At 39.3% G+C, this 576,716-nt stretch overlaps 6 protein-coding genes and 1 pseudogene across 20 annotated transcripts; 2 read left to right on the top strand and 5 right to left on the bottom strand.

Moving 5' to 3' along the window:
• Window positions 1-141,931: 141,931 nt before the first annotated feature.
• On the bottom strand, window positions 141,932-164,921 carry NDUFA12 (NADH:ubiquinone oxidoreductase subunit A12). Its single transcript, XM_004417962.3, has 4 exons — window positions 164,773-164,921; window positions 163,812-163,894; window positions 159,394-159,481; window positions 141,932-142,207 (listed from the first exon to the last, which is right to left on the bottom strand). The coding sequence occupies exons 1-4, from the start codon at window positions 164,856-164,858 to the stop codon at window positions 142,027-142,029; spliced, it is 438 nt and encodes a 145-aa protein (XP_004418019.1). The 5' UTR covers window positions 164,859-164,921; the 3' UTR covers window positions 141,932-142,026.
• A 12,514-nt stretch (window positions 164,922-177,435) lies between these two features.
• NR2C1 (nuclear receptor subfamily 2 group C member 1) lies at window positions 177,436-230,679 on the bottom strand. 2 transcript variants are annotated; one of them, XM_087449091.1, is made up of 14 exons: window positions 230,469-230,679; window positions 217,969-218,042; window positions 214,658-214,888; window positions 211,823-211,904; window positions 210,160-210,339; window positions 208,952-209,099; window positions 208,759-208,849; window positions 205,857-206,044; window positions 204,484-204,649; window positions 200,249-200,370; window positions 185,600-185,739; window positions 183,772-183,909; window positions 181,276-181,381; window positions 177,436-179,314 (listed from the first exon to the last, which is right to left on the bottom strand). In XM_087449091.1, the coding sequence occupies exons 2-14, from the start codon at window positions 218,020-218,022 to the stop codon at window positions 179,140-179,142; spliced, it is 1,821 nt and encodes a 606-aa protein (XP_087305217.1). In that variant the 5' UTR covers window positions 218,023-218,042; window positions 230,469-230,679; the 3' UTR covers window positions 177,436-179,139. The 2 variants fall into 2 exon arrangements, with proteins under 2 accessions (XP_087305217.1, XP_087305218.1); XM_087449092.1 differs by having other exon boundaries at window positions 183,772-183,894.
• A 1,304-nt stretch (window positions 230,680-231,983) lies between these two features.
• On the bottom strand, window positions 231,984-342,785 carry FGD6 (FYVE, RhoGEF and PH domain containing 6). 3 transcript variants are annotated; one of them, XM_087449089.1, is made up of 21 exons: window positions 342,604-342,785; window positions 334,044-336,474; window positions 304,778-304,928; window positions 290,704-290,771; window positions 290,588-290,618; window positions 280,333-280,484; window positions 278,086-278,242; window positions 275,663-275,750; window positions 260,250-260,300; window positions 256,988-257,046; window positions 256,833-256,904; window positions 256,050-256,118; window positions 255,442-255,525; window positions 254,575-254,654; window positions 248,122-248,224; window positions 247,486-247,632; window positions 246,574-246,676; window positions 243,841-243,968; window positions 240,018-240,146; window positions 239,080-239,228; window positions 231,984-236,464 (listed from the first exon to the last, which is right to left on the bottom strand). In XM_087449089.1, exons 1-21 carry the CDS (start codon window positions 342,617-342,619, stop codon window positions 236,428-236,430), a joined length of 4,305 nt encoding a protein of 1,434 aa, XP_087305215.1. In that variant the 5' UTR covers window positions 342,620-342,785; the 3' UTR covers window positions 231,984-236,427. The 3 variants fall into 3 exon arrangements, with proteins under 3 accessions (XP_087305215.1, XP_014635478.2, XP_087305216.1); XM_014779992.2 differs by having other exon boundaries at window positions 304,778-304,931; window positions 342,604-342,784; XM_087449090.1 differs by lacking the exons at window positions 290,588-290,618; window positions 290,704-290,771 and having other exon boundaries at window positions 304,778-304,931.
• A 311-nt stretch (window positions 342,786-343,096) lies between these two features.
• Window positions 343,097-415,314, top strand: VEZT (vezatin, adherens junctions transmembrane protein). Of its 6 annotated transcripts, XM_087449087.1 has the most exons (13): window positions 343,246-343,674; window positions 368,201-368,335; window positions 371,884-371,970; window positions 373,159-373,215; window positions 377,746-377,921; window positions 379,938-380,213; window positions 382,966-383,115; window positions 387,296-387,443; window positions 393,316-393,647; window positions 395,898-396,091; window positions 400,308-400,408; window positions 402,345-402,552; window positions 404,484-404,657. In XM_087449087.1, exons 1-13 carry the CDS (start codon window positions 343,249-343,251, stop codon window positions 404,504-404,506), a joined length of 2,313 nt encoding a protein of 770 aa, XP_087305213.1. In that variant the 5' UTR covers window positions 343,246-343,248; the 3' UTR covers window positions 404,507-404,657. The 6 variants fall into 6 exon arrangements, with proteins under 6 accessions (XP_087305212.1, XP_087305213.1, XP_087305210.1 ...); XM_087449086.1 differs by lacking the exons at window positions 343,246-343,674; window positions 373,159-373,215; window positions 404,484-404,657 and adding exons at window positions 343,097-343,237; window positions 405,555-415,314; XM_087449084.1 differs by lacking the exons at window positions 343,246-343,674; window positions 404,484-404,657 and adding an exon at window positions 405,555-415,314 and having other exon boundaries at window positions 382,978-383,115.
• On the bottom strand, window positions 411,367-455,349 carry LOC147913760 (uncharacterized protein C3orf20-like; annotated as a pseudogene).
• Window positions 455,350-512,946: 57,597 nt separating this feature from the next.
• METAP2 (methionyl aminopeptidase 2) lies at window positions 512,947-542,005 on the top strand. Of its 3 annotated transcripts, XM_087449082.1 has the most exons (12): window positions 512,947-513,142; window positions 514,929-515,036; window positions 521,105-521,170; window positions 525,067-525,169; window positions 534,082-534,243; window positions 535,001-535,182; window positions 536,029-536,123; window positions 536,385-536,481; window positions 539,888-539,991; window positions 540,103-540,167; window positions 540,497-540,612; window positions 541,326-541,506. In XM_087449082.1, exons 1-11 carry the CDS (start codon window positions 512,992-512,994, stop codon window positions 540,579-540,581), a joined length of 1,218 nt encoding a protein of 405 aa, XP_087305208.1. In that variant the 5' UTR covers window positions 512,947-512,991; the 3' UTR covers window positions 540,582-540,612; window positions 541,326-541,506. The 3 variants fall into 3 exon arrangements, with proteins under 3 accessions (XP_087305208.1, XP_014635494.1, XP_004418024.1); XM_014780008.2 differs by lacking the exon at window positions 540,103-540,167 and having other exon boundaries at window positions 512,948-513,142; window positions 514,932-515,036; window positions 541,326-542,005; XM_004417967.3 differs by lacking the exon at window positions 540,103-540,167 and having other exon boundaries at window positions 512,949-513,142; window positions 541,326-542,005.
• A 2,166-nt stretch (window positions 542,006-544,171) lies between these two features.
• On the bottom strand, window positions 544,172-573,957 carry USP44 (ubiquitin specific peptidase 44). Of its 5 annotated transcripts, none has more exons than XM_004417969.3 (6): window positions 573,791-573,957; window positions 557,097-558,594; window positions 552,724-552,919; window positions 550,472-550,580; window positions 547,012-547,217; window positions 544,172-546,025 (listed from the first exon to the last, which is right to left on the bottom strand). In XM_004417969.3, exons 2-6 carry the CDS (start codon window positions 558,522-558,524, stop codon window positions 545,826-545,828), a joined length of 2,139 nt encoding a protein of 712 aa, XP_004418026.1. In that variant the 5' UTR covers window positions 558,525-558,594; window positions 573,791-573,957; the 3' UTR covers window positions 544,172-545,825. The 5 variants fall into 5 exon arrangements, with proteins under 5 accessions (XP_004418026.1, XP_087305206.1, XP_087305205.1 ...); XM_087449080.1 differs by lacking the exon at window positions 573,791-573,957 and adding an exon at window positions 573,203-573,326; XM_087449079.1 differs by lacking the exon at window positions 573,791-573,957 and adding an exon at window positions 570,515-571,071.
• Between the last annotated feature and the right edge of the window lie 2,759 nt (window positions 573,958-576,716).

Below are 576,716 nucleotides of genomic sequence, written 5' to 3'. Positions count from 1 at the left end.
CAGCACTAACAATGAATAAATCACTGACAATGTGGAGACTATGAAGCAAAGGAGTACTATAATAGTTAAAGAAACAACAGGAGAAAGAAGCAAGCAAACTGAATGATCATAATTAAATCATCAGCTCCAGAATAATAATAATAATAGCTGCAATGTTTTAGAAAACGTTTACCACCTCTAAGAAACTGCCATGCTCTCTCCTTTCAAAAAGTGAGAGTTATGTACCTTATCAGGTTTCCCTTTTTGCCACGGCTGCCAGGAAGCTCCACATAAAATCAATCAAAAGATCTATTTTAATACTTATTGACAGTATTTTGACATTCTCTTCCTTAATTCTGATTTTCAGTTTCCAGATCCACTTTACCAGTCTCATTATTATACATCTGTTGAAAGTCACTTCATATTCTTTCTAGGAAGGAGCAGCGTAAGTCAAATAAACAAACTACCAGGAATCTTTTATATCCCATCAAAAATAGCATATAGTCTAGGTCCTCCTAAGCAAGCTCATCAGAACTATCCACTGCTCAAAGCTCTCATGATAGGCACTTCTTTAATGGGGTTAAATTGGTATTCAAAGGCCACAGTAAAAATTTTACTTATTATAAAACAGACACTCTTGACTCTGCCATGCCAGCTGACACCTTCATGATCCTCAAGAAGACATTTTGCCTTAAAACACAACACCATGTTTCATCCTGATAAAGAGCCTGTGGTTAGAAAGTGACTGCTATCATTTTCTATTCATGTTTTCTCATCAGAAAAAAGTACATTCTATTGTAATTCTTCATCACAGCTATTTCAGACCATCTAATGTATGCCCCTTTAAAACACTGAGCTAGCTGCCTTTGTAAGGACTATCGATCTTTGTCCTGCATACATTATTTTACAAGATAGAGTACAAAGGAAAAATACCAAGAGATCCAACAGCTCTGATTCTATTTAAAGGAAAAACTATTCTCCTCCCTCTACAAGGCCACACTGTTTTTCCTTTCCTAACCATGCCATTGTTTCATGGTTTGAAAATCATATAAGATATAGACAATCTCAAACCCAGCAAAACACAACAGGGTTCTCATGAAAATTGATTGTTCTTTTAGCACATAGGGAGGATTTCCAATACGTCACTTGGGGGCACATCATTTATGAATTCTTTCAGTAGATATTTATCTAGCACCTACTATGCACAGGCACCAGGCCAGGAGAGACCCTCCCTGCCCTTGCCCCCTACAGCGTCATTTTGGGGAACACAAAGGGTCTTGTTCAGAGGTGATTTTCTGCCTGCATGCTGCTGCACGGTTGTGCCAGTTCTCCCCCTCTTTAAGTTTTCTTGTACCTCAAGCCTCTTCAGTGTCCCCCTGCCAGCTGGGCCCTCCTCCAGCACCCAGACCTCCGTGAGGTCAGGACCGACACAGCTCCAGCACCGTGGCCCACAGCCAGGTCCGGGGCAGCACTTGTTCTGTACCAGTCGGTAAACATCTTTAACAGCACCCCTGGCTCGCTCCTCCTTATTTCCCGTCTGGCCCACAGATCCAACACTGCAGCCCCATTCAGAACCCACCTTCTCACGTCAACTCTTCCCCTCGCCTGGACACGGCAGCTCTGCAGGAGATCAGACCTTCCCTCCTCACCTCTCCCAAGGGGATCAGGGGCTCAGTTTCTCCATTTTTCCATAATTGAAGACGACCAGCTGGGGCTCCCACCGCTTCCCCTAAGGTGATGTTCAAACGTCCACTTTGTCAGTGGCATTGAGCAAGTTAACAGTATTCTTTCTCTTATCATAACAAATTGGGAATCATCACAGGGACTCTGCTTCAAGCAAAAATGTGCCATGAAGAAAAAGCAACTGTGGGTGACTAGACAATCCACACCACGGCTTGAAATGATTAAAACCAGTCACTAGAACTTTGCTGGGGCAGAATCCCAAACCAGGGCACTGGAGGGAGAGAGTGACAGACGCAAAATCCGAGGGATAGTTCCAGCAATGATTATGCAAAGCCCTGGCCTTTCACGCTTTGATGGTAATACACTCATTTCTCCAACTTCCAGCACACTAAATGCAAGTGCAGTTTAATGACGGAAACTGGATTGAAAGGTAATTGGGAGCTGAAAATAGAGACTTTGCTTCATTATAATAATCCTCTAGCGGAAACGTTGTGGTGTAGAAAAGCACTATTCCCTGGGCGCCTGTTTAAAGGAACAGCCATTAAAGATTTTAAGGGTGTAACCATTTACAGTGTTTTTAAGGCATGAATGCTAATAAGCCTATCAAAAATAAATACATTTGCATTTATTTAAAAAATTTTATTTTGATCAGGGACCCAGGATGACTGAATCCCATTTCAGGTAAAGAAAATGTGAGAGCAATAAATTCAAACTATGAGCCTATTCTGTTCACCAGATTTCCCTCTAATGCCATTTTTTTCTACTCCTCTTCTTTCCATGCCTTCCCAGATATTGGGCACCCCACCTTGTCTGTACAACCTCTTGTAAGAGACCGGATGTACTGGGGAAGGGAAGAAACAAAACCCTTCAACATATCCTCTCTTCTGCCACCCCTGCAGTCTGACCATCCTGTGGAGATACCCTGGGGGCAATGGTGATGGTAAGGATGATAGCAACTACAATTACATACCTACTCTGTTCCAGACATGTTAAAAATGTATTCTAATTCTCGCAAGAACCCAATAAGGAATAAATACTTTTAAAATCATTTTTTTATTGCAAGTAATAGAAAATACGGCCAACAGTAGTTTACATAAATAGGGGTCTATTTTCCTCGCATAACAAGAAATCTGGATATAGACAGTTCCAGGGATGCTTAGGGGGTTCAATGATGATAGGATGGGGTTGGCATGTCTGTGATTCTCCTGGTCTTCCCCCTCGCAGTCATGAAATGGCTGCAGTGGTTCCAGGCATCGCATCCTAGCATGGCTGCATTCAAAGCAGGAAGCAAGGAGTAGCACAGGCAGAGGTTCTCCTCCTCCTCTTCCCTCCTACCCAGGAAGAAAATCTTCTTCCAGAAGCCCCCCAGACTTACCCTTATGTCTCATGGACCAGAAGGCACTCACATGCCTGCCCCTAAGGCCAGGGGCAAGGCCCACCTTTCCTGAATTTAAGTGACCTCTGCCTGGTTTTGTTAACAAGGAAAGAAAGAGTAAAGGCTTTGGAGCAAAAAGCAAACAGTGGGACATAGTAATACCATCTCTAACCTACAGATGAAAAGACCGGACCCCAGTGAGGCGATGTAACCAGCCAAAGGTCACCGCTAGTACGTGGGAGAGCAGGGATTCTGAGCCCGAGGCCAGGCTGTTTTTCACTCCCGAAAGGCCTCTCTCTGCCCGCAGTGGCCCCTCCTGCTGGTATGCAATCAACTCCGTCTACAATGACCCCCTCCTTTTTCTTTCATTATATATACATTTCTTTCTTGAGATAACCATACGAAGTCTATGAATTCATCTGAGGAAGTATTCAAATTCACTAGGACTGTTCAGGTCAGCCCTTCCCACCCATTTATAAGATCCAAGACCAAATCAGTCAGGTCAAGGGCACCTGAGGTACAGGCGTTTCTGCTCTTCAGAAAACAGCACACCCTAGTTACCCTGTATCCGGGGCTGGAAATGCTCTCCGCAGGGTCACCAGCGGAGCAGCCATCCTTTTAACGGAGCCACAGGCACTCGCTGGCAACTGGGACACGGGGCAGGCAGAGCCTGACAAAGACATCATCCTCGAAAATACGGAAGGGCAAAAGCCCTTCCTAAAACTGAGAGTGCCAGGAATCTGCCTCCACCCGCGTCCCGGGTGAGACGGGACGAAGCGTTTCCCCAGCCAGCCCCCGAGGCAGCAGCGGCCACAGAGGAGGACGGTTCGACTCCCAGCGCAGACACGCACTCCGTGCGATTGCCTAACCCCTGTGCGCCACTGTCCTTAGCAGGACAACGGACTCTCACAGCACCTTTTTGAGAATCAAAAGACATAACATACGTTAAGGGATTAACAAAATGGTCGTTCGACGAACACTGGTGCATTAGTAGGCAGCAGCGCGACTGGCAGGAGAAAGAAACGAGACCAAATGCTCGCCCTGTAACCACCAGTTTTTTCAAGATTTAAAGGTATCAAATTGCCACTCGCTTATTAGCTCAGAGCTTGAAAGCCTGGCTACCTTCTCTCTAAACTCACTCAACTATGAACAATCACTCCAAAACAACACACACACAAATAAAGCATAAAATCTGATATCACACAACATCGTGTTTTATTTTTATTTTATTCTGTGTATATGTTTTTCTTGTGTATCTTTTTGCGAGTGAAATATCCCAAGGAATCAAGAAAATGTATATAATACATGCGCACATTTTAAATAAAAGAACAATAATGAAATACCCACGTACCCATCCCACAGTTTAAGAAATAGAATAAAATCAGTATCTGTGAAGCCCTGTGTCCTTCTTTGATTCCTGGCCCTTTCCTGCCCCCACCCAGTGCAGGTAAACACCAATCTGAATTTTGAGCTAATCATTCCTTTGCTGTTCTTTACAGTTTAAGCACATATATACATATCCCTAAGCTATAAATCATATAATTTTGCTTTATTAAACTTCATGTAAGTGAAATTATACAGTAGGTATTCTTCTGCAACTTGCTTTTTCATTCAATATTTTTTGAGTTTTATCCATGTTTACACACATAATTATACTTCATTCATTTTCACTGCTATGTAATAGTAATCTGTTGTAGGAATGTACCACAATTTACTTACCCATTTTCCTGTTTATGGATATTTGCCTTGTTTCTAGTCTAAGACTCCTAACCTTAAGACAGGCTTACACAGATCCTAAATATTTAGGGTAACCATGTAACTTATTGTCCAAACTGAGACACGTTTGAGAGCGAAAGGGAACGCTATTAATAATTACACCAGGACAACAGGCATAAACCAGACCGTATGTCACCCTATAAATATTGAATATTATCTCAGATTTCTTAATCACTCCCCTAAAGTGAAGACTGAGGCATTTAAGTCCAATCTTGCTTAACTGATGCTTAGTTCACATTTCAAATGCTTCTGCATTTGGAGAATAACCCTGAAGGAAAGCCCTATTATTCTTTCTATCCTGGGAAAAAGAAAAGCAAATTCTTTAAGAGGTAAGATGGAGAAAACGCACAGCTTCCCAGCCTCTGCTGTCTCAGACATTCACAGTTTGTCATCATTTGAAGAAAATTCCAGCTACGATAACAACAGCAAAGACAAAACTTAAAAGGCCTTAAAATCCAAGTCCTTTTTCTGAGTCAGAACAGGCTAAGACCCTGGCATCTACTGCCCCATTTAATCTTTACTCCAACCCTGTGTGGCAGGTGTGGAAAATGAAGGTCCGAGACGTAGAGCAACCGTCTAAGGTCACAATGCACGTAGGTGGCAGAGCCCCAAACATCGTGTCTAAGTGGGCGACCATGTGACCTATTACACAAATCAGGACGTTTCTGGTGCTATGAGCCACTGCTGCAGGAAAGCAGGTGTGAAGTGGGGCGGCCCCAGGCACACTAGGACATGTGAACACCTGGGTCTCACTTTCCCATATGCTCTGACGACCTTCCAAATTCAGATACAACCTGTTTGGGGACTGACCAGATTTTGGACCCGAATCTCTGCTGTTCACACTCCTTTCGGGCGGAGATGCACCTCCCTGGAAGGAATGCACAGGCCCTCACCCCTCGCTCTGCAGTACACCTGGAAGACCTGAGGCACATCCCAGCAGCAGCTTTCCATCCAGCACAGCAGGTTGGAGAGGCTCATCATTTGCTTCCCTGAGATGCATAATTAAATTAGAGCAACATGCCTCTTCCCCAAGCACCTCCTGTTCAGAGCTGCCGGCAGCAGAGTTAACGGCCCCTTCACTGGAGCAACCATCACCCGGAGAGGCCACGACCACGGTCTCTGACGGGAGGAGCTGCAGCTCTTTCCTCCAGCAGGTCCCTTGAGACCCCCGGCCTTGCTTCTTTCTGCACATGTGTGTTCTCTCTCTCTCTCTCTCTCTCTCTCACACACACACACACACACACACACACACACACACGTGATAGTTTTTATAAAGAGATGTTTTAGACATGGAAAAATAGAGAACAACATAACAGTGTCCCCTGGGCCTGAAGCCCATGTGTGTCTTTTGCTGTACAAAAATGTTCACAACCACACTATTCATAGTAGCTCTAACCAGAAACAACACAAATGTCCAACAATGGTAAAATGATAAATTGTGGTATAGTCATACAATAGGAATGCTCTCCAGTAATAAAAATGCACAAACTACTGCTACACACAATACATTAAACTCACATTCAAAATGTTGAGGGAAAGAAGCAAAAAAAAAAAAAAGTATATACAGTATGATTTCATTTATATAAGGTTCAAAAACGGGCAAAACTAACCTACAATGTTAGAAATTAGAATGGTGGTTACTTTTGCAGAGGAGGTGAAGAATACTGATTAAGAAGGGCCACCGGGTTTGCTCCTGGGATGTTGATAATATTCCATTTCTTCATCTGGATGGTGGTTACAGAGGTGGTAACAGTGATACTTCAACAAGTAATACCATTGAAGATGTGTGCACTTTTCTGTATGTATGTTACACTTGAAAAGGTTTACTTTGTAAAAAATCGAGAACTAAAGCCTCTTTTAATCAAGTACTCTGTTACTTGAACCAAAATTATCTTCACTGTTAAACTATCTGTGTGACCTTGGGCAAGCCACTTAACTTCTGTGGTCTATTTCTTTATCTGTAATAGCACCGGACATGTAGAACTGATGTGAGAAGTACTTGATATAAATATGCAACATGTTTAGCAAGTGTCTGGCACACAAGCAAGCCCTCAAAAACGTTAGCTGTTTGAATTAGTGGTATTCCATCTATGCCTGCCCTCTTCATATTTGGGACCTATATCTCCATTTATCATATCCTCTGGACTGGCTGAGGGCTTAATGAAATGGATAAGTTTGCCTATCCCTGGTGGGGGGCTAGGGAGAGGAATGGGTAAATCCCTTCCAGAGGACAATCTGACCACATGTACCAAGAGCCCAAAAAAGTATGCACCCAGTAACCCCATTCCAGGAATCTATCGTAAGGAGATGAGACATGCACACGAGATTTACGTGCTGCGATGCTGTTATTTATGTGTAATTGCATGTTATTTATAAAAGTGAAAAACTGGAACCAATTTATTATATGAGGAAATAGTTAAATGGCAATGAGAACTTTTAATGACATGAAAAAGTTGAATATAAAAGCAAGAGGTTGGGCCAGCCCCAGTGGCCTAGTGGTTAAGTTTGGTGTGCTCCACTTCAGCGGCCTGGGTTCGGTTCCTGGGCACAGATCTACACCACTCATCTGTCAGTGGCCGGGCTGTGGTGGCGGCTCACATACAAAAAGAGGAAGACTGGCAACAGATGTTCGCTCGGGTGAATTGTCCTCAGCAAAAAAATAAAATAAAATAAAAATAAAAGCAAGAGGTCTATCTATACCCATTAAAAAAATAAATAAATACACATAGAAGAAATTAAAACAAAATTTAAGCTAATTATCTCTAGATAATAGTACTACAGGAATATACATTTTTCTTCCTTATATTTTTATTTTTTCAATATTATTCTATGAGTATATATTACCTTTTATAATAAGAAATATAAATGTTAAACAAAGAATTTGTGTTGTCTTCTAAGGCCTTCGTCTCTGTTGTCAAGGTGACAGCCAGCTGCAATCCAACATATTTTAGGAAGGGCACCACACAATGGAAGGTGGCTGAAGGAAGGTGACTGACAGGTTGGCAGGGGGCTTCAACAACAAGCCCCATGAGGAATGGCTGAAGGAATGGGGATGTGGATCTTGAGGAAGACTAGTTAACACGACAGCTGTCTTGGAACATCCAACATGTGGGAGAGGAATTACACTTGCCCTACGAGGCTCCAGAGGCCAGAACCAAGACCAACGGATAAAAGGTACAAGGAGGAGAGAGAGAAGGATGAATATTTAGCTCAAAAAGCAAGCATGCTGTATGATCACATTATAAACCTCAGGTATCCTTCCTGCCCAACAGCAAGGAGCTCCTCTTGAGGTGTCCAGGGAATTATTTTGTTAGCATTTGGGCAACCACGTGGCACCACTCTGAGGCCATCCTCCACTGGCCTCCCAGACCAGTCTCTTCTGTGGACAACCACATGAGTTAGGATCTCTGACATTCATAACCAAACACCAGCCTGGGCGTAAACACCTGACTCTCCTTTTCATCCCTCTCCCTTGCTCTGTAGCAAGTTCTTCAAATTTTATGCAAATCAGACCACTTCTCTCCATTTTTTCTACTCGACTATCTTACTCCAAGCCATCATCACCTCTCTATTCCTTGGACCACTACAAGGCTTCCTAAGTGGTTTCTCTCTGCTGCTGTTGCCATCCCTGGCCCTAGTCCATTCACTACAGAGAAGCTCAAGTAATGGTTTTCTTAGGCTAAAGTAAAAAATCATTATGACTACAAGACTCAAAGTGGAGACTCCAGCCTTAAACAGGGCCCTTCCCCATTGCTCCCTCCACTCCAGTCAAGCTGGCCACCTTCTGGGTTCCTCATTCGCACTCAACTCTTCCCACCCCAGGGCATTTGCGCATGCTGAAACACTCTCCATCCCCCACTGCCTTGACCCTTCTGCAACTCAAATCTCAGATGTCATTTCCTAGTTTTAATCCTCCAATAGCATCTCAATGCCCTAAGGATCCGTTACGTGGCTTATATGATTTTTGTGAGCTTGCCAAGACTGACTAGTCTGCACCCACTGCCTCCAGTCTCTCAACTTAGTAGAATGCCCCTGAGTCCCTCAAAGGCACCAGCCTTCCCTTCATCCCTCGGTGTTTATGCAAGTTGCTTCATCTGCCTGGAAAAATCTTCTTGGGGCTAGTTCCTATCACCTTCAGGGCTCACCCTGAATTTACTTCCTCAGGAAGCCTTCCCTTCCCTCCAAATACTGGGTTCGGTACCTCCCCCATGAGTGCCCACAGCACCTGCAATTATTCCATCACAGCATTTAATATATTCAATTGTAATTGTACCTCCTGCCATGTGGTAAACTATATGGAGGCAGGGATTGCATCTATATTGCTCAGAACTGTTGAGTACATGACTTCATTTAAAAAACATGACTTTCTCCCATGAATGAGCAAGTTAAGGTAAAAAAAAAAATTGAAAAATAACAGATCTCAACAGGAATATTCTAATAAGCAGTATTTTCTTCCTGGAATAATGAAGCAAATCTAGACTTCACTCGATTCCCCTGTCCTAAGCAAAGGCTCACGTGTTGTCACTCCTATTTCCACCAGCTGGCATAGTAATTATTCTTTGCCAGCATCTGAATGCCTTGGGGCAATCTTCAGTAGGCACACAAAAGGATCGATAGTTACTAAATAGACTGAAAAGATGTATAACATTGAATTCATAAAGTGGCAGGATATAAAAGAAAAGTAAATCAGAAAAACACCACAGGACATAAGACTAATAAGCAAAAAATAAATCTTCCATAGTCTGCTTCCCCAAAGGCATAAACAGTTCCTTCTAATTTGACAAAATTGCTGTATGTGGGGGCCGGCCTGGTGGCGCAAGCGGTTGGGTGCACGCGCTCCGCTGCGGCGGCCCGGAGTTCGCCGCCTCAGATCCCAGGCGCACACCGATGCACCGCTTGGCAAGCCATGCTGTGGCGGCATCCCATATAAAGTGGAGGAAGATGGGCACGGACGTTAGCCCAGGGCCAGTCCTCCTCAGCAAAAAAAAAAAAAGAGGACGACTAGCAGATGTTAGCTCAGGGCCGATCTTCCTCACACACAAAAAAAATTGCTGCATGTGAAAGACCTTCAGAATCCACAGCCAGAGCCCCGGTCGGGCCTTGTGGATTCAGGGTAGAAGTACAACAGAGCTAATGCCCTGTGCCCCTGTCCCCAGTACCCTCAGGAGCCATCATAACTAACTCTGGACGGCCTACCACCCAACTCCTTTACATTCCAGAGAAACACCCTTCTATCTCATTTCGTATTGGACAGCTTCCTGAGGAAGAGTTCCTTCACATTTATCCCAAGTCAGCCTATTCCCACACCCTGATCCTGGCTCTCTCCTCCGGAGCAAGACATTCCAGCTTGTCCCCCTTTACACATCAGCCCTCCAAATATCTAGAAACACTGTGGAATTTGGTGTAAGAAAACCTGGGTTACCATGTGATCTTGGGCAAGCTGCTTAAGGGCTCTGAGCCTCGTTCTTTGTCCACAAAATGCAGACTCCTTCCTTCTTTCTTTCCCCAGAAATACTGTTTAGAGGAAAGAGCATAGGTTTTTGAATCAGATACAGATTCAAATCACTTAACAGCTATGTAATCTTGGGTAGCTACTTAACCTCTCTGAGTCCTAGTTTTCTCATCTTTACAATATCTTACTTCACAGGGCATTCTAGGGATTGGATGTGATATCAAATGTGAGGCACTTAGCATTGGCAAGAGGCTGGCATTTGTAAGCCCAGTAGCTACTAGCCAACTCCTTTTCCATTTTGCAGTGCTGTAAGCTATGGTAACAACAGCTAACAATTACTAAGCACTCATGTGTCAGGTACTGTTTAAGCACCTTTCATGTATTAACTCATTTAATTCTCACAACGAGGTAAGTACTATTATTATGTCCATTCTACAGATGAGCAAACTGAGGCAAAGATGTCAACTACCTTGCCAAGTTCACACAGCTAGAGAAGCGAGCCCAGGCCATCTGACACCAGAGCCCCTGCTTATTGCCAGGATACTCCATATTGCTTGCCGTCTGGAGGTAGCGTCATGTCCCCCCAAGCAACTTGAGAGCTCCCTCAGGGCATAGCCTGCATCGTATACATCTTGGTGTCCTCCATGGCAGCTGGCAGGGAATCTTACCCATCACGAGCCCTCCAAGAACCTGTGATAACTGATTGGCAGACAAGTCACAAGTGAACCAATTTCCAAAACACTGATAGTGAAAGTGGCAAACAGTTAGCTATCGATGATCAACCAGCTAGTAACTATGGGCGATGGAAATTGGCCACCTCAAAATATGTCTGCCTGAAAGACACTTTGACCCCCACCCCCACTAACTGACCAAAGGAGTTTGGAATGGGAGGCCTGCCTCTAGAACAGGCCATCAACATACACTTCTCTGGGTATCTGGGAGGGTCCTTGCTAAGCCCATTCTTAGATCTGGTTACCCTTTGTAAGAGACATTTACATTTGTAAAAGAAATCTCCATTTGTAAAGGTATCGTCTTCCCTGTACCAGGAAGAAGGAGGGGATGGCCTTACCTAGAAACTTATCAGAACGGAAGGCGGAAGGCAAGGCGAGGACTTACATCTGCATGATAAACTTACCGATTGTTAACTGTGCTGTTTGGGCAATATGCTATCTGACTACCACTAAGTTCCCACGGATGACATCTCCCTTGAGCCTGGGTCACCATGGTAATGGGCATTTGAGCTATTTTTTTCAGGAACTGGAACCCCTTGTCCACTTCAGGCCAGTTGAGACCACCAACCCATCAACTGGGCCCAAGTAGATATATGTCCAATAAGCCCTCAGGACATGCTAACGCCGTCATTCTGTGAACATGTGTCCTATGAAGAGGCGTGAAGCCTGACTACGCTTGCGCAGATCATCAATTACCTCATCTCCCCTCAGCTCCAATTATTTCACACCACCTTGCCCCCTACCCTATAAATATCCCTGAGTCCCAATATTCAAGGAAGCGGATTCGAGATTCATTCTCCCGTTTCCTCACTTGGCTGCCCCGTGATTAATAAACCCCCTCTCTCTCTGCAATCTTGTCGCCTCGGTGTTCAGCCTTCTGGACAGCAGGCAAAAACAGACCTGGTGCGGTAACAATATTGTCAGATGACCTTGAAGGAGACCATTTGTCTGCTGAACCAAGATGTGCCTGAAGTGAAACACAAAGGGTCTCTGCCTCAGGAAATGGAAGACCATCCCCCCTCAGCACTGACAGACAGCAGAACTATTCATGTTATCATCAGGGACACTTCCTGTGCAAATGAGGTGCTAGGGATGCAGATGGTAAGACACAAGCCTTATTAACACTGACTCCATTAATTTGGAATATGTGATAATTCTTAGTTCTGAATTTTATTTTTTCATTATCTATAAACAGTATGCATAATAAATAAATAAGATCAATTCATCCATTCCACTAATATTTCTTGTGAATCTATTATGTGCCAGCACTAGAGCAGCAGGCATAGACATTATTTCATATAATTTTAAGAGAACTCTGTAGTGCAGGAACTAATGTCTCCATTTTAAAATAAGAAGTCTGGAAAATTAAATTATGGTAAAGTCACATAACGCTTAACGACGGGGATATGTTCTAAGAAATGCATCGTTAGGTGATTTCATCATTGTGAGAACATCATAGAGTACATTTACACAAACCTAGATGGTACAGCCTACTACACACCTAGGCTACGTGGTACTAATCTTATGGGACCACTGTTGTGTATGCGGACCATTGTAGACTGAAACACTGTTACGCAGCGCATGACTGCACGTGCAGACGATGCAACGCTGTGCAACTGTAGTAAAACCGCTGAAGTGGATCAGTTAGTGCTAACGTATTAATAAGAAAGACTGCTGAATGAAAAAAGCAAGAAGTGGCATGCTCTCTAAAGTATCCTATTTGTATTAAAAAAAATAACAAGAGAATGAAGAAGAAGATACATACGTAAATGAATATGCAGTGAAATTCTCAGGGAGGACAGTCAAGAAAACCTGATAGTCTGAGATGAAAAGAAACTCATTTTTCATTGTACTTTTGTAACATAGATTTCTTTACCATTTCCATGTTATTTTCATAATATTAAAGCTTACTAAAAGAGTTTAGTATTAATTATTATTTATTGGCCCACGCTGAGTGCAGTGTCCGGCACATAATTGGAATTCCACTATTTATTGCATGTATGTAAATAAATGAGGTTATTAATTACCAATTAAACACATTTATCTTTTCTATTCACTGCATCAGGTCCCACTCTAATAATAAAGGAAAAAACACTTTGGAGTGGGTTCAAGTCCCTGTGTGTGGTTAAAGAAACACAAGTGCAACAATTTCGAAAAATATTCTATAACTCACACTTTCCCTTTATGCTCCCTGCCCTCTTCTTTCTCAAGCTCTGCTCTACACACACACACACACACACACACACGCACAGTCAGGAAAACAGCTCACTGACAAAAGAAAAAAAAAGAAAAGAAAGGACTGGAATTAAGAAATGCTTTGCTGCTGTTACTAAAGGTTTGTGTTGGTCAGGAAATTTTTTAACCAGATGCTGATTTGAGGAAGGCAAATCTATAAACACATTAGCACTTAATTGGCCTTACCCATGAATTTTTGATGTACATTTGGAAAAGAGTTGGTGCAGATTCACTTGAAAAAACCTGCATTATTCCCAACAGGAACCACCAAGATGTTCTACACAGTGAGAGTAACCCTTAAGCATCTTGAAGGCCCATCAACACTAAACTCCTGGCTAAGAAGTTCTTCGGTATACCCGACAGGTCCGGCTGTCACCTCCTGCTGCTGCCTCCCTGCACGGGTGATGGCAAGCCAGGGAACTGGAAACTGACAGTTCTGCTTTTTCAGTGCTGATAAAGCGGGAACAAATTGTGTATTTCCCCTGAGTGTGCAGTATGTTGTTTTAGGTTGTTTTGTTGGAGTTTCCCCCCTAGTAGCAGCAACTAGGGGGAAAAAAAAAAAAAAGACATCTGGTAACTTCTCTGGGAAAATCTTAACAGATTTGTGGGTGTAACTCTACTCAATCTGTTTCGTAAATAAACCCCAGGCAATGGCAGCAATTAAAAATATTTTTAAAGATGGCTTTCACAAGAGCAATGCCCTGGAAACTAAAGTCCTAATATCCTAATAATCGTAGGAACCACCATGTATGGAGGAGCCCTGATTATGTACTGGCACTGTGCAAAGTGACAGTATAATCCTCACAACCTATGGAGTGTCATTATTATCCCCATTTTGCAGATGAAGAAACTGAGGCTCACTGAGATGAATTAATCTGCCCAAAGTCATACAGCTAGTGAGTGGAATAATTAGGACTTAAACCTAGTTTTGAAGAACTCCAGAGCATTCTGGAGCATAATATTCTATCTATGCTCAACAAGCTTAAAGAGAGAGAACAGTAAGAATTAGAGGGGCAAAGAAGGAGCTGCTCTCTCTATGCACTAGACCTTCCATGACTTGGGCACCTTTAAGCAAAGCAGGCGAAATGCGGTAGACAGAACAACAGGCCCGGCACTCAGAAGCCTGGGTTGTCCTGGTTCCACCATGAGCAAACCTGTTTGCATCATTTAACCTGTCCAAGCCTTGTTCTCCACAGCCACAAGGCGAGGTGGCTGGACCAGAACATCCCTCAGCCCTAAGACTGCACATTTACGAGGACAGGTGTATAGACACAATTTTGCTGGGATGGTAAAGTAGAAAAAAGTTGAATCTAAGCCACAGAGCGTACGCTGGACTGCCTCACGTCCACCTTGCCAAGGAAAGCCCTGCGAGATGGCGTTAATCAGCAGTCAGCCTCCAATGTAACTGCAACAATGACCTCCAGTGGCCACTGCTAAATCCAGTGGTCAGTTTTGGGTCATCTTAGCCGACCTATCAGTAGCATCTGATAGAGTTAACACACTCTCCTTTTTGAAGCCTTTTCTTCACTTGTCTTCCAAGATGCCACCCTCTACGAGATTTTCCTCTACCTCGCTGGCTGCTCCTTCCAAGTCTCCTTCGCTACTTCAGCCTCCTCTCCCCACCTCATGCAGTGTCCCAGGGTTGGGTCCCAGACCTCTCTGTCTACACTAATTCTCTCGGTCCTCTCATCCAATTTCATGGACTTAAACACAGTCCACATGCTGATGATTCCTGAATGTGCATCCCCATCCCGAACTCCAGACTTCACGCTCACTGCCTTCTCAACATCTCTGCCAGGGTGTCTAATAACGGACATCTCCTGCCCCAAAATGAGCTCCTATATTCCCCTCAATTCTGCCCTTAGTAACGGGCAGTAATGGGCACCTTGCCCTTCTAGGTGCTCAGACCAGGGACTCAGACTCCCACCTTACTGAGGATTAAAGCTCAAGTCCTTACAACAGCTTACAAGTCCTTCCAGGATCTTATCCCCACTCATTTCCAATTATCTCTCTGACCTCATATCCAATCACTCTTCCCACCCCACCCACCTCCAGCCACTCCAGCCAGCCCTCGTTTATGCACTGACTATCCTCTCCACTTGGAACACTCCCGCGGACCCAGAGGCTCACTCCCTCACCTTTCTCGGGTATTTGTTCAAATGTCACCTGTTCAGTGAGGCCTTTCCCTGATCGTTCTATTTTAAACTGCAACCTTCCCTCAGTGCACTCTCTTTCCCTCTTCCCTGCTTCGTCTCCATAAAATTTCACCATCTACAATATTTTATATTATATTCATGTATCTCTTTACTGCCTGTATTCCCCAACTAGAACGTAAGCTCCAGGGAGCACTGGGGTTGGTCTGTCTTGTCCACTGACGTATCTCCAACACTCAGAACAGTGCCTGGAACAGTGCAGACATTCTTGGTGGAAAAAATGATTTAACCCATAATCATCCATGCATAGCTTGTGAAGAGTAGAATATACCACCCCAAAATATGCTACTTTAGCATAAGGATTATTTTGAGCTGAAGACAATTGAGGAGAAGCAGATACTAGAAAAATTCTCTGCCCTTCCCCTATTTACATAAAGCAGGACAAAAATTTGTAAAGGTGTCCCCCATCCCCTCTCTACCAGGGAGGACAGAAGGTAATCATGGAGACACTCTAGACCCTTATCAGCCCAAAGAAGGCATCAGAGGTTTCTGTGTAACAGTCCTTGCTAAAACTAGCCCTCATCTACCATTAGTTTCCCCACACACATATTTGCCTTCCCACGCTTTGCTGCCCCTAGATGCTCAAAGTCTTGTCTTGTCACTTCTCTAGAAAATTACTGTTCTTTTGTTAAGATGCCATATAAGGCCAAGTTCTAACCATCCCTCCCACTTACCCATCTGAGCGCTCTCAAATGTGTATGCAGGATGTACGTGTTAGCAAACTTTTGTTTTTTGCTTGTGAATCTGTCTTTTGTCAGTCTGATTTACAGGGCCTCAGCTGGAGAACCTAGGAGGGTAAAGGGAAAAAGGTTTTTTTTCCCCCCTCTTCCTACATTTGGGTACACCAGGGCATGCACAGTAGCCATTTCTCTGAGAGAGAGGAAAATGATGAAATGCCCGTCTCAGTTTCTTTTCCTCTCGTCTAAAAACAGTGGTCACTTTTGGATTTAAGGAGAAGTGTATATTGTGGTGTCCCATTTTAGACTTCAGAGTCCCAAAGAACAAAGAGGAAACATATCTTTAAAATAACGTTTTACAAGTATCTGAATTAGGATCAGTGTGTCGTTTTCATATGTAGATTAACTTTTAACACATATATGATATAAAATATAATATATATATTGTTTTTTAAGTAAAGTAGGGGAACTAATTAAGTCAAGATTCCTACAGTAACCTTGAAACTGTCTTTACATATCAACAGCCTATGATGTTGTTTATCCGTAGCAGGTGGTACCAATTGGTATTTCTCTTCTTTCTTGTTTTTGTTTTTCAAATTTGAAATCTGCCTCTCACCCATCACGATCCTGTAACGGCAAATGATGGTCACCAAGTGAGTGTCAAAGCTCAACACTGGCCTGAAAGAGCCTGGGCTAAGTCACAGACCCACCACTTACCATCTAGAAGACCCTTGCCAAGTCACTCCACTTCCCTGATCCTCGGTGTGCTGCTCTGTAAAATGGACAGGTTAGCCATCCAGTAAGATTTCTGTGAGGACCAATGAGATTCTCCACACAAAACACTTAGTACAGTACTTGGCAAACAGGAAGCACTCGATACATAATAACTGTTTTTTTATTACTAGTAATCTTCAGACTTCATCTGAGGCTTTGGCTCTCAAAATCTGAAGGTTTTATAGATCCCAAACTTGAATCCTACCAGCTGCAGTAAAATATTCCCTTCTTCAGTTTATGCCTAATGAAAACGCTTCCACTTTCTAGTAAAGACAAACCAATAAAACCACCTTAAACATCCTAATAAGATAGGTGAATGTGGGTTTTAAAGACAAAATTCTTGAGGGGTTGAGAACTGGCTGATGGGTAAATGAACCAGCTGTTCCCAAATAACAAAGAGGAAACATGATGATATCTTTAAAATAATGTTTTAAAAGTATCTGAATTAGAATCAGTGTGTTGTTTTCATATGTAGAGAGGAAGGCAGACAACAGGAAGAAAAGAGGAATGATAAGAAAAAGACACTATGTAGAAAAAGGGTGAATCTGAAAGGATTACTACAGCATTCAGGACAGTGTCAACCTTATTCCCTTTTCAGGGTTATTGTACAGATAAATCAAGAGAAAGAGAAATATTCCACACTTACCAATGTCCTCTTTTATAACAACAATAATAAACAGATCACATAGATCACACTTACAATGTACCGGGCACCATTCCAAGGGCTTCACGTGCACTGGCCCATTTCGTCCTCACAACACCCTCTGAGTGGGCAGGAAACTGGGGTACAGAGAGTAACGTGCCCGAGGTCCAACAGCTGGCAAGTAGCAGAGGCAGGATTTGAACCCATGCAGTGCAGCTCCACAGCCTGTGCTCATAACCACTATAGTACACTCTCCCTGATGCATTTTCCCTGACTTCAGAGAGGCAGGCATCTTTTGGGAATCGCTCCTCTCCCCCCACCCTATGTGATTCTGGAAGAATTGAATCTGCCCCTATTCTACCCTCAGCCACAAGGGTGGGCATATGTGACCCAAAATAACCAGGCAAAGTCCTCCTCTGAGATTTATTCTACTGAAACTAGGAAGAAATTGTCCTTATTCTCCCTTGGACTGACAGCTTCAAGGCTATGACCCCCAAGTGGCCAGGGCCCTCATACCCCACTACATGGAGGCACAAGGAAGCACTTACAGCATAGGGTCAATGACGGAGAGGAGCCAAAATGAGAGAAAAATAGATAAAAAGGGATGGGGTAGGCTGTGTGAGTCCCTGGATCCAGCTATACCTGAGGTACGCACTACTTCCTGCCTTTCTAAGTTCTGTTTACATGAGTCAATTAATTTCTACTTTGTTATTTAAGCTATTAGTTTCTGTAACTTGCAGCAGAAGAATCCCAAGGAATACATTTAACACCTTCAGGATGAGCTGGACAGTTTAAAAACAAGCTGCATCCTAAACAATAAGGTAGATTTACAGCTAAAGGAACATATTAAACATGCATCTTCTAAGCACCTATTCTGTGTCAGGTACTGTGCTAGGCACAGGGGAATAATGACAAATAAGACACTGTCTGTGTTCTTGAGGAGCTCACAGTCTAAGGTAGGAGGGCACATATGGAAACAAATAATTACAATACAGAGAGCTAGGTAGCTGGTTAATATAGTTCCTGCCTCAGGGCCTTTGCACTTGCTTTTTCCTCTGCTGGAAACACTACACTCCCAGACCCATAACTTTCCAAGGCTGGTATATTAGTTTCCTAGGGCTGTTGTAACAAAGTATCACAAATTAGGTGGCTTAAACAACAGAAATTTGTCTCATAGTTCTGAAGCCTCCCCTGACCACCCAATTGAAAGTGGCCCTCCCCTAGCCACCAGTCACTCTATCTCATTGTCCTATTTTATTTTCTTCATACACTTACCAGTACCAGAAGTTATCCTACTTGTTTATTTGGTTTTGGTCTGCCTCTCCACACTAGAACGTAAACCCCAAGAAATCAGGGACTTTGTCCACTTGTCTCCAGAGCCTAGAGCAGTGCTGACACGTGGTGGTGTTCAGTCAATATCAGTTGAATAAATGAATACGTGCATTCAATGAATATCATTTGCCCATTCATAAACATAAGGTCAGGGAGTGCCACAGCTATGAAGGAAAATAAAGCACGGTAAGAGCATAGAGAAAGACGTGCCCTATTGAATAGGGTGGTGGGGGAAGGCTTCTGAGGAGCTGACACTGAAGCAGACAAGAGCGGTTTCTGTGACAGTGAGGGTGACAGTGAACGGGAGTGAGACCCAGGCAGGAACAGGACATAAGGAAGCAGAGAGAGACCAAGGAGACCACTGACTACCCTTTGTCTGGACCTTCAGTTAACAAGTACTTTGATAAGCCTGGAGAATAAAGCTTTCCCTTACTCATGCAGTTTTTACAACCGCCCTGAAGCCCTCCCTCCACCCTCCCCTGTGTCTCCTCTGTCCCCTGGGCATTTCCTTCCTACTTCTGCTGCAGCATTTACCGCACTTCTGCGGAATTGTAAGTTTTCCATTTCACACGCCTCTTGCCCCCTCCATGAGCTCCTCGAGGGCGGGGACCCCAAAAGGTACCCAAAAGATATGGGAGGAAGGGAACTTCTGGCTGGTGCTTCTCCCTGTGGATGCTCCTGCTATGAAGACCAAGCTTTTCCCATTTAAAAAACAAGGCTTTCGGAAGTGATGTCACGCAAAATGGCACAGCAGGAAGCTCTCAGAGTCTTCCCTCCCCTGAGGTAATCACCGAGGTGGAAGCAGTGAGTGGATTCAACTGTTCGGGAACTCTGGAACCTAACATAAAACAAGCAGGGGTGCGCTTGATGAAGGGCGAGGCTGCTGATCTTTCATAAGCGAGCCGTGTGGGTGAACCAGCTACCACGCCCCATCACAGCTGTGGGGACAGCAGCCACACTCCTAGAACGGCCGGCTGGTGCCCGGGTGGGCAGTGGGGACCTGTCCTCTAAAACCTGGGAGAGTCTGTGTCTTTCCGTCGTTGCTGTTGCCACAGGATTTACAACAGGATGTAAACTCCCATGTTGCTACCTAGAAAGTCAAAATGTTTAGCCACATGAGATTTATTCATTCATTTATTCATTTTTTTCAACAAACCATGAGTACCTTTTATGTGCCAGGCACTGGGAATACAGGAATCAAGACGACAGATAAAAGTTCGAGTTTACATTCTGATAGGTAATCACAGATGGGGAAAGTGATGGTCCAGTGAAGCGTGCGGGGAGGCAGAGGCAGGAAGGGGTTTATTCTCAGCTTGAGTCATTCCAGGCCCCTCTGATTTGGCACTATATTATATCATATTTTTTTCACGTCAAGGCTCCTGACCTAGAGGTAAAAACCATGCAAGTTAATTCCTCAGGTCTCTGGTCACTTCTTACCATCACCCAGTCACCCAGGCCAGAGACCTGGGAGACAACAATGACTCAAAGTCTCTTGGTCATGTCCAGAGACAAATAATCACATAATAGCTACAATAATCAAGATGATATTTTTGTGTCTTTGTTTAGAGCTGTGTACCTCGATGACTTTTTTTTTAAAAAAACGATCTCCATCTTCCCCGGATGATTTAACTAGCTCCTTGCTGGAGGCAGAAGCCAAACCACTGTCCTCCAAACCAGACTTCCTGATTTGAGTCTCGGTTTGGACAAGTCATTCAGCCTCTCTGAGTATCAATTTCCTGGTCTGTTACGCGGGGATAGTGACACACACCTCACGGGGCTGTGGGGAGACTTGGATGAGTTAAGGACATAAGAAATCCTTAGAACAACACCTGGCACATAGAGAGCACTCAATATACATCACTGAAAAACCACAACTTCCCAACATGCCTTTCAGTCAATCATTTTATCTAGAGAACATCACGACCTGTGAAATCATACAACCCAACAGACGAATAGTTAATTATCACAGCACACCAAGCAGCAAGGTGAATTTGGGGGCGGGGAGGCACATTTCAGGTTACAGTAAGGTCCTGGGTTGGCTGTCAGATGTGGCTTCTCCAAGAGCTCAGAGCCCTGCCAACCAACTTAAAATGGAGCTTTGTGCAGAATTTCCAAGGGAGACTCTGCCTCCTATTCCCTCCCTGGTTTTCCTTTAAAGCTGATTCAAGCAAGGGAAGCCTGGGCTTTTGGCCAGGGCCTAACATGGGTAACAGGGCCCTGGCCTGGGGCTCACCGTGCATCAAGAATAACCCAAATCCTGTGTCGAAGGAGGCCCATGATGACCAAGCACATGGCCAGGCTTTCTCATTTTCAAAAGATTTCTCCCAATGACCTTGGCTTTCCTCTCTTCATTTGCATTAGGAAAAGTACAGCTGACCCTGCCCTGGAGAGGGCATTTAGGACTCACCAAGGGGTCCTCTTCTATTCCTTTCACAGCACGTATTTCCCTCTCCCCGCTAAACCCTTGCCCCAGCAGTCAGAAGCCTGGGTGAGGAGTGGCGTTATGCTACAACTCAAAGCTGACTGTCCTGGGTGAAATCTAGTGAGGGCTGCAGAACAACTCAGCAGTCATCCGATGGATCCATCATGCTGAGAGAAATAAATCACACTGAGGAAGGCAAAAAGCGTTATGTTCTCACTTATATGTGGAATCTAAAAAAGCCAAACTTACGGGAATAGAGAGTAGAATGGGAGGGCTGGGGGAAATGGGGAGATGTTGGTCAAAGGGTGCAAACTTCCAGCTATAAGATGAATAAGTTCTGGGGATCTAAGGAACAGCATAGTGACTACAATTAACAGTACCGTATTATATACCTGAAAGTAGTTAAGAGAGCAGATCTTAAATGTTATCGCCACAAAAAATAGTAATTGTATAAGGGAATGAAGATGTTAACTAACCTTATTTTGGTAATCATTTTGCAATATATACACATATCAAATCATCACATTATACACCTTAAACTTACATACGTTATATGTCAATAAAACCTCAATAAAGCTGGAAAATAAATCATCCAAGACCTGTAGCTTCTCCCAGACTTCCTGTCTCACTGCAGGCTACAGACTTTTTCTCTTTGACTTCTTAAAATAAAATGCAAGAATCACTTGCCCTATCACAACTTAAGAAATGATAACTGTTTGGAGGATTACACCTCTTCCCCATTTGATGACATCTCTACGAGGACAGAGATGTGGCTCAGTCAGCTCTGCCTTCCTAGAATCAAACACAGAAACTGGTCCAAGAAAAGGCTGTTGAAAAAATACAAGTAAATTCTATTTTTATAGCCTCTACTGACATCTAACAATTCCAAGTCAGAAGTTATAAAATGTATGATACATATCTTAAGAAGAACAAATTGATCACAAAACCAATTCTGTACTACACACTACCTAGGATTTTATGAAAAGTACTACTTCAAAATTAAAGAAAAGGTACTATAGAATATGTTTTGTTATTCAATGATATGAACACAGACCCAAAAATTAATTCTAGTCTTCACTATTATAGAACGCCTACGGTATTTTCCCATTAATAAAGTGGGGAAACTAACAGGGACATCATTGCATTTTTGTGACGATTAAATGAGTTCACACATGTATAATACTTAGAATAGTTCCTGGCAGATGGTGACCACTTTAGAAAAGTTAGCTATTATTACTGCTGTTGTTATTATCAGGCACTATCCTGGCTAACACTATTAGACCAAGTTAAACAGAAGTTCATTTAGTTAATCTGCCCAGAAAAGTATTAACAGAAGCAAGATGTACACATAATCTATCCCCATGACAACAAAATTTGCCCTTAGACCTCTAGATGTCTTCTAAAAGCCATTAATAGATTCTCATCATACAAGAATTGCCTATAAATTGTTTATTTCTTAGAATGCGATTGCATCTTGAAGCAGAAATATATATTTAGCAGACCCTAAATGTATGCCAGAAAGAACTGAATTAGCAGCTTCATTAAAGGTTCCTTTAAAAAAAAAAAAATCAGAGAGCAATTTTTACCTTCTCTTCAGGCCAGATGATGCTCCTGGTTCCACAAGGTCTGGGGCACTTTTATCTGACAAGGGCCCAAAAGTTTATGAGAGCTTCAAATGACTACTGTTTGGGTTAAAAATAACCACCGAGAAACAAAAACTGAGAAACGAAAAGCAGAAGTATTTACCAAATTGCTCCACTGGCTCTCTCCCACAGTGGGCGTTTTCCTGTTTCTCAGAACACCATCCTTCAGTCTAGCAATTCCTTAACAAGTGTCCCACAGGCTGCAAGTCCCCAAGATGCTGGGCCATACGAGGGTTCTAAGATCAAGTAAGTTCGGGAAATACACACTATACTCCCCTCCTGAAAAGCCATAATGCCCTTCAACATATTAAAGGTCCTGAGCCCCTTTCAGGAAAGAAACCTGTTTAGTTGAGCTTTACCCATTGTTTGAAAACTTATTCAACCACAGACCGCCTTTCCTAAGAAACACCACTAGAATCTAGGTTTTGGAAATGCTGAAACAGTCTAAAACTAATCACTTCTTCCCATGTAGGATGACTGTAGGTTCATTCACCTGGCCTGGCAAAGGCAACACTTGCCTAAAAGTAGATGGGAAAGAATGCTAACCCTCTGCATTCCCACAGCCCCTTATTTAATGCACGTTTTCATGTCTTGGATCAAGTCAAAAAGAAACCATCCTCAGCATTCATCTAGGTGTGCCCCACACCCAGAAATGGTACCCATGAATTCTAGGAATGGCTTATGTGAAGCATGATTTCAGAAGATTTGGAGGATAAGAGGAAGGAAGAAGATGCGAGAGTAAACCTGTCGACAAAAAGAATTTAATTCTCCTCCTGCTTTTTTAAGTCAAGGAGAAGGATGCAGCTGCGTTACAATCTAATTAGAATATGTCCAAAGTCATCAGGAAGAAATCCACTGATGTCAGTTTAATGGGGTCACAAGCAGAGAGGACTTCAGGGGTTCCTTGTCAAACTCTCTCCAGAGACTCCAATCTCTAGAACGTTATCTTAATTCTATAATTGGAAAAAATTTCCAGAACCTTAAATATCCGTTTGTAATATAGGTTTTTTTCTAGCCTCTGATACCTTACAGAAAATTAAGGATTTGGGGAAGCATCTTGCCTCCCCCTCAGGTCACTAGGATATTCACCCAACCATAACTGTCCAAAAGAGCCCCCTACTGGCCTCCCTAATGATCAAACTTGCTTGAAAAGGCATAGCCTCAGCAGAGAAGAGGTTGAAATTTCTAAAATAAGGAAGAATAAAACCATCCTGGGTTATGTAACTCTGTTTCCCAGGGTTCTAAAGCACTCAAGTCCTTGAGCCTGAGGACCCCCTAATGGGGCAGCAGAGGCGCTGGGAAGGGGCCACTCTGCTGAGTGGACAGAAAAGCCTTATCTTACAGGCTCTGCCGCTGAACAGATAGTCATATAAAATTGTTCAACAGTTTGCTCCAGTGCTGTCCAACAGAACTTTCTGCGATGACGAAAATGTTCTGTATAAGCACTGTTCAACATGGTAGCCACTAGCCACACGTGGCTATTCAGCACTTGAAATGTGGCTAGCACAACTAAGGAGCTGAATTTTTAATGTCAGTTAATTTTAACTTGACCACGCATGGCCTATGGCTACTGTACTAGATAGTGCAACCAGCTTATACCCTCAAAGTTCCTTCAACATGAATTCTACAAAAACAGAGATGGTCAGGAACCAAGGAAGGTTCTCCTGAGGTTCTGAGAAATGGACTATTTTATTTACCAAAGGAAGCAGGGAAGAATCTAGTCCAGTGTCTCATGAATCTTCATGTACATGACTCACATGGCTAAAGATGAGCATCATTCCCATTTTACTAAATGGAGAAATGAGATACAGATCAATTAATCGATATAAACAGTAACTGCTATTTGTGGAATCTCTACATGTGCAAAGGGTTTTATATGCGATCTTGACAAGAATCCTCCAAGACAAACACTATTGCCTTTCTTTTACTGATGTGGAAACTGAGGTTCAAGGAGGTCAAGTGGTTTAGGAAAGGCCACATTGTAAGTGGAGCTAAGATTTGAACTCAGACCTATCTTCAAAGTCTGAACAAACTACAGTTTAGGTCTTTGGCAAAGACAAATTTTCCTTTCTAGATTTAGTCAACAAGTATTTTTGTGCGTGTGTGAGGAAGATCAGCCCTGAGCTAACATCTGCCAATCCTCCTCTTTTTTTTGCTGAGGAAGACTGGCCCTGGGCTAACATTCGTGCCCATCCTCCTCCACTTTATATGGGACGCCGCCACAGCATGGCTTGACAAGTGGTGCGTCGGTGCGCACCCGAGATCCAAACCGGCGAACCCCGGGCTGCCGCAGCAGAGCGCACACACTTAACCGCTTGCGCCACCGGGCCAGCCCTGACAAGTATTTTTTGAGTGTCTATCATATGCACAGTGTTGGGGGGAGGGGATACAAAGATAAACAAGGAAAACCATCAATACGCTGAGTTGTGTGGGCTTGTTATTCTTCGCTAACAAAGTACATTAATTATTCAATTACTCACAGCTAGCTCCTCTTGTGTATTATAGCAACCAACTGGCCCAGAATAAAAAATAAGCTAATATTTTTAGCACTTCAAAAACATACAGGGGCCAGCCCCGTGGCTTGGCGGTTAAGTGTATGCGCTCCGCCGCTGGGGGCTGGGTTCAGATCCCAGGCACGCATCGACGCACCGCTTCTCCAGCCATGCTGAGGCCGCATCCCACATACAGTAACTAGAAGGATGTGCAGCTATGACATACAACTATCTACTGGAGCTTTGGGGGAAATAAATAAATAAATAAAAATTTAAACAAACAAAAAAAAACATACAGAACCAAAAGCACAAGTGACAAAAGAAAAAACAGATAAATTAGACTTCATCAAAATTAAAAACTTTTGGGCATCAGACGCCATCAACAAAGTAAAAAGACAAAATGGGAGGAAATATTTGCAAATCATATATACCTGACGAGAGACTTGTATCCAAACTATATTACAACTCAACAATAAAAAGACAACCTGTACATGTTTTTGTGTGGACATATGTTTACATTTCTTTCTGGTCTAGGAGTAGAACGCTGGGTCATATGGTAAGTCCATGTTTAGCATTTTGCGGACGTGTCAAACTGTTTTCCCAAGTGGCTGCACCATTTTACAATCCCACTAGCAGTGTATGAGGGTTCAAATTTCCCCACAACCTTACCAACACTTGTTATTGTCTGTCTTTTTTATTTTAGCCATTCTTGTGGTGCGAAATGGTATCTCATTGTGGTTTAATTTGCATTTCCCTAACAACTAGTGATGCTGAACATCTTTTCATGTGTTTATTGGCCATCTGTACCTTCTTCCGAGAAATGCCTATTCAAATCCTTTGCCTGTGTTTAAATGGGTTGATTTTATTGTGAAGTTGTAATAGTACTTTATATATATATATATATTCTGGACACAAGTTCCTTGTCAGATACATGATTTCCAAATATTTTCCCCTATTTTGAATCTGCCCTTCTATGAGTTAAGTCAGATTCTCCAGGGAACAGCCCATTCCTTGCTCAGAAAAGAAAATACCATTTGAAAATACAAACTACAACATTTTTGAAAAGAGCATCTCACTTCCTGATGAGGAGCAGTTGAGAGACTCTCAGTTCACAGCATGGAAGGGGCACTAATGACTTGAAAGTAATCATGAGGACCACAGGATGGAGCAGATTGGGAAAGAAAGGTTAGGGCTGAGTTGGTTAAGTACAGATTTGAAAACGAAAAAACTGCCCATCTTTTTTCTTTCTCTATTTTGTTTTAAATCCATCTTTTTCACTTTTTCTCTAAATGGATCTAGGTACTTCATAATCATCACTATATAAGCCATGTGGGGCAATGATCTGAAGAATCTGACTTGATGCACAAAAGAGCAGAAATGTGTAATAATGAGCCATGTTCCCCCAGGACCAGGGGCGCCATGGAGGAGTACACGGACATAAGTACAGAAATCCAGGTGGCTTTAATCCGCCCCCACCTGGATCTGCTCCTACACACCCATCATCGTTATAAACTAGGCAAAACCAAAACGTATCTGGTAGGGAGGATACTCAGATCGGTAGGAACTAGATATGCAAACTTCTCTCTCAACAGATAGAGAGAAGTTTCTTGGGAAAGAAACAAGAAAAGGCAAGAAACAAGATTCCAATGATCCCAAAAGGCAAATCCTGAGTAAAATCCAACAAGATCAACACAGTCAATTCTCAATAGAAGCTAGTTATTAGTGTTATCATTAATATTTAAATAATAATAAACTGTAAAATCCTGCATTTATGTTTAAAACAGAAATTATATAAAAAGAGACTAAGGGAGGACTAGCTTGGCCAAAATCCACAAGACGAAAAAAAAAAAGTTGGGGTTTTGGTCAGCTACGTACTTACACACTAACAGTGCAATGCAGTTGCTAAATAAGTCTCACCCCTGGGCAGCCCCTGTCCACACCAAAGGAACTGACAGGCTCACTAAACGCTACCAGTCACCCATGTCTGATGTGTAGGTTTGATCTGGGCACAAAAGATGCAGACAATCTAAAGCACATCTACCAAGAAGTAACCCGAATGGCCACAGGTCTGGAATCCAAATTCAATACAAAATTAAATACCCCCTGTTGATGGAACAGGACCTGCAGATGTGGACCTGCAGAAGTGAAGGTTTAAGGTAGCTACTCTTAAATATGTGAAGAATTGCCAATCAAGAACGGCATTAAGGGGCCAGCCCGGTGGTGCAGGTGGTTAAGTGCGCACGCTCCGCTGTGGCAGCCCAGGGTTCGCCGGTTTGGATCCCAGGCGTGCACCAATGCACCACTTGGCAAGCCATGCTGTGGCAGCGTCCCATGTAAAGCAGAGGAAGATGGGCACAGATGTTAGCCCAGGGCCAGTCTTCCTCAGCAAAAAAAGAGGAGGATTGGCAGATATTAGCAGAGGGCTGATCTTCCTCACACACACAAAAAGAATGGCATTAAGTTGTTCTGTAGTGCCAAAGGGTGAAAATCACAAGGGAATGTTATGCTCCACATATGAAATAATTTTCTAATACTTAAAATTATCCAAGAATTGACCGCATGGGCTTGAGGAGTTATAAGCTCTCTTTTGTTGGGCATGTCTAGTAACCAAACAGAGGGTTATCCACCAGCAAGAGTAATCTGAGGATTCCTGTGATGGGCGAAAGAATGCACCTTAAAGTTTTAAGGTCCCTTCCAACACCAAGAACCCGCAATTCTAGGATTCTGACTATAGCTGAGATTCATCAAATTAGTAGATAAAGCCCACTGGTATTCTCTCCTCCAACCCATCTTTATGCGATGAATGGTGAACACTGAAAAATATTCTTGAGGGCCGGCCCGTGGCTTAGCGGTTAAGCGCGTGCGTTCCGCTGCCAGCGGCCCGGGTTCGGATCCCAGGCGCACACTGATGCACTGCTTCTCCGGCCACGCTGAGGCCGCGTCCCACATACAGCAACTAGAAGGATGTGCAACTATGACATACAACTATCTACTGGGGCTTTGGGGGCGAGGGGGGTGGGAAGGAGGAGGATTGGCAATAGATGTTAGCTCAGAGCCCGTCTTCCTCAGCAAAAAGAGGAGGATTAGCATGAATGTTAGCTCAGGGCTGATCTTCCAAACAAAAAAAAAAAAAATGAACTATTAATACACATTATAACATTGATGAATCTCAAAATACGTAAAGCCAGACACAAAAGACTATATATTGAATGATTCCACTCATATGAAATGTCCAGAAAAGGCAAACCTACAGAAACAGAAAGCAGATTAGTGGTTGGCTGGGGGTGGGAGCAGAGACTGACTACAAACGGGGACGAGGCCACTTTTTTCAGGAATGGAAATATTCTAAACATGGATTATGGGGAGGTTTGCACAACTCTATAAATTCACTAAAGGTCACTGAATGTATAATAGAAGAATTTTATGATATGTAAATTATACCTCAATAAAACTTTTTTAAAAATAGCATATAGCCCTGAGACACATGAACTAATAGGCCTGGATCAGAGGGCAGATTTTTTAGTCATATCCATTATATGTCATATTCAGTTCAAAGAAACCTAACAGCAAGGCAGAACAAATTTTTTTTCTTCTGTTTTACTTATCAAAAGCAATTTCTTTAGGTATCTCAGAATTTGAAGCTATAAATGCACAGATTCTCTTATGATGTGATTTTGGAGGCAGTTTGCCTAGAGGTTAAAGGTGGAAACCGTGACTCAACCTATGTCTAAAACCCAGCCCTCCTACTTACTAGGTGACCTTGAGCAAGTGACTTGACCTGAGCCTCAGTTTCTTTTCTTTTTTTTTTTTTGTGAGGAAGATCAGCCCTGAGCTAACATCCATGCTAATCCTCCTCTTTTTGCTGAGGAAGACTGGCTCTGAGCTAACATCTATTGCCAATCCTCCTCCTTTTTTTTTTCCCCCCAAAGCCCCAGTAGATAGTTGTATGTCGTAGTTGCACATCCTCCTAGTTGCTGTATGTGGGACGTGGCCTCACCATGGCCGGAGAAGCGGTGCGTCAGTGCGCGCCCGGGATCTGAACCCCGGGCCGCGAGTAGCGGAGCACGCGCACTTAACCGCTAAGCCACAGGCTGGCGCGAGCCTCAGTTTCTTGTTCCTGTAAAACAGAAATTCACACATACCACAGAGTTGTTTAAATGAGCACACTAGCTAGCACACAGTGAGTACTCAACAAATGCTGATATTATCAGTTTTATTATCAACACATCATCATTACCATCAACCCTCGTTCCCTCAGGAAGCTTGAAAACATGACTGATATATGTATGTCCTCAATGTCCACTTCGTGCTTCATGATTGCTCTGTTCAATTTAATTCGCGCTCCCGCTGCCCAAACACAACAAGGGTAACTTGGAACCCTGATCATCTTAGGGACTTGGACTTTGAGATAAAGTCCCCAAATCATTTCACTGGATAGAACAAAAGCTGTCCCATCCCCTGGCAAAAGCAAGATATTTTCCAAGTCCACAATAGAAAAAAATTTTAAACAGGTACACTTTTGTTGTTTGTTTCTAGGAGAACTGGACCAAGACGAAAATGTCAGCATCTCCTCAGAGATGCCTGGCAAACACGGGAAAATGACACCAGAAAAATAAAGCCATCTGCCAGAGGAGCTGGCACAGGAACACGATCACCAGGCCCTGCCCTAGAGCATCCTCGAAGCTGCAGATTAAGGCCAGAGGCCCTGGGGCAGCACTGCCGCTTCCCGGGTAAACAGCTGGGACCCGGCCAAGTTCAAAAGCCCTTTGCCTTTTTTTTTTTTCTTAAGTCTATATGAAAAGAGAAGGGAAACTGCGCAGGAGTCAGACAAGCGTCTTCCGGTTCTCCTTTTCTTTCTGCCGGGCAGGGGTGAGGGGACAGGACCCTGGAAAAATATCTGTGGTACCAGGCAGATCACACCTCATCAGCGATGCCAGGAAAAGTACACTGGTCACCTCTGGCTTGCCCAGCCCACCCCACTAGCCCACCAGCACACACTGCCCCTAAAGAACCCCAGTCTTCTAGCACATCCTTCTAGCCACAGTGAACCTCAGAGAACAGCTGGGAAGAGACGCCAACAACGTGACAGGGGGCCAGACACATGCCCTTCAGTCCCTACACTTGCTGGTCAGCCACAAAAGCCCCAAGACGTCAAAATATTCAAAGGAAGTATGTCATGGGATTCACCTATCATGAAGACCACTTGAACTGCGCGTCCAAGGAAACCTCACGGCCTCTGTGGGGATTTCTCCTGGGCACCACCCACTCCCTGCTCAGTAAAAGAGAAGAAAAACAACTCCCTCACAGGAATGTCTACTGGGGCCAAATGTAAGTGCCCCTGAAATCCAAGTGGATAATCCAAGTTCTTGTCATTCTGGGTCTGTCCTTGAATGCTGCCTCTGTTCTGCTTCTTCCACTACAGTCTCAGAACTTGAGAGCTGAGAAGGCCCCCGGGGGCCCAGAGAGGTAAAATAACTTACTAAAGGTCACAGAGCATGAAAGTGGCCAAGCCAAGACTAACACCCAGCTTTACCCAAAAAACTAGAAAATATTATTGTTCTGGATTACAATCCACCCTCTCCATTAAGGAGCATGTCCCTGACCCAGAAAGAAAGTGCTCACGAGGGCGGAACATCAAGGAAGTTAGGAATATGGATTCTGAGCTGATGACAAGGTTCAAAGCCAGTTCTGTCCTTTCTCAGAGTGTGTGACTTTAGGCAAGTTCCTTAACCTCAGTTTCCTCATCCATCACGAGGGGTTAATAAAAGCACCAACTCTGTAGTCTATTCCGAGAATTAAATATGCCAACATAGAGAATTTCTAAAATAGTGCCTGATATAATTACTATGTAACTCATCATAACCATCATCCTAAAACACAGGGGAAAGGAAAGTGAAAATGTTGGGGACTATACGAAAAAAGAAAGTCAGGGTATGGTCATTAAGTAAGTAGAACATCATTTAACTTCAAAAAATTTAGACACACCGAGAGGCATGTTAACAGCGGCTAGTGGGAAAATGAAAGCAAACAAGAACATGTTATAAAACATTAGGTACGATATGACTCCAATTATATTAAACAATCATACCCACACATATACATACTTCAAAAAGAGAGTGAAAGGAAATAAATGAAACATTAACAGCCTTCTCTGGGCAGTAGGATTATGGTTGACTTTTAATGTCTTCTCTATTTCCCAAGTCTTATGTAGCAGACATGTATTACTTTAGAAATCAAAATAAATGTAGGTTTTAAAGATTTTTTTTTGCAGGAATCAAGAAAAGAATTTTATTTTATTTCCTTATTTATTTTATTTATTTTTGTGTATGTGTGAGGAGGAGCAGACCTGAGCTAACAGCTGTTGCCAACCCTCCTCTTTTTTGCTGGGGAAGACTGGCTAACATGCACGCCCACCTTCCTCTACTTTATATGTGGGACGCTGTCACAGCATGGCTTGACAAGCAGTGTGTAGGTCAGTGCCCGGGACCCAAACCTGCGAACCCCAGGCTGCCAGAAGTGGAGAGCACAAACTTATCCACTCCACCACCAGGCCAGTCCCTTATTTTTCTTTTTTTACTGAAGTCATAATGCCTTTTAACGTTGTATAAATTTCAGGTGTAGATTATCATATTTCACTTTCTGTATAGACTGCACCATGTTCACCACCAACAGTCTAGCTTTTGTCACCATACACATGTGACCCTTCACTCCTTTTGCCCTCCCTCCCCCCACCCCTTTTCCTCTGGTAACCACTAATCTGTTCTCCTTATTATGTGTTTGTTTATCTTCCACATTTGAGTGAAATCATACGGTATTTGTCTTTCTCTGTCTGACTTATTTCGCTTAGCAAAATACCCTCAAGGTTTATCCATGTTGTCGCAAATGGCACAATTCTGTATTTTTTATGGCTGAGTAGTATTCCATTGTATATATATATACACCACATCTTCCTTATCCATTCATCCATTGACAGGCACTTGGGTTGTTTCCACATCTTGGCTATTGTGAATAATGTTGCAACAAACACAGGGGTGCATAAATCTTTTTGAATTGTTGATTTCATATTCTTTAGATAAATACCTACTCATGGAATAGCTGGATCATATGGTATTTTTATTTTTTGTTTTTTGAGAAATCTCCATACTGTTTTCCATAGTCGCTGCACCAGTTTACACTCCTACTAACAGTGTACAAGGGTTCCCTTTCCCCACATCCTCTCCAACACTTGTTATTTCTTGTCTTGTTAATTATAACCATTCTGAGGGGTGTGAGGTAATATCTCACTGTAGTTTTGATTTGCATTTCCCTAATAATTAGTGATGTTGAACATCTTTTCATGTGCCTGTTGGCCATCTGTATATCTTCTTTGGCAAAATATCTGTTCATATCCTCTGCCCATTTTTTTGATTGGGGTGTTCATTTTTTTGTTGTTGAGTTGCAGGAGTTCTTTATATATTTTGGAAGTAGCCTAGGAATAAATTTAACAAAAGGAGGTGAAAGACCTATACACTGAAAACTATAAGACATAACTGAAAGAAATCAAAGAAGATATAAAGAAATGGAAAGATATTCCATGCTCATGGATTGGAAGAATAAACATAATTAAAATGTCCATATGACCTAAAGCAATCTACTTTAGCAAATTAAAGCAGTCAATGAAATCCCAATCAGAATCCCAATGACGTTCTTCACAGAAATAGAACAAAGAATCCTAAAACTTACATGGAACAACAAAAGACCCCAAATAGCAAAAACAATCCCGAAAAAAAAGAACAAAGTCAGAGGTATCATACTCCCTGAATTCAAATTATACTACAAAGCTATAGTAATCAAAACAGCACGGAACTGGCACAAAAACAGACACACACAGGTCAATGGAGCATAACTGAGAGCCCAGAAATAAAACCACACATCTATGGACAGCTAATCTTTGACAAAGGAGCAAGAACATACAATGGAGAAAGGAAAGTCTATTCAACAAATGGTGCTGGGAAAACTGGACAGCCACATGCAAAAGAATGACAGGAGACCATTATCTTACACCATACACAAATATTAACTCAAAATAGATTAAAGACTTGAATGTAAGACTTGAAACCATAAAACTCTTAAAAGAAAAACCAGGCTCTTTGACATCGGTCTTAGCAGTATTTTTTTGAATACAATGTCTACTCAAGCAAGGGAAACAAACAAACAAACAAAAAACAAATGGGACTACATCAGATTAAAAAGCTTCTGCAAAGCAAAGGAGACCATCAACAAAATGAAAAGACAACCCACAAACTGGGAGAAAATAGTTGCAAATCATATATCCAACAAGGGGTTAATTTCCAAAATATATAAGGGCTGAAGGGCTATCATAGAGCAGGTTCACAGTGGGAGGTGGGGGGGCCGGGGGTGGGGGTTATGGACACATGACATGACCAAGAGATGGAGTGCAGGGGAACCTCGAACCACCAAGCAAATGTGAAAAATGATGCCTGAAAGTATTGGGTCAGGGAGGGGCAGCGCTCAGTAAAATAGGAATGAATTTCAAAACGAGAAAAAAATGGAAGTGATGATTTCAGCAGTCTCTAAATGAGAGAGATTATCAAGGCCTAGATAACAGGAAAAAAGGGAATCCTGGAGAAAGCTAACCAGCAGCCTACTTTCTTTCTCTGGCTGAGACAGAAGACTAGTCAGCAAAACTAAAAAGTAAAAAATCAAAATGGCTGAAAAAAGGAACTGTGGGCCCCTACTGGGGGCATGGCTGGGACGAGCCATCTGGGCTTGGTGCTCCCAGCTACTCTCCAAGTCTGAGACCATCCCCTGTTCCCAGCGAGGACCACGAATTTGCTTCTTTTCAGCATCCAGATGGCAGGAATAGATCTGCTGACACTGGGGCCGCTGACAGACTGAAGCCAGAGCCCAGAAAGAATTCCCCATGGGGTCTAAGAAGATTGAGTTAACCGGGACATCTTTCTCAGCAAATCTTCCTGGCTTGTCTTCAGTCTCCACTTCCTCCAACTTGAGTTCTCAGCTTACCTCTTGCAGAGATTCCTTGCAGCCCGTATGAAGGGGCAGACAGACAGCAGACAGAAAAGCAAGACAGACAGAACAGAAGAACAGAACACGCAAGAACAGACAGCAGCATCAGGGCCCTCCCAGCTCCGACCAGGCCCCACTCTCCTCCACGAGCCTCCTCCCCTGTGATGAGCTGAACAAGCACCCTCTCCCCAACCCCCAGCACCTCTGCATCTTTCCCACCAGCTGCCGTTCTTGAGCAGCAAGCTTCTTGAGCAGATCACTCACCCAGTTCCCCTACTTCCCAGATGAGGAAAACGAGGCAGAAGAAAGACGGCTGTGTGTCTGTGCCTATCAAAGTCAGACGAGATACTCACTACCCCAAGACCATCTGATTCAGGACCCTGCCCGAGGTCACAAATCTCTGCAGTGACAGAGCCAGGACAAGAAGCTAGTTATTCCGATGGGTGCCCCTTCTTCTGGCTCTCATTGCTGCCTGTGAACGGGACTGCACTCTCCACTGCTCACTGTAAAAGCTCCAGTCTAATCCTCAGGCTCCTCCTGGGCAGATGTAACATATAAAATAATCCAGAAGGCTAATCAAATTCAGGTATAATGGGCAGGGGCAATTATAACAGGAAACGTCTCAATCCAAAAAGTGACCCTGCAATGGCAGACTGTTAGCAACTATGATGACCTATGGGTGAAACTTTATGGATATTTGCATAGAATATCTATGCATTTGCATAGAATATTAAAGTATCTTCCCCAAAATATTAATAAATATGAATAAAAGTATTATTAATTACTGTGATGGCTTTAAGATATGCCCACAAATTCTTTGATACTCCTCCCTCCAGCAAGTGGAATTTAAATCCCCTCCCTCCCCTTGAGTGTGGGCTGGACTCAGTGATTCTCTTCTAATGAACAGATTATGGAAAGGGAAAAATAGTACCTTTACAGTAGCGAAACCTGGCAGACACTACCTTATAACCAAGTGATTAAGGTTAACATCACAGTGGTAAGTCATGTTTATGCCGTGTGCTCCCCGATACGATGCAGTGACGAAGACATATCGCCTCTATTGTACTCTTCCCCCAAATCCATAACATCAGTTTAATCATGAAAAAACACTAGACCAACCCAAATCAAGAGACATCCTACAAAGTACCTGACCACAAGTCTTCAAAAGTGTCAAGGTCACGTGAGACAAGGGAAGAGATAATATTGCCATACACTGGAGGAGAATAAGGAGACATGACGCTTAAATGCAACATGAACTGGATCCTGGAACAGAAAAGAACATTAGTATAGTAGAAAAACTGGGGAAATCTGAATAAAGTCTGTAGTTAATAATTAAAGTTAACAATATTGAACCAAGGTAAATTTGTACTTTTGATAAATGTACCATGCTTACGGAAAATGTTAATATTAGGGGAAGGCAAGTGAAGAATATACAAGAACTCTATATTTGCAACTCTTCTGAAAATCTAAGATTACTTCAAAATAAAAAAGTTTAAAAACGAAACAAAAGTGATGCTCCAGGAAGATGCATCATGCTTATCCTAAGGCTTCAGGTCTGCACAAAACCCTTAAGTGTGCCCTATCACTTCCAGTTTGAGAAGCATTACAGGATCTCTCAGTTATCAACTATTTACTAATCCCATAGCCGTGATGATTACACATCAAGAAGGAATGGCATGTATCATCTTACTCAGTTGAGTCTTTACACCAAGGACCTTTTCTAAATTCCATTCCTATGGGGAAAAAGATGAAAACATTGACGAGGCTCTGAGCATGGCAAGGTTCCAGCCTGTTGCTTCTGGCTGTGGTCCCATCACTCAGCACTTTGCTAAGACCTACAGAGGATGAGTTGCGGACACACCCAAAGGACAAATTCTGAGCATGTACCAATATTAATTCATTTACAGAGAGGATTTTGCTTTCCCCCCTCTCCTTCGAAAAACAGCTTGATGGGCCAGCCCCGTGGCTTAGCGGTTAAGTGCGCGCGCTCCGCTGCTGGCGACCCGGGGTTCGGATCCCAGGCGTGCACCGACGCACCGCTTCTCCGGCCATGCTGAGGCCGTGTCCCACATACAGCAACTAGAAGGATGTGCAGCTATGACATACAACTATCTACTGGGGCTTTGGGGGGAAAAAATAAATAAATAAAATCTTTAAAAAAAAAAAAAAAAGAAAAAAGAAAAACAGCTTGATTTCAATGCTTAGTGCTACCACAAGAGGTAAGCTGTCACTCAACTCTCCACCAGCCATGAGTGAGAAGAAAAGATAAAAATCTTCCCGATAACCTTGAAGGAAAACACTTTAAATATTTATTTATTTTGTGTGTCTGTGAGGAAGATCTGCCCTGAGCTAACATCCATGCCAATCCTCCTCTTTTTGCTGAGGAAGACTGGCCCTGAGCTAACATCTGTGCCAATCTTCCTCCACTTTATATGGGACGCCGCCTCAGGCCCCAGGATCCGAACCCGGGCCGCCAGCAGTGGAGCACTCGCACACTTAACCGCTATGCCACGGGGCCAGCCACCAGGAAAACATTTTAAAGTTCTCATACTTCAGTTTATTTCTGTAATCAGTGGGTAAGGTTTTCTTGTTTTGTTGTTTCTTTATTTTTAAGATGCATTGACAAATTGCTTACAAAAATGGCCCCGAATTCTCCACCCCTATATCCATATCCCTTATTCAACGTGATTTTGTAACTTCATTCATTGAGGGCATGGGGGTGGGAGATGTTATTTCCCTACTTAAAGTTGAGCTGGCCTTGTAACTTGCTTTGGCCAACAGAATGTGGCAGAATTGACAATGTGCCAGTTCTGAACCTAGGTCCAAGAGGCTCTGTTTACTTCTGCTCAGTCTCTCGGAACCCTTCTCTACTACCATGAGAACAAGCCAGGGCTGGCCTGCTTTAGGACGAGAAAACTTGTGGCATAAAAATGAGGTCCGCCAGCTAGGCTCCAGTCAACCCAGCAGCTGATTCAGATACACAACCAACTCCAGCCAAGAACAGAAGAACTGCCCACCTGAGCCCAGCGCAAACTGGTGATCTGTAGTTCTCATTTGTTCAAATTTTTTAAAAAAATATCTCCTAGTAAATCTCTTTGTTTACATAAATCCAGCAATGTGCTGTGCGAGTTTTTCTATGGGTTTTATGCTTTTTGCTGCTAATGTGAATGAGAGCATTTTTCCCATTATAGCTAACAGATTGTTGCTGGTATACAATATAGCTATTATTCCTCATGTATATATGTATCCATAAGTTTACTGAGCTCTCATTAATTTTAGAAGTGTTACCACACATTTGCTTGCTTTTTTTGTTTTGTTTTGTGAGGAAGATCAGCCCTGAGCTAACATCTGATGCCAATCCTCCTCTTTTTGCTGAGGAAGACTGGCCCTGGGCTAACATCCGTGCCCACCTTCCTCCACTTTATGTGGGACGCCACCACAGCATGGCCTGACAAGCGGTGCATCGGTGCGTGCCCGGGATCCGGACCCTGGCCACCAGCAGCGGAGCGGACGCACTCAACCGCTATGCCACAGGGCTGGCCCTTGCTTGCTTTTATTGGTATGTAATTACATTGTTTATTAAAAAAATTTTTTCTTCCTATTATCAGCTCTACTTCAAATATATGTTTCATCCTTTATTGTACTAGCAAGCAATGCCAGAACAATAATGAATATTACCTTGGGTTTGGGGGATTTTTTTTATTTTAATGGAAACCTCTAGTGTTTTCTACTAAGTATGACGTTAAATGTTGGTTTAAGATATATGTAGGTGTGTAGATACATGTACACACATTTTTATTTTTTGATTTATACTACACTTAAATCATGCTACAGAAATATTCTATTTTTCTAAGAATTTTATTTTTAAAAATAAGAATGGGTGTGCATAAGGTCTACCTTACTGGAACAATTGATTATAGGCTTTATTTACAGACTTACTAAAAACATGTTCATATTCCTGGGATAAAATGTTATGCCAACATCGAATGATTCTTCTTTTAGTTTCTTTTCTAACTTTTTCATGTGCTTTATCAGGTTTTTTCAATCATATGATTAGGGTAGCTCTTTTGTTTGAGTGTGATAGCAATTATATAACACGGGAATTATCTGATATTTTGAAATTTTAATAAGTTCATTGGTAAAATTGCAATAGCAACCCATTACCCCATGGTAAGAGGAGGAAAATCCCAACAGATTAAGTTAAACAGTTTATAGAGAAGGAAGGGAGGACAGTCTCTGAAATGCTAGTACTATAGCATACTGACATTTCTGCAGCTCCTGCTAGATACACTCCTTGCCTAAGGGTTCACTTTTCCTTGGTAGTATTTCATCAACTATGCAATCCTTTCCTGACGCTGGGACTTAGCCCTGCCTTTTTGTTGCCTTGTTTTGTTCTATCACGCCAGAAACACTTCTCCACGTTTCCAGACAAGAAAACCTTGGTTTCTCCATGTCTGACCACAGACCAACACCTGTCCATTTCCCACCCCTGTATGTATCAGTTACATATTTTCACAATAATGTTGCAGAAAAAGCAATCCGGCAGCATTACCGGCATACAACAGTAAGTGCTTATAGCTCATGTTAGGTGTGGCGGTCAGTTAGGTGGCTCTGCTGATCTTGGCTGGGATGACTTACCCTGGTAGAATTCCCACCCTGGAATCAGCTGGTTGTCTGCTGACACAGGAGATCCTTGGCTGGGGAAACTAGGGTCATTTGGCTCTGCTCCGACAATGTTCTCACGGGAATGGCGGAAGCACAGGAGAGCAGGCAGAAACAGGCGATGCCTCTTGAGGCCTAGGCTTGGAACTGGCACACCATTCATCACTACCACGGCACCCCACTGGCCAAAGCCGAGGTCCCAAGGCCAGACTCAAGGGCGAGGAAACAGACTCTGCCTCTTTAGTGAAAAGAACTGAAAAAGGCATGATCCGGGAGAGGGGCAGAAGTGGCCACCCTTGCAACCTACCACACTACATCTCCTCTGTCTTCAGCTCACTTTGTCTAAACATCAGTGACCTGCGTCCTTTCCTCTCACATCTTCCCCCCACCACAATGTCTGGCCACAAGTCACCCTTTCCCTCCAGAAGAGACAGGGCTGTTTTTCTGCCCAAACACTTTAGCTCTCTCAGGAACACAAGGAAGCAGTCGGGCCTTCTCGGGTCAGGGTAAGGAGCAAGAACTGCTGAGTGAGCGGTTTAAAGATGTCCCAGGTGGGAAGGCAGGGAAGAGAGAGAACAGAGACTCCATGGCAGACCACAGAGACGTGGCTGGGTATGACTCAGAGGAGAATGCCTGTTCAGTGATCTCTGCCTTTTAGTGAGTCAGGAATATAGAAAAATAACGGTTGGGACTATACAGAGTAACACCCACTAGAGGTGCAGCTTCTCCGTGTCAGCGTATGTGTCAAGTTGGGCAGTCTGAGTGAAAGGCTTTGCCATCAAGAGCTGCCTGATCTTGGGCAGGCTCTGTACCTCTGAGGACAGGATAAAACCAAGAAGCTGGACGAGTCTCAGTGACCCTTCCAACACCAACATTCCATGGCTATCGATTTTATTTTGCCACCAACCTAAACTCTCTTCATGTATACTCATTCTTCAGGTCAACTTGTAGTATGACTGCTCACAATTTTAAAAATCAGAAGGAACACGACCAACAGCATAACCTTAGACCCAACCTCTCGAGATGGGCATTCTACCACCTTAGATGATGAAATGCTGACAAAGGATTATTATTCTGTCCAAGTACCTTCGCATGAAGGGAACCAAATGTGTACATTGTTCAGGGCAGCGCAGGTTCAACTGTGATTGAAGACTCAGATCTATTTCAAACAATAATGTCTTTACATTTGCTCACAATGAGAATTACCATTATTTCCCTAATTTCAGTTCTTTTTTAAAAATTCAATTTATTTTTTTTTCTTTTTTTTTGGTGAGGAAGATCAGCCCTGAGCTAATCCGATGCCAATCCTCCTCTTTTTGCTGAGGAAGATTGGCCCTAGGCTAACATCCATGCCCATCTTCCTCTACTTTATATGGGATGCCACCACAGCATGGCTTGACAAGCAGTGCATCAGTGCACGCCCAGGATCCGAACCTACGAACCCTGGGCCACCGAAATGGAGTGCACGCACTTAACCGCAGCGCCACCAAACCGGCTCCTCAATTTATTTTGCGAATAGATGATAGACGCACATGGCACTAAACTCATAAGTTACAAAATACTATAAAGTAAAAAGTAAGTTTCTCTATCATCCCTATTCCTAAGATACTCAATTACCTTCCTCAGTGACAACCACAGTTACCAGCATTCTATATGTATAATAGGTGCACACATTTGTGTATGTGTGTGTGCACACAGGCATGAACACACACACACACATACTATTCTTCTTAAACTAATAAATGGTATTATACTAAAAACATTGTTTTGCACCTTGATTTTTCCCTCTTAATGGTATATCAGGCATTATTCCATATAGAGCTGCCTCATTCTTTAAAAGACTATCCCATATTCTGCTATGCGGATATTCTATTATTTAACCAGTTCCCGTCAGTGAGTATTTAGGCTGTTCCCAGCATTTTGGATTTGAAACAATGCCACTGTGAGTAACTATGTACACAGGCCACTTTGCACAGACGCAAGCACATCCTCCTGCAAGTGGAACCGGTCAGCCCACGGATAATGCTGCATTTGTCACTTGGACAGATAAAGCCAAAGCACCTTCCAGACACAGCGGATCAGGGGTTGGCAAATTATGATCCCAGGCCAAATCCAGCCCACGAACTAAAGATGTTTTTGCATTTTTAAAGAGTTGTTTTTAAAAAAAGGAGGAGGAAAAGCGAGGAGGGGAAGAATAAGTGACAGAGACCTCACGTGACCCGGAAAGGTTAAAATATTTACTATCTGGTCCTTTTCAGAAAAAGTTTGCTGACCCCTCCACTAGGCCAATTTACACTCCCACTAACAATGTAGGACAGTATTTCTCCACGCTTTCAGTTCTAATCTTTGCTCAAAGGAAGATTTAAAGTAATGCTCTGGATTTTGTTTCACCTGAAGCATCTATAACACTAATGTACTGGCACTAGGATTTTTCCAGGCCTGTTTCAGGAAGCAAACACAAACTGACACTTGAGCTTCTCACTTCACAGTCACGAGCGGCAAGAAAAGGTTAGAATCCCCAACTGTCAGAATTGAAAGGAACTTAAAAGGTTGTCTGGTCTGAGCATTATGAATTTTGTACACCATTAAAATTTCAAACAGAATTTAAAGGCTTAAAACAATGTTGCCAACTTTTCATTTTGCCAAGTCAAGTCATTAAAAAATAAAAACAATCCAACCGCCATCTACTTTCACCATCACCTCATAAAACAAAGGAATTTAATACCAAAAAAGTAGGACATCTCCAACCTCAGAATAAAGGAGAATCTATTGAATTGAGTACACTTAGCTTCACGAAAAGCCAACCACAGTCATTTTCTTTCTGCTGATTTTGCTTCAGATTGAGGAAAAGTCCACCTCAAACTCATGTTTGGGAACCAACCTCACTGTTTCCTAAACAATCTAAAGCCCCACACCCAAATGACATGCTCCGGATTCAACTCTGGTGACGAATCCGTAGCAGATTCAGGACCAGAGCCCAGGACTTCTGCCTCCCAGTCTCACATCTTTCCCCCAAACCACATTCCTCACATGTCCAGAATCTGGAAAACAAACAGCACAACTGGTCCAACCAACACCCCAGCCCACTCTCTATCTCCCCCATCCCACTCTCTATCTCCCCATCCCACTCTCTATCTCCCCAGCCCACTCTCTATCTCCCCCAGCCCACTCTCTATCTCCCCCAGCCCACTCTCTATCTCCCCAGCCCACTCTCTATCTCCCCAGCCCACTCTCTATCTCCCCAGCCCACTCTCTATCTCCCCAGCCCACTCTCTATCTCCCCCATCCCACTCTCTATCTCCCCAGCCCACTCTCTATCTCCCCCAGCCCACTCTCTATCTCCCCCAGCCCACTCTCTATCTCCCCAGCCCACTCTCTATCTTCCCCATCCCACTGCCCTTAGGTCTGATCTGCTCATCTCTCCACCAAAACATGCTTTTCAGTCCTCTTCATGAGGTGGGGGGTGGGGTGGATGACAGACAACAACAAAAAAATAGGAAACCTCCTCTCTTCTAAACAGCTGGAGAATTCTCAAGTCTTGCAGGCCCAAAGAACAATCATCCATCCAACCATTCTAAACGTGTCTTTTTTCCACCAACCCTTATAAATAGGCTCCACTTCACTCCCTTCCTCTATGTTGCCAGAGCCTGGCCTTTTCCGTAGTGCCCGTGGTGGAGAGGGAGAGGGGGCTCTAGAAATACATACTTGAGTCTTTACAGGCACTTAAGAATTAATCAGCTGTGATGGTTAACTTTACGTGTCAACTTGACTGGACTAAAGGATGCCCAGATAGTTGGTAAAATATTATTTTTGAGTGTGTCTGTGAGGGTGTTTCTGGAAGAGAGTAGCATTTGAATTGATGAACTGAGTAAAGCAGATGGCCCTCCCCAATGTAAACAGGCATCATCCAATCACCTGAGGGAATAAAAGAAAAAGGCAGAGGAAGGGCAAATTCGCACTATCTGCTTGACCTGAGACACCCACCTCCTGCTCTTGGACATCACATCTGCCCTCCTGATCCTCTGGATTTCAGACTCAGATCAGGACTTACACTACATCAGCCAACTCTTAGGCCTCTGGACTCCGACTCAATTATACCATTGGCTTTCCTGGTTCTCCAGCTTGCAGAGAGCAGATCATGGGACTTCTTGGCCTCCAAAACTGTGTAAGCCAATTCCTATAATAAATCTCCTCATATATATATATATATTTATATTTATATTTATATATTTATTTATATTTATACATATCCTATCGGTCTGTTTCTCTGGAGAACCCGGACTAATACATCAGCTTCCCTAGAATTTCAGGGCCAAGGAAGCTTCAATGGCCTCGGATATGCAGCAAGAGAAACACTACATCTATTTCAGATTCAAGCCCTCGCCTTCCTCTGCCCTCTCTGGTCCTCTTTCATTTAATATTCAGCTTTCTTCCGTGTGCCAGGCACCATCCACTTGCCCTGTGACTGCTCACCCACGTCCTGACAAGAGTCAGCCTCGTTCTGCACCACCTGCCCCGTGGGCACAACACTCCTTCTGGCACAGCTCTGTCAGCTACACTCAGACTATAGCTGTATCCACCACAACTTAAAAATAAAAAATTACTCAGATGAACTGTAGTATATTTATAAAATGGAATACTACTCAGCCATAAAAAGGAACAGACTACTGTACATGCATGAACCTCAAGCTAGCCACAAAAGAATACATACTGCGTGATTCCATTTATATGAATTTCTAGAACAGGAAAAACTAAATTATGGTGCTTGAAATCAAAACAGTGGCTGCTGGGGGGGACTGACTAGGAAGGGGCATGAGAATTTTCTGGGGTGATGGAAATCTTCTTGATAGGGCTGTGGTTTACATGGGTGTATATGTCAGTCAAACTCACTGAACTGTACCCTTAAAATTTCTATCACTATATGTAAATTATACACCAATAAAAGACTCTAATCCAAAAAAAACAATAAAGATGGAGCTTTCCTAGTACCTTTCCTTCCAACCAGACGTAGACTCCATCCCGAATTTAACGTAATCAATGCACTTTAATACTTTTATTATATATGCATATACCCTTAAGCAATATATATTTTTATGCCTTTAAACTTTATATATATTACACACACGTGTGTATGGATGTATGTATTCTTCTGTAATTTGTTTTTTTGCTCAACATTATACATCAGATTCATCCATCTGATACCAGTAGCTGATCATGCATTTTTAGAGCTAAGTATATTCATGTAATAGAATACTACATAATCAAGTCATTCTTTTTTTGCCATATATTCAGGTTGTTTCAAAGCAGTGCTGCTATGATTTTCTCTATCTGCTTGTATGTGAGTGCTAAGGCATTTAGGGGCGGGGTAGTGAGGCTGCAGGATGAACAGACGGTCTGTTCCAACCGTCTAGACCGGTCTATCTACCAGATACTGCCATATTCTTCTCCAAAGAGATCAACAGTTGATGAATAACCTATATTTTTACCAAATACTTAGTAGTGTCAAACTTCAATTTTTTTGCAAATCTGACAGGGCTGAACTATTATCTCCTTATGGTTTTAATTTGTGGTTCCCTGATTACTAGTTTGGTTGAACATATTTTTATGTATTCATGGCCATTTGAGTTTCCTCTTCTATGAATTATTTGTTCATATCTTTTGCTCATTTCTCTTTTGGACTGTCTTTTTCTGAGTTGCAAATATATCTTTCCACTTTGTGTCTTTTTTAAATGGAATATTTTGATAAATTTTAATGTTTTTGAGGTTATCAATCCATTCTTCTATGGTTTGTGCTGTTTCATAAGGAATCCTTGCTTGTCTGCAGACTAAAGATATTTACATATGTTTTCTAATAAGAGTTTAAGTTTTGCCTTTAATATTTAGAACATTAATCCATTTGCAATTACATTTAGTGTATTAAGTGAGATAAGGATTCAGTTTTTTCCCCATATAGATAACCAAATTTCAGCAACACTTCATTCCCCCACCAATGCGCAATGCCACCTTTGTCACATATTAAGTCTCCATGCGTGGATGAGTCTGTGGGCTCCTTATTCAGATCTTAGTTACTACTTATTTATACTAAGTCTTGATAGCAGATAGCCAGAGTCAACCCACCTCGTTGTTCTTGAGAATGTTTAAATGATTTGGGGTATTTTTTTAAATTATTTTATTGAGGTCATATTGGCTTACAACATTGTGTAAAATTCAGGTGTACATTATTATATATCAGTTTCTGTATAGACTGCATCGTATTCACCACCAATAGTTTAGTTTTTATCCATCACCATATACATGTGCCCCTTTATCCCTTTCGCCTTCCCCCCGCCCCCTTCCCCTCTGGTAACCACTAACCTGTTCTCTTTATCCATGTGCTTGTTCATCTTCCACATATGAGTGAAATCATATGGTGTTTGTCTTTCTCTGACTTATTTCACTTGGCATAATACCCTCAAGGTCCATCTATGTTGCCACAAATAGCACGATTTTGCCTCTTTTACGGCTGAGTAGTATTCCATTGTATGTATATATATACCACATCTTTATCCATTCATCTGTTGATGGGCACTCGGGTTGCCTCCACGTCTTGGCTATTGTGAATAATGCTGCAATGAACATAAGGGTCCATAAATCTCTTTGTTGATTTCATGTTCTTTGGATAAATACTCAGTAGTGGGATAGATGGATTGTATGGTATTTCTATTTTTAATTTTTTCGAGAAATCTCCATACTGTTTTCCATAGTGCCTGCACCTGTTTGCATTCCCACCAGCAGTGTATGAGGGTTCCCTTTTCTCCACATCCTCTCCAACATTTGTTATTTCTTGTCTTGTTAATTATAGCCATTCTGATGGGTGTAAGGTGCTATCTCATTGTAGTTTTGATCTGCATTTCCCTAATAATTTGTTTAAATGTTTTCTTCATTGACATATCTAGTGCCTAGAATAATGGCAGGCCCATAGTAGCAACTCAATAAATATCTACTGAATGACCGAAGGAATCTCATCTCGTACCAGCTAAATAAATAGTTCAGCAGTTTCCCGACATGCTGGACAGTGTTTTACCTTCAGGGAGAGGAAGAGGAGGCAGTCAGGGGCACTGTCTCCTGCTTCCACTCTTTCTTGCTCTCTGTCACCTTTTGTCCCTTCTCATTCAGACCAGAATCTTGAAGAACGAATCCTCAGCAAGCCCAACAACTACTACTCGGTATGGCTACAGCCTGCACGTACAGGGTTTAGTGAGAGTGGGACTGCTGCTAATTGCGACCTTGGAGGATTCTGATGACAAACTGTAGACGGCTCTGTGAGGTCTTCTGAAGTCTGGCCAATATCTGGGCCCCTAAGCCTTAGAAATAGGACAAGGGGTCATCTAAAATTAGGTCTTCTATGCAGTTGAACATCTTTATTCTGTAGGCTAGTGTTAATTCAAAATAGACTTCTCTCCGCAGCAGAATTCTTGGCGTGTTTTGTTAATAATATAAAAAGAACCACCATTTACTTACTACTCGCTACTCGAAAAGGCATTGTGCTAAGCGCTTTGCATATACACATATATTTCACTGACTCTTCAAAACTATCACTTTTTTTTTTTTTGCCTTTTTGCAGTGAGCAATATTGATTCATTTTTTCATTCATCCAACATTCTTGAGCCCTTGGGCTGAGCTGGGTCTAGGACTGCCAAAACGCAGTTTCAGGAACTCACAGTTCAGTGAGCAGACTTTTAAAGAAATAGTTACCATGCAGTATGATGACTGCATTTACAAAAACACATCCAAAACACAGTCTAGAAATGAGCATGACTGACTCTGAGGGGCAGGGGAGACAAGTTGTGGCGTCAGGGGAATCCAGGAAGAGGCTTTTAAATAGGACGTGACCCCTGAAGGCACTCTTGAAGTCCTCTCTCTCCTCCAGCTTGATCTGGTTACTCCACCCTTCCTCTGGTCTCTCCTTCTCAGCGAGCCTGTCTTCCTTCTTGCTTTATTCACCAATGGTTTCTTGCCAATGGCTTCCTCCCTTAACTACGATTTTTTAACATTAACTTTTTAACAACTTTATTGAGGAATGATTCACATATTATAAAACTGACCCATGTCAAGTGTATAATTCAATGAATTTTAGTAAATGTACTGAGTCAAAACCATCATGTAAAGTACCAGTATTAACCCCACTGAACAGGAGGAATCTGGGGCTCAGGGAAATGAAGTGTCATATGCACACACCTCCCAATAGTAACTGGCCGAGCTGGAATTCGGATTAGTGTAATGGCTCACCAAAGCGTCTTCAAGTGTTAAACAGGGGAAGACCCCCACGGAGTTCTTCAGTGTGAGGGCACCTTCTTTATTCCCTTGAATCTAAGGACTAGGTACGTTATGAAACTGGAAAGTGTTGTTTGCAGAGGGTTTAGGCTGGGAAAGAAGGCTGGATTGAAATGTTGTTTGAAATGTGAGCAAAATACTTTAAGAGTTGAACCAATACACACAACCAGCCAAACAAAAACCCAACGTCAAACACACACACACACACAGAGTTGAACCAACAATCAGTGCGTGTGATAAAGCCACAAATTAAAAAATGTATTTGCAATGTTAATAATAAACCACTCTGGTTACTTTTATTCTAAACCTTTATGCTTATTATTTGGCTTTCCAGGGTATTTACAAACAATAATTTCCCAATGGAAGATATTTTCTTCTTCCTCCCCCCAGGCAAGCTGTGACATGGAATAGTCTAACAGGCAGTTCAAAGGACCAAGGCTCCCCACTTTTTCCAGGCTAAATTACGGGGTTTGAAACCTTCTGACAACTGAATTAGCTGACTGGTACAACAACAGCAAACGCTTTATAATTTGTGTTGCCTTCAGAGATGGCTGAAATTAGGCTGCTGATAATGGACGAGAAGTGCCTGGACTACTGATAGACCACCCTCCCACATTCAGCGGAAGGGAGGACAGGGGCTCCCGCCGTTTCAACTTGAGTTACACGTCACATGCTGCATGCCCAATTTTTGAATAGTAATGCTGGGAAAATGGCAATAGTGCTTGAGATATTTGTTGACAGGGTAAAGCTACCCATTCCTCAAAAAAAAAAAGGAAGGCTCAAACACAGCCCATGTAGAAGGCCTTGCCAGATTAATATGCTCGGCTGTCTCTCTTTATGCAGCCATCATTCTAATAACGGAATTGAATGTGCAGAAGCCCCTCTCTGCCCCTACTCCTGGATTAGGACACCAGAAGAATAGTCTCAATTCAATATTGGGACACGCAGGCAGAGGTAACTAGACTGTGGTATGCTTTTTAGGTCAATATTAAAGAAAATATATCTGAGATTACTCTAAATTCAATATTTTATTTCATATTCAGCAAACGAAGGCTAGATCAGAATCAGTTTTCAGGTAGCAACCTAACACGTCCCCTAAAGCAGCGATTAACAAACTTTTCCTTTGAAGGCCCAGAGAGTAAATATTTTAGGCTGCATGGGTCACATGGACTCTTGACACAACTACTTAACTCTGCCATTGAAACGTGAAAGCAGCCATAGACAATACATAAAATGAATAAGTATGATTGTGTCCCAATAAAACCTTATAGACACTGAAATCTGAACTTCATATAATTTTCACATATCATATACTTTTATGATTTTTTCCAGTCATTTAAAAATGTTGAATCTATTCTCAACTTGTGGACCATAAAAAAATCAGGTTGCTAAATTTGGCCCACGGACCATAATTTGCCTACAGCATTAGAGATTCCCTGTGTTCCAGGTATGTCTGCAATTTGTTTTCCAGTATGTGAACCAGCCTCTTCCGCCACAGCCCATCCTCAAACTCAGTGGGTCAGGCAGAGCTATAAGAGCAGAAAACCAGAAACCCACCCCAAACCAACCGAGATGTTTCAGTCCCCTGCCTGCCTCAGTTACTGCCCCCCCCCCACACACACACCTCGACCTACCTTTATTTGATGTTCACGGCGCCCTTTCCTAATTACAAGGGATCTTGTTCCTATTCTTTGGGATCCTGGTAAGTTACATTAACTAGAAACTTAGAACTACGCATTGAAATAAAAATAAAGCAACTGGCATTCAGCAGAAGGTTACAGAAATTAGAAGTGAGGGTATGGACATTGCTTTCTTTGCAGAAGTGGATACATTTGTTTTCTTTCTTTATCTTCAGATAATTTCTCATTACAAGTTATAAAATGAAATTACTTTAGAATGTTACAAGGTGTGTATTCTACAAATTTATTAAAGTTCCATTTGAATAGGGTTTTTTTAGTGCCTATGTAGCGAAAAGTGGTTTACTAGGATGCAGAGGGTCTTTCTGAACTATGGACCAGAGCAAGAATTGTCCAAGCGCACCACAGTTATTAGCTGGTCGGAGGCATGGATACTCTGTGAAGTGAGAACCAAGATCAGATTAGAGCTCACCAGTGCTCGGAAATTTGGTGCTTGAATAACGGTGCAGTGGAGGCAACATTATACTGTGGCATCTGAACTATCTAACACATAGACTTGCGACCTTGGACCACTCTAAGCCTCGTTTTCCTCATCTGTGAAATGGGGATGAAACAGTTTACGTGAAGGTGCTTTTTGTAAACTCTGAAGTGCTGTCCACATGAAAGCCATTACTGTTACTTCCCAAGTCTGAGTGCAGCCTCTTGTTCACGGTTCACAAACATTACTTGTGGGAGTAGGTGAGGTGGGGGGAGGCTTTGGGAAAATACAGATTCCCAGTCTCACTCAGACTTACTGAATCCGAATTTCTGTGAGAGGACCTAGAAATCTATATTTTTAACAGGTTCCCTAGGTAATTACAGTGTGTCTGGAAAGCTCCATTTTGTTCATAAGCCTCGGTTGATGGATTTTAAAGAACCAAATATTTTCTTCTTAATCCTAGCTTGGACTTTCCCCCTAAAAGTTCATGTCATTTGTCTTCATAGACAGTGAGGGAATCAGAAGAGACAGAGTCAAGAAGAACAAGAATTATCTCCACTTGACCTTCTTGGGAATGTCTGTTCCAGCAAGTGGAAATAAAGAGAGAACTGGTGTGTTGATGTCCACCCCAGCATATGAACCCCAATTGTGTTTCTCCTTCTCCAGCTCCCCCTCTGTGGCCCCGAGATTTACAGCGTTGTCTTCACTTTCTTCTGTGCATTGAAACACGTTTGCGAAAGAGCGAGCGTGCGATTCAGCACACCATGAGTGCACAACAGATTGACAATATCCTTTCCAGTTTTGCTACTCAAAACTCATCATTGAAAACGTTTTTTCATGTTATTTCTGGAAATAACACAATTGTAGTGTTGGCACACACAGATCACAAACACAAAAAGAATCTCAGTCGTACTAAAAAGATAAATTGATTCTGAATTTCTCACATTTTCTGCACTGCCACTAATTTACATATGAGTAATTGTAGATTTCAAATGAGTGAAAGCATCCACCTCCACATTGGCAGCCCAGATTGTTTTCAACAGAACTCAGTAGTATGTACACACACACAAATGCTCTCTTATAGTACTGTGCACCTTCCTAATGTTTGGGAGCCATACAAAGTGTTCCCCTGTTTGCAGAATTCCTTCCACAAATATTAAGTATTTGCTATTTTCCACACACTGTGTTAGAAGTTTACATAAGACATAGTCCCACAGTCCTGACCTCAGAAGTTCACAGGCTTGGTAGGAAGATGGTCATGAATATCTCACTGGAGAAAATCTTAGCTTTCATGTTAATTATATTAATGAAATCATATTTCCAAATTATACTCATTATAAAAATAGAGAATATTTTCCCATGGAAAAATATGAAATCAACATATCTACTCTGTGTGTAGCCTGATCCTTTACTCCATAATTTATTATTTATTATAATTTATTATTATCCTTTATTATCTATTCCACATTTTATTAACTTGATGGAGATACTGCTTTGAAAGTAAGTAAATGCTTAAATATTTGAGGGATTAAAAGGGGTACATCTTCTACATTTAGTAATGTTAGTTAGATATGTTCATACGTATTGTTCAGCATCACTTCTAGCTTCAACTTTCTTCAGAAGATGACTGGACGCTGAGTCTCCACCCTATGGCTCCAAATCTCCAGAGATAAATTTCCAGCAAAGTCTTGAATACCTCTACCTTTCTTCTTCCAAATGTTCCTCAAACTCAATAAGTCAAAAAGGGAACTTATTTTTTCCTCTCCAACGTGAGCTTATTTCAGGGAGCCCTGCTGCCATTCTCCCAGATGCTGAGGCTTCCATTTTCGATGTCATCTCTGACCCTCTCTCTCTCAGTCCTCATCAGGAGCTAAATACTGTGGGGAATCTTGGTCTTCTTTCTCTCCCACTCACTGCCACTCTCCTACTTTTAGTTCTTTGTTTCTCAAACCAGGGTCCAAAGACTCTCAAGGGGCTCCATGCAAATATTCTTGGGGATTTGAGAGTTCTGCATCATAAGTTTTACAATTTCTATCTTCATGTCCAGGACAATCTAACAAAATTAACAGGTACATGTTGGGGTCATCAAGATTTGTAACTGAGTTCTGCCACTCATTTTAACATCCATGTTTGTGTGTTGGCTCTAAGTTTGGCAAGTCCTCTTCTGGGCTCTCATGGTGCCCAGCTTGGTCTAGAACTCCTTGCACTTACAACTGTGTGAGTCTCGCTTTCCCAGTGGACTATGAGACCTTGGAGGACAGGGACTGTGTCTGCCTTATTTTTGTGTTCCGAGAACCTAGCATTGGGGCCGACACATAGTAGGAACTTACAGTTGTGGTCATTGTGTGTATATTGTCTTGGAGTCTTCCTTTTCCTCTCACACACATTCCCATGTATGGCTATAGTTATTTTAATATTTATGTAGCATTTGGTCATATTGATAGATGACATTCAGCTAACATCTCTTATTTTTAGACGTTAGGATTATTTTCGTTTGTTGGTTATTTGAGTAGTACAGTTAAAAACATCTTTGAACAAAGTTATTTTTCTCTCATCTAGATTGTTTTCTTGAGAATCCTTTAATAGAAATACTAGGTCAAAAGGCACAAGCAGTTTTATTTCTCTTGTAATATGATTCTAGGTTGTTTTTTGTTTGTCTTTAAATGAGGAGACCAGACTGAATTGTAATGTATGACTTCTTTTTAGATATGTTTCTTTCCTTTTCAATTAAATTCTCTTTGATTTGGAATCAAACTAGAAAGAACACACGATGATTATTATCCTTCTGCCACTGCACCATCATTGCTTACCTGGACCTTCCTCCCTTCCTCCAGTCTTTACACCTTCAGCCACACCTTCAGAAGTGCACAGTACTTCAGCCTGACTAATGTCTCAACAGGCAAATCTAATCATTTAATCCAATCATGCTTCAAACACAGCAGAGGCTTTCCATCGCCTGCCAGATGAAGTCCAGCTACATTGTCAGGGGCATATGAGCCCTTCAGGACACGGGTTCTGTTTCCCTTTCTAGTTTTATCTTTGGCTGCTGCCCAGATGCACTCTCCGCGCACCCTGAAGGCACTATTTTCAGTTGGGAATGTACATGATGTTCCCTCCATCTGAAATGAACTCCCCAGCCCCTTGCCTGCCTGGCATGGCCCTACTCATTCTTCAAGACTCAGCTCCAAGTCCTAAGTGCTGCCCTACTTCCAACCTTATTACCTGCCCTGCCCCTATTCTTCCAGATTTCTTCCATCCTTCATTAACCATTGTCACCTATATTGAAGCTCTTTGTTAATTTTCTCATCTTCTCACTTAGACTGTGAGCTCATTAAGAAGGAATTTTGTCAGTAATTTTTGTAACCCAGTTTTTAATACAGTAATGAGAGCATAGCTGATCCTCAACAAACATTTCTTTTTTTTTTTTTTTTTTTTAAGATTTTATTTATTTACTTTCCTCCCAAAGCCCCAGTAGATAGTTGTATGTCATAGTTGCACATCCTTCTAGTTGCTGTATGTGGGACACGGCCCCAGCATGGCCGGAGAAGCGGTGCGTCGGTGCGCGCCCGGGATCCGAACCCGGGCCGCCAGCAGCGGAGCGCGCACACCCAACCGCTAAGCCACGGGGCCGGCCCTCAACAAACATTTCTGAATGAACAGAATTGTTATTTTGGCTTACTCATTTATAAGTAGACTAGTTACAGGTAAGTCTACTTATTTGTAAATTGAGAATCCATTTATGGTAAACATGGTAATTCTCAATCATCCAGAATATTAATGTGTTAAAACTCTCCCTCTTTCCCCAACTATTTGGTATTTTTAATGAGCAGCAGTTGTAATTTTGTTTATTAACTAAGCTGTAAACCCTAGACTGCAAGCTACACAGGAAACATCTAGTTCACCATCATATCCCCGGTGCTTAGTACTCATACCTGACACCCAGCCAGCACTCAATAACTATTCGCTGAATGAGCGAATAGATGAATGAATGAAATTTTGAGAAAAGGCACTAAACCTGTGGCATGTCACAAACCTGGACAGCTGGGAATTTACTGCATTTATGTATACATGTCTCCCCTATTTTATTCATTGTTGAGGTGTCCATTAACTCACTGCTTTTCTAGGTAACCTCTATGGCGTCCTCTACCTCTACCAGTACATGACTCCGAGGGCCTGTTTGAACCATGCCATCTCCAGCTCATCTCTTTAACAGGAGATGCCTTGTAAATGTCAACTACAAGCCAGGAAGCCAACACCTTGGTGTAGTAGGCAAGACCGTCCCTTTGCCCCTGCAACAAGAAGGCAAGCAGTCTGTAGGGCTGGCCTCTTCATTTATCTCCCAGCATCAAATCTAAATCAACCAACATCCTGTTGTTCTGGGGGATAAATAACTAAATCACATCTCACGGCTGAGCTGATTTACCGACACACGATGTTATCCAGAGCCTACTGCCAAAACCTGAAGCTGTGCTTTTGAGGGAAGCATGAAGTATCGGCACAGAGAGATCACATCCCCTTCCCCTGTGTCGAAGCTCCTTGGGATGTGTGTCTTATTTCTTGGTATCCTGGTGACAGTGTGTGTGTTTGACCACAGCCTATTACAAAGAACAAACATTTCCAGCTACTACGTAGTTTCTCTCTTGGATTACCAGTCCTATTAAAAAGCTTTATAAGGGAATAAAAAACTAAGGTAGTAATTAATGGAGTGGAGGGAACAACATGGTGTGGCAAGGGAAAAGAATTATCTTCAGCTGTGTATCGGAAAGATGAGAGGCAGAGGAAAATTAAAAAAAAAAAAAGAAACCTGGAATGACAGCAAAAGTCCTGCTATTTGGTTCATTGAAAAAGGTATTATACATTCTCAATGACTCACTCCCAGGCTTATAACTTCTATTAAAGCCCTGTTGTGTGAAAGCTAAAATCTTAATTGAAAATAGAACAGACGGAGCCAATACTGTATTTACGAAAGCTGTTATCAATGCTGACTGCTCTCAAATGCATTCTTTTTATGAGGCTGGAAGGACTACGGCAGGCTCTGCAGTCCTGAGCATCGCTTAGCTTTAGCTGCAGGGCCAGCTGGAAATAGTGCCCAGCAGGCACAGACCAGGGTCTGGGTGTCTAAGTGTCAATGTATTATCTTTACACCTTTTTTATATATTAAATATTTCTTTTTTTTTTTTTGAGGAAGATTGGCCCTGCGCTAACATCTGTTGCCAATCTTCCTCTTTTTTCTTCTCCACAAAGCCCCAGTACATAGTCGTATATCACAGTTGTAGGGCTGTAGCTCTTCTATGTGGGATGCCTCCTCAGTATGGCTTGACGAGCGGTGAGTGCGTCAGTGCCCAGGATCCAAACCAGAGAACCCCGGGCTGCTGAAATGGAACGCACGTACTTAACCGCTACACCACCGGGCCAGCCCCTAAATATTTCCTTTTTACAAAAAGTGTAAGTCACAGAGTGCTAGAGGTTCTCTAAGACATATACCTAAGGGTGAAACAGCTAGGGTGTAGATCATGCATATTGTCAATTCTACTAGATACTGCAGATTCCAGTGTCTCACCATGGACGTACTGAATCAGCAGCTTAGGTGTTGCCCACAAATCTGCATTTTCAACAAGCTCTCCAAGTGCTTCTTATGTACAACAGACTTTGTGAACCACTGTTTATAAATACATTCTCTGGGTGGTGCTCTATAACTCCAATGGCTTCAATTACTATTACCTATATGCCAATAACTCATAAATTTATATCTTTAAATAAAACTTTCTTCTAAGCTACAGACCTCAATAACCATCTGCTATGGATCTCTCTACTCGAATGGCTCACAGGTGCCTCAAATTCAAAGTGCACAAAACAGAACCAATCGTGCCAAGTCCCACCCCTTGGATTTTTCTGCAGAGTTCTGTGTCTCAGTTCATGGCACCACTATACACCCAGTTTCATCAAGCCAGAAACCTGAGAGTCTGTCATTCTTAACTCCTCTCCTCCCTTATCCTCCACCTCCTATCATTCACTAAGTCCTACTGATTCTACTACTAAAATATCTCTTGAATAGAATACATCTCTCCATTCCCTTTACCATCTCCCTAGTCCAGGTCATCTGGATTACTGTAATAGCCTCCTCACCAGTCTTCCTACCTCCAGTCCATTCTCTACCTCGTGGCCAAAGCAACCTTCTGAAACAAATACTTGATTTTCAAAAATCCTCTTAGAACCTCTCGATACGACTTACACAGTCTTTCACGACCTGGCCTCTCCCTACCTTTCCAACCCTCAACTCTTGCCACTACCCCTTGACTCTACCCATTTAGCTACTCTGAATGCATCTCATGTCCTTACACGTGCCATTCCTCTCTCCTCTTTTGCATAGGCTGTTCATTCCACCTGGAATGCAATCCTCCTCCTCTTTCCCTGGCTGCCCTTGCTGACCCTTCAAGTCCAAGCTAAACAGTCATCCTGTCTGGAAGGCTTTTATGAACCCCCAGACTAGGTGAGGAACTCCCATTACAATCCCCTAGCAACTTCTTTTGCAACAGCATACCACAATTCGCAGAACTGCTTAACCATCTTCTCAGATAGACTACAAACTCTATGAGGAGATCCAGGCCATGCAGGCTTGCTGCCTCACAATGGATTCCCAGCACATAGTAGGAGGTTCGTTTTAAATATTTGTTTGATGAGTGTTACCATGTTACACTTAGTCTCCATGCAAACAAAGCTTATGAAACAGCCTCAGCTGTTTCTTTCAACTTGAAGATATGCACAATTCTAAATTCAGAAAGTCATGTATTATCTGCAGTGTTTATGTTTTATTCTCCTGTTGCTTTGGCAAACATCGTCTGCCACCAGAGAAGCAGTCCATCAAAAGGAGCAAGGGATGGCAAGACTCAGAACGAGCCAATTTGTCAAAGCTTGAAAAAAAAAAGCCCCATGTATTTTAACAGTGTCACACCTCAACTACAAGGGAGGCACAATGCCTAAAATCTCATTAGGATTACAGTGATTGAAGTGGAAAGGCTTCTGGCAAAAGGCTTGAAAGTTAATATTTTTTTGGGCTGGGATTTTCCATCTAAGGCACAGCTGGGTATAATCAGTTGCTGCCAAGGATGGAGGCTGCATGCGAGTTCACCAGCAGTTTACCTAGAGCACAAGCTCTCCATTTTAAATCCCCAACATTCCATCCTCTTTTTTTTTCTTAGCATAAACGTTAAGAACACAGACTCTGGTGCCAGAATGTTTGCTTTAAAACCCCTGCTACATCACTTCTTAGCTAAGGTATGCTGGGCAAATTACTTAGCCATTCAGTGTCAAGCTTCCTCACTTGAACATGGGAATACAACAGCACTTATTTCACAGGTTTGTTGTGAGGATTAAATGAGCTAATTACATGTAACGCACTTAGAGGAATGGCTCAAGAAACACTAGACATATTCAGGCGCATAGGAAAAGGTTTGGAGGAGGTTTGTGAAACAGAGCGGAGAAGACAGAAGCAAAAGTAATCTGCTATGTAATAACAATCGAGCACTTTGAACAGATTATCATTCGGACCTCAGAAAAACCCTTTAATGCAGGTTAACCAATCCAAGTCACAGAGCGAGCAAATAGCTGAGCTGGATCTGAATCCAGGCAATCTGTCTCCAGAGACCAAGTCCTGAGCCATCAAGAAATAATGCCTCCTACCTTCACATCTGCCCCTTGGGGAACGGAATTGCTGAGTTGTAAAGGAGGAAGTGAAGCAAAAAGATGTAAGGAATAGAAAGGAAGAAAGAATAAACAGAATAAGGCCAGACTCAAATATTTTCTCAATTTCAAAGAGATAAAGTTTCACTTTATTGTCCCTTCACAGACATAACAGAGCCCACTACCTTTGTGGACACGTTACTTTGAATTCAGTAGACCCGGAAATCAAAATCACTGTTAAATACTTCAACAGATTGACAGATCCTTCTCAACCTAATAAGATCCAAATGTGAAATGGAAATGAGGGATATGAAATACAAGGGAGGGCAGGAGAGCAGTTGGGGGGCGGAGGGAGCAGGGAGCACTAATGACACAGAAATCATACCTCTGTCTAGAGTGGCCAGACCAGCTAATGTGCTCTAGAGTCAGATAGATAAAGGATTCAAATTCTTGTGACATCAGAAAAACAACTTAACATCTCTGGGCATCACTTTTTTCATCTGTGAAATGGGAACAAGAACATCCCCCTTTCCAAGGATAAATCATTTTGATACAGTATGAGGAGACAGGCACACTCACACATTGCTGGAGGAGGTATAAAGTGAGGGCAATCTGGTAATCTCTCTCTCTCTTTTTTTTAAATTTAACAAACCTATAGCACTCACAACGTGCCAGGCACTAGTCACTTTACAAATATTAACTTATTCAATTTTTGCGCTAGAGTGTCTACAAAAATGGCAGCAATGATTCCCCCCACTGTATCCTGGTCCTTGGAGAGTCTCCTCTCACAGTCTCTGAGCCTGGCCATGACACTTGCTTTGGTCAGTGGGACAACGGCAAATGTGACACAAGCAGAGATCTGAAAAACGCTTGTGTCGGGGTCTGTCGTCTCTCGCTGCTCTCTGGAATCCTGAGACCACCATGTGAAGAAACCTGAGGTAAGTGACAGGAGCACAAGAGACCACATGCCATCCCAAACGAGGTCCCGCAGACCAACACAGTTGTCAACTAGCAGACACATGAGTGAGGCCAGCCTCCATCCTCCAGCTACCATCTGACCCACCAGGTGACCAGAGACGCACGTGAGAACCCAGCGGAGTTGAGCTGGGCTGGCCCAGACAGGAAGAGCCTCCCAGCCAACCTACAGGCTCATGAACTAAGTACAACAGTTATTGTTTTAAGCCACTACGTTTTGGGGTGGTTTGTTATGCAACACTAACTTATACAATCTTCCCAACAATCCTATTAGGTAGGTACTGTTATTATTCCTATTTCACAAATCAGGCAACTGAGGTAAAGAGAGGTTAAGTGACTTGCACAGCTTGTAAACGGCAGAGCGAAGATTCAACCCCAGGCAATCCGGCTCCCAGTCTGTGCCACACTCGGAGAGATATATGTATCTCCCCTATACTGTGCTGCTGCACCTAACAAAAGTAAAGATGTTCCTATCAGTTGATCCAGAAATCTACCATACGGATATACTTGCACACATGTAAAATCACGTATGTTAAGATTATTCACTGTAGCACTCCTGATAATAGCAAAAGACTAGAAACAATCAACTCTAGTACATCCATAGAAGGGTCTCCCATATGCAGCCATGAAAAGAACCAGGTACATCCACAAATACTGATCTTGCGTACAAGGGAAAAAAGCAAAGTGAAATCATATGCTACATTTACATTTGTGTGTGAAAAACGGGAAAAAGTATGAATGTATAACTGCTTATACATACATAGGTTATTTCTGGAAGGACACAAGAAAAAGGTTCAACATTACTTCTGGGGAAAGGGAACAGCTGGCTGGGCAACAGAATAGGAGGAATAATTTTCACTGTAAACTTTCTCACATCTTTTAAATTGATTGTGTAAATGTATTACCTATTAATTTTAACTTAAAAGGCTGTTATGATCATGAAAGGAGACAACAGATGCTTGGCACAGAGAATGCAATCAATAAACAGTAGCTACCATTATAATTATTTTTCCACAACTGATTTCTAACTCTTTCTTTTAGGTAATCAATCCTGAAACTCCTGGCTCTGCATAGGAAAGAGCTCATTTTGGATGCAAAAATAAAGAACAAAACATTTAACTGGCTGTGTGAAGAGCTGAGAGAGGAATCCAGCACGTGGCTTCCCTGGTGGTTCACAGCACCGGGCAGACTGGGAACGCACCATTTCAGCCTCTTGTCAGAGAAAGCCAACTACTGGGCATCTGGGCTCCTGCTTTCTACACTCCCTCTGCACCTTCTCTTTCATTCAGGAACACCAAAGGAAAGTCATTACTTTCTATTCTCATAGTGTGTCTGCCCGTCCTCTGCAGTTACTGATCCACAACAGTTGAAAGGCTGCCACATGCATCTGCCAAACTGCCAAATTATCTGCTTCTCCAGAAGCAGAAATGGTCTGGGGCAGGAGCGGGCGGTGTGCAGGCAGCAGAACGTAATGGCAAGAGCCAGGGCTCCAGAGTCAAGCAAACCCAGGTTCAAATCCCAGCTCCAACACTTAGCTGAGTGGCCTAGAGCAACAGACTCAACCTTTCTGAGCCCGTTATCACATCTGTAAAATGGTGACAACAGTTGTTATTTCACGGGATTCTTGATAACACATGTACCACAGGATCAGGTACACAGCAAATGTTCACTAAGTGTTAGCGATTTTCACATTATCACTGGGGGCATTCCAACTGAGACCCAACCACCTCTTTTCTCCATCTCTCTCTCTCTCAATCTCTCTCACGCGCACGCACACTCACTCACACACAGACACCCCAATGATTAGCAACCTTAGGTGTACATGAGAGGATTCCCACCTCTCCCTTCCTCCCACAGCAGCAAGTTCAGTTGACTCTACCTCCAAAATACACCCCCTGTCTCTCCACCCCTCTCCATCACCCCTGCATACAAAGGTGGTCTCCCTTTACCCTACCATCCCCAATCCATAATCCATTCTACACACAATAGCCAAGTTGATCGTCAAAAAAGTAAACCAGATCACATCATTCTATTCCTCTGCTTAAGATTCTCTAAACAACATCCCTTTGCATTTAGGCTAAAATCCAAATTTCGTACCATGGCCAACAAGGCCCCACAGAACTTGGCCCCTACCTCTCTCTCCAACCTCGCTTCATTCTACTCTCCCCACCCCGTACACACTCCGTTCTGCTTCAGCCTCGGGGTCTTCTTTCTGTTTCTCATACAGGCCAAGCCTCTTCCTGTCTTAGGGCCTTTGCACTTGATGTTCCTCAGTCTGGGACACTTTCCCGGAACTTTCACAGAGCTGACTTCTTTTCATCGTGTAATTCACAGTTCAGATGTCAACTCCTTAGAACTGTCTTCCCTGACCATGCAAACTGAAATGGCTTCACTCCCCAATTCGCTCCCCATTTCGTTATCCTGCTTTATTTTCTTCATAGCACTCAACACTATCTAAAATATTTGTATATTTGTTTACTTCTTTATTGTCTAATTTCTCAACTTGAATGTAGCCTCCAAGAGAACAGGCTCTTGGCTGTCATCTCCCCACTGTACTCCTAGAGCTTAGAAAAGTGTCTACACAGCGTAGGTGCTTAGTACATATACCTTATGGTGGTGATGCTGGGTGTTTAAAATGCAAATTGCTGAGCTCCAGTCCCAGAGACTCAGATTTAATAGGTCTGAAGTAGAACTTAGGAATCTGCATTTCTATCAAGCATCCATCTCTTTCATCCTAGAGCAGGTAGTATGCAAATCACATTTTAAGATACTCTGGTCAATGCCCTCCATCTCCAAATCTTGATTCTCCCTCTAACACATCTTACTTAGGCCTACAGATCTCATGCCAACTGCTTTCCTTAATTACCCCAGTGGCACTGAGCATAAAACAAGGTTGCTGACCCCTGAACTTGGAGTTCAAACAAATAACCCTGCCAGTTTCCATTTCTTCTGCTCCACCAATGCCAGGCATGCCAAACTAGCTGGCCAGCCTGGCTGGAATCCTGTTCGCCCCAGAAACACCTGAGCAGGTTTGGACTCACTCCAAAAGGGAAGCCAGGTAAATTTCCATCTCAGCTCACTATCAGACCTTCCAGAGGCAGCTGGGGCCAATTCATACTTGCTCTACATCCCCTCCAAACACCCCTACCTCCCACACACAGAAGACTTAATTCTGCAAATTTGCATCCGCAAAACGACAGGCCAGAGCTCCCCCTTGAAGCAACCGAGCAGCTAAGAGGAAGAGATCTTTGAAAGCCATCAGGTGACCAAAGTAATAGGCACATACACATCTTAGTGACAAGGCAACCCCAAACTCCAAACCAGAGGAACTCCCAGGCTCTGGTTATAAAGAGTCTTATTCTGTTTTTCCCATTTCTTCTCAGCCATGTCTCTTCAGAAAACACCCAACACCCCTTCCTAAACTGTCACCAGGGTTGGCCATAGGAGGTCTGGGAGAATGTCAAGGGCACCTACTTGGATTTCCTTAAGTTTCCTCTACTCCCCTTCCACCCTATAAGTGCCGAGATCCTGCACTTGATTAAAGCAGCCTCCATCCCCAAGGTTAAAATCCACATGGCACAGTGGGACTGGCGACTTACGAAATCACCAACACTTTCGTGTAAATTAGCTCCCCCCCCCCCCCCCGGTAAAATCAAACTGCGCAGGGCCTACGTGGTGCTCTCCGAGGCTGACAATAAGCAGCACCAACCTCCCCGGGTGCTCCTTGAGGTGGGCTAAACCCTGCAATTCAGCCTGCAGACTCGAGTTTTTCCTGAGAGCTCTGGCTGGAGGCGGAGGGTGCGCGCAGAGGCCCCTCACACCTGCTGTTTCGGCAGCAGGCCGGCCGAGGGCGCCCCCCGGCGCACGTGCTGGGAGCCCGCCTCGGGGACTCGGCGCCTCGGGCCGAGGGAGCAGCTCCAGCTCACACTCCGTCGCGCCTTCCCAACGCCGCGCGCGAGGGCGCTTCTGGAGGCGAGGGGTGAGGACCACCTCCCCGAAACACACACACTCATACCCTCCGCCTGTCACCCACCCTCCGTGGGGTGCGCACCGAGGGAGCCCAACCGACGCCCGGCGGCAAAGTTACGAGGCTCCAGGAAGGAGCGAGGCGCCGGGCAGCCGAACGCCCCGGGAAAGGAGCAGAGCGCGCGTGCGGGGCGCCGGGGAAGGGGCTTCCCTAAAGCTGGGGGCGGGGGCGCCGGGAAGAGCCCACCCCGGCCCCCGGGAGGCGCAGCGCTCGCACACAGCCCCGACGTGTCCGCGCCGCCGCAGGGCGCGCGGGGCCTGGTGCCCTCTGGGGGCGGAGACCCCACAGCTCCCCTGCCCCTCCATCGTGCGAGGGCGCCCCTCCCCGAGCCCAGGCTACTGCCCCGCAAGACCCCGCCTCGCCCTCAGCCCTTCCCGCCCGGCTCCCCCGCGAGGCTCTGCCCCGGCGGCGGCGGGGCGGAGGGACGCGCTCTCACGCTCGCCGGCACCCTCGCCGCCTGCCCCCTCGCGCCTCCGGGGCGACAGCGCACACTCACCCTCCGCATGGTGCCGGACCGTCCGGGCCGGGGTCGGTGACGCGGGCGCGAGCGCTCGGCGGGCAGGGCAGGGCGGGCGGCGGCGCACGGCCGGCGGGGAGCTGCGCGCTGCCCCCACCCGCACACGCGTGCGCCACGACCGGCGAACCGGAGGGCGAGCAGGCGGTGGCCTCGGCGGGGGCGGGGCGGGGCGGGACGGGCGGGGGCGCGCCGGCCACGGGGTCCCCGGGCCCGCCCCCGGCGTGCAGAACTCGGGGAGCGCCGGGCGTCCCCACCCTCCTAGGCCGCTTCGCCCCCTCTCCTCCTTTGGAGTTCCCGCCCGACCCGGAGAGGGGCTGGTCCCCAGTGCCTGCCCCGCGGCCCCCGCAGCTCGAGGCTGGAGAAGTTGGAGTTTGGGGCCGACCCTGCAGGTAACCAAGTTTGAGGAGCAGGAGGGGATTGGTGGAGAACTGAGGTGGGAGTTCTCACCACCTTGAAAGTACTTCTCTTCTCCCCGTTGGATGGGAGGATGGCCCATTAGTGTCCCTTCCTACTCTGTAGATTCTGTGATTGTCTCTTGGAAATCCTGAGCATTCAAATCCTTTTGGGGGGAGTGGTGGGGGTGAGAGTTAAGAGTGGGAAACAGCAGATCAACCCAGGGCTGGCGGAAAGACAACCTCGTGCAGCAAACAGGGTCTAGTTTTATCCAGACGAAGGAGCTCAGCAGGGGAGGGGTCTGCATTCCCATTGCTACAGAACCCACAGGTCTTCCCGGCAAACCCCTGCGTGCAAAGCTTCCTCTTCACAAACGGCCTCCCTACCCGCACTCCAACTTCTTCAAACAGCAGGGAAAGCCCAGCCCCAAATGCTATTGCTTCTGGGGAAAAAAGGAGGGAGGGGGTATATATTCCTCTCGATCATGAAAACACTGCACACCCCTGAGCCAGCGGAATGCAGGATCCAAACCCTCCAGAACAAGAGTAGGATGGAATGATATGTGGGGGTCTTCGGGAAGAAATCTGGCCTTTCTCTATTCGGCTTCTCCTGCTAAGCAAAGTAAATCAAATAGCACAGAATTCAAGGCTGCCTGAATTCAATGTAGAAAAAAATATCCCTTGTTTACCAAAAGATCCTTTTTTTTTGTTTTGTTTTGTTTTTTTTTTATTGCAGTAACATTGGTTTATAACATTGCAAAAATTTCAGGTGTACATCATTGTACTTCTATTTCTGCATGGACTACATCATGTTCACCACCAAAATACTAATTACAACCCATCACCTCACACATGTACCGAATTATCCCTTAAAGCGTACAAGGACGCTTGCGTTTTCAAACTGGGCTGTGACAGGTAAGGGGGCAGACAGCAGTGGGAATGCACAGGCTGCTGCTGGGTAAACACTTCTGAGGAATGTTGCAGCTTTTACATTGCCTGGCTGCCAATTATCCTGGCAGATCACCACTGTCAAAGAAATACCGTTGTAATTTTCCAACATTGATAGAGTGTCAGCAGCACCATAGAGACCAAATATTAAACAGACTAAGTACCTATATGATCTAATGAATAAAAACATTTTGTCTGAATTTCTCTTTGGTGTCTACCAACACAGATAGGAGGGGTGACTGATGTTTTAGGAGAAAAAGTAAAGGAAGGAAATTAATAAAGCCTGCTAACCCCCTTTTTACTTTAATTTATGATCTGTACACAGTGGATTTTTTTCCTCCTTTGATATGAATCTCTTCAGGTTGGTCTTTGATGTTTTGCCTTTGGGGAAATAGCAATTTAGTAAGTGTACTTAGTTATGCACAATGGGCTTTACCTATGTTATCACTTTCAATCCACACAACCCTATGAAGTGAGTACTATGATTTTATGGTTTTTCAGAGGGAGATACTAAGGCTCAGAGAGGACAGGTAATTTGTCCAAGGTTACACAGCTTGTGGGTGGCACAGCCAGGATTTGAACGCAGGCAATCTGACTCCAGGGTCCACCCACTTAATCCCCACACTTTATTGCCCTTCTGTGCCCTGATTCATATAAAAGGTACAGCAGTAGAAAGGTGTTACTCAAAGGAAAAACATGAGCTCTTGTCATAGATCAAATTAGACATTTCCGATCTCTGGGCTTTAGCATCCTCATCTGTAAAATGAGAACTTGGGCTAAATAGATATGTTAAGGACCTGTCCAGAAATAAAGTTCTAGCTTTAGAGTATTACCATGTGAGTATTTTGCGCTCAGCATTGTGGGAAATCTTAACCTAGAGGTACAATGTTAGCAACTTCATTGGTTTGTATAATATCTCAGCCCCTTGTTTTCCACTGCTTATGCTGCTATCTACAACACTACTTGCAATATTGTGATTTATAAAAAACATATATATGGTCATTCAGATGTCCGAAATATATTTCTCAGATATATTTGGTCTACATCCACACTTCCCGGCTTACAGCTCCCAAAACCCTTGGAATTTCCTGAAAGATAAGAGCAATGGGAGCGTCTTCTGTTTTGAAATTTGGTCTCTTGTCCTCAGTTCCTGAAAACACTTCAGGGCCATAAGGGTGAAATGGGTGTCTTGTGAGGTGACTTTTGGACTCCACCCAGGAGTGGGGAGTAGTTGCTGGAGAATCAGCTGTGTGGTCAGAGGACTGGAACTTTCAGTCCCACGCCCTGATTTCGGGGGAGGGGGGAAGAGGTTGAGGTTGAATCAACTGCCAATGGCCAATGACTAGTCAATCATGACTACGTAATGAAGCCTCCATAAAAACCCAAAAGGACAACTTGTCGGCCTTTTTCTCAGAGAGCTTCTGCATTGGGGCACCAGAACACTTCCTCGTGCCCTCGTGCCAGACTCCAAGAGGACAGAAGCTCCTTTATCCAGGACCTCACCCTATATAGCTCTTCATCCAGCTGTTGATTCATGTCCTTTATTTTTTTTTTAATTTATTTTTTTCCCCCAAAGCCCCAGTAGACAGTTGTATGTCATAGTTGCACATCCTTCTAGTTGCTGTATGTGGGACACGGCCTCAGCATGGCCGGAGAAGCGGTGCGTCGGTGCGCGCCCGGAATCGAACCAGGGGTGCCAGCAGCGGAGTGAAAGCACTTAACCGCTAAGCCACGGGCCGGCGCGATTCATGTCCTTTAATATCCTTTGTAATAAGTTGGTCATCTACTGAGTACAGACGTAGTCTTGAGTTCTGTGAGCCTTTCTAGCAAATTAATCCGACCTGAGGAGGGGGGTCATGGGAACCTCTGATGGTTCCCATGTTTTTTATAAACCTCGTATAGCCAGTCGGTCAGAAGTACAGGTAACCATCTGGACTTGTGATTGGCATCCTGAGTTGCAGGGGGAAGGGTTGGTGGAATCTCCAGTTTGTAGCCAGTCTGTTAGAAGTACCGGTAACAACTTCAGCTTTCGACTGTCATCTGAAGTGGAGGGCAGTCTTGTGGGTCTGAGCCCTTTACCTGTGGAATCTGATTCTATCTCCAGGTAGATAGTGTCAGAATTGAGTTGAATTCTCAGACACCACTGCTTGTTGTTGTGGTGAAGCCCCCAGACACACTTCGGAATTGGGTCCAGGAACTCTTTGCACTACCTCTTTCTCCTCCTTCTAATTAATGATCTTTGCTTTGTGAATGCAATATCTAATCCAATTAATGTTAATTTCTTACTAAACTTGAATAAGACCCCTGGTGTGAGGGAGGCTGTTTCAGTTAAGTAATTATTAGGGTGATCTTCAAGCATTAGTTAGCCTGAATAATTTTTAAACTCCCTTCAGAAACCAAGACAATTATTCAACTGTACCAAATAATGACAACACATCAGATGCTAATGGACCACAGTCATACTGCTCATCTGCGGAAATCCCCATGTTTCCAATGCTATCATTTACTGACTTGAGGAACCAATTTAAAAGTGAAACTAGATTGAATCAAATTTTCCTCCTTTTGGGGGGGAGGATGAGGAGGAGAGTCTTTATTTCTTTCATGTATTTAAAGGATCTTCAAAGTGTTTTAATGATAAGAGTTGTGTCTCATATTATCACACCTCCATTAGTCTTCTAAACTCAGACATATTATTTGTTTCCTTGAAAACTACCTAATATTTGAGAACATAGTATATTTTGTTTCTGTTTTCTCAATTGTGTAACAACATTTCCACCAGTCACAAACAGTGATGTTCAGCCTCTTGATCCTCAGGCTGGATTCATAGGTCTCTGACTTAAATACAGCAGGAAATTGACTAGAATCGGGAGGTCAACCTAATTTCTTTAACATAGTCATTTGATATAAAGTTGAGCAAAAATGAACCAGTTTACAATTTCACATAAATAGTAAAAAAGAAATCAATAATTTAGTCTACTTTTTATAGACAATAAATGTTTCCAATTAGCATAACTTCTTACCAGTCTGTCATCCTCCATTTGGAAATGCATTGGTAATGAAATATTGTTTTTCTTTGCCATGTTCTTAAATTAGAACCCTTCAGAAGGCATCTATTAAATACCTCCTATGGGGGCATACTTTATTGGTTGAATCAATTCATCTTTCCCTGAAATGGATCAAGAATAATTTCAAGGAAAAGAAATGGTCACAACTACATGTATTGAGCACTTCATATGTCCCAGGCACTGTGACAAGCCATTTTACATGTATTGATCTGTTTCATCCTCACAAATCCCATCAGATAGTTGTTATTATCTCCATGGGATAGATTAGGAAAAAAGATTTATTGAGATTAAACACTTTCCAAAGTTTGCATGGCTAATAAATGGCAGAGATCTAACCCAAATCTGTCTGACTTCAGAGCCTGTGAGATTAACCAATGACAGGTGGATGCGAATGTATCACAGACTTTCCTTTCTCTGGAACTTCTTCAAAGCAGTGGAAATGTGAGCCAAGAATTTTATATCTAGTAAAACTGACTTTCAAGTATTTATACTAGATTAGGATGGAGTTAACCAAGAAAGGGTGCTTGAAGAAGATGAGTCCTTAGCTTAAAAAAAATATAAGATTTGAATTAAGAGTGAAGAATATTCTTGTTAGGCGACGGCATAATGACCAACAACATGGAGGTGTTGACAGTGGAGAGACCAGATCTGCTGGGGATCCTGGGGCACATAACTGGGAGGTAAGCCTTGTGGCCAGTTAATGAGGGGCTGGGGATACCATCAGGATACCATTATACATATTCCCTCCAATTTTATTATTGCATTATCACAGCCACTCAGAAAATATTCATTTATTTTGTGGTAGAAGGTCTGCATGGCTGCTGTGCCATTTCTTTTCTTCTTGCCCTTGTCAAGGCCTATTTGACTTCTCTGAGCCACAATCTGGCAACTGGGCACTCCATTGATCCTTTTTTGTTGTTGTTGTTGGCCTGAAGATGCAGGAGTGGAATGGGGAAAAGCTTACCTGGAGCTGTGTGTAGCCTTTGTCAGAAGAATTTGATTCTGCTCTCTCCTCTGAAGTTCTGTGCCTGGGTTCACTCCCTAATGGATTTTTTTTTAATAATTTTTTTTTTTTTTTTGGTGAGGAAGATTGTCACTGGGCTAACATCTGTGCCAGTCTTCCTCTATTTTGTATATGGGATGCCACCACAGCATGGCTTGATGCGCCATGTGTAGGTCCGTGCCAGGGATCCAAACCTGTGAACCCTGGGCCACTGAAGCGGAGCGTGCAAACTTAACCCTATGCCCCAGGGCCAGCCCCCACAATGGAATTTTTTTTTTTTTTTGGTGAGTAAGATTAGCCCTGAGCCAACATCTGTTGCCAATCCTCCTCTTTTTGCTGAGGAAGATTGGTCCTGAGCTAACGTCTGTGTCCACTTTCCTCCATTTTATGTGGGATGCCTGCCATAGCATGACTTGATGAGTGGTGCCTAGGTCGCGCCCGGGATCTGAACCTGCGCACCCCAGGCCGCCAAAGCGGAGTGCATGAACTCAACCACTACGCTACCGGGCTGGCCCCCCCAATGGATTTTTTCAAAGACAAAATTCACCCACACTCCTACCCCTAATACTATTTACATATTTACGTATTTCTTCCTAGTCTTTGTCCAAATACATATCTGTTTGCAATCTGTTTACATGGCTGTCTCTCCTGCTAGACTCTGAGCTCCTTTAAAGAAGGGACTGTCTTAATAATTCTTACATTTCCAAGGCCTATCACAAAATAGGTACTCAATACGTGTTCAATAAATGAATGATGTTAAAACTATATTGCAGTCTTCTATTTTTCCTCAACAAATGGTTTTCTATATTTTTGCATGGCCTTAATAATAACCTTTATTGGCTGCTTAATATACACATCTCATTAATATATTATCATTTAATTATCCCCTCATGTTGCCATTTGAGTTGTTTCTATTCTTTCGAAATTCCTTGTGAGTTAATAAGTAGGGACATGACTTGATATAAAGGAAGATTTGAAGGAGGATAATGTGAACTTGGTTAATCAAATGTCCAGAGGTAGGGAAACCAGTTAGGAGACAGACCTCAGTCACACCAAATGGAGCTAATGAGGTGACTAAGGCCAGGACTAGGATGGTGGTTATGGAAATGGAAAGGGAGAAACATCTTCTATACCCACTGCTAAAGCTGGAAAGATGTAATCATGGATTTATCCCATTTGGGGTTAAATGTATGACAGATAATGGGGACAGACATCACAGATAATGTCCTGTGATGAAGAACATTATTTTAGCACCACGGATAGCTCCTGGGTTGTCAGGTAGGGGCTCTGGGTGATATGGGGCCATTATTGCTGTCAGTGATGGCTCATTTTAATTAAAAAACAATAAATAACGTTTATTGAGCATGTGCTCAATGAATGCTTTACATACATTAACTTATTTCATTCTCATAAGGGAACAGGCACAGAAAGTTTATCTAATGTCTCCCAAAGTCATACAGATAGCAAGCAGCAGAGCTAATTTCTGAACCCAGGTAATCTGGCACCCAAACCCATTACATGATACTATAAAAGACAATTACAATTAAATATGATAAATTCTATCACAGAAAGGCATAAAAGAAGGGTATCTGAAGTACGCAATGGTGGACAAGGGAGGATTATTCTGGGAAAGCTTCCCAGAAAAGAGAATGCTGGAACTAAGTCTTGAATGGGATTTAACCAGAGCAGATGACCAATGGGCTACCTGAAGCCCTGTGTTGAGAAGGGTTCTGAGGCCAGATCCAGGCTCAGCAAAAAGCCTCCTATGATCAGTTAGCAGATGAGGTAGAGAATGATATGAGACCTGAGACTAGGGAAGTAGGTGGGCCAAATAATGAAGGATCTTGGATATAAATTAAGAGGTTGAGACATTTTCCCTAAAAGCTATGAGAAACCACTGAAGAATTTTAAGCAAGAGGTGGCAGAATAAAATTTGTATTTTAGAAAAACCATCCTAAGATTTCAGGGTAAAGATAGAGTAAAACATGATCACAGATTCTCCTTTTCCTAATACCTCATGTAATGAACAAAAACCAGCTCAGAGAGAGGGCAAGAATCTCGTCCTAGATAAGGTGAGAAGGAGGGAAAAGAGACTTCATCCACACTATATAACAGTGACAGAAAGATCTCATTGGAGCTGCCCCTATTAAACAAGAGCGAGATGAAAGAAATTACATGATGACCATGTAACTGTGGTACAGACTAAAAAGGGAGAGATGAGGAGGAAGGAGGATAATGGGTGAACTATGAAGAAGCCAGTCTGGAAGAAAACATAACCCCAAGATACAGGAGATCCCCAGGGAGTGCCTTGCACTCTAAAGACCTTAATAAGAATATGAACCTGAGAAAATAAGACCTCAAAATTGAGATAAGAAAATGACAGAGGGAGAGTAAAAGGGAGATTTCAGAACTAAGGAAATGAATTAAGAACTGAAACACCACCATTATATATCTAAAACATAAATTAGAAATGCCAAATAACAGGAAAGACACAACTGAAAATTGAATTAATTGCATCGATAAAAGGCTTGAGATAATTATGGCAAATACAAAGGGAAAACGCAGAGGGAGTAAAGCAATTAGGGAGAAGATAATAAGAGAATCAAGAGATAATCAAACATAAAGATAATTGGTGTCCCTAATTGATGTGGAGAATCCAATAAGTGCAACAAAATATGCATTCAGGAACACAATACAGGAAGGTTTTTCCTAAAATGAAGGAAGAACTGAAGCTGCAGAGGAAACTTTCTACTATATGCCAGGAAAAAACCTACTTTGAACAAACATCAAGATATAGCCTGGTTAAGTTACTAATTTTTAAGGGAAAATATTTAGACACCTGAGCAGAAAAGGCAAATCATCCATGGAGGTGGGGGTGGGTAGGGGTGGAACCAAGCTGGATACAAACATTTCCAAACAACCTAAGGTCAGAAGACAATGAAGCAATGTCTACCGAGTTTGGAGAGAAAAATGTATGACCCGGGAATATGACACCTAGCCACAGGTAGATGTCTCAAGTGTGGAAAAACTCAGAGAGTAGAACACCCATGAGTCCTTGAAAAAAAATCCAACCAGGAAATGAATTAAAAAAAAAAAAAAAAGAATTCAGGAAGAGAAGACACCGAGGTAAGAGGTAAAAGTACTGATGACAGGCAGGTAAGCTGTGTAAATACAGAACTAAGACCAAACAACTGATGGAATTCTAGCTGTGGAACAAAACGTAAATGTTACAAATCCTAACAAAGTAAAAATAATAGAAAGATTTTAAAAATCAGGACGTGAGAGGAGGAAGTAAAATGCTAATTATCTCATCTTTCACCTGCAGGGGACCAATTGCTATCAACTAAAACTGAAACATAAATCAAGAGAAATATCATAACTTCAGCCTCTTAATGGTTTCCTAATTTTTTTCTTCAGGAATGTCTTGTAAAATACTTCTCCCATGCTGGAAAAATTGTTATCTGACACTGAATTACTTCAGTTTATTTTAGTTTTTTCTTCTGTAAAGGTAAAATTTAAATTCAACACTTTAACTAAAACAACTTTGGTAAATCATCATAAAATTCTCTCTCTCTCCCCGTCTACCTTTATATGTAAACAGGGAGACTTCTTGAATTATGTAACACTCATTATTTTTGGGTGGTGAGATTTTTTTCCAGTTTTGTTGCGATATAGTTGACATATAACATTGTATTAGTTTCAGGTGTACAACATATTGATTTGATGTATGTATATATTGCAAAACGATTATCACAATAAGTCTAGTTAACATCCATCACCTCACATAGTTACAATGGCAGGATTTCCTTCTTTTTTGGGTGGTGAGATGTTGAGGAATGTGCTGCTTTTCTTTGTACTTTTCTGAATTGCCTGAAATTTTTGGTAAGGATATTTTATTTAAAAATACTTTTTTATCATAAATGAATATGGCTGCTCTATATGATTTGACATGGAAAGATGTCTATGATATATTGCTGAGTGAAAAGGCTGGTTTCAAAATTGCACCTTCAATATAATCTTATTTAGGTAAAACCTACAAATCATACATGCTTATACATGCATTAGAAAGTCTGGAGAAAAAGAAGAACAAACAAAGCCCAAAATCAGTAGAAGAAGGGAAATAATAAAAATCAGAGCAGAAATAAATGAAATAGAGACCAAAAAAACAATAGAAAAAATTAATAAAACCAAGAGCTGGTTCTTTGAAAAGATCAACAAAATTGACAAACCTTTAGCTAGACTCACCAAGAAAAAAAGAGAGAAGGCACAAATAAGTAAAATCAGAAATGAAAGAGGAGAGGTTACAACAGACACCTCAGAAATACAAAAGATTATAAGAGAATACTATGAAAAGCTATATGCCAACAAATTCGACAATCTGGAAGAAATGGATAAATTCTTAGAATCATACAACCTTCCAAAACTGGATCAAGAAGAAGTAGAGAATTTGGATAGACCAATCACCAGTAAGGAGATTGAAACAGTAATCACAAACCTCCCCAAAAATAAAAGTCCAGGACCAGACGGCTTCCCTGGTGAATTCTACCAAACATTCAAAGAAGACTCAATACCTGTCCTTCTCAAACTCTTCCAGAAAATTGAGGAGGGGGGGAAGCTCCCTAACTCATTCTATGAAGCTGACATTACCCTGATACCAAAACCAGACAAGGACAACACAAAAAAAGAAAATTACAGGCCAATATCACTGATGAACATCGATCCAAAAATCCTCAACAAAATACTAGCAAATCGCATACAACAATACGTTAAAAAGATTATACACCATGATCAAGTGGGATTTATTCCAGGTATGCAGGGATGGTTTAACATTCACAAATCAATGTAATACACCACATTAATAAAACGAAGAATAAAAATCACATGATCATCTCAATAGATGCAGAGAAAGCATTTGACAAGATACAGCATCCATTTATGATAAAAACTCTAAATAAAATGGGTATAGAAGGAAAGTACCTCAACATAATAAAGGCCATATATGAGAAACCCACAGCTAATATCATCCTCAATGGTGAAAAACTGAAAGCTATCCCTCTAAGAACAGGAACCAGACAAGGATGCCCACTCTCACCACTCCTATTTAACATAGTATTGGAAGTCCTAGCCAGAGCAATCAGGCAAGAGAAAGAAAGAAAAGGGATCCAAATTGGAAAGGAAGAAGTGAAACTGTCACTATTTGCAGATGACATGATTTTATACATAGAAAACCCTAAAGAATCCACCAGAAAACTTTTAGAAGTAATAAACAAATATGGTAAAGTTGCAGGATACAAAATCAACATACAAAAATCAGTTGCATTTCTGTACACTAACAACGAAGTAGCAGAAAGAGAAATTAAGAATACTATCCCATTTACAATTGCAACAAAAAGAATAAAATACCTGGGAATAAACTTAACCAAAGAGGTGAAAGATCTGTACACCAAAAACTATAAAACATTTCTGAAAGAAATTGAAGAAGACACAAAGAAATGGAAAGATATTCCATGCTCTTGGATTGGAAGAATTAACATAGTTAAGATGTCCATACTTCCTAAAGCCATCTATAGATTCAATGCAATCCCTATCAAAGTTCCAGCAACATTTTTCACAGAAATAGAACAAAGAATCCTAAAGTTTATATGGAACAACAAAAGACCCCGAATAGCTAAAGGAATCCTGAGAAAAAAGAACAAAGCTGGAGGTATCACACTCCCTGATTTCAAAATATACTACAAAGCTATAGTAACCAAAACAGCATGGTACTGGCACAAAAACAGACACACAGATCAATGGAATAGAATCGAAAGCCCAGAAATAAACCCACACATCTATGGACAGCTAATCTTTGACAAAGGAGCCAAGAACATACAATGGGGAAAAGAAAGTCTCTTCAACAAATGGTGTTGGGAAAACTGGATAGCCACATGCAAAAAAATGAAAGTAGACCCTTACCTTACACCATACACAAAAATTAACTCCAAATGGTTAAAGAGTTGAATGTAAGACCTGAAACTGTGAAACTTCTAGAAGAAAACATAGGCAGTACACTCTTCAACATCGGTCTTAGCAACATATTTTCAAGCACCATATCTGACCAGGCAAGAGAAACAATAGAAAAAATAAACAAATGGGACTACATCAAACTAAAAAGCTTCTGCACAGCAAAGGAAACCATCAACAAAACGAAAAGACAACCTAACAATTGGGAGAAGATATTTGCAAACCATACATCTGATAAGGGCTTAATCTCCAAAATATATAAAGAACTCATGCATCTCAACAACAAAAAAACTAACAACCCAATTAAAAAATGGGCAAAAGACCTGAACAGACATTTCTCCAAAGAAGATATACAGATGGCCAACAGACACGTGAAAAGATGTTCAAAATCACTATCAGGGAAATGCAAATCAAAACTACAATGAGATATCACCTCACACCCGTCAGAATGGCTATAATTAGCAAGACAGGAAACAACATGTGTTGGAGAGGATGTGGAGAGAAGGGAACTCTCATACACTGCTGGTGGGAGTGCAAACTGGTGCAGCCACTATGGAAAACAGTGTGGAGATTCCTCAAAAAATCAAGGATAGAACTACCATATGATCCAGCTATTCCACTGTTGGGTATTTATCCAAAGAACTTGAAAACACCAATTTGTAAAGGTACATGCACCCCTGTGTTCATTGCAGCGTTATTCACAATAGCCAAGACTTGGAAGCAACCTAAGTGCCCATCAAGGGACGAATGGATAAAGAAGATGTGGTATATATACACAATGGAATACTACTCAGCCATAAGAAACAATGAAATCCAGCCATTTGTGACAACATGGATAGACATTGAGGGTATTATGCAAAGTGAAATAAGTCAGAGAGAGAAGGTCAAATACCGTATGATTTCCTTCATTAAGTAGTAGATAATAACAACAATAAACAAACACATAGGGACAGAGATTGGATTGGTGGTTACCAGAGGGGAAGGGGGGAGGGAGGAGGGTGAAAGGGATAATTCAGTACATGTGTGTGGTGATGGGTTGTAATTAGTATTTTGGTGGTGAACATGATGTAATCTATGCAGAAATAGAAGTATAATGATGTACACCTGAAATTTTTACAATGTTATAAACCAATGTTACTGCAATAAACAAAAAATTAAAAAAAAAAAAGAAAAGAAATATTACTAATTTCAAAAAAAAAAAAGAAAAGAAAGTCTGGAAAGACAAACGGCAAAATGTTAACAGTATTTCTCGCTGAAGTCAGGATAGAGAATTAAGGGGAGGGTTTATAATTTCTCAATATCATTTTTTAAACCTTTTTATTTGAAAATAAAACACAAATACAAACACAAACAAGACACAAATGTGTAGCTTTGTAAGTTACTAAGGTGAACATCCTTGCAACCACCACCCAAGTCAACAAAGAAAACCTTGCCAGACAACCCAGAAACCCCTCTTGTGCCCCATTCCCTTTCCTCCCCCGAAAAGTAATTACTATCCTGACTTTTTAATTACTAATTTCCTTACATTTCTTTATAGTTTTATCACTCAAGCACATATGTATTTCTAGATATGGTGCCCATTTAAAAGTAATTTGGTGTGTTGTTTGTCTCTTTCAATCTACAGATTCCCCTCCATTCCTTTCTTTTCCTGTATCTGTTGAAGAACTCCTGGGGCGTTTGTCTTGTCGAGTTTCCCACAGTCTGGATTTTGCTTCTTGAACAGTTATGGTCACTTCAATTTGTTCCTCTGTCCTCTGTATTTCCTACAAAATGGCAGCTGGATCCAGATTCTCTTGGTGGTGTTGCATTTTTATCAAGAGGCGTGTCATGTCTGGCTGTCTCTCTTTTGGGGATGTTAGCAGATGTTGATCAGTACCTCAATCCATTGACTTTTTAAGGATTGCAAAATAAAGATTTCTACAGACCTCAGTAAAAAAAAAATAATAATAATAATAAAAAAATATTTCTAGTTGTATTTTTCTTTTGTATTCGTTAATTGAAATGCTTTTATAAAGAGATAATTGCCCCCTATTGGTTACCCAGTGTTACAGTTTATTATACAGAAAAGATAAGATAAATGCTTGGTTCTATTTCTTTCTTTACCAGTTTTCAAGATAATGAATTGGTTCCCTATCATCCTCTAAAAGTAATCAGTTGTATTTTCTAATGTTTGTATGAATTCATGGATTTAAACGTATTTGATGGATTTTAATCAATTGCAATTATTATCCTTTCTGAAAGCTCAAAGTGTCTCATCTTTGGCCAGTGAGAGCCTCTTCAATTCAGCTTCTGAGGTTTTTCTGCCATGTCCCTAGAAGTGTTGGATACTTTCCTTGCTATCAAGTATGACAAACTGTTCTAGGCTCATCTTGTATATTTTCTGTGCCAGATAGGAATCAGCTATTTCTCTGAGAATTATCCATAAGGCATACAAGAAGCCTTAATTTCATTTAGCGGTAAATGGCATTTCAAATCCATAATGTTGGGACTAGGGATACTCCATGTTGCTGCCTTGGTCACAAATTTTAGGCCTCCTTAGTGTACAGAGCCAAGATTACAAGACTTATGTCTCTTTTAATCTATAGCCTATACATATTCTATAAAGACTCTAAGACTATACATATATATATATAATATATAGTTACTGAACCTTTTTTGTATTATATCCATATCTTCTTTCTTCCAAATGAGACTCCTGGTTCTTAAGAACACAGGCAATGAGAGAATTAAAATATCCTGTAATTACTCATTTACATTATCCCTCAACTGTCTCAGAATAGCAATACTAATACTACTAAATATTATTACTGAAAACATTGAAGAACACTTTTGCATTTACTCTCCCTATTCTGCTCCCTCATTTTTAAATAGTTGTGCTGTATCTACATTATCTAATCATATAGCCATTACATACCATACTCTCTTCCTTTTAACACCCATTTTGTCTTAATTAAAAACTCCTTTTTTTTTTGGTGAGGAAGATTAGCCCTGTGCTAACATCTGTTGCCAATCCTCCTCTTTTTGCTGAGGAAGATTGGCCCTGAGCTAACATCCATGCCCATCTTCCTCTACTTTATATGGGACGCTGCCACAGCATGGCTTCACAAGCGGTGCATTGGCGCGTGCCCAGGATCCGAACCTGCGAACCCCAGGCTGCCGAACCAGAGCGCACGCACTTAACCGCTATGCCACCGGGCTGGCCCCAAAAGAACTCCATTTTTAATTCTCACCACCTTGTCTGAAGCTTGTTCTCAAGTAGAATCCTCTGAAAGTGTTCGTGGGAACCATATTCCCTGAGTGCTTGATTGTTAACAGTTTGTCTATTGATAACAGTTGTCAGATAATTAAAATAAATACTTGAAAGTCAGTTTTACTGTATACAAAATTCTTGCTTCCAATTTTCTTTCCTTGAGTATCTTAAATTAGTTAAATGTGTTATTCTATTTTTTTCTGGGATAAATCATTGCTCTCAAAAAGTCTGACTAATATAATTTTCCTTCCTTTGCTGTTTTATTTAAATGATCAAAGCAATTTTTTCTTTTTCTTTAAAGGACAATAATTTTTCCAGAATATGTCTAAGTATTGGTAGTTTTGGTATCATATTCTCAAGAGTGCAGTATGTTCTTTTCACATGTAGTTTCAAATCTTTTTTTTCAACTTTGGGAAAATTTTCTTGAATTGTAATTTTCACATGTGTTCTGTTTTCTTCCTTTAGTTTTTGTCTTCAGGGATTCCTATTGTCTGTATGTTGGATCTTTTATTCCTATCTTCAATATTTGTCACTTTCTCTTGAAATTTTCTAAATTTATTAATTTTTTTTGACTTAAAAAATCATTTTTACATTCTGTTTTTCTTAAGGGCTTATTTATTGCATTTATTTGTTTTTATTTTTTGGTTTGGTCTTTATTTCTTTTATTCCCAATTCTTTCTTGAGTTCTACTACCTCATTTAAAATTTTTTTCTCATTTGATTTATGTTACTCTTTCATATCCTCTATCACATTCTTAATATGTTTTAGCTGGCTTTGAAATAGAAGGTTATAGTTTTGCTCTGTTCTGTGGGAGTGTCTTTCTGGTGTGATTTCATTATCTGAACAGATGTGGTTCTGTTCCACATATTTTTTTCCCTAAAACAACTTTGTGTGGGATTTGATCTTGATAGTTTTTATTGCTTCTTTTTATGGAAAATTAGTTTTCCTGAAATTTTAAAAAGAAGTGTGGCTCGAGGTTGTTTTTTTTTTTAACTTCACGGAACTCCCTGATATATTTATGAGGAGCTAAAAAAATACGTTTTCTGAGATTTCCTGGACCTCTTTCCTTCTTCCACTTATATCCAGGATTTTTTTTTCATTCTCTACTGTCCCCTGCCACAGTTTCTCCTCAGGGTAGAATCCCGTCTTGACAGGGATCCCCGACTGGTTGGTTTTGAGAGTTCACAGGGGCTAGACTGCGCCAGCTCCTTCAGTGTTGACTGCAAACCCATCCACTCTCCTGCTGTTGGACTTGGCAACGCTCTTCCCAATTACAGCTGGTGTTCTCAGATTGGCCAGCCACGCTCTCCAGTGAATGCCTATTGACTATTTGGGGATTCTGCTGTTCTCAGATCCATCCAATGCCCCACAGCTTCCCTCTGCTTTTTTCTGCACAGATGTTAATACCATGCGGGTCTTCATGTATATGGGAATTTGGGGGGCTATCTTGTCACCCAGTTTTGTTGTAAATGTGTTCATGGGTTTTTAGTTTAGCCATCTAGTTGTTCTGTCGTTATCTGGAGATTCAGAAAAATTTCAAAAATGATGCTGCAGCTTCCATCTTCCCAGCTCATTTTATTTTATTATATTTTTACCACAACCATGTTTATCTGGGGAAAAAAGAAATGATACTTCCATTTTGAGGGGAAAAAAGATAAGTCTAGCTGCATGGTATTGGATGGCTTTGAGGGAATTAAACAGATATGATCATCTGGTATGCACCAGGACAGCTGTACCATTGTTAAAATATTTAAATACTTCCATTTCAGCTAGTAGGTAGCTATTGCTCCAACCCCCAGTTCCCCTCCCTTGAATGTCGATTCTCTACATCCCCCTGAGTGAAACAGGAACTAAAGAGTTCGTGTCCATCACAGGAGCAGTCCTTCAGGATCCTGTTTGGGCTCTGTGGCTGATTGGTCAGTGCCCATGCTGTACTGTTGGTTAAATATTTTGAACATTACCTCTGGGCAGACTCCACGGGACTTGGAGACTGACGGTATGTGGGAGGTGAGGGAGAGGATGACAGAGTGTGTGCCTTCTGAATGGGCCTCAGCTGAACAGTCCAACCAACATTTCTTAAGCACTTCCTGTGTGCTAGACGGTATGCAAAGCTGAGGGCATACAAAGACAATAAGACAAAGTGCTTGTCATTGAGGAGCCCACAATGTAGTGCCCTGTCTCTGGGACACTTACCCACATGGGAGGATGCCAATTTTGCCGTATTGGGTTACAGAGCTTAGTCCCTGAGCAGAAATGAGAGGAGGAAGAAAAGCACAGAACTAATAACAAAGCTCTTACTTAAGCCATCACCTTAAGAAGCTCAAATCGCTCTCCTTTGGAACAGTGGCTGCCCTGAGAGACCGGGCAGCTAATTAAAACACGTGGTAAATAAGCCAGGCAAGGAACACTCTGTCTTTGCACACAGTGAATCAAGCGGTCTCCTTAGCCACAAAGGCTTTATCCTTATCTATAGAGAGAATCAATTATTTCACAATTCATCTTCTATGTCCTAATTGGACTGGCAATGCTTTTTTTTGAATATGGAATAAAAGATCTGGAAGAAAGGCAGGCTGGAAACATCGTGTTTCATCTAAATAATAACAACAACAATTTTTCTTAAGAAAAATTTTTACACTCCAGAATGCAATGCAATTTAGGAAATGCTCTCATTTTTGTTGCCCAGTTACTGGGAGCACAAGTTTCTTGGAGGAAAAAAAAAATTAAAATAGGGCTCGTTACTCACTGTCAGATCCCGAAAAGCACCATAAGGGAAGATAAATTACCTTGACACTTTCATTTCCCCAAAGTCAGTAAATCCCAATGGGTCACATGTATTAAGCAAATACATATTAAGCACCTACTATGCGTCAAGTGTAGTCCCTACTCTTACCAAATTCCACCTTGCCCATCAGGGAAATTAATATGCAGAAATCATTGGTTTAAAGCTCGGCCTTGCCTCTGTGGAAAAGGTATAGTAATTCAGCGGTTCCCACAGCAGAAATAATACTTAAACAGGAACCAGACGTATATTGTGAGTAGGACATTATTGTTTATACCTCAGATGGGACTTCTGAGAAAATGAACACAGTCAGAGCGGCTTGATTAGCCTCTAGGAGTTTATGATGCATTTGGGAACCCCGTACCTCGGAGCCTATTTCTGAAGCAGAAGACTCAGACCCTATAAATGATCACCTGACAAAATGAGACTGTTACATTGGCAGCTGCTACCAATAACTTCTAGTAATACAGTGGTTTGCAATATGGGAATGAGATGTATCAAAAATCTTGGTGAGAAGGCAGGGTGAAATAAAAGGAGCATTTTCAAACTACACATTCCCTCTTAACAAGAGATTTTTATATGGAAATATCTAAGAGCACAGACTTTGGAATCAGAGCCTAAATTCATAACCTAGCTCTAATACTTATTAGTTGTGTGACTCTGGATAAATTATGTAGCCACTACATGACTCAGTTTTTGCATCTGTAAAATGGGAACGATGACATTCGTGGCGTCTGTTCAACTGTTTTGAGGATTAAACTAGTTAACATATATAAAAACTTAGAAAAGTGCCTCCCTCCCAGGTCCCAATGTACTGCTGCCTCTTGCTGACCTAAGCCAACCATCCTAGGCAGTGCCCCAAGCCTCAGACCGTGATAGAATCCAGAGGAGGAAGGAATCTTGGAGATCATCTGCTCTTATCCATTCTGGAATCCTCTCTCTGAAATCTTGGCCAAGTTATCTGGCTCCTACTTGAACACACCCTAATGACAGGATTTCCTCCCCACTGAAACACTGTTGCATCTCTGGACATTTGAAAAGTCACCCTTACGTTGAGCTGGAGTCTGTTTCCCTGTTTCTTCTGGCTGATGCTCTGTTGGTTGGAATCAGAGACGGCAAGGTTATTAATATCCCTTTAAATAATGGAGGACAGCTAATGGTATACAATTAAACATATGGGCTCTAGACAGATTGCATGGATTGAATCTCTTCTTCCCCATTTATTGGTTGTATGATCTTGGGAAAATTAGTCTTTTTATACCACAGATTCTTCATTTGCAAAATAGGCATACTTATACTACCAATCTCAGAGAGTTGCTGCGAGGATTGAATGAGATCATGTCTCATACTTGCATGGTATGTGTGGTATACATAAATGTCATCAACAACTGATGCTGTTGACATCCTTCTTGGGCATTTGCTTCTTCAGACTCTATTTCCTTCTTTTGTTGCTGATACAGTTCCCAACACCACTCAGCCCTCTCCTCTGAGTGAGCTCCAGTTGCCAGTATTCCAGCTCCAGAATCCCTCTTTAACTATATGTCCAGTGTGAAGCCCAGGACTCTGGTGGGTTCTGGTCCACAAAGACCAGGATGGGCCATTGTTTGGGTGTCTGTTCATTCACTGTGAAACCATTCAGGAATGATTTTAAGCATCTGTATTTGTATAAGGGGGTCCTAAGAGAGAATTGTTTTTTTTAGTGCACATATCACACTCTTGACTCATACTGAACTCACAGTGGACTAGACCAGGGGTCAGCAAACTTTTCTGCAAAGAGCCAGATGGTAAGTATTTTTGACTTTGCTGTCCATACGGTCTCTGTTGCAATCTCTCAACTCTGCTCTTGTAGCCTGAAAGCAGCCATAGACAGTATGAAAATCTTTATTTATGAAAACAGGCAACTGGCTGAATTTAGCTGATGAACCATAGTTTGCCAACTTCTGAACTAAAACATATAATATAAAGAAGTCTTTTTTACCATATGATCCAGCAATTCCACTTCTGGGTGTTTATCCAGAGAAAACGAAATCACTATCTCAAAAGGATATACGCATCCCCATGTTCACTGCAGTATTATTTACAATAGACAAGACACGGAAATAACCTAAGTGTCCATCGATGGATGAACGGATAAAGAAAATGTGGTATATGTATATATACACAATGAAATATTATTCAGCCATAAAAAAGAGAAAAAATCTTGCCATTTGTGACAACATGGATGGACCTTGAGGGCATTATGCTAAGTGAAATAAGTCAGACAGAAAAAGACAAATACTGTAAGATTTCATCTACATGTGGAATCTAAAAAACCAAAATAAAACTCATAGGTACAATGAACAGATTGGTGGTTGCCAGAGGTGGGGGCTGGGGGGTGGGCAAAATGGGTGAAGGTAGTCAAATGGTACAAACTTCCAGTTACAAGATAATTAAGTCCTGGGGGTGTAATGTACAGCATGGTGACTATAGTTAACAATATTGTATTGTATATTTGAAAGTTGCTAAGAGAGTAAATCTTAAAAGTTCTCATCACAAGAAAAAACATTGTAACTATGTGGGGTGATGGATGTTAACTAGACTTATTGTGGTGATCATTTTTCAATACATACATATACCAAATCATTATGCTGTACACCTGAAACTAATACAATGTTATATGTCAATAATATCTCAGTAAAAAATAATTTTTTAAATGTCTTTTTTCCCTACCTCTCACCCCCTGCCCAACTTGTACAGCTGGTTGTTTCTTTGTTTTGTTTTTTAACACAAGCGCCAGACCTTTCAGTGACTTCCATTCAGCTTCATTTTTTTGGACTTGGCCCATCCTCTATGCTGCCAAGATCTCTCTGAGCCCTGATTTTGCCTCTGTTCAAAGTAACCCTTATCTCTCTTAACTTTGTGCCATCTGCCAGTGATAAATGTGCATTTTATATATTCATCCAAGTAATTGATTAAAATTTTGACCTGGAAAGATCTGGGGACAGAGTCTTGAAGCATGCAATAAGCAATCTCTCTCCTTGTTAACTCGGCTGTATTCTTTAGAATTCAGCCCAATGTCAGCTTCCGCGAAGCAATCCTTACAGCTCCCCTCCCTTCCTGAGCCTTCCACCCAGACTAAGGAGGATGCCTGTATTAGTCTGGGTTCTCCAGAGAAACAGAACCAATAGGATGTCTGTCTGTCTGTCTATCTATCTATCTATCCATCCATCTATCTATCATCTATCATCTATCTATCTATCTATCTATCTATCATCTATCTATCTATCATCTATCTATCAATCTATCATCTATCAATCTATCTATCATCTATCAATCTATCATCTATCTATCTATCATCTATCTATCTATCATCTATCCATCTATCTATCTATCATCTATCTATCTATCTATCTATCTATCTATCTATTATCTATCTATCTATCATCTATCTATCCATCTATCCATCTATCTATCATCTATCTATCTATCTATCTATCTATCTATCTATCATCTATCTATCTATCTATCTAAAGAGATTTACTATAAGGAATTGCCTCACATGATTATGGAGGGTGAGAGGTCCCAGATCTGCAGCTGGCAAGCTGGAGCCCCAGGAGAGTGGATGGTGTAGCTCCAGTCTGCGTCTGAAGACCTGAGAACCAGGAGAGCCAATGATGTAAGACTCCAAGCCTGAGTCCAAGTCCAAAGGCAGGAGAAGATTGATGTCCCGGCTCAAAGATAGTCAGGAGAAGGGAATTCTTTCTTAGTTCGTCTGTTCTTCAGGCCTTCAATAGATTGGATGAAGTTCACTCCCCCTGAGGAGGGCCATCTGTTTTACTCCGTCTACTGATTCAAATTACTTCTCTCTTATTGTCTTCCTTTGAAGGCAGCTGGGTTACTGGAATTTGATAAACTAATTGGACATAAGGTATAAGTGAGGGACAACAGCTCAATGTAACTGAGCTGTTACACTGAGGTGATATATATATATATATATATTATATATATATATATATATATATATTCTTTTTGGTGAGGAAGATTGGCCCTGAGCTAACACCTGTTGCCAATCCTCCTCTTTTTGCTTGAGGAAGAGTGGCCCTGAGCTAACATCTGTGCCAGTCTTCCTCTATTTTGTATGTGGGACACCTCCACAGCATGGCTTGATGAGCAGTGTAGGTCCACGCCTGGGATCCAAACCTTGGAACTCCGGGCCACCAAAGCAGAGCATGCCGAAATTAACTACTAGGCCACCAGGCAAGCCCGTGGAGGTGATATTTTAAGAAGAGTGTCTCATGTCCTTATTGCAAAGATCTGAATAATATAGCAATTTCAGTCACCAGGGGAGGGAGATTTTGGAAAAAGGATGTGAATACTTTGTCATCTTTCCCAAATCATACCATGTTGTCTTTTCCTTATTAAGAAAAGCCTGAACTCCCTCCCTTGTTCTCCTTTGAAGGAAATACACAAACATTTATGGATTACAAGTAATATTAATAAATACCATCCATGGCTCGTAGAGTTTTTCAGGCTGTCCCCAGAGAGAAGCTAACAGAGCAAATCGTATCCTCACCTTTGAAACCAGTATCATGCCATTCAATTACCAGAAAAATGCCTGTCTCCAAATATAGTCTCATCCTGAGAATAAACTACAATAAAGACAGAGCTGCTGTTATGTTGTTGTCATTGATAATGAATTACTGAAATTTACTGAGTATCTCGTTTGCACTGGTTATGGGGCAGATCAATCCCTTACCCTGAAGTACTTAGAGTGACTTGACTCCTCTTTGGTTAGAAATTTGATGGGGAGTTTCCTTTGTCATTAACAGGTGAAAACTGCGGGTTAAGACCTGGGATTTGTTTCCCAAATATAGCTCACTCAGCTCCTTAAAATATATTCACCTTTAATCAGAGTAAGAGTCGCAAGTTGGTGGCTCCAGGGCCAAATCCAGCTAGCAGACATGTACGGTGTTGTCTACTTTCCTTCCTTCCTTTCCTTTTTGTTATAAAATGTGACTTTCTTTTAGCAGAGCGTGCACCCCCCATTTCATCATGGTTTCCTCCATTCCCTACTGCCCTACACCACGTAGCTGTACCCATTTAAAATATTTTCCCAGCCCCTGAAGACATTTGACTTTTAGATGCCTGCATTTGAGACATTGAGCAATTTGCAAAAGGAGGGATAATTATAATAGTTATCATTTTAGAGCATTTACTATGGACAGGCCCTGTGTTATATGTGCTTTTCATATATTATTTCATACATCCTACAATTTTCTGAGGCTAAGAAAAATGAACCAGCCCAGAGCTGTAGAGCTGGTAAATAGTGGAGGCAGAGCTGGTACCCAGGCAGGCCTCTGCAGAGCAGCCACCACCACCACACTCCATGAAAAGGGGTGCTATTCGGAAGCAGTCACCACTGGCCCTCTTTATTCTTAAAAATTTAAGGAAATAATGACAGATGCCTTAACCCAGCGACAAATGATAACTGGATCTGAAATACGAAACCCAGAAAAGAGAATAAGCAGACAAGCCCCAGACAAAACCATAAAAAGTGCCCCGGATTTTAGGAGGAAAATTTTAAAAACATGAGAATGAGAGTTTTTCTGAGGCTAGTTTTAAACTAACTGATCTTGTGTGCATGCACATACATACAGTATTTTATTTTGTTAATAATGCTTTTATTACACCGGATCCCGGGTGTAAAATTTTATTTCTCTGAAGACAGTGCAGACGGAGCATCAGAGCTGATCATTAGCAGCTGTCTTCAGACCCAGAACCAGACCAGACAGGGAAGGAGCAGCAGGAAACTGGCTGCCTCTTGAAATTCTAGACTAGTCAACCCTCAGTGACAACAGGGGCCCTCCGTCCCTCCCTTGTGTTCCCAACAGGGATCAAATAAAGGTGAGATAGTCTTCCCCAAAATGACTGGTTTTGTTATGTCTTTAGGAAGGGCCGCCTTTCCTCAGCTCACGCGTTTCTCAGGGCCCAGAGCCATGTTCCGGGCTGAAATAGGCCCAGTCCCTGCCCTCCTAGACCTTACAATCTAGAGGCAATGCAAGTTCTTTCCTTTCGAATCTCATTTACCTGGAATTTCAAATATTTCTGGCAACGATTTTCAAGAACGAAATGTTTTTTAGAACACTGAGATTTTTGTGGAACAGAGGTAGACTGTATCCTCTGGAAGTATCTAGATCCCAGGATACTATGGACTGAATTGTGTCCCTCCCCAATTCGTATGTTGAAGCCCTAACGCCCCATGTGATTGTACTGAAGACAGGGGCTTTAAGGAGGATTACGGTTAAGTGAGGTCATAAGGGTGGAACCCTGACCCCATAGAACTGGTGCCCTTAGAAGAAGAAGAAGAGATACCAGAGCTCTCTCCCCATGCACACACTGAGCAAAGACCATGTGGGCACACAGCGAGAAGGCGGCCATCTGCAAGCCGGGAAGAGAGTTCTCACCAGAACCCAATCCTGACCTCTGACTTCCACCTCTAAAACTGTGAGAAAATAAATTTCTGTTGCTTAAGCCACCCAGTCTGTAGTATTTTGTTATAGCAGCCGTAGCAGACTAATACATGTGGTATGCATGATATTGTCAAATTTAGTGTAATTAGGGGTACAAAAGGATCAATATTAAAATGGCATCACTCAGATTCTCCTCGTCAGTCCAGGGGTGTAGTGAGCATCTGTTATTTCGTTGGCTCTGCTTCCCTGACTTCCTTTGGGGAGCTCCTTCGTCCCCAGTCAGTATAGTTCATGTGGAGTTGTCAATCACAATTTACTGCCCTACCCTGGCCATGGCTTGCTTATCAAAGCATCCTATTGCCCTGACAATGGTGATTATAATTAGTACAGAGGCAGGCACACCACACAAACAGGACCTATCAGAGCCCTTCTCTACATTTATATTCAGGACATACCGTGTATATTTAATATTCATTGAGAGAACTTGCTTTTTCTGCTAGTCTTGCTGAGCCAGGATCATAAAAGCCTGGCTGAGTGTAAAAAGCCTGACTGTAATGGGAGGAAATGAGGCTGACACACAGAGGAGAGCAAAGAAGAGAGAGAGGGAACGTTACTTAAATGCCTGATTTAAGTGAGCCACGTCTCACGCCTGCTCCTGGTTCCCCAGTTAGATGAGCTGGTGTATTTCTTCTCTTTCAGCTTAAACTAGCTTGAGTTTGATTTCTGTCACTTGCACCCGAGAATCTTGATTTATACAAGAGGTTCACAAGTGTCCTTCGTTGACCAGATTTGGCCAGAACCCAGGCTCAGAGTTGCTTTCGTCCTCCAACGTGGACTTGGTTGATCCTTTTCTCTTCAAAGGGAAGGCAGAGTTTGTTATTATCAAACTTCCCACGGCCCAGACATATGCTTCTCTTGATCTCTCCTCCAGGTGTTCCCAGCGAAAAACCTCAGTTTTCTTATCTTTAAAATGAGAAGAGTTGCCATGAAATAATTTCAAAAGTATCTAACATACTGTTTGGCAGTAGTAGGTGTTTGGGGATGTCAGCTCCTAGCATGGAAAATTCTCTATGTGGTGCCAAAAGACCTCCCTCCTGCTGCCATGTAGCAATCTTTTCTTTTTTCTAATGAAAAGCAGAAGCAATGAACAGATTAAGATCAATATCTTTTGTGCTTACAATAAAATCTTAGTCCCCTCCCAGTACATAAATCCATTCTTGCTTACTTTTCTTGTTTCAAGAATGGAAAGAAACCATTCCTTCAGTGTCCAGGGAGGAGAGGTGAAATTAAACGTCACCATGGATGCTCAATTTCTGCTCTGAGGAAACTAATAAAGATAGAGTTAGCAAGGCCTCCCTGGCACGGTCACTTGGTTGGGCTTGCAAAGACTTGGTTGGATCCTGGGCAACTGCTCTGCTGCTCACCATCACCACTCAACAGGAGATACCACCCCAGTGGTGAGGATGGTTTGGAAAAGTGAGGAAACCCTAATTCAGGCTAAAGACGGGAGCAGTGGGGCTATTACCTGGCTGGTGCATCTGATATGATAGGGGATAAGAGAAGTGCAAGATCCTTCTGACTGGTCTCGGCCTTCTAGAATCCTACAATTTCCATATTTGGGATCAAAAATAATCGCAGTATAGGGGCCGGCCCTGTGGTGTAGCAGTTAAATGTCCGCGCTCCGCTGCTGGCGGCCCTGGTCTGGATCCCAGGTGCACACCGACGCACCGCTTGTCAGGCCATGCTGCGGTGCAGTCTCATATAACGTAGAGGAAGACGGGCATGGATGTTAGCCCAGGGCCAGTCTTCCTCCACCAAAAGAGGAGGATTGGCATGGACGTTACCTCAGAGCTGATCTTCCTCACAAAAATAAATAAATAATAGCAGTATAAACTGCCCCACAGAGGAGAAGCCATCTTAATTTTGGCAGACCCCAGAACGACTTCTGTTATCCAGCCTTGCTAAACAACCAGCCAGAGCAGGACCATGCTCACACCGGCTTGGCAAACCACTAAACCATCACACTGGGTGGGCCAGTCTCAGCCAGGGACGTAGGGGCCTTCCCTGCCACGGATGAGACCTGAGTCTCATTGCCCCTCAGGCAAGCCTTCCGTCACCCCTGACAGCAACATCACCCCATCTCAGCCTGCTGTTGAGACTTTCACTTCCCCTCCCCGCTGGCCCCATCAGCTATAGGAAACCAGCACTCTATGTCCCAGCCACTGTGCATGCACTCATCTCATTTAGTCCCCACCCTATGAGGTAGGGACCTCTCCCCACCACATAGAAGGAGAACTGAGCTTTAAATAACCAATTGGAAGGGGAAGACCTTGCAAATCTGTGTGCCTACAACACCCACATGCTTTCCCACTGCAATAAAAAGTTTCCACGTGTTCAGACCCCTGTTCCTAAGGCTGGTGATGAGGGGAATAGACTAGCACACCCCAACTAATTTCATGGGCTTCATCTCTCTAACAATCTTCATCGCTTTTTGCTCTTAAATAGAAAGCCATCCTACCAGCACCATTCAGAATATTTACTCTCCCAAGAGAGGAGAGGCTGTCCTCCGACGCTTCCTCAGTCAACCTTGAGTCCCTGTCACATCACCCGTCACTAACTGTAAGCTGCATTCATTCCCATCTATTCATGCACTAAACAGGTCAGGCTTCTTTTTGCAGTGCCCTACTGTCCTCAGAGGGGCCTGCAGCCCTGATTATTGTCCCTCAGTTGGTCTGGCCAGAGACCCAAGCAAATGGTCCAGCCCTGGGGGTCCAGACCTCGTCTGGTTTCCTCCCTCAAAGACCAGTTGGTGACCTGCCATACCCCATGCTACTTGCTGTTCATATAAATGATACCCAAATGCACATTTCTTCATGGTGGAGAAACCCCTGGTGTACAAGATTTTGAAAAGTTTCCAAATAACCATCACTTGTGCTTCCATTCAGCAGTTGGAGGATTAACCTGGGAGGACAGAAAGTCAGGGCGATGTTTACTGTCCTGTGACTGTGGTATTTATTGAAGTAATTTCACCTATTGGCAGCAGAAGGGGCATAAATGGTTGGGTGTTTGCTTCTTAATTGGTTTAAGGCCCTGGCTCACCCCACGTCCACTCCCATTAATCAGTAACTGGAGACAGCTCTCTACGAGGGGTTTTTTAATGGTGTTTTAATGTCATTTTATTTTCCTAAAATGTCAGATGGACAGCCAAGGAAATTTCCCCCCAGAGTCTTTGGAGGTTCTTTTGAGCTGAAATCACCACCACCATGGTTGGCTAAGCACTAAATGAAAAAGAGAGTTATATGTCAAATTAATATTTTAGGGAAGAAAATGTGCAAACCCGGGCTGGCATGCCCGCCAGCATGATCTCAGGCCTTAGCCACAAAGCCACAGAGTGACAACTGAAAGGCCAGAGCCACTCGTGGCCATCAGTTAGGGCACTGAAATCCAAGAGAAGGGGAGAAAGAATAATGGTGAATGGGCCTCTCTTCATCAACTGTGGCGGACTAGAGGGGCAAGAGAAGGCAGGAGTGATGACATTTTTAAATGGATTCATTTTGTGAGAGGACCACTGAGTGAAAAGCACTGGATCAGGGCTTATTAGAAACCACAGCTGAAGCTTTAAGAAAAAAATAAGATATTGTGGGATAATGATGCTGAGAGATAAAGCAACTTGACAAAAGCAGGTTATAAAACCAAATGTACTAAATATTTTCCAATTTTTGAAAATCATATGAGAGAGAGAGAAAGAGAGCACATGTATGAGTGAGTGCCAGGGTTCTTAAGCCTGATTTTGCAATAGAATGTTCTTTTAAAACTACAGATCCATTACCCCTCCCGCTAGAGGTTCTGATTTATTAGATCTGGTTTGGGGCCCAGGTTGTCTGTATTTTAAAAGCTTTCCAGGGGGTCCTGATGCACTGTCAGCATTGAGAACCACTAGTACATACAGAGAAGAAAAAAAAAGACCAGAGATAGCTTTGTGGAGTACTTCCGATTTAATTTTTTTTCCTGTGGTTTTTCTATATTTTTATGTATTGTTCTAGGAACATGCATTACATCTACCATCAGAAAAGATTACTAATAAAAATTATAACTGAACTTTTTAGGAAAGATAGTCCCAGATAACAATAACAATAATAATGACTAACATTTATTAAGTGCTTCCTGGGAGCCAGATACAGTTTTATTAATGTTGTCATTTAGTCCTTATAATAACTCTGTGACATAGGCACTCATATTTCAGCCATTTTACAGATGAGAAAAGCAGAGGTCTGAGAGGTTGTAGCTCAGACACGAGAGTGACAGACACAGTATTTACCTAGGGACTGTCACCTGAGAGCCTGAGTGGCCTTACAGCTGTAGAGGAGGAAGACTATCCTCTAACCACTCTGGGTCCTTCTGGCTGGGGTAGAATTAAATTGACACGAGACCAAATAGCAGGAGAAAATCAAACAAAGCTTTATAACATGTATACATGGGAGAGACCCAGGAAACTGGGTAACTCGCCAAAACGGCAGAGGTTCTCATCTTAAATACCATCTTCAGCTAAAGACAAAGGAGGATGTTGGGGGTAGGGGGAGTCAGCTATGGGAGATTACCAGAAAAGCACAGTAAACAAGAGTAAGGTTAATATGCAGATTTAAGTCCTTACCTTCTGTATTGATAAGAGTTTCTAGAGATAAGGTCATCCCGCCTTCTTCCTGGTACAGAGAGGGAGATACCTTTAAAAATGGAGATTTCCCTTATAAATGTAAATGTCTCCTACAAAGGATAACTTCTACTTTTACTTGATTTTCAGAGCTTTGATAAGAATGGGTTTAGCAAGGACCCTCCCGGTCTATCCATACCCAGGGTTATCTATGGTGATGGCCTGTCCCAGGATCGGGCCTTCTAAAATTCTTTTAGGCAGTTAGTGCAGTGGGAGGGCGGGTGCTGAGGGTGGGGGGTGGGCGTCAAAGTTTCTTTCTGAGTCTTCTGAGCCTTTATTGTCTTCAGCTTGAAATAATTCACATACCAGAGTGGCACATCTCGAGGCAGCCTGCCCGGAACCCCATCACCCCCACATGCTTTGTTCTAGGTGGAAGAAGTCCTGTGTGGTCCACACTCCAGCCTGGGCACCAAGGGCTCCCCTCCAATCACACCATCACAGGCGTCTGGATCCTGGACCTCACCAGTGCCTGCTTTGAGCTTCCCAGGAGTCATGAGAAGTTTCCTGTCTGCATTCCCATCAGTGTGCTCTTCCTTCCAGAGACTTCCCAGAGTTTGCTACGTGCCTAAAAGGAAGAATTCTGTCACCATCAAGCTATAGAGAGAGAAAAAGAAAGAAGAAATTGAATACCACAGGATACTGGCTGGCTATTAAGGCATGTCATAAGAATCCTTTTTAAAGATTCTTAATCGGTTTTTTATCGAAGTGGAGAATGAAGTTCTATGAAGTGCCCCAGGCCGTTATACATGAAGATAAGGATGTGCAATTCTACAGGGTTTTTCCCTGGGGAGAGAACTGAACACTCATCAGGTTATTTCCCCATTTCACAGATGGTGGTGCCAAGTCATTAAGGGACTTCCTGAAAGAGAAAAGAATGAGCTGATGCCCTAGCCAGAATCAAAGGTCTTTGCTAGTCCAAAAGTGGATTGTGGATTTCAAAAATTTTAAAAAATCAGCAAATATTTAAATTCATTCTCTTTCATGGGAAGGTTGCCAGATAAAACACAGCACACCCAGTTAGATGTGAATTTCAGGTAACAAATAATTTTCTGGTGAAAGATGTCCCAAATATTGCATGGAACATATTTATACTAAAAAATTATTCATTGCTTATCTGAAATTCAAATTTAATGAGGAGTCCTGTATTTTTATTTGCTAACTATGACAGACCTATTTCATGGGAAACATAATCTTATTTTCTCCTTGGAGACTATTTTCCCTTCTCAATGCCACCAGCCCAATGATTTGAAGAAGCATGAACCAGAAAATTAATCCCGGCCCATCCTTTTGTGCCAACTCCTTTGGTAGTCAATAAGTATTACATATTCCAAATGCACAAACAAATGCACATCCCACCCAAATTCACATACACCCACACACCTTCAAACACACACGTGCACACAGTCACATATATGTATGCATATGCAGACATACAAGGTACAAATGGACTTCCGTTTCTCCTAACATCCTAAAATGCAAATCCCTCATTCTCTGTTCAGATTTTCATGGCTTTCCAAAAAAATAATTCTTCTTTTTGGTCAGTTCCTGTCTATTCAAGGAGAAAGCCATATCTCCAGCTTTCTTTGTATGCCTAGCCAGACTGACTCGGCTTCCCACAGAGAAGCTTGGCAATAAGACCTTATCTCTTGTATTTCAGAAAATTTGAATTTTTCTTTTCTTGCCATTGCATTAAACTGCCTATTTTAGTATAAAGGTGATGACGGTTGGCTTACGGTCAGACGATGAATGCAATTTAATAACAAGGAAAAAAACAAAACTGCGAGTTGAAAACTTAAACCATATAATAAAAACACTCGGAAATGAGAGAGAAGAAAATTTTTAGAGTATTCTTAAGAAGCAGTATAGCATAGTGGTTAAATGAATAATTCCTACAGCCAGGCTACATGAGTTGCAAGCTGGCCAAGTTACTTAACCTTATCTGTAAAATGGAAATAGTAATAGTATCTACCTCATGGTGTTGTTGTGATAATTAAGTAAATATATAAAAGATGTATGAAATAGAGCCTGACACATATTATTTGCTATTATAATTACCTCTTATTTGCCAGACACAGGGGTAGCCTCTTTACACATATAATCCTATTCAATTGTCAAAACAAGTCTGTGAGATAAGTGGACATCAGGAAACTGAGGCTCAGAGAGGTTAAGAGACTTGCTCAGGGTCACACAGCTAGCATGCAGCAAAGCCAAGATTTAACTACCAATCGCAGTATAAAGCCAGTGTTCTGTTGATTACCCAATGTTAAGATGATAACAGGTGGAAAGTTCACAGGTGGTAAGGTGATAGCTATTCAGGGAGGAGACAGAATTCCCTCTATGCTCATGGCTTCTGTGGAGTGGGGGCGGGAGGGTGTCAGGAGAGGTTTGGACTGGTGCATTTGGTAGAGAGGACAGGACCCTTTGTCTAGTTACAAACCTCACCCAAACGTCTGCCAACCAGATTAGGACCTTACTATCTTGTGACTGACTCACAACTGCCCACTCAGCACCTCCACTTGGATATCTAATATACATCTCAGATTTAGCAAGTCCAAAACAGGAGTTCACTTGAAAAACTGGCTCTACCCCCTGGTTCAATATATGACGACTCCATTCTTCCGGTTGTGCAGACCTAAAGACTCAGAGTCGCCCTTCACTCTTTCTCATGCCTCCGATATCCAATCCCTCAGCTCATCTCTCATCCAATCCCATTGGTTCTACCTTCAAAATACACCTAGAATGAGACCACCTCCCACCATCTGCACCCCGACCATCCTGGTCCCTGCCATCTCCTCTCCTCCTGGACCATTGCTGCAGACTCCCAGCTGGCCTCCCTGCTTCCACCCTTGCCACCTGCCATGGTGTGTGCTTCACACAGCAGTCCGAGTACTCTTGTAAAAATAACTCAGATCACATCGCTCCTCTGCTCAAACTCCTCCAAACCCTCTCATCTCAGAGGAAAGTCGAAGTCCTTCCAACGGCCTGAAGAGCCCGCCATGATCTGTAGCCCTCCTCCAGCTCTCTCAGACCTCACCTCCTACCGTTACCCTCAGCTCCGCCTGCTCCAGCCACTAGGCCTCCATTCCAGTGCACTTGTCTTCTCTCTACTGGACACACTCCACCACGACGCCCTCACCACTCACTCCCTAATGCCCTCCAACTCTCTGCACCGCTCAGTCTCCCCCTACCAGAGAGGACTACCTGGTCCACCTGTGGAAAACAGCAACACGCTGCCCTCACCTGGGCACTCCCTCTCCCTTAACCTGCCTTATTTTTTTCACAGCATTTATCACTTATCACTACTTGATGTGATCTATTCATGTATTTGCTTATTGTCTCCATCTTCTAGAAGGGAAGGCTCACGTGGATAGAGATTTTGTCTGATTTATTGACTGCTATTTCCGTATCCTCAGCGCCTGGGAGAAGATGCACACACAGTAGGCATCAAGACATATTTGGTGAATGAGAGAATGGAAAGAGCCTTCTGGACATTCTCGTGCCAGCTGAACAAACACCTCTGCTGACTGCTTCAGGTTCCCACCCTAAAATCAGGCTTTCACAAGACTCTCCATTCTGCACTTTTTTCCACCTTAGGAATCAAAACTCCAGGATGATCCTGAACAGAGCTTTTCTGGCTGGCTTGCTTTTGTGTTTTGTATTGCTGCTTGGTTTGGTTTGGCAGAAGAGGCTCATGGGCAAAGCCAGGTGCCAGTCTCCCCAAGTGTCTCTGGCTCACCATGTGCTCTTGATGGAAACGTGTCTGGGGACACTATTCTAAAGGCTCCAAACTAACCAGAAAATAATGAAAACCTCACTGCTCAAGTAGAGAAGAAAACAAATCCATCCTCCCTGATGCCCACTTCCATGGAAACTCTGAGTGAGTTCAAAAGGCCAGTGCTGGCAATACTTTCAGCTTTTATTATCCTCTCTTATCGTTCCAGGAATTGCATTTGCAGGCGCACAGAGAAGGAGGCCTTTAAACTGAATGCATCAAGAAGGAAGCTTTCCAAAGCCCGAATTAATTATCTTCAGCAGCATCTAGACAATTACTATTTTGTGAGGAGTTTCCAGTCAGACCCTTTGGCACATCCATTAGGAACCCTCAAACCATGCCAAGTACTCAACCTCTCAGCTGCAGAATTCCCTCCACCCCTAAAATAAGCACGGCTGTTAGAGAAAGGCTTTGTGGATTCAGGCGGGAGGCCTCATCCAATCCTCTGGCTTCTGCAGCGTCTCCTAACAGCTGAAGTGTTGCCTACAGAAGCCTAGCACAAACATGGAACATTCCAAGAGTTGAATACTAGGATATGCAACATCTAAATGTTCGTGGTTTTCTTTTCCTAAAAGGGATCCAGATATATCCAAGCACAGCTGTGTTGATTGATCATTTCTCCAGAATTCTATTCGCAAAACCATCGATAAGGCTGGAGTGCCTATTAACGCATCCCAGGTTCAAGGATGCACATTCTGTTCACATAAAGATGATCCCCCCAGGGGAAGGGCTTGAACTCTGTGGTTTTTCTGACACTTGGATCAGTCATGACCCCTTTAGTATTCCTGAGCATTCAAACGGCACAAATTTCTAGTTCATCTTTTAAGTATATATATGTACATGTACACCATACTTTAATTTGACATCCATTTTAAGATGTACCATTATTTTATGTAAAGCTAAGAAAGAAAATGATGCTGTCAATTAAATTAGAATAAGCCATTGATTGTAAGTTGTGTCCTGATCAGAGATAAGTTGTAAAAAATCTTGCATCTTAGAATTACATGTGTGTGTGTTTGTAGGGAGACAGAGGAAGATGTAGTTGAAAGAAAAACTTCATATAAATGGTTTGGAGCAGTTATAGTATTTGATATTTTTACTATTTCTAAAATTAAGGAAAATAACTCATATTGCTTTAAAAAATATTTTACTTAGGGAATTTTAATAGAATTTTTAAAATTATAAACTGTATGAAGTTATTTCTGTTTTAGACTCTGGTGAGCACACACTCAGTTCTCTGACACGAAAATGAGTTATGGAGTTGCTGTTTCTGCCTCCTCTTCTTGCAAAGGGCCAAACCACGTTCGGTGTTGCTGCCTCAGCAGAGCATGTGTGATTAAGTAATGTGGCAAAATGGTTCTCTTTCTAAGATCTTGAATTCACTCATGTACTCACTCACTCTTTCACAACCTCCTTCGAACCTCTCTGTCAGGGGTAGTTTTCTGGGTTTATCACTAATTTCTCATTTGCAGAATGGCAGGCTAGAACTAGATCCATTTCTAGGCAACCCTTTCTGCTTTAACATTCAGCTTTACACTAATTCCACTTTGACTTAAAAAATGTAGGAATCAGCTGGCAAACATGTAATGAGCATATTACACCAAGACAGTCAACTGTCTTTGAGCGCTCACTATGTGCAAGGCACTGTGGTATTTGCCTCCCACACAGTATGTCATTTAACCCTGAAGCTGCTCTGTGTGGTAGATATCACTATGACCATTTTACAGATGCAGAAGCTGCAAATAAATGCCAAGCAGGGCGCCTTTTTTTCTGTTATAGATTTATTGAGATATAATTCACATCCCATACAGCTCACCCTTTAAAGTGTAAAATTCAGTGGTTTTTAGTATATTCAGAGTTGTGCAACCAGCACCATGATCAATTTTAGAACCTTTTCATCACCCCCTCAAAACCCTATACCCTTTAGCGGTCATTCCCCATCCCCTACCCTCCCAGCCCCTGGCAACCATTAGTCTACCTCGTGTCTCTAGAGAGCGGCCTGTTCAGGGTATTTCCTATCAATGGAATCAGACAATATGTGCCCTTTCCAAGCAGGGTCTTATACCCAAGTCTTTTGGACTGTGGTACTGTACACTATACTGCCTGGGTGCTAGGTGTTGGAGGACACAGATAGAGTAGGACACTAATCCCTGCTCAAGTTTGAGGGAAAAGACATACATTTGAAACAATAGCAGACAATATAAGACGGTATACCATTTACATTCAGAATCAGAAAGAGGAGACAAAAATGTGAAAACACCAATCTCCCTTGCTTCCCAGTTTTCCTGCTCTTCTCCGCCTGCATGTGAGTGTTCAGCAGCATGCACACAGGCACTTGCGTGTCCCTGTCTGCATGTGGATGTTTAGAAGTGTGCACAGAAGGCCAGCCTAGTGCCATAGTGGTTGAGTTCGCATGCTCTGCTTCGGCGGCCCAGGGTTCACAGGTTCAGATCCCAGCACGGACCTACACACCACTCACTAAGCCATGCTGTGGTGGCGTCCCATATACAAAATAGAGAAAGATGGGCAAAGATGTTAGCTCAGGGCCAATCTTCCTCAGCAAAGAAAAAAAAAATATATATATATATATAAGTGAATGATAATAATACATGCTTCATAGGACTTTGCGGATGCACGTAATTCTCTTATTTTATTACCTAGCACCTGGTAAGCACTCACTAAATGAATAACTACTGTATTATTATTATTACTATTTTCTAGTCATTATTATTTTCTAATCATTTTTCTATCATCTTGTGATGATTACTTTCATTTTAAGTCTTAGATCTCATATTCCCATTACAAAGGCAATGTTTATTTTTATTTTATTTATTTTTTCCCCCAAAAGCCCCAGTAGATAGTTGTATGTCATAGTTGCACATCCTTCTAGTTGCTGTATGTGGGACTCGGCCTCAGCATGGCCGGAGAAGCAGTGCGTCGATGCGACCCTGGGATCCGAACCCAGGCCGCCAGCAGCGGAGCACACACACTTAACCGCTAAGCCACGGGGCCGGCCCTCAAAGGCAATGTTTATGTACTGATATAGCCTTCACAGTTCCTAGCTCTGTGCCAGACCCAGAAGTACCTGATTAAACAGCTGACAAATCATCTTGGATGATTCAGCTGAAGAGATCCAGTTCTGTAGTGGGGTTGAGATTCCTGATCTTAGACACACCTAGATCTACCAAAGAATAGTACAGAGTGGGGGTGGGGGAAGAGGTTGAGAGGCTGATGAGATTTCACAATTAGTAGGGAATTATACAAACCAAGGTTATTTGCTGTGGACAACAAAATTCGCTCCAGCTGGCTTAAGCAGAAATAAATATGTGAAAGGAACTAAACCCCACAAACCTTTGGGAAGGCCAGAAAACCAGGCTTGAGTACTACTCAGTCAGAAACAATACAGCCAGAAAAAACGCCCTACAGCATGGAACTGTTTTAATTCATGCCCCAGAAGAACCAAGCTCCTACTACCAAGCTTAGCAGAGAATCTGCTCTCTCTCTCTGGGCTCATCCACCATCTTGTATCTATGTCTGACAAGTTGGTGGAAGCTATGTCACAATTCTCAGTTTAGCTGCAAGGGAGTCTAAGAATGTAGTTCTTAGCTTTCTTGACAGAAAGAGGTTAGAATACGTGTTGAGTGAACCAACTTATTATCTGTCACACCAATTTAAGGGCTTTCTATTTGCCTGTGGCTTTATTAATATGACTTGCATCAGAAAGACCATGAGATGTAGTGAAAAGATCACGGGCCATGACGCCAGATAAATGTGGCTTCTTTCTTTTCCTTGCACACACCAAGTTTGTTCCTATCTTAGGGTTGTTTCATCTGTTCACCTTTTACTTGGAACTTCTGCCCCTATATCTTCTCATGGTTCATCCCTATTTGTCATTCAAGTTCCAGCATGAATGTCACCTCTTCAGAAAGGCCTTCCCTGACCACCCCATTTACATTGTCCCATCTCACCCAGCCTCCCATCAAATCATCCTTTCTTTTTAGCACTTATCTGCTATTTTCTTGTTTGTTTTGTTGTTGTTGTTTGTTTGTTTATAGTCTGTGCTCCCCTTACCTCTAAATAGAATGGAAATTCCATAAGAGCAGAGACTTAGTCTGTCTTGTTCATAGCTGTATCCTGGAGCCCAGAGGAGTAGCTGATACATGATAATAATAGGATATTATGTTATGTTATGTTATGTTATGTTATGTTATGTTATGTTATATTATATTATATTATATTATATTATATTATATATGGCAGTCTGGCTCTGGAGTCTGAGCTCTTAACTGCTACAGCATCCTAAACTTAGTAGGTGCTGAACAAATATTTTATGGATAAATGAATGAATGGACATCTTCTAGTCATCTCATTGACCCTCTCTGTTGTATTTAACACTGCTAATTGTCTCTTTCCCTGTCTCCTTCATAGGCTTCTCCTCCTCATCCTCCTCTTCCTTCTCCCTTTAAATGCTGGTGTTCTCCAGGCTTCCATCCTCTGTCAATTGCTATTCTTACTACATGCTCTCCTTAGATCATATTATGCAGTATCATGATTGAACGACCATATTTTATGCTGATTGGTCCCAGATCTACCATAAATCTGCAGTGCTGACTCTCCCAGAGTGACAGAATTAAATGTTCGTGGGTTCCTGGACATCACCACTTGAGCATCCTTTAGGCATCCCAGACTCCACAAGCACAAAGTTGACTTAATTTGCTATATGTACAGTCAGGTTAGTCCCAGCTAGGCTGTGAAAAGTATGCCATTACCTCTCCCCCCGAAACAAAATCTGCTCCTTCTCCCATATCCCCCATCTCAGTCAATATCACCACCATTTACCCAGTCTTCGAGGCCAAAAACCTGGCAGTCATTTTAGAATTTCCTCCCTCTCCTCAGAGCTAATCTATGATGAAGTGCTGTGGATTCTACATTTTAAATAGTTTTCCAATCCATCCCTTCCTCTCCTACTCCCAGCATGACTCCCAGCTCTGAAGCTCCTTCCAAGACTATACATTGCAATAGTGTCCTAACTACTCTACTGTCTCTGGTCTTGCTCCCTCAAATCCGTTCTCTGAATACCACCATCCTGATCTAACCACAATAGAAATTTGTTAGCTCTACTCTGCACTCTTCAGTGGCTCTGCCATTCATTATCTTCAGGATAAAGTCCCCACTTGTTAAAATCATCCTTGATCTGGCCCTCGCCCATATCTCCAAAATCTACATCCGAGCCCTTCCCTACTCCCCACCTTCACCATCAACTTATGCTTCAGAGACGGCCAGTTCACTGCATTTCCCCAGCAAATCCCATGTAGAGCCATGTTTTTCTACTTGTGGAGTAGGGACCAGGGAAACAGGAAATATGCTGATAGCTTTTCAGTCCCCTATTTTCTCCCGGAGGCCCAGCTGCAGTCTTGCCATTTCGTTTCAGCAGACACTCCAAGAGCTTTATAATTCAGTCCCTTTATTCGCTTCTGCTGGCTCAAGTTGATGTCTGTTATTTGAAACCAAAAGAGTTCCAACAAATGCACTGATGAACTGAAAGAAAAGGCATCTATTTACATGAAATGATTTGCATGAGAGGAAGGAAGGAGCCCCTTCACAGGAAAAGGGAGAGGTTGGGGAGGACTGCCGGGCCAGCCCCAGGGATTTGGAGATGACTGTCTGAGCAGTGCAGCAACAGAAGCTGCACACAGATGATGAAGCCACTGGTTTACAAAGACTCCCTCCTGAAGAAGCACAGCTTTTGTGCCCAAGTGACAAAGAACCACACAGGGCAGGGCCTTCTCCCTCTTCTGTGAGGGATGCAGCCCAGCTTTGGCACATTTAGTGTTCCAGGGAACATGGACCTGCTCTGGCTTCGCAAAGGCTGTCTGTCTGGGGATCACTGAAAGATGGCTTTCTCGGCACAATCCTCGGGTTATCCCCATCGACACCAGCAGTGTGGGTTGTGGAAATGCACCATCCTCAAATGGCTCAGTGGGCAACAGTTATCATTGGCAGGAGGTGATCAGAGCACAGTAAGAAGACATCATGAATGCCCCTTGGTAACTGAAGTGGACAGAATTATCTGCAGTATACCCACTGGGGACTCCCCAAAATAACTAAGACTTGAATGGGGGGAGTCAAGGCTCTGAAACTTGAAGATGTGAGATAAATTCAGCAAAATGTGGGTTATCACCATTAACATGTCCCCATATCAACCCACAGGCCAAGGAAATCTGAGAGAATTCAGATTCATAACATGAGATTTACTTTAAAAAATTAAAAAGTGAAGGAATAAAAAAACCAAGAAAACTAAAATGGAATTACCTGTGGGACTTTCCTTCAAAGACTTCTCTACAACTCAAAGATATTTATGAAATGTCATCTACTATAAGAAATAGTTTATAATTTAGCATGCTGAGATTTTTTTCTATTAATTCAGTAAAGTAGAATAGGACAACAGAAAGTTTATATTCCAGGGTTACAGGTCTGAAAGCCACCTTTATAAAATCAGGGTCCCTAGGTAGTCAGCCACAGAGATCCCGCCAGTTTTCCTTGAGCTCACTTGGGAAAGAAGTGCAGTCACGCGCCGCATAACAAAGTTTCGGTCAACGACGGACTGCACACACAACGGTGGTCCCATGAGATTAGTACCATGGAGCCTAGGTGTGTAGTAGGCTATACCATCTAGGTTTGTGTGAGTACATTCTATTATGTTCGCACAACGACGAAATCACCTAATGACGCATTTCTCAGAACATATTCCTATCATTAAGTGACACGTGACTGTAGACAGACATTTTTATAAACTTGCTTTTTGTTCTGTATTTCACATGAAGTGCTTGACCCAATTGTGAAATGACACTTTCCTATGCCTGGTTGGGATTAACCCAACTGAACATATAGCAAATCAATTCACCCAGGGAATGGACAACAACCTAGCTTTAAAGGGACGCTTTCTCTCTAAGAAAACTTGGAACTAAATTCTACTTCACACTTATACACCTTTCAGGATCTTCAAGCTTTTTTCCATTCTTTTTAGTGAGGAGATACTGAATTTTAAATTGAAGCTAATTTAAAATCTTCTTTTAAAACATCTTAACTATGTTTACAGATATTCTTATGACACCCAGGAGACATGAAATGCAGGATAATTAGTTCATTGGAAAATGAAGACTTGGGGAATTAACATGTTTTTCATACATAAACTTTCAAGTAAACTAAATCAAGAAATCAAACTTCCAAATGATAGGAGTCATCCAAAGCAGTTAGCAAAACCTTAGGAGATAGAGACTGTTGTTATCTCTATTTCATAGATGAAGAAGCGGAAGCTTGGAGAGCTTAAGTGTCTTGCCTAAGATCCACAGCTAGTAAGTGGCAGGGCAGAGATCAAAGGCAACCTGACTAGAGAGCCCACATGTGACAACCAGCATGACTATATGGCTTCTCGGTTTCTGCTACCACCTTTCTTTAGCTAGGATGTGTATCTTTGGGCTGTTTTGGTACCATCTCTAATCCCATCTATATGTGATCTTATCTTTCGAGCACCTAACCCTTCTCTAGAAAGAAAGTCTAATGGCTTAGCTTGGATTAGTGTCTCTACTGTGTTTTTTTTTTCAGCACTACCACGCAATTCTCCAATTCTCAGCAGACACTAACTGAGTCGTGAGTGTCCTACAATTTAACTCAATTTTGACACTATGTACCTGGAGATAGCATCAGATCCCACAGGTTTAGGGCCAGTCCAACAGACTCTCCCCCACCCCCAACTTCAGACACCAATTGCAAGTCCAGGTTGTCACCTGTGCTTCTTACCAGCTGGCTATAGATTGGAGGTTCCCATAACCCACTCCTTGGGTTTGATTAATTGACTAGAGCAGCTCACAGAAACATTTTACTTACTAGATTATTGGTCTATTATAAAAGGATCTAATTTAGGAACAATCAGACGGAAGAGATGCGAAAGAGTGAGGTATGTGGGAAGGAACGCGGAGCTTCCATGCCGTCCCCAGGTGCAACACTCTCCCAGCACCTCCACATGTTCACCAACCCAGAAACTCTCTGAACCTCATCCTTTTGGGTTTTTATGGAGGCTTAATTACATAGGCATACTTGGTGAAATCACTGGCCTTTGGCAAGTGATTCAACTCCCAGTTCTTCTCCCCTCCTCGGAGTGAGGGGCTAAGACTGAATGTTCCAACCCTCTAATCACATAATCGATCCCCTGGCAACCAGCCCCCATCCTGAGGTGCTTTCTAAAAGTCACCTCATTAACGTAAACTCATATGTGCTTGAAAGTGGTTTGTTATGAATATCAAGACACACCACTTAGGAGATCCCAAGGGTTTTAGAAGCTCAGTGCCAGAAATGAGAACAAAGACCAAATATATATTTCTTATTATGAATCACAGTATCACAGTGTCTATGTTTAAGTTGTGGGGACATGAGCTGGAAAACCCCTCAAATGCACCTACTACATCTCAGTGAGCTCTTTACAATCAAGACTTGACTAACAACCATAAGCAGTAATATTAGGGAGAGGAGAAACGGGAGGACTACCAGAATTGATAACCTACTATGTGCCAAGCACTGTGCTAAGTGTTTTAAATAATTACCTCATTTATCTGTATAACAACACAAGGACTAAATGAGATCAAAGACTATCAAAGGGTCAGTGTCAAAACCACCACCAGTGTTAAAGAACAATGACAGCGCAAGACATTAGAGGACTCAACAGCCTGAGAGGAGTGAGGATAAGAAAAGCGGATTTAAATTTTTCTTACTTTATATTTTGAATAGGTATTATATACAATGGTACAAAATTCAAAAGGTACATAAGAGGGATTTTGTTTATTTGTTTTATATAGTCAAAATAGTTTGATTGAGACCATAAATTTTTTTCATAAGAGTTTGTAATGGACATTTGTCATTTGCGTCTGCCCCAAATCTTTTCTTTGTAGTTCGTCTATATTGTGAATTCTCTTTTATATAGATAGAAAAAAACAAACAAAGACAACACATTTCCTAAAACCCTTTGCTGCTAGGATATAGATATTTGACTATCTTCCAACAAATCCCAACCTAAGCAAGACTTGGGATACGGGTGAAAAGTTGCAGACACACTATTCTCCTAGTAAGTATGGACACGGGAGCATTTGGTTTTCTACAGGAAGAGTAATGGGAGTCCTGGTGGTCGGTACCGGCTTTACAGACATTGAGCATCATCTGGCAGCCACAGCAGGATTTCTGCTAGAACACACTCCTATGATGTGTTGGACATTTATGGTGTGGTCGGACATTCTTCCTGGCTACTTTACTCTGACTGTGTCACATCCAGGCTTTGATCCTTGGCCCTCCCATAAATTCTAATTAATACCAGGTAATAAATTTCTACTGAAACTAGCTAGAGTGGATTCTTTCCCTGAAAGACACCCCAAGGTATCGGGAATCTGGGATTGATGAGGAGACTTGGTTAGATTTGAAAGCAGTAAGGATGAGAGACAGGTCAAACACTGGCATCCAGTGGCAAAAAAAGTCACTAAAACTATTGTAATAGAAGTTAGGACGATACTATTCCTGCCTCAGTTTAGATGTATGCATCAACAGATTATATCTCAGGATGCCAAAATTAGAGTGAGACCACCCCCCACTCCCCAACCTCACCCGTGCCACCTGGATTTATAATGGGAATGAAGAACAACCTGTCACATCTCCTAGGGTTCTCAGTGAAAGGTGGTCAGAGAGGATATGGAGAATGTAACAGGATGTAAAGCGGTCAGAGAGAGGCTATGGAGAAGGTTGAGATTTTTTTTGAAGAAGATTTTGCTCTGGTTTAAGTCCTCTTCCCTTTGGACAAAGGGCACAGGTGCTGTCTCCCAACCCCAAGCCTAGTGGGAGTGCTTCCAGTAGACCACCAGGAAAGCTTTGAAATGTGTCCCCTGCAGTTGGAAGACACAGAAGACTAGGGTCTGACCAATGACCAAGGGAGCTCAATCAGGATGTGAACTGAAGTCCAGTCCCACCAACGAAATACAGAATGTTAAGAAGGGCTGGCTAAGTGCTTGGGACATAGAGGAGCCAGGAGGGCTGCTACATGGAATCACTGGGCACTCCCAGAGTTTCTTGGGGCAAGGGATGAGGAGATTTCCCATGATTACATGTGGGTTATACCAGAGAAAGCCTTGAGTCCTGTCTAATAGGTCCTTTTAGAAGGATATCCAGAGGCTGAGGAAAGAGTTGAAAGAGACCACCCAGGATAGAGAGTCAAGGGAACTGCAGGAGATGGGGCCTGCAGGGAACCTGCAAAATGCCTATCCAGGAGCCCTGAGAGAAAGGATAAGCTTGAGCCATCACCAGCTTTAATCATCTGCAAGGCCCAGAGAACGTGAAGCCACCAGATCAAGTAATAACTCACTTACCCCTTTCTCTCTCATCTCTATCCTACCCTCAATTCTGGGGGAGAAAGAAAATGACAGCTAGCAGGTAGACATGAAGCAGGGACAGAAAGAGAAGCCACAGAAGCTGTCAGAAAAGTTTCATCCAGGCGTAGGGGAAGATCATCTTCTCCTCTTACAATACAGAATGAAGTTTAAGGAGCTGGGAGAAGGTAAATATAACACTGTATTTCGATTGCATCATGAGTTTGGTTCGTAGTAATCCATGGTGCCTAGCGGCAAAACTCCAAAATTATCGCCTATATTCATAAGGAATGAAATGCGTAGTGAAAGCAAGGCTCTGGTGGACTGAGGAGGGAGGAATGTAGAGGCTATGAGGTGAGTAGTTCTATCTAATTGCATGATAAAATTTACAGAAAAAAATCACAGGCTTAGGGATTTAGATTCTCACTTCAAGGCGTGGTCAGTGAATGAGGACGTTTCTATGACTTCTCTAAAATACAGTACTCTTTTATCTCATGCAGGCACAGGGCTAATGAAGCTGAAAATCAGAAGCAGAGACACATCCTGAAGATTGATGAATTACAAAAATAGATTGAATTCACAGTCTCACCAGGTCTTTCGGGACATTTATTGCAAAAAGTGGCTCTTCCTCTGAGTACAGGAATGGAGTGTTTTGGAGGTGTCAGATAACCCCAAGAATCTAAAACCCCCAGAACTCACAGAGCTTCCTGGGCCAATGAAAGCAGCCCTTCCTCCCGTTCTGATGAGGCGGGCCCTGTCTCATTCAAATACATTGTAAGGAGTTCACTGAGTGGTCACCTTGCAAGGGGACGTCCTCATGGCACACCCCTACCTCTGCTCATTGACTCAGACCCACAGCTAGAGTCAGATTCTAGCATGCCCTGAAATCAAAATCAAACCTGGGAAGAAAAGGCTTACACACCAAAAGCATTGCAAGATTATGGGAAAGAATTCGGAGAGTTTTAGGAAGAGAAGAATACAATTTTAGATCAGGTCAAATTCATCTTATAGGTGCTCTTACCAAAAAGTCTGGATTCCACATGCTAGATTAAACAACCGTGAGAGGTTTAAACTTCTTGCTTTATTGTCTGAAACTGAGTCTCAGTGGTGGCCTGTGCATGTGAAGTGCAGATGCCATACATTCCTTGATGTAATATAGAGAAGGGAATCCAAAGTCCTAAGGAGACAGGAATATTTGAGTGGATTTCTAATACCTGATCTGCTCACCCAACTTCAGGGAAAAAACCACATTGGTGAGAGGCCTATTAGCATATTTGAAAAGCACTTGCTTTCTGTAGGCCAAGGATGAGAGTGGGAGTTGCTTCCAAAGAAAAAGGTTTCCTGGAGGGGCAAGTAGGTTCTGATTCCTAAAATAAGCAGAAGGCTTACGTGTGATTATCAGAAGGGATATTTGAGGGTGCCTAATAGATCCTAGGGTCTTTAGGGCTAAAACATATGGGCACCAAAGTGTTACTTACTTTGTATGACAATAACAACAACAACAAAATCTAAGTCTGGGGAACAGAGGCCTGACTTTAGTCACGATGATGGAGAGTCACAGTCCTTCACCCAATTCCTGGCCTGAGTCACTTGCCAGATCCAGAGCCCCTTGAACAAAGGGGAGACCAAACGCTCTTGAGGAATAACCCTGCAATGGCACCACAAGTGTATACTGATGCTCTCTTCCTTTGCTTTAATAAAGGCGCTTGGAGCCATTTACCAGGGCAATTGAGCCCTGGGGAAAGAGATTTAAACAGGCCTTTTGGGATTATTATTATCTCCTAGCTAATGCTAATCCCTGGAGTCTCCAAATGTCTTCCGTGGTTCTCTGGTGGGTATATAGAGGTTTACGGAAAACAGGTGAGAGTGGGGCTCACTCATAGTAGGCCCATTCATAGTGATCCTAGTGGATCCTTGAACCCATTCTATAGTTATTTCCTCAGTTCTTGAGTGCTTATTTGTAGCCAAAGTACTGGCAGAATGGTCGCACAAGCTTCCTGATGTGTGGTATGAATGTTATTATGGTAGAAAGGGTTAGGTGGAAGCCTCTGGCACTGTCCCTCCATACTGAAATAATAAACCAAAATGCTTTGTAATTATTAATTTACTTAATCTTCACAATAATCCTATGACATAAGATCTATTATCATCCCCTCTTACAGATGGGGAAACTGAGAAGCTAAGCAATTTGCCCAAGTTGACATATGATACTGGTTCCCGACCTGAATGCTAATGGTAGTATTAAAGTGCATAATTCCTATAATAATTATTTGTTTAATGTCATTCTGATGTGCTTTTTCCAACACCACCGAGCAATTCTCCAATGCTCAGCACACACTGACTGGGTGTCCTACAAGTTTAACTCAATTCTGACACTGTTTACCTGCAGATAGCATCAGACCCCACAGGTTAAGGGCTCATTCCCACAAGACTGCCACCACTTCAGATGCCAATCAAAAGTCTAGGTTGTCACCTCTGCTTCTGACTGACTAGCTATAAATTAGAGATTCCCATGACCCCCTCCTTGAGTTCAACTAATTTGCTAGAGCAGCTCACAAAACTCAGAGAGGGGCCCGCTCGCTGGCACAGCAGTTAAGTGTGCGAGCTCCGCTGCAGCAGCCCGGGGTTTGCAGGTTCGGATCCCGGGCGCGCACGGACGCACCGCTTGTCAAGCCATGCTGTGGCGGCATCCCATATAAAGTAGAGGAAGATGGGCACAGATGTTAGCCCAGGGCCAATCCTCCTCAGCAAAAAAAGAGGAGGATTGGCAGATGTTAGCACGGGGCTGATCTCCTCACGCACACACAAAAAAACCTCAGAGAAACATTTGCTTATGTCTACCAGTTTATTATATAAAGGATACAGATGAACAGTCAGATGAAGAGCGACATAGGGTGAGACCTGAAAGAATCCTGAGCTTGGGAGCTTCTGTCCCCATGGAACTGGGGTGCACTGTCCTCCCAGCATGTAAATATGTTCACCCACCCAGAAGCTCATCAAATCTTGTTGTTCAAGAGTGTCTATAGAGCTTAATTTGCAGGCCCCCCTCCTTCCCTTTCCCAGAGGATGGTGAGTGGGGCTGAAAGTCCCAACCTTTTAATCACTTGGTCTTTCTCATGGCCATCCCCAGCCTGAGGCTATCCAGGGGTCCCACCCTAAGTCACCTCATTAGCATAAACTCAGGTGTGCTCAAAAGGGCCTCCTTATGAATAACAAAAGAACTCCTATCACTCAGTAAATTCCAAAGGTTTTTAGGAGCTTTGTGCCAGGAACCAGGGATGAATACCAAATATATATTTCTTGATGTAAATCACAGTATCACCGTCATCCATTTCATTAGATTGTAAGCTCCATGAAGATCTCTTGCTCATCATTTTCTCTCTTCTTCACCAAGGTATCCCAGAGATAGTGCAGGGTTCTGCACATGGGATTCTCTCAATAAATATTGGAATCAATGACCCATTGATTCTGAATATGATAATAGTATTAATTATCGATTGCTTGATAACAAATTACTACAAACTTAGCAGCTTAGAACTACATACATTTATTATCTCACAGTTTCTGTGGGTCAGGAGTCCAGGCATGGCTTTGTTGGATCTCTACTGTAGGGTTTCATCTGAAAGCTGCAATCACAGTCTTGGACAAGGCTGCAGTCTTATCTCGGGGTTTAACTGGGGAAGGATCCACTTAAAAGCTCACATGGTTGTTGGCAGAATTCAGTTCCTTGTAGGTTGTTGGACTGAGGGCCCCAGTTTCTTGCTGGCTCTCAGTTGGAGATCACCCTCAGTTCCTGCCATGTGGGCCTCTCCATAGGGCAGCTCACAGCATGGCAATTTGTTATATCAAAGCCAGCAACGAAGAGGGTCTGTTAGTAGGATGGACATTATAATCTTATGTAACATACCAACGTACATGTAATCACATACATCCCATTACCTATTGGTTAGAGACAAGTCACCAGGCCCACTGACACTTGAAACTGGGGGACAACTTGCTTTAACTGTACTCAGTTAGTTGTCTGTTTGCAAAAGTACTTAGATAATACGTTACTAAAGCCCACCCTAAAGATAACATCTCTGATGCTTGGGTCACCATGGTAATGGATGCTTAGATTGTTTTTCAGGAACTGAGAGTCAACTCCTTGTCCAGTTCAGGCTGGTTGAGACCACCAACTCATCAACTGGCCCAATAGGTGACCCTTTGACATCAGGGGGCTGAAAACTCCACCCTCAGATCATGCTAACGCCACCATTTTGTGAACATGCGTCCTATGAAGAGCCGTGAAGCTTGACCATGCTCGCACAGATCATCTATTACCTCACTAATCCTTACCTCCAAGCATCTATTCCCACACTTTAGACCACACTGCCCCTCTATCCCACAGATATCCCTAATCCCCATTTTCAGAGAGGTGGACTTGAGACTTGTTCTCTTATCTCTTCACGAGGCTGCCTCATGAATAAACCCCTTCTCTGCTGCAAAACTGGTCATCTTGGTGATTGGCACACTGTGTGGCAGGCAAAACAAGTCTGGTTCAGTAACACACTCATGGGGAGAGAATTACACAAGAACAAAGATACTAAAAGGCAGAGATCATTGGGGGCTATCTTAGAGTCTGTCTGCCTCAGTAATTCACCAAATACCCTCATGAAATCAGCTAAGCTGTGGCCATTCTCTAAAGAAGGCAGGATAGTTAATGTCTGTAAAATGCCAGCAGGCCCTCATTAGCTCAGCCTTCATTATCCAAGTCCCTGCTTTGTTAGGCTGCACAGTGAAGCGAAGGTCATCTTAAGATGAAAATTTTCACTAATATCAAATTAGTCCCCATTCAAACAAACATTTCTCCTCTTAATGCTAGTATATGTCCTCATATGTCTCATTTTGCCAGAGCGGCCTCTTGCTAATTGTGTGAGTCTGCAACACAAATACGATCAAGCCAATTGCACAGGCACTTCAAAAGACAATTATTTGAATAGCAGAGGCTTTGGAGAGGCTCTTGGGAAAACTGACGTAGCTCTCAAATAATTTTTATAAAATGATTCTTGTTTTGATCATGTTGGGAAATTTGAGTATGGAAGATTATGTATCCTGCTATCATACCGTTTTTGGAGAAATATTATGAAAAAAATGTCAGCAAAATATATCTTTTTTCGTTCTAAGAAAATTGCCTAGATGCAGAAAACCTAAATAAACTAAGCTTAAATATAATAAAAAATAACATTGTCCCCTAATTTTATTTTATTTTTACTATTTACTATAAATTTGGGTCTGTTGTGAGTTGTGCCTGGGTTCAAATCATAACTATGTCAATTACTAGCTGTGTGATCTTGGGCAAGTTATTTAACTTTTCTGCTTCTCAGTTTACCCATCTATAACATGGAGATGCTGGTAATAATAGTACCTATATCACCTACTATGCCATTTGGCCCTAATAACAACCCTGGGAGGCCAGTATTGGGGCAGGTGCCTTTGAGAGTGAGTAACTTGGGGGTTGGGGTAAGGTGACCAGATGTCCCTTTTCTGCCTCCACAATGCTGGGCCTTGGCAGCATAAACCAAGTGGCCAAGTAATTAAGGGCAGGGGTATCTGCAAATTTAGGATAATTTTTTCATCTGAGTCTAACTGGTTTTGGAAAAAGTCCATCTAACATGAATCTACCTAAAACAAAGACCAAATGAAATACTGCATCTCACAAGATATGAGAGCATGTAAGTAACTTTCCGAAGGTCACTGGATAGGAAGTGGGAGATTCTAGGTGTAAAGCCAGCTGTAACTAACTCCAAAGCCCAATTTGATGCTTTTTTCATACACTTCTCTTTGCGCAGCCCTGTGGATTGGAGGATGAGCAGCAGAGAGGAGAGGCTTGGCCAGGGAGAAATGCAACAGCACTCAGATTGACAGCCAATCGAAGAATATTGCTAGCCTTGCTTCTCCCCATCACTCCTCTTCCTCAACTAACCCTTTCATGCCTCAGCTCTCCCCTGTCCCCACCCCCACCTCTTATGTTCCTCCAGGGTGCTGCTTAAGAAGGTTTTTGAGCAGTGCCCTTGAGATCTTAGGAAAAGAGAAATGATCTAAATCAAAAAAACAAATAAATCAATACTGAATCATCTTCTAGCTGTTCTGTTTGAACAGAGAGAGGAACCCAAAGCAAGGCCCGGGAGTGTTAGAGTTCATTTTCAAAACAGAATGTGTATACCGTTCATTCTTAATGGACCAATGGAGTGAGACGGAATGCGGAGGGACCGAGGGAAGCGTCATTGCCTGACAGGTCAATGACACAAACGTAAGCAGCTGAGTCCACACACAAGCTAACACGGGAGATGGAAGTGCTGCTTGAGGCTAGGAAGAGTCAACTGTACCTTTAGTACTTGGGATTCTGAGCATGAAACCTGGCCTTCCCACTTTAAGAAGTCACTGCATCTCTGCTTCTTCAGATGGGAAGTAGAGAATAACCAAAATCCTTAGAGACCAAGCTTGGGATGGAAAAGAAAATGAAATGCTGGTATCCAAGTGGTTTCGCCTCGGAAAATAATAATTATGGGGGAAGGGAAGTGTTATTCCAGAGTTGGTGCTGGGTACAATCTGAAGAACAAAATCAATTCACGCCACTGTGGAAATATTTTGCTTCACTTTTGACTGAAACTAAAAGAGACTGTGAGTAACATGCTTCATGGCATTTACTGATAAGGCTGGAGAGAAGATAATCTCATTGACAAAAGTCCACGAATTCAAAATCCGGGCCGGCCCCGTGGCTTGGTGGTTAAGTGCGCGCACTCCGCTGCTGGCGGCCCAGGTTCGGATCCCGGGTGCACACCAACGCACTGCTTCTCTGGCCATGCTGAGGCCGCATCCCACGTACAGCAACCTGAAGGAAGTGCAGCCATGACATTACAACTATCTACTGGGGCTTTGGGGGAAAAAATAAATAAAATAAAAAAAAAAAAAAGAATTCAAAATCCTGGGGTTATGTTATTCTTCTTATGAAATGATGAAAGGAGATTAGAGAATATTTATACCCCCAGAAACCTCAGAAAAACAAGGAACAATAAATATCATCGAAGTAGGTCAAATATCTTAAGTTCAAAAATTTTTATTATATCCCATAATCCTGATCACTACAGTTTCAATATTTAAGAGTAAAAAACTCTCCAATATAGTTAACATTTTATTATACGTTTGTTTAAACTCTCAAAAATATGACCTTTAACCTTAAGTCTATAATGTCTATAAAGTTTGTAAAACATGTTTTAAGTATTAGATTATAAATTATATGTATTAGATTGTTAGTTATAGGAAGTTAGATTTGCTCACTGACTTACACACTCCCTAGAAGCAGAGCCTGAGACAGGGATTGGAGTGCGCATGGTTTATTGAAGGAGTATACTCAGGAGAAGGGGAGCAAGGGAGAAGGACAGGGCAGGAGGAGGAGCTAAGCGAAGGTAGGGCCTCAGCTGGAGAGGAGCTTCAGAATGATCCCACCAGGAGCCCTGCAACATAAGTCACATCTCAGAGTTGGTCCCACCTTGAAGCAAGGGGGCCAGCCTTTTGCACCCCCGTGTCAATCAGTCATTGGCCGCTGGTTACCACTGGGGGTGGGTGCAATTTCCTGGGGGGGTGGCTCCCTTTGGGCTGAGGGCAGTTCTTTGGAGAAGGGCGGCTGTGAATGCTTAGCAGCCTAAACTCACAGCACCTGGGGGATGGGTGCACGAGCCAGGAAAGGCACGTGGCCTGTATATGAGCAGCATCCAGCACACTAGCTACAGCTGCGAAATAAACTCACCTGCCTTGGGAAAATCAACCCACTGTCTAGAACCTCCCCAGCTTTGTATTAAGGAATCTCACCGCTATTGATATAGTATAGATTTCTTGCTCGTCAGTCACTAGTATTAGCTTTCTCCACTTAAGCCTGTTTGAAATAAATCCTTTGTCTGGCAGATTCTGGGAATCTTCATTTTTCCACAGCCACAGACAAAAACAAAGGTGGATAAGAGCAAATAATATAAAAAGCAAACACCGAAAAACTGGAAGAAAATCAAATGAAATATTTATCATCATTCTCAAAGGAGGATGATTTTTTAAGCCTGGAAGTAAGGAGAAAAAATCATAAAGGAAAAGATCAGCAGGTTTTACTGCATAAAAAATGTAAGACTTTTAGCCATCAGAGAAAAAGAAAAATTCTGCATAGACAAAAAGGTAGACAACAGTTAGGAAAGGATGTTTCTGCAAATCTGAAAAAAAAAGAATTCCTCGACAAATCAAAGTTGCTAGTTTGGCAAGGGTAGAATTTTCACAGCATGCTCCTTGTCTAGAATCCAGAGTAAAACCCCCACCCAGCAAAAAGGATTGAATTATCCCTTTTCAAGTGCCACCTATGACTAGCTGTAACCTTGGACAAGTTATTTCATTGTTCCATAGCTCAGTTTCTTTATCTGTAATATGAGGATAATAATAGTACCTACTTCGTTTTTATCATTCTTGGGGCTGCAAGAGCCAGGGGTCCTACTAGGAATTAATTGTCCATACTTATAAGGAGAGAAAATCAAGAGTTAGAAAGAGAAAAGGGAGCTGCAGTGGGTGACAGAGCAGAATTATCCAGGTGGAACAAGCAGAGGTGGGGTTGACAGAGTCAGGACAGTGTATCCAGCTAGGTTCTCCCATGCTCTGGCATGAAGCTGTCCTCGGCAGAGCTAAAGCTCTAGAACTTAGGTCAGAAGTTGCCAGAGGACCCTTGACACCAATGGAGATTCCTCCTTACCTACTATGATAGAGATGAAATTTGTTTCTTCTTCTCAGTCTCCCTTGTCATTAGGTGTGGTCATGTGACCAAATTCTAGCCCATGGAATACTAGTGGAAGTGACGTGTGCCATTTCTGGGCAGGTGCACATCGCATTCTTCCATTATCTCCTTTCCTTTCCAACAGCTGGAAACTGGATGTGGTGACTCAACCTGGACCACACAGATGACCACAGGCCCTGAGATAGAGCAGAGCTGCTAGATGGAAAGAGCTTGCATCCTGGAATTACCCTGTGGAGCAGAGCCACCAACCAACTGGGAACACCACACTGGACAGTTTCACGAGCAAGAAATAAGCTTCCTGGGGGCCGGCCAGGTGGCGAAGTGGTTAAGTTTGCGTGCTCTGCTTCAGCAGCCCAGGATGTGCAGGTTCAGATCCTGGGTGCAGACTTACACACCACGTATCAAGCCATGCTGTGGCAGGGTCCCACATGCAAAATAGAGGAAGATGGGCACAGATGTTAGCTCAGGGCCAATCTTCCTTAGCAAAATGAGGAAGATTGGCAATGGATGTTAGCTTATGCCAATCTTCCTCACCAAAAAAAAAAAAAAGAAAAGAAAGAAATAAGCTTCCTTATTCATGCCACTAAATTATTGGGTCTTGTTACAACAATTTAGTGCACCCTAATACAGCGATGTTGACCTAAGCCTATTGATAAATGGCACTAACAGCCTTTCCTACAGAAACATCCAAGGCACTCCAGAACAGTGACCTTGCCAACAAGCAGGAGGAGACAATACATATGTGTTGAAGGCTACACCTGCAATTTGAAGGCTACTGTCAAAAGGGCTTTGGCCCAAAATATTTCCCCTTTTGGTATATGAGAGGGGATTGATTGATTGATTGATTGATTGACCAGCCACCATGGTCCAGATGCTGATCTAGATGCTTTAGATACATTACCTCCAGTCATCACAGAAACTCCCAAGGCACATGACAGAGGGGGAAATTGTAGCTTAGAGAGGTATGTAATTTGTCTAAGATCACCCAGATGATAAATAGCAGAGATAAATGTGTCTATTTTCAAAGCCTCCATTCTCATACTACTGCCTCCTGGCTCAGGGAAGGAAGGGCATGGGCAGAGATTTTGATGGAAAACTAGAGCCTGGCCAGGAGAAAAGGCCACTTGGCTCTGGACCTCAAGGGATAGGTTTCTATGGTCAAGAGCATCAAGAAGCAGACGTGTGGCCACTGTGTTGTCAGCAGGTCATACTATGAATAACAGGCCGAATATTCCAGGCGTGGGTTGATAGGTACAACGGGTAGCCTACAAAGAACAGATATGAAATTACTACATTTACTGAGTACTTACAATGTGTCAGGCAGCGTTCCCAACACTTTACATGGATTTACCAGGATTCTATCAAGTAACTTCACAATAACCCTTTGAAGTAAGTACTAATATTATCTCCATTTTACGGTTCAGGAACTGAGGCACAGAGAGATTTAAGTAACTTGTCCAAGGTTTAGAAATGGCAGAGCTAGTATTTATCTTGTCAGGCCTCAAAGCTCACATCTTTTCCATTTTTTTTTTTTGGGTGAGGAAGGTCAGCCCTGAGCTAACATCCATGCTAATCTTCCCCTTTTTGCTGAGGAAGACTGGCTCTGAGCTAACATCTATTGCCAATCCTCCTCCTTTGTTTCCCCAAAGCCCCAGTAGATAGTTGTATGTCATAGTTGCACATCCTTCTAGTTGCTGTATGTGGGATGCGGCCTCAGCATGGCTGGAGAAGCGGTGCATCGGTGCGTGCCCGGGATCTGAACCTGGGCTGCCGGTAGTGGAGCGTGCGCACTTAACCACTAAGCCACGGGGCCAGCCCCAAAGCTCACATCTTAACCCCCTACACTATACTGCTTCCTGAAAGAGCAAATAATAAAATTCCGCGCTGCTATAATTATTCTTATCACTGTCCCCCACAGCAGGTGCCCATTTCTCCTGAAACCAGGGGCCCCCACAGTGGGCCTGCAGTCCTCATTACGTTTGGGCAAATCTCTCTCTCATTTTTATGCCTCATAGATGGATATAGCTAGCGTGGTGCAATGGTATGAGAAAGGACACCGGGACTTTGGAGCCAGTCTTGGAGACAAATGCTGCCTCTTTAACTTCCTGGCTTAGGAATTATTAACTTCCCTGAGGGCCAGTTTCCTCATCTATAGAATAGTTTCGTATCAACTTATTAAGTTGACACCATATGCCATGCAACACCTATTAGTAACCAGGTAATACCTAAGAGATAATACCTATTAAGGTCATACCTAACACCATGCCCGGCATATAGCTACACGTTCCATAAATGTTCGTTTCCTTCCCCCATCCATAATTCTAGTCCTGCACTCTGGCTACCCCCTAGTGAGCAGAAATTGCTGAGTTTCATTCATCCTGCTGCCTGGATTTGAGACTTCGGAAGTCAGCGCCTCTCCTTCCTTTTCCTAGCGCCATTACAAGCTGCATCCTTAATTTCTTTACTGCCCTCCTCTGAGGATCTCTCAGGACATGGCAGACCCCAAGGGGGAAATACAAACCATTTTTATTTTACCAAGAGGGAAGCTGGGACACAATGCAAGATCAATGGTTTTTCTAGAAAAATTCAAGAGAAATTCCAAGTTTTCTTCCTTCCCACAGTCCATCCCATTGTTTGAATTGCTCCCCTGGAAGCCAGATGAACGCAGCCGGCAGCCGGGGCCACCGCATGGCCCATGAGGAGAGCTCAGCAGGGGCTGGCTGGGGCAGATTTCCTGTCGTCACATCTTCTGAAACCCTCTCAAATTGCCTCCCCTGAATGATGGAAGTCTCCGCCCAAGAGTCATTTCATCCTGAAACAATTGCAGGCGCCGGGCGTACCCAGCCTGTGGCTTTGGATAGGAGTGAGTGATGTGCTTCCTCTGACTTATGCCCATCCCTTTGATAAAACGCCCATCGCTAGGTGAAGTCAACCTCTTGTATCATCCTCTATTTTTAGCCTCCACATGAGTGATGAATTGGTTATAATCTGACAGTATGCTTAAATTAAATTACGGTGCTTCAGACATCACATACATGTCTAAAGAATAGAGCCAGAAGGCATTATCCCTGCCCAATTTCAATCCACACCCATTATAACCTAAATTTTTTTTTAAAGGACCCATTATACCTCATAAGGTTGAATACGACTCTAAGATTAACTAAGTTTCCTCCAATTTTAATTAAGCTTCATATACCCCGGCAGCTCATTCCAAAAGCTGGAGATAGAAATGATTTCTCTTGAATATTATCACCATGCTGTGAGCTCAGACACTGCTGGTAGAAGTAATACTCTCAATCATTCAGATATATATGGAGGACTGACTCCATGACACGCACTGTCTTGGGCACTGGGGAGACAACGGTGAACAAAAGCAAGACATAATTCTTGCCCTTGTGGAGCTAGCTTAGTGAAGAGGTAGACATTAGCCAAACAAATAAATAAATGGATAGGATTGAGTGCTGAAATTACATTAGTTCTCTGAGTCTGTCTCCCTCTCCATCCATCTCTCAGCTCTTCTGTCTGCCATTTGGCTTCCTCTGCCAGAATCCTCTCTCTATGTGACTAAGATGGCCATTGCAGCTCCTGACTACTGTAGTGTTAATGAATGATGACCCCAGAGCTCCAGCAAAGTCCCAGGGAGGATGCTGATTGGCCGGGTTCAGATCACATGCTCATTCCTGTACTGGCTAGAGACCTGGGAAAGGAATATTATGATTGGCCATCCCAGGTCACATGTACACTCTCAGGGTGGGGAAGGGAGGGGCAGTGTTAGTCTCCTTGGCACCATATGGCTAAGCAGGATTCCTACTCATGGGAGAGGGTAGTTTCCCAAATGAATGGATGATGGGCTGATGAACCTCCACCAAAGCGTCTGAGGGTTGATGTTGAAAGTCAGTCAGGAAAAAGAAGAAAAGAAGTAGCATCGTAACTTATGCTTTTTCTGTGTTTCTCTCGATTCCTTTAAGGGCCAGGGACTGAGGCATGCAGCATGGTAGAGAGAGAGGCTTCCAGAACCAGAGAGACATGGGCTCAAATCCTGCCTCCGTTAGTTCCTTGTGGGTATGTGGCCTTGGGCAAGTCATCTAACCTTTTCTAAGACAGTTTCTTCACTGGTAGCATGGATAATAATTCCACCCCCATAGGACTGTTGGGGACTTGAAATGATATAAAGTAAACAAAGAAGTACAGTGCTGGGAGAGTTGGAAGTGCTTGGTGGATGGTGGGTATTTAGAAATCTCCCTGAAGTATCATGTTGTATAACAAACATTATAGACAGGTTCTTAACTTGTGAGGTAGAGGGAGGGAATGAAAAGTGCTCTGATAGAAATAAACAAGAAAAACCAACAAAAACCAAATCTGATAGAGTAATAAGCATGGAGACCTCATTTAGATAGCATAGACCAGGAAGGCCTCCCAGAAAAGGTGACGGGTGAGCTGAGTCTTGAAGGATAAGAAAGCGATTGCCATGCAAAGAGTTTGGAGAGGGCGTTCTAGACAGCGAGAACAGCAAGTGCAGAGGCCCTGAGGCAGGAAAGGGATGGGTATGTTCAAGGAACAGAAGGAAGGCCAATAGTTGGAATGGTGAGATTAAAAAGGTAGGTAGGAAACATCGTAGAAGGCCTTCCAGACCACAGTAAGAAGTTCAAGTTCCACACTGAATGATATATCTGGTTAAAATTCTAGTAAGACAATTAGAGTTGTTGGGTCTAGAATAGAATGGATAAGGGCATGTGTAGGGAGACAGTTAGGAGACCATTGCAATTGTCTAGGTAGTAGACAATGGGGACCTAGCCTAAGATGATGGTGGTGGAGATGGAGAGAAATAGATGGATTAAAGATATATGTTGGTTGTAGGACCAGGAAGACCCAGAGATGGATTTGTATGTGGGAGAGGAGGGAAAGGGAGGGATTAAAGGTTGATCTTGACTCTGGGGTTTGAGCAACTACTTGGGCGAATGTGGGGCCAATTCACTGAGACGGGCAAGCCTTGGGAAGAAACAGATTTAAGATATTGAGTTTGAGGTGCTCATAGGGCCCCAGTGACAGTATGAATTAGGCAGTCAGATGCACAAATCTGGGTCTCAAAGGAGAGGCCAAGGCTGGGGTACAAATTGGATGAGATCATCAGGAAAGAGGGGAGAGAAGAAAAGAGAAGAGAAGGGGCAAGTCCAGCTTTGGGGCTTTCCTGTATGAGCCTTGAGACTCACAGAGGAAGAGTCAGTAAGGCAGAGAGGCTGTGACCCAGGGGGGAAACCAGAAGAGTCGGGGCGGTAGAGACCAAGAGAGAAAAATATTTCAAAAAGAAAGTAACGGTCAACTCTGGTGAAAGCTGTTGCGAGATTAGTAAAATGAGGACAGGGAATTGAGCTTTAAATTTAGAAAGAAAAAAAAAAAAAACCACCCTTTATAGCAGTGACCTCAGACTGATCTTTCTAAAACGAGTCTGATAATGTAACTCCCTTGATTACAGAAATCAGTGGCTCACCACCAACTCTTTTGCAGGGCGTATTGGTCTGCTTCTTCCCAGTTTGGCTGCCATCTGCTCTCATTCCACTCCTCACTCCCTCGCTTGTGCTGCCTCTGAGCAGCAACCACAGACTGGTCCTGCCTCTCTTAGCGCCCCTTGCTCTCCGGGTCTGTGCACACGGTTTCTGGGACCTGCGCTGCTCTTGCCCTGCGCCCGATGGAAGCCGCACCCCTGGCCCAGCCCTGATTCCACCTCCAGTGTTGTTTGAGCCCTTCCCTAGGATCTCACAAATCCTCTGCTCAGATCTCTAGTGCAGCTCTCCCCGGGTTGCATTAGAATTGTTTTCCCATTCATTTCACCCACTAGATATGAACTCCCTTACAGCTGGGACTGTGTTTTGTGCATCTTTAGTGCCCAGCACAATACCTAATCCATAGTAGATGCCTACTAGGTATTTGTTGAATAAATTCCCCAAAGACTATTATTTCAAACAGAAGTTCTAACTATTCTTAAATGAAATGCAGAGTTTAAAATATACTTTTTGAGCCGGAATACACATACAAGTCCCCTCACTCAAAGAATCATCTTAAAGAGTACAAAAATATGAACACTCCCTGTAATGGGTTGACTTGTGTCCTTACTCGCACACACAAAAAAGATATATTGAAGTCCTAACTCCCAATACTTCAGAACGGGACTATATTTGGAAATAGGGTCTTTACAGAGGTAATCAAGCTAAAATGAGGAGGGTGGGCTCTAATCCCATATAACTGATGTCCTTGTGAAAAGGGGAAATCTGGACACCGGGACAGACACACACAGGGGGAAGACCATGTGACTACACAGGGGGAGCAGCATGTGAAGATGGCGGGTTGGAGCGATGCATCTACAGACCAAGGAATGCCTGAGGCTACCAGAAGCTAGGAGAAAGGCATGGAATAGTTCCTTCCCTAGCACCCTCAGAGGGAGCACGGCCCTGCTGACATATGGATTTTGGACTTCTGGTTTCCAAAACGGAGACAATAAATTTCTGTCATTTTAAGCCACCCAGTTTGTGGTACTTTGTTATGGCACCCCTGGGAAATGAATACCTCCCCCGACAAGGAGAAAGGTCAGAATGTATCTTCTTTGGTTTGTCACTTTGGCACTCTGTAAATTTAACTCAACTCTTTATGCTGAAGGATGAAAAAATATGGGAAAAAACCCAAATAGCACTCTCCTCCATTTTGCCTCACAAAGAATTAAGAAGAATTCCCAAAGACCTCACTTTAATCAGATTTAAATTAATCTGCATTTGGTGTTTACAGTGATATTAAATTAACTGAATGCATTTTTATAATAATAATGTATTCTGAAGAGTGGAAATTGATTCTATTAATTTGAGTACTCTATTTTTGTTTAGTAAAAGAAAGTTATGCATTTTCTTCTGCTCATTTTATAATCTTGGATGAGCCTCATTTTGGAATAAAATAATCTATTAATTAAAAAGTACTCTATGAAAACTATAAAGTTCTGGACTGAAACAGTGGGGTGGTGTGATGGTTAATTTTATGTGTCAACTTGACTGAGCTAAGGGCTGCCCAGATAGCTGGTAAAATATTATTTGTGGGTATATCTGGGAGGGTGCTCCTGGAAGAGATTAGCATTTGACTTAGTAGACTGAGTAAAGCAGATGGCCCTCACCAAAGTAGGTGGGCATCATCCAGTCCATTGAGGGCCTGAATAGACCAAAAAAGCAGAGGAAGGACAAATTTGCTCTTTGCCTGAGCTGGGACATCCATCTTCTCCTACCCTCTGTCATTGATGCTCCTGGTTCTTGGGCCTTCAGACTCGGACTGAATTACACCACTGGCTTTCCTGGTTCTCCAGGAACATTGCAGACAGCAGATTGGGGGACTTCTCAGCCTCCATAACTCCGTGAGCCAATTCCAATAATAAATCTCCTCTTATATATATCTATATAAATCCTATTGTTTCTATTTCTCTGGAGAACCCTGACTAATACAGATTGGGGGGGGGCGTGAAATTTTCCAGAATTCATGGGGAGGTGGCAGAGAAATTCTCACTGAATGATTTGAATAGAGAAGAAAAAAGAAAAGAAGTTGATACTTTTGGGAGGCATTAGTCAATCTAACCAAGAAAACTGAAGCCACTTTGAATATTTAAACAGATGAAATTTAATACAGGGAATTGGTTACACATAACGGAAGAGCTAAGCACCAAACAGGACAATGAGGCAAACCTCAAATTAACAACTGAAGGAACCACTACTGTAGTGTTAGGCTAGAGCAGCTTCCTTGATTTGAGTACTATTGACGTTTTGGGTCAGATAATCCTCTGTTGTGGGGGGCCTGTCCTATGCATCATAGGATGTTTAGCCGTTATCTCTGGCCTTTATCTACTAGCTGCCAGTAGCACCCTCCACCCAAGTCATAACAACCAAAAATATTTCCAGACATTGCTAAACGTCCCTGGAGTGGGGAAGGTGGGAGGTAGGGAGGAGGGATAGACAGAAACGTCCCCTACTGAGACCCACTGAGCTAGAGGGACAAAAGGAGGAGGTGGCGTTACCAGAACCCAAGATCACGCAGGAAAAGCTGGAACCACGAAGCAGAGAAGTCTAGTGAAAGTTAGAAACAGGGAAAAGAAACCTTAGGCAGAGAGGGAAAGGGAGAGATATCCTGGCTGCTCCCTTGCCCCCTCAATCTCCTGCAGGCTGGTGTTGGCCTCCTGACATACAGAGCAGAGCAAGGGAAAGGCAAGGGACGGTTCTGAGAATGCAGGCCCAGGATCAGCGCAGGGATTCCCTTAAAACTTTGGTCCTGAATGAGGATAAACATTTAAATCTCAGGTCCAACATTGATCCTGGTGCTCATTCAATATGCCAGATCACGAGATGATAGATATATTATACAGAGGCAACTCACAGTGAAACCAAAGACACCCCTCACTTGAACAGGTGAGTTCCAAGGTCCTAGAAGGGCCCTAGCAATGTGTTCAACACAGTCTCATGTTTTAGTAAAATTTGCATTGCACTTTCCCTCCTGTTGGGTAGAATTGGGGTAGATGTGGACATTTTGGAGATCTGGTTAAAGGAAAGTTGACGTGGGTATCAGCACTGCCTTTGGACCTGGGCAACAGGGGCTCTTGCCCTAGGCCCCACACATTAGAGGGCCTTACTCTGGCTCTCTTCCTGCTGCACCCCACTCCTCAAGATGAGAAGTCTGCAGGGTCAAGGGGATAGGCCAACCCAGAATGTACACCCTCCCATTCTCGCCCCTACTTTGAGTACCCAGGACCCCAGAATTCCCTGCCCAAATGGCCTTGAGTCTCTTCCAGGATCTACATGGGCTTCTCCCCTAAGTCCAGCCTTCCAAGAGGGGGTCATGCTGTAGGAGTGCACATCCCTATGTCTAAGAGGTGGCCGAGGCATGGCTGGCTGCTGGAGGTTATGGAGAAATATTGGATGTGTGGACTAGAGTGTCCACATAGGTTTGTGAGAGGCCCCTCATGGTGTGGAATGGAGCTAGGAATGGGAAGAGAAGGGGCTCATAAATAAGCAGTAAAATCAATAGAAATTATTCTGACATTAAGAAGTACATTGTAAGACAAAAAAATTTTTTTCAAATTATACCCAAAGCAGGAATTATTAAGAGGAAGAGATAAGTTTTGAATAGAAGAAAAGAATAAGGCTTTTATATTGTTTGATAATCTAATTCTTTTCGATCTAACATAAAATACTAGACATCACAATCCACCAGTACAATGGAGTTACCAATGACAATGACTGGTTAGAGGGTCATCAATTCAAGAAACATTTAAGATTAGCCCCTGTGCGAGAAAACTTGAAATGTGCATGAAATCTTACAGCTCGTCTATGAAAGAAACTTGATGTAGGCTTTCCTAAACTCGACAATTTAAAAAATTTACCTGACTTACCAATAACCAGTTCTAGGATGAAAAACTTTTTCTGATATATCAATAATAAAAAAAATTTTTTTCAACCATGCTAGAGGAAAGATTGAATTTTCTTTCTGTGGAAAACGATACTACAAAATCATTGTCATATGAAGAAGTATATAGAGGTATGTTGCCAAAAAAATGTAGAGATAAAGGTATTAAAGAGATGTGTCAAGCAGTTGAATAATAAAGATATTATTTTTCTAGATTTTTGTAGTATTTGTCAGCTTATTAAATTTTTTACTTTGCTGTAATTTCTTTTCCCATTTTAAGTAAATATTCAACTTTATATTTAATTTTATGTTCATAATTTTGCATTCTCTTTTCTAAGGAAAGAGTCCACCTCCCCCCAAATTGTATAAGCTTTAGTTTCCACAAAACCTGGATCTTCCTATGGTATCCTAATTTATTATGTAAGTTGTTTGGGTGTGGAGAGGTGAAGTGAGAGGATCTTGGGGGCTATGTCTGGAGAGATTTGTAGAAAATTATCTGGATGGGCAGCTCATCCTGACCCTTGAGATGTCAAGATGTGTTATTTCAAGGTCAGTGAGTCAGCAACTGGCACTTCCTGAATGTCGTTTTCAGATGACTGAATTATGTCCTGGTTTCTCCTTGTTTTTGTTCTGTAGTCATGGTGGCAGCTGATAACTGGAGAGAGAACTGGGCGAGGGGCAGATGCCTGTTTAGCTATGACTCCATAGTCTCTCACACTGTAGAGAGCAAAGAAAGACAATGGATAAAAAAAAGGCCCACCAGAACACACCCTCGATCCTGACACAGAGCTGGTATCCGTTTGGAAGCCCCAAGGACAATCCCCAAAGCAGGCAGAGCAGGGGTGTGGGTGGTGTGAGGCTATAGGAGCCAAAGCAAGCTGGTTTCCTTTGTGAGGCTACAGGCTGCAGAGCCATGACTGTTCTTCTCATTGAACAACACGCAGGGACTAATTCTTAATATGTCATTTATTACGTCTTTTAGAATGAAGACATTTCGCCCTGAAGTGTATTAGGTTTCTGAGCGCTCACATTTCCTCAAAAATAGTTCTTGGGATTTGCAGATGCAGTTTCTACATAAGTTGGCATAGTTCAGGGACTTGGAAAAGCTCGGTTGCCCAGAGCAATGCTACCTGTCCATTTTCCAGCAAATCTCCTTCGATTCCTTAAAGACTCCATGGAAAGACTTTATGGTTAAATAAAGTGGGTTGAACACAGGCTTTCACCTCTCCTCCCTTCTGAAATCCCAATAACATGACGGTAAAAGAATAAAATAGGTATAAATCCACAAGAACAAAAAGAATTAGAGAGAAGATGACAGCAGACCAGAGAGTCAACAACGTAGTGGAAGCTGTAGTGCTGAGCAGTGGGACTTGGCAGGACAGAGAAAGCTCGAGCAGAAATATGCTCCTTGCCGCTATCACTTTAGGCCAGAACAGACAGCTTTCACAGAGTAAGTGCGAATTGATGTATTATGGGGTTATTTTCTTTTATAACATAGATCACGTAAGGTTATGGAATGAAGAGCTTTCGTTTACCAAATATGGGCAGTTGATCAGGAGCGAGTTGATCGTTACCCCAGATCCACTCTCCATCCCTGGCCAAGAAGTTCTCTTTCTGGAGAGTTGGGCCAGCAAACAACAGGACTCAGGTGGGGCCTGGGTGAGACATCTGATGGCAGGCAGAGGTAAAGGGGGAGTCAACTCTCTGAAACACATACACTGAAGAAAAGGAGAGCAGTTTCTCCAGAGGAAAATTGGGGTTAGAGTAACGACAGCTCATATTTAAACAATGGGTCAAGCAGTGTTCAAAATACTTTACACACATTAACTCAATAAATTGTCACAACAAGAGTATGCTGGAGGTACAATTATCATTTAATTTGACATATAAGGAACTGAGACACAGAGAACTTAAATACATTCCCCCAGGTCACATAGCCAGTAAGTGGCAGAGCTAGAGATGAACCCAGATAGTCTGGCTTTATTGAGAGGGGGACACGGATCCTGGGTGGAAAAACCACAAAAGGTCTACCACAGGGAGAATCGTGACTTACATCCTAAATTCTCATTAAGTTGTGTGGACGGTATGCAGTTTTATCATATTTCCAAGAGTTACAATGTGGGACAAGCAAATGACATCATGCCAAGCTCGTTCCTTTGGAGCAGATCCTGTTCTGCAGCAGCACGTCCCCTTATAGCTATAGGTCTGTGGTGGTCTGAATAATGGTCCTCCAAAAGATGTCCTGTCTCAATCCCTGGAACCTGTTACCTTACATGGTAAAAGGGACTCTACAGGTGTGCTTAAATTAAGGATCTTGAGATTCTCCAACCCTTACAGGGCCCCTTTGTACTTCCACGGCTCATACTATGAGGTGAGGGGCTCACAGACTAGATACCCCTCTGCAAATATCACTTGGAACCCACATCACTGTTCCAATCACTGGTAAGAACCTGTTGACAAAGGTGAGTGGGACCTCAGACAGATCTGTCTCTGAGCTGTGATATTAACTGCAAGTTGGCACTGATCACACACTACATTGGATACCCGTATAAGAAATGGTTTATAATCACAAAACAAAGTTCTCCTGTTAAAAACAGGATAAATATACTAAGACATTTGTAGGGCTCAAACTCCAATACAAATAGACTTTTCTCAGGAATTAGAATTTCTAGAGTGCCAAAGACTTTGTTGTGGTTTCGAGGAAAGAATTGTGAATAAAGCTTGGCTCAGCTATGTCTATAAAAAGGAGGAAATTTTATTAGTCATGGATGGGGGTTGGTGTGTGATCAACAGCCCACCTGTTCTCTTGGTGGAAATCGTGTCTATTTATGTTTAAGCTATTTTGATATTTTAAATCTATAATCCTAAAATGACCTTTGTAGCTGGGGGAAGGAGGGAGGAACCCCACTGGGACACCTGAATGAGTCACTAGCGACTTGAGCAGACGGAAGGAGCAACTAATGTAAGCCAGGAAAGGTGCCAAGCAAGACATTTGTCTCAGGGTATGTCAATCATTTTAGGTCTGCAAAAGGACTGTGACCTCAAGGTGTTTCTTAGACAAGGAGCAGGAGCTTATTGGGTGTACCCATAAGAGTTATGAACCAGGAAAAGATGCATTTAGCCAGGAGCTGCAGGGAGACATTTGGGTGGCTATGTGACTACTAGGAAAGCTAGGCTCAGATCTTGACTTAGAACAGTGATATCAAAAACATGAGTTTCAGGGGCCAGCCCAGTGATATAGCGGTTAAGTGCACGCACTCCGCTGCAGTGGCCCAAGGCTTTGCAGGTTCGGATCCCGGGTATGCATCGATGCACTGCTTGTCAAGCCATGCTGTGGCAGCATCCCATATACAGTAGAGGAAGATGGGCACGGATGTTAGCCCAGAGCCAATCTTCCTCAGCAAAAAAGAGGACGATTGGCATTGGATGTTAGCTCAGGGCTGATTTTCCTCAAAATAAAACAAAAAAACCATGAGGTTCATAGTCACTCTTCATCCCATGCCCATGGCAGACACTTTTTCAGCACAGATCTCAGACCTAATACTTTAATGATCAGAGTTGACCCACAAGATAAAACCTATTTGCTATCCTTGGTTTAGAACAAGAGGCAAAGGAACCAAATGTTAGTTAGAATAGAATCTGCATTAATATCTGTCTTGAGAAAGCACTAGGGGCACACTGTGTAAAACAGAGAGATCTGGGCAAGAAAAGAAGGGACTTCCAGGGGCTGAAGCCAAGCAGGCATCCAGGAAGTTGCAGGAGATGACACCAGCCAGGCTGAAGTCTAGACAAAGAGCTTTAGCAAATATTCCCTTGTGTCTCTTTGGCCTTAATGGGGTCAGGTGCCCATCGTGAGCCAATCACTGTCGTCAGATATGGGCTTTGCTAATTGGTTTAAGTTACTCAGAGCCCAGCTGTAGAGCTAAGGGCATTCCCACCTAAACCACATGATTAAGAGTGGGGGAGAGGTGGCTCCCCTAAGGGAACTGGGGTACTCTTACCACGAAGGAAGAGACATAATGCTGGGGAATAAATAATAGGTGTTGTTTACACTAGGTAGGATTTACAAGGACCAGAGTCGGAGAGCTCTTCTAGAAGGGCAGATGAGGTATCTATAAAGCAGGTGCAGAATGGCCTGACTCCAAGGAAATAATTTCTGGGGACTAGTTTGGAAGTACTTTCTTCCTACAAGAGATTTAGGAATCCATACCTGCCACAAAAATGAGGAAACAAGTTTAGGTTACAACTCAGAATGTCCCCAGACTTAGCAAAGGCATCAGCTTGAATTTTCCCGGGCTAAGCACTTTAGGCCAACTTTCCCACATTATATAATGGGAAACCTTGGAACCAGCCAGGAACTAGGTCCTATAGCCCAAAGGCAATAACAGCAAGTGATTTCTGCAACCCGTGCAAACACTTCATGTTTGTAATTTTATTTTCCCGAATATTTCCCCATAGGGGTTAGCAACAAACTCCTGAAGTTGGAAAGGTCCTAAGTGCTTGCCTTCCAGGATAGGAAAGAAGAAGGGAGCTGGGGGATTGTGTCTTATTTCTTTGTCACTCCTGGAAACAGAAAATCTCCCAGGGATGGAGAGGGAGATGGCAGCTTTGAAAAGAAAGGGAGTTTGGATGCTTGGGACCTATGGAACAGAGGAAAGGTGCCTAAAGGGAGTGATGAGAAGCAGATGTGTGGGCTTAATGGGCAGGAAATCCATGGGTTACAGAGGAATAAGAATTTGTAAATAAGAAGGCCATCAAAGGAAAGAAAGCTGGAAGTCTGCTACAGTCTCTTCACAAATGGCTTCAGTTAGGTTAGGTATTTTTCAGCTGTAGGCATTAGAAAACCTTCCCCAAACTGGCTTAGAAAAATAATTTATTAGCTCACATGTTTGAAAGGGACAAATGTAGAATGGACTTTGGACAAGATTTGATCCAGCAACTCAGAGGATTCAGCTTGTCCCATCTCCGCCCTCTTCATTCCAAGGCTGGCTCTCCTCATTGGAGGCTGCATCCTCATTGGCACCAAATAGAAGAGAAAGGACCATGTGGCCCAGAATCCCGATCAAAGGACCTCTGACTGGACTAGCTCAAGTCTTGTGACTACCTTTGACCTAACCTCTGTGTCTAGGGGGAGGGAAATCAGGCTCTAATCAGAGGTGGCTGCGGAGTCTGTCACATAAATTCTGCATGGCTGAGAACGGTGGGAGTGACGGTTTCCTGAAATAAATAGGATATTGTTATTATGAAGGAAGGGGAATAGGGGCTGGACAGCCAACAACAGGTCTCCTACAATCAGACAAACAGGAAAAGGTGGACTGTATGTAATATACATTCTCAATCAAAGATAAAGGTAAAGGGTGAACGTCTCCTGGAAGTGACTTTTGCTTTTAAAAAAGCGACGATGACTGGAAGAGAAGGCTGCTGCGGTATGACTGTGGCCGTGCTCAGCTGGCTAGCAGCTGCTCCACCAGATGAAATGAGACACAGGAAAATAACGCACACGAATAATCTCTGAAGATGGATCTTGATACATATACTTTACCTAATGTTCCTGCAGGGACTCACAGGGCACACCCCAAAGAGTGAGTTACTGTTCTGGTAAGGTCTTGCTTTATTTATTTACAAGGATAGTTTCTTCCTGAAACCCAGCACTATACTAACATTCTGCATGTCACTTTGGGCTTACTTGAGCCCAAGTAGATGGATCCCTATTCACTCACTGAAGAATTTCCCAAGTTAAGGAAGAGATATGATTAATAATGTTAGAGTCGCCCAGTTAGAAACTCTAACAAGTTATATAACATGGAAGAGAGAGAATAATGAGAACATTCTTTTGTGCTTGGAAGAGAATAGTAAAGTAGATTCAGTATCATGACGATTGTTCAATGGATTTTTTTTTCCTCCTGGGCTACTTGTCCTTGGTCCATGTCAGGGATCCATGAGACTGAGAGAGCCAATATATTTCTCTGAAATAGAATTTTCCAACCAGTATGTCAGAATATAGGAGTAGATTTCAAAGTCTTGCCTGGTGTGAGGCGATTGTTTAAATAAATTGAGATATATCCCTATAATGGAATTCTATTCATTCATTTAAAATGATGCAGTAGGCTGGCCCCGTGGCTTAGCAGTTAAGTGCGTGCGCTCCGCTGCTGGCAGCCCGGGGTTCGGATCCGGGCGCGCACCAACGTACTGCTTCTCTGGCCATGCTGAGGCCGCGTCCCACATACAGCAACTAGAAGGATGTGCAGCTATGACATATGGCTATCTACTGGGGCTTTGGGGGAATAAATAAATAAATAAATAAATAAAATTATAAAAAAAAAAATGATGCAGCAGATGAAAATGTATTAACTTTGTGTGATGTTCACAATATATGGTTGAGTAAAAAAAGCAGATTAGAAAACAACGTGGAAGTTATAATCAAACTTATATAAAATATTAAAATATTTACGTTTTTGCACAGAAAGAGTGAGAAGATGTACTTTAAGCTGTTTCTGGTGGTTTTCTCTTGGTGGTGAGATCATGAATATTCTTTTTGAAGCTTTTTTTTTCTTGTTTATATTTTCTACAATGTGTATTTATTGCTTTGTAATAAGAAAAATGCAGCAGAGATATTTTCAATTAAAAAATTATACCCACTACATCTGTAAATCTTTAATTGTACTTATATTTTATTCTTTAAAAATTTTGGTATTCTTCTTGAAAGCAGCCACAAGTCCTCTGTGGAATGAGGTGAGGGAAGAAACGCACACATGCATGTGTAAATGAGTGAATGAATAAACACAGCACCAATTAGCGCAGTGAAGGAAGCGCTGGGGAGTCCCAAGACGCCCCTCTGTTCCCTTACTTTGATTTAGTTAACATCTGAATGAGATCCAATTCCAGGAGATTAGTCTCAGTCCCAGTCACACGGGGCATTTTAGTGCTTCTAGGTCTGGTGATTGAATTTTCTTGCTCCCAGGAGTGGCGTCTCAAGAGTCTAGATTCTCAAACTCTAGCAAGGGGTCAGTCACCTCCTCCCTCCATCTCATGTGGAATTTTTCATCTCATGATCTCTACATCCCTCCAGCTCCCCATGTGAGGCCACATTTGGTCTCGAGGGAACGCCATCACTACTGGACCTCAGGGGCTCCTTGACCTTCACACTCAAGCCAGGGTTTCAGGCGAAGTCCATTGCTTCAGCCACCTTCTCCAGACTGCCACCCCTAGATAGCCCTCACTAGTGGCCACCGTCACTGCTGCTGCCACACTCCAGAGGTGTTAGAGAGCACTCCCCTCTTCTTCAATCCCGAGCAAAGAGACAAACTCCCTCTCAACAGCCTCCAGAGTCTGGAAATGCAGTTTCCAACACAGGGCTTCTCCCAAGTAGGGAAGAAGGTGGACACATCAACCTTCCATCTCATTCCCACAATACCTCTCCCTCTTTCTGCTCACCAGCCTGCTAGATTGGGGGACATAAAGTCACAAAAATGGAGGTGAAAGAAACTCAAAACCTGCAAGTAATATAAACAAGTTATTCACTGGTTGCTGAGCTATAGCGAATTGTTGCCAAGGGTAATACAGGCCCAGTGTTGATAGGTTTTTTAATTTTTCCAGAGAAAGCAGAAAGCTAAATTATTATGTGTAATCTCTCAATTTTTAAATATTGACAACTAGTTCTATTTTTTTAACCCTAATGCAGGTCTGTCCTGGTTAGGAACTCTGTTCGGCTGTTAGTAACAGAGATGAAAAATATACAGCTTAAGATAGAGACTTATTTCTCTCTCACCTGAAAGAAATTCAAAGGTGGACAGCCTAGGGCTGTGTGCAGCTCCATGAAGTCATCATGTTTGAAGCACTTGGCTTGGTTTCTTTCTAGCGGTTGCTAGAACACACTGGAACTTGAATTCAAGATCAACTAGCTGAGTGTCCCTGGGCACAGCCACTTATCTTTCCATGCCTCTGTTTCCTCATTTGTAAGATGGACAATAATGGCACTTACGTCACAGGGTGGTTGTGAGAATCAAGTGAGATGATACGTGAGAAGCATTTAGCACAGAGCCTGGAGCACAGTGAGCCCCATAAATGTTGGTGTAAGACAGGATGAACGCCATCCCCACCCTCTGATAACCTGGGCCCTTATACACTGTAATGACAAAGAAAAATCCTCAGACATGCAAAGAGAGCTGGGCATAGGATAGATGAGAGCTGAATTGTTCTGTGTTAAAAAATGAGAACTCATTTCCCTTTTTTTTTTTTTCCTGCCAGAGTAGGAAATAACAGGAAAGAGAAGGGAAGAGAGGAGAAGCAAGCAACATAGCAGTGGAGAAGGACATTTATGAATACCTGATATTAATTTTGAGATTGATAATCCTTTTGAAATATAAGACCGTCTGTCACCCCAAGTATTCCTTTTAAAGTCAGCTAGGCACTAAAATATCTATTGTGAGTAATTTTTGATGGAAATTATGAGAAGGGGCTGAGTCCTATATGTGTGTTGATGTAGAATAGAAATGGGCAGCATATATAGGACTATATATTCTATCAAATGGACTAATTCAACAGAAATGGGAATCTAGAGCCAGAGCTTAATCTGTAAGAACATAAAATCTACCCTTCCCCAAATCCTTGGATAGATTATTGAACTTTCTTCAAATGTGAAAGGAGGGTGACGTGTTTGAGTCAATTTTATCTAGAGGTAAAGGAGCAGGAAGACTCTAACCGACGTTTGAGTTGAGTGGCTTGTACCTACCCTCCCCCAGTCCCCAACAACACTCCCAATGACCCTTCACAAAATTGAATGGGAATCTTCTGACATTGGCACTGCTTTTGCAACACTGACAAGTCAGGAAGAGCTTGAGTTGGCTGTAATTCTAAAGGGAGAATGGATGCTGATGGTGTATCCTAGCAACAGCTGAAAAGAAATCAACGTCAAGTGATACAAGCTCCATGAGCAGAAGCAAATGATCCACTGAAACATGGTCAGAAGTAACATGGACCTAGGTTCTGACTGTCAGACCAAAACTGGCAATTGTAAGCTGACCTTCTGCACAGATGACACAAGAGCAAAAGGCTGAGTTAGGCTACAGGAGGCCTCAGAAAAACAACCCCAAATCACAATGCTCAATCAAAGTCCACATTTGGAGTGACAGCCTTAGCCAGAGAACAACATTTTGTCTGTAGAAAACTGAAGGTCATAGAAGGTTGTCAAATAAATCCCTTTAATCTAATTACAAATGACGTTTATTCCTATAAAGCCACATAGTATTAAATAAGACACTAATAATCATATCTCACAAGAATAAAAATGACTCTCTTCCATTACCCTCTTTATAAATTTGGAAAGTACTGATTGTTAGCCAAGTACCAACTGAAGAATACTAATGTCGTATTGCATTTGTCAGGGCTGTTTGTACTGCCAATAAAAGAAATTTGGCTTGAACTTCACTTGAGCAAAATGGGTTTTGGGGGAAGGAATAAGTCATAGAATCAAAGGAAGACATTCAGGAATCAGGCAGCTCTGAAGAGCTCGGGAAATAGAGACCAGTGCCTTAACACACCTGGGACTCTCTCTGCTTTTCTGTGTGTGTTACCCTTACTTCCTAAGGCTTTTTTCGAAGCTAAAAACATGGCCCCCAACAATCCTGGAGCTGTATATAGTTTTGTGGCCCCAGGAGGAAAGAGCACTTTCCCTACTAGTTTCACTCAGAAAAAATCCCAGGGAAGGATTTGATTAGCCTGGTATGGGCTGCATGCCTATTCCTGGGCCACTAACCGGGCCAGGAGGATGGTGCGAGGATTGGCTGGGCCTGGGTCACATGCTCACCCCTGACGTAAGGACAGGAGGTAGGGTACCCTAGTTAGCAGTGCTGGGACGTGAAGAAGAATTTCTTCAAAGGAAGGAGATGCTATTCTCAAAAAGAGAAGAAACTGGCAGTGAGCAGACAAATAGCAAATATCCACCAGCCGGTGATCTGCTTAACCTGCTGCTCTCTGAGCTTGCCTAAGTTGTCTTGGCAAAGGCAAAACATTACAGAATCCACGGCTGTCTGGAATGTACTATGGGTTTGGTTTGATCTTCCTAAATCATTTGTAATTAGCCACCACAGGAGGCGGGGCATTATCGGTACATCTCTGAAATATCAAATCCCATTTTTCCCATAAATAAAAAGAAGCTACTATAAAGATAAATGCTAATATAATAGCTACATTTTTAACTTTTTCCCCAGATATAACAGTTAAATTTCTTAAAATTTTTTTACTCAGTAAAATAATTCAAAATTGAGTTTTTATTAAAGCTTAAAGGAGTATTACATAAAATAACTTTAAAAAATATCTCTAAGTCATTCGTGTATAGTGATCTATATTGACAGTGTCAGGTTTAGTTGAACCAGTCAGTGTTAATATGATTTGATTTATTTAAAATAAATAATAGTAAAATGGGCTAAAATTGATCATGCTTTCAAGAACTGTAAATCAGTAAACTATATCATTATTTAAATTTTTTTTTTTAGGTTTTTGGATCTTTTGTCTATGATTTTACCAAGATAACTAAGGTGCGATAATAAAAATACTAATGGCTACCATATGCCAGATGCTTTACCTGACAACTCTGTGAGGAGGGTTTAATTATCTCTTGGTACAGATGAGGAAACCGAGGTCCTACAAGTTGCCCAAAGCTATATGGCTAATAAACTCTAGGGTGGACCTAGGTCAACTCTAGAGCCAGTTATCTTTCCATTCTGCCATATTGCTTCCCTGACTCAGCAATGCTGGAGAGAAGAACAAAACTGTGCAGGATGTTTGTTAATAAAATAGGAGTGTAATAATTGAGTGTTCTGAAATAATTATCGAATCATAAATTGTATAAATTTATAGTTTATAGTTTATAGTTGGGCAAAGAAGTTAATTTCTTAGATTCCAAAATGTTCTCCAAAAACAGAGTAGACACATTTGCAGCATGTAAAATGAAACAGTTGCTAATTCTAGGACCCTAAAAGAAATCTCAACATCAAACTCAATGAGCAAACATAAAGCAACAAGAAATGAAGGCAAGGCAGCCATTACTCAGTCAAAAGTCAGGCAGCAGTGGTGCTCCAAGGGACCATGAGGAAAATGTGAGAGTAAGATCTTAAGATCTTCTTCACCAATGGAAAACTAGTTAGGGATTTTAATTTAGGGTGTGGGGACAGTAAGAGAATTGGGGCAAGCACAGCTATATGACAAATATTAATGGTCATCTCAATTCTCAAACTGAAAAATTCAGGTCAGCCTGTAGGGCAGGCTGCCTCCAAATGCAATAATCTTTTTAGAGATTCTCTGGTAAAGCCTACCTAAGTAAGGGAGGTCATCTAAAGTCCCAGAGAAGTACATAATTCAAAATAAGGAGTTTGTCAAAAGATCTCTACATTTTTGGACAAAACCCCTACAACCTTCCAAAACTGGATCAAGAAGAAGTAGAGAATTTGAATTGACCAATCACCAGTAAGGAGATTGAAACAGTAATCACAAACCTCCCCAAATATAAAAGTCCAGGACCAGACGGCTTCCCTGGTGAATTCTACCAAACATTCAAAGAAGACTTAATACCTATCCTTCTCAAACTCTTTGGACAAAGCCCCAGCAGGATGGTATTTTTTCCAGTGGACAAGGCCACTTTTCTCCACTGGGGAATATTAATCAAGACACCACTGGAGCCAGTTGGGCACCACCAAGCTCAGATTAGGATTGTCCATGACAGACATCATTAATGCTAACGAAGAGTTACTCCTCCAGTCTTTGCTAACAGAACCCTAATTTTGTTCACCCTACATCTCTTTCAACAAGGCTGAGTCCTTGTCCAGACTCTGGGATTGATTGTTGATTAATAAGCCAAACATGGTTGTCTTATGGTCTTTGTCAAGTGACTGGTTTAGACATGGGCATGAGAGGCAATTCAAGTCAACGAGACTGCTGAAAATTTCTGGGAAGATTTTCATGCTCTCATGAAAGGATATAAGACAGAGGTATTCCCCCATTTCCATGTCATCTGCATGCGATGCCCGGAACTGTGATAGCCATTTTAGGACTACGAAAAGAGCCAAACTAAGAGAATAAATCACCATGTTGAGGATGGTAGAGTAAAGAGATAGGAAAAACCAGAGTCCTTGATAATGTATTGAGCCAGTGAATTTAGAAACTGCCTGTGTTACTAAAATCTAACTAGAGATTCTTTAGTATGCATGTTATTAAATGTCTTATTATTGAAGGCATTTTTAGATCAGTTTTCTTTATAGCCAAATCTTCCTAACTGAGATTCTCCCCAAGGCAGAGGTGTCAAAATTCAGTCTCAGGACATTCTGGTCAGATCAGCCTTCCAGCCCTCCCTAACTGTGGTCCAACTTTTGTGTGGTCTTATAATGTTGAGGAACTTAGCATCCCCATCCTCCTTCTCCTCCCTCCCTTCCTTTCCACTCCCCTCCCAGACCTTTACTCTATACCTTCCACCCTCAAGCCACACTGTACTTACCTTCAGGTAATGTAATTTGTAGAAAGAGACTCAGTCTATGTTAAGCCCACTTGCCAAAAGATGGAATAATCATACAGCTGCTTGCCCAGGAGACGGAGTTATTTTTAAGAGGATATAGAGTAGGGTAAATGTCACTTTCTTTTATGCTGAGGATACAGGACTACTGTCAATAACCCATTAGAACTGAGTCTCTTTAGTCCTTTTTAAAAAATTGAGATAAAAGACACACGGCATAAAATTCACCATTTTAAACCATTTTAAAGTGTATAACTCAGTAGTTTTTAGGATATTCACAATGTTGTGCATCCATCATCACTCTGATTCTAGAACATTTCCACCACCCCAAAAAGAAACTCTATACCTGTTAGCAGTTGATCACAATTCTCAATCTTTTTTTTAATTCACATGTGCTAAGAGCCAAGAATTTTGCTGAGTTTTGTTTCTTGTAGTTTGTGTTATGAAAATAATACGGTGGATTGTTTTATTCATTTTACCAATGCAAAATTATGTTTTAATGTTGCATATGCTTTTTCAAACTATAGATGCCTCCCAGATCCTGATCCTCTCTGAGCCCTGGTTGAATATTGCTCTATAGGATTAGATGATACTTCTGAGATGGGCATATTTTGTGTGAATGGCTTTTATAGGGCCAACTACTTCTTCCATGAGTAATTTTTTGTTTTTTCCACCTAGCTCAAGTTAGAGTTAACGGTTCTAGTGATTAGTGTTGCCTCAGATGAAACTCTTAACATTACAAATTTATTACTCCTACCTGCAAAGAGATAGCTTTTCATGAATGTGAAAATAGTTTTTCATGGTAACAATATTTAAATTGCCAATTAGGAAGCAGATTTTCTTGCACATAATTTTTCATCCTCTTTCGATTGCTGTGAAAAGCACAAACCACCTAAGATTGTAGGGTTGATGCTTAGCCTTATATAGTGACATAAAAATGATTGTCAATTTTTTAGCAATTTTATTGTGGTTCAAAGTTCCAAGTCCAGGCCACATACAGCCAAATCTACAAATTTGCAGACCTCTCTGTAACTGGAATCATCGAGAAGAGCCATAACTTACAGGAATTTTAAAGAACTGGATATATCTTCAAATGCACATGCAGAGGCTTCATGGAATGTAGGCATCTACTTCAACACAAACTACTTGTTTATAGTAATAAATCCTAACAAACACTACTGGTCCATAATAGTCCCATATTTACGAATCAGAAAACTCATAATCAGGGCTACATCTAGTAAGAAAGATGGTGCATATCAATAATAAATTTCATTATTACACAGAAGTAATAAAATCATAAGGATGTTATATCAGTAAGAACATTCAGTTGCAAGTGAAAAAATCCTAAGTTATTATAGGTTCAGAAAAAAAAGTTAGGGAAATTTATTGGTTCACATAACTGAAAAATCTAAGTGAATTCTAGCCTCAGGCACATCTGGAGCCAGGTGTTAAATGTCTTGTTCCTTCTCTTGACTCCACTTTCCTTTGCATTGACTTTACTTTCAGGCTGCCTTCCTTGGCGTAGCACCTCCCAGCCACACCTGCAAATATCTTCCAAGCTTCAGTCTTATAGAATGAGGAATTCTATTTTCCAGTATTTCCAACTAAAGTCCTGGACTTGAGTTTCATTGGCCTGTTTTGGGTCACGTTTTCATTCCTGAACCAATCACTGAACCTGGTGGGATATAATACTCTGAGAATTAGAGAGTGGTGCAAATCCACTGACCCATATGGTTGAAAGTAGGGGAAGGATGGTCTCCAAGAGAAGTCAGGATTCTTTGACAGAAGAAAGGAAAAGGGATGCTGGGCAAGCACAAACAACAGATGTCCAGACATATGCTTTCCAGGAACTGGATTCCCTCCCTGACACATCCTGGTGGATAACCCAGAACTAACATGTTGCACAACTCCAAGGGACATCATTCACATCGTATTCACATAGGTAAAACGTGAAACACAGCAGCTCTTGTGGGTCCTCTTTGCTCTGGGCCAGGAGGGCTAGATCAACACCAGACATCAGCCTGGGAAACAATTTTCTAAGACTAGTTCTGAACCAATGCATTTGTTAAACAATCTGCCACTACATGTCCACTTCTGTAATTCCATTATTTCCATAAGCCTTAGGAATATACACAGACATTACCTTCCTGGAGCCAGAGCTGACAAACGTGGCTTGATTACTGTGCACTTATGATGCAAATGCACTTCATACTCGAGGACACACAGCACCAGTGTATGAAATAGCTTTTATTTGACGAGACTGTTATAAATAGGATTTCTCCATACACAGGAGCATGATTTAAAGCAGGGATGAATGCAGGCCTAGAAGTCTTTGCAAGCCGATCACATAAGTGATTACAAACCCCTGAAATAATCACCAGGTTTTTTTTGGAAACATAGCATGACATCATGACAATTAGTGTACTTTTTTCTTTCTCTTATAAAAATTGCTCAATCAAACATTTTCAGTTTCCTATTTATAACTATTTGCATGCTTTAATGTTATTTCCCACAAGGGCTTTTACTTCCTGAAATTTCAGAATTTGCTGTTTAGGGCTGCTGCTGTTTAATTTCAGTTGCTATCTTACCTCTAGCAAAATTATTAAATCTAATCAATACGATTTTACTTCAGGTAGATAGTAGGTGTTCAGTAAATGCTGAACACAGATTATTTACTGGAATAATTTTGTTCATGCCTTTTCTCAAAAAGGAATAATAAGTACCATGAGGAAAATAAAACAAGCAAATTTATATAAATAAAATGAAAAAAGGAAAGGAAATTTCACAGAATATCTTGCTGAGGAGGTGATATTGGTAAAGTGCGACATTAGTGATACAAAAGAGGGAGCAACACCAATTCTATTCCAGGCAGAGGGAACAGCACGTGCAAAGTCCCCAAGATAAGAATGAACCTGGTTGTTTAAAGAATAGAAGGAAGGTTGGTGTGACTGACATATGGTGAGTGATAGAGGGAGAAATGAGAAAGATGACGTCTGGTAGACAGGGCACGTCACGAACACAAGCGAGGACTCCCACAGACACGAGTTCATTGCTCTTTTCTTTTCCGTGAAGTTTCTTGGTCAGGGGCATGATCCTGTGTATGAATGTTTGTGTTGGCCAACGTATGATAGGTAAGGAACGCAGATCCAAATTCAGAGTAACTGCCTATTTCCATGGAAACAAATCAAGCTTCCTTCAAAATGGAAGAAGTCCAATGAAATGAACTTGCCACCGTGAGACTGTTGGTCTTAGATGTGTGTTATGTGGGTTCCCCCAGAAACCAACATTGAAACAAGGATTCGTGCTCAGGAGGTGACCCTGTAAGCACCTGGCTGCTTTGTTCTAAATCTCCTTGGAGTCTAAGACCAATCGTCAAGGTTCATTTGCAAAGCCCTTCCCAAAACCTACACACCACTTTTCAATGTTGCTCTTTTCAACTCTCTGACCATCTAGCCAGCAAGTAGTAGAGCCTCATTCAGGTCATGTTTCCTTCAAGTCAAAGTACCTGAGAGGCATTGCTTGAAATCTTGTCTACTGAGATTCCCCCTGCTGCTCTTCAAGACAACGCTAATAGGGGCTGTGATATAACGATAGTACACTTTCAGCTGGGGGTGCACATTGTTCAACAACATCTATAAGCCAGGCTTAACTTTTTCTCATTTTCAGTTAATTGGCCAACAACTCTCCATGAGGGCAAAGGGACAGATTGGTAGGGGCCAGGTGTGGGAATAGGATAGTTAAAGGCACACGGTGGGAAGAAATCTGCTCACACAAACTAAATATGCCTTCGTTTTCCCATCTACTAGGTGATGGAGTGCTACCGGAAATGGTCGACTTTATGAGTAAGTGGATTAGAGAGCACCTAGTGTCTCATGATCTCCAATATACCAGTAGCAAATTGGAGCTGTTTCTCAAAAAGAAAATAGTAATCTTTCTGAAAAGGGTCATGCTTTGCTCCAAAATCCTGTGGGCCTCCATTGTGATTCTCCTGGAGAGACTTGTTTCTGACTTCAGTAAGTATCCCAATCCTCCAGATATTTTGCGAGGGCTGAGCAGCAGAGCTGCTTAGATGGTAGCATGGGCCTCCTACAGAGACTGTTTTTGCACTGCCAGCTTTTCATGTCACCTGGTAAATAAATAAGTGCAAAACACCTGTATATTACATGCTGTCTCTAAAATCCAGGGCACTACAAAGTACTGTGCCTTTCCTAGCTGTAGAACAGGCAAAGGGTAGCAATTTGTCCATAACAGTGGAGGGGCTATCTCAACAAGTGCTAGGACCCTGAATCCTTGGGAATTTTACTAAGGAGTCAATTGCCTGTATTCCTATGACCTTCAGATTCCATCCTTTGGCATGTCTTACCAAGGCATTCGGGTATCTGGTATTTCCTGCTCTGCATCAACATAGCGGACTAACATAACATCCTATGGTTTGGTGAGGCACTAAATGTCCTCACGTAGCAAATGGCTAGAGTTGACATCCGTGAGACAGATTTATGAAGCTATTTCTGTCTCTGCCAGGTAAAAGCAAACAATTGCTGGTGGACTCTAGAAACCAAAATGGAAAAAAATGCAGTGATTAGACCAATAGTTACATATCAAATGCCAGAGGCTGTACTAAGTTGCTCCAAAAAATAGACCATTTCAGGAAAAGCAGCTACAATTTGGATCACCTCAAGGTTAAGTTTTATTGTAGAGTCCATTGTCATTCTCCAAGACCCATCAACATTTCTCACTGGTCAAATGGAAGAATGCTGTACATTTTAGGATATGACAGGCATTACCACATTTGTATCTTTCTACCCTTTGATGGTTGTACTAACCTCTGTAACTATCTAAAGATATACTGCTTTTTCACTTGTTATTTTGGTAGAGAAGGAACGCTCCAGGGCTTCTCCTTGGACTTCTACCACAGGAACACTTACTTCTCACAGCAGGGAGCCAATGTTAAGATTCTGCAAAGGAGGTCCATCCCGTCTACACTTAAGAACTAAGGAAATAAACCATAGGATGGGGGAAGGAGGAGAGTTCGGTGTCCCAGTAGGCTTACAGTGAAATGGGGTCCAATCTACCTCCCCTAACCTCTATTCTGACCATAGTGTTCTCAATACTCCCAAAGTTGGTGCTAACTTGCAACAAGTATCCACTGACCCTGAAAATTTTGGATATTTGTCTTTTTCAGGTATATATCACCTGAAGAAGTAGCTAGGTGGAAGGTTCATAATATACATATTATACTATAGCCCTTAAGTCAAGGGTTCTGGTCCTGAGAATTAACTCAGGTCTACCAATCAAGACAGAAGTTGTGACCTTCTAGCTTGATTTAAGTGTCTGTTACCTAGATCTATAAAGCTGGCTTTTAAAAAAAAATCAGGTTAAGACCTAAGGTAGCTGCCTGTTACTTTCATTCCTAAAGATGCTAAGATGACTCGACCACAGTCAAAGATTGCTGCAGATCAGATGATTTCCTAATTACCACCTCTTTCCACCTTCTCCCTCCCCATAAGAACTACATCCTGTGGTAGTGAAGCAGAGTCATGAAGCACAGACACAACCACTGGGGCAAGTGGAAACTGTACACCAGGCAGCTCTCCTAAAAGAAGTCTACTTCAATTACTCATGTTTTCAATTCTATTTAGCAGTTGATAAATGACAAAGTTAAGGGCAAAAAGGCACAAAAGACATTGCTTAGTCAAACAATTTTAATTAAATCAATAGTAGCAGTAAAAGTGCAATTACACAAAAAGCCCCATGTTACATGTTTAAATTGTTTTTCATTGTCTTTACTTGTAAGGTGTTGAAGGTGGGACCCACTCCTGAATCTTCTTTCTAGTGGTGGAATAAGGTACATATTGTTCTGGAGTGCCACTCAGGTTGAATTTATGGTTTGTCCAAATGAATTTACGAGGAGTAGGTGGTTTTGTTGTTGGAGGATCATCAGTCATAGAGTGAAGCCAACGATGCCTTAAAGAAGAGAAAAAGACAGTTATGAAGAGGCAGTGTAGTGTAGTGGGAGGAGGGTTAGGAGGGCAGTTCTGGAACTATTCTGTTGCTTGAGATCAAATCTCAGCTCCATCACTTACTAGCTGAACTTTTCAGTGCCTTAGTTTTTTTCATCTGAACATCTTTACTTTCTAAAGATGTTTAAGGGTTAAATGAGATAATATACATAAAGCACCGAGAAAAATTCCTGTGCATAGCAGGTACTCAACAAATGTTACCTATTGCTATTATCATTAATTACTGTATTTCATCAAATCTAGGACACCACCAATCTTAAAATATGCCAGAATTTAATTATCTCTAAGAAAGAAAAATGCTGCCAATTAAATTATGACACTATTGATTATAGCATGTATCCTAACTTTAGATGTTATTTTAGAATTGATGAAATACAGCATCACTGTTAGATGCCAGAGGCTGACTTGGGAACTTCAGGATGCTCAGGATGCTCTGCCTCATGAAGCTCTAGTCTGAAACCCAATGAGGCTCCTGCTGAAGATGAGGGTCTCTGCATGCATCTTAAATTCAAGCTTAAGTCTGAACACTGGAGAATATACAATTTGTTATGTTAAAATTATTAAATCACAGCCCAACGTTTACAAGTGTTTCAGCATTAAGTGTTTAACAATTTAATTTCAAAGGATATTTGCTGGGAGGTGCCAGCAATCTGGCCTTAAAGAAAGAAGCTGGGTGTATCCTTGGAGTACACAGAGGAATGTCTCTCTAAGGACAGAGAAAGGAAGAATTGAAGTCCAAGGGACAAAGAGTAGACTTGAGCAGGAAGCCAAGCTGAGTTTATATGGGAAAGGAAGGGGAGAGAGAATTCATACCAGATCCCCCAAGGCTTGGGAGCTCACAAGACAGCGATGACCCTATGGGAAAAGGGGATGAGAGGACAGGCATAGAATTGTAGCTCCAAGAAAAAAAAGGGATTACCCAGCTACAGGGAAAAGGGCAAGTGGAGGAGGTTTCAGTAAAATAACTAAGACTGAAGCTCACGAGAAAAACTTATGATGCTATGTATGTTTAAGGATATTTGCTAGCAGTAATTGATAGATATAGCCAGGTAACTGGCTAAAACCAATAAAAATAGAGATAAAATATTACTACTCTTGTTCTATTTGTGTCTAAAAATAATTGTATCATGATTAGCTAACACTAATGAAGAAGAATGAAGAAGTCTGTACACACTGGGCTGGTGTCTCTCTTACATCCTCCAAAGGAAACTGGGGATTAGTGAAAGCAAGCTGGAACAATAAACCATGACTATTCACACGAGCTCTGAAACCCTGGGAGACGTTGCAGTGGTGAGACAGGCTCCACTAGCCACTCAGAGGAGGGATTAGCTGTCGAAATCAAGGCTGTTACTTATCAAGGGGCTTTATGTAAGCTTAAGGCACAGCAGAAATATTTAACTTTTACCTTGTTGAGACAGCTTAAGTAACCAACGAAAAATTTTATTCAAATAATTGCTGTCAAGACTCCTGAAGGTTAAAATGATATTTAAGGAACCATAGTGCAAAGCTTTTATATGCCTATTCAGTTACTAAAGTGAGGAATTGAAGAGCTCGTGGAGAAACAGAAAATGCTCAAGAAAACTAAAAGATTTTTTTACCACAATACATATATTCTGAAAATGTTTATCCAGTAAGGATACCAGCAGGAGTCAGGGAACGAGTAAATGATAATTTGTTCTCATTATGGCAGTATAAGGAACTATAAGAAACAAGAAAATGTTTATTCTCTGCTAGGCTAATATAACCCTTCTGTTATAATTATTATTAGTAAATAAAGGCTAAAGGAATCATACCTTTTAGATCTCCACACCAAAGAGTTTTTGCAAAACAGGTTTTCAGCTGGGTCATTTTTATTCCAATTAATTAAAGACACCAACGGACTAACAGCACTGTCTAGAAACTGTGTTGCAGCTGGCATTAGACGCACCTCAATTTTATATCACTATTATTATCTTAAAGGACAAAATATGAAATTACTTAAACTTGATGGTAAAGTCAGGGAGACTACAAACAGGGAGAATGGCAGAAAGGCAAAATGTTTTAAATACAAAAGAGATAAATATTTATAATGAAAATATATTATATTTGGGGGAAAACTCAAATATATTGAAGTTGTGTCAAAATAAGTGGAAACAAAGGTATTAAATCACAATTACAGCACAACTCAAATGGAAATAAAGCCCATAAATGGTCGATCCTATTTTCAGTTACATAAGAGGAAAAAGTGTGTCAAGAAACAGGGAAAGAAGACTTTTCCCGTCTTTGAAAATATACTATTTCATTTAAATAGCCCCTCAGTTTGAGGCTGTCAGCCATTCAAAGGGCAAAATGGAGGGATTTATTGTGAAGAAAGAATAAAACAGCCTAACAGGAAATTTAAGAAATAAAAATATATATCATATAAAATAATTTTTAAAAATCATTGCAAATGAAAACAATCTTTAAGGTTGGTATTAATAACAAAGATAAGAAAGTTTAATTTTCCCTTTCAGAAATAAACATTACCAAGTAACAGCCAACAACAACAAGAAAAATATAGGCAGTTTTGAACTTCCTTCTCTTTGGATAATATACTTTATTAATTTTGGGAATCAAGGCTGACTTCTGACCATAATGTTCATGTTTTAGATGGTTTTCCTTAACAACACCGAGCCTAGAAATGCCAAAGATTTTTCAATTTTTCAAAAAAATAAATGTGAAAGACTAAAGAAAAACTTCCAGATTGTTTTTTGAGGTAAAAATTCATCATTCCCAAACTATTATTACTCCATCTCACTTTATTTATGAAACATTCTCATACATATCACACAGTCACTTATTTAATACCAATCTAGGTATTTCATATTTTAATACAGAGGAAACAGAATTGAAATGACTTTCCCAAGGTCGCACAGCACGTATGTTACAGAGCTGAGGCTTTAACACAGCTTTCCAACGGCCAAAGAGAATCTTTTTGATCAGAAACTTAAATTACAATCAACAGATGAAACCTGGGTTAGGATTATGATACCACCTAAGTGTCTGCCAAAATCCTGAGATCCATCTAACCCCAGGATGGCATTGATAAATTTAACAAATTTAAAAAACAAACATAGTTCATTACAAGATAGACAACTCAAACTTTGTTAACTCAGTAACTATTATTTGTAATTAAATGCAATCTGCATCAAAATCCCAATAGGGTTAGACAATTATAATTCTAAGGATCAGCTTAAAGTCTACCTAAGAAAATTTTGAAAACTCACAACAATCAGGAAGGCTGGCATTAACCAGACATTAAGACCTCAAACATTAGAATGGCATAAAAACTGGTACAAAAGTACAATAATAAAACAGAATAAAATCCCCCAAACAGACTAACGAATATATAAGGTATGGCTGGCATTTCAAATTATTGGGGAAAGTAAACATTTCTCAACAAATTATGCTAGGATAATTAATTTTGTTGGAAAAAAAATCAAGTTAGATTTCCCAAGTCATATATCAAAATAGATTCCAGACAGATTAATAATGCTCAGATATAACATGGGTGCATATTTATAGTCATAAAATATGTTGATATTTATACAATATAAAAGACCATTTCTAAGCTAAATATCAAAGACAAAAAGCAATAAAGAAAAAAATGGTAATTTTAGTACATAAAAATTGCAATACCTGTGTCCTAAAACTCCGCAAACAAAAGTAAAGAATAAAAGAAACAGGGAAATATTTATAATATACAGAAAAGTAGTTCATCTATCATTACAAATTGGAAAGAAAAAGCCAAACATCCAATAGGGGGCCAGCCTAGTGGCATAGCCATTAAGTTTGCATGCTCCGCTTTGGTGGCCCGGGGTTCACAGGTTCAGACCCCGGGCACGGACCTACACACAGCTTATCAAGCCATGCTATAGCGGCATCCCACATATAAAATAGAGGAAGATGGGCATGGATGTTAGCTCTATGGCCAATCTTCCTCAGCAAAAAGAGGAAGATGGGCAATAGACGTTAGCTAAGAACCAATCTTCCTCACCAAAAAAAAAAAAAAAGAGTTTAATGAAAGAAACGCAAATTAAAACAAGATAGAACTTTTTTACTTGCTAAACTGGCAAAGATTAAAAATATAATAATAATAATACCCAACATTGGTGAAGTTATAGAGAAATCAACATTCATATATGGCTGAATGTATTTGCCTTGAGAATGTATATTGAGGGCAATTTGGCAGTAGGTACCCAAAACTCATAAGACATGTAGTACACTCCTGGATGCAACAATCTTACTTGTAGGAATTTGCCTTAAGGAAACGACGATGTGTGGGTAAATGCTTAAGTACAAGGATGTTGACCACAGCTTAATTTATAATAGTGAAAAAATGGAAAGAACGAAACCAAGAATAACAAGGAATACTTATAACTCAGGGCATATCCAAATGGCAGAAGATTAAAGTGTAATTAAAAATTATGTTACAGAGAATATTTTATGACATGAGAAAATATTAAGTTTAAAAAGCAGATTATAAACTTAATTTATTTAACAATACTTAGCATTTATAAGTCATGGGCATCATTCTAAACACTTTACAAACATTAACTCATTTACTCCTTACAACAGCTCTATGAGACAGATGTTATCTCAGTTTAACAAATGAGGAAACGGGGACACCAAGAGTTTAAATAACTTGCCAAGGTAGTGCAGCTAGGGTGCAAACCCAGGCTACCTCTTCAAAAAGCCCACTGACATTAAAAAAAACACACAAAAGGATGCATATGCATAGAAATAAAAGAGATCAGAAGACTATATATCAAAATGGTCACAGTGGTTGTCTCTGTGTGGTGGGATACCAGATTACTTTTATTTGCTTTGTTACTTTCTGAATTTTCTGTAATGAACACGTACTACTTTATAAGAAGCAAATTAAAAAGAAAAAACCTTCTTCTAATTCAAACCAGCTAGAGATGTTTTTTAAATCCTGCCCAAGTCATCTGTCATTTACTTTGAGACTGTCTACTTCTAACCCCATTCCATCCCACTTAACCCATCATTAAAAAAAAAAAAAAAAATCACTCTCTCTAAAGTACTCATGTTTTAGTGGCAGATAGACTGTTTGTCTCAGTCTTCCTTAATGGAAATTTTTTCTAAGTCAATTCCACAATTCAATGTCATTCACTACAGTTACACAGAAAAGGTTAAAACTGTTTTTTTTAAAATCCAAAACCCTCAAAATTTTCTATATATGACTATTTCTAGCATGTACTATACATTGATAACTTATAAACACAATAAAGATTTGTTCTGGAAATTGGAATCAAGGGCAGTTCCTTGTTCACTGAGAGTAACACATAGTTTATTTCCACGCCCCAGGTATGAAATTTTCCAACAATTCATCTTTGTAAAATGTTAGAATCAGTCTTATATGAAGCACTAAATAGTAAGTGAAATGTGTTAAATAAAAGCTGAATTTAAAAAATCAAAATAATCTTGTCCTCTGCTTATAATGAACACATTTTAACAGAGAAAAGTTAGGAAGTAACATTCTGTAACACAAGAAAATTACCTAAACATGCAGTTTATAGTTTTTTAGAACACCGCCTCTTAATATTCTGATTTCCTGGAGCAGAAAATAAAGTAAACATGAGGAAGGAACTATTTGGAAAAGAATCTTGTAACCCATGTACTGAGTAACACTCATTTCAATTTAGTTCAAAGAGTATTTTACACAACACTTAACTACCTGAAAAAGGCTAGATTAAGCAGATACACCAAGAGGAAGAAGACGATACTCTCTGCCATTAAGAGAAGGCATTTATTTAGGGGAATAATATTTTAAAAGACTATAACAAATGATTCAGCGGGACAAGCTATTAAAAAGGACAGGTTGAAGTCAGAATAGAATTCAGAGATAAATCTGCTTCAAATGCATACAAAAGCTATAAAAGGAGTGACAGGCATACCATTTTTGGATCAGCTAGAAGAGAAGAGAATTATTGTATCCAAAAAGCAAAATAACAGTTGTTTCAAGTAAAATAGTATGTCCACATTCATTCAACAAATATTTATTGAGCAACTACTATGTGCTAGACACTGTCTTAGGCATTAGCAACACAACAGTGAAGAAAGCTCTTATTAAGAAGCATGGTAGCAGGGTAAACGATAAATTAAGTAAAAAATAATAAAATGCCAGGCAGAGATAAATGCTACTAAGGAAAAAACCAGAGTAGGGCAAGGGGACACAGGGTGAGAGGAAAATAGGGCTCTTTTAGATACGGTAGTCTGAGGAGCCACTGGAGCAGGCACTTGAATAGAGTGAAGGCGTGAGCCCTACAACATCTGGGGAAACAGCTAGTGCAAAGCAACTGAGGCGGGAGTTGCTTACTGTTCCAGGAAAAGCGAGAAGGCCAATGTGGCTAAGTCAAGAGTCAGCAGGACAGTGAACAGGACAGTGAACAGGACAGTGTACGCAGAGCCTGACAGGGCCGAGATCACAGAAGGCCTTGCAGACCATCTAAGGAGTTGGGGTTTTAATTCTCATTATGATGGGAAGCCAATGGGTAGTTCTGAGCAGAGATCTGATGTGATCTGATTTACATTTTAAAATAATCACTCTTAGTACGTGGTGGAGAATACTGGTGTATCGCAAGAATGTAATCAGACCAGTTGGGAGGTTGTGGTAGAAGTCTAGGCAAGAGATGACTGTGGCTTGGACCAGGGTAACAGTCACAGAGGTAGTGATCAGATGTGGGATATATTCAGAAAGTAAAGCAGAAAGAACCTGCTGATAGACTGGATAGTAGAGAAAGAAGAGTTGAGGGTACCCTTAAATTTTTGGCTTGAGTAAACGAGAGATTAAGTGCCTAGGAACATTTTGCTTGATAGGTTTGTTAATCTACCTATGTTGGGCATTTGAAGACATTGAAAAAAATCAAATATATTGCATTTATAAATGTGACCTAGAATGCTTAAAGGAACGTAATTAACTAAGCCTGCAAAGGGAGATAATTGTTTAGGAGAATTTAATCCTTTCCATTAGAGTTTATCAAACATTCATCAAAGAAGAAGAGAATATGATTGTTTTTTATTTTTAGACAAAAAACATTCAATTTAGTAATCTTGTTATCCTATTTATAAATTGAATCTCAAGGCTTAAGAATAATTAGGTTTTAAAATGTTCTGTAATAAATAGAACATTATTTTTAAGCCCAAATTGCCATTAATCCTTTCTACATACAAAAGCCCTTCAGACACTAAAAAACTCAAACTGACAAGCAGAATATTTAGTGAAACAGGGAAAACATCTGTGATATGTTGAGGGGAGGGGCAAGCAAACAAAAAACAGATATGTATATATACACATATATTTATCTGTAAGTTATTTATAATCACAAACCTTCTTCTAAAGAAGCTGTGACCAATTAAATTATAATCTGTTCTCCACACTGTGATCCTTTAAAAACATTCCTTCTCTACTCAAAAGCAGACCGTCAAATAGTTGTTGAATCAGTCAACAAAATGTTAACAGTGCTTGTTTCTGGGCCAAGGAATTAGAGTTTATTTTTGTTTCCACCTTGTATTTCTCCAGATTTTCCAAGTTTTTTGTAACAATTGTACATTTTTATAATCAGAAAAAAATAGTTTAACAATGATTATAAGGATTGTTCTAATAACATGGAAAATTGCTTATTATATCAAGAGATAAAAGAGAAAATAAAACTGAATATGATTATGAACACAACTACCTAAAAAATTATTTAAAAGTACTAAAGGAAATATACCAAATGTTGACAGCAGTTGTCTCTTAGGAGGCTATGTGGATTATCCCTGCCCGCCTCCAGATTCTTTGAACTTTTCTGATCTCTGCACATTTTTTTCAAGAACAGATTCCATTTAGATTCAATGAAGTTCATACTGCTAAATCAACATGGACACTTCTCTGTCCTTATCTTACGACCGCTCAGCAAAAATCAATACAGCTAGTCTTTCCATGTTTGTCGAAATGCTAATCTCTCTGGCCTCTCCTCTTACCTTGCTAGCTACCTCTCATTCTTCTTTGCTGGCTTGACCTCTGTCCTAAGTTCCAGACTCATATATTCAGCTGTTTACTTGACTTATCGATTCACCTGGATTTCTGACAGGTAGCTCAAACTTACTACGTCCAAAAAAGAGGCTTCTGATTCCAACCCTCCACTTCCCCAACCTACCTTTCTCCCAGTCTTCCCATCTGAATGAATGGTACCATCTATCCAACCTCTCAAGCCCAAAACCTAAGAATCATCCTGGATTCCTCTCTATCACCTCCAAGTAATCCCCTCATCTGCTACCCTACTTCTGTACAAAGGCTTCTAGGACATTTTATGCGCCAACTGAAAAAAAGCTGACCATAATGATGTTAAGGATCCCAAATAAGTTAACCGTACAAGGGTAAAAACATTTGTTAATTTCATCATGGCACTGGAAAAATCTCCAAGGACAAAATTATTTTCTGTTAAAAAAAGAAACCTTTTAACATACATTATTATTTTAAAAGATGTATTTATGTATTACTTGAGTAATTTTACCATGAATTTTAATAAGAAAAATCAATATACAAGGAGACTAATGCACTACATGGAGGAAGACAAGACACGTTACTTAGAAATGAACAGAAGGTGCCACCAAGTGGGAAAAAAGTATATACACAGTAGAGAAAAATCTAGGCAAGCCATGTTTTTTTTTTAACTTGGTTCAAAGGATTTCAGAGTTCCAACACTCTAAACCACAAAAAAAGCATCTTTGTTTCTCCTGATGTAAGTGAAAACAGTAATTTTATACTATTATGCATAAAATAGCACAAACTTTCTACCTTTCTACCCTCAACAACATTTTACCTTGTCAAATTTCATGTAGACTTATTACTTCCTTGGTTTACTACTATAAAAATGAAAATAAGGACTTTTGTGCATTACCGTATAGATGGTAGCAATTAGCTAACTTGAAGATAAAATTAAGGGCAATCAAAAGTGGTATAAAATAGTATTTGTAACCTACTGAAATACTTTGAATACTCTACTCAATCAAGTTAAAATAAATTCCAGAAGAAGAAATTAAAATCTCATTGCTGATCCCATAAGAGAATAAAACTTAGATAAGAAAATGAAGGTACTGTAATGAAAAATAATGGACATGAAGTTATAGTAAGTATTAGTCTACCAGCTAGTACTCATTAACTGACTACAAACTCCAAGAAAGCACGGACCATATATTCTGCTCACCACTGTGAATGGATAAACTCATCAGTGCCTGACACAGAGTGGGGTGCTTAATAAATATTTGTTGAACGAATGAACTGTTTGTACGCCGAGTACTGTGCTAGGTTCTAGGCAATAAGTTTTTTATTTTCAAAGTACGTGTAGCTCCACTGCCCATTCCAGATGTTCGCACCATCATGTACACCTTTTGTTAATCTACTGGTAGACCTAGCAGCCTCACTGGCTGCTGACAGATTCAAAGAAATGAAAGCCTTGAGACAAGATAGATAAAATGAACCCATTTTCTAGATTTCTAATGTTCCCACAAGATTAGGGAACATTAAAGTGAACTACAGAAGTTCACTAAAGATATTCTCTGATTCTACCAAAAACACTGATGCTTCTGAAGGGAAATTCTGCCCTGGGTGAGATTATGCAGCTAGTGAACAGACTCATAGACTATCACAGGCCACACCTGGCACCAGATGACTCAGAAGGGCAGAGGACAGGAACCACACTTGCCAGCTGGGCAGCATCAGGTGTTCCTCTCACTGGGAGTCTTTGCAGTAGTACACGCAGGTGACAATTCACCCAGCCATCCAGGAGCTATTTTCTTTGACACCCTACATGACACAGCACAGGCTCAAGAGAGATGAGAGCCACATTAGACAGGTGCAGGAGCTACCCTCACTTAAAAGCTTCATGTTCCACAAAAGCTAACACGTCTAATAACAACAGCTCCACAGGCGTAGCTTCAGGTTTCCCACTCCCACAAGGGACATGCCAGTTCTAAGAGCAGCAACACAGGGGAGTCCACACATAGCTAACTCAGCAGGCATTTATAATTCCTCTCAATGCAATTTACCAATCAAGGAGGAATTTTATCTAGCAATATGGTTGATACAATCTACTCTGGTTTCCAGGGCAACAGAACTAGGCATTTAACTGAAGGTCAGATTCTCTTAACCCTTTTACCCACAATTATGAAGTTAAATTGTTTACTACACTAGGTAAAATCACACTGAAGTCCTATCTCCAGCACCAACCCCTATCCTGACCTCCAGACTCATGTTTTCAACTGTCTACCCACCTTCCCCACTTGGTTGTCTAACAGGCATCTCATACTAAACATGGACAAAGTAGAACTCTTGTTTACCCCTTCCAGTTCTGCTTCCCCCATCCTACCCTGCCTTCCTCATCTCAGTGCACGCACTACTAGTAGTTCAGTCCAAAAATCGTGAAGCCATCTTTGACTCCCTTTTCTTTCAAAATCCAAACCATCAGCAAATCCTGTTGACTTCATCTTACTTCAAAATATATCCCTGTGGTAGGCAGCCTCTAAAATGGCCTCCAATGATCACATCCTCCTGGTATTCACACCCTTGTGTAATCCCCTCTCCTTGAGTGTGGGCTAGACTTATTGACTCACTTTTTTCTTCCTTTGTGTGAGGAAGATCGGCCCTGAGCTAACATCTGCCAATCCTCCTCTTTTTGCTGAGGAAGACTGGCTCTGGGCTAACATCCATGCCCATCTTCATCTACTTTATATGGGACGCCGCCACAGCATGGCCTGACAAGCGGTGTGTCAGTGCGCACCGGGGATCCGAACCAGCAAACCTGGGCCGCCGCTGTGGAGCGCGCACACTTAACCACTTGCGCCACCGGGCCGGCCCCTTGACTCACTTTTAATAAACGGAACATAGCAGAAGTGTGGGATGTCACTTCTGAGATTAGGTTTAAATAGACTACGGCTTCCATCTTGGGTGCTTTCTTTCACTTGCTCTGATCTCTTGCTCTGGACAAGCCAGCTGCCATGTTATGAGGTGTCCTTGTGGAAAGACCCACATGAGTGAGTTTGGAAGCATGTGGGTTTGGAAGCAAATCTTCTGAGATCCACAGCCATGTGAATGAGTTTGGCAGTGGATCCTTCCCAAGTCAAACCTTGAGATGACTGCAGCCCTAGATGATATCTTGATTATATATAGCCTTGTGAGAGACACTACGCCAGAGGCATCCAGCTAAGCTGCACTCAAATTCTTTACCAGAGAAACTGAGATAATTTTTATTGTTTTAAACTAAATTTGGGATAATCTATTACACAGTAATAGATAACTGATACAATCTCAAATCTCACAACCTGCATCACTAGCACCTGATCCAGCCTCCATCATCTCTGGCCCAGACAACTGCATAAACAGCTTCCTTCGTAAGTGATTAGTCTACTTCCACAGGCTCCCTTTCTCTCTTCACAGCAAACACCAAAATGCTTTAAAAATGTAAACCAGAGTCCAAAAGCCATTAGGTGGGGCCAAGCAAGACAGGCATCTGTGCGTGGCATGGGGGTGGGGAGGAGGAGTGCTGCAGCAGCCCAGTAAGGTGTCAGAGCCTGCATGGGGAGATGAGGATGTCCACACAGGCAGGGTGGGAGGGTGGCAACCTGGTGTGGGGTATTGGAGGCAAAGTGGGGTAAGGAGGGAGTCCAGTGGGGGGAGGCAGGATGACCGTAATGGGAACCTGGTTACATAACAGCGGAATTGATCAAATAAGTAACTATATTAAGAAAAAAACAGATACAAATATGGAAAGAGAGAAAACTAGAATGTAACCTGTGGTGTTAGACTGGAATCAGCGGCATTGCCGTGGACTTATGGTTTTCAATATATATAGAGAAAAAGAGACATAGAAATAGAAATGCACACACACACACAATCGTTACATATATTTCCCTAGCTTGTCTACTGAGAGGGCCTGGGAGCAGTAACACTCCAACAGCCATGAGCATACCTTGCGCTCAAATCTTACTTTCTAAATACCATTTTCCACTAAAAAACAGCAAGCAAGAAAACAAAAAAAACACAGGGCTCCTGGGAGAAATGGCGGTTTCCATGAGTGGTGCAGGGAAAATATAAGATGAACCTAAAACATATTTTGTCAGAAAGCAAGAAAGTGCTCCAAGAATGGTGGGGACATTTCAAAAGGACCCCAAATGCAGTTTGGATGGTTCCCACTAGTCAAATTGAATTCAATTTCAGCAATAAAAGAACCAATTATAGTAATGGATTATAACCCATTGATTAAAATAAGAGTTCATACTCATGTAAATAAATGAATAGACTGAAAGTTTGATGAGCAATGGGATAGTAATATAACCTCAAAGGATCTCCCCACAAAATGCTAATTAATTGCAAAGGGAAAATAAGTAACTTTAGAATGGAGAAACTTGGCAGACACACCCTAATCAAGTGATAGACGTTATCAGTAATGAGACAAATCAAAATCAGGTGCCATTTAACAGAACGCAACAAGAAGAATCCGACATTGCTTCTGTGACATTCCTGCCAAAGATGCATAGCCTGAATCTAATTATGAGGAATCACTGGACAAACCCACACTGAGAGACATTCTACAACACAACTGGCCTGTAATTTTCAAGGGGGCCTTGACCCCTGTAAGGGTCAAGGTCATAAAAATCAAGAAAAAGCTGAGGAACCAATCCAGTGTGAGAGAAACCAGAGAGAAATGAGATCCACATGAAACACATGATGAGATCCTCTTGCTATAAAGGACATTGTCGGGATAACTGACGAAACTTGAACAGGGTCTGAAGATTAGCCAGTAGTGGTGCATCACTGTTAATTTCCTGACTTCGACAGTTTATATTGTGGTTATGTAGGAGAATGTCCTTGTTTGTAGGAATTACACACTGAAGTATTCATGAATGAAAGGGCATCACTTTGGCAATTTAATTTGAAATGACTCAAATACTTGTAACTTTTCAGAAAGTTTGGGATTGTTCCCAATTTTTAAAAATTGTAAAACAGATCACATCCTACCTTACCTTTCAGTGACTTCCAAAGAAATTTAGAAAAAAAGCCAAAGTGTCTACCATGGCTTACAAGATCTACATGGTCTAGACCCTAGCTATTTCTCCTACTTCATTTCCTAACATCTTCCCCTCACTCATTCCATTCCAGCCAAACTGGCCGTATTGCTGTTCTTTGAATATAAGCAATACATCTCAAACACACAGGGCTTTGCACCTGTGGTTCCTGCTGCCTGGAGCTCTTCACCCTCAACCCCTCTTCCCTCCCCTCTTCAAATGTCACTTCCTCAAAGAAGGCTTCCTTAACCCCTGTATAAAACAGCCACCTGACCCTCTCATTGCTCTTTATCCCTTTATGAATGCCAGCTTCATATTATCTTCCTTGCATCTATCGTTGCCTAAAATATATAACATATTTGTTTTTCTGCCTCCCCCCATGAGAGCAAGGACTTTGTTTTATTCACTGTTGTATCCCCAGCACCTACAAAAGTTCTTGGCACCTGGTAGGTATGCAATAAGTAGTTATTCGAATGAATAAAGATGATAAATTGTATTTGTTATTCATTACTCTACATTTAAGATAATACCTGGCTCTCTAGTTAAAGATAAATCACCCCAACTCCAAATGTATTCATGAATCAAATCAAAGGTGACAATGCACAGATTTAGAATTCTACAGCGCAGTATTACACTCGGCAAAAGGGAGTCTGAGAAACAAACAGCCGAGCTTGTCCACCACCACTTCTCAGAAGCCTTCAAGCTTTCCTCATAAACAGGGGTCATCAAAGGTACTCAGCCTTTAGGAAGCTCTACTCCATAAAGAAATCCAGCTTTGTATCCTCATTTGCCCTCAGGCACCTGCCAGAGTGATGTCTTCTACAGCTTGCAGCTTCTTTTTTATGTGATCTCAGATCACATAAAAGGACTTACTTGGCTGAACAGTACTTTTATCTTTTCAGATTGTCTACTATTTTATCATTTTAAATGTGTTTCATCTCATATAATTTAAATCAGTTCCCTCCCCCACCCCCATAATCTCCCAAAATATAGACCCTGAGCACCCATGTTATATGAGAGCTTTGAACAAGACAGTCCATAGGCCTTCCACATCCTCCCAGGACCAACCCTACCCAAAAAACAATCAACCAAACAAAAACTAGGAGGACACCTCAGCTCTTAAAGCCAACATTCCACTTTGAGACTTTGGTCTCGAATAGTGCCCCTGACATAGAGAATGCCCCTTTGGAGAAGGGAGACAGCTCTAAACTTAAAATTACAGCTCCTCAGACCTGGCCGGCCCAGTAGTAGCTTAAGTTCATGCACTCTGCTTTGGTGGCCCGGGGTTCACAGGTTCGGATCCCAGGGGTGGACCTACACACCGCTCATCAAGCCATGCTGTGGCGGGCATTCCACACATAAAGTGGAGGAAGATGGACACAGACGTTAGCCCAGGGCCAGTCTTCCTCAGAAAAAAGAGGAGGATTGGCATTGGATGTTACCTCAGGGCCAATCTTCCTCACACACACACACAAAAAATCACAGCTCCTCAGACCTTAATAGAACCACAGGTTATTATTTCCCATTAAAAAGAGCACAAAAACCAGGCTCAAATGTAGCATCAGTGCTGCTTTCTCATGTTAAGAGTCAATGAGTTTTATTATAAAGACATAATCCAATATCATTATTTTCAAACTACAATCAGTGACATGAATCAATGCTCCTAATTAGTCCAAGTAGTAAAGCAGAGGTTGAAAATAGAGTGTAGGTGAAATCTTACCAAAAAAAATTTTTTTTTTTGTGAGGAAGATCGGCCCTGAGCTAACATCTGCCAATTCTCCTCTTCTTGCTGAGGAAGACTGGCCCTGGGCTAACATCCATGCCCATCTTCCTCTACTTTATATGGGATGCCACCACAGCATGGCTTGACAAGTGGTGTGTCGGTGCGCGCCCAGGATCTGAACCGGTGAACCCCGGGCTGCTGCAGCGGAGCGTACGCACTTAACTGCTTGCACCACCAGGCCGGCCCCCAAACATGTTTTGTTTAGCTCACACAATATTTTTATTTTTATTTTTATTTTAAAGATTTTATTTATTCAGTTTTTTCCCCCCAAAGCCCCAGTAGATAGTTGTATGTCATAGGTTCACATCCTTCTAGTTGCTGTACGTGGGACTCGGCCTCACGTTGGACGGAGAAGTGGTGCCTCGGGGCGCTCCCGGGATCCGAACCCGGGCCGCCAGCATCAGAGCGCGCACACTTAACCGCTAAGCCACGGAGCCGGCCCAATTTTTATTTTTATTTTATTTATTTTTATTTTTATTTTTTTAAAGATTTTTTTATTTATTTATTTTTCCCCCAAAGCCCCAGCAGACAGTTGTCTGTCATAGCTGCACATCCTTCTAGTTGCCATATGTGGGACGCGGCCCCAGCATGGCCAGAGGAGCGGTGCGTCAGTGCGCACCCGGGATCCGAACCCGGGCCGCCGGCAGCACAGTGCGCGCACTCAACCGCCAAGCCACGGGGCCGGCCCACACACAATATTTTTAAAAAACTATTCTGTCCAATCAAGTAGCCTATTTTTATTTAAGTAAAATTTAAAAAATTCACTTTCTTAGTTCCATTAGCCACATTTCAAAGTGCTTTGGGCCATATGTGGCTAGTGGCTACCCTACTGGACAGTAGATATAGAACATTTCCATCATCACGGAAAGGTCTACTGGATAGTGCTGTACTTAAATTGACAAATATTTAAAAAAATTAACATTTAAAAAAACAAGGAAACTCACAAAGAAATACAGATTTCTACTTTCTCATGAAAAATCTTATCTAGAAACCCCTGGCTGAATTCTCATCTAATGGAACTGGGGAGAGAGAAATAGGGCTGCTGCTTTCTTTGATGGATTATGTGCTTTTCAGTTCATTACAGCCCCCACTATTCCCTATTGTCTTACATCTGCACTTCACTCACTTATGTCACATGCCTGATTTCTAATTGAGTCTTTGACTGAATAGTACTCTGAGATTATCCCAGTTTCTACTCAATAGAGCCCAAAACTATTTCTGATGATCAAGTTCAACTAAAATAAATAGTCACAGATAAACTGATACACTTATTTCTAGTTTTTTGGTGGAATTTTCCAAACCAACCGGAAAGGATCTCCAGAGTTTAATTGTATAGCAACCATATGGTATTACTTGAGCAATCTATGAAACAGATATAAGTACTTTGCTTTGAAATATTTTATACAATATAAGTAAAAGCATTTACAGTTTTATTTCAAAATAGGTATATTATAAAATCATAGTTTTTAAGAGACCTAAAGAATTTGAGGACTTGCATTTTATAGATGAGAAAAAAAAGTCCCAGAGATGTTAAGGAACTTGCCTGAAGTCAACCCATCAAATAAAATCAAAGCCAGAGATCTTTCTGCCTTTTCTCTTCACCCACAGCCAGGTGATACTGTGGTATACTGTTTTTCTCCAAAGACAGCCAGCCATACCATATATATCCCAACATAGAATGTGATACTGACATGCCTCCATCAAGAGATAGTCTATGTTCTCTCCTCTAGAACTTGGGCAGAGTTTTCTAATTCATTTTGACCAAATAAATACCGAACTGATACTGGATGATTTCCCAGACTAAGTCAGATAAGGCAATATGGCTTCTGCCTGGCACTCTTTCTCAGAGCTCTCGCCTGAGGAAGCTCAGGCTACCTGAGGGTGTTCCAACTCAATGCCTCAGCTATGTCCTAGCAGACAGCAGGTATCAACTGCCAGTCACTGAGTGAACAAGTCCTCAGATGATTCTGTATCCAGCCTTTGAGTCTTCCACCCTGAAGCCTCAGACATCCTGGAGCAGAGATAAGCCATCCCTGTTGTGTCTCGTCTGAACTCCTGACCCACAAAAACTACGAGAAATACATACTTATTGTTTTAAGGCACTAAGTTTCAGAGTAACTTGTTATGCAGTCACTGTAACTGGGACAGATGCTTTCAGGACACTACTAACTGCCTTATAAATAAAAAGACATTCAACAAATATTTGTGTAATAAAACAAATATTGCCAAGTCAAATAAAATAAAATGTTGACTTAGCTTACCATTCAGGGGGCACCATGCTTCCATCCACATCCCAGAATGTGTTTTTACCATTCATTTCAGTAGTATATATAACCCATCGGTGACGGCCTGGGTGGAAAGACCAGTGTTTAGAAAGATGTGAGGAAATAAAGACCACCTTTTTAAAAAAAAACATAATTGCATAATATCAAAGACAACGTTTTATTAAGAAAAGACTTTTAGGTGCTCTTACACAAGAGAAACGTTAGAGGAACAGCACCCTGGATGTATCAGTGAAGGCAAGCTCCAGCAAGTGTGTGGTAAGCTTTTATTAGCAGCCTGGTGGCTGCCACAGCAAAGTCCCTATGTAGGGACTAAAACTCACTCTGTGGGTGGGGCTTAGGCCTTTCCCACAGTGGAGGGCCCTTGCTTCTCCTCCAGGCCTCCAGACAAAGGAGCTGTAGAGTGGGTACGGGAATGTGTTCCCAGCTGTTCAGGGTATTCAGGGGAGAAAGTACGCCTCCTGAAACTGGAGCAGGAGAAATGTATTCACAGCAATCATACCTGAATTATATGTTTCCACATAAATATTTTAAAATGACCACTGGAGATGTTTTGGAAATTGGTGATTATAACTGATAAGTAAACATTATAAATGATGGTTAGATAAGTAGGACGGCTCGTGTCATCAAAACAATACAGATGCATTCTTTATTTAACAAATTTATGTGAAATAGTTGGGGTGGGCGGATGCTAACCACAATATACAAAACCGTTTCTATTGGGACCGTAAGCTAGGAAAAGACCCGGATTCCCATCAAGAGTTTGTCATTTATTATTAGTGGATATTACACAAATTTTATGAGCCTCAGTTTCTTTATCTATTAAAAGTGGATGATTATACCTACATCTTAAAGTTGCTATGCAAATTAAATATCAAACCATACACCTAGTTCAGCATCAGGGATATAAGTGCATAAATAAATATTAATTCTTTCTATCTCTTCCTCACTGCCCCTACCCCCCAAAACAGGGAATACTGAATTCATCCCTATTAATGGATTTTAAACCAATAAGCAAAAGGTAATCTGTATTTACAGAGTTTTCCTAGGTAAACATATAATCAATAAATATCAACTAATGCTATTTACACACGATCTCATCTATTCAGTCAGGATTTGCTTCTTCTATTAGAGAAATCAATCTTGAGAATAAGTAACTAAAAGTAAACCAAAATCCAGTGAGGCAGGGGAACGTGAAGGCAGACGGAGGAAACCTTTGGAAAGGTTTCATAGAGGGAGGTCACGACGATAGGGCTGGGCCTTAACAATCTTGAAATATATATATAAAAATTTTAAATGTGCATGCTCAGACTCAGCAATTCCACTTCCAGGAATGTATTCTTAGAATATTTAAACAAATAAATGTGGATGTAGTTACAAGCAAGTTCACTGCAGCATCGTTTGTTTTTTGTTTTTGTTTTTTTCTTTTTGACTTCTGCAGCACTGTTTGTAATAGCAAAAAGTTGAAGGCAATCTAAACGTCTATCAATAGTGAAGTGTTTGGAAAAAATAACGGTTCTTCCATACAGTGGAATAGTGTGTTGTTATTAAAAAGAATGCTGTGAAAAAATTTTAAATAAGAAAACACAAACATATGTCCAAACAAAAAGAATGTTCTAGATATATCCAACTTACTAACATGGAAAAATGGCCCATGATTTTTAAGTAAAAATATTTCAGTTTACAAACAACATGCATAACAAAATCCCATGAAATAAAAAAAAGTGTAGGTTTATACATTCATTAAAGAATCTTTAAAAAATATATATGTTAACCTATTAAAAGAGGGGTAAAATTACAAGGGGAGGGAGCTTTCATTTTTCATTTCATATACTAAATTTTAATGTTTTACAACAGCATATATCATTTTTCAAATTAGCAAAAATATATTTCCAACATGAAGAAAGAAGGAAGAAAAAGATGGAAAGAAGAGAAGAAAGGAAGGAAGGAAGTTTAATGTTATAGTTGGTAACAATAAAGTGAGTAGAAAGAATACTGGCCTGGGGCTCTGCCACTATCTAGTTGTGTTATTTGATTAAGTCTTTTTGGTTAAGACATTTCCCTGGGCCTCAGTTTCTTGATCTATAAAACAATAGTTCTTAGGGCTGGCCCTTTGGCTTAGCGGTTAAGTGCACACGCGCGCTCCGCTGCTGGCGGCCCGGGTTTGGATCCCCAGCGCGCACCTACGCACCGCTCCTCCGGCCACGCTGAGGCCGCGTCCCACATACAGCAACTAGGAAAATGTGCAGCAATAACATACAACTATCTACTGGGGCTTTGGGGGAAAAAATAAAAATAAATAAATAAATAGAAGTCAGGTACTTGTCTCTTAAAAAAAAAAACAGTAGTTCTTAGGTAATCTCTCAAAATCTATTCCAGGTCTAAAATTCTATGATTTGTGTTAATATTAAAAATATTATGGTTTTAGGGGCCGGCCCGGTGGTGCAAGCGGTTAAGTGCACGTGCTCCGCTGTGGCGGCCTGGGGTTCGGCGGTTCGGATCCCGGGCGCGCACCGACGCACTGCTTGGCAAGCCATGCTGTGGTAGTGTCCCATATTAAGTGGAGGCCAGTCTTCCTCAGCAAAAAAGAGCAGGATTGGCAGATGTTAGTACAGGGCTGATCTTCCTCACACACACAAATATATATATATATTACGGTTTTAGAGTATTAAGATATTGTTTACCTCTTGTAGACTAACTTGCATCCAATGCAACCACACATGGATATATCATTTACATATTCCTAAAAAATATTCTTATGCTCAATGACTCAGTTTCTTCATCTGTAAAACTGAGAACAGTGGCGAGGGATTAAAGCACCCACCTCAAGGAGATGTGGAAGTTTAAAGTAGATAACGCATGTTGTGTTTAGCACAGCGGCTGACACATGGTAAGCATTCAATAAATGCTAGGCCATTATTATTTCACATTATATGTTTTTCCCCTGGATGAAGACTCATTCATTTTTTTTCTCTTTGACACTTTTCATCTCAATCAAGAGAGAATTTTTTTATTATTATAAAAGCAACAAACGCACATGATAAAAAAACTCAACAGTTCAAGTAGGTAATAATAACAACAACAATAATGGTACTAATATTTATTGAGCACTTAGGTGCTAACCTTTAGGCCAGTGGTTCTCAACACGGGGCAATTCTGACAACTGGACATTTGACACTCTAGAGACATTTTCGGTTGTCACAACGGCAGATGGGAGGTGCTACTGGCATCTAGCGGGTAGATGCCAGTGATGCTGCTAAATATTCTATAATGCACAGAACAGCTCCTCACAGTAGAATTATCTGGCACATAGTGTTAATAGTGCTGAGGCTGAGAAACTCAACATTAGGATAAGCTCCATTCACTTTTCATCTATTTCTTATATAACTTTATGAGGCAAATATTATTATTCTACTTTATAGCTAAAGAAACTGAGGCTTAGAGGAATTAAGTTAACCAGCTCACAAGGTTATAAAGAGGAGGGATAGAATGTTGAACCCCCACCTTCTGATTCCACTTCTAAGTTTCTTGGGTTTCCTTCCAAAATTTAATACGCGCACAAAAAATATGTATTTTCTCCATTTGAGGATATCAAACATTGTTCTGCAATTGGTGTTTTTCATGTTACACACATTTTTGACATCTATATAAAATTTATGTTTATATCACTCCCCCCCCAGTAGATAGTCGTATGTCATAGCTGCACATCTTTCTAGTTGCTGTATGTGGGACGCGGCCTCAGCATGGCCGGAGAAACAGTGCGTCAGTGTGCGCCCGGGATCCGAACCCGGGCCCCCAGTGGCGGAGGGCACGCACTTAACCGCTAAGCCACGGGGCCGGCCCTGTTTATATCATTCTTAAGAGAAACAAAGTATTCTAAAAAATGCGTAATTCATCAGCATCCAATTGATGAACACTAATGTTGTTTTAGAATTTACTACTAAAACAATGCTGCAATGGGTATCTTTGATTTGCAGGTATACTTGTAGGATGAATTCTTAGAAGTGTAAACGCTGAGACAAAGGATACGTACAATGTAAATTTTGACAAATATTACCAATTGTCCTCCAAAAAGACTAGGTTAACCTACATACTCCCATGGCCTTTCCCCATATTGAGATTTATCAGATTGGCAAATACTTCAAAATTTGATAGGTGAAAAAAAGACAACACTGTTTTTTGAGTTGCATTTCTGTAATTACAAGTGAAGATAAGCATCTTTTCATGCCTTCCTTGGTCATTTAGTTTTCCTTCTCTGTGAATTACCTTTTTTCTAGCGACTTTTTCATCCTTTTCAAACAGTGCTTTGTAAAAGCTCCTTGTATATTATGGAAAACAGAGCGAAATCAAATCTCAATCTCACTTCCATTAGTCATACCAAAAAATACTGCACTCACCAAAAAACTGCTTGTTGTCTTCATAGTATCTGTTTCCATATTTGTCTTCCCCCACTAAGGTACCAACCCTCACATCATTTGTCCTGTGAATGTCCAAAAGAAAAGACACTTTAGAATGATCCTTTGTTCAAAACACCAACGTAAATAAAGTGAGAATAGCAACTTTCAGAAACAAAGGTTGCTGCATCAACTAGAAAAATGAGGAGATGCTAGGTACGGTTACTGGGTGTATACTTCCAGCCTTCATGCCTGGGCTCACACCACCCACTGCTGAAGAATCAGCTTTCAGGTAAGAGCCCTGCTCATGTTACCCCCAGGACCACGTAGACAGCACAAGAGAAGATAAACTGACCCAACTGATGTGCTTAAAGTACACTAAATATATAGATGCAGTATCTTCAAATTACAAGACCACTTTTATCTCCTAACACTGGTCACGAGGCACTGGAGTTAGCAAAACCTTCAGGAAATCAGGAAGCCAATGTAACTGATCTTAAAATAAGAAGATTATTTCCTGGCTCTTTCATTCTACTCTGGGTCTCCGATTCGGTTTCCGCAGACGATGCTGCTCGTCCAGTTCAACGAACGTCAGGACTCACAGGGACCGGGACTAACAGGGAGCATTCTGATCACCTCGCTCCACGGCTCCTGTACAGAGGAGGAACCTGAAGCCAGCGAAGGGAAAACACTGTCCCAAGGTCACACAGGGAGTGTCTGCAATGCTCCTTCCTCTGCAGGAAGCAGGCAGGGCTGCTGCCCAGAGGCCCTCGCCTCCTTTAGTCCTGGCCCCGGGAGACCCCTGGACAGAGACTTCGGCCCGCGGGAAGCCCGGCAGACTGACCGGTTGTCCTTGACAAGAGTTGCAGATTCTCCAAGGTGACCCAAGCGCAGGCCCCTTTTCAAGAAACCAGCCAGCGCAAGTCCAGCCCCAGAGGCCAAGCGCAGGGCTCTGGCCGCCTACCTGAAGAGAACTCGTAGATAGCCGCGGAGGCCGCCGTGGCCGCTGACCTGCTGCAGCCCGCGCTTCAGGACCCGCAGTAACTCCATATTGTTCCGCAGGCCCCGCTCCCCGGGTGCGCCGCGCAAAACACACCGGGTGGAAGCGGCCACTCAGCTGCAGGGAGCCGCCGACCAGAGGTTCCTATGCACGCGCGTCATGTGGAGGAGGTTCGGCGCATGCGCGGGGCTGGAGCGCCTCCACGCGGCCACTTTCCGGTTTCCAAAAAAGGCGCGGTTGGTTTCCCTTGGAACTGAAGGCACAATAAACTCTTCCCACTTTTCTGAGGTCGAATTTAGAAGGCAGGGCATGTAGTGGAAGACTCACCTAGATTAGGCTTCCCCAGGTGGAGGGTCCTCCTTTGGCGACCCTGGTTTCCTTATCTAAAACGATTGGCTTAGACTACTCCAAAAATTCTTTCTAGTGCCAAGATTCTTTAGAAACAAGATACCATTAAGGAATTGGATATTGAGCACATAATAATATTGCACTTTCGATACTTAGTACATTCGATATTGAGTAGGTATACTAGCGTTGTGTAGGTAGGAGATCCAAGAGGAGGAATAGAAAAGTGTAAGATTAAGTATCTGCTCTCAAGGACTTGATTTAGTTGCAAGCTTAAAATTCACAATTTAAACACTCAAAATGCATAATTAGAAGAATAATTTGTGCATGATATTTAAATACTTTAAATAATAAAGAAGGGTATTAAGTGAACAATATTATTTCTAATTTTCTAGTACGTATCTTTATGATTTTAAATACGCTTTAAAACCTATATTGCTACACACATGTGCCAAATTATCCCTTTCACCCTCCTCCCTTCCCCCCTCCCCTCTGGTAACCACCAATCCAATCTCTGTCTCTGTGTGTTTGTTTATTGTTTATGATGTACACCTGAAATTTATACAATGTTATAAACCAGTTACTGCAATAAACAAAAAATTAAAAAAAAAAAAAACCTATATTACTCATCAATCTGGAACATTCTCTGATTCCCAGCTACTATTTGAGATGAGAAATGTAGCACATGGTCACTTCTTTCACCTCTTCTTATCCTCTGCTCTTCCCGACTGGAGTCTACCATATCATTTCTTTAAAAAGGTCAAGGTTTGTAAGATTTACATTCTAATCCGTAACTGCAAGCTTTCATAATTGTCTGTAAGAGTTTTAAAAATTGAAACACAATGTTGTTTCTTGAAAGGACTAAGTAATATGATTGGACCCAGAGAACAGATGTAATTTGATGCTACTAAATCTTCAACCCTAAAAGAAAAATTTCCAAATATTAGGATCAAATTTTCTTTTCTTAGACTCTATCAATTACTCAAAATCATGTCACATTTGAATTTGTTTCCTGTTGAACTGTGACTTTCATGCACTTGTTTGTTTTCCTGTTTTTAAAAAAATTCCATCTGAAATATTTCAATATATATCTAAGAATTCTTTTAAAAACACAACTGTATTACCATTATCTCATATCAAAAAGTTAATAATTCCTTAATAGCATTAAATATCCACTGAGGGGGGTTCAAATTTGTTTTGAAATTTTTTTACAGTTTGTCCAAATAAGGTCCATATAATTGTAACTGGCTGATTTTCTTTTCATCTGTAGGTTTCCCCCATTTTCCACCCCCTGCTTTTTTTGTCCTTCCAATTTATTTGATGAAGAAACTGGTAGTTTCTACTATAGAGTTTTCCACTGTGGATTTTGTTGATTGTGTCCCTGTGTTCCTCTATCCCCTGTACTTCCTGTATATTAGTAATTAAACCTAGGTACTCGACCAGCTTTGAGTTCATTTTCTTGTTGTCATTAAGTGTATTTCATAGGTGATGATATCTTTCCATCAGGAAGCACACATGGTTTCTGCTTGTTTCACTTTCTGTGATTTTAGCAGCCATTGATAAGCATTGCCTAAATAATTTCATTCCTTCTTCATTTATTAGCCACAATTCTTCTATAAAGAGAAACTTCCTCTCAACTATTTGGTTCCCGAGATACGGTTCATATAGAAAAGGCAGGATAGGTGCTTGATTCTATCCCTTAACAGTTTTCAAAATTACAAGTTGGTCTCCTAGCATCTTTTTTTTTATTGTGGCAAAAAACTTTTTTTTTTCTGGTGAGGAAGACTGGCCCTGAGCTAATATCTGTTGTCCATCTTCCTCTTTTTGCTTGAAGAAGATTGTCCCTAAGCTAACATCTGTGCCAATCTTCCTCTATTTTGTATGTGGGATGTCACCACAGCACATGGCTTGATGAGCAGTGTGTAGGTCTGCACCCAGGGTCCAAACCTGTGAACCCCAGGTCGACGAAGCGGAGCACGCAAACTTAACCACTGCACCACAGGGCCAGCCCCAATCTTAAACCATTTTTAAGTGTATAGTACAGTAGTGTTAACTATATGCACATTGTTGTGCAACAGATCTCTAGAACTTTTTCATCTCGCAAAACTGAAACTCTGTATCCATTGAACAACAACTCCCCTTTCCCTCTACTCCCAAACCCTGGCAACCACCATTCTACTTTCTAAGAGTTTGACTACTTTAGATACCTGCTACAAGTGGAATCATGCAGTACTTGTCTTTTTGCAGCTGGCTTTTTACTTAGTGTAACGTCTTTAAGGTTCATCCATGTGGTAGCATACAACAGGATTTTCTTCTTTTTTAAGATGAATAATATTCCATTGTATGTATATATCACATTTTCTTTATCCATTCATCTTTCAATAGACATTTTAGGTTGCTTCCACTTCTTGGCTACTGTGAACAATGCTGCAATGAACATGGGAGTGTAGACATCTCTTCCAGATCTTGTTTTCAATTCTTTTGGATATATACCCAGAAGTGGTGTATATATATATGCTGGATTATATGGTAATTCCATTTTAATTTTTTTTTGAGGAACCTCCATATTATTTTCCATAACAGCTGCACCATGTTAGATTCCAGCGCAGAAGCGTTCCAGTTTCTCCATATCCCTGCCAACATTTGTTATTTTTTGTTTTTTATTGATAGTGGCCATCCTAATGGATGTGAGGTGATATCTTATTGTGGCTTTGATTTGCATTTCCCTGATGATTAGTGACGTTGAGCATCTTTTCATATGCTTGTAGGCCATTTGTATATCTTCTCTGGAGAAATGTCTATTCAAGTCCTTTGCCCCTTTTTAAAAATTAGTTTATTGTTTTGTTGGTGAGTTGTAGGTGTTCTTTATATATTCTGGATATTAACTCCTTATCAGATATATGGTTTGCAAATATTTTCTCCCATTCTGTAGGTTGCCTTCTCACTTGGTTGTTTCCTTTGCTGCATAGACATTTCTAAATTTGATGTAGACCCGTTTGTCTATTTTTGTTTTTGTTGGCCTGTGATTTTGGTGTCATATCCATGAAATCATTGCCGAATCCAGTGTCATGAAACTTTTCCCCTATGTTTTCTTATAGGAGTTTTATAGTCTCAGGTCTCATGGATAGGTCTTTAGTCAATTTTGAGTAATTTTTTTATTTGGTGTAAGGTAAGGGCTCAACTTCATTCTTTTGCATGTGGATATCCAGTTGTCCCAACACCATTTGTTGAGGAGACTATCCTTTCCCTGTTGTGTAGCCTTGGCACGTTTGTTGACGATCATTCAACCATATATGTGAGGGTTTATTTCTGGGATCTCTATTCTGTTAAGTTGGTCTATATGTCTGTCTTTATGCCAGTACCATACTGTTTTGATTATTGTAGCTTTGTAATATATTTTGAAATCAGGAAGTGTGAGGCCTCCAGCTTTGTTCGAAAGCATCTGGACTTTTCTTTGTTGGGAGGTTTATGATTACTGATTCAATCTTGTTAGTAGTTACAGGTCTGTTCATATTTTTTATGTCTTCATGATTCAGTTTTGGTGGGTTGTATATTTCCAGGAATTTCTCTCTCTCTTCTAGGTTATCCAATTTGTTGGTATATAATTGTTCATAATAGACTCTTAAAATCCTTTTTATTTCTGTGGCATCAGTTGTAATGTCTCCACTTTCATTTCTGATTTTTGTTGTCTTCTCTGTTTTTCTTAATCTAGCTAAGGGTTTGTCAATTTTGTTGATCTTTTCAAATAAACCAACTCTTAGTTTCATTGATTTTTTTTTCTATTCTCTATTTCATTTATTTCTGCTCTAATCTTTATTATTTCCTTCCTTCTGCTAACTTTGGGTTTAGTTTGTTCTTTTTTTATTTCCTTGAGTTGTAAATTTATGTTGTCGATTTGAGATCTTTCTATTTTTTTAATGTAGGCATTTGCTACTATAAAATTCCCTCTTAGTACTGCATTTGCTGCATCCCATATGTTTTGTTATCTTGTTTCATTTTCATCCGTCTCAAGATATTTTCTAATTTTTGTTTTGATTTCTTCTTTGACTCATTGGTTGTTCACGATTGTGTTAATTGGCACATATTTTTGAATTTTCTAGTTTTCCTTTTGCTATTCATTTCTAGTTTCATTCCATTATGGTCAGAAAAGATACTTGGTATGATTTCAGTTGTCTTACATTTTTTAAGACTTGTTTTGTGGCCTAACCTGTGATCTATCCTGGAGAATATGTGCTTGAGAAGAACGTGTTCTGTTGTTGTTGGGTGAAGTGTTCTGGATATGTCTGTTAGGTCCAATTGGTCTATAGCGTTGTTCAAGTCCTCATTTCCTTATTGACTTTCTGTCTGCTTGTTCTATCAGTTTTTTTTTTCTTTTGCTGAGGAAGATTTGCCCTGAGCTAACATCTGTGCCAATCTTCCTTTACTTTGTTTGTGGGTCACTGCCACAGCATGGCTTCCGAGTGGTGTAGGTCCACCCCCGGGAACCAAACCTGGACCGCCAAAGCGGAGTGTGCTGAACTTAACCACTAGGCTATGGGGCCAGCCCTCTATCAATTTTTGAAAGTGGGATATTGAAATCTCCTACTATTGTATGACTATTTCTCCCTTCAATTCTGTCAATGTTTGCTTCATATATTTGGGTGCTCTTATATTAGGTGCATATATAATTGTTATGTCTTCCTGGTAAATTGACCCTTTTATCATAATATAATGTCCTTTGTCTATTGATAGTTGTTGACTTGAATAAGTATGGCTACCCCTGGCCTCTTTTGGTTACCATTTGCATGGAGTATATTTTTCTATCCTCTCATTTTCAGTCTCTGTGTCCTTACATCTAAAGTGAATTTCTTGTAGATAGTGCATAGTTGGATCTTTTTTTTAATCCATTCAGCTACTCAATGTCTTCTGACTAGATAGTTTAATCCACTTACATTTAAAGTAATTATTGGGGCCGGCCCCGTGGCATAGTGGTTAAGTGCGCGCACTCTGCTGCTGGCAGCCCGGATTCGGATCCCGGGCGTACACCGATTCACTGCTTGTCAGGCCATGCTGTGGCGGTGTCCCATATAAAGTGGAGGAGGATAGGCACAGATATTAGCCCAGGGCCCGTCTTCCTCAGCAAAAAGAGGAGGATTGGCATGGATGTTAGCTCAGGGCTGACCTTCCTCTCACACACACAAAAAATTAATTATTGATAGGAAGGACTTACTATTGCCATTTTGTTCACTTTCTACACATCTTATTATTTTGTTACTTTTCCTCTCTTGCTGCCTTCGTGTTTCACTTTTTGTAGTGACTTACTTTGATTCTTTTCTAATTTTCTTTTGTGTACCCTCTAAAGGTATTTGCTTTGTGGTTACCAGGTCTCTAGCACTTTTAAAGTATCATTAAAAACTCATGGATTTAAATATGTTTGATATGTCTCAATCTATTGCAGTTATCAATCAATTACCAAACTGTCTTATCTTTGGCAAGTAGAAACCTCTTCAGGGCTGGCCCTGTGGCATAGCGGTTAAATGCACACGCTCTGCTGCTGGTGGCCAGGGTTTGGATCCCAGGTGGGCACCAATGCACTGCTTGTCAGACCATGCTGTGGCGGCGTCCCACATAAAGTGGAGGAAGATGGGCACAGATGTTAGCCCAGGGCCAGTCTTCCTCAGCAAAAGAGGAGGATTGGCATGGATGTTAGCTCAGGGCTGATCTTCCTCAAAAAAGAAACCTCTTCAGATTGGTTCCTGAATCCTTGAGACACAACCCAACGATCTTTGATAGTTTTCTTCCTTTTGGTGTGACAACATGTCCCCAACTTACCTTGTATGTTTCCTGCCCTAGACCTGCAATCAGCCATTTCTCTAGGGAGCCATTCCCTAGGGCTTTTTGCTTGTTCAAATCGCAGCTCTATCACTTACTAGCTCTATTCGGCAAGTTGCTTAGCTTCTATAAGCCTCAGTTTACTCATCTATAAAATGGGGTTGATACTATCTACCTCCTGGGACCATTGTAAAGATTAAACAAGGCACATAAAATATTTAACCCAGAGCCTGGTATATAGTAAGTACTCAATAAATGTTAGTTTGATAAATTACTTCTTAATAACAGAAGAAACATATGCCCTCTTGAATAAATTTTCCACAGAATATTTTGAGTTCCTGTTCTAATTTTCAGCAATTGTCTTTAGGCCTGGTGAACAGCTATTATTCCGTGCTTCTAGATGAATGACTCTTACTATATCTTTGATCCTGCATATTTTTCTGTCTTAGAATTCTGTCATTTGTTGGTTTGCTTGTTTTGTTTGTATTTGTTTTGTTAGATTACATTGAGGGCATTTTTTTCAAAAATGCATGTAGGAAATAAAATTTCCCTCCTGATTGATCATTTACCTGGACATAAAATTCTAGGTTCAAAATTATTTTCTCATAGAACTTTGGAAGCATTTTTCCATTGCCCTCTAATATCTAATACAGTTGATGAGAATCTTGCTGCCAATCTGATATTTATTCCTTTGCAAGAAACTTGTTTTTCAGATTTCTCTCTGTCTTTAAAGTTCTAAAATGTCACGAGGATTTATCTTGGGCTTTTTTTTTGGTTGATCCTTGTTGGAATTCAATACCATCTTTAAATTTGCAGATGTGTCATTCTAGTTGTAGAAATTTTTCTTTTAATAATTTTCCTCCTCCATTTTGTTTCTTTTTTCTGGAATCTGGATATTCAGTGATCATTGGCCCTTCTGGATTGGTCTTCCTAATATCTTCTAACTTTGCCTGCATATTTTCCATTTCCGTCTTTGTGCTTTATATTCTGAGCCACTTCTTCATCTTTATATACCAGTTCACTAATTTGTTCCTCATCTGGATATAGTCCATTCAGTCCTGGTACAGATTTTTTTCCATTTCAACACTAATATCTTTGATTTCAAGGACTCTTTCTTGATCTCTGCTCCTTTTTCATAGCATCCTGTTCTGATTTTTGTCATTAACCTGATATTAGTATCATTATTACAAAGCCAAAGAAAGCAAAAGAGATATGCAAAATCCATTCACATAATATTGCCCTGCTCATGTGAACAAAAATATTGCTGGAAACCTTAATTCTGTCTTCAGCAATCTAATCTGCTATTTAGCGCATCCATTTTTCTTTTCTTCTTTTAAATGTAGTACATTGAATATACATAGCTGGTGGAAAGAATCATATAGGTCCATTTCCTGATCCAATTTCCAACTCCCCAAAACAACTCGTAGTAGTTTCAACCCTTTAGCTGCTGATTTTGGTATTCACTACCATATCTCTAAATTACATGATTATTTCTAGATTTTCCTAATTTTAGACATCATCTGACTTCCTAACACAGAAGATGAGGATTTAGCTCTTTCACAACACACACACACACACACTCCTGTCCCATTCTTCCAATACAGTTTACTGAATTTTCTGGTACGTATCCATGTAAGGGCCAATTTGTGCTTACAACTTCCCAAGGACTAATGCCCCCCTCCACCCTAATCAGGGAATTGTGGAGATCTGGGGTAGTCTAAGTTAGCTAATTTTTTTCCACTTCAGTATTATTTTTCTATTAAATATTGTGAAATATACACACAAAAGTGTCTATTTAATCTTAAGAGTCTGCAATTGAGTTTAAGAAATGGAATACTGTGACAGATTGTATTTTCCAAAAATGGCTGCAAAAAAATTCCAGTTCCTTACACTCTTCCAGAATTGTCACTCTCCCATCAAAAGGTGTAGTTTATTTTATCTCCCCCTGAGTTTGGGAGGCCTTTGTGTCTGCCTCAATGAATAAAATGACATGGAAGCAATGCTGCTTGGTTTTTGAGTGCTATGGCCTGAATGTGTCCTCCCAAAATTCATGTTGAAATCCTAACTCCCAAAGGTGACAGTAGGTGAGGCCTTTGAGAAGTGCTTAAGTCACATGGGTAGACCCTCATGAATGGGATTAGTTAGTGCCTTACAAAAGAGGCTCCGGAGGGATGCTTAGCCCCTTCCACCGGGTGAGAACACTATGAGAAGTCAGCAGTCTGCAACCTGGAAAAGAGCCTTCACAAGACCTGGCCCCCTGATCTTGGACTTCCAGCCTCCAGAACTGTGAAAAATAAAATGTTTGTTGTTTATAAGCCACCCAATCTGCAGTATTTTGTTACAGTAGCTTGAACGGACTAAGACACTGAGGTTAGGTTAGAAAAGACTATGTGGCTTCCTTCCACCTAGCTCGCTCTCCCAACACTTGCTCCAGCAGCCACAAATTACTCTTCATGTCTCACAAAACGAAGCCCATGTCTGTAACTGAGTTGTTTTCTTAGCCTTCTTAAGAAGTTTGAAGAAGCCCAAAGAAGTTTGAAGGTCCAAAGGCCTCTTTTTATTTGGTACTGTTCTGTACCTTTTAGTCCACGATACAATTGTTTTAACCTCTTACAAAGTTTCTTATGTATCAAGTTATAATACAACTCCATTAGACAAAAGGCACACCAGCAAATCTTGTCAAGATAAGCCCTTCTCTACATTGGGCTTCTCTCGAGGCTGCTGAGATATATCCTGCCCAAAATGGTTGCAATATTTCTGGTTCCATAGGCTTTTCCAGAAGTTTGCCACTTCTGCACAGTCCTTTGTGACTTCTTTGATGAAGAAGAAGTCAAACAGAGAGAATAGGCATTCTGGTTTCAGCCTCACCTGAAGTCCCAGCAAACAGCCACTATCAACCTCTAGCCATGCGTGTGATTCCAAACCCCACCTTCTGAGCTGACCCGGCCGTGGCTGCATGGAGCAGACAAGCTGTCCCTGCCAAGCTCTGACCTCACTGTAGATTCGTGATCATAACAAATGTTCTTTTAAACCACTAAGTTTTGGGATAGTTTGTTACAAAGCCATAGAGAATTGGAACACTATCAATACTTTGGAAGCCTCTTGTATGCCCCTCCCTGTTTGCATCCTCCTTCTACTCCTCCAGAAGTAACTAGTGTTCTAAATTTATTACTAATAATTCTCTTGGTTTCTAAAAATCAATTTTACCACTTACATAAGTACCTCTCAACAATGTATTGTATTTTCAATAAATAGGTTAACTCATACTCATATACTTCTAGGCTTGCTTTTTTGATATAACATGATTTTTGGGATTCATCCATGTTGATATTCTATTCCTTTTTTTGGTGTTGCATAATATTCCATTGGGTGACTATACTGCAATTTACTTATCCATTCTCCTGTCAATGGGTATTGGACTGTTTTTTTGCTCTTATGATGATGACATGAACATTTTTGTATGCCTCCTGGCACATGTATAAGAGTTTCTCTAGGGTAAATAAGCAGATACATGTACATTAAACTGGACTATTCATGTAAAATTACTTTCCAGAGAAGGCTGTATCAACTGATGCCGTCACCATCAATGCACATCCTGGTGTTCCACGCTTGGGATTGCCAGACTTTTAAATTTTATCATTCTGGTGCATGCGTACATCTGCTTACTAAATAGACTTTCAACAAATCTCTATTTCCCCTTCCAGAGGAGATGCTGCCATACGGGAGAGAGCATGCTGGAGGATCTGTGGTACAAATCAGGTTGCTTCTCAGCTTCCCCCCCTGCAAGCCAAGTCAGCCTTCTCAGGTCTGCTAAGAGGATCATCACTAATCTATTTTCCAGCTTTCAAAATTCGGTGGCTATCATTTATTTCTCTCCCATTATTTTTGCCTTTGTGAGATAATGCCTTAAAAACATCCTCTGGCTGTGTTTTCATGCAGTTTTAAGAGGGAGTTAGAATTAAATGCATGTGTTGAAGGCATAATCTTTTGCCATGGATTGATTTCAAAAATTTTAATAGGTTTTTTATTTCTAAATGTTGTTTTGGCTTGTTTTAAAATCTATTTGCTCCTTTCTGTTGTTCCTGTTTCTTGCTTTCTGATTCCATCTTTTTTTCTTAAGACATATATACAGTTATGACGTAGCTGATATTGCCTTTCAGGGTTTATATGTGTTGTTTATTTTGAACTCATTCAAGTGGCTTGTTTCCCTGTGAGTTTCATAATTTTGTGAGCTCATATTTGGTTGAGCTTAATTTGTGACAATCTTGAGGTTCTATATTAGGGGTCAGCAAACTACGCCCCAAGGGCCAAGTCCAGTCCATTGCCTGTGTTTGTAAATGTTTTCTTGGATCACCGCCATGCACATTCATTTAAGTACTTACTGTCTATAGCTGCTTTTGCACTACAATAGCAGAATTGAGTAGCTGCAGACTACTCAATTACAGACACTGCACGGCCTGCAAAGTAAAAAATATTTACTCTCTGGCCCTTTACAGAAAAGTGTGCCAACTTCTGATGTAAATTATGGATATTTTCTCCAGAGAAGATTTATATTTGTTTCTGCCAGGACCAGGGGAGACTCATGACCTGTAAGAACCTTAGCCTTCTTTGAGAACTCATGCCAGACTTGAGCCCACCAATAGATCAAGGCCTTCAGACTATCTATTCCACTACACTGCTAGAAGCAGCAATACAGTGTCTTCTTTGACTTATGTTGTTTTTATTTCAAGATGGTATGGATCTTTTTTCATTTAAAGGGTAGATCCTTTTAACCTAGGGATGCATGTCCTTTTGTGGAACTTTTCTTGTATTATTTAATAATTTCCTTACCTCCTTAAGTCTTTTCTGTTTTCTCTTTCTTAAATTCCTACTATTAAAATGTTAAACCTTCTGACTTGATTCTTTAATTTTGTCTTATTTTCTATTTCTTTGTCATTTGGTTATACTTTCAGGGCGAGTCCCTCAACAACTTCATCTTCTAACCCCTCTAATGAATTGCTTTGGCTATCATTTTTAATTTTCAGGGGCAGTTCCTTGCTCCAAATTTTCCTTTTCAAAGCATCCTCATTTAATACATACAACATCCACTCTTTCAAAATATTAATTATATACGGGGGTGGATATTTTTCTGATCCCTGAATTGTATCTACCCTGCCAATGTCTGATTTCTTATTATTAGATTTTCCTCAAATATCTGGTGATCCTGGTTCTAAGTTCATATTTAATAGTAGGCATTAAAGAGCTGAATGGAAACCCCATGTATACATATATGACTTGGAAATTAATGGGCTCCACTGAAGAGTGATAAAGTGGCAAGCAGGCTTTTCATCAAGGCACACCAAAAGTGAGTGAGTGGAGATCTTTTCTCTGGGGCCAATTAGTTTCTCCAAAGAAAAAATCCTGGCAGAGAAGCCTGTATCTGATGGTTATCATTCTGGGAACACAGTTAGGGAACCCACATTCAGAATGCAAATTTTCACTTAATCCATATTTTTAACCTATAACTAATCCAAGCCTTCTGTTACCCCTGGTATCCTATAGTCCTATCATCTTTCACTTCTGTTTCTCAAGAGAATTAACCTCTGGCCTCCTGCTCAAACAAGTAGAAGAACAGGAAGTGGTCTCCTGACTTAAGTAAGGGTAGAGAAGGATAGTTCAATGATTCTGTATAAGACTTGCAACCAATCTTTTTTTTTTTTTTAGTAAGGAAGATTAGCCCTGAGCTAACATCTGTTGCCAATCCTGCTCTTTTTGCTGAGGAAGATTGGCCCTGGGCTAACATCCATGCCCCTCTTCCTCTACTTTATATGTGGGACGCCTGCCACAGCATGGCTTGATAAGCAGTTCGTAGGCCCGCGCCTGGGATCTGAACCTGCGAACCCTGGGCCACTGAAGCAAAGCATGTAAACTTAAACACTACACCACCGGGCTGGCCCCCAATCCTTTCGTTTTTATGTTCCAAGCACCCTCTCTGAATATGAGCACCTGATTCATCCAGGTACAAGCATCTTTGCTGGATACTGAAGGTATACTGGCTTCTTTCTCACTGCATTGCCTTTTGCAGGCACTCAGATTATAGAGCTTCCTTGGTTCTGGCTCTGCTAAATCAGTCAGTCTTTCTCTACCTGCATTTTGTTTTCCAAAAATTTATTGAACTCTATTATCTTTTGATTTCTTCTCTCCCGTTTTGTCTTTGTGTGGTTACACTTTACTGTCATTTTACTCAGATCACAGGAGAGCAAGAAAATAAATTGCTAATCTGTAATATTTAGCTGGAAGTCTTCAAGTTGAATTGTAAATAATCCTAAAATATCGGCCATGGAAATGTTTTCCATGCTTTTCTCTTCCTGAAGTACTCTAATAAATCTTACTAGAGATCTCTTAACAATGGAACAAATAAAGAAACAAAAGGATGACTAAACACTGAACAAATAGGACTATGAAATCAAATATACTGGCAAGAAACAGAAATTTGTAATGCAGGTCACATTTTAATATAGTTTAAAAAACACTTCCAAATATAACTACAAATTTAATTAGGAAAAATACCTGAAAGAAACATGTATCTTAATTAACCATCAGTACATTATTTTAAAGAATTATTTTCCTGATTCCTTGGCTTACTTCATTGGGTTTATAAAGGTATAAACCTACTGATTTTTCCATTTGAGTATTTTGTACTAAATGTAGTTTTTCCCAGCTGATAATTATATATAAACCTGCTGACAAAAATTATGTTTTATATAGGGAGAAAAGTTTCCCTTAATAAGTTGGTAAAGACTGTAAGTGATACTTTTAAACTTTTGATTTACTATAAAGTAGCAATTAGTAAAATCCACACCCTTCCCAAAAAATTCAGTTTCTACTGCAAAAATCTTTATAAAAAATGTACTTTGAGTGCAATACAATCTCCATTTTCTTTTAAATCAACAAATACATACCAAAATAATTCATCATGAAATCAGAACAAAGAAATATTTAACAGTATCAGGTTTCCTAAGGAAAATATTAGTGTGGAAGACATCCAAGGAGTCTAAAATGCTTTTGTTGTGGCAATACCAAGACTTCAGGTTGATGCTCATACTATTGTTAAAACAGCTCTCCCCCCTTTACAGTGAAAACTCAGTGCATATTCCTTTATACATGAAAAAACAAATTTTTAAAAAGTATCAATTTGCTTTAAAATAATTATTTAACTCACCTTGAAAACACAGATTGGATATGATAAATCCATTATTTAACAAATTGGGTTTCTAATGACCTAAAGAAACTGGCTAAAACCCATGGAAGGTTCAGGAAGCTATGATGCAGGTCAAACAAGAGGGAGAGAGGTCAGATGCTTTTTGTGGGGTGGAAGAGCGACAATTTTAATGCTACTTTGAAATAGTGAAACATTTTGGGCTCATCTCTACTATTTTTAAAACATAGCAGTAAACCAAAAATATTAAAACACGAACTCTATCTCATACGCAAAAACAATCTTCTGCTACATACATAAATACAAAGTGCTTGTAACTAACATACAACACTAAAGAAGTCAACTCTTAAGATCACGAACGGCCTGTGTCTCACTGCCAGCAATGAGAGTGGTATATGCTAAGGGTGCCATGATATTTACAAAAGCCAAAAAATATATATATGCAATTATTATTTCCTTAGTTCTAATGTTATCATTATACCATGGAGCATAAAATAATCCTCTCTTGACAAGATAGTTAAAACAAACAGATTATATTATGGAAGACTAAAATGCAAGGAAATCCTTCTTAGAGATTTCTGACAATTAAGTGTTAGTGCTAGTTCATAATAAAAAACATGAAGAGAACACAATTCTGGGGAAAAAAAAAAGACTAATTTATTTGTTATATAAAATAAAATATAACGAGAGATCTTAGTTTAGATAGTCAAGAGGTGACAGCTTTAGGTGTCATCTTAACCAAGAATAAATTCATAGTATTTCTGATTCACTTAAATATGACAGGAAAGGAAATTCTAATTCCTTCTACCTGCCCAGTCACTTCAAAAATTCTTCTTATGGAAGTTAAAATAAAAATACCTTTGTTTTTGGTTATTCTTTAAAGGAAAATTTCCAGGTGCCCTGGAGGCAATGAGTTCAATTTGGTGTCTTCTTGTGTTCTGAGAAAGAACAATAAGTTTACACTGAGAGCTCAGCTTTCAAATGCTGTGACCAATTATTTGCGAGTTATAATCTGCAGGTTCCATTTTTAAAATATGTGGGATGACACTGTCAATTCGTACATTGCCAATGAGACCTTTGAAAAACAATTCTTCAGTGATGGTAGCATTCATCAGTCTTAAAGCTGGCAATCTGAGTAGTAGTCTGGACAACCTAAAAAGCAAAAAAGGGGCAGAGGGGAACAGGTTGTAAATCAAAAAGAGATTTAGTAGAAAAATGAGTAATTTCAATACATATATTCTTGGTGGACTACTTTAGTAAAGACCTAATTTTCAAAAGGTAAAATAAAAACTGGTATTCTCAAGCCTTAGAGTGTATGACAATCACCTGGATATAAATGCAGTCTGACAGACTTCCCAGGAAAGCCTTGCTCTTAACTGCTATGCTGTGCTGCCTCCCCTTGGCTGCATGGACCATGGAACCAAGTTATTAAACCATGGCTCAAGTTATACATGTAAGTAAGAATGGCTTAGGAACTCATTTGAGGTTGTAAGAACAGCAATGTTTTGTGTTATCAGGACACACGAGGCTCAGTGATCATAGTTTTCTTGGTTTTGCTTTGCAAAAATACTGGAAATGGTAAAACAGGCAATAGTTATGACTGGGAAGAGCAGAGAACATGGAATTGAGACCACTGGTTTCAAATCTTGACTCAACTGCCCTCTAGCTGTGTGAAGGTGTGTAAGCCACTTAATTCCTGTCTCTCAGTGTTGTGGTAAAGATTAATGCAAGGATCCCTGCCAGTTTCTGTGCTAGTGAGGTTCTCAGAGGCAAGACCATGTTTTGTGTGAAAGTACACTATAAGTTGAAAACTGCTATCCAAAAATAATTTCTTAGTTTTAAATAATTAGGAATGTAAGAAACTGAGAAAGAGTTCCAGAGCTCAGTCAAAGCACCTGGAACCTAAGGGAACAGAGCTCAGCAAATAGCTCCATGTCAAAAAGGAGGAAAAATTTAAATACTGTATTTATTTGTATAATTATATATAAAACAACTTTTGAAACTTTAAAAAACTGAAAAATAAGCATAACAAAAGCAACAACAAAAGAACCACTTTTCCAAAAAGCTTGTGTTATTCTTCCTCTATTCTAAGGCCTTGCACTCTAATACTCGAGACCAAATGAAAGCAGCAGCCCAGGATTAAGTGATCTTCCTGTAGCCATGTACTCTACTCCTCAAATTACTCAGTTCCTATTTGTTCCCACCAGCTGAACTACATCAGCAGAAGTGAGAGGAAAACTGGTTAGATAAACTAAGTCTGATTTTCATGATGGAACTGGCTTATAAATCTATTATTTAATATATGTAAAAAATTACTTTATGTAAAAATGTTCTTTTACTAGTTTGAAGTATGTTAAATTAATAGTAATATTAGTAAACACATTTATATAGCCCTTACTGTGTAATGGGCACTGTTCTAAGCTCTGTACATATATTAACTGACTTAATCTTTATTCTAATTGTAAAATGTGGGTACTATTATTATCTCCATTTTACAGGTAAAGAAACTGAAACCGAGAAGCTGACTAAAGGTCACACAGCTAGTAAGTGGTAAGGTCAGGAGTCAAACCCACGTACCTGGGCTCTGAGAGCTATGTGTTTATGTACTCTATGATACTGTCCCTCTTCAAAACTTGAGTCAATGTTATCAAAAAATAATTTTTTTCAAAGGACACTGGCAAGAAATATCTTGGTAGAAATATAAGCCACATTTCAAAATTATTTATAAAATAGTCTAATGTGTTTCTTTATTCATTCATATTTTTCCCCTTTTACAAATAAAATCCACTATTTCACCCTAAGAAAATAAAGAGTTTGGGTGCTTAAGTCAGACCACCTGGGTTCGCAGTCAGCTCTGCTATTTACTGTGTGTCCTTGAGCAAGTTACTTATCCTCTCTGTGCTGAAGTATCGTCTTACACAAAACTAAGAACTGGATGAAATATCACACGTAAAGCACTTGCAACAATGCACTCCTGCATTTAACAGCAGTAGCCATTTCAAAAGTCAAGGCTGACTAAAATATTGAATTACTCTTGGAATGGAAAATAATGAACAGATTCACAAAAAAGTTTTCAGATGAATTTAATTAAACAGTATTTAACTTCTAGATACCTGTAGGTGTCATCTGGATATGTTTTGGTTATATAATCTTGGAATTCCACATATGCCTTTTCCTGAAATTTCTCAATCTGTTCCATGTTTTCTAGGCCTGGATGATCTGAAATATTAAAGAATATATCATTACCCTAGTTCTGAATGCTCGTTTTATCGAGTACAGATGGAAGTGGGTGGGAAGAATAGTTCAGTTAAAAAAGAAGCCCCATCATATGTGTGGTTCTTTCATTCCACAAATATATTTAGCAGCCCACCTACCAAATACTAGGCACTGTACTTTAAACCCTTAAAACTATTTTATCTCATATACATATTCTAACTTCTAATAAAAACTGAGACCACTGAGTTCTACTAAAATAAATAGCTTTCTCTATTCCAAAAGTTGTGGGAGTTTGATCATTTTGCTTTCAAAAGGAACAAAAAATAAAATGACTCAGCTTAGTTAAAAAAACATTTTTAACACAATGAAATACTTGCAGATCATATTCTATACTATATTTTTCATAAGAAAAACCTTCCCACCATTGTTTGATAAAAAAGTACTTACGAAATTATAAAACTATGATCATCTCTACCAGAAAATTTATGATAACATAGAAACATGCAATAATCTATTTAAATATTTCGATGGTCACTATAAAATTTCACAAAAATGGAAAAAATTAAAAGAACTTCATGGGGCTGGCCCCGGTGGTGTGGTGGTTAAGTTCACACACTCTGCTTCAGAGACCCAGGGTTTGCAGGTTTGGATCCTGGGCATGGACCTATGCACCGCTCATCAAGCTATGCTGTGGCGGCATCCCATATACAAAATTGAGGAAGACTGGCACAGATGTTAGCTCAGGGCCAATCTTCCTCAGCAAAAAAATAAATGAATAAAAAGAGACGGCCGGCCCCGTGGCTTAACGGTTAAGTGCGTGCGCTCTGCTGCTGGCGGCCCGGGTTCAGATCCTGGGCGTGCACTGACGCACCGCTTCTCTGGCCATGCTGAGGCCATGTCCCACATACAACAACTAGAAGGATGTGCAGCTATGACATACAACTATCTACTGGGGCTTTGGGGGGAAAAAAAAAAAAAAATTAAAAAAAAAAAAGAAGAGAAAAAAAAAGAAAAGAACTTCATAAAAATTATCTCTAACTCAACAAATATTGAAAAATATGGAAAGCTGTCCTGAAAAGAATAAAAAAGTAATAAACAGAAAATACTGAGAATACTTAAAATTTCATTATAATTCGAATTTCAAATCTATGTTTTTTCAATTTTAAGGAAAATGAAGGTGGCAAATTGGTTGTGATAAAAATGGAGATACATGTTATTAACTTATGTGAAACATTATAAGAAACAAAAACAAACTTTATTTTATTGGTATCATTGATGGGAACAAGTAGGTTTCCTCGGATAATTTTATTATGGTGTATACAAATAGAAATACATACCAAAATAAAAAATAGAGAGCATAAGAGTACAGTCAATTTTTCTTATTCAGAAATGTGTCATTGAGCTTACTGTCATTTTACTACATGTGAAAACTAGAAACTGGCAGGAAAATAAGAGACATTTTTCTATTTGTTGATAACTCCAATAAGATGTTTGGAAATTTAATCCATTAATAAAGCAATACTCATCTCTCATTTTGCCTTTTAATGATGCCTAGCAACATATATCTAAGAATTCAAATGTTGATGAGACAGCAGAACTAAAGGTCTATGATGCTGTTTTACTGATTTACTTTAACTTTCTTTTTTGCACCCAGATAAATGTCTAACATCTGTAAAACTCACTGGTTTGAAGTGTATAATTCAATGTTTTTTTTTTTTCTTTTTTTTTTGGTGAAGAAGCTTGGCCCTGAGCTAACATCTGTGCCAATCTTCCTCCATTTTACATGTGGCTCACTGCCACAGCATGGATTGATGAGTGGTATAGGTCCACACCCGGGATGTGAACCAGTGAACCTGGGCCACCTACGTGGAGTGTGCCAAACTCAACCACTACACCACTGGGCCGGTCCCTCAATGTGGTTTTTAATATATTCACAGAGTTGTGCAACCACCACCAGTCTAATTTTAGGATATTTTTTTTCACCCCAAAAGAAACTCTGTACCCATTAGTAGTCACTCTCCATTCTCCCCTCTCCTTAGTTCCTCCTGGTAGCCACTCATCTAATGTCTCTACAAACTTGACTGTTCTAGACATTTCATATAAATGAAATCATATAACGTGGTCTTTTGTGACTGGCTTCTTTCACTTAGCATTGTTTTCAAGTTTCATCCATGTTTGTAGCATATATTAGAATTTCACTGCTTTTTATGGCTGAATGATATTCCACTGTATGTATATATTACATTTGTTTATCCATTCATTTGTTGATGGACACTTAGGTTGTTTCCACTTTAACTGCACTATTTTACAGTCTCACCAGAAATGTACAAGGGTTCTAATTTCTCCACACTCTCAAATACTGTCTTTTAAATAAGAAGTAATTGTTTATATACCTGGACTGAAGAGTACTATTGCCTTCAGGTAGGCATATTCATATCCATCAATGCAGAGTTTAACCATGCTATTACAAAACTCCTGTAGTTTGAAGATGTGCTCCATCAATAATTTTCTTCTTTCTGTTGACATTTTATCTTTAATTAAAAACAAAGAAACAAACAAACGAGCAAAAAAAAGCTTCTAGTTTTTGGCTAAAATGCACAACTATTTTTATCCAATATATTTCCTTCTCACTAATTTCCAGCTTTGAATATAACCAACCTATAAATGTTTAAAATTCAATACCTCTGCAAGTAAATATGAAACTAATTAATGATCTTCAGACATCATTCCTTCAAGAAAAAAATGAAACGAGCTGTTAGTATAAAATAACCCCAAATGTAATGTTTCCTTTCAAAATATACCTTTGAGAAGATAAGCTGTAAAGACAACCACCTGAAAAACTGGCCAACCAAAATTTTACAAAAGACTCCAATTTTGTTAACAGGATTTAGTTAAGCTTATATTGGTTGAAAAAAAGATGAGCAAAATCATCTAGATTTCTAAAAGTTACATATACTACTAAAATGAAAACAAGTATTTAGCAAAAAACACTGTCAAGAAAAAAGGTGAGTAAAATAAAGTTTTATGATAACTTTTTGACTTTATGTTTAAAACATCTGATTAGTTAACCAAAGCTTTAGTGAAGGTAGGCTGTAGAACACATTACAAATTTATGAGAAATGAATCAAGACTAGGAGTCCATAAATAAGATGGAATGTAGTGCTCCCTTCCAGTAGATCTACTGTTGATGAGATTTTAAGGTGATTTCTCTGTTAAAGAGGAGGAGGAAGCAGATAATTTCAAAATAACATAAAATGATGGGAAATGGAATATGCTAAGGAAATAAAACATAATTCCCAATTTATAAATTATTTCTGAACTCAAAAGGCAATTCTCATTTGAAGATGTGGCATCTTGTTGGTTAGTCACAAGCCATTCTGAAGTTAAACATTTATAAATCAGTGACTGCCTGTCTCCTCAAATAAATGAGAGTTGTAATCACCTTGGCATCAAGAAAAGGAACAAGAGAGTAAGGACTGTTCTGCAATTCTTCAGTACTGTTTAAGTGAGAGAATACATCCTGATGAATTGATTAAAAAAAAAAAAAAAAAAGCCCATCTTAGTATTCAAAGGACTACAGTGAAGAAAGGCACTTTAAAAATTTGTGAGAAGTATGGGGCTGGCCAGTAGAGTAGTGGTTAAGTTCGGGTGCTCCACTTCGGCAGCCCGGGGTTCTCAGGTTTGGATCCTGGGTGCGGACCTACGCACCTCTTGACAAGCCATGCTGTGGCAGGCGTCCCACATACAAAGTAGAGGAAGATGGGCATGGATGTTAGCCCAGGGCCAATCTTCCTCAGCAAAAAGAGGAGGATTGGCAATAGATGTTAGTTAGCTCAGGGCTAATCTTGCTCACCAAAAAAAAAAAAAAAAAAAAAAAAAAAATTGGTGGGAAGTATATATTTATAAATATTTGATCACCTCTACGTAAGCTAACCCTGGATTCTTTGGTACTTATGCCAAAGTGCAAAAATTCCCAAGGCGTAGTCAGAAATAGCCTGCCAGACATAAATATATTCGTTTCAATTTTGTTGTGCTCTCATTTAAAAATATTTTGCAGTGATTAATGAATGAATTTATCAAAATGTAAAAATTATCTAAAGTAAAAAGGGTATTGGTAACTGAAACACTAGTCATCAGATATCTACCTTTAATCATAGCATTTTATAAAACTGATGCCACCTCTTATATCCTGGAAAAGGAAATAAAGAAGGAGCTTTTTACCTTGTTGAAGGCTACTGTGAAGACAGTTGACAAATGTTGCTAATATAGTTGCCACATTCATCACTTGCCAGCACTGGGCAAGACCAAGAGTGAAAAGTTCATTCCAATAAGCTTTTACTAATGATATGCTGTTTTCTTGCCTATAAAAACAAAACAAAACAAACACATAGATATTAACATATATTTTATAAACTTTACAATGGACTCAGATATTTAAAAATAAAATATTACTGAACTAAAATTATTCTAGAAAGACCAACTGGGCATGGGCTCGATCAATTCTGTGTTTTGTATAGCTGAAAGCAATTGATAAGAAAGGCTTAGAAATTTAAATATTAGCTAGCTAATTAATCGTTCAGCCAGTTTATAAGAACTGTTGCAAGTAGTATTTCAAACCAAAAGTCGGGGCTTTAATCCCACATTTCATGGAAATTGATGAAATAAAGATTGTTTTAAAAAATTTTAAAGTAAAACCACACATTTAAAAACTTATCCAAGTCTTCTTTTGCTTTAAATGCAGGTAAGCATTTTTTTAAAAGGGTAATTAAAATTATCTGATGGTAGGTAAGCAACCAATCTCCTGAGAGAAATGGTTTATTCTATATGTTTCAGATGGGATATTAGTATCCCTGTACATGAGATGCCAAGGATTTTATTAGGAGTAACAAAAGTAAGAAAGGTCAGAAGTCCTTTCCTGAACTTCTAAATAAGAAATCTCAGCAGCATGAGAGAGTAGAAAAAGTATTAGAATGGAAGCCAAGACACCAAGGTTTTTAAGCCCATGTCATCCACTTATTTTCCATTTGAAATTAGGCAAATAAGCTTCTCAGGTCTCAGGTGCTTAGCTATATAAAATGCAGAGGCACAATATGTCCTATGTCTTGCTCAGAGTTACTATGAGACTCAAATATAAGAATTATGTGAACAAGTCATGACATAAAGTATATGCAAGGCACTGTTCTAGGCAGTGGAGAAATAGCAAATAAACAAGATAGATTAAATCTGCCTTCATGAAACAGAAGGGAAACATAGTAAACAAACACATTATTTGAAATATTTTATATAAATATTATATACACCAATGCATATGGTTATACAAACATTAAGTCAGTTTCAGTTAATAAAAATTCCACAATATTATAAAGTAGGATGATGCATTAGAAAATGGCGGGGTGGAGTAGTGGTAAGGTGGGTGGAGAAGAATTTTCTGAGGGGCCCACATTTGAATAGAAAGAGAGGGGAAAGAACTTAAAAAAGAAAAAAAAAGATAGAGGGCAATAGTATTCCAGGAAGAGAGAAGAACAAGGGCAACTTGTTGAGGTAAGAACCAGCATGTAGTAGGTGTTCAATAAAAACAAGTGCATTAATAAATGCCATCCTCTTTTTCTGCAATGTCCTTCCCCTACCTTGTTTTACTAGTTAATATTTGTCCCTTAAAATATAGTTCAGAGCTCAAATTTTTTTTTGAGGAAGATTGGCTCTGAGCTACCATCTATTGCCAATCTTCCTCCTTTTTTCCCTTTTTCTCCCCAAAGCGCCAGTAGATAGTTGTATGTCATAGTTTCACACCCTTCTAAGTGCTCTATGCGGTACCCAGCCTCAGCATGGCTTGATGAGTGGTGTGTAGGTACATGCCCAGGATCCAAACCAGCGAACCCTGGGCCACAGAAGCGGAGAGTACGAACTTAATCGCTATGGCCACTGTGCTGACCCCAGAGCTCAATTTTTTGAAGAAACGTTCTCTTACCCATTCTACCCTCTTCAGTGCCATACATCCACTTATATTTTATACTTATTTCATGGTATTCAAATTTACTGGTATAGAGGAGTCTGTCCCCTCTACTAGATTCAAGTCTCACTGAAGGCAGAGACTTCCTTCTTCATTTCTGTATCTCAGTGAACAGCACAGTAGCAGGCATACAGCTGATTGTGGGGGTAATAGAACAGGCAGAAGTTAGAACTTAGAAAATACAGAGTTACAAAAGCTATGGGCGTGGACTCTTTATCAATTAAGCAATCTTTAAAGCACAACCTTTATACTTTATTACAAATAAGATAACGAAAGTATAAGGTTTCTTTAAGTTGGTGAGAATATTCTAATGAAAGGCACTGAAATTTTTTTCTTCCTAATAAATCTTTAAAATTAGGGTAGTCAGTATGTTTAATGGAAATCATTCAAGTTAAGAACTACAGCTTTTCTTACAACATTGCATTTTATTTAAGAATTGAGGAGTGACATCAGCATCATAGCATACTGAGTTGTTCCCTTAGTCTCTCCCCTTTAACTTACAACTAAATAGACATTCATTAACCATCAGAGAATAGACTGCACAGCACAACAGGACATCTGAGAGATCCATGCAGCTATACATCTGAAGGTGGGTGGACTGGATCCCCAGGAGGCAGTGGAACTAGGTGAATGCACCCTTCCCCTGCCTCGGTGGCAGCAAGCCAGGTCATGGATCTTCACACAGAGGCTGGTGTGACTGTAAGAGGAGGTGGGGACAGCCCGGCCTGCGTGAATGCTTTTGGAGTTGGAGCCCGGCCCATGGGGGGTACCCACTGTGCTGTGGTGGCCCTGCTAGTGGGACTGCTCTACACCAAGTGGTGGCTTAGCACCCATGTAGGCACTCCTCCCGCCTAGCGCACAGCAGCTCAGCCAGTCCCCTGCTGAGCAGGGGCCCCGCCTATGGTGCCCAACCCCCCTGCCCAGCACAGAGACCTGGCCCCTGTGGGTGCAACTTGCAGGGCGGCTGCAATCAGCTCAGGCAAACACAGAGTAGCCCTAACCGCACAACGTCCAACAGATGGGGTGGGATCAGAAAATACAGTTCCTGTTCCCTCCGCCAGTAGTGGCAGGTGGAATCTGTGACCTGATACTACCACAAATGTGCCAGCAAAGGATCAATTCATCAAACACCATGAACTACAGTAACACTTCAGAGCAGAAGGAAAATGATAAGTCTCAAGAAACTAATCCTAAAGTCACAGAAATTTACAATCTAAATGACAGAGAATTCAAAATAGTTGTCATAAAGAAACTCAATGAGTTACAAGAAAACTCAGAAAGACAGTTGAATGAGCTCAGGAATAAAATTAATGAGCAGAGGAATACATCACAAAAGAAAATGAAACTCTAAAAACAAAACAAAACAAATTCTGGATATGAAGAACACAATTAATGAGATAAAAAATAATCTGGAAACCATAAAAAATATAGCTGATGTTATGGAGGACAAAATTAGTGAATTAGAGGGCATAAATATAGAAATGCTTCAGGTAGAGGAGGAGAGAGAACTAAGATTTTAAAAAAATAAAGAAATTCTTCAGGAAATATCCGACTCAATTAGGAAATGCAACGTAAGGATTGTAGGTATTCCAGAGGGAGACAGGAGAGAGAAAGGAGCAGAGAATTTGTTCAAAGAAATACTAGCTGAGAACTTCCCAAATATAGGGGAGGAACTGGATTTACAAGTACGTGAAGCCAATAGAACTCCTAATTACATCAATGCAGAAAGACCTCCAAGACATATAATACTAAAACTGGCAAAAGTCAATGACAAAGAAAAAATATTAAGGGCAGCAAGGCAGAAGAAAATAGCCTACAAAGGAACCCCCATCAGGCTTTTAGTGGATTTCTCAGCAGAAACCTTACAGGCTAAGAGAGAATGGAATGATATATTCAAAATACTGAAAGACAAAAACTTTCAGCCAAGAATGCTCTATCCAGCAAAGTTATCCTTCAGATATGATGGAGAAATAAAAGCTTTTCCGGATAAACAAAACCTGAGGGAGTTCATTGCCCCTAGACCTCTCTTACAAGAAAGGATGAAGGAAGTCCTCCTACCTTTAACAAAAAGGCAAAGGTTTACAAAGCTTAGAGCAAGGAGATAAATAGACAAAATCAGAAAATTGCAGTCCTCTATCAGAACAGGTTAGCAAACACTTAATTATAACATAAGAGATAAAGGGAAGGAAAGCATCAAAAATAACTATAAACACTTCAATTTAGTCACAAACTCACAACACGAAAAAGAATTTGTGAAAATAACTCAGAAGGAGAAGAGGAAAGGGATAGAACCTGCTTAGGCTAATGGAGATGAGACTAGCAGAAAATGGACTATCTCATCTATGAGATCTTTTATACAAACCTCATGGTAACCACTAAACAAAGATTCAGAATAGAGCCACAAATCATAAACAAAGAGAAAACTGAGAAAACCATCACAGAAACCACCAAACTGAAATGGCTGTCAGAAATACAAGGGAAGAGAAACAATGGAAATATAAAACTGGAAAAGAAGAGATAAAAAGGAGTATTAAGCCCTCATATATCAATAATCACTCTAAATGTAAATGGACTGAATTCTCCAATCAAAAGACACAGAGTGGCCGGATGGATTAAAAAACAAGACCCAACAATATTCTGCCTCCAGGAAACACATCTCAGCTCTCAAGACAAACACAGGCTCAGAGTGAAGGGATGGAAGACAATACTCAAAGCAAATGGCAAGCAAAAGAAAGCAGATGTTGCCATACTTATATCAGAAAAAACAGACTTCAAGATAAAAAGACAGGGGTCAGCCCAGTGGTATAGCAGTTAAGTTCACATGCTTTGCTTCAGTGGCCCAGGGTTCACCAGTTCAGATCCTGGGCACGGACCTACGCACCGCTCCTCAAGCCATGCAGAGGTGGCGTCCCACATAGAGCAACTAGAAGGATGTACAACTATGACATACAACAATCTACTGGGGTTTTGGGGAGAAAAAAGAAAAAAATAGGAAGACTGACAACAGATGTTAGCTCAGGGCCAATCTTCCTCAAAAAAAAAAAATTAAAAAAAAGGTAAAAAAAGACAAAGAGGGCCAGTATATAATGATAAAAGGGACATTCCACCAAGAGGAAATAACATTTATGAATATACATGCACCTAATACAGAGCACCAAAGTATATAAAGCAACTACAAACAGACCTAAAGAGAGAAATTGACAGCAACACAATAACAATAGGGGACCTCAACACCCTACATACATCAATGGATAGATCATCCAGACAGAAAGTCAACAAGGAAACAGTGGGTTTAAATGAAACACTTGAGCAGATGGACTTAATAGGTATATATATAGAACATTCCATCCCAAAACAGCAGAATACACATTCTTTTCAAATGTACATGGGACATTCTCAAAAATAGAGCATATGTTGGGAAATAAGGCAAGCGTCAATAAATTTAAGAAGACAGAAATCATATCAAGCATCTTTTCTGACCACAGAGCTATGAAACTAGAAATCAACTACAAGAAAAAAGCTGGGAAAGTCACAAATATGTGGAGACTAAACAACATGCTACTGAACAACCACTGGATCAAGAAAGAAATCAAAGGAGAAATAAAAAATACCTGGTAACAAACGAAAATGAAAATACAACATACCAACTCTCATGATGCAGCAAAAGTGGTTCTAAGAGGGAAATTTATAGCAACACAGACACACCTGTAAAAAACAAGTAAAACCTGAAATAAGTAATCTTAAACTACACCTAACAGAACTAGAAAAAGAAGAACAAACAAAGCCCAAAGTCAGCAGGAGGGAAATAATAAAAATTAGAGCAGAAATAAGTGAAATAGACTAAAAAAACAATAGAAATGATCAATAAAACCAAGAGCCAGTTCTCTGAGAAGATAAATTCCCTGAGAAGGGAAACAAATTGGACAAACCCTTAGCCATACTCACTAAGAAAAAAAGAGAGAACCCTCAAATAAATAAAATTACAATGGATACCACAGAAATACAAAGGATTATAAGAGAATACTATGAAAAACTATATGCCAACAAATGGGACTACCTAGAAGAAATGGATAAATTCTTAGACTCATACAACCTGCTAAAACTAACCAAGAAGAAATGGAGAATCTTAATAGACCAATCACAAGTAAAGAATTGGAAACAGTAATCAAAAACCTCCCAAAAAACTAAAGTCCAGGACCAGATGGCTTCTCTAGAGAATTTTACCAAACATTCAAAGATTTAATACCCATCCTTCTCAAACTATTCTGAAAAATTGAAGAAGATGGAATGCTTCCTAACTCATTCTATGAGGCCAACATCACCCTGATACCAAAACCAGGCAAGGACAACACAAAGAAGGAAAATTTATAGGCCAATATCGCTGATGAACATAGATGCAAAAACGCTCAAAAAAATATTGGCAAACCAAATACATTAAAATACATTAAAAGGATCATACACATGATCAAGAGGGATTTATACAGGGACACAGGGATGGCTCAACATCCACAAATCAATCAATGTGATATACCACATTAACAAAATGAGGAATAAACCCACATGATCATCTCAATAGTTGCAGAGAAAGCAGTTGACGAGATCCAATATACATTTATGATATAAACTCAATAAAATGGGTATAGAAGGAAAGTACTTCAACAAAATAAAGACCATACATGACAAACCCACAGCCAAAACCATACTTAACGGTGAAAAACTGAAAGCCAGCTCTCTGAGAACAGGAACAAGACACGGGTGTCCACTCTTGCCACTCCTATTCAACACAGGAGGTTTTGGCCAGAGCAATTAGGCAAGAAACATAAAAAGTATCCAAATTGGAAATGAAGAATTGGAAACTCTTGCTGTTTGCAGAAGACATGATTCTATATACAGAAAACCCTAAAGAATCCTCCAGAAAACTACTGGAAATAATCAACAACCACAGCAAAGTTGCAGGGTACAACATCAACTTACAAAAATCAGTTGCATTTCTATACACTAATAACGAACTAGCAGAAAGGGAAGTTGAGAATACAATCCCACTTACAATCGCAACAAAAAGAATGAAATATCTAGGAATAAATTTAACCAAGAAGGTGAAAGATCTATACAATGAAAACTATAAGACATTATTGAAAGAAATCAAAGACGACAAAGAAATGGAAAGGTATTCCGTGCTCATGGATTAGAAGAATAAACATAGTTAAAATGTCCATATTAACAAAAGCAATCTACAGATTCAATGCAATTCTAATCAGAATCCCAAAGACATTCTTCACAGAAATAGAACAAGAATCCTAAAATTTATAGGGAAGAACAAAAGAGCCCAAGTAGCCAAAGCAATCCTGAGAAAAAAGAACAAAGCTGGAGGCATCACAATCCCTGACATCAAAATACACTACAGGGGCCGGCCCGGTGGCGCAAGCGGTTAAGTGCGCGCGCTCCGCTGCGGCGGCCCGGGGTTCGCTGGTTCGGATCCCGGGCGCGCACCGACGCACTGCTTGGCAAGCCATGCTGTGGCGGCGTCCCATATAAAGTGGAGGAAGATGGGCACAGATGTTAGCCCAGGGCCGTCTTCCTCAGCAAAAAAAGAGGAGAATTGGCAGATGTTAGCACAGGGCTGATCTCCTCACAAAAAAAAAAAAAAAAAAAAAAATACACTACAAAGCTATAGCAATGAAAACAGCATGGTACTGGCACAAAATCAGACACACAGATCAATGGAACAAAATTGAAAGCCCAGAAATAAAACCACAATCTATGGACAGCTAACCTCTGACAAAGGAGCCAAGAACATACAAGAGAAAGGAGAAAGGAAAGTCTCTTCAATAAATGGTATTGGGAAAACTGGACAGCCACATGCAAACAAATGAAAGACCATTACCTTACATCATACACAAAAATTAACTCAAAATGGCTTCAAGACCTGAATGTAAGACCTGAAACTATAAAACTCGTAGAAGAAAATATAGGTAGTACATTCTTTGACATCAGTCTTAGCAGCATGTTTTTGAATACCATGTCTACTCAGGCAAGGGAAACAAAAGAAAAATTTAACAAATGGGACTACATCAAACTAAAAAGCTTCTGCAAGGCAAAGGAAACCAACAACAAAACAAAAAGATAAGCCATCAACTGGGAGAAAATATTTGCAAATCATATAGCCGACAAGGGTTTAATTTCCAAAATATATAAAGAACTCATACAACTCAACAACAACAAAACAAACAACCCGATCAAAAAATGGGCAGAAGATATGAATAGACATTTTTCCAAAGAAGACATATAGATGGCCAACAGGCACATGAAAAGATGTTCAACATCACTAATTATTAGGGAAATGCAAATCAAAACTACAATGAAATATCACCTTACACCTGTCAGAATGGCTATAATTAACAAGACAAAAAATAACAAATGTTAGAGAGGCTGTGAAGAAAAGGGAACCCTCATACACTGCTGGTGAGAATGCAAACTGGCACAGCCACTATGGAAAACAGTATGGAGACTTCTCATAAAATTAAAAATAGAAATACCATACGATCCAGCTATCCCACTACAGGGTATTTTATCCAAAGAACATGAAATCAACAATTCAAAGGGATTTATGCACCCCTATGTTCACTGCTGCATTATCCACAATAGCAAAGACATGGAAGCAACCCAAGTGTCCATCAGTGGATGAATGGATAAAGAAGATGTGGTAAATATATACAATGGGCTACTACTCCGTTATAAAAAAACACAAAATCATCCCATTTGTAACAGCATGGATGGACCTTGAGGGTATGATGTTAAGCAAAATAAGCCAGAGAAAGACAAACTGTATGATTTCACTCCCATGTGGATAAAGAAAACAGATTAGCGGTTACCAGAAGGGAAGGGGGTTGGGGGTTGGTGTGTGAAAGGGGTAAAGGGGCACATATGTATGGTGATGGATAAAAATTAGACTATTGGTGGTGAGCACAATGTAGTCTATACAGAAACATATATAATAATGTACACCTGAAATCACACAATGTTATAAACCAATATGACCTCCATAAAATAATGGGGGAAAAAAAAAGAATTGAATATACTCAAACAAAAGCTAATACTGCCAACTGAGAGTTACCAAAAGTAGTTTTTCTCACTGGGAATTATTCAGGTGAAATTTTAACTCCAGGCAGAGCTCTCTTTTCCATTCAGTATCTGAGAAGAATTACTTGCCATAAGAAATAGGCTGTCAGAATCTATTTGAAAGTAAAGGTTAAATGAAAAGAAAATCAGTACTTCAAAATCGCCATATTAAAAAAGATTAAAATTTCAATCTCAAACAACAAAAAAAAGATAACAGATACTATTTTCGTTTATCAGAAAAAATGGATAAAATCCAGAATGGAGGAGGCTATGAGGAAATAAGCATTCATTCTCACACACTGTGAGTGAAAACTGGCTCAACATATTTTTTGTGTGTGTGTGTGAGGAAGATCAGCCCTGTGCTAACATCTGCCAATCTTCCTCTTTTTTTTTTTTGGTGAGTAAGACTGGCCCTGGGCTAACTTCCATGCCCATCTTCCTCTACTTTATATGGGACGCCGCCACAGCAGGGCTTGCCAAGCAGTGTGTCGGTGCATGCCCGGGATCCGAACCGGCGAATCCTGGGCCGCTGCAGCAGAGCGCATGCACTTAACCACCTGCGCCACCGGGCCGGCCCTCAACATGTTTTTGGAGAATTTGGTGGCACTTATCAAAAAACTAGAATGTACACCCTTTTAGACTCAGCAATTCCACTTGTAAGAACCTATTTATAGAAATACTAACACAAGTAGGGAAAAATACATATACAATGCTACAATGCTTATTGTAGCATTGGATATAATAACACAGAAAACTAGCCACAACCCAAATGTCTACTAATAAGGGATGAGTAAGTAAATTATAATAAACCCATTAAATGGAATACAAGGAGAATACGGTAAATGTATATGTGCTGACATAGAAAGAAGTCCATCATATAAGCGTATCAAGAAAGACAAAGATAAGATGTGTGTGTGTATTTTATTTTTAAATATAGCATGGAAGAGATCTGGTAGAACAACAACCTGCTAACAGTGGGGACAGTTACCTTTGGAGAGAGAGGTTTTACTTTATATTTCTATACTTCAGTATTACTTTAAAATTCTACAAACATGAGGAAAAGGTTAAAAGTAAACATGATGCTTCAAGTTTGAAGGAATTCAGTTTTCACCTTAACCTCAGATTCTGAAGTTTTAAAGAAGAAACAGCTAATGAAGGTAATTAACTAGTGAACACAGGACAGGAAAAAGAACAGAGCCAACTGACAGAAAAAAGCCAGAGCTCTTACTGGCATGTGCTACACCTCATAGTAACAAAGTACTCTGCCATTGTTGGGGGAGACTCAGAGAAAAGGTTAACGGGTATTCGTGCAAAGGATGAGGAACATCAAAATGGTTACGAACACTTCCAAAGGAAAAAAATAAAAATTGGCAATTGAGAAATCAACTACCATATTATTTTGTTTCCAGAGGAAAAGCGAAAGAGCTAAATGTAGAGATCAGTTATAGAAAGATATCTATTTATATTTTTATCCAAAACAGAAACAAAAGATCTTTGAGTATAGCTAGTTATGTTCTTCAAATATGTTTTTTAAAAGTTCATTAGAAAAAAAACCCAGCAAGTCTCCTTTAAAAAGAAGGTTCCTAAGAGAATAAATGAAAATGAGCATTTATTATCTACTTTGTAGCAGTGCTGAGTTAGATAAATTTACATTCATCATCTCATCTAAGTAGCAGAGCCCGCACGGAAGCATTTCTGCTCCTAATTTACAGACGTGGGAATGGAGCCTCAATTAAGTAACAAAGCTAGCAGACGAATAAATCCAGAATTTCAACCCAAGTGTTCAAGTCTATTCTCTTTTAAAAATCATTACAAATTTTAGCAAGTAAAATGCTAAAGTCAAATTTCTCACTAGAGACTCCCCATTTAAGGCTAATGTTTTGTGATGGTAAGGGCATGTGTGATACCAGTTTTGTCTTGTTAAGAAAAACAAACACACAAATGACTACTGCAGTCACATTATACTATCTATTTTCAAAATATCTTTCCTTTGAGAAGTAAAAGGAGCTAGGCAGAGGAGGTAATCAAAGTATCAGTCAAGTACGCTGAAAGCAATGCGAGTGTTAATAAATAAAACATTAAGTTGCATAACAGTAAATATGTCAACTTCTTTTAGAAATAGGTATAGGTATTTCTAACTGCTGTACTATATTGTCAATGTTTATTAAATACGTATGTACTATTCATAATTAGAGATCAGATCATTGTATGTATGTATGTATGTATGTATGTATGTATGTATGTATGTATGTATTTATTTATTTATTTATTTATTTATTTATTTATTTATTTATTTATTTATGTGGTGAGGAAGATTGGCCCTGAGCTAACAGCTGTGCCCATCTTCCCCTATTTTATCTGTGGAACGCCTGCCACAGCATGGCTTGATGAGCGGTGCGTAGGTCTGTGCCCGGGATCCAAACCTGTGAACCCCAGGCCGCCAAAGTGGAGAGTGCAAACTTAACTACTATGCCACCAGGCCGGCCACTATACTATTTATTTCCATAAGAGAATATGACTTTTGAGGTCACCTATACTTGGGGATAACCTAACCATTTGGCTTCTACACAAATAAACCCAAGGCATTATACCTTACCTGGCAGCATCTATTTGAAATGAAGGTATGGCCCTTAGGGAAAAATAGTCAGTGATACAGCAATAGAGCTGGTTTCAAACCCACAGTTAGAGTAAACATTATTTTGTTTTAGTGAAATTTTAGAAGATCCAACTTTCAAGCTTAGCATTTAATGGAAAGTTTCTCAAATTAACCAACAAAGTCTCCTGTAGCAAATGGTGGTGGCTAGGAACCTTTTTTTTATTTGGTGAAGATTGGCCCTAAGCTAACATCTGTGCCCCTCCTCCTCTATTATGTGGGACACTGCCACAGCATGGCTTGATCAGCGCTGTGTAGGTCCATGCCCGGGATTCGAACCCATGAACCCTGGGCTGCCGAAGCGGAGCGTGCAAACTTAACCACTACGCCACCGGGCTGGCCCCCTGGCTTGGACCTTCTATAAGAATCTACGTAGGGAGGACTGCTGCCCTTACTCCAGACAAATCACGCCAAGTGCCCCTAACTGAATCTACTACTGTGCAGTCACTTACCTAAAGTATGCAGGTAAAACTGAAAAACAACTGAATTCCTGTAAGTACTGAAACTACAAATGTTAAACAGAAAAGCAATATCCTTGTAAAACACAGAAGCCTTGTAAAATACAAATAGCATTAGCCAACCACTGTTTAAGATTCTTTAAGGGCGGGCCGGCCCCGTGGCTTAGTGGTTAAGTTCGCGCGCTCCGCTGCTGGCGGCCCAGGTTCGGATCCCAGGTGTGCACCGACGCACCGCTTCTCCGGCCATGCTGAGGCCGCGTCCCACGTACAGCAACTAGAAGGATGTGCATCTATGACATACAACTATCTACTGGGGCTTTGGGGGGGCGGGATTCTTTAAGAGGCTGGCCCCATGGTGCAAGCGGTTAAGTGTGCACGCTCCACTGCGGCAGCCCGGGAATCGCCAGTTCAGATCCCAGGCGCGCACCTACACACTGCTTGTTAAGCCCTGCTGTGGCGGCATCCCATATAAAGTAGAGGAAGATGGGCACGGATGTTAGCCCAGGGCCAGTCTTCCTCAGGCAAAAAAAAAAAAAAAAAAGAGGAGGACTGGCATTGGATGTTAGCTCAGGCCTGGTCCTCCTCACACACACACAAAAAGATTCTTTAAGCTACTGTTTCCCTCCATTAAAGTAAGTGATCAAAACAAACTCAACTTTTAGAAAATGATTAATGTTGCTTATCTGTTTCTCTCTGCAAAATTAGGGCTTTGTTTCCAAGTCTTGTACCTAGAGATAAAAATGCAACCAATGCTAGTTTCTGCGAGACTTTTATTACCACATAACAGAATTTTCCATCATTATTACTTAGTCCTCATACATCTGATTAATTTAAACCATAAATTATCTAGAGAGGGATAATAAATAAGAGTTTATGTAGCAATTAATGGCCTTGAATGCTACATCAATGGTTAATTCTAATTGCAAAGAATCCTGTGGCTGTTACATTGAAACCAATTTTCAACACAGACCATGAGGAAATGTGGCTGCCACTATAAAATTATATTATAACCAGAAACCTCAGGTTTTATTTTTGGTTTCTTCAACATTTGGATTATTTCCACAGGATAATCACAATTAATTTAACAGAAGTATTTAAGGTCAACGGTGTTATAAATAATTCAAGGAATTCAAATCACTCCCTAAAAATCCTTTCTTTTGTTGTTTTACTATAATAATTGTTAGCCTATTACGAAAAATATCATCAACTGACTTTTCAAGGCATAAGTATGCCAGTTATAAGCTTAGAGAACTACACTTAAAGCTTAACAGCTAATTAAAAACTGCTAATATGTAAATTTACATTGTATTTTAATTTTTTCTTAAAAAAACAGACTGGAGAAATTCTGAAAGTTAAATGTTATTTTGAGAAAGAGCTAATAATCATTTTAAAGTTTAACCATTCTAAATCAGGCTTTTAGTCTATGTAACTGTATTATTTAAGTACACGATTTAATGCATGGTATATCCAACACTGATTAATAAACCAAATTATAGTAAGATTCTATGCGTGCCTTCTTTTTTTTTTTGGTGAGGAAGATCAGCCCTGAACTAACATCCATGCCAATCCTCCTCTTTTTGCTGAGGAAGACTGGCCCTGAGCTAACATCCGTGCCCATTTTCCTCCGCTTTATGTGGGACGCCGTCACAGCATGGCCTGACAAGCGGTGTGTCAATGCGCGCCCAGGATCTGAACCCAGGCCACCAGCAGCGGAGCATGCGCGCTTAACCACTACGCCACAGGGCTGGCCCAATGTATGCCTTCAAAAGTCACAATTCAGATATGTTTCTTAGTTATGTTCAAAATATTCTCTAAGGATAAAGAATGGGCAGTTATTAATCCTATTTGGCAAATGGGTAAACACATGTACAGGATATAAAAGTGAATTGTTCATGAAATCATAACAGTGAGTACAGTCCTGTAGCTATAATAATACTTTTCTAACTGTGGGCTTAACCTTTTCCCTGGTCTCTTTGCCTCTTCATACCAGTGACTTGAAAGCAATCTAAATAAATTGGGCAATCTTTAGGTAAAGCATGGGTTTCTTACAGTAGACCATTTTCCATTATCATCTGATTACTTCAGAACAGAATACAGATGTGCTCTTTAGTGGTAGGACCAAACTTCTAAATTATCATAGTGGTACTGTGGGGCTTCCATTTCCTCTCCCCTCCTTTTTGGCAACCACATGATTGGAAAACAATTATTTCTATTTTTAAACATATTCACTGTATGCAAGTTTCAGCTCCTTATTAACATGCCTGAGATGAACACAGAAACAGTGGTGGTGGGATGGAAACAAGCAGCCTAGGACATCCCTACAGCCTCCCTATCTTTAAGTCAATCAAAGATGGCCTATTAAAAATGCTGCCCATGATTTATGAGTTCCGCTGCATATATTCCATTTGAATTGTGAACTTACTCAAATTATCAAATATGGATACTCTTCCACATAAAAATAATATACAGAAAATACTAGCTGCCATAATTTGTCAAATAAATGACAAAACTTCAAGTTATAATGTTACACCATTTTTTTCCTTTATTGCAAACCTTTCTAAAATAAAAGTTCTTTAACGTACATTTGTGCTACAAAATCACATTTATATTTAGGACTTCAAAACACTTACCCTAGAGCCTGAAAGGAAGGAATTGAAAGTGCCCAGTGCATCGATAAGAACAGCAGTCTGGAGGCAGACTCTCCAATGTAGTGCACATTCAGGTACTCAGGCATAGGAGAAGGCATGGTGAGCTAGGGTGAACAGAGAATGAGGTAAATTATCTTATGACGGACAGTTCTAAATTATTGTGTCTTTGAAAAAGTTAAATGTGAAAATAATATATCAAGTAAGAGTCTAATATATTCACCAAAAGGCATATCCAGTAATCTAATCCAAGTCACTGGATTTTACAGCTAAAAATAGGATTTACAATAAGTAAATCACAGTTGCTAACAAAGAAATACTCAGACAAGCAGAATTTCACTTAATAAATACCAACCATGATATTCTCTGGTTGTGTTTTTAAAAGTTACTTTCTGTCTTGGTCTCACAATACGTTTTTTCCTTTCTTCCCTTCCTTTATTCACAATGGTATACCACAAATTCACGTTAAGGAGCAATCTTGTATGTTAAATGTTGCTTTCATTTAGGCTATGGGGTTAACAAATTCAAATGCTTAGAGGGTCAGGAGAGTGACGAGTGAAGTGGGCCTGCTGGTGCCACCTGGGAAGTGCACAGTCCCAGATAAAAGGCACAGCTGTGACTTGAATTCAACACACTGAAAACACATGGGAATTTGGGCTCGGTATTGCCTGCTTTTTCAATTTTTCAAAGAGCAGGTTCTGTGTGAAATCTCCTCATTTAATCCACAGGTTAAACAAAATGTGTCTGTGGCTATAATACTCACAGGCTGTGAATTTGTACTGCTGACCTTAGGTAACAGTTATTTTAAATGTGTGACCACTGTTGAAAATAAATATCCTATATCAAAATCTGCTAAAAGTATTTTTGAAAATCTTGTTAAAGAGAACTTTTATTGCTATAAATGTAATATAATTTCACTCAAAAGAAACATTTTTTCTATTTTAAAATTATTGAAATGATCAATAATATCAAGTATAGGTGATGATATAGGGAAACAAGTACTCACATACTACTGAGGGTGGGTAAGCTGGAGGGCAATTTGGTTGCATCTATCAAAATTTTAAAACTGAATACATCCTGTGATCTAATAATGCCACTGATGAAAATCGTAAGAATAAGAAGTTTTCACTTATTGAGGTATATGGGGAAGCCCTTCTGGTTTAAACTTGATTCAGGCTAAAACTTGTTTTTCTCAGAGCAGCCTGACTTACGGCCTGCCAAACAGCCATTGTACATCTGCTTCAAAGATTATCCCAAAGCAAAGAATGCACTCTTTAGAGATAGGGATGAAATGTCTCCCTCTGATGCCAATACTAGTACTTCTTTGAAGATAAGCTTTTCTTCCCAGAAAATCAGGGTCAAGTTGATCTGCTGTTTATGTGCTAAACTGCAGCAAAACATCTCCTCGTGTCTTCGAAAAGAAATTGTATTCCTGTCATGCTTGATGTACGTTCTGTGTTCTGAAACAGTATACAACCATGCTATAAACCACACTTCTCCAGGGTGCTTTCTTCCCTGGTGGAGGTTGCACTTCCAGGCTAGTCCTCAGCTCAAATAAATCTCACCTTATCTTTCTAATCTATAGATTGGTTATTGATTATTTGCAGCAACACCACTTCTAAATCTCTATTCCAGAAAAATACTTGCATATGTGCGTGAAAAAACACATATAAGGATGTCCATTGTAGTACTATTCCTAACAGAGAAATTAAATGCTGGCAATAATCCAAATTTCTATCACTAAGGGAAAGAATAATCCATACTATACAGTACCTTGTAGGCATTAAAATTAGTAAGATAAACTGTGATGTAATGGCATAGAAAAAACATCTCATAGACATCTAAGTGGGAAAACCTGTAAAACATTACGTAGATGACCCAATTTATGTTAAAGATAGAGAGAGAGTGTGTGTGCGCACATATAAAGGACAGAAGGGATACACCACACAGTTAACAGTGGCTAATTCTGGGGTGAGACAGGTGGCTTTCCCCATATGTATTTTTCTAGGGAATGGATATAGAGCTTTCAACAGATTTTCAAAGGTGTCTATGATGTCAAAGAGATTAAAAGGTTTTCATCAAAATGATACAAAATTTCTCCAGAAATGTTAGGTAAAAATGTAAAAAAATATTAACTGCCTTTGTTTAATATTAGCCACAAATGGTTTACCTATTTATAAATGGTGCCAAATAATAAAATAATAGGGCAATTAACAGCAGAAATTCCATGTATGAGAAGATAATTTTTTAAATGTTTGAGAAATGTTTACTGGAGCAGTAAATTAAAATATTACTTAAGACAATTCTTAAGAGAACTGTAGGCAAGCAGATATTAAACCTCCTAAATGTAATTATTAGGATACAATTGTTTCTACACATAAGTATATATGTATGTACCTTTATACATATAGTATATACCTTTATAGTATATACCTTTTCAGAACTGCCCAAAGTGAGCAGGGAAAAAAGCCTGAAAAATCAGGGGAATTACCAAAGATTACTAATTTTAGGGAGGTGAAGTAAGATGCAAAACAACAACAAAGAATACCTTTTGCTAAACAGTTCTAAACTGCTTTTAGAAAAGGAGCTGTACTTTTCAGAAGAGCAAGAAACTTATACAGTGGTGATTCTGAGGATACCCAGAGTATCGCAGGTCAAAGACGGAATGGAAAAAAGCCAATTCCAGGAAAAAAAAAAATGTTCTAAGTTGCCTAATCACCTGTCCAAAACAAATATCCGAAAGAATCAAAAATTCTGAGGACCAATATCAACAATAAACGAGGGAGACTACTCCTGCTCTCTGTGGAAGTCTCTACACTCTTCCCTTGCATGGCTCCTTGTCTTGTTTGCCTTTTACCCTCCTTCCCATTTAAATCCAAAGGCAGGAAATAAAATTAAGAAAACAAAAGAATGTCTTTTATTTAGAATAAGAAAGGGCAATGGGAAAAATCAGTTTTGCATAGCTCCTACCAGAATTTTTAAAGATGACATTGATTATTCCCAGTGCCTGTTCTTATAGCACCCACAGAAAAATGTTCTTAAAAAAAAAAATTTCTTGTACAGTGCACACAAAACTTTTCTAATTTTTTCCATAAGTTATCTTTGGTAAAATTTTACATGAAGATTGATTTCATTGATATGTTTTACTGTCTATATCAAATTACAGTAATTATTATTTAAGTCACCTTGCATTTTCTATGGGGCTATTTCTACTAAGTCAAATTTTGCAAATATAAATTTTATCAAACGCAGTTTTAGCCAATGTTAGATGTATTTTATGTTCAGTCTTTCTACCAGTTACACACATATCTATTTGATAATTGTCGATATTTTCATAAGAAACACATAGAAATTTATAATCTGTAGTAAAGTTAGGAGCAATTACCCACAGGTATTCCAGGACTGCTACACATTGCTAATTGAAATCTCCTATGTACTTTCACTCACTTTGCATACTATTTGCTAACAGCACTGATAGATGGCAGAGCAAAGATACAGAGTGGTTAAAATGGAGGGCTCAAAACAGCAGTCTTAACATAGGGCTCTCAATGGTCAGTGTATCTATAGCTGTGGCCCGAACATTACTTGAATGACAAATCAAATGCTAGAAAGTTACTTTCTAATATTCTACATGTATTGTTTCCATTTTTAGGGGAGCAAAAAAAATTACAAACGACCCTTCTCTAAAATGGTTCAAGTATAAAAAGTTAAAAATCAAAAGTTAAAATGTATTAAATAATTTTACCTTCTTAAAATAATGCTGAGCGCTAGCTAATTGAGGTAATACATAATAAATGGAGTTCTTCATAGTTACTATGGTAAGAGCAGAATATCTGGGTCTTAGATACTGGTTTACACTAAAGTAGCAGTAGCTAGGCATTGAAGAAAACCAGCACATTCAACACATCATGAATGCCAATACTTACAGTCTAAACAAACAAAACAATGACAAAAAACTGTCTAAATGTTCTAAAAGCTAACTTTCATAGACGTAAACCCATTAGTTGATATTATAATTATGATTTATAAACAAGATGTTTCACTAAGCCATTATTTTATATAGTTAGATGTATATGTTTTAGCTGCTGTTTTGAATTCTATCAGGGATATTTCTAACTTTAAAAGCACAACAAATATACTTTGATTTTTGCAAGGAAGACTAAAATCAAAATGGATAACACAACATAAAAGTCATAAAAAATATATATATATGGAAATACCCTGAAAGCTACATGTGAATCGCTGAGAAGTGGCCCCTCTTTTTCGATGTAATTTATGCTTGAGTCTCCAGCAATAAGGTGTACGCTTCCTTCCATGCCCTCTACTGAGCTCTGACAGGCTGTGCTCTCTCCAGGATTCAATGCTTTTGCAAGAGTGTCAAATGCCCTATAAGGAGACATCAGAAGCTGTGAGCTTGGCCAATCTCCACAATAAAATGAAAATTCTATATAAAATTCTGGAATTAAGATTTAGGCCTAAAAATTTGATTAGAAAATAGAACGTTGGTATATCACTGAGTACTCTATTTCAGTGATATCTATGACTCTGTCCAAAAGCAACAAATTAAATTTCTTATGTATAGTATGAAAAACCATAATATTATACTAATGCAGTACCAGAGAATTAAAGTCTTTAGAAAAAACTTATGTAATTAAGAGGGAGAAAAATCCTCATACTTTGGTATGAAGTATGCTTTTACAAGTAACACATCTGATACCAGATATCAGCCCATTTGTTTTACATACAGAAGTTATTTAGAAGGAACAAGGGCAAGAACAAGGGCAAGTATGCTGACTTTACTGTAGTCTACACAACACCAAGCTAGGTTTTAATTTTATTTAAAAATTCAGAGAATTTTTTTAAACTTGGGTAACATAGCTACATCTAAACTGTAAGAATGTGAGATTAGGATGGCAAATAATTAACTAATATTAGCAAATAATTATTCAAAATAGCTCCCCATATTTTTCAATGAGATGTTTTCTACAGTTCCTTAAAATCTCATGTTAAACAAAGGACTTACTGAGACACTTATATGCAGTTTCTTCAGTATTTTAGATGAAGAGTACGAAAAAAGCCTGAAGAAATCTAATTTCTACATCCTAAGTATTACCATCAAGAGAATGAAAAACAATTCTAATGCAAGTTTTCTGAAGTGTAATTTCGTGTAACTAAGTGTAAAATTGATTCAACTAAGTCTTTTATCTACTTTCGTTGCTGGAAATTGGTGGGGAAAATGAACATGACTGCCTAGTAAGACAAATGTTAACTGTAAATGCACAGAAGATAAAATCTGGCAACTAAAATATTTGAAATGTCAGACCCAAATTATCATCTTTAGCGGGGAAAAAAAATTCCTAACTTTTATGACTACATTTCTAATCTTATAATATTCACTTATTGCTCATTATTTAGAACATAACCTGCTGGACAACATTTTACATTGAATGCAGTTTTTCAGTGAAAATCTACTATGCCTTAAATTTTCTAAGTCTAATAAAAATACTTGTTTTCTGAAACTTCTCTAAGTAGTATTCAACATAAAAATATTTCAAGAAATACTAAAGGATATTAAGATCAAAACAGACCTTACCTTGAAACATCACCATTGGTCTGCATTTCTTGATGAAACTCACACAAAGAGGATGTATCACCATTGTTTAAGCTTTCGATCATAGACATTTCATTACTATTTTGAGAAAGATCTTTAGTTTTTCCAAGATTTGCTAATGATGTAACCACACTGGCCAAGGTACTTAAATCTCCCTGACATGATTCAGCCTTAAAAAGAAAAAAAAAAAAGATTAAAATTCTGCAACTTGGCATCAGTAAACTTTTAAATCTGAAATATCCAATTCTAGACTATGAAATGCCAAAAGAAAAGTACTCTAAGTGAAACCTAGAAAGTAGGATCAAAGAGCTCTCGGTTTTTAGAAACTTCTTGAGGAAAATACAAGTTTAAAAACATCAGGTACCTTTCCCAGGAAATGTTTACATACAAGTTACTTTAAGCCAAAAACTACTTAATGGCTAATCTACTCATGTCAGTTGCATCCTCTGTAAGAGGATATTAAATTAGATGACCTTTCAAGTTCTTTATAGCATTAAAATTCTGATATTATAATTTCCAAAACTTATTATACAAACCATAAAGTTGTATAGAGTGTAATAAAATTAATATTAGTGAAAAGAGGGAAAAAAAGGTAAATGTATTATTGAACAGACTTCCCAGGACGCCAAGTTTTACCAGTCACTGTGTTAAATACCAGGTATTGTGCAGCTGAGAAATCTCTTTACATATTTAAGATATTGCAGGTACTGTGCAGCTGAGAAATCTCTTTACATATTTAAGCTATTGGGCTTTTGTTACACATTGCATATTTTCCCTTTTGTCTTCAGCTTGTATTTTTATTAATGATGCATATATTATTTATGTATTAATTACCCATAATTTTTTTATGAAAAAGAACTTTCTCTCCTTAACTCTTTGACGATCCAGAAACAGAATTTGTAAAGGAAAGGCAGATTAAGTGCTTGATTTTTCTTCCCTTTATTTATCAATTTTCAGAGCAATGAGTCAATGCCCTAGCAGCCTCCAATGGTGACAGATGATTTCTGAGTATCATTTTAACTTCATAGATTTTTATATACTTCATGTGTTTCAATTCATTAGTCATTCTTTTTTAAATGCTCAAATTATTCTAACCTAACCTAGTGAGAGGCCATTCAGCTGCCTTCTATGGCCTACTGACAGGATCCCTTAATGGTATTTTTGATTATTCCTTTATAGTTTTTGTTTTGAGTGTTCTTATCCTAAGAGAATATATGTTTCTTTGATGTTTCATTATTATATCAATTCTTTAGCTTATGTGAAATTGATTTTGGTGAATAAGTAAAATGAAACAATTTTGGTGCTCTCCCTAAATTAATGAATGGTCCCAGAATCATTTACTGAGAAACCCACCAGTTACTAAGTTCTTACATGATTACTACTTATATATGTATTTTATTTAATCCTCACAACAACCCTGTGAAATGGAAATCATTTCTCTATTACTGACAAGAAGAATTATCCATTGCACTCCAGCAGTAAATAGTGGAGGCAGGATGGGAATGTAGGTCTGTGTGATGGGAAAGCCCATGCTCCTAACAACCAAGCCAGCCTTCTTATATATGAGTAAAAGGAGTTAGCATTTTTAGGTGTTTTAATTTTCAACTAAAACAAACACCTATATATTCTTTTACATTCCCTAACATGTCTATCTAACTAGATTTTTAAGTTTTTGCCACTGAAGACTCTTAAGCAATGTGAAAAGACCTCATTCTGTGACTTGACAGTTTTGGGATCAGTTGTCAGAAACTTACCACACAAGGTTGTTACTATAATTTAATATAAAGATATATAGAAAAGCAGTGTCTAGGCAAACAGTAATTTCTCAACAAAACTTAGTTTTCTTCCTTTTCCTAAAGGAGTTAATATGTCAATGAATTGTAACTACCATTCTAACCTTGAATCACAGACAAGTCTAAGTAAAATCTTGTAATTCCAAAATAAATGGTAAGAGGCCAAATCTCCCCACTTAATGACAACATGCTAAAGCCCAACCTGTAAGGTAGACACTCTTATTATCACTATTTTACAGATGAGGAAGGAAATTGAGGCACTGAGTGATCAAATAACTTGCCCAAGGTTACGCAGCTAGTAAGTGGCAGATGAAATTTGATTTCAGAGCACAAGTATAAGAGTGCTTTAAAGTACCAAGCAACAAATATGTAACAAATCTGGCCATAAATACGATGAATAATCTTGAAGCTTATATAAAACCAGATCACATTATATGCTGAGAGAAACACTAGTCAGAGGCCCCCTAAAATCTATTTTCAGATACGAGTCTTCAGTAGAAATTTTTGCTGTTTATTCTCATAAGGGGTTTCTGAAAACTACAGAAACTCTACACACTCAATCTAAATAAACAAATTTTTTTTCCTTTAGAACCCTTGCTCAATAAAGAGCTGCTCCAAACCACTAAGAGAACTCAGATGACTTGGATACATAATGTGAGAGCTCTTGCAATCCTACCCCTACTCTTGACTCAAGTCAATGTTTTGAGTAAGGTGTGCTAGGAATTTCTCTTCACCTGAAATATTTTAAGTATCCTGGCATTATAAAATCTATAGGGGAACATGAAAGGAATATTAAGAATTTGCACTTTGTATAAACTTCTATGTCTGAGGACTTTTATTTCAAGAGGAAAGAAATCTGGAAGACTTAAATGTTGGTCATTTTCGCACTGAAGCTATAATTCTCCTAGTGGAACAATAAACATTTCAACCAAATAGTTGATAATTTATGTTAAAAAAAAAAAAAGGCAACTTGTAATGGGGAATATTTAAGACCAAATCAATTGATCAAATTGATGGAGGAGAAAAAGAAAAGGAAAAAACTCTAAAAGCTTAAAAAAATTTAAGCTTTAAATTAATTGCACTAAACACACCTTATCTGGTGTCATCAGCACAGTTGACTCAGTTTTTATTCCAGACTGATGAATATTCACAAACATTCCTGAATCTAACAGTCCTGCTGACCTGTAACAAATAAGTACAAATTTTAGCCTTAGTTTCAATGGGAAGAAAAACAAATGACCAGCCACTACTTAACATATGTTTTGTTTGTTGTTTTTACTATACCTTGCAGTTTCACTATCTGTTACAAAAGTTGGAGTTGCAGCTAATGGGCTTCGAAGGTCTTTTCGGATGTAGATTTTTTCTGTTGAAGCGGCACAGTTGGAAGATTTTTCTCGTGATACTTCAATAGGTTTTCTTTCACATTGAACAGCTACAAAAATGCGTTATACTATTACATCACAATGCAGAATTTATAGGCAATTATAAACGTAAGCTCTAGGTCAGCAATGCTGCTAATGGGAGACATGGTTACCGCAACTGAACTCCAAAGACAACCATCCATCTTTAGAAATTATTTGCAAGTTCAAAAAAAAAAAAAGTTGCTTCAAATAGTAAAACTGGCTAATTTTCATCTCTCGTTCTCTTTTCTCTCCCTGGGCCCCCTGTGGTAGAAATGTAGAGGAACTCTTATTTTTTAAAAGCGCAGTGTCAAACAGGAAAAACGGAAGTCAGGAGTCTCTTATCTAAATATATGCAAGTTTAGAAAAAATGAAATAATATTTACCAACTGAAAAATATACTAATAGAGAGTCACAAAAGACCAAAGTTAGATCTATTTTTTTTAGCTAAGGGCAGGGAGAGTTTTGAGAAGTAATTCAACTGCTTAGTCTTCATTTATAAAATATAGGTAATATATATTTCACTTATTTTATAGGAATTTTATTTCATGACATTTAGGAGATAGTATACTGTAGTTGTTAAATGTACATTTTCTGAGGTAAAAAACCTGCCAAGATTCAAGTCCAAGTTCTGCCACTTATTGTGTGACCTGGGGCAAGTTACTCAATCTCTCTGTTTATTCAAACGTAAAATGGATAACAGCAGTACCCACTGCATAGAATTTTGCTATGAGAATAAATAAGTTAATTCATCTGCTATACAGAATTAAGCATAGTGAGAGTGCAATAAATATTAACTATTGTCTTTATTAATCACTTTAGTAGTTTAATCAAAAACTAAACTGGCATCTAGTTTTTTTTTTTTTTAACCTTGTTCAAACTACAAATACATGCATGGCATATAGGCACTCAATAAATATTTTTTGAATGAATAAAAAATACATAAAAATGTACATATTTTTATATTTCTAGTTGGAAAATTGTAAATTAAAAAGCATATATATATTTAACGTATTTTAACGTGTTAATTTTAACATACTTTTAGAGTTTGTTGAACTGTTAAAAGTATTTTCCTTTAAAGCTAATACATACAGTCTTGTTTCATTCCAAACGCAATACATCTCTGTAACCTGCAGTATTGACAGCGGTTTCGATGGTGTTTATTGATAATACAGTCCTTTGATCCTCGACATGAATAAACTAAATTTTTTCGGATGCTTCTTTTAAAAAATCCTTTGCAGCCTTCACAAGTTACTGCTCCATAATGACGCCCTAGAGACAAAATGTTTAAGAAAACACACAAGTCACATATTTTAGAACAGAAATAAAATAAGCCCGTTTCTTCCCTGTAAACAACAATATATGAGATAAAACTGAGATTTTTGAGTTTATGACATGAAAAAAAATTTTAGGAGTTACTAAACAGAACAAAACAACCATATTCTCTGATAAAATATATTAACAACATAAATTTTTTATTTTTATTTATGTATTTTTGCTGAGGAAGATTCACCTTGAGCTAACATCTGCTGCCAATCTTCCTCCTTTTTTGCTTGAGGAAGATTAGCCCTGAGCTAATATTTGTGCCAGTCTTCCTCTATTATGTACGTGGGTCGCTGCCACAGCATGGCTGACGAGTGGTGTAGGTCTGTGCCTCGGATCTGAACTCACGAACCCAAGCTGCCGAAGCAGAGTGTGCCCAACTTAACCACTTAACCAGCCCCAAGTTTTTTAATTTTGTAAAGTAACCTTAACAATGGTATGGAAAATTTGGGAAAGGGAAGAAATAAAATCACCCATAAGCCCATGATTTAACACAACAACTATTTTCACTTCTGAGATCAGTTACAAATTATAGTTCTGTTATATACTGTACAAAGACATTCTATTCTGAAAACTATGCTCCAAAAAAATGATATAATATCAGTTAGTATTTGAACTATAATAATCCTTCCTCATTGTGGGTTCTACTTTTTAAATTTCTGGAGAAATCTGTTACACTTTGATTAACCTATCATTTCACAAACCATTTCTTTGGCACAACATCTATTAACAAATTGAACATACTCTGGGAAAAGCTCTAGCAGAGGTTTTTGTAATGAAGCTACGGAAAAGATTAAAGATTAAAGAAAACAAACGGGGCCCTTAAACTATATCCCACTGGCACTTGCGAATATATATGAGTGAACATGGGTGTGTATTTCTGGCATGAACTAACAATGGCTAGAACTAAAATGACATAACCCCGAGTACTAGTAACAGGCTTGGAGAAATGCCTGCTCAGCTATGCAGAACAATAAATAAAGGTTAACCTAAGCTTTTTCCAGCCCAATAATTCAAGTTACTCTATATTCCTGGAATGAGAACAGGGCTCAACAGGCAGGTTAATTTAATGTTATATTATTATTAAGGATCACAACTCATTTTTAAGCAATTTCTTTGACAAAGCTGGTTTCACATTCAAAAAAATTTCCACATGTACAATTTACTTTCAAAAAGCAGAACTGTCTTTCAGAATTCTTTGCAATACGCATTTTATGTCATTGCTAGAACAAATTAAACTGCATTGAAGTGAAAAAAATCTTTAGGTGAATGAAAAGCTTTGGGGAAAAATCAGTTAAATTTCACAGGCTACAAATATGAACCACAAAAATGACATGCTCCTTTTTATTTTTACTTTCAGTAGAAAAAAACATGGTAGAATGGTAGTTATTTTAACAACACAACACATATAGGAGGTTATTTTTAACATTACCTGATGCTTTGTCTCCACATACTACGCAAAGATCAAAAACCTTATTTGGTCCTTGGTCTGGGGAAGAATTATCCGTTAAGAGCTAAGAAAACCCCCCAAAACAAAAAAAATAATTTGTTGTTACTCAATAATGCTCTCATATAAAAAATTAAAAGCACATTCAGTCAGTCTTACTTTTCGCTTTCTTTTTCATAAGTTATTCTGAAACTTTTGAATTCTATTATTATGCATATATCAAACTATAAATTTTGTTTATATATAGATAAAAATGTTAATGTTATAAGAAGCGATGACAGTAAGAATACCTTTTGCTTTGTCCCATAACAATTTCATTAAAGTAAAAGACTGTTAAACACACAAATACATGAGTATTTTTTAATGCATCTCACCCAATAAGTACTTTATTATTCATATGGAACACGTCAAACTATTGCAGCAGTTATCAGTCCTATCATGACATTTGTCTTTAAACAGCTCAGAACCTTTCCACATGGCTAACACATGACTAAAATAAGCTATAACAGCATAAAAAGATAACTGAATTTTTTAAATAGAAAAAGTTATAAAGAAAAAATGTTATTGATATATATTTACTTATAATTATGGATATATGATTGATATACAAAGGTATAAACTTTTCATTAATGAGCTAAGATTTGGGTTAGGTGTAGTGGTTGAGAGCATGGACTCTAGAGTCTGATAAATGGTAGCAAGTCAGTAGCATTAGGTGCGGTGGACTTGGGCAAATTACTAAGCCTCTTTAATATAAAGAGCTCATTACTAGGTACGGCTCATTACTAGGTATGGCTAATATAATGCCGGCAAAGAAATACTAGTTTCTTCTTTAGGTTTATCCTTCAAGCTTTTCATTATTTTCTTGCAATCTTTTGAAATGTGAACAAATTAATCCAATCCAAAAAAATGTGATGTGGCATTTAGTAGATACCTCCCCTTGCTTTAAAACAACTCACAAAATAATCCTCTACTTGGACTCTTTTTCTTCTTAGGGATGGGAATGCCTTCAGAAGCAATTCTGATTTTAAAAACTTTAAACAGTCCTTAAAATGGCTATCCCATACTACATTATAGTGGCATAATTTCTTCTTATATCACCATAAAAATCAGTCTCTAATAAACTTAAAAAAACCCAACAATTTCTGGAATTAAATGTCCTTTGAAAGCACCTATGAAAAAAGTATTACTCTTTTCCTGAATAGCTTATCTATTGCAAATGGTGCTAATCTTTTATCTGCTATTATTCCTGAGGGTAGAAGAGACGCTGAGAGGTTAAGAGACTTGCCCATATCCCATCTTAGGTCACTAGACCAGAAATCCAATCTTCTCGCCCTTGGGGAAGCCCATCCTATACCTGTTTCTCTTTCATTGCCCTTAGAGATGATCTATAAAGTAGGCAAAGTACCAGTATTATCTTTATTTTTAAAATAGAGAAAAAAAAAAATTGGAGAAATTTACACTGGAGAAATCTGATACACTTCAGCCACGTGGTCAAGGTCAACATCACAAGCCATAAAACACGATGATAGTTAAATACCCTTGATATGATGCGATAAAAACGGCTCTTAACCTCTGTGATCCTCCTCCTCCTAAAACCCACAACCACAGCCTGATGAGGAGGGAAAAAGTCAGCCAAAGTCCCATGGAGGGGCAACCTACACTATATCTGACCGGTACACGTCAAAACTGTCAAGGTCATCCAATACTAGGTAATTCCATTTCAAAGGAGACATAACAACTAAAATCAAGTCTATTAATAAAAAAAATACGGAAATTAAGGTATGCATAATGTTATAAACTTTTTAGTGACTTCTGTCTTGTTGATGAAATAACTTCTTATAAATCCTATCCATTTTCTACCTTAGCAATTTCCAAAAATAATATAAATGATGTAATCTTAAGAATAACAGAATCTATCAGGATATATAGGCAAAATTTTGTATTTTATGAATTAGTTTTTCAATCTTAAAAGGAATTTTCTTTGATCAGTCGTTCATCACAAAATATGTAATCCAATTTTAAGTGGGCATTCCCCCTAAAAATCTCTGAACGCAAATTTAAGGATTCATTGTGTTTGTATTCAATCACAGCAACCAGCAGTAAAAATATCTACCTAACCAGAGGCATGCAGTGTGTAAAAGGCTTAACTGGCTCTGTGAAGAATGATGTACAACTTGCAAAAATTAAAACAATGTAAAATTAATCTACACTACTGACTGAGTTCCAGTGTTAAAGCAGACCATCAGGTAGACAGCTTGCTACATCAATGAAGATGTAGATGAAAACAGAGAGGCACAGTGACCAAGTTGGCAGCTATAGTACTGACTTCTTGATTTGGCAGCCTCTTGCTCGAGGCACAGGCAGCTTGGTGGGGGGAACTGCAGCTACAGAACATGCTCCTGATTTGGCAGTTTCCTAATTGTGCAGAAGCAGCAGGTCTCTCAGAAGTCAGTCCTGCAGCATGCTCCAATAGTTACTCTTGGAAATCTGACCTAGAACTGTTTCTTCAGCCTTCCCAACAATTCTTTGAGCTCTCATCCTCTACTAAATCCCTTCCTGGCCAAACTAGCTAGAGTGGATCTTACTGTATGCAACTAAGAACCCCCCAAAATATACGGGTGTGAGGATGTGTCAGGAAAAGTATAGAGGCCCATAGGAGAGGGCAGTCACCATAGAGAATCTGCACAGCACATAATTTTATGCAAGACTTTTTTTTTTCCTACTGAACATGCAACACATAAAGTCTTAATGGCAGGATTTATAACATGCTTTTTAATTTTTTCATGTGTAAGATGAAAAGACACTTTTATAGTTATTTACCTGGAGGTGTTGTGCAGATAGATCAGGAGTTGTAAAAAATAACTGGTTGACACCTGCGGCATCTGGAGTTGTGAGGAAAACTTTCCCTGGAGTGGAATCTTGCCTGGCCAGAATGACTTTGCTTGGAGTAGAGCCATCATGATTTGTCAGGATAAACTGCTTGCCTTGTGTATTATGATCAAGTGCTGTCACGATCTGGATTTTCTGGCCAGTTTGCTGCTCTGTAACAATCTAATACAATCGTGTCAAATTAGTAATCAATTCAATTCAATCTTTTTTTTTCTCTAAGGACACAATTTTCTCAGACCTTCAGACAAAGCTGGAAAAGCACACCACTACATATATATTCAATGTAATACACATCACACGCACACCTTTTCAACTAGCACATACATATACATCTTCTAAACACTTTTTATACTTTTATGAAATCCCATCCTACAGAAATACAGAAATATGCAAATAAAGGTATAATAGTAAGAATATTTGGACCTCATTATTTTGATTCCTTCCTTCCTCTTCCCTCCCACCTTCCATTTAGACAAACATTTATCAGGTGCATTCTATCTGCCAAGCACTTTTTGTTCTGGGTCCTGAGATATAGTAATAAACAAAACAAGTCTTTGTTCTCATAAGGCTTTTATTTTAGTGAGGACAAGCAGATAAAAACAAATAAGCAAATAACATTGTCAGGTAGTATTAACTGCTACGAAGAAAACTAAAGCAGGGTAAGGTGCGAGTCACTGATGGAATGAGAGCAACGAGGAGATGACAGTTTTGCACAGACCTGAGTCAAGGAACAGACTAAGGCTTAGGACTAGCTAGGGAAAGAGCATCCCAGGTAGAGGAAACAGAACATAAAAGGTGGCCATGGAGCAGGAGTGTGTTCGACACATCTGAGGCAACAGGCACAGGAGGAGAGCTGTGTGAGTGAAAGAGAGGGATTATGGAAGAGAAGATCAGATCTGAGTGACAGCAGGGGCCAAATCATATAGGGATTCGCAGGCAATAAAAAGTTTGGATTTCCTACTGTGTGAAATGGAGATCCACTGGAGGGTTTATGGAGCAGAGGAGCAGCAGGATCTTCTTCAAAAAGGATCATTCTAAATTTAGCGTGAAGACTAGACTGTGAATGTTCAAGAGCAGAATTAAGGGAGACCAGAAAGGATGCTACTGCACGGATACTGGCAATATCTGGGTATTATATATAGGCAGAGATACTGGCTGGGAACAGGGTAGCTGTACTGGGAGTGAAAAATGATTGGATTTGGGATATTTTATTAAGGGAGAGGTGACAAGATGTGCTGACGGATTGGATGTGGCATATGAGGAGAGAAGAGTCACGGATGACTATGAAATCTGGGCCTGAGCAACTGGCAGGACAGAATCACCAACAACCGAGATGCAGCAGTCTGGGGAAGAGCAAGCTCATGAACAAAGTGAATTAGCCTAGCATTTTGTTCTTGTTGAGCAAATATTTTACAGAGTAAACTCATTAAGCCAATTTAATTTCTCGATTCAATTTTAAAATGGCAAAGTTGGTTTGTTTCCAACTTTTTTCCATTTCCCTGACGTTACTTTTATCAAGATTCTTTTTCTATGCAAAATTTACAACCAAGTTCTGAATCACTGATCAGTTTTTGTCTAGGGAAGACTGTATTGATTATAGCTGCTGCCAATTTGAGTTTTCTTTGTTGATCTTTATTTCTACCATGTCCCATTTTTCTGGGTGCAGTTTTAACTGCCGTCAATTTTATTTTACATAGGTTATTTCGACCAAGTCCAGTCTCCATCCTTCTAACAATTTTTGAAATTTTCAATACCTATACAATGTGACTTTGAGTCAGTTAATCTACAACATATTTTACCATGTAAAAGTTTAAGCTGTTGTAAGTTTTATTTGGGGTTATTTCTATCAGTAATATTAATTGTGATGTAAATAAAAGACTAATGGCTCACACTTATTTCTTAGAGAAAAGAGCATTCGATGCATGCAAGGGTTGAAACATTTTGCTTAGATGAGTAAAAGGATGATTACTACAGCATAATAGTTATAACTGGAAACCAAAGCAATCCAAATGGCCTTCAATAAAGAACAGTATAATAGATTATGGAAACAGTTCTCAGGTCTCAGGATCCCTTTACATTCTAAAAAACTACTGAGTCTCAAAGGGCTTTTGTCTATATGTGGGTTATATCTATTGAAGTTTACCATATTAGAAATTCAAACAGAAATTTTAAAAATATTTGTTAATTCATTTAAAAATGACTCATTAAATGTTAACATAAGTAACAATACTTTTTTACGAAAGATAAGTATATTTTCCAAACAAAAATTTAGTGGGGATAGTGGTACTGATTTATATTTTTGCAAACTGTTTTAATGTCTGGCTTAATAGAAGCTGGATTCTCACACCTGCCTCTGCATTCAATCTCTTGCAATATGTTGTTTTGGTTAAAATATATAGAAAGAAAATCCAGCCTCACATTTATTGGTTGAAAAGGGGGAAGAACATCTTAATAGCCTCTTCAAACTGTGGAAACTGTTCTTTGATACTACACCAAAACTTGACAAATGATAGCTTTTTAAAGGTTAGTTGCAATGTGGAATCAGAAACTATATTAAAATCCATTAGTTTATCCTGCAATTGAAATGGATCTTTTAACTCATGAGTGATTTTATAACATCATGCAATGGTCATTTGGAAAACACTGGTTCACAGAGTTATGTACACTTTTTAAATGTTGACACATTTCATCATACAATATCATCACATGTCATGTAGCCTCTGGAAAATTCCACTGTATACTTGTGAAAGAATAATAGTGAAAAGGCAAATAAGATTTTAGTATTATTATGAAAGCGGTTTTGATCTTGTTAACTCTCTGAAAGAGTCCCTAGACGATGCTTTGAAAACCTCTGGATTACTGTACCTCTTACTAAGGAATAGGACATAACTGTTTAAAAAACAAAGACTTGTCTATTGACATGGATCTCTTCCCACTGGTCTGTTAAGACTGGCCTCAGATTTCGCACCCTCCAAAAATGTTGCCCGACTAGGTCCCCATATCCCTCCACAACTCTTCATCAGTTGTTTTCCTTCTGTACTCCCAGGGCACCCCATACTATTATCTATTATAGCACTTACCATGTTCTATTGTGATTGTCTGATTATTCAACTCTCTCTCACTAGATTAAAGCTACCTTAAAGCTGGGGGTATCTTTTACCTCTGTACCTCCAGAACCTAGCATATACATTTGGTGTAAATAAGTTTGGTGAGTCATTGAATGAACTGTAAACTAGACATACCTCTCCCATCTGCTGTTCAATAATTTGATGTGCAATTTCTTCTATGGTTGCCATGATCTAATTGTCAAAATGTCCTGCCAAAAATAAAAAGATGCTTTTTCACAATTACACCCATGAAAACATATTTATTGAAAAATTTACAAATGAAATTATATGATAGTTAAAATTTGCTTTGAAATAATCCAGTTGGGGTTGGTGAGAAGAAACAAGACTGGCCACGTGCTGACAATTACTGAAGACTGGTAAAGTTTATACAGGTCCTCATAAAACTATTCTCCCTGCTTTTATGTATTTTGAAAATGTCTAGGGCCGGCCCTGTGGCTTAGCGGTTAAGTGCTCACGCTCCGCTGCTGGGGGCCTGGGTTTGGATCCCGGGCGCGCACTGACACACCGCTTCTCCGGCCATGCTGAGGCCGCGTCCCACATACAGCAACTAGAAGGATGTGCAGCTATGACATACAACTATCTACTGGGGCTTTGGGGGAAAAATAAATAAATAAAATTATAAAAAAAAAAAGAAAAGAAAATGTCTATTTAGAAAAAATGAATATTCACTATCAAACAATTTCACTTTTTAAAGATACTGAAGCCTAAACAGTACAACTCTGATACAGACCAAGAGTAATAGTTTATTAATTTGAATAAGGGCGACCCTATCTGTAAACAAACACATCACTGTAGTCGTCATTTAACACACTCTTTTACCAATATATCATAAAAACTGACAAAGTAATTGCATTCATTCAGAAGGATAGAAGATTTCTCCAGAATTTTGTGACTGTTTTTCATTTGTGGCAATTTTTTATATATTAAGGTTAATTTGAATTTAATGTAAAACTGTCTTCAAATAGATGAGAGTCTGAAGATTAATGGGTTGACTTTGACTTTTGCTTTTTCTCTGTATCATGTGGTCAAGAATACAAAAATTATTTCTGACTTTATCTTATATATTGTTCATCATAAGTTCACTAATATTCTGTAATTATAATAATAATTGCCAAATTACCTGAATTGTTTTTCTTTCAATTACTTTTAAATTTTTAAATGCTTCCATTAGTTGTAAAAGCAATATTCAATTTTTAGCTTGACTATTTAACTATCTCTCACTAGATTGAAAAGCAGTGGCCTCAACATCTCTGGAACCAACCAAGACGACAGCACTGCTCCCCAGACCTGTGTGCTCTGGGGGGTCCATTCTTCCTTTTCCTTCAAGATAACACATGTTCAAAACTGAATAGCTCTACTGGCCCATCCAGCAGAACCTCACAAGTCTGACAGCCTTCTCTCATTCTGTCCCATCTCTGTCCTCTTCAGTCCGAACTGGCAGCATTTTTGCTGGTACGAAGTTCTCAGAAATCTTGTTGCCTCCCATGCAATGCATGGGGGTCCAAGCCATCAGACAAGACAGTCCTCTACAGATCTCTCCTGGATAATCCCATCTCTATTCCTGGTTTCTGGCTGACTGAATCCATAAACCACATGCCCATAATCTCTTTAGCAAAGGGTTGTCCAGTCACCCCCTAAGTAGCCTCTCCAGAACAAGCTTTCTTTTTCTGCAATATGGACAGGCTGAGTATTTTCCAAATCTTTAAGTTCTGCTTCCATTTTTCTTAACAATTCCTTCTTTAATTTCTCTCTCTCCTCTTACATTTACCTATAAGCAGCAAGGAGAAACAGGCTGCATCATCAACACTTTGCTTAGAAATTTCCTCAGATATATATCCAAGTTCATCACTTACAAGTTCTACTTTCCACAAAACACTAGAACACAACACAGCCAAGTTCTTTGCCACTTCATAACAAAGTTCGCCTTTCCTCCAGTTTCCAATAACATGTTCCTCACTTCTATCTGAGACTTCATAAGAAGCATCTTTAATGGTCATACAACTACCAACATTCTGTTCATGATGATATATGGATCTCTAAGATGACAGAAGCTTTTTTAATAACTCTGCTCTTTTCTTTCTGAACCCTCACCAGAATCTCCTTTGACATCAATATTTCTAACCAACAATCTCGTCAAGGCAATCTAGGCTTTTTCTAGCATGCACTTCAAAACTATTCCAGCCTCTACCCATTTCTCAGTTCCAAATTTTTAGGTATTTGTCACAGCAGAACTCCACTTTCCAGTACCAAAATCTGTATTGGTTTGTTAGGGCTGACATAACAAAGTAGCACAGGCTGGGTGGTTTAAACAAAAAAACTAATTTTCTCATAATTCTGGAGGCTAGAAGTCTGAGGCAAGCTGTCGGCAGGGTTGTTTCTTCTGAGACCTATCCCTTTGGCTTGTAAATGGCCATATTCTCTCTGTATCTTCATATGTCTTCCCTCTGTTTATGTCTGTGTTGTACTCTCCTCTTCTTATAGACACAACAGAAATATTGGGTTAGAGCCCATCCTAATGACCTTATTTTAACTCAATTACCTCTTTTAAGGCCTTATCTCCAAACACAGTTACATTCTGAGGTACTAGGAGTCAGGACTTCAATTTTGGGGGGAAACAATTCAGCCCATAACACTTAGGCATAAAACTTATAAGAAACGTGCAAAATCTATGTCAAGAAAGCTTTAAAATGCTAACTAGAGAGAGGAAAAGCCACTCGGAAGGACACATAAGAAAACGGTTACAGTGACTACCTTTAGGGAGAAGAACTGGAAATTTGAGAACAAGGATAGACCAGAGACTTATTTTTCACTGAGTAAGTATTTATTCATTTAAAATTTTAATTACAGGTATTACCACAAACAATTAATTAAAAGTAATAAAAAATAGTTGGTGACAGGACAGGAGTTTGTGGTTATTTATATTCTCACCACAACACTAATACTACTTCTTGATAAAGGTTTCTCTTCTTGTTTCTGTTTTTGTTTTTTTGATAAACTGTGAAGACTGTCAACTAACAAATGTAATTATATTGCCACAAATATGATAAAAACATAGAGATTTAGAAGAAAAAAAAAATAGTTTAAAGAAGAAGAATCTTGGAGCTGGCCTGGAGTTCACAGGTTTGAATCCCGGGGGCGGAGTGATGCACTGCTCATCAAGCCATGCTGCAGCAGCATCCCACATATAAAATAGAGGAAGATGGGCACAGATGTTGGCTCAGAGCCAATCTTCCTCAGCAAAAAGAGGAAGATTGGCAACAGATGTTAGCTCAGGGCTAATCTTCCTCACCAAAAAAAAAAAAAGAGGAATTTTTTCCAGAAATCCTAAAATCAACACCAGTATTATCAGCGCATTAGACTCCAAGAAGCTACTTCATAATGAAAACCTAGGTAAATTATTCTATACATTATTATTGCTTGATTACTTAAAAGTATATGAATAGGAAGGCCTGAATTCACATCTCAGTACTATTATACAAGCTAACAACTATACTAAGATTATTATTTTAGCCAAAGAGACCAAAGAGTATGAGGGTATAATGTGTGATGCACACATATGTATGCATGCACAGGTTCATGTTTGATTATGTACTTTGTTATTAGCAATGCTATAGGTAACACAATGCTAATGTATTTGAACGTTAATATTCTTGGAATAGATTTCTTGAGTAGTGAATTCAGTGATTTTCAGATTTTGTTTTTCTTTCTTTGTTTTTTGTTTGGGAAGAAAAGAGCAAGAAACTGTAATGGATTCTTAACCTTTTTGGAGTTACAAATGCCTTAGAGAATCTGACTAAAGCTACACACCCTCCTCAGAAAAATATACACATACATATATTTGGTGGATTCCATCTTCTGATCCAACATATCAATTTTCTAATTGTCTATACATAAACCCTCTGCACTACTGCAGTAGTCTAAAGCCCTTACTTCATGTTGTTTTACAGATCCATATAATCCAAACTGGTTAGCAAAAGAACACTCAGGTAAAGTTTTTAGAATATTTACTTCATATCATATTTACTTCAATCATATATCTAATTTGTGTTGAGCAAAACAGAAATGAGCAGAATCTGGGAAACAGATTTATCAGAAAGGCAGACTAAGAACAACCTTTCCCCTTTTGACCCCTCCCCAAGCAAACATATATCTTCCATTTCGACCTCAAAATATTTATCATATCCTACTTGTAACGCCTGTTGGGTATCTGTCAAGCCAGCTCATTAACTTAATTCTAAGATTCAAGTCTAGGACAGCACAAAGTGATATAAAATCAAATCTATAATCCTATTTTCATCATTATGTATTTTTCTCATTAAACTACCCAAGAATATGATACATATTTACATGGAAATAGATCCATGAAATAATTCAAATGAATCAATCTTCTTCATTTCAAAAGAATGTTTTACCATTTACAAAAAAGAGGTAGACTATCTAAATTACAAATCCTATGCAAATTAATTTTTAATAAAATTCAGAAATTTTCAGAGGACAGTATTATTCACTTTGATAGAAAAAAAATTAGCAAGGGGGAAATGATGAAAATTGGTGAGAATAAAATAGAGATTTGGCATGAAAGCAGGTATTTATGAGAGTGCATTAGTCACTTTGGTTGTGATAAAAGCTCAACTACTGCTAGTTCAAGAAAACAAAAGTGTGAGGGTATTGGGGAAGGGGGAATGGGCAATATACACTGCTAGGACTGCAGAAGAGCTGAGTTTGGGAAAAACTGGAACTAGGATTTCTGATGCTGTCACTCATCTTCCTCCTTCTATTCTCAGCTTCCCCCTATGCGGCTTCTTAAAGTTGACTTTGTAGTAAAGCACCAGGAAAGGAAAAGTATTCTCTAATTCCAATTTTAAAATCTTGGTAATTGATTCTGTTTGGCCCAGTTTAGATTATGTGCTCATCTCTTGGATTAATCACTGTAGGTGGGGCCAAGAAGAGGGAAAGGAAGGTTAATATGATTGGCAGCTTTCATTTTTGGAAAGCCTATTTACCAAAAGATGGGGACTAGCACAGACAGGGCTGCTAATACAATCATCATGAGCCAGGCAACCAGTTCAACTTGTTTCTGCTACTGATACACAGAACTCTGCCACCAGAAGTCCACTGAAGACGACCGAGCTACTCAAAAAATTTAACTCAGCATTGACTCCAATTTTCTGTTGTCAGTTGAAGCAATCCCAAAAAGAAGGGAAAAAAACCTCTTATTCTTTTTTTTTTTTTTTCGTGAGGAAGATTAGCCCTGAGCTAACATTGAATGCCAATCCTCCTCTTTTTGCTGAGGAAGACTGGCCCTGGGCTAACATTCGTGTCCATCTTCCTCTACTTTATAGGGGACGCTACCACAGCATGGCTTGACAAGCAGTGCATTGGTGCATGCCCGGGATCTGAACCTGGGAACCCCGGGCCACCAAAGCAGAGCACATACACTTAACCGCTACACCACTGGGCCAGCCCCAAACCCTCTTATTCTTATAAAATACTTTATCACGAGGTCTACTTTTGGCTACTTTCAGATCAAAATCCTTCTAATTTCTCGCTTTGTGAGTTGTTTAGTAAATGACAAATTTAGTTTTATAGTTATATTGTTCTAAATAGCCTCCAAAGTTTCTAGAGAATTCACAAAATAAAATTAATTTTGACAAATTTTTTTTCAAACATACCAAAAAAATTTTTGTTTTTTTAAGCTGGTAAAAAGGCATAAGGAGTGAAGGCAAGGCAGCCTTGCAATCCTCAATATTAAAAACTTGAGTAATGGAGTCCTAAGGACTGGAGGCTGTTATACTTTCTCACGAAACAAAAGATATTAGGGGTTATCAGTTACTCTGATGTACTGATATACAGAATCTTCTTGATGGGGAGGGACTACTGACAGAGTTCGAAAAGAATCAAAATAGTTTTGGGTTACCAGTCCAGATTTTATGCCCAGCTTTAAATGAAAGCTAAAAAACAGGGCTCACAAAGGGGGATTCAGTAACAGGAAAAAGAGATACACAGACTTGAATGTTTTCTAAATAAAATTAAATTTAAAAGAAACCATTATTCTTTACCAAGACAATAAAGTTTTTTAAAAATAGGCAAATGAGCATAAAACTAGGTAGCTTGTACATATATGTATACTAGCTATAACAATATATACAGAGCTCAAAGACACTGCTAATGTAGTAGTCCACTGAACAAGGCTGCTTATTTTCTCCTACACCAAAAACTCTCCCTATATATATTCTCTCTCTACCATGAACGCCACAAAATCACTAGATCAATATATGCTTGTTAACCAAGACTAAATTTAACTCCAAAAATGAGACACAACAGGCATTCTTTACATATTGTTGATGGAAGTCTAAATTGTTATAACCTTCCTAGAAAAGTAATTTGCCAATGTGTATTAAGAGCCTTAAAAACGTTCACGGTCATTAACCCAATAATTCATTCAATATCCTTCTTCTTCCAGTCAACAAATACTTGCTAGGGCCGGCCCCGTGGCTTAGAGGTTAAGTGCGTGCGCTCCGAAGCAGGCGGCCCGGGTTCGGATCCCGGGCGCGCACAGACGCACTGCTTCTCCCGCCATGCTGAGGCCGCGTCCCACATACAGCAACTAGAAGAATGTGCAACTATGACATACAACTATCTACTGGGGCTTTGGCGGGGGGGGGAATACTTGTTGAGTGTTTACTAAGGGGCAGGCCTTTTTCTAAGTGTTAGGGATACAGCAGGGAGTATTAAAAACAAACTTCCCCTTGTGAAGTCTATATTTCGGTGTGGTGAAAAGGACAAAAATAAATAAATAAATAAAATATCACCAAATGGTGAAAAGTGAAATGGAGGAAAACAGAGCAGGGACTAGTGACAGAAAATGTTTCCAGTTTGAGGGAGTCGCAATTTTTAATAAGAGGTCAGAGATGGCCTTACCAAGGTGACATTTTGCCAAAGACAAAGAGCAAAGATTTGTGCAAAAAAAATTCTTGTTAAAATCATGTAAAGAAAAATGTTTAATGATGAAGAGAAAATGCTCATGACAAACTAAATGCAAAGATCAAGAAAGAAAATTTTATTTGCAACCGATTTTAACTATGCAAAACACGAAAGGACTAAAAACGTTTTCAAATGTTAATGGTGACTTTTCTAGGTGGAGATGGACCACTTATTTTCTTCTTTATGCTTTTCGAATGAGTATCTACTATTGTAATTAGAAAAGTAAGCATTCCTTCATCTGTAGTCCACTATATCTTGTGCCCATTTATCTTCTAAAGCACCCTGCCCTTATTTGCATAATGACCATCTCCAATAGTAGACTTCTAAGGAAAAGAACTGTGTAGTTTTGCAATGAACTAAATTTTTCAGTGAACCTCTAGTGTTTAACAGTGCCTGGTATCCATATCTTAACTCAGCAAGTATTTGCTGAAACATACTGAGGCACTGTGAGACTTGGGGACTTGACAGTGAACAAGACAGAAAAGATGTCTGCCCCATGCAGCTTATTTTTAGTGAGAAAACAAATTTTTAAAAATTACCATGTAGTAAATGTTATGAAGCAAACTAGGATGGAGTAACAAATAGAAAAATAGAGAAAGAGGGAGTTTATATAGGTAGTAGAGTGTCCTAGACCTTAAATCAGTAAATCAGAGCTCCAATTTCATTTTTACTTAATGTATGACTATGTCAGTCACTTAACCTGAGGCTCAGTTTCCTAATAAATAAAATGGATTCAATAAAATCTACCTCAAAAACTTGTAAAAATTCAACGTTAAGTGAAAATATTTATACCGACGGCTAACAGTCTCTTATAGGTAAGAGGTAGTCCCTAAAGTTAGCCGAATGAACAAAAAGCACTCAATAACTGAGCAAGAGGAGTTAAGAACCACCACACTGGAGAGGCAGGGTCTGGGAACACCTTACAGAAGAGACCTCTGAGTCAGGCATTGACGGATATGCATTTTTACCAGCCTGAGGGACAAAGCAAAAAGCACAAGGACGCTGCTTTTACTACTTGAGAGGCAATTAACATACAGAAGACACACAGTCCTACATATTTTGGCCCTTATTTTTTTTCACATTTACCTTGATCTCATTTCTACACATCTTCCCCACAGAAAAAAGCATTTGTAGTGTCAATGGTGCCATCCTTCTTCCATTCAGATTCAAAATTTTAAGTCTGTGCTCTTTGACAACATGAGATACAGTTCATTTTCTTTTCCCAACATCCGATCTCTCCCCATTCTTTCCCCACCAGTCCCACTCCCATCAACTGAACGTAGGCCGTTGTTATCCAAAGCAATATTTTCTAAACTTCGTGTTGTGAGCCACTTATGGATGGGGAAATTTAGGTCAGATTTCTTTTCAAAAAAAGAAAACAGAAAATAGCGCACCAGGTATAGTGAGGGTAAGAACAGTCTTGCAAAGACTTTATTTCAATTTAATCTGTGTGTGAGTCATGATGCAAAGGTATTTCTGGTATAAGTGGAGTGTTCAAATCCCCTACTATTATTGTGTTACTGTCTATTTCTCTTTTGACATCTGTTAATAATTGCTTTACATATTTAGCTGCTCCTATGTTGGGTGCATAGATATTTATAAGTGTTATATCCTCTTGTTGGATTGTTCCCTTGATCATTATGTAGTGCCCTTCTTTGTCTCTGTTCACCGTTTTTGTTTTAAAGTCTATTTTGTCTGATATGAGTATTGCTACTCCAGCTTTCTTTTCATTGCCATTTGCGTGGAGTATCATTTTCCATCCCTTTGCTTTCAGTTTGTTAGTGTCTTTAGGTCTGAAGTGTGTCTCTTGTATGCAGCATATATATGGGTCTTGTTTTATCCAATCAGCCACCCTATGCCTTTTAATTGGAGCATTTAGTCCACTGACATTTAAAGTAGCTATTGATAAGTATGTACTTACTGCCATTTTTTATTTCCTCAGTGTTTTAGTAGTTCTTCTCTGTTCCTTTCTTCTTCTCTTGCTCTCTTCCCTCGCAGTTTGATGGCTTTATTATGATGTTTGGTTTCCTTTCTCTTAGTTTTTTGTATATTTATTATAGGTTTCCGTTTTGTGATTACCATGGGGTTCATATATAGTAACCTACATATATAGCAATCTATATTAAGTTGATGGTCTCTTTAGTTTGACCTCTGTCTGAAAGCTCTACTCTTTAACTCCCCTCATCCCAGATTTTATGTTTTTGATACCATATCTAACCTCCTTTTTGTGCATTTGTATCCTTTACCCTCTTATCACGGAAACAGATCATTTTTCCTATTTGTGGTCTTCTCTTTTCCCCTTAAATAAGTCCCTTTAGCATTTTTTGTAGTACTGGTTTCTTAGTGACAAACATTTAATTTTTGCTTGTCTGGGAAACTTTTTCTCTCTCCTTCCATTTTGAATGATAACCTTGCTGGGTAGAGTATTCTTGGCTGTAGGTTTTTTTCCTTTTAGCACTTTAAATATTCGTGCCACTCTCTTCTAGCCTGTAAGGTTTCTGCTGAGAAGTCAGCTGATAGCCTTACGGGGTTTCCTTTGTATGTAACTTGTCTTTCTCTTGTGGCTTTTAGGATTCTCTCTTTAATTCTGGACACTTTAATTATTATGTGTCTTGCTGTGGGCCTCTTTGGGTTTACCTTGTTTGGTGCTCTCTGTGCTTCCTGTACCTGGATGTCTAATTCCTTCCTTAGGTTAGAGAAGTTTTCCACTATTCTTTCTTCAAATAGACTTTCTGCCCCTTTGTCTCGCTCTTCTCCTTCTGGGACACCTATAACAGGGATGTTAGTGCGCTTGATGTTGTCCCAGAGGTCCCTTAGACTGTCCTCACTCTTTTTTGTTGTTTTTTTTTTAAAGGTTTTATTTATTTTATTTTTTCCCCCCAAAGCCCCAGTAGATAGTTGTATGTCATAGCTGCACATCCTTCTAGTTGCTGTATGTGGGACTCGGCCTCAGGATGGACGGAGAAGTGGTGCCTCGATGCACACCCGGGATCCGAACCCGGGCCACCAGCATCGCAGCGCGCGCACTTAACCACCAAGCCACAGGGCCGGCCTGTCCTCGCTCTTTTTAATTCTTTTTTCTTTTATCTGTTCAGCTTGAGTGATTTCTTCTAGTCTTTCGTCCAGCTCGCAGATCCATTCTTCTATATCCTCTACTCTGCTTTTTGAGTCCCTCTAGTGAATTTTTCATTTCCAGTATTGTATTGTATTCATTTCTGATTGGTTCTTTTTTACATCTTCCATTACTTTGCTGACGTTCTCACTGACTTCATCCCTTCTTCTCCCCAGATCCGTGAGCATCCTTAACACTCTTTGTTTGAACTCTCTGTCAGGTAGGTTGCTCATTTCTGTTTCACTTAGTTCCTCTTCTGGGGTTTTGTCCTGTTCCCTCACTTGGAATGTATTCCTTTGCCTCCACATTTTGCCTCTTTCCCTGCGCTTGTGTCTATGTATTAGGTAGGTCAGCTACATCTCCTGCAAACGTATTTCTTTCTGTGAGGAATAGTCAAAATGTTTGAAAATATGATATAAAACAATGATTCTCCTTTTTTTTGTTTTTCAGTGGGGAGTGGGTCAAACATCTCTGAAAATCTGATTGAAGTTCAAGTTTCCCTTACCAGAAAACACAAGTTCACATTCATTCACACTACAAATGATGGTATATACTGAATTTCAAGGAGTTCATAAAATCTCCTGCGGCCAGTCCAAGGCCTCCAAGTTAAGAACACTTGGGGTAAAATTTCAGGTACTGCCAGCATTGAGTTTCCTGAATGTTTATTTAAAATATGCAACTTTGTGTATATGAAAAGTCCCTAGAAGGCAAGAACCATCTTTGTGTACATTCAAAGTCCCATGGAGGCAAAAACCATCTTTTTATCAGTACCTTTCACAAGTAGCAAGATCTCAGCATGCTTACTGAACTGAAACACATCCTTAGCCTCCTGCTTCAGAACCATCTGTGTCTCCTTAATGGCCAAAGAATAGTTTCAGTCCTTCTTCTGGTGTTTTTTCAATATTTATGAAGCCCCTATAGCCTGCTGGGCACTATGGACAGAAAGGAGACTTCCTTTATAGTCTGACTTCCTCATATTCCCATTTCATCTCCTATCACTCCGAAGAGGGACCTCTCTTCAGGTAAAAATGAGGTGTTATTTATTCCCCAATATACCATTCAAAGCTCCTCCTCCCGAATTTAAATTCCACCTGGCCTTTAAGACTAAGCTCAAAATTTTTTTTTTCTTAAATCCAATCTTTCTAAGATTAACTAGCATTCACGAACAGACTTCTATTAACCTCTAATATTGTATGCAAAATTTTATGTAAAGGTGCATTTTTCTAGAGAGATGGTCCATGGCTTCCATAAAAGATTTTAAGAGGTTGCAGAGGGTCCTACGACTCAAAAAAGATAAAGAATTATATTTATACTATTAATTACTTGTTACATGCTGTTGGTCTTTTCTATTCCCCAAGGGTAGGAATTAAACTCTTTGTGTGGCAGATACAGAGACAAAGATATTTTGGCAATGTTTGCTGCCTTTGATTTGTGTCTCCCTCAAAACCCTTCCTGAAAGAAGACTGAAACGTCCCTACAAAGAATGATGAAATTACTTACATTTCATACCATCCACTTTTTTATCAGGATAAACAGAAATATCTTTTAGATCTACCAATGGGACATATGAGCAAAATCTAAAAACAATCAGTGTACCAGCCCACCAATTACACACCAGACTGTTCAAAAACCTCAAAGTCGAAAGCCTATTTACAACTTCCAGACGCACAAAAATCCTACAGCCTTCATTTCAAGTCTTTTTGCTTTTCCCTTCCAGCTATTTTTTTCTTAAACAGGCTGACCTACTCAGTGAAGGTTATGAGACAACTCGCCAACATTTGTAATTCATAAAACGGTATCTGCAGCAATTGGAGGCAGGGTTTCTTAACAAAAGAGCTACTGGAAGCTTGGACATGCCCAGCGCAGTGAGGACCCTGGGTCGTTCCATTTGTTTTCTCAAAAGATCCAGGTCCAAAGGCAGCGGCTACCTCGCCCCATCGGCGGTGAGAGTTGAGGGCGTTATCCCGTCGGTCCCGTGTCAGCACGAGAATTAGGAAGAGGGCCTCGGGGACGGGGATTCGGGCCTCGGCTCGCCGCTCCTCCACGCGAGGACCGGCCTCCCCGCGTCCCGCCAGCGCCTGAGCCCCAGGGCCCGGCCGGGCGCGCGGCTCCCGCGGCGGGGGAAGCGGCGGCGGCGGCGGGACGGAAGCTTTTCCTGTAGGTGAAAGGTCAGAGGCGCCGCAGGAGGCGCCGCGGGAGAGGCTGCCGTGCGCGCCCAGGCGCTCGCAGACGCCCTCCCGCGCCCGCCGCCCCGGCCCCTCTCCGGGCTCGCGGCCCCGCGGCGCTGGCCGCGGCCTCTCTCGCAGCCCCGCGCATTCGGCCCCGCCGCTCCGGCCACTCTGCGCTCGCCCAGCCCAGCCCGAGCGGCCCTGCCAGACGGGCGGGCCCTGCCCAGCGGAGCCCGCAGGTTGTGGGGGTACTGGGGGTGCGTCCGTTGGCAGTTGGGATGAAGGGACACCCCCGTCCCCCGCTCCGGGTGCATCCGTGGCCGCCTTTCTCCCCACCCGGCACTTCTTACCGGCACTTCTCCCCGCGTCACGTCCTGCGCCGGGCGTGGACCGGACAGTCCCGCTGCAGCGGCTGCTGGGGCGCTCCGGGAGGAGACAGGTTGGAGAACACTGAAGGGGGGAGGGTAAAGAAAAGTGGGGGTAGGGAGCTTTCTGGGTTTGTGTATTTGGGGGGTCAGAGTTCGTGACCCCTCCCTCGGCTCCGCGGGGCGCGCTCCCTCCCGCGCCTGCGCATTAGTGGTGTGGCGAAGCGGCGAGGAGGTCGTGACGTTCCTCGGGTGGTGGGAGGAGAGAACCGAGCCTCTGAAAGTCCGCTGCCCCCTGTCGGCTTGGAGGGAGACTGCCCCGCTAGGGCTGCGCGTGCCTATCAGGGACACCGGGAAGCCGCGTGCGCTTGGCATACCGTTTGCCAAAGGCGGTGGTTAAAGGAAGTTTTGAGACGTTTGAGTTCAGTAATAATAATGAGTTTTAGGCAGTTCGGTTTCTAAGTTGTGGAAAACTAGGCTCTGTTACAGGTTCTTAGACCCTAAGGTTTATTAGAGGACTAACGAGTCTGGGTAGATGCCAATAAGAGAATTAAAATTTTCTTAAATAAAACGACAAGCTAGGGCAGAATCCTGTATAGTAAGGCAAAGTTTTCTTATCAACTCTTGTGAGTAAATAGGTAAAATGGCTAAATGGAGCAAGAATATAATGTAATTAGAATGTAAGCTTCCCGAAGGCTGGTTTTTGTGTTTTGTTCAGCTGTGTATTCCCAAGCACACAGAACAATGCCTGATGGTCAATAAAGATTGGTGAAATGGACAGGCATTGACAGAACATCACATTCTGACAGGGGCCACCTGCGACACCGACGTGTGGCAGGAAGAGCTGCCCTGTATACAAAGTACCGTGTGGTCTGGACTTTCAGAGAAGAGGTCCTCGAAGTTTCTTTAGTAGTGTATGGGTTGGCACTAGAAAAGCAGTCACGGACTCAGGCCGGAAACCGAAGTCAGGAAAAACAAATGTGCACTGGGAACGAGAATGTCTCCTCTGTCATCTCCCTCTGGAACTAGGCATCTGGACAGAAAAAGGGCATGGAACAATCCCTAACAAGTGGAAGTATGCTTTTATGCCTCATTCTCTAAAAGCCCCCATCTTCCTTTTAGCATCATTTGTTCTGTTTGGTGGTTTTAAGGCAGTCCCTCTTCCTTCCACCCCCTACATCCTTAAGTTGGTTCCAAAGGTGAAAGTTAAGAAAGTATACTTTGAAAAACAGAAAAAGGCAATTGAGACCTTTTCTCTGTTCTTAGTGCATAATATGCATGCCTATATAGATGCTTGTGGTTACCCACAATTAAGCCAATTAATTCACTTAAGTCACAATAAGTTCGACTTACTAAAAGTAGAAGCCATTTTGGGAACATCATTTGGGATGAAGAAGAGCTTCCCCTAATTATGCTTCAGGAAAACAGGTCAGTGAGGTTCATCTTTAAATGTGTGACTAATAAAAAGTTATGATTTAAAAGATATCATCACACTACAAGTAGATATAGTAAATTTATTTCATATAAATATACATATTAACATTATTTACAATGCTAATATTTATAGAGGATCTATATCTCTATATCGACAATAACATACAAACTATTATCACTTTAAGTAAAAAGTGTTTCTAGAAATTCCTTATATCATTTAAAAAAACAAAACAGTATTTCAAGATTGGTTCTTAACATGCTATGACCAACTTATATAAGAGAAAGCTGCCCCCCTTCATCCTTTCCTCCACATCCCCCAAAAAAGGAAAGTGACATTTGGCTTTTGGAAATTTTTCTACTATCTTTATCTTAAAAAAAAAAAAGTCCTACCAGAAATTATCTCTTTTCTTAAAGGGGGAAAAAGTCATAGATAAGATTTTCCTTTAGAAAATAATAGCATTAAAAGTGGCATAGGCTCCAGAATGATATTTGTGTATTGGAGGCCCTCAAAAAAAAAAAAAAATCAGAAGAGATCCATTTAAAGTAATTTAATATACCAAACAAATACTGAGTGTCCCACTGCATGCAAGGCACTCTGCCAGATGCTGAGGGGGGATCTCAAATGAACAAGATACAGTTGCTGTTCTCAAGGACAGAATGGATAAGCACCATAAGAAAGTTTGTTTATGAGCTAAAGGCTATGGGAGCATACAGAAAGGAGAGACCAGATGTCTGGAGGAATAGGGGAGAGAAAAACTAGGATCAACTGTTACAGAGAAGTCTTGGACAAATAGGCAAAAATGGGGGAGGGGGTGAGAAAACAGCATGAACAGAGAAAGGCTGAGTTGAGGTTAGCTGAACTATATGATACCTGAGGAAAAGTGTTCCATGCCAAGCCACTGGGAAGCCAATGAAAGTTGTAAAGAGCAGGGATGAAACTAAATTTTAGAAGAACTTTAGAAGATGGCTCTGGCAGTGTTTAAAATGGGACCACACAAAGAAGGCATTGGAATTAGAAGAAAAGTTATCCTAATCATTGGGAAGAGGTAGCAAAGACTTGAGCCAGGGCCTATGCAACAACAGAAGGGCAATGAAGATGGAACGGATACAAGAGCAACTGCAGTCTCACCGACGTGGAGGCAGACTCTGCAGCTTAGAATGGTATTTTTACATTACAGAAGAAAATAAACAGACTTGAATGAAAAGACAGTGAGTTGAGTTTTAGTCATGAAAAGTTTAAAATGCTTAAGGACTCATGTACATATCCAGCAGGTGGTTGCAAATAAGGCCTTGTAGGATGGTGGAAAAGTGTAGGTCTAAGATGTGAGTTATAATGAGGGCATCTTGGGGGCTGTGTTTGAGTTGTAGATGACAAGAATCCTGTCCTCACTTTCTTCAATTCAACAAATAATTTCTCTCAAAAGATACAGGGTAGGTATTTTGTGAGAAACTGATATCTTAGATATAATATCTGCCTTCAAGGAGTGTGAGGTACGGTAAGAGAAAATGGATTTACTTCTCTGGAAATCCTGTTGACTACATTTGACTACAATGGATCTCAAACTTCAAAAAATGAGTATAATGGAAGCACACTCCAAGACATAGCAACATATGCTGTGATGACATTTACATTTTAACTAAATTACCAAATAGCAGACTTTCCCTATTTCTCGATATAGTCTACCAACCAAATATAAAATATACATTTGGCTAACAAAATTACACTTTAAAGTTGTCTTCACTTAGTTGCTTCATTACAGTTTTATATTAAACAAAATTGGCTCTGATGATCTTCTTTGAAGAAATACTGCTACATACTCCAAGAATCAAGCTTTTGGTTGAAGAAGAGAGAATTAAGTATCTTGGGCAAAGGACAAAAGGAGAATACTGGGTATATTAGAGAACACGGGGAGAGAGGTTGGAGAGAGGTTCAGAAATCCAAGATGATGCCAAAGAAACCCTTTTCCATTTTCCTAGGACTTTGGTGGGTCCTCTACATTTACAGCTGCCCTGGGTAAGGGAGGAACATAGTTGGGGACATGCACCTTAAGGATGCCAGCCTTCCCCTAGTTTAACCTGGCATCTCTTGTCTAGGTTACTTTCAGCAGCCTTTTTAGCTTAGCTTTATAACTGCTGCTTCTTTCTCCTTATGAATGAAAGGAGATACCTGAAAAGGGTTTGATGGAAGCACATGTTATCAGTGTAATAAACACAGTATTCCTTGGGATCTAGGTACTATTTATACTTCTCATTTATAGAATGTACCCAGTAATATTTTTTCTCCAAAATATTAACTATCAGGAGAGATTTTTTTTAAGTAGCTTTACAACAAAAGGTTTCTTGGTGGACATTCAATGAGCCAAGTTAAATAAATAACTGATCAGCTTTAGTAAGTTATGAACGATTGATAAGGGGGAAATGGAATGTAATACTATTTCACATTTAAAACATCTTTATGGGGGGGTGGTAATCTGATAGCTTCCTCAAAAGGCTATATTTTATATTTTTCAAAACCCTCCATGGGGCTAAGCCAACAGCTAGTACAATCATACATGAGTTTCACATGTAATTAATTAGGAGAATTACTAGAAGTTTGTGCAGTGTTTCTTCTATTTAGATATATAACGGCTTCCTGATTCAGCCAGCCATTGGAAGATAGAATAGCCTGGCTGATATTTCTTAGATTCTGAGGTTAAAACCAAACCTTGCAGTCAGAAGGTCAAGAGCTCAAGAGGAGGAAGGAAGAACTCCAAATAACTTGTTTTGCGAAATGCCAGACCCAGTGAAGCAGAGGGAAGTACTTTGTAAGGTATAATCTTAGTCTCCAAAAAGGATACACCAAAAACTGCAGGGATTTTAACATGGAAGCCTTATTTATGCTATCTATCTTGATTAAAATTAATGAGTTGCAAAGAAGTATTAGTTTACTTACAGTGACAGAAGACTTGGGAGATAGCATGTGAGGATTATGTGTGAGGTTGCAAGAGGATTTAAAATGATTCCATAGCAAGCAATAGCTAGAAAAAACTCCAGCAGCCAACTCTAGATTTAGTAGGCACTCGGGTGCTGCAACAACATTCAAAAGGCTTCAGAAAGGCACTCAGCAATTCTCTTGGCAATCATAAATATCACACTGAATTAGGAAATCCTTTACATAAAAGCAGAAAGGGAAATTCTTGTGCCCTTTAATGAAATATTCTATGGATCACCTTGCCATTTAAGATAATTTAGATTTAGTTTAAGCTCAGTCGATAAATGATATTAACATCAGGAATGACTTTACTCATAGCATTAATTTCATTTTTCTTCTGCTAATCAACAATTTTACGTACAAAGTAGTTCATACATTAAACAATAAGTGCACCAGAATTATGAATATAAATCTTTCCTAATGAGGTGCACTGACAGTTGGTTCAAGAAATAAAGGATTTTTTTTTTTTAATTCCCCGGGAGGACATAACAAAGTGATATTAAAAGACCTTTAAAAAATGAATACTATACAATTTCAGGTAATACTGGCTTAGAATTTGTGCTTTTTTGATAATGGTAATTCCAGTTCATTTTTTAAAGCACAGTATTATAGGAAATGTAACATTCTTCTTAGATACAAATACTACCACCATTGATTTGGGCTCAGAACTCTTACATTAGCAAGGGACATTATGTAATATAATGCTTACTATATTTTGTTTTTAAAAAAATAATACATTATGTTTGTGTTGAACTGGTAGCTTTTAAAAGAAGATTAGACATTGTAAAGGCCATAAAGTTTATTATTTGTGTTCCTCTGCAAATTAAAACATCTTCTTTCCCACTCATAGTTCAGTTAAATAAAAATTCAGATTCTATCCCTTTGCTATAATTCCTTGATGATGTTATATTATCTCATGCCAAAAGAGGTACATAACAGTAGAAATACTTTAGGTAATTTACCGGGATTTCATTTCACAGTTACTGAGGTAGAAGTTGGCCATGTGTTTTTCTATTAAAAGATATAAAAATTCATCTAAGTTTATTGATTCAAAGACATGCATTTTTTTCATCAGCAGTTTCATAATCATAATTCCTAAACCAAACACTGCATGGAAATTTGCTCCTTGATGTTTTTTATTTACAAAGACTTATCACTAGTGAGAATGTTACAATGTAACACTGCAAAACACATTGAGAAAACAGTGTGGACTGTGTCACAAACAGTTAATACAGTATACTCTATTAAGGTAAGTTTTCTGGTTTCTAAAGAAAAGGTACTTTAGAATTCAGTGTGAGTCTCAGAAATAATTCTGACCATTAGGTAAACATCAAAATTTTAATAAATAACATACATGAAAAAACAAACATTTAAAAAAAATTACCTTATACCTAACAAAATAATTTCTTATATCTGATGAAGATTTTGGTTGGATTTATCCTGGCAGTGTTCATTTATATAAAATTTTCGTACTGCATTGACTCCATTCGGACGAAATTCCACCCTTTTGGAATCACAGAAGAGATGAAACCAATACTGCTACAATATTGTGCCTTCCTGAAATGCTTCTATCCACCTATTGATAAGAGAAATTTGTTAGATTTGTACAATGCAATCATCCGATATGTTAAGACAAATATAGATAACAGCTGTGCCTATGGATCCAATTACCCTAACCATATATTTAAAATCTTTCCTATAGCAAACTAGAATTCTGTATATATGAAACTACCCTTTATTTGGTCCAAAATTTGGCCTGAAAAGTGCATCTCTTATTTCTGTGAGGCCTGAGGAAGTGGCATTTCATGTAAAAGTTCTATGAAGTCCTGATGATCCCATTTAATTGGTTTTGGAAGTGGCTATATCTGCAAAGGCCTTTATTTCAACCTTCTTTCTACTTTTAGGAATAGCAGCTCTGTCCCTGTCTCCTTCTCTCTTTTTTTTTTTAATTTATTTTTTTGTGAGGAAGATTAGCCCTGAGCTAACATCCGTTGCCAATCCTCCTCTTTTTTGCTGAGGAAGATTGGCCCTGGGCTAACATCCATGCTCATCTTCCTCTACTTTATATGGGACGCTGCCACAGCATAGCTTGACAAGCGGTGCCTCGATCCATGCTGGGGGATCTGAACCTGTGAACCCTGGGCCGCCGAAGCAGAGGGCGAGGGAGGGGGCAAACTTAACTGCTACGCCACCAGGCTGGCCCCTCCTTCTCTCTTAATTCTACCAACCAGAGATTCCTTGGGCGTCCATAGTCCAGACCTGTTCTAATATTTTCAATGAAGAGGAATTTAGCATCTAGTCTACTCCCAGTTGATCAAAATTTTGCATGTAACATAAAAGCATCTCAGAATTTCATAGACATATTTGAAAAATTCATCTCAAAGTTTTAATCTGACAATACACACAGCTGCAGTAATTCAGAAGACACTTGGAGGTAGTCTCTCTGTAACTCTCTAGTAGTGCAATTGCTTCTGAACTTACTAGGAACATTTGAAATCACTCAATTTAATTAGTAAAAGCAGCCTATAACAGATTTAGCTCAAATTTCAAGGACAGAATTTTCAGAAACTTTAATTTTAAATGCAAATGGCATATAAGTTATGCCATAATAAAAAGGCTTTTAAAAAGCCAAAAATTTCTAAAATTAACACATTTTAATATTCTGTAATGTGCAAAAAAGTAATCCATATGATAGTAATAACCTCAAAGAGAAACTATAATTTAGTCTGTATTAATTCTACATTACAAGTAAGCTGGTTCCCTTCACCCAACTACATTCAATTCTGTCTTGAAGAGATTTCTATCTTGTCAACTTAATGATATAAGCAAAAGATGTATATTGAAAAGCAATGATTTTTATCAGTTTGATGATGAATACAGATGAAAATGAAGAGAAATATAATATCTAACAGAATATTAGGGCAATTACTATTTTATCCAAGTAATTTTTACAGAAAAACTAGTTAAGTGACACAATTTAAAAATATTCTTCAGGGGCCAGCCCCGTGGTGCAAGTGGTTAAGTGCGCGTGCTCCGCTGCAGCGTCCCAGGGTTCGCCAGTTCGGATCCTAGGCGCACACCGACGCACTGCTTGGCAGGCCATGCTGTGGCAGCATCCCATATAAAGTGGAGGAAGATGGGCACGATGTTAGCCCAGGGCCAGTCTTCCTCAGCAAAAAAAGAGGAGGATTGGCAGATGTTAGCACAGGGCTGATCTCCTCACAAAAGAAAAAACAATATTCTTCAGTACCCAAAAGGAATTGTTTGGAGTAACAGCGATACATGGATGGATATCCTAACATAGACTGAAAAAAAAAAAGTCCTACAGGGTATTTGTAACATTGTGCCCGATTAAATAGGAACATTTGTAATTCTGGTACATTAATTCTAACTGCCTTAAGAAATGACAAGCCTTGCTTACTTAAAGCATTCTTTTTTATCTGCATGCACTTTTAAAACCTACTGAGAAAACATGAGCACCCCTTAGTGAAAACAAAAATGTATATTTTGTGAGGTCAAAATAAAAATCAAATGGAAGAAAGGTGAACTGAACTATTTTGTTCAGAAAGGACCTCGATTTCACAAAGAGATGCTTCTCTATGTTAAGCAACCTCATGACATCTAAATAAATATTCTTGTTGGGATTTTGAAAAGACTATTTCAGCCTTTACCATCTAAAATGATATCCATTTCCTCTGCTCAGTCACTGGGAACAGCATGGGAGCCTCTTAATGTGTTTGACCTTTTTCTCAAAGAAGTAAGTTAGCAACCAGCTGTTCAAACTCCTGCTGTCCCATGGCACAATTGAATCACTGGATTGCCAAAGTCCTGGAATGTTTCAAGGGAAGATTCTTACCCTCATTGAAGGAGAGGTCAAATACCTCAGCTTCCCTTCCTTTCAGCAGAGCAGCTTCATGCTGCTTCCTCAGAGGTCATGTGTATACAAAATATTTTGGACAGAACTACCTATTTTCTTTTCCCCTCTGCCTCCAGAAAATATTCCAGATACTCTTGCCTGTCTTAAAACAATTCTAAAGAGTTTGAATAACATGTTAAATCTTTCTCATTTGGATCTCTGATTTAAATTCTTAGTTGTCCCCATGCATGGAAGTAGGTTATTTTAAAATCAATCATTTAAAGTAACAACTTGCAATCTCCTGTATAAAAGAAAAATATGTCTAAATTACTTACTTCTGAGCTGAGTGAGCATCATCTGCTTTGAATACATAAAATAATATGTTTTTGTGTAGTAACTGAAATACTCTAGACTCTGAATTCTCATCTTTGACTTGAGTGACAGTGAATCCTAGTAAAGGTTGACTCTCCAAAGCTGCCACGTCCTAATTTAACAAGACACAAAGGGAGATGGGTTTTTAAATTGATAGAAAATTCAGATTTGTGAACTCTTGATCTATATAGCTCTAATTTAATTTCATATACACATACATTCTAGCAACTTATTCATTATTCATTTTTCATTTATTCAACAGTATTGAGTCGCCCCCTCCACGAGCCAGAAACTGGCTAGACAGTTTTCAATTTCATATTATTTCATATTATAGTCCCTACAACCACGGGAGATAGGTAATTATATTACTTTCATTTTGTGAATGCAGAAAACATAGCTCAGAAAGGTAAGTGATTTACCCAGATCTCACTAAGGAAAAGCTTGGCCCCTAGAGCAGTGGTTTTCATAAGATGTTGGAACATAGGACGATCAGATAGGAGAAAAATGATAGTTTTAGAGCAAACAGCCAGACACTGTTTATAACCCAAACAAAGTCTATCTTATCTACACTGATGCCTGATCAATACAATCTGGAGATAGTCAAGGGACTGTCATCCAAGAAAGCCTGGCAGAAAGGACAAGAACCTCTGCCTTTAGTGAAGTAGTAGTCACATGACAGGAAACTTACATTTTAATACCATGGAAAATTCCTAACCCTTTTGAGTAAGAGTTCTCTAGGTACAGCGCAGGGACACTGTTCACATTAAAAATAACCACAACATCTCCCCCTCCAAAAGCAAAACAAAAAACATACACCAAACAGATTAAATAAATATTATTACTTCCAGTTGGCATTATAAAACAAGATCCCAAATATTCGTCTTTAGTTTTCAGACCTTACCTCACTTGCAGCGTACGTATATAGCACTTTGTTTTTTATGACAAACCACAAGTGTTTCCAAGGTTTTTTACTGCCCTTTGATCTGTACAAGTAGCCACTCATAGAAGAATCTTCTGTGTTTGCTGATACCTAGACAAGTAAACCCCATATACAGTTTAATGGTTTTCCGACAAAAACAAATGTTAAATAACAAAATTGCTTTTGATCATTGGTGCTGAAAGCAATAACCATAAGAGTAACGTGTTTCAGAATGAATTGGTTTATTTTCAAAGTCTGCCACCATACAAATTGAATACTGCCTTTACCATGAGCATAAAACCCTTCTTTTTAGTAGCGATTCTAGAATTTTACCTGGTTTAACTGTGCTTGCATGTGTGTGTTTCTTTGTGGGTCCACCAGTGTTCTCTGGGTTGCAAGGAGAAGGAAAATAATTCCAAAGGTCCACAATGCTTTTTAAAGCTGTGTTTTTGAGACTGTATATGTTGTTATTGCTCTTCTTGTTTTGTGGTATTAGGAAAAATTACTTAAACCTTTACTTGTGTTCCTGAAATAACTTTTTAGACTTCTAAAAACTATCAACAAAAAAGTAAATAGAAGATTCTATTATTAGAATAGGAATAGGAATAGGAAACTTCTCTCTTTTTTTAACATAGGAACAACAGAGATATAAAAAGCCAAGTGTAGGAATTGCTGCCTTAGTGGTATAGTGAACACTCTCAAGATGGCTCCCCATGACCCCTGCCTGAGAGTCACACTGTTGTACATTCTTCCCCCGGACAGGAGACAGGACCCGTGACTTGCTCCTAACCAACAGAATATGGTGAAGGTGACGAGCTGTCACTCCCATGATTATGTTAAGTTATGTTATCCATCTTGCTAGCAGACTGGCTCTAGAGACTTTCTCCCATGCTGGCTTTGGAGACGTAAGCAGCGATCTTGGGGGGGCCATGTGGCAAGGAGCTGAGGATAACTTCCAGGCAAAAGCTAGTAAGAAGCCACGGCCCTCAGTCTTACATCTGCGAGGAAATGAATTCTCCCAATAACCTGAGTGAGCTTGGAAGCGGAGCCTTCCCTATCAGCCTCCAGATGAGAACTCTACACTGGCCAACACCTGGATTGCAGTCCTGCAGAGACCTCAGCTAAGCTATGCCTGGACTCCTGAGATAATAACTGTGTGTTGTTTTAAGCCACTGAGTTTGTGGTAATTTGTTACAGAGCAATAGAAAACTAATACAGGTGGGCTCTATGAATTTTAAAAGTATATCTTTAATCATGTATTATTTCTATTAATTTCTTATGTTTCATAAAAAGGATGACATATATTTAGTGGAAAATTTAATATCTAAAATTAAATTAGAAATATGTGTTAAGTGCTTGTAAATTTGTATAAACAAATAAAATCCGTGTATAACATTCCTAAGTAATTTTTTAAAAACTAGAATGTTTACATTCAAGTAAGATTTCACTTACAATTACATTGTAATTGTGGGATAATTTTGGGATACTACTATGTACTTATGTAAGTGTTACTATCATTGCTTAAAATATTTTGTTCATTCCTCTTTTGGAATATTTTAGAATTAGTTTATTAGCCACACAAGAAGATCAAGACTATTCACAATACTGAATAGTCATGCATAATCCTCTATTATCTTTTTAAAAATAAAATTGATGTTAACCAGCTTAATCACTTAACTGATTCACAAAACATTCCTTCCAATGATTTGATTATTTAAAAAATAAATCAAAGCCAGCTCAAGAGACATAGCTTTCCATTACTAAGGGTACTGAGGCTCTGAATGTAATTCTAAAAAAGAGGACTTTCTAAAAGTATATTGAACATTACTGGAATAAGAACACAACTCCCCAATTCCTCAGGAAGTTAAACATAGAATTACCATATGAGCAAGCATTCCACTCCTAAGTACATACCCAAGACAAATGAAAACACATGTCCATACGGAAATTTATACACAAATGTTTATAGCAGCATTATTCATAATAGCCAAAAGGTGGAAACAACCCAAATGTCCACCAACAGATAAATGGATAAATTGTGGTATATACATACAATGGAGTATTATTCAGACATCACACATTGTATGATCCCTTTTATATGATATATCCAGAATGAGCAAATACATAGAGACAGAAAGCAGATTAGTGGTTACCAGGGGATGGAGGGAGGGGGAATAGGGACTGATTACTTAAATGGATACAGGGTGTTTTTATGGGGTCATGAAAAAGTTTTGAAACTAGGGCAATATGGTGGTTGCACAACATTGTGAATACACTAAATGCCACTGAACTGTATACTTTAAATTGGTAAATTATATGTTACATGAATTTCACCTCAATAAAAAAAAAAAAAAAAGACAACACAGCTTCCCAAGAAGAATACTTTGACTTATACAGCACTTTAACAGATAAATTAATTTCCTCAGTCTGACTGCAAAGGAGTAAAGCAGTGGTTCTCAAACTTGAGCATACATCTGAATTACCAAGAGTGCTTGTTAAAGTTTCGGATTCTGTAGATCGTGGGTGGGGCCTAAGAATTCACATTTCTAATAAGTTCCCAGGTGACGCTGCTGCTGCTCCTCTGGAGGACACTTTGAGAACCAGTGTAGTAAAGGAAGACATGGCTGCAGTCAGGAAGCAGAGGTATGAAAGGGGAAGGCTTGTTTGTGTGGTTGGGTGCAAAGATGTATGAAATGGGACTGGTGTTAGAGTGAGTCTAGTCGAGGCTATAAAGACTTTTGGAACCAATGCTGTGGAATTTAGACTGGGGAGGGGAGCAAATATAAGAATTATATATATAAACTGTGATATCAGCATGGAGAGGTGAAAAATTACACAGAATTGAAAACTATTTCAGTTGATTAAGAACCTTAAAGTTCTGAATGTAGATTTAGACTCAGGAACTGAGTGATGGAAGAGACAGTTCAGAGATATTCACTAAATTGTCTTGACCAGTTTCACGGCAATTAGAACTTTAAGTCCTATTCTTACTATTTCATGAGATTGGCTATAAATCACTTTCTACTATTTCAATTGCCATAATGGAATACACTCAACGTTACATAAGAAACATGATCTTGGTCAAATTTTTAGAGTTGTTTGCTTCCACTTTCCATGATAGAACACCTCCACAGTAACCAAGTGAGAGAACAAAATTTAAAATTCTATTCTGCTGGCCACAATACTAGCACAGGTGGAAGCAATTAATAAACTAATCAAAATGGGAGTGGCCAGAAAGGCAGTGCTGTCCAATTTCTGACACTAGCTGACTGAACACCTGAATCTGAGGGATTGGTACAGGATATCAGTGGTGCCGGTGGATTACGTCACTGGTAGGTCTACCTGTGTAGGCTATTACTACTTTTTAAATTTTTCTTTTAAGTTTAAAGGAAAGGCAACCTACTATCAGTGATATCAACAGTATATAACCAACCAATGCTTACAAATACAAACTGTGCAGATTAGTAAATGCTAATAAAATGCCCCAAATATTCTATAGACTTCTTCCCTCTAATAAGGGTTTCTTCAAAGTAATTTTAAAAATTCATGTGTATCCAAGTTATCTTCACTTTCTATCATTGTTATAAAATGTTCTCCAAACCTTTCAACAGCCATTTTCTAAATGACTCAGGTCACAAGAGAGATGAAGCAACATTCTCAGGCATCAGCCACATCCATCACCAGTATTAAAATGCATGTCTTAATAGTAGTGGGAAATGACATCTTCCTTTATGAAAAACAGTGTACTATATGCGTATGAATAATTCAGCCTCCATTAGATTGCAAGTTTAATGGAAACACTTACTTCTTTGAGAGCAGCCGGGATTTTTTTCTGTTTCCTCCCTGATGGAATACTATGTAAGACTGATGATAAGGCACTTGAAGGAGATTTGTGATTTCCGGGAGATCCAATCTTAGGGGTGTGCTGGTGAGCTAAAATAAATCAAGCACACTTATGTAGCCAATGGTAAGCATTCTGCAATTCAATTTAACTCAAATCAATAAACACTGTTGCATAAAATATCCATGGGAGGATACTCAAGAAACTGACGACACTGAGGCCCCTGGGAAAGGAAGATGGATGGTTGGAAGCTGAGTGAGAGGAATACTTTCCAGTTTATGATTTTATACTTTTTCAACTGCAAATCATGTGAAAGGATTACTCTTTTGTGCCTTTAGAATTCTGAAATATGTTAACGTACTACTGACTTAAAAAAGTAAACAAACTTCTCTCCTGACTTTTTAAAAAAAACCTAACATTGTTTAGTATCTAGATACTAGACCAAATAATAATATTACCATGAACAAAGTGCTAGAAAAGGGGCTATAGGACAAGATGAGGAAGCAATTAATTTTGACTGCAGAGATTGAGGGAAAGCTGGGAACAGAATGAGCTATTTGTTTTGTTTTGTTTTATAATTTTATTTATTTATTTTTTTCCCCCAAAGCCCCAGTAGATAGTTGTATGTCATAGCTGCACATCCTTCTAGCTGCTGTACGTGGGATGCAGCCTCAGCCTGGCCAGAGCAGCGGTGCGTCGGTACGCGCCCGGGATCCGAACCCGGGCCGCCAGCAGCGGAGCGTGCACACCCAACCGCTAAGCCACGTGGCCGGCCCAGAATGAGCTATTTGAATTGGCCATTAAGGTATAAGTAGGAGTTTACCAGATAAAAAGAGGAGGAGAACACTCCATGAAGAAGAGAGGTCAGCAAAAGCAGAGAGGTGTGAGGCCGGCCCCGTGGCTTAGGGGTTAAGTGCACGCACTCCGATACTGGCGGCCCAGGTTCGGATCCCAGGCGCGCACCGATGCACCGCTTCTCCAGCCGTGCTGAGGCCGAGTCCCACATACAGCAACTAGAAGGACGTGCAACTATGACATACAACTATCTACTGGGGCTTTGGGGAAACAAAGGAGGAGGATTGGCAATAGATCTTAGCTCAGAGCCAGTCTTCCTCAGCAAAAAGAGGAGGATTGGCATGGATGTTAGCTCAGGGCTGATCTTCCTCACACACACACACTAAAAAGCAGAGAGGTGTGAAAGTATATCATCTATTTGGAGAATAATGAGGCTGGAAAAAAAGTCAGGTTCTATGGAACCTGGACTGTTGCTGGCAGTGGGAAATCAAAGGCTTTTTAGGCCGGGGCAGGGGGGTGGTGGTAACATGAGCAGATTGAATTTAGAAAAATAAATCCAGCAGTAGCAAGAAGGAAGGATTTACAGCAAGAAAACCTGTTGGGAAATTATTACAGTAGTCCAGATGAACAATAATGATGGCCTTATTAGGACTGAGATGAAAAAATCAAGACAAAGACAGGTTTTCGAAGACAAATTAGACAAGATTTACAGATCAAATGGGGTGGATGATGAGGGTAGAGGATTCAAAGACAAATGCTGAACGCCTGCAGTGTATATTACATACCCAGGGAACGAAGGGGAGAACATAAAGGCTGGCAAAGGATTAGATGGATGTGTCTTCTTGGAAAATGTATACAGACAACAACAAACTTACTCTATATGGATTCCGAAATAGCACATCATCTAGTTTTATTCACTTATATATTCTCATTTGCTGATGAAAAACTATTCTTCGTGGAAGCAAAGGATAATCTTTTTAAAATTAAGATCCTATAGGTTTCAGGAATTTAACTAAAGATCTGTTCCCAAAATACAGACTGAGCAGTCCTGCTGGTTGCATTCATCTTAACTGTAGGGATACCTGCAAATAATGAGTGGGCAGATATGATTTATCATTTTGTGTTTGGTAAAAAGCTGTACATTTATTTATTTTTAATTTTTTTTTTTTTTTTTTGTGAGGAACATCCATGCCAATCCTCCTCTTTTTGCTGAGGAACACCAGCTCTGAGCTAATCCTCCTCCTTTTTTTTCCCCAAAGCCCCAGCAGATAGTTGCATGTCATAGTTGCACATCCTTCTAGTTGCTGTATGTGGGATGCCACCTCAGCATGGCCAGAGAAGCGGTGCATCGGTGCACGCCTGGGATCTGAACCCGGGCCACCAGTAGCGGAGCGCGTGCACTTAACCGCTAAGCCACGGTGCTGGCCCCCAAAAGCTGTACATTTAGATGTACAATAAAACCTCACTAAATCAGTCCAGGGGATTAGAATTAGGCTAACAAAGTGCCAGCTAGTATATTTCTATAGAGAAGTACTTTACAGATAGATAAAAATGATTTGTAATGAGCATACAGTTGTGAAACTAGAAACTTCAAAATTACTTGATTAAAGTTCCCTTGTAACTCTTTTAAGCATTTCATCCTATAATTACATTTCTACAATTAGTACTTTTAGCAAAACTGTTTTCAGAGTAAAAATAAATTTCAGTCCAACTTCTGTTGGAATTACCACAAAATATGAGTTAGGAAAGCTTAACTAAGTTAAGACAGCAAAATGCTTAATATTTTCAGATGAGTATCACCAATCATATTACTCATGTGTCTAAGATGATTCTTTCAGAAGGTTGTTTAAAAGCATCTGGGGAATAAAGGAATTTTCGGTTAAATCTTTACTTATATATTACCTAATTTCTGCAGTTCTTGGAAACAATGTTCACATACTCTTGCTGGTTGATTTTTCAGGTAATCTAGGCCATACTTATTTGATGAACAAGCTTGGCATACAATCTGAAAACACATTGGAAGTATTTCATTTAGAATAACCTTTGTATTCAAACCATCAGGTATGTTACAATTTATAGAGCTGTCTACTTTCCAAAACCTTTCACAATCACAGAATCTCAATAACAACTCTATGGAGTTCAGGCCTGTAGTGAACTCACACACAATACCACACTTGAAGATGAAGAGGCCACAGGTTAATAGAGTGCTTGCTACATAAAATAATATACTAAAGGAATTAACGTATACAAAATGTTTAGAACAGTGCCGGCGTGCAATATTCCTGTGTTAGCTGTATTTATCATCGTCATCTGTCAACATCACTGCTGCAGACACGTCCACCTCTGCTGCACCTCTACCTAGCGTCTGGCCCTGTACTAAATGCTCTCTAAATAAAACCCCGTTTAATCTTTACGGTAACTCCTTGATGTCACTGTGACTATGCTCATTTTCCTAATGAGGTCATGAAGACTTAGAAACATCACTAGTGATGATTTCAACACTAAAAGTTCCCCCTATTAAATACCTAGTATCTAGACAAATGCAGTTTAAATAATTGTCTGTAAATATGAGGGTCTGTTTAATTGTCAACTGGTTAGTTTTTTTTTTTTAATGAAAATTGTCTATTATTGACATTGAAAATTAACATTGCAGTAGGAGGGAGTAAGTTCTCTAACAAGACTGCCCCATGCCTAAATATTTAGAGAAAATACCATCCATGATTCAGTATCTCCTCCACCCCCACTCCACAATGGTTTACAAGGGGAAATACGCTTCCTCATTATGTACAGCCTGGAGGTACTAAAAAGCACAACCTTTCCGCAGGCCCGGCAGTGGTGTCGTCTCCAGGTTAGAGTAAATTCACTTGTGCAGATCATACACATTGTGGCTCTGGTATCAGGAATCCAGATGGGAGCCTTTGATCCAAGAGGACTAACTTCCTCTTTATTTTCTGAGTCTGCCTGTAGAAGAACAACTTCTGATTATCCCCATGCACACTGACTGCTGCAGAATCAAGCCTTTCATTTGGCAATGGTAACTCACGATGCTGATGGTATCATTAAGGATGTGGGATGAAATATGGGCTATTATATTTTTCATGTTCTCATGATATTAAGATGATCTACATTCTAACAATCCTCTAACGTGAAATTAACTTAAAAAGACACCTGTGGCAGTGCAATGACAGCTGATTAGTTTCTTTCTTAAACTGTATTTTCTAAATTTTCGACAATGAGGTTTCATAACTAGAATAATATGAATGTGCTATATGCTATCATAGACTTGCAGTTAGACATTAATAGGATAAATATTTAGCTCTAAAATTATATACACATCTCCAATCCTTCTGTGAAACACATGTTGCTTTTCTAAACCCCTGGGAAAAGTTTCTTTAAGGTAAAAACTGTTTGAAATGCACTGGAAAAAAACTAAGAAGGAAAAGACAATACCTCATCAAGACTCCTACTAGGATAGAATGTGATTCTTTTCTTGGCATACTCTTCTATTGACCTGGAAATCGCTTCTAGCCATTCATCCCTTTCTGTGGCAGAACTGTTGGGGGCAAAAGAAGGTTCCATCAACCAGATGTCAGCTTTTTTCCTTTGCCTTTTTCTTACTTCTTTTCCTTCTGCCATGGCAACAGATTCCACCACCCTCCAACAATACTGGTCCCAGGCAGCAACTCTGAGGTTTATATGCACAAATAATCAGAGCAGCATTAGAGAACACATGGCACTTTAGCAAATAGAATGCTTTTTTTCTTTCCAAAAGTCCTGCTTTATATTGAATGACTTTTTAAGTCTCCTAAATTTGAAAGTATTTTTGTTTGGTTTAAGGGCTATTCATACAATTAATAACTATAATTATTTATATAACCAAGGAGTTTGCTAAGACATAATCCTAGAATTTAAAAATATTCCAAGGAATCAAGTTTCAAATCCAAATTTACAGCATAAAATACTAAATATTTTCAGGTTACTAAATATTATTAAAAATTTCTAGAAAGGGTACTAGAGAAAAGGAAACATTTTTGTTATCATAAACAGATGTTTAAGGAGTGGTTAACAAGGGAAATAGCCTACAGTTGTTGTTAGGGCTCCTCTACCCATTCAGACCATCATATTTTCTGTTCCTATCCTCAGTTCGTCAGGAGTTATATGTGGTTCAAATCTAGATGGAAATGGGCCAAATAGGCAGAAAGCCTGTTCAGAAAAAGGCATTTTTTGTTCTACTCTTTTGCAATCACACCTCTCCCCAAAAACCTCTGTGGTAACTCTGAATCATCACTGGTATCAGCACATTTTGTTTTGCATACTCAATAGGGCCACATTTTAGGTATTTCCTGTGTGTATATGTGTACATGTATATATATAGAGAGAAAAAGAGACAGAGAATTTAACAATTTAAAACTCTATCATCATAAAATAAAACCCATCATAATAATGGGAATGTTATTGTGTAAGAAAATGTGTATTTTTTTAGAGGGACATACTAAAGTACATAGAAGAGAAATGACCTCATATCTGCAATTTGTTTTAAAGTACTTTAAAAAACAGGAAAATCTGTGGCAGAATCTTGATAAGTTTTGAGTCTGGGTGACTGAATACGCAGTTTCATTATATTATTCACTTGAATTTTAAGTATATTTGAATTTTTAAATAATGTTTTTAAAATGAAAAATTCCATCATAAATAATGGTACGAATAGGCATATTTTGTTGTATTTTGACGAACCCAGAGCAGGTCAAGAGGACACTAAAAAAACCACTCGCCTTCCCCACAATAACCATTCTCAGAAATGTATCTCCCTACTAATTGGCTTAAGTGCCATTTAGAATATGCACTCATATAGATATTAAAAGGTAGAAATCCAGTTTACAAATAAAAATTTTAAACTGGTATATTTCTCAAATTTTCATTATATACAAAGAACAAAATAAAATAGAAACAGCCCTTATCTCTCTAAACCAAACAAAACCTGCCTCAGTCCCTCTACTACTTTACTATTACTGCCCCAGCTAGCTGCCGTTTATTTAACAGTTACTACATGTCAGCCGGCTGTGCTAAATGCTTTGCAAATATCATCACATCTCAACCTCAGAGCTACCCCATGGAATATACATTGAATTTTACACCCCACCCCCCCAACCAATCCCAGCATTACCACCCACCATCACCATTTATAGGTAGGCAACTTGAGGATTTGAAATATTAGATAATTTGCTCTGGATAACAGGCTATACTAAATGATGAGTTGGTATCAGACCCAAGAGTGGCTAAGGATTGAACCCTTCACCACCATGTCATCTCTGGCCTCCGTTCATGTTCTCTGAAGAACTATGCTATGAGAACATATGCTCAGGCTTCCAATTAAACATTCATAAAATATTACAGTCTCTCCCTCCCTCCCCTACTTTTCACTGGAAGAGGTAACAGAAAGCAGAGAGGCAGATGGCTAATTTGAGAATTGGCCATCTGATTTTTCTGGAGCCCTAGGAGCATGTGGAATGTGATTCGACTGTGCAAATCATGTCACATATGCTGTTCTTTCATTTAATCATTCCTGGCTCTCTCTTGTGTGGGTTCTGCCAAAACAATGTTTACCAGCTCTTGATAACACATTTCTCACAGACCACACACATTTGCCTGCAGCATCAAATGGAGACATTCTAGCTCTCTTTTTTAACATGGTTAGCAGAACAATCAGCATCTTCCTCGGATCAAAAAACAGGTAAAACCAAGTATTCTTTTCTTTATGGAATGTGTACATTACCAGAAAGCAAATTTGTATTATATGAGCACCATTTTCCGATTGATTGGGATGAATTTCCAAAGGGAAAAACCCTCTAATAGAAGGGATTTCTGGTGTGTTAGACCTTGCCACACTATTTACCACTTGTATTAACTGTGGGATGCTACTCTGAGGTCCAAAGGCCACATCACTTCACTTCAATTCATTTCAGTAATGTTTACTGGGAGCCTACTAAGGGCCAGCTACTAAGCCATGAACTGGGCACACATGATACACCTTCCTTGTAAGGGCTCACATCTAATTGAGGTGAGACATAAAAACAAGTAGTTACCAGATAACATAATCAATGTGAGGTACATCAATAACATAGAAGTTGTAAATTACCTTATTTAGGTAGCAGGGAAGGCTTTGCAGAGGTGATGACTAAATTGGGATTGGAGGAATTACAGGAGTTGGACAGGGAACTCTGTAGTCTCTCTGTACACCCTCATTCAGTCTCCCAGCTTTGGTTATCATCTCTAAGCTGATGACTCCCAAACACATGCCTCTAGTCCAGGCTTCCTTCTGACATCCAGATCCTTACATAAACTGCCTCCTTGACGGCTCCATTTTGATGATTCATAGGCACCTCACATTCAATACACACAACCGAAACTAAATTCCTGATTTCTCCCCCAGAGCTGTTCCTCTCCCAGTGTTCCCTATCACAGAGAATGCACCACCACCCAATACATTGTACAAGCTGGAGACTCACTCTTAATGCCTCTCATCCCCTATGTCCAGTTAGTCATTCTTTTTAGTTCCCCTCCCAAACCATTCTCCACACAGCAACCAGATATTCTTTTAAAAATGCCAATCTAATCACATCATTCCCTTGTATAAACCTTTCAGTGGTTTCCTGTTGCTCTTAGGCTAAAGACCAAAACCCACAAGATGGTTTTGCATATCTTTCTCCCTGTCCCTCCAGGCTTATCTTGGGTCACCCTCCCTCTCATTCTCTACGTTCATGCCACACTGGCCTTTCACTTTGAATACGCCATGGCCTTTTCATGTCAGGACCTTTGTACACATCATTCCTAATGATCAGGAGCCTCTTCCTTTCCCCTTTGCCTAGCTACCCAACTCCTACTTATCCTTCATAACTCAATAGACACAGCAGGTCTTTAGAGAAGCTATCCCTGACTGCCCTTTCTCCACCAAATCTAGCTCGAGTTCTCTTGTTTTACAGTCTCATAGCAGTAATTCTCCTGTGGTACTACTGGTAGTTTTCCTGTGTACTACTTAATTACAATAATAATTGATTGTGTTAATATTTGCTAAGTGTATGTCTTCCCCAATGAACTGTAAGCTCAGGGAAGGAAGGGCCCTTTTAATTCTCCACTGTATCCGGATGCCTAGCAAAATGCCTGGCCCAGGGCAAAGGCTCCATACTGCTTATTGAATGAAGGGATGAATTCCAGGTGGAGGTAGCCACCTGTGCAAGGCAGAAGGATGTAAAGTAGGCTGGCATGCATGGAGAATCATAAACAGATCCATACTGATGGAACATGCCATGCTTTGGTGGGGGTGGGGACAGGGGAGAGTGAATGAAAGGAGATCAGGCTGGTAAGGCAGACAGGAACCAGATCACAAGAGGCCTATTTGTCTCCTTTTTACATGTTATGTAGTACCTGCCTCACTGTGGTTGGGGGAATTTGGAAGGACAGCGTGGTGCACTGGTGGCATTCAATATGTATTAGTTCTCTTTCCCCCATTCCACCTTAATCCTCCCTTGGAAATTTACTTTTCCTTTATCAAGAACTTTCCGGTTTTATCATTTCTCTTGCATACTTCATATTCAATCCATCAGTAGTAATCCTATTGGCTCTACCTGATTTTGACCAATTCTTACCATTCTAGTCCAAGATACCATCATCTACAGCCTCCTACCTGGTCTCCCAACTTCTACTCTAGTGTCTGATGGTCTATCTTCTCCAAAGCAGGCAGTGTGCTCTTTGGAAAATATAAATTAGATCATACCAATTTTTAGTTTAAAATCGTCAGATGGTTTCCCATCACACTTAAAAATCCAATGACTTTACTAAGGTCTAGGAGGTGGATCTGGAAAAACATGGGCATCCAAATATTGACTTGACAGGCAACCAAAGAAAGAAAGATTTATCATCCTTTCCTGAATTGTTTAATTTTTAATAAAACAGAATTTTGTTTTCACCAAAGTGCATTTTTAGTTAGGAAATGCACTTAGTTTAAATGCAGTTGAAAACTTGACTTTCCTATAGGCAGTTCCTCTTTGGATCCTCGAAACTAACTTTCTTGACTTTAAGAACCAAGCTTAGGGGTTGGCCCGGTGGCGCAAGCGGTTAAGTGCGTGCGCTCTGCTGCGGCAGACTGGGGTTTGCCGGTTCGGATCCCAGGCATGCACCACTGCACCACTTGTCAAGCCATGCTGTGACGGTGTCCCATATAAAGTGGAGGAAGATGGGCATGGATGTTAGCCCAGTGCCAGTCTTCCTCAGCAAAAAGAGGAGGATTGGCAGATGTTAGCTCAGGGCCAATCTTCCTCAAAAAAAAAAAAAAAAGATGGTAAGAACCAAGCTTAAATATTTGCCAGGAGCATGATGTATAGGGACTTGTCATCAAGAGTTTACTTTTACTCTCAAATATTGATCTGGAGGATGCTTCGGGAACCTCCCAGGAAGTTGCTGCTCTGGCTGGTAGCTGGTAAGCATTCAACAAACCCTGAACACAAGTATTTGTCTTCTCCTGTCATCCTGAGATCTGGTGTCAGGCAGCAGTGGCTATTCCATTTCAGAAGAGTGACATAACCCAGGGAGCTGCTCTTGGGGTCCTCTGATTTTGAGAAGTCAGATATTTGGTCTGAGTCCTTGACATCCATGAACACAGGCAATACTTTAATGGTTAAAAGCATGAACTTCAGTGTCAGATACACTTAGGTTCAATTTTCAGCTCCACTGCTTACTGGTTGTATAACCTTGCACATGTTATGAAACTGCTCCGAGCCTCCATTTTTCTCATCTGGAAGGTCAAGACAATACCTACTTCACTAGCTATCATGGAAATTAAAAGAGAAAATATAAAACGTGTAGCACTGTGCCTGATGCAGAGAAATAAATGGTTCCAGTTACGACTCTAGCTGCTACTAAGATCCTAGTTGATTTTAGTCGTATGGACATAGCAGGAAGCAGGCTGCCTGGGTTCAAATCCTGGCCCTGTTACTTTTAACTGCTGGGTGGCTTTTCTTATCATAAAATGGGTATAATAGTAGTAACTTACCTTAAAAGGTTGTTGTGAAGATTTAATGAATTAATACAAAGAAAGTGCTTAGGAAAGTGCCTGGCACAAAGTTAAGTGCTACAAAAGTGTTTGCCACTATTTTTATTACATCAAAGGTTAGGTCTGAGAGCCACCCAGACTTGCTACCCAGATCCAGCAGTGAAGCATGCTACGGCTGTTGGCTTCTCTCCCTTCACCAGTCAAATCCTGCCAAACATTCACTTCTGCCACTCAGCCAATAACTCAATAATGTACATGTATGAGTCATACAGCTTCAGATTTCCTTAGCACTTGATTTATATTATGATCATATATTTTGATTTACACATAAGTCACAGTACGTTCCAGTCTGAGGCAAGGTGGTATCATAAATAACAATAGACTTAAAAGCAAAAAACTTCTATTTGTATCCTGACTTTGCCAGCTATGTATCCTTAAGACAGCAAATCAATTTTTCTGTAACTTAGTCTTCTTCATTTTTAATGAGATTACACTTACTTGTAGAGTTGTGATGATCTTTCAATGTTACATGCAAACTTCCTAGTAAACTATAAAGCACTAGATGTTTTGAAAAACATTATGTGTCACTGTAAAAAGATTTGAAATATTCACTTTAAAAGAATGATCAACAAAGCACTTTGCGGCATCATTATTCTACTCAGAGGAACGTTTTTATCATCAGCTCTCAGACATTTTACCTACATGTTAAATCAAGAGTAAACTGCATGGTATTAGGAAAGAAAAGAAGAAGAAGAAAAAAAATAAGTCCAGTAGTTAATCTAAATGGAATAAACGCTAGAGATGCCTGGCACTGTAATATGAGCAAATGTTCATCTATACCTATTTTTAAAATTTACCTGGCTGAGAGGATAAAGGAACGTTCTACACTTTCAATCTTTAGTTCATTCTGATATGCTTCTTGGGTGGGTTTTCTGACCTGAAAGAAAGCAAAACAATTCGAGCAAAACTCATCCTATTGAAAATCTCACCTCTGAAGCATAGCTACAGTTGCCCAACGCCCGGGCTGCTGACATCCACCACCAACCCTCACTTCCAGCTTTATCTACTACTACTCTCCCTCCTCTTCTCTATGCTCCAGACGAATTTAAATACCTACATACACATACGCTCAACTTTCCCACCTCCAGACCTTTGCTCATGCTATTCCCTCTACCTGGAACGCCTTTCCCCACATCTCAGCATGGCCAAATGTGACCTATTCCTTAAGGCTCTTGGCTCTTCCTCCAAAGAGACTTTCTGAATTCTCCCTCTTTCCTAGCTGCCACCAATCCCCCCACCATGTCCCACCAAAAGCTGCATGTTCTTTATTTTCTGAACTCTCCAAAACTTTAACTGTGGCTTTATAGTGACATTTATTACTGTCTATTTTATAGGTATTTATGTATGTGTAGCGTATTATCTTCCCAACTAGTTGCTAAGCTTCTGGGAGGACTGGGGTAGGGGCGGAGACAAAAAGAATCATGCTTAATTCATCTTCGTATTTTTTGCCAAAACTATTACCGGGTTTTGTTTACAGTAGTTCTCACTAAATGTGATTAATAAATTAACGTATGAGTGAACAAATGACTATATGAATGAATAAACAAAGACATGAATAGTCACACCTGGAGAAAGAAGAGTTAAGGAAGAGAGAAAGAAAGATCGTAGGGCTTTTGCTCTAAATATATTTGGGTAAAAAAAAATCCTCTAGCAGATGCACCGACCTTCATTCCAGCCAATGAGAGCATGTTGTTCAGTTTATACATCCCAGATGGCACCGGTGTTGTGTACAACAGGGCATCATTAAACTGAAAGTAGAAACATTTCATAGGATGAAATAAAGAAACAAATTTCAGCTACAAAGATATTGACAAGACACAGGAATAAAGGAAAAATATTACCTCTTTGTTAAAAGCTCTCTGAATAAAATACTTACATAAACTAGAACCACCTAGAATGTTTTGTTAGAACACTATTAAAAAGGCAATTTCTAGAAAATGTGCTCTCTTTCCAAGTTTTGTAACAAATTTAATGTTTTCTGAGTTCTAAATCCCACTAAGGTATTACAATCTGCCTAAATAAAAAATTGATTGAATCAGTTTTTCCAAATTAGAAATGAAACTAAATTCAAAAAGGAAATAATTTTCTGGCTATGCATCATACAAGACTTTGCTTCCTATACTTAAAATGCAAATAAGCAATACAGCCAGTCAAAGATCCCACTAAAACTGCTATTTGAATGTGCTCAGCTTATCTGTCATGAACAAATGTCTCCTTCCATTAAGCAATTAGCCCTGCCTCAGCCTCATCAGAAACACACATGGCCACTTACCAGGAAAAACATTCGGGGCTGCATGACTTTCCGAGATAGCTTCATCAGAATTCCTTCTTTGAGAAAAATCTAATTCATCCAAACAAACACTCATTTAGTCCTACCATCATAACACAACTGCAGTATACGTATACATATATTTTTCTTTTCAACTTTCCTAGAATTTTTTTTGTGGGGGCTGGGCAGACATAGTTTCCCTGCAACTTTTTACATTCATGGTTTCTTTTTAAACCCTATAAGTGATTTAGGAATTGGACAAGCCAGCAGAGTTTCATAAATCCAATATTGGCCCCAGGGGTACTATGTGGTCGGAAATGTAATTGACTGAGCGTGTACTTGATCCTGAGGCATAGCCAACATCCTGACAATCGCATTTTGTAATTTTCCTGAATTCATTCCCCAGGCCACTTCTGTGCTCTATGAGGAGCATCGACGTACCAATTTTCTCCCTCCCCTCATAATCCTCTCTTACATTAAAAATTTTAAATGAAATTGTCATTAAAGCTGCATGAGGTCAGCCAGTATTACACAATAAAATGATCCTATTTAATCAGATACTCTGTGGGGTCCCTTGCCATTTTCCTAATTGAATTGGACTTCTTGTCACAGTGACTTAAATCGTGACTGTTTTGAATGGATAGAATGAACTTAGTTGATCCAGATTGGGTCAATGAAGAGTAACAATAACAAATAACCTATTTTCATAAGTGAAATGAAAAATACCTACAAATGGAGCCTAAATGCATTGTATTAAATTTGCAAAAGGCAGTCTAAAACACTTACCCGTCCAGGCTGCACTATTTCATGGTGTCCATTTAAGCTGTACTGAATTTGCATAAGCTTCTGAAAGTTATCCTACAGAAAGAGAATGTAGAGCATATGAAGGCTCAGGCTCCCAGGTTCAATAGTACACCAGCCACTGAAATCAAGATACTTACTCCCTGTTTCATGGTGTCATTGGCGTGGTTGGCTACCTCTATAACAACAGCAAGGGCATCTAAAACATGCAGGGACAGAAGGGACATTTGGTCATTACCAATGAATTGCAACATCAAGCAATTCCAGACGACAAGATAGCTAGTTCATAGCAACCAACTACTGGAGGAGCTCGGTTAACTGTGAGTAGGCAAAAATATAGACGATGAGGTTCAATGAGGGCAAAACTAAGGAAAACTAGGCAAAAACAGTACTTATGGAAAAAAATGAGTCAGACTCTAAAGACACATTACAGACCATGTGTACCAATAGTATGAATGTCAGGGTTGTTTTGTGCTGAGCTTTGATTATCCTGTTGAAGCTTATAAGGATAAGGGTAGGATTTCACCTGGAAGCTAAGGCCCATTCCAGTATAAACTGCCTTAGGAGAGACGGATCCTGGGATAGGGAACCAGAACTATGACAAGTGACTATTTAAGAGGGTCAGGGCTTAGCTGCCTTCTCTTAGTTTGATCCCAAGAGGGAAGACACGCCACATGGAAGCGTATTAGACCTTAGGAAATTACATGCATTATTTTGTGAGCTGGGTTATTTAGCTTCATCTGTGTTTTATTCTTTTTATTAACCCCTTGCCTTTAGCAAAGTGATTTTGAATGCCTCCAGTCTTGTCATCTTTGTAACTAGATACGAAGGAAAAAGTATGCACTTGGTCCCCTTTTGAGCTACAGTTGTCCTCAACCCAAGACAGCAGTGCTCCCCTAGTGACATCTGGACATGTGTAAAGACAATTTTTGGTTGTCACAATGACTGGGAAGGTCCATTGGCCTTTAGTGGGTGGGAGCCAGGGATGCTAAACATCCTGTAATACTAATTAGAAAGCCACACAAAAGAGGTCATCCCATAAACATGACAGTAGCACTCCCACTGAGAAAAACCGGTGGAATGTTAAAGAGGGAAGGGAAGCATGCTCTCCTGAGGCTGGTGTGGCAGCGACAGTAATCATCAAGGAAGGCATTATTTAAAAAAAGGTCAATTTCTGGAAAGGGGTTGAGGTTTTTTGGTCTAGCTACTAGAACCTACCAAGAGATTCTCTTTCTGGGACCAACCCTGGAGGTTTCTATATTCTTTTTTTTTTTTTTACATTGTCAGGTCCTTCGAAGACCTGAGCATACCTTTTCTTTTCCGTTTTTTTGCTGGGAAAGATTCACCCTGAGCTAACATCTATTGCCAATCTTCTCTTTTTTTTTCTTTCCTCCCAAAGCCCCAGTACATAGTGGTATCTTCTAGTTTTAAGTCCTTCTAGTTCTTCTATGTGAGCCACCACCACAGCATGGCTACCGACAGATGAGTGGTGTGGTTCCCCGCTGGGGAACTGAAACCGGGCCGCGCAAGCAGAGTGCACCGAACTTGAACCACCAGGCCACCAGGACTGGCTCTCTATATTCTTTAAACATGTATTATTGTCACTATTATTAAAGGAAAGCAGTACTTCTTTATAGAATTTACTGTACCTGGCACTCATCATAGCAGAAACTCAAGAGGTGACCCTGGACACATTCCTTGCTTTCTGGCCTGCTTGAATTCCCAGTGCACAGAGAGAAAAGCTTTAGGATTTAAAGAATGGATGAAATGACAAAGCTGCTGCTATTTGGTCAGCTGGCCTCCAAGCTCTGCCTTCTCCCATCCATTCTGCAATCCTACGTTCCCACGCCATCCCTTTAAGAGGCCCTGGTGACTCTGTTCCTTTAACTCTTCTGCCCACCTTCCAAAGGTATACTTGTCTCATTTTCCCGCATCCTTGGGCAATCTCTTCTACAGCTGCTCACCATTTTACTGCCGTGCCTCTGGCCATACAGCGCACCTCACTGTTAGCTGCTTATTCTAACTCATGTCTTTGCTCAAGTGTGTAATTTCCCTTAAACAAGCTCCTTAATCTCTGGCCCTGTATTTGTTTTATCTGTAACATGGAGCTAATATCTCGTTTTCCTTGAAGGTAGAAGCTCTGGGACAGATGTTTTCTTGAGGCCCTACTTGCTAAGGTCTGTCTAAAATTTTTATATTCATGAGACAGACTGATCTGGAATGCCCACTCTTCCTCTTGTCCAACCTTCCACTCATCTCTAGTCCAACTTCTCTCTAAGCAAAGCTCTGCCTCTTCAATCTTCACACTTTCCTCTCTCTTCCAAATGATTCTGTACTGCTCAGTGCATCTGCTTTGTTCCTTATCTGATGCGTATTACAGACTTTTTTCTTCAACTAGATTATATGTCCATATAATAAGAAGCATGTCATATCCCCTACTCCAAACCTGACCTTTAAGAAAGCACCTTTAAAAGCATAACACTTGCAAATAGAAGATGTCAGAGAAGGAGAAGTAAAATGAATAAGAAAATGAATAAGAATCTCTACAAAATGGGTTAAAAACCTTTCCAGCTATGTAATCTGAAAATGGAAAGGATGCACAAGAACATGATAGAAATTCATAAAATTAATGGGGTGGACATGGATTTATGTGTTTCTGCAGATTAGAACCAGGGATATATCTATGACATTTGAAAGAGGTAGTTTGGGGATAAATAGAAACAAACACCACTATCCTGAACAGAATTAATCTTTGTGTGTATGTGTGTGTGTCTGTGTGACAGACAGACAGACAGACAGACACAGACACACACAGTGGATTATCCCATGAATACCAATGAGTGTCTTGTATTGTAATGGACTATTTCCCTGAAGTACTACTGGGGGTGCCGGGAGGAAGGGTGGTAAGGCTAATGCCCATCATTAAACAGTCCCCAAATAATGTTATTTTAGACCTTATCCCTGATCTGTGTAGTTTGGTCACTTCATGGACTCATGATTTTAAAGCTTGAAAGGATCTTGCAGATCAATTGGTCCAATCCCAGCTTTTGAAAGCAATGGACATCTAGAGAAGGTGAATTTAGCACCGGCACAGAGTGACTGGGCACAGCAGGATGAAGCTTCCTGACCCCAGAGCATGCTGGGTCCATCTCTCAGGAGGCTGGCTCCCATGGCTGCCTGGCCATGGGCCTCTCTCGTCCCCATAATTTTACCTGCATCCAGCAGCACTTTACCCTTTTACCTAGTTCTATTTTAATCTGCCTAAAATAGAGTTTAAAAAAAAGGTTTATTATGAATAAAATAAACTTTTGTATACAGGTTTTGTTATATTTTTACTTTCTAGGTCCAAATAAACATAATGTAAAAATTTCTGCAACATATGAGACCACAAAAGTTATTTACCTTGAGTGTCTCTGTAATCTCCAGAGTCTTCTAAGAGATTTTTCAAATAATCTAGAAAAGGAAAAAAATTATAGTATTTAATACACTAAAGCACTAAGGGAAAAAAATCATCTTTCTTATTCAACACCTCAGTCAGTCTTGTTGGTTACTATACATGCTAGTTCAATTTGTGCTAACTTTCTAAAAATGTGAAAGAATAAAGCTCTGAGATCAATTTGAAATCAGGACACAGAATCAGAGCTGGAAACAGCCTCAGAGGTCACACTGGTCATTTTAGAGATGAAGAATCAGGTTACTGAGTACAGGGTCTCATCCAAGTCACAAAATCTCTTTGTGGTAGAGTCAGGACTAGAGTCTGGGTCTCCTGAGGCCCAGTTCAGCTCTTTTACTCCAACACACAAGAAATACCTTCATCTCAAGATCAGATATACGTCTAGTTCAAAATTCTAAGCATTAATAGATTGAATGCCTAAGGGACTCTTAGATTTGTCAGTCTAACAGTCTAAGAATGCCTAGAACACCAAGGGGACACAATACATATATCTAGACCAGTGGTTCTCAAATGGGGGCGAATGTGCCTCCCAGGAAACATATGGAAATGTCTGGATACATTTCTGAATGTCACAACCAGGGGTGCTACTGGCATCTAGAGGTTAGAGGCCAAGGATGCTGTTAAACATCCTACAAATGCACACAGTAGCCCTACGGTAAAGAATTATCTGACCCAAAATGTCGATAGAGCCGCAGTTGAGAAATCCTGGTCTAGATGAAGATGATCTGTAAATGAGCAACATGGTATATAGTGGTTCTTATAATATAGAAGAAAAATTAAGGCAACAGCTTATATTTAATAAATCTTTAACACCAAGGAATGTCATAGGATTTCAAAGTAATACTCCCTTCTCTGTTGAGAAACGTTGGATGGCTTTCCATTACCTATCAAATTAAAACAAATTCCATTCCCTGGAATTTTCAGTTCCCCACTACACGGTCCCTATCGACTTTTCTGATTTTCTCTCTTGCTACTGCCTAACACAGGCTCTTTGTTCTCACCAAAGTTTAATTCTGCTCAATTCCTTAAACACTTCTCAGGTGTTCCCTGGCTCTATACTTGTCTCTAACGTTCCCATCTTCTGAATCCCTTCTTGTCTCTGCATACAAAAATTCTACTCATACTCTTCAAGGCTCATCTCCAATTCCTCCTCTCCAAATTTTCCATTTGAAAGAAATAGTCTCTCCCTTTGAATAATACATGACACAACAGTTACTCACTTTATGACTTCTATCATTTTCTTTTTCATTAGACTCAAAGCTCCTCATGGGCAGGACTACATCTGATTCATCTTTCTATCTCTCATAGCACTTAGCCAGGGCCTTTGCATGCAGGGAACAAGAAATGCTTAATGAATAAAAAAAATAAATGATTTTTTAGACAAGACTGTGTTTTAGTTTAAGTAAAAGTCAATAAAAGCTGAAACCAATCCTAATGCCAGTGGGAGCTGAGAAAATGGAAAGAGGGAAAGCATATTAAGAGACTGAATGCATTTTTATCAGACCCAATCTTCATTTAGCAATATAATGGAACAGATATAACTTCATCCTATGGATTTATGAAGTCATGCTCAAAGGCACAAAGGGAAACTTGGAAGTTAGTGGCAGCTTTTCAAAAAAATAGATGACACAAATATACACTCACCTGCTGACACTGTCTGTCTTTCAGACAGTGATCCAAAAGCCTGTGTGAGTCTAGACATGCACATTATAAATATCCAACACTGGCAATGAGCCCTAGTGAGATATCGTGTATGACAACATTAAGCTTCCATGCACAAGGGCACAGGTTCTATCTTGCCAGAGACAATCACTAGCAGTTTAGATCTTAAAGTCATCTGAATACACAAATTGGAGAATATGCTTCCAATCAGAGAGATAAAAAACCCACAAGAATTAACAAAATAACTTGATTATACATTATACTTAGCCTCACCCGGAGATGAAAAATCAACTTAATCTCACTCTGACCCCACTCAGAACGCATTCCATACATGCCATGTTTGGTAAGTCCGAACATTTAACTTTTCTATGAGTGATAGGGTAGGGGAGAAAAATTTACTCTTCTTCTTAGATGTTCTCAATGCCTAGGCTACCTCATTAATCAAAAGTAGTGTTCCCTAAAGCTTCTAGTTAGCTCAAGAGTATGGAAAGGAAAGCAGATGTACCTAAATATCAGATTCATGGCAAGCTCCTACTTCGTTTTCAATTCTTGTTCTTTAATACAGAAGTATATCCATGCAAACTGAGACATTTCTCTAAACCAAGAGAGCTCACTGGAAAGATGTCCGTATTAGGAAATCCTGACCTCAGAATCACTGTGCTGAGCCTGATAAGCTTCTAAGTTGCATTCTCTGCTGCCTGCCAACCCGAACTTGCAGGAACAGAGTGGAAATACACAAGCTGGCTGAGCAGAAAACCCACCACCAAGATGTTGCAAAATCATGCTATTAAACAAGGAGGTAATAGAGTTAGGTTTACTTTCCTTGCCAATTTTAAGAAAACATCTTAAAATTCAACTTCCAAAATTATATGTTAGAAATTCAACTTTTCCAATGTATCTATCCCTCCGTCCATCCATCCATCCATCCTTTTGAGAACTTCTACCTTTTCAAGGAAGACAAATGCGTGGCTCCCCTCAGTTAAAAATTACTCAGTGCCTTAACTGCAGAATGAGAACATGACTGATCACCCTCTGAGTCAGACAGGAAGAGCCCTGAAACCACCAGCTGCCCCGGTGACTGTTATAACCCAGGTGAAACCCAGGAAAGGAGACCAGACAGACACACCTGCATCGGTCACAGAGAATTGTTTACTACGAACCATTTAGGACCTATTATCCTGCAGGAGTTTCATTTAAAAAAATGAGAAAAGCGGAGTAGTCATTCAAATTGTCATGTTAGACTTGTGGTATTCTATGACTTTCCTGCTTCCGCCAAACCAAACTAAGCATTTTTCAAAACTTCACTAACAAAAATGCCTCAAATGCTACTGAGGTTGTTTATATCAAAGAAAAAAAAAAGGTTGCTGCAGCTTGGAGAGGCACCACAAAATGTACTTTCTGGCCAGCAGGTGGCATCGTTGATTAATAGAAGTTAATTAACCCCCATCATCACCACTATCCAAATTAGCAGCAGAGAATTAACTGAAACAGCATGTGCAGCCTCAAGGGATATGCAAGTCAACTTTGTTCCCATGTATGAGGCCCAGAGTGAAGGAATGAGGACCCAACAAATACTTTATCTTATTAGAGGTCTAAGATTTTTATATATGGGCTCCTAGTAAACCTGACCACCCCTTGAGTACCTAATCAACGAATAATCAACTTATAGCAGAAAACTATTCAGGAGTATAGTTAACCTTTCCTAACAATGAATCATCTGTGGGAATCGGGGACTTTTTAATTCAACAACACCCAGTCAGATTCCTGGACCGTGTGCTGAGAAATGGTTGATGGCAGAGCAAGCACCAAGGAAATGAGCATATAGGATGGGTAACGTTCCCAAGTCAAGTGTTTTCAATTTGAGGACATGTTTTGCTATGTATTATCCTGATTTCTCATTCCTCTCTAAATAGTAAGGAGATCAACAACACAATCAGAATTATGGGATCCAGAGAAAAATAAATCTAGTCAATAAGCCTGTTTGCCAAAGTTTCAAATTTTAAAACAAGCAATCTAAAATTATCCTGACTTATGAAACGAAGTACAGATTATTTTAAACACGAAAAATAAAGAGATCAAGCGTCAAGTTACAAGACATACTGCTGCCATCTTCAAGGCAGCGTGGTGAAGTGGTCAGAGCCCTTGCTGGGAGTGAGAAGACAGATTAATCCCTTTGTCCAGCATGTGTAATAGAGGCATGTGACTTTGGCCATGCCCTGTAGCATTTCTGTGCATCAATATCCTCATACATAAAATAAGTAGGCTGGACCAGACTGAAAAACTGTAATGATTCTCATTCTAAAGCATCATGAAGCATATGTTTTTTTTAAATTCTAAAATGCATTACAGGAAATTTGGAAAATTAAATAACAGAGAAAACTCAAACAATGAACCTCTCTCCAACATAACTTATGATTTTAAAGTATTTCCTTCTGTTTTTATAAATGCTTGATTTTACTTAATTTTAATACTATAAAGGATTTTATAGTCCATTTAAAGTATTCTAGCCCATATATATTTTTTTCCATAGGGGAAGCTGAATAACATCCCATTATAGGGATACATCACATGATACTTAGGTATTCTATTAGACTTTTACATCATTTAAACGGTCTTGTTTTGGCTGTTATAAATAGGATGGTGATACATCCTAATTTGCCCATAACGATTCTGCTATACGTCTGTTGTCCAGACATAACTATAAATAGCACCCTTTGCACTCCTGAAAGTAACGGGTTTGAATAATGAACTGAATGATCATTTTAATTACATATAACACTGATTAATATCTTGATATAGTTGTCTTTCTCCATACTTCAGATTATTTCCTAGGATTAATGGGAATGAAAAATTTTTTTCTTAAGTACTTGATGTATATCATGAGAAACGTTTCCTCAAGAGATATACCAATTTAAAATATCATTATAGGGGGGCCGGCCCGGTGGCACAAGCGGTTAAGTGCGCATGCTCCACTGCGGCGGCCCGGGGTTCGCTGGTTCGGATCCCGGGCGCGCACCAACGTACTGCTTGGCAAGCCATGCTGTGGCGGCGTCCCATATAAAGTGGAGGAAGATGGGCACAGATGTTAGCCCAGGGCCGTCTTCCTCAGCAAAAAAAAAAAGAGGAGGATTGGCGGATGTTAGCACAGGGCTGACCTCCTCACAAAAAAAAACACAAAAATATCATTATAGGGCCGGCCCCGTGGCTTAGCGGTTAAGTGCGCGTGCTCCGCTGCTGGCGGCCTGGGTTCAGATCCGGGGCGGGCACCGACGCACTGCTTTCTCTGGCCATGCTGAGGCTGCGTCCCACATATAGCAACCAGAAGGATGTGCAACTATGACATACAACTATCTACTGGGGCTTTGGGGGAAAAATAAATAAATAAAATTATTAAAATATCATTATAGATATATGAGAATACTAGTTTCACTAAAAGATTGCCAGTTTTGTGTATGGTAGCTTTTTATTGCTAATGTAGGAGGTGGAACTGATAACTTGTTTTAATTGATATTTATGATTCAGAGGATGTTAGACATGCCACTGTATAGTTATTATGTATATTTTTTGAGAGAATTGTTTGTTCATATTTTTAGTCCGCTTATCTATGTCTTAATATTCTTAGTGAAATAGTAACTTTTTCCTTATTTGCTACAAATATATTTTCTGATGGACTGTTTCTTTTTATTTTGATTCTATTTTAAACCTTTATAATGTTATTATTTAGAATAGTTGAAAGGTGTCAATATTTTCCTTCGTAATTTCTTTATTTTTCAGGGCTTAGAAAATCATCTCTTCTCCTTTCCCTATCCTTAAAGTTTTAATAAATAATCAATTTTATTTTTTCCTGGTTTAATGGTTTAAACTCCTAGAGTTTAATGCTTTATTTTTAGTTTTCTTTTTAACTAAGACTTTATTTTTTTTTTTTAATTTTTATTTATTTATTTTTTTCCCCCAAAGCACCAGTAGATAGTTGTATGTCATAGTTGCACAGCCTTCTAGTTGCTGTATATGGGATGCGGCCTCAGCGTGGCTGGAGAAGCGGTGCGTCAGTGCGCGCCCGGGATCCAAACCCGGGCCGCCAGCAGCGGAGCGCACGCACTTAACCACTGAGCCACGGAGCCAGCCCCTAAGACTTTATTTTTTTTTGAGGAAGATTGGCCCTGCACTAACATCTGTTGCCAATCTTCCTGTTTTTTCTTTTTTCTCCCCAGAGCACCAGTACACCGTTGTGTATCATAGTTGTAGAGTTGCAGCTCTTCTATATGGGATGCTGCCTCAGCATGGCTTGAAGAGTGGTGAGCAGGTCCGCACCCAGGATCCAAGCCGGTGAACCCAGGGCCGCTGAAGCAGAGCACGTTAACTTAACCACTGCGCCACCGGGCCGGCCCCTGCTCGGTCTATTTATACCTAGTTTTGATTTTATTTTTAGTCTAACCATTAATGTACGAATCTTAATTAATTCTTCAAATTTTAACAGGTTATTCAATAAACAATCCTTTCTTTTTCTATTGTCTGGCACTTCCTACTTTGTCATACATTAGACTCTTATAAACAACAGGGTCTATTTCAAGCTACCTTCCTATTCCAATGATAGAATAATTATTATTTTTTAATCAATGGGTCTATTCTTGCAATGGTATCACGTATCTTTAATTGTTGATGTTTTAGAATACGTATTGACTGATGTTTTCCTCCTAGAATACTCTTTAATGATGTATTCTACGTATGCCTATATACAAAATCATTTTGCTATGTATGGATAGAATTCCAAAATTCTAAGTTAACCTTAATGAAAATATGGAGCTTGGCAATATGTTAGAAGCTAACTTAATGGTTTTATAGTGTCCAGTATCATTTTATGCACAAATGCTAAACTGTGGGCTTCATGAGGACAAGGAGCCTGAACTAATTATCCTTATATCCCCAGCACCTAGGACAAGATCTAGTGCATATTCAATAAATGCTTCTTGAATTTATGATGACACTCCATTTAGGGTTACCACTTCTTGCTTCATATTTTACTAAGCAGTTGAGATGATGTTTTGACAGTCTGACTAATTAAGAGTGCTCTGGCCCCTGCTCTAATTCTCCTCCTTCTGAAATATTAGTTCAATTCTGGTCCCTGAATATATGGCCCAGGGCTGCCTCTTGTACATATGGGACTTGTCTAAGTTAGAAAAAATGACCTTTCTGGGTTCTCAGCCTCACAGATCCACGGCTTAGAAAGCAGGCAACGTCTTTTTGCGAATTGGAAAAGGCCGCTTCTCCTGGGCTGATGCAGCCCCTCACGACGGGGTGAGCAGAGTGCAGGCTGGACTTGAACCTCAGCTGGGAGCCCTTGTGCAGCGCATAACCATGAGGCAGCCCTGCTCTATCCTAGACTTTGGTAAGTCTGCTCCTGAGGTGGCATGCCTAAAGGACTCACGAACCAAACCTGATTCCATGCTCATCCTATTGCAAAATTTTGGAGCAGATTTTACAATGGACAGAATCTCCCGTCTGTCCCCTTTTATTGGGTCAGACTGGCTAGGCGTATCCTAAATGCCCTTAGAGGAGTCAAACTGTAGGAAGTCTCCCAAAAGAAGTATACATCCATTATTTTGACTTGGTTAAGACTGCTTTTCTTCATGGATACATATTCCCATCGTTAAGGCTGCCAGTTTATCAAGTGAGAATCTGAAATGTACAGAAACGGCCTTGGCACAGTCAAGCCCCACTTAAAGAAGCTCTTATCCATATTTTGAGCCCCATCACCCTAATCACCAACAAAGAGCAAATTTAGGTGTAGGGAGATAAGTATATTTTACTATCCAAACAACAGCCAAATGAAGAGTAAAGCAACTATAAACACCAAAGTGAATTCAAGTTTGACCGAATCACAGTGTTTTCTCCAACTGGAACAGTTCCTGATGTGAGCCCATGGTTCTGACAAACACTAAGAGGGCAACTCTTTAGCAACCGAGTCAGCTTGCCAGATCTTAAGCAAGGCAAGTCCCAGCAACAGAGGCATTTGGCTACCTGCAGGAAATCTCGGTCAAATCTATATTGAGAATTGGAAAAAAAATGGCTTTGAAGAATGTCTATGGGTAGAATTCATGCAACCCTGGATGGGCAAAAACAAACAATATTTTCACTAACCTCTAAGTGAAATATAGAATGTCCTTCTATTATGAATGCAGGCAACAAACCACAGTATTATCAATAATACCACCGACTTTATCACCACAGAAATCACATTACAGTTGTTGCAAACATCTCAAAACACTGTTTACTCTCATCACCACTTCAAATTGTATTTCAGCCCAACTGGTTTCCTTTTAGTCTTATGTATTTCATTCTGTAATTCTGAGAAGAAATCCATAGGCTTCACCAGATTGCCAGAGGGATCCAGGCACAAAAAATGTTAAGAACTCCTGTTCCGTCGAGGAAGTGAGATTACATTTCAAAGCCATAATTTAATATACAGGCAGAAAAAATGCGTTTACCTCTTATATCCTCAAGTCTTTCCACAGTATTAAAATATTTCATGGATATAATTTATTAAACACTATCTCTCAAAATACCTTGTTCACAACTACAATTAAAAATGAGTTGCAACTGGGGCCGGCCCGGTGGCATAGTGGTTAAGATCGCCCACTCTGCTTCAGCGCCCCGGGGTTCTCGGGTTCGAATCCTAGGTGCTGACCTGCGTACCGCTCATCAAGCCATGCTGTGGCAGCATCCCATATGCAAAACAGAGGAAGATGAGCATGGACGTTAGCTTAGGGCTAATCTTCCTCAGCAAAAGGAGGAAGATTGGCAAAGGATGTTAGCTCAGGGCCGATCTTCCTCACCAAAAAAAAAGAGTTGCAACAGAACAAGAGCTGAGCTAATTACAACAGGAATTCTGAATACTATCACCCTCCCATTTCACATGGATGGAACTGCCTTATCTCAGGGCCTTTGGGTTCCTCAGAAACTAAATTCCTTGGCTGGTATCCAGGATAGCCTCCCACCTTTCATCAAGTTCTGCCCTAGAGAAAATGTTAGAATGACTTTTGATGCAGACAATTAGCCCTGTTTTAAAACAAATACAAGTGTTTATTAAAACTCATGCATTAATTTGATTCTGATCTTTTTTTGAATCTGCTTATTAGCCTGTTTATAGCTCAGATGTATAGCTTCAGAACACTATAACAGATGTTTTTAATATCTCATTTTCTACCAACATGGGAAATTCTGGATTTCTAAAACCTACAGGGAATTACTACCATCCCAGACTAAAGGCAAAGATTATAGGGAAAGTAATATAATATGTTGTTCAAGTCACTTACAATGTAACATAAATAGTTTGAACAAGATCAAAGAAACTACCTGATCCAAATTTCATCAAAGTTCAAAGGACTGTTTTTTTTCTAAATATAGAAGTGGAAAACATATTTCAGAGGAATTTTTAAATTATATTTTTCATTATATTTTCTCCACCATGATCCTTACTGCTTCAACTTGTCTCAACACCAATGTAGTAACTTTCCATAAATAAAAGGTTTTTTATTGAAAAAATTTATTCCACGTATAACACAAATAGAGTTAAAAAAAAATCTAAAGGATATATGATAGTCAACTCCGGATGGTAGAAGATGAAGAGAAACTTTTTCTTTTATAATACACACATATTTTTTATAGGCACAAAAGATCCCTTCAAAGAATAAAAGTGACCCTTACAAAAATAAACTCTCAGAATATACTCACTCATATAAATGATAAGATCAATATAATTTTTATGAATTGAGAAAAGGAAGAGCTTGGTGGGAGCCTGAGTAGTTGGGTGTGGCCCCAAAGAAGAGGGCTGTAAGCTACATCAAGGCAGGGACCACCGTTGTGTTGTTTGTCAGGGTATGTCAGGTGTTCAGCATAGGACCAGATCACATAAATATTTGTTGAGTGACTTAGTGACTGATTAATGGAGGAGAGAATATGGCCTTAAAGGACAGGTTTCAGTAGAGAGGAAGAAATCTACTACAGCAAAAGCAAAGGAAAATAAGGTCTGGGCAATTCTGGGTTATAAACTCTGGTCTTTAAACTGAGGATAAGTAAGTTTTTTGTTTTTCTAAAATAAGATTTTATTTTTTTAGAGCAGTCTTGGGTTCACAGCAAAACTGAGAGGAAGGTATAGAGATTTCCCTTATACCTCCTACCTCCACACATGCATAGCCTCCCCCATCAACAACCCCCATTAGAGTGGTACCTTTGTTACAATGGATGAACCTCCATTGACTCATCATAATCACCCCAAATCCAGTTTACATCAGAGTTCACTCTTGGTGTTGTACATTCTATGGGTTTGGACAGAGGTATAATGACATGTATCCATCATTATGGTACGATAAGTAAGTTTTCACCTTTCCTAATAAGCAGAATAAAAGTATGTGAAATAATGGAAAATATATATATTGGTCTCTGCTCCAGGTTCCTGGCACAGAGCTCCTAAAATCCTTGTAATTCTCTAAGTGGTGAGAGCGCTAGGAGCATCTTTTGTTCTAATATTTGGTCTTTGACCCTAGCTCTGACACAGAGCCCCTAAATCCCTTGGAATTTCCTAGGTCTTTTGTTCTAATGAGGTGACTCAGTGGGCTCTTGAATAGATCTTAGATGGGGGCTGGTCACCAGAAGCTTTGAACTTTTAGCCCCACTCTCCACACTACAGGAAGGGAAGAGGGGCTAGAAGTGGAGTTGATGGATCATGCCCAAATGATGAAGCCTCCATAAAAATCCCAAAGTACAAGGTTTGGTGAGCTTCCGAGTTGCTGAACACATAGAGCTGCTAGGAAAGCAGCACGCTCAGAGAGGGCACGGAAGTTCCCAGACCCTTCCCACACACCTTGCCCCATGCATCTCTTCCACCTGGATGTTGATCTGTGTCCTTTATTATATCCCTTATAATAAACCGGTAAAGGTAAATAAGTGTTTCCCTGAGTTCTGTGAGCCATTCTAGCAAATTATTGAACCCAAGGAGGGGGTCACAGGAATCCAGATTTAGAGTTAGTCGGTCAGAAATACAGTTGACAATCGGGGACTTATAAATGGCATCTGAAGTCTGGAGGAGGCAGTCTTGTGGGACTGAGTTTTTAATCTGTAGGATCTGACACTATCTACCTGGAGACAGTGTCAGAACTGAATTAAACTGTAGACACCCAGCTGGTGTCAAAGAGAACGGCTTGGTGTGGGAAAAAAGTGCATATATCTGGTATCACAAGTGCTCTGAGTGTGGCAGTAGTGTGAGAGTAAAGAGAAGACATAGGTGGGAGCCGGCCTCATAGCTTAGCGGTTAAGTGTGCCTGCTCCGCTACTGGCGGCCCGGATTCAGATCCCGGGCGCGCACCGAGGCACCGCTTGTCTGGCCATGCTGAGGCGGCATCCCACATACAGCAACTAGAAGGATGTGAAACCATGACATACAACTATCTACTGGGGCTTTGGGGAGAAAAAGGGAAAAAAAGGAGGAGGATTGGCAATAGATGTTAGCTCAGAGCCAGTCTTCCTCAGCAAAAAGAGGATTAGCATGGATGTTAGCTCAGGGCTGATCGTCCTCAAAAAAAAAAAAAAAAAACCGAGAAGACACAGGTGGAGTTTTTCCTTTACGGTGTCCTTGGAAGAGAAATTAACTGATGATGTGCCAGCCTACATGGGGAGTGATAAGAGGTAGCATGACCAGTAGGAAGATACTGCCACAATTTGGCATGAGTGTAGAATGGCCTGGCCTGGAGCATAACAGGGGAAATGGAAGAGCAGGAAGCAGAGGCAGAGGAAAACTGGTCAGCAGATCCTAGGGGGGAAGGCAAGGAAAGGGAGGTACTTCAGAGTCCTTTCCACAATTTTGTGCCTGGGTAAGTGGAAGAACGCTTTTACTCTTAAAAGCAATTTACTGATCCCTCCATCCACCAAACATTCATTGGCACCACTGCATACAAAGGGATTCTCAACCTTGTAAAAAAGTAACAACATTTATTTCCCTAGACTTTCAGTTTATTGAGTCCCTGTTATGTGCCAGAATCTATGCCAGACACTGAGTTACAATAATAAAGAGAGTCTTTACCCTGAAGACATGAGGAGGAAGGAAAATAAGCAGTGGTAAAAAACTAACACTGGGTCTGTTTTCTTTCATTGCTTCCTCACTGCTGCCTTAAGATTCCCATTTCTCCTAACGCTAAACAAGTTTAGGTCCCACACTAATTTAAAGATCTGGCTAGATCCACTGGCCTTGAGAGCAGCCAATATAAAGGCACAACTTACAAGTTTTCTGCTTAAATCAAGTAAATCACTCACTTAATTTTCCTATTTTTTTTTTTTACAATTCTAATCTTAAGCATTTCATTACATAACATATGCATTTTCTTTGATCCTATTTTGAGTGGAGCTTAAAAAAAAATACTACCAAGAATTTAGTTAGAAGTTTTTTACTACAATGAAGGAAGAGATAGCCTAAGCAAAACACCCAGTAGAAAACCAAATTATATTCTGAAGAAAACATGCAAGACAATACCATGATTGTTTGAACAGCAGGGGCAGGACTGCTGTATCTGGGGATTTCCAGGCACCTCTCTGTCAGAGGATTCCAAAAGAAACTATCCTATCTTATCTGTACTTCATCTCTGCATTTCTCAATCTTCCCTTCCCAAGAAAGGAAGGCGGCACAAATCAACTTACACCGAATCAGGCAGGAATCCTGCCCTTTCCCTGCCTGAAATTCATTAATAAATCAAAGTTGTTAGGAGTTGCCTCCCATAGTCTCACTCCTTCTCTCTGTTCCTCTATGTTATGTGCTCTTGGAATTACTCCAATTCTAAAATGGAAATCTAAGTACTTACTTCACAAAGTTGTTTGGAGGATTAAATCATGGACTTTGTTTATCCAAAAACGAAGACCCAGTTAATTACCATGTTTGAATAGATGCAAATGTAAGACAAACCCTTAGTATTAACCCCTATATGTCCTTAGGAGTATACGATCACAGGTGCTTCAACTAATACTATTTGTGTTGCCTCGGGCGGGACATTTCACCTCTCTGGATGTGTCTTTCATTTAGGAGAAGAGACCATCTCTGAAATTCTCTAACTCAATGTTGTCCTTCGAGCTAAAGATATTTTGGTTAAAGGGATGTTTTAAACCTTGCTTAGAACCAATCAAAATTATGTCCTGAACAGTTTCCAAGATATCCAAAACTAACCCAGATATATTGCGGCACTAAATTATTAGTAAAAGACTCACTCCTTGACCTCGAGGAATTTATACAAATTAAGAAATCAATATTCAAATCATTCAAATATTAGCAAATTCACAAGGCATCATAAATATTTACTAAGTCACATTGCACTGAAACTAAGGGTCAAGGAGAAATGGAGTAATCAGAGATGGCTTCAAAGGGAATGGAGGACTTCAAGTCAAGCTTAGAGGAAGGGAAGAATTTGAATCAATGGAAGAAAAGACACAGAACGAAGAATATGAAGTCTATTATTTCTTTACGGACCCTATGTTCTTTCTTTAACTTTAGTCCTGACTTTGCAACCTTGATAAGACATTTATCACTTTTGCCCTTCAATGAATCTACAATTCCTGAAGGTCTACTATCTCTAAGGTATTGTGCATCATTTGAACAATAGAGAAGATTTTCCAATTTAAGAAAAGGGGTAAATGGCTTTAAGATTAAACAAGAGACAGCTCAAAACTAAAAATAACCCCAAACCCACATTATGTTGGTTATAAAACAAATAAAATCTGTTCTCTTAAAGAGAATTTTTTTTTTTCCTGGTGAGGAAGATTGGCCCTGAGCTAACATCCGTTGCCAATCTTCCTCTTTTTACTGAGGAAAATAAACCCTGAGCTAACATCTCCGCCCATCTTCCTCTATTTTATATATGGGATACCACCACAGCATGGCTTGATGAGGGGTGTGTAGGTCTGTGCCTGGGATCTGAACCTGTGAACCCCGGGCCGCCACGAGAACTTAACCACTACACCACCAGGCCTGCCCCATTAAAGAGAATTTTTAAAACATGCTTTTGCTATTTCACAATCAATTAAAATCAAACTCAGCACGAAACCTATATTAAACATATGTGTAACTTTTTTACCTAGATCAGTCACAGTATGGGAAAAAAAGTTTTTCTACAGGAAAATTTCAGAACCTGGCTCTGTCTTTCCCGCATTTGAAACCACAGTTGTCTTTTGCCACTAAAAACAGTACTTCCTTGGACAGCTGTAGAAATAGCCGGAGTCATTCAATAGCTCGTTTATGATACACCATTGAATTTATCTAGCAAAAACACAACACAGGCATGGGTACTTCCTCTTGTCCTGTGTGTTCTAAATCTCTGCCAAAAGCAGAGGAAAGAAAGTACAGATGGACAGGATGTCCTCAAACTATCTGGTTTGCCTCATGTCACTCCAGAGAGAAATCTAGCGCTTGATTCACAGTTAGAAATTCAAATCAAGTAGAAACATCTCGGGTAGCCAGTCCTGGAGCCGAAAAGGCAGGCCTCCCTCAGCAGCAGCTTGTCTGTCACTGCGCAAGCTCAGAAGGTGTGAAACCTTCACCTAAGGGAACTCGGGAAATCCTGGCTTTCCAGGGGTCACCCACTTCACTCAATATAGTTCCTGACTTGAACACTAATAGGAACCAAGCACCTTAACATCTATTCACACAAAATTACAACAGATGGAATTCAGAGTTGAGGTGGCATTTTGACATTCTTGTCCGTTTTGACACAATACTTAATGCACATGATATATGTATATTGAGTCACCGCACATCCGATACATTTCAGCGAATACTCCAGAGGACCTACTAATAGGTGCTGGATACTATGCTTGGTACTGAGGCTATACTAAGCTTTTTTGTGGTGCCAAACCACTTAATCTCTATAAGCCTGTTATTTCATCTACGTAAATAATACTGCGATCTATGCATGGCTATGGTGAAGATTTAAAGAGCGAATATAAAGTCCTGAGCACAATGCGTGCCTTTCACTCAAATCATAGTGCTTTTTTTTTCTTTCTTTTCTTCTTCTTCACTATCGCAGTGATACACTAGATAGACACAGACTGTAATCTTGAAGCTCACAATCTAGAAGAAGATATAGACAATGACCAGACATAATAATGGTGGTATGATGATGCTGATAAGGATACAGCAGCTAATACTTATTTAGAACTTACCATGACCAAAGCACTATTCTAAGCACATAGCTCATTAATCAGTCCTTGTAACAACCCTCTGAAGAAAGTGACTAGGACCACGATAGTTGATAGACAAACACGTGGGACTGACCCTCTAAACCTCATTCATGAGTGGTTGGGAAAGTACCTTCTTGGGACTGATAATATTAGTCAGGTAAAACGACGCAGAGTTGTGGGGTTGGGATGGTAAAGGAAGTTCTGAGCAAGAGGAACTGAGACGTATGATTGCCCAGAGCAGAGAATGCACACAGGGAGGACCAGATAACTGAAAGGAGGTCAGTCAGTTCAGGCAATGTATACACGAGGTGATAAGCAATCTATAAATCCAGGCAATGTATACACAAGGTGATAAGCAATCTATAAATCCATATGTTAGGTAAAGCAGTTACTGGAGTGACAGAAAAAGAGAGGTGTTCTTAGGAAAGGCAGAGTTGCATAAGAGCAACAGGAGTTGGCTGGCTGGTGAACTGCCAGGGAAGCCCACCTGTCAGCAGCAGCCTGTACTGGGGGATCCTCTGAACCGGCTTGAGCAGGTAGTGCTTGAGGGCCAGATTAGCACAGCGAGGGCTCATCTGAAAGCAAAGGACATCCAGAGTAAACACAAGTGTTTTTCTAAGATGCAAGGAACCCAGATTCAAGTGCCCAGGAAGCCAAACTTTGAACAGCCAGCAACTCTGGGAGGGGATTCATGGAGAAGCTCCCTTTATTTTAAGGCACAGCTGTTCACCACCTAGCCCACCCTCTCCTGTAAGTGGGTCTCTGAAATCACTGACTCACTGGGAAAACTTGTTCATAGACGGTGGTGGCTGCAGGCTACATTCTAGGCCAATTTGAGCCTACCCTACTCAGCAGGTGCCACTTAGAAGAGTGTTTGCCAATGTATTCATAAACACAAACAAAGCCAACAACCAAGAAGGAAATGCATGGCCCCCAAAATAGGGGAGCAGAAATAAAACTACTAGGAACCGGATTGAAATAATAGTCAGAGCCTATCATCAACATACTCATAATAACCACAGGTGGTAGTGGGGAGAATTGGAGAAATTAGAGATAACCTAAAAAGCAGTTTTGCTAAGTATCCTTTTTTTTTTTTTTTTGTGAGGAAGATTAGCCCTGAGCTAACATCTGTTGCCAATCCTCCTCTTTTTGCTGAGGAAGATGGCCCTGGGCTAACATCCGTGCCCATCTTCCTCTACCTTATAAGTGGGATGCCTGCCACAGCATGGCTTGATAAGCAGTGCGCAGGTCTGCGCCTGGGATCTGAATCTGCAAACCCCGGGCTGCCAAAGTGGAGCGTGCGAACTTAACCACTACACTACCAGGCCGGCCCCTAAGCATCCCTTTTCTAATAAGCCTGAAGAATGTAAAATTCTTTCTCAGGTGAATGGCTAAAAAGACAGCCCCCAAATCACAGCGTATACAGGAACATTTGATTCTGGAACCATTTTGACTTGACCACAAGGACATTTGATTCTGCCTTTAAAGCTCTTTTCCTTAGTATGTACAACAGACACTTCTGCCCATTCCTGAGCCTCACCCCATTCTCCAACAGAAGAACATACTGTCAGGTGGCATCAAAACGGCCAAGTGAAAATGTCCCTGCATCCTAAGATGTCCTGTGCTTCTTACATAGCTCAGGTAGGTAGGGAAGAGTTTTTTCAGATTTTCTCAGACTGTTTTATTTTTTTCCTAAATATGAACCTCCAGGGTCTGGTACACAGACTAATTATGAAATTATAATGATAATGCATGTTAAGAAATCATCTATCATGCAAGCATGATTAACCAAGACAGCTAGCTAACTTTCTTGTCTTAGGTTTTCTTTTGCTGCCAAGGCAACAAGAACAACTCACTGGACACTGATGAAAACCTGGGTCAATTATTAATTGCCATAGCTATATATATATATATATATATATATCACACACTATATATACATATATATATCACACTTCCTTTCTTAATAGTATGAAGACATCAGCAGAAAAGGAGGAAAAAAAGACTACAAACGATTTTAAACTTTAGTTATTCATCTACTGTACAAATTAGAAGTCAACAATATCTTAATACTTCTAAAACTTTTCTAGTTTTGTGCGACTGGAATTCATTGATATTTTTAGTTTCAAAACAGAGATATAAGTACTAAAATATACAGTAACCCACATTTTACCCAGAATTGGAGGAAAAGACTTAAGTAAAATTTTAGTTAAAAAACTAATTTTTAAAATAATGTGTTATATCATTTTATTCCCAGTTAAATCAGGCTTGAACCCTGATAGCTTTGAGTCAAAACACAAAACTTTGGCTATAAACATTATTAACTTTTCTTAACTTGGACACTAAAATTGTGTTATTTATTTATCTAAAGGGAAATAAATTACATATTCCATCCATTGCTGTAGATTAGTTGTTAGAAGAATAAAAGGAAAGTTGAGTTAAAAACAAGAAACGTTCCCTAGTATAGGAAATTCAGAGACAGAAAGTAGAATGGTGGTTGGGGAGGGGAGGATGGGGAGTTGTTTCGTGGGTATAGTTTCAGATTTGCAAGATGAAGAGTTCTGGAGATTAGCCACACAACAATCTGAATGTACTTAACACTACTAACTGTACACTTAAAAATGATTAAGACGGTAAATTTTATTTTGTGCATATTTTACCTCAATTAAAAAAAAAGAGACCCATCAAAATATTCTAACGTGCAATGATAGATTTTCAAAATTAAACCTTGTACACATTGTTCAAGTTCTCACCTTTTAATTTGTTCAATTCCCTCTTTGATTTTGAAGGGATTTATTTTAATATCTTTTTGTTTGCAAGCTTTGTTTTCAACGACTGCAAATTATTAAAGCTTTAAAAACAACAACAAAAAAGGAAAAAATGTTCAACATTAGATGGTAGTAAAAATACCTCAAATTCTCTAACAACAGCAGCAAAACCTGGGTTTTTCTTGCACTGTTCATCCAGCAAAGCTATATTCTTATCAAATTCTTTGATGTATGTGGAATACATTTTTAGGTATGGTCCCTTCTTTACAAAGATATCAGCAATTCTTTGTTGTTCAGTCCTAAGGACAGAGAAGAAATAGACAAAAAGATAAAAAGAGAGTGATTAATATATCCAAAGCATATCGAGCAATGAGCAGAGTCCCATATCTGAGCCATCAGCTTATGTTTTTTCTCTTCTTGTAAGACATATCCCCAAATGCCTGCTCTTCACCACTTCCACTGCCACCATCACATCTTGCCTGAAACCTGCCAGCCCTCTAAGTCTCCCTGCTTCCACCATCCCATTCTTCTGTGCAGCCAAAGAGTCTAAAAACATATATCATATCAAGTGACTTTCAATGGCCTCTATGGCACTTAGCAGAAAAACAAACTCCTTACTTTTGCTTCCTTACAAACCCCATGGGTCCTGCTGCTGCCTATCTTTCTCACCCATCTCACACTTCTCTCCCACTTTGTCATCACTCTCCAACCACACTGGCCTTCTTTATATTCTTTCGACACACAGAATTCATTCCCACTTTGTAAACTTTTACTAATGGCTTCATCACATGCCTGGACATATGGAACCCAAGGTGCCTCTTCCTTTTCGTTCAGAGGTCAGTTTAAATGCTCTGCCTTCTTAGAGCACCTACCTAGGCCACCTAAATTTCATTCGATCGCACACTATTCTATTTTACATCTCTGCAGATCAGAAAACTGCTTCTATCTAATGTTTCTTGTCTGTCTTGGTCTTCCCCCACTAAAATGTCTGCTCCGTGAGAGCAAGAGCCTTGTATGTTTCGTGCACTGTGATATTCCCAGCATGCGTAGAGTGCTGACTAGCACACAGTAAATATTCAAAAACTCGCTGAATGCAGAAATTAAATATTTCATCAAGTGTTATTAAAAGCTAATGTAAAAATAAATGTTATTTCAGAAAGCATACTAAAACCAAAGAATATGTCTTAACTCAAATACCCCTGAGAGAAAAATATTTTAATAAGTAGAAAATATCTTATCCAAGGATTAGAAGACTTTTATATCAGTAATAGGTGTAGCTTTTTCCATAATTGTTGTTTTAGTTGTCCCTTTCATCAATTTAGTCTGCTCCTAAGAATACTTAATACTTGAACATAGAACATCTATAGATCCAAACTTGAGAAAACTTTTAGTACAAACAAAAGCTATATTTAAGACTCGTCATAATACTTGCTTGCAAAAATATGCACATCTTCTTCTTTTAAGATGATCTTTTATAAGAAAAATGATGAAGTATGTACACAAAAACTCTTTGTAATTACAATTTACTTGTATCCTGACTTTAAAAAATACCTTTTGGTCATTCCTCAGTCCTTAACTCTGTGTTACTTTATACTTAGGCTACAGCTAAGTATTAATCAATCATCTGGCATATTTTCCCAACATACAGAGGCACAGATATTTCCAGAGGTATTTTTCTGGATTATATATAAAGAAAGCTTAGAGAGAAATTTTTATCATGAAAGTAGGTGATACTATTTTGTTATTCTAATCATTTTGGGCTCCCCATGGACTTCAACAATAAATTCAACCCCCCTAGAGCAAACTTTCTATATATTTCCAAAGATGTCACCGAAGTTTCTGCTTACTTTGTACAGCACAATGGAAGGAGTTAACCTTTTGGTATTCTTTTCCTGTTCTGAGATCAACAGTGTCTACAATGATGTCATACATGTGCAAAGTCTCTAAACCAAACAACAATCATCTATTATCTCAGTGAATGGCCTCTTTCCTAAAATGCAAAGAGAGTTTCATGACTTGAAGCTCCAGGAAAGATAGATAAAACATTTTAAAATGTTTCCAATGTGAACGTACCAACTAAACTCCTTCAGTCTCAAAACTCTTGATTATCAAAGGTCACCTATAAAAAGTTAAATTGGCTGGATACAGGCCCTTCTTGCTTTTGAGGCAACATTACCAAAGAATTTAAAAATGTATAGTATTGAGCTCAGTGTATTACGGTTGTGAATTTTGGCAATCTAAAATGATCAATCTACAGGTAACTGCCAAGAAAATTCAATACATGGAAACAACTCAATGTAAGGAACAACACTTCTCTGTCACACACAGGGCCCTTATGGCTTCATCTAAAATTGAAAACTCTTGGAAAGCTAGTCAGTCCATTTTTTACCAGTTCAACATTCTTTCCTCCAGTTCCTTCAAGAGATCCCGGTTGAGCTCATACAGCTGAGGCAAGTAGTACAGGATCTGATTTAGGATCCGGTCCTCAATCACTGGTTTCCCAAGTTGCCTGGAAGCATGGGCTACCGCATCCCGGAAATCCTATTACAGTTCAGAGGAGGAAAAACAATATACATACACATATGTAACTTGACAAAAGCCTTTTTCCCTCAGTCACCCTCTTCCCTAAAACAATATAAATTGCTAAGCTGTATTTTTCATATAGACTTACCAATTGAAAGTACCCACCTCCTCCTATCCCACTAACCTAGACAGGAAATTACACACACACACACACACACACACACACACACACACACACACAAAGTGGCTAGGGTGAATATTTGGTTTTAAAACAGACTGTATGATAATTCTCTTAAATCTTTAGATCTGATCTCCAAACGTTGCACTTATACTAAGAGGGTACGTGGCAACTGTACTGCAACTCTAACTAGTCTTGAAAATTATTCCAACACTGCTGTATGAACACAATCTATTTTAAAGCCCCTGAGATATCTTTACTAGCTATTTTATTCTGGGTTTAAGAGTCCCTTTGTCCACTTTCAGTATCATTTCCCAACAGCCGGAGTGTTCCAGGTGAGGCACGTGGAGGGTGGCACCTTCTTGATCATCAGAGAATACCGAATCTAAGCTCTCATTCCTGATTTACTGTGTTTCCTTGGACTAACCTCATTGTCCTCATCTGTTAAATGGGTATAATAATAGTTATGAGACTTTAATTACATATGGCACATAAAGCTTTTTGCAATGTGTTTGGCACACAGAATCAACAAAATATTTTAACTCTGGACCTTAAACTCTCCATTCCCTCTATCCAACCTCCCCCAAAATTCACCAGGATTCACACTTTTCACAAATAAAAATTTTTCTCTTCACATATTCTTTTCCAACAACTTTTCCCTATATGACTATTTATACTATCTTTTAAGACAAGTCCACATCACCCCACCCTATCACTCCAGAAGACTTGGAAAGAGTGGGGTCGGAGATCGAATTTGTCCAGATTTCACTGTATCTCGAGGCCCTTCTTCAGGGGGTTAAGTAAAACAATAGTGGAATCTGTTCCACAGTCCTCAGGATTCAAAAACAAAGATTTTTCCTTCTTAGAAACAGCAGGTTTAATTAAAACCTTAAAGCAAAGGTTGGGTAAAACAGACACTCTACTAGGCTTTATCTTCCTTTACCTTTATTTCTAACTGCTTTCCCTTCAGGGATTCACTGGGCAAATTAAATAAACAAAAAAAGATTCTGATTTCTCCCCCGATCCCTTCAACATCTTCCAACACACATACATTAACCATGAGTATGTATGTTTCTTGTGAAGGACAAAAACTTCATATATAATTTAAGAGTACATGAAAGGACTCCTTTTCTAACATATATTTTACACAGGTTAAATCTTATGCTCAACAAGTGCTAATAAACCCTTCACTTAGGCCTCAGTACCTGGGACTAACTTTATTGGTCCAATAGTCACATTAGACCAAAGGAATCAACTATTTACACCAGTAACTAAAGCACTACTTTTACAACTAATTACTGTAATATAAAATAAGAATTTGTAACTCGTATAAACTCCAATCCAGAAAACCACAGAAAACATCATCTCCAGAAACCAAATGGATATTGGCCAAATTCCACCTCCCAACAGCTTGTTTCTATCAGCACTCACTTTTAGTAAGAGAAAATAGAGCCACTTAACACTTTTGAAAGTTATTAGATTTTCCATCAGGCAGAACTAAAGAATACATTTACATATCACGAATAACTTCCTCAACTGCAAATGTATTCAAAGGACAACAGTTAAACATCTTCTATAGTATTTTTTGTTTTACCAGTTTAATGATTAATATAACTTAGATTCCTTGTTCAGCAAAACAATGAGCACTGCCCTTTCTTCTAGAAGAATAAATGATGAATATGTTTGTCCCTTGGCAGCAGGATGACTTATTTTCCAGTTGGAAGGTATTTCCTCAGCTAGGACAGTGACATTAGACATTAGCTGCTAAGTAGCTCAAGGATCCTGTCTGACATAGCTTTTGCCAGACCCTGCATTTCATATGTCTGCCACCATCGCCAAAAAGGAAACTTGTTTATTTAAGACACATTCAACAGAGACCAGCTAAATCCATGCCAGACTGACCAGTAAGATGGCTGCCTCTAGCTGGAGGCCCCTGTCACATACCAGACAAAACTTTACTTTTTCCTGTACTACTGGATGGTGTAGGCAGATCTGGATGAACTAACCGCCCATGACGTCTCTTTTAAAATTATGAGTAGCACGTCAGAATAAAACAGAAATTTAATAATTAAAAGAGCAAAAGAAGAACATTTAATAAAGACAACAGAAACTTTAGAGAGTTTATATCCAGTTTAATTATTTGTAATAATAATTACAAATAATTCCTAAGACCCAGAAAGTTATATATTCCAAGCAAGCACTACCAGGGCCATAGCTGGTCTTTGTGGTGCCTTTTTTAAAAAAGAAAATGGCACCCCTTCCTCCAGGCCAATGCAACTCACACCAAGGGCCCTACTCGCAACGCATGGCCTTCATAACCATGCACAGCAGCCCTGGCTCCAATCTCATTTCCTCACCTCTCAGGCCACCATCCCTTGAAAGCAATGTGCTATGGCCTCAGTGATAGATGTAATTAAATCACACAGGAACTACAGAAAACACTCTTTACCTTCTTAGTTCTTCACGAAACTTAACTATTTCCACAACTGGTGCCACTGGGGGGGGGGGACATCTTTTTTTTTTTTTTTTTTTAATAAAAAGGATGATTACAACATATGTCTGGTTATTTTTCTAAATGCTAACGCCAGGATAATTTGGGAAAGTGTGATGACACGAGCCAGAGGCAAAGCTATTTTTGAGCAGAAGAATCTAAATTCACCAAGACCTCCTTAACTGAATCAGTGAGGACACAAGACTATGGGACTGGCACTTCAAAACTTAGATCCAGAGTATACTTTTTCACACTGGAAAAGCTGGGTGATTAAAATACAAGGAGTGAGGGGAGCTGGAGTGTGAATATGTTTGGCAAGCGACAGAGTTTATTGACACCAACTACATATACTTAAGTCTATTCTTCTAACATAAAACCCACGAAAGATTCTGTATGCAAAACAGAACCATCTACACTCTAGTTTCTGGTCACAATAACCAAACGCTTGTTCAACTTGGCATTTTCAGAAATAGAAATGGACTTCTGAATTATAAAGCATATCATAACATTATTCTTAATAATTTCCAGAAAACCTACAATTAAGAACCAGATCAACTTTAAAAAAAGCCCCTCAGTTCCTCTGAGGTATTAACACACTAGCCTTAACAGGTCTGATCACTTGGGCAAGACGTAAGCAAAAATCAATGCAAATAAAACCGAGTACGAACATCTAAAGCAACGAAGCAGAAAACAGATGGTCTTGTTCACTGGAGCAGGCTTTATATCTCCAGTGCCAAAGAGAAGTAAGTGACTTAATTACCAGCTGTCCTGACTGGGCTTCCTAACCTTAGGGCATTACTTAACCACTATGATGACACAGTGAATTACAAAGACCAAATGGACATAGGGGCAGACAGGGAGCTCTGCAGGGCTCCCTGCCCCCTAACGGGTATTAAGAATCAATTCATATTAGGCAAAAGCAAAGCAGCTACTAAGGTCAAAGAGCTTTGATACATATGCAGAAACGGGTGTGAAACTATGAAGTAAAAGTGAAGGGGGCAAAGTCCCCACATTAACAATTTGATTTTGTTTTAAAATGAAAATATTTGACCAATGAAATTATTCCTCCCTCCCTATATGCTCAGACCTGGTGATATCATGCATAGTCATCAGTGCAAAACATGACTGAAACCAATTATCTCAACTCCCCAAACCTCTTAATAACATTAACAAGTAAACATCATAAAACATTATATATAATATTATATATAATTCATAATATAACATAATATATTAAGCAACCAATATTTAGCTTCATTCTCATCTTTAGAAGATGAAAAACTAGAATTTCTCCAGTTTCCTGGGCCAACTGAGATAAGTCTAAAAACAAATAAATATACCCCAAGATACACTATACACCACGGTAGAGATTTCAAGTAACAATTCTTAATCAATTTCTGAACAATCACTAAATGCAAGGCCTCAGACAGACCAGAGTTCAAAGTCTGGCTTTGCCATTTAGTAGTGGGTTACTTTTGGTCGTTAGCTTACTCTCTTCATTTAAAAAATAGAAATAACGTCTATTTAATGGGGTTCTTATGAGGATTAAAATAGATAATTTATGTAACATAGCATGCTTCAAGGCACATAGAGAGTACTTAATAGAAGGACATTTATTTAATTAAAAGATATTTGGTTAATTTAAATGATCACATGAACATCATTTAAGATCCACAAGTCCTGGAAGCTTGGAGAGAGAGCTCTGAAACAGATGCATATAAAGAGAAGGAAATACCAAACCAAGGTGGGTAAAACAAACACCTCAGCAGCAAGACAAAGGCGCTCCCAACAATGCACTTCGTTCAGTGAAAGCAAGTCCTCACATGAACGAGGCTGCTCAAAAAGTGAAGGTTTGGTAGCCATGTCAATAGATGCTAAAAGAGGATTCCTTACAACTAAAGAATAAATGATAAATAAATGGTTCACAAGACTCAAAAGACAGGGTATATTCAGTAGAACAGAATGAAGTCATTTTAAGATGGGAACAACTAGAGGCTTCTATGAGGAAGCCTTCTATTCTTTTTATAATGCATTTTTAAAATATAAAAGATATATTCTATTTAGTGATAGACATCTGGATGTCCAGGTAGTTCTACTTCTAACTCAATGGATTTAATGAGTTTCTCAAGTTTTCAAGGTAATGTATGTCCAAACTTAAAGAAATTAGTGGAACAAAGATGCTTTATTAGTAGTACTACTTAACTACTAATTAACCAGCCCATCTCTGTCCAAAAGATCTCAAAGTCTCTGATCATTCCCCTTCAAAATATTCTTTAAAAACTCATGCCATTTGGACATACATAAAATAAATTTATAGAGATGTTTATTAAACCAGTGTCCAATCAGAGAGCAAATAAGATAAAACAAAACCAAAAACATATTGTATCATTCATACTTAATTATATTAGATGTCTAAGGTGTTTTATCTTTAAAATGTACATTTATATACAACAGCAATCTCTGCATTGGACAACTTCTGTCACAAAGGGAGAAAACATACACAAATAACTAGAGTTTTGCCAAACCAAGTATTATTCTTCAATTTTCTGTCATTCATTCAACAGATATTGAGTGGGATACAACAATAAACAAAACAGATAAAAAAAAAAATCTCTGCCTTCATGAAACTTACTTTCTAGTGCGGAGAGAAACCTAGTAGGATGTACTTCATGAACAAACTCTATTTTGATTGATTTGATTAAAAGCTTATTTGATAACATCAAAAGTACATAGCATGGATTTTTATATTTATACAAATAATTTCTGAATAACAGAGCACTTTATATCGAAGGGCCTAACTGAAAGCCCTCCACTTAGCCTGCAGCTAAAACTAGTTAAGTACTTACCATTTATTTTGCGGGATCTCATTTAATCATCAATCAACTTTACATGATTATTATTATTATTATTCCCATTTTCTAGAAGAAGAAACCAAGGCTTGACTAATTTCTCCAAGAGCACATAGTGGCAGAGACAGAATTCTTAACTACTAACCAATTAGTCAAATTCATTCATTCAACAAACATTTACTGAGGGCCTTCCAGTGAACAGGAACAATGGTAAGCACTGGAGATATATGATCCCTGCCTTCACTTAGCTTACATTTTAGTAGAGGAGACCAAAAATAAATAAGTAAACAAATATACAAATTATATTAAGTGCAAGGAAAAACAAACAAGCGGAAGTTATAAAGAAAAGGATGGTCAAAGAAGATCTCTCTAAGGAAGGAGGTCACATTAAGCTCAGACTGGGAGGATAAAGAAAGAACTAGCTATGAACAAAATGAAGGAAGAATGAACATTCCAGGAAAGTGCAGCGGCAAAAGCTCTGAGCAGGAATAACCTCAGCATTGAGCCAAGAACTTAAAAGAGGCCAGAACATAGTCAGTGAGTGTGACAATGCCCCCCTCTCTTTCCCGTGTCTCATCTCATCACCAGAGGCCAAATCACATAGCACCTTACAAGCAGGGGAAATCACAATTTATTGTCCAAACCAGATCATTTTTGACAGTGAAAGGGAGCTCAATAACCAGGATGGTCAAAAGCAGACTAGGACACAACGGCCATCCTACTTATAGGCCTTGGTGAGTAGCTTGGTTTTCATTCTTAAAGCAAAGGAAATCATTTAAAGAGTTTTAAGCAGGAGAGTGACATGACTTAATACATATTTTAAGAAAATCACTCAATATTTATAAGAAAAAAAAATCATATAAGGAACAGATTGGAGGGAGGCAAGAACGGAAATAGGAAGCCCAGTTAAGAGGTTGGTACAGTTGTCTGAGTAAGAGATGATATTCTGGACTAGGCTGGTGGCAGTAAAGTGGAAAGAGAATCCACAGTTTTGCTGATGGTTTGCCTGGAGAGGTGAGTAAGAGGGAGAAATGGAGAAGAAATCCTCGTTTTCTGGCTTTGGCAGCTAGGATGGCACTACCATTTTGAAAAGGGAAAGACCATCTTTTAGGACTCTCCTTTCTTGTTGGACTCAACACGGTATTGACTTAGAGATAATATGCACATTGGACCTTTTTTCAAATCCAGGTCAAAGTCCAGGAGCTCATGGTAGATACTGCAGAGCATGTACCACACAAAACATTAATTGCCAAGTCTTGCCTCTGCCTCTGCAGGCCCAATTTCTTCACACAAACATCAGACATGAATCAAAGCCCTCAAGCAAGTACACGGGCTCTTAGAATCTTAAGTACATTTTAAACTGTGTAACCTCCACCCAAGTCTAATTCTTCCCAATGTAATAATAGCTTAAATGATAAAATTCATTAATTTAGATTTAAAATTTTTTTCTATAAGCTATTTCACCTAGTTCAGCAAATCCTAAACATAGAAGTGTTAGTGAGATACAGTGATATATTAAAATTTAAAAAACATGGCTACCATATTGGACAGTGCAGATATTAAACATTTCTGTCACCTGAAAAATGCTACTCTAGAGTATCTATTAATGGGGAATCATGTATAACTGAAACAACGGCTTCTCCCAAGCCCCCTGTTTACCTGGTTGATTTTCAAAAATACCCATGAGATTATCTAAAGTCTGTTAGATAGATATTTTAAAGCAGTCATATTCTATCATATAACACAGAAGTTAATTCATTTAGATGAAATCAGATAGCAGCAGTGCTCAGGATTAAAACTATCCATGTGCCACCTCTGTGGAGTACTTTTGGTAGACGAATAATATGAACCTTAATAGCACGGTGGGGGTGTTGGAAAGAAACAAGAGACTCTTTTGGCTTCACATCCTGGTGACAAGCCCCTCCTAGTAATGGCTCATAACCTCGTTAATACCTGTTGTTAAGATACCCTATAGGGTTGGGCTCTGCCAAGTTAGTATTTGCACATACCAGGCAGGATGTTAACATGAGGTTTGGCAGATGATCTACTCTCACTCTTACATTAAAGGCTTAAGAGGTTTTGAAAATGTACAAGCCAAGGTGGGTTATAGATGATTCACTCTGTTCAACACTGCTGGGAAGAGCCCAAGGCCATTGATCAGATCAGATGTGAGATGATATGGGAAATACTTTGGTCTGATTGTCCATTCTTATAGTGCTTATGATTTGTTACAAAAATAGAGACGTGAGAACAGGACATATATCTTTAACTAACCAAATAAAGCTTTTAATTGCTTCCCTATCTACTAGAATCAGAACTTCCTTCATTAAAATGAAATTTTAGGGCCGGCCCTGTGGCTTGGTGGTTAAGTGCGCGCGCTGCGATGCTGGTGGCCCGGGTTCGGATCCCGGGTGCGCATCGGGGCACCGCTTCTCCGTTCATCCTGAGGCCGAGTCCCACATGCAGCAGCTGGAAGGATGTGCAGCTACGACACACAACTATCCACTGGGGCTTTGGGAAAAATAAAATAAATAAAATCTTTAAAATGAAATTTTAGTATAGGAAAAAAAAAGGCATTTGAAAAAAGTAAAAAGTTAACTGCCTGGTAATAGTAGAATGAATGCTACCCATTCACTGATGCTCTACAAGGAAAGATGAAGAAGAAGAGGGTATTGGAAATGCAACGTGAGAACCTACTGTATACTGTGGGCAATACTAGGCTCTTTCACATAGTTAATTCCATTGATTCCTCACGAACTGAGAGATGGATATTTTTATCCCCATTTTACAAATGAGGAAAGCTAGACACAAAAGGTTAAACTATTGTCTAAAATTCACATAGGTGGTAGGAAACAGAATGTACTAAGCCAAGGCTTCTCAAAGAATAGTCCACAAATTGTTATTGGTCTGCAAAGATATTAGTCAGGAAGTGAACGTAAGGGATCAATTTATACCAATTTGACATGGCCATGAACTTTTATTGTATTCTACAAAAGTTTTGGCCCTCTACGAACTGTAAATTTAAAAATCCAGTCCCTCACCACAACAGCACTACCCTAGACTATAAGCACTATGAGGGCAGGAACTTGGTGCTGTTTACAGTGGAATCCTTAACACGTATCCCACACAAAATGTGTTGAAATAGCAAACTGGAGTTCAAACCCCATAGTACTTTTTGCCTCCAAGAGCTTATAAATTAACTTGCAGATGCTTAAAATTTCCTTGCAGAGGTCCTATTCCTATTTAAACATGTCTATCAAAGAATAGGTCAAATAGGTACAATTTGCTCATCCTAGAGGTATGTTCTGAGTTTCCCAGAAAAGAGCAATTTAGCTTTTTCTTTTCCCCCTATAATTGCTTATACAACAGAGAGAATCAGGGCACGGCAGCAAATGTACATGGAGTTTATTTTGAAAAGCCATTTATTTATCAAGCTTATTGTTATTTATTTGAAATAACAATATGCTTGAAATAACAAACTTGTTTGGGAGACCAAATATTGCTATAAATATTTTTAATGAATTATAAAAGAGAACTTACCAGTATAGTCAAGATTTATGTGAGAAACTACCCATGGGAAAATAATTTCTCAAAACAAATTAGCAAGGTTAAGAAATTTTTTTGAAAATGTTTCCAAAGCTACAGATTTTTCACACAGGAATTAGGCCTCCATGTGTCCCCTGGACCAAGCATACCGCACAAGGGGATCATTTCGTGAATGTGAATCACCTTAAGGGTAATAAGCCACTTTCCCTGTTCATATGTATCTATTAAAAGGAAAACTATCTATTAAAATGAAAAGCAGAGACATAAATGGGTATATATTTTATAAACCTACCATTTCTCAGCAATTAAGTTTAAGATGATGTTAATAATTACCATCCTAGTAAATTTTCACTTCAATTTCTTTTTTCATTGTTTCCTCTACTCTAACCTTTTCTTTTGTTAAGTCTTAATATCTTGCCAAAATATAATTGGAATAAAGTAACACCAAAAGCACTTTAATTGCCAATGCGTAATGAAACTTGTGAAAACTTGCAGGTACAAAAGAGTACATGAGAAACATGAATACGCAGTCAGACACATACCATAGTTGTTTCCCAACAGGTTCATTCAAGTTGACAATTATAAAAACTGAAAATAGAACTTTTAGAAAGTTAGTTGTAAAATGTCTATTTTAAGTGTCTTTGTGGAAGCTTATTCAGATAGAAGAACCGTTTTGAACACTGATCGTGACATTCTTTCTATATTGCTAGTGCAAAATTCTACTGATAGCAGACATCTGCAAATGCCCAAGAAGAAATATTATCATTTTAAAAACTCTTTATTATGAAGATAGAAAGTTTGAAGACATGGAGATACAGATACAAAGGCTCTGTTTTTCAGAAATCATCTGGGTATACTACACATACATGAGATACATAGATTTTAGAAAACTTCTATATTCACATCTATGTGTGAATTTAAAAATATAACCATGTATTAGAAAGCACATACATGTATATCCATGCTAATTTAAGTTAATTATGCTGAAAAATTTTTGACGTAGAGAAAGATGAGAAAGAAGATAGCCTTAGACTTCAAGAAAATATTAGATACTTACAATATGCAAAAGTTTTAACACATCCACAAACCTGTAAAAAACAGCAATGAAAGAAATGTTTTAAATGAGCCAATGGGTAAGCAAATAGTCTTCCAAATTATAAACTAGATACCCACACTTTCTCTGAGCTCATGATCTCCTTGGCAATATGATGGACTTTACTTTTCATTCCAGTATCTTCATCCTGTGATAAGAGTGCATTAAGAAAGCATGAACTCATAAAAGGATAATGAAGATCAGCTTTGAGCTAGTCAGACCTAAAGTCAAGCTCTGATACTTATAAGTTTCCAAATAGAACACATTTCATACCGTGTAACATCTAAAACGGCAAATGTGGAGAATTAGATGCGGTTATTAAACCATGATACAGGAGGAGCTGAGAGCAACTGGTAATCCTCACCATCATCAGCGCTGCATTGATGGACTGCCCCGAGGAGCCCCAGAGCCTTGATGGAGCATACTGTCAATGCTTCAAAACTGAAAAGTCACATTCTGCAAGGGAAATGACCCCTACAGATGAACATGAGTTCTTGGGGTGCACATAAGTAATTTAAGATTAGTAAATATCCAAAAACAACAAATGTTGGAGAGGATGTGGAGAAAAGGGAACCCTCATACACGGCTAGTGGGAATGCAAACTGGCGCAGCCACTATGGAAAACAGTATGGGGATTTCTCAAAAAATTAAAAATAGAAATACCATACGACTCAGCTATCCCACTACTGGGTATTTATCCAAAGAACCTGAAATCAACAATTCAAAGAGACTTATGTACCACTATGTTCATTGCAACATCATTCACAACAGCCAAGATGTGGAAGCAACCCAAGTGCCCAATGACTGACGAATGGATAAAGAAGATGTGGTATATATACACACAACATACCATACACACACACACACACACAATGGAATACTACTCAGCTACAAAACAAGCCAAAATCGTTCCTTTGCAACAACATGGATGGACCTTGAGGATATTACGTTAAGTGAAATAAGCCAGACAGAGAAAGACAAACACTGTATGATTTCACTCATATGTGGAAGATAAACAAACACACGGACAAAACAGACTAGTGGTTACCAGAGGGGAAGGGGCTTGGGGGGTGGGCATACGGGGTAAAGGGGCACATATATATGGTGACGGACAAATAATAACGTACAACTGAAACGTCAGTGTTATAAACTATTATGACCTCAATAAAATTAATAAAAAAATGATTAGTGAATGTCCCAAAGGAATGTATGAGAGAACTTCACCCTAGGTAAAGCCACTCTAAGTCAGACAACTTAAGTGCAGTCTGAAAAGGGCTCTTCTTCAGTCTATACCAAACACATGCCATGGACTCTCTGTTTCCTTAAAACCTCTTTTAGAAATATGCTCTTACAGTCAAGGCAGTTTTATTCCAAAGAGTTGAAATGAAATTTTTTTTTTTCTGCTGAGGAAGATTTGCCCTAACATCTGTTGCCAATCTTCCTCTCTCTTTTTTTTCCCTCCCCAATGCCCCAGTACATAGTTGTATACTCTAGTTGTAGGTCCTTCTAGTTCTTCTATGTGAACCACCATCACACCATGGCTACTGACAGATGAGTGGTGTGGTTCTGCCCCTAGAGAGGTTCTGGTGTGGTTCTGCTTTGGTCGCTGAAGCAGAGTGCACCGAACTTTAACCACTAGGCCATCAGGGCTGGCTCTCAAACTGTATCTTTAAAAGGACAATCAGATAGATGAATTTGACTTCCATCCCTATTATTATTCGTTTTTTTCTAAGACAGGTTGTTGAATGATTGTTAGATTGTTAGAATGACTGATCAGGTTAGATAAGTTCTGTTCAACTGAGCAGGATGGGGCATAAGTTACTCAATTCCATTTACCATCTTTTAAAGAACACATAGCTAACATTCCTTAAGCACAATCTGATCTTGCAGACCATGTGTCAGTCATGCACTCATGACCACGATTGTGTACACATTCACGTACACACGTAGAGACAATTGGATAATAGTTATTTTGAAAAATATTTTAGCAAATCAACGCTTTTCTAACTATTAAATGGGTTTCTCTATGTCATCTATAGCTAGAAAGTTTAATATTGGTAAAATACAGTATATCTTTTTAAAATTAGAAAGTCAGAAGAAATGCATTAAAAATAAACAGAAAGCTAAAGCACTGAAAGAACTGAAGCCTGGACTCTGCACTTTCCATTTTCGGATGATATGAGGTCCCTTAAAAGTCAAGAGGTGGTGTTAGCAGTAGCTTTAAAGAAACCTAGGGATGCTATAGATGCTAAAGCGTTTGATTAGTGGAGCCACCTAAAATGTGTACCAGCTCTGTGCAAAAAACTCCTAGTAAGTGTACTTTTCAGCATTTACCCTCTATTTCCTTTCCTCTTTTGAGCACTCTCCCTTTTTTAAGTTTTTACTCTGAACTTTTTTTTCCTCTTCAGGATCTTGCTCTGCCAGGGCCTGGTTACAGACAATTGTGCAGAGTGATTCCATAATAAATATGTTATCCCTAGGCAGACACCATGCTTCCATTACAGCAGGGCACAGAAATACTTTGTGGGCCTGACAGTCCTTGTCTGTAAAATGAGTGTTGAGCGCTCAACTTTAGAATCCTAAGATTTAAACATTAAATATCTCAGATCTCAGGTGTGGTGCGGCAAGTCAGTGTGACAGAAGACGGCAGCAATTCACAAAGGCAACACTGGGGCTGGTGACTATGAAGTATTTGTTTCTTTTCTAGAAACTGAGACTGTAACCTTTGGGGAGAAAATGGTGGGTACAGGCAAAAAGACAGACATGTGGATCAATAGGAAAAAACTGAGCATCAGAAGTAAACCCTTATATTTATCCAAAGAACTTGAAAACACCAATTTGCAAAGGTACATGCACCCCTGTGTTCATTGCAGCCTTATTCACGATAGCCAAGACTTGGAAGCAACCTAAGTGCCCATCAAGGGACGAATGGATAAAGAAGCTGTGGTATATATACACAATGGAATACTACTCAGCCATAAGAAAGGACGAAATCCAGCCATTTGTGACAACATGGATGGACATTGAGGGTATAATGCAAAGTGAAATAAGTCAGAGGGAGAAGGTCAAATACCGTATGATTTCCTTCATTAAGTAGTAGATCGTGACAACAATGGACGGATACATAGGGACAGAGATTGGATTGGTGGTTGCCAGAGGGGAGGGGGGGAGGGAGGAGGGTGAAAGGGATAATTCGGTGCATGTGTGTGGTGATGGGTTGTAATTAGTATTTTGGTGGTGAACATGATGTGGTCCATGCAGAAATAGAAGTACAATGATGTACACCTGAAATTTTTACAATGTTATAAACCAATGTTACTGCAATAAACAAAAAATTAAAAAAAAAAAAAAAAAAAAGAATCTGAAAAAAAAAAAAAAAAAAGAAGTAAACCCTTAAATTTATGGTCAATGGATTTTTGAGAAAGTTGTCAAGGCAATTCAATAGGAGAAAAGACAGTTCTTTTTTAATAAGTGGTTGAAAATTGCTGGAACAATTGATCCACAAGCAAAAAGGTGAATTTATACTCTACCTGACACCATATACAAAAATTAACTAAAAATCTATCATAGACTAAATGTTAAGAGCTAAAACTATAAATCTTCTAGAAGAAAACACAGAAGAAACTCTTTGTGATCTTGGTTTAGGCTAACAATTTTTAGATACAACACCAAAAGCATGATCCATAAAAGAAAAAATATTGATAAACTGAACTTCATAAATTTAAAACTTTTATGCTTCAAAGACACCATAAAGAAAATAAAAAGATAAGCCACAGGCAGGAAAAAGGATTTGCAAATCATGATTCTGTACCCAGAATACATAAAGAACTCTTATAATTCAATAAAACTCAGTTAAAAATCGATAAAAGATGTACATTTCACTAAAGAAGAAATAAGAAAAGTCAGTAAGTATATTAAAAGATGCTTCACATAATTAGTCATCAGGGAAACGCAAATTAAAACCACAATGAGATAAGACAACACTTCATACCCACAGAATGGTTATAATCAAAAATCAGAAAATAGCAAGTGTTGGTGAGGATATGGAGAAACTTGAACCTTTATATATTCCTGGTGGGAATGGTAGCCCTTACTTATATATTGTGATTTGGGGTTTTAGTTGTCTCCTAAAGCTAATTTGTATTTCTTATCCTCCATGTTATTCTGAGATCATTTCCAAGAGGAAGGAGTCAGTACCATCTTTACTCCATCATTTTAAAATCTGAAGTTAGTAACTGACTATCCATCATTTGATAGCAAAGTTGGTAGGAGGAAACAGTTACACTGTCTGCTGATTCACTGCTCTACAGCTAAGTCTGAAAACATTACTGATCATTAGAAACACCAGGCACTCTTAAATTTCAGATTCCCAGGTGTAGGGGAGGAAGAGAAATTCTCTACCCTGTGGGTCCTTCTGCTGGGCTGTGAATTAAATTGACATGAGACAGAATAACAGGCGAAAAATCAAACAAGTTTAATAACATGTATACATGGGAGAAACCCAGGAAAACTGGGTAACTTGCCAAAATGTCGAGGTTGTCATCTTAAATACCATCTTCCGCTAAAGACAAAGGAGGATGTTGGGGGTGGGGGGAGTCAGTTATGGGAGACTACGAGTAAACAAGAGTAAGATTATTACGCAGATTTAAGTCCCTGCCTTCCACACTGATAAGAGTTTCTAGAGATAAGCTCATCCTCCCTTCTTCCTGGTACAGAGAGGGAGATACCTTTACAAATGGAGATTTCCCTTACAAATGTAAACATCTCTTACAAAGGGTAACTTCTACTTTTCAGAGCTTCTCTCCCATCTGCAGTTTCTTTAAAGTAACAAGCCCAAAATAATCCTCATGCCAAAGAGACACATTTTGGGGTGGCCAATTCTGACCCCCACACAGGTTAACTGTGTTAGAAATTCTGACTCTGTAGGTGTGAGATTGGGCATGAAAAAAGGTATTAAAAGAGAGAATTAAAGATAAATAAGAAATTGCCCCAGCCTTCAAGAAGTGAATGAGAGGAGCACACCAAATATATCAATAACTATACATATATATGAGGACGACTACGAAACGTGCTGACATCTTGAAGGGGAGACAGATCATAATCAGGCAGCAGTGTGTAAAAGGAAAAGATTCACAAAGAATAAAGCATTTGAGGGCCGGCCCCATGGCTTGGTGGTTGAGTGCATGCGCTCCGCTGCTGGCGGCCCGGGTTAGATCCCGGGCGCGCACCAACGCACTGCTTCTCCCGCCATGCTGAGGCTGCGTCCCACATGCAGCGGCTGGAGGGATGTGCAGCTGTGGCATGCAACTATCTACTGGGGCTTTGGGGGAAAAAAATAAATAAATAAAATTAATTAAAAAAAAAAAGAATAAAGTATTTGATGACCTTTCGTCCCTCTTTAAACAAGTCATCAAGTACCTGCATGCTAGATATTGTAGATATACTCATCAAAGCCAGAAACCTGGACTCCTTTTTCTTCTCCACCTTCTATGATCACACCTGAGTCATCAAGTCTTGTCAATTTGTCCTTCTGAATTGTTTTTAAAGCTTAATTAATCCTTTCCTCTCCTTCAATATTGCCTCCTGCGCCGGCCCGTGGCTTAGCGGTTAAGTGCTCGTGCTCCGCTACTGGCAGCCCGGGTTCGGATCCCGGGCACGCACCGACGCACCGCGGCCATGCTGAGGCAGTGTCCCACATACAGCAACTAGAAGGATGTGCAGCTATGACATACAACTATCTTCTGGGGCTTTGGGGGGAAAATAAATAAAATAAAATTATAAAAAAAAAAAATATTGCCTCCTTATCTCTTTCCTATACTACACTACAGTAACCTAAGTGGTTTCCTAGCTCTAGATTTATTCCACTGCAATCTATTCTCTACACTGCCACCAGAGTAATAGCTCTAAAATGCAAATATAATCACCTTAGTTCTCAGGCTAGCAGCTCCTTATCATCTATGGCTAACAAAGACCAAACTTTCCTTTGCCAGGTATACAGGACACTCCACGATCGGTCTAGTCTCATTCCTTCTCCTCCACACTGTGTACTCTCTACTTCAGCCAAACTGCCACCACCTTGCAACTCCCAGTGTGCCCTGCCCTTATACGTCTGTCCCTCTGCATATGCCTTTCCTTTTGCTCCTCCATCCTCATCACCTCCCGCTTTCCCCAAAGATTTCTGCCTGTCACATTCCAACTCATCCTTTAAGATGGCACTCAAAGCGTTTCTCCTTTATGAAGGCTGCACTGATATTCTCTCCCCACCACTCCCAAAGAACAATTCTCTTATTCATGTAGCATTTATAGGACTTAACCCAGCAGATTGTGTTTATTTGCTGACATGTCTGAATTCCCTCTAGTCTATGATCTTATTCACCCTTACATCCTTCTGCACATAGCACAGGGCCTGGTCCACTGTGCAATTAATATGCATAAATAAGCCACTGTGTACAAGGGTGGCTGCCACCTTCTCAGTACCTAAGACCAGAGCACATTGCTTTTGAATATGTGTTGAGTAACATAAGAATGTAAACTCAAATGAACTAAAAGCTCATTATAGATATTTCATTATATAAAAAAGCAGGAGATTGGACGAGATGATTAAAGTCTTTTGCAATTCTAAAATTCGAGGAGTCTATGAATTCTTTTATCTATTTTACCTTTTACACTACGAAAACTACAGAGCTAAAGAGGGATAGTAACTATTAGACAATGATTCAATGGACTACAATCATTTTTAAAGTAGATAGAAAGTCAAAGATAACTAAAAAAAAGAAAAAAAGAAAAAGCTCTGTGTTATCTCCGTCTTGTAAGAACAATAACTGATTCTGACCCAAGTCAAACAATGATGGAAAAATACACCCTACTGTAAAACCTCAAGAGAGAAGCCATATTTGGCATCTCAACTTTTCAGCTAAGGAAAGTCCTCACAAATTGCACTGCATTTCAAAGCAGATTGCCTGTTAAATAACTGCATCTCCCAAAAGTACACTGCTGGGGAAGTTGAAACATGAGCCACAAATGAAATTACTTTGTCAAGGTCATAAAACAAGTCAAACAAACTCCCAAACAGAACCTTTGATCTGAAATCCAGTTTTATGTTCTGATCTCTTTATAACAACCTAGCTTTATAAATTCTTAACTGTGTTCTCCTCTTTTCATATTTGTTTACTACAAGTAAAGTTCTGTGAAATTCATCCATTATTTTTTCATAGAATTCTTAAAAGGCCTCTGCTATGCTACTCAAGAGTTTTACAAAAAAAAGAAAAAACTTAACAACCAGATCTGCCTGAGAAACATCTCTTCGTCATTAACTTATCCCCAATATGAGGTGACACCATGACTAACCTCTAAAGGACAAAGTTCTCTTAGCTTTTCACCCCTTGCTTCATGAAAGTATCTATCATATGAGCTCTTTTACAAAGAAAATTTGAGAAAGAAAGAGGCAAGGAAGTCAATATGCAGGAAAGGTGAACAGTGCTGAATACTCTAACCATAATGACGCAGAATGAATAGATTTCATTTTTAAATCATTTATTAAACACTGAAAGGAAAGACCAAAAAAATATAAAACTAAAAACTTGGAAAAGGAGAAAATAGAGATTAGCTTGGCTAGTCCTCCCCACCCCAAACATTATTCAGCTTCTGCGGCTTGTACCAAGTTATTAATAGAGACAGATTTTGGTTAAAAATCCCAACCCAGGGGGTTGCAAGGCGAGTTAGTTAACCTATAAAAACTCCTTTTCTTCACGTGAAGAGAAGAAAAACAGTACATATGTCAGATTTATATCTTAGCATGTTTTTAAAGATTGAGTGTAATAATACACACCCACAGCACATAGGCAAACACAGGCACACAGGAGTGGAGCAATGTCCATTTTCTTTCCCTTCATGGTAGGTCTTGTATCTCTACAGAAGTAACTTTTTAAGCATGTTTGCTTTTCCTTCACAAAGTTAGGACAAGGGCACTGTGGCACATACCCTTTCTTCTCTCCTCCTACTGAGTTTGGCACTTTCATGAGCAATAGTTATTGGCATCTAGACCCATATCGGTGATGTGCCCCTCATACTGGCATCTGTTATGGATTGAATTATGTTCCCCCAAAAGATATGTTGAAGTCCTAAAGCCCAGGACCTCAGAATGTGACCTTATTGGAAATACAGTCATTGTAGATGTAATTAGTAAATTAAGATGAAGTCACATTGGAGTAGGACAGGCCCCTAATCTAATCTAATATGATTGGTATCCTCATAAGAAGAGAAGAGACACAGACTCATGAAGGGAAAATCCATGTGACGAGGGAGGCAGAGAGTGAAGTGCTGCAGCTTCCAGCCAAGGAACACGAGGAATGCTGGCGAACCACCAGAAACTAGGAAGAGGCAAGGAAAGATTCTCCCCTACAGGTTTCAGAGGGAGCTGGCCTTGCCGGCACCTTAATTTCAGGCTTCTAGCCTCCAGAACAGTGAAACAAAATTTTCTGTTGTTGTAAGCCATTCAGTTCACCGTACTTTGTAACAGAAACTTTGTAACAGCAGCTCCAGAAAACTAATACAACCTATCACAACACAACCACAGAAGTATATTACACGTATTTAATGTGCATAAACTTTCTTGACTTTTGAAGTGGTTTTGCAACTATTATCCTGTGAGCCTCAGAATAATTCATTTGATAATACTGTCCTATTTTATAGACTGAGAAATTAAGGATCAAAAAAGTTATAAAAGAAGTTCTCTTCCTATGCTTCTTTTTTTTTTTTTTTTTTAAAGATTTTATTTATTCATTTTTTTCCCCCCAAAGCCCCAGCAGATAGTTGTATGTCATAGGTTCACATCCTTCTAGTTGCTGTACGTGGGACTCGGCCTCGCGCTGAACGGAGAAGTGGTGCCTTGGGGCGCGCCCGGGATCCGAACCCGGGCCACCAGCATCAGAGCGCGCGCACTTAACCGCTAAGCCACGGAGCCGGCCCTCTTCCTATGCTTCTAATGCAAAGAATTTTTCTTTTGGAAGCTGATATCACCTTCTTTACTTGTGCTACTCGAAAGCCAAATTTGTGGCCCATCCTTGGCTGATGTATATATGACTATCTGATATGCATTACTCTGTACTAATCTTCCACTTAGCACTATTGTTTTCCTTTTAGCAGAATTTATTTTTTTCTTTAACAACTTTATGGAGATGTAATTCACATTCCATAAAATGTACTTTTACCCTTTTAAAGTGTACAATTCAATGGTTTCTTGATATATTCAGGGTTGTGCAACCATCAGTACAATCTGACTTTAGAACATTTTCATCACCCTAAAAAGAAACTCCATGCTCCTTAGCAGTCACTCCCCATCCTACCTTCTCTCCAGCCCCTGGCAACCACCAACCTACTTTCTGTCTATATAGATGTGCCTATTCTAGACAGTTCATATAAATGGAACCATACAACATGTCTTTTGTGACTGACTTCTTTCACTTCCCCTAACGCTTTCAAGGTTGATCCACGTTTTAGCAGGTATCAGCACATTTTTTTTTTTACTAGTGAGTAATATTCCATTGTATGGATAAACTACATTTTGTTTATCCATCAATTGATGAACCCATTTATCAGTGGATGGGCATTTGAGTTGTTTCCACTTTTTGGTTACTATGAATAATGCTGCTATAAACGTTCCTATGCAAGTTTTTGTATGAACATGTTTTCATTTCTCATGGGTATACACTGAGAAGTGGAATTACTGGGTTATATGGTAACTCTATACTTAACCTTTTGAGAAACTGCCAGACTGTTTTACAAAGCAGCTCCACCATTTTACATTTCTCACCAGCAGTGTATAAGTATTCCAATTTCTCCACATCCTGACCCACACTTGTTAATGTCTGTCTTTTTGATTTTATAATCTTCCTAGTAGGTATGAAATGGTAGCTCATTGAGGCTTGGCTTTGCATTTCCCCAATGGCTAATGATGTTGAGCATTTTTTCATGGCCAATTATTGTTGAACTGTAAGAGTTCTTTACATATTCTGGATACAAGTCCTTTATCAGAAATATTTGCTAATAATTTCTCCTATGCTGTGGGTTGTTTTTTCATTTTCTTTTTTTTTTTTTTTTTTTTTGTGAGGAATATCAGCCCTGAGCTAACATCCATGCTAATCCTCCTCTTTTTTTTTGCTGAGGAAGACTGGCCCTGAGCTAACATCTATTGCCAATCCTCCTCATTTTCTTCCCTTTTTCTCCCCAAGGCCCCAGTAGATAGTTGTATGTCATAGTTGCACATCCTTCTAGTTGCTGTATGTGGGACGCTGCCTCAGCATGGCCGGAGAAGCGGTGCGTTGGTGTGCACCTGGGATCTGAACCTGGGCCACCAGTAGCGGAGCGCGCGCACTTAACTGCTAAGCCACGGGGTCGGCCCCTGTTTTTTCATTTTCTTGATGGTAGTACTGTGTGTAGCACAAAAGTTTTTAATTTTGATGAAGTCTAATTTATCTAAAAAGCCTTTGCCTATTCTAAGGTCATTAAGAGTTACTTCCTATACTTTCTTCTAAGAATTTTACAGTTTCACTTCTCACATTTAGGTCTATGATCCATTTTGAGTTCATTTTTGTGTATGGTAAAAAGAAGAGATCTAAGTTCATTCTTTTGTATGTGGATATACAGTAATTCCAGCACTATTTATTAACAATTTGACTTTTTTTTTTTTTAATTTTTTTTAAATTTATTTATTTTTTTCCCCCAAAGCCCCAGTAGATAGTTGTATGTCATAGTTGCACAGCCTTCTAGTTGCTGTATGTGGGACGCGGCCTCAGCATGGCCGGAGAAGCGGTGCGTCAGTGCGTGCCTGGGATCCGAACCTGGGCCGCCAGCAGCGGAGCGCGCGCACTTAACCGCTAAGCCATGGGGCCAGCCCTGACTTCTTAATATATATTTTGACTTTTTTTAATTAAAGTTTTGTTTTGTTGTTACCTGAAGTCCATTGTGAATGGGATTCATGTAAATAAGCTAATTAATTTTTAAAACTTATTTGACCAAAGTCATACAGCTGGTAATTGGCAAAGCTGGGACTAAACCATGGGTCTTGGGATGCCAAATTACATGTTTTTCCATTAGAACACAATACTGCCTTTTATATAACATGTTTCAGATTTATTAATCCAAAAATAAGAAAAGGCAAACTTGAAACAATATATATTTATTTGGTAAGGTTATATAAAGCTTGATTTGAGATGCTTAAGATATTGCTTGCTTCTTTTCATATGAGCCAATAATAATAGCTAAAATCTACTGAGCACTCACTTTGTGACAGGCACTGTTTTATTTATTTATTTTTTTTTAAGATTTTATTTTTATTTATTTTTTCCCCCCAAAGCCCCAGTAGATAGTTGTGTGTCATAGCTGCACATCCTTCTAGTTGCTGTATGTGGGACGCAGCCTCAGCATGGCCGGAGAAGCAGCGCGTCAGTGCGAGCCCGGGATCTGAACCCGGGTCGCCAGCAGTGGAGCGCGCTCACTTAACCACTAAGCCACGGGGCCAGCCCGTGACAGGCACTGTTTTAAATAGTGAATAATCATTTAGTCATCACAACAATCTTAGACAATCGGGACAAATGTCCACCTTACTCCTCCTCTTTTTACATATGGGGACACTAAGGCACAGAGAAGTTAAGTAAATTGCTCATAATCACAGAGCTGGCAAGTGGTGAGAACTCAGGCAATCTGGCTCCAAAGACTGTTCTTCTTAACGATTATGAAAGCAAATTACTTAAGAGAAAAGTAAGGCCATGTTTAGATGGATTAACAACTGCCTAGAAAGGGAGAGTTCGTCTATTTTTTTATTGCCATTGCTGTCTCAGATGAATAGAGAGCAAGCTCATCAGAGTTGCTAACAATCTAAAGGAAGCAAATTATGAGTACACTGGCATCAGGCACAAAAATATTAAATGTCCGTGATTAACTGAAGAAATTTCATTTTAAAAACAGATAAAGATTTAACAGAGATATTGCAATGAGGCACAACTAAAGACATAAACCCAATAATATTAATACCGGAAGGGAAAAGAAAGGCAGGCACAAATGCAGAAGAAGGAACCATGGAAGTCTCCAGTGACCACAAAACGAATGAGTCAACCAGGCAGTGTTATGACAGGATGTGTTGGGAAGATGCATAACACAAAAAGGGTAGAGATTAATCCTTCCTTTATACCGTGTATCAGTGAGATTCCTAGTAGAATGTGGAAACCAATTTTGGTCACTATATTTCAAGAAGTATGGGGAGAAACTGGAAAGAGTTTGAGCAAGAGAAACAGACCAAACAGATAGAAAACAGTATTTGTTAGGAAAAGAAAGAACTTGCATTTTATCAAAGAGAGTAAAGGTTGATTTAATTATGGCCCTTAGAGAGGAAGACCATTTGAAGGCTCTTCTCCAAATTCTGCAAGCTTTGGATCCTGCCAATAATTTACGTCTCAGTCAAATATCATTTTCTTAAAGGCTTGTATCCCAAGTAGTTGCCTCAATTTCTAGCACATCGCTCTGTTTTATATGCTTCATAGCATGTAATACCCTGAAGTTCTTACTGCTTACGCATTTATGGTCCCTCCTGCTCCATTAGGATGTAAGCTCTTCAAGAGCAGGGACCTTGAGGACTGTTTTATGTCTAGTACATACCAGTAGTACCTGGAACATAGTGGGTATTCTATAAATATTTATAGAATCCATTTCTGTGAAGAAGCAACAAGGAAAATGAACTTTCTGATTAGAGCAAGACAGATACCAACAAAACACAGGAGGAATTACTTGACAGTCAAAGTGAAATCCATACACTGCTGAGGGATGCTATGGGTCTTTAAGAACAGTCATTCATCTGTCTCAGGAGTCTTACAAACTCACCTGCCTTAAGGCTAAATAATTTCTAGTGATTACTCCCAACTCTGTGATTCAATACTTTACAGCACAGAAATGAAGGCATGCAAGTAATAAATAACAAACAATCATTAAGTTCTTACCATGTACTGGACAGTATTCTAAGACTTTACACATATCAAATCATTTAGTCCCCACAATTCCATGAGATAAGCACTATTCTTTTCTTCATAAAATGGGGTTCTTTAGCCTAAAGAGGTTAAATGATTTGCCCAAGGTTACCCAGATCTTAGGTAATGGAGCTGGGATTTAAATACAGACAATTACACAACATGTGCAATTCATTTAAGGCTGAAAATGAATTTAAACAAAGGAAAAACACATTAAACAGGAAGCATAATGGATTGATAAATTATGATATAGGAGTCAGGTGACATGGATTTTCTCCATGGCTTGATATGCTTGCTATGTGGATTCTTTTAAACGCTATCTTGCTGTAACATCCCAACACATTCTGGGGATATTGCTGATATACTAATTTTCTTCCTGTAATTATATCTTTATTCAAAGAAATATGATTTAAAATGAAATAGATATTCATGTCAAACTAGAGAAATAATATAAAGAACCTTCACGGACCTGTGACACATCTTATATAATCAACACTTGGACAATCTTGTTTCACATAAAGTGAAAATACACACACGCTGGATTATTTCAAAGCAAATCCTGATGTATTATTAACAGCAATCTTTATTCTATCCCTAAAAAAGATTTGATTGAGTCTAAAATGCATCTACCTCCTTTCTTTCAAGTAGAATTACTACCAGTACAAGGAACAATCCTAAGAGGGCTTTTTGTTATCAAAAAGAAAACCAGGGTGGGGGGAGGTGGAAAGGTGTAAAGGGGCACATACGTATGGTGATGGATGGAAACTAGACTATTGGTGGTGAACACGATACAGTCTATACGGAAGCTGAAATAAAATAATGTATACCTGAAATTTACATGATGACATAAACCAACGTGACCTCAATAAAATAATTTTAAAAACCTACAACAATGAACATTACCAAAAATAATTCTAAAAAATTACTAAATAATCTGTAAGTGATATGCGCTTGGAAATATGAAAATATCTTAGGCATCATATTATAGCAGGAACTAAATTTAAATTAGAAAAACGTTTTGTAAGTTGTAAGAAAACTAACTAGGGATTTTGTGCCTATCATGCTGATAAATGTTATTTCCAAGTGTCGTGAGAGGCCAACAAACCAAAAGTGGAAACAATTAAATATCAACATATACCTGTTTATCTTCCAGCAGGTCAGGCTCCCCTTTACTAGAACCAGAGCTGACATCGTCTTCATCAGAACTGTTGATGACTTCCTCCTCATCCGAAGGAAGGTCACCAAGACCAAGATCCAGGTCATTGTGCTCCTCCTGGGATGCTCTAGAACTGCTTCAATAGAAAGTACCGCATTAGTCACCTTTAATAACAAGGAATACTACCAAAACAAACAAGCAAAATCACTCATCTTATTCATGTGATGTAAGCAAGGTACATCTAAGGGAGTTAGAGCGAAGGAAATAGCCAGATCAACCAAACTTTCCCTTTCCTTTCCCCATCTCAGCTGTCAAAAACCCAAATTCATTTTGGGTTTAAAATGGATCATCTTAAAAAACATGTATTTTCATGATAGGAAGGTGGGTGAGAAGCAAGTTTCCCAGCTGCCCCTATCCTATGCTTTCAAATATCCTTACTTAAGAACATCAGGTCTCTACTAGTACAAACCAAGAAGCCTCAGAGGATGCAGGCTGAGTTACTACAAAACGGCACTGGCTGCACAGGAACATTACAAGAGGTGGGTTTCAGTGTTTTTTTGTTTTTGTTTTTTTAAAAAAAGGCAACTCACAAATCTATGAGAATTGGAAGGTAATGATGGTGATTGCAATCAACAATGCTTGTGCTATTGGGAACATGTGCCCACTTCCCTGGTTATCATCAGTTGCCTTTTATGTAGCCACATCATAAGACATGGCAAGGAACGAGGATGTTACAAATTCCTGGGCTTGCTCCAGACCTGCTGAATCAGAACCTCTAGGGGTGCAGGGCCCCTAGGGGATACATGCTAAGGTTTGAAAACCACTGTACCAGGTCATTTACCAACTCCTCCTTGCCAGCCTGACGTCATCAACATTTCCTACTTTGTACTGAGACAGATCTCTTGAATCTAAAAGCCACTGTTGCAATCCAATCTGTGGGGGGAATTCCATAGAAAAGTTCCCCAGGAAGACAACAGATATAACTCTTTCTAGCTTTGGTTGTCAAGACTCAGAACAAATTGCCTGTAGCAACTGCTTTCCTGTCTGCAGTGTACAAGAATGTCTGCATAACAGAAGAATCAGTAAAAGAGCCACAGAAAATCTTCAGGGGAAACACTCAGGCAAAATAGACAGTTGCATTTCACTCTGGCAGGCCCCTTTAGCAGGTCATGGGCAGGTCACTCAACTGCCAAGGCTCCTACAAGTTATGAGAATTTCTAACGGGAATCTTAAAAGCCACAGATAAATTTCCTGATTATACATTGTAGGATACAGAGTTGCCTCAGATGCCATTCCTGGAGCCCAACTGTTACACAATCCAGTTGGATGGAGGCAGAGTGCCAAAAGGAACACTTTCCTCTGCCAAAGACAGGGTTTCCTATTACTCAGTGGCTGGGGCACCTCAGGGAATCATATCACAGCCTCAATTAGTTGGGTGCGCACCTTATCACAGCTCCCCATGACACGGAGGAGACTCACTCCCCGGTGTGGGGTGGGGGGTGGAGAGCGGAAGCTTTCTAGTCAGGTCGTTGGCAAGATTCACTGTCTCTGGTGCAGGGAAATGAGCCCAACCCAGCTGGGTAATTGGTTGATTTAGACTAGTGAAAGTAAATGAGAGTTAACAGGATGTACAGACTGCAGGATCCATCTATATATATAGAAGAAAACATACCTTCACTTGTTTTTTATCTTAATTCTTTATCTCTTTACATCCCCTGAAACCCTGTTACTCAAAACATATTCAATCAGCTTCAGCATCACCAGAGAGCTTCTCAGAAACACAAAACCTCAGGCCCTACCCCAACCTACTGAATCAGAATCTGGCTCTAACAAAATCCCAGGGATTTGGTTTTTTGGATCAGCCAATCTGTGAGCTCTTCTGGACCCCACACTATAAAAATTTTGAATAATCAGTCATAGGGCTGTGGCACCTGTGAGGAAATTAGGTTTATTTTATCTAAAGAGAGAGCTAAAAGGTGTTTCTTGGTCCAACATTCCAAAAGCTATTATTAAGAAAGTAACCAGTGGTTGCCACATCCATTAGGGATATAAGTGTTTACAAAAGTAAGCTTTAAGAACAAAGGGAAAGGGCCGGCCCCCTGGCTTAGCGGTTAAGTTCACGCACTCCGCTGCTGGCGGCCCGGGTTTGGATCCCGGGCGCGCACCAACGCACCGCTTCTCCGGCCATGCTGAGGCCGCATCCCACGTACAGCAACTAGAAGGATGTGCAGCTATGACATACAACTATCTACTGGGGTTTGGGGGAAATAAATAAATAAATAAAAAGAACAAAGGGAAAAAGAGTTTTAAATATTAAAACTACATGGGTCAAGGGCCGGCCCCGTGGCTTAGCGGTTAAGTGCGCGTGCTCCACTGCTGGCGGCCCGGGTTCGGATGCCGGGCGCGCACCGACGCACTGCTTCTCCGGCCATGCTGAGGCCTCGTCCCACATACAGCAACTAGAAGGATGTGCAGCTATGACATACAACTATCGACTGGGGCTTTGGGGGGGAAAAAAATAAATAAATAAAATCTTTAAAAAAGAAAAAAAAAAACTACATGGGTCAAAACATAATGCCATAAAACGGGAGATTTTAGTTCCAAAAATTACTTTCCTACAGAAAACCTTCCCTGACTGCCCCCTTCCTATCCCAAATTAGTTTGCCTTTATGATCTTACTGGATTGCACTTGGTATATTTGTTTCTCTCATTAAAATGTAAACTCCTAAGGACAAGGAAATTGTCTTTTTCAGTTGAATCTCCAGCATACTGCTTGCTACATAATTTGCTGTTAGTGCCATCAAGTCAATCCCGACTCCTAGCAACCCTGTGCACAGCACAGTGGAACCCTGCTGGGTCTTTACGTGCTATCCTCTCACCTTCTGGTGCTATATCAGACAATGCTCCACTGCTACTCACAGAGATTTCATGGCCAATTTTTTCAGAAGTGGGTAGCCAGGTCCTTCTTCCTAGTCTGAAAGTTCCGCTGAAACCTGTCCACCACAGGGGACCCTGCTGGTATTTGAAATACCAGTGGCATAGCTTTCAGCCGCCACAGTATGACAACCAACAGACAGGTGGTGTAGTTCTCTGACCGGGAAATGAACCTGGGCCACAGCAGTGAGAGTGCCGAAACTTAACCACTAGATCACCATAATCCATAACAGGCCCTCAATAAATTTTTACTGAATAAACAAAAATATTATTAGAAAGCAACGGGTGTTAAATTTCAGAAGTTTAGACAGTATTTATGGTAGTGGTAATCACAAAGAAATGTTTGGGAGGAATACTGAAAAGAGCGTATGGTTTAAAGGAGAAGAGTATCCTGCGCATTACAATCAACGATAAGGAAGTGGGAATATTTGTATTCAGAAAACAAAAAGAACATTTGGCTGCAGCAAGAGTCTCCTATAAGTAATTAATAGAAAACAAGCTTGGAGAACGCAACAGGTGCCAGTCTGTCAAGAGGCATGAAAAACAGCTAAAGAGTTTATACTCATCTTGTAGGCCTTAGCAAAGAGACTCAAATCTCCCCGTAGATCTCAAAGACTTACTTAATAGACTTCCAAGCTGCACATCACTACCATACTTCTTTCTTGTTAGTGCCAACAGGGAAGAGACTGGCACCTCTTCCACCAATCGAACTCTGTAAGCACAGCCCCTGTCCCACTCCCCCCACCTAACCAGGGAAACGGACATCCCTGTTTATTAGCACCAGTGAGATCTCCTTAATGATCTCAAAGCTTTAATCAAAGTTAAAGGAATTCCCCACATACCCAGATGGGAACTCCTGAAATAAATAGTAGAGACCATTCATGATTCTGAAGCTTAGGAGTGAGGAAAGTGAGCAGAGTAGATTGGGGGATTTTTAGAAGGATTAATCTGGTAGCCCCATGGCAATGAACTAACTAGCGGTGGATTTGGGGTGGGCACAGTGACAGAAGTGGAAGGAGATCTATGAGATAATTTCAATAGTGCAGGCAGCCTGATCCAGGGTGACTACAACAGGAATTGAGAAGGACTGGATGCAAGAGGAAGAAAAATCATCAGGGCTACGGTAAAGAGGTGAGGGAAAAACTTGAGTCCTCCTTCAAGGTTTCATGAACTGTCACTAACAAGTGACGGTGACATTGATTGAAAGAGAAATATGTTAACAAGGGATCTAATTTTAAAGGAAAGATAATGGGTTTAGCAGTAAAATCAGGTAAGGTGGCATCTAGTTTCCACATTTACGTGTTCATCTCTACATGATTAAACAGAGAAAATCTGTCGATTAATCTATTTTCCCACATAATCATTAACAGCTTTCAAATCTACCTAGATAATTTTAGATTTCTGATAATGAAACATGGATTCCTTACTGATGCCTGTCATTGAGTTCAGGGCTCTTCTATTCTTTGTATTTCCTTCCCACTGTCAGGAAGATAACATGCTACCACTGTCTGCCTTGCCGGTTAAAGGAACAGGACATAGTGTTTCCTCCACACTTTCCTGCCTAGTTATTTCATAAGTTGATAATGGAAAGACAAGGACAGTAAGCTGCAACAACAACCAGAACAGAGTCAACACTGGGCGCTACCTCCCCAGGCTGTCCTTTCCAAGTCAGATTCGCTTCTGGATGGAGTCTTTTTTCTAGAAAATAAGTTTTTTCAGGTACATTGGAATAAATACAGAAAAAAGTAAAGGCAGAAGTAAATTCCCACTAATTAGGCAACTATTGCTTCAATTCCACATGCCAAAGATCTACACATTTGAAGCGATGATTATTTAACACCATCACTTAAAAAAAAAAGACCTTTTTTTCTGTTTATGCTATTTTCTATACATGGACAGTAGATCCTCCACCGAAGTATATCAAATTTCTCTTTCAGGCAAAATGTCACATCAAGGATGATTTCTCTTTTAGAAGGAATTGTCTTTTTAAAAAACATTTATTTAATCCATTTCCCCTAAGAGTTTTCAGGAACATAAAACCTGCACAACGCTGAGCCAGGCATCACCACCAAAACATCCATGTGAACCTCCATTAAATTAAAAATTCCAGCAAGGGGAGGGGAGAGGACAAGGAGAGCAGAGAAAGGAAAAGGAGAAGCAGAGTTAACTGAAGAATGCTACAAATCTGTTCTCTGTTGTTGACAAATCCAGTTATCTTTTTTCCTCTCTTGCCTGTGATTTTATGCTGAGCCCCTTAAACAAAGAATGTTCCATGTAATTCCTCCCAAACATGAAGAAAGAAGTTCATTCCAATACCCTCACCTTGAGAAGTTTCTTTCTTATTTCCAAGGCATAACATGTAAATATGAACTCCTACGATCTTTCTCTCTTCCTCTTCTTTCTACTCTTGGACCAAACTGAACAGAACCTGCTTGTCCTCAGGATGTTGCCATAATTCTTTTGCAAACACTGTCTCATTATGACTTGGTGATTACGGGTTTCCTTTGGCTGCTTTCACAGAATGAGTGAAAAAACTACTATTAAGAACTTGAAGGATGAACAGTACATGGAAAAATTAGCAAAAAAATTTTTATGTTATGTATTATAACATACTAACTACATAAAATCGCTTCACAATTTTTACCAGAAAATTGTTTCTATTTAGTTTCACCAGAAAACTTTTCACTCTGTTACTGCAATTCCCTTATGGAACTGCAGATTCCAGTGCCAGGTTGAAAGTCATGAATCAACTCAAACAAAAAACAACTTAAAAATCATTCTTGTTCTCATTTTCAGGTCCTCTTCTCAATTACACAATACTTGTCTCCATCCCCAACTCAGATGATTTTCCTGGGAACCACCTCTAAAATGAGTAAGTTATCTCTCTACTTCTTTTAGGAAACAGAGTGTAACTTGTGGAATAGCCTTATGTGGCCATTTTCATCCTCTTACTAAGAAAGCAAGATTCATATATTCATGTCACGTTTTAGATCTTCCAAACTTAGGAACTTGCACAATTACTTTAAGAATGTGCAGAGCCAGGGTGAGAGAACATAAAAGGCCAGAGATAACAGAGTCTGAAGCAAACTTATCTGACCTGAACAAAAATCAGGTTCAAGGAGTGTGACCCCTCCATGCTGAGAGGTAAACCAGATCATCCGATATGTCTTCTCCATTACTAACTTGACTAAAAAGAAACATCCATGCTTCAATAATACATAAGACTGCGGATGGCTGATGTTCTTATTACAGTAGAATAACAGAAATTCTTTCCCCCAAAGAAAAGTATATAGTTTTTTAATATGCATTAATTTTTCATCTTCTTTTCAGAGACTGCCTAAAGGTTAGAGCAAACTTTAATTTTAAAGATTTTATTTATTTTATTTTTTCCCCCCAAAGCCCCAGTGGGTAGTTGTACGTCGTAGCTGCACATCCTTCTAGTTGCTGTATGTGGGACTCGGCCTCAGGATGAACGGAGAAGTGGTGCCTCGATGCGCACCCGGGATCCGAACCCGGGCCACCAGCATCGCAGCGCGTGCACTTAACCGCCAAGCCACAGGGCCGGCCCTAGAGCAAACTTTAATTTTAAAAATTAATGATTATCATGGGCCGGCCCCGTGGCTTAGCGGTTAAGTGCGCGCGCTCTGATGCTGGCGGCCCGGGTTCGGATCCCGGGGGCGCCCCGAGGCACCGCTTCTCTGTCCAACGCGAGGCCGAGTCCCACGTACAGCAACTAGAAGGATGTGAACCTATGACGTACAACTATCTACTGGGGCTTTGGGGGGAAAAGCTGAATAAATAAAATCTTTAAAAAAAAAAAAAAAAAATTAATGATTATCTTGATTTCAGTAAAAAAAAAAAAACCATAATTTAACATATGTATGTAGGGTACTAACTTTTTTGAGTTAAACACTTTGATTAATAACCACAGAATACAAATAAATAAAATCACTAAAATAAGGGACAGCACAGCAGGAGTTTGTTACCAAAAGAAAAAAAGAAAGTAAAAAAGAAACCTGCAGCATAAAATGTACACAATTAGTGTTTTACTCTTTGGTTCATAAATTTTAGAGGTGTTAACAACTGAGCCTTTAAAACTAGCAAGCTGGGGTTCTATGGCTTTAGAAAAAGAAACCACAGAAAAATACCCAGCTTCCCCAAAATATAAACTGGAGGATTGTTTAAAACTGGCATTGAGTGACTGTTAGGAAGGAATACCAGGCTTCAGTGATGGACTTTGAAAAACAGGGCTGTTTCATTTTCCAGGGGCAACCTCTACCCTTATAAATATCATTACCATCCTGTTCCCCAGAAATGCATTTATTACTAGGATTCTTAATATTGTACCCTACTAAAAACAAAATCAGTATCAGTACTCTGAGGCTTCTATTTAAAATACAGTCATCACAGGACAACTCTGAAAATGGTTTAATAAACAAATGGAATTCAAAATTCCTTAAAGTAGAAGAGAACCTACCCAGATGTTTGCACCTCTTTTATGTAAGTAGTTTTAGAGTCAGTAAGGTTTAACTACAAGGAAGCAGTTTTAAAAGGAGTTTCCATCAATGGCCATTAATAGGAGACTGGTTAAATAAATTGGGCACATGGATACAATGAACTACCAAACAGTTGTTTAAAAATGAGGTGGATCTATGCACGATGATAAAGACTGTTCTCTAAGAATATTGATCGATTTAAGAGAAATCAAGGCACAGAGCAATGTGCATCCATTTGTGTAAAAAGCAAAAACAAAAGAACACATACACATAAAAACATACATATACATACATATATATGTGTGTATATACACATATGTATGTATATAAAATGTATACACACACGTATAAATATGCTGGTAGATAGCTGTGGAAAGAGTCAGAAGAAACTGATAACAATGATTGCCTCTGAAACTAAGGTCTGAGGTAAGAGAGAAACTTCATAATTTACTCTTTGCTGCTTTTTAAAAACATTTTTATTACGTTTATTACTACTTTTTCAAAAACACACACACACACACGCACACCCCTCACAAACCCAAAAACTTTGAAAAGTTTTAGGAAAGATGGTTCACAGGTACCAACTCCTTAGGGATAGCTTATTCCTTCCCAGGATGATGAGAATTGGAGGGGAAAAAAAAAAAAAGCAAAGAAAAGAAAGAAAGATACTCCTGTTCCTGCCCCTCTCCCCCAACTCTCCCAGGTTTGGAGTTTGGCACATTTTCAAGATTGCCTCTATTTTACCCCTTTAACTACTTCCTAGGTGGGAAAGGTATAGAGACTGGGCCTTTCCCTTACAGCCTGCAGGGGCTTATTTGGGAAAACCATGAGCATGAGTGTCTAGATAATAGGTAGGAGGGGTGACCTTCTGGCCAGCCAGTGGACAGCTTTAAAAAGAGAAAAAGAGTTGTAGAGGGATTGCTTAACAGTCTGCAGGGCCCACAGAGTAACCACACAACTGTGTGAACAGCCACAGTGAAGAGCACCCTACTATTAGGCATCTCCCACAGCACTCAGTCTGGCTTGTGGGAGGGAGAACTCCTGGCCTGTAAGTAAGGATGATCAGGCCCTCCAGAGTTCCTGGTCCAATCTTAACGACACAGGAGGAGTCAAGGCTGATCACAGTTGAACAGACACTCTTGTCCCTCTAGCTTAGCTGGGAAGCATCTGGTTCAAGCCTGAGTTGTTCCTAAATAGAGAAGAATAAATTGTTATAAAAATGTCTCCTGAAATAAGCACTAGCTAAAATAAATGTCAACATTTAATTACCAGCAATTTTGCTTTCTTAGAATTTAGAGGGGTTTGAGGAATGATTCCTTAAAATGCTCTTCAAGAAATGTGGACAGAAATCTTTTTGCTAACACAAATAGAAGAGCCTTCTATTGAGCTTAGAACTGCCTCCAGATAAAATATAGACGGTTCCCAATCCTGTTTGGTCACTGCAGCAAAGATGGTGATTATTTTGTTGAAAAGTAAAAAAACTTTAAATAAAGTTAGGGTTGACCCAACATCATTTCTTCCCTTCACCTCCTCATTACAGTCATGTGCCGCATAAGAATGCTTCAGTCAACAACGGACCACACATACGATGGTGGTCCCATAAGATTCATACCATAGAGCTTAGGTGTGTAGTAGGCTATACCATCTAGGTTTGTGTAAGTACACTCTATGACGTTCGCACAATGACAAAATTGCCTAACGACGCATTTCTTAGAACGTATCTCTATTGTTAAGGGACACATAGCTGTATATAATACGTAACTCATTAGTATCAGACCAAATAAAGGCCATTATAAATAATAACGTTGAGATGGCTACATGAGGGTACTCCATATTTAGACACATATATATTTACACACATATATTTATACATTTATACATATGTTTTCCCATATATATTTTATAATATTTAAAATATACGAAACTGCTATGCCATTTAATTCAATAAATATTTGAGGGCTCACCATGTATCATATATTATTTTAGGGGCTGGATGAAGAAAATCTAATAGAATTAGTTATAGATAATGTTCAAACTGTAAACTGTATTGGTTGCTTCTGTTTTTACCTGCTGAGTGAAACTTTCCTAAACAGATAAAGGCAAGAGGAATTGGGATAACCACAGTAATTAGGATAAAGGCAGGGGCTGTTTTCTAAAAAGAGAACAACTAAAAGTTAGTGCATGCTAAATGTTAAAGGCAGTGCACAGACACTAAGGACTACAGAGCCACAGAAATAAGTACCCCATGCAGGTTGGGGCAGTCAGATAGATTTAAAGTGCGGGCACTTGAGAGAACAGACTCCAGTGAATGAGAGGAGGAGCAAAGGTACCCTAAGTGAGAGAGGACTACAGGGAAAATGGTGTAAATAAAGGCTGGGAGGTAGGAATGGAAGTGAAATGGAGGGTGATCTGGGCATTTCTGTGTGATGAGAAGTTAGGGAGTCTACCAAGTTAGAGAGAGATCCCTACTGCTAACATGGCTGGCAAGCAGCCAAGGCAAAAGAGACAATCATCCATCCATGATGGCAACTGGGAATCCAAACCTGACCCCTACCCTTGGTTTTACCAGGTTCTAATACTAGAGTTAGGGAAGCTAGTGGGGGAGCCGGGCCAGGGGAGTGAGACTGTTGGTGAGTAAGTAAACAGCTCACCCTTTGACTACCTTCTCCAACAGGGCGACCATGTGTTTTTGTGTCAACTGTACATGCCACATTGCTTCCACTAATGTCTTTTCATCATAATCCTGACAGCCACTGAAAAAATGGTGAGACTTTTGGAAAATATGACCATTCCCTCTGTCCATACTATGCTTTTGATTGTGACTCAGTATGAAACCACTACAGTGTAAAGCCTGATATTGTGTTCTGCCTTGACATCTGGGGAAAACCAAGAGGGCCCTGAACGGCCTAACTACTAGTTGCCCTTCCTACTCTGCTCCCTCAGATAACGTCTCTTAGCCAAACAACTTTCTTTACCACAGGGACAGTTCTGGCTTATCCCTGAGTAGAGGATTTTAGTTCCTTGCCAATGCATGGAATTATCAGCCAGTCTAGCCAATCACATCCTCCCATGGGAAACAAGGGTCACCCTACCTTGTTGGTACTACAAAGCCTGCCTCCCACAGACCCTGGTGGTTCACTGTGTTCCCAAGTGCAACCTCAGTATGGCCCTGCGTGGCGTGCTATGTCCTCCTCCCCTAAGCTATGAATATAAGTGACTGATAAACTGCTGTCTATCTCATCTGTCCAGTGTCATGTGTTTGGCCATGCCTATCTATAACCCTAGGGCAGGAATCTCTCCCTCCCCAACAGGGTGAATAAGAGGTAATTAAAACAACTACCAAAGAGGGTGCCATTTTCTGGGATCCTTAAGTACAAAGCAGGTATGCCAGTAGTTTCTAATAGGATTATCCAGAGAAATCATATTGAAGGGTATATAAAGTTAGCTTCATTTTATACCTAATTATATTTTGCATGTACATCCAAACAGACTCTGCCACGATAAACTTAAGCAATTTTCAAGTTAAAGATATTAATAGGTTACCAAAATATGACGTATTCCATGTTGCAGAATATTAAAATGTTACATTAAATACAGACCCCACCATAGTAAAATAGTGGGGAATTACAAGGAAACCAGTAATTAAATCCAAAGGACATCTGCTTTCAGCCCCAGATCTTATTTTATCCAAGCCTACTTGAGTGCTCCCATTTTCTAACAGGAACCAGAACTTGTAACTGGGATTTCCCATTGCCATTGCCATGGGAAAAAGGATAGCAGGCTTCTTGGGAGCCCATACGTAGCCAGAGAAGGGAGGTTATATTGTCCCCCATGAATAAATCAGTCCACTTCCTTATTTAAAGCTATACATGAACAATTCTGTTTACCATTTCTCTTCCGGAGGTACTGTCCCCAAAAGAACTCTCTTAAAGGTCTACTCTAGACCAACTACAAATCATCAATAAACCCAAAGACTCATATGGAACCCATTTCTTTGTCAGAGCACCCTGGGGATACAGGTCCATTTTTTAAGACTGAAAGGCTGTAGAGGGCATCAGGAAAGGACACGGGTTTTCCTCCCCTCTTAATCCCATGGATCAGTGTATCTTTCCACTAGTTACACTGCTGACTAGCTCCGTGTTTATTTTTAGCTTCTTGGATTAGGAAACTAACTCATAACATTTCTATCAAACCTGGGTAACATCTTCGAAAGCCAGAGTCAAGGAAAATGGAAGAAAAGTGAAAATAAACATGCATTCAAGAACTGAGATAAACAAATTCACTTTTGACAGGGTCACAAACATTTCATCACAGTTTCATACATTTCTAGGAGCAGAGAGAAGGCACTAGTGAAGAGAAGAAAAAAACACCAGCTTCAGCCTAAGACAAACCTGCACTTCAATCTAGGCTCCACCACTCACCTGGCTGTGTGTAACTGGCTAGCTATTTAGGCTCTTCAATTTTATACTTCCCTAAACTATAAAATTGAGATAATACCACTGGCGATGAAGATTAAATGAGATAATGCGAACATGTGTGGTACACGCAATAGACAAGAAAGACAAGACAAATTTTTACAAAGCAGGCTTGAGAAGAGGGAGAACATCATGGTCCACTAACCAAGCAGAATGGCAAGAGGAACTGAGAGTTTTTGTTCTTGTTCACCCTGGTAACCCCAGAATTTAGTATGATACCTGATGTATTTCTTGCATGTATAGATTACTAAATGAAAGGACTTTAGGGCCTGCCCGGTGGCGTAGTGGTTAAGTGCGTGCGATCTGCTGCTGGTGGCCCGAGTTCAGATCCCGGGCGTGCACCGATGCACCGTTTGTCAGGCCATGCTGTGGCGGCATCCCATATAAAGTGAAGGAAGATAGGCACAGATGTTAGCCCCAGGGCCAGTCTTCCTCAGAAAAAGAGGATTGGCATGGATGTTAGCTCAGGGCTGATCTTCCTCACAAAATAAATAAATAAATAAATAAACTAATTAATGAAAGGACTTTATCCTAATATCTCACATAAAAACAGTACAGTATGAGCAGGCAAATCCAGCCTACTTCCTCCTTCTGTAAGGTCCGTGAGCAAAGAATGGTTTCTACATTTTTAAATGATGAAAAAAATCAAAAATAATATTTTGTGATGTAAAAATTACATAAAACTCAAATTTCAGTGTCCACAAATAAAGTTTTATTGGAGCACAGCCACGCACATTCATTTTTGTACTGTCTGTGGCTGCTTTTGCGCTATACTCGTGGAGCTGAATGGTTGCATCAGAGACCATACGGCCTGTAAAGTCTGAAATATTTATCATCTGACCCTTTATGGAAAAAGTTTGCCGACCCTTGCTATAGTAGATTATTGAGAAGAAGCAGTATATCTGCTGTGGAGCAAAACTGTCTGTGTTTGAATCTTAGCTCTGCCACCTACTAAGTGAAACTGAGTAAGCTCAACCTTACCGTGCCTCAGTTTCCCCATCCATAAAATGAGGATAATATCGTGCCTACCTGACAGGGCTTTATGATTAAACGAATTAACACAAATAATGCACTTACAACAATGCCTGGTACACAGAAAGCTCACTTGCTTGTGTGCACTTTCTTTCTCCTCATATGCAAAGCGTCATGTCTAATATTAAAAAAATGAATTATTACTCTAGACACTTAAAAGTCTAGACTTGTATAAAAAATGACTTCAGAGAGAAGCTTCTGCATTATCAGTCACGTGAAACAGCTCATCACCAGCGCACAGGTCTGAGTAAAGAACTCCTGCAATGAGGTCATGTGAGTCGTGGTTTTGCAGCAGGTCTCTCCTGGGCTTGTTTTCCACGTTTAATTTCACTGCTTCTTTTTGGTAACTTACTACCTATACAGCACTATCCCAAAGCTCAGAATAATCAGTTTCACGCACACCACACTACTGTCTCCTATTTCTAAACAATTTCAGTCACCAACATAAACAACTAATTTGGACATATCCCACTAGATCTCAAGATACTTTTTAAAGCAACTTTCCAGGGCTGGCCCCGTGGCTTAGCGGTTAAGTACGCACACTCCGCTGCTGGCGGCCTGGGTTCGGATCCCGGGCGCACACCGACGCACCGCTTCCCCGGCCATGCTGAGGCCGCGTCCCACATACAGCAACTAGAAGGATGTGCAACTATGACATACAACTATCTACTGGGGCTTTGGGGGAAAAAAATAAATAAATAAAATTTAAAGCACCTTTCTAAAAGCTGGCTTCCTCCCTCTTTGGCAAATAATGGTCACAACGAACATAGCCCCCATGAGCGACACAGGCTAAAATTACAAATGACATAAGCAGCATGTTACTTATGCAATGAAGTTGCTTATTCCTTTAGTAATGTGAATTTCATTTTGCAACGTAAAGCAAAGTACCCATATTTCTTTTCTAAATACAGATTTTCACACTGGACTAAAGTGGAAAGAGTCTAGTACACAGCGCATCAAAACACTGATCCTCTGCTCTGAGCAACTAGCTAAAGGCACAAAAAAAGAGGAGAGAAGGGAAATAAGCAGAAATTAAGATTCCAGAAAACACTAAGAAAAGAGGGAAAGAGGAGAGAGATAAGGAGGAGGTAGAAAGACAGAGTGCCATCCATTCCTCCATCTGTGACGGGCACATGTGTTACCCTGGCTGTTTACTGAGTCCCCAGTGGGTTAGGCTTTGTGTTAGGCACTGAGGTGACATGCAAGAAGGAAGACTCAGCACTTGCCCCGGGGGGAACCAGTGCTGACAGCCTTTGCCTTTCTCAAGTACCTCCAAGATAACAATGGCCTCCTAGGGACAGAGATTACCTCTAAACTTTCCATTTATTCTAAAACTTTCCATGTTAAAAAAGGAAAACAAACAAACAAAATCCCCAAAAAAACCTATTCTCTGAACCGGAATGGAGGGCGATAATGAGAGGAAACGGAGGGAGCATTTTACTTTTCACTTTATGCATATTTAACTTATTTAAAAAAAAAAACGGATTCGATATAAATTTTATAATTAAAAATAATACGTAAAGAATTGAAAAATCCCCATTCTCCCTTCTCCAAGCTTACTAATCTCAATTATTTCAAGTATTCTTCATAAACAGTATTTTTTTTAGTACTTGGGAAAGAAAGCTCAAAGGCAAGGGAAAGGATGGGCTGGAGACAGCCATCCCCATCTGGACCTTCCTCAAAATGCAAAAAATCAGACCATGTTGACATGTGGCTTATGGCAATGGTTTTCAGTATACTTCCTGCAGACAGCCTATAAATGAACACACTTCTAACCCTCTAGACTGTCTACCAGCCGTCAGGGAAAATGATAAATTCCCTGTAAGGTAACTCAGGGAAGAAAAGAATGTTTTCACCCTAACATCAAGTAAGTACAGTGAAATAGAGGCTTCTACAAAAACTCCAACATCTCCGTTCATAGTCACAGATTTTACTTATGGAATCCACCCACAGGGCACTGGCAGGAAGGCAGAAATATTTACTGGGGCCAAGATTTCAATGAGCAGGCAGAGAAGACAGTAATTTGTAGAGTACAGAAGAGCCTACAAAAATACTTTGCTTCTTAACAGTAGGAGGGCTCAGTAAGAATTATAGATGCTTAGGGCCGGCCCCGTGGCTTAGCGGTTAAGTGCTCGCATTCTGCTGCTGGCGGCCCGGGTTCGGATCCCAGGCGTGCACCAACACACCGCCTCTCCGGCCATGCTGAGGCCGTGTCCCACATACAGCAACTAGAAGGATGTGCAGCTATGACATACAACTATTCACTGGGGCTTTGGGGGGAAAATAAATAAATAAAATCTTAAAAAAAAAAAAAATTATAGATGCTTAGAATTACTACCATATAGAGTCAATGTAATAAGGCCACATTCAAGAAAATGGCTAAGATCTCATTTTAGCCTACTGTTTGAAAGCATCAACAGTTAATCAAGTCATTACCAGGTATAAAAACATATCTAAATTCATTTTACCACCAAAAAAAGCTCCTGAACCTAGTAGAGCTATTGTACTTGCTTATTTTTGCAGCATTTAAATTTTTCCCTACAAAAACATTTCATATATTTTCATGAGACCAAACCCCATGTCTTTAATAGTCACAGAAAACGTTCACCTTTCAGATCTTTATTTTATATTCTTCACTAAAGCCTTAGTACCAATTTTCATTTTAAAAGTTCCTTTTATACGTCCCCAAATATGGTGCTCAGCACACAGTCAATGTGCAGTAAGTTATCTGTTAACTAGAAATAGTATTTAATACATTAATAACAGGTTGTCTGTGCAAATCCATGAGCATATTTTACCTGGCTTCTTAACAGCTAGGACATGGGATTCTACCTGTTGTACAGTGAGAATACTAAAAGATAAAGTAAGAAGTTTTCTCTTTTTTTTTACAATTTTATTTACTTATTTTTTTCCCCCAAAGCCCCAGTAGATAGTTGTATGTCATAGCTGCACATCCTTCTAGTTGCTGTATGTGAGACACGGCCTCAGCATGGCCGGAGAAGCTGTGCGTCCGTGCGCGCCTGGGATAGGAACCCGGGCCGCCAGCAGTGGAGCACGCACACTTAACCGCTAAGCCATGGGGCCAGCCCAGAAGTTTTCTTAAGTTAACATTTTTCTCAAAGATTTCATAACTTTCTTAGGTAAGACGCTTATGTCTTTCCCATCTGGATACCCAACTAGTCTGTACTGGCGTTCATAACACACTTTATTTGGAGACAACAGAGCCAAGAGTCTAAAATAATATATTTTGGCAAACAAATAAGTGCTCAAATCCTGAAATAATTATATGGATAATTCGCCCTACAAGGGAAAACATGTTTTCTGTAGCTAAATCATTCTGATCACTTCCCCATCTATAAAAAAATTGCACCAGGCCCTTCACCAGGCTTTTGACTTTGGGACATCTTAAGTAAAATTTTGCTAACTCCAAAGGTACCTACAGACAGCCCAGAATTTTTCACTTTCAGTCTGACTACACATAAGACATAGGGACAGTTCTTTCATTTAAGAAGCAAAGTTACGTAAAACTTTGCTTTTTTTTAGTGATTGATACAATTGTCTTTGCTTTTTCTGAACAGCACATGAAGATATATTAAGATCTGTACTACTTAAGAAACTATTAAAAACTGCTTTTGATTGATGTGGGAATTTAGACCCCATGGCTTCCTTCTGCAGGTCTGGTAAAAGGACTAGTGGGATGAGAGGAATTGAATGGTTTCTTGCTTAACTATTTCATAACATGGAAGGATGCTCACTATGGATCTAATAAAGACAGATGCATGTAAGGCCTTTTTACTCAACCTCTCTTCTCTAAGGGAGCTTTGTTTTAGCGAATAGCAGTAATTCTCCAAATCAGTGTAACTGCTTTCCAAAATTAACAGATGTTTCCTGTGCATTCTGGAAGCCTGGTCAGTGGGACACTGGTTTACTCAAAGTGCAGCTGGATTCTGACCTCACACAAGTAAAAGCAATATTTAACCTGACAACTATTTACTCAGATGTGAACACCTATTTTGTGCCAGGTATCTGCCAGAGCCAAGGATAGAAAGGTGCTTATAATCTCTTACAATATTTATTCTTATATTTCATATATCTTATGTTTCTTTATTTTGGAGAGGGTGGTAGGGGAAGTTAACAAAATGCTATGATAAAATGATGAGTTAGTGCTCTGCAATAGTAGACAGACCAAGGAAAGAGGTGCCTTGTACTGCCTGGTACACAATCAATACAGTAAACGTTAGCTACTACTTTTACTATACCATAACAGGATATGCCAGGCAATACGCTATGAAAGGGAGTGGTGACACAAGTACCCACAAATCCACTTCCTCATCCAGTCTTTCAATAAGTATTTACTATGCACCTTCTATATGTCAGGCACATAGTACTGCTCTAGGCACTGGGGATAAAGCAATGTAACAAAATTAAGTACCTCCCATTCATGCAGGTTGTATTCTACTAGGAGAGACAGATGAGCAAATCAATCAATAAATAATATACTGACAGGAACAGGAAGTGTTAGAAAGAAAAACAGAACTGGGAGAGTGTTGGTAAGTGGACAGGTAGAGGTAAGGGTATTTTGTTAACTTTCCTACATTGGGAGGGGAGACTTCCATAAAAGGTAACACTTGCATTAAGTCTAGAAGGATGAGAGATAATCTGTCTGGGGGAAAGGGTATGTCAGGTAGTGGAACAAAACTATGAAAGGGAATACCGTGTTCAGGAATGTTGGTCAGTCTTATATAGGTAAGTAAGATCATGAGATCATCATGTGGCACCAGACCACAAAAAGTCTTACATACTAAGCTACAGAGTTTGAGTTTTATTCCTTAGGGAGTGGGGCGCCAAATGATGCTTAATTACAAAATAAGTCTTAAAAAAATAAACCAAGAATTCTCATTAGAAAATGGGCAAAAGAACCAGATATTTCACCTTAGACGATATACAGATGGCAAATATGCACATGAAAAGATATTTAACATCATTAGTCATCAAGGAAATGCAAATTACACCACAATGGGGTGTCACCAGAATGGCTAAAATAAATGACAAATACCAAGTGCTAGCAGAGACACTGGATCACTCACACCCTGCTGGTGGGAAAGTAAAATAGTACAGCTATTCTGGAAAACAGTTCGGCAGCTTCTCATAAAACTAAACATGCAATTACCACATAACCCCCAACTGCACTTTTGGGCCTTTATCCCAGAGAAATGAAAATATATGTTCGCACAAAAACCTGTACATGAATGTTCACCACAGCTTTCTTTGTAAGAGCCAAACAGTGGAAACGGCCCTTTAACTGGATGTCCTTTAACTGGAACGTTACTCAGCAATAAAAAGGAAAGAACTGGGGCCGGCCCCGTGACATAGTGGTTAAGTGTGCGCACTCCGCTGCTGGCGGCCCGGGTTCGGATCCTGAGCGCGCACCGATGCACCGCTTGTCAGGCCATGCTGTGGCGGCATCCCACATAAAGTGGAGGAAGATGGGCATAGATGTTAGCCCAGGGCCAGTCTTCCTCAGCAAAAAAAGAGGAGAATTGGCATGGATGTTAGCTCAGGGCTGATCTTCCTCACACACAAAAAAAAAATAAATAAATAAATAAATAAATAAATAAATAAATAAATAAATAAATAAAAATAAATTAAAAAGGAAAGAACTATCAATGCAGGCAATAACTTGGATGAATCTCCAGGGAATTATGCTGAATGAAAGAAGCCAATCCCAAAGGGTTACATACTGTATGATTCCATTATATATAACATTTTTGAAACGACAAAAAATTTGAAATGGATTATTGGTTGCCAAGGACTGGGGAGTAAGGCAGGTGGGAGGCAGGTGTGGTTATTAAAAAGGCAACAAGACGGATCTTTGTGTGGATGGAATTGCTCAGTATCTTGACTGTGATGGTGGATACACAAACTGACAGGTGTGATAAAATTATACAGAACTGAATACATACACACACGCTGAGTACAAGTAAAACTGGGAAATCTAAATAAGATCCATGGATTGTATCAATGTTAATATCCTGGTTGTACTATTTGACTACCGTTTTACAAAACGTTACCATGAAGGGAAACTAGCTAAAGTCTACCTAGTTTTTCTCTGTACCATTTCTTACAACTGCATGTGAATCTATATATATGAATAATAATTTCAATTAAAAAAATAATAAACCCGGTTGTAAACTCCTTGTGAGTAGGAACTGTCTTTAATTTCCCTGACTTCTAATCTGATGCCCGCCTCCCATTGCCAAATGTTGAGACCAGCCAAATGTTGAGGAGGACATAATAAGAGTTAATTATTTGGTTTATGGTTTATCCAAGGGGGAATTAAGGTTATTAACTTCTATAAAAGGAAAATCTATATTTTACTAAAATTCTCTATGTAAATTCTATAAAACAAAAACCTAAAAACCCAACTCTCACCGACGTAGCTGATTAGCTACAAGGGAATACAATACAACCACTTGAAAATATCCCCTCTAGCAGTTAAAATGTCACTATGTTTACATGAGAACCAGTCGCCTTTGAAATCAACTGTCATTAGGTGGGAGTCTTTGGGCACCAGAGCCATGGAAAACTGGCAGATTGAGGGCACAGGATTTCAGCAGGCTCCTACAACAAAAGCCTTCAGAGCAGTATCACTCCATGGTCCCTTTTCCATCCTCTGTTTTAGCTTAAAACGTGGGGAAGAGGAGAGGCAGGGAAGAAGTGATGTAGGGCAGTGAAACATATGTATCTACATCTGTAGACTAAAAACTGTAAGCATATACTTACATGCTCTTTGATAATGAAACATCCTGACAATGAAGCCAATTGTGTAGCTATTTCTGGGTAGATTTTAATTTGGATTAAACTGAAAGAAAAAAACTACAAATTCATTCAAAGTCTGAATTACAGGATATTTTAAATGAAATACAGTTTGAGTACTTTCATATATACATATCTACCTCTAACAGCCAAGTAGAAGTCTTACCACCCTTGCTTTAGAGAAGCCTGTCATAATCAGCATGGTAATTATTTTATGCAAACGCAGTGTTAAAATGCCCAGCAGGATGTGCACAGATGGAATTCAAGTATGTTTTCTATAATAAGATTTACAGCATTTATTTGCTTAAAATGAGACTAGCCAAGTTCAGTTGAGCCTAGGCAGGATGAATACAGATGCCAAATTAAAGTCACAGAGGCATCTCAATCAGTTTTACCTTGGAGGTAGATTCTGTAAGCCTCTTGGTGGACAGAGTCAGTGACTGTGACCTGTGTCAGGGGCCATAGCAAGGATGCTAGCAGTGCTTTATCCAAAAATTTCTCTCAACCTACAGCCCAACTGAATGTGCCCCTTGCCCAGTTTCCAGGTGTGGCCCTCTCATAATTCAAAAGGCTCCAGAAATCCTACCTCCTCTAATCTTCAACTAGAGAGAGTGTATCATCTGCCTCTTTGGGGGAAAGACCCTACCATTTGTTTAAATCTATTTTTTCATTAAGATAATAAGGATATTATGTTATTATAAAAGGTATTTCAGCCTTACAAAATTATTTACTTTGGGGGATCCATAAACAGTAATTAACTATTAAACTACAGTGCCTTAGAGGTCAGAAAGTACTTGACAGAGAATGAAATGAGCAACAGGGATAACAGATAAAAAAACAACTGTCATGTAAATCAGGGGGCAAATATGAGACATGCATAACCCTGTGCCATCAATGTCCACATGCAACTGGTAAATGAAAGGAACTATTCTAACTTGCTTTGAATAGTCGCCATCAATAACTTGACGAAATGCAAACATGGTGTGATTAATTCAGTTTCCAATCATTAAAACATCTACTTCCTAACCATAAAAGCTTTCCAGTCAGTAAGCTCTTCTTGCATAAAAAATCTGGGGCTCTGAAAATGTTCATTATTGTCTATACATATCACTGCAGGTGTCCCTGTGTTTTCCGTCTAGACAGTGAACAAATTGGGGACAGTAATATTTTGTCCACCGTGGTCCCCTGGGTAGAAGATTCACAGACCTCTAGCAATATTAAACATAAAAAAATAAAATCATGGCAAAACCAGTGCCTCATAGCACAGAACAATATGAATACGTTCTGATTTAAAATCAATGTCTCAGGATCAGAAAATGTAGTTTCATACCCTGGTTATCTATATATTAGCTGTGTGCCCTTGGGCAAGTTACTTAACGTCATCAAGTCTTAGTTTCCTCATCTGTAAAAGAAGATAATATCCATCTTACAGGATAGTAGGGACTAAAATAGCACATGCGAGAGCCTCCTAGCATAATGCTTGGCATATCAGAAATACTGAGTAAACAGCTATTACTTTAAAGCATAGAATCCATGCTATTTGATGTTAACAGCATTTCTTACCCTTGATATTACCTGGCTGATAAACTTTTTTTGTGTGTGAGGAAGATCAGCCCTGAGCTAACATCCGATGCCAATCCTCCTCTTTTTTTGCTGAGGAAGACTGGCCCTGAGCTAACATCTGTGCCCATCCTCCTCTACTTTACGCTAAAAGTTTCTGGTAGTTTGAATACTCACCTCCCTGAAATTACCATTTTAAACACAGGAGCCATATAATCCTGTGTTCATATGTAGCTGCATGTAGCCCTCTTTCCTGACAGGGGTAACAATATCTGTTATAACAGGAGGAAAAGAGGCAAGGTACAAGCAAACCTGAACCTTTCTGCAACAACTAAGATCACGTGAATTTCTAAATCTTGCTGACTTTCTCTATAATGCTTCCACAACAGCATTAGAAGGCGCAATGAGGTATTTTGAAGCAGCAGGTTGGAGCACTGGTTTTGCAATTTCCCATCTCTATGGTGTGGGGAAAGTCAACAAGTGTGCTGGGCTTGGTTTCAGTGAATGAAGAGGCTGGATGGATGATTTGTAATGACTCCCTTAGTTCTAAAACTTAATGATTCTAGGACATTTAACCTAAAACCATTGAAAGACATACTTGAATTCCCAAATTTTCAAACTACCCAAAAAAGCCCCCCATTTAAGTTTCCTCACTCAAACTTTTGCTACCAAATAAATCATACCTGGACTCATGAACGATCTCATTATTTATCCCTCCCGAGTCCTTCCCACAACCTAACAGGGTGGTAGAGACGAACTTTGCTTTATCCTCTTGTTTCTAACAGTGGAGCTATGGAAAGAAAACTTAAGTAGTGAAAAGTTACTCATTTAAATTGAAATTTCTGTTTACTTGTGACTGCAGATACATCTAAAGACCAAAGGAAAGACAGAAAAAAACAGTTACCAATTATCCCTTCTCTACACATTATATCTCCTTTCTTGGACTTGAAATTACAGTTGCCAAACAATTCAAATCAGAACTGCTTTCCAGATTAAGAAAAAACAAAACAAGCTATTCTAAGTTTATTAAAAACCAAATCTATTCTTTAATTCCCAATGTTTCAAATGATGCTAACATATGCCAAAGTATACCGACTATTGTAAACATGTTACCAAGAAACTGATTTCAAAAAAAATATATGATCTAAGTAAAACAAAGTTTTCAATGGAATCCACAGGAGCTAAAAGAACAAGCAGTTAAACCATTTCAAACACAAAAAGGCTAAATGTGTTTGTTTTCCTTTTTATTTTTATCCAAACATTCAGGGGAAACTAATTTTCTTTGTTCAGTGTTTATTATTTCACCTTTCCTGAAGCAGAAACCAAAATACTTTGATAAATGGGAGAGTCTGGTAAACAGACCCTTGAACATTAGGGCTCAGAACCACTAATCCAGGTGCATTTCCATCTTTGTCCATTTTTCCTGAAGTCACTACCACCATGATTCAATGTCTTTATGTATAAAAGGGTATAACACCAAATGCAACCTGACTCCAATTCACACTATATGGGAACCAAAATGGATCTATTAATACATGCAAACAAGGATGGAGAAAACTGAAAGAAAACTGCAGAAGACAGCTGTTCTTCCTACAAATACTATCATAGTACTTTACTCCATTGATACTATTTGGCCAACCCAATTTTTATAGGTTCAATGATAGATTGCCTCTGCCTGATGTCAAAACTACTTGCAAATACTTTTTTTTCCTCCAGAGATCCACAAACACAAACAATTTTCCGACCCAGACTGAACCACCAAAGTAGTTTTTCCCATACCACCCAGAAGAAACTAGACAGTTCCATTCTTTCAAACTCAGTATTTAACAAAAAGGTCGGTACTTTTGTAGCTTCCCACACCCAAATGTGCTACAATTGGAACTACTCTTTGTACCTAATACAGTTTCAAGAAAGTATTAAAATAAATAGGCTCATATAAACATGTCTGCTTTTTTAATAAAGGGCTTTCCCTAAATACCACATTAATTTATACAATTCCAAGAAAAGATGATGCATTTAAAAGAAATGTCTGGAAGAACACAGAAAGCTTACAAAAGCAATATACAAGCACAGGCATTACTTATGAATACCTGAAATATGAACATACTCATCCCCCTAAGTATGAACATGATTCTGGATCTGGAATTCCCCTGAACCACCTGGAGGACTGGAGAGCCAAAGTTCATCTTCTCCACCTCTTTATCCTGTTCCCTTCCCCTTTAAAATTTTCCTCAACACACTTACCTTTTCTTCCTTGAACACACCAGCATTTGAGTCATAAAAACTATTTAACTTTATTGCTCTGTTTTAGTATTACCACAGTCTCATTTTCTATTACTTTCCATTGCATTTTTCACATATTAGAAGCTAAATATATTCTTGTAGGCTGGCTGGCAACCTAACTCCTACTCACTGCAAAACACATTGAGTTCCCAACATCCTACTAGTAGGTTCAATCTATTCACAGATTGATGGATTGTCTGATTATCTTTACCTATCAGGTCCTTACAGGAATAAAAAATGCTTAGGAAAGGAATGAGAGGCCTCCTTGTCACCCTCCCCACATCTGCCCTTTCTCAAAAGGTTCACGTTGGGAACATTTCTCCAGGAAATAGGTCAGAAGCTCGTTTTTCAAAGCAATTTTCTGTCTCACTTATGTAATTAATTGCAATTTTATGAAAACAATATCATCACATCCTTGGCTAAATTATAAAATTTTCAGATTTTTATTTTTTATTATTCAAAAACTTAATAAAACCCAGCAATGGAAAACCAATCAATTATCTCTAAAAATAATGCTACCTTTTTCCCTCAAAATGTGCAAATATCAGCTATCTCAAAACCATGTATTTTTACCAAGCAAGACAGGATATGTGTGTTTGTACACACACAATCACAATGTAGGTATGATATTTGTTCTTCCATCTCTGACTAAAAATATGCCTCTAAAAGGATAAAGTGACATTCTACCACACAAAAGCACATACATTTGATAAAATATCATTCATCTCTTTTGGCAAGAAATGAGACCAAAGCAGTAGACCTGGGAAAAATACTGCAATTTAACTAATTCCTAATACTTATTTAAAAGGAAAAAAGAAAAGCTTTATTGCCAAGAAATAAAATCCAAGGCTTCTAGCCACAGTTTCAAATGTAGGGTAAGTATGTAAACAAACAGATTTGCCAAAACTGTGTGGCTATAATTCCAACACAAGAAACACAAAGTTAAAGAGCCATACAAATTTTTGATATTTCCTGAGCTGAGGCTGAAAATAACTCACAGGAAAGGGCTGCTGTTGAGATATATGAGTCCCAACCCCCACCCTCTAACTGTGCATAATTTATCAGTGCTATGACAACACGGAAATGCTCATTAGGGCTATTAATTTACACTTTGATCATTACATTAAAATCCAGCAATACCACCAGATGGTAAATGCAACCCAAGAGAGAGATCTTCTAGACCACGTCGAATGATTTATAATGCAAACGCCATAATGGGATTTGAGATGACTTGTCATTTGGCATGACAAGTCATTTGGCAGCTCTTTAACCTCAGTTTTGTGTTTAAAATGGGGAGAAAACAAACAAACAAAAAACTTAGGACTTTCCTTCATCAGAGATAAGGGTACACTGATTAATTAAAAAGAAACGATTTTGAAGTTTATTTTACTGTGAATCCTGGTGCTTGAGGAAAACCAAAAGATAAATCCAACCCTGTCAAGAGATGGGGACTTCTGGGCAAAGTTTCAAGGGACAGCAATCCACATTTGCTGAGTCCACTTCCTCTCTTCTCAGTCCTCCTCAGTCTGCAATCTGGCTTCTCCCCCCCAGAGCACCAATGGAACTACTCTCATCAAGGTTAGAAAATGACCTCCTAAATGCCAAATCCAATCACATCCATTTTATAAGCCTTGGGTCACGTGTCACCACCTCTGTGAAGTCATCTTTAATACCCTCCTCGGGGTATAACTCAGACAAAGCCTGAATTGATAAAAACCATGCTGTCCTATAATTGCCTGCTGCCTCACTGGACAGAAGCCCCTCGGGAGCAGGCACCCCCTTTCACCTTGGAATGCGCAGTGCCTGACACATGGTCAATACCGTAGCATAAAGAAACTGAGGGCTTGCCAGGTTACCTAGGGAAACCCAATTATCCTACATCTTCTTTGAAGTGCTTATAATAAGAACAAACTAAAACAACAGAGGAAAAACCTGGAATGTTTCCAGGGAAAATTTTCCTTGGTTACAGAATCAAGAAATCTGCTACAACTTCAAGAGGAAACTTCCAACATTTGGGGACTACTATTTTGATGATTTGTCCATAAATCTTTAATATCAAAGGCCCAAATTTTAGGAACTTTCTAATGGAAATCAAACTTCTCAAATAATAGTAGTAAATGAGCACTCATCACCTGCAAGCCAGTGAGACAGAAAGGCCTGTTGCCTGCTGGTTGTTTCAGATTTATTATGTCTGAAACATTTCAGGGAAGAGAGCTCGTAACTGTAGCCAGAACACACCGGAATACTCTACAGAGTGGCTCACACTCTTACTTCCAACACAACTGCTTCTGAGAACCGGAGCAGTGACTCAATGATGACCTACCTGGGAACACCTAAAGCTACTATTTCTATGGTCACGGGAACTCGCCTGCACCCTCCTCCACCTTCAGATTTGACTATTCCTCCTTCTCCACTCGGGGGTTTCCCAGGGCCACTCCTTACCCTGTCCAGCCCCCCACCCCCAGTTTCTCCTACTCACTCTGACCTGGGGTCAGAAAGTCAATTAGCAGTACCCTGCTGTCAGCAAAGGAGAATGGGGAGGGAAAGAGGGCAGGGATAGGAATAATAAGGAGAAAAGAAGCGAAAGCAAATCCACTGCATAGTAAATCCCAATCACCCAGCCCTTCCTTTCTGCTTATCACTCCCACTGCCTCATAATCTTTCTCACAGCGAGCCCAGCCCCCAATTTCCTCATTCGTCTTTAGTCACCTCGCCCTTTCCACAAACCCTGCTGCATGAGACCCAGTGGATTTGCTCTTCTGACGTCCCAGTGCTCAACTCCACCCTTGCCAACTGTCCTCCCTCAGCCCAAAGAAGTGCTGACAGGAAGAATTCACCTGGGAAGGGGAAAGGGGAGGCCAGTACAGTAATGGTTAATATAATTTGGGGGCTACACTGGGACCTTTACCACCATTTCCAAAACTGTTTCTTAGAGAAATACACTCTGAGTTCCAAATTATCATGAACTTTTAGAACACAACCCTATTTGGAATTGGGGACTACCTACAATTATTTCTTGATAAATTATAAACATGTTATCATAAATTTGTAAATGATGAGCTGCTGGATTCATGAAACATCTATACTCTAAAGAAGGTGACCATATGGGCTAGCCCCAGGCTTGCCAAACATCTATTTCATCCCAAATCTGGCTGGTTATATATGTAGACTCTGTGAGTCTCTACAAATAAGTCCCCTAGGTAAGATCCAGACTCTCTTCTCTGAGGGTTGAGAAACTGTTAAGGACACTCTGCAAATTCACTCCAGCAGAAAAATCTTAAACAGGGTTAATTTGCATTTTTTTCTTATCATTTTAGAACCCAAGGGTATGGGATTTTGAATTAATTACTCCAAGGCACAGGTCTATATTTTCAACAGCCAGACTACCAAACAGGATTTCTACTTGGATCCTCTCAGCTCACCTAAAATGTATGCTCCACTTCTCATTTACCTTATTTTAGGGTGTCCAGGTGTCTTCCTCATGAAGGCTTGGATTTTGCTTTCTCCGTCTATTCAATGTTGTTTACAAAAGGTACAAGGCCCAGGCAAAACTTTTAGTCTGACTCTATGACTGAAGGCTTTTGATTCAGCTGGCACACTTTTGGAGTCTCAAGCCTGTGTAGGGCTCCCAGCTCCAGACCTAAACACACATCTCTGTGGAAAGCTAAATTCAAAAGCAGAGCTCACCCACTCTTCACCAGGCTGCCCGACTTGACAGCCCACAACCTGTCTAAAGCCACCCTTGGTTTCCTGCGGCCTCGAGAAAGAACTCTCCTTATGAATGCCATCCAGCTGCACTGGCTCGCTGTGCACATTAACTCCTTCCAACCTGGTTCCCCCAAGCATCAGTGTCCTAATTGCATAAGAAGCATACCAGATAAGGGACAAGTTCCAGAAGTTTACAGCTTGTGCTAGAGATAACAACAAACCCTGGGGATTTAAGCCTGAGAGCCAACAGGAAACTTACCCCAAGAGCTAAACCTCCAATTTCAAGAAAAAAATTCATCTTAGCTAAGGACAGCAGTATATCATGATGAAGCCAAATGCATTCCTCTTTCACACACACACACACAAATAATACACAAAAGCAACTAAATAGGATAGTACCAACAAAATTGTTCCATGGAGCGGAGAGCAGGAATGAAAACAGAAAAATTTTTTAAAAAGTTGGATATTTAACTCCAATTCTCTGTTGAAACATTTATGCCATGCAGAGGCTTTTGCCTAGGTACTGTACTAATGTTCAGAGAGTAGGCAGATGTAAACAGAACAGGGTCAGCTCTGAGAAAAATTAGGCAAGGGAGGAAGGGCAGAGAGGATTCAGTAAAGAAAAATGCTAGAGAGCATCTGAAAGTTAAAAGAATTTAGAACAATTTATTTTACTTGGTGCACTAAGATTCTGTTTGACAATTTTATTTATTCAATTCACCCAATAACCCTTTTTTGAACCCCCACTGTGTGCCATATATGTTAATATTTCTACAAAAGTCCCATTTTAAGACCTGAGTACTCAAAGGCCTGAAGTTAGAATATGACGACTTCAAATGGGGTCTATGTGCTTTGTGTTAAACACACAAAACACTTTAAATACAATGCTTGTGGCCGGTTAGCTCAGTTGGTTAGAGCGTGGTGCTGATAAATACAACACAAAGGCTCCCTTTGTGACTATGGAGAGAGAAGGAAGTATCTTCACTGGCTGCTTCCTTTGCCTCTTTTTCATTCATTCTCTCATATACCCAACCTACAGCTACAGATCCCCACTAAGCCCCTTGCTTGGCCTCATGCAGGACAAAAAGATGTGACTAGAACTCTTCATGGAGTTTAAAACTGAATAGAGAACACCAGACATACCAATAAATAATCATACTGTAAGACAGACTGAGATAAAGGCTGTAAGGATACCACAGTATAACTAGGAGGCCAGAATATTTACTTCCGTAAACACTTCCCACTGGGTAACTGTAGAAGCTTCATGAAGCCAATGACTGCTGGGCTGGACCATCAAGGATGGGCAAGGTTTCAATAGGACGAATGGAGCAGGTATACCAAGGGTAGGAAGTAAATATACAAAAGTGAGAAAGAAAGGAGAGTAATTACGTGTTTCCTGCATTTTTCCTATATCCATCTGAAGTCAGTAATTAGCCTTCAACAAGCGAAATAACTAAACCTCAAAGGGTAGTAAATTTTGCAAATTTAGAGGTTTTACCTTACAAGGGCACCACAGGTAAATGCATGGATTTCAATAACTTCACAGATTTCTTACACCTAGCAAATAAACCTAACTGAATTAGCCAATTTCCTAGGAACCTTTCCTAGGTTCCTGCTATGACTTCTGAGTTAGTGCCTTGGAGGCCCTGGGACCTCTCTGTTCTAGGTCTTCCTTGTCGTACCTATACTACCATTGGTTCAAATTCTTTAAAATAGCTACTAAAATAAGTCAACTTCTTCAAGCTTGCGTGACAAATACCCATTCTGACCATATGATAAAGGAGAATGGGCTTTGGAATAATTTAATATACGCTTAACTAAACCACTTTCTCACCAAGTGATTTTTTCCCCATGTGAGATTTTAACCTATCTCACAGGGTTGTTGAAGGTTAATTTCAGTGATGCATGCAAAAGTGTAGTGTCTGTCTGACACCTAAGCGTTACCTGGAATGCTGATGTCTGGGTCCAGGCTGTGGCTGGCCATCTGGAGTTTCATATGGCTCTTCTACCTCGTACACATTTGCATCACCGTCCTCCACGCTGCTGGAATTCTGCCATTCCAACTCTGGAGTTTTCCCTACAGCCATAATAAATGGCAAGTTCTCATACTCTGGGATTTCCTCATAATGGCGTACATTTTCATACTCCGGTGCACAGACACTTCTAACAGATTTGTAAGACGCCTGAGATGATGACTCCCTGGAGAGCATTTGGTCATCCAAAGACTCAGCTCTTGGTCCATTAGCTGCACTGGTCTGGCCTCGAGACTTCTTCCTCTTCTTTTGGGATTCCACGCTGTAGTTTTCTACGGAATACGCCTTGATGGGTTTACTTCTCTTCTCTTCTCCTACCAACAGGCCATGCCAATCACTTTCAATCCCTTTTGGCTCCCCACCCGAGAGGCTGCCTGCAGTTATGTCCCCGAGTTGGCTACTCTTGGACCAAAATTTCTGGAAGTCACTCTTCATGAAACAGAGGGACAGCTTCATGTTGAGCAACTTCTTTAAAGAGTTTTTCTTTTGAGAGTCTTTGCAAGGCTTAGTGCACTTTTCCACGTCCATAGCAGATAATGATTTTGCTCGAGGCTTGGTCAGAGCAGTTGAAGGTTCACTATTTGAAGATATGGTGACAGACTTTAAGGATTCTGGGTTCCCTGAAAAGGGTAAAATAGGATGAGGTAATTTCCACACTGGCTTTTCTGAAGCTCGTTTAGGCATAGCAAAGGAGGATGACACACCATAACTTTGGGCACACAAATGTTGAAGGTGATTTCTTTCTAGACCTCTCTCCGAATTTTTTTCCTCATTTAAGGGATAACAACTTTTCTCCACGATCTCCTCTGAGGCAGCCTTTTTAAGCAATCCTGCAGCAGGCAAGCTGTGTCTCTGAGGTTTTTTGGGGGCAATTCTTGAGGAACTTTCATCTTTTATTGTAGATTCCTTCTGCATTTGAGGGGCAGACACTCCTGGGTTACAGGCAGTAGGCAAATGTTCATTGCAAGTTAATTTGAGCTGCTTAGGCAGGCTCATAGATAGAGTACTGCATCTTATAAAACTGGTCTCTTTGTCCTCAGCAAGTGATACACTAGAACCATCTACTGTCTTGCTGTCCAAACTCAAATTAGAGTCTGTATCTAAAGGAGGTGCCATTTTTTCAGAGGAAGATGTTCTATAACACACGGCTTTCTGTGTATCAACTAAGTTCTGTCTGTCACTGTTGGAGTCCACGTTCAATTCACTATTATTGCCTAGCTTCACTTTGTCCACCTGTTCCTGGTTACATAAAACATTCTGATGAAGAACATCGATTTTATTGTTTTTCAAATTATCTTCAGAAAGACAAGAAGAGCTTCTCCCTAAATTCTCTGGTTCTTCAGTACTTTCACTAGGAGTATCTATATACTTCTGGCGTAACAGGCGAGCAGCACGTGTCTTTCTGGGCTTGGGAGTTGGAAATTTTTGGGTATACGGTACTAAATGAATTTCTAAGGGACCGAGATCTTTGACTTCTGATTTCTTACCAACTCCGTCTGAAGATAAAAAAGCACTCCTTTTACCATTTTCCAGAGCTTCTTGTTCAGATGAACGAAAGCAAATATTGCTTTTTTCACTGCTATCCCGACAAGTTTCAAAATTTTGAAATTCATCACCAGGAAGCTGTAGGTGGCAACAGTGATGATCGGGAACTCTTTCAAAGCTGGACAGGGAAGGTGACAAATCCGCAAATTCAATTCTGAATTGTCTGTTGGGATTACAGCTATCATTAATTTCTGGGCTGTCTGTGGATCTGTGCTTCTGTGGAGAAATAAAAGGTGATGTTCGTTGTGTTAAAACATCTTTGAGCTTCTCTTCTAGGATGCTTGCCTTTAAAATGACTCCACCCTGGCTCTTGACCTTTTCACCACTAGAATCACATTTACTCCTTGTTTTTATAGCTGAAAGGGACTCATCAATTTTACTATTTTCTAAATTTTCACGCATTTCTACGGGCTCTAAGACAAACTGCTTTACACACAAATTTTCTCTATTCCCAAGCTTATGCATACACTCAGAACTGCAGGAACACGTTGCTAAAATATAACCACTGCTCTGATGCCCTATATTTTTACAATTAGAGTTGTCAGTGCTTTCAGGTAATTCCTGTTCATGGTCTTCCAGGTTCACGATGACTCTCCTTGATGGTGACTGCCCGGTGTCTCGAACAGGTGAGCCCTTCGGAACTTTTGGTTTTGGGGCTATTGCTGGTTTAGTTTTCTTTGTTGACTGTGGAACACTAGAAATCACAATATCAGGTTTAGGTGCAACAGGAGGTGGAGATGGCTTATTATTTGCCACCACAAACTTTGGCTTGGGGGCCACGGGTGGCTTCTTAATCTCTAGAAAGGAAAAAATAATAATTTGATGACAAAAAACCCAAAGCACAAGATGATAAATGATTAAATTTGATACCTTTTACTTTTGACAATATGGTAATAAACTTGCATTTTACTAGGCAGATTATGTTACATTATACAGAATCGATATTACTCTTGAAAATTCCTTAAATTGCCCTTCAATTCCATTATGCACAGCTTTGGGTATATTGTACATTTCTTAATAAGTCCAATACAGTTTTTCTTCTAAATGTGGAACAGATTGCCATATATTTAATATACTTATATTTAATATAACAGATTACCATATAATAAACGAAATAATTGGCTTCTGCTTGGGACCTGTATAGTAGGAGAAAGTACTTCAGTTCATTTGCTAAGTGCTAAGAGCTGAATCTGCCTAAGTTATACGTTGGACACAATTCTTTAAGCTTCTCATATGAATAAGCAGTATTCTTCGACCTCAATGATACACTGTAGAGTTGTATAAATGCCTTTTATCAATGATCTATCTCACTAGAACCCCAAAACAATCTTAAAAAGAAATACGGAAATCAGAAATTTTCCAAACTTAAAACTGAAAAGTAATTCTTCTATACTATTTGAGGCTCATAATGAAGTTGGTATTTCTCTGTGCAGGAGCTGTCAACTGGGAATTCTCATTATAATCCTTCATAGAGCTTTTATTTTTTAAGAAGTCACATGTCTAGGCTCTACCCCAGATCTAATCAATCAGAGTTTCTGGGGATATAGCCCGGACATCTGCATTTCTTTAAGTTGCACAAATGAGTATGCTCTGTACCCTTCATTAATAACCACTGTTCTAGTACATTTATTTATTTATTTATTTATTTATTTATTTTTTAAAGATTTTATTTATTTAATTTTTTCCCCCCAAAGCCCCAGTAGATAGTTGTATGTCATAGCTGCACATCCTTCTAGTTGCTGTATGTGGGACTCGGCCTCAGGATGGACGGAGAAGTGGTGCCTCGATGCGCACCCGGGATCCGAACCCGGGCCACCAGCATTGCAGCGCGCGCCCTTAACCACTAAGCCACAGGGCCGGCCCCTAGTACATTTAAAAGATCACCACAACTTCTAGTGTAGCAATTCTTCCTTGACATTATATAAAAAGTACTTAATGAGCAGCTATTATACTGTGCTACATTTATACAGACCTGTTCCTAGCCCATAGGAACCTAATAAAAGCTTCACACAATAGACCTATAAAGTGAAAAGATAAACAAATTCTGAACATCTGTATTTCTTTTTAGTTCTTTTAAGTTTTTCCACCTATACTGCCACTTATCACCCAGTCATATTTCCCCAAAGAGACTTGAGGCAAAAAATATTTTATCCTATACTTCTTATGTTTGTTCCTCCAACAGGATCTAATGTTTAATAAAAACTTAATTCACCGGAAAAAATAAACCTTTCAAAATATCTGCTGGACATTGTTTAATTACTTGGATACACAGAGGCTTTGATACTTCATTTGGTGATGGTTTTCTTTTCAACAAAGGAAATTAGTCACAACACTCGGGAAGATATTACATGGAACTGAGTAAAAAAAAAAAAAAAAAAGAGTAGAGTGCTCTACTTCCTTTTACCAACCAAGGAAGAATTTCCCAAACCCATAATACTATGTGTTTCACCAAGATCACATGCTAACAGATGCCTTCTCACTCAATTCCTCAGTATAGTGTTGTGATAAATAAGATAACATCTTCAAAAAAATTTAACACAAATTCCCAAAGCTATACAATTTCAGTTAGCTGTTCAATAAGCATGTTATCAGTTTGTTTTTTTTTTAGGCAGAAAAAATTGTAAAACCCTTCAAAGCCTAATGATAAAGCTTGGTGTAATGGTCTATTAAATTAAACTCTTGATCTATTAAGTAAAGTCTTAAGAGAAAGTATGAATGCCCTGGGCCTCTTCCCAACCTCTCATCTTACTCAAGATAAGGAAAACTGACAAACCATCATGTTGATTTCATTTCTGTGACCCTTCTTAAAACATCCTACCTCTGGGATTTTTGAAGGAATTAAAAAAAAATCAGTTTTGCAAGATGACGAGCTCTGGAGATTGGCTGCACAGCAATATGAAGGTACTTAACACTACTGAACTATACACCTAAAAATCGTAAAGAAGGGAAATTTATGTTAGCTGTACTTTACCGCAACTAAAACAAAAACAAAACAGTCTCATCAAATTAATCTTTTACTTTCTCAATCTTACAGCCTTGTCAGAAGCTTCAGAGTCATTTAACCAATCAACTTTCGCTTTTTAGTTAAATTGTTTTCTAATGTTTGGGGCCAATTTTACTCTTCTTTTTTTTTCCCCTCCTGTGAGGAAGATTGGCTCTGAGTTAACATCTGTTGCCAACCTTCCTTTTTTTGCTTGAGAAAAACTCTCCCTGAGCTAACATCTGTGCCAATCTTCCTCTATTTTGTATGTGGGATGTCACCACAGCACAGCTTGATGAGTGGTGTGCAGGTCTGCACCCGGGATCCGAACCTGCAAACCCCGGGCCACTGAAGCGGAACTTTACTATGCCGCTGGGCTGGCCCCCTATACTCTTTTGTTTAAATGTGTTTTATACATGAGTCTACTTCCAAGAAACATAAATCCCTGTTCTCTCTTAGTGTCCTAGAAATTCAATTAACTACATAAGAGCTACGGTTGATTCCCAACCAATACAGCACAGCATTAGTGTGTAACGCTCTCAATGCATACTCGTCGAATTAAACGAATAACTGTGAACTTTGGCTTACCACTGTTAGATAACTGTGTGTTGGAGAAAGCCAATAATGTAACTTGGAGAGCTAGCTAACCTAACTGTGTGCCTTTGTGCAGATCTGGCTGCCTCAGTTTCCTTACTTGTAAATGGGGGAGCTGAACAGATGTCTACAGGCTATGTGATTCTGAGATTATAACTTCTGAGAAACTTGCTCCAGGAGAACCCCTACATTCACTAGTCCCTTTGCCCTGTATGATTTTTCTTCAGTTTATCTTTGTCTGCCTTCACCACTAGAAGGCAAGCTTCAGGAGGGCAAGCACTTGGTCTCACTGCTGTAGCCCCTGTGCTGAAAACAGGGCCTGGGAATAGTCAGAGCTGCCACACACACATACTCTCTAAAACGTCTCAGCAACAAGAAATTTCTTGTTTAAAAAAATAAATATTCATTTTACCGTAGAGTAATATTTTGAAAAATTAGCAGGAATCAATAGGATCATTGAATAAGTTCTTAATTATTAGCAAGAACAAGTGTTCAACTAAGTTACTGGTACACAATATCTAAAATCCTTGATTGTTATTATTATTATTGTTACTATTATTATTATTATTATTTAGTGACTCTATTTTGAAAGAAATACAACTCAAAAAATAAAAAGCGGGCTGGCCCCGTGGCTTAGCGGTTAAGTACGCGCGCTCTGCTGCTGGCGGCCAGGGTTCGGATCCCAGGTGCGCACCAACGCACTGCTTGTCTGGCCATGCTGAGGCCGCGTCCCACATACAGCAAATAGGATGTGCAGCCATGATATACAACTATCTACGGGGCTTTGGGGGAAAAAAATAAATAAAATTATTTTAAAAAAAAACTACAAAAAAAAAAAAAGCCTTTATATTATGGTCTGCTCCAATGTCAAACTCGTGAAATAAGTGCACGATATTTGGAAATGAATCCAGCACCTTTGGATCTTAATACTGTATCAACAGTCAGACGCGAGGCTTTTTAGAGCAAAGCAGCAAATCTTTTATTTACACAGCTGTTTGACTCCAGGGAAAAATAAGGTAAGAAAGTAAAGCACTAGTACCATTTTACGAACCATTACAAACATACTCGTCATCTGTTACACACAGATGTCTGCGGTTCATGCGCACAACTTCTTACCTATTAGATCAGGCAAAAAGCAAAGCACAGGCAATGAGACAGAAACCTGTCGTGTTCAAAAAGACACAAAATATATGCCTATAATTATCTCTCCTTTTTCCTATAGTGATTAGAATAATTCTAAAATCTCTACTCTGGGCCTACTTTCACAGATGCAGAAAAACAAAGCAAGCTCTTCTTCAGGATACCTATAACTTAGATGTTCTACAACATTTCTCCTATTTCCTTAAATTAAGCCAACCATGCCGAATACCACAGATTAGATTCAACAGAAACAAACATCCCCTCCTCCAATTGCAAATAACCTTCCTAAAGTTTTAATGAATTTGATTATTCCAAAAAAGCAGCATAAAAGGCTTTTAAGAATGATGAACACATAATTTTATCAGAATGGGATAGAAATAAAATCCCAGTTCTCTTCTATATTCTCCACTTAGACGTGAGAAAGAATTATAATAAATCTCAACAGATGGGTGAACAAAAAGTAGTTAATGCTTCTCAGCAAACCACACTAAACCAACTAACTCAGCTAAACACAGGAAGTGTCCCTCTTTTAAACACCACAAAAATGTCTGTGGATTTCTTTAATTGTAAAGTTGATAAAATATAAAAATAGCTTGCATTATTCTAGGGTAATTCAAATGAAAGAATCATAAACTTCCAGACTGAGCCCTAGATCAGGTTTACATACTTAAATGCCAAATTAAATACTTCTGTATCTGTTCATTATAAACTGTTAGGACAGGGGAATTGAAAACTGATACATATAAGGTATGAATATTTTAAAAGTGTTTGACACTCCAAAAGAGGGAAAGACTAAAATTGGCTGGAAGGGTTTTCAACATTTCCAACCACTTTAAATTTAAATTTAAATTAATTAGACTAGTTCACTAATAAAAAAAACTTGAACAAAGGTGAGGCTCAGAAATTTAGGATGAAAGTAATTCACCCCAAGTAAGTAGAAAGCCTCTCTTCAGTAAGGAAAAGAGAGCTTATAAATAATATAACTTCCACAGTGTATGACATATCTCCTACAGATACACATAACATCAAAAAGGAAAGATCCACAACAATCTTCAGGAATACCACTACAGGAATACTTCACTCCTTGCTTTCTTATTCCTATTGGCTAATTTCTTGCCTTGTTAGTTTAACCTGATTACACCTAGCAATGCAACACTCCAATATATCTAGGCTTTAGAAATAATACAAATCAGAACATTTAGAGTGCTGTTTGACAGTTTCAAGTTGCAGGAATTTAAAACAAAAGCCAGGAAAAACTAGGAAAACTTAATCTGATACTTAAGTGCTGACTCTAGAAGTAACTTTGAGGGGAAGCTTTCCACTATTTTACTATAAAATTTCTAATGCAAGTTTTCATTAACAACGTGGACAAAAACGTTTAAAAAAGCCTTAATACCTTACTAGTCAGTTCTGGTTTAAAAATTAACCTATGTTCTTATAAAGTGAATTTAACACCACGTTAGTTATTATTTTGGAAAATAAGAACTGTTTCTTAAGACTGTTTCGAAACACGATGTCCAGAATTGCTCAAAGTCCACACAAAGGTAAATACAGGCTTTGTCATTTGGATGAAGGGAAAGGAGTACGGGAGGCAGACAGAAAATAAGGCTTTATTGACACTAACCAGGTGGAAATAGAAAAAACTGGAGGAAGATGAACAAAAAACTTGCCAACGGCAATCCTCCTCCTCTGCTTCTCAGGTAACAGAGGAAAAACCACGAGGACAGGAGTAACAATGTCTAAACTTCTTCATCAAATAGGGGTCAGGGTTTCCAGTCCATACTAGGGTTAAAGCGACTCAGCACAGTCGCCGAGTTCAACACTCCGGGAACACTGCCCTTTCCTAGAATAACTGATTTCTTAACATGGCAATCTAAACTATTTTCACACGGAAAGGCAAAGTCGCTCAAATTTTAGGACAGACGAGCAAACGCCCTCTTTACATTTCGCGTTTCACCTGAAGCAAAGAGCCCGCAACACGGGTCTCCCCAGGGAGGTCCCTGGAGACACACGATTTCCAAACAGCCCTTCTTGGCAGGAAGGGACAAGAAAATGCGGCGGCAAACGCCGTCTGCTCCGCACTTGCCACAGTCCTCGGGAAAGGTAGAGGGAACACCACTCACCCACCCCAGAGGAGAAAGTTGCTCCAGAGCCCAAGGCTAGCAGCGCTCGCTACCAACTTTCCAGCGGCAGCGCGAGCGCCGTCACTTACCGGCGGCAGAAGTCATGATTTCCCTGTGCAGCTCGCTTCCCCCTCGCCCCCCTCAGTCCATGTTCCCCTTTCAGTCCATTGTTTCAAGAGTTTAAGCAAAAGAGAAAAGCCCCCGCGGTGCCCACATTCCGTCCCGCGGCCCCGCGGCGCAACCCGAGCGCCGCACAAAGGATGCGGTGGGCTCCAGGGACCCGGCCGCGCTCCCGGGCGCGAGCGCCGCCCAGCCGAGCTCCGGGCGGACGGCCAGGCGCGGGCACGAGCAGCGCTCACCGCGGCGCCGCCGGCGCGCGCCCCTCTCCAGCTCCAAAAAAAATCAGTGCTCCAGGCGCCCCCTGCAAGCGGCGGCTGTAAAAGGCGGACAAAAGCCCCAGCCTCCTCCAATCAGAAGGCTTGAGCTGCATCCCGCTCCCGCCCCTCCCACCCACACCCTCATCCTCTGCTCCAATAAGCGGGTCGGAAAGGGGGCGTGAGCTGCGAGGCATGCTGGGAATTGCAGTTTTCTAGACACACTGGACAGGCAGGAGCAGACGCTTGGGGGCAGCCTGTTCTCCCGCCTTCATTTCCCATCGTGCTGAGGCGGGTGGCATGGCGGAGAAGGATGACACCGGAGTTTGACGAAGAGGTGGTTTTTGAGGTAAGGGGAAAATGGCGGTGGGTGTGTGTTGTCTTTGTTTGAAAAGGAAGAGGAGGAAGGCGAGGAGGCAAGGCGAGGCTCCGGTCCGGGGCGAGGGATCGGGTGACTCTCCTGCCGGCCTCGGTCACGGAATCCCGGCGATTTCTGGGCCTGGTGTTGGCCGCAGCCTGGCAGGTGTCCCCGAGGCGCCCTGGCTGCGGCCGGCCTCTGCCTCAGGCTCGCCCGGATTCCCAGCCTGGGCCCTGTTGCCAGGCCGGTGGACGGGAGCCCTGCCTGTTCCTCCCCCCGGGACGGATGCGCCGCGGGGGCACTGCGCCTGGCTGGGGCGGGGCCCAATCCTGCATTTTGGATACTCACTAATACAAGTTAGCCTCCTCCTTTTGCGTCCTCGATTTTTTGGGTCAGTATCCGGAAGAGCCTCAGGTCACTGTTCACAGGTGAGGCGTGGCCCTGCAATGAAGGCAGCAGGTGCCAATTTTCTAATACGGTTTAAAATCTGCCTGTGGGACCTACTGTGGGCGACTAGAGCCGGGGCTCTCAGCATCCAGGCTCAATTCTTTTGTCCTTTGCTATTGCGCTAGGTGTAGCCAGTTTTTCTGACTCGAGGCTCGGTGTGTGAGTGCTTTTGTGTGGGACTATTTTAAGACGTTCTCTGCCATCTTGAATGGAAAAAAACCAGGCGAGTGTTTTTGTTGCCATTTATCTATCAGACACAAGTGAAAGCTCACACCCCTGAATAGATGTATTGCATGTATGTATGCTTTACATACACTCATCCAACTAGATTTTAAGAAATTTTTAAAAAGAAATGTTCCATTCCGTACAATGGGAGAGCTAGACACTAATAGTACAGAATGACAAGTGTTGAAATATGTACAAACGTCATTGCGGGATTAATTTGGAGATGGCTCTCTGTACTGGTGGCCTCCGGAGAAGCTACACCCTGTAAATGATATCGGAGGTGAATCTTGAACTATGAATCGGATTAGAAAGACTTAAGGGAGAAAATGCATTATAGAGAAAGAGAACAGAGTATGCCAAGGTTGGGAGGTGTGAAAGTACCTGGTGTGGATTTTTCAGAGGCTTGAGTGTGGAGGGTCGCTATATAAAGTGGTTTGATGTGGCTAGAATGTGGAAGTAGTGGAAGATAGGGCCATTTTGCCTAAATGAAGAGTCTGGATTTGAGGAGCTCGCTAGGGAAGACACAGCGCCTGAATTTTGAAAGTGAGGGAAGAAATAATGGAATAATGGCTTGGACAGATAGTTCTAAGGTAAAATCGAGACAACAGTTGCAGGTTGAATGTGGGAGCGGAAGGAGAGACAAAAATCTAGATGGGTTAGATGTCTAGAGTAAGGGAAAATGGGTGGATGTAATTTTTTTTTTTACCCCGTTATTTTCTTAGATTTGTGAATATAATACTAATACATGTGCAAATAACATTTCATTGTAGAAAATAAGCCACGAAATTAAAACCATCCATTATCCTACTACCCAAAGAAGGCCACTATTGACATTATACCATATGTTGTTACAGACTTTTTTTCTATGCAAATCCGTGTTTAAGTGTGTGATATTTTTTAACACAAAAGATACCATACCACATAGAATTTTGTATGTTTTTCACTTAAATTTATCATGAGCCTTTTCCTATTCATTACTCTTTGAAAACATTAATATCATAATATTCCATCATGTATGTATATCATAATATAACCATTGTACCATTATTGGACGGTTATATTGTTTCAAAATACTCACCATTGTAATCAACACTGACATAAGTCCATCTTTAACTGCAACTCTGATTTTTCCTTAGAATAATTTCTAGAAGGGAAACTAGTGGGTCAAAGGACATGGACATTTTTGTAAGACTTATGCAGAGTAGTTATACTAATTCACGTTTCCATTGGGAATAAGAGTATTAGTTTCACCAAATCCTCAGCAAGAACTTTATTGGTTTCCTTTAATCTTTGCTAATTTGATAGGGAAAAAATAGCATTCCATTGTTCTAACTTACATTTTGTGCATTTATTGGAGCCATTTTTATTTCTTTGCTTGAGCGTTTCTTTTCATATTTTTTGCCCATTTTCCTATTGGATGCTAGCTCCTTAAAAATTGATTTGCATGAGTTCTTCATGTATTACTTAGCCTTATCATACTTGTAGAAAATTTTTTTCGTTGTGCTGTTTATTTGCTTTTTCTCATATAATTAAGTTTTATTGCAGTATATTATTCAGAAGAAAAGTGCACAGATCTTGAATGTGCAGACTGATGAATTTTTACATGTTGAACACACTCTTGTAATCAGTACCCAGATCAAGAAACTGAAATCCCCAGCACAGCAGAAGCTCCCTCTTGCTCTGGGTCAGTCACTTCTCCACACCCCAAAGATAACCACTATTCAGACTTATAGTAATTAACTTAAGATTAGTTTTGTCTGTTTTTATAGTATACACACATTTATATATGCTCTTTTTTGTCTGACCATTTTTGCTCTCTGGCTTTGTTTGTTAGATTCATTCATATTGTCATGTGAGCATTTTTTATTTCTCTGTAGTATTCCATGTGAACATATGACAATTTTTTAATCCATTCTACTGTTGATGGTCTTTGGGTAGTTTACATTTTGAGACTATTATGAATAGTGCCACTCTGAACCTTTTAGTATATGTGTTTTGTTGAACATATTTCTGTTGGGTATATATACTTAGGAGTGGAATTGCTGAGTCATAGGTAATGCATATAGTCGTCTTTTGTAGATATTGCCAAACATTATTCCAACACAGTTGTACCAATTTATACTCCCACCAGCAGCGTATGAGAGGTCCCGTTGCTCTACATCCTCACCAATACTTGCTAATTTCAGTCTTTCTTTTTACCATTTTGGTGAGCGTGTACTGGTATCTCCTTTTGGCTGTAATTTGCATTTCGCTGATAAGGAAATTGAGAGTCTTTTTATATGTTTATGAATCAGTTATATGTCCACTTTTTTTTGTGAGGAGATTGGCCTTGTGCTAACATCTGCCAATCCTCCTCTTTTTTTTTTGTTTTTTTTGCTGGCCCTGGGCTAACATCCGTGCCCATCTTCCTCTACTTTATATGGGACGCCGCCACAGCATGGCTCGACAAGCAGTGCGTCAGTGTGCGCCCCGGATCCGAACTGGCGAACCCCGGGCCAACCCCGGGCCGCCGCAGCAGAGCACGTGCACCTAACTGCTTGCGCCACCGGGCTGGCCCCTGTGTGTCCACTTTTGTGAAGCCAATTTAAGTTTTCTGCATATTTTTGTTGTATTATCTCTTTTTCTTACTGATTTGAAGGAATTCTTTACATATACTGGATATAAGTCCTTTGTTGGATATATACCTCAAATATCTCAGAATGTGTGTGGCTCTCTCTTAATAGTGTCTTTTCAATGAACAGAAGCTCTTAACTTTGTTATAATCCAATTAAACATTTTTCTTTTATGGTTAGTGCTTTTAAAGAAATATTTGCCTACTCTAAGGTCACAAAGATATTTTCTCTAAAAGCTTTATTTTACCTTTGGCATTTAGATCTGCCATCCATCTGGAACTGATTTTTATGTGGTACCAAGTAAAAGTCAACATATTTTTTCCCACGTGGATGTCCAATTAACCTGGCATTGACTGAACAGACCACTGTCCTCTCCCCACTGAAGTGCAATGTTGCCTTTGTCATAAATCAGGATACCTTGTATGTGTGGATCTGTTCTGGATGCTCTCTTCCTTTGGTCCATTTGTCCATTCTTCTACTAATACCACATTATTTTAATTACCATAACTTTCTTTTTTTATATATATATATAATTTTATTTATTTATTTATTTTTCCCCCGAAGCCCCAGTACACAGTTGTATGTCACAGCTGCACATCCTTCTAGTTGCTGTATTGGGACGCGGCCTCAGCATGGCCAGAGAAGCAGTGCATCGGTGCGCGCCCAGGATCCGAACCGGGCCGCCAGCAGCGGAGCACGGACACTTAACCGCTAAGCCACTGGGAGGCCCTACTATAACTTTCTAATAGGTCTTAGTGTCTGGTTGTTACCGCGCCAGGTCCATTTTTGCCCGCCGCTCAGAAAGTCAATCACCGAGACGACGAGATTGCAGAGAGAGAGGGTTTAATCACAAAGCAGCCAAATGAGGAAAGCGGGAGAACGAGTCTCAAATCCTCCTCCCCGCAAATAGGGACTCAGGGGTATTTATGGAGAAGGGGGCAAGGTGGTCTGAAATGATTGGAGCTGAGGGGAGATGAGGTAATTGACGATCTGTGCAAGCGTAGTCAGGCTTCATGTCTCTTCGGAGGACACATGTTCACAGAATGGCGGCATTAGCATGCCCTGAGGGTGGGGTTCCAACCTCTTGCCATCAGAAGGGCCCTTGCCTGGGCCCTTCTGATGGCCCAGTTGATGTGTTGGTGGTCTCAATCAGGCCTGAAGTGGACAGGGGGTTCAGTTCCTGAAAAAAATAGCTCAAACACCTATTACCATGGTAACCCAGGCTCCAGGGAGATGTCATATATAGGAACCTAGTGGGAAACAGATAGCATATTGCCCAAACTGCATAGTTAACAATGAGTAAGTTTATCGTGCAGATTTAAATCCTCACCTTGCATTCTGATAAGTTTCTAGGTAAGGCCATCCCCCCCTTCTTCCTGGTACAGGGAAGAAGATGCCTTTACAAATGGAGATTTTTCTTTACAAATGTAAATGTATCCTATAAAGGGTAGCCAGAACTAAGAATGGGCTTAGCACGACCCACCCAGGTACCCCACCCACCCAGGTACCCAACCCACCCAGGTACCCAGAGATGTCTGTGGTGATGGCCTTTTCTGGGGGCAGGCCTCCCATCCCAGACTCCTTTGGTCAGTTAGTGGGGTTAGGGGTCAAAATGTCATTCAGGCAGAGACATATTTTGAGCTGGAAAATTCCAATCCCCTGTAGTTACTACTAGCGCTTAGTCAATGGCTGTTTGCTGGTTTCATGGTAGGATAAAACCCTCCAGCTTTATTTTTCATGGTAGGATAAAACCCTCCATTTTTATTTTTCTACAAGATTGCTTTGGCTATTCTTGGCCCCTTGTATTTCCAAATGAATTTTAGAATCAGTCTGTCAATTTCACTTAAGAAAAAAAACCTACTGAGGTTTTGATTGGGATTGCTTTGAATCTGTAGATTAATTTGGGGAGACCTGACATCTTTACAATATTGAATCTTCCAATCCCTGAACATTTTTATTGCTTGCCTTCTAAATCACTCAGGCAGCTTCCCATCTCTTTTTGTGCCCTAGTACTGATTTTACAAACTGAGAATATAGGGGAAGAAAAATAATTTTCCCTCTACCCTTCTGAGTTCTTGGCTGAGACTCCTGTAATAAAAGATAGATTAACAAGAGAAAAACAAACAAAATTTTAGTAACATGTATACCTCATGTATACACGGGAGATACTGTTAAAGAAAAACCAGAGCTAGATAGTAGTTAAAGCAGTAAAAACAGAGTTTACTCAGGACCATTGCGATAGAGGGGAAAGAGACCTCAGTATAGAACCAGGCTCAACTGCAAATACAGCATGGGCAAGTGGGAATCTAATTACTAAGAGGAAATGTATTCATTCAGAAATACAAGGGCCAAGGGGTAAGAGGAGTTTTGGCTAAACTGATCTAGCAGGATTCTTGCTGAGACACGCCAGGGTGGTCAGACATCACCTGGGGGGATGGTAGAGGATGAGGAACCTGATATTGAGAGTGATCAGATGTGGAGGACGGGAGACTCTTGCTAAACTGATTTAGCAGGGTTGTTGCTAAAACTAGATTTTGCAACCAAGTGCACAGATGGGCCTAGAAGAAGGTTCAGGAGCCTAACTAAAGTTTGGTCAGGCAAAGAATCTTTGTCAATATCCAGGGAAAAATTCTAATTCTAACTCCCCAAGGTGGCTTAGAATTCAGGTTTAAATACCATCTCAATGGGGGTGGCGGGGAGTAGGCCTTTTGTGGGATAGTAAATGATTTTTATAAAAGATGAATGGGCCCTTAGAAGAATAGTTGGGGGGCCGCCCCATGGCATAGCGGTTAGGTGCGTGCGCTCCGCTGCTGGTGGCCCGGGTTCGGATCCCGGGCGTGCACCGACGCACGGCTTGTCAGGCCATGCTGTGACGGCATCCCATATAAAGTGGAGGAAGATGGGCACAGATGTTAGCCCAGGGCCAGTCTTCCTCAGGAAAAAAAGAGGGGATTGGCGTGGATGTTAGCTCAGGGCTGATCTTCCTCACACGAAAAAAGAATAGTTGGGAGATATGATAGTTTGTGACAAAGTTTGTCTGGGTGTGTAGACGTCTAGCCTCCTCTCCTGTGATAAGAGTCAATTTTCCCTGGTTGATAAAACTCCTGGAGAGGGAATTTATGTCAATTGAGTTCCTTTTGGAAGATTCTTAGGCAGATAACGGGAAGCCTTTCCCTGCATTTGCTGTTTTTCAGGTGCCTATCCCAAGTGGCATATTTTGGGATAGTTTTTGATATTTTGGTAGTTTTTTTATTCTGAAAGGCAGTGTAATATAGTTGTTAAAGGAATAGGCTCTGGAGCTGTACAGCATAAGAAATCCTAGCTCCAGTATTTATTGGTTAATGTGACTTTGAGCCACTTACTTAACTTCTCTATGCTTTAGTTTTCTCTAAGTAACAGTACCCATCTCATACAGCAGTTGTGAGTATTAAATGACTTAATATAAGTGAAGTACTCAGATGAGTCCCTGGCACATTGTAAGCATTCAGTAAAGGTTAGCTATTATTAAAATTTTCCAGAAAATTGCTTTTTTTCTAAGCTTTTAAAATTATTGGTATGAAGTGTTCTTAGTAGTTTCTTAATTTTTAGTCTCATTTATAACACTAATTAGATCTTATTACTTACGTTTATTCATGTCCTCCCTCTTGTTATATTGCGTACATCTGCCACAGTATTGACTTACCAGATAGGGTTTTCAAAGAACCAGTTATTGATTTTGTTTGATCAGCTCAAGTGAGTTTGTTTGTGATTAAATTTTTTTTTTTAATTTTTCTACTTTTATCCGTTTCCTTCTACTTTCTTTGTGTTTATTTTGCTTTTTTTTTTCCTCTAGCTTTTTGAGTTAAAGACTTAAGTACTAAAACTAATTTGTAAGGTTATAAATTTCCCTATGAGTACTGCATTGGCTGTATCTCATGAGTTTTAAAATGTAGTTTGTCTCACAGTTTTGCAATTTCCTTTTTGATTTCTTCAGCCAGGATTTATTTAATACCCAGGTGTATGGGTAAGGTATCTATATTATTGTAGGTGATGATTTTTCTCCATGTGCCCCTCCAGACCGGTAATTTCACCCTGTTATAGAATGCGTCACCTGTATTCCCTTGTCCCCTGATTTCATTTAGGTTCAGCCAATGAGAAAGCCCTTTTAAATCAGAGGTATCTTAGTCTATTCAGGCTGCTGTAACAAAAATACTATACTGGGTGGTTTATAAACAACAGAAATTTATTTCTCACAGTTCTAGAGGCTGGGAAATCCAAGATCAGGGTGCCAGCATGGTTGAGTTATGGTGAGAACCGCTTCCTGGTTCATAGATGGCTGGCTGTCTTTTTCCTGTGTTCTCACATGGCAGAAAGGGTAAGGGAGCTCCCTGGGATCTCTTTTATAAGGGTACTAATTCCATTCTTGAGAGCTCCAACTACATGACCTAAGTACCTCTCAAAGGCCCCACCTCTAGATACTATTACATTGAAGATTAGGTTTCAACATATGAATTTTGAGAGGACACAAACGTTTAGTTTATAGTGAAAGGGTAGAAGAGAGAGCACTGGGGAGGTATTTATTCTCTTACTTCCCTCCCTGTAGGGCTACCATGTGGTAGTGATTGTGTTCCTGGATCTAAAGCCACAATTCTTGTTGGGGGACTCCTTTAGCTTCATCTCTTATGGGGCTTCAGTGACGCTGCTTCTTTCCCTTGGCCTTTAGGCCTGTGGAAGGTAATAACTTCCTGCTGTTGCTAGTCCCTGGGTGCGTCACTATCCCCTGTTGCTTGCCTCAAACCTGCTTACAGCTTTGTAAATAAATGGTCATTTCATTAAACTCTTTTCAGTTACTCCTTTTGAGTGTGCCATCTGTTTCTTGCAAAGTCTTCCTGCAAGATTTCCTTGGTTAACCTATTTTGCTGCCTTTGTTCTGTTCTCTAGGATTAACTCTTGTCCATTGTCACCCATGGCCTCTGGTTTTGCCCTCTGAGAACTTATTCCTTATCTCTTAGTGCTCCATAGACTCAATGTGAAATGAGTGTTAAAGTATATCCTTCTCGGAGACTGCACACCTTTCACAGTTTGATTCCTGCTGGTGCAGGTTTGTGGGGCTAAGAGTTGCTTTAGAGGTTGAATAGTTACAGGTTTTTATAGGATTTTGGTGTCTTTGGCAATATAGTTCCCTGAAATGTAGTAGGTTTCCAATCTGTTTGCCTCTAGGCAGTTTCATACATAGTGTAACCACAGCTAAAGAGCCGGTTTAGACACAGTTTTTAAATCTGAAGTCTGCAGATTATTTCCTAGTTCCATTTTGGATCTTTTCTCCCTCTCATTCAATTTAACGGCAATAGCCCTGATCATCTGCAAAAGAGGCTTGGGTGGAAAGGTATCACCTTTCATTAGATCTTAGCAGATGGGCTGGTTCCCATTATTTTGAGAAGGGCCTTGGGAAAGTCTTGAGACCACCATCTTGTTTCCTGCTTTTTGGCTTTTCCAGCCATGAGAACTGTACCCCCTGCCTAACCCCTCCCATCACCACTTTCAGTCAACTTAATCTCGGGCCATAGGCAGAAAAAGCCTTTTGCAGAGCTGAAAGCTTGTTGGGCGTATGGTCTGTCTTCCAAGGTATTACAATACAGTGGCAATAGTTTGTTAAATGTTTTGCCATTTGAGTATAGTGGGTCATCAGCTTTTTAGCCTGCAATATGCCATTCACAGCTCGATTGCTAAGCCAGTACAACATATTTCAGGTTCTGTTAAGTCAGCCTTACTTGTAGGCAACAAGTGCTATATAAGCCATAGATCCTAGTGCAGAAAACAGAAACCCCTCTATCTACTATAAATAGAAAAAAATTTAATATAGGGAATTAGTGGTTAGAGTATTGTTGGAAGTTCTGAAGGATCAAGCTCTATCAAGGTTGTTAAACTCATAAAACCAAGAACCACATGATCATGATCATGGCTACAGTCCAAGAATCAGGAAGCCATTGCCACATCTGCCTCTCAATAACCTACAAAGCTGGTACAAAGATACTGGAACTCAGAATCTATCCACTGTCTCTACCACAACTTCCTTTTCATTATCAGGAAGCTGGAGAATATGTAATGGAATACTGCTTTAGAAACATTTTGCCTCCACGGCTTTGTTTAATAGCAAATAAAAATTTTAAAAAAGCCAAAGCAGCAAGAAGTGGACCTCTGCTTTCTTTCCACTTCCCAAATCTCTCACGTGTGTACCTAATTGGGGGAACCCTAATTTATATCCAGAACCATAGCCACAAGATAATTTGGGAATTGTCGCATTTAGCTTTCCTGTCTCTTTAACACAAGAAGTAAGCACACTAGATGGAAGGAAGGTAGAATGGAGGTTGAACAAACCAGTCCACCAGGGCCGGCCCAGTGGCTTAGCAGTTAAGTGCGCGCGCTCCGCTACTGGCAGCCCGGGTTCGGATCTGGGCGTGCACCGACGCACTGCTTCTCCGGCCATGCTGAGGCCGCGTCCCACATACAGCAGCTAGAAGGATGTGCAACTATGACATACAACTATCTACTGGGGCTTTGGGGGGAGGAGGAGAAAAAAAAGGAGGAGGATGGGCAATGGATGTTAGCTCAGAGCTGGTCTTCCTCAGCAAAAAGAGGAGGATTAGCATGGATGTTAGCTCAGGGCTGATCTTCCTCACCAAAAAAAAAAAAAAAAAAAAAAAAGCCAGTCCACCATATCTGTCATTAAGACCTAACTCCTCCTCCCCTAAGAAAAATTAACTGGTATATTTTTGGTATAATTGGTGTAATACTGTTATTTTAATGATTTTCAGAGTCAGAAATCAGACTTGTTTGTATCTTAAAACTTAGAGAATCATATGCTACATTAAAATTAAAAATAAAAAATTTTAATCAAGCAAAATTTCTGGAAAGCATTCCAACCACGTCATTTCCCTGTTTAAAACTCTTGAAGTATCTTGTTTTAATATCAATTTCCTGGATTAATAGTAAATTTTATTATCTTTTCTTCTGATTTTGGTCTTTTATGTTCTCCTTCCAGAGGTCACCTCTGAGTCCTCCTAGTCTGGGAGGACCAGGGGTGCACTGAAAGATGGTGTAGTAGAGGAATTAAGAAAGGGAAGGAAGAGTGAGGTTCCCAGGCCCAATTCCTAGTCCTCTCCTTAGAATCTGACCACCTGCATTTCCTCAGGGCTAGATTCTCCATAACCTTCAAAATTAATTCCATTATCTTGGAGCCTGACTACCCCAAGAGACTGAAGTGGGAAAGACAGTACAGCTTAGACTTGGACCTCTCAGGCTGAACAGCATCAGGAGAAAGTTTAGAAAATGATGGACACCATATCAAACATGCATATTAAGCAAAATAAATACTGAAATACCAATATTGTCATTTTCCTCTGTTATTGTAATCTCTAATTAAGATGCTTTGAGAGTAAGAATTCTCTAGTCACCTTAAACAGATGTTCAAGTTTTGATGTTGCTCTTTCATAGCTGTCAGATTTTTTCATTATAAATTAATTGCAGAAACTTTGAGTCATTCATCCTATCTTGAATCCTGCTACTCCTAGAGGAAAGAGTACTTGAAAATAAGAACTTGTTATCTGAAGGACTAATATTTCTACCTCTTTGCATTATTTGTAGTACATCTAAACTGTTTCTTTGTAACTTCTTTATAAGGGACAATGTTGTCCTCAAGGAACATTTTGCTCTCTCAAATCTCTGTCCATGGTAACCTTATTTTCTGTAGTTGAACTCTTTTTGGTGTTTGTTGAAATTCATTCTCTTTTCCTTTGTTCATGACTGAGAAAGCTAATTTTTGCCCCTCTTATCTTGATGTCTTTCCCTCCTTCATCCTTTTCAGTAAATTATTGGATGTTAACCCTTTGTTGGGACTATGTTCTGGGTTAGCCCCCACAACCCCTCCCCATCCCCCACACTAAATCCGACAAATGAATGTGGGATGGCTCTCACACAATCTCACACATTTAAAAGAAAGTTAAAAAAACAATCCTCTCTTGCTTCAGAGATTCTCTTTTCTTTATATTTTTAAATGTTGTTATATATGTCTAAAGAACATTAAGGCATTCTTTATAAGTATCATTTATAAATTCTTTCCTACTTGCATTATTGATTTGATTAATGGAAGGAAATTAGTTTTGTCTGTGAAAATATACCTTGACAGTATTTGCTATTTTGATAATGGAGCTTGCTGTCTGGAATAATTATGCATATAAAATTTCAGGTATTATTATTATTTTTCCTTAAAATGTATCTTCAGTTTCCTATAGTACATAAAGCTGTACAATTGTATTATATAAAATAATCTGCTTCTGGGGCCGGCCCCGTGGCTTAGTGGTGAAGTGCACGTGCTCCGCTGCTGGCCGCCCAGGTTCGGATCCCTGGTGCGCACTGACGCACCGCTTCTCCAGCCATGCTGAGGCCGCGTCCCACATAGAGCAACTAGAAGGATGTGCAGCTATGACATACAACTATCTACTGGGGCTTTGGGGGAAAAAATAAATAAATAAATAAAATTATAAAATAATCTGCTTCTGGATAGTAACTGAGGTTGGAAGTATAGCAAAATTCATGCTGTTATCACTGTCTGTAAGGGAAAGAATATTTATTAATGGAGTTATTAAATCAGAACCCTATTGACATAAAAGATTGACTATTAAGACCAAAGCTACTTTGTCACCAGATATGCAAGGATAAATTTGTTTAACATGAATTATAAAGATTATTCTTGGTTTTTTGTTTGTTTGTTTTTTTGTGAGGAAGATTGGCCCTGAGCTAACATCTGCCAGTCCTCCTCTTTTTGCTGAGGAAGACTGGCTGTGGGCTAACATCCATGCCCATCTTCCTCCACTTTATATGGGACGCTGCCACAGCATGGCTTGACAAGCAGTGCGTCGGTGCACGCCTGGGATCCGAACCGGCAAACCCCGGGCCGCCGCAGCTGAGTGCGTACACTTAACCACTTGCGCCACTGGGCCGGCCCAAAAGGTTATTCTTGGGAACAAGTCTTTGCTTTTTTCTGTCTGGGTCATGTTGTTTCTTCCATTTTGGCTTCTTCACATATTCTCAGAGTTCCAATATAGATTTTAACTTTTTTTTTTTTGATGTACACATTCCAAAAGGTAGTAAGTAGGTCTCTCTCATATATTTTTATTGCATTTGTTAAAACGCAAGTTCTTTTGTCTCAAGCTATGATACAGTGCTTAAATTATTTTTTATGGTTATCTTGGTATCTTATGTAGTTATATCACAGACTTTCATTTTTCTTTCTTTCTTTTTTTTTTTTTTTTGTGAGGAAGATCAGCCCTGAGCTAACATCCACGCTAATCCTCCTCTTTTTGCTGAGGAAGACCGGCTCTGAGCTAACATCTATTGCCAATCCTCCTCCTTTTTTCCCCCAAAGCCCCAGTAGATAGTTGTATGTCACAGTTGCACATCCTTCTAGTTGCTGTATGTGGGAGGCGGCCTCAGCATGGCTGGAGAAGCAGTGGGCGCCCGGGATCCGAACCTGGGCTGCCAGTAGTGGAGCGCACGCACTCAACTGCCAAGCCACGGGGCTGGCCCAAGACTTTCATTTTTCAAAAGCATGTGGAAAGAGGGCTAGAATAGTTGTCAAGACACTGACATTGGGGCCGGCCCCGTGGCTTAGCAGTTAAGTGCACGCGCTCCGCTGCTGGCAGCCCGGGTTCGAATCCTGGGCGCGCACCGACGCACCGCTTCTCCCGCCATGCTGAGGCCGCATCCCACATAACAGCAACTAGAGGGATGTGCAGCTATGACATACAACTATCTACTGGGGCTTTGGGGGGAGGGGGAGAATAAATAAATAAAATCTAAAAAAAAAAAAGACATTAATTAGCAATGATATCTTGAATGACTCATTTAATTTCTCTAAAGCTTGCTTCTCATTTGTTATATGAAGGAGTTATATACCAAATCGTTCTTTTTTATTAAATTTTTTTTGAATCTGGTAGGTTGAATAAATGAGAGTAGGCCCTTAGAGGCATCTGTTAATTAGAAAATACAGGAAGAGATTCTGCTCCTTTCCAGTCTATTTTCAGAACAGAAACCCTGACTCAGTTTAGTTTTCCAGGTTCTGTACCAGGTGTTCCCTGAGTTCCCAGAAGCAAATCATGCCTTAAGGATTTAGGAGTAAAAGACCCAAAGCTCAGTGCACTCCACAGGGGCACAGTGTTAGACCGTGCACTGACTTCATCGCCTCTGGATTTTTAGAGTACTGCTTATATATCTATTGAGACTTGTTAGTCTCATTACAGCAGATCAAAATGCCCATTAGTGTTTTTTTGAAATAATGTATTTAAGGACATCCTTTATTTTTAAATCCACATTGTAATTTATTTAGCTGACAGAATCTGGCCACCTATATCTTATTGTTGGGACTTTGCTAATTAATCTGCAACCATTAATCTCATGTCTTTAATATCTTTATTAAAGTGGATGTTCTACTTCAGTGTATATCTTGCCTTGTTCTTGTTCTTTTACGTCTCCTTACAGATTGTCCCTTTCTAATGAAACGGAATAATGAATCATTTTGAGAGAAAGATCTCCCCTTTATCTCTTAACAGAACCACAAATTCTGTCTCTACTTTTGTTGTTGTTGTTATTATTATTATTTGGGATAAGGAAAAAAGAATATAAGGTTGGGTGTGATCTAATAACATCCAAACCTCATTTTAACGTTTATTGCATGCTCTTCTCACACCCAACATTTTGCCAATGTGTTTGATCTGGCTTTAATTTTCTTTCTTTCTTTCTTTCTTTCTTTCTTTCTTTCTTTCTTTCTTTCTTTCTTTCTTTCTTTCTTTCTTTTTGCTGAGGAAGACTGGCTCTGGGCTAACATCCATGCCCATCTTCCTCCACTTTATATGGGACACCGCCACAGCATGGCTTGCCAAGCAATGCATTGGTGCACGCCCTGGATCCGAACCGGCAAACCCTGGATCCAAACCGGCAAACCCCAGGCCACACAGCGGAGCACGCACTTAACCGCTTGTGCCACCAGGCCGGCCCCTAATTTTTTTTCTAAAGACTTGAAAATGATAGTTTTGCTTCCTCACCCTACTTCTGCTCTGCATTCAGTTAAGTGCCCGATATATGCCGGTTGATTAACCATATATTAAATAATAATATGGGTAGCATCAGTCCTAGGAAGAGCTCAATCCACCATTGCTATCGTTTCTTCCCTTACTTAAGACCAAGTCACTGTTGCTTTTTTAGTCAGTTGAGTGTATAAGCTGTGTATGTCAATTTTCTCCCTTTGCATCTCTTCATCTTTCTTTTGATGGATATGTTTTGTTTTGGACTAGATACTGTTATACTTAAGTACATTTGTACTATTGTATAGAAAAAATTTTAAGTTACTCTTTTTAAAACTTTTTGTTGTTTATAATATTTCATGTAAGATTAATTGGATAGGATGCATTTCGGTTGGAAAATATTAGATGCCTACAACCAGAAAAATTTACCTGCTGTTGGTTTAAATAAACTTTTAAGTAAACACAAATATTAAGTAATATCCTTTAAAGGTATTTTAAAAACCCCACTCTCCCTATTACTTCTGCGGTTACCGAGTAATACTGAGTGGCACTGAAGAAATTATGTTCAGGTTTTTTCAAAGAGCTGCTTCTGATAGGAAAATGCTTAGTAATGATGAAGACACGCCCTCCATTTCAGTGGCCATTTTGTAGTGTAGTTCTCCTGGAGAAACAAGTGGGAACCATCAAAGAAAGAAGTGTATGGATCAAAAGAATATGGTCAAGAGTCAGTAAATTTTTCATCTAGGTCAACTGGAGAAATTAGAACTATGCTGTCTGTGAGTAGTTTAATTATTTGAACTAATTTTCATAGCCCATTTTAGCTTGCCTAATCTTTTTGAATTCTATGATTAGATTTTGTTTTGCTGATATTGAGGAACAATTAAATTAACGCTTGGCTTTGGGGCTTTTGGAATAGTAATTTAGAAATTATGTTAAAATGTGTAAACTCCAAAAAATATTTCCTGTTATTTTATACTATCTTCAATTTTGCAAAGTACTATTCTATGATATTATTCAAGGTTTAGGGTGTGGTGGGGTGGCAATAAGTAGTTATTTTCAAATTATATATGCTGATTGTGTACTGATTAAAGATAAGTGAAAATTCTATAGAAATTCAGTATATTGGCAATATAATTAATAGTAATGGGGAAACTTATTTTCCTTTGCAGGGTTTTGTTAACTGTGACAGTTTTAGCTCTTTATATACCAAAAACTTCTTCATTAAAAATAGAGAAAATAGCTACCTTGTGTAATTTAGTAATGTCGGTCTTCCTCATCAGTTTATTTTGTGGTGTTCTGTAGTTAGTCTGGAAAAAAATAAGGAAATGATAGCAATTGACAACAGGAGTTCATTCTTTTCAATCATATTTTCCAAGAAAAAATTCCTGTTTTATATGTGATAATCACATTTAAACCTATAGCTTTAAGCTATATTCAAAGATAAAAGATTTTTAAAATATTTTAAATAGCTAATAAATAATTGTCTCCAGGCATATAGTCTCCATCAAGTCCCTATAACTACAGATATCTTTTTCTTTGAAGATTTTTTTTTGGAATAAAAGAGCTTTTCGAGGTTCTATTGGCATGGTAGAAACTTTTAAAAATATATAACTTACATTATAGTACTTTTTTTCTGAAGAAATTAAAAATTGATACAAATTTTTGAAGAAAAATTACCTGTAAGTAATTTCGTAAATTCTGTTAACAAGGGAATGGAAATCAAAGGCTTCTAGGTAAGCACAGATTTATATAGGTGTGAAGTCTTCATGAACAAAGTTACTTCTACGTTACACAACTTCAGGTGTCTGTGCCAATGCTTCCTGCCTCCTACTGCCTTCTGTCAGTAGCTGACTGTATTTTCCTGTTGCTTTTTGTTTTAATATAGACTTGCAGAGATCAAATAACATCTGAGAATAGTTAGCATTTTTCAAGGCCTAATAGTATGGCTTTGATATAGTACTGACATTGTAAATAAAGGAACTCTGTAATAGTTGAGTAGATCATTAGTTTTGATATAGAAAAGTGCACAGGATCATTCTGTTCTTTTGCTAAACTAACAGTTCAACACCTTTTTTGTCAGGCCTTATGCTGGGCACCTTCTTCCTCACAAATAATACATGAATATATTCTCGTTGTCAAAAAGTCAAATAATACAGGGAAAGCATCAGCCCTCCCTTCATCCCCCTTTTCTCCCCCGAAGTAACTACTGTTATCCGTTTTCTTCCAGATCATTTTCAGTGCAATTATGTTCATATATACATATATGCAAATATATGTGTGTAATACACATAGAAATATTGTGTAATTTGACTTTCTTAATGTAAGTGGGGTTCTTAAATGGTTGTAGTAGTCAGTATTCTTGTATGTACATTTAAGCATACTTTTATAATTATATCCAAAGAATAGATGCCTAGTGGAATTGCTAGGTCAATGGATATATACATTTATATTTTTATAGACATACTCCCACTAATAGTGTATGAAGTATGTGTTTGCTCACACCCTTGCCAACACTAAATATGATCAAACTTCTTAATTGTTGCCAACCACCAGATAAAAATTATATCTTTGTTTTAATTTGCACTTCTTCAGTCAAGGGTAAAGTCTAACATGTTTTTATTTGTATTTACTCATTTGTATATTTTTTCTCTTTGAAGTGCCTCTTTGTATCCTTTGCCTGTTTTTGCAGTTTTTAAAATCTTTTTCTTATTGGTTAAATGGGCTTATTATAAATTACAGAAACTAGTTTTGTCAAATATTGGCTATATTTTCTCTTCCAGTGTCATAAAAGTTGTTTTAAAAACCCAGTGAGCTGGATTTGAAAATAATCTGTTAAGAATAGAGTACTATTGTTGTTATAGTCTCCCAAGATTCTTTGCAGCCAATTTCTAGGCTTGTGTAATCTGAGGCAAATATATAGGAATTATAGCTCATCTAAAACAGAAATGATTGGGAATAAATGCAGATATTATTAGGGTGTACAGCTCTGAGAGCAGCTCTTCTGGGAAAGAGGCGAGAGTCCAGAGGGTGCACCAGAGTTAGTGTGGAAAGAGCATCTAGGATTCTGCTGGCTGCTTCTTAGCCTGAATGCAGGTGCTTGGTTGTGGGCCTATAGCATTGACAGAGGTGTGGCAGTAGCTAAAGGAAACCACTCAGTAAGATGCCATTTGTGGAAGAAGCTAGATTTATGTAGATATCTGCCTTTCCTAGTTTTCATATGTGACCCAGTTAGTCAGATATATGTTTCTTTTCTTATGTTGAGGCCCCAACAGAAATTTTTTAGTAAGGAGATTGTTTTACTGGAAAACTGAAGTTCAGTTAGATGAACATGAAGTTCATTTAAAAATAATCTTCAAATATAACCAAGTGCTGTAATTATTTTGGTTTTATATAGTATTGATGGCTGGTTAAAATTTTAATGCATTAACTCTGATGCAGTTATTTTGAAGGTAACTCATTTCACTTACAAAGCCCGTGGAATTTTTAGGTTGCAAGTCATGGAAAAATAACTAATTTTCTGTTTTGTTTTTTGTTTTTTGAATCTATCATTCTCCCAAAATAAAAAGTAAATAATGAAAGCAGCTTCTGGGCTGCTTATTTTTGTGAAATTTTTTTCAATCTATGATTCCTTATACTCTATATTTTCTTTTTGTTTGTTTGTTTTGTGAGGAAGATCAGCCCTGAGCTAACATCCATGCCAATCTTCCTCTTTTGGCTGAGGAAGACCAGCTCTGAGCTAACATCTATTGCCAATCTTCCTCCTTTTTTTTTCCCCAGAGCCCCAGTAGATAGTTGTATGTCATAGCTGCACATCCTTCTAGTTGCTGTATGTGGGACGCGGCCTCAGCATGGCCGGAGAAGCAGCGCGCTTGTGCGCGCCCAGGATCCGAACCCCGTGCCGCCAGCAGCGGAGCGTGCGCACTTAACCGCTAAGCCACGGGGCCGGCCCCTCTTGGAGTATTTTAAAGCAAATCCCAGACATTACCTAATTTCACCTGTGAATGTCTCAGGATGCATCTCTAACAGATAAATACCCTCTTTTTTTAAAAAAAAAAATGCTAACTCCAAACAATTATCCAATAAAATTAATAGTAGTTCTCTAATATCATCTAATACATAGTCTCTGTTCGCATTTCCTTGAGTGTCTCAAAAATGTCTTCTTATAACTGTTCAAACCAGGATCCAAACAAAGTCCCTACGTCACATTTGAGTGATATGTCCCTTTAGTCTTGAGCAGTTTTCTCCACCTCCTCCATCTTTATTTTATCATGTATTAGTTGAAGAAGCTGGGTAATTTGATCTGTAGAATTTCCATATTCTGGATTTGGCTGATTGCATAGGATAAAGGTGTCATTTGATTTAGCACAGAATTCTATATTTTAACATACCAGTTTTTTATCTTGTTTCTCAGAGAATGTCATGAGTTTTGTTTTACCACCTGAACAAATTTAAGAACTGCATAGCATTCTTATTTTGTACTTAAGCTGAGACCAAGAGAGGGTTTTCCTGAAACAAAGCAGACTACCTGGAAAGTATCAGACTACTCAGTATTTTCCTTGGTACTGCTCATGGCCTTATCAGAAGTATCACAGGATGAAACCTTTTAGCAAGGACCTCGCCTGTTTTGATTTGTTCTCTCCCCTGTGCCTCAATATTGCCTGGCATGAAGAAGATGTTCAATTAGTATTTATTATTGAATGAGTTGCCTAATTCTGCCATGTTTGACCTATTCTTCCCTCCCTGGGCTAGAACCTGAAGAGTTACAACTTGTTCTATCTGTAAGAGTTTAAAGCAGTTTAGAAGAGAGAACTTAATAATAAAAGCATTTTACCCACCACCTCCACTTCTACACTAGTCTTCCTTTTTAATGCAAACCAGCAGTAATGGTACTGGCACTTCTACTGAATGACCATAAATCATGCAGAAAATAAAGAATACATTAAATGAGTGGTTCAAACTTTATATATCCATTAGTGTGAGGTATGATATGTTTAATGGGGATGCATGAAGTGCAGGTAGTCTAGGACTTAAATGAGTCATTTTCTTGAAGTACTTGTTGAGCAAAAAATGTGAGGGTTTCCTGTCTGTTTTTTGTTTATTTTTCTTGCAGAAATATGTTTCTGCCGTCAGAACAATCTTAGCACAACGAAAGACTCTTGGCTATCTTTCGTTAAGCAAAATTCTTTCTGGTGCTATGATGTGTGTTTTCTGTCAGCTAAAATTTACAGGAATAGTGAACCACAAGGATTTCCTGAGGAGAAGCTCCCATATGCTGTGTCTGAGGTTTCTCAAGTTTCTTTTGGCAGCAGTAGCATTCTCGAATACTACAAAATTATAGTTTGAGTCCAGTACTAATAATCTCTCTTCAAGAAAACAACTTAACTGAAACATTTGTGGTTCTATTTTGCTTGAACCAAGGAAAAAAGTTATAACAGAAAATTACCTATCACCACCTACTCTGCCTTACCCTCCACAAAACAAGTACCTTTCTAAAGCTGCCATCAACCTATAATAATACTTACTGTATGAAACATAGAAATTTCTGTGTATTAGTTTATAAGCCTGATAGCCCAAAACCTCCAAATATAGGGCTGTTAGAATAGGGAGCCTCACCTTGCTGTAAAAGAAAAAATAAAAATAAATTATTTTATATTGGGTGATCAGGTTTTAATACTAAGACATTATTTGCCTTTTTCACTCATTCTCTCGTGCTTGCACAGAGTATGAAAAGCTCATCAGTATGGTTTCATATTCCACATTAAAATTAACCTTTCCAAAACTATCTCTTGTCAAGTTTTGTTATGGCTATTCGTTGATAGTACAATTATAAGAAAAGACTATTAAAATACTCCTCTCTTTCCAGCTACATATCTAAGGCCTAAGTCTCTTTATATACTTCATCCATAACAATAAATTGCAACAGATTGAAGGCAGAAGCAGGTATACTATTAAGCCAGACAGTAAAGAGATTTGCAAAAATGGAAAACAATCTTCTCTTCTCAATACAATTTTTTTCATTAAAATTATGTTATTTACATTAATATTATAATGGGTTTATTGTTACTTTAAGTAAATTAATAAATATTTTAAGTTTTTTCAGTTTTAATTTGTAATATGATAAATATCATTAGACATCCATATAAACAAAAGCTCTTTTCGATCATCAATAATTTTTAAGAACATAAAGCGGTCTTGAGACCAAAAGAATTTGAGCACCACTGATCATGATGTGGTTTTCTGAGATCTATCAAATAGTACACAGGTTATTTGCAGTTTCAGAAAAAAAGTGATAGTAATTTTATCCCCCAACATTTTAAAAAATTAATATAAAATAATAATTTCATTAAAAATCCCTTTGCATTCTTATAAATTGCTCTTGTACTACAAGGTCTATCTTGGTCAATTCATCTTGGCTAATGTTCAGTTTGTTAACCAAGGGATGTTTGTTTTTCATTTGTGTGTTATCGTTTGTTAAATTTTAAATTTTCTTTTAGCTCAAAGGTGATTGAAACATAAAAGTTGAAATAAAACAGTAAAATAAATGCTACAACTCAGAATACTATCATAAACATAATGAATAGAGCTTTAGTGTTCATACAATCTGAGTTCATATGTGTTAGAAAGTGATATGATTTGCATTGAAAGCCAAAAAGAGAAAAGTGCAAATATGAACGACGATGAAGACCAGAATTAAATTTTATCAGACCTGTATTACCTTCATCTCTAGTCTCCAGAGGTTATCTACTCTGAAATTCTGTCAAATACTTAGTTACATAAAGCCATAAAACAAAGCATGGTGATCGCCTTAGCAAGCCGGAATTTTCCAGAACTGTAAAACAGTGCCTGAAACAGTGGTGAATTCTGTCAATAAAGATCAAGAAACCAGAACTACTGATGCATTATTCATAGTTACGTAGCACATATGTATATGTCACACCTTTGACAAGAAGCTTGTGAAATCAGCCAAAAAGTGAGAAGTTGTACGTTTGGAGAAAAGGCAGAATTAAGCTTCTGGTAGAATTACTGTATCAAATGATACTGTTAGGCATTACCAGTAATATACAAAGTAAACGATTAATGCTGCTGTTTTTGTGAAATATGAAATAGCAAGTGTTCCAGATTATGGTGATCCAAACTGAATATGTATGCTCTTAGATGATGTGTAAAACATATATGGAGAAGAAAGTATTAATTGTTTCTCTTCTGTTTAATCACTTACAAAAAGATCTGCGTTACAGATATTCCATTTTGTTATTTTGTGAGCTGTGACATAAACTGGGAAAGGAAGGGGCATTGGGGTCAGTGCTGACACAGCATCGGCTAAGTCTACAGTAAGAACGGGCATGGCAATTTGAATAAAGTTTGACTCCATCCTTCTACCCCCTAAGCCTCTTCCCAGAGAAGAGTGCCAGTCAAGAAGTGCCAGAAGAGTTAGCAGTCAAGAGTGTGCCTCATGATCTAATTGAGCCTTTAATTAGAACAGGAGTCAGCAATCTAAGTCTATTGGGCCAGATTTGTCCCCACTCCGTGCCTATTTTTATATGGCTGGTGAGCAAAGAATGATTTTTACGTTTTTAAATGGTTCAGGAAAATATCAAAAGAATGATATTTTGTGACACATGAAAATTATAAATTCAGTATTTCCATGAATAAAGTTTTATTGGAACATAACCACATTCATTGGCTTATGTATCGTCTTGCCTGCTTTCACACTTACAGCAGCAGTGTTGATTAGTTGTGGGAGAGACCATATGGCCTGCAAAGCCTGAAATATTTACTCTCTGGCCTTTTACAGAAAAGTTTGGGGCCGGCCCCGTGGCTTAGCGGTTGAGTGTGCGCGCTTCGCTGCTGGCGGCCCGGGTTCAGATCCCGGGCGCGCACCAACGCACCACTTCTCCCGCCATGCTGAGGCCGCGTCCCACATACGGCAACTAGAAGGATGTGCAGCTATGACATACAACTATCTACTGGGGCTTTGAGGGGAAAATAAATAAATAACTAAAATTATTTAAAAAAAAAAAAGTTTGATGACCCTTCCATTAGAGTAACTCCACTTTGATCCATTGTATTTATTTTTCTTCCCTATTGGAGATAATGTGAAGAAAGGGTTCTAGTGCCTTAAAGACAAGTTTTTTTTGTTTTGTTTTGTTCTTTAACTATGTAAACTTTTCAAAAGGTCAGCCCAAACAAACTAGCATTCTTGTTCTTTTGCCACTCTTGGAGCAGAGCAGGATGGCGTTAACAGTTCAGTTGGAAAATACGAGGCAATTGATCAGAGGGAGAAGGTCAAATACCGTATGATTTCACTCATTAAGTAGTAGGTAATAACAACAAACACATAGAGACAGAGATTGGATTGGTGGTTACCAGAGGGGAAGAGGGGAGGGAGGAATGCGAAAGGGATAATTTGGCACATGTGTGTGGTGATGGATTAGTATTTGGGTGGTGAACATGATGTAATCTATGCAGAAATAGAAGTATAATGATGTACACCTGATTTATACAATGTTATAAACCAATGTTACTGCAATAAACAAAAAATTTAAAAAAAACAAGGCAATTGAGTAATTCAAGGCAATATGTGAAGATACGTTATGGGTGATATAAAGTTTAACTGTGCCATTAGAGATTTTAAGTCTAGTAGAAAGATAAGAAACATAATTCCTACTTATATTATAATTTTTTGTATATTTTTCTCAAAAGAGAGATTGAACATAGCTTAAAAGGAAGGCATTTGACTCATCTTCCTGTTCTCTCAAATTGATAGCCAGCAAATTGCTACCAGTCCAGCAAATTCTCACTCTTACTCATTTTTCCAAACTGAAAGATATATTCCCTAAAAGTGATGACTAATTTAGCTGCCGCTCCTCTGTTTCCATAGCAACCAATACATTCCTGTAATTATTAATTTGCATGGTGTCTCTGTACTACACTATAAGTAAGATTCATTGGTGTCTTCCTCTCTAGACACAGGAGGGACTGTTTGTTAGGTAGTATAGTATAATATTTCAGAGTGTTGGCTTTGGAGTCAGACCTGTCCTGCTTTCTCTAGTCCTGCTTTCTAAACATTCTGAGTGAATGTTTCCTCATCTATGAAATGAGAATAACAACAGTAATGATGATGATGATGATACCTTTTAGAGTTTGTTGTGAACCTTAGCTGAGATGATGCATGTAATATGCTTAGTTATGCTTTTGCCACGTAGTACTATGTCAGCTGTGTTGCTGTTTGTTGTTTTTATTGTATGTCTAACACCTAACATAAGGTCTTTTTTAAGTATTAAATATTTTGTTGGATGGAATCAAGGGTTATTTTTAAACGTGTCACCAACTTTGTGCTTGAGAGAAGACTAAACATTAAAATTAAAGCTTGCTATTTATCCAGAAAGAGTTGTCTCAATAGATTTTAATCCAATAGTGATGATGATATTTCTGTTTGATGGGGTTGGGGTGATTTTTTTTGGTCTGTTCCAAAATCTGTGCTCTTTCCACGTATATATCAAGTTGAAGTATAAGAGAGTGCTTACTATGTGCCAGGGACTGTTTTAAGTGCTTTATATTTATGTAGTCCTTGTAAGAACCCTCTGAACTAGGTGTTATTATTATTCTTATTTTTAGATGAAACAGCTGAAGCATAGAAGAATTATAAATTGCCATAGGTTACCCAGCTAGTAAGAGGCAGAGTTGGGATTTGAACTTGTAGTCTGGCTCAAGAGTTTGTATTCTTAACCATGGTGTTCTAATGCTTTTGTTACTACACTGTCTCTCATTTGCCATATGCTTGTATGTAAGCTTATCTTAGGTAACTTTCTTGGAGTTTTAAGTTTGTTTACAGTGCCGGGCATATGGATAGATAATACATATTTGAGCTTGAATGAGTTAATATGATGGTATGATAAAATTATAATTAATACGGTACAATCATTGCTTAATTCTTCTTAGGTTCAAGTAATACAGTAACTGTTTTTCACTCTTAGGCACTATCTATAGCCAGGATTGGCTATTTTGAGGCAATCTATTCTAATACTACAAAAATGTGGGCAAAGAAATTGCTTAACAAATCTATTTATATTCCTAAATTCATTTTTTTCTTGCTGGTACACAAAAAAATCTGTGTGTTTTATTTAGAGTTTTTCCTTTTTTGGGTCCTTCTCTTGAATTGTTTGTTGATTTTTTTTTTTTCCCCTGAGGAAGATTCACCCTGAGCTAACATCTGCTGTCAATCTTCCTCTTTTTTCACTTGAGGAAGAATAGCCTTGAGCTAACATCTGTGCCGATCTTACTCTATTTTTTGTACGTGGGTTGCTGCCGCAGCATGGCTGATGAGTGGTGTATGTCCACGTCTGGGATCTGAACCCACAAATGTGGGCCACCCAAGCAGAGCGCGCCAAACTTAACCATTGCACCATGGGGCTGGCCCTCTGTTTGTTGATTTTTTTAATGTTAAATGGCATTATAGTTAAGTGACAGATAATTCAGTTCTTTATAGAAGAATTCTTAAAGAATTTGGACATACTGGTCATGATAGTGAAGTTTGGTATTGAATTTGGCCTCTATAACTTTTGAAATAGTAATGATCTTGAAATCTGCTTTATTTTATATGTCTCTTTCAGAATTCTCCACTTTACCAGTACTTACAGGATCTGGGACACACAGACTTTGAAATATGTTCTTCTCTGTCACCAAAACCAGAAAAATGCACAGGGACAGAGGGACAGCAAAAGTCGCCCACAAGAGCCCTGCCGAAAGTAAGAAAGCATGCTCATTCTCTCTGACTTAATCTTTTGTTCTTTACCTTACTGATTATTTAAACTGCCTTTACCCTTACCCTTGCAAAAACCAAAACCAAAATACCTTGTAAGCACCCTCATGTCCTCCCCCACGCTAAGACATTATTTTTTATTTTATCCGTAGTACAAAACTTGTCTGTTGAGACAAATATGAATCCTTGCTGTTTTGTACTATCTCATGGGTAATTTCTGTAATGAATGGAAGTGAATGTGGTTGAGGGTTAAAATATATTATTTATTTAAATATTGAACTTCTCTGGAGGGAACTAGAAAAATATACTGAAACCTTAATGAGAACCCAACTATTAGGTCTCCTATATTAACTGGAACTTTTTTTCTTTAAATATTTTTTTAAGAGAGCACAAATTATAAGAAAGCAAATTGATAAGCTATTTCATAAGCAGTTCCAAGGATATATGATAGAGTGGGTATATTTACCTCAATTTCTGATGCCCTTTATATCTGCAGTATTATATTGTTTTATACAGTAAATATCTTATAGTTGATGTACAGCACTGAGGCTTATATACTAGAAGAATCTCCGTTAATTGTGTTTTATAAAATGCATTTACTAGGTTCATTTATGTTCCATCGGCCATATTTACTAAAATAAGACAATATTCCAGTACATTTCAGTTTTAACAAAAGGAATTCTAACTTAATAGGAAAGAATATAACCAGGTTACCTCATTTCTTGAGCATTCTAGTTTAATCAATGTTTTATTACAAGACTCAATTACTTTCAGGAGGAGGCTTTTAAAGTTTTCTATTAGTCATTTACTCTGTGGTAACAGAGAGGGAACAATCTTTTCTCTCATTCTTAGAAAAACACCTAAAATGTGAGGTAACCAAGTTGGGCCCATTGCAACAGCAGAGTACACACCAGAGAAATGTTTTTTCACTAACACCTGCAAGGTGGAAGTTAGCAGAGTTAGAGTTCACAATGGTCAGAAACAGTTTTGCTAGTCCTCTGTAGAACTTAAACTCTTTCAAATATGAATGTTCTTGGGAAGAGTTTTGAAAGCAAAACCTAAAGATATATCTAATAGGTTATTTATAGATTAAAACTTGAATTTGAGATTACTTGGCAACAGAAGACAAGGAAGGAGCCAAGGGATAGTCTTGGGGCAGGAGATAGGCATTGATCTCTTTGTGTGTGTGTGTGTGTGTGTGCAAACTTAGATTTTGTAGGTATTTAATCCTTTTCATTTATGACAGGTATTTTTAAATATAGAAATGTTGTTATTAACTTATAAATAAATAAAATGAGAATTTAAAATTTCATCCCTCAGAAATTGAGGAATAGTAAAAAGCATAGCCAGAGGATATTTTTCAAAATTACCGTGTCTAGAAAGCTTGTTTAGTTTTCATATTACACGTTTCAACTGTATGAGCTATATTTTTTAAGTGGAGGTTTTCTAAATCTGGGGCAGCTAAATTTTAGAAAGATTTGTTGTACTGTTTAGTTCCTTCTCAGGATATATTTTTAGAATTGCCTCCCCAAATTCTATTCAAGCAGTGAAGTACAAATTTATTTTCTTTGGAAAGCAAATTTCTTGTATAATATGAGTTCATGATTAAACAGTCATTAGCATTAATCACCCTTTTTTATCTTTTATTTTTTAATATGATTAAGTACTTATTGAGTAGTCTGTACTGATATTCTCACCATGAGTATTCATTCTCTATTTTTCTAGTTTCTTTTCCTGTGATAATTCTTAAACATTCCTTTCATAAAGTTTTAGCATCAGCCCTCTTCTCTGCTGAGAATCTCATCTACTTTCTTGCCCTCATTGGCCACTTATGTCCATTCTCCATCTTTGCTGACTCTGAATTTCATTTCCACCTGCTTGTGCCCCAGGAAACTCAGGTTCAACATATGGAAAACAGCTTCTTTCCTCAGCACCCCCAAAACAAACAAAATGTCCTTTCTGTATTTGCAGATTACCACGCTCTCAGCTATCTTACTGTTTTCCATCACTCCCACATTGATTTGGTCACTAAGTGTTGTATCAAGTCAGTTTCTGTGTCTCTAAAATCTAACTCTTATTCATTACCATTTTTGCTACCCTAGTTCAGGTCTTTATCATTATTTAGCTGGACTGTTAACTATCCTCCTAATCATGCTTCCTGGCTACAATTATTCCCTACCAGTACAGCCTGTGCACTGTTGCCAGTTATTTTTCTAAAATGCTGATTTTCATTGTTTCACTTCCTTGCATAAAAACCTGTGGTAGCTCCTCACAGCCTATAAGATAAAGTCTAAACTATTATGGCATGTAAGACCAAAGTCTTTAAAACTCATCTCAGTGTACTTTTTTAGCTTCATTACTATTCCCTTCTTCCCTTAGGTCTTAGCTGTCCCAAACTACGCCACCATCCCTATGGCATGTGCTTTGATGGCACTCTACTTTACTCATCCTTTTCCCTTACCTGGAGTGTTCTTCCCTTCTTTGTTGTTAAATTCTTACTCATCTGTTAGGGCTTAGCTCCAGTCTTAGAGCTTGGCCTCCTCTTTTCCCACACTTTTCCAGACTTCACATTGTTTTATAATTATTTGTACCATCTCTTCTATACTAAGTTCTTGAAAATAGCAGTTACATGTATTCATCTTTGTTTCCATGACCCTTCTTTAGTACCTGGGATATAGTAATCACTCAAAGAATGTAAACTCCATTTAATGGCATGCTCAAGAAATGGGCTATTAAGGTAAATTAAATTTTTGGTTGATTCAATAATGTAACTTTTATTTCACTATGAGGCAGTTTTCCTAAAATTGATGAAAATATCTGTCTGCCTTAGTATTGTGGAATGAAATGTTCATAATATTTGAAAACTTGGAGAATGGTATGGTTTTCATTTTGTTGAAATCCATCATCATGTTGAAATAGATAGCGTACCCAAGATAAATCAGCTGCCATCAGGATGACTTCTGACTGCTCTTTAAAAATCAGGTTTCTAGGTCTCCTTCCAAACTTACTGAATCTGAACCTTTAGTTTGGAAGCCCAGGAATATGTTTCTAACTAAAATCACCATATGATTCTGATGTGCAAGTAAATTTGGGAACTAATAAGGAAGGAGGCTGAGACATACTGACAAAGCATAGAACCTGGATGATTTTTTTCTCTTTTTCTGATAAAATTTCTGATTAATTAGAAGTAAGTTGGGGCTGGCCCGGTGGCGCAGCGGTTAAGTTCACGCGTTCCGCTTCAGCGGCCCAGGGTTCGCTGGTTCAGATCCTGGATGTGGACCTACACACTGCTCATCAAGCCATGCTGAGGCAGGGTCCCATATAGAAGAGCTACAACTCTACAACTATGATACACAACTATGCACTGGGGGTTTTGGGAAGGAAAGAAAAAGAAGAGGAAGATTGGCAACAGATGTTAGCTCAGGGCCAATCTTCCTCAAAAAAGGAAAAAAAAAAAGAAGTGAGTTATTGAAGTTTTTCTGCTGTTTGGGTGTGGTATAATAATGCTATACAATGTTATTTATTTTCCTTCAGCAAGGCATCCTGTTAAAAGTGGCTGAAACCATCAAAAGTTGGATTTTTTCTCAGTGCAATAAGAATGATGACTTACTTCACAAGTTGGTAAGTGTTTGCTTTGTTTCTTTTTGTTAATCTTCAGGGCTTCAGTTTATTAGTGAGAGAATCAATGAATCAGAATTTGTTTCGCTACTGATTTGGGCAGTGATTGATTTTGATTAGAAATTCTAAGTAGTTCTCCGAAAGGAGACTGTTCGCTTCATGGAAATGATCAAGTTTGTTTGTATCACCTAAAAAAAAAAAAAGAAAGAAATTCTTCGAAAACTGGGCATCTTTGAGTTTGGACTCATTAGTATTATTCCATAGTTCTTATAAGAGGTTATTACCCACTTAGAATAGCATGTTCTGGTAGTTATTGCAACCTTATTTATTAGATCGCTCATTTCCTGCTGCCATCTTCCTCCTTTGACAGGTATTCCTCTCAGTAGGGAAGGGAATATATATATCTATTAGTGGACTCAAATCAGAAGTGGTTCCTCTCTAATTTATTTATCATCAATCTACCATTCTCTGACAACTTCATATGTGAAATTTAGTCTCCCAGGACTGATAAATCACAGAATTTCCCAAAGACTTGGCATAATCAGCATTGAGAGTCTTTGTGATTCCTGTGAGGCTTGCCTTTTTTTTCCTGCTCTCTGCTGTAGTATATCTGTTGCTTGATCTCTTACCTCCAAGAGGGAGTACTTCAACTTTTTACATACTAACAATACAAAATCCAGGTAGTGTAGCTAAAAAAAAATGAAGTTATGTAGTTCTCATGGCTCTTAGAAGGAATAATCAAGTTACAAGTAAGCAGGTTTCAGGATCCTCTGCTGGCCTCTGACCTTAAGATGATAATTATCATTCTTATAAATTATCATTTGTAAAGAGATGTTTACAAAGTGCTTTCACATTTTGATTTGGTAATTTAAACACTGTAAGGTTCAGTGCATTTTACCAGTTGGAAAGCCTCAGGTTCATACAGTTCAATTTGGTTTAAGAATATTTTTTTAGTGAATTGTTCAAGAATGTTCAGCTAGAAAGTAATAGAGCCAGAATTTGAACTCAGGTCCTCTGGTTTCAAAGCCCAAACTCTTTCCATTATAAAATGCTACCTCTGTAGCTTGAGTATTATGTTTTGACTGACTAAAATTACTTTTTTAGCAACCCAGATGGGCAAGTTCTCTGTGCAGGGTTTCGTCTTTGTAGGTGTGTTGAGAAGGTCTATGAAGTGTCTTGTCATCTGCGTAGACTATCATCTCTATCCAGGTGGAGCCATCCTCATTCTTCAGTGATACTAGGACTGTGGTAAGGTATATGGCTCCATATACATTTTTCTGTGGTTTAATCATAGTCTGCATAGTCCTGATCTTTTCATTCTTGGTTCTTTGTCACTGGCCACATGTTTCGAGTCATGTTTGACTATAAAATGCCAGCTTCTATATGCATCTATTTTGTGCCTATATTATGGAGAATTGTAGGAAGTACATACCTAAGAATTAGTTTATTAGTAATGGAATGAGGAATTGCCCAGATGGCTTCTGGCACTCGATTGTGACATATTTAAAATTTTGTTAGCTATATGGATATTGAACCAGTCCTCCTTTCCTTTTATAAAATATACTGGCAATTGCTGCATGATATCTGAACATTTTACCATTGTTCATTTTTGTTAAGGTAGTACTTTTCTTCTTAAAGATTGAAAAAGAATTCCTTTATAGCAACTATGATGGTAGTGGTATTGGCACTTTTTAAGTGTTTTTAGCCTATAAAGTGCTTTCACACATGTTATCTCATTTGATCCTCATCAGCTTTATGAAATAGCACTATATATTAAAAAGTGTATAAGATTGTTGACACATGAATAACTTCCCTTCTTCATCCCTAGGGGCAAAAATAGAAATCTCTTTATTCTTTAGCTGTGCTTCTCATTCTCTTTCATTCCATCCAGGCAGAAATATTCCTGAGTTACCTTCTCATGCCATTTGTCTATTTAGATCCTAAAAAGATCCCCATGATCCATCAAATCAAGTCTAATTCATCACTTTGGCATGAAAGATTCTGCATAATTTGGCCCTAATCTACCTTTCCAGCCTTATCTACCAATATTTTCCTCAGCCAACTCAGTCTTCCTTTTACTTTATTCCATACCTATTCTGTATGTCTATGTTTGTACTATTGTTCTGTGCTGGAATTCTTACCATTTTTCTTTCTATTATTGGAATCTTTTCAGAAAGCAGTCCCAGCTCTTCCTCAAGGCCTTTCCCAGAAACTTCAGCCTATTGGACCACTTATTTTCTGCAACAACCTAGTAATAATTATCTATGCTGTGTTCTACAAGTTTTTCTATTATATTATGTGTACTTTATTATATTTTAATTATTTCACGTGTACTAACAGCTAACACTTACATAAGGCTTACTGTACGCCAGACGCTCTCCTTAGTAGTTTACAAATATTGACTTATGTAATCCTCACAGCAACCCTATGAAGTGGGTACAATTATTATTCTCATTTTGCAGATGAAGAAACTAGAACAGAAAGGTTATTAACTTGCTTAAGTTGTGGAACCAGGATATAAAGCTAGATACTAAATCTTAGCACTCAAACTTGTTGAAGGTGAGCCAAAATTCACATAGTACACCTCCCCAGAGCACAGAGCACCCAACTATAGAGATAAGACCTACTAATATTAAAGTCGATCAGAATTAGTACCTTTTAAATTTCTTCATTTTTTTGAGACTTGGACCTAAGTCCTAATAGGGCTGTTGTGACATGTTTCTTAATTTAGCAGGTGTCTATTCTCCCAGTAGGTTGATTGCCGTATTGCAACACAGTTTCCGTATTTTCTGCAGTTCTTATTTTTATAATTAAAGAGTAATGTATAATTTTATAACTTATCCTTAAGAAAAAACTTAATTCATTAATTTAATCTCATTCAGTTTTACAGCTAAATTATCAGAATATTCAAGTTCTTCCTTTGTGGAGGTGATTTAATCACTAAGATAATGCTGCTTTAGGTATTCGGAATGTCTTGGTCCCTCTCAAGTTCATTTGTATGTATAGATGATTGTAGGTTGTATGTTACACTCGTGAAACATATATTCCCAAAGCTATTAATACTGCCTCGAAGCACATTGGTTTTGGGGAGGCATTATCCCAGTTTTGTAACAAATCTGATGTGAAAGAAAGGTATTCAAGAAAGTGAGTACCTGATTAAGCGGCATGTCTACAAGAGGGTCTGTGAAGAGGGAGCGCTCCCATTCCACGTTAATAGCTCTGCCCCTCTCTGTCAGCCTTAGCCTTCATTTGGTTAGGCTTCTTTAAACTTGCCCATACATGGGTACATAGAGGTCTTATCAAAGTTATGATTTAAAGGTTTTGTAGCAAAAGTTTGATTTTTAATACTTGTATTTGAATATGGCCATATCTGATTGGGGAATCCAAACCAAATTGTAAGGCTAATATGTGAAGATTTATTTCAAAGATCACTTGAAAAGCTACCATGCTTCACCTCCTGCCCTCCTTACTTTTTTTTTTACTCACTCCCACCAAACAGTATAAAGTAAGTTGTGCTGTTCTCTCTTTATGAAAGTGGGGGTGGGACGTCAAATTAAGTGGTTCCTAATGTTAGAATCAGGATTGTAAGAAGAGAGAGGAGGCAATAGTTTAAATGAAACATAAAAGTACTGCAGAGGAACATGCAGGGTGTGTCAGTAGATGGTGAAAAAGCCACACCAGGCTAAAAGGAAGATCAACATTCCATTGATTGGATGTTCTTTTTTTGATAATTGAAAATAAATAAATGTATCCAGATAGGCCTAATATTAAAAATATTCTTCTCCTTCTCTAAAAGTGATGTAACCCATGATTAAGAGGATATGCACTCATAGTTTGGTAAATGGATCACTGCATTCCTACTTAAGTCCCCATTATGATCAGCTAGGGCTGGACTCTGGTGTGGGAATGATTAACTAAGAAGAGCAAACCTATTGCCTTCAAACCCTAGACCTAACTGATTTTACTTTAACTGCTAAAGGCTTTGTCCATTAAGTTCTCTTTAGGGGCCGGCCAGGTGGCATAGCGGTGAAGTTCGCGCATTCCGCTTCGGTGGCCCAGGGTTCACCGGTTTGGATCCTGGGTGCAGACCTACTCACCGCTCATCAAGCCATGCTGAAGTGGCGTCCCATTTAAAAGAGCTACAACTCTACGACTATGATACAAAACTATGTACTGGGGGTTTGGGGAGAAAAAAGAGGAAGATAGGCAACAGATGTTAGTGCAGGGTCAGTCTTCCTCAAAAAAAAAGTTCTCTTTATGTTTATCAGACAATAGGATCACTCTATTCCTAAATTTAATACAAAATAAAACCTTAAATTTTCTGATAGAGCAGACTGTTTACAGGGAAGCAGAATCGACTCCCAACGACTTAGGATTTGAAATCAGAATTCTGGAAAGTTATTTAATCTGTTTGGGCTTCAGTTTTCTCTCTATGGAATGGAGATGAGGATGATAATGTACATCACAGGGTTCCTGTGAGAATGAGCCTCTCTGCTCTGACTTTGCTACCTCATCTCTCACCTCTCCACCATGTACACTCTGCACAAAACTAGTAACAGTGACTTGCAGTTTCCCAAACTAGAGAGGCTTTTCTTCTGTCTCATCTCGCTCTTCCAGCTCTTTCATCTGGTCAGTTCTCGTTCGTCCTTTAAGACTCAGCTCAGGCGTCACCTGTTTTGCTTTCTCTGACCTCTTTTTAAGTTTTGGTCCCTCTATGCCATTTTCATAATACTCTAGGTATACCTTGTTGCACTTCTTTGCACATTATATTGTAACTGTTTGCTTTTCAGTCCTCTTCCTTAAATTATGAACTGTTTAAGAATAGAGACTTGGGGCCGGCCCCGTGGCTTAGCGGTTAGGTGCGTGCGCTCCGCTACCGGTAGCCTGGGTTCGGATCTGGGCGCGCACCGATGCACCGCTTCTCCGGCCATGCTGAGGCCGCGTCCCACATACAGCAACTAGAAGGATGTGCAACTATGACATACAACTATCTACTGGGGCTTTGGGGAAAAAAAAGGAGGAGGATTGGCAATAGATGTTAGCTCAGAGCCGGTCTTCCTCAGCAAAAAGAGGAGGATTAGCATGGATGTTAGCTCAGGGCTGATCTTCCTCACACACACAAAAAAAGAGCGAGAGAATAGAGACTTGTATGTCTTGTTCATATTTTTGTGTCCTCGGTGTCAAAATGGTACCTGGTATGTATCAGATATTCCTTGATAAATGGATAGAAGGAAAAGAGGGAGGAATAAATGAGTTGGTATATGTGAAAGCATTTTGTAAACTATAGTGCTATGCACATGTTAGTGTGGTTTTGCATTACATTCCTTAATGATGTTCATGATTTTTAATATCTGAATGTCCATTTTTAGAAGGCATTGATCCTGCTGATGTAATTCTTAGATATTTGTTATATTGTTACAGTATCAGGGACAACATCTATTACAGGATTATATTTTACATGTTGTGCTTTAGCTATTTAATTAATTAGCCTTAACTAGACAGGTTTATTAATCTAATTACTTCACATCTCTTTATTAAAAATTTATATTTCACATCTGGTGGCTCAATAATGGTTACCTCAATCTTTATTGTTTCGCATTAACAGTGAAAGTAAAACCCCACACATCATACCGAAGATAGATGGGACTGTTGTTTCTTCTTCTTAGAATATGTACTGAAAATGAACACCTCGAAATTTTATTAGCACAGTAGGAGCTTTGCATTTAATACAAAATTAAGTATGTATTAATACCTCTCTTCTGGTCTTTTAATGGCAAGGATATTGGATTCCGACTCGACTCACTACATACCATCCTGCAACAGGAAGTCCTGTTACAAGAGGATGTGGAGTTGATTGAGCTACTGGATCCCAGTATCCTGTCTGCAGGGCAACCACAACAACAGGAAAATGGACACCTTCCAACACTTTGCTCCCTGGCAACCCCTAATATTTGGTACTGTCCAGAAAACATCTATCCTTTGCTTACATATAGAGTATTAGCAGAGGAAATCTGTCATTGTGCTCTCCATTGTAAAGGCATTATAAACAATCTATACCTTTTAGCATTGTAATTAATGTAATGATATACCAGAGGTTAAAAAAAAAAAAGTACCTTTCTAAACTGAATACTATTTAAAGTGGCAGAAAAAGTCCCATTTAATTATTATATAATTTCAACTGAATATAATTAATTCTGTTTTTAACAACTTGACAAGCAGGTGTAACATGTGCCAAAAAGAATCTCTCTTACCCATATACCTATGCACATGTGTGCATGCGGGCCTAGCCAGTTCTTTATGTTTCTTTACAATTTATATCATAATCACATTGTAGAGACACCAAGGATAGGATGGGACATGGAGGTAAACAGTCAACTCTTGCTTTGTTGGCTGAGAAGAGATCATAGGGAACATAGTGTGACGATTCAAACTATCCTAAAACTTTTTGACCACTTCAAGTATTTGGTCTAATGCCAGAATCAGTCCCAGGCCAAAATCTGTTTGAAAAAAAAATAGTAGGAAGGAATTATATATACAGAACTGTTAATGTCCTCTTCCTGTTAAAGTATGAGTTTATTAAATGAACTAAATCATTGCTTGAACTGTTGGAGTTATACAGGTAGTTACATTCATTGGCCTCAGTGTTCTGAATTTATGTCTTTCCTGTCACACTGACAAATGCTTCATATAGTAACAGCAAACCATGATGTTTTCCAAAGCTGTACCACTCAGATAGCATGATGAAGTAAAGCATCTTATCCTTTAAAAATCTAAGAACTTAAGGAGCTGCTAGAAGGAACCATAGGTTTTAAGAATTTTGCAACTTTCATTTGAAGTTTCCTTTAACCACAAATGTGATTAAGCAACTATGAGGCCTGTAAATACTTCTAGACTTTGCTATTAATACATAAAAGTATATGATGAGATTTTGCTTTATGATATTACCAATATTGTCTAAAAATAAAGGATTCCAAGGGAAATTAGGGCAGGCAAATATTTATTAAGGCAAATATTTATTATTCTTCCATGTGACTTTCTTTGTAGTTTGACTGTAACTGTCTTCAAGTATTTTTGATGTTGTTTACAGATATCCTCAGACACATCTCCCCCTATGTTCACCTTTTCCTTATATATACACATTTTCATCAAAGCCTTCATTGTTTAAAAGATGTATTTTAGTCTATAGATTTGTAATTGATCTAAATTAAAAAATTTCATACATATTTTTACTTCGGTTAAAGCAGTGTAAAAGTACAAAGCTTGTCCATATCATAGTCTACCGTAAGTATGTATATTCCAGTTTTGTGATGATGATTATTTAAAATTCGATGACTTTATTCAAAACAGTTACTCATCAAATATAATTTCTAATTGGAAAAATGCTTCTATTTTCTTGAGATATTATGTGTTTCTGTACAAATAATTAAAGTCTGATTTTAGGAAAAAGGAATTCATAATATCTCCAAATATTTTTAAATGTATTTTAATATTAAAAATCAGTATTTTAATATCAAAAATTAATATTTTTGATATTAAAATATCAAAATTTTAGTATTAGTATTTTAGTATAGTTAGTAAGTATATAATAGTAAGATATTAGTATTTTGATATCAAAATTAGTAAAAATTAAAATATTTTTACTTTTACATTTGTAAAATTGGATTTTAAAATCTATAATTTGTTTTTAAGTTAAAGAGTCTGTATCTTAAAAAAAGTCATTTCAGAAGACACTTATTTGTTATGTCCTTTACCTCAACTTATAGCTCAGATTTTAATACCTAAGCACCATTGTCTAGTTGCTAGATATTTTTTAACTATTTCTCATTGCTTTTTGCAATGTCATATTTTTAAAATCGTACTTTACAAAGAAGCTAGCATTTTATCTACTTTAGTAAACCGAAATTACTGACTGAAATAACTCATCTTTCTCTAGCCTGATGCATATTGTTTCTTTGGTTTCTCTGTTATAGGGACATCTCAATGCTATTTGCCTTCATTAGTTTGCTCATTATTCTTCCCACTTGGTGGATTGTATCTTCCTGGCCTGTATGGGGAGTGATTCTATTTGTTTATCTGATGATAAAAGTTTTGAGATTATGGAGGACAGCCAAACTACAAGTAACCCTAAAAAAATACAGTGTCCTTTTGGAAGATACTGCAACAAATAGCCGAGCTTTTACTAACCTTGTGAGAAAAGCTTTACGTCTCATTCAAGAAACTGAAGTCATTTCTAGAGGATTTACACTGTGAGTTCATTTTTCATTTTACTTTTTAAATAATTCTTTTCTATTACACAGTTAAATTAGAATATATATTACCTATTTTCATTTCTCTGTTGCATTTACAGAAAAAAGTAGATTTCTCTTTTGCACTTATTGAAGTCTATCACCTGCTAAGTGAAGGAATAAATACATTATATGCTAGATTTAATATGTAATGTGATTCTGCTCATCTACTTTAAGAAACCAAAGTACTTTGAGAATCATGATTATTTCTGTGTTACCGTGTGATTATATGAGATAATGTATGGAGAGAGCCTAACATTGAACCTAGTGTGCAAAGTTACCCAATAAGTATTTGTTCCCTTTACTCCCTGTCAGATGCTCTCTTTCCTCAGTTTAAGTCATAGACATATGTGACATGAATTCATTTTGAAAAATCTTGCCTTGTATCAATAATATTCTTTAGGTACATGTTAGCAGATACTATGGCACTGTTACTCTTAGAATATCATGCAAATAATGATGTTTCACATTCCCATGAGAAATTAAATATTCGTCAGTCTAACTTGTAAGTGTGTTAAGCTATAGGATATATAGGCTATTTAGTCTATTATTAAAGGGAAAGTTATATTTATTGAGCACCAATTATGTCCCATATACTATGCTAGGCAATTTTGCATACAGCTAAAGGCATACAATTTTAAGTGGTAGAGCAAATGTTCAGGTCCATTCCATCTGAGTCTAAAGCTTGTTTCCAGTACACTAGGCTGTCTGCTAAACACTAACAGGTGACAATTGTACTGTAGTATATTTGATAATTTATATAACTTATATAACCTTTGCAATCTATAGGTGGGAGAAAGTAAGTATATGGTGAAGAATAATTATGGCTCTTGATTAGTTGTATCTGGAAAATCATGAAAAGGAGGAGCAGAAGAACCTTTGGCAGTCATTGCATCCTTCACTCTGCTCTGTTCTAGGGTAGTACTTAAACCATCTTGACGTAAAAGCTATGTCTGGAAAATCATGAAACAGGGAAGTGGAAGACTCTCCAGTAGTCGTCTCATTCTTCACCCTGTTGTGTTCTAGAATACTGTTTAAACAATCTCGAGACATAAGAGAGATTTTTATAACTTCCCTTTCTACACAATTCAAAATGTAACAGTCCTCGATCTGTTAATTTTTGTCCTTCCATTGTGGTGAAAGTCCACTTCTTATTGGTAGAGCATAGTAAATATTAAGTTGAGGGTCAAATTTTAAAAGTTAAAAATCACACTAAGAATAAATAATAGCTGCTTTTAACTCTTGACTTGCACAGCATTTTATTGAGAGGACTGACTAGTTAAGCAAAGTGGCCGTGTGTCCAGTTAATGCTTAGGCATGTACAGAGGATTCTGTCCTTCTGTCATTGTCCAACTTTTACCATATGTGTAGAATAGGCATGAAGAGCTAAAATGGACCAGTTAGATGTGATTTACCTCCAGATCATGACTTCTATCCATTCAGATGCAGACAGGCAGAAGAAATGTTGGAAAAGATTGTGCTTCACTTGCCTTCAGCTGGATAACTGATTGAAAAAAAAATTATGAGGAATAATAAATCTTGAATCATAATTTTTTTAGAAATACTTTTAATTTTTAAAACATTTAGTAAAATGGAGTACAAACAATAGTGCCATATATTGAAAACATGAGTGCTATTTTCTTCTGCCTTAATTTGTCCTCTCTAGCAAATAATTTAACCCCTCTTTGTCTCTTTCTGTTATTTTAAAATAAGCCTATCAGTCATTGTCCTCTGTTTTTTATAGATTTTTAATGCCTGAATATATTTTAGTTGGGTTGAAATTTTTAAAGTTTTAAGTTAGATGTCTTATTTTAAAATATTTGTGGTTATAGTGTAAGAAATTAATAAATTCCAATATTTTGTTTTGCTATTGAGAGAGGTTACTGGTTAGGTGAAAAAACTATTATCGGATAACTGTTATATGTAATCACTCAGAATTTCATCCGTAAAAGACTAATACATTATATGTCATTGTTGCAAATAGGTACTCTCCATTTATCTTTTGGAAAGTGCTATGAAATGTGCTTCCTCTTGAACAGTTTTAAGAGTAGCTATGCTACTCCATAGTAACCCTTCCTTTGCCTTTCTACTTGCATTCCCCTGTTGGCCACTGGTCCTGTTACCTTTCTGCATCCCCTATTTCATTTTGAGTAGGTAAGTGCCAGTGGCAGCAGGTGGGTAAGTCATTTTACCCTACTTTTATGAATGTACAGAATGCATTTCTATGCAGTATTTGATCTGTACAAATGACCAAAAATATGATTGACGAACATATGTAAATGCATATGAAGAATGTGAAAGTGTTTTTAATGAAAGCTTTCATACTTACTGTAGATATAGGTTTTAAAAACTGAATGTAAAGTAGTACCATTTTAGTATATTTTAGCAGGTAACGTTGTCTATATAAAAAAGTTGCAATTTCTTACATAAATATTCCTACATTTCTACTATATTTCAACTAAAATTCATTGTTTCCCCATATCAGAGGAAGCCTTTACTCTTGGAGATTTTAATTTTTCATTTGTCTTTTTTCAGGTGGCTATGTATGTATCAGGGAAATGGCTATTTATGAGACCCGAGTTGGGATATTTATAATCATTTTCTAATGAAAATAATTAAAAGGATTTTTTTTCCTAAGCTTAATAGAATTGTGGATTTAGGAAACAAAAACTTTAGGACACCTGTATAGTTGTATCACATTTTACTTTTCAAGTTTGCTTGACAGGGTCAGTGCTGCTTGCCCATTTAATAAAGCTGGACAGCATCCCAGTCAGCATCTCATCGGTCTGCGGAAAGCTGTCTACAGAACTGTAAGAGCCAACTTCCAAGCAGCAAGGCTAGCTACCCTATATATGCTGAAAAAATATCCTTTTCTGTGTATATGTAAGAATAAGTAATGTTTCCGGAGTCCTGAATATAGATATTATAGTTACATCCTGTAAAAGTTAACTATAAACTGAGATTGCCTATTTTGAAGCTAATTTCCCTCATCACTACTATTTTAAAACTGGAAATGGCATTCCAGGGGGAATGATAATAACAGACAGGAAGAAAGTTCGGCTCTCCTGTGGCTCATTTTTAATAAGAAAAATACTTGAAGTCCCTCCCTTAACTGATCCAAAGAATAAAGTCAAAAAAACCTGGCTTTGCTAGATCTGACATTTTTAAAAATTACTGAACATGGCAAATTTGCGTCATCACATGGAAATAAACTGGCAACAGGAAATCCTTCCCCTTTCAAAAAACAGAGGCTCTAAAGTCAGATTAGCTGAGTTTAAATTTTGGCTGTATCAGTTACTGCCTAGGTGACCTTAAGCAAGTTTCTTACCTCTCTGTACCTTGCTTTATTCCATTTTAAAATGGCAATAATTACATAACCTTCCTGACTGTGTTTTTGTTAAGATCAAATAAGTTAGTGTGTATAAAGTGCTTAGACAGTGTCTGGTGTATAATAAACACTCAGACTGCATGACAATAAGTTTGTAACTTAAATTTACTAAATCAGGAAGTTAGTTCTGTTAGGAAATGTAAGTGTATAAGATCTGTATTTTAGTTAAGATTCATAGATAAATTATGAGTCAATGGAATGCAAAAAGACTACACCTTCAGTAGCTGATAAGTATAATGCTTAAAGTTTGCAGAGTGCTTTGTGTTCTATCATTATATCCTTATACAAACCTTCCCAGCTAGATTTTCTTTTTTTTTTTTTTTAAATAGTCTTTATTTATTTTTATTTTTTTTGTGAGGAGATCAGCCCTATGCTAACATCTGCCAATCCTCCTCTTTTTTTTTTTTTTTTTTTTGTTTTTTGCTGAGGAAGACTGGCCCTGGGCTAACATCCGTGCCCATCTTCCTCCACTTTATATGGGACGCCACCACAGCATGGCTTGCCAAGCAGTACGTCGGTGCGCGGCCAGGATCCGAACCCGTGAACCCTGGGCTGCAGCAGCGGAGCGCACGCACCTAACCGCTTGCGCCACTGGGCATGCCCCCCAGCTAGATTTTCTTATCTCCACTTTATGAGAAAACTAAATAAAATCTCCACTTTGTGATTTGCTCAGTGTCCCACAAATAAAGTGGAGATGAAGTTGTGTCCTGAGTGTAGGACTTATGGCTTAAAACTTTTTCTGTATATATATTCACTGTACTATATATACTACCTCTTTGGAAAATGAGAGAAAGTATTTGAATTTTAGTCAACAGTTTATCCAGTTAGTTCCCCAACTGCCTAAATAAATACCTGCCTGCTGTGTGCTAGGAAGACAAAGTAAAAATTTGTACTATCTACTTTTAAAGGCCTTTGAGTGTAGTCAATAGATAATCCAGCATTCATAACACAGTATAAGTGCCCAGGGTGCCTTCCAACATAGCAGGACAATGTATTAGGCCTGTGGGGTCAGAGAATGCTTTCAGGGAGGTGACACCTGAGTTAACCCTCAAGAAACGAGTAGAGGGGCTGGCCCAGTGGCACAAGCGGTTAAGTGTGTGCGCTCCGCTGCAGTGGCCCAGGGTTCGCCGGTTCGGATCCCAGGCACTCACCGACGCACTGCTTGGTAAGCCATGTTGTGGCGGTGTCCCATATAAAGTGGAGGAAGATGGGCACAGATGTTAGCCCAGGGCCAGTCTTCCTCAGCAAAAAGAGAGGAGGATTAGCAGATGTTAGCACAGGGCTGATCTCTTCACAAAAAAAAAAAAAAAGGAGAAATGAGTAGGAGGTGGCCTTGAAGATAATAAGAGTCTGCCTTCCAAGTAGATGGAAACAAAGATATGGAAAGAAACAGAGATACAACCGTGTGGCATGTGAACTACAAGTAGTTATTCATTCAGTGAATATTTTATTGAGTATAAAGTCAGTGCCAAGCAATATGCTAGTCACTAGATATACAGTGGTAAACGTAATAGACATGGTCCCTACCTCAGGGAACTTATAGTTTAGTGAGGGACGGGGGGTAACAAGGGATAGCTTAACAAAGATTGCAAATTGTGTGAGTTCCCTGTGCCAGTCACTTTTGTAGATACTGGGTACTTCACAGTGAACAAGACGAACAAGATCCTTATTCTCGTGGAGTTTACCTTCTAGTGGAGGAGATAATGAATAAAAAGTGAACAGATGAGATTTTTAGGTATTTGCTATAAAGAAAAAATAGGATAGAGAATGATTGGTGGGTTGCTGCTTTTGACTGGATGGTAGCGGAAGGCGTCTCTGAGAAGCTGACATTCAAACTGAGATTTGAATGAGTAGGAAGATTGTGTTCCAGTTAGATGGACCAACGAGTATAAAGATTTTGTGGCAGGAGTGAATTTAGCATGATTGGACTGTCGTGACTGGAGCCCAGTAAATTGAGAGGAGTATGAGATGGGATTCAGAGGTAGGCAGGGACCAGATCATATTCTCCATACAACAAACCTTAAGGAATTAAAATAAAAAAGAATCCACCAATCATTTCTTTGAAAAGACCAATAAGATAATATAAACACTTGCATGCCTAATCAAAGTAAAACGAGTGGAAATACACAAGGTTACTAATGAGAACAGAGTTGTAACTGTAGATATGGAAGAAATTAAAATAATTATAAGGGGATGGTACATGCAGCTTTGTGGCAGCAACTTTGAAAATGTAGGGGGAAATGGCTCATTTCTTATCAGAATACGAATCTCCAAAACTGAACCTGGGAAGAATTCAAAAACTGAAGAGAATCAACATGTGATAAAAAAATATTCCATTTAAAAAAGAAAACACTTCGTTATACGTAAACAATGTAAAATATACAGATATAAAAATATGATAAAGTTCTTGAGGCACTACTTCCTAATGATCTCCACATTTATTCCTAAATGAAAAAAATAAAAGGCAAAGTGCATAGAGCGGTATTTATAGTACTATGCTTCCATTTGTGTGTAAAAGGGATTGTGTATATCTGTGTATGAGGAGATAAATAAGCGTGTGTGTGCATGTGTATATATACATACATACCCTACATTCACGTTTATGTTTGGATTTGCTTTTATGTATGTGTGTATGCATAAAAATATCTTGAAGGATGTACAAGATACTGGTAAGAGTGATTGCCTTTGCCTTTGGGTAGGGGAACTAGATGGCTAAGGGAAAGGGGTAGGAAGTGGTTTTTACTCTACCCGTTAATACCTTATGAATTTTTAATCATGTGAATATATTACTTCTTCAAAAACTAAATGAATAAAAAAAAATTTTAACTACCAGGTCCAGATGGTTTTATAGTTTTTTTTTAAGAAACTATTTCAGACCATAGAAAAGGTTAGATAGTCTCTCCTACATTATTTTATTTATGAAGTTACTATAATCTCAGTACCAAAACAAGATGTATTACAAAGAATAAAAACTAGAGACCAATCTCACAAATGGAGATAGAAAATATTTCAAAAGAATCTTTATAGATTTAATGTAGCTTATATTAAAAGATTATCATAATATCAAATAGGAGGATGCTAGAAATGCAAGAATGTTTCATTATCAAGAATTATATGGATATAATTCTTTACAAAAACAAAGTGGAAAAACATCACATAGTAATATTGACAGATGCCCATGAGGAAGAGGAAAGCTGAAACAGAACAGTGGTCTATGTCAAATAACCAGAGAGAACCAGTTTAGTGCTACTTAAATCAATAGTCTGTGTATTTCAGATAATGGTCAGCTAATGATGCCCTGCAGTGTGCAGACTGGGAGAAAAAGAGAAGCATTTATCGTAGGGTTGTGGGGGCCTGAACCATGATCCAATCAAGTACACAATACAGTTTCAAAAAATAGGTGTCGAAAATAACTAGCACTTGAGAAGAGTTGAACTTTTAATTCTTTATATATAAAAATATTCACAAGTATCCTGTAAGATATCTGAGGTATGTTAATATATTAAATTTTAAGATTAGTTTCTTTTTAAAAAACTGTCGTAAATGTCCAGTCAGAGTTCAGAATAAAGATCAGTAAAGGTAATTTTGGACAGTTTTACTGTATCTTGTATGCTTTAATGAAAAGGCTTTGTTGATTGCCTTAACCTAATTTAACCTACCCCCTGAACTCCGAGAGTGACAATGTAACCAACTACATCTGTGTGGTGCCTTTTAAGGAGCTGGGCCTTGGACTTAGTGAAGAGCAGATTTCAGAAGAGGAAGCACATAACTTTACAGATGGCTTCAGCCTGCCTGCATTGAAGGTAATCCACTTGTGGAAGGGAGGGGCTGAGGTAGAAGAAAGATGTACTTGGATTGTGCCTGTGCTTTCTGAATGTAAATAGCGCACCTGTTCTCGTTTATTGTTTGCTGAATACCATCACCATAACAGCCTTACTGATGTTTGTGAAGCTGCCTTGAAAATCTGAGAGCATCATAAAGACTGGATGAAGGGATCCTTATATTTTGATATCAAAATACTTAAAGTTTTTACTATAAGCATTTCTTGCCTTGGAGTTTAGAGATAAGTGAATTTACTTTAATAGTAAACTAATATGAGTGATTTTATGACTAGCCATTTGTTTCAACAAACATGGGTCAAGAACTTAGAAAATCTATATTTTCCCTTGGAAAATCTCCAAAATTCTTGTTTAGAACAAGAATTTTTTTGATATTTAAAAGCCACATAAAAGGATATATTTGACTATATAAGAATTAAACTTCTAAACTTCAAATGCTGCATATTTTAAATGCAAACAAGCTCAGGAAAAAATTGCAATGATTTATAATAAAGGGCTTGAATTCTTTCTATATAAAGAACACTAAGGTATATAAAGAACACTTCACAAAAGAATATAAATAGCCACTGACTGTGACAAGACTTTCAATCTTATTAGTAATGGAAAAAACACACATAAAAATAATAAGTAAACATTTTGCCAAGTATATTGAAAGTTGATAATATTCATTATCAATGAAGATTCAAGGAGACCTTACACACTAGTGGTGAAAGTATAAACTGGTTCATTTTAGCAGTGAATACCATCTTCACAGAGGTGTGTGCCCTTACTCCAGCAATTTTAAGCTTACAGATTTATCTGAGGAAGTAATCAAAGATATACTCAAAGTATGTTCATGATATTACTACAACAGCAAATATTAGAAACAAATTAAAAGTTTAGTAATATGAGATTGGCAGTGATTTATGGTACATTCATTGGAGTTAGTAGAAGAAAAATAATAACATATTTAAAAACATAAGTTAAAGCAAGTTACAAAAACTGTGACGTAAGATTCCAGTAGTAGTTTTAAGAAGTCAATCCAAATGTCTATAAATTCCTTTCCAATATTTAGCAAACTCCACTTAGATATTTCTTTGTTTATAGTCTTTAAAGCTTCACTTGATACCTTGAAAATCAGTGCAAGCGTAGTTGACAGCATATTTATCAAGATCCATTTTGTTTTGAGACCACTGTATATCAACTTCTACATCTTTTAAATTTTCAGATTCACATAAATGTTCATGTTCTCCTGTGTGTTTTTTTCTTGCTTGTTACTTGAAATTTGCCTTATTCTTACCATCGTTCTAACCCATTTCAATAAATGGCACCATATAATTGACTAAGCTAGAAAACTGGGCACCATCCTACTTATCCTTCTTTTTACCCCTCACATCCAGTCTGTCAGCAGATTCTTGTGTTGGTTCAACCTTGAAAGTGTTTAAACCCATCCACTTGTTTCCATATCCCTTCCCACCATCCTTGTCCTAGCTGCCATCATCTCTTACCTAGGCTGCTGCAATAGTTTTCTAGCTGGTTTCCTTAGTTCCCTAAAGTTGTTTGTTTCAGAATGCAATGTGACATATAAAGAGTCTTAAAAATGAAATGCTTTGCATCAGTAATTCCACTTCTGCAAATCTTTCTTAAGGAAATGATTCCAAATAGAGGAAAGCTTTATGTACAAAGTTGCTTATTAGCTGTGTTTATAATAGTGAAAAATGGAACACAGCCTAAATGTGCAGCAGTGGAGGGAATTACGGCAGATCCACATGTTGAACCATTGTGTAGCAGCTACAACTTGCATATGAAGATTTTGTAAAAACTTGGAGAAATGTCTATTAAAAGCAGTGAAACAATCAGGATATATAAATGTACACAGTATGACCATAACCGTTTTTAAAAAAAGACTAGGAGAAAATTCCAAGATACTAATAGCTACTCTTTGGGGTGGTGGCACTATAGGTAATTCCATTCACTTCCAAATTCAGTACCATGACCATGCTTTACTCTATAATGGAAAGAAAGCTTTTTTCAAAGGACAATTTGAGAGATTCTTAATGAAGAAAATGCAAGGACTTTGGAATTGAGCAGACCTGACCCTGACTAGCCATTTGACCTTGAATAAGTTATTCTTTGAACTTATCTCACCTATAAAAAGAGAGTAACCATACCTCCCCTACAAGGTGATAGATTAAATGAGAACATATACAAAATACCTGCGACAGGACTTGTTGCATAATAAGTACTCAAAAATGGTAATGGCTATTATTCTTTAAGAAGGATCTGGAGAAAGAATTATGGTTATATATATATTTCTTCATTTCCTTTTTAAATTATTTTTTGTTTACTCATCAAGATATCTCAGTGATTTCCCTATTTCTTTATGCTTTTTATATGTTTTTAAAAGCTTGTTAAATCCTGAATTGTATTTTGGCTTAAGTATAGGCAGCAAAGAGAAAAGGTGTACCCCCTGGAGTCAGACTTTCCAAGTTTGACTGTAACTCCATCACTTGACTGCTGATGTGGTCTCCAGCAAATCATTGTTTCTGTGTTTATAAAAATAGAATAATCATAATGCTTACCTCCAAAGGATTAAATATTTGCCCGTGCAATGCCTGGGATAGAGTAAGTGATTAATAAATGTTAGCTTTTTTAAAATTGCATCTGATGTGACCTGTTCTAAAATGTGAGGCTTGTTCTTTGTTGTTGTCTCCTATTCCACCGCCAGTGGTGCTGGCTGTAGCTCGATCCTTTTTGCTCACCCATGTTGTTTTACAAATCAGACTCACTTTAGTATTTTGATTTTTGCTTTATTTTGACATATAACTAATCTATAACCAAACTCAGTGATTGTGTTGCATTGTTACCAGCAATATCAGCTTCTGAAAGAAGCCTTGTCTTGAGATCTATGGAGGTTATAAACTGCTGAAAACCCCTGTAATGTTCAAAAACCCATGTTTTGCCACCTTGTACAGTTGCCATTGTACCCAGAAAAAGAATTTAAAAATGAATTTTGTAAGTTAAATTTTACAAGAAAATTCTCTCTCAAAAGAGCAACACTAATTAAATCTTTTAAAAAAATGTAGTGAAAGATGGTTTACAAATAAATCAGGGCCTTTTGTTTTCCTTTCTTTTTTTGTTCTTTTTTTTGTGAGGAAGATCAGCCCTGAGCTATCTATGCCAATCCTCCTCTTTCTGCTGAGGAACACCGGCTCTGAGCTAAATCTGTGCCCATCTTCCTCCACTTTATGTGAGATGCCGCCTCAGCATGGCCTGACAAGCAGTGCGTCGGTGCGCGCCTGGGATCTGAACCCGGGCCACCGGCAGCGGACTGCACGCACTTAACCGCTAAGCCACCAGGCCGGCCCTGTTTTCCTTTTTAATCTTCATTGTGTCCTATAAAGAAAATACATTTTGGATTTATTTTTTATTGTTCACATATCGTTCCTCAAGAAAACTTAACATAGCAAATGCTGCATCTTTGGAAAGGAAAGCAACCTCTTCATTGTATCCAGAGGAGACATATATAAGATACTTACTACCGAGTCCTTATCCCTCTTTTTTTCTTTGTTTAAATTTTTACTAGTTTTTTTATTACCGTAAAGTAGTATATTTTCTGCTTTAGAAAAATAAGTCCACATTTTGTGAAAATACTTTAAATCAAAATTTCCTATTTGCCCATAAACTATGGTTTTCCCCTCGTCCAGAGCAGCTCCCCTATCCAAAGAACGAACAGAAAAAAATGTATATTTCAGAGTTTTGGTTTAATTGGATAATATGGTAGTGATTAGATAATAAGTTAGTCTTTTTTAAAGTGGCAATAAGCTATGCCAACTTAATTCTTTTGGGCTGCAGCCCAAAACTCTGGAATCGTTCTTGATAACACTTTTCTCTCATAAACAGTTTGTCAAGAGATTCTGTCAGTTCTACTTTCACAATATATCCAGAGTGTGACCACTGCTCACCTCTTATCCCTAACCACTGTGGTATAAGCTACCATTAAACCTCCACCTGGATTATTGCAGTAACTAGTCTCTCCATTTCTACTCTCATCTCCCTATCATTTCTCAACACAGCAACCAGAATGAGCCTGTTACAGTATAATTCAGATCATAGAACTCTTCTGCTCAGAACCCTTCAGTGGCTCCCCATTTCTCTTAGAGTAAAAGCCAGAGTTACTTCAGTGACTTCATTGCTTACCACACTCTCCCTTGCTTACTGTACTCCAGCCACGCTGACCTTCTTCTGGTTGTTCCTCAGATGTGCCAAGTATGCTCCTGCTACAGGACTTTACTTTGCACTTGAACCTCCGCTCCCTGGAACTCTCTTTCCTGATGAGTCTCATGGCTCAGTTCCTTCAGATGACACTTTTTTAGAAACCTTCCTGGCCACCCCATCCCTCTCTCCCTCCGCCTCTCTCTCCTTCCCCTTCCCCCCTTACATACACACATAAACACACATTTGCTATTGCCCTTCTATGCTGTATTTTTCCCATAGCCCATCAGCCAAGAAACTATCTTTTACTTGTTATTATCTGTTTCCCTCATGCTTGAATGTAAGTTCCATCCAGGCAGGGATTTTTTTCACTTTTGTTCACTGCTGTATTGTCAACACCTAGAACAGTGCCTGGCACATAATAGGTGCTCAAGAAATAGTTGATAGATGAACAAATAAAGGAATAAAGAAAATCATCGTAGTCACAAAATTTAATGGTTAAATAAGACTTTTGAGGTAAGCTTGTTTATATTCAAGAATTCTAAATTTGGCCTTGCTCATTTTTAAAAAATAAGTTAATGGTAAAATAGGTTTACATTAAATTATCTTAATTCATTATTTGCATAATTTTAAAATTCGTTTAATAAAAGAGTCTGAATAATGTCCATTTTCATGGTTGTGAAAAATTAGAATCTAAATTGGTTCAATCCTTTTTTTGTTGTCTGCTAACTCTTGTTCGTACTAGATTGTCTCCTCGTGTGTTTGTTTGTTTGGGGGATGTTGTCCTGCTCTTGAACAGGACCATGTCTGAAGAAATTCTTTGCTGCCTGGATTCAGGGTGTGTTTCTCAAGAATGGATTTTGTAGTTTCTCATGCCAGACATTCCTAGGTATGATCACTCTGGGATTCATTTTTATGTTATTTCTTAGCAATTTCCTAGGCCAAAATAATGGTGTAGTTTTGAACCCCAAACTCTGGATCCATCAGTGACTCATTTCTTTGGACTTATATAGGTCCATCATTTCTACTGTCTTCTTTTCTCCTTTGTGTAAAATTTTTTAATAATTCATCAGGGAACATCCACTTCTAATAGATATGTCTCATTCCATCAACACTTCTCTTCTAGGGTAGAACTGTACTAAGTTATATACTGGTGTTACCTGCTATATTGGAATCAGAAGTTCCCACATGCCATGACCACACAATTTGATATAATATTCCTGGCTAATCTTAGAGTTAGGTCAAGCTTAGCTATTTTCATTACTTAGAATAAAGTGAGGGGCCGGCCCGGTGGCGCAAGCGGTTAAGTGCGCGCGCTCCGCTGCGGCGGCCCAGGGTTCGCTGGTTCGGATCCCGGGCGCGCACCGACGCACTGCTTGGCAAGCCATGCTGTGGCGGCATCCCATATAAAGTGGAGGAAGATGGGCACAGATGTTAGCCCAGGGCCGTCATCCTCAGCAAAAAAAGAGGAGGATTGGCAGATGTTAGCACAGGGCTGACCTCCTCACAAAAAAAAAAAAAAAAAAGAATAAAGTGAAAAATTTAAACCAGAAGTTAAGATAAGCAAATCTGTAGTTTGTTTTGAATGCTGGCCAGTATTTTTAATTGATCTAGACCTGTTTTGTTTTGTTTTGTTTTTAAGATTTTGTTCCAACTCTGGGTGGCACAGAGTTCAGAATTCTTCAGACGGTTAGCCCTATTACTTTCTACAGCTAATTCACCTCCTGGGCCCTTACTTACTCCAGCACTTTTGCCTCATCGTATTCTATCTGATGTGACTCAAGGTCTACCTCATGCTCATTCTGCCTGCTTGGAAGAGCTTAAGCGCAGCTATGAGTTCTATCGGTACTTTGAAACTCAGCACCAGTCTGTACCCCAGCATTTATCGAAAACTCAACAGAAGTCAAGAGAACTGAGTAATGTTCACACAGCAGTACGCAGCTTGCAGCTCCATCTGAAAGCATTACTGAATGAGTAAGTTTAGAAGCCATTTACGGAAATGTCCCTGTGATTAGCAAGCTTCATTCTTGTGTCATTGTGGTTGTTGGCTTGATTCCTAGCTAGAAGGAAGAAGCAAAATTGAGACATGCAGTATTAAGGATGGTTTATAGCTATAAATGTAGCAGAGAAACAATGATTTGTAAATATTATAATTTTGGGGAGTCACTTGTAGTTTTTACTTTTCATGATTTCAAAAGAAAACCTGGAAAGATAGGACAAAAGCAGATACTGTTCATTCTATTTGGGAGCTGAAATGGAGAAGTTTATGAAGAATGAGTTTGTTTTAACTCTCTTTAAGTAGGGCTCTTAAACTGGAACCTGCAGTCTAAGAGAAATATTTGCCAGCACTGGAACAGTAAATTATAAGAGGTATTGTTAAAAAAAAAAAAAAAAAAAGGTATTGTTATATATAGTTGAAGAGTAATATATTGCTGTTTTTCTAAATAAGTTACAGCATATTTAGACATTTTTCTGTAGCACAGGACAGGCTGTTGGGCCCCAGTTGAACAGTAAAATGTAGGGTCCATTGTTGATTTGTTGATCTTCTACTTCGCATAGTATTCTTGGTACTCTGCCTTCGTAAAAGGTAAGGTCCAGTGACCAGTGAAAATTTTCTATAACAGAGACTTGTAGTATACGACTGGATAAAATGAATTGGTTGGATTCATGTTGTGTTGTAATTGGGGGGGAGGGGTCGGAGGAATTTAATGAGTTGATAAGACTGTAGTTGGTGAACTTGACCCTGGATAGCAGGCAAGAAGTAGAAGGGGGAAGGCAGCAATCGATTTTGTAAGATAATACAATGGTTCAAAAGGACTTAAAGTCTCAGTAAAATCTAAAGACTAGTTTACTAGAATGAGGAAGGATGTGATGTACAAGGATAGGAAATTTAGGTCAGAAAGACACTTTGAGAACATAAGTTTTTACTCATCAGTTCAAGTTCTGAGATCGGTGTGTAAGGCTGATATAAAGGTTAGGGCACAGGGAAAAATTAAGGAACTGTGAGGCAGGGACGTTCCAGTGGTCTGTAGTTGCTCCCTGTCTCCCACAGGGAATATGGGAGATAAGGCAATCTCCACTTGAGTGAGTGGCAAAGGCTGGATCATCATCAGAGAAAAACAAGATTTCAGTGGAAAGGTTGTATTAGGCAAAGCCAGAGTCTCTAAAGAATTAATTTTTGACAGTAGAATCAGAAATATACAGGGCAGGGCTGGCCCCATGGCTTAGCGGTTAAGTGCGGGCATTTCGCTACTGGTGGCCCGGGTTCAGATCCCGGGCGCGCACCGATGCACCGCTTCTCCAGCCATGCTGAGGCCGCGTCCCACATACAGCAACTAGAAGGATGTGCAACTATGACATACAACTATCTACTGGGGCTTTAGGGAAAAAAAAGGAGGAGGATTGGCAATAGATGTTAGCTCAGAGCCAGTCTTCCTCAGCAAAAAGAGGAGCATTAGCATGGATGTTAGCTCAGGGCTGATCTTCCTCACAAAAAAAAAAGAAAAAAAAAAAAGAAAAAGAAATATACAGGGCATAATGGAACACATTAGAATGAGAGAAGATGGCTCAGGGAAGCAAGAGTGCTACACTGGATGGACATGAAAATGAAAAAGAGGAGCTTTGAACCTTTGGCAGGGATTGTGGATTATGCATGGAAAGTATGTTTCCTATTTAAAAATGAAATATTCTGTACATGATACTATATGCCACCTTTCAAAATATTTTAACTAGAGAGTATGCCAGTCACAAACCATCATATCTGATTTGCTCTATGGCACTGCTACATATAACAAAGTGTTACCTAAACAGTAGTTTTGTGTTTCACTCCTCCCTCTTGCCTGTCTCTTGCTATTCCCACTCTCACTTGCCTACCCTAGGACATTAACCCTTCAACTGTTCTTCCTCCTCCAGAGTTTTATCCTTTCACTTCATAAAATGCCTAGTATGTATGCAAGAAATATTTGTTGAAAAAATAAATGATACTCTTTATGAGCTTTTTAAAAAATTGTGGTAAAGTACATATAACATAAAATTTACCATTTAACCATTTTTAAGCGTACAGCTTAGTGGCGTTAAGTACATATACATTGTTGTGTAACCATTACCACCCTTCATCTTCAGAACTTTTTTCATCTTATAAGTTTATTTCTTAAGTAAGCCTTGTGAATTATAAATTTTCCATTTTATATTTTAGAAATCTGTTTGTTTTTCTTTATTACTCAGGGTAATAATTCTTGAAGATGAACTTGAAAAGCTTGTTTGTGCTAAAGAAACACATGAACTAGTATCAGAAGCTTATCAAATCCTAGAACAGAAATTAAAGTTGATTCAGCCCCATGTTCAAGCGAGCAACAGTTGCTGGGAAGAAGCCATTTCTCAAGTGGACAAACTGCTACGAAGAAATACAGATAAAAAAGGTACCAATGAGAGATTTCTTTTGCATACACTTATCAGACACGCTTATTCCACTCTGGGAGGATTTTATTAGGTGTATTTCTTATCTCCATGATGCAACTGACTTGACAAAATTTCTTAGTTTACTTAAAAAAAAGCTGAACTTTTTGTTGTACAAATTGACACTGAATATAAAGTCTTGGCTCTTATTTTATAAGTAAAAAATGAATATGATTTAAAAGTTCCCTGAATCATATCCTCCTTTTTAAAAAACTTAAATGAAGGGATAGATTTCAATAGTATTATTTCATTATTAGAATTTCCAAAAACTCTTTTCCAGTTAGGGTAATAATGAGTTTGATAGTCTGGGTCCAGAAATTAAGTTTTCCTTTTAAGATAAAATACTTGCTTTGGTCATTCAGAAATAGTATACAAATGCTCTAATAAGTGACACTGCATATTTGTTATTAAGGGTCTAAAATGTATTACTAAGTGCCATTATTTAATGGTAACATCAGAGTGCCTTATACTGCTAGGTAAAAATGCAGTCTTGAAATTTTCTGCAAAACTGCTTTCATTTGACCCAGATTTTATACTTGTTTTTACTCATTTCACTAATTTATTGTAAATGTTTGGTATATTAATTTTTAAACTTACAATTTAAAATAATACTATGTTTGTACCTTGGACCTTTATGATAGGGTTGATCAGATTTGTGTATAGAAATTCTATTGCTGCCAAAGATGATTAATGCTTTATCATCCTGTTATATCATCATTGTTTTGTTTATAGCTGGATCTGTAATCCTTGGGTTAATATCTTAAATAAGCTGAATAAGTCCTTATAGAAGGTATTAACTTTTTTCGAAGTATTAACTTTGGAAGTATTAACTTTTTTCAAAGAAAATGTTAACATGCTAATTACTAATATATTACCATCCTTTATGTCTCAGATGTAAATGGTGAGTAATTTTTTCTACAAAGGATACATTTGCCAAGGATTTTTATTATGTGTAAATATTTATGCATATTAACTTTTTGATATGACTTAAGTCTAGAGCTTTTTTTTTTTTTTTTTTTTTTTTTGTGAGGAAGATCAGCCCAGAGCTAACAGCTATGCCAATCCTCCTCTTTTTGCTGAGGAAGACCGGCCCTGGGCTAACATCTATTGGCAATCCTCTGCCTTTTTTTTCCCTTTTTTTTTCCTTCCCGAAGCCCCAGTAGATAGTTGTATGTCATAGTTGCACATCCTTCTAGTTGCTGTATGTGGGACGCGGCCTCAGCATGGCCAGACAAGCGGGTGCGTCAGTGCACGCCCCAGGATCCGAACCCGGGCTGCCAGTAGCGGAGTGCATGCACTTAACCACTAAGTCACGGGGCTGGCCCCAAGTCTAGAGCTTTTGAGTACATTTTCTATAAATAGAAACACTGAGAAGACCACTGGGTGTTAAAAGATGCATCCTATTCACCCCTTCTTTAACATACTCTGAGATGTTGAATCTTAGTCAGTCACTCAAACGTGATTGTTAAAACTGTCTCCAAATCATTGGGCAGGTGATAAGCCATTTCTTAATTATGTTCTGTATATGTGGCTTTTGCTCATAGGTAATAATGATATGAATTAAGATCAAGTAATTCACACACTTATCTCACTAAAATGCTCATAGTGACCATGGCTACACAACTTTAAATAAAATGTTTGTTTGAATTTTTTAAGAAACAAGTGATTTAGCTAGCAGTATCTTTTGTTTCTAAGTTATTTCAAAATTGCAGGAATATCACAAAACTACTTTAACGTACCGTTCATCCAGATTCCCCATTTGTTCACATCCTACCACGTTTGCGTTATCTCTCTGTGTATCAGTCTATACATTCTTTTGGTGATATTATTCTGAACCATTTGACAGTAAGATGCAGACATGAAATCCCATTACCCCTAAATACTTCTCTTTGCATTTTTGAAAAACATGGACATTCTCCTACATATCCACAGTATACCATCAAAATGAGGAAATTAACACTGATATAATATTGCTATCCAATCCTCAGACATTCTAATTTTACCAATTGATCCAATAATATTTTTATATGTCCAGATCACATGTGGCATTTAGTTTTCTTGTTCTTTCTTCTCCTTTAACTTTTGTCTTTCATGCTAAATATTTTGTGAAAAAATACCTTGAGGTTATATAAATATCCTTTCCTTATCAAAATTTTTCCCACTATTAAGTATACACATACCATATGACCCAGGTGTGTCATTCCTAGGTATTTACCCTAGAGATAAAAACTTAATGTTCACACAAAAACCCATTCACACATGTTTATAGTGGCTTTATACATAATCACTAAAACTAGAAGCAGCCCAAATAACCTTCAGCTGGTGAATCGATAAACTGTTACGTCCATCCATGCAATGGAATACTGCTCAGTGATAAAAAAAGAAATGAACTACTGATACATCAGTAAAATGGGGGAATCTGTAATCTACTCTGGTGGAATCTAATCCAGTCTAATCTGGAGGATCTAATGCTGATCAAAAGAAGCCAGACTCAAATCACTACATACTATATGATTTCATTTATATGACATTCTTAAACTGGTAATATTTAATAGGAACAGAAAACATTTCAGTGGGTACAAGGAGTTGGGTATGGAAGGAGGCATAGAGTATAAAGAGGCAACATTAGTAAATATTTTGAAGTGATGGGGCTGTTCTGTATCTGGATTGTGGTGGTTACATGACTCTAATTTGTCTAAACTCATAAAATTATATACCAAAAAGAGTGAATAAAATAAAATAAATTAGCTTAAAATTTTTTCACCCGCTAGTTTTAGCATCCATTGATAGTTTTTGCTTGAATTAGATGTTACTGTGATGGTTGCCAAATGGTAATTTTCTAATTCCATTTTTCCTTTTACACTTGTTAGTTGGCACTCTATTGTAAGGTAAAGCATCACTCTTTCCACTTATTTACTTATTTATATCAATATGGATGCATGGATTCTTGTTTTATTTGATGGATCATAATTTGTTACTATAATATGATTATTTTGGTGCTCAAATTGCCCAAAGTTTGACCAGAGGGAGCCCATTCAAGGTGGTTTGTGTCACTAGCATTCTTTGAGCACTTCTTTACTTTCTTGTACTTTCCTTGCCTCCTGCCCTACCATCAGCCATGTCTCCAAGAAGCCCTCATTCCTTTTAATGGAAAATTGCATTTAGAAACCAAGATCTGGGTGCTAGGTATGCTCATAGCCACTGAGATGTTATTGCTTTTACCACTTCTCAGTGTACAGACCTGGGAAATCTATCTGTATCTGTATACTTACCCACACATCTATATCTATTTCTATATCTGTCTGTACATATGTGTTATAAACCATAAGTTCACACCAATGCCTCCAATTTAATTCCAACACCACATAATTTATTCTGTCCTTCCCCCTTACTATATTTGTACCTACTTTTTCTGATTATGAGAAACTTGGCTCTCATTATCTTCAATATATTTATTTATTTACTCAATCCCTTGTATATAACCAATCACCTGACACTGTGGGCTGTCTCCCAAGCCACATTGCTGCTGACTCAAATCTACTGAGAGTTCTTCCCAGCCCAGCCGAGAGTCTCCCCAACCTTGGTCCCAATCATTTATCTATCATTACTTTTGAGGCTTAAACCATACTCTTTTTAAGTAGAGAGATAATGATGAAAAGAATAAAGCTGGATATGAGATTAAGTAACCCTGTGATTAGATACCCAACACCAATTTTAAATAATTAATCAAAGTTAAACTTACCTGGGTGATCTTTTCAAGCTATTTACTTATGAAACTCACTTCCAGTTTTAACTTCTGAAAGTAAAAATAGTATAAGTGAAGTGCAAGATTGAAGTTTGTTTTTTGTGAGGAAGAGTGATGGTCTGTCTTGAGACTTCTCCTATGCCGTGAACAAAAGTTGATTTGTTCAGCAAATATTTATAGGGTACCTGTTGTTTGCCAGATACTATGGTGAGGTAAAGGGGGAGAAAACCTGGTTTTCTCCTCCAAGAGCTTAAATTTAACTTAAAGTGTAAATCTACTCATGTTACTGTTCTTAACTTTAATATTCTTAATTTTTTATAAATTAAAAGTTATGATCAGAACAAGTTGGACTATGAAATTGGCAAAATATTAGTACCAAGAATATTTTTTAATTAGATGTTCACTAATTTCTGCGTGGCCTGTTTCTTTCTAAGGCAAGCCTGAAACAGCATGTGAAAACCCACTCTGTACTGTGGTACCTTTGATGCAGCCTACTCTACATATTGCAGACAAAGATCCAATCCCTGAGGAGCAGGTAAGTGTGAAAATTGCTTTTTTTCCTCGTAAAGAAGAGTTTCACGTACAAAGTTTACCTAACTTTCTCTGTAAGTGACATGGGTAATTATTTCTTGAATAAGTTGTTGAATTTATATTTCTAATGAACTTCAAAATCACAACATAATGTGTTGAATAGTTTATATCATATCATTAGTTCTTAGTGCCTTGAATTTGAGTCCATTGAATCTACCAGCAGATTTTCTTGTTATTTATATATAATTTTCCATTTCTTAGACACTTAAAAGTGATTAAACACATTAAAAATAAGTGAATTGACAAAGGTACCTTCTAGAGGTACCTGAAGGAAATGTTTTTACCTTGATCTGAGTGGTGGTTACCAGTATGTACACACATGTAAAAATCCTCTACACCTAAGATTTGTGTATTTGACTGCATGCATGTTATACCTCACTTTAAAAAACAATTTTATTTTATTTATTTATTTTTTTTTTTGGTGAGGAAGATTAGCCCTGAGCTAACATCCGTTGCCAATCCTCCTCTTTTTGCTGAGGAAGATTGGCCCTGGGCTAACATTTGTGCCCATCTTCCTCTACTTTATATGTGGGACGCCTGCCACAGCATGGCTTGATAAGCGGTGCATATGTCCCTGACTGAGATCTGAACCCACAAACCTCGGGCCGCCGAAGTGGAGTGCATGAACTTAACCACTATGCCACCGGGCCGGCCCCTAAAAAACAATTTTTTAATGATTGCATTAGATATTGACAAAGATTTCTTTTGCTCCTGATAAGGAAAACTTCTTTTCCTTAGGTCATATTGTCTGTTCAGTATTCTTAATCACAAAGGGAGACCCTACTTAGTTTAACAAACAAGAAATTTGTTAAAATCATTAGATAGGTGACAGAATATTTCAGAGGGCCAGATAATCAAGCTTGACCCAGGCAGGGGTAAACACCAAAATCACTCAAAAGAAGTGTTGCAGTGGCAATATCAATGCTTAGATCACTGGGTGTAGACATTGCCACTGGCTCCATCATTGCTGAATAATAAAAACTACCCTCAGAACCTTTACTTCTGCAAACTTGACCTGCCACCATCCTTGCCAAAATGGATTCCTTAAGATGCCTGCTTCTTTTTTTTTTTTTTTTTTTTTTTTTTTAAGATTTTATTTATTCATTTTTTTCCCCCCAAAGCCCCAGTAGATAGTTGTATGTCATAGGTTCACATCCTTCTAGTTGCTGTACGTGGGACTCGGCCTCGGGTTGGACGGAGAAGTGGTGCCTTGGGGCGTGCCCGGGATCCGAACCCCGGCCGCCAGCATCAGAGCGCGCGCACTTAACCGCTAAGCCACGGAGCCGGCCCGATGCCTGCTTCTTTAATAACAAACTTCTGAATCAGATCTGATCCAGGTACATCTGAGGATCCCAAGTTACTTGCCTGAACCATAAGTGCAAGAGAGGCTGGGTGAACAAGGATCCTACCCTCTGCCTTAGTGATATGGAGAACCATAAGATGAGGTGTTGCCCACCCAGTCCTAGGAATAGTGTTCAAACTTCCTAGGAAGTCAGAAAGAACCACGAACGTCCACCACAAAAAGACTAATATACCTGACCACCTCCCCAAAGCCCCACCCCTGCCAATTTTGATTGGTTTTGACAATTAACTTGTAATTAACTGTAATCTTGACTAGATCTATAGAATGGTATCAGATTAGAAAAGTAATGATTAAAGTTGTTAAACTTTCTTATCCACACCCCTTTTTCATATCAACTGTTAAGTTGTTTTAAGATTTCGATTTATCTATATGTTTGCTTTGTTTGCCCAACTGCTTTAATGACCTGTGCCAAGAGTCCTCATTTTTTAATCTTGGAGATGGGTAGGTGCAAGAAAATGAATGCTACTAGAATACTATCTGCTTGAAGTAAAGTGCTTTTTCTTATTTTCATTTTCAGGAGTTAGAAGCTTATGTAGATGATATAGATATGGACAATGATTTCAGAAAGGATGATTTCTATTACTTGTCTCAAGAAGACAGAGAGAGACAGAAGCGTGAGCATGAAGAATCCAAGAGGGTACTCCAAGAATTAAAATCTGTGCTGGGATTTAAAGCATCGGAGGCAGAAAGGCAGAAGTGGAAACAACTTCTGTTTAGTGATCACGGTAAGCACTGACTTCAGAGTACAAGTTTATTTCAATGTAGGGGATTCTTTTTTTTTGAACTATGAATCTTATTTTAGCTATATAATTCTTATGGCTTTAATTTTAGGGATCCATCAGTAAGTATAGTACTTTTTCTAATAGACAGAAAATCAATTTGATCAATAAAAGAGTAGGTAAATAATCAAATTGGGAATATGAAATCACACTTTTTCGTCAGTTATTTGATTTTTTTACTAAATTTGTTTTAGAATGGGCGATGAGTTGAATAAATTGGAGTGTTTTCAAATTTAGTGAATTCAAGGTTCTAAACTCTGTTGTCTTTATGTTGATATTATAAATACCTCAATGAAACACAAAGTAACAATTCCATGTTTATTATTAAAACAAATGAATTAAGACCTAGGCCACTTAGCTACATCATTAAGGTCGCTTAATTGATTTGAGCACGTAAGTAGATGGGAGAAGAGGAGGTGCTTCTGTGCATACCGTCTCCAGACTTGGATTTGGACAAAGTTGGGTGACTGGAAATACCTAAGATTAGCCTTAGACTCCTTTATGTTTCCTACCCTTCTTTTCTTTAGTGGAACTTCATGGGAGGCGGAGAAGGGAATGAAGGGAAGCTTGATACTTAACGTTATCAAACTAGCTAATTCCTAGTTGAGGAATTAATTCCTATGGATTTCTAAGACAGTAGAATGGGACTTCCCCTCCATTTTTGAGCATGAAGCTCCTTGTTGAATTGAGCCCAAAATCAACCACCTTCTTTTCCCTTCCCCTTTTTCACTAGAAGTATGTAGATTACCTATACTTCTGGAAAATTCCTCAGGGTTCTCTTTTCTTCTTTTAGGAGCACTACCATTCTCCCTTGTCCAGATGTACATTGGACAAGATGTATCTGCAAGCTCATTCCAAATATTTCTCAAACAGCACATTTATAATGACTCTTTAACTTAAAAATCTACAGTGGTTCCTTTCTTATTGTATGAAATTTAAACTCATTTTCCTGGTTTCAAACCTCTCCATCATATGAGTCCATCCTATCCAATTGTATTTCCCACTATTTCTTTTTTTTTTTAAAGGTTTTATTTATTTATTCCCCCCCCCCCCAAAGCCCCAGTAGATAGTTGTATGTCATAGCTGCACATCCTTCTAGTTGCTGTATGTGGGACACGGCCTCAGCATGGCCGGAGAAGCAGTGTGTCGGTGCACACCCAGGATCCGAACCTGGGCCGCCAGCAGCGGAGTGCACGCACTTAACCGCTAAGCCACGGGGCCGGCCCTCCCACTATTTCTAATATAGATATCTTCTTCTAGTTATATTTATCTAATTAGACTGTGGTTCCACAAACTTGCTGTTTTTATTCATAAAAAGTATTCATGCTGATCCCTTTACCAAGAATTCTGTCTTTTCCACCAAGCTGTCCTCTCCACCAGTCTCCTCTGTGAATCCTTCTCTGACTGCTCCAGCCCTGCCACCTTTCCTGCCACTACAGACCCTCACACCAGAGGAGCCCTGTAGTGAAATGAAAGCAGAGATTGATTGAGATTATATTCCCCCATTTAATTAGCAGTAATCAGGAATATCAATCAACTTCTGATATATGTTGCATTTTTTAAGACCTGGCAGATTTATAGACTAAAGCTGTACATGAAGACTGACAATAGCACTGTATATGAACCTAGGTCCTTTTTCTATTGTTTAGTATTTTCTTCATGTAGCTTTAAAATTATCCTATTGACAGTATGGGCAAAGATTTAACAACAGAAATGTGTCTCTTTTCAGGTATGTGCTTTCGATAGTTTACGTTTGAAAGGGCAATAATGCTGATTTAGTTTGTGAAAATAAGTAAAAAGCTGCTGATACCATAAAATGCTTTTCCCATGAAAAATTTCAGTACATCTTCCAGAGTTGTTTTCATCTCTGCCTACAGGGGTAAAGTCCGAATGGAATTAGAGAGGGACATTCTACAATGGAACCTGCTGTGGCCATTTTTTTCTGTTGCTGCTTCTCTAGTGGAGTTACTGCAGCTTAGGGATTTGTTTCTTGGAAATGGACACGTTTTACAAAATTATTTTTTAAATAAACTCCAGATCTTCAAGACGCACCTTTTTTTCTTCCGTCATGCTTCATAATATATTGTATTGTACTAACCCCTCATACTGGGAGGAGAGACTGCCTAGCAAGCAACCCACTGCCTACTAACATCAAGAGGGGCTATATAAACTTCATTTTCCTTGAAAGGACAACTTCTGCCGTATGGATATAATATTTATGTATTATGCTTTGTACAGTAGTTGATCTTAAATGCAGATTTTATTTCATTTTATATTTTTATGTGGCATTACAAAATGTGTAGAAGTTACGGCTTTACTTTCATCAGGGTCTTGTTAGGTGATTGGCAAGTAAGTTTTATTATATGTTGCATTTTTTTCCCATGCTGTTTTAACTTGTAAATATATATGTGTAGAACATATGATCATTACCTGGGTTACTCTTAGGCCTTTTATCTGACACGTTATCAGTGAAAACCATGGGCTTATTCTTTAATGCAATGATTCTCAGACTTTCGTGTGCATCAGAATCAAGTGGAAGGCTTGTGAAACATAGCTGGTCACCACTCCCAGTTTTCTATTCATTAGGTCCAGGGTGGGGCCTGAGAATTGTATTTGTATGAAATTCCTAGGAGATGTTGACTGATGCTGTTGGTTTGGGGACCACACTTTGAGAACCACTGCTTTAATATTTTGAGTAAGAAGGTATTAAAATCTTCATTAAAACCCATCTCACTTCATTTTTTAGGCATTTTATCTCTTATGAAGTTCTCTGGATTTATAAATTTACATTGATTTTACTAGAAAGTTTTATTTAGCTTTTATTTATTTATTTATTGTTCTTTAAAGAAAAACACTACTTTGAATTTAAATTAAAGTTTAAATCATTGCTGGGTCCTTAGTTATTATTTTTCTTTCTTTTTTTTTTTTTTTTTTTTTTACCTTGGAAGCTGTGTTGAAATCCTTGTCTCCTGTAGACCCAGTGGAACCCATAAGTAATTCAGAACCATCAGTGGATTCAGATGTGGGGAAAGTTGGTAAATACGATACTGAAGAGGAAAATAGTAAACCTTCCACAACTGACAATGAAATAAGTAGTAGGACTGAGTATTTATGTGAAAACCCTCTAGATGGTAAAAACAAAGACAGTTCTGCAAATGAAGTCTTCCTCCAAAGAGCTGAAGAAAGAGTATGTTACCAATGCGACAGTGAAGATGAATCTCAGCAGGCAGATTTAGGTGGCCCGGCCACTGCCCATCCAACTCCCAGGGACTCGTCACAGCCCTCCATCAAGCAGAGGCTGGCACAGCTACAGCTGTCACCAGATTTTACCTTCACTGCTGGCCTCGCTGCAGAAGTGGCTGCTAGATCTCTCTCCTTTACCACCATGCAAGAGCAGACTTTTGGTGATGAGGAGGAAGAACAAATAATACAAGAAAATAAAAATGAGATAGAAGAAAAGTAAGAACCAAGATTTACATGAAGAATTTGAAATTGTTCCTTTTGTGAAAGTGTTTTAGCTTCAAGACTAGATATTCCACTGGAAAGGGAGAATGAGTATAAGTTTACTACATATAAAGCTAAGATGTGAATTTACAGGAAGAACCTTGGTTTGAACAACTGATCTGAAAGTAGTTACCTGTAAACAGCAGATCTTTTAGGAAAATAAGAGAAAGGTAAGGGCTCTTTTGAATAAACTGCTGTTTTATTTGCAGCACAACTGATCGATCTTGGAAATTCTTTAAGTACTTTTAGTAACAAATGAATTTATCATTTCTTGCCAGAATTTGCTACCATAAAATGACTGGGATAATTCTGTTGCAAGAACATTAAACATTTAGTATGACGCCTTTTTACTGTATTCTCGCAGTTAATAACTGCAGCTATTATGTTAATAACAAGTTGTTTGTATTTTATTTTTGTTTATACCAGTCTTAAAGATACAGGTTCTGAATAAAAAATAATTGAATCCATGCAATTGATGTGTAGTGGGGTTTGGAACTAAAATGTAGTTTCTAAAGTACTTGGGTTATGATGTGTTTCTTATGTTTCCTTGGTCATATGTGTATTCACAAGTTAATTCTAAGATTTCCTAATGATCTTTTAAAGAAAAACATTGTACCATTTTAAGAATTACCCTTTCAATTTTTTGTGTGTTTATCGTTTTCTGTTCTTATTGCAACTAAAAGAGATAATGTCAGCGTGGGATCCCTATGGTCCAAGGCCTTATCCCCAACTTTGCAGAAAGCTCTTTTTATCAATTTGCCTAGAGATAATGGGTGCCATTAACACAAGCAGGTCACCATGCTGCTGATTTCTAGCCCGAGACCATACCCTTTCCACCTTAATAAGATTCTGGAAACATCCTGTCAGCTGCTGGAAAGCATCCTTGTCTCCTTAATACTTCAATTACATACTACCTCTTAAAAGAGGTTGCTTTCCAAATTGTTCAATCTCATCTGTTTTGTGTTGTGATTGCATTTTCAAAAGTGATATTTTCAGGAGTACATATTTTTTTGAAACTTATAGCTCCTATGCATTGACATAGTTTATAGACATTATTTGGAGAAAATATAGGGATAACTCAATTTATGCTGCTGGCCTACAAAGGAAATTACATGATGAATCTAGATTGTCTTTAGAATTAAGAAACACATTCGAATTCCTCTAACTTAGCACTTCCAGTGAGTAAATTTTCGTATACTGAAGGGGATATTTTTTTTTTTTAATAATCTAAGCATATTTATTTTTTATCCTGAGGAAAAACTTTGTTCTGCTTTATGTGTAGAGTAGAGAGCCTTTCTACTATAAGTGATTCTGCCTGTTGCCAAAAATTCTGCGACTTATCCGTAATTAAGCTCTTTAGGAGCAATATCTTAGGGTGGGCCTAGTTTACCACTTAGAAATAATTAAATTTCAAAAAAAAAACCCTTGTGTGGTAACTGACTATTATTTCTTAAATAATAATACTGAGAGTTTATGTTCTTTGTAAATTAGTTTGCCAACTCCTTTTTTCCTTGGATTTTGAAGAAGTAATTATGGAAAAACTTCATAATCTTTCTCTTAATCTATAACTGTACACAGGAAGAATTAGAGTTTAATAATTTTTAATTCTTTTATTATATTTTATTTTTATTACACCAGTTTGAGAAAAATATCCTCATAGTTCAGTGCTCTCTAAGGTGATACTTTTTAATTTTGAAAGACTAATTTTAATCAGGAATTCCTAATCTTCCAGTCTGATCTGTTTTATTCACTAGTTGTTACTTAGTTCCATGAAAATTCTACTTGTTGAAATCATGATACAAGAATCTTGGAACTTTAATTGAATATTTTTTTGTGTGTAGTTTTCAAAATTTCTTTCATTTTTTAAAATATTTCCTAGATAAAATATTATCTTCTCTGTGAAAATTCCTAGTGTTCTCTTATAATAGTCTAAGTCACTGTTTCCCTCTTTTTTCATGGGGCACTTACATTAGAATAATTTGGAGGTCCTATTTTTTAAATGCAGATTTGGGGCAATACTCCCAGTCATTCTTAGTCATTTTGGAATGAGACCTGATATTTATGCTCAGTAAAATCTAAGACCTCTGTCTAGGACTTTATTCTTCTTGTTGTGATACCTTAGAAAATAAAACAATAAGCTAATGTAATGTGAATAGTTATTCTTGTTTGTTACTTTTCTAAGAATATTTCACTTTGTCTTACCAGGCTTTTGACTAGTTTTAGTAGTTGCCTATTAAATCCTACAACCAAAAGAAGCCCTCTGGGAAAAATATTTTGTGGAGAAAACTTGTAATTGTGCTTTCCAAATTTTACAGTGGTATTTTGACAGGATAATTCTTGTTAGGAGTAATATCCTGACAGCTATTAATATGAACATTTCCATAGTTTGTTTTAAACCTAGTATTCAATGTAAGAATGCATGAAAGAGGCTATTTATTTAGATCACTCTTGAAGACAGGATTTTTACCCTTTGCCTACAGTTAGAAAAGTCATGGCAATAATGATCTGGTGACAGTTATCATATCTTAAATCCCTTTTTTTCAGCTTTCATTAAAACTCTGCGTATCTGGCTTATCTTGGGCCAGACCCTCACTGGTCTTTGATTTGCTGTCCTCTGCGTATTTTCACAAGTTGTCTGTATTATCTGACTTCATAAATTAAGTCTTCATTAAAACTAACTGTACTTACAGCATCTGAATATATTTCATTAGGAACTGATGCTTTGATTCAAGTTTGATTTCTGAAGTTATTGAAGATGAGCAAGTTGGGAGAAACACATTTAAGGCAAATTACTAAGGAAATTTAAGAATATGGGTTTAAGGATTTAATAGGCCTGAGTTTAAATCCCACATCCATCATTTAAAAGCTATGGGTGTAGCTGACCTAATAATGTCACGGGGAGTTTTTCCAGCAAAACCCAAATTCTCTGGATTCCTAAATAGTGTTTGTGATTTCTGACTTCTCAGAAGTAATTTAAAAGGAAACAAAACTTTTGAGGCTGAAAAATAAGATCTGGTTATAAATATGTTAGTAAAACAGGTTAAAAAGTTAACTCAATTTTTAAAAAAATAAATAGTAATATTCTGATTCATATAATAAAAGTGGTAAAGCTTTTAATATTAAAGCATGAAAAGAATCAAATTCTAATACATTTCACAAAATTATACGTCAAATGGAGTGTTAATCAGAAGGGACCTTTACAGGGCATTTCGCTCTGGTGACTGACTTTTATTTATACACTATCAGTAATGTAAAATATGAAATATTTTGATGAATGATTAGAAATCATCTAGGAAGAAAAGTTCAACTGATTTGGTTTAATCATAGTATATTGTTTTTATACCCAAACAAAACAAAAACTAATTACTATCAGACTATGGTATAGCTCAGCTAACTCATTATTTGAACTAAAGTAGATATCATGCCTGAATCACAACCAGACAAATCATAAAGATTGATTTATTCTTCCAATTCTATTTATAAGAACATATCTATGCAATTCACACTTATATTAGAAAATGAAGCTACAAATGTTTTAGAAAAGAAAATATGGGAAAAAATGCCCTAACTACAGTAACAGTTCATTTATCTGTCATCATTCACAGGTAACTATCTTGCATGAGTTAATTTTTCAGGTAACTGAGGCAAATCCATTTAGCATTAAATTTTTTTAACAGTTCAATGGGAAATTTTCTAAAATGTACTTTGTACTTCTCCACTTTTTCTAAAGTATTTAGGATATAATTTTAATTTTTTCTTTGTCATCTTTAAGAACATCAGTTCCTATCATGGGGTGATAAACAGAAATCTACGCACAGGGGATACTGAGAAATAATAATGCCCCTTTCCTACAAGACCCTGCATTGCTATGCTTTTTGAGTTATGTCTGTTTTTCACAGTTTCTCTATCTTCCCTTATAATCAGCTGTCACTTTTTGCTGCTGTCTTGTGTGCCTGCCTCCTGCACTAGGCCCCTAATTTGCTGCTTCTAATCTGCTGTGGACTAAGAAACCAGATTGCCAAGCTTTCTAGAATTGTGTCTAAAATAAGAGTAAGTAGACTGAAAGAAGGCTAGGGGCTTTTCTGTGAGTAAAGTGCATGGACTCTGTGGTACCTGTTTGGCTGCTTAGCATACTTTTGTTTGCCTCTTAATTCTCTACTAAGAACTTGCTAAAAATACTTGGTTGAATATGTGATTGCCATACATTTGAAGTATTAATTTTTTTATATATTGATGTTTCTATGTCTCTCCATTAATGAATTCAGCTATAAAAGGAAATTTAACTATCATCTTTGTATAAATCGTTGTGTATATTTTAGGACAATGGGAAATATTTTGTTCTTGTTAATTTTTCCTATTATAGTAGACAGACTTAAAACTTACAGCACTTTAAATGTGATTTCAAGTCTGTTCACCAAGATTTATATTCTAGGACTTTTGGTTTGAGACTAAACATGCATGGCTAATTTAGTAAGAACTAGCTAGCTGAGTATTTGGGAATGAGTTATTCTCGATATCCCAGTTTTCTATAGAGCTTAACCTCTTTAAGCATTAAAATTTTTTGGAATAATTTCTGAAGGAAATCTTTTTAAAACTTAATATGCATTCCTAAATAATATGAAATACATTTTAATCTTTTGTGATGTCAAAATGATAATTATTACCAATAGTTAGTGTGCTGTGATAGACTACGCACTGAGAGCTATATGTCCCTTTACTGAATGACTCCATTCTCTGCTCTGCGTTTTTCAGTTTCTTGTTTTCTAATAGTTCTGATTCCTCCAGTTTATATTACTGCTTGCTTAAGTGTGCCTGTAGCACTAGCCTTTCCCCACCTTCATAATACTCCTAGTCTGCTTTGGTTTCGGGAACCAGGTGACTCAGATAGCTAGAATAGTGTATAAAGTAAGAGTAAGTTGACTCAGTGAGGACCTGAAGTACTGCATTATACTTAAGTGCGTGGATTTTGTGACATCTGTTACTCACTACCTATTCCATTTCTATCTTTAAAATAAGTGAAGTTACTAGATTAGATATCTGCTCTCAAAATAAAAGAGCTGTTATTGTACAAAAGGAACCATTTGTTTCCATACTTTACCATCTCTATATTTCTGTCCTCTTAATTTTTTGGCTCTGATTAAAACAAGTCCACTCGAATTAGAATTTTCTATAGTACTTTCTATTTGAATTGGATACCACATGCTGCTAAGAATTTCTTTGGCTAGATTATTTTTTGTTGTTTTGGTTTTGGTTATTTTAGAGAAATGTATCTTCATTTCCCAAACATGAAGTAGGTTGAGCCCTGGAAAATAAGAAACTTTCATTATTGATATCACAGAGAATTGAGAAGTAATAAGGTTTTTAGACCGTAGGCAATTATACCATGAAGAATTTATTCTTTGATTATGCAGCTCTTTAAGAGAATATCTTTATTTTCGTTCAATTAAATGTACATTAAAAGCTTGCCAGAAGTTATCAGTGTTAGATCCAATGATATTGACAGATATTTGAATGACTAAATTCCCACTGTCATTCTATGTTTTGCATGTTTAAATTATATAATTTAATATATCAAATAATCAAGCATGATGATTTTTCTCTCTTGAATGAAAAATAAACATGAAATTTGCATGTTATAATGTTTGCAAGTAAAATTCAAATCTGTCTAGAAAGGGATATCCTAGCATTGAACAACTTAGTTTTACCAACAGGCTGACTGTTTTAAAGATTTTATTTATTCATTTTTTTCCCCCCAAAGCCCCAGTAGATAGTTGTATGTCACAGGTTCACATCCTTCTAGTTGCTGTACGTGGGACTCGGTCTCGCGTTGGACGGAGAAGTGGTGCCTCGGGGCGCGCCCGGGATCCGAACCCGGGCCGCCAGCATCAGAGCGCGCGCACTTAACCGCTAAGCCACGGAGCCGGCCCAGGCTGACTGTTTTAGTAACCATCTGTTGATTCAGCCTTCCATCATATGCAGGGTAATTGGGAGATCAGTCTATTTATTTTGTGCCTGTGCCTCATAGTCAGTTTTCAGTTATTTGTGCTACTGGAAGGGAATTGTGATACAATATTCATTAAAAAATAGATGATCCAAACCAGCTTCTGGAGTTGAGCCTGCCTTTAGATAGTCATGATGCCAAAGTCAGGTTAGTGGTACAAGGAGAAAAATTCTCTTTGAGTATAGTTGTGAGAGGAAAGTGATTCTACTCGGTGTAGAACTGCTATAAGCCAAAAAGAGGATGAATTGATTCCAGCATTCACATATACAGAAGTTTAACATGAGTAAGGAACTGATTTTATAGATATCCTAAAATGTATGATAAATTAAAATGCATGTGGTATTTTTAAATGATATACATTTTAATATATTTTAAGCTGTCAGCAATTAAATTAGTTTGTTTCATCCCTATTTACTGAATTTCATTTGGCATATATTAAACATGTTATTGCAATAGGACAGTATTTATGTGTATACTTCTGACTACACTATTTTTTAAAGTGGGTGTATTCTATAAGATATTGTTGTAGAAATACCTATTTCCTCTCATATCCTAAGAGTTTCTCAAAATAAGGGATAATTTTACTATTTTGGACTTGATGTTTTTCACTTTTGTAGCATTTCCTAAAGGTTGACTTCCTACAAATGAGTTTATCATTGAACATTTTTTCTAAAACTAAAACATGTCTTTTGCAAGTTTATTCTTTTATAATATCCTAAGAAATTACGTATTATTTTTCCCCTCCCAAGTAAATTCTTATATTAACTCCATTTCTAAATCACAGTATTTTCTGCACTTTTATTGTACCAACCTGTACCTTCTGTTCATACTGTGACTTAAATAATGCTTACTCAGGCACAGTACTAGCATCTGGCAACGTACAGAAGGCTCCAGAAGTGTAACTCCTATCCCTTAAAGATTGGCGTATTGTCCTGGTACAGCCCTGGAGGTCCATATGAGTGAAAGCCCAGAAGTCTACCTGAGCTGAAAGCACTCCCAAGGAGTTTGGTTTTGTTTGGGTTTGTTCTAGGTATGGTCCCAGGGATCCCAGATCAAACCAGGCCCCTGGGCCTATCCTAGAACCAACCTAAACTCGCGCATCATTCCTGGAACGTCAAGAGTGTGAAGACAGAAGATAACCTGAGGCTGACGAGACATCCTGTGTTCACCAAGACTCACTTTTTTTTATATGTGTACCTACATTTTAGCAGGAATTGGTTGGTTAATCCTTCTAAAATTAGAAGGATGACAATGGATAACAAGATAAAGTCTTACCAGACTTGGACATTATAGTAATTTATCACAATAGAAATGTGATATTTAATATGGTTATTATTAATTGCCAGTGAGGAGAATTGTTCTTGTAACTTTTATCAGATCTCTATTTTTGGGTTAAACAACTTAGTCACCAAAAAAATTCTCCCACAAATTAATGATTTGTGTTTTTGTTTTTCTCAAAGAGTTTGTACTCAACACTTATTATATCAGTCTCGTTTAACTACTTGTTCTTAGTTTCTGAAGGTCCTTGGTCTTTGCCCTCAGGCTCCAATGCTAGGTGATTTTCAATGCTTGTTTCTGGAGACTAATGCCTTTTTCTTTTAATCTGTTATTGAATCCACCGCATTGCTTTGAGCTTGCTTTTTGAGGTTCAGATCTGGGAAGCACCTTAGCGTCATCTGTAGACACACCTTAGGATCATTTGTAGTTCCCTTAGATTCAGTGTAGGCTACACTTCAGAATCTGCTATGGTTGATGAAAACAAGCGAGGATGATAGAGTGGAAATGGGTTAATACCTCACATTTTACAAAAGTGTTTTGCAAAATAAGGTTTTTAGTGAGTTTCTTCATTTTCATTCCCTGCTGCTCTGGATTTTTAAAATATTCTGACCTAGTTGATTCATCACATGTCTCACATCATAACGGTGACATTGCTATAGTCACACACATGTTTTTATTTAATTTGGAGGGCAGGATTTCTGAAAAGGCATGAAAACACCCCAAATCCAAAGGTTATGGTACACAATGAAAATGTGTGATTTTGGTAATGCTGGCATTTCAATAGGTTTAGACCATATTTGAAATCATTGCAGACTAATCAGGGACTCCACATGTGAAAGGAGCCAGAAACCATGCTGTTCCTCCAACCTTGTCACACCAGAAAAATTGGGTCAATGAGTTATTCTTTAAAATAGGACTGTGAGCCTGTTGAGGCTCATTCTGAAGAACTCCACCCTGGGATTAGTTCTGTACTACATTCATTACATAGATGCTTCATCCCATGGATTCTATTATTTTTGCCTTTTAAATCTTACTATGTTTACCCTTCTCTCTCAGTGTTTTCCTTTTTGCACAGTGTTTTCCTGTTTGTATAAATCGAAACACTGTACATGTTACTATGTGTATATGATATTTCTTTTGATAAAACAGTAGACTGTGGATCTAATGATCTTTGGATTTTGATTCCTTTTAAAGCCAAATGATTTAAATGCTTTTGTTGTCTTGGAAATTCACTCTTAATTTATGCCTCAATTCTTCTCATTCATTTTTCTCTAGTGAACTATATATAATTAAATAGGTGAGCCTTATATTCAGTTTCTTCCAGAATTTATGACATTTTATATTCACCCAAACATGAAAATGTTCTAACATCAGCAATCTTGTATCAATGAACTAATCTGTGAGCATAATTAACTGTATTTCTTGACATAGCCTGAAACTCTGAACCCATCTTATGTATATGTACAATAAGTGGTCTCAGTATTTGGGGGGCCTTTGCACTCTCTTTTAACCTTGTTAAACATGAACACTGAAAATAGGAATTTGTGAACATCTTACAGAGTTCAGGCTTCTTTGCATAGTAAGTTTGTAAAGTCTGCCTTCAGATACTTTTGGAGCATTAAGCTGTATTTTTTTAAATATCGTTTGAGAACATTCTTTCAGAGATATTTTAATTTTTACTTTTTGACTACTTATGTTTTATATAGTAGAACTGCACATTTCCTACCCTACCTGGAGGCTTGAGATTATAACCTTTTTTTAACATAGTACTTTCTTTGAGAACTTTATGTATTTTATCATATCGAATTTTCGTGAGCTGTTTTAAAGGATTTTACAAGAACTCAAGAGTAGGTTTGTATATGCCTATATTATTGTCGTTCCTCCCAAGCTCAAGAAATCTCTAATAAAATCTGCACTTCTTTATATCTTTTTTGTGTGTACCTTTTTTATTCTGGTGTTTGCAACATGAATTAGCCAAAAGGTAAAAATTCTTTTTCTCTTCCTCCTGTTTCTTTCTTCTATTATACTATTTTTCAGAATTAGTTAATAGACCCACAAAAGACAGCAGTGGTCTAGGAAAGCTTTGGATTCATTAGTCTAAGTTTTGTTTGTTTGGTCATTCAAGTGCCTCGTACAATAATTTATTAGTGAAAACAACAGATTCTAAGTTTAAAAGCTCCATTTTCACCATTCTCAGTTACTGTCAGCCATCGGATACATTCTAATCACGTTATATTTGTTGACTTATATGAACTCCCTGACAGAAAAGACATACTGAACTAAGAAGGAAGCTAACATACAATGGATCATACTTTGTCCTATGTAATTGAATGAATTATTGGTTTGAACCTTTCTAAGCTTAGCTACTGTCTTGGGAATATTCGTGGTAACTCCAGAATGGCTCTGCAGACTGAATGCTGGTTAAAGAGAAAGTGGCCTTCCTTGAAATGAACTTTTAAATAAATAAGCTATCTCTTTCCAGAAAAGATTTGAGGCAAGGAGTAAATATTTGTGAAGGCAATTCTTTTTTTTTTTTTTTTATAATTTTATTTATTTATTTTTTCCCCCAAAGCCCCAGTAGATAGTTGTATGTCATAGCTGCACATCCTTCTAGTTGCTGTATGTGGGACGCCACCTCAGCACAGCCGGAGAAGCGGTGCGTCGGTGCACACCCGGGATCCGAACCCCGGCCACCAGCAGCGGAGCGCGCGCACTTAACCGCTAAGCCACGGGGCTGGCCCAATGAAGGCAATTCTTGAAATTTGGCCCTTTGTCTGGGATTTACTAGTTAAAAAGTGTGAGATAAGGTAGAATGCAGGTAGTTATTCTACCGGATTCGGGAGTCATTGGGTAGGAAACATCCCATATGAATCACTCCTTGTCTTCACAATTTGCTTTTGAAGGCCTTTAAAGATGTGCTATAACCATTGAAAATAAAGTTGGCAAATAGTAATTTTTCCCAAATGTACATCTGTAAAAATTAATAGAACATTTTCAGAATCTGATCATTTGAAAATTAGTCCTATTTATTGGAAGCAAGATCTTAAATGTGTCCCTATGAGAAAATGTTTATTTTTATACACAAAATATTAGGCATCAAAAATGTTCCTTGAACCTAAATATACTGTTTGAAGATAAGGAAACGGGCTCAGCGGTTTTCTCACTCAAAGTCATAATACATATGAAGCGGCAGAACCAGTACCCCAGTCCATTCTTAAAGACACCAATATCTGTTCATCATGATAAGCTGCCTGTGGATACATTTCATTTTACATCTAACCTCTAGGAGACAGCACAGAGCCCTTGAATTTGGAAGTCAGTAGACCTGGATTATGGATAAACCTACTTCTCTTAAGACTCAGGCAAATCATTTAACCATATGGAGCCAGTTTCATCTGTAAGAAGAAAAAAACTAACATTAATTATGATCTATGAATTGGACTAGACCTCTAAAATCCTCCTCCAGTGATAAAATTCTCAGATTCTCTATTTCATAATAAAGAGATACAACTCTACTATGTAAAGCTGAGTTTGTCATCCTGTTCCAGGGTGGAAGAGAGGTTATATTTAAACACGGTGAGCAGCTCGAGAAATATTCAACTTTTAGAGATTAGAAAGGGTAAGGAGGTGGCAGAGAAGGAGACAGTAGTTTAAAAAAAAAAGTGTAGCTTGTTCCAGCACAGAACTTAACCTATTAAGAACTAAGCATACCTTATACCTTAAAGCAGTCCAGTACAAGTACTTAAAGGGGAGTATAAGAATTCAAAAGGAGCAATAGGTTCCTTATGGTGACATGTTATTCCTTTCCCCTTAGACAGCATAATCTTTTCATCATGAAGGGATATCCTATTACAAGGTTTTCTCTGTGGGTATAGAATTTTCTTGTTCTTCATTACAGGAACAAAAAAATCTACCTCTTGTTTCATATCTAGGACCATCTATAGCCAATGCAGGCTGAAATGGAGTTCTGTCTGGTTCCTTGAGCTGAAATGCTTTATTCTTTGGCTCTATTCTTTAGCACTCGTGCCTGGCTGTTAGCCATGAAGCCACTTATCTTGCCTCAACTTAGAAGATTAAGATCGCCAATGACAAGGTTACCATACACAGTATATGACATGTGAATCTTTTATAAGATCTGAAGAATTTAACAGTCATACTCTTAAACAGTGACACAAGGGTGACTTATTTTAGCCAGGTTTTTTTTGCCACAATAAACATGAAATATTTGTATAATAGAGAAAAAAAATGTAATTTAACAAACTGACAAGTTGAGAAATGTGCAGGATTTCATTCTTATTTTGGGCTTATATTCACACATAAAAAGAAAGCTTTTCATTCTGCATATATTCAAGGCATCACTTTTTTTTTTTTTTTTTTAAAGATTTTATTTTTATTTATTTTTTCCCCCCAAAGCCCCAGTAGATAGTTGTGTGTCATAGCTGCACATCCTTCTAGTTTCTGTACGTGGGACGCGGCCTCATTGTCATTACTGAGATGTGGCAGCCAGTGAGTTTTGGGTAGAAACTGAGCTGGTTTTGTATAGGTTAAATAAGAAATACTTATTAATCTTTAGGTGGAAATGTTGAATAGGCAGTTGGATATATGAGTCTAAGTTCAGGAGAAAGATTCAGACAGGGAGATGTCAGCATTGTGGGTGGTGGTTAAAGTTATGAACATAAGTCAGAAGACAGAGTCAGAACACAGATCTTTGGGGAACCTAAAGTTGGAGGTCAGGAGATAAAAAGGAACCTTCAAAGGAGACTGAAAAGGAGCAGTCAGTGATATAGAAGTGGTTCTGGGAGCTGAATGAAGAAATTATTTTGTGACGGAGGCAGTGATTAATGTGTCAGATGCTGCTAGAAGATTAAGAAAGATGAGGCCATTTGTATGTCTTCTTTGGAGAAATGCCTGTTCAAGTCCTTTGCCCATTTTTTAATTGGGTTGCTTATTTTTTTGTTGTTTATATATTCTGGATGTTAATTCTTTATCAGATATATGCTTTGCAAATATTTTCTTCTTTTCTCTGAGTTGTCTCTTCACTCTCTTGACAGTGTCCTTTGACACACAAACATTTTTAATTTTAATGAAGTCCAATTTGTCTATTTTTTCTTTTTTTGCTAAGTTTCCTTTTCAAGAGAGACAATAATAACACCTGGTCCATAGCATTATTATGAAGAATAAATAAATTATTTACATGTAAATTAATACATGTAAAGGACAATACCTGCCACATAAGAAGCATGCAGTAAATATTACCTATTATCCAGGCTAAGTTTGTAGTATAAAAACCATTGGTCAATGATGAAGTCTACTCAGAAAATGATAAACAATAATGTACACCCGAATTCTCACAATGTTATAAACTATTATTACCTGAATAGAGTTACTGGGTGGAAAAAAAAAACATTGGTCAGAGGGATAGAATTAGGACATGTGACGTGGAAGCCAGAGGAGTAGAGGGTTTCAAGAAGAGCAGGATCAACAGTTCAAAATGATGCAGAGATGTCAAGTAGGATCAAACAGACTTGGCACCTACAAGGTTGGGCAGTGCTGTGACAGAGGCAGCTGCCAAGTTACACTGGATTGAAAAAATATGTTAGGCCCTTTCTGGTCTTCAGGGCCAGGTCTCCTGCTGTTTCAGCCCTTCAGTGCTCCAAAAGAAGACAACCTGTGGGGGTTTGCTGAGATATAGCAGACAGAACACTCGATTTGGAGTCAGAACAACTGGGTTAAAGTCTCTGGTCTTCTACCCTTTGACGTCTGTGGGCACCTCCCAGCGCTCGGTTCCCTCACTCTTAGAGGATGATCATTCCTAGTTTACTAGGTCAGTGACAGGTTTAAGTGAAGAGTAAGCATAATAGTACGTCATTAATTATTATTGTCATACTAAATGGTTCTATTCTGACTCCTCTTCTTGTTCTAACATTGTAACTCAGTAGTTCTTCCTGTGTACCAGGTCTTGTGAACTGGGGTATTCCCATCTTACAGAGACTTGGCTTACAGGTTTGCAATGATAATAAGATGAGATTAAGACGTGTCAAATGCTTATGACAATTTTGGCTGCTATTGTACTCTAATGAAAAGTTTTTGTCTGATTTTTAGTGATGCCTCTGTCTTCAGGTCTACTTCCTGAGCCACTGTGTTCCTCATAGTTTGTGATATTCACCATCTTACCCATCCTCAGCTGTTGCCATAAGAAGCAAGTGCTTAAATATTATCATTGACTCTGTCAATGGATCTTTTTGTTCACTTTGTTTTGGTTGTAGATATGAGATCCATTTAACTGAGTTGTTAGTGCACTACAGAAGTTTGAGGATTTCATCTGCTTTTCAGTAAACAAACATGGGACTCCCGCTGAGTTCCTACAGCTACCAAAGCAAAGATGTTTTTAGTGGAGTAACTGTCCAGTCCTGATCGCTTTTACCCTTATAAGCTGCATTTCAGGGCAGGATGTAAGTCATATTAATTTAATCTGGTTTGTATCCTGTTGTGTGGCTCTTGTTTATTCTTTTTTTAAAGTTTATATTTCTTTTTGATTTATTACATATCCCAAGATAACTTAGGAATGAATACATCTTGAAAATATAATAAGAATGAATTCTATAAAGAATACTTGAATAGCCATTCAAAAAAATACAAATGAGCTATGTCTTTACAATATTTTGTTTGTTAATGATGGATAGTAACAAATGGAAGGGATTTTTAATTCAATACACATTTATTGAGTGGTCTTCTTTGTACTAGACACGACAATCACCCTGTGAGATAAGTATTCCCATTTTATAGATGAGAAAAATGGCTCTCAAGTAAGTTAAATATCTAGCCCAAGAGCCCAAGTCTCTGAGCAAGAAAAAAACAACAGATTATGTTCTCCAAAAAGGCTCTTTAGCTTCAAATTAGGTATTTCTTCCATTTTCTCTTATTTTGCCAGTTATTCTCTTATTTTCCTGCATAGGTCACCACATACAAGGACAAAGACACACATTCACACACACACACAGGAATCCTCACTACCACTTCAAACAGCATAAACCCCTCAGTCTTCATTTAGTTTAATCACAGGATTCCCAAAAGAAGTCAATTAAATGGGCAATTAATTCCTCTATGCATCATTCGCTCACACATTAAAACTGTTAATCTCCCCCACGCCACTGTCCTCAGTGTTTAAATTCCTTATTGCTCATAAAGTTGATGTGAGAATCTTTTTGCAAAAGCATTTTATAAACTGAAAAGATATTCTTATTATCTAGCTGTGGGATCCAGTCTGTCCGACTTTGTCAGGTTGGCTGTTGTGAGAAGTTAAATGTTTAAACCACCCCAGTTACACCATTGTTCCAGGAATTGAACCGAGTGGGATTGAAAGATTTTTGCAAACAACTCAAGCCAAGCAAATAGTCCCTGATTTGCTCTCTCAAACTAAGTATATTAGCCTTGTGGTGACCAAATATTGACCTAATGGCTAAAGGAAAGCAGAGATTCTAACTACCCTCTTAAGCACTTACCGCTTAATCGTAATGCAACGACCCAAGATACTTCCAGACAGCAACTCTTTCAAGGGATATGTGCTAGTAGAGTAAGTAGAGACCTCCCAAACACTCTCTCCCAGGAATCCTAAAAAGTCTCATTTACAGAAAAACAAAGAGGAGACAATTCCCCACCCTAGCTGCCCATGCACTGTATCCTAACGCTGCCGGCAGTCCCTTCATGTTCCCCAATTTGGACTATGAGTCAGGATACCTGGGTTCAAATCTCAGCTCCACGCTTTAGCTGTGTGATCTCCTTGAAGCCTCAGTTTCCTCACATGTAAAGTGGAAACAGCAACATCGCCTCACAGGATTGTTGCCAGGATTCAGGGAATTAGTTATGTGAAAAGGTATGATTCTCAGCAGATATTCTTTTTCTTTGGGTCTCAAATATTTATCTTTTTATTGGGAAATTCCTGCCTTGTAGAGAAACCTGGAGTCTTGCCAAAGGTTGGCACAAAGACTTGGTTGATAAGCGAAAGGGACAAAGCAAAGTAAAAATGGGTTTGGCATTCCTGCTGAAAGGAATGGTGAGTGTTCATTCACTGTCAAAAAATATTTATTGAAAGTCTACTATTTTTCCAGGCACTTTTCTAGGCACTGGGATGCAGGAAGGAACAAAATGAATGAATGAAAAAAATACCCCCTCAGTTAGGGGATCAGATAATAAAACCAGTAGATGGATAAGACGCCAAGTAGTGATGAGTGTTATGAAGAAAATAAAGCAGGGTGAGGTTGGAGAGTGGACAGAGCTCTTCTAGATAGAACAGAAAAGGAAGCCACTGAGGGGGTGACCTTTGTCTAGAGACCTGATTATGTGAGAGAATAAACCATGCATCTATCTGGAGAACAACCAGCGAAGACAGCACCCTGTGTGAAGGCTCTGAGGGGAGCAGCAAGGAAGTCAGAGCGGCTGGAGCTGAGTGGGCGAGCGGAAGGGAGGTAGCGGGGGGCCAGATCACGTTAAGTCTTGTGGTGCATACAAAGGATTTGGGATTTCATTTCAGTGTGATGAATACCCACTAGCGGGTTCAGAGCAGGGGAGTGCTGTGATCTGATTTAGGTTTTATGAGATTAGTCTGGACGCCATGTAGAGGACAGACAGCAGAGGGGGCAAGCACAGGAGCAGGGAGATACATGAAAAGGACAATGCCTGGAGGTGGTGAGATGGTGTGATAGTCAGATTCTGGATATTTTAGGAAGGTAGAGGCTTCAGGATTGGCAGATGGATTCCAAGTAGGGTGTGAAAAAAGAGGAGTCGGGATTTATTCCAACATTTTGGTCTGAGTAAGCGGAGTGAGGGCCATTTCCTGAAATGAGGAAGACATGGGGAGGAGCAGGTTTTGGGGGAAAATAAAAAGTTCTATTTGGGAAAGTTAAGTCAAGATGCCTATTTATTAAACCTCGGAGGGAGGGGCCAGCCCTGTGGCGTAGCAGTTAAGTGCACGCCCTCTGCTGCTGGCGGCCCGGGTTCGGATCTCGGGCGCACACCACCGGTGCACCGATGCACCGCTTGTCAGGCCACGCTGAGGAGGCGTAGGCACAGATGTTAGCCCAGGGCCAATCTTCCTCAGCAAAAAGAGGAGGATCAGCATGGATGTTAGCTCAGGGCTGATCTTCCTCACACACACACACACACAAAAAAACACCTCAGGGGGAGATGTTGAATAGTGAGTTGGAATTAATAGGAACCTGGAATTCAGGGGAGACATTGCACACATAGGTATACTGAAACCTTTCACTTCTACACACACACACACCCCCCATCCCCACCACCACTGCCTCTGTCACCACCACCAGTAGTCAGAGTCTTAAAGACTTAGCTCCACACCCATACGTGAGTGTAACTCCCACTCCTCAGAAAAATAATGATAACTTAAACAATATTTTTTGGTTTGCCAACAGTTTTTGTATACATTTTCTCATTTGAACATGCATTCTCCCATCAACCCTGTGAGCAACAGGTGAAGACTGCATATACTTACATTAAATCCAACCATTATATCTAGGTCCTATTGGTGTGCTAACTCATTTAATCCTCACAACATCCCAACAGTAGAGGAAGGTGATTTTCTCACCAATTTACAGATGAAGAAACTGAGGCAAGCCACAGAAGGAAGTGGTAGATCTGGGAGTCAAACTCGAGGTTCTGACCCCAAAGCTTATGATCTCATTTCATCAAATACACAAATTTGATCACTACTCTGCCTCATTTTTTAAAAAATGGCTACTAAACTAGGTTAGATTTAAAGCACAGAATTGTTACCAAACTGGTTCATTTTTGCCCGTCGCCCAGAAAGCCAATCACCAAGATGACAAGTTTGCAGCAGAGAGAGAGTTGTAATCACAAAGCAGCCAAGCAAGGAGGCAGGAGAATCAGTCTCAGATCCGCCTCCCCGAAAATGGAGACTCAGGGATATTTATGGGATAAGGAGGGTGGGGTGGTCTGAAGCGTGGGGATAGATGATTGGAGGTAAGGAGAAGTGAGGCAACTGATGATCTGCGAAAGCATAGTCAAGCTTCACGCCTCTTCATAGGATGCATGTTTACAAAATGGCAGCATTACCATTTGGTAATGGAGGGTGGAGTTTTTAGCTCCTTGACGTCGAAAAGGTCACTTGAGCATTTGCACAGTCCCAGTTGATGGGTTGGTGGTCTCAACTGGCCTGATCTAGACCAGGAGTCGACTCTCGGTTCCTGAAAAACTCAAGCACTCCACCCATTAGCATGGTGACCCAAGCATCAGAGATGTTATCTATAGGGTGGGTTTTGGTAACGCATTATCTAACTACTTTTGCAAACAGACAACTGAGTATAGTTAAAGCAAGTTGGCCCCCAGTTTCAGAATCATTAGTCTTTTTTTTTTTTTTTTAAAGATTTTATTTATTTATTTTTCCCCCAAAGCCCCAGTAGATAGTTGTATGTCGTAGCTGCACATCCATTCCAGTTGCTGTATGTGGGACGCGGCCTCAGCATGGCCGGAGAAGTGGTGCGTCGGTGCTCGCCCGGGATCCGAACCCGGGCCACCAGCAGCGGAGCGCGAGCACTTAACCGCTAAGCCACGGGGCCGGCCCAGAATCATTAGTCTTCCCAGAAAGGATAAGGAACAGCTGTGCAGTGGGAATTCCTGATTTTGAAATAACTACTGTGACATCAGTCTGAACCAGATTTTCATACTTCCTTGGTAGGTACTGGTTTTGCTCCCAGAGTCTTTTATAAGCAAAGTTTATTCTTAGGGATGCACGTAGACAATATGTAAGCTCCTGTTCAAATATGCCACTAAAGTCAGAACCTGGAAATGGCACAATACAGTGATTGGTTGCCCCCACATCCAAGTCGGTGAGGGATTTGGTGAGGGAAATTATAAATTTATCCACATTTAGAGAGAAGTTTCATTTCCCTTCCATCTGTGATTATTCATCCCCCTTTAACACTGTGACCTGCCTAAAATTCAGCATTACAAAATCTATGTTACTTACCAGTAAGTTTTACCACTAGTTCTTAAACTAGTTTTGATAACCACATGCCCTCTGGACTTGCCATATAGTCATCGGAGAATTTCTGAATGCAGCTTTATAGATAAGCCTCCTAGTCAAGAAGAACATGCATTCTAATTCCTCAGAGTCAAACCAGACATGCCCAACCCAGCTGCTTCTAGATATTTTTATTAGTTTTCACTGTACCAGATTCACACACTTAGAGTTAACATTAAAGGTTTCAAAATCATGTTTTAAGGAGGTACTAGACTTGGAAAGAAAACAGAATGAAAAATTCAGTTATTTATAATTGTCTAATTATTAGTTGGTTTTCTTCAGACTAATTCTTTTCTTAAACTCTACGCAGTATTTTTTTTCCTTAGAGGAGAAATAGGAGCCCATAAACATAGTTGTAAGTAGTTATGTCTCTGTGGCCCCTCTTTTACGGATCTTACTGGTAAGGTGTTAAGACTGACACAGCTGTTCAGCTTTTAAGCATATTGTGTTTGCACCACTTCTCCCTGTCCTGAGCCTCATTTCCTCGATTCTCCCAGCCAACCTCTATGTTACCAGGCAGGGAAAAGTGGTGAAAAGGTCATTTACTTAGAAGCACAAAGAGCAATTTCATTCTCAATGCTTTACCCAGTAAGCGCCCTGATGGAAGGGCGCCCAGCCTTCTCAACTAGAAGCATTATAGAAAGGAAGCAAATTTTCAAAATCATTGAACTCCCAAGAGCTATGCTTTTCCATTCCTGTTACACTATGGAATTTGGATATGCTCATATTAAGACTTTTTTAAAAGTAATGCTCATGGCTACACGTATGAATTTCGATCGTAGTTTGTACGTGATTGGACATATGATTCAAGTTAGGCCGGTTAGACTTTCTCTCTCATGGGCTGATAGGAAGCACAGTCAAACCGAGATGGACAGCACTAAAAGCTGATGCCATCTGGTGACAGCGTCCTGAAAAGAAGGTCCATAATACCTAGAAGGTATTATGTTAAGTGAAATAAGCCAGATAGAGAAAGACAAACACTTTATGACTTCACTCATATGTGGAATATAAACTAACACACGGACAGAGAGAACAGTTTGGTGGTTACCAGGGGAAGGGAGTTGGGGGGTGGGGACAAGGGGTGAAGGGGTGCATTTATATGGGTGACTGACAAATAGTAATGTACAACTGGAATCCCATAATGTTATAAACTATTATGACATCAATAAAAAAAATACAGGAATGTGGGAAAAAAACAGCACTAAAGGGAAAAAATCATGTGTACAATGTGGTCTATTGTACAACACTGTTTATTTATGTAAAATAAAAATACATACACACACAAAAACAAAACAAAAAAACCACTTCTCTACCCCTTCAATTTGTCTGAATTGGTTTTTGTTGTTTGCAGTCAATGATCCTTAAATGATTAAGAAACAAAGTATAGGCCTTCATGCCTATAAAATAGAGTGAAGGACAAAACTAGAAGATTGTCAGTTTCTTTCGTTGTCACTACTTGATTGTTGTTCAATGTATTTATGGTTAGAAGGTACATTTAGAAATTCAAAAAGGCAAGAAGGCTTTGAGCTTTGGTACAGAATAATTTATGCAGGAATAATAGCTGGCTGAACCAAACAGGTTTCCAGTTTCTGTGCTGTTTGTATAGCTCTGCATGCAAACCAGTTTGCATCCTCTACAGCAAAAATAATTTTTATGACTCTTGATCTTGATCTCTGACTATATTCTATCCTTCTTGGTAGTTTTTTGAGGGTGGCATGGGGGAAGAGGTCCTTTTTTTCAACTTCTTTTTATAATTGTGATATCATTAATATTATATCTCTATTTTAAATTGTACAATTCAGTGGTTTTTATTACATTCACAAGGTTGTGCAACCGTCACACTATCTAATTCCAGAACATTCTCATCCCACTAAAAGAAACCTCATACCCACTAAGAGTCAATTCCCATTTCCCCCTCACCCTCACCTCTGGAAACTACTAACTTAATTTCTGTCTCTACGGATTTGCCTGTTCTGGACATTTCGTATACGTGGAATCATACAATATGTGGCCTTTTGTGTCTGGCTTCTTTCACTTAGCATAATGTTTTCAAGGTTCTTCTAAAAGGTCTTCTTTAAATATAGCTCATAATGACGCTATCATCAAATACAAAATACATCTCAACAAAAATACCCTCTATACATGTAGAGACCTACCTGGACCTTTTTTCCTTTAAGATCTTATGAGGGTTTATGATTCTGCACTATAATTTTGACTTGTGGGTATAAAAGAAAGGAAGGAACTAATTCTTACTGGAAACAGCTTCCCTGGGCCAGCCCGGTGGCGCAAGTGGTTAAGTGCACGCGCTCCGCTGCGGTGGCCCCAGGTTCACCGGTTCGGATCCCGGGCGCGCACCGACGCACCACTCATTAAACCATGCCAGGGTGGCGTCCCATATAAAGTAGAGGAAGATGGGCACGGATGTTAGCCCAGGGCCAGTCTTCCTCAGCAAAAAAGAGGAGGATTGGCATTGGATGTTAGCTCAGGGCTGGTCTTCCTCACACAAAAAAAAAAACAGTTTCCCTAATTAAAACAAAACCGAGAACCATTTAAGGAGCACCCTGAGGTCACTCTTTTCTGCTGCCCCTCTTTCTCACTATCCCTGTTTTTCCTCATCTTTATTTTTTTTGTTAGAGCATTGATCACTCCCCAACAGAATATTTGTTTTTTATTGTCTTTTGCCCTAGCAGAATGTAAGCTCCAGAAGAACAGGGGATTTTTGTCTCTTAGTTAATGACTGTATCCCTAGTATCAAGAACAGTGTTTGGCACATAGTAGGCACTCAATAAATATTTAGGGGAAGGAAGGAATGAAGGAGGTTTAGTGTGAAATGAGACTCATTAGGTGGAGAGAGAGCAAGTGACCAAGCAGCCCTGTCTGTTCCCTAGAGATTTCCTAGGATTGTGACATTATGGCTGGCATTACCTGGATGGCCACCGGGGCACAGAGCTCCCCCTTCAATATTCTGGCCCCAGCATAGTCCCCTCTCCACATCCACTGCCTCCTTCCTTTCTCACCCAGATTGTCTCTATAGCTACCTAAAAGTTCTCCCTGCCCATAGTGTTGTCTCTCCCCAGTTCATTATCTATATTGGACTGATAGTGTCTTTTAAAACAATGGATATATAATCATGTCACTTCCTGTTTAAAATACTTCAGTGTTCCTCACTGGTCTCAGGATCAAGCTCGTACTTCTCCTCCTCTCCCTCCTCTTCTCCCTTCTGCTCCCCTTCTTCCTCCTCCTTCTTCCCTTCATGGCTCATAAGGCCTTGCATGATATGAACTAGTCTCATCTTTTGCAACTCTCCTCATGCCTCCTCCACCTTACACTTTATGATCCAGATGAATTTCATCTTTGCACATGTTGACTCTGAAGTACCTAAAACACCGCCAAGTGGAGAGGTCCAGTAGGCACTTGAGTCTATGGGTCTAAAGCTCAGGGAAGAAGTCTGGACTGGTGATGGAGATTTGGGTGTCACCAGCATACAGAGATAGTCACTGAGTCTGTGGAAAACAGTGAATGTGTGGAAAGTTCAAAGAGGACTCACAGCAGAACACTGAAGAAGGTCAGCATTCCACGAATGCTGTCTTCAATATCGTGACTCCCTCATGATCCAGATCAAAAGAACTAGTTTTCCTATTTGCAGTTCATCCTTTCCCTTTCTGGTTTTTAGTGAGGAGACAAAATTCTAAGCCCTATGTTCTTTAATTCAACACTGGCTACAAATAATTATTGAAGTAAGCCCCAGCAGTTTAGCAACAAACCCGAGTATTTGACAAGACAAATACTCAGCAAGCCAGTATATCTTAGATAGGTTTAAGAAAAAAGATTATGCACACCCTAGTCACTCTGACTGGGCAGCAGCACAGATCTCCAAGTGATCCCTATCTACGGCCCCAGCCTAAGTCTCACCCGTGACATGATCACAGCCCATCCACTCGGTCCTGATTGTTCCAATCACTGCCTGGGGTGCACTAGTGTTGCGTCTAAGGTGGCACAGGACTGCGGAAGGACCAGAAAGTCAGGGAAGGATTGGAACTGGGAGAGGGCCATTAAAATCATCTCCACTTCTTGCTTACAGTACTCTCCTGTTAAGTGGAAGCCTAGAAGATGTGTTATTTGCAACACTGGATCTGTGGAATGTTAAGAGTTATGCTCATAAAGGATCTGTAGCTAAATGATAGGGAATTTGAACAAAATTTATTTGAACAAGATTAAATAGATCTCTTTAAAGAAAAAAAGACAGATAAAGAAAAAAGATAAATATTTATATATAAGCTACCATAAAGTTCATAGTTATTCTGTAGCTTGTCATTACGATGTTGAGTTTCTCAGACTGTTTGCTACAAAAGTCAAAGAGCTTTCTGGTGATATAGAAAGATTTGTTGTAGGGGCCAGCCCGGTGGCGCAAGTGGTTAAGTGTGCACTCTCCGCTTCCGCAGCCCGGGATTCCCAGGTTCGGATCCCAGGCGTGCACCGATGCACTGATTGTTAAGCCGTGCTGTGGCAGCGTCCCATATAAAGCAGAGGAAGATGGGCACGGATGTTAGCTCAGGGCCAATCTGCCTCAAGAAAAGAGGGGAGGGTTAGCATCAGATGTTAGCTCAGGGCTAGTCCTCCTCACCAAAAAAAAAAAAAAAGAGAGATTTGTTGTAATGGTTCCAAGGACTGTTGACTTGTATCCTTGAGCTCATTAATACTTACAATCAGAAACTGCATTTGTTACAATGATGTTTGTTTACCTATATTTATAAACTATATTTGTATAAGAGATTGATTTTTACCCACCAAGCTTGAGATCATTAGCTTCACCAACTTTATTCTGTAGCTTCTCTCGATTCTAATTGGTGGCAGAATTCGTTGTTTTTTAAGTCAGAAAGCACCTAGACCTTTTGTCTGGACTTCTTCCCACAGGCTTGTATTTTAGTAAACCTGGTGACTCTAACATTCATTTCTGAAAAGCACAGCAAGTGTCAGTTTTTCTCTATCACTTGTCTGAGAGATGTGTCTTTTCCACTGTGTTCGGCCACCAGGTGGGACTCCAGCAGAAATCCTGGTATGGCTTTGTCCTCAGAGCATGCATTTTTCTGATGACTGTTGGACTTGGAAGGAGATCTAGAGATCATCTAATCCAGTCCCCTTTGATTTACGGATAAAGAAATTGAGGACTAGAAATGTTAATTATCTGTGGTCACTCAACAAGTTAGAGGCAGAAGCAGACCTAGAGTCAAGGCCTCCTGCTTTTCCTACATCGCCTCCTCCCCTCCCCACTGCCCTGTTTGTTGTTGTTGTTATTGTCTTATGTATTAATACATAAGAAATTTTACCACTTTAGCCTCTTTTTTTTTTTTTTTGAGGAAGACTGGCCTTGCACTAACATCTATTGCCAATCTTCCTCTTTTTTTTTTTTCTCCCCAAAGCCCCAGTACATAGTTGTGTATCATAGTTGTAGACCTGTAGCTCTTCTATGTGGGATGCCTCCTCAGCATGGCCTGATGAGCCGTGAGTAGGTCCACGCCCAGGATCCAAACCAGTGAACCCCAGGCCATCGAAGTGGAACGTGCTAGCTTAACCGCTACGCCACCAGGCCAGTCCCCACTTTAGCCATTTTTAAGTGTACAGTTTGGTGGGATTAAGTACATTAACACTGTTATGCAAGCGTCACTATTATCCATTTCCAGAACTTTTTCATCATCCCAAACTGAAACTCTGTACCCTTTGAACAAGAATTCTGCATTTTCCCCTCAGGCTAGCCCCTGGTAACTACTGTTCTATTTTCTGTGTCTATGTATTTGACTATTCTACGTACCTCATATAAGTGGAATCATACTGTATTTGTGCTTTTGTGCCTCACTTATTTCACAGCATAAAGTCTTTAGGGTTCATCCATGTTACAGCATGTATCAGAATTTCATTCCTTTTTAAGGCTGAATAATATTTCATTGTATAGATATACCTCACTTTGTCTATCCCTTCATCCATTGATGGACATTTGGGTTGTTTCCACCTTTTACCTTTTGTGAATAATGCTGCTATGAAGCAAATAACTGTTCAAGTCCCTTCTTTCAATTCTTTTGGTTCTGTACCCAGAAGTGGAGTTGCTGGATCATATGTTTAATTTTTTGAGGAATCACCATACTGTTTTCCATAGCGGCTGCATCACTTTATATTCCTGCTCCTTATTTTTCTTAATGTGCAGTAGAAAAAGTGTTGGATTGGAAGTTGCCAACCCAACCCCAGGACCGATTAGCTGTGTAATCTGGGGTAAGCCCCTTCACCACTCAAACTCAGCTTTCCCGGTCAAGAAGAGATAAACAACCTTTGGCTTGCTGACCTCACAGAATTGTTATAACAATTTAACAAAATGAGATACACGGACTGCTTTATAAATTGAAACATTATTTATTTATTTATTTATTTTTTGTGAGGAAGATCAGCCCTGAGCTAACATCCATGCTAATCCTCCTCTGTTTTTTGCTGAGGAAGACTGGCCCTGAGCTAACATCTATTGCCAATCCTCCTCCTTTTTTTTTCCCCCAAAGCCCCAGTAGATAGTTGTATGTCACAGTTGCACATCCTTCTAGTTGCTGTATGTGGGACGCGGCCTCAGCATGGCGGGAGAAGCGGTGCGTCGGTGCGCGCCCGGGATCCGAACCTGGGCCGCCAGTAGCGGAGCGTGTGCACTTAACCGCTAAGCCACAGGGCAGCCCTGAAACATTATTTAATGGAAGTTATTATTAGTCGTTTGTACTAAATTTGAGTCAAATCCAATGTCAAAGGAAAAAACCATGAGGTATTAGGAAGGAAAGGGCTCATTAAAGAAATTTAATATCTGACAAAGACTTTGATCTAAAGGTCTCTTTTTCTAAAACCTAAGCAGTTTGACCCTAAACAAAGAACACTGTTCCTCAGTGCAAGTGCGAAGTTCCAGCCAGCTTGGGAGAAGCTGAGAAAAGGGCAAACCAGCTCTTTAGGAAGCGGCAGTGGGGCAGTCAGCTGTTTCAGTATGAAGCTCTGCAATTCAATGTTTTATTAGAAGCATTTAGAACTCTGCTTATGATTCTCTATAAACACTTCATTCCTGGGACAATGTGGCTTATTCCCTTTGACTGATGATAAGAGTTGCTGAAATATGTCCAACAAATTTCTTTGCCTTAATTAAATCATAGGCTTAGTTTTACTTGCATAGATTAAACAGTGGTCTCTAGGAAATGAAAGCTACATGCTGGCTTTTGGAAAAAGTTAGGGATGCCCTTTTGATTTTGGATCCTAAATATTAAGTTTACTCTTTCATCACAAATCAACTATACAAATACTGATTTTGTAGCTACTGTAAAGTATACAACAAAGTAAGGGCTGAGTCCCTGCCCCTAATGTGATCAAAGTCAGAAGCAAGGATCTTGGGGCCAGCCTGGTTGCGTAGCGGTTAGGTTCGTGTGTTCCACTTCGATGGCCTGGGGTTCACGGGTTTGGATCCTGGGCACGGACCTGCTCAGCAAGCCATGCTGAGGCAGCGTCCCACATAGAGGAACTAGAAGGACCTGCAACTAGAATATATACAATTGTGTACCGGGGTCTTTGGGAGAAAAATGAAAAAGAGGAAGATTGGCAACAGATGTTAGCTCAGAGCCAATTTTCCTCAAAAAAAAAAAAAAAAAAAGAAGCAAGGATCTTGAGAGATTAATACAGTGTTGCTGAACTTTATAACTAATGACAGAATAGAATTATTTTCACTCTTTATTTACATATACAAATCTATTGTACATAAAGGGCATCTCCCTTAAAGATTTTTCTTATTTTAAAATCCTTTTTTTGTGTGAGGATGATTGGCCCCTGAGCTAACATCTGTTGCCAATCTTCTTCTTTTTGCTGAGGAAGATTAGCCCTGAGGTAATATCTGTACCCATCTTCCTCTATTTTGTATGTGGGACACCACCACAGCATGGCTTGATGAGCAGTGTGTAGGTCCACACCTGGGATCTGAACCTGTGAACCCTGGGCTGCCGAAGCAGAGTGTGTGAACTTAACCACTATGCCACCGGGCTGGCTCCAAGATTTTTCTTATTTTAAATGCACTTAAAGTTCTTCTGCCAGCTCTTTCTTGTGCCCATCCTAAATAGTATCCCATTTTTAAGAACATTAAAGGCCTAGGATATTTTTATGATGTGATGCTCAGCTATTTGACTATTAAACAGAAAAGGTTATCAGGCCTAGAGAGTATCTAGTCATACTGGCCAGGAAAAGGACTCTCCTCCTTGGCTCCAAAGTCCTATGGTGGGAACAGAGATGCAAAATCAGTGCTTTCTGAATCTGGCACTAAGGAAGGGGAAGGAGACGGCCAGGATCATAAGGTTAAGGTGAGACTGAAGCAGAGGGAGAGTGAATCCTGGGAAGAAAAATAATTGTCAAGAGAAATGGGCCCAGAGAATAGAAAGAAAGCACCCAATCAGGGTAGGAATTCCTTCTGAGATATCCCCTAAAAAATTATATTGTAGTTTCTGAAAAGGAGAATATCACTGCTTTGCAAGGCTATACATTCCAACATTAGACAGCTCTAACTTTTTAAATGTTCTTCTTTAAAATAATATCTAGCAATAAAAGATGTGTTAAATAGTAAATCATGGTATAGCCACATAATGGAATATTATTCAGCCAATATAAAGGATGCTGCTGTAAAAGAATGTAGAAACAATACTTAGTGATATAGGAAAATGCTTATAATATATTGTCATATGTATCTCAAGACTCTGATTTGGGGTGTGTGTGTGTGTCTGTGTATCTATCCCATTCTGTTTTTTAGTTTTGCTTTCATTGTGACTCACTGGTGAAGAAGCCAGACACATGGGAGATGTCCAGGTTGGATTTGCTTCCCAGGAGAATCCACTCTGCTCTAGTAAGTCCCAGAAAGTTCTCAACTTCCCCTGCCCAGAGCCTCCTCCCATAAATCCTTTTACTCTCTCTGCTGATAAAATGGTTGACCCCTGCTGGGTAGAGACTACCAAAACTCTGACAAAATATCCGTAATATGCACTGAAGAGAATATTAAAATGCTTATGGTTACAGTTTGCCCTAAGTAGCCCTGGCTGTCTGGGTGTGGTGATAAGGCCCAGAAAGCCCTTGAAGTGTCCAAAGAGCAGAGACAGGGAAGTCACTTACAGCTCAAGGGCTTCACATTCTGGCTTCTACGGCCCTTTTTTCGTGTTGCTCAATGTCTGTGTGAGTTCCAGGGCATGAGAGCCCCATCTGTGTGCAGCCAGACAACCTATTTGTATTTCTAACCCTCACTTGAGGTTCTTGGAACTCAAGTAGAACTCCCTCAGAAAATACTACTGCAGTTTTAGTGTATTTTTAAATATCAACCCTCCCCAGACCTTTGTTATGTTAAGTATAATAAAATATAAATGTGCTAACTTATCAGCACAAATAGATCAGACCAAATAATACCAAATAAAGAAAAAAGAAAAAAATTTTTTTAGATACTAAAAAAGTTTTGTAGTATAATTTCTTAGATGGATAATTCTATTTTATTCTCTCAACCTGATCAAAAAGAATTTGGAACAGAGTCCCACATTAAGATGACTTTATTGCTCACTATATAAAGAAGAGTACCAATATTTTGAATCATTATCCTTTCCATTTTGGGGAGGGGGAGTGGAGGAAAACAAAAAAATTGCCCAAGCCAACCCTTTTAAAGCATCTTGAAGCAAACACTCAACTCACTTTCTGTCTTGTCCTTTTAAAATGGGGGTATGGTTGGTTCCATCACTCCCTCTCCCCTACTGCATTAGCATAACACACCTCCATCATTTCCACTGATCACATCCAATCTTACTACAGTAGCTGTTCTTGCTTATCTGTTTCTCCTCTTGAAGACAAGGGATCACGTTAGAACAGATAGAATAATGTAAAGCCATAACCTGGCAATTTGGAAATAACATTCTACAGAGACAATCTTGTCCTCTTCGGAGCACCTGCCATACACTAGCACATTTGTATAAGAACGGACACTCTGGTTAAAGAATCCATCCATCCCAATACATCTAAGTAAACCACTGAAATGAATTTTCAGCTGAGTTTTCACAATGCTCTTTGCAAGCTTTTTGTCTTCGTTAGATTATCAGGAAAATACAGGTTAATTTATTATGGACAATCACATTCACTCTCTGTAGCGCTTTGCCCAAAGAAACCCAGCCCAACACGGTAACATCAGAAAATTCTTCACCTCACATTTTCCCTTGAAAGATAAAGAAAACAATCATTCTGCCTCTCTCCGGGAAGAAAGGCGGAGCCATTCCCCAAGGCCCTCAGAAAGCCATCTGGCTGCAATCCTTCCCGGAGTTTTCTGGCCCAGGGACAAAAGCACATTTAAATCAGATGGATCAACACTGTCACCCAGCGGACAGACAGCTAGGCAGGCTGAGGCCTTAGCCTTGCTCTTGGCTTGAGAGCCAGACAATGACAGCCAGCGTTGGAATATGAACCCGTTTGTTTTAGGTGATCACAAATGATTGTTAATATTCTCTTTCAGGGAACTGAGAGGCCCTCAGCGGACAAGCCTTTGATTTGGATGTCACAGATGAGTGCAACTTAAGCAGGACATACATTTTCATTGTGCTGATGCTTTTTTTTTTTAAACCTTCAGTAAATTTATAGGAAGCACAGACTATAAACCAACCAAGCAAGTCTGCCAAGACTCGCAGGAGCAAATAGGCTTGTGGGAGCAGGGTGATATTTGATCACCTGCCAGGTACTGTGGGACGACTTCCTACCACAGAATGAGACTCATTGTTCATTGTTCAGAGTGACAGTGGATGTGTATTTTGAAAATTGAAAATAGGTTTTTTGCGGCATATGCGGGTCGAAACCTGAGGAAGTTATTCCCTTTACTGTCGTGAAATCAGCGGATGAGCTATTCTTGCTTTCCCGATTTTAAATATATCTCAAAAGACATGTATGGATGCAGCCTCTGCCCCGTCTCATTTGTTCTGAGTCTCTCTCTCTTGTCTAGCCTGTCATTTGACACTTGCAACAAACCGGCTTACTTTTTATATTAAGGTGAGAGGCTCTTTGCCTTAAGCCTTTCTTGCTAAATGTACCTTGAAATTAGTTGCTTCTCCCCAGCTGGAACTCATCAACAAGCTGAAAGCGCTCATCTGGTGTCACCTTACACTTCTTAAGAATGTCTGAAGTTGTGGGGGCTCAGACTCCACCTTGTAGGAGCTCTTGTGGAGTCTCGATTAAAAGCAAAGTCTCTGTGTATTGTGAGAAAATCTGAGTTTGAGTCCTGACCCCTCCACCTGCTAGCTCCACCTCCACCCTTCCTCCTCTGTTACCAGGGATAATATTAGCACCTACCTCCCGGGTTGCTGTGGAGATTTGGACAAGAGAATACATATGAAGAACAGCACAGGCCTGGGCATATAACAAGAGCTCAATAAATACCAGTGTTAGCATGATCGTCATTATTATAATGCCAGCAGTCACACTTATTATTCCTAAAATGCAACTTATTATAAAGTACCTCTAGACTAGCAGATGAATCATGTGTTTTTTTTTTTTTTTTAAGCTAGAAAGGTCCTGAGAGATCATCCAGTCCATTGCTTCTCATTAAAATCATCCAGAGAAGCTTTGAAAACACATTGATTGGGGGGAGGGGGAATTGGAGGAAGGTGGTCAAAACATACAAACTTCTAGTTATAAGATAAATAAGTACTTGGGTTGTAATGTACAACATGACGACTATAGTTAACACTGCTGTATGATATATAGGAAAGTTGTTAAGAGAGTAAATCCTAAGAGTTCTCATCACAAGGAGAAAATTTTTTTCCTTTTTTCTTTTCTTTTTATTGATCGATATGAGAAGATGGATGTTAGCTGAACCTATTGTGATCATTGTTTCACAATATATGTAAATCAAACCATCATGCTGTACGCCTTAACCTTATACAGTGATGTATGTCAATTATTTCTCAATAAAACTGAAAAAAAATTGATATCCCAAATAGTGGGACAAAAGAATGCTTACTGTATGAATCCTTTTAGATGAAATTCTAGAAAAGGCAAACCTAATCTATAGTGCAAGAAAGCAGATCAGTGATTGCCCTGGGATGAGGTTAGAAGGACTGACAGCTCAAGGGCTGAAGGAAACTTTTTAGGGCGATGGCAATGTTTTCTCTCTTGATTGTGGAGGTGGTTGCATGAGTATATACATTTGTCAAAAATCGTCGGAACTGTACAAAGTGAGTGCATTGTATTGTACGCGAAATATGTCATAATGAAGTTAATGTGAAGAGAATACTGATGCTGAGTCTCACCCACAGAAATTCTGATTTAATTGTTCTTGGGTGAGGCCCAGAAATCATTTTTTCATGCATCTAAGGCATCAGCCAGGGTTGAGAGCCACTGACCTAATCCAATCCTCTCTGCTTCGAGATGAGCTTAGCCCACACATATATAGCTGGTTATAGTGGAAAGTGAGGACTAAAAACCAGGTCTCCAGGTTCCTTGTCCTCATGCCTTTACCTTCACTAATAACATTCCTTCTCCCTAACTGCTTTCTCCTTCTTCTTCTTACCTCTCGGTATAAAAATCCCACCCACCTTTAGGGCCCAGCTCACATATCATACTTCTCAGGAAGTCTCAGACTGCAACTCTCCCCCCGGACCAGGCGCTCATTGGCAGGAGGGACTGTGGCTATTTTTCTGGATCCTCAGTACCCAATAACGTGCTTCACACAGAGCAGACATTCAATACACGTTTGTTGAACTGAAAAATTGGTGGAAGGGAATTAACATTTATTAAGTGCCCACGATGTGCCAGGAATTGAAACAAGCACTTTATGCACATTATCTCACTGAATTTTTACAATGTTATGAGTTGGTTATCATTTTCCCCTTTTGTAAGGGAGGAAACAAGCTCAGAGAGGCTTAGTAATTTGCTCAAGGTCACACAGCAAGTAAGTAGTAGAACCAGAGTTTGGACTCAGGTCTGTTTGTTTTCAAAGTTCATACTTTCTCTACCATAGCAGGCTGTCTCACTTATGGTAGTTATTCTATTTGGTCTTAAATTATGGACTTTATGTATCCTATCTCCTCAATTAGGTTATAAGCTTCTTAAATGCAAGAATTAAATTTTAGCATTTATAATCCCATATCAACTCATGAGATGGATGATTTGACCACCTCAGTGTTAACAGAGTATCCAATTTTTAACTTCCCTAGAGTGACCCTAAGGATAATCAGTTACCAGAAGAGCTGCAGTTATAACCTGCAGTTATAAGAAGACCTGTAGTCAAGGAGGTACCACAGAAGGTTGTGATTCGAGCTGATCTATTTCTGCATTCTCTCGAGACTTTTGTGCACTCTATGAATGATCTCTAAGTCCCGCAAGCATCATACACAACAGTCGGTTAAAAGAGTCATATATCTCAAAGCACATACCAAAAAAATTCCTGGAATGACATTATGCCTTTGAACTAGAAGTGGACAATTACCACCAGTAAATTTAGATGCAGAGATGATGCTGTATTTGAGCAATTGAAAGGAATCCAAAGGATGCTGAAAAAAAGAAAAAGTTGTAAAGACATTAAATCCCAGGTAACAAATCTTTTGCTCCCTTCAGCAGTATTTCTATCTTTGAGCCAAAAATTCTAGACTCTATCTTCACCACTGTGTTAGAAATGCCTTCATAAACTTACCAAAGACCTCTGTATTGCCATGGCCAGTGGACATTTTCATGTTTCTTATATTTCTTGACTTCTTTATGGCATTTGAAATTATTGACCATTCCCTCCTTCTCAAACTCTCTCCTGAGCCTCTGTGGCCCCACTCTTGTCTGTTTTCTTCCTATTTTTTTATGTCTTCCATCCTAATCTTTGTCATGCACAACTTTTTCTCTACTTGATCTCTAAATATCTAAAATCTCCAGTCTTGCCTTCTGCCATTCACTCTCCTCACATACTCCTTGGGTAACCCATAATTTTAACTACTATTTATGCCTACCAAATGTATTCCAAAGCTAGTGCTCTTCTCTGAGTAACAGATGTGTAGGTTGAATTGCCTACTTCTTGATGTATCCATTTTAATGTCACTCAGGTACCTCCAACTCAACATGCCCAATCTGAATTTTTCATCTTTTTCTTCAAACATTCTTATGGTGGATTAAAGACATCTATAAATTCTTTGCCACTCCACCCATCAAGAGATGGGGGTCTGTTTCCACTCCCCTTGAGTCTAGGCTGGCTCTGTGACAGGCTTTGACCAATAGCTTACTGTGTAACTTCTGAGGCCAGGCCTTAAGAGATCTCCAGATTCCCTATTCACATTTTGGAACATTCCTTCTCAAAACACAGATACCAAGTTGTGAGGAAACCTGAACAGCCACTTGGAAAGGCCCTCAGGAGGAGAACAGAGACCCCCGGTCGACAGCAATAACTGAGTTCCCAAACGGCAGCAGCACCACCTGCCAACCATGTGAATGAGATTATTCTTGAATCCGGCAGCTACACCCAAACTGCCGCTGCCAATGTGACATGAAGCACAGTCAAGCCAGGACTTCTAAGTCCTGAGCAGGGTCATGAGCAGACGTGTTTTTTGTTTTAAGATTGTAAGTTTTGGGGTGGTTTGTTGTGTAGTAATAGATAACAGACATTTCTCATCCTCCTCCTTCTGAATTCCCTATCTCAAAAAATGGTACTGCCATTCTTCTCATTGTCTAAAAGAGAAGCTAGGAGACTTCTTAAACTTTTCCTTCACTCAACATATCAAATCTTATAGTCTCACTTCTAACTATCACTCAGACTCAGCACCTTTTCCATTCCCACTGTCACTGCCTGATCTTTTCTCACCTGGTTAAATGCAATAACAGGTCTCTCTGTCACTCTGACCTTTTCTGGATCATTCTGTCAAAAAAATCCTTCTACAATACAAAATCTCTTCATATCACTTCTCTGCTAAAAATCCTTTAATGAATCATCTTACTTTTCAAGGAGAGTTCGAATTCCTTATCAAACCTCATAATCAGGCTTCCATGAACTTCTCTAGCTGCTAGCTCCCTCAACACGCAACCCCCAGTACTGATTTACAACCTGTCTCCCGATTATCCAACATGCCTTCCAAATTGCAATTTGCAGGAAATGTTCATCTAGTTAATTCTTTTTTTTTTTTTTTTTTGAGGAAGACCAGCCCTGAGCTAACATCTATTGCCAATCCTCCTCCTTTTTTTTCCCCCTTTTTCTCCCCAAAGCCCCAGTAGATAGTTGTATGTTATAGTTGCATATCCTTCTAGTTGCTGTATGTGGGACGCCGCCTCAGCATGGCCTGACAAGCAGTGCCTCGGTGCACGCCTGGGATCCGAACCCGGGCTGCCAGTAGTGGAGCACACGCACTCAACCGCTAAGCCACGGGGCCGGCCCCTCACCTAGTTAATTCTTACTGGTCCTATAAGACGCTTCTTGTCTGAATGCTCTGTGCTTACTTTTGACCCTCCACTCATTTCACCAAGTCATGATTGTCTGTTCTCTGGATTGTCTTTTCCATAAGGACAAGTTCAGAGTCTAGTGCAAGTTCCCATCACACTCCCCAGCATGTTGTGGGAGCTCAGTAAACGTTTAGTATCTGAATTAATGAATATATAGAACTGTGCTATCAAAAATGCTTCTTGGACTGAGCATCCTCAAGGAGCTATTACTAGTATTTGGGGCTCATTTTCTCCTTGTTAAAAGGGTTCAGCCAAGCATGCCTCCTTTCTCAGCTGTAGTGGCCTCCACAATTCCTGCTGAGCATACATACGAAGCCCCTTCCATACCTCCTGTCTCCACATGCCCAAGGGCACATTCCTAAAGTGCTGGAAATGAACCATTCCTCCCAATCCATTCACCTCATTGGACTCCACTCGTGTCCTCCTTAGCCACTGATTTTCCTACTCCACTCTGCTATGTGGCAGAGAGTGGTGCTTAAGAGTATGGTCCTTAAGTAAGACTGCCTGGCCTGAACCTCAGCCTTACCACGTCCTAACTGGGTAACCTTGGACGAGGGACCTAACCATCCTGTGTCTCAGTTATTGACCTCTGCTCAGTGGACTCATATGCAGAGAGCCAGCCATTTAGGGTTCTTTTGAGAATTAAATGATGTTCCAGGTAAACAGTGTTTGCAACACAGTGAGCACTCAATAAATATTTGCCCTCTTGATCTTATTCTGACTTTGCCATTTCGATCAGTTCAACAAACATTTACTGAGTGTCTATTAGATGCCAGGCATAGGGTGGAGAGCAGGTAGTGTCTGCACCGAGGATATCAGAGCCCTTGGGATTTGACGCACATTGTTGTCATTTCAATGAGAACTTGAACTTCTTTTGACTGTGGTCCCACTCTGTCATCCACTCAGCTTGTCTATCTCTTTGGGGGAGACCTAGCTCAGTTCACAAGCCCATGGTCCCAGAGTACCTCCCACGAGACCAAGAAAGAATTAGCAGTGACCATACACCCCCATATCTGGCCCTTGGGCTGAAGAATCATTCACTCATTCATTGGTTCATTTATTCATTTAAGAAATATGTTTTAAATGTTAACCATGTACTAGGCCCAATTATAGGCACTGGGGCTCTAACGGTAAATAAGACATGGTCCTGCCATCAATAAGATTCCAGTCTATGGGCAGAGAAATCCAGTTTCCGGGCAGGCCGGGAGGATGGGGCTGCTACTCCCAGAACCTGAGTTCCCTGTGCTCCCAGAACCACCACACACCCTCTGTGGCTCAGGCCACCCTTTTAGGAGCTTTGGCTACACCCTTGATGCTTCCGCCAGAGTATCCAGTGAATTCTCACTGCTATCCAGCTTCCAAGTACAGCAGAACACTTGCAGCATCACGCAGGCCTCATGGTTTCCTGATTGAGTGGAATGAAAGAGTCTGGCCAGGTAACACTTTGGAAGGACGCTGGAGTTCTTGGGTAGCTTTCTGTGTTTTATAACCGTCTCCATTCTTACTTGTATTCTCTTTAGGGTCTCTGATATAAGATTGTTCTCTTCCTTTTTATGATCTAAAAAAGAATCTACTTTTTGGAAGCCTAGGGTACTCAGCCAATTATGCCTAGATTTCTCTTTCTTCACCATTCAGATTTACAAAATGACATGTCACCTCCCTGCAAGGTTGCTATCAACTTTGTGGGACAAAATAATATTTCCTCAGTCAAAATTTACATTTTAAATTTGTTTGTTTGTTTATACTCTGCCTTTTTATCAAAGGACATGTGGTAGTTTATAGGAAGTAAGTATAGTACAAGAGAAAATTATAGATTAAAAAAATTATGATGAGAAAATGTCAATATAAACGGAAGCTTTAGATTCGAAAGAAGAAATGGATTTCAGATAAGTGGTCCATAACTTCTTACTCTATTATTATAATTCAGTCACTAAAACAGGCAAGTGAAAAGAGAAATCCAGTTGGGCACCAAAAATCTCATTACCAGGGAAAAAGAAACATACCAGGTCCTCATGGGAAGTAAAGCTTTTCTAGCTCCTCATTCAGAAAGACAATTTTCACATTGGGCTTAATATAAGGGACACCAGGCCTGCAGCAAATAATGTAACAGCCCTCAAAAGAAGCTCAGGGCATATTTAGAGCAACGTCCTAAAATGCAACTCACTGAAAGCAGTTCTTCTGCTGTCACATGAGTCAACCTCATGAAAAACAAGACCTGGGTTCTTTGAAGTATCCCCTGAGGCCAATACTGGAGTTGGGACAGGGAACTGAACAGGCAGGTTGGAAAGAGCCCCAGTGGGAGTGGGCCCTCAATGTCATGCTGAGGAACTTGGACTTGGCCCTAAGGGAAGTCCTTAGAGAGTTTTAAGCAGGAAAATGAGGCTGAAGTCATGTTCACATATTAAAAAGAACACCCTGCAATGTGTAGGAAATAGCAGAGGCACCAAGACTAAAAGCAGGAAAACTGGTTAGAGAGAGTGTTGGAGAAAATCAGGTGGGAGGTGATGAAGGCCAGAAATAAGCAGAAGCAGTGGGATTTAAAAGAAGGGACAAATAGAAGAAAATGTCACGGTGATAGAACTAATAAGATTTAGAGACTTGTTAAATGTGTTGAGGGTAAAGGCTATCATGTAGAAGAGATTTCATGAGTGCCTAATCAGATCACCTGGTAGTGGCTGCTTGGAGTACAATCAGAAACAAGAGTTTAGGGCCCAGTCCAGGCTCAGTTGACAAGAATGATGGATTAGTAATGTCTGTCATGGATGCAGAATGGGAGGATGTTGACATGACTGATATTTACCACTCCTATTCTCTGGCAGAAGAAGCATAAAAATGTACTATGCCAGTGTCTTGAAATGTGCATGCTGTGTGATTCCATGTATATGAAGATCCAGAACAGACAAAACTAATTTGTGGTGATAGAAGTCAGAATAGTGGTTACCTGGGGGGAGGTCGATGGGTGGATTATTGACTGAGAAGAGGCAAGAGGGAGATTTTTGGGCCTAGAAATATTCTATATCTTGATCTGGGTGGTGTTTATATAGGCGTATACATACGTAAAATTTCATTAAGCTATCAACCCTTAAGATTTCTTATCTTTATTATATGAAAGTCATACGTCAAGAAAAGAAGTGGGGGGAAAAATTCCTTCCATGAGCCTTTGTGTGGCTGAGGAAATGTATTAAGATATAACATGCAAGTAAACATTATTTCACAATTTGTCTTTATACACACAACACTCACCTGAATGCAAAGCATGCTTCTAGATCTGTTCAGTTCCCTATACACTTTGGACACTGTTTTTATCGTCTTGTCCTTTTCCTTAGCTGAGAACATGTAGACTATAATGATCTGTTCCGTAGGGGATAGTTGGTTGCTTATAACATGGTCATACTCCAGGTCTGTCACGTCAGGGATGCTGTAAGAGCTTCATTGGCATGTGTCTGCTTCCTTCCCACACAACGTCCTCCTTAGGACCACAGGACAAGCCAGCTGGGAAGCAAAACTTGCATCCTTGCTCTTAAGGGGAAGGGGAAGCCTAGACGCGTAATGGTAGAAATCACGTTTAAAGAACTGAAAGGACAGAAAAAACATCACTTTAAAAAGTACCAAAGTGGCTACTTTGGTAAAGCATGGCAATTTAATTCTGGACAGAGTTTTATTTGCCAACACACTGAAGTACTTGTCAATACACTAATAGAGTTAAATGTAGGCTTTTTCAGCTATAGCGGCAAATGTGGCTCTGAAACAAACGTAAGCTGTGTGTTCAGAAGACTAATTAATCCAAATGATTGCAGATAATTGACCAGTAAAAATGATACTAGAGTGTTAACTGCAGTTTAACAAATGCAAGAAGAATAAATCAAGGCTGGTCTGTAAGATACTTACTTTATTCTTTCCTACAGATGGGAAACTGAGGCTCCGGAAATTCAATAATTTGACCAAAAACATGCAGGTAGTAAATGACAGAGCTAGAATTTGAATCCACGTGTATTTTTTTCTATTATAGTACTCCTGTCTCACTGACTCCTGAAGATGAAATACCTATAGCATACTTCTGAGTTGGTTTATGTCTATTAATAGATGGGATAAGACAGTAATCCAATAGCCAGAATGGAAATCAGAATGCTAAATTCGGATCTGTTGTCTGTCACTTACTCTCAGTGTGACTGTAAATCTTCTGACATCCTTGTGCCTCAGTATTAACATCTGTAATGTAGGGGTAAGTCCAAGTTTCCACAAAACTTCCAGGGAGGTTATGAGGCTTATAAAACCAAATTTCATGAATTTTAATTATGCTTAAAGAATTTTTAAGAGATGCTGAAATTTGTTAAAAAATAAAATATTTTAAGTTCCTTAAAACTGGCATTCCTGGGTGGCTAGAACACAATGTTTTATTATTATTAAACTATTGAACGTTGGCTTCATTTTCTTTACCCTGAACCTGAGGAACTTAGTAAATGTGATAAAAGCCCCGTTATGTTTGTTGAAGTCATGTTTTTGAAATGTCTTGATGCTTCTCCTCGGTAGAAACACGTTTCTACAAAATGATGATTATATATTTACTTGTCATAAGAAAACCCACACATGCAAATATAATACATTATATCACTACTTGCCTTAATGCCCCACCTATTTTCAACGTCTTTTTTCCCCCTCTGTCTCAGCATAATGTGTAGTAGTGAATTTAGATACTACAGGCCAACTTAGCAATGGATATTCTTTTATAGAAAGGGAGGCAAATAATTTCAATAGAATATTGTTGCTCTGAAATGTTCAGAATCTGATCAGTTCTGTGTTCATTATAGCAAAAGTTTACATCTCTGTGTGTCAGTGTGTGTGTGTGTGTGTGTAGTGGAATAGTTCACACGTTAAAAAAATCTGAAGAATAATAAAACAAACACCCTTGTACATACCACACAATTTTATCAAATCTTAATATTTCACTACATTTGCTATATACATATATTTTTTTCATTATTATAATTTCGGATGCAACTGAAATCCCCAAGGAGTCCTGCCTGATTTCACTCAACTTTTTACCCTGATTTTGGTGTATGCCATGCTCATGTATGTTATGTAAATATATCATAACCCATCAGGGTTAGGGTTTTTAGTTGCAAGCAACAGAAACAAATTCTGGCTAATTTAAGGAAACAAACAAAAACAAAGGACTTGATTAAAGAACTCAGAAGGTGTTTGGAAAGGTGGAGGAATCAGGTTGGCAGCCTCCACTGCCAGGGAAAATGTCCAATGAGGACGCCACAGCCAGGGCTGCTGAGCGGACTCTACAGCTTCTGCTACTGATCCTGCTGACGCGGGACACTGCTGTGAGAACCACTGCCACTGCAGCCTTCAGAAGCCACATGGAGCTGCTGCCCCTCTCTGCCTAGGGGGTCTGGGCAGCCCCTGCAGCTGCGTGAAAGCCTGGGGCAGGCTCGTGGGATTGGTGGAGCCTGGACCACCCACCTGGGCCCTAGCTGCAGCGGAGACTGGGAAAGCAAGAATCCGGCATTTTTGTTATCTATAGTGGAAGTGCACTCTGCCTCAGCAGGTAGAGGAGTCCCCAAACATAGAAAGTATGTTCAGATGCTGGATGATCAAACAGCAGTTGTCCACAACAATTGATACATTCTCCTGTTAATGGTCATTTAGGTAGTTTCCAGTTTTTCACTATTGCAAACTGCTGCAATGACATTTTTGTACATTTCCTTTTTTTGTATGTGACTTTTATTTTAATGTAGCTAAACTTATCAACCCTTTCCTTTATGTGTGTGAGTTTTGTGTGTGTTTGGTTTAAGAATTTATTTTCTACCTCTAGGTGATAAAAATATTCTTATGTTTTCTTCTAAATGTTTTATTATTTGGCTTTTCATATTTAATCTACCTGGAGTTTATGATGTGAAGTAGGAATCTAATATAGATAGATGATAGATAGATAGATTGATAGATAGATAGATAGATAGATAGACAGATAGATAGATAATAGGTGGTAGATAGATAACCAGTTGTCCCACCGCCATTGATTAAATAATCCATTCTTTCCCCACTGGTTTGTAATGCTATCTCTGTTGCATATCTAGTTTCCATATGTGTATGGGTGTGGTTGGGGATCTCTATTCTGTTCCATTAGTCTAACTAGTCTGGTGCCAATACCACAATATCTTAGAATAACTTCATAAAAGGTCTTGAAATCTGGTAGGGCAAATCCTCCTATTTTGTTTTTCTTCTTCAAATGTATTAATGCTGTTTCTAGAGTCAGCTATCTTATACCCCAAAGAGCGCAATGATCAAAAAAAGAACTTTTGGCGTGTATGGTTTGGTATACAATATGAGCCATAAAGAGTAGCAAGAGAGTTAACGATACCACCTTTGCCAGTGGCTGGACAGCAGCAGGGAGCCCTGAGAGCAGGAGGCAGTGGGTTATCATCAAAGAAATCGATGTGTTTGGAATTAAGTCTCTGATCTCCAACTTGTAAAGAACAGGTTGCTAGAAGTCCCAGCCTCAGTGACACTCCCTTGATTTCCTGAGACCACTTATTCCTCCCTCCTCACCTTTGCCTTCCCAGGGGCCTATCACTGGTGAACACAGAGCATAGCAGCATCAGGGTCCCTGGAGAGGCATTCTGAGCATCCCTGAGTAATTCCAGTGTGTCAGCTAGTGTGCTGTGAAATCATTAAAAGTCAGTTTTCAGGCTACAACTCTCTATATAGATTTCTGCTCAAGAAGGCATTTTAAGTTCTTGCCTTGAGCATCCCCTCCAACCTCCCGCCTCAAATATATTGCAATGAGGTAAAATAGAAAATTAAGCAATTTAAAGGACAAAGCTGCACTCCAAACCAATGTGAATATCTCTGCGGATAGAAACTCAATGTTAGTGGGGCTAAAGCCATAAGCTTGCTTGGCTCCAGGGCTAGAAGCAGCAAAAGTAGACAAGAATTTGGCTCTTGTGGGAAAACAGAATAAAATAAAATTCTCCTCTCAAGGCAGGGTGGTATGGTGTTGGGAAACGTTCCCTGGCTCACTTTTGAAGCCAAGGACAAGGGAAGGGCTTCCACCACTCTTTGTATGAGGCTGGAGCAGCTGTCTACTCCTGCTTGACACCATGGCTCATAGGATGCTCCATGCTCAGGCAGGAGTGAAAACACAGACACAGCCTCCCAACCAGGACTCAGCCAAACTGCTTGCTGGCCTGGAGACTGGGTCTGCAACATTTTTAATATTCGTGGGGCAGGACATCCACCCCACAACTACTGGACCTAGTTCTGAAGTGAGGCCTCAGGGTTCTGGGTGATGGCAACTGAAAAACCACCAGACAGGGAGGGGTAAGCAGACACAGACAGACACACACACACACACCACACCCCACAGAAAGAGGAAAACCTTCCACGCAAGATGAGCCTAGAATCCCAAACTCCAAAACACATCAAGAAAGCTAATTCTTACACAATCCATAAAATCAATAGTCAAAAGATGAATTCAATCTAGAGAAAATAAAAATAGAGAAAATCTAAAAGGTACCTGAAAACAAGTATGTTTAGAATCCTTAAGGTGAATAATGATGAAATAAATAACTAAAAGAAAAAAGAATTAAAAGACTTTTAGTTAAAATATGGTGAATTGAACACTCAGGTTTACTTCAACTCTGCTAAAACCTTACTGAAAAGACTGTAAAAGGATAACTAAGGTAAAAACCTATAAGGCCTATTTTAGCACATGTTATATTAACTAGAATGCTTTTCTTTGGCTGCAAGTAACAGAAAATGCAGTTCAAACTGGCTTAATAAGGATATTTACTGGCTCCTGCAATTGGAAGTCTGGAGGTAGGGCTTCAGGAGAGGCATCACCCAGGGGCTCCATCTCTGTCTCTCTCATTCTCTATGTGTCATCTTCATCTGTGGGCAGGTAACAGATGCTAGAATAGTTCTAGGCCTCACGTCTACTTAGAACAAACACCAAGGAAGAGAGGGGGCTTTCGTCCCAAGCATTCCAAATAAAAAGCCTGGGATTAACTGTGTCTGGCGTCACCTCCCTCCCCCACCTCGACACATGTGAATGGCTATGGCCAGATAAATGAAAAACTCCAATTGTCTTAAACCGTCCACGGCCCATCCCTGGAGTGTGGAGTGGGGTCAGCTGCCCCTGAGGCACCTGGGCTGTGGAAGGGACAGGTGAACACCAAAGTTTTTGGGGTCCTATTGGGAAGGGTGAAGATGGAATTGACTCCTGGTACTCAGCTAAAAAACTGTTTACAGTGTCTGCCATCAATGTTATTATTTAAAATGTGCACTTTCTGCAAAAATTAGAAACAAAGTATAAAAAGTTAGGGGGGGCTGGCCCGGTGGCATAGTGGTAAAGTTCGTGCACTCGGGGTTCGCGGGTTCGGATCCCAGGCACAGACCTGTGCGCCACTCATGAAGCCATGCTGTGGCAGGTGTCCCACATGTAAGGTAGAGGAAGATGGGCACAGATGTTAGCCCAGGGCAGATCTTCCTCAGCAAAAAGAGGAGGATTGGCAACAGATGTTATCTCAGGGCTAATCTTCCTCACCAAAAAAAAAAAAAAAAAAAAGAAAAAGAAAAAAACAGCTTATGGAAAGGACATATTAACACCAGCACACCTGTGAATTGTCATTCATATAGACCACTACAGTAGGTAAAACTCTGTGGGACACTGCTTATGTGTTCCCTAGCACTGGGGCTGATATCGTTTCTTTTGTCAAATAGCACTTATGTAGGCGGTGGTCAAAGTAAGTTCTGGAACTGAATACCCATTTTACTTTATAGCCTTAGCAGTATTCTGTACAAAATACTGCACTATGTTGCACAAACACTACTTGTTTTTCTCCATTCACATTTTATGAGTAGAATCTGGGCTTTTAAAATTCTGTTCTTATTCTCTGAAGTGTTTCCATACTTCCCTGATAAAATGGATGGTTCTGTAGATGAGAGGATAGTTAAACTTGCTCCTGTAGTTCAACCCCATCAATGGTGACTGTAAACCACTACAAAGAATGTGGCAACTTGCTTGTGCCTAAAAGGAGAAATTGGAACTATAATGTGTAGTATGTGGGGACTTCATAGGTTTATTAATTCAACTATAGGTAAACCTCAATGTGTTTGTGCTTCTGTTCATTACTTTCAGCATTTCAAGACATCCAAACATTACTATACTACCAACATTCCCCTGTGTGTTAACTTCTGCATGGGAAAACTTAACAGTTACTGAACTTTATAAATATATGATCTTTAAAAATTTAGGTGGATACTTTTTTGTCTATTTACTACTCTTCTAAGCTTTATTCAATAAACTTGCATTTTGAGGGTTGCATTGGCAATTTGAACTTCAAATGTGCATTCGTGATAGAAGGTGCTGATTATTGGAGGGAATTGGAAAGACAAAATTACCATGAGGAGGGTCCATAGACCATGTGCTACAAAGAAATCAGATCAGCTGTCTAAGAATTGGGTCTGAGGGCTAGTTAAAATAGAAATAAACTTTTTAAAAAGTTAGGGAAGGGGCCGATCCCGTGGCTTAGCGGTTAAGTGCACGCGCTCCGCTGCTGGAGGCCTGGGTTCGGATCCCGGGCGCGCACCGATGCACCGCTTGTCAGGCCATGTTGTGGCGGCATCCCACATACAGCAACTAGAAGGTATGTGCAACTATGACTTACAACTATCTACTGGAGCTTTGGGGAAAAAAAGGAGGAGGATTGGCAATAGATGTTAGCTCAGAGCCGGTCTTCCTCAGCAAAAAGAGAAGGATTGGCATGGATGTTAGCTCAGGGCTGATCTTTCTCACCAAAAAAAAAAAAAAGTTAGGGAAATTACCAAGTCTCTCAATATACCCACGGTATAGAGAGCCAATCTGAATGTCTCGAGCACACAATAAAACTGCATATATCTCTCACAGACAGGCTGACTATAACATTAATGCCTTGCATTGGGGAGTTATAGGGTGGTAGACACAGTGCTAAAAACTTGACATGCTTTGTCCCATTTAATTCTTTCACCGTCTTGTGAAGTAGGTATCATCATCCCCATTCTCCAGACAAAGAAACAGAAGCTTAGAGAAATACACGATTGCTGAAGTTCTTATAGCCATTATGATCTGCAGTGTGTTATCAGGACCTTATACCGTTGTCCCTCTACCAGGTGTCAGCTTGTCCTCCATGCACAGGATTTGGCTGGAGATTGAACTAGAGCATGGAATCCGCATGGAGGAGCGATTGCACATAAGATGGGTTTTCCTACATATGGTTATTCTTAATTCATGGGCTAGGTGAATACTGGATTAGGTGAGTACTAGGTTAGGTGAAGCCTTTATGCTTTTTTATTTCAAGATTTAGAGTCCAACTCTAGACTTAAAAGTTTCAGTTAGGTTTTTGCAGAAATAAATGAAGCCCTATTGAATTGACATTAATCTCTTCAGATGTCAGTACAACTTGTGTAGCTGAGCCATAAAAATAATTCTACATTTAAATGTGAAATGATTGGGTTTTGACTTAGATCAAATTTGAAAGTCTGAATAAACATTTTAGAGCCTGCTTGCTTCATCATTGTAGATTTTAAAGGATTTGGTTATTGTTTTTTTTTTTTTAAAGGTTTATTTATTTATTTATTTTTTCCGCAAAGCCCCAGTAGATAGTTGTATGTCATAGTTGCACATCCTTCTAGCTGCTGCATGTGGGACTCGGACTCAGCATGGCCGGAGAAGTGGTGCGTCGGTGCGCACCAGGGATCCGAACCCAGGCCGCCAGTAGCGGAGCGCGCGCACTCAACCGCTGAGCCACGGGGCCAGCCCAAGGATTTGATTATTGTTATTTGCACCCAGTTCTGGCCTGGGGTCAAGGCCCTCCATGATGTGGCCCCAACCCTGCCTATCCTGTCTTCCACACCCTAAGCATCAGCAAAGCCAAACTGCTCAGCATTTCTCTGAGTTGCCCGCGCCATCCCTCCTACAGGCCTTTGCACAAATCCCTGCTCTGCTTCCCACTAGCTGTGTCTTGGAGGTGGGGAGGGCAATGGGTGTTAATTATAGTTACCCCTTAGGTGTGTCGTAAACATTAAATGAAATTCTGTAAGTATAGTGGTTAGCATGGTGCCTAGTGTATGGTAAGTGCCCAGGAAATGTTAGCCATTCCTGTTATTATTAGTATTGTCACTGTTCTTGTTACACATCCCTCCCCCTGGAGTACCCCTCCTTCCCTACCTGCATATCCAAATTCTCCCCATCACTCAAAATCCTACTCAAACCCTCCCGAAAAAAATCCTTTCTAAAAAAATCTCTCCTTCCACAAAACTTCTTTAGCATTCTATCTGTACTGCTCCAATAGCACTTTCTTTCTTCTTTGTTGTTTTTTTTCTTTTTTTTTTTGGTGAGGAAGATTAGCCCTGAGCTAACATCTGTTGCCAATCCTCTTCTTTTTGCTGAGGAAGATTGGCCCTATGCTAACATCCGTGCCCATCTTCCTCTACTTTATGTGTGGGACACCACCTCAGCATGGCTTGATAAGCGGTGCGTATGTCTGTGCCTGGGATCCAAACCTGTGAACCACAGGCCGCCGAAGCAGAGCGCACGAACTTAACCACTACGCCACCAGTCTGGCCCACTTTCTTCCTTATTGTCCGTTGATTAATGGTATACATTCTTATCTTTCTCTGCAGACCTGAAGCCCTTGGAGGACAGAGACGAAGTCTGTACTTTTGCTGTGTCTACATGCCTGCAGGTGGCAGATGACAATTATTGGTTGAATGAATTCATTCCACGGCCAGGTGTGTCTGGTAGCACCGCTTGTTTAGTGGCGTTAGTGAAGTCTGCTGACAATGCTTCAAATACAGGAAATATTTCCCTCATGGCATTTACCACTTTTCTTTAAATTTATTGTCTTCACCAAATGTTCCTGAAGCAATATTAGGACTGGGAGCATCAGGGATTCTCAGCTCCTGGGGGTCTTGGCAGATGTCTGCCCAGCTGGTTTGCAGTATGTGTGATGGGAGGGGGCAAGGCTTCTCCTGTGGCTTCCAAATGCTGCCACCCAGTGTAGATTCCAGTGTTGAGACCATCCGGCTCTTCCAGTGACCGCACCCCTCCCCCGTGCCACCTATATAGACCTGGAGAAAGATGACACCAGAGCCTTCTCTGCCTGAGGAAGGAAGCATCCCTGCTTGGCAGCTAGTCCCAGAGACACAAATGTGTAGAGAACTTGGCTTTTTATGCTGACGAAGAAAACAAGGACACATTTCTTTCAGGAGAATTGCACCAGAAGGCAGGGGAATCAGTAACTCCCGGCCCTCCTTTATCATCACCAAACATAGAGTCAGGAATTTTAGGCATAGGGTCAGATTTTAAAGATATGTTCACTGAAGAGGTGAAAACAAACTGAGCCTTGATTCCTGATTGATTTGAATTCCTCTGCTAAACGGGCAGCCTCTTAGGAAGCAGGGTGGAGAGAGCTCAAGTGCTTGAATCTTAGGCATGTAAATTTGTCCCAGTTTTAGGAAAGATTTTTCACTAATAGCACGTAAGTGTTCACAACTTAACCCAGCCTGTTTAGAAAGAACACTGGTGTGAAGCAACTCAACAGCAGGCTTTGCTCAGCTTTGGTAGGTGGACTGAATGAGACACCCATCTAAAACTCTTTCATACATAAGCTGGACTATGAATTATTGAGACAAATGAGGCTGGTTAATCGAAGGACCTATTACTGGCTGGGGTCTTCTGGATGTGATGGAGAGAGGTGCAGGCTTAAAGAAACCCTTCAGTTTTAGGAAGGTATTTCGGTATCAAAGATACTCCTTACTCTCATCTTTTTACTTTGCATTCTGTTTCAGAGGAAATTTTGCTGATAAGACTTTTTGTTTCCTAACCACTTTTTGTGGAAACTTGGGTATTTTGCAAATATGCCGGGATTCTGTTCCTGAAACGTAAACAGAATATACTTCACGGCAAACTCTGAGTGGACCAAGGTCTCTGTAGGCTGAGCCGTATGGGTTAAGCTGGGTGCAATAATCTGGACTCTCCTTCACCCATTTACAGAAGTGCCTTTCTGTTGGTTCTTTTATTTCAAATGTACTTCTTGGTCTGCTCAGAGAATACATAGCATCTACGCAATGAACAAGGAAAACTTCTAGGCTATCAACAAATCTTTTTTTTTTTTTTTAAGATTTTATTTATTTTTATTTTTTCCCCCCAAAGCCCCATTGGATAGTTGTGTGTCATAGCTGCACATCCTTCTAGTTGCTGTATGTGGGACTCGGCCTCAGGATGAACGGAGAAGTGGTGCCTCGATGCGCACCCGGGATCCGAACCCGGGCCACCAGCATCGCAGCGCGCGCACTTAACCACCAAGCCACAGGGCTGTCCCAACAAATCTAATCCATAGGAGTTTGACTGTCTGTGCTTACCTTGTGCCAGGTAATGTGTCAAGCATTTTAAATACATTATCCCATTGAATTAAGTACCCTCATGAGGTGAGTACTCTTAATTTTATGATATCACAGAAAAGTCCAAGTTCACCCAGCTAGAAGGAGACAGAACCAGGCTTTGAAAATCTCTATTTGATTCGGAAGATTGCACTTTTACAGCATGCTACGGACCACTGCTTCCCAAATTTTTTCCATCAAATAGAAAATTGTAGACTATAAATCCCGATCCATATGGATTCTTATTAATTTATTTATTTTTTGTGAGGAAGATCAGCCCTGAGCTAACATCCATGCCAATCCACCTCTTTTTTGCTGAGGAAGACTGGCCCTGAGCTAACATCCGTGTCCATCCTCCTCCACTTTATGTGGGACGACACCACAGCATGGCCTGACAAGCGGTGCGTCCGTGCATCCCAACCTGGGCCGCCAGCAGCGGAGCACGTGTACTTAACTGCTACACCCCGGGGCCGGCACCCATATAGATTCTTATCATAGAAAATATGATATAAGAAAGGAAAATATGATGTATTTGTATGGCACATTGTGGTAAATTTACTAGGCTACTTGCAGGTGGAATCAACTATCCCAGGGGCTCGATCATCCCCAGCCCAACCAGGCTGCCCCGAGGGCTGAAGATTTCTGTTTTTCAGTTTCCGTGTAAAACATTTGTGGTACATCCTTTGGGAAGCTCAGCTATATACCATAGTAGGTAGCAAATTACCTCCTCAAATGGAGAAGCTTGCTTTTTGGATTTAGCATACAGTTGATGCTCATTATTCGCAGACTCCGTATTTGTAAATTTGCCTACTTGCTAAAATTTATTTGTAACCTCAAAGCAACATTTGGAACACTTTCACGGTCATTTGCAGACTTGTAGAGTGGTGAAAAATTTATGTTACATGGTGCATGTTCCCAGTTGAGTTTGAACAAGGCGACACTCTGCCTTCTTGCTTCCACTCTCATACTGTAAACAAGTGTCCTTTACATGGTCTATTCAGTGCCATATTTTTTTGCATTTTTGCACTTTTTGCTGGTGATTTTGCTGTTTAAAATGGCCTGCGAGCTTAGTACTGAAGTGCTGCCTGGTGTTCCAAAGCACAAGAAGGTTGTGATGTGCCTTATGGAGAAAATATATGTGTTAGATAAGCTAAGTTCAGGCACGAGTTATAGTGCTGTTGGCCATGAGTTCAATGTGATATATCAACAATATACATTAAATGAAGTGTCTTTAGACAGAAACACACATAAAACAAGGTTACATAGTGACTGGTTGACGAAAATAGTGTGACCAGAGGCTCTCAGGAGCCTTACCCTGTATTTCCCCTAGGAGCAAGTGTTCTATATTCACTACTTGAGTGTTTGCACAGATTTTATAGAACCTACCATCCTTGAAGAATGAGAACCAGCTGTGTTATATTACCATTGATGAACTGAAACTGTGCTAGGCCCTGTAATCAAACACCAGCTGTGAGCTGACATTGCAACAGCATGTTCTAACGTGAGGACATTGGCCCCTTCTCAACACAGCAAACGAACAAAGAACATTAGCAGGGACTGAGGTTTTGCTTTGGAGACTGAAGGGTGGTGGCTGAGGGTAAGAGTATTTTCTGACCCAAAAAATGAACATGAAAGCATCTCCCTTTGTGAAAACACAGAAGTGGCCAATTAGATTCTCTTCTCCAAAAAGAGAAAGGAAATAATATTAAGATCGTCTCCTTCTATTTTCCTGCTATGGCCAATCATCTGGATCCATGATAAGAATCTATATGTATAGAGCTTTACAGTTTACAAACTCAGCATCTCAGGAACCTTGGAAGGAAGAGGCATTTAAATGTTGGTCCTCTGGAAGTCTGAATGATAGGAACGATTATGTGGAGGACCACAATGGATTCCATAACTGACCCAATGCAAATCTGTAGTGGTCCAGCCAGTGAAGGAGGTTGTGCTTAACCTTTCTCTGCAGGCTTCTTAATTTAATAACTGTTGCAGTGTCAGACATAGGTTAAACTTGAAGGCTTCAAAACACAATATACTATTGTAATATTATATATTGTATAATATACAATTACAATTGCATATTGTATTATATATATAATTAGAGAGAGAGAGAGAGACTATTTGCTATATGATTATCAAACATCAATGCATTCATTTACTCATTCATTCATTCAGTAGGTCAACCAACAAATGTTTATCGAGTACCATTTATGGGCCAGGCATTGTGCCAGAAACTAGGACTAAAGATGGATATAAAAGTCACGTTCCCTTGTGAATGTACTTAATGCCACTGAATTATACATTTAAAAATGGTTAAAATAGGGGCCAGCCCGGTGGCATAGCAGTTAAGTGCGTGTGCTCCGCTGCTGTGGCCCGGGGTTCGCAGGTTCGGATCCCAGGCACGCACTGACACATCACTTGTCAAGCCATGCTGTGGCGGTGTCTCATATAAAGTAGAAGAAGATGGGCACGGATGTCAGCCCAGGGCCAGTCTTCCTCAGCAAAAAGAGGAGGATTGGCGTTGGATGTTAGCTCAGGGCTGATCTTCCTCACACACACACATAAAAAAGGTTAAAATCATAAATTGTATGTTATGTATATTTTACCACAACAAAAAGTAGGGGAAGAAAAAGCACTGTTCCCTATGTCAAGGAGCTCACAGTCAGTGGAAGAACTAGATGGGTAAACATTATGATATAGCACAAGGACTATGTTATTTATAAGCACACAGTGTTACGAGAGCAAAAATAGAAAATTTAACGTTTGTAATGTTGAGTTTCTATTTAGCAGAAGAAAGTTGCAAAGAAGTACATCATGAGGACATTAGACTTTAAAATGTATAGTTATTGTGAGCAGTATGTGTGATCTTTTCACAGTATATTGGGTATAAAGAGCAGTTACTTAGGCTTGAATGAGTTTATGTGACTAGGAAAATTGTTGATAATTCGGTTTTATGTATAGTCATTAAGTATATGTAATTATATGGACATTTCCATATAAAACATATGCGTAACTGTATACTTAACTCATTATCCAGGTGTCATTTGCATAATTTTAGTGTGTTACCACAGATCCTGATGAAGATATGAGAGAACTGCAGAACCCAGGAAGAATGTGAAGAAAGCACAGAACTCAATGACCCAGGAAGAGATTAATGAAGCAGATGATGGGAGGTTTTGAGGAATTTGGTCTACAGAAATCAGGCAATAAAAGTTAAGATTTTAACTTGAACTTGGGAAAAATCAACCCTCTCTGAAGGGCATGGACTTGAACTCCCTAGTCATAATGACTCTAAAAAGCACTCAGAGAACCCATCTGAGATGTTGATAAAAATCGTCCGAAAACGTATGTCTTAGGTCCTGAGTCTCAGCCTCAAAATCTGGGGGCTAAATAACCCCTGGAAAAGTTTAGAATTTAAATAGAGAGCTGAAGTAAATTAATCTGAGTTTAATTAAAGTTTAAAGTATCAAAACTTTAATGTGTATGAATGAATTTTGAATCATTGGAATAATCCTGTGTATTTGTTATATTTGAAATATTAAAGAGATTTTGGTAAATTAGAGAATCTCAGAGATTATCCTTAGGCTTTCAATTTAAATTGAGTCAACTGATTTTAGACTTGTGATTATTAAGTTTAAAAGTTTAAGATAATTTGATTAAGTTCAAAAATATAATTGGAATATTTAAGAGAATTTGAAATTCTCCTCCCCCATTTGTTTATCCATCCATTTATTTGCTTTACAAAATTTAAGAACTCGAGAATAGGATTTTGCTTGTTAGGGTTATAAATATGCATTTGAGGTACTTTAAGTGGAGCAAAATATATTAAAAATATAAATGCATTTTAAAATATATAGGGATGGGCCGGCCCCGTGGCTTAGCGGTGAAGTGCACGTGCTCCGCTGCTGGCGGCCTGGGTTCGGATCCCGGGCGCGCACTGATGCACCGCTTCTCCGGCCATGCTGAGGCCGCGTCCCACATACAGCGACTGGAAGGATGTGCAGCTATGACATACAACTATCCACTGGGGCTTTGGGGGAAAAAATAAATAAATAAAAAGAAAATTATAAAATATATAGGGAATTGTTGTTTATGAAGTTGTACATGAGCCTAATTGTTAAAGGAAGTTTAGTCGGTTCAATTTGAGTTAATCAAACATCAGTCAAGGAAAAAGAAAAGACAACTGCTATCTTAGTAGAGTTTATAGAAAGAATAAATAGATTTTTTTTGTGTGTGTGAGATCAGCCCTGAGCTAACATCCGCCAGTCCTCCTCTTTTTGCTGAGGAAGACTGGCCCTGGGCTAACATCCATGCCCATCTTCCTCCACTTTACATGGGATGCCGCCACAGCATGGCTCGACAAGCGGTGCATCGGTGCACGCCCAGGATCCGAACCAGCGAACCCCAGGCCACTGCCGCCGAGCGTGCACACTTGACCGCTTGCGCCACCAGGCTGGCCCAATAAATAGATTTTTAATGACCTGAAAATTGGGTTTTCAAAGAGGTCACTCCAACAAAATGAGTTTTAATTTCAAAACCAAAGTAATTTTACTTTTCTATTCACAAAAATCTCTTGGACATCAAAAACCCGCACACTGGTTCCTTAATTTTTAAAGCCTCTCTCCATCACACATTTACTGGTTGTTAATCCCAACGAAAGTGAATTCTTTAAATAGATAAATTTAAATTGTTTAAATTAATAGAATGAAATTGACAGATAATTCTGAGTTGCTAAAAAACACAATTTGCTAGCAAAGAGAGACGATAAATGGCGTTGACGGGGTGAGATAGTTCACAGGCATGACCAACATCTGTGAGAAATAAATTTTTGAAAATATAAAAGCAGAAAGACAAATAAGAGGTCTTTTTTTTTAAAATTATAAGTAAATGCATATACAAGCTCCAAAGAGGTAATATATGAACCTAAAAATTCTAGAACATGCCTCTCTCTCCCACAGGTACATAGACTTGTAGGAATTATTTCTTTGAGTTTGTATAATTAACAGACTGAGCCAGAAGGATAAACAGGTGATAAAAATGAATAAAATAACCGGGAAAAAACACTGTATTTCCCTTATCTGTACCACTTCAAATAATAACGGCTCTTACCGGATGATTTGGCAACATATCCCAGTACCCTCAAGTTCACATCCCTTCACATATCCACTTGATGCTCAAAGTGCGACTATTTTGTGAGTCTCTTCTACTCAACTCTTCACTGCACCTGTCTCTTCCTTGAAGTCTGTTTTTGGTCTATCAACTTTTGGGGGATATAATTTACATTCAATAAATAGCACCCTTGATTTATTTATTTATTTTATAATTTTTATTTATTTTTTCCCCCAAAGCCCCAATAGATAGTTGTGTGTCATAGTTGCACATCCTTCTAGTTGCTGTATGTGGGACGTGGCCTCAGCATGGCCCGAGAAGCGGTGCGTTGGCGCGTGCCCGGGATCCGAACCCGGGCCTCCAGCAGCAGAGCGCGCGCATCCAACCGCTAAGCCACGGGGCCGGCCTAGACAGCACCCTTTAAAGTGTATTGTTTGATGAGTTTTGACAGGTGTACCTCTGTAGGCACAACCATAATCAAAATCTAGAACATTTCCAACATTCCCCAAATTTCTCTCCTTCGCCTTTGCAAGCAATCCCCCCTCCACTCCTGGGGTCTTTTCTAGAGTTTCACATAACTGGAATCACATAGTGTGAGCTCTTTCATGTCTGGCTTCTTTTGCTCAGCAAAGTGTTTTTTAAATTCATCTGTTTTTGTGTATTCATGGCTTATTCCTTTTTATTAGTGAATGATATTCCGTTGCACACATGTACTACATTTATCTGTTCGTCAGTTGATTAACGTTTGGGTTGTTTCCAGTTTTTGAATATTATGAATAAAGATGCTTTGACCATTCATGTAGAAGTCTGTGTGTGAAAATAGGTGGCCAGCGTTGAGTAAATAAATATCTAGGAGTGCAATTGCTGTGTCACATAGTGGGTGTAAGTTTAACTTTATAAAGTGCCAAAATGTTTGCCATGTTGACTGTATCATTCCCACCTGCACTGTATGAAAGCTCCAGTTGTTCCAAATCCTTGCCAACACGTGGTATTTTCAGTCTTTTATTTACAGCCATTCTAATGGGCATTAAGTGGTAAGTTGTTGTGGTTTTAATTTGCATTTCCCTGATGACTGGAGATTTTGAACATCTTTCTGTGTGCTTTTTGGTCATTCATATCTTATTTTGCGAAATGTCTGTTCAAATCTATTGTATGTTTTTTATTGGGTTGCTTGTCTTATTATTGAGTTCTAAGAGTTCTTTGCATACTCTGGATACAAGTCCTTTGTCTAGTATGAATATTATGAATATTTTCTGCCTTTCTGTGGCTTGCCCTTTTATTTTCTTACTGGCTCTTTCAAAGTTTTTACTTTGGACAAAGTCAAATTTCTCAAGTTCCCTGAAGATTTTTGGAAATGAAGTGCAGCTGCTGCGTTGGGTCCAGTACTGACGCACTTCATAGTTCTACAGAGGGATTTAAATGCACTGAAACCTAATTATGGGTATTTTACTGGCTTTTTGTTAAATTCACTCTATATTTTTACTTTTGATCTTCTTGTGCATGGGAATGTCATGTTTTCTAGGGTATATGTGTATTTTTAAGATGAAACTTAGAGAATAAAGTATAAATAATAGTAAAAGGAACATTCATGTACCCACTACACAGCTAAATAAATAGAACATTATCAATGCCATTAAATTTTCGCTTTCTGTGCATCCCCTCCCATTTGTATCCCCTCCCTCCCACAAATGAAAGTATTTGTACTATTTTGATGTTGATGTTTCCTATTCTATTGCTTTTCACTATAATTTTATTTCACATGTATAAATTATTAAACAATAAGACAATATCCCTTACTATCTCATGAACTCAATACTACATTTAAAATTTTATTAGTTATAATATATGCAGTTTCAGGTGTCTTGCAATAAAAAAGCTTCTCAGAATATCTTTTCTGCTATACAAATGGAAGCAAAGGTGTCCAGCCAGATTTTTTGAAAACAGTTTTATTGATATATAACTCACCAGATCATTCATCCATTTAGAACATAGAATTCAATGGTTTTTAGTATATTCACAGAACTGTGCAATCACCACCACAATCTTAATTTTAGAACATTTTTGTCACCCCCCCCAAAAAAAACCTGTACCAATTAGCAGTCACCTCCATTTCTCCCTGACCCTCCTGACCTAGGCAACCAATAACCTACTTTCTGCCTCTAGAGATTTGTCTGTTCTGGACATTTCATATAAATAAAATCATACAATCTGTCAGTTTTTGTGACAGGCTTCTTTCACTTAGCATAATGTTTTCAGGGTTCATTCATGTTGTAGCATCTATTAGTACTCCATTCCTTTTCATGTCTGAATAATATTCCATTTTATGGATATACCACATTTTGCTTATTTATTCATAAATTGATGGATCTTTTTGTTGTTTCTACTTTTTGCCTATTATGAGTAATGTTGTTATAGACATTCATGTACAAGTTTTTATGTGGACATGTGTTTCATTTCTTTTGGGTATATACACAGGAGTAGAAATGGTGAGTCATATAGTAACTCCATGTTTAACTTTTGAGTAACTGCCAGACTGTTTTCTAAAGTGGCTACACCATTTTACATTCCCATCAGCAGTGAGGAATGAGAGCTCCAATTTCTCTGTATCTTCACCAACACTTGTTATTGTCTGTCTTTTTAATTATAGCCATCCTAGTGGATGTGATGTGGTATTTCATTGTGGTTTTCATATACACTTCCCAGATAGCTAATGAGATTGAGTGTCTTTTCATGGGCTAGCTGGCCATTTATATATCTTCTTTGGAGAAATGTCTATTCAGATCTTTTCCCCTTTTAAAAAAATTGGGTTATTTACCTTTTTATTATTGAATTGTAAGACTTCTTTATATATTCTGGATACAAGACCCTTATCAGATATATGATTTGCAATTATTTTTTCCTGTTATTTGGGTTGTCTTTTCACTTTCTTGATGGTATTGTTTGCAGCACAAATGTTTTTAATTTTGATCAAGTCCAATTGATCTATTTTTTTCATTTTTCACTTGTGCTTTTGGTGCTGTATCTAAGAAACCATTGCTTAATTCAAGATCATAAAGATTTACACCTATGTTTTCTTCTAAGAGTTTTACAGTTTTAGCTTTAACATTTAGGTCTATGGTATAAGGATGAGATCCAACTCCATTCGTTTGTATGTGGATATCTGGTTATCCCAGCGCCATTTGTTGAAAACACTATCTATTCTTTAATTGGAAGCTCAGTTAGTTTTTTATTAATAGAAAACCCTATCTCCATCTCCTCACATTTCCATAGGAGGATCCTTCATCTCCTTTCTTTAAGAAGTTTTATGAGGAGCCAGCCCAGTGGCATAGTGGTTAAGTTTGCACACACTGCTTTGGCAGCCTGGGGTTTGTGGGTTGGGATGCTTGGTGCAGACCTACACACGGCTCATCAAGCCATGCTGTGGTGGCATCCCACATACAAAACAGAGGAAAATTGGCCCAGATGTTAACTCAGCAACAATCTTCCTCAAGCAAAAAGAGGAATGTGGGCAACAGACGTTCACTCAGGGCCAATCTTCCTCACCAAAAAAAAAAAAAAAAAGGCAGTCCTATGAGAGTGGACGTATTTGGTTTCTTCTTCCATCCCCTTATTTCTCCTCACATGGGAGGGATAGAATTCAGTTAATGGAAGAGCAGACAAGGTTACTCTAACCTGATCACATTCTCCAAAGCGGCACCTTTTCAACAGTTTTTAAGATAATAGGTTGTTCAGGTAATTGTTATGACTAAAATGAAAAAGATTTTGTTAAAGCAGTGGGAGGGAAAGACCCTGAAATGCATAGGGAAGGCATCGGAAGGTGGTACCTTTTTTTCTATGTGTCCCTCCCACAGCCGAGGAGGGGCAGGTAAAACCCTGACACGCTGGACCAACGTTCCTCATTGGGCCACACCGTTTGCTCTCACTGACCACTTAGTATCACGTAGCCCGAGTTCGTTTCGCATATCCAATCCCCATGTGATAAAACCACCAACAGATGTGTCTATATTCCATGTTCTAGTTTCCCAGTTTGCATTTTGATGGGTAAGGTAGCTGGTTTTCTTCAATTTAGGAGAAGAGTTTAGGAAGCCTCATTTTGGCCTCAGGTCCAAATTACCCTTTCCAATCCAGCTCTACCAGGGAGGCCCACCCTTTCAGTAGTGAATGCCTTGATTTTTATTTGGCTCCTTATCCCCACAATAAGACTCAAAAAGAAGGAAGAAGGAGCAATAGGTACCCCCAGATTACCGATATTTTTGTTTCATTCAGTTATTCACTCTTCGGATAGGTTATGTGTCACACAAGGTTGCGTTTCTATTTCATTTTTCAATGGGCTTTTTTTTTTTTTTAATCTTTATTTATTTATTTATTTATTTATTTATTTATTCTCCCAAAGCCCCAGTAGATAGATGTATGTCATGGTTGCACAGCCTTCTAGTTGCTGTATGTGGAACGCGGCCTCAGCATGGCCAGAGAAGCGGTGCCTTGGTGCGTGCCCGGGATCCAAACCCAGGCCGCCAGCAGCAGAGCGTGAGCACTTAACCGCTAAGCCATGGGGCCGGCCACAATGGGCTTTTTTGATTGAGTTCGACTCATATCACTCATTTTATCTTAAATAAATTTTCCCAACTTCTTTCTTGTCTTCATGATTAGCTTAATTTGCAAACATATTGGGTGAGTGGGGCAGCCTGTGAGGGTAAAGAACTTGGAAAGCAGCTTGCCTTTCCTGTCAGGCCACAAAGAAAGCAATTCGCAAGAAATGTTTGACAGGAAAAATAATTTCCCAAAGTGTCAGACACCTGTCTGTGAATTATGTGTACAGCTTTAAAAGTAGAAAAGGCAATAGTACACGTAACGATTGTTGGTGTTTGGTAGCTAGAGTTAGCCCATCAATTTTATTCATGTGAAAATTCAAATTATTGGGAAGAAATTAAACAACAACAAAAAATCTTTGAAATGACATGCCTTGACATTCTCCTTTGGAAATATTGTACAAAGAAAATATGAAACATCTAAAAAACAAAAGAACCCATCTTTCAAAAAGATTTGAAGAAGGAATAAATTGTCACAGTTGAGAAGATGATTCATTATTTTTGCTTGCACAACCTTGAACATTTATTTTTGAAGGGAGAGGATGTCTGGGAAAGTTGCTGATTGTAGGAGTTATTTACAGAAGTTACAAAAATGGACTCTGATGATTATTTTGTGTTATTTGTGAATGCGAGAGATAAATATATCAATGTCTATTAAGAAAATAGCACAAGAAGGCTTTTCATGCCCTGTGGAGAAGGTGTCCTCATTCCAAGTCTTTGGAAAGTGGTAGGTTTCATGACAGAATTGAGTAGAAATTAACAGCGCTCAAACCTTTGGAACTGCAGCCCTTTAAAAATAACAATATCTAGGGGCTGGCCCCATGGCTTAGGGGTTAAGTGCACGCGCTCTGCTGCTGGCGGCCCAGGATTCGGATCCCGGGCGTGCACCAACGCACCGCTTCTCCGGCCATGCTGAGGCCGCGTCCCACATACAGCAACTAGAAGGATGTGCAACTATGACATACAACTATCTACTGGGGCTTTGGGGGAAAAACATAAATAAAAGAAAAAAAAATTAAAAAAAAAAAAAGAATATATTTTTCTTTGACCAAAAGTGGAATCAAACAATACATGCTGCTTTGTTGTCTACTTTTTTTTCTCAACACTTAACAATATTCTATGGACATCAAAGGGCTTTTGTGATAATACTTTCCTTAGAAACTATAAGACCATGCATATGAAAAAGAAAGAAACTCTTTATGTTGGAAAATTATGACTGCAAGCATATTTCAGTCAACTTATGAATATTATAAAGAGCATCATTTCTAAATATTGTTTTATAATAAATAACTAAAAAATGATCACTAGTTTAACAGTGCCAAGTTCCCTTGACAACATAAGAGTTGAAGATTATCCAACTCTAGGTGAGAGGAGCCGTAGAGGCCTGGACCTGAGAGCATGGTTTCATTTTCTCCATCTGAGACAGAAACCAGCAGGGGCCTTCTCACTTGGGAATTATGGGAAGGGAAAGGCACTCCAGAAGGATCTAGCAAAGCAAATGGGGGGAAATAAGACATGGGTCCACACACAAGAAATCATGTCATCTCAATGCAAGCTTGCCAGATTGTTCCCTCCCAGAGCCACCACAAAACCAAACCATGGGGATGCTGCTAAGTCTGCCACAATGAGGAAGAAGGAGAATCTGGGGACCACCATCAATGCAATCTGGGGATCAGCAAGCTGCCCCAGTGCAGACTGAGAAGGTAAGTGGTCTAGGAAGCCCTGAGAGCTAGGCTCTACCACACAGGTCTGGGACACCCACCCCTCTTCTCTCACTCTATACAAATCCAAAACATGGGCAAATACCAACAAGAGCATAAGAATTTCTACGTTTTCAGGTGTCTGTTCCTCGACTCATTGAAATCAGGCTTCCACTTTAACCTGTCCTCTGATACGGCTCTTGGTGAAGTCACTGTTGATCCCCATAAACATAAACCCAATGGATGCTTTTTATTTCTCATTTGCTTGGCCTCTCTGAAAGGCTTACCCTGTTACCACTCTCTTGTTTTGAAACTCTTTCCCTTTGTTCGTATGTTGTTATCAATTGCAGGAAACAGAAACCTCTTTAGCTATTTTGTAAGTATCTAATCATAAAATCACTGAAAGAACAGGAGTAGCAGTCTCCAGCTGCTCCCAGAACACCAAACTGGCCACCAGGGGTGCTGCTGCCTCTGCCACATCAGGAAGGTGTGGTCAGGGAACTGCCACTGGAACTACTGGGCTCAGGAACAGTCCACTAAGCTGCGACCTTGCAACCAGGAAGCTGTCCCAATTGCACCTCAGTATCCACGATGCTAGTGACTGGATAATGTAGCACTGCTGTGGGAAAACCCAATTTCTCCATGATCTTGCTTACCAAAGCAAGCATAAGATGGTTTCTCCTTATTTCCATCTTCCAAATCTCACATTAATGCATCTAACTGATGGAGCTTTATATGCATCCAGAAATCCATCTGCAACGGAGTCTGGAAATATAGTTTTCAGCTTTCCAACCCCTGCAGTACAGAAAGACATACTAGAGGGAGGGGGGAAAGGACATGGGGCTCGCCATGTTCACAGTGGTGACGTGGTTCTCCTCCCACCTCTCTACCTGTCCCGTAAGTGGTGGTTTACTCGGCCCTTTTCTTTTCTTATTCTATCTACTCTTACTTAGTGATTGATTCTCCATCTCAACACATAAGCTAGAAAACTTTCCTATGGATTCTGCCTCCTAATTAACTTGCAGCTCTCATCTATTTTCCATTCTCACTACCTTAGTCCAGTCCATAATATCTTGGCTAGATTAGTGCAATAATCTTATGATTGATCTCCCCACAATATAAACCAAAAGATTTCCCCAGGAATAATCAATATAGAACAGTTCTCAACCCAAGTGAGTACATCCTTCTTTGGGGGCATTTAGAAATGTACATGGGCCTTTTGATTGATGGTACAACACGCATTTAGCTTGTGAGGACCAGTGATGCATTCTGAAACTGTTAGATGATCCTGCATAACTAACAATTATCCAGGCTCAAATACGATTAGTTTCCCCTTTAGAAATAAGGATTCCTAGATTCAGGATTTCATGGACACTAAATTTCAAAAAATGTTGGGAACCAAAACAAATTGTCAACTTTAAATTTCACTAAGTAGGTACATCAAACAAAATCACTACCATCTTCTGCCACTATTGTTTCATAAAAGAAGATATTTAATTCCAAAAAATCTCGTACACAAATGATTATAGTACTTTTATTCATAATACCAAAGGTTGAAAAAAATCCAAATGTCTGTCAACTGGTGAATGGATATCCATAAAAGGGAATACCACTCACTCATACAAAGGAACAATCTACAGATACATACAATAACACGGATGAATCTCAAACACATTATGCTGAGCAAAAGTAGCCAGACAGAAAAGAGTGCATATTAGTTCTTCTTATATGAATGATTTTACCTATGTTAAACACTAGAAATACAAATCTAATTAGTAATGACAGAATGCAGTGATCGCCTGGGGCCAGGAGCAGGGAGGACTGACTGCAAGGGACACATTGGAAACTTTTGGTGTGATGGAAGTTATCTATATCTTGATTGTGGTGGTAGTTATACAAGTGTACACATTTGTCAAAACTCATCAGGTACACACTTTAAACGGATGCATTTTATTGTAAATAAATCATACTTCAATAAAGTTGATTTTTAAAAAATTAAATACACCACCTCATACCTATTAGGATGGCTACTGTTAAAAAAAAAAAAAGAAAATAACAAGTGTTGGTGAGGATATAGAGAAATTGAAACCCTGTGTACTGGTAGTGAGAATGTAACATGATGCAGCTGCTATGGAAAACAGTATGGTGGTTCCTCAAAAAATTTAAAATAGAATTACCATATGACCCAGCAAATCCACTTCTAGGAATATATCCAAAAGAACTGAAAGTAGGGTCTTGAAGAAATATTTGTACACCCATGTTCATACCAGCATTATTCACAATAGCTAAAATATGGAAGTAACCTAAGTGTCTATCAACAGATGAATACATAAACAAAATGTGGTACATATACACACACACACACACACACACACACACACACACACACGCAAAGGAATATTATCAGCTTTAAAAAAGAAGGAAATTCTGACACATGATACAACATAGATGGACTTTGAGGACATTATGCTAAGTGAAATTAGCCAGTTACAAAAAGACAAATACTATATGATTCCACTTATATACGGTACCTAGAATAGTCAAATTCATAGAGATAGCAAGTAGAATGGTGGTTGCCAGAGGCTGGGAGAGGGGAGAATGGGGAATTATTGTTTAATGGGTACAGAGTTTCGGTTTTGCAAAATGAAAAAGTTCTGGTGATGGATGGTAGTGATGGTTGCACAACAATGTGAATGTACTATCAGTAAATATACACTGAACTGTATATTTAAAAATGGTTACGATGTTTAAAACAAAGTTAAATACAAACAAACAAAAGTCAGCATATGCTCCTTCCAGGAATTATATGAATGGCCTATCTGTGTTCAATAGCTTGACTCTTTGGCTCTTTTTCTAAAACAAATCCAGCCTATGTCAGAAGAGAAAAATAACTCTAGAATAACAGAAAACTAAAATCCATCTTTGACTGTAATATCAAAATAGTGACTATTTCACACTTACGTCTTTGTTTTGTGTTGTGGATTTCATTTGCTTGTACGCCATTTGTACGCCTTGAATAACTCCCCGCCTTCTTTGGAGATGGGATTGACATCAGGGAAGGACTGAGAGAGACTGTTAACTCTTTTCAGATGACATGTTCATAAAAACCCAGGGAGGCAAGATAGCTTGACATAAAGCCGCTGTTTATGGCAAAAATTATACAATTTCAGCATATCTGAAATAACCATGGTAATTCTAAAGAGCAATACAGTTTCACTGCCTGTCCCTAAAAATAGATCATTTCCTTATGTTCGTACATGTTCTGTAATATGTGTACCATTCACATAAATGCACTCAAATTTTATTTTATTTATTTATTTTTAAATGTTTTGTTTATTGCAGTAACATTGGTTTATAACATTGTATAAATTTCAGGTGTACATCATTATACTTCTATTTCTGCATAGATTACATCATGTTCACCACCCATATACTAATTACAACCCATCACCACACACATGTGCCGAATTATCCCTTTCGCCCTCCTCCCTCCCCCCTTCCCCTCTGGTAACCACCAATCCAATCTCTGTCTCTATGTGTTTGTTTATTGTTGTTATCTACTACTTATTGAAGGAAATCATACGGTATTTGACCTTCTCCCTCTGACTTATTTCACTTTGCATAATACCCTCAATGTCCATCCATGTTGTCACAAATGGCTGGATTTCATCGTTTCTTATGGCTAAGTAGCATTCCATCGTGTATATATACCACATCTTCTTTATCCATTCGTCCCTTGATGGGCACTTAGGTTGCTTCCAAGTCTTGGCTATTGTGAATAACGCTGCAATGAACACAGGGGTGCATGTATCTTTATGCATTGATGTTTTCAAGTTCTTTGGATAAATACCCAACAGTGGAATAGCTGGATCATATGGTAGTTCTATCCTTGCTTTTTTGAGGAATCTCCATACTGTTTTCCATAGTGGCTGCACCAGTTTGCACTCCCACCAGCAGTGTATGAGAATTCCCTTCTCTCCGCATCCTCTCCAACACATGTTGTTTCCTGTCTTGTTAATTATAGCCATTCTGACGGGCATGAGGTGATATCTCATTGTAGTTTTGATTTGCATTTCCCTGATAGTTAATGATTTTGGACATCTTTTCATGTGCCTGTTGGCCATCTGTATATCTTCTTTGGAGAAATGTCTGTTCAGGTCTTTTGCCCATTTTTTAATTGGGTTGTTAGATTTTTTGTTGTTGAGATGCATCAGTTCTTTGTATATTTTGGAGATTAAGCCCTTATCAGATGTATGGTTTAATGCACTCAAATTTTAAAAGCTTCAAAAGTTTTATCAAAATCAATCAAGCTAGCTCACTACTTAACTACATTAAATTAGAGATACAAATGTTTTAGTGTCTCAGCTCTTGACAAACAAAGCTTTAGCCTAAAATTCCTCAATAGAGATTTAGTGCAAGTGTGAAATGATTATTAAGAGAAGTTATTCTGAGCCATAGTTTTAACAATGCTCTAACATCTCCAAGTTTCTTTGGAATGTTACTTATGCTTAAAAAAAGTAACCTTAAATTGATTTAATTTCACTTTAGTTAAAAAACAATATATGAACCCCACATCGTTTTTAAGAAATCATAGATTATATAAATGCAAACAATTCAACCAATTAGCACACAAGAAATTAATTCTCCTGATGAACATTGATGCGAAAATCCTCAACAAAATACTAGCAAATCGCATACAACAATACGTTAAAAAGATTATACACCATGATCAAGTGGGATTTATTCCAGGGATGCAGGGATGGTTTAACATTCGCAAATCAATCAACGTAATACACCACATTAATAAAATGAAGTACAAAAATCACATGATCATCTCAATAGATGCAGAGAAAGCATTTGACAAGATACAGCATCCATTTATGATAAAAACTCTGAATAAAATGGGTATAGAAGGAAAGTACCTCAACATAATAAAGACCATATATGAGAAACCCACAGCTAATATCATCCTCAATGGTGAAAAACTGAAAGCTATCCCTCTAAGAACAGGAACCAGACAAGGATGCCCACTCTCACCACTCCTATTTAACATAGTATTGGAAGTCCTAGCCAGAGCAATCAGGCAAGAGAAAGAAATAAAAGGGATCCAAATTGGAAAGGAAGAAGTGAAACTGTCACTATTTGCAGATGACATGATTTTATATATAGAAAACCCTAAAGAATCCACCAGAAAACTTTTAGAAGTAATAAACGAATATGGTAAAGTTGCAGGATACAAAATCAACATACAAAAATCAGTTGCATTTCTGTGCACTAACAATGAAGTAGAAGAAAGAGAAATTAAGAATACCATCCCATTTACAATTGCAACAAAAAGAATAAAATACCTAGGAATAAACTTAACCAAAGAGGTGAAAGATCTATACACCGAAAACTATAAAACATTTCTGAAAGAAATTGAAGAAGACACAAAGAAATGGAAAGATATTCCGTGCTCTTGGATTGGAAGAATTAACATAGTTAAGATGTCCATACTTCCTAAAGCCATCTATAGATTCAATGCAATCCTTATCAAAGTTCCAACAACATTTTTCACAGAAATAGAACAAAGAATCCTAAAATTTATATGGAACAACAAAAGACCCCGAATAGCTAAAGGAATCCTGAGAAAAAAGAACAAAGCTGGAGGTATCACACTCCCTGATTTCAAAATATACTACAAAGCTATAGTAACCAAAACAGCATGGTACTGGCACAAAAACAGACACACAGATCAATGGAATAGAATCGAAAGCCCAGAAATAAACCCACACATCTATGGACAGCTAATCTTTGACAAAAGAGCCAAGAACATACAATGGAGAAAAGAAAGTCTCTTCAACAAATGGTGCTGGGAAAACTGGATAGCCACATGCAAAAAAATGAAAGTAGACCCTTACCTTACACCATACACAAAAATTAACTCCAAATGGATTAAAGACTTGAATGTAAGACCTGAAACTATGAAACTTCTAGAAGAAAACATAGGTAGTACGCTCTTCGACATCGATCTTAGCAACATCTTTTCAAACACCACATCTGACCGGGCAAGAGAAACAATAGAAAAAATAAACAAATGGGACTACATCAAACTAAAAAGCTTCTGCACAGCAAAGGAAACCATCAACAAAACGAAAAGACAACCTAACAATTGGGAGAAGATATTTGCAAACCATACATCTGATAAGGGCTTAATCTCCAAAATATATAAAGAACTCATGCATCTCAACAACAAAAAAACTACCAACCCAATTAAAAAATGGGCAAAAGACCTGAACAGACATTTCTCCAAAGAAGATATACAGATGGCCAACAGACACATGAAAAGATGTTCAAAATCACTAACTATCAGGGAAATGCAAATCAAAACTACAATGAGATATCACCTCACCCCCATCAGAATGGCTATAATTAACAAGACAGGAAACAACATGTGTTGGAGAGGATGTAGAGAGAAGGGAACTCTCATACACTGCTGGTGGGAGTGCAAACTGGTGCAGCCACTATGGAAAACAGTATGGAGATTCCTCAAAAAAGCAAGGATAGAACTACCATATGATCCAGCTATTCCACTGTTGGGTATTTATCCAAAGAACTTGAAAACACCAATTTGTAAAGGTACATGCACCCCTGTGTTCATTGCAGCGTTATTCACAATAGCCAAGACTTGGAAGCAACCTAAGTGCCCATCAAGGGATGAATGGATAAAGAAGATGTGGTATATATACACAATGGAATACTACTCAGCCATAAGAAACGATGAAATCCAGCCATTTGTGACAACATGGATGGACATTGAGGGTATAATGCAAAGTGAAATAAGTCAGAGGGAGAAGGTCAAATACCGTATGATTTCCTTCATTAAGTAGTAGATAATAACAACAATAAACAAACACATAGGGACAGAGATTGGATTGGTGGTTACCAGAGGGGAAGGGGGGAGGGAGGAGGGGGAAGGGGTAATTCGGTACATATGTGTGGTGATGGGTTGTAATTAGTATATGGGTGGTGAACATGATGTAATCTATGCAGAAATAGAAGTACAATGATGTACACCTGAAATTTTTACAATGTTATAAACCAATGTTACTGCAATAAACAAAAAATTAAAAAAAAATAATAAGAAGAAAAAAAAAAAAGAAATTAATTCTCCAAAGCTTGGGAATCATGGTCTTAGCAGAAACTAGGTGTTCATTTTTCTCCCAACTCTATCTTTATCTTCTAATCTCTACTCATCCCAAACTTTCATTTATTTCCCAGGTAAAATCCATAAACAGCCACGGTAGGATTTTTATCTAGCCAAGATTCTGGCATCCTTACTGTAGAAATGATCAGGAAATACTAAAAGATAAGAATCTAAAATCGTTCAACAACGTTCCTGCTCTGGTCTGCGCTGAGGTGGTGTTGTGAAGATGATTAAAGAAACCTCTGGACCTACCGCCTCAGGAAGGTAAGCCTGGAGGAAAAGACTTGCATTTTACAGGCACCAGAGATAGCTTTAGGCTTTGGGGATGCCATTTGTAGACCAAGGTGGTGATGCAAAGCACCCAGAAATCTTCACAGTAATGAACTTATTTACCTGAGGGGAATGGAAAGGATTGTCATTTCCTGCACAGAATTCTCAGGCTCATAATTCAGGCGGAAATCACAGACATTTGCATGATGCATGGAAGGAAATTTGGGATCAACATTCACAGACAGCTTCAGTCTGATTCCATTAAGTCAGGAATGGGTTTTAAGTTTTGTGCTGCAAATTCGTGTGTTGCTACGACTTACTGAGGGAAGGAGGAGGATGGGAAGAAGCTACTTAGTTAATAAACTAATTAATATAGTCATGTCTTACAAAGAAAGTCAGATTCATTTCAGATTGAGAAAATCCTGGGTTGATTTACAGGTACTTCTGAGTCTAATTCTAGCCCTGAGACATAGACAGCGTCTCCTGTAAAACATGGTTGGTAACGTCTGATTCCCTTGATGTTGAGAAAAGTCATTCATGGCTGCCAAGTGCTTACAAGTTTTACAAGTCTCGCTATTACTGCGAAACTTATTAAAGCTGGAGAGATTTTATAAATGACAAGGATAGAAAAGTAGGGATAAACAAACAACTTTTTAAAGCTCAAGTGAACATCTGCAGATTTGTAAAGCATATCTAAAAGGCTTGCTGTAGATGAGGCATCCTAATTACGTCAGCTGCTCTAAGCGTGCAAGAACTTTTATTTGGTTACAAGTTACACTCTCCTGCTTCCTGAAGGCTGCCAGCTGAGTTAATCTGAACTGACTAATCTACCCCATTAGGGACCCTGATTTTTTTAGATAAAGAGTGAGGAAACCCTGACTCTTGAATGCCAGGAAACGTGCACAGACAGGCTTGCTGGTACAGTTTCTTTACCCACTCTCTACTTCCCTAACCCTCCAGAGCTAAGCAGTACCTCTTTGAAAATAGTGGTCCAGATAGTAGTATACATAGGACACATGGCCACCACGGATGATTTTGTAAATTGTATAGAACAGAGACCTGGAGGTACTCTCCACATAATAGCATGTCCAGTAGAAATATAATATGAGCCGTAAATGCGAGTCACATAAGTAATTTTAAATTTTCTAGTAGCCACATTAAAAAGGGTAAAAAGCAAGTGAAATTAATTTTAATAATATTTTATGACTAAATATAGGGCTTCCTATCCCGTATCATGAATTTTATCTTAAGAGCGAAAAGTCATAGAAGGGTATAATAACAAAGCACGGAGATGACATGATCGAATGGATTGGTAAAGAACCAACGTAGCTGCTGGCGACCAGGTAAGAGGACACAGCAGTCGTCCAGGAGAGAGGAGGGCAGCTCGGACTAGGGCAGGGGTGAGAGAGATGGAGACACATGCGTGGATTCAAGAACCACCTAGATTTGGATAGACGGGATCTCGGTGGTGAAGAACAGGAAGGTGTCAACTTTATCTTCCCTATACGTCTGTTAACGGAGCCTAGCATTTTATTAGCTTTTCTGGATCAGTAGCATCACACTATATGTTTATGACTAAACCATCTTTGTGTCTTCTCTCTCTCAGTACAGTGCCCGGCACAGAGAAGAGGCTTGATAAAAGTCTGAATTGCATTGACAAAATGGATTCAATTAAACAAATACATACTGGGTAATTATTAGATGCAAGACACTTCAGTTTAGGCACTGTTAGGCATCTAGGGGTGCACAGAGTGAGGTACTCTCTCTGCGCTCAGGAACTTTTCAGTCTTGTGATAATAATTATTTTGATAGATAACATTTATTGGGAGCCTACTATGTCCCAAGCCTTAAATACATGCTTTTAATAGGCAGTGCTGCTTAATGGTTACAAACACTGTGGGGCCAGACTGTTAATGGTATTGAACCTGGCTCTTCCATTTCCTAATTGTGTGAACTTGGACATATTTCTTAACCTTTCTGTGGCTCAATTTCCTTGTTTTAAAAATGGTGATAACTACAGCATCTACCTCACAGAGCTGTCGTGAAGACTAAATGAGTTAGTGCATGTAAAGCACTTCCAATAGAGCCAAGCACCTTGTAAGTCTCCAAAAGGGTTGGCTTTTATTTTTGTGTTCACAATTTCGTCTATAGGTATTATGAGTCCCATTTCCCAGATAAGAAAACAGAGGCTGAGGAAGGTTAGTTAATAGAGCATCAGTAGTCTAATGTAAAGTTCAACAGAGGGGTTCACCACCTAACTGAAGAATAAGAAGAGTTCACAGTGTGAAAGAGGTGCCTTTGGCTTAATTGAGGAGCTTGCAGTCTAACAGATGGGCCAGAGGAGCAAAGAGACCAAATCAGTGAAAAAAGCAGAAATAGAAGTCCCAAGCCTTGCACATCTAGAGCGCACTCCTTTCCTAAACAGCCTCCCTTTCCCTCACCCTGGGCAGTCCACCCTTCAGCTGTTCTCTTTCCTGTGAGGAGCCTCAGGGAAGACCCTAACCAGCTGCCCGTGCACTGCAGCAGCAGCTGTAGCAAAGGCAGCTGCCTCCCTGCCGGCAGGGTGTTTCCTTATACACTGGGTCCTGGCAACAAGGGTCCCGTCCACATCCCTCCTCTATTCATCTTCCTGCTGGTGCAAGTCGCTGAGCCCTCTCACCAAGACTCTCCTTTGGTGGGATGACAGATGCACAAAAGGAGGATTGGTTTAAAAGCTCATTGACAGTTAAATAACGAAATCCCCTTGGAGGCAGATTTTTTTTTTTTTTTTTGCCTTCTCTCTTTTCAGAGCCTTCAGTTCTGCTGAAAGCAGACAGTACCCTCTGCCAAGGAGTGGTCTGTGGGGCCCAGGATGAAATTACACAGGGTAGGACTTAGCCATGAGGCTTAGTGTTTTGGGCTTCTGTGAAGTTCCCAAAATATCATCAGCAAATGGTGTTGTATTCATCTGCTCAGTTACTATTGTCAAAGAAGACAGGGAGAAGATGAGGAAGACAACCACTCCAGAGGGGCAAGCGGGGAAAATCATCTCCTGTTTGTTTCATGGATATAGTTCTCATCTTGGACATTTAATTTTATGTAACAAATAATGGAGGACAATTTCTCAGTATAAACTTAACTTTTGGGCAGTATTAAAGTCTGACCAGGTCACTGAACATCCTGGCTTCTACCCACAAAGCTAAGATTTGGGATGTACTTTTATTTCAATTTTAACCTTGTTGACTTGTAATTCTGTAAGTCCATCTGTAAGTTAGTCCTAAAGGAGATCTCAGAAATCATGTGACCCAACTTTGCATCAATCACTATTTTTTTTAATTCTTTTATTTTATTTATTTATTTATTTATTTTGTGAGGATGATCAGCCCTGAGCTAACATCCAATGCCAATCCTCCTCTTTTTTGTTGAGGAAGACTGGCCCTGGGCTAACATCCGTGCCCATCTTCCTTTACTTTGTATGGGACGCTGCCACAACATGGCTTAACAAGCCAGGCGTCCGTGCACGCCCGGGATCCGAACCGGTGGACCCCAGGCTGCCGCAGCGGAGCGCGAGCACATAGTCGCTTGCGCCACCGGGCCGGCCCCTATTTTTTTTTATTTATAGCTCTTATTTTTTTTTTTTTTAAAGATTTTATTTATTTTATTTTTTTCCCCCCAAAGCCCCAGTGGATAGTTGTATGTCGTAGCTGCACATCCTTCTAGTTGCTGTATGCGGGACTCGGCCTCAGGATGAACGGAGAAGTGGTGCCTCGATGCGCACCCAGGATCCGAACCCGGGCCACCAGCATCGCAGCACGCGCACTTAACCACCAAGCCACAGGGCCGGCCCCTATAGCTCTTATTTTTAACTTAATATTATTTAAATGACAAGGAAAATTTTTTAAATATTTCATGAAATTGTTGTGAACAAAGAATACCAGGTTTAGGTCCAATTTTCTTATAAGTAAAAGGGAAAAAATGACATCTGCTTTAACCATGCAATATAGGACAGCAAATTATAATTAGTATTTTGAGCTCTGTCTCCCTTTTTCATATAACAGCTTATTGAGATATAATTCACGTCATACTATCCACTATTTAAAGTGTACAACTCAGTGATTTCTAGTATATTTACAGAATTGTGCAACTATCACCACAATCAATTTTAGAACATTTTCATCACCCCCCCAAAAAACCACATGCATTAGCAATGACTCCCCATTTTTCTCTCCCCTCAGCCCCCTGGCAACTGCTTATCTACTTTCTGTTTCTACAGATTTGCCTATTCTGGACATTTCATATGAATGGAATCATACAATATGCGGTATTTTGTGACTGGTTTCTTTCACCTAGCATAATGCATTCAAGGTTAATCCATGTTGTAACATGTATCAGTACTTCATTTTGTTTTATGGCTGACTAATATTCCGTTGTATGGATATACCACATTTTATTTATCCATCATCAGTCTTGTTCACTCACTATTCAATCATTTAACAAATATTTATTAAGCACTCACTGTATACTAGGCACATACTAAGTGTTGGGGGCAGAGCAGTGAACAAGACAGACATGGTCCCTCCCATAATGGAACTCACATTCTAGTTGCACAGACCCAGTAAATTAAAATTTAATTTCAGATTATAATTAGTGCTGAGAAGAAACAAATAAAGTCATCACTGCAGTTACGGAAAGGGAAGGACAGGGCTTCTTAAAATAGGTGGTCAGAAAAAGTCTCTTTTGGAAAACAGTCTGGAAATTCCTCAAAAAATTAAAAATAGAGTTACCATATGACCCAGCAATTCCACTCTTAGGTTCTATACAAGGGAAATGAAAATGTATGTCCACACAAAATTTGTACATGAATGTTCACAGCAGCATTATTCATAGTAGCGCAAAAGTGGAAGCAACATAAATGTCCATCAAATGATGAATGGGGAAACAAAATGTGGTATATCCATACAATGGAATACTATTTGGCCATAAAAAAGAATGAAGTACTAATACATGCTATAACATGGATGAACCTCGAAAGCTTTATGCTAAGAGAAAAAAAGCCAGTCACAAAAGACCACATATTGTATGATTTCATTTATATTAAATGTCTGGAATAGACAAATCTATAGAGACAGAAGGTAGATTAATGGTTACCTAGGGTTGGAAGTAAGGTTAGGGAATGGTGAGTGACTGCTAATTGGTACCAGTTTCTTCCTAGGGTGATGAAAATGTTCTAACATTAGATTTTGGTGATGGTTGCAAAATTCTGTAAATATACTAAAAACCACTGGATTGTATGCTTTACATGGGTAAATTTTATGGAATGTAATTTTTTTTTCAATAAAGCTATGTAAAACAAAAAGAAAAAAGAAAATATCTAAGAGGTGACATTTCAACTTAGACCTGAAAGATAAGAGGAAACCAGTTATGTAAAGAGCTGGGAAAAAAGCTTTTAGTCACAGGGAACAACCTGTGCAAAAGCCACAAAGAGTTACAGAAGGCCAGTAAACAAGGGGGTGAGTCATAGGAGATAAGGTTGGAAAGGGGCCCGAGCAGGCAGGGTCTTCTGAAACTCTCAAAGTCACCAAGTTCCGTTTTAAACACTCTCGTCTGGCAGTGTAATCCATATGGAAGTCGGCATGAAATATTTAACAGCAAAACCCACGGCCAAGGCCACAAGTGGAGTGTTTGTTAGTTACAAATGCTATTGCTGCAAAACACCTTATTGAGAAGAAAAGGAGCATCATCAAGTTTTAAAAGGGAAAAATCTTTAAAGCAACACTTAGCCTATAACCGAAGAAGTCCATTAGATTACTCCCACAGTTGTTATAAGGATCAATTTCTAGGAGATATTTACAGACACTTTATTGAGCACATGAAGAATTCACATCTCTGGAAGGTTCAGAAAGTGTGGGATCCTATAGAATACCAAACAGGAATAAAATCAGTAAAGCAATATAAATACACACTTCATAGTGTGCGAACTTTGTGAGCAGTTGTAGGTGACATACCTGAGACCTAAGATAAAAGGGAGTAACCAATCCAGGTTGGACCAACACAGGATGTAGAAAGGAATCAGAGGATGACACAGAATTCCAAGTGAGAATATGAGAATATCTGGAGCTAGCCCTGTTGGCCTAGCGGTTCAAGTTTGGGGCGCTCCACTTTGGCAGCCCAGGTTTGGTTCCTGGACGCAGAACCACACCACTCATCTGTCAGTAGCCATGCTGTGGTGGAGGCTCACATAGAAGAACTAGAAGGACTTACAGCTAAAATATACAACTATGTACTGGGGCTTTGGGGAGGGAAAAAAAAAAAAGAGAAGAAGATTTGCAACAGATGTTAACTCAGAGAGAATCTTTCCTAGGGAAAAAAAAAAAGAATATCTGGACCAAAACCAGAAGAAAGAATATAACCAAGGCTTGCAAGTTTTCATCAACACCCTTGAAAGGAGAGATCACTGGTTAACAGAGTAATTCTGGTGTGATCATTCATCTTACATGTATCTGCACTTCTCAAATTCTACTATACATGATCGATCAAAATAGAATCGGAGGGCCGGCCCCGTGGCTTAGCCGTTAAGTGCGCGCTCCGCTACTGGCGGCCCGGGTTCGGATCCCGGGCACGCACCGACGCACTGCTTGTCCGGCCATGCTGAGGCCGCGTCCCACATACAGCAACTAGAAGGATGTGCAACTATGACATACAACTATCTACTTGGGCTTTGGTTGGGGAAGAAAAAAGGAGGAGGATTGGCAATAGATGTTAGCTCAGAGCCGGTCTTCCTCAGCAAAAAGAGGAGGATTAGCATGGATGTTAGCTCAGGGCTGATCTTCCTCACAAAATAAATAAATAAATAAATAAAATAGAATCGGAGGTGGAGAGAGACAGAGAAGTAATAATTTAGATTCAGGTGTTGCCCTCAGGTGTTGATCAACTGCAAAAAATGGCTGCAATATTTTGCAGCTTCTCCCAAGAAAAGTAGGAGTCTATTTCTCCACCCCCTGAATCTGGGTTTGGCCATGTGACTTGTTTTGATCAATGAGTCATTAGCAAACATGATGCGAGAGAAAGATTGAAAAGTGCTTATGCACCAGGATTCATCTTCACTCTTGCTGCTTCTGGAACCCAGCCACCATGTGAAGAAGCCTGAACTGGCCTGCTAGATACTGGAGACACACGGCCCAGTTGCCCTGTTGCTACAGCCAACTGCCAGATACGCATAACCCCAAAGCCCCTGCTCATCACCACATATTGTTATTATTATTATAACTACTCATGTAGTGTGTACTCAGCTCTAAACCTCTCTTTCTCTCAATGTGTTAAGGATTGGAAAAGGAAAAAAAAACATTGGAATTAGAGTCTGAAAACTGACTTCAATGTTTTTCTCTATCATGTGGCCTTGGAAAAGGTATGAGCCTCAGTTTCCTCAGCTGAGAACTACACCTAACCATAGAGTTCCTGGGAAAGTTAACATGAAAAAGTGCTCTCTCAGCATAAAGTGAAACATATTTGCAATTAATAAGGGTGAGATGTTTTAAGCAAGCTCACCAGAAACAGTTTCCAAAGAATCTAACTTCAGGAATTCCTAGAAAATCAAGCAAAAACACATTTGTTCTGGCCGACCCCGTGGCTTAGCGGTTAAGTGCGCGCGCTCTGCTGCTGGCGGCCCGGGTTCGGATCCTGGGCGCACACTGGCCCACTGCGTCTCCGGCCATGCTGAGGCTGCATCACACATACAGCAACTAGAAGACTGTGCAACTATGACATACAATGATCTACTGGGGCTTTGGGGGAAAAATAAATAAATAAAATCTTTAAAAAAAAAAACAACCCATTTGTTCTTCATGAAAGCAATCATTACTTTTCCACTTGTCTGTAGTGTCACAGAATAAGGTGTTCAATTAAAATGCCACAAAATTACATAGTGTTTCCTAATCTTCTGAAACTGTTGAACTACTAGCGTTGGGAGATGAGAAGCCTTTTTGAAAGTATGTGCTTTCTCCACCTTTGAAATGCTTCCAGATTCTGTCATCTTCTTTTCGTCTCAGCATCAAAGTTGGGAAAGGCTCTTCCACACCAAGGGCAGGTGTTTACATGCCGCTCACCGCAGCACTTTGCTGCCCCATTAATCTGTCTCTTTCTCTACTTACACCTTGAGAATTAAGCATTAGTCTTGTATTTCTTTTAGCTTTTTGCTGACCTGTACTCTCTTTGCTGGCAACCTGCTGACACAATTTGACAAGTGATTTGGCTCATAAAAACAGCCAAGGAAGGAAATAGTGAGACGGGGCTTCACTGGAAGCATGGTTAGCACATATGAAATGCTGAACATGGCAGAAACACACAAAACCATATTTGTGAACTGGTTAAAAAAGGCAGGGGTTCCTTGCTCTCTGGATGACCTAACTCTCAACCCCCATAGTCTTGAAATCAAGAGAAGTCAAAATATAGGGGATGGGAAAATACGTGATTGGGGCTCATTCAAAAAATGCAAATTCAGCAAATCTGGAGGGTGAGTTTACCCACACGGTGCCTTAGTTCACTGAGAGGCTGCTTTATGAATAAGCTACAATGTCAATCTCTTCCTGAAGCTCCAAGGGCTTTTTCCTCTGCTGCATTTATATATTCAATGTGCCTTTGGTCCAAATTTTCCATCTAGGGTGCTTTAAATATGACTCACCAACTAAATCGAAATAGAGCACGTGGAAGAGGAGCAGGAAGAGGTACGGGGGTGTAATATCCCAAAGAAGGGTGAATACGGAGGAATAGTAATTATAGTGAGCTGCATACTGTCCCCTCACAATTCATGTCCACCCTCAACCTCAGAACGTGACCTTATTTGGAAATAGGGCTTTTACAGATATAATTAGTTAAGGATCTCAAGATGAAATCACCCTAGATTTAGGGTGGGTCCTAAATCCAATGACTGGTATCTTTATAAGAAGAGGAGAGGTCACAGAGAGACAGACAGAGAAGGCGATATGAAGATGGAGGTAGAGATTGGAGCGATGCGTCTACAGACCAAGGAACACCAAGGATTGCTGGCAACCACTGGAAGCTAGGAGAATGGTATGGAACAGATTCTCTCTCAGAGCCTGTGGAAAGAATCAACCCTGCCAACAGCTTGACTTCTGATTCTTGGCTTCCTGAACTGTGAGAGAATAAACTTCTGTTGTTTTAAGGCACCTAGTTTATGGTAATTTGTAATGGCAGCCTTAGGCAGCTAACAAGTTGTCTTGAAGAGACCTGCAGCCTCTGCTACCTGCACTGGGTTGGCTATGGACATTTTGGCATTCTCACCTGACTCCCTCAGCCCACCTTTGACCTTACCCTGACCATAGCTGAGACTTAATGCCACCCCTTACCATCCTCTTTTTGAGCTTCTGAGGTGTGAGAAGGAAGGAATTGGAGTTGGGGGAGGCTGCAGCATATGGTGGAAATCAGGAGGAGCTTTGGATTAAGCATGAGTTAGGCTGGAAATCAGGAGGAGCTTTGGATCAAGCATGGCACTGGGATAAGGGGTTGAGGTCAAGATCTTCATGAGCAATGCCCAAGGACGAAGAGAAACAACCAATATTATGCAGAACAGGACAGGTCTTCTCGGTCGGTCCCTATTCTTGGGCAGTGTTATATCTCTACACTTAACCATCTCTGGCTTTACAAAGCAGTATAAAGCAGTAGTCCTTTAAAATACCAACCTTCATGCTCCCTATGACAGCATCTCTCAATCTTGTTCCTGCCCATACACTGTCACATCTGCACACATTCTCAGCCTTCATATTTCCCATTACACTCAGGGATTCTCAAAACTCCCCACCCCACATACACTCTGCCCCCTCTTCCTGCCACTCAGAATCACTACTTCGTGAACTTCTCAGATCTGTACCTACCTACCTATCTCCTTCTCTATCTATCTACCTATCTATCCATCCATCTATCCATCTATCATCTAGCTTTACCTTTTTTTAAAAAACCACTTTATTGAGTTATGATTGACACACAAAAATGTGCACAGATTTAATGTATACAATTTGATGAGTTTGGAGATAAGTATACATCTGTGAAAACATCATCACATTCTATGGCATAAACATATTCATCATCTCCAAAAGTTTTCTGTCTCTGTCTTATCCTATATATCTATCTACCTTAGAACACACTAAAAACTTCCATGGTAATTTGTCTTATGTAGGTCTCACAACCATACTATGGGGTAGGTACTATATATATATACATGAATTTTAAGAATAATCTTTAGTTTTTTCTGATTATAAAAGCAATGATATAGTCCTTGTTAAATGACTATAAACACTCTGTATAGGCTGCTATGTGCACTTTTTCTGTAATTATAGATGTTATATATTATACATGTAATTTCCCAGTATTTATACTGTTCATGTACTTGTCATCTTTAATGGGAATGCCATGTAATACAGTGGGAGAAATTTGTACTGTTCTTTCTTTCTAGCCTTTTTTTTTTTTTACCCACGGCCTTCTCCCACTCAACCTAGATCTTGGGCATTAGTTCAGGAAAGTGTTGTGAGAACAAAAGTGTCAAATTCTTGGCTTTTGAGATTGAAAAGCTGGGATCTAGACACATGACAAAAGGGATATGGAAGAATATGTAATCTGTCAGGGGCAGGTTTTCTACCCCAAGGGAGTCGGGAGTGGAAAGGAGTGTCAAAGAGAAAGTAAGAGAGTTCGGTGTTCGAGACTCCTGGAGAAAAAGCTCTGTGCCATCCTCCTTAGGCCAAGTCGCAGGGCAGGGGCATTCAATAAAGGCTCCAGATGGATTTGAGGGATCTGAAAGTCTGGGCAGGTGGTGAGCCTTGGAGCAGACCCCAGGCCCAACGTGACTCAAGAGTAAGAGAACAGATGTTCCTGTGGGGTTTCTACACAGATGGGAGGGGGCAGTCTCAGTTTCCCCGTGTTCAGCGTGGGACAGGAGCCAGAGAAGTGTTTCCCATGTGCTGAGAAGGATGCGGAAGCAGCTGAGAGAGAGCCTGGCTTTGAGAGGCCTTGCAGCTAGGGCCAGGGGGATGCAGCGATGAGCTTCAGAGACCAATCACTGCGGCTATTTGGAATGAAGGTGCCTGAGAATCAGATGACATTTCCCCAATCACTCGTGCCTTCTCATTTCATCAGCCCCCTGGAACTGACATGAACTCTCAAAGAAAGCATACCAGGGCTGTAAGTTTCTGCCACTCATCGGCAGAATCTCCCCAGAAATTAAACTGAGTGATAAAAAAAATTAAGAAAGTTGAATTTCCTGTTCATCTGAATCTGTGGACTGAGATTTCTATCTATGATAACAGTATCTCATAGCTTACTCAATCATTCAAGCAGTGGATCTTTGGGTTGCCCTACCCACTCACAGGAAGCTGTGAAGACTCTCCAAGGTAGTGCTCTCCCTTTCCTTGGTTAGGGTAAACTCAGCTTTGTTTTATCAACAGGTTTATATTTTGGTGATATTTTCTGGGAGCCAGCATTCCAGAGGTCATGGTTTAGTTTGGATTTGTCAAGAATGCTCACACCTGAGGGCCTTTGCTCTGGCTTTCCTTCACCTAGAACGCTTTCCCCCATAGCAGCATGGTTTGCCCCTCACTACCACAAGTTTCTGTTCAGATGTCTCCTTATCAAAGAGGCCTTCTGTGCCCATCCAATATGAAACAGCAACTTCACATTGCCCCCACTCTCTAGTCCCCCTTACCCTGCTTTATTTTTTTTTCAGCCCTTTTCATCACTTGATATAGTATATATTTGTCTATTTGTTTACTCTGCCTCCCTCCACTAAAATGTTAGCTATACAAGAACAGGGACTTTGTCTTGCTCTCTGCTATATCCCCTGTGCTTAAACAGTGCTCACACTAGTAGGTCCTCTGCAAACATTTGTTGAATCAATGAATATACATATTTTCGACAGATACTTTTTGGTTTCAACTTTCTGCGTTTATTTCCCTTTTTAAATATTGCCTTTCATCTTCCCTGAAACACATCTCCTGGCAAACAGGAATTGTATCTTATACTACTCTCTATTCTAAGTGTCTGGCATGTAACAGATGTTCAATAAATATTTACTAAAGCAAGGAAAGGGAAAGAAGAAATACGTAAGTGAATGAATAAGACAGCATAGCAATGGTGTGGCTGAGGGCAGCGTGAGGCAGTAAAGTAATCCCACCCCTGTTTCTTCGATCCCTCTCCCCATCCTCCCCCAAAGCCCTCTTGCCCCTAGAATGGCCCATCCAAATTCTTAGCTAAGTACTTGGATATACAAAAGTTAGTGGATTGGGGTATATAGCTATAAAGAGCTGAATTTCTCTTCCATAAAAAAAAATGGAAAAATTTGGAGGGTGGGGAATGAACGGGGAAAAGGGGCTCCTAAAACAGAAAGGAAGAGAAAAAACAGTGGATCCTAGAGAGGAAAATGTGAAATATTGGGCAACACGTAGGATAGATGAAGCACTTTTAAGAACACGTTAGTACATTTTACGCTTCATTTAAGTTGTTTGTATTACTGTGCTTTATTTAAACTTCCTGTGACCCGAACCACCAAGAAATTCAGCTACCCTCACAGAGGCCTTGGGTGAGCAGTTTTCGTGTGTGAAAATCAAGGAAAGGAGCAAATTCCCCAATTGGCTCAAATCAAAAAAGAGCCAAAATAAACCCACATATACAGGACACAGAGTGGAGAACCAGATTCAGAGGAGAAAGGGTGTCAAAGCCAGAGGAGACCACCACATCATAACCCCTAAGAACTAACTTTGCAAGAATCTTGAGGAGGACTGGAGACTTCCTATAGGGCACGGAATGGTGGTGCTGCCAGTGTTATCTAGTTCTTAAGGTGCCCGGGAGGCCCAGCTGACACCTGGCTCACCTAAATTACAGTCTCCTGGTTTCATTTCCCACCCTGTGCATTCGTGGTGCCTTGCCTTCATATAGGTCCCTCTGCTCTTGAGAACCACAGCATCACCACATAGATGGCACAATTGGATTCTTTGAGACCTACGGTCTTTCGGCCTGTTCTAATTTGCAAGGCTGTATGTGGAACAGCCATGAACACATGTATATGTTTAATTTTCCTTACCTGCTCTCCCAATTAGATTGATCATTTAAAAGATTGCTTCCTTGGCCTTCCCTTTGTTGGGATTTTAGCTCTTCTCTCACCCCTTAGCTTACACACAAGTTCTAGTTTGTCTGGAATCCCACGTATCTATTAGGAAAAGAAATGCTACCACATCCAAAAGGTGTAAAGGTTCCAAGGACAACTTGATTTGGCAAGTCACTGAATATGTTGTGTACACTACCCTAAGGGAGGGCAGAATAGCTTTGGCAGACAGCTAGATGGCCAGCGAGATAGATAAAATCCAGGTTAAGGAACTGATATTGATAAAAACAACAATAATGTTAATAATAATTCTTATATAGAATGATATTAACTCTCATCCTATTTAATTTGTTTTAAAAATATGCTTGGTTTCAGAAGACATGAGTTGGTCCAGCATGTTCTTTTTTTTTTTTGAGGAAGAGTGGCCCTGAGCTAACATCTGTTGCCAATCTTTCTCCGTTTTTTTTTTTTTTTTTTAGTCCCAGAGCCCCAATAGATAGTTGTATGTCATAGTTGTACATCCTTCTAGTTGCTCTATGTGGGACGCTGCCTCAGCATGGCTTGATGAGCCATGAGTAGGTCCGCGCCCAGGATCTGAACCAGTGAACGCCGGGCCGCCGAAGCAGAATGCACGAACTTAATCTCTGTGCCACTGGGCTGGCCCCCTATTTAACTTTTTACACCAGCTATTTACAGATAAGGCAGCAGAAGTCCAGAGAGGGTGACTTGCTTTCCCATAGTCACTGAATACAATAATGGTAGTACCAGGCCAGCACATGGGTTCCCTGACTTCCACTTCCATGTTATTCCCATATATTCCCATTACCTGCACCCCCATTTTAGCCCCAAATTCTTTGAGACCAATCTTGTAAGTAATAACAGGGAAGTGTGGTCAGACTGGTCTTGTTAATGGCAGAGTCACTGGAAACCAAAGTTGACCATTGCTACCCAGTATGGCCCGACAAGGTCATTCCAGCACACAGCAAGAGGCCTGGTTCTCCCCACCAACGTCTGTGGACATATAGGGGAAAAGGAGGGCTGAGGAACAATTACAGATATATTAACAATTTCACAAAACCTAGCTGTACCAACCTCTACAAAACCGTGATGGACTCTTGAGGTCTTTTTCATTTTGGATTTTTAGGAATTTATTACAAAATCTCTCTTCTCTCTAAGGTAGATCCTTTAGATGCTAAATCCTCATGTGGTTCTCTCTACTGAAGAGGAACATGAAGGAGAACACATTTTCTCAGAACCACATGAGCCCTTAGGTGATTAACAAAAATGTCGGCTACAAACAGAGGTCCCCTGAATAGAAGGTTTGTAGACTAAAGAACTTGCCCCAACCTCTTTCTTGACTTCTCCTGCCCCCAGTGTGAGGGAATGTGGACTCTTGGGAGAAAGGGATTGAATAAACACAAAGCATCAGACCTTCTTTTCCAACGCTTCTGGGATCTTCTGCTGACACAGAAGTGTCCCACCTGTCAGCTCCTTCCATCATGCCTGGCCCCCTCCATCCCTTTTTCCCTTTGGAATTTCACAGGGCATTAGGTCAGAGAGGAGCCTTCTATCAGGTCAGCCTCTTTGACTGTTGGCACCTGAGGCTTCCTCTTCAGCAGCTCCAGCCAGAAACATTGGAAACTTGGGGACTGTTGCTCAACTTTGCCTCAACTTTAGGATCGTTAGAGTGGCACAGGATAAGTGGTTTGTTGAATCTCTCTTTCTTTTAGCTTAGCTTCTTCTGTTTTTCTGTTCGAAAGAAAAGAATTCAAGACCTGGCTAATATCTTGGTCTTATCAATGGCTGGAGGATGGCCAATGGCTGTTCAGACTTCTGTGACCTTACCTTTACCACCCGTCTAATGGGCTTCCTTGAAATCGGGAGAGCTGGATTTTGAAATCCTTAGTCAAGTGAGTACTAAACTCGCCTGAGCCTTCGTTTCTTCATCTGTAAAATGGAGATAACCAATACCTTATAGAAATGTAGGAAATCTCCGGTTAACTAATGCACACAGACCTCTGAGCACAGACCCCACTATTTAGCATGCACCCTAAATGCTAGTTGTTTTTGATACAATTTAGTGGGGAACATATACACACATGTTCATTAACAAGAGGGTGGTAAAGGGAAAGGGTAGGTGAACATGAAACAACCTAGCTTCTAGGTTTCAGATAGAGACTCTGAAATTAACATAGGAGCTTAGAACATTCATTTAACCATTCACAAATATTCATTAGGTGTCTTCCACAGGCAAAACTCATATATTCTTATGATAAAGGTGCTATCTATCCCCATTCTAAAGAGAGTGCCTGAGCTTTGCAGGTACATGGTAAAGCCAGGATGCAATGCCATGCATTTCAACTCCATACTCTCTACTCTACTCTCTCCACTTCACGATACTGCTCCCCACGTTGCTAGTGTCGGGTGCCACAGGAGCTGTGGGCATAGAATATAATGCAGAGCTACCAGGTCTTTGTAGCTGAAGGTCAGGCAATGAAGCAGACCTTCTTAGTTTTTGCCCAGCTTCCTGCCCCCAAAACACACACACACACACGAGTATACACACATGTATATACACACATGCACATAGGTACCCACACGTGGACACACACATGTGCACACACACACACGCACTTGTGTAGCCAAGCATGCCAAGCAGGAGCTGTTGGCAACATGCCATTAGAAGAAGCCTCCTCGGGGCCGGCCCTGTGGCTTAGCAGTTAAGTGCACGCGCTCCGCTGCTGGCGACCCGGGTTCGGATCCCGGGCGCGCACCGAGGCACTGTTTCTCTGGCCATGCTGAGGCCGCGTCCCGCATACAGCAACTAGAAGGATGTGCAGCTATGACATACAACTATCTACTGGGGCTTTGGGGGGAAAATAAATAAATAAATAAAATCTTAAAAAAAAAAAAAAAGAAGAAGCCTCCAGGGTCAGGCTGGCAAAGCAGGGGTCATATACTAAGGAGACATTCTTAGCTTTCTGGGAGACCAACACCACCTGTTTAATATCTGCATGGATTGCCTAGCTTGCCTCTGCTCCGTGGTCCCAGCCCAGTGGGCTGTTGGGCTTCTCCTTTATGAAGACAAAATGTGGGGATGGAATTGGGCAGATCTATGACCAACAATTGAGAATAATCAGAAGTGCCAGGACTCTAATTAGGAGAAGTGGGAGCCACCTTCTCAGAGAAGAGTCAGCAGTTTGGGCATTTCCAACATGGGCATAGAGTGGAACTCAAAACAATCTCAGCAACAGTGTGAAAGAATATTTAAGGCTTCTCTCAGCAAGTCCCTTCAGATTCAGAGCAGATTCAAATAGGAATCCTCAATGATTTTCATTTTAAGGTACTCTTGAAAATTCCTAAAATTGAGCTGGCATACCTCAAGGAGGGTCTTGGATCTTGGAGTGTTTGGAAGAATTGGTCGGTGTATGTGTGTGTGCACATGTGCATTTATTGGAGGGGTACAGGATTTGGGGTGTGGGAGAGCTATGCTGGAAGTGAAATTTTTAAAGGATGAAAAATAAGTAATTGGAAATAATATAGGCGATTAATGAAAAGAGGAAGAGGTATAATAGCCATACCATTGTTGGTGTGGGGGGCACTGGGGTTGGCAATTGGCAAGGGTCACTGGCCCCTCTCAGAGAAACAGGAGGGGGTGCATCTCAGTAAGTCCTGTAGGGAAGGAACCAGAGCCAGGAGGGCAGGCAAGGGGCAAATCTGCCACTCAGTAGCTGGGAAATGGAAATGCTTGATTAAAGCAACTGCTTCTCTCTCTTGTCCTTTGTCTCTCCTCTTGCTTCCCTCCTCCTGCTGCTCCTTCCTTTCTTTCTCATATTCTCATGAAAACATATCCCACTGTCAAAAATGAGTTTAGTGGGCAGAATTTTTTAACAATGTGACAAAAGCAAAGCACTTATAGATTGCCACCCTTCCCCACACCAGAACACACGCATGCCATTTATAAGCATCAAAGGCTGGCAGGATGTCAGCTTAACAACACACATTTATAAACCAACTGGAAACTCGAGTCTAATTACCAGTCTCTGAGCCCACACCTCGCCCTTTCATTCAGCGCCTAGATATGATTGTATTTTTCTATGACTTTCTACAAATGGACCTTTTGGATTATTCTTAAAAGAAAGGTAAGTATACCTCTAAATTTAGTGTAAATACATATAATCATTGGGAGAAAAAAGGCATGCTTCCTCTCGTTACCAACAAGGCAAAAAATTAAGATACAAAAGCTCTAGTGCAATGTAAAAAACTACATGTAAAATCTCTTACATTATATAAATGCTTCATTACTCAAATACTGAAAGTAGGCAGCTATAATTCAGGAGAGTTCTCCATTACTCCTTTAAAAGCACTGCTTCCTTTTCTAACCCCTTTAACAGGCTCCTAGGCAAAGTGTCTTTTAGTCATTGTGTTAAGACTAATCAGCCTCCCATGCCAACAAAGACTGTCTCTTCTCTGCCTTTTCTCAATGTTTTGCAAGTGGCAGTGGTCTTGCTCTCCTCTTGCCTGAGGACCAGAAGGTGACCTCTGGATTCTTAGCAGGTGATAACTGTCACCGTGTTGATTAGTTCAACAAAGGAGCCCTAATACTTGCATAAAATGGTTTCTTGGAAGTTTCAGGTGGCTGGTCATTCTCAGGAAAAGTCATTGCCAGGACTTAAGGACTAGTCCTTCTCTTAGTCAGAAATCACCTAATTATCTCAGTCTTCTAGTATCGGGACCACTTTCACACAGAGTCTGGAATAGAAAGGGAATCACATCTCAAATCAAATTGGCCTAAGAACCTAAATTCAATATGGTGGGGCCATTCATTGTATGTAAGAACTGGAGGATGCTTGGACAATATCCAAACCCATTTTATAGATGAAGGAGCCAAAGTACCGAAAAGGGACCAATAATTGCTAAATAATAGTTACTATATGTTGAGTATTTATTCTACAGATTGTGCCGAGTTATTTAGCTGCATTATTCATTTAATGGTTTCAACAACCCTATGAGGTAGACTCTAATAGGATCCCCATTTTATATCAGGAAAGTAAGGCTTTGAGAAGCTAAGTGCCCCAAATGCTATGGTTGGCAAATGGGAGCACAAGAGTCGTGTGGACTCCAAAGCTTGGGCTCTAAAGCTTTACATGACGTAGACCCTTGTACCCCAGGTCACACAGCTAAGGAATGGCAGGGTCAGGGTTAGAAGCAAGCCCGGGATTCCCAGACTAGTGCTTTTGCACCACCATGCTCTAACAGTGAATATGAGTAAAATCAGAGGACTAGAATGTGAGTAAAATCACCAGCTACAGCCCAGAGATCTGATTCAGGCCCAGAAAAAATGTCTAGATAGACCTGGTCTGGAGAACGTGCTCTGTTGTAAGGAGTGCGTTGAGCTCTGGTCTAGGATGGGAGGGTTCACTATGTTTGTCAGACCAGACTTCCTGTGATAAAGCCACAGAGTCGATCCCAGTGTGGACATGCCAATGGAGTTAGAGAAGATTCCTTTTTCCTGCCCTCAATTTCCCTAGGCCTGACTTGATATTAAACTTCTATAATGTTCTGTGTTGAGCAAATGTGACAGAAATTTGGAAGAGTAAAGAGGCTGATAGTTCTGATTTGCCTAAAATGGTATTTCATCCAGCAAGCATTCATTTAATCTCCAAGCTATCTCTAACCCCAGTGACCAGGGGATAAGATTTGGCTGCTTTTCTTGCAGAAATGTTTTGTAATGCATATATTGTAAAATTATGTGTGCTCTTTTTAAAGCTTGGATTCTGGACATGACAGGTCCCTTGGGAAAGAATTCTACCAACTTTAGCAATTCTCATTGTTAAAAACCACTCCCTTGACACAATTTATTTCTATGGGTCATGTATAGTAGCATCTTACTCATCCCTGTTGCTGTGTGCCAGCTAAATTCACCTCGTCCATCTACTCTGCCAAACCACCTCTTCTTGGTTCTAAACCTACTTGTTTCAAAAACCACTTCTGATGGTAATGGGTTATTATTAAAAAGACTTTTTACTTGCTTAGTCCTTTAGTGTCTACAAAGCACGTTTATGTATATTATATCACAACGACCTGCACTGGTAAGCAGAAGACATGTTATTATCCCTAAATGACTAAAGAAACAGAGGTTCAGGGAGTACGAGTGACTTATACAAGAACCCACGCCCATTGACTAATGAACCTGGGTGTTCTGACTCTTGTTTTTTTTCTTTCAAGTCTTTTTGGACTTTATTTTTTAGAGCAGTTTTAGGTTCACTGTAAAACTGAGTGGAAAGTACAGAGAGTTCTCATATACCCCCTGCAAGTTTGAGGCCTTTTTAAACTTGAAAAACCAATTCTAAGTTCACATGGAAGAATAAACTGGTGAAACTAGTTAAGAGGCTTTGATGTAGAAAGAGTAACCAGAGGGGACTTGCTGGACCAAGTATTAAGATAGTAATAACTAACATTTATTGACTGCCTATTTGCGCTAGGAATCTTTAAAACAACCCTAAAAGGTAGCTACTATGATTATCTCCATTTTACAGATGAGGAAAGTAAGGCAAAGGGAAATTAAGTGACTTTCCCAAGGCCACATGAATAGATGGAGCTGGGATTCTAGCCCAATCAATTTGGTTTCAGGGCCTCTTTCTTAACACCACACTTGCCTCTCCTGTATTATATAATCTGAATAAGCTGAAAACTCAATAGGCAGATCAATGTCTTGTCATCCCTTAGAACACAGACATAATACAGCTAACTGCTGTGTGGCTCAGGGCATGAGTAGGAGTTGGGAGGAACTGCCATGGGTCTCATGGATTTGCTCTTCATGACCTTTTCATCATAGACCTAACAACCTTAAAAACTGTTGAAAGGTTCTGCTTTTAGAGAATGTGCTTAGGGGTCAAATGTCCCTTCTACACTTCTCTATTCCCTACACATACTTCTGAATTTGATGTATTGAGGGATCAAAATTTAGGACTGGAACTATGTCACTTGAGTGGGACATATATTGAGGAAATAGACCCAGGTGCATAAGCTAAGAACAAACCCAGTAGGTACGGCAAAACGGCAAATAGGAATGAAGTAAATCATAAGGTATCCAGAGAGTTCAGCATGAAAATGTCCAGGAATCCAAATAGATGGGTAAAGTCCGGTACAGGAATCCCTCAGCAGGCAACTGAACAGCAAGCAGGTAGTCAGCCCACTAGATAGTCTGTGAGCAAGGAGCAAGGTCTTGGTCATTGAAGGGCAGGACTGAAATCCCAAGGTGGGAGGCTGGAAACAACTACATTATCTAATCCTAAGGAAACTGGGATTCAGCTTGTTCAGTCCTTCCAGGCTATGATTAGGATGGTTCTCATGAGCCAGTGGGGATGAACATGAATGTGATTATGTTAGTCAGGAATCTTTACACAGTCAGTGACAAGAACCCAACTCACACTAGTTTAAGCAACAAGAGAATAATTTGCTCATGTACTGAGAATAGCTCACAAGATTAAAAGAAGAACTGCAGAAACAAGTTCCAAGGCAGGATGTGGGACTCAACACCGCAGGGACTTTGTCTCTGTCCATCTTGGCTTGGCTGAATTCAACAGTTAGGCTCATTTCACACAGTGAAGAAGACAGTCACTGCTAGCTCTAGATTCACATGCTCCCTGTCTAGGAAGAAAGTGCTTCTTTTCCTCTAATTTCCACGTAATATCAGGACATTGAGATAGACTCTGAGTAGCCAAGGTAATCACTCTGATTAGTTCTATTTGAGTCAAGTGCCCACTCCATGGCCCAATGCTGGTTGCCTGGGAGACGGAGTAATATAGGTCAAACCTGGGTCATTGGTTCATGGGTGGAAAGGACATGTAATTATCAGCCCAATTTCAGCCACATGGGATAGAGATGGGACGATACTTTAAAGGAAGGGAAGTCAAGTTGTTCCCTAGTGTTGGGAAGAGAAGAATGGTCCAAAAAATCATGGAACATTCATGCAAAGGAATTCAAAGCAGTCATTCAAAATCTTGTTTCCAAAGAACTGAACAGCATGATGCTCATGCTCATGTGAAAGGAAAAAAAGCAGGACAAAAATGGCATTCAAAAGACAGTACATGTTAAAAAAGATATATATACACACATAAAATACATAGTACAAAATACATAGTTACTATATATGTATGTGGGTGTGTGGGTGTGTATATATTGGATGTACGCAGAGGTGTGGGGGTGTATGTATATTGGAAAAAAGTTGGAAGAAAATATATCAAAATGTTAAAAATGGTATTCTCAGTGAAAAGATTATGTGATTGTAATTTCTTTCTTATACTCTTCTAAATTTTTGAAAAATTTAAATACTAAGTATGCATTACATTTAAAATACACTCCCAAAAGCAATAAGTAGTTATTTTCACACCAGAGGCCAGGTGAGGAACAAAGCATGGTTGAAAGTGGGTGGACTTTGGAGTCAGATAGAGCTGGGTTTCACCCCTGGCTCTGCCTTTTCTAGCTGTATGACTCTGAACAAACTGCCACATTCGTGGCACATTAGTTTCCTCATCTGTAAAATGGAGATGATATTGTACCTCTCTCGTAGGGTTGTTGTACGGAGTATAGATAACATGTAAAGTGCTAGGTCTACTGTCTAGCACAGAGTAGATGTTTTGTGAATGCTTGCTATCACCTCCTAATTGATTTGTCCTCTGTTGATTGTTAACTTGCTGAGATGTTCAGTTTCCCATTTTAAATGGTGACAAGATCCTTGAACACAGGGACTGGTCTTATATTTCCTTAGAACAGTGCTTTGCCTACGGCTGGATTTCTTTCCCTGACTTCTTCTTTTCTTCCTTCCCTCCTCCCCATCATTTGATACATGATCCTGTACTGGTCACCCAATAGGGCTGATTGACTGATAAGTCGTGTACCACAGAGTGACTTTTCCATGAGTTACCAAGAAGAGAAGAGTTTGTGTGTGCATGTGTGAATGTATTTTTTCATATTACAGATACAATAGGCAAAGTGATAGGTTGATTTGTCCAGGGTCCCATAGGCTCTGCATCTCTTCTTGCCTATCTGTAATATCATATGCCTCAAAAACATCTGTGATTCTAAAGACTGCAGAGGGCTCCCTACATTTGAATTATGGCTACTTGTAGTCTCTTCACAGTAATACCAAGGATTGTCTTCTATTTTAGAATGTCCAATTTTGACTAAGGAGTAGTTTTATTATTTAAAATAGCAATTTTTTGCTACATCTAACCTTGCTTATATATGCAACATGATAGAAGACAAAGTGGAAAATTTAAAGTCCTGAACATAAAGTTTCACTCTGGGGGTAAAAGCGGGGTCTATCAGTACTCTTACCGTGTAGTGCTAATCTCTGGTGAGGTTCTTCATCCTTTTTTAATTGAATGGCTGTGCCAGTCACTCATATTTCCCTATCAAGTTTTCTGAAATTATTATCAGCAAAGATCTCAGACTCCTCAACCTTTTTTATAATATTCTTGGGTTTGGTACTTGCAAATGTTTTCAGCATCTGAGAATAGCATTGATTTCTTGGAAATAAAATAGAAAACTTCATTTTAACTGTGAAAAATCTAGAGACTAAAATCAGGCAGAGATCAGGCAGAGGGATGGAGCAACATTCTGAGAGAGAAGAGTGATTCTTGAGAAGCGAAGGAAGAAGGCAGCAGAACTGACTTCTCCATTAGGCACATGATACATCTAGGAGCCCAGAAAATGTTTTAATTTTAGTTTCTTTTAAAGCAGAAGAAAAAAAAATGATGTGACAATCATGAATATATGAGTCCAGCTGTACTACATTTGTCTTTATAGCAATGCAGTTGTAAGATCTAATTTTTAATAATTTTTATGGAGGAAGGGACCCAAGAAGGGAGATGTGTCCAGGACCCACGAAAGTCATAATGTGGCCTGGGCAGTGAGGGAACACAGGTGCAGTGCTGGGCAGAAAGGGGCTGTCGAAGCAGCATTCACTCAAGTGCCTCTAAAATGGGCCAGTTTGTACTATTTCACACATATATCATATATCAGAGGTTCCTGATTCTAGGCTTACAGACTCAAGTCTCCACTCCTCACTCTGAAATTAAGTGCCCTTCATGACCCTGTATACACCTGTCCTTCCACTCAATTTCTTTCATTTACCCCTTTATAAGAAGGAAAGCTTCCTTTTCCATAGTCAGCCTAGTTTTCCCATTTTTTAAAATTGTGGTAAAATATACACAACACAAAATTTACCATTTTAACCACTAAAATATTTTTTATTGTGGTTGAATATGCATAACAGAAAATTGACCATTTTAACCATTTTTAAGTATACAGGTCTATAGCATTAAATTCATTTACACTGTTGTGCAACCATCACCACCATACATCTTCAGATGGACTCATACATTTTCAGAAATTTTTCGTCTTCCTCTATTGAAACTCTGTACCCATTTAACAATAACTATCTATTCTCCCCTCCCCTAGCCCCTGGCAACCACCATTCTACTTCCTATGTCTTTGAATTTGCCTACTTTAGGTACCTCATATAAGTGGAGTCACACTATATCTGTTCTTTTGGTTCTGGCTTATTTCACTTAGCATAACATCTTCAAGGTTCATCCAGTTATGTCATGTATCATAATTTCATCAGCCTTTTTAAGGCTTAATGACATTCCACGGTATGTACAAACCCCAGTTTGTTTACCCATTCATCTATCGATGGACATTTGGGTTGTTTCCACCTTTTGGTTAATGTGAATTTTCTGCTATGAGCATTTGTGTACAAATTCCTGTTTGAATCCCTGTTTTCAATCACCTCCAGTTGAAGATAACTTCATCCTAGGCCTCAAATTATTTTCAAAAACAATTTTTCAAATACAATGTCTGACACAAAATAAAAATAATCATATTCACAGGGAATCAAGAGAACATAAACGAGAACCAGCAGAAACAAAAGAAGAACCCAGAAACAGATTCACACCAATATGCCCATCTTTGACAAAGATGTAAAAGCAGGAGGAAAGATAGCATTTTCAACAAATGATGCTGAAGCAATTGGACATCCATAGGCAAAAAAAGGAACCTCAATCTAGGTCTCACAACGTATACAAAAGTTAACCCAAAATGGGTCATGGACTTTTACATTTTAAAATGTAAAACTAAAAAACTTTTATAAAAAAAAAAAATAGGAGAAAACCTTCAGGATCTAGGGGTAGGTAAAGAGTTCTTAGACTTGATAACAGAAGCACTATTCATTAAAAAAGTTTTTGATAAATTAACTTCATCAAAATTTAAAACTTTTTCTCTGCAAAAGACCCAATTAAAAGGATGAAAAGACACTGGGAGAAAATATTTGCAAAGCACATATACAACAAAGAACTAGTATCTACAATATATAAAGAACTCTCAAACTCAATGGTAAAAAAGCAAATAATCCAATTAGAAAATTAACAAAGACATGAAAGATATTTCATTGAAGAGGATATAAAGATGGCAAATATTCAATATCATTAGCCATTAGAGAAATGCAAATTAAAACCACAATGAGGTATCACTACACACCTATAAGAATGACTAAAATAAAAAGTAGTGATAATATCCAAATACTGGCGAGGATGTAGAGAAATGGGATCACTCATACATTGCTGGTGGGAATGTAAAACGGTACAGCCTCTCTGGAAAACAGTTTGAAAGTTTCATATAAAAGTAAAAAGTTTCATATAAAAGCAATTACCATACAACCCAACAATTGTACTTTGGGGCATTTATCAAAGAGAAATCAAAAATTATATTTACACCAAAATCTGTACTTGAATGTTTTAGCAGCTTTTATAATAGCCAAAAACTGAAAGAATGAAGAAAAAAACCCCCAAACACCCAGACATCCTTCAAGGAGTAAATGGATAAACTAACTGTGGTCCATCCATACTACGGAATACTACTGAGCAATAAAGAGGAACAAACTAATGATACATACAATCTGGATGAATCTCCAGAGAATTAAGCTGACTGAAAAAAGGCAATCACCAAAAGTTACACACTGTGTGATTTCATTTATATAACATTCTTGAAACGACAAAAATATAGAAATGGAGAACACATTGCTGGTTGCCAGGGTTTGGGAGGGGGTGGGGCCAGGAGGGACGTAGGTATGGCGGTAGAAGGACAACAGGAGTGATCCTTGCAGCAATGAAATTGTTTTGAATCTTGACTGTATCAATGTCAATATCCTGGTTGTACTATTGTACTATAGTTTGCGAGATGTTGCCACATGGAGAAAATGGGTAAAGGGTATATGGGATCTCTCGGTATTATTTCTCACAACTGCATGTGGGTCTACCATTATCTTAAAGTAAAGAGTTTAATTTAAAAAATTATATAAGTGGTTAGCATCATATTTCTGTCAGACTGTGCTACTGTAAGAAAATTTGCAGCATCCCCTGAGGCAGAGACGTCACATCACATGGATATGAAGCATAATAAATGCTTTATTTAACTGAAAGCACTATAAATTTTTGTATCTTTCTCCTGACATTCACTAATAATTTACTAAAATGATTGACACAAACCAGATATCACTAATATAATATTTTGTCAATATCTCACTTACTTGCTGTTTTTATTCTTTTTTTTATTTTTTATTTTTTTATTTTTAATTTTTTAATTTTATTTATTTATTTTTCCCCCAAAGCCCCAGTAGATAGTTGTACGTCATAGTGGCACATCCTTCTAGTTGCTGTATGTGGGACGTGGCCTCAGCATGGCCGGAGAAGCGGTGCGTCGGTGCGCGCCCGGGATCCAAACCCCAGGCCGCCAGCTGCAGAGCGAGGACACTTAACCGCTAAGCCACGGGGCCGGCCCTATTCTTTTTCTTTAAACCTGGAGGATTATTTAGAAATCTAGTTAACTTCTATTTACATGTTTTTCCCATAGATTTACTTGATGCAACACGGTGGTGTTTTTTTGCTTTCACCAGAAGATTTTCCTTATGACATTCTTTTCTTGAACAGCTGCTGACTTTGTATCCCTTTGAGTCAACTATGATCATGGAATTGCAAACTCTTTGCAAGGCATTGTGTTTCTTCAACATTGAATTTTTGGTTGCACACTTACAAGCACCTTCAATAAGACTCCCTCACTGGCTATTCTTTCTCCGCTCTTTGCTTGTTTCTCTTCATCTCTGAGTCAACTTCTCCCACTCACACCACTTTTCTTCCCTCTACCTATGCTCCCTAGGTGATCTTATCCAACTAAATGGTTTTAAAAATCATTTAGACCATGACAACTCACAAACGTATATACCCGGCTCTGACCTCTCATCTGATCTCCAGACTTACATATCTAACTTCCCACATAACATATCTAATAGGCATCTCAAACTCAACTTATCCAACATGTCTCAAACTGAACTCCTGGTTTTTCCTACCAAACCTGTTCTTTCCTTAGTTTTTACTTATTTCAATAAATGGCAACCATATTCTTCCAATTGCTCAGGCCAAAGGCTCTGGAGTTATCTTTGACTCCTCTCTTTCTCTCACATCCTATGTCCATTCCATGATCAAATCCAGTTATCTCCAGCTTAAACTATATCCAGAATCCAACCTCTTTGCCTCTCTTTCATGACTATTGTACTGGCTGATCCACTATCATCCTTCACCTGGGTTATTACTATACATAGCCTCTTTTCTGCCCTTTCTTCTGCTCTTTTCCCCACCCTTAAAACTGAATCTCAACACAGAGGCCAGGTCATTTAATCAGGTCAAGTGACCCTCTCTGCTCTGACTCTCCAATGGCTTCCCATCTCATTGAGAGTAAAAGCCTGTGTAATAGTGGCCTCCAGGTCTTTCATGATCTAACCTCTCCCTTTCCTCTTATTCTTATGATCTTATCTGCTACTATTTTCTCCCATTTCATTCTGCTTCAGCCACACTGGCTGCCTTGCTGTCCTCAAACAAACCAAGGATGCTTCCCACCTTTACATACTATACACCAAGTCTCTGCTCAAATATTACTGTAAGAATTTTGAACACCCTATATAAAATAGCATCACTCCTATCCCCTTAAACTTGTTTTATTTTCTCCAAGACACATATCACCATTTGATAATCTATATATTTACTTGTTTATTTGGCTTTCGTTTGTTTCCTTTTGCTCCAGTAAAAGCTCCATGAGGCAGAGAACTTGGTATTTTCACTACTGTATCTCTAGCACATATTTGCGCAACAAATATTAGAAGAAAGAAAGATAGGTTTAGGTCCTGATAGCTGACTTTAGTGGTTCAAGCCTTGCTCAGATGTGATTCATCTTCAAGATAGGAGCCATGAGTTGAATACAGAACATTTACATCCCAAGTGCATATTTTACTAAACAGCATTAAAGGTATCTCCAAGCCTCTAGATAGTTGATACAATAAAATCTAGGAGGCTATCAAGCAAACATTGTGTGGAATACACAGAGAAGAAGACAGTCCTTCCTTTTCTGGGCCTCAAAATCTGTAATCTGGCCATCATGTTCATTCATTCATTCATCAAATATTCATTGCATAAAAAACTAAAACTGATTTCACTGCATTGTTAGGGACATGAATAAAAGTTTAAATGAGCTGTCCTCCAAAATGTTCTCTTCCAAACCAGTTGCTCAAAGATTTCTGAGACAGCTGCCCCAGTCATTACTATTTCAAAGTGTTTTCTTTCACCAAGTCAATGTGGTGAAACATGTTAACACTTAACAGAGTTTCATCTGAATAAAGTTTTTATAAAATGGTACACAGCACTAAAGAGCCACTTGTATTTTTCTTCTAAATCGTGGTTCCATTAGCATAGTTTGAAAAATAACACCGATCTCCCAATTAAGTGTTTAATTGAAATAAAAGGGAAATTTTTTTAAGATCAAAAGGTATTTGAATTGGCATAAGAATTCTAAATGCAGATCTTAAATCTTTGATCTTTGGCCATTGGTTATATTTTCATGTTGATATTTAAAAAATGGAAGACTCATTTTTGAAAACTTTAAATATATTATTATAATAAGAACTCATTAAATTTCTATGTCCCTTTATAGCTTTAAAAGTTGCTCTCATAAACATCATTTCACCAAACGCTAATACTAATTCTATGAGGCAGCCATTGTGTTATCTCCATTTTATGGTATTTTTTTGTAACCTCCTGTAAATATGCATTCATAACCATCAGATTTATCCATTGCTCAAATAAAATGATAAAGACTGTACTTATTACAACAATAATAGTTAACGCATACTACTTATTAATTGCCTCAGTTTTATCATATATAAAATGGGGTCAGTAATTATACCTTCTTCAGAGAGTTAAGAAGATTAAGAAATTTAATTTGCATTTAAAAAAATAATATTTATATGTTTGGTGTGTTTTGCAGACAGAAAGCTCAAATAATGGACTGTCCAGTTCAAAACCAGACTTAATCTTTTTTTTTTTAATAATTTTATTTATTTATTTTTCCCCCAAAGCCCCAGTAGATAGTTGTATGTCATAGCTGCACATCCTTCTAGTTGCTGTATGGGGGACATGGCCTCAGCATGGCCGGACAAGCTGTGCGTCGGTGCGTGCCCGGGATCCGAACCCGGGCCACCAGTAGCAGAGCAGGCGCACTTAACCGCTAAGCCACAGGGCCGGCCCAACCACACTTAATCTTAACAAGAGGTATCAACAATGAAGGTCTCAGTACCTGGCCCAGTCTTACAGTAGTCCTACTTCTCCAGGCACAGCACATGTGACGAAATGATTCATTCATTCAACAAATATTCATCAGGCACTGTTCTAGGTGCTGGGCCATCATGGTGAAGAGGAGCGACCTCTGCTCTCACGGGCCTTACATTCTAACTGGGGAAAGACAGGAAGGAAAGAATAAAGCAGAGGAGAGAGGAGGAGAGAGGGAAGGGAAAGAAAAGAAAATTAGATATTGACAACTGCAATGGTGAAAATAAAACAAGGCACTGTAATAGACAATGGGAAGGGGTGTATGTTGGGCTTCTTTGGATTAGAAGATCAGGGATGGCCTCTCTGAGGAGATGACATTTAGGTTGAGGCTTGAAAGATGGTGAGGAAGAGCAAACCCTAAAATACTATGACAGAAAAACAAAGCAGAGATCACAGCAAATGCAAAGAACCTAAAGCAGGAATGGGCTTGGTTGTTAAAGGAATAGATAGGCCATAATGGCTGGGGAGCAGTGAATGACGTGGCATGGTATCCAAGGAGATCAAACAGCAGGTAGGAGAGGAAATCACAGAAGGGCTTGCAGTTCATGATAAGAAGTGTGGATTTGGGGGCCGGCCCCGTGGCTTAGCGGTTAAGTGTGCGCGTTCTGCTGCTGGCGGCCGGGGTTCGGATCCTGGGCGCGCACCGACGCAACGCTTCTCCGGCCATGCTGAGGCCGCGTCCCACATACAGCAACTAGAAGGATGTGCAGCTATGACATACAACTATCTACTGGGGCTTTGGGGGAAAAAATAAATAAATAAATAAAATTAAAAAAAAAAGAAGTGTGGATTTTATTTCGGTAGAATGGCGGCAGTAGCATTGCTGGTGGAAGAAATGGGGTGTTTCTAAGTAGGGTGAACGGAAGCAATGCTTAAGACATACCCTGAAGAATGCACCAAATGAGAAAGTAGGGCAGCCAATAGACCCCTGGAGCTCTAGGATAAACAGATCTACTTATTGCGCATATGACAATCTGAACTCATTGATTGAGTGCCAATTATAAGTAAACACTATGGACACAAAACAACGAAGTTACGTTGAACTGCTTTTCAAGCAGAAAGAGTTGGAAATAAAGAGACAATGGATTTCTTTAAAAAAGCAGCAACTTGTAATGGTCTTGAGAAAAGTTATAGCAGGCTCAAAAAAAAAAAAAATACAGATTAGTGTATACCAGGGTTTCTCAACCCTGGCACTATCGACATTTTGGACCAGATAATTCTCTGTTGCGGGGGTCTGTCCTGTGCACTGTAGGATGTTTAGCAGCATCCGTGGTCTCTACCCACTACATGACAATGGCACCACATTCCCTAGTCATGACAACCAAAAATGTCTCCAGACATTACCAAATGTCCCTCGTTGGGCAAATTGCCCCTGCTTGGGAACTCATTGGTATAATTGACAACTTTTAACCTTATACATACAGCTTTGTGATATATTATCTAAGACAGGTTGGAGTATTTTCATTTCCAAGTAAAGAAACTGTAGTAACTAGAGGGTAAAAACATTGTGGAATGACTAGTTCTATTATTCCATTCATCTTTGTGGGCTTGACACAATTCCATGGTTGTTAATCACAAATGTCTGTTAAGCACATTCTGTGTGCCCAACACTGCTTTTGGGACTGAGGATAGAGAAGTGATCAAGTAGATAAAAAAACCCTGCCCTTGTAGACCTGATTCTCTCATGGGGAGATAGAGGACAAACAAATAAATAGGGATATCATTTAGAATGTTAGAAAGTGATAAGTGAAACAGAAAAGTTAGGAAGGGGGATAGAGAATGCCAAGATGGGGATAGGGTAGAAATTTGAAATAGGATAATCAAGAAAAGTCTCACCATAACGGTGATATTTAAGTAAAGACTTAAAAGCAACAGTGAGTAAGCAATGCAGAAAGCAGAGAGAACATCTAGTGCAAACTCTCTAAGGCAAGAGTGGGGCTGGGTTTGTTGTGGACTAGCAAGGAAACTAGGGTGACTGGTCGATATGACCAATTATGCTTAATTAACCACTGATCTGGCTAAAATAAAGTTCTCTGATTGACTTCACGGTCAGCTTTGAAATGGCAATTCCTTGAGGCAGTTTCTTGAGGGATGGGGAATAGGGAAGGATAGGTCTGAGCACCTTATAACCCTTTGAAAATGTAGTCACCCCAGCAATTGAAGAGTAATTCCAAATGTCTTACCTATACCTCGCTCCTAAGGTGTATCTCAAATGGGGGAAATGGTCTTCACCTTCTCTCTTTTCCCATTTTTTTTTTCTCCTTTTTGGTTTCATCTAAAATGAAAGAAATCTTTCTGATTAAAAAGTAGAGAAAAATACTGGTCAAAAGTAAATTATTTTTTAAAAAGTAAACTACAATTTGATGAGACTGAGCTGTATTATTACCTGATCAAAGAAAGAGATGGGCCCAATGTCCAAAGGTTTAGCTTCAGTAAAGTCTTTCATTTTGCCATGAGACCTAAGAAGGAGAAATTGGAAATCTGAAGACACGTTACCATATCTGTAGGTGATATTTCAAAGCACTTGATGGCTTTAAAGTTTAGATGTTTTATTTTCAGTGAAGCATAAAAAAATTGAAGGCGGAGAGAGAACACAACCGTTCCTTTATCTCTATCTTCACTTCATAGGCTATCAACTTGACATGGATGCAATCAGAAGGACTGCATATTTTTGGCAAACAAGCAATAGCATATCTGTGCCGTTTCTCAACCTTGGCACTGTCTACATTTGCAGCCAGATAATTCTTTGTGGAAAGGACCTGGCTTGTACATTGTAGGATGTTTAGCAGCATCTCTGGCCTCTATCTACCAGATGCTAGTAGCATACCTCCTACCCAGTTATGACCAGAAGAAATGTCTCCTGACATTGCCAAATGTCTCCTGGAGATCAAAATTGCCCCCCAGTTGAGAATGACTGTGTTGATACAACGGCCACAAAAAAAACGTTTGATAGAGAAAGAACTGGTGCCTGTGAAGATGAGTGATGCTGCTGATGGCAGAGCCATTAGAGCAGTGCCACTCAAAATGTGGTCCCTGGACCAGCAGCAGCAGCATCACCTGGGCCCTTGTTAGAAATGCAAATCCTCACTGAGACCTAATGTATCATAATGTGTTAGAATCTCCAGAGGTGGCATCCAGGAGGCTGGTTGTGGCTCCAACCACAGGTGGCTGTGGTTGAACAAGCCCTCCAGGTGATTCTGATGAATGCTCAAGTTTGGAAAGCAGTGACCAAAGGGACAAATTTTACCAAGCAGGTTGTGATAAACCACACAATTGTGACTGGAGGGGAAGTCTGGGGCTGGCTAAACCAAAGCTAACTGGCCTCATGAGTCCATAATGAAGAAGAGCACACACACTGAAGATGAGGACTGGGCAGCAGCAGCAGCATCAAAGGACTGGGACACACAGTGGACTGAGGATCATTAGCTACAATTATTAATAAAGAAAAATTTCCAAGGCTCAGACTTGACTAGCCCTTCCTTAAAGAGAAGTAGGAGAATCCATTTAAAATGAGATTTGAGGTACACCAGAAGCTCCTGTTTATCTAAACATCTCTGTGTCACTGTCTTGCTACTGTTGCTAAAGATTCTACTTTGAGTAAATCCAATTATCTCCATTGTTAAATGCTTAAAATGTAAATACAGGCATTTATGCTGTAACATGATATATACATTCATGAAAAACCTCATGTCCTGCAAAATTGTGCACTAAAAATAATAAGGCTTATGGGAAAAATAGAGTTAGGGCACACCACCAAAAACCTATGCTACTTTGGAACCAGAGCACATGGCATGTAAATAATCATAATTTTTTAAAAAAGAAGTACCCAAGAGCCTCAGCCAGTTCCAGCTTCAACACATACCAACCTAGAGATGTCAACTTCCAGAGATCAGGTCCTTGAAAATATTTGAGTGTCTTAAAAATATCTACCTTTTGTCCTGGGCTGCTGTCAGTTTTTAGACCCAAAGAATATTAGAGATATATTGATTCTGACCCTCAAATAACTTTATACTAGTGTCCTATTCAGAACCAGCTGATTCCGTTCATGTCTTTTATCTCAGTCATCCTCAGTCACTGGAAATGTAAGCTTGGAATTTCTGGATCAAGAGAGCTGACCGAGCACCAAGTTCTCTACATTCTGCAATTTGTGTCAGTTAGAATGACTTATTTATAAGTATCAGAAGGCTCTGTTTTAATAATACAGAGATGTGACATCTTACATGTTTGGAGGAAGAGTGACTAGCCTAGGGTTTTCCAATTCAGTGGCTGAATAACATCATCAAGGTCCCAGCATCTTTCCATCCTTTTGTTCTGAAAATATCTAAAAGAAGAAAAGGATTATATTTTCTTTTGTCTTTTTTTTTAAGATTTAGGAAACCTTTCCATAAGTTCTCAATGGTTTTTCTGCATTGATCAAAATTGCAACACATATCTACGCCTAAGCAAATCACTGAGAAGAGAGATCGGAATTGTTGTGTAGTATTACTTTAGCCCAATCAGGACGTACTCTTGAGTTAAGGGTAGGTTCACCTGGTTAGGCATATGGTTAGGCAGAGAAGGGCGGACACCTGAACCAGAGCAGGGCCATGTTAGCAAGGGAAAAACTAAAAATGAATTCTAGGTTGGCATCCAATAGTGTCTACGACAGGGATCTAAGGTCTATGATCTTCTTTTCATCCATTCATATTACAGCAAAACTTCTCAGTTGACAAAGCCCTGTCCACAAACACAGAGGTCACTGTCAGTTTTTCCGCTGCATCATTTTAAGATTTTATTTATTTATTTTTTCCCCCCAAAGCCCCAGTAGATAGTTGTGTGTCACAGCTGCACATCCTTCTAGTTGCTGTATGTGGGACGCGGCCTCAGCATGGCCGGAGAAGCAGCGCGCCGGTGGGAGCCCGGGATCCGAACTCGGGTCGCCAGCAGCGGAGCGCGCTCACTCAACCACCAAGCCACGGGGCCGGCCCCGCTGCATCATTTTAAAATATGAACTGGCAAGCAACGCCCATCAGACATTTAAGGAAAACCTGCAACATGGAAGTGAAAGTTCATGACGAGGACTTCTACTTTCAATCATGATATAACAACTAATACTGGATACAAGATCTTCTACCATATACAACTATCAAACTGGGCAAAATAAATAAAATAACTGTTTTTAGACGTTGGTCAATAGGAAATATAGAACTGTCATCTCTAACAAAAGGGAAACAAACGAAAAGCTTCATGATCACCACAGCTTTTTGTATGGAGGCACTTTCCAGCCCACAGTACAGGGACGCAAAGCATGGTGGTGTCACTGAGCTGAGGAGATGGAGACCAGATATCAGAGAGAAGGAAGCTGCACAGAGAAGTCTGCACAAAGTCTGCACAGGGAAAGAAAAAAGTCTGCCATGAGACTAGGCAAAGAACAACTATTAGGGAGAGAACAGCTACTGGGAAGCTATGAGCTGAACAACGACCAGAGATTGCACAGGGATGGGAGATGTTGGTGTTCCAACCAGCCACAGTAGAGAGATCACATTAACTATCCCAGGAATACAGTAGACACCCCAGAAAGGGTGGATTTTAGGAATAGGGCTAATGTAGCACTACAGCAGTGTTCAAGAGAAACATAACGTGTCACAAACATAATTTAAAATTTTCTAGTAACCTCTTGAAAAAAAGTGAAAATGAACAGATAAAAATTAAAGTTAATAAAATATTTTATTTAACCCAATATATCTAAAATATTATCATTTAACATGTAACCAACATATAAGATTATTGAGATATTTTACAATCTCTTTTTCATATTGTCTTTGAAATTCAATGTTCATTTTTCACTTACAATTCAATTTGGACTAATCACATTTCAAGTGCTTAATAGCCATATATGGCTAGTAGATTTCATATTGGACAGTGGTGCCCTAAAGCGGTGCCCTAGCTCTGTCTAAAAAAAGCTTAAAAAGAAACCTTGAAAGTACCATGCTGAGGTGCAAGTAAATCAACTGACTACTTGAACAATATTCAATACCCTATTAAGAAAGACACCAAAAGTCACTCAAAGTAGTTTCTGTGGTGTCCAACATAAGACAAAAATTACTAGACATGAGAAGAATTGGAAAATGTGACTCTTAACCAGGAATAAAAATTAGGAACTCAGAAGTGAGACAGATGATGAAAATAGGGGATAAAAACTTTAAAGCAGCTATTATAAATGTGTTTAAATATTTAAAGGAAAACACTAATATAATAAGGGAATAAACAGAAAATCTCAATAGAGAAATGGAAACTATAAAAAAGAACCAAATGCTAATTCTAGAACTGAAAAATATAGTATCTGAAATGTAAAATGAACTGGATAGGCTTGACATGAATTAGATACCACAGAATAAAAAAAAAAGCGAAATTGAAGGCAAAGCAATGGAAACCATCCAAACTGAAGCAAGAAAGAAAAAAACAAAAACAAAAAACAAAACCAAAATCAACCAAGCCTCAGTGACCATGAAACAATATCAAGTTATCTAATTCAATGTCTGGTGAGGTCCAGCTTCCTGGTTCATAGACGGCTGTCTTCTCACTGTGTCTTCACGTGGTGGAAGGGGGTGAGGGAGCTCTCTGGGGTCTCTTAACAGTACTAATCCCATTCATGAGGGCAGAGCCTCCCAGAAGCCCCACTTCCAAACACTAGCACTCCAAACACTAGCACACTGGGGATTAGGTTTAAACATATGAGTTTTGGGGAGACACGAACATTCAATCTATGGCATCATATAAACAAAAAATCTGTGGGTTCCTCTGTAATTTTTCAAGTATAAAAGGGTCCTGAGACCAAAAGTTTGAGGGCCTCCATCTTATCATTTTCCTTATTACAACCTCACTCATAATGTATTTCTAGTTCAACTCTACCCACCTCTGCCTTCAACACCACAATAACCCTCATTTTTTAATAAGTAGTAGGAATCATTATCAGGAGAGATGAGAAGAGAGCCTATGAATGGTACTGTCATTTGTCCTCCAGTATTTCATGCAGCTCTTATCTTTCTTTTGTGAACGCTTGATATTGATGCCTATGTAGCCCTGTCCAATAAACACTTGAAACTTCAATGTGGGTAATGATACTCTTGATATCTTGGCCATAGGAATATTGCTTGGAACCGGAACCATATATGTCTTTCCAAAGTCCAGCCTAAATACAGGGATGCTACATAGAGACTATGGGGAAGGTAAAGAAGTTCTCTTCTTAAGTATCTAACTATTCCAACACTCTCTTGTGAGGATCCTTTTTTTGATGCCACCTAACAAAATTGCTCTCATTAAAGTCACCAGTGGCCTCCTAATGGTTAAAATCAATGATCTAGTTTGAGACTTCATTCTACTTGATCTTTCTTTAGCAGTTGATATAGCTGACCAAACTTTTGTAAAACTTTTTTTTTCTCCTCACTTCCATGTGATTATTCTCTAAAGCATTTTCTCCTTCTTGTCCTACCATTCCTTTGTAATTTCCTTAACAGAATTTCCCACCCCTGTTTGTTTTAAACAAACAAACAAAACCCCAAAACATTAGTGTCCTTCTGGGTTGTGTTCTGTTTTTGGTCCTTTTCTCTTCTCTCTGAACTATCTCATTCATAGCCTTCTCCCACACCCAAGCCCTAATAACTCTCATGTCTCTATCTCCAGATCCACATTTCTAACTTACGACTAAATATCTTTGCCTGGATGCCCTGCAGGCATCTCAAACTTAAAATGCCCAAAACTTATCTTCCCCTCCACCTCCTCTACAACCCACTCCTCCTCCTTTATTCCCTATCTCAGGGAGCGGTACCACTATCGACCCAGGAACCCAAGTCAGAAACCTGAGTGTCATCCTCAATGCCTCTCTCTCCACATTCAATGGACCATTAAGTCCTCTTAACTTAATGTTAGAAGTGTTTCTGCAATCCAGTCTCTCCCCTCTTGCCCCCCAGTAGCCTTCCCACAAGTTCTCATCAGTATTGTTATCAACAATAACATCTTAGCAAGCCTTCCCTACTACCAGGCTCTGTCATTTCCAATTCTTTCTTTAGAACAGAGGCCATCAGCCTTAGGGATTTCACTGTTCAGAAAAGTTAAAAAAAATGGCTCTGAGAACTGACATACTGTGGCCTTTTTAAAAAAATTTTGTCAGGGCACAAGAAAACAACATCATCTATTCTCACTGTCATTTCATAACAATAATTTTAAAAGACTATTCAACTTCGAAAAATAGAAAGTACCATACTCTCATAATAGAAAACAGTTCTTTAAATATATTTCGATTTTTAAATGAAACACATTTTCCTGGATGGGAACCACTGCTCTAGAATCTAGACTGCTAACAGACTGATCTTTCTTTCAAAATGTAAAAATGACCATGTTTCCTTTGCTTGAAAAAATCTCTGCATGTATTATATAAGCATTTAAATTCACCTACATAATCTACAGGCATATCATTATACTGGCTTCTAATGGCTACATAGGATTCATTGTGTTGACTTGCGACTGGCATGTGTGTTGTGGTCTTCTATTTTAGGCATTTTTTAAAATATTAAAATTTAAATATCCCTTGTCACATATCACCTCGAAGCCTTACAATAAAAGCCATACTCTTTAGGATAACACATGAGGGCCTTTACAATCTGGTCTCAATTTACTTACTCCCCATCAAGAATGTCCCCTAAACACGTCACATTCTTTCATGTCTTTATGCCAGTGGTTCTCAACTGGGAGCAATTCCTTGCCCCTTTCTCCAAGGGGACATTTGGCAATGTCTGTTTTATGATCTGAATTGTGTTGCCCACAAAATTTTATATGTTGAAGCCCCAACCCCCAATGTGATTATATTTGGATATATATACACATCATACTATCTATACATTTTTAAATAGTTAGATAGCATTTTTTAACCATAAAGATATGAAAAAAATCCTTAGTGTTTCTCTTAATGTCAAGCAATCAAAGCTTTCCCAATTTTTTTCTTAATATATTTCCTGTTAATCCATTGCCAAAGGTCACATAATAATAAGTGTGCCTTGGGATATCCAGGCCATCATACAATCCACACAAATGGAAAATTTTCAATGTCATGGCTAACAAAGTCATGTTAGCTAACACAACACTATTGTGTTGGACATTGTGCTATCATAGTGCTTTCTCTCCGTTTTGAAATTTAATCTCCATATCCTATGATGTGATACTATTATTATCCTCATTTTACAAATATGGAAACTGAAATTTGGAGAGATTAACTGATTTGTCCAAAGCCATACCACTATCAAGGACTTCAAAGAAAATAAGGCTGGGACTAATTATGTTGTCTATTTTGGAATCAAGATTTTCTCAGCAAAAATACATTTTTTGGACAAAATAATAAATATGTTTTATTACAATGCATTGATTTTATAACGGGAAAAGTATCTCTCTAAGGGAAAAAATCCTTATTTTTGTCTGCTTATCTAGTTAACCATCTGAGACAAAATGATTTCATATAATTAGCTAGAAAAAATATTCTAACCTCTGCTGGTATTGAGTTACATTTATTACAGGTTCTCTTAGCTTCTTAGGTTTTCAACATTTCTCATTCCTTTACACCATTCAATTTCCTTTTGTAGAGTAAAACAAATGAAGAAAAATGATGAAAATAAGGAGTGTCATGGGCTGTTATTTTAAGTATAGCTACTTAGCTACCTCAAATTCTGGAGGTTCCTAGAAAATAATGATCCAGCAAATATCCACTACCATACTGTTAAGCTATGTATCATTTTTTACTACTATCCTAAGGTTTATTTTCTTGCCTCTTTTCAGGAAAGAAAGAGAGAGAAGCAGAGTACAATCCCTTTACCCAGAAAGTGTATTTTGTTTTATCATTGTATTTTTGCATCCTATTTTTTTTTTCATTGAACAAACTTTACTTTGACATTGATACTTCTGTAGATCAACTTATACCTCAAGCACCCCTTTGTCAAAATTCATCTATCAACCCTATAGGTTCTGTCCCTCAGGATCCTGTGTCTGCTGGACCCAGTCTGAGGTAGTAGCCATGGCACAAGTGTTCCTAGAACTTACAGAGGAACTGGGAAGATTCACAACAAAGCTTAAAGGCATTTTTCTTTTCTTTTTTTTTTGTGAGGAAGACCGGCTCTGAGCTAACATCCATTGTCAATCCTCCTCTTTTTGCTGAGAAGATAGCTCTGAGCTAACACCTGTGCCCATCTTCCTCTATTTTGTATATGGGACGCCACCACAGCATGGCTTGATGAGTGGTATGGCGGTCCAGGCCCAGGATCTGAACTTGCGAACCCCAGGGCCTCCGAAGCAGAACTGGCGAACTTAACCACTATGCCACCGGGAGGGAAAGGCCTTTTTGCTATAGTAGATTGTACTTATAAGGATGTTACAAAGCTTCTGGCGGTAGCTTGGCACCTCAACAAGGGTGAGCTTTGATTCCTCCTGAAGTTGACTAGCCACATTCTTGCCTCCAATCTGAAGATCTTTTAGACCCTTTAAAAATTCCTCAGCTTGGTGATGGACTAACTTGGAACAGAAAAGAATTAATAAATGACATAAGGGAAGTTTAGCAACTTATTTTGTTCCTATTTATTTACGTCTGCCTTATTGAATACTAAACTTTCTTGAGGGCATGGATTTGTGTCTCATTCATTTTTGTATCTTCCACCAAGAAAAATTATTTCTAGTCTACAATCAATAAATATTTACCGAACTGATTTGAAATTTCAACTAGGAAGGCAGAATACAGAATTAATAAACTTTTGGTGTCTGATGACCTGGGTTTGGATTCTAACTCTGCTATTTACTTGCTGTACGACCTGGTGCAAGTTACCAAAACTCTCTAACGCTAATTTCCTCAACTCAAAAGTGGATTAAATGAGATAATGAATGTAAAGTACTTGTCACTTCTTAAGCGCTATTTATACAATGAGTATCTACTGAGCTACTACTACGCTCTGGGTTAGAGGTAGGTGCTGGTGACAGAGTACAAAATACACGATGTTCCTATCTTTATGGAGCTCACTGTAGCTGGGGAGACGGACACAGAACAAAAAATCACACAAAGAAATTAATTACAAGTTGCCATGAAAAAAAGTTAAGAATCCAGCGACAGGTTGTAACAGCAGGGCCTAATTTAGATTGTTGAGGACGGATTCTCTGAGGGAGTCACATTTAAGCCGAAACTTGAAGGATGAGGAGAGCCTCTATTTCCTCACCTCCACTCGTTCCTCGTCTCTCATTAGTCTGGCTTCCATCTCCCTACCTAACTAGCTCTTGCTAAACTCACTAATGGCTTCCCTGTGACTATATACACCTGCCGTTTTTCAGTCCTCTTACTTGACCTCTTAGCCACACTCAATGCAGTTGATCACTCCCTCCTTGAGTGACACGTTGTCTCCCCTCGGCTTCTCTAATAATAAGGGCCTCCTGCTCTCCTCCTCTCTGACAGCCTCTTCAGTCCCCTTTGCAGGTTCATCTCCTTAAGTGCCTGGACGGCCTCGCCGTGAGGTGTAATTGTGAATAACAACGCAGTCCTTTGGAGTCATAAAAAGGAGTGTGTACAAGTGAACACATTTTTTAGCCCCTCTGTTCGCTTCCGGTACGTTTTACGAATGTAAAACTTTTCGGTTCCACAGAATCTCCCCTCTCTCTTGCCGCCTGCCCCTGCCCACCGGGCAGGCACTAGCGTTCAACTTGACCGCACGCGGGCAACGCCCGAGGCGCGGGACGGAACAGTCATCCCATCCGGCCCCAGCCAACCGCAACCAGGCCCGCCCGCACCCCGTTTCAAGCGCCGCCGGGCCGCCCCCGCCTCAGGCGAGCCGGGTACCCGTCCGCGCTCCACCACCGAAGTCGAGTCTTCCGCCGTCCCAGCATTCCCTGCAGCCCGACCATCGAGAGCGGCTTCCGGCGTCGCGGGTGTAGGCGGGTGAAGAAGGAGCGGGCCTTCGCGGCTCTCACTCCCTCGCGCTCTCTCGGGCAACATGGCGGGTGTGGAGGAGGCAGCGTCCTCCGGGAGCCACCTGAATGGCGACCTGGATCCAGACGACAGGGAAGAGGGAGCTGCCTCTACGGCTGAGGAGGCAGCCAAGAAAAAAAGACGGAAGAAGAAGAAGAGTAAAGGGGCTGCCACGGGTAAAAGGAGTTGTATGTCTTCAGGGTCCCCACCAGGGATGGCCGAATGGCTCGCCTCAGGCCCGGCTGGGGTGACAGGGACTGGCGACTCGGAGCCTTGGAGTGGACTGATTCCCAGGACTGAGCGTGCGTCAAGGCCGGGTTACAGAGTCCCAGTCCCAGGGAGAGGCAGCTTCTTCTCTTGTGGGACTGGGAGCCGATGATGGCGGGGCGGGGGAGATAAGGGGGCGTCAGCTTCTCGTGAGGTAGTTCTGGGGTCGCTGGGCCCGAGCCCCTGTATTGCCAGCACTCAGCTCCCACGTAGACCGTGCACAGGGCCCAGTCCTGCCGCCTTCCTCGCGGTTTGGCCTTCTTTTCAAAAATCTGATTCTGACCCACGCTGCCGCCCCTTTTGGGGAGCAGCCTGGGACGTATTTTCGTCGAGGGTGGGGGTGGAGTGGGTAAGTCTTGGTGCCTTGACCGCACCTCCCCCTCCGCCCCCCCCCGTCCCGGTGCACAGAGGGATTTTGGTTGCCGGCTGCACTTTTGGGGTGTGTGTAAATGTGTGGATGCCCACGCGCTCGTGTCGCCGAGTAGTAATTGCAGAATGTGTGGTGGTGGTGCGAGTTTTCACCTGCCTAATCTCACAGCATCGTCAAGCTGTAGGGCTTTTAGGTCTGAATTATGATGCCACTAGCAGGCAGTCCAGATGGGATATTCTGTGGCTCGGAATGGAACTTCTCTAAATCCACTGGTAAGGAGGGAAAACAGCTGCAAGTTTACTTGGGTTGTGAGTTAGGAACTTAAATATTTTATTTTGGGAAATCAGTGTTTTTGTTGCACACTGTCCTTCATTTTAGGAAAAGTTATTTGTATCTGTTTCTAATTAAAATCAGCCATAGCAAGAATGAGAGACAAATGGAGAGGCCAGGCCAGAAGTGATGAAGGTAGAGTTGAGAGAGGTTGGAGAGGTTTAATCTATATCTTTCTGAAATTTTTATCAGATGGGAGTTGAAAGGGAGAGTTGTAGGTGCTGGGACACGTCCAGAACAAAACTGAATTCCAGGACACAGTCTGGTGACTGTTCCTGGTTTTTGGATGAAATTCAAACTCTTCAGTTTGTCCTTTAAGGTGTTGAGCAGACTGACCCTAATATGCTTTTAACGGTTGTTATCTGTGAATATGAATCCTCTGCAGTGGCCAGAATGTCACTTCGTTATGTGCTCCCTGGTAGTACTGTCTCGTTTTGCGCTCACGTACTGCTACTACAGCTAGATTGTAGTCACTTCCACAGCAGGGGCCTGGTCTTGTGCTGAGCTGTTGAAGAATTTTGGTTTTTAGTAATGGAATATCTTTTCCTATTTATTTTGATTTTACCCAAACCATCTTGACAACTTCTTCCTTCGTGAAGCCCTGAAACCCCAGTGTCCCACAGAAATCCTCTTACTAAGGCCTTCAGCATTTATTGCCTATCTTGAGTACCTGTTTGCTTAGCAAAGTATTTGTTGTAGTCTGATAAATACTTAAAAAACTACTTAAGGGAGGGACCAACACACACTTTTGTTTACCCTGTAGCTGCTAGCAGAGAGAATGTATTATGGATATTTTTGTTGAGTTGACAACACTAATTAGATATGGATTATTTTTCTCTGTCAAATAAATTCCATTATGTTCAGAATAATGTTTCTGTTTTTGTTTCCTGAACACTTATCAGAACAGGACTTGTGTGTTTTCCAGGATCCTTAGAACATATTCCAGTGGGAAAGTATCTTTATTAGATTTGATTTATGTTATTGTATTTGATCAGCAGGGCAACAGGAACCTGATAAAGAATCCGGAGCCTCAGTTGATGAGGTAGCAAGACAGTTGGAAAGACAAGCATTGGAAGAGAAAGAAAGAGATGATGACGATGAAGGTAAATGGTTAATTTGATCTTTGTGGTTAGAAAAGCAAGAAAATATGACATTCTTTTGAACAAAATCTACTTATTTGTCCATATAGTCTATTATTCTCTCACATTTTACTTAATTGACGTTAAAGCCTCAATTAATGTCACAGAAAGGAAAAGGTATTTATTAGCAACTCTTTAAAAATTTGATATGTTGAATGACTGCTCAGATAACACAGATCTCAACTTTTAAAAATATACTTGGTAAAAGGCCAAGTAGTGGGTGAGTATTAATAAGATAAAATTGAAGGACTGTTTATTTAACTAACATTTATTGAACTACTGATATGTGCTAGTAACTATCCTAGGATACTTTCACACACATTCTAATTTTACCCCTGAAAAACCAAGCAATGTGGGTGCTACGTAGCACCTGATTCCAAGTCTATTCTTTTTACTCTGTACCAAAGGTTCCTCTCTTTATTCTCAAAGGAGCATGTTGGAGTGTTTCTAAACTCTATTATAAATTCCTTGACTCTAGCTTCTTGTATTTTGGTGAAGGAGTGATTAAATTATTATTCTACAGCCTCTTTTGGCAGGGGGGCAGATGGGGCTTTTTCATTCTCAATTATCCACTGCTGTGACCTACTGCTCTACCTCAGGCACTGCCAGCTTGGGCTTATGCCTTCCAACCCTTAGCAACAAATACCTGCTGTACTTTAATTATTGTATTAGGATAATGCAGAGTGATTGTTTTTCTTTTAGAAAGATATGTTCTAGACCCATATGTGTAGACTATCACAGTGCTAATCTTGAAGAGTATGCCTTGTTCCATTGCACCACTACCAAGTTTTATAAATCTCTTGACACTGAAGGGGAAAATTTTGCTTGTTAGATTGGAAATCTTCAGTGTATTAATGAAGATTTTAGGAATGTTAGTAGTTTCCTCCAATTTGGGTTAATCATTTTCCTAGTTCATTTTGATAATCAGGATCAACCAGTGCTACTAATCTATTGTGAGAGGTCTTTGAGGGGATGGAAAGCTAGTATTTCAGAATCTTTGTTGTAAAGAAAAACTGATGGTGTAGTGGAGAGACAAAACATAGAGGTGAAAAGATATACTGGTACCTGCAATAAAGTTTATTGAAATTTGGAGGTGGAGTTGTGGGCTGAATGCTGAAGGAAGGCTTCTTGGAAGGAATGGCATTTGAATAAAACCAAACAGAGAAACCATTTTGGCCATGGTGGAACAATGCTGAGAAAGTATTCAAAGCATAGTGAACACTGCAAACTGGCCATGTGAAATGATTCATTGAGAGAGTCTTTGAGCGTTTTTAAAAGAAGAATGTTATGAAAAATAAGGAGAGGCATTAGTAGACTCTAGGGTTTTGAACTTGGGTGACAGAATGTTGGTGCTGTTGACTGAACTAGTGAAGTAGAGAGAGAGAGCTCGTTACGAGATTTGGGGAGGGGGTTTGTAGGCAAAGAAGATACTGAGTTTAATTTTAGATATGTTTAATTTGAACCTTGGGGTATTGGTGTGAAAAATTAATCCTGTGGGCATTTGGTAATGTGCTAGAGGTAATTCATTCAATACATTTTTAAGTAAGGTTTATTAAGGTATAATTTGCCTGGGATAATAGTCACCATTTTTAAAAAATAGACTTTATTTTCTAGAGCAGTTTTAGGTTCACAGCAAAATCGAGCAGAAGGTATGGAGAGTGCCTGTATACCCCCTACCTCCACACATGCATAGCCTTCCCATTAGCAGCATCCCCCACTGGAGTGGTACATTTGTTAAAATCGATGAACCTACATTGACACATCATTGTCACCCACAGTCCATTATTTACATTACGTTTTACTCTTGATATTGTACATTCTATATATTCACCCTTTCTAAGTGTATAGTTTGGTGAATTTTGACAAATTTTGCAAATGCATAACCACTACCACAACCAAGATGTAGAATATTTCCATATAACATTTCCATCTCACGGAAAAGTTCCCCGGTGCCCCTTTGTAGTCAGTTCTCTTGCTCCACACCCTGACTCCTGGCAACCACTGATATATTTTATGTTCCTATAGTTTTTTCTACAATATTACATAAATGGAATTATTACAGTATGCAGCTTTTTTTGTGTCTGGCTTGTTTCACTTAGCATAATACTTTTGAAAGTCATCCACTTGTTGCATAGTTCAGTAGTCCATTCCTTTTTATTGCTGAGTAGTATTCCAAATTTGTTTATCCATTTACTAGTTGGTGGATATTTGAGTTGTTTCCAGTTTTTGTCTGTTATGAATAAGGTTACTGTGAACATCTGCATACAGGTCTAGGTGTAGGAATATGTTTTCATTTCTTCTGGGTAAATACCTAGGAGTAGGGTTGTTGGTCATGGTAAGTGTATGTTTAACCTCATGGGAAACTATCAAACTGTTTTCCAAAGTGGGTGTACCATTTTGCATTCCTGTCAGCAGTGGTTTAGAGTTCCAGGTCCTTTGTATCTTCATAAGCACTTGGTATTGTTCGTTTTTTTAATTTTAGCCTTTCTAGTAGGTGTATAGTGATATGTCATTGTGATCTTAATTATATTTCCCTAATGACTGATGATATTGAACATTTTTTCATATTTTCATTTTCCATTCATGTATCTTTGGCGAAGTGTTTGTTCACATTTTTTGTCCATTTTTCAATTGGGTGATTTGTTGTCTAAATGAGTTGTAAGAGTTCTTTATATATTCTTGTTACAAGTTGTTTATCGGATGTATGTTTTACAGATATTTTCTCCCATGCTGGTGTTATTTACAGTAGAAAAGATTTTAATTTTGGTGAAGTCCAGTTTATCTGTTTTTTTCCTTTATGGGTCATGCTTTTTGTGGCCTATCCAAAAGGTTAAATAATTGCTGTCTCTAAGGTTATGAAGATTTTCTCTTATGTTCTCTTTAGGAAGTTTTATTTTTAGCTGCTATGTTTAGGTCTGTGGTCGTTTTAGAATTAATTTTTTTATATAGTGCAAGGTAAGGATTGAGATTCTTTTTTTTTTTGCATCTGTATTTCCAGTTATTCAACAAATATTAATTGATTTGGCCATAGTGCTAATACGGAAATAAATATAAACAGTTTCTGCCTGTTAAAAATATCCTGGGATGCTGTGAAAGAAAGACACGTAAAAACGTAAATTGTAGCGTGATATGATGGTTGGAACTATAAGCATATATCTTTTAACATTCAAATCCTGGCTCTACCACCATCCTGGCACAAGAGTTCAATTAATGGTGGCTATTATTCTGTACTGAGTATAGACCTTGGATAAAGTAAGTAGCTTCAGAGGGATGATCGAGTATCAAAGGAGGAGCTTTGTCTTATCCCATTTTAAAGATGAAGAAACTGTGGTCAAGAGAGGCTGAATAACTTGCCCAAGGTCACACAGCTGAAAGGATTTTTAGTGTGTATTTAAAATTGGTTATCCATCTTGAAGCATTTGTTTTAGGTTGAGTCTAGTCTATATAGCAGTATGCTAAACATTGAGTGTTCTTCCAGAGTAAAGACTATCTTGTTTACTATTCTGTCCCTATTGCCTGGCACTTAAGAACTCAGCAAACATTTATTGGATGAATGAAGAAGGCTACTGTTAAAATTGTAGTGCAGAGTATGTGAATTAGATTTTATGACACATGAGAAAATTGAAAGCTGTGTTTTCCAAAAATTTTTCATGTTATTTTCTTTAGACTTTTGAATCTAGAAAGCATTAATGAGTAGTAAGTCAGCAAGATTTGTGTTTCCAGTGTGTTCTGTTAATTTTATAAGATTGAACATAAGAAATGGCAATTTTTTTTTTCCTGAGGAAGATTCACCCTGAGCTAACATCTGCTGCCACTCCTCCTCTTTCTTTTATGTGAGCCGCCACCACAGCATGGCCACTGACAGATGAGTGGTGTAGGTCCACACGCAGGAACTGAACCTAGGCTGCTGAAGTGGAGTGCACCAAACTTAACCACTAGACCACTGGGGCTGGCCCAGAAATTGCAATTTTTTTCATCAAAAGTTGTCAAATATTGTGGATTTCTATCACTCAACCTATTTAATCCCTTGATCGTGTTGCCTCCCTCTTTGCTAAACTGCTGTTTCCTGTTTCTCATCTAGGTGAAAATAAATATAAACAAGATAAAGTAAACTAAGAAAACATTCATTTATTGAATAGACTAAATATTTATTACATGCTTGGCACTATGCTTAATTTAGGAAATGGTGTCTAATCTTTAAGGAGCTCACAGACAAGTAGGGGTCACTGTAAACCAATGATTCCAATTTTGTGTAATAGTTATAATAGAAGAATATAGTAGGGAGCGTGGTGAGAGAATTTCTTTTATGGCTCGTGCTTATCATTCCAGGAGTAGAAAGGGAGCTCTTTGAGCAGAAAATGTAAGTAGTCATTTCACGTTGTTTAATGGGTGTGGATTTCACTATTTAAAATTTTGATGCTAGCCATGAGTTACTGCCACAAGGTGAAACATTTAAAAGAATACTATATGGTAAGCATACTACTAAGCTGTGAGCTTCTAATTGTCTGGGACAGCATCTTGTTCATTCTTATTTCACAGCAGTGTGATTTGTGGGTAGATTAGCATGCTTTAGAAATGATTGTTGAGGGGCCGGCTCCATGGCTTAGCGGTTAAGTGCGTGCGCTCCGCTGCTGGCGGCCCGGGTTCGGATCCCGGGCGCGTACCGACGCACCGCTTCTCTGGCCGTGCTGAGGCCGCGTCCCACATACAGCAGCTAGAAGGATGTGCAACAATGACATACAACTACCTACTGGGGCTTTGGGGGAAAAAAACAAATAAATAAAGTTAAAAAAATAAAAAAAGAAATTGTTGAAATTTACTGAACAGCATTTTTAGAAATTCAGACAGGTCTATTTTTGATACCTTTATTTAAAATGTTATGTCACTATTTTTTTTAATCTTGGCCATAGTAGTATCCTTTATCTTTTCTCAAAGTTCAAGGGTATGGGCATGGGCTTCATAGAAGATTGTTATAAAAACTGACAGAGGGATCACGGCTATTTGGGGTATTCTTTTGCCAACTGTTTTTCAAAACAGTTCTTAAACCCCATTTTTGAGCATCAGGTTCTTTTGAGAATCTGAGAACTTATGAACCTAGGGAAAGTATATATGCCCTCTGATTTTTGCATACAGTTTGACCCAGGAGAACTCTTTTTCTCTAATAACAACTGTGCAAGAAAGAGATTTTAAAATATGAGACCTCAAATACCCCTTACTGATTTAGGAATCAAGTGACATATTCTTGGTCCAATTCTGCCATTTACCATTTGGGATTATCTTAGGCACATACCTTAAACATTCCTTGTTAGCTCATAGGGTTGCTTTGAGGAAACATGAGGTAATGAAATACGAGTGTTTGACTACAAAGCATATGTAAACTGTAACTAGTATTATTTTAGATGAAATCACTGTCATTATTATTGTGTTAAACTAACACTAGTTATTTTTCCTAGCTTTTAAAAAAGGATTTTATTTAATAGATTTTTTATTCTTAAAAATATCGTAGGGGCCGGCCTGGTGGTATAGTGGTTAAGTTCTCACACTCTGCTTCTGCGGCCCAGGGTTCTCAGGTTTGGATTCCAGGCATGGACCTACACTCCACTTATCAAGCCATGTTGTGGCAGGCGTCCCACACATAAAGTAGAGGAAGATGGGCACGGATGTTAGCCCAGGGCCGATCTTCCTCAGCGAAAAAAACGAGGATTGGCAACGGATGTTAGCTCAGGGCTAATCTTCCTCACCAAAAAAAAAAAGGGGGGGGGAGAAAAACAAATCTTATTCAACAATTCTTTAATTAGAGTAAGTCAAAGTAAAGTTTACTAGTGCTTTTGATTACACACATCAAATTCTGATACTTAGAGCTAATGATATACAAAATTCTTTTCTAAGAGTGTTAGGCCAGCTTTGTCGTATGCCTTTTAAGATGGATTTTGTGTGTGTGTTTGCGTATACACACTTGTCTGCTTGTGCTTGCTTCCTCCTTGTGCTTATGAGGTTTAAGTGAATATGTACTTGAAATTATCTTTTCTTAGATGGAGATGGTGATGGAGATGGAGCAACTGGAAAGAAGAAGAAAAAGAAGAAGAAGAAGAGAGGACGTTAGTGTCTTAAGTTGATCTTACTTGACAAATTAGAAATCGTTGTTAACCAGCAGGTTTGAAGAATAGGTTTGAAGTTGCTTAAGATCCTGTTATATGTCAGGAAAATAAATTTAGGCTTAATAGAGGTAGAATTTAGTGAAACTCTCAACTATTTTGCAAGTACTTGGGTTTAGCTATCTTGTTGATATTTTCTTTAGCTGTTATTCAGCCAAGGGATATTAATAAGTTGGTTGCATTTACTGCAAGTTAGGGATAAGTTCCTAAAAAATTTATGATTTAAAACTTGAATAAGTGAAATAATAATTCTGTCAGGGATGACTAAAAGTGGTGCCCCACCTTGTGCTAATAGGATAAACAATTTGCGGTTCACCTGCCATCTTTGAAATTATGAGATTCTTGATCTGTATTTGATGAGGAGTCCCATTATTTAAAATTTCTGCGTATGGTGAAATTTTAGTAACGTTTATGTTGCACTATTTCAGATTCACTTAAAATATGATCCTACTTGTGTTTGTTTCTATAAATGACATAACCAAACATCTTCAAGGACCTGGTACTCTTAGAAAAACTAAGGGGAGGCTGTATAGTATTGCAGAATAAAGGTTGGTTTGAGAATCAGAACACTTAAGTTCTAATCTTGGATGCCCTTTGGGCTATTGAGAACCGTTGAGTGTCTGATTATACCTTCCTTTAAAATCTTTCAGGCTAAAATTTTATGAAGCAGAATATTGAGGGTTTGACTTCCATTTTTATCTCTCTGTTGAGAGACATACTTAAATTATTTTTTAAGAAAACTTTTGACTCTGCCAGCCATTCCCCTGATGTGTCTCCAGGTGGAAATGGGATAGCCTTCTTTCTCTTTAGGCATCTATCCTTGTTAGAGCCTTCTACTCGTAGGATGTCAGTTCTTCCCCCAGCATAAGTCTATATTTAATGAGCACAAGTTACTTGCATTCCCAGAATCTTCGAGGGATTATGATGTCATATTATTTCCATTCAAAAATTGTTAGAAGGTGCCTATGAGACATGGTATTACCTGGGAATGGCTTGAGAAATGTCTGTTTCTCCAAATACTCTAAAATTGCTCCCTAACGAGGCTGGATAAGCAGGAGAGAGTGTTAGGGACTGCTTTGTATTTGCCCTTTATAGAATTCTTCCACTGACAGATGTTTTAATATGATGCCATCAGCCTTTATTGTGCTTCCTCTGAGGATATTATTGAACTTAGTGTTCATTATGTTGCTTTATGAGCACTCTGAAGAGACACTCTTTTGTGTGGTCTCAGTATCAAGAATAATTGTGCTTTTCCTGAGTAGTTAATGTGTTTTATTTCGGAAACATTACGCGCTATGCAAATAACCTAGCTTTTTCTTTATATTGGCTACTAGAGGGCTTAAAATCAAATCTGTGGTTTTGTATTCGCCTATTTCAGGTTCTATTTTATGTTCTTTCCATGTTTTAATTTTTGCTAATTTACTTTGAATGTCTCTTATTTGTGTATTTTAGATATACTTGTAGGCTATATCATAAATCACTTCTGAAATAAGTCAAATAATATAGTCATGAGCAATTCACTGCCCTCATTTTCCTCTTCTATAAAGTGAGAGAATTCTAAATGATAGTTAATGATAACTGCAGTAAAGATTGTTATGATTATTCATAGTTTTAGATAATAACTTGGACATAGTACATTATAATTTTCAAAGGTTATCCAAGATTTCATCTGGTTCTTCATTTTGTATATGAGGAAACTGAGGCTTGGTGCATTTAGCCATTTGTCCAAGTCACAGCTAATAAGTGGTAAAGGGTAGACTTCAGCTCTGATATTTTGATTTTTTTATCTAATGATCTTGTTGAATCCTTTAACTATCTTGTCTTAATATTTTGTGGACAATATAAAAGCCATCTTTATCATGTTTGTAGATGAGATAGAGCTGAGGGTGATGAGATAATACTTTGGTTGAAAAAAAATCAAGATTTCCAAAGATCAAGAAAACTGAGACAATAGGCTAATGTTAATAAGCCAAAATGTAATAAACATATATAAAGTTAATACAGGTGATGGGATCCTAAGGATATTGACTGCTAGTACAATGTGAACTAAAAAGCAAGAAGTCTTAACTTTTCAATAGCAGTAGGATTTTTAGAATCAGCAGTACTGGCTTATACTAATTATACCTTATTTGGACTATTAATATATAAGTCAGTTCTACTCCTAACTTAACAGGAACATTGACAAATTTAAGGTTGGTGAATATGGGTGAAAGTGTTAAGAACCACATCATTTAAAGTGGTTTCTCATCCTAGAGAGGGAGGAATCAGTAGAAATGAAAAGTAAATTTTTTTGACTGCAAAGAATAAAGCCAAAACTAATGTAGAGAGAGAGAGATTAGTGTAGGAAGAGCTTTCTAACAGTTAACAGCTCTCCCCAGATGGATAGATGTCAGCTTGGGAGATAGTGACTACCTCCATTGTCAGGAGCTCAGTGCCATCTGTCACGGGTATTAGGGGGGTTCCTAGATTGATTGTGAAGCTAAGTTAGATGACTTCTAGGATCTTTTTTGATTTTAAATTCTAATATTCCCTCTTAGGAGGAACCTAAAACAGTGTTTCCCAAGTTACACTTTTTAACATTAGGTAAAGAGAGAAAACCAGTTGGTGCACATGAGATATTAAGTGTTTGGATTAGAGGAGGGAACCAAAAAATGGTTCCATAGATAAATAATTTGATTCAATAAATGGTCATGTTTTTATTTATGTGTGTCCTTTTTTCCCCCTCTGCAAAACAAAAAAATCAAAATGTGTGTTAAAATTTAAGACAAAAATCCGTAACATCAGAGCAGTTATAATCAAAAGGAAACCACATACTTCAATTCAATAGTTGATAAATGCTACAGGTATACGTTGAAAGTCGTTATTGCATAAATTAACTCTCATGCAACTTCCTAGCATTCCTTGGAACAGTGTTCATTGCTGCAGTTCTTCATGTGATAAGAATGTATAACTAGTTCTTGTGTATTTAAAACAAATTTTAGAAGACAAATCTCTAGATATTTTTTAAAAGCATCTTGGAACACTGGTGTCTTTTAGAATATAGTTTGGGAAACAATGTCCTTAAAATGTGTGCTAGGTACTGTAACTTTTTTCAACTATCTGGAAATTTATATATGGCTAACTAAAGTCTTTTAGCGGTGGGTGTGTAGACTCTTTAACTTTTATACTTAATATACCCTTGAAATAAGTTTTTTACTTATTTAATCAATACATAATAGCTTTATATTTTTACTTTATTGCTATAGGATTTCTTTCTTATTTTCTTGTTGCTTATTTGATTTTTATTTGTGAAAGCCAGCAGCTATATGCTATTCCATTTCCGGTATACTAAGTGAAGACAAAAATATTAGAAGCGTGCTTTCTGCCAGGGCATAGACTGTCTAAATAGATAATGGAGTTCTGAGGAGTTGAATATTTCTATTCCCTGTGTGCGAGAGAGGAGGTGGCCAGCATGGCGAAATATCTTCTGTTTTTAACTGTAAGGCGACAGCAAGGAGGTTCCTTAAAATCAGGACATATAACAACCATTAGAAACTGAGAGGGGCTGGCTCTGTGGCTTAGCTGTTAAGTGCGCGCGCTCTGATGCTGGCGGCCCGGGTTCGGATCCCGGGCGCACCCCAAGGCACCACTTCTCCGTCCAGCGCGAGGCTGAGTCCCACGTACAGCAACTAGAAGGATGTGAACCTATGACATACAACTATCTGCTGGGGCTTTGGGGGGAAAAAAATGAATAAATAAAATCTTTAAAAAAAAAAAAAAAGAAACTGAGAAAACTGTAATGATAACTGCTTAATTTTATTGTTAACTACAGAAGTTAATGCTTTATTTGTATCTCGCAGCAAAAGTTCAAACAGACCCTCCCTCAGTTCCAATATGTGACCTGTATCCTAACGGTGTATTCCCCAAAGGACAAGAATGCGAGTACCCACCCACACAAGATGGGTAAGGATCATAAAATAACTTCCAATTTAACTTTTGAAAGTTGTAGCTTAGCAATAAAGCAGATTTTATTTTTCTTGGAACTTTGCTCCACTACCTTAATAAAAACTTGTGAATTTGTTACCTTAATAAAAACTTGTGAATTTGTTGCAGAGAAAATACAGTAGAAGCCCTCTTATCCAAAATGATTGGGACCAGTATTAGTTTGCTTAATCAAAAAATTATGTTGAAGTAGGGATCACAAAAAAAAAAATAAAAATCTTTATTGATAAAAGTTGACTTAAACATATGTTTTTCATCATTCTTGGTATTTGAGCATGGATTTGCTTTGGACTCTACTTTTTTACCCATAAGCTATATCCATAATGCATTGTCTATGAGTCTGTTCCATTTTGAGTTTCTGTGAAGAGCAAGAACTAAGTAATTTGAGGGCTGTTGCCTATATCTTGACATTTTTTTCCTGAAACCATTTACAGTTCTTATCTGTACTTAATTTGACAGAAGTATTTTTGATGACTTGCCTTTATTGAGATTTTTGTGAGTAGTCAGTTTAGTTTTCATAGAAATAATTCTTTTTATATAATATTTAATTAAATTAATTACAGTAACAAGTACAGATGACCTAACACAAGTTTGGGAACAAATCACCTGACTCTTGGAAGTATTCTGGAAAGATACATTTCAGCTGGTCAGCATACACTCCTAGTGGCATTATGCACACTGGTTAAGAGCTTGGCAGCTGGCACCAAACTGTCCGCATTTGAATCCCAGCTCTAACACTTATTAGCTTTGTGACGTGGGCAAGTAATTTATCATGTCTGTGCTTTCATTTCATCATCCATAAAATGGGCACTTCATAGGGTTTTTGTGAGGAATAACAACGTATATAAAGCACTTAGAAGCGTACCAGACACACGGTAAGCATTTAGTGTTAGCTGCTGTTATTATTATTCAGAATTGGAACCTGTCAGCCGCTCTTATTCAGGATACAGTGGGTATTGGTTAGTATATTTTACCGAGGGACTCAAGAGCATTGGTTAATCCAGTGGTTGCAATAGTTGGTTAAGACAGCTTCTACTGTAGCATTGTTTCATTGACCTGTAAAGACACCATTGTTTTTCTTTAAACTTAGAAAAGAACATGATGTTGTTATATTTTCACTCCTTCCCTCATTCCCAGTACTGTTAGGGAATAAGGCTGTAAAGTTCTGAAATTTTATGGCATGGGCACCTTCTCTTTGAATTTGAATTCATCAGTCACTATCCTTAAAGTATCTATTTTTAAAATGTCACAGACACGTAATTTTACATTAATTTCATAAATTCTCATAGTACATATGATGTGATCACATTTATTTTTAAATATAATCTTTTTAATTTTTTTTTCTGTTTGTTCCCTCTTCCTTCCCTTCCTTCCAGACCCATGTAACCACCTAGCAGGTAGCCTTCCATATTTTTCTATGCTCATATATGTGTACATCTATGTCTGTTTATGTAAGGGGAGTGTTTTGGTCATTGTTTGTTTTACAAAAATGGAATCATAGGCACACTTTCCTCCACCTTGCTTTTCGCATTCAGGACTACCTCTTGGAAGTCCCTCCACGTCAATCAGAATAGCTATGTTATTCTTTTGAATGGCTTCATAATGTTCCTTGGTGTGAATATACCACAATTTATTCCACCATTTTTTAATTGATGAGCGTTGACTTTGTCTCCAATAATTTTTGCCATTATAAACCATTTTGCAATAAACATCTCTCTTTCTAAGTATATACATATATATGTATTTATGTATACATATATGTGTGTGTGTATATATATAGGCATATATATATCTCTCTCTCCTTATGTGCTTGCGGTTTTATTATGTAATAATTTTCTAGGAGTGAGATTGCTGAATCAAAGAATATGTTAATACTTTAGTTTATGATTCCCAGACTGCTAGTGATTTTGAGCATCTTTTTATTGGTTTTGTTCTTTTGCTCTTCCAGAAGTTTTAAAATTTGAAATACAGTACACGTTCATATTTTATGCTTAGGGTTGTTAGTAGTCTCTTAGATTTTCTCAAACTCTTATTTTGTGTATTATTGCATCTTTAATTGGCCTGGAAGTTTTTGTGTAGGGTTGGGAGCGTTAATTTTATTTTCTTTCAAATGGTTAACCAGTTCTGCTAGAAGTGTTTATTAAGTAATTCATCCTACTGAATTGAATGACCACCTTTGCCGTATACTATATTCTCATATATAATGCAACCAATTTCTGTATTATTTATTCCACTGATCGAATTGTGTTTTCCTATGCTAATACTGTTTCGATTTGATATCAGCAACTTTATAATATATTTTGATAATTTGATAAGGCAAGTCTGTCTTCTCTCCCACACGCACCCCAAACATGGTTCTTTTTTATACTTTTCTTAGCTATTTTCAGTCATATATGCACATAGCCACAGAGAAATGCCCTTGTTAGAATTCTCATCTGAATTGCAGTATATTTATGTATTTGTTTCAGAACATTGACAGTTGTGTCACATTGTCTTATTCATTGTCATGGTATATTTTCCCACTTCTTCTGATTTTTTTTTCAGGTAGGTCCTGTCCCTTTCCTGTTAAATTTATTCTTAAGTGTTTTATGGTTTTGTTACTGATGTGAACAAGATATTTTTATTCCTATTTCCATTTCTATATGCTTATTGTTAAAGTGCAGGAAAGCCATTGATTGTTAATATTTTTAACACTGTGAAAATGGTGGAATACTTGAAGTAATGTTTAATATAAGAAAAATACTGAAATTTTGTAAATCTTAACAACTACCTTTCCCTTCTTACTATCATTTTCTGTTGCAAATTAAACATATAGGTAGAATAACTTCTGTTTTTGAAACAATGGATGAAGATATAATTATAGAATATTTTTCTTAAATACTGAAAGCAATGTTGTATTCCATCCTGGAGAAATATAAAAGAAATTAGGATATTCTGGTTATGATTGCTTTTTAATAAATCTCAATATTTTTTGACATTCATATAACCAGTTTTGACTGCAAATAGATCAGAATCAATATTCTTATAGATTTGGTAAAGTATTAAATATAGTTTTGTATCTTGCCTTCATTGTTATTTTAATAAACTTATTGAAAATTGCATGATTTATCACAAAGAACTTGCCTAACTACCACCCAGGTTGAGTGCATTATTTTATTTTAACTTTTTATTTTGGAATAATACTATACTTAACAGAAATCATTCCATACTGTGAGACTAGTACAGAGAATTCCCGCATACCTTTCACTCAGATTCTCTTGTAACATTTGGCTACATTTGTTTTATCATTCTCTCTCTCAATGGAATATGATGATTTATACATATTATGTATAATATTCACGTAACATTCCATTTTCTCCTTGGAAGATAGGTAGAAAGCAAATGTGGAAAATGTTATATTGGTGAATATGTATATATATTTTTTCTGAACTACTTGAGAATAGGTTGTGCATTTTTGGATGGAATACTACTAGATAAGTAGATACTCTGTCCTTTTCAGGGTTGTCACATCTGGTGGCACATGAAGTTAATTTTTATCACTTAGATAAGGTATTACCCAGTTTTCTCTAGTGTATCATTACTATATTTTCCTTTTATAATTAGGAATTTGTGGGAAATTACTTTGAAAATATGTAAATGTCTCATTGCTTATGAACATCCTCCTCACGTGTAGCATCCATTGGTGATCTTTGTCTGAATCAGTTTTTACTATGATGGTTATTGCCATTTTAAAAAAATTAACATTCTATGTGCATTTCCTGTGTCATTAAAAATTTTCGAAACCAAATTTTTAATGGTTATAATGCTATTCTATTTTGTGTCTAGCATAATTTTATTAGCTATTTCCCTGATTTATTGAATATACTGTTTTCAATTTTTTACCATTAGAAAAAATTCTATGATTAACATCTTAGTATGTCGATTGGATCTGATTTTTCTCTTATTCTGGATCTCTAGAAGAATGAAGAATTATTTTGCAATTCTTGATACCTGTTTCTACATTTAGTAGGCAGTTTCTTGGGACAGTTGTCAATTTTACAAGCAATACATATTCATTATAAAACAGGAAATACAGATAGACAAAAATAAGAAAATAAAAATCTCCTTAATTCTGCCAGTGAATTAAAACCACTGTTAACATGTTGGTATTTCTTCCTCTAAAGCCTCTGTATAAGTGTGTTATAAATACCTGGGAATGTTTTTCAAGTTGGAACTATACTGCAAACAGCTTTCTGACACCTTTTTAAATTCGTTTTCACGTTAGTAAAGAAACCAGCAATATTTCTAATGACTGAATAATTGTGCGCATCTGTGTGCATACCATAATTTATTTGTCCATTCCTCTCTCATTGGACATACAGTTTATTTCTGGTTGTTTACTATTAGAAACAATGCTGGGGTAAATATATTTATGTTATTTTCAACTTTCATAATGAAAAATTCCAAACAGGAAAGGTTGAAAAATAGCTTAATGAACTTAGTACCTAGATTGAACAGTTCTTAACATTTTGCCATATAGGCTTTGTCTCTGTATATGTATGTGTTTTTCTTCTATTGTTGATTTCTTTTTTTTCTACTGGGCCATTTAAAAATGTCTCATTTATTTTGAGTTATCACTTCTAAAAACTTCAGTCATCTCCCAAGAATTAGATATTCTCCAAATTATCACATCTAAGTAAATTAACAGTAATTTCCCAATATCATGTAAATACTTAGTTCTTGTTTTTTGTTTGTTTTGTGAGGAAGATCAGCCCTGAGCTAACATCCGTGCAAACCCTCCTCATTTTGCTGAGGAAGACTGGCTCTGAGCTAACATCTGTTGCCAATCCTCCTCCTTCCCCCTCCCCCCCCCCAAAGCCCCGGTAGATAGTTGTATGTCATAGTTGCACATCCTTCTAGTTTGCTGTATGTGGGACGCGGCCTCAGCATGGCCAGAGAAGCGGTGCGTTGGTGTGCGCCCGGCATCCGAACCCGGGCTGCTGGTAGCAGAGCGCGCGCACTTAACCGCTAAGCCACGGGGCCGGCCCAGTACTTAGTTCGTATTTAGAATTTTTTTCTCCTTGTCCCTGGAACATCTTTTTAGCAACTTTTTTCCCTCCAAACCAGGATCCAGTCAAGATTCATACATTGCATATGGTTAGAATCCCCACCTTCTCGTCCATTACATTGACTTTTTGAAGAGACCGGTTTGGAAAGTTTCATATTCTGGGATTTTTCCAGTTGTTTCCTTGTGGTGTCATTAAACTTTTTTCTCTGTTCCTGTATTTTCTGTAAACTGGAGTTAGTTGTAAAGTCTTATATTAGATTTAGAGTAAACATTTTTGACAGATATATCATAAGGTGATACTGTGTACTTCATATTGTATCGTAATCTATTGCATCAGATGTAATGTCAGATTCTGTTAGTTTTATTCTATTTTATCACATGGTTAATGTGGTGGCAGCCAGCTGTTTCTGTTTTAAAGGTACTTTGTTCTTTTTATCAATTATTTCGTTGGGGACTGCAAAATGGTGAATTTCTGTCATTCTTTCTACATTTCTTAGCTGACATTATTCTGTAAGAAGAATTTTTCTTTTTATCAGCAGGGCATCAACTATAGTTTCTTATAGGCAGAGTTAAAACATGCTTTATTTTTCCCTTTAAGTCCCAGTTTTCAGAGGAAGGAATTGGTGTCATAACTGCATGCATTCTTAATTGTTTCTGGATTAAAGACATGCATTTTTAAATGGTGCTTGTAAATGTGTCATAGAATGCTTTAAAAATAGAAATATGGGGCCGGCCCCGTGGCTTAGCGGTTAAGTGTGCAAGCTTGGCTACTGGCTGCCCGGGTTCGGATCCCGGGCGCACACCGACGCACCGCTTCTCTGGCCATGCTGAGACGGCGTCCCACATACAGCAACTAGAAGGATGTGCACCTATGACATACAGCTATCTACTGGGGCCTTGGGGAGAAAAAGGGAAAAAGAGGAGGATTGGCAATAGATGTTAGCTCAGAGCCAGTCTTCCTCAGCGAAAAGAGGAGGATTGGCATGGATGTTAGCTCAGGGCTGATCTTCCTCACAAAAAAAAAAGAAGAAGTAAAAATAGAAATATAATTATCTTTTAAGTTATCCGTGCATGAGTTCAGACATGTTTATGACTTTGAAATTAATAATCAGATACCTTTGTATCTTTTGGTTTTACTTATATTTTTCTGCTCTTTAACACATTCACTGGTAAAAATGATGAAATATTGAAAAGACTCAGAAATATCAGAGAGGTGTGAAGAATTTACATACTTTGTAAACATTTCCTATAAAAATTCTCTTTCAAGCAGTTGTTTTGGTGGTTATGTTTTACAGACATGTTTTAAAAAGCATTTCTATTCTGCCTTTGTCAGTTGGATTTATTAATTGCCTTTTGGAATACTTCTTATGAGCTCAGAATTTTTTTTAATCTTATTTATATTTTTGTTAAATAGACTAAACATCAAAAGATAAAATTTAGGAAAAAGGAGAGTCTCTTTCATAATATTCTTTGTCTTTCATTTGGGCCTGGATTTATAATTATAGACCCTGGCAGTAGGTTTCTTGAATATTACTAATGACTTTCAATTTGAACTCAAGATGTAGCAAAAGAATTTCTTTAATCCAATTTCTGATTGATGGTGCTTTACCAGTGATGCAAAACATTCCATAATCTTTTGAAGAGTCCACTGCTTCTAATAGTCAGCCATGCAACCTTTGGAAGAGTAAGATATATTCATTTGAGATCTGCTGATTTCAGTATTTGGGATTTTTATTGTATCCTAATTCTAAAATGTAGTCAAATACTATTTGAAATTTAATTATACTTAAGTTTTAACTTATTAAGAAGTGGATTTGAAGAATCTGAGGGTTGGATTGTGGAGAAAAAATGGGAATTGATAATGACCGATTCCACTTTCATAGACCTCCACGCATGATATCCATCAGTTCCCCTGTGGACATAGTCTTTCATTTTATGACTCTAGAGTAAATGTTTGCTGATATTTTTACTTTCCACAAAATCTTTGGCTTTTGGGAGGGGGTGCTTTTAACCTTTACTGCCAGGTATGGCTGTATATGTGCCAGAATTATGGCCCATTTAAGAGATGAAGAATTGTGATGTATTTTATTTAAAAATTGATCTGAGAATATAGCCACTACTGTAACGCCTAAAAATGATTTATTCTTAGAACATTGGGGTTCTTGGTTCCCAGGAAAGATTTTTGGATTTGTGGGAGAGAAAGGGCTAGAGTTAAAACTAGAGGTCAGGAGATTGTAGCTTGTCTGTCCCAGCATGGAGTGAGCAGCTATAAGTGTATTGCAGCTTAAAAAAGGTTGAGCCACATCTTGAGAATATACTTTTTAAAGGATTTTATCCTCTTACCTTCTAGTCTGAGGGTGTTTGTTTGAATACTTTGATTAGAAGTTGCCTCTTGAGTTTTCACTGTTCCTATAAAAGTAATTCATATGCATTTAAGTACTTATGGAGTTTAAAACTGACCTTCAGCTGATGGTACTGTAGTATTTCAGTTATCTGATATCGGTAGATAGATCCAAAATATATTTCCAAACAGAAAATAAGACAGAGACGTCTCTGTGATGCTTAAGTACCCAAAAGGCCAGATAGTAAACATTTTAGGCCTTGAGTGTTGCTCAGTTCTGCAGTTGTAGCAGGAAAGTAGCTACAGACAGTATGTAAATGAATGGGCATAGCTATGTTGCAGTAAAATTTTATTTACAAAACAGGTGTCATGATGGATTTGCCTGCAAGCCATAGTTTGCCAGCCACTAGCTTTCAAGCAAACAGGAGTAACTCCTTGAATTTTTTTTTCTTTTTTTGGGGGGTGAGGAAGATTAGCCCTGGGCTAACATCTGTTGCCAGTCCTCCTCTTTTTGCTGAGGAAGATTGGCCCTGGGCTGACATTTGTGCCCATCTTCCTCTACTTTATATGTGGGACGCCTGCCACAGCGTGGCTTGATAAGCAGTATGTAGGTCCGTGCCTGGGATCCAAACCTGTGAACCCTGGGCTGCCAAAGTGGAGTGGACAAACTTAACCACTACACCACCGGACGGGCCCCGAAGGCATGACTTTTATACTAATTATAATTTATACCTCAGTGATCACTGAGTGGTGAACCGTGTATTCAGTATTGCTTAAGGATGTATGAAAGTTATAACAACTTTTAAAAAGGTTTTCATTTGAAACAGTTACTGGTTTTGAAATGTACTGCTTAAAGGGAGTCATTGGATCTCCTCGTTCCTAGATACTGAATATAAAAATCTGTTTATTACTCCTGGCCGTTTTAAAATGTGAGCCATATCCTTCAAGGAAGATTACCTTTAATATATAGACAATTAGAAACATCTTGTAAAAGCACATAATATTTTATGTTTTGAGGAAGGAAGATGCAGATTTCCAGGTCAAGTCTTTGGATTGGTACCTGCCCTATTTGTGAAGTTAAATGCTAATTTTGAGGTGCTCTTTTGAAGTCTCATAAAGTATATATTACCTCGAGTGGAAGGCTAATTTTTTTCTCCCACCTGCTTGGTTTCTGGGACTCTTTTCTAATTCTCTCCTTTCATGTTATTTTGTGGGTTCAGGGTATTAGTTCCTCTGACTGTGAATAAAATCTCACTTGAGGATTCTTTTTATGAGAGTCTTAAAAAAGGTTTAACTTGATTTGGCTTGATCGTAAGTGTGTAGCTACTTGTATTTCTGAAACTTTGCTGACATTTAATAAAAGAAACTGCATATGTAGTATTTTTGTCTAAAATGTCTTAAATTACTCAGTATATTTTTCTCTCTCTCAGCTTTTATGCTTATTCTGCTATAAATGACTAATACTATGCTATGCATACTATAAAGGCGAACAGCTGCTTGGAGAACTACAAGTGAAGAAAAGAAAGCATTAGATCAAGCTAGTGAAGAGATTTGGAATGATTTTCGAGAAGCTGCAGAAGCACATCGACAAGTTAGAAAATACGTTATGAGCTGGATCAAGCCTGGGATGACAATGATAGAAATCTGGTAAAAGGAATATGTTTTTGTAAGAACATGTTAAAAGAATTTTTTTTTAGAGCTAACTCTCCAGTTACAATGTTTGGCTTTCATTACTACTTTGCTAAAACTTTAAGTTTTCTAGAGATATCTTGTAAATCCTTCTAGTGTCTGTGTAATGAGGAAACCCATGAGAGGGCATTTGCACCTCAATCACTGTATTTTGTACTTATGTACACTCATATGTGCAAATGCGCACGTTACTGATTCTTATTTTCTGTCTGGAAATCTATTATGTGGCTGTCTGACAATTCATATTAAATTAAAATTCTTGGATACAAAACATTTATAATGAAATTAAGAAACCAATAAAAGTAATTATTTCTCCAGTTTTCCCCTTGAGAAATAATTAGCTGTAAAAGACAACTTAATTCTATGATTCAGACAGTTTTCCAAATCTTCGACGTTGAGCCAATAAAATGTAATCAGCATTTAAATTAGTCAAAGTCAAGGATCTTAGTTCCTAGTAAACTAAGTTAAAAGTGGATCGTGTTGTTCTGTTTCTGCAGATTTCTAGTGGAATTAAATTCTTTATGTTTTTAGAGATGAGCTACTATTTTCATAGCATCAGAGAACTGTTATTTATTCACATCCAGAAAGTGCTCAGATCTTTCCCAGGAAGTAATTTAAGAGTTTTAGTAAACTTTCTGGACTTGATGAACTGTAAGGTTTATAAGGGTAAGAATGTAAAAGAAAACAAATCCCCCCCCCGCTTTTTTTTTTTCAGTGAAAAGTTGGAAGACTGTTCACGAAAGCTAATAAAAGAGAATGGATTAAATGCAGGCCTGGCATTTCCTACTGGGTGTTCTCTCAATAACTGTGCTGCCCATTATACTCCCAATGCTGGTGACACAACAGTATTACAGTATGATGACATCTGTAAGATAGACTTTGGAACACATATAAGTGGTGAGTTCTTAGAAATAATTCCCACCCCACCTTCCTCCTAAAAAAACTCTGATCTTGTTTCTGTTGGGTGGGGCTGCAGATCCTGAACTCCCACATTTTCTTCTTGATGCCTCACTTTTCTGAGGGCTGTGTTCAGGAAGGTTTTGAGATTTACTTTAAAGCATTCTACTAAATGGAGTATAATGAAAACATTGGGTAATTGAGGTTTATTACCCTCTGTATCAAAGCATAAAAAACATAATCTTAACATTTCCTCATTCAAGTCATTGTTTCGGACATCATTTATTTGTATAACAATAACAAACTTTTACTTAGAACCTTTAAGTTTACCAACCTTTATATACTTGTTAGCTTTTCTAAATTCTCCCATAAATCCTATTGGGTAAGTGCCTTTTTATCTCACTCAACAGGAGAGAAAGCAAAACTTAGATTAAGTACTTACTGAGGTTTTACTAAATTGAAGAAGCTGGACTGGTGGTTAGCATCCTGTGGGCCTATACATTTTCTCTGCCTGCATTGCTTTTCCTTGGTTCCCCAGGCTTTTCTGACTTTGATTTGTTTCTGTTTATATTTTTGCATAACTGCATGGGTGAGTTCTGAATTGGTGCTGTCTTGAAGTAATATGTGCTAACTCTGGAATTAATCTTTTCATTCTGAAACCTTTATGTAACTTATTTATACTTTTTTCCCCTTTGATTATGAATGCTGTCTGGGTACTCAGAGTGCCGCCTTCATTTTGGAGCCCATCATTTTATTTTCCTGTTAACTAGCAAGGTTAATAGAGTTGATACAATAAAGTAGATAAATTGACTAGCTGATAAGTAAAAGAAGAATTTTCTCTTTCAGGTAGGATTATTGACTGTGCTTTTACTGTCACTTTTAATCCCAAATATGATACATTGTTGAAAGCTGTAAAAGATGCCACTAACACTGGAATAAAGGTATGTGAACTGTAACCACCATTTCATTCAACATATTTTGAGCACTTTATAGCCTATTTAAGATCTTTGGGTTATATAAGACTAGTCCACTGCCCTTGGTTTTAAGTGGGTAATTGCAATATAATGTACCAAAGGCTTTTACAGAGGAAGTTACAGCGTGCAAAGCAGTTTTTCTGATTGTCCCTTATTTTAAAATATTAAGTTAGGTTACTGTAAAATTCTGCACTTTGAATAACAAGGTGTACATTATTCTGTTTTTAGTGTGCTGGAATTGATGTCCGTCTATGTGATGTTGGTGAGGCCATCCAAGAAGTTATGGAATCCTATGAGGTTGAAATAGATGGGAAGACATATCAAGGTGTGTTCTTTAAAAATGTGTCTTATTTTGAAATGCATATGACCTCTGCAGAATTAATTTTGCAAAATAGTGTTGAGTGCTTTCTTTGGGTCAGCTGCTTCATCTTTCTCTCTTGGGAATACAGAGGGAAAATGAGGGAAATGACTTTCTCATGGTAGGAGTACTGTGGTCACTAGCTGGGAACTGTTGCCAAGCTACTCTGGTAACTGATAAGACACCTGGGGATTTATCCAGGGTGGCCAAAGTGCAGACTAGGTTTTCTGTGACTAGTCAAATCAGAGCTGAGAGAGAAGCCAGAGGCCCTTTCCATTGATGACTCTCTATTTTTTTTTTTTTTTAGTTGAATTCAAAATTTAGAGGCCAGTTAATTCCTTGTGTGTCCTTCTTTTAGTCTTTATTCCCTTCCCTCCTAGTCTTCCCAGACACTGCATTAGGTACACAGCCCTAGAGTCACCTGTGCTTCCTGGTCCTCTCTATTAGTCCAGCCTTCCTCTTAATTCCCAGGGTCTATCCGACCACTCTCCAGCCACCATCCTCCTTAATCTGCTCATTGCTCTCTGTAACACCTATTCTAATAACTTTGTAACAGAATATTTCCTATGTTTTCTTTAACCAAATCCTGTCTTGCCTTTATAGTCCTTTTGAGTGGAGACTCTCATGCTTCCTTGCCCCTTAGTAAATTCACATCATTCAACATTCTTTGCATTCCCCTGTTGATACTTATAGACTGTTGTGTTTCTTCCAAGTGCAGTGCCTGTCCTTGTTGCTTTCTTGCAGGTTCCTAATTCTGTGAACATCCATACAAATCAAAAACTCTTAAGGCTGCTCATACTTGAATGGGCGGTGTGTTATGGGATAATGAAGAAAACATACTTTGGGGTCAGGCAGGTCTGTCTTTGAGCTTAGACAAATCGTATAGCCTCTAAGAACCCAAGTTTCTTTGACTGTAATAGGATTAATGATACCGTGGTGTTTTTTTTTTTTTTTTTTTTGAGAAATGTAAATTTTATGACAGTGCCTGAAATTTATTAGTATTCAACAAATATTTGACATTTTCCACCCCCAGTTTTGGGTTTGGTGCCACGATAAATAATGCTTATTCAAGTCCCTCTCAAATCATCTTTTCCTTCTATTTTCTTTTATGTCTACAACTTTGGTTGGCATGTGGTCTGCCTTTCAAGGTATATTAGGTGACAATTTGACTTAATGTTTGGTTACCACATAACAATTCCAGTCTGCAGTATTGGAATCCTTAATATCTACCTTCTTACCTCTTCCACTGAGCTAGTGCAACATTTTAGGTTCTGTTATTTCAGCACTCTTTTTGATACCGGTTATTGTATTGAGCAGAGTTCCTAGTTGAAGGTGACAGAATTCATTTTTACTAGTTCAAGCAGAAAGAATATAGACATATCATGACATTGAGAAGATGAAGAAATGGACTGACCATAGGCTGAACTTTTAGAAGCAGTTCCCAAAAACCACGTAACAACTGGGCCATCAAGGGAGTGATTTTATTTACCTTGATCAGGAAGCTATAGAATTGGAAAGTTACCTTTACAGCTGTTGGTCCCATAATTAGCCTGCCACTGTCACAATCTTTATAATATAAAAATGGATACCCTTTGCCCTGGTTTTTCCGTGTAACTTGATTATATGTTAGGTTGGTATGGCTGAGAAATCTTTTTATTTAAATATATTTTTGATCGCCCTGTGGGGTCAGTTTGCCCAATCTTGGAGAAATAGTAATGCTTGCTGAATTTTAAAATAAATTTAGGGCCGGTCCCATGGCTCAGCGGTTAAGTGTGTGCGCTCCACTGCTGGCGGTCCGGGTTCAGATCCCGGGTTCGAACCGACGCACCGCTTCTCCGGCCATGCTGAGACCGCGTCCCACATATAGCGACTAGAAGAATGTGCAACTATGACATACAACTGTCTACTGGGGCTTTGGGGGGAAAAAATAAATAAATAAAAAATTATAAAAAAAAAAATAAAATAAATTTAGCTTATTTATATAAGGAGGAGGATTTTTTTGAAGAGCTTATTGAGAATTTTATTTTTCTGTACTACCCCTTAAATTTGTAGTATGCTGGTCATTATTTCATTGTTAAAGATTTGAAAAAACCTTGGTACCTAATCCTGCCCTAGAAGCAAGGTAGCTTGTACTGAGGATTCTAGTACTAGAGAGCTAGATTTTTTTAAACCTTTTTTTATTGTGGAATATAAATATACTAAAAATATACACAGCATAAAACTTCAACTAAATAATTGTAAAAGCTATATGACCTCACCCCTTGAGAGGTAGAATATTGCCAGCATTCCAGAAGCCCCCTAATTCTATATAACCCTTCCCAATTACAGCAGCCTTCTTCTAATAAACCACTATCTTGAGTATTAAAGTATTTGCATTTGCTTTTCTTTATGTCTTTATCATCTAATTATGCACCTCTAAACAGTAATATAATTATGCTTAATTTTGATATATATATATATGGAATTGCACAGTATGTATATAATTGTGACTTCTCTTGCTCACTTTTTCTTTAGGTTTTATTTCGGTTGTTCAATGTATCCCTAGCTTTTTGTTTTTATTGTTGAGTAGTATTCCATTGTGTGGATATACCATAATTTGTTTATTCTGTTGTTGATCTCAGGACGTTGGGGTTGTTTAGATTTTTCTTTCTTTCTTTCTTTCTTTCTTTTTTTTTTTTTGGTGAGGAAGATTAGCCCTGAGCTAACATCTGTTGCTAATCCTCTTCTTTTTGCTGAGGAAGATTGGCTCTGGGCTAACATCTGTGCCCATCTTCCTCTACTTTATATGGGACACTGCCACAGCCTGGCTTGATAAGCGGTGCGTTAGTCTGCCCCTGGGATCTGAACCTGCGAACCCCGGGCTGCCGAAGTGGAGCATGCAAACTTAACTGCTACGCCGCTGGGCCGGCCCCTAGATTTTCTTTTTTAATATTTGAAATGTTGATGTAATAATAAAATTTAAGGTTTCACAGTCCTATCATTTTGATATAGAATCCTCATTTTTACATTACTTTGTGGTCTATAACCATAAAAATATATTTTTCATATTTGTAATCATTATGTACATGGATGTTTTTATTGATTAACAATACCTCCTTGGATGACCCCCATTGTGTCCTCATCACATAGCTTATTCTTTTTCCACCATCTCCCCTTACTCCCTTCTCGTTTTTAATCAATAACATTGCAGTAAATAACTTTTCATATTCCACTAGGTTTCTGCTGTGTATTTAACTATCTTAATGTGAGGTTATTTAGTAGAGCCATATCTTGTTTTTAAATAAATGCTTAAACTTTGTGCCAAAAGGCCAGGAGATCTTTTTGTGCTTCTAGAGACCCTGAATAACTATTTTTTTCCTATTTGTTATGCCAGTGAAACCAATCCGTAATCTAAATGGACATTCAATTGGGCCATATAGAATACATGCTGGGAAAACAGTGCCCATTGTGAAAGGAGGAGAGGCAACAAGAATGGAGGTATGTATTCCATTAACACGGTTCTTTGTGAATTTTTTTTCCCAGACTAAAGCTAGTGACAGTTGAGTGTGTTCAGCAAAATTAACTTGGCATCCATACTCACCCCGACAGGAATTGGGTCACGTGAGTGTGCAAATTGTGTCTGGTTCAGACCAGGGCTCAATCAGCTGTGGAAGGTGGGTATGTCAAAGGATTGTTTATTCAACACTGAGTGAATATTTATTGAGCATCTCTTAGGTGCCATCTCTTTAGTAGGCATTGAGGATGTAGTAGTGAACAAGACAAAATTCCCTGCCCATGTAAAGCCTACGTTCTAATAGGAGGACACAGAAAGACCAAAAAGCGCTAAGGAGATAAAGCTGGGAAAGGTGGATAAAGACTGCCAGAAGATATTTCATGTTGTTTCTTACATGAAGTAGAGAATACCTCAGCCTGAAGTTGAGAGATGGTAATTTTGACTAGTTCTGAATTTTTCTTCTCTCCTTGACCCTTACATATTTTTTAGGAAGGAGAAGTGTATGCCATTGAAACCTTTGGTAGCACAGGAAAAGGTGTTGTTCATGATGATATGGAATGTTCACATTACATGAAAAATTTTGATGTTGGACATGTGCCAATAAGGTGAGAGTCTATTGTTTTTATATGACTATATAAAAACTATTATGAGTTTTTTCTTTCCAGTTAACAGCATTTTCAAAAAATGTGGCCAACATCTACAGTGGTACATTCATAGATGTACCGTTCTATAGCCTAACAGTAAGTTCCGTGGATTTCTATAATACAGCAAAGAAATTGGCCTGTTAAAAATTTTAATTGAGATGAAAATTATATAGGCAAGTATTCTCTTCAGATCCAGTTTCCAATAATTGTAATAATTTCAGAGATTATTATTTTGCTGGCATTTCCAGGCTTTTGTTCTTATTTTCCTATTGGTAAATTTTATTTATTTATTTACTTACTTCCTTTGGAGAAGATGGTTGAAGGATGGATTTACACCTACTTTATGTGCAGGTCTTTCAGCTTGATGCACAAGAAAGGAAATTCCCACAATAATACTGTTGATGAGTCTGTACTGGGAATTTAACACACACATGCACAGACACACAAACATCGTAAGGTAGCCTTCAGCTGGTCTCCTCTTCAGCTGCCATCTATAATTAGGTATCGGCTCTTGTACGTTCTGGCTTTTGAAGGTGTTGAAAGAGGCAACAAAAAATGTCTTTTGAACTTTAATTACTAAGTCAAGCCACAGCTATGGTTTGAGTTTTCCTTAATGGGGGAAATGAGCTGGTAACTTTTTAGTCAACTATTAATCTTGGATTTTCTCCTCTTAGGCTTCCAAGAACAAAACACTTGTTAAATGTCATCAATGAAAACTTTGGCACCCTTGCCTTCTGCCGCAGATGGCTGGATCGCTTGGGAGAAAGTAAATACTTGATGGCTTTGAAGAATCTGTGTGACTTGGGCATTGTAGATCCATATCCACCATTATGTGACATTAAAGGATCATATACAGCACAGTTTGAACATACCATACTGTTGCGTCCAACGTGTAAAGAAGTTGTCAGCAGAGGAGATGACTATTAAACTTAGTCCAAAGCCACCACAACATCTTTTATTTTCTAAGCTTTGTTGAAATACATTATACCAGAATTAATTTGCAACATGTTGTCTGTTTAACAGTGGACCTATGTAATACTTAAGTTTAAAAAGGAAGGAATTTGATCAAAGGCATACCATCTAATGTAATTAACCAAGGAAAAAGCTTTCAGGACTTTGAAATGTTAACTGTTTTCCCCTGTCTAGGAAATGCTTTAGAGCTCAATTTAGTTAGAAGTGACTTATACATTTTGTTTTGAACACCCACAAGATGCTTTTCATATATTTATATTGCCATATTCTTAATTGAATGCTTTGAATGACTACATCCAGTTCTGCACCTATACCCTCTGGTATTGCTTTTTAACCTTCCTGGAATACATTTTCTAAAAAATAAAGACATTTTCAGATCTGAGAGCTACATTTCAATGTCTGTGGTTATAATTCTACACAGGAAATAGCCAAACTTAACGTAGGGAAATGTAAAGCCTTTTATCTGGATTATAGACTTCTACATTGAAACTTTTCTTCGACATAGTGGCTAAAACAAGATCTGTATGTGCATAAAGTGGGAGGAGAATTTTCATAAATTAATACACAGCTTTAGGAATATTTTGCCTTTATTTTCTTTTTAGGACCATAGGTAGTCCTTGTCTTTCATTTTTTCCCTGACATTGGAAAGATCTACTAATTGAAACATGACTTATAGGAACATTGAAACCTTGATTTAGTAAAATCTTAACGTGTAATATCTTTGTCCAGTGGTAGTTTTTATCGAGAAATGTATTCAGCTTACTCAGTAAACCAAAAGGGCATTTAAAACCACAAAAACAGGAAAACTTCTCATATTTGGATCTTGTTTTAGTTAGAAAAGTTAAATTGAATTATTAGGCTTTTTCATTAGTGAACCAATATTCTTTAACACCCTACCCCTCGATTGGCTTGGATTCATAACATTATGGGTGTTATTTCAGGAAGTGAGGTTACAGTGACGCTCATTATAGCAGCTAAGTGCATAAGTTGAATGTAAGATGCATATTTTGAACTGAGCCCCACTACCAGAACAAATTACTCGAATTCTGTGTTAATGATTTGTTGGGGATGTTCCAACATAATTTCAAAATTGTTATGTACCAAGGTAAAGCCTTAATTTGTGTATGTTTTAGCACAATAAGATTTATTGCTTCTGGGATGCTGTTTAGTTTGTATTTTGTTGAACGTTTTCCTCATAGGAAGATAAACCTGACTTCTATACTTAGATCATTTATTATACATTAAAAAGCTGTTCTTTCAGCATTCGAGCTATAAATGAATGTTATCTTGTGGGATAAACAATCTAGTTTTTAGCTATATGAGCCATGTTTATTATGGTGCTAATGTTCAATAGCTACCTTTGAATAATTTCTCCATTTTATATGATGATGTGCTAGTGGCAGAGCTCACCAGTTCATGCCCAGACATGTTATAGGGCTTGGGCCCTCCAGCTAGCTCTTTTGGGATTTTGAGTCCATACTTTTTTGATGTGCTTTGGTGGGAGGTATAAAATAAGTATCTGGATTTCTAAGCCCAAGAATTTTAGAATTGACCCTATGAGTGAAGAATTTTGGAGCTCTGTAAGACCTCTTTAGCAGTAGTGATCTCAAACCAGTTAGCTCCAAGCTGCCTTCCCAGGTAACTGTTGGGAGCAATGGCATCACTGCATGCCCCTGGAATGGCTGGAAAGGATATGATCTTGTAAATAGGAAAGCTGTTACTTAAGAAAAAAATTGTATTGTTTACCTATTAGCCATGTATCTCTTGAAATCATTTTGTCATGTATACAATGATGTACCTTATTGGTAACAAATTATTAGTTTTTTTGTTTAACAATAGTGCCTTTAGTAAATTATTTTACAACCAAAACATGTTGTTTTTTTGTTAGATCAACTTAGAATGTAGAAGTCCATGTTGAGATGTACAGTAAGAAATCTAAGTTTCTGTTCATTGTCTAGGTTTTAGTTTTGTTATTTTAATAGACTTATTTTAGATTGGTTTTAGGTTCATAGCAAAATTGAGCATAAAGTACAGAATTCTCATATACCCCTTGACCTCACACACACACAGCAGATTTTAGTTGTAAAGGATTAAAAAGTAAAGGTCTGGGGCCAGCCTGGTGGCATAGTGGTTAAGTTTGAGTGCTCCACTCCAGCGGCCTGGGGTTTGCAGGTTGGGATCCTAGGTGTGGACCTGCACACTGCTCACCAAGCCACGCTGTGGCAGCATCCCACATACAAAATAGAGGAAGCTGGGCACAGATGTTAGCTCAGGGCTAATCTTCCTCAGCAAAAAGAGGAGGATTGGCAATGGATGTTAGCTGAGGCCAATCTTCCTAACGCCCCCATAATAGTAAAGGTCTAAGTTACTTTATTTCTTTCTCACGAATTTTTACATTGAATTAAGTATTGCAACAAGTATACCATTACAAACAACATAGCTTCCAGAGTTATTTTTAAAATAATCCCACTAAAATTAGGTGCTAAAATGTATAGCAGTTAACCTAAGTATAAAGTAATCCTTGAAATTAAAAAAAGCTAGACTCGGGTATCTTGACCACATAAATCTTTAATGAGGTATAATTACGTTAACAGTTGAGGTAAGAACTTGCATAGGTGTTTAATAAATGAACAGTTTTAAACCTTAGCCATTTAATACTCAAGCTGTATTTTTGGCATAAATGATTTGTCTGTTCAGTGATAAATTCTCATTGCACTTCACAATCAGCTGCCTCAGATGACTTGTTCACTGAAATTTAAGGAGAATTTGCTAATAGAGGACCTTTTCAAGCTTACACTTATAGATGATCACTAGCAGACAAGAGCATTCTACAGGATATTACCATTCAATAAAATTTCAACCTGCAAGCATACTTAAGAAAAAAAGGGATAAATGGTCTTCCAGTGGTTAACACTGAGCTAAGATCTTACATAGCTGATCTGCAGAGGTTAGTGGATTCTCCTCTTTCTGAATAAAATTAAGTTAGCAGCAGTGGCATTTTAAAGATATCTAGTAAGATTATTAGGGAAGAGCAAAGAGTATTTCATACTATATTTTTAATAAAATGCAAGTTTAGATAATTTTTAATTAAAAAAAAAGGGCCCAGTGTTTGACTAAGAGGTTCTTAGTATTCACATAATCCTAGCAAGAGTAAGTAATCCAGGTTTTAGTTATTTAGAAAAATAAGATGCTGAACATGTTGCCCAGTTGCCAATTTTGAAATTTTCTTCTCTGCTCTATGCAATTTTCTTCAAGACTTATTTTTTTTCCTTTACTAAAAATTTCAAGATATGATATGGTACAAAGCTTTAAGAGCTCTAATGTTAAACATAAAACGAACTCATATCCAAGTTAAACTGTACTTGCATAATCATAATACACTATTTGCTAAATTCAAATTTTTGATATGACTACTTTATTAGACTCTAGACAAACCTGTTTGCTGCCAGACAAATCATCATTATAAGTCCCATCCAGTGTTGTTTTCATGTTCATATTTCTGAAGTCATTTAAACAATTTATAAAGCTGTCATTTTCATTTGCATACAGTTTGACTATGCCAAATAAAGAACAATTATTAAAACTATAAATTTTTGAAAAAATGAAGTTCCATTAACTGAAGTAATGTCTATTCTGACCCTGTAACACAAAGCCTCAGGAATATCAATGAGTATGACTGATTAATATTTAGGTGATACCTTGATATTTCACTTTGAATAGTAGTTTTAACTCCCTTCAAGGGGCAAAGGTGATTTCAATATACAAATATTTTTTTGGTAAGACTGCTAGTGAAGAAAATGTCTAATTTTCTATCTAATAAGAATTTGTATAGAAAATAGCTACAAAAGATAAGAATTGTATAAAATGATGCCACCTGAACTTCTTCAGTAGATTGCACAAATTCATGATCTGAGCCAATTAAGACATTAAAATATAAAAGAGGTAACACCAGTCTGAAGTAAACACTAAAAGTTTTAAAACTCCTAAGTACTTGAAAAAAGTTTAGTTACCGGCTGTCATTGATATGCACTTATTTCTGCTAACTTTGTAAAAAGAGTTTTGTTGTAGTTAGATACAAAATGTATAAACACAGTGTACACTGATTCATAAGTAAAAAATAAAAACAAGCTCAAAATTATAAATCAGCCCTTTAAAAAAAGTATATATACAGATCATAAGAACAAAGCCCCACTGTCTTTGGATCAGCTAAGGATTTCATTAGAAGAGGTATCAGCTTCTTCATTGGGATGTTGGCTACCAGACAGGAGTTCTGGAGGCAAGAGTTTAGAATGTCCATTCTCAGCAACTCGCTGGGTATAAAACAAGATGTAAGCTTGGGCCTTGCATACTTCATCCATGGTGCACACGCTTAGCTTGGAATCATTGCAGTGTACCCAAAACCCTAGAGTGAAGCACAGAAACATACCTTAATGTTTATAAAGGAACTTGAGAAATTTCGAGCATGAATTATAACTTAAAAGCATTAGTTTCAGTGAGAGTTAAGCTTTTTTTGAAGGGAAAATAATCATCTAGCCAATTCATTTCTTTTAATGAGAAGTACTAGCTTGGGCAATATGTTACTCTGGAATTATCTACCTTTATCCTAGAAGTAATTTGAAGTTATAGAATGTTACTGATAAGTTGACATAACACTATCTTTAATTCCTGGTATAATCTTACCAGTTAATGCTTTTGCTACTAATCATACTATAAAGCAAATAGTGTACAACCAACTCTTGGTAGTTTAGTGTTAAATTAATTGCCTCTCTGGATTATCTGGGCTTTTTGTCCACACCTCTTTTCTATTTGTTTAGGGGGGTGGGGGCGATAGTGTGAGGCAGGAGACTCAGTCTATTCAACAGTAGGTAGGGAAAGGGGAAATAAAAAGTGAACCTAAATCCAATGACTTTTGCTATCTATGAAGACTATGCTAGAATAGGGCCCATGGAGGCAGTAAGTGAAAGTGAGTTTTATATGTTAAAATCTGAACTCAAAGTTTGTTCCAAGTATCTGTGATCCTACAGTTCATTAGATGCTCTGTTCTTTAACAAAATTAACTGAATTAAACCAGTAAACAGAGAACCTGCTCTTGGAAATGTGCCTTTAAGAAAAGATAGCACTCTTTCTGACTTTTAAGTAACAAGACCATCCTCATTATCCTATCCTATCCCTACAGCTCTTAAAAGTCAAAACTACTGCAATCCCACAGAAAATAAAATATCCCATTTTCTGCACAAACCCTCAGAATCAACAATACTGCAGAACCATTCTTCTTAAAAGAAAACAAGAGGACAAGTGGCTTTGCTTATTAAGATGATTTAGTGGCCACACCGCTCAAGCCTGAACTCCAAGTCTAATCCAAGATAAAATACTTTTTCCCGTCTATACCTCCTTCAGAATTATAGCAGTAGGCAGTATAGTGTCCTGAGCCAAATCCTTTCCCATGGTGCATTACTACAGCAGACAGGTCATAGACAAAACATTCTGGTCTGAGGGATTTCAGGGACTCCCTGCAGCAATAGGGCTCCATGTTTAAGATTTCTTCAAAGCCAACATGAACACCAATCTTCTCTCGGTGGTTACGTCCTGACCACCTGTGAACAAACCAGGGTAAAATTATCAACAAAATCAAGGGAAAATAACCAGTTCAGAAAGTCAGAATAATAGAAGGCCTCAGAGGGTATAGAATACAAAGTATCATCTATAAAACATAATGTAAATATAAAAGCCTTTCAGTGCTGAAGTTGGCTACAAATGGAGGAATTTAGGTTTATTTACCAAACAGGTCCAGTCAGATTTTAAAGTAAATATTTGCCTTCTATAGTTAGATGATAATATAGGAAGAAAATTAACTTTCAGAAAAGGAAATTATGGCATATGACATTTTCCCCCTCCTAAAATCAATTCAAGGGTTTTCAATTCTTTATTGTCTTGTCATAGCATAAGGAGGGTGTCCCAGAAGCTAGAATTTGTTCTTGGGAGACATATCTGGACTTTTCTTGGCCAGATGTGGAGAAAAAGCAGAACAAAATAGGCTACCTCTAATTCCTCAGAGCTCTTCAGACTAAGAAAAAATAGGAACTGTGACCCTTCCCTGTGTGTAAGTCAGCACAACTTAGTGACCAAACTCAAATAATGCCCCTGTACTGCCATTTTCTCAATCTGTTGGTCATGCTTCCCAGTACTGGATCTAAGCATGGCAAGCAATGTTTTTATCATACACATAGTATAAGCTGGTGCTATGGGGGAAAAATAATGTAATATATGGTAGTTCTTTCAAGAGATTATACTCCAATTTGGGGTGGTGTGGAACGGAGACAACAGACAGACATGGATGAAAATATGATAGTATTAAAGTACTAAACCATGAGGTTAAGAAAAACAACACCAGGTAGAGAAGGGAGAAAGGAATATACACAGGTTTTATGAAGGAAAAAAATAAATGTAAAAATGTTTAGGGCCAGCCCGGTGGTGCAAGCGGTTGGGTGCGCGCGCTCCGCTGCGGTGGCCCGGGGTTCGCCGGTTCAGATCCCGGGCACGCACCGACACACCGCTTGTCAAGCCATGCTGTGGTGGTGTCTCATATAAAGGAGAGGAAGATGGGCATGGATGTTAGCCCAGGGCCTGTCTTCCTCAGCAAATAGAGGAGGATTGGCAGATGTTAGCTCAGGGCCGATCTTCCTCAAAAAAAAAAAAATGTTTATTAGTACAATGTAAAATGGCATGTAACTAAAGGTGAGACTTACAAATTATATTATCTGCTGGACTAGAAGTCATATCCCCATTCTTCTCCATAAATGCATAAACTATAACACTATATCCAAACTTGACAGTGGTTTACTTCTGAGGAGAGGGGAATGGAATAGGACTGGGAAGCACACACAGGGAGCTTCTAAATGTTCCATTTCTTATGCTTCTTCAGAGGCTCCTATGTGTCCCTTCCCATTCTCCCTTTTATCTTTTATATACCCTATATATTTTATATACTGGCAAACACAATAGTACTCTTTGAATAGATGAAGAAAAGGGAGAAAGATAAATGTGGTGGTAAAGGCAGTATAAACAAAGTCTCTGAATCAGAAATAAATAAGGCATGAACAGTCAAAAATATTTTGGGCAGAAGATGGAAAGGAATAGAGTCAAATAGGTTTAAATTAAGGAGAGCTTCAAATGCCAGATTAAAGTAGGAATTTTGAAGAACAGGAGGTTCTTAAACAGTTTATAGTAGCCAATTAAGTAACAAAAATTTAAGTTCTTTCAATTCTATCTTTACAGAATCTCATACATGTTCTCACCTCTCCAGGCTTACCTGACCCTGGAATACTATATTAACCTCGTAACTAATCTTTCTGTTTTCATTCCTCTTGATTTTATATACAATGGCAGGTCTCACCTGACTTTTTACTAAACTTTTTGTTGTACACCCTTCCCTGTTCCTTCCTGCATACCTTTGTTCATGTTGCTCCCTTGGGCTAAAGTGCTTCTCCTTCTGTATACCCCATTCATTCACTTAATAAATATTTTTGGGCATCTACTATGTGTGGAGCTTGGTTCTGGGCCTTGGGATACAGGAATGAAAAAGACAATATCCCTGACATTATTGAGCTTCTGTTCCACTGGCAGGGAGAGAGAAATAAGTAAACTACTAATGACAGATAACGTTTTTTGTCATTAAGCAAAAATAGGGTAATGCGATACTGAGAGTTGGGGGGGTGCTACTTTTAATTTTAAATAGGATGGTCAGGGAAGTCCTCTCTAAGGAAATGACATGAACTGAGACTTGAATGATATAAAACCCCCTAGGCCATTAGAGAGGCCTTTGGAATGTGCAGACATCAGCTAACTCCCTCCTTGAAGTCTCTGATAAATCAGTGTGTATATAGTTTGTGATACTTAGTATTTCTACTTCACCATTACTTCTGTACATGCCTGACTAATCTTGAGAAAAGGATCCTACCTTATATTCCCAAAGAATATAGAACAACATCTTGCATTAAAAAGCACTCACATGATTATTTGCTAACTGTACCTTTAACAGCTTCAATAAATAACTGAAAATCACTGACTAAGGTTAACAGTGATTATCTCTGGGAAATAGGGCTAAGAGGAAAGAGGTACTTTACTTTAGCTTCTGTATTGTTTGAATTTTTTATAAACATGAATTCCTTTAATTACTAAAAACAAAAACTAAACCAGCAACAACTAATATGTATGAGAAACATGGTCTCAATAGTTTTAAAATCATAGCATATAAAGTAACCTCTCACTCCTTAAGAGAACGATAAGCTCTAAGGTTAACATGGTTATTGCAAGGTATGAAACCATATGCTTTGATTAACCAATAGATTTGCCAACTAATTCACCTGACTAAATATATTTCTGAAGACTAGTTTTTTTTTTAACTGCTTTGAATTGAGCTGTTATACTTTTGTTCAGTATTTTCCAAGGATGAAACAATTGGTCCAAATACTCTTAATTTATAGATTAAATTTAAAAATTTTACACCTAAAATAGGCTGAATATTAAACACTATAAGCAGAAACTTACAAGGAGAATAATATTACCTAGCGGACCAAAATGTGAGGGGTCTGCTGATCAGCAACACATTCTACAAGGGAAGCTAATCAGAAGGTCAGTTATTGAATATCCTGTCTACTGGTCAAGGCTAGAGATGACAGAATTAAAAAAAAAAAAAAGTAGATGTAAGTCATCTACTAGCCAAGTAGATAGTACTAAAATTTAATTCATCATGTGTATTAAGTTTTGAAGCACTTTAAACAGAAGGAATGATCAAGTTAGAAGTGTATAGCTGGTAGGCAACTGGTAATACTACGATACGACTACTAACCTGAATCGTTTGAGATGTAGTCTGAGAACCTGAGGTAGGTGGCAAATCATAAGCTGCTTTTGGGCTTCTGTGAGTACAACTGCTTTTGAGGAAAACCTTCTACGCTTTGCTGTGATATCAAAGAATGAGAATCAAATTTAAGGATAGAAGGAAAAGCTGATTAAACTAATTCAGACATATGTTATCAATTAAACATCTACTGTGTTAGAGGCATTGTGCTGTGCTAGAGATAACAACATGGCCTTGCCCTCAAGAAACTTAAAATTACACAATAAAAAAAAAAACTTATGAGCTAGTTAAGGTAGACAGACGTAAACGAATAGGTACGTGATTTAATATAATCCTGCAAATAAAGCAACAGAATGATATAGTGCTATAATATTTAAAAGTGGATTTGGCTATGCCAATTAATAGGAAAAGTTAAAACTCTCCCTAAACATACTTTAATATACTCTTCACAAACTCTTTTTTTTAATTTTATTTATTTATTTATTTTCCCCCAAAGCCCCAGTAGATAGTTGCACGTCACAGTTGCACATCCTTCTAGTTGCTGTATGTGGGACGCGGCCTCAGCATGGCGGGAGAAGTGGTCCTCAGTGCGCGCCCGGGATCTGAACCCGGGCCGCCAGCAGTGGAGCGCACACACTTAACCGCTAAGCCACGGGGCCGGCCCCCTCAAACTCTTAATTAAAACAAGTTTCATGGTCAGTTTATTCATTGGGGGTCATCGGGATCCCCAGGGGCACGGATCCTTATTGCCCAGAACAACCCCCTTCCTGGGGATCCACCCCAGCCCTGGCCAAGGCCTGAGAAAGCAGGCCTTTACTAGCTCTGTATCTGAGGCCTCCCTCAGTGTCTTGCTTTTGCTAATTTAGCACCAGTTCTTCAACAAGTGGAACTTCGGATTCTTTTTGTTATCCCCTCTGTTCCCCTTGAGGTCCACCTATGGACTGTGTCCTGCAGCTTCTGGCTGAGCCATTGGCTAGCAAAGTTTGCTCTTGATGTCCAGGAGCTGTCCTTCAACTTGTACACCAACTCCGACTTCAGCCATAGTAGCAGCTGCTTCTCATGTAGGAGGTGGAATCAGTCCACCATGAGGCTGTCCTTTAAGCCATCTCCACTTGCCTCCAGAAGCCTTTCCTCCAGGTCTGTGCCTGTGAGTGAGATCCAGGTTACCTGGCTGCTACTGAATGTCCTGACCTTCCTTTGGATTGTCTCAGAATATATGGTCCAAGTGTAGCTAGACAAGGGATGTAAACTCCTTGACTTATATTTGCCTTTGTATAACTCCTTGTAACAGAGTTCATATTAGACAGCACTCAGAAAACAATGTTAGTATAAGTCATTCTAGAAAACCATCAATTGATGACATTTTTTCAATGCTGGAACATCCAATGTTTCTTATATATTACTTTAGAAGTTTGGTATCTAAAGCCCTAAAATCATTTTTTCAGACCTGGAAATTAGAGAGAATACCTGAAAATATATAGTATAAACACTAAAATGCCATGTACACATTGATAGAGGAGATAGAGATACCAGATAAAGACACACAGATCTGACGTGGTTTTATATACCATTTTCCTGGAGGATGATGCGTCTCTTTAATTGAAATGGCTGTTGGGTTCCTGTGCTCACCTCTATTAGAAAGCTTATCATAGTAGATCTTAATTGTCTGTTTCCTCCATTAGGTATGTGAGCACCTTAAAAGTGTCTTACCTCTATCCATAGCAACTAGAACAATGACGAATATAGAAGACAGTCAGTTTCTGAATAAATCTTTGTTTTTATGAAGCCAATCTCCACAGCAGCAGTCCAGCTATATATTATTTCCTATTATACAGGTATGTATACACACACACGTTATCTATCTATCAATGTTTTGATACGTAGCAAAAAGATTCATAAAGCAAACATTTCATTCAGTACTAAATAACAGGCTTGCCTTTTACTATTCCCTTTTGCTACTTTATTCTGTCTAACGTATTAAATTTAAATTTCTTATTTTATGAATCCTCTCTCCACAATTGACTACAGGATCAAAAAAATTTTTAATGTCATCAATAAAGCAAAACAAATACACAGTTCACAAATGCCACTTATAAAGCAGAAATATCTAGCGCAATTTCTTTAGATGAATTAACAGTTTATTTCCATAACTGCTACTTAAGGAATTTCTTCTAGTTTCCTCTCATTTGTGTTTCTCTTTGCTAATCTTAGAAAAGCAAAGAGAATCTACAGTCTCTACTTACAGTTACAATGATCACACATGTAGATTTTTCCTTCTAAAGATTCAGTTTCTGTGAATTTGGCCAACATTTCAGTAACCAGACATGGCTGGGAAGCAGTATCTTTTCCACTGCACTGGTATCTTGCTGGAAATTCCAGTGACAAGTCCCAGAAAGGTTCTATGGTATTTGATTTGTTGTCACATGCAAGACATGTAACCTGCAAATAAAAATTTTAGTTTCTCAGATTACAATCCTCTTATAAAAACATTTACTCCTTTCACTAGAGGTCACTGCCCATAAATAAGCTTTTCTTCTGAAAACACACCATCAGAATTCTGAATAATCTGCTTTATATTATTTTCAGGGTTTTTTTTTTTATTATTATAATTTTTCCTTCCAAAAGACTATCATCATTAATTACGCATTGGTGGGCTTTAACTACTAGGCATTCAAAAAGCTCCAAGGGCATTAGTCAAATCTGAATTTAGGTAAAAAACCAAACTGTGGGGCCAGCCCCGGTGAACTAGTGGTTAAGTTCAGCGTGCTCCTCTTTGGCGGCCCGGGTTCGGTTCCTGGGCGCAGACCTACACCACTTGTCTGTCAGTGGCTGTGCTGTGGTAGTGGCTCACATACAAAAAGAGGAAGATTGGCAGCAGATGTTAGCTCAGGGTGAATCTTCCTCAGCAAAACAAACAAACAAAATCAGACTGTGGACTCATTTAACTAGATATACATTATGTGTGTGTGTACAGACACACACATATATGTGATATATATGTATATGCATTTAATTTAATGTGCTTAGACTTGAGGTTCTTTGCCATTTTCCCTTGCCCATCTTTCACTGATTTTCTCTCCCCTAATCCCTATAAACTCTTAACCATAATACAAATAAAATACTCTTAGTACATTTTTATATATAGTATATTAATATATACAGATTTTAAAGCCCTACCAACTGATAATTGCAAAAGACAATACATATAAATAATGATGTTATACTCCCACCTAAAGCTAACATCACTACATTAAAATTCTCGTCAAAATATAGGAACCACAGCAGCCGGCCCAGTGGTGTAATGGTTAAGTTTGCGTGCTCTGCTTCGGCGGGCTGAGGTTTGCAGGTTGGGATCCCAGGCGTGGACCTGCACGCCACTCATCAAGCCATGCTGTGGCAGGCGTCCCACATATAAGGTAGAGGAGGATGGGCACGGATGTTAGCCCAGGGCCAGTCTTCCTCAGCAAAAAGAGGAGGATTGGCAACAGATGTCAGCTCAGGGCTAATCTCCCTCACCAAAAAAAAAAAATATATATATATATACCACAAAGAATATGGGACAGTTCTAACAACTTACATAGGAAATATAGTAACTGTAAAGGGAAAGAATAATAACTTCAGTGAAAAATTCAGCAGGATTTAATGCCGACACTGCACATAATCGAAGCCAGACTTGATAGATACAATAATCCACACATGATATGATATATTACTAAGCTCTTTCACATGAGCTACATTCGTACACAGGCAACAAAATAAAGAAGCCTGGTGGTGCAGCACTTAAGTGTGCGCACTCCGCTGCAGCAGCCTGGGGTTCGGATCCCGGGCGTGCACCAATACACTGCCTGTCAAGCAATGCTGTGGCGGCGTCCCATATAAAATGGAGGAAGATGGGCACGGATGTTAGCCCAGGGCCAGTCTTCCTCAGTAAAAAAGAGGAGGATTGGCGACAGATGTTAGCTCAGGGCTGATCTTCCTCACACACACACAAAAAAAGGAAGCCAGTTCTAAAGTAGATTTTAGATTTAACAAATAGCCACAAAGCAAAAAAGAATACTCCCGGTATTTAGTCTGGGAACTCCCTAGGGCCAGGGTTTTACCTTTTGAGAACAGTTTCTTGAATTAAAAAAAAAGCCATTCCAGCAACCAACCATCCTAATCTCCTGAGATGACCAGTTTCTTAAGAGTTTATTACATGTTTAAAAGGAAGAAAGCAAAAAGCTGGTCTAACAATTTTTATTAATTTCAAAATTCATCCATAAAGGAAAAAACAAGCACATAGCCACTCGCACACCATTTGAAATATAAAATGGTAACTTTCCGTAAAGAAATTTGTAACCAAGTATTAAAAGTCCTACCCTTTGACAAAGTAATTCTACTTCTAGGACTCTATATTAAGGAAATCACTACAAAAAATGTATTAATTGATCATAACATTATAATAATGGAAAAACTGGAAGTACTTTAAAAGTTGACAATAGGAGAATGGTTAAATATTATGGTATATACATATGATAGACATTAAAACAGTGTGAAAAGAATGATCAAATATTTTAATGACTATGAAAAATCTTTACATTGTTAAAGGAAAATATTTTAAAAAGCAGGTAATTCAGGGGCCGGCCAGGTGGCACAAGCGGTTAAGTGTGCGCTCTCCGCTGTGGCGGCCTGGGGTTGGCCGGTTCGGATCCCAGGCGCGCACCGACGCGCCGCTTGTCGGGACATGCTGTGGCGGCGTCCCATATAAAGTAGAGAAGATGGGCATGGATGTTAGCCCAGAGCCAGTCTTCCTCAGCAAAAAGAGGAGGATTGGTAGATGTTAGCTCAGGGCCGATCTTCCTCACCAAAAAAAAAAAAAAAAAAAAAGCAGGTAATTCAACATGACCACACAATTAGGGGGAAAAATATGTATAAATGTGCAGAAGAAAAAAAATTGGAAGGAGATATACCAAAATATTAGTTTGTTGTGTGTGGGGGGTGTTATGGGATTAGGGGATGATTTTTCTGTTCTTATGCATAGATTTATTGTATCATGTAGGTTTTCTACAACTATATATTACTTTTATTTATAATAGTGTATTTTAAACTTTTGCATAAAAAGTTAGAAATGATAGGGGCTGGCCTGGTGGCCTAGCGGTTAAGTTTGCACACTCCCCTTCTGGTGGGCCCGGGGTTCGCAGGTTCGGATCCCAGGCGCAGACCGATGCATCGCTTGTCAAGCCATGCTGTGGCAGTGTCCCATATAAAGTAGAGGAAGATGGGCACGGATGTTAGCCCAGGGCCAGTCTTCCTCAGCAAAAAGAGGAGGATTGGCATTGGATGTTAGCTCAGGGCTGATCTTCCTCACACATACACAAAAAAAGTTAGAAATGATAGAGAAGGATGGTGGAAAAATAAAATTGCCTGTAACACAAGAAGCACAAACTCTTATTTGCTAATTGGCACAATGTAGAATCTTTACATTTCTGAAACAATAAGTGAAATAAACTTCAAAGATATTTCCTAAGAAGAATTACATTGGAAATAGTTAAACTACATTCCTAAAAAGTATGCTATAAAAATGATGATATCATTACTATGAAAGTTGAACTGAGGAACAGAGGCAGGTGTGCAGGGGTAAGGAAATGACCTAACAGCTCAATTGCCTAAGTTAAAAAAAATTCGGGGACTGGCCCCATGGCAGAGTGGTTAAAGTTCCACATGCTCCGCTTCAGTGGCCCAGGTTTGCAGGTTCAGATCCCAGGTGCAGACCTACACCACACATCAAGCCATGTTGTGGTGGGGATCCACATACGAAATAGAGCAAGACTGGCACAGATGTTAGCTCAGGACTAATCTTCCTCAAGTTAAAAAAAAGAGGAAGACTGGCAACGGATATTAGCTCAGGACAAATCTTCAGCAAAAAAAAAAAAAAATATATATATATATATATATTTTTTTTTTTTTTTTTTAAAGCTCTATGCTATGGAAACGTAGAGAGCCTTATGTCTAGTAATAGTCTACCAACAAGTCCACTCGTTTTAGAGAACTGTTAATTAGAAGGAAGATTCTGATTTTGTGATTCCTTTTCACAAGGGAAACTTTTGCAGCTGTAATTAACATAAAGGAAAACCATTTGGATTATTCTAGATGAAATTACATTTATTTACTTTAAAATTTTCCTACCTACTTGTTAAAGCCTTCAGACCTTGCCCCCCTTGGTTTTACAGGAAGTCCTCCAGGGCTTCTCCTTGGTCCTTGAAATTACTCAAGTGTGTACCAAATCCATTCCTAGTATAGCAGAATCTTCAGATCTGTTTCCTATGGGATTAAACCCTCCTCTTCTCAATCTCTCAGAGAATGACTCTAATATTAACCTAAGAAGTTCTGTTTTCTGATTCCCTCTTCTCACAAAAAAAGGTTTGATACTATGGAGGTAAAACTACTTCCAATGATTCCTGAAGGAAACAATTATAAATGAGTGAGCAGACTTCTCTATACATATTCGTAAAAGCGATCTATTTTGATCTGAAAATAGTACTAGCTCTAACACACTAGATATAGAAAGAATACGCATTTTTTAGGCTTCACTTTATGAATTCCCCAAGATGAAAATAAGATTTAAAAAAATCCATACCTGACTAAGAAGTTGTCCATGAAAAATGTTATTAACAACATTCAGAACTTGTTTGATAAGTTTCCTTTGAGAAGTGGGGATGAGAGCTGGTAACCTGGTACCAGTTGTCTCTAGTTCATGTTGTATTTTATCCAAAAGTTCACAAAGAAATTCCTGAGCATCTTGTTGGGCATAACCACGAAAAGCAGGAATTAGTCTCCACACTGAGTGTAGCATAGCAAATGGTGAGACCAAGGCCCACTTTCCAGACCACATGACTTGGAACAAAATATGCAATTCATGACAGAGAGAAATGTATTGGGAACTTGGCTCCCGTGGCTGAATAAGTTCCATCTTTCTACTCTTTGATGCTCCACCGCTTAGTCCTGATGATAAACTTGGATGTCTAGAGCGAAAAGATCCTGTATCTTTTTCTTGGTATTCATTCATTTGATATACTGTATCTTTGACTGGTGGATGCTTATAAGATGATCTTGTCTTATCACTAGCTGTCACAGCCAGCCATCGGTTCAGATCAAGTTTTAAAAAACACTGTCGAAAAATAAGTAAATGACTCAACACTTGAAGAACAGAATTCATGTAGCAAGTATTTCCCAAATTTCTCAACCCTGTTACACCAGGAGTCACTATTGGCCTTCGTTTAACTGAGAAGTCACTGGCTTTTTTAAATCTTACATCTTCTGAGGTAGATACTACTTTATCTTTTGCTGGTGAGGCTGGGGGTGGTAGTGGTACTTGAACAGGAACTATTTCTACTGTGGTGGACTGGGCTAGACCTTGCAAACGTAAACTCTTTCTTGGAGGCATATTTTCCAATTCTGCTTTAACTTGATACTCTAATTCTTGCCGTCTTTTCTTCACTTCTGTTTTTGCTGCTATTTTTTCCCGAAATTGTTCTTCTTGCCTTTTTCTTCCAATGGGTGATTGTTCAAACCAAGTTCGAAAGATTTTACCCATTAGCATCCTTCTCCTGTGCCAAAGGGCAGTATACATTTGATCTTCATTTTGAAGCAAAGATTGGGTGGCATCATGTATGAAATAAGAATCATCACTTGTACCCATAGACTGTAAAACCCTTCCACTACGAGTGGTGCAGTGATAATTTTGACTTTTGATTGCACTTAATGTACTTCGTAGTAACTTCAGGTCTCCAGTTGCATTATCATTAAGAACATAATCATCACAAAAGTAACAAAACACATACATCTCATTCACCTCCAATGCAACAGGATGACTGCTTTCTTGAAAGTGCTTGAGAGCATGTTCTTCAATATATCTTCCACAGGCAACATGGGAACAGCTAAGGCAAGCCCAAATCGACTCAGTTGTATTGCAGTCCACACAATGCCATTTCTGAGGGTTGAGGATGGAATGGTCTTGAGCAAGCCGCAACTGACCAATGTGTTGGCACTTATCCATTGTTAACATTTATTTAGTCTAGCTGAGAAACACATAATCTGAACAAGTCTCTGTTCACAACACTTGAAGCATCTGAAAACTAAGCAAAACAATGTCAATTTTTAATAAAATAAAAACAAGAAGCCAATATTTTTCTTTTTTATAAAGTATTTTTCCAAGAATAATTTTATAAATTTGCTCCCTCTACTCCCAGTTTCTGGGCTGCCTGTCATAATACCACAGGCAGTTCTTACTTTTCCCCTGCTCTAGACTTCTCTAATCTCTCAACCACCTCGCTCTGAAAGAACACATGCTTCACTTTACTTTCTCTGATGGTTTTCCTTTAAAAACTTTGTTTTTTATTTTCTGCCACCATCTACTGGTGAAAAATGGGTAGTGACCACTTTTCACTGAACTAGAATGAGATCCATCCTCTTTTTACCCAATAGTCTGAGGGCAGTTTACAAAACTACATTCCTTTTCTTAAAAATTGGGGCTGGCAAGACCCAAATATATCTCACTAATATGTACATTCTGAGAGCCCTATGTGGAATTACTAAAGCATAATCATAGTTAAGAGCATGGGTTTTGAAGCAGAAAAACTTAGGTTTGAATTCTACCTCTGCCGCATACTGTTAAAAGTCTGATTTGAGCAAATATTTGAACTTCTCTAAACTTCATCTGTAAAATGGGGAAAAATCATACCAACTTCACTGAATTGTTGAAGAATTGAGATAACATAAAATATTTATGTGACACAAGGTAAACACTCAATAAATGGTAGCTAGAAAGAACAAATCTTAATATTTCATTCTATTTAAATAAATTATATTAAATATTCTACTTAATTATTACCATTTTAAATTTGGCTTTCCATTAGTAAATCAATAATGACCTTTATTATTTTTTTTTTAATTTTTATTTATTTTTTCCCCCAAAGCCCCAGTAGATAGTTGTATGTCATAGTTGCACATCTTTCTAGTTGCTGCATGTGGGACGCGGCCTCAGCATGGCCAGAGAAGCGGTGCGTCAGTGCACGCCCAGGATCCGAACCCGGGCCGCCAGCAGCGGAGCGCACGCACTTAACCATCCCGGGCCGCCAGCAGTGGAGCATGCGCACTTAACCACTAAGCCACAGGGCCGGCCCAATAATGACCTTTAATTCATGACTCTATAACATACTCTGACTTGATAGACTTGACAGTTTGCCTCAGGGAGAGAGACAGACAGGAGGGGAAAATGCTTTTGTGTTTGAATAGACTCTCAGGAATGTGCAAGGATGTGTAAGCAAATAAAGAGAAAAGAGGAAGAATATGAAGTGGTGGCAATATAATGAACTTTTACATTTTGGCAGACCTAAGCATTATCTGAAATTATAAGCTTATTCTGAAAAACAAACATACACAGATAAAAAAAACCCCAATATAATAAAATAAAACCTATATGAGTTTGACCTAGAAACTTGTTCCTTTATTAAAGTCAGGAACATTTCTGCTACAAGTACCTAAAACTAGTGAACTGAAATCTACTTAAAAAGTAGGAATCACAAAACATTATCTTCATTGATTTAGCAAAAACTGAACACAAATTTCAGGTCATAGGTGGGGACCTAGCTACAGAACACCCAGAACATTATATGTAGCATGATCAATGCTTTAAATTTTTTAGGGCAGCAAGACAATATGACTTTCAGTGGTACTTGCAGGTGCCACCGCTAGGGCCCTAAGAAAACTGCAAAGGTAAAGTTGATTTTTGGTTCCTTCCCACCTTTTTTTAGTAAAATCTCCGAGCAATCAGAGAGCCAACCCCCCCGCCCCTTTCTTAACTTTTAGATATAGGGTATCCAGAATATGGACTTGAGACTGACCAGTCCCAACCCTCACTTGTGGACACATTTTTCAGGCACACATTTTAAGTTTACTTCTCTTCCCTCAAAATCTCCTGAGGTCCAAAATCTGGCCAAATATAGTGTTTTGTCAGAATTCCTAGCATTCAACAATAGTTGCTAATGGCAAAATTAAGATATCAGTGATTAATATACTCCATTATCCTAAATTTTTCTAGGTACTGAGGCTAAAAATCTTAGACTCATCCTTGACTCCTTTTTTCTCTTCCCACACCAATCCTTCAGGAAAAATGGTTGGCTCTATCTTCACAATATATCTAGAATCTGACTACTTATTATCTCTACTTCCACCACCCTGGTCCAAGCCACAATCAAGTCTCACCTGGATTATTGCAGTAGGGCTCCTGAATGGTGTATCAGCTTTTGTCCTTGCTGCTACCAAAAGTTTACTCTCTCCACAGCAGCAGCATACTCTGCCTTTAGACCCAGACAACCAGGGCCCAGACCACAGTTTACGGGGCCCCTGCTCTGGCCCTCTCCCACCATGTGGAGTCAGCAGAGGCAAGGCGATGTGGCCACCTGGAACCTGCACATATCCCCAACTCCCCTTTTAGACCCATTCACTGGTAACTGGGACCTGGAGAATTCCCTGCCCCAATCATCCCCAAGCCTGCTTCCTGAGCCTACAGGCAATAAAAAGCCACTGAAGAACTCTGTAGAGGAGAATGACATGATCAGATATTTAGGTTACAGAGGGATCTGAATGGCAGGTCTAGAGGAGGGATGAGTGATTAAAAGCGACAGACATTACAAGGAAATTAAAGCTGTAGCAGCGTTGAAGCAAAGACTGGAACAGAGGTAGGTTAGTGCTGAACAAACATTGGTTGAAAGAACTGATTGAATATGGAGATTAAGAAAAGAATCTAGGGCTCTCTTCTATCTCTTTTTATTTAAAAAGGATCATATAAAGAACACAGAGATAATTAAACATTTGTTTCTGGCAAGTCATAGAAAATAATTATTAGTTCAACTTCTTGTAGAGATGAAGAGGGAAATGCCATTCATTTACACTCAAGGAAAATCATTTCATTCTAAAATTTTAGAGGTTGTATGAGTTGACACCTTGCACAACATTCAGAAAAGAAAGCTCAAAAGAAAAAAACCTAGAAAGAATATATATATTTATTCTGGGGTTATCTCTGAGTAGTGGGGACTACAAACTATTTTACTAATCCATATTTTCAAATTGCCAAAAGTAATGAACATGTTACTTGTATATTAAGTTTTAAGTAGGAAAGACAGTGCTGTGTATATGCTAAATTATACACTAGCCTCTTTACTCCCTTCTCATGTATATTCTGCAAATACATTCCCTTGGTTACAAGGCATTTGCCTATTTCATTGCACTTGTTACCAAAAAATCTATTTAGATGATGGCAAGGTCCCTGACCTTCAACAGGAAGTGACCCATAATTGAACAGCATGATTCCATTCAATGCAAAATTGTGAAAAGATGTCATCTCTGAGAGGCATTATAGCAGGGGAGAGGTATCACACCAAAATGGTTATAGAGGGCACATTCTGGAATCCAAATGCCTGAGTTTAACACTTGGCTGTATTTTACTATGAGACCTAGACAAATTATTTATACTCCACATACCTCAGTTTTCTTATCTGTAAAATAACAGTGGTAATAACACCAATAGGGTTGCTGAGGGAATTAGAGAAATTTATTTTTGTAAAGAACTTAGAACAATTCCTGTCACTTAATAATATGGCTGATGGTCTAGTGGTTAAGATTCCACGCTCTCATTGCCGAAGCCTGGTTTTGTTTCCTGGTCAGGGAACCACACCACCCATCTGTTGGTTGTCATACTGTGGCGGCTGCGTGTTGCTGTGATGCTGAAAGCTATGCCACCGGTATTTCAAATACCAGCAGGGTCACCCATGGTGGACAGGTTTCAGTGGAACTTCCAGACTAAGATAGACTAGGAAGAAGGACCTGGCCACCCACTTCCAAAAAATTGGCCATGAAAACGCTATGAATAGCAGGGGAGCACTGTTTGATACAGCGCCGGAAGGTGAGAGCATGGCGCAAAAAGACCGGGCAGGGTTCCGCTCTGCTGGACACAGGGGCGCTAGACGTCAGAATCAACTTGATGGTACTAACAACAAAAGGTAATATGGCCCTCAACAAATCTTAGCTGCCAATAATAATAATATTATTACTATTATAAATACTAGTTTCCTTCTAGTTTATCACTTTTAGCCAGGGGTTCATTCTTCTCAGCCAAGTGTGTACTAAGCCCAACTAAGGTGCTAACTGTTAATTAAGATGTTAGCTGAGAACTAAGGTCTGACCTCTCCCAGGGGTATTTGCATGTTAAAAGGGGATCTCTCAAAGATAAAATCTTTTTAAAAATCCAAAGAAGTGAAGCCAGAATGGTGGAATGACAGATCATGAGATTAATATTTTTGAGTAGGGGGCCCACGTACCCTGTCTACTTATGAAAGAAACCAGTAGGGGGTGGACGACCAAGGGAAGGGCAGGGAGGAAAGCTCGAGAGCCAGGCTGCTGCCACCAGAGAGATCCAGCTTGCTCTGCTGCCTAGAGCCAAAGCTCAGAGACAGTTACTAGGGTATCCCCAAAGGGGCCTCATCACACAAAGATCTAAAAGCTTGGAGGAAAAGAAAGGGGGATGGGAGTATTTTCTTGACACTTCCTATTTTCCTTTACTGGGTTCAGAGCACTTCTTTTCATTTGCTAATCCACTGCTGAGAAGCTACATATTAACTCTGTTTGGCTCCAGCCAAATGGATAAGTGATTTTTGGCAGTATATTCATTTTAAAGAAAGATAAAACATTTTTGCATCCCCCACGTAGATTCTGATAAAATAGTACCTGTACCTATATATAATAGCAACATACAAATACTCAAGATGTTTTGAATGAAATTTATATATAGAGATTAAAATTATACTATCATTTTCTCATACATTTAAAAAAATGTTTCACACTTGAAATTCCAATTAATAGCTATGAAATGGCTTTTTTAAACCAAGTATGCTATCTTTATTTTAAAGACAGATACATTTATAAATATTCTGAGCATCATTTTCATTTTTAAATTCCCTTCAGCAAATCTCTCAAGTTTAAGAAAATAATGTATCTGACTTGTTGAAAACTAATTATTTTATATAGAGTTAGCATATCATTAAAGCAATTATAAAATAGAAAGCCAAGATGACTAGAAGAGAAATAAAATATAAGATCTTATTAGACGGGATATTTTTAGTCAAAGGTTTATATCACACACAAAAATCAAGTAGATCACAGGTAAAATATTTAACTTGTTACAGTTCAACAGCACAAAACTGCTTATATTTACCACCCAGTGAGGACTCTGAAATTAATTTTCATTTACTCAAATTATAGCCCTTTGCAACATACAATCCAGGCTTTAAGCATGTAGCAACACTTTTCTGATCTATTTTAATGGCTCTTCAAACCTCTTCTCATAAGGAACTCATCCTACCAGCAGAGGTTCAATGATCAGATCTAGATAGCTGACCACCAAGACTTTATCCTTAATCCTAACCTTTCTGAACCAGTCTCAGGCACACTTCAAACTCAGCTTACCTATACATCTTGCCACCTTCACAGAATTAGCTTCTTTTACAGTATTCTCTTATTAAAGATACTGTATTATCATTCAAGTACCCAGGCTAGAAATCTTTTAAAGTTTTTTTGACGACTCCTTCTCATCTTTTCCACTCCGACATTCAATTTGTCACCTGTGTATATAAGGTTATCATTCCCCAAGTCTTTATTCCTTTCCATTTCCAGAGCTATCGTTCTCATTATGGACTTTATTATATCATTCCTGAAGAATAGCAGTAACCTCCAAAGTGGTCTTCCATCATCCAGACTCTCACTCTCCTTCATAACTATCCTGCCAAATTAATCTTCAAGTTCGCTTTGAGCCTTTTAACTCTTGTACTTAAAATCCTCTGTTCCCCATAGTCTCATAAAGCAGTGGATTTCCAACTTTGACTATGACTCAGACTAAGAAATCTTACAATGGATTTCTGTAAATGTGTGTATACCTAAAACCCACACACATACCCAGAACGAAAGTTTCACAAACAATGCTTATAAGAATAATGTATACTGACATTTCCTATTCTATCATTAAAAAAAAAAAATGCTGGTCAGAACTCACTAAACTGATTTCATAACGGCAGTTTGACAAATACTGCAATAAAAAAGACTATACTTTCATCAGTGTTGCTTTCAAAATTCTCCCGATTCCTACCTATCTTCTTTTCCTTACCTTATTACCCCTCTGTCATGTACATTCCAGCCAAAAAGAATCAACCCCAGCTAATTTCCTGAACTCATCTTCATTATTCTCTCACCTCCACCTTTAAAAATTTATCCATCCTCCAAGGCCCAACTCCTTCTTAAAGTATTCCTAGTTAAAAAAAACTCTTCTCCTCTAACTTCCTAAAAGACTGGGGTTGTGCCAAATGAGAATCCTTGTATTTATTTGTGTGTACATCTTTACTCTGCCACCTGTTGGGTAGGTTCCCTATGGTAAGGGAGGGACTATATCTCAAACATCTTTTTATCACCTTAATAAAAAAAAAAGCACTTTATGAAGATCCTATAGGTTTTATAGCCATTTTGTTTCAGGCTACCAGATTCTTGGCACAATCAACTAGTATTAATGTCAGGTCTCATTTCAGTTCTCTTTATGACATTTGAATCAGTGGTTAAGACAGGAAGTCCTTGTGATATCACTAGTGACCAAAACTGCCCCCACTTTCAACCAAGTGGCCAATTTTTCCCCATGGTCAGTTAAGGCACAGTTTCCTGATATTTTGTGATGTCATTATCCTACTTCCTCTATCTTTAATCAGAGCCTACCATGTGTCTTGTCCCATGCTACATGCTTTCAGATACCCCAAATAGATTTTATATAAAAGCAAACAGACATACTTCCCCAATCCTAAATAGGTTATTTTAAATTTTGTCATGATATGTAGTGACCCTTTAAATAAATATTCATGCTCCAAAGATAAGTATTACTAAGAGCTAAAAGAATCACTGAAAAATTAGAAGGGTAGCTAATTTTTCACTTCAAAAATTAGCATTCCACTATAAATTTTAGTTGTCTTCAACATGTGATTTTTTTCAGCTTACCACTCCCTTTTCACCTCGGTTTCTTAGGAAGACACTTACAAAGAAAGCATGGAAAGGTACAATATAGTTACAATATAGTACAAGTTACAAGAAGTTCCCATAAGAGGTCAGTTACCAAAGATCAGTCATATGGAAGTAATCTAGAACTTCTAACCAGGGCAATTAGTCACACAATTTTCAGATTCTTCGCTTTAAAAATATGTTTTTATGAAAGTCAGGAAGTTAGTATGAAAAATAAACACACAAAAATAGCCAAACTAAATGACTGTTTAATAAAGTGATAGAGAATGAGGGAAATGGCTAATATACTTCCCCCAAAAGAATTAATCCATATTTTAAAATCTGAATAGACACTAAAATAAATCATCATGCTCTATTAAGAAGCTTCCTCTTTTCATAGCTCATATTTAGTCAAATAATCATATAACATTTACATTTTATATAATTCCTAGTGTGTCTTATAGGCACAGTTTTAAAATTAAAAGATTGTTGGGGCCGGCCCGGTGGCGCAAGCGTGCGCTCCGCTGCAGCAGCCCGGGGTTCGCGGGTTCCGATCCGGGGCACGCACCAGTGCACTGCTTGGCAAGCCATGCTGTGGCGGCGTCCCATATAAAGTGGAGGAAGATGGGCACAGATGTTAGCCCAGTGAGAGTCTTCCTCAGCAAAAAAAGAGGAGGATTGGCAGATGTTAGCACAGGGCTGATCTCCTCACAGAAAAAAAATAAATAAATAAAATAAAATTAAAAGATTGTTTAAAAGTCTTGAAAGACAACAAGATAAATCGAAACTCATTAATATAGCACAGAGGATCCTTCAAATTGTGGTACAATATATACTTTTCTACTCTCATTTATGACCAGCCACTTCCCACACATCTTTTGTTAAAATGTTTTTATATACAAATGACCACATTGTGAATAAGTTCAATTTTTTAAACTTTTCAAAACTGGAATATGAACTATTGTTTCGTAGGAAATGGGCGTGTACATTTTATGTAAATATTTATGGACATTCTATTTCAATTAAAGAAAAAACATATGTACCACTGGGCATAAAGAAGAATAAATATTTAAATAAAATTGTGTCACAGTAACTATCTTATTAAAGAAAATTCTCCTGAGACCTTGCAAAGGGATGGATATTAAAGAATAGGCATATGTTGAATGTTTATTTTAACAAAGATAAACTTTGTAACAAAACTTATTTTTCTTCTAACAGTACTAAATAACCTAAACAGAGCCTCTAAAAGCTATTAAAAGCAGGAAGATTTGTTATTTTCCATAATAAAAGACAGGAGGAAATGGCAATTTCAATAGGAAGTAGGCCGTAGGAATTACTAACCATCACAATCTCTACCTGTATTTGGATAAGAATGAAAATAACTTTATTCATAGTAATTAGGGCAAACCCTACCCACTCCTTATGAGAAGTTTTCAGTTTTCCATTTACTTCCTGAAACCACCATAGTACCCTGTCCTCTGCAGAAATGTTTGTAAAATGCCAAGTGTCAAGCATAGTGCCTGGTACGTAGAAAGGGGTTCAATATTTTTGAATGAACAAATTATTGAAGGAATGAACACAATGGGCTCTCAAACTCTCCCTGTTCCCTCTTAGGTATGCTATTATGCCTATTATGTGCTTTGGCACCTCTCCTTGTCAATCATGATGTATTTCCTTTCCTTTATCCCTAGAAAGGCCCTGGTTATTCTTTCTTCCTCTAGAGATCTAGAATCTATAATTACTCTGATCTCACTTAAATTCCTCATTAAACAATAAAGGATACCCTTTTTCCCTGGGCCTTCTTCACATTTCTAACATGGCTCTCCTGAAGCACCGAGATTGAATCTGGTTGGTGATGTTCTACGAAAAAGCACCTAGAAACCAAGTTCTGCCTCCAGGTTATTTGATTTTCTCACTCATCACTACTTACAAGTATTTCATTCATGGGCAATTTTGTTCCAAAATATTTATCATTACTGTCACACCACCATATTTATACATCAATCTATTGCAGCTAACTTCATAACAATGGGAAAATATTCACAAAAAGACTGAGCATTTTACTATGGGTCTAGTAAAAACAGAGTTCAAATATTTTGTGTAAAATGCCTAGATTCCCTATCATTCTAGTACATCCATGAATTGGCTTAACAAGTATATTCTTGGACTATAAATAAATTAGCTTTTTCCTATAGCATGTAAAACTCTGTTAAAATGAATTCTTTATTATAAATTTTATGGTGTCTCAAAGTGCTACGCTCTATCAACTGTATTTCTTATAATACTCTTAATCTTTGCCAGAAAGCCAGTATTTGTAGAATCCTCCTATATTTTATTTACTTGTCACCTATTTAGGCTGCACCTGATGGCAAAACTGTCCTCCATTATTGAACCTAGAGAATGATTGGGCACACATTTCCTATCGTGATTAGACTCCTAAACCCACGCCCCAGCCTCTCTCTAATCTCCCTCAACCAGACAACTCCATTAGAATCTGGCAACCACATTTGTTCTGCCTAACATTGCCTGAAGGAGAAAAACTTCAAAGCACGTTTTTTCCTGCTACTAAGAAGCCAAAATGGTGCCTTTCTCTTTACCTCTGTAACACTGAAAAACACAATTCAATACACATTTACAGGGTTTTTTCCCTCCATATTAAGCAGTTAGGTGCTAGGGATACAAATACAATACAATAAAATAAAATATTCTGCCTTCAAACAACCCAGTGAGCAGAAAATCCATATGTACCACCATTGCATAATATTCAATGAGATCCAAGTATGTAGGGGAAAAGTTTGGTAGAAGGTATACGATAACTTATTCCTTTCTTTTTGTAATATAAAAAGAAAAATCTGTGGGAAAAGGGGGGTAAAAACAATTAGGGAGAAACAATATATTTCAAATATTTAACCCAAATCTTCAACAGATTTTCCATTTTAAATATTCCAAAAAGTGTATCATTGTATATTATACTAAACACAGATTCACCTATCACTTAAATTGTTTTAAGCGAAAAAACTCTGGGACGATTAATATTTTGGATGAAAAACAAGATTGACACACAATCAAAACAGCCAAAACATTTCAGCTTTTTACAATGTATGCATTGAACTATTTGTTCAATATCAGAATATCTCTAAATTTCAATATGGATTGCCTACAATGATAAATACTGGATTGAAAAATCTGCCATCCGCTGCAAAATTAGTGGCTGGTACACAAAAAGCTAGAGAAATCAGAGTTGGGGAGAGAGAAGCTAAATGAGCCAAAATGTTTAAAATCTCTTTCAAATCCCCAGAGATGCTAAATTAAGGATAAAAAGATTAGGGTTCCAAGAATACAAAGTTTTCCTCTCTTTCAAGTGAACTGACTATTGAATCTCACTGAGATTATGAAATATTCTATAAACATGTGCTTAACTCATGTTTGACTTTCCAAATTTCATCACAGTGAATAGCCAATTCTTTTTTTTGTTTGTTTACACCAAAGGCTGCTTTTAAAGACAACTCAAAATGGAATTCCAGGCCCAGTGCTACCAACCCCCCTACTTTTACCTCACAGGCAGCTACTTAACAGATAATAAGGAATTCAAGTGCAGGGCCTGAAAGTCGTATTTCCATGCTAATTTCACAACCCCGTTACTTGCAAGATACGACAATTAAGACTTAAAAGGGGAGAGGGGGGGCTTGAGGATAAAGCAACCCTCCCAAGACTTGCTAAATTTTTTTTACTTCCAAAGTTAAAACTGCAAGAAATTATCCAGTTACCAGTAGAATTTACAACAGCTCAAACTTGTAGTTGAAACAATTACCACGTTTCACTTTCTTTTTTATGGGGGCGGGGGGGGAGGCGGGGAGGCGAGTTCTACTATCTCTTAAACTTAAGCAGTCATTTTTCTTTTTCTTCTCATGCTGACACGTTTCTCATGCCCCCAAAATAAGCTTAGCCTATTAACATTCCCTCCCCGAAGGATAGCGGGAATGGTTTAGGAAGCCGGTATTCAAAAATCCTAAGTGTCTCTAAGTGGCAGCAGGTGCTGGCAGCGCTGGGACCCGATCGATGGAGGGAAGACAAGACATTCCTTCCAAACAGAGGACTAGAGCCGCCCTTCCAAAGCATCCCAGCGGCTCCGAGCATCACTCGGCGTCAATCAGTGCGGGGGGTAGGATGCGGTTTTATCCCGACAGTGCCGGCTCTGCAGAGCGCCCCCGTCCGCATCAGATTCGCGATCACATCTCCTCCACGCTCCGGCACTCGGGTCAGGGCACAACTCCCCCTCCACATCCCCTCAAGTCCCCCAATTTCGTCCCTTTTCCTCCCAACTCGTCCCCCTCCAGCCCAGCGCGGGGTGGCTACGCGGTGTCCCCGGCCCCAGGGGACGCGGCTCCTCGCAGCATCTCCGGGCATCCCGAGGTGGCCGGCCACCAGGACACCGGCCGGGGCATCGCACGAGCCACCGAAACTTCAGAGGCGCCAATTCTAAATTCGCCGGCCCCGCCGCCTCCCCCGCGCGCCCCTCGGCTCGCTCCCCTCAGTCCGTCCGCAGCCCCCTTCCCCTCCCTCAGACGCCCTGCGCCCCGCGCCGCGGGAAAACGCCGCCAGGTGCCTCCCGGCCCCGGGGGCTCCCGTCGGGCTCTGCTCCCGCAGGGCGCCGCGCACCGCCAACCGCCGCAGCCGCGCGCGCCCCTCACGCACTCACCAGCCCGCGCCGGAGCGGCCATCTTAGCGCTCGCCCCCGGCCGCCCCCCGCCCCCCGGTTCTGTGGAGGAGGCGGCGGCGGCCCGGTCGGGCGGCTACGTCAGCGGTGACGCCGCGGCTGGCCCCGCCCCGCGCCCCCGGAGTGCGGCGACTGCGGACCCGCTCGAGGGGTCCGGCCTGAGGGGGAGCCGGCGCCCGGGCTGCAGCGCGGCGTCAGGGTGGACTTTCCCCGGCGCGGCCTGAAGCCTCCTCCCCGGGCGGGCTTCGCACCTGTCGTCGCCGTCGGGGTGACCCCCAGTCTGTGAGATGCGCAGTATTCCGCAGGCGTGGTTCCTGCGCTGAATTTCTGTGGCTCGCGCAGCGTCGAATTGTTTGGCAGAAACGCGCGCCAATTCGGTTATCTTCAAAATCTGCCCAAAGGAACCGGCGTAGAAGTTTTTCGAGAAAACTTTTCCTTCCCGAGGAGGCACCTAGGCGTGGGCTCGTGATTGCTTTGAATTTGGCTTCCTTAGGTAGCAGTCGGGCGAGTAAGGTTCCAGAATGGGCAACTTCCTGAGAAGTAAGGTTTAAGGGACACGAAAAGGCACCTCTGTCCAAAATTACTGTAGTTTGAAATTGCCAATTACAGATAATGAAGTCGATTCCGAAATGAAACGAAGAGACTGAGGGAGAAAAATCTGGAGAAAAGGAAAGTCAAGACTAGAAGGTACAAGAAGATGAATCTATTAATATCTGTTGAGCTTTTATTTTGCGCTCGGCTCTTAGCCAGTTCTACCTCCGCTACCCCTTGGAGAATACTGAAAATGAAAAGACACCCTCCTCCTAAGGAGAGCTCGAAGAAGCAGCAAGACAAACGTGCAAAGTTAATAACATGTCAGTTGAGTACGATATCTTGCAATATATAAGGCAAGCTTTAAAAGTGTTCATATCTTTTAATCAGCAATTCCATTTTAGAGAATATCTTGCAATGGTATCACCTGGGAAAAAAAAAATGAGAGCACAAAGGTATTCATAGCATGTTATCCAAACAACAAAAATTTGAAGGGGAAAAAAAATGTCCAACCAAAGGGAAATGACTAATTAACATTTGGCATATCAACCTTAAGAATTCTTGTGTAGATAACAAAATGGCAAGAGTCTAATCAATTCATATTTGAAAAAATACCAGATATGTATATGAAGATTCAACTGCGTAAAATGTAGTTATGTACATAAAGATTTAAAGATAAGGAATGAATTTGGATAGTTTAATACTCCTTTCATTCTTTTTTTTTTTTAAAGATTTTATTTATTTTATTTTTTGCCCCCAAAGCCCCAGTAGATAGTTGTATGTCACTGCTGCACACCCTTCTAGTTGCTGTATGTGGGACTCGGCCCCAGGATGGACAGAGAAGTGGTGCCTCGATGCGCACCCGGGATCCGAACCCCGGGCCGCCAGCATCGCAGCGCGCGCACTTAACCACCAAGCCACAGGGCCGGCCCTCATTCTTTTTTCTGTGTAGTTAAGTGCATATTCTTTCTGATTCAGTTCTGTGCCCAGTGCATTCCTCCCACTCAAAACACAAACTGCTGTCTTGTAATCTTTCCCACCACCTTAATTTCTAAAATGCGCTAAGTGCAGTACAGTGAGAGCATCTCTTAAGAGGAAGTATTTCTTCCAGTTAAGCACTTCTGGCATGCAATATAGTTTTTCCTGTGGTTCCTAGAAAGGAAAATGTAACAAAGCCCAAAATCCTTGCTCTTATTTTAATGTTATAAAACACTCTTGAAGATCGTTTGGCAAATTCTATCAAGAGTCAGCCACCTCTGATCTAGTACTTTTACTTTTTAGAAATACAAAGACTTTTTACCTGAAACTCAGGCGACTTACAAGGCTGTTCATCTCAATGTTATTTGGAATAGTGAAAACTAGAGACGACCTAACTGTTCAGCACTATGGGAATGGTTAAGTACATCTGGTGTATTCGTGGGACAGAATAATATCTCATCAAAAATCTTATTTTCAAAAAATATTAAGGGAAGGAATATAGGTCAAGCCAACTGTCTACCATTTCCATTCCTCTAAGAGTTTCCTTCTTAAATTATCTTACTGGTACTACATGAGCGCTTCTCCCTCTTTGCAACAATTCATTGTACTGGGATGGACTCTAGGCCAACGGCAGTCAATCTGTAGGAAGCTTGTTAAAGCTCTACCCAAACACTGTGCAAGGGGAAAGAGGGGTTGAGATGGATTGAGTAATGGTTTAAAGGCACACTGAGTAGGCAGTGGACACCAGGCAGCAAGAGCCACGAGGGAGCAGAAGCCATGAATAATCAGAAAGAGGATGTAAGGAGTAGCAGCTCAGTTAAAGAGAAGTAGCAGTAGCAGGGGTCTTGAGATTCTGAGTAGAACTGTTTGGATTTCAGGAGCCTCTAAAATAACTGTATAAAAGGAAAAACTAAAAACAGGATGCAATAATGTATATACTGTGCTTTAAAATATGTATGTATAAATCATTCACATTGAACAACACTTGAAAGGAATACATCAACATTTTAATAATGGTGGTGAGATTACAAGTGATTTCTATTTTCTAAATTTTCTATAGTGATCATAGTTTTTACAAACTGTTTTAGAGTCAAATAGAATGAAGATCATCAATAGTCGAAAGTTCTAATCAGCAAAATAAGTTGCATTTGGTCAAAGTGACTAGTAGAAGTTCAGAGACAGGAGAATTTCCTGAGATCATAAATGGCTTCAAGGAAAAGGTGGCACTCAGGCTGGGTCTTTTAGGGACTGAGAAGATTTGCATTAATGAAGAGGAGGTGAAATGGGAAGAAGACAAAGCAAGGATAAGCTGAGTAAGGCATAGGTAGAGGGTACTGAATAGGGTGTCCTTAACAAAGTGTCTTGAACACGAAGATGTAAGCTAGGAGCAGTGCTGGGTGGGCAGGGGGGAGCTGGAGATAAGAAATTACCTGGGGGGCCGGCCCTGTGGCTTGGTGGTTAAGTGCGCGCACTGCAATGCTGGCGGCCCGGGTTCGGATCCCGGGTGTGCATCGAGGCACCACTTCTCCGTCCATCCTGAGGCCAAGTCCCACATACAGCAACTAGAAGGATGTGCAGCTATGACATACAACTATCTACTGGGGCTTTGGGGGGGAAAAAAAAAATAAAATAAATAAATAAAAATCTTTAATAAAAAAAAAAAAGAAATTACCTGGAGATTATTGTTAATTGTATTAATAATTAAAGAGTAGTAATGAGATATTTTGTAGCATAGCCTTTTTTTTATTGTTATTACTATTCAACTTTGAAAATTTCTTCAGGTACCGTTTTATTCCAGATCTTAACAACCTAAGCTTAAATTATGGCATGTCTAGCTTATTTCCTGAGCTCCAGGACCTCTCTATTGCAATCTCATTTTTACATAGCTGTCGTAATCATTCTTATCATGTAATTTTCCTATTTGTTTTTTAACTGTCTCATCAAATCTAAGCTTTTTACTATAACAAAAAACGTCTCCTTGCCTTCCCACCTTTATCAACTGACTTCCCCAAACTTACCTATTACATCCTCAAAATCAGGCTTTCCCCGGATTGGCCTTTGGAATGCCTAAGAAGTCAGTCTCCTTAAGGTCTCCCACGCTTCAGGCACTTTCCACCTTTAAATCAGGGCAGATGTTGATCTCCTAAGGAGAAAGCCCTGCAACTTTCACTCTTGCAAATCATTACAATCAGCCTCTTTCAGAGCTGGCCTAAGATCTCACCTCCTGGAAATGGCTTTCCCAGTAACAACTGGGCTTCGAGATCCCCAGCCCCCACCCTACTAGTACATTATTATGCAGTCACAGCTTTTGTTTTGAGTTCCGTGCCTGGTTCTCTCTCTTTGCATTGTAACCTGTAGGGGCAAGGACCGTGCACTTGCTCCATTTGTGTACCTCTCCACAGCACTAAGTACAGTGCTAGCAAAAATACTCTTAAAATGCTTAATGAGTTAACAAAATTAGAAGTTCCCTAGCACAATATGGGGTTGCAGAAATGATGTGTAGGGGTTTCCTTGTTTCCACAGTCCCCATATTGGGAGAAATGACTGTTTGCCCTTTCTCCAAGGTAAGCAACCGGTTTCTAAACAAGATAAAATTTTAATGACTCTGAGACCTCAATTCTGAGGCTGTATCCAACTTCTTCTGAAGTGGGTACAACACAAACTGGTTTTGCTTCTTGTGTTTGGAGAAGACAGTGTGAATGAATTAAGTGAATGAACTAAAAGAATACAAAACACTGCAAATTTTGTAAACCTTAGAGCTGCTTTTTATGCTTTGTGTTGATTTTTAGAATTTTCTAGTCCAGTTTTTTATGAATCTGAGAAATGTCTTAGGAATCCTAATTGTAGACAAATGAAGAATTTATGAGCTTGTTAACTTTGAGGAAACTATTGCCAAGAATTTTCGGAGTTTTATAGACTGAATGTTCCTATCTAATAACTTGAAAGTTATTACAGATTCATTTGAGAAATATTTTTTGAGCACTTCTGTGTCTGGCACCAGGCTAGGCACTGAGATGTCCATAGCTTTCATTTACATGTTATGAGGAGAGGAAGGATTGAATGGAGGAAGTAGGTAAAGAAAATACTGAAGAGCTCAGACCTGAAGTTTTTTTTTTTTTTTTTAAAGATTTTATTTATTCATTTTTTTCCCCCCAAAGCCCCAGTAGATAGTTGTATGTCATACGTTCGCCTCCTTCTAGTTGCTATACATGGGACTCGGCCTCGGGTTGGACGGAGAAGTGGTGCCTTGGGGCGTGCCCGGGATCCGAACCCGGGCCGCCAGCATCAGAGCGCGCGCACTTAACCGCTAAGCCACGGAGCCGGCCCTCAGACCTGAAGTTTGATTAACGTGTAGCAACACAGTGCAGTTGAATTTTTTTAAATGAACTACCTAAAGAACCTTAAATTTATGGCAAATATGTAAGAAAGGAATTGAGAGAGTCCTAGTGAAAATACAACATCAGATGGCAAGACATGGCCTTAGTAAGTGAATAGAGAGGAAAGTGTGCAGCAAGAAATGGCTTTACAATTAGCCTTTTTTAATTATAAGAAAGAATGAGGGTGGTGGCAGGTAGGGGAGGTAAGCGCCAGTTGAGAAGTAGATGGTACCAAAGCTGATTTAATTTTAAAGGACAAGGAAGTGTTTATTTAGAGGTCTGTGAGAGAAACTTGTACCTTAGAGGTAAATTTCCAATGTAGACCTACTGGAAGCTGAAACTGAGCCCAGAGTTTCATTACCGGAAGCAACATTGTGAAGCTAGTCAAATTGTCTCTCCTTTTAACATCCTCACCACCTCCGCCCTACCCGGTTTTTTTGGGGTCCTCAGGCGGCTTGTGCCCAGGGCTTTATCTCAGTCTATCAAGGCCTTTCTGTCTTTCCTCCTATGAAAACTTTTCCTATTTTCCATTTTGTTCTAAGACCCTTACCCCAACCTTTCTTTTTCTAAGGAGCCCAATTATCGTGTAGTAAATTGATCCACTTGTAAATTATTAGTGTTTAGTAATGTTTTTTGCATTTCTCTCTAAGACTATGTTTTTTTTTTTCTTAAAGATTTTATTTATTCATTTTTTTCCCCCCAAAGCCCCAGTAGATAGTTGTACGTCATAGGTCCGCATCCTTCTAGTTGCTGTACGTGGGACTCGGCCCCGGGTTGGACGGAGAAGTGGTGCCTCGGGGCGCGCCCGGGATCTGAACCCGGGCCGCCAGCATCAGAGCGCGCGCACTTAACCGCTAAGCCACGGAGCCGGCCCTAAGACTATGTTTTGATGGAACCTCCTGTAGACACCCAGAGTATGGAATTTCTAAAATGAAATTTTAAGCAACGTGGCAGATTAGTGGGATAGATATTTTCTTAAGCCAAGCTACCTTTCTAGGGATAAGCTGTGTGTGTGTGTGTGTGTGTATACACACATATGTATACATACCTACACACACACACACACACACATACACACACACACACACAATTATATAACATGTTTATCTTGTTATAATCACAGTGTATGAGCTTATCTAGTTATTTTTAGTTCTTTAAATATGTTGCATGTTTTTTCTCTGTAAAGTTAGGAAAATAGTGTCTGTCCTGTCTTCCTTACAGGAATGTTTAAAGATCAAATGAAGTTTTGCATGTGTAAGCCCTTCCTAAAGTGTAGAGAGAAAAGTAAATGTATTTATCATTATTATTTCTCTTAGGATTATTACCACCCTATAAAGCTCCTTGAGGTCAAGAACTGAGTTTTGTTCATTTTTATAATCCCTTAAATTGAGTTTTATTTCTGTACTAAATAAAAGTTAATTGGAGGATAAATACTGTAAAGCTTAAAATTATAGTACTCTGAGAAATGTGCAGAACAAAGTTGTAGTCTCCTTTCTCATAGCAGGGTGGGAAAGGATCTGGAAAAGCAGAGAAAGAGGGAAGGAAAAGCATTAGGGGTGGAAATTTT

Source organism: Ceratotherium simum, chromosome 25 (assembly GCF_057802395.1).
Source record: "Ceratotherium simum simum isolate JZ-2026a chromosome 25, ASM5780239v1, whole genome shotgun sequence".
Lineage (NCBI taxonomy): Eukaryota > Metazoa > Chordata > Mammalia > Perissodactyla > Rhinocerotidae > Ceratotherium > Ceratotherium simum.
The sequence above is the reverse complement of the archived record's forward strand: the minus strand, read 5'-3'. Positions and strand labels throughout refer to the sequence as shown.

Coding starts and splice junctions, on each gene's coding strand:
- NDUFA12 (XM_004417962.3), bottom strand. CDS start 164,858: ATGGAGTTACTGCGGGTCCTGAAGCGCGGGCTGCAGCAGGTCAGCGGC. Junction 163,895..164,772: donor TATCTACGAGTTCTCTTCAG/GTAGGCGGCCAG, acceptor GGACATTCACAG/GACAAATGATGTGAGGGTTG. Junction 159,482..163,811: donor AGACAACAAGCAGTTTTTTG/GTGAGTGCAGTA, acceptor CTTTCCACCCAG/GCCGTCACCGATGGGTTATA.
- NR2C1 (XM_087449091.1), bottom strand. CDS start 218,022: ATGGCAACCATAGAAGAAATTGCACATCAAATTATTGAACAGCAGATG. Junction 200,371..204,483: donor ATTCACATGTAGCTTTCAGG/GTATTTCCATAT, acceptor TGTTCACCCTAG/CTCACCATGCCTTCTCCTAT. Junction 181,382..183,771: donor AATAGTACTCTTCAGTCCAG/GTATATAAACAA, acceptor TTAATATTTCAG/ATCATCCAGGCCTAGAAAAC.
- FGD6 (XM_014779992.2), bottom strand. Junction 278,243..280,332: donor GAGGAAAGAATGTTGAACTG/GTAAAAAATGGA, acceptor CTCTGTCCTTAG/GACTGAACAACAAAGAATTG. Junction 260,301..275,662: donor GTACAGGCTGCTGCTGACAG/GTGGGCTTCCCT, acceptor TTCCTTTTCTAG/ATTATTTGAAAAATCTCTTA.
- VEZT (XM_087449086.1), top strand. CDS start 343,202: ATGACACCGGAGTTTGACGAAGAGGTGGTTTTTGAG. Junction 380,214..382,965: donor ATTTCTAGAGGATTTACACT/GTGAGTTCATTT, acceptor TTACTTTTCAAG/TTTGCTTGACAGGGTCAGTG. Junction 402,553..405,554: donor ACTTCTGTTTAGTGATCACG/GTAAGCACTGAC, acceptor TTACCTTGGAAG/CTGTGTTGAAATCCTTGTCT.
- METAP2 (XM_004417967.3), top strand. CDS start 512,992: ATGGCGGGTGTGGAGGAGGCAGCGTCCTCCGGGAGCCACCTGAATGGC. Junction 525,170..534,081: donor TACCCACCCACACAAGATGG/GTAAGGATCATA, acceptor CATACTATAAAG/GCGAACAGCTGCTTGGAGAA. Junction 534,244..535,000: donor ATGACAATGATAGAAATCTG/GTAAAAGGAATA, acceptor TTTTTTTTTCAG/TGAAAAGTTGGAAGACTGTT.
- USP44 (XM_004417969.3), bottom strand. CDS start 558,524: ATGTTAACAATGGATAAGTGCCAACACATTGGTCAGTTGCGGCTTGCT. Junction 550,581..552,723: donor CATGTGTGATCATTGTAACT/GTAAGTAGAGAC, acceptor TTGATATCACAG/CAAAGCGTAGAAGGTTTTCC. Junction 546,026..547,011: donor CTGCTATAATTCTGAAGGAG/GTATAGACGGGA, acceptor GCTTCACTCTAG/GGTTTTGGGTACACTGCAAT.